This window comes from Phalacrocorax aristotelis, chromosome 3, assembly GCF_949628215.1.
Source record: "Phalacrocorax aristotelis chromosome 3, bGulAri2.1, whole genome shotgun sequence".
Lineage (NCBI taxonomy): Eukaryota > Metazoa > Chordata > Aves > Suliformes > Phalacrocoracidae > Phalacrocorax > Phalacrocorax aristotelis.
In genome coordinates, this window is record NC_134278.1 from 7873558 (window position 1) to 8393982 (window position 520425).

Sequence of the window (520425 nt, forward strand, 5' to 3'; positions counted from 1 at the left end):
ATTTCCAGGCATTTCTCTGAGGAATGTATCTTGTACCTCCCCTCAGCAAGCAGACACCTCCCGAGAGAAATCATGGGCCAATTGCACTCCTCTAGCCTTGAGGACAAAGCCAAGTCCACTTGTCCTGGAGAGGCCCACGTGGGAACTGGTAGGCTTTCATGGTACGAGCAAGCGCCCCACAGAATGCACTTCCCAGATCATCCATCACATGTACATCTCTGAGCAGCTTTCTGGTGGTCCTGGTTCAGCCAGCACATAAGAGCTGGCTTCAGCAACCCAGAGCTCCCTGATGCAATACTCCAAATGGTGACAATTATACCACTGCTGCTGGAACGGGTCCATTTGGTGGTGGGTAATTGAAAACCCTCAAAGCAGCTCGTTTGTTACTACTAAACCACCATATCCACTCAGAGTAAGTGAGCACCTTCAGACCGGGGCGTAGCTGCAGGTGAGCTGCAGTGCAACGAATGAAAACCATTACTGTCTTTTTGGTGAATTATGCTTAACTGTGACGGTCCTTGAGAAAACCATAGAAACAGACCAATAGGCAAAGAGAAAAGGGATGAAGTTATGTGGTGGGGAAAGCTGCACTATTTCTAATGAGTGGACAAGGAAGGGCAAGCAACTCAGAAACTTTTTAGGGGTATCTAAGGGCACCCGAAATTCAGATCAGATTATTAAAACTTCACTATGATGGAGACCTCAGTATCGATTGTGAGCAGAGGATTTCTCAGCCAGTGTAAGATGACTAATTGCTTGTGATGCCTCCAGAAACTCAAGAGATCCCATGCAGCACAAGACGAAGTTCAGATTCCCCACAGCACCATGAGCATATGCTTTACATCCTGCAGTACAACGGCTAAGCGAGCTTGCTTTATTTGTATAGTCCCTGGGGTGCTGGGAAAGATGGCAGGCAAGGGGTTAAGTAGTGGCACTGCAGTTTCTGGAAGGGAAAGACATGCCTCATTAACTGGCTGGAACTCATTGAGGATATGAACACCATGGAGGACATGGGAAAGGCAGCAAACTCCGTATTACCAAAATTTTCATAGAACACAGGTCCACAAAAGAGGTAAGTGCCGACGGACCGGCTAATGGTGGGAAATGAAAATGGCCCCAAGAAGTCAGTTGTGATGGGGAGCAAGTAGGAGAGCATAGCGAGTATCTAACTGGAACAAGTTTCCTCTCTGCTGTTTCTCCATACACAACTGTGGCTTCTGTAGCCAGCCCCATCTGTTCCACCAGAGAAGAAGATAATGAACGTGCAGCTGACTCTTTGAAATTCTGACCCATCGTTTCCATGCGTTCAGCTTCTCCCAGGAGAAGGACCCTTAATATTCCAACCCACCACATTTATTTACAAAGCTAACATGGTACGAGTTATTGAACCGTAATTAAAAGACTCTGTGATTACTAATCCAAGTATCCTGTAATTTATAGAAGCGTGACAGCATGCAGGTGTGTAGCACAGGCACTTCCCTTCCCAAGGCTCACCTGCCACGGGCCTTCAGCCCAGCACCCCGTCCACAGCAACAGCAATACTACCGCCTTTAAATACAGTATCATCTCGTTCCCCTTACTACCGAGTGGACAATCAACTCAGAGCCCAGGATTGTCCTGTTATCCTCCCTCATAAAATTATAAAAGCAAACTAAGGCATAAAGAATAGATTCTCATGGAAAACGACCTCATCATCTCTTTATCCAAAAGGTCACTGATTAGGAAACTCATTCATGAAACAGGAAAAGTTGATTTCAATTCTTTTATCTGTCCTGAGAAATTTGACAGTGTTATTCTGGAGACAGTATCTCACTTTAACGTAAAAAATTACATGAGCATGGAAGTAAGAAAGCAGAGCTATGTGTAACGTCCTACAAAAGGGATTCGCATTAGCCGGGTAGAAAAGTATTTTCTGCTTTCTTGCTCTGTGAGTGTTTAAATGTTTCATATGACATGGTGAGTACAACACGAAAGATTGAAACCAGACAAGTCCAAAGCTCCGTGTGCTTAACATACTCTTACGTGGGGTCAGAAGCACGGATTTGACCCCTCCTGCAGTGAATCCAGGGTTTCTGTACTCCAGGTGAGTGTTTTTGCCCCATTGGTTTATAGAGTTAAAGGCAAACCAGCAACTCTTGCCTCATGAATCTTGATTGTGATTTTTCCCCCAGACAAACTATTCAGCACTTTTGGGACAAATCCAGAAATAGTTACAAAATGACTTAAAGTTTTTTACTTACGGTAGCTCAAAGGATTGTAGTATTTCTTTTTCTTTAGTCAAAGCCTTTTTAGAAACACATGGCCCTGAGACAAAAGGAGCTAGAGAGTAGTAAAGGTATTGCATGTGCTGTGAGACAGTGAGTCTACTTTTGTTACATCTTGTTACCTAGGGCAAGGCTGAGCTGGGCTTGTGTGCTCAACTCTAAGTGACGTACGCGACCTGCTCCTTTCTCCTGCAAGCTTTGGCTGGAAGATTTACAGCAGCACTAGCAATGCTAAGGGAGGATTGTTCATCCATTTGTAACTGGGGTTCAGTGGTGATTTACATTTGCAGCAGATATTTTAATCCCTCAGTTGCATATGAGGCACACTCAGACTTACTGCACTTGCTCTTTCCTCTGGTCAAAAAAATTCACTTGGGAAAATCATATACATAAATCCATTCATTTATAGCATTTTTATAATCAGTTTTGCAGTCTGTCTCCCAGGACACAGGACTTCAAATCTGAAAATTTGCTGTCCCTTTATCACCAAGGTTGAGGGACTGTATCTTGCTATGGGGAAAAACACACAGCCAACAAAACTGATCCCGCTGACCTCATCCTGTCATTTTGCTCCTCAACACCCTCAGCAGAGCGCATTCAACATTCCAGCTAAAGCACAGCCCCTGGCAATGCATCCAGGGTTCAGGACCTACCTCCTGCTTTTTGTCTAAATATCCACTGCAAAATTACACCCCAAGTCACTACTGAACCTTTCCATTTGAACCTTCACAGGCCCAGGAACAGGAATCCCTCTGCAGTACTAGTATTGTCTTTGCAAGTGAAGCCACCTCTCGCTGGCCGCCCTCAAGCCTGACGTTACCAGTACCACCAGTTGCAGTTACTCGACTTTGCTCTCACCCTGCAAAAGCCAGGAGAGGTAGTTGTGGGCACTTCGAACACATCTTTCCTCAGCCAGAGAGGATGTCCCACAGCGACGCCAGAGCGCCAAGAAGGTCCTTGGCATCAGGGGGCTGTCCCACCACGCAGCTGTTTCGCACAGCACATGAACAGCCCCTCTCTAATGTCCTTGGTCATCTTGTGGGCAGGTCCACCTGTGTTCATCTCTCCTTGAGGCTAGGAGCTCTGGGCATTCAGAGCTTTTGGTCGCTATTTGCTTTGCTGGCATTTTTTGTGAACCCTTAAGACATAAGCATGTCTAAGTGACAGAGAAGCACATCCCAAAGCCATGCAGGCTAAAGCAGTGCCATGCAGGCTTGAAAAACACCAAGTTTTATGGCTGAAGTGATCTGAGCTGGTGCTTGGGAATGACTAATAATCACCTAGCTAGCAAGTAGGGTGGTGATATCCCATCAAACACTTCATGGGACAACTGAAGGAGCACTAAAATGTATTTCACCTTTTTCCATGTTTTTTTTTTGTTGTTTATTTAACTTTTGCTTCTGTCCCAGGTATGATCTAGGTCTGGGGAACAGACTCAAAGCATTATGAAATCACTGGGACTCTTTCCCTTGGTGCAAGTAGGCTTTGGTGTGGCCCCTCGGGAACCAACACATTGCTCAGCTGCTCCTGCCCATGTGCACCATGGAAGTAGACTGATGGGCTGCAGCCAAAGGAAAAAGTGCCTCCAGGTTCCTGCATGCAGAAGACGTCAGCCTTGATTGCCTGCAGAGGTGTGCTGCTCTTCCAAAGCATCTCCCTTGAGCAAAACCTATGCCAAAAGTGAGGATGCAAATTCAAATGTATTGAAGCAAACCAGAGTTTATTTAGCATTTATACCCATTCTGTTGTCATATGTGGCTTCTTCTGTCTCCATTTTCCTCTGGTAAACATAGACCTTTTGGTTTTTTTATTTTTTTAATAAAATATATAAAACATTGTGCATTGCTATCCATAGGAAAATTGTAGTTTAACAACAACAAAAAAGAATAAGGCACATTCCTGTGCAGCATCTTCAAATATATATATATATATTTAAAACAAAACAAAAAGAAAACCCTTTTCAACCTCTTTGAGGTTGTTAACTTCTCACCAGTCACTGACACATCTCTTATATTACCATAATTTCACTGTTGGAGGTGGGTTGGATTGTGTTTGACAGGGGCCAGCAGGGAGAACAGACTCAAAAAAATAATAGGATTTTATCCCTGAGGTGTCAGTAAAAAAAAAAAAAGAAGAAGAAGAAGAAATGTTCCTATTGAAAAGGAAGATGAAACAACAGCCATAAATAACTGAATACACTACGGCAAACATCCAAGCACCGAGATGATTTCACAATGGAAGAATCCCCCTCCCTCCCACCCCCCAGTTCTTAACAAGTCGTATTTGCCATCGGGTTTTAATTAGGTTAATCTCATGGCTTCTGAAGTCACAAGACAATCGATCAGGATACACCTCCCCCTCCCTTCCCAAATCATCTTTCCAGATTTGTCGTTCTGTTCACAATTCTCCCACAATCCTCAGGAAAGGGAAACCAAAACGTCCGAAATGAACACCAAAACCTGGCTGACTTCTCTCCCCAGGTAAGAGAGGAGCACTCGTACCGCAGCTTGCCAAATTCCATGTCCCACATGGGAGGACTATAATTGTCACCTTCCTGCCTGCTACTAAGAAGTGAAGTTGCCAACCACCTCTGTTGTAACCAGAAAGTGTCCATGAAAAGGGGTGATAGCAATATGTCGGGGAGAAGGAGATGGGGAAAGCTTTATTGCTGTCCGTCCACACTGCTCCAGGTAGCACGCCTGAAAGGAAAAGGGGAGACACCCACGTAATATTCCTTCCCTCCCTCTCCTCTATCATGTGTGGAGGAGCCCCAGGGTGCAGGGCAGGACGGTCGGACTCCCCATTGCTTAGTAGTAACGGTTGAGGCTCCTGGTCCCTGGGATGTCCGGCTGGCCATTCATCCAGATCTCCCGGATGATGCGCTCCCGCTCCTCCAGCCGCTGAGCTCGCTCCAGCTCCTCCGCTGAAGTGAAGACATTCATGTTCAAAGTCCTCTCGAACCTGCGGTGCCTGCGGGCAGACAGGTCCGAAGTGGTGTCCGAATCGTCATCGCTGTCGCTGCTGTCGCTGTCGCTCTCCCGCTCCCGAGGAGGTTTTTTCGCGGAGGAACATTTGCAGTCAGTTCGGCAGGACACCCGTAGCACCAGGGCCAGCAGGGTCAAGACGAGTCCAATACACACTCCGGAGACAAAATACAGAGCTGCCCGCTCGGGGTTTTCTGAAAGGGGAAAGAAAATTATTCTCGAGAACAACCCTTAAAAGAACAAAACACACAGAGCTCCTCTGTGCACACACCAGCCACGGTCTCTGGAGAGGCAGAGTTTCTAATGGTTACTTTTACTTCCAGACCCTCATTTGCCTTCTCTCCCCAGGGAAACCAGGAAGGGGAATTTAAATGGTGGATTTGCTGCCAAGGCATTTGCCTGCATGCAGAATGTGGGTCTGCTGCAGTCATGTCTTGGAGTTGTCTGGAAGAGGAAAGAGCAGCCCGCAGAATAAAACGCTAATTCCAGTAGCTGCACGAGCAGGGCTGACACTAGGGTGCTGCACGCCCAGCAGCAGCTAAGTGCATCTCTCTGTCGCATCCATTAGCATCATATGAGGAAAAAAGATGATTTACAAAGCTCTCTGTGCTGTGGCCCAGCTGAAACGGGAAGCCTTGCAGCATGGAAAAATGCATATTATTTATTCATATGTTTCATTTGCTTATCTAAAGCAAGTGTACTGGCTTTCTGCCCAGACCACCAAAATGTATACCCGTGCTCCAAGCATAGCTGGAGTCAGTGCCCTAATAGGATGAATGCTACATAGCCACATTTTGGAGGTGATATAACAAGACTCCAAAGGATCCACAATGCCTTTTAAACTAGGTCATCTTGTTTATTAACTACCTCTTTTTTTTTTCTTTTTTTGGGTCATGGGACTACTTAGAAGCATAATTACGATAAATGTTGTTACTGCAATTCCCCTGGGCTGAATCATCTCAGCATATTCCAGGTTAATAGGTACACTGAACGGGTGAAGGTGAACCAAGCAGCAGTGTCAAAGCCAGCTCTGCTCCACTGTGTCTGCTGGGAGTTCGGAGTGCAAGGATGGAGTCAGTTCCTCAGATGAGTCTTATTCCCTTGAACTCAGCGACGGAGCTGTAACAACTTCCAACAGCTGAGAGCCTGACATTCGGCCCCCAAAAATCTCTGTAACTAAAAGGCTGTGCCCTTCCTTCACTTCCCCCTACTGTGCTTTTAGATTCGCTGATTTCCTTAAAGTGAAGTTTGCAGAAGATGAGCTGGAAACCATTTGGAGATATTCAAAACTCAACAGGACAAGTCCCTGCCTTAATTTCAAAGCTGGCTCTAAATTTGAAGTTAACCATGTTCTGAGTAGGGGGTTGGACCAGGTGACCCCTGAAGGCCTCTTCCAGCCTAAATTACTCTCTTATTCAGTGGTCAAAGCCCAAACACTGACTTGGGCACTGTTCAAGGCAAGGCATAGCTCAATGCTTGGAGATGTTCATGGAACAGTTACAGAGACAAAACGCCTTTGAGCTCTTCACTTCTTTCCCAAATAAATCTCAAAGGTGACTGACAAGACAAGGTACAGGAAGATGTCATGATAGTCTGAAAATTGGCTGATAAAGCATGAGACTGTTGCTACAGTGGTTGGTGTGGATGGCATGAGGGAAAAACAGGCTGAAGAAAGACTACAAAAAAAGAGGAGAAAACTGCAGCAGATGCATTCAACAAGTCCAAAAAAAGAGAGGAGAGAAATGCAGCACTAATGGGAACATCAAGTGAGACCAAAGGCAGAGGTTTTAAGCTATTCTGACAAAAGTGAGGCAACAAAAATCCAAAGAGAAGATACCAGGGCAGGCATGAAGGGTATGCCAATGGCTCTTGTAGCAGTCTGGCTGAGTGAAATCCTGGCTCCAATGAAGCTAATGGCAACTCTGAACTCAAGGGGCAGAACTCAAAACTGCAGCCCTGTTTGTGCAGTAGCAAAGCTACTGCCCATCTGGTACTGTGTGAACAGTAAAGAAATGGACTAAATATCAGAGGTTTGAAAACCCCAGGAAAAGTAGGATCACTACCCAATAGCGCTTTTATCTCCACGTGCAGTATAACTCAGGGCAGTAATTGCAAAGCTCCCTTTGCAAGTACGCCTAAGGAGGGCTCCGAGGACATCCAGAGCGTGGATGTGTGAGAAGGAGAATGAGCAGAACTGATCGATTTGTACTGGAAGACACTTGGTCCAGTCTGCCTCTGCTCTGCCTGGCTGACAGGATGCCAGGCACACTTTCCTGAGCACCACGTTCCTGCACACACATGGGCTTGATTTGGTTGCATTAGTTCTACTGCTCACTCTTTTAAAGTAACTCATAAAAAACCCATAGATTGGATCCTGAGACGCAGACGCATGCAGTTCATCTTCCCCCATTTTTGTCCATGTCCTGCTTTTCCTTCCTCCTCCGCACTCCTTTTTCCGTGCTCCTGTATTCAGCTCATGAGCAAGCTGCACCTCGACTGCTACTTAAGCAATCATTTTTCATCCTCTGCTTGTGCTTGTATGTATAGCCCTTCGTGCAGTGCGATGGCTGTAATTGAATCTTTGGGCTCCGGTGGCATTTATGAGCTCCTACAGCTACTCTGTCAACATCTGAGACACTGTCTGGACTTCCTCACTGAGCTGTAACCCTACGTTCAACTGCAGTCTTGGCATTTATCATATGTACAATCCACTCGCACAGCAACATCTCTTTCTTTCACAGCAGAAAGAACAACTTAAGCTAAAAACCACAGGCTCTGCTCTTTCTCAGTTGAAGTAGCTAAGTCAGCAATAGCCTGGATTTGTGGGTTTGACAGTTGATTAGTGATTTTGAGAGCCTCCCCCATTGCATGTTCTACTTCCAAAGACCAAAATGGGGCAACCTCTTCAGCAAATGGATGCTCAGCATCTTCCAAAAACTCGAAGGTGGCCCAGATTCATCATACCAACACTGAAGCTCCTCAAAACACTTGTTATATCTGAAAAAAAAAGCATTTTTTTTTTTTTTATGGACATCAGTAGCAGGAGTTAACATGATTTTGATGTGCACTTGTGTGTTTGTGTGTACATGCATTAACACATGGATTTTTATCAGTGTAGCTTCTTCTACCACTGCTATGGATGACAGCTCAGAGCTATGTTTTCCTCCTAAACTTCTAGCAGGACCCAGTTTCTGTCAACCTCTTTAGCTGGGGTTACCTTTCCCCTTCCTGGTATTTCTCTTTCTGGACTGAAAGCACTGATGAAAATGTCACTGAGTCAAACCTGAATTTAATCCATGCAGACAAAAGATATATGCTCTTTATAACCCTCTACACAAAACCCACCATTTTCTAGGTGCTCAAACTGGCCAAAAATTAGAAACACATTTTATTTTGTTTTTCCAACCAAACCAGCAGCAATTACGGAGCCTGTTTCCTGAGGGCTAACAATCTGCTGGGAGCATCAGCCCAGACTGCCATTAATTCCCCAGGAAATGCCCCAGGCCAAGGTTGTTATTGCTATTATAATAAATTGTTTCAATAAATAAAAAACAATCTAGGCATTAACGCTGCTGGCTTCCTGTGATGGCTTCATGCATTCAGAAACCTCAGCGGGGAGGAAAATTTCAGAGGGCCCCAGTAAAAGGTTCAACATTAAGCATGGCCAGACAAACAGTAGGAGCAATATCTTCTAGGGAATTTACAGTTAGCCCCACAGGCTGCCGAAATCCCCTTGTAGAACAGAGGAAGCTCTCCAGGAGCCCCTTATTAATAAGACTCGGGCCAAGCAGTCTGAAAGTTGGAATTATGTCCCCTGGGTTGTTTTTTGGAAGCCCCTTGTTAATAACTTGGCAGCAAAGCTTTGCTTGTGGAAGAAGAATATAACAGGGATTTGTGGAGGTTTCCCTCCAACTACTTCAGCCTGAATGCAATGACAAAACTAGAATCAGGTCCAGTCCAAAAGGAGGCACTGGAAGTGCTCTGATACAATTTGAATATTTGATATTTATACAACCATGAGGGATGGTTCTGGTCTTGCTGGTAGTCTGTGACTGCAAAGACAGTTCCAGCTGTCATTGAGGCTAGTGAAGTCTTTCCAAACACTCAGACAGGCTTTCGAACAGGTCCATGACAAATAACAGGTCTGAGGTTTGTAGGCAGAGATTGCATCTAATTAAAAAAACTAATTCTGTAAAGAAAATCACCTTTCAAATTGTTATCTTTTGCAAGACTGAACTCCAGGTAATATTTATTTGTTTGATCAGCTCATAAATTCACTCCTCATTGACAATGCTCACTCTTTCTCCCCATTTCTGAAGAAATGTTGTTTTCATAATTCTGGAAGCTGGGATAAGACTAACACCTAACTGGCTTTGACACTCCTAACCATGATGATAGCTGCAAACAGATTTGACGGTGAAAACCAACAGTCCTGCAAAGAGGCTTTTCTTCCTGCTGTGCTGTGATTCTTCACTCCTCGGTTGTCAATAGGAATGTTCCCAAATTTTATAAGGGAACATTGGCCAAAAAGATTGTGGAAATGGGCACAGAGGCTTTCGCTAATATTGGCTCTTCTCGCCTCTGTGCACTGCAAGACTCTGCACGTGCAAGTGACTGAACCTGCAGACTCCATCTGCAGCTGCCCACCCAAACCTTGCCATTTTGTGCAGAAAAAGTGAACACCACCGAGCACAGAGGGGATCCCATTGATTTGTGGATGCACCACTCAGGCTAAGAGACACCCCACTGCCAGGAGGCAGGAAAAGTAGTAGAGTGGAATGTCCTTTCAAGCACGCACTTTACCCATGAAATACCAAGCGCCCGTAGTTGCTTTTTCCAGGAGTGGGTGTGAAAGTATACAACACACTCTGCCCCAACAGAAAAAACACCTTTATATGTTGTCCCGGCCTATTTACAATTTTCTCTTTCAAAGTCCTGTTTTAAGCCAACTCATCAGCACAGGGAAGCCCTGAATACAGCACTTTCAGTCTGCAGAGTTTACCTGAGAGATGTTTTTAGTGTCATGAAACAGAACAGTTCTTGCACTAATGTTTCTCTTTGGCACCAAGGCTGTGGTCAGGAGCAGTGGGAAGATGTGTGAACCAGAACCAGCCCTCCCTGGCCGCCTGATACCCTGCCTTTCCTGAGCCACTATAATGGCTCCTCTATGGACATCAACAGCTGCTGTGGCTTAAGCTGCCTTCAGGGCCCCAAACTCAGGGAGAATGAAAAATTCCAACTGTTCCTCTGCTCAAAATCTGCAATATGAAGAGGAATGGCTTTGCAGTGCTCTAGTTTTATGCAAATTATATTTGTGCCCTGTGACACAGCTTGTCTTTGAACTCATAATCTAAAACCTCTCCATATTCACGTATGACAAAATAAATAATTCCAAATCCATCGTTTCTGCTAAAAGCAGGGGGCTAAATTGCATGCAGCAGATAAAGATGGTTTAGGGCATCTGCTGTTTCAATCCATGGGGCAGCCATCAATTATTTCTGTAATAAATAACAAACTGAACATATATATCATTGAGACTAAAACCCATCTAACAGCCATGGTTAAGTATACTGGAAAACATGAGCAACAAGCTCCTGAACTCATCACTGGAAACCAAAGTCGTGAGGTCTGAGTTTTACCTATTTGACATCCAGTGGATGTGAACACATCACAAGGAGACCACATCATGAGAGGGCAAGCAAATCCCACAGAAACAAGACAGTTAAAGCTGTCCTTATTTATTATTTGTGCTACAGTAAAATCTAGAGGCTCCTGCCAAGACTGACACCCTGTGAAGGGAATGAATCAAGGCCTTGTGCCCTACAAAACGAATGCCGGGTCAAAGACTTCTGCTGTGGTCTGTGGAAGCAAAGTCCATGGGGCATCGTCAGCAGCCCTGAATCATAGTCCCAGCTGTCCCCAACCATAAATCCTACAACATTCTGCTGTCCATTACTGTTCAGAGGGGAAAAATAATATTAACAACATTTTATTTTATAGTAAGATTGGGAATGCAGGTATTTTCATGCTAAAAAATGGCAACTGTAGGTAAGAGATGGGGAGAAGTGTGACAGAGAGGAGACTACTTTAAAGTTTGCTTGTTCTAATCTTTCCTTAGAGAAGCTGTGCAAGACAAAAATACATCCTACTCCGCTACCTTTTGTGAAGAATACTACTAATTCCTCTTAAGCTGCCTGCTTCTTAAAGGTGTCATGAAAAGATGGATCCTGATGCCACCACTGGACGTGTAGAAGGGGAGAACTTTGGATTCACCATTCATGGTACTTTTAGAAGGACCCTCCACTAAATGTGCAGAAGACTCTTACTAATCTACTCAGTGATGCCAAACCGCAAAGCCCAGGTTAGTTGTTTCAAACCAGAATACTGGTCTGCAGCAACATGATGGTATCTCAGCAAGAGCATGGCACTGAGAATGCATTAATATTTAATGAATTAGCAAGACTGAATGGCACACAGACATGAAAAACTAGCTCACAGATATTGGAGTTTTAGTTACACAGACCTCAAAGCTCCAGAATAGCATAATTGCGTTACAGTGGTGCCAGCAGACTGGCTGCAGTATACAGAATTATTAACAGCATGTAGCAAAAGAGCAACACATTAATATTATTAGCAAGGTATTATTGCTAGGCAATAAACACTGCAAGGTAATAAGCATAGAAACCTTTCATTAAACAAATGGAAAACACCCATAAGAAAAAGTGACCACAAACAGTATGTCCTGCCTCAGGAGGCTAGTTACACAGAAACCAGAGCCCTCCTTCTGGTGAAAGCAGCAGAGATTGGCCTAAAATATGCTGAATTAGTGCATCCGATGCTATTCAGCCAGTGCCTCTCCTGGTTTTGGGCTAGGTCCTCCAACTCTTTAGGCAACCCTTACTGCTGACAAGGTACCTCATGCAGCTGTGGGATAGGAAATATTTGCACTATATCACCTGCCTCTGCTTCACTATGTGCTATCACTGGTGTTGATCCCAAGCACTCAGTAGGGTATACAATCTTTATTTCAACTTTTAAAATGTATCTTATTAGAAGACTGCACCTCTGTTACTTGAAAGATACATGTGGGTGAAAGATAAACTGTGATCCAAGGAAATCTTACTCTAAACTAGATTTAAATAAGCAATTAAGCAGACTCTCAAGTTACTTCATCTTCACACTTCCACTGAAGATAAGCCAAATTCTCCTAAGCAGGGTAATGATCTGAGTGCTGCTTATTTTCCAAATTACAGGACAACAGGCTTGCCTCCTTAATGAGTCAGGCTTTGATCTCCAGGAAAATGGAACATTAGGAATAATACCACATGTAAGATTACATTGTATTTAACTCCAGATGAGAGCAAATCCAGTGCAAAGCAGAGCACAATAAACCCGGTTATATACTGTCTGCTAGAGCTGCCCTGGTCAGGTCTTTCAAGGGAGAATTTGCTGAGAGATGAATGAAAAATACAAATGCTTCAAAGTGGCAGATTTAGCCCTAGGTGACTGTGAAATATAGGTTCAGTTGAGGGTCTACAAGGAGCTCGTGAGAGCCCAGAGAGATGGCAGCCACAAGACCTACCTGTGATAAAGGCATACGCTGCTAGGACGTTGCTGAGCAGTGCCATCTCTGTGCTAACGCCCACGGGCTCCATGCTGCTGTTGAGTGCCGGCGGTTGTGTCTCATCCACGGGAAGCAGGAAGGGGGTGTTGTCTAGAGGGTAGAAGGTGGCCGATCTCCCTTTCTTCTTCTCTGCTTTGAAACAGAAATGGAATGAGGAACAAGGCACGTGCTCCAGCCCTACCCTGCCCTATCCCCACCAGGTCAGCATCTGCATTCAGAAATCTGGAGCTGCTCAACAGCAAGCCCTCCAATTTTGTCCCTTTTTGGGGGGCAACTAAACCTTCTCAGGTAGCTTCAGCTGAGCACATACCCTGTCTGCATCCTGGCAGCATCTCTCCCCCTTCTCCTGCTCTTTCATGTCACCACTTAGACACACCCACCTATGCTACAGCAAATATATAATCAGGTTTCTTTTCTCTTATGTAAATCAAAGGAGCCTTTATCAGCAGTGGATTCAGCTAAGCTTGTAATAAGGACTGGAAAACACAGGCAGAGCCGGCAATCCTCTGCTGGTGTCATGCTGTAGTGATCCGTCCACACCTGGCAAACAGACGTGCTTTCTCTCCAGCCTTCACGGGGAAGGGCAGACCTGAATTTATTACTTCCTTCAGAAGCCCACTCGTATTGTGTTTCACCCAGACACCATTTCCCCTTTGGAGAGGTGAGTGAACATGGGTTAATGATTTTATTTTATTTGTTGAAGACTGGAGCTAAGGAGGCAGCTCATTCCAGGAGGCTCAATGAGACCCTTTCAGACCTTATCAGCTTGCTGCCGAGTGCTCCCTGCACCTTGATCTGCGGGCAGACACCCCCACTAGTCACAAAACACTAATTGTTTTAAAAACATATTAAAAAGTCAGTGCATGGGATCCAGCTCCATCACCCATGTGATTGTTTAACTGTAGCTATTACAGTTTTTCAGGTTCCCTTCCCTGGGGTGTCTGGTTCTGGCCAAAAGCAAGCATCACACTGCAAAATCACAGACTTGCACCTGGCTTCCACTTATCTGCGGGTATTAAATTCAGGAACTGTCAGGTCTATCTCTGATAATGCCATCAGTGCCAGGTAAGCAAAGGCACTCTGACAGCAGCCACGACACGAGATGGTCTGTGGTCACCGGCTGCCTGATCCGTCTCCTTTCCCTGCAAACCCAGCAGCGTGAGATGTCACGTTCAGCTTCCTGCTGTGCGTGCCAGGAAGCGGCTCAGCCCAGGGGAGCAGTAACAGAAATTGAGGGGTGTCAAAGAGAACAGGTAATACTGGATGGAGAGGGATGGAGTGCATGACCGTGCATGCAGTGATGCCAATGCCTGATCTGCCTCAGAGGAGAAGCAGCAGGGATGGATGTCCAGGTGTTGCTGTAAGGGATCAGCCCCAAGGAATGCAGGCACAGTTGTATCTCTGCCACTGAATAGCTGCATGGCCTTGGGAAAGCCACATGTTACAAGCTACCAAGATGTAAACAGATGGCCCTGAAGCAACATGCTTAAACATGGGTGCCCGGGTGGCAGATACAAAAGGTAAAAATATCCCAGGAACCTCTTCTTTTAGGAGAATAGAGATCACTGAAAATCAGTTGTACAAATGGAGGCACTAGGGCACAGAGGGTCAAGGGCACATTCAGCAGGAAATCAATAGCAACATTTTGGAAAATCTTTTAATTCAGATGTAGACACCAACATGCCCTCTATTCTCCCTGTCTGGTAAATCTATGTCTGTACAAGTGGTTGGATTTGTCTCTACCACTGTTTCTGTAAATAAATCCATAGAAGCAGGGTAGATTTTTCATTTCTAAAAACGGAACCTAAAAACTGGATACTTCAGAGCATCTCACATAGCAACGTGTATCTGAACTGAGGCAAATGAATCCTGCTATTAGTTGACAGATCCTACAGAGTCATTCAGCTCTGGCCATAGCAGACACTTAAAGCTTGATGTATTTGCTCATACACAGACAACTAAGAGACCCCAGGGTCAGGAGGACATCCACGCAGAGATGGCAGGTATGAGAAGGGATGTAGGGGAAAATCTCACACTTCTAGGGCAGCATCTAGAAGCCAGGTGAACACCCCAGATCATCTCAAATGACACATTCATATGGGGGTAACTGAATCCTGCTCAAGGTGTCTACATACCGAGGACTGGCTCTGAACTAGTTAATCTAAAATCCCTTCACAATCAATAAAAATGAAGGGCAGCACCAGGATATAATCTCATATATATTTCATTACTATACCTCATCATAAACAGGACTGCTGAGTTAAATGGCTTCAGGTTCCTGCTAGGTCTTTGAGATTCTACAACTCTGCATTAAAGTCCAGTTAATGTGGCTGGACTGCAGCTGCACAGAGCTGTGAGGGAATGAACCTGGGGCCTCTGCGCCATGCTCTCTCACAAGTCCTGTTCTGAGTTAGTGACAACCCACCTCCACGGGATCTCACTAGGACTAAGGTTTAAATTACACTTGAAGTGGGAGCTTCCATGTGCGTGTGCTAGATCAGCCAGGAAAGGCTCAGATGGACACCACTTCTGTTGGGCACGGGGCAGCCCTTGAAAACGGTGCTCTGCAATAATGGTGTATTTAGGAGACAGAGTACGGCATAACTCCTCTCATGTGCCATGTAAGAAGAATCTTCTTTTTTTCCACTTCTGACATGTCCAAAGAACAGATGCAATCAAACAAGTTTTTAAATGAATACTCATCTGCATACACTATACTCTAGCAAAGAGCACCACAAAACCACAGAACTGGTTTTGTCATCTGCAGGATTGTACAAGCACAGACAGAAAATGACTGGAGTTATGCAGGAGGGAAAAAACAAACAAACACAATTTCATGAGGGCCATGTGTTGCTACGTTATGCAGTTCCCTGGTCTGCCATTCATTCCAGGATCATACTAAAAGACAACCCCTTTCCTTCTTGCTAGTTTTGAAGACCTTGACTATGGCTAATCAGCTCACCTTCTCTCTTCATCACCCTTTCTTAGCTGTTCCCAATCACTCGAACTGTTTCCCTGTGACTTCACACCAAAGCTGAGCAAAATTATTTTAGCTAGCAGTAAATTTGCACAACACCACAGTATAAGCATAGGAGAGATTATTCAGGATACCAGGCTGACTTTAGGAAATAGTGTTGATAAAAGAAGTAAAGTGGAAAGGGAGATTACATAAATGTCCAAATATTTCCTTTTGCTATTTTCAAAAATTTTGTTTAGCTTTTAATTTCCAAATCACATCTTTGTTTGAAAAGTGGTGCATATTTTAAAAATGAATGAATAAACAATGTGAAAACTAAACAAAAGGTGTCATTTGTAGAGTGAAATGTTTAGACGAATGAAAATGAATTCAGGATCTTTTTTTTTCTTGTTTAAAAGAAACACCAGGATGACAATATTTATTTTGGGCTAACACAAATTCTTTTCCTTGACAATTTTTTAGTAAGACCTCCAAACTGACAAATCTGTTATTGCCGACTCCTAATTATCTGTGGATTTACTGTCCAAGCTGTGGATTAACTATGCCAGGAGTGTAGACAGAGACAAGGTAGCTCTGCCCATACCCAGCCTAGAGCTGAATCTCTGGGAGCACAAGCTGGGAATTTCAGAGGTAATGTTGTATACCATCTCCTGTGTGTTGGGAAACACAGTGCAAAATGACCAACTAACCCAATTCACGCTCACCTGTGCTTTTCCTTTATCCCTACACCATTGCTTCCTCTTACTCACCTATCCCTACAGATAGCTAAGGTTTGACTTCATTCATATCTCTTGACTTTGTGTTTTATGAAAATAGCTTCACATTTCAAAACTCAGTTGAAAACTTCTCTGCCCACTGTGAAGTAGATCTACTGTCTCTGCCCCATTTTTTTTTTTACTTTGCCACTCTATTAGACAGGTCTGTAAAGTATTTCTGTGATGAGATTTGACATGCGTGGCCATGACCGCTGTTTCAAGGAACCCAGTGTGAGTTTTACAGTTCACTTCACTCCATCGCTGGTCACACCTTGAAGCTTCTCCTTCTGACTGTGGCACGGATGGGGTTTGGGAACAATATAGAAACCCAGATAACGGGAGACAGAAGGGAACAGTTACCACAACACAGTGAGGTTTGGGCCAACATCCCAATAGTCATAGCTACCTGGAAGAGCTCGCCCTATGTTGGAGGGAGAGACATCAGAAAGGAACACGCCGTCCTCTATAACATTGGGATCAAACACTCTTGGCCGCAGTGGAAAATGTGGCTTCTGAAATCCTTGGTAATTGGTTGGTCTTGGCTGGGTTTCATGCAGAAGCTTCTTGGGAACTGAAAGAGAGGAGTAAGAAGAGCACAGCTGTGAGAGTGAGTTATTTCAGCGGGTCAGAATGAGAATTATCACATTACACTATGGGCTCAGCCGATACTTAATTATACCATGTGCAGACCAACAGACACTCATTTACCACTATGATGAATGCTTGCCAAACGCCAGCACAGAGACATTCAATGAGAGAACGCTGGAAACTATAAAGTTATTAAGATATTGTTTATTTACAATTAAGCTTTAAGACTAGACTAAGGATCAGATTCAGACATCTTATTTAGACACCCATCTTGGAAACTGAAATGCCTAATAAGCCAGGCTTTGGCCTCAGCCCTAAGCTTCAGAGTACTCCGACTAGACACTTCTGTTCCAACTGTGATAGCAGGCTGGGCAGGATGCCCCATAACAACGGGGACTTTGGGGTATGCCTGAATTGCTGCCTCTCTCCGGCCATCAAGCTGCTGGCTCAAGACTGCACATCAGAAGTTTGTGTCTTCTCCAGATTCACAAAACCAGCCTCTGGAGGATGCTGTTCACATGAAATCATAAAGCTTAAATCATCCACCACAGAAGTAAAAAAACCCACTTGTAAGAATCCCTCCCCACCCTGTGAGATCTAAAATACACTGGTCCCCACTGGGCTTTGGGCTTTAAGTGAGCTGGGAAAGGCCCATTCTCCATTCCCACCATCCTGAGATGGAGGGTGAAGACTCAGCTGATCACTACTGCTCTCTGTGTTTCTCAGTCACAGCATCAGCAATACACAGGTGAGTAGGTTAATATGTGACAGTTTTGTCAGGACTTCTATGGCCTTTTCTTTGTCTTATGGCCTTAGTAAGAAGAGTATTTTCTCCTTGATGTTGCAAGGTCAGCTCTTCAGCTGTACATCCAGGTAAAGAAATCAAAGTCAGTGTAACTACTTCAGTGTACACCCACTGAAGGTGAATCCACACAGTAAATTCACTAATTTGCCCTGTAGGGACAGAGCAGCATGTCATTTACAGAACCAAACCAGTTCTCTGCCTCAGCCATGGCCAGCACCTGAGGCTGTTTCAGAGCAAAGTACTTTTCTATACAAAGAGAAGAAACACATATACACGTCGTTCTGCTCAGAAATTAGAGGAATAGAGTGATGAAAGAGAAAAAGAAATTAAAATTTCTAAGGAGAAAGATACATTTTCCCCATCAGTGACTGTATACTAATATATACATAAAACCACCATTTTGTCCCTGCAGAAAACCAAGACTTTACTATGATAAAGACAGATGGTTGACAACCATGCATAAGTGCCCTACACCCACAGAAACCCCAATATTTCTGGGATGTTTAGTGCTCCTTTCTCCAATGGCAACTGCCTCTCTCGTCCCAAGCAGGCTGCCACCTCCTAGTGCCTCAGTTTCCCCACTGCTTCATTGCCGATCGTGCTATCTTTCATCTCCACTCTTCACAGGGGTGTGAAAAAGCGTAATTAAAAATGCAAAGCATTTCAAGATCCTTGGCACAAGCATGAAGGAGGACTTGGAAAGACTGCAACCCTGGAACAGAAAGGAAATTCCTACCTGCCCCCTGCAGCTAATCAGCTGCCAAGCTGGAACATGAGATTTAATCACGCCCATTAAATTTGCCTGCACAGCTACAAATATTACTGGTGGGGGAAGTGATCCAACCACCCTGTTTACATTGTGTTCGACTTACTGCCTTTGCTGAGGCAAAGAAAATTGTAACTGTATTTACTGACTGACCTCCTATATTAGGCTGCCAAGATATCAGCACTGAAGTTCTTGCATTATTAGTAGAGTCATGCTAGGTCAGGAAACAGACATCAGAACCCCACAGCTTCTGAATATCAAAGAGCTGGCACAGCAGTTTCTAGTGAAACCTGAATTGGCAACTGTCCTCTGACGGGAAGACAGAAAAAGAAACACATCCCCTGTTAGGAACTAGACAGAAGCAAGGGGGATACCTGTGCCAGAGAAATATCAGAAAGTCTGGGGAGGCGGCAGGCAGAAGAGACATCATCCTGCAGACCACACAGTCGGGGAGAATTGTGATTCTGGGTGCCTAATTTAAGCAACCAAAGGGACCTGACATTCAGAAGGCATAGAGCTCAGCACCCTCCAAAAATCAAGATCCCTTTTGCTGTACCTCAGTCTGAGGACCTGAAAGGCATTTGAAAGACGCAAGGCAGTTTTCCCTTGCATGCTTTTCATCCAAATTGCATCCTAGTAACCTGTTGATGTGCATCCAATGAAGAAAATGAAGGAAGAAGAAAACAGACAAAATTTTAGCAGATTTTGGCTAGTCTTTCATGTTTCAGACTGACTCTTCATAAACATCTCCTTTCACCTCCCAGTATTCATGGCCATCTCGGCAGCAGAACACAGGCTGGATGGAGCTGCATGTTTCTTTGAAAAGGTGATACCACCAGACACTTAAACATTTGAGCCAAGTCAGGGAAAGAAACACCATATTTTCCTAATTGCACTCAGGGAACTTAGCTATGCCTTTTCCACTTTGTCATTGCCACTATGAATGCTACCTATGGGACTGGGAGAGGAGTCAGGGTAAAGCCAAACATCATAGTCAGCAACTGGTCAATAGCATCCCAAGGAAGGGTGGAGATGGAGAAGTATCCAGAGGAAAGCATTCATAGAGACTTTTTATTGTCACAGCACCATAATGGGGTACAGTTGTGCTGTTATCCCTTTGGGATGGCTAGGGAAGTAAGATGACTATCAAGTAGGTATTTGGTACCTAAAAACGCAGGTGGGTATGAAGAGAGATTCCCAAAAGCAGGCATTTACTTAACGTCCCTGATTAGCGTGCACTTTGGTACTTTCAAAAATCCTAAGAGGTGCTTGTCGTCATTTCAGCAACTTAAAATTCTGGAAGCAACCTAGTGCAACACAGGACGTCTACGGCACATGAACCTAGGACTTTTCCATTTCAAGGGACCATTTTTCTCTGTGCACTCCATAAACATCTTGAGGACATTTGGTGGGTTGACTCTGGCTGGATGCCAGGTGCCCACCAAAGCCACTCTGTCACTTCCTTCTTCAGCTGAACAGGAGAGAGAAAATATAATAAAAGTCTCATGGGGTGAGATGAGGAGAGGGATATCACTCTCCAATCACCATCATGTGCAAAACAGACTTGACTCAGGGAAATTAATTTAACTTATTACCAATCAAATCAGAGTAGGGTAATGAGAAATAGAACCAAATCTTAAAAACACTGTACCCCCAACCCTCCCTCCTTCCTGGGCTCAACTTCACTCACAATTTCTCTACCTCCCCCCAACCAGTGGCACAGGGGGACAAGGAATGGGGGTTGCGGTTCATCACACATTGTCTCTGCCTCTCCTTCTCAGGGGGAGGACTCCTCACACTCTTCCCCTGCTCCAGCGTGGGGGCCTTTCCCATGAGACAGCTCTCCATGAACTTCTCCAACATGAGACCTTCCCATGGGCTACAGTTCTTCACAAACTGCTCCAGCCTGGATCCCTTCCACGGGGTGCAGTCCTTCAGGAACAGACTGCTCCAGCGTGGGTCCCCCACAGGGTCACAAGTCCTGCCAGGAGCCTGCTCCAGTGTGGGCTCCTCTCTCCATGGGGCCACAGGTTCTGCCAGGCCCCCACGGAGTCAGAGCCTCCTTCTGGCACATCCACCTGCTCTGGTGTGGGGCCCTCCCCAGGCTGCAGGGGGATATCTGCTCCACCGCTAACCTCCATGGGCTGCAGGGGCATAGCCTGCCTCACCGTGGCCTTCACCACAGGCTGCAGGGGGATCTCTGCTCCGGCACCTGGAGCACCTCCTCCCCTCCTTCTTCACTGACCTTGGTGTCTGCAGAGTTTTCTCTCTCATGTATTCCCACTACTCTCTTTGGCTCTGATTGCCCATGGTTTCCCCCCACCTCCCCTTCTGAAATACTTATCCCAAAGGCACTACCATCACCACTGAGGGGCTTGGCCTTGGCATGGTGGGTCTGTCTTGGAGCCGCCTGGCATTGGCTCTATCAGACATGGGGGAAGCTTCTGGCAGCTTCTCACAGCAGCCACCCCTGTAACCCCCCTGCTACCAAAACCTTGCCACACATATCCAGTAGAGGATATTTTGCCAGGAAAGGCCAGGAGTACATAGAGTGACTGCACGCAACAATTCTCTTCTTTTTCTAGTTTGTACAGTGCTAAACCAATACACAGCTCAGGTAGCTTGATTTAGAAAGAGAGAAAAATTGAAAGGATTTCTGAAGTGCATAACACCTCACAATTTCCAGTTAGCTTCTGTGTGGCAGCCAACTCCACAAGAAGGATCAAACATCTGGTTCCTTTGAAATACCCTCCTTAAATTCTCCAGAGAGGAGTTCATCTGACACAAAGCATGGCATGAACTGAAGCAAGGTGTCAAGAAAAGTTATTTGTTATTAAAACCGCCATAAAAAAGTACCTAGGATGTTAGTCTTATCTCAGCATTAAGCACAGAAATCCTGGCAGGGAAGGGTTGGCACTTGGCCTGCTCCATTGAATCAAGCGGAGAAGTTAAAGCATCTCAGTCAGCAGAACAAGTGATGTATGTGGACAGGAGGGGAAGAAATAGGGCCTTCAATCAAAGCATTAACACAGCTTATAATCAGGAGCCCTGCACCTTAAAATGCACATGAGAAATGAGCTGGGATCATCTGGAAGAGAGGAGATGCGTTGCTCTGGGCATCTGGGGACCTTCGGTCTCTCAGGGGGTAGCAGTTAGCATTGAGATGTGGTTATTTATCAAAATGATAAAATTCTCTGGTAACTGGGGCTGGGCAGCCAAGCAGCACAGGAAGAGGTGTAACTTTCAGGATGGCAAGCCATGCTTTGCCACCCACCCCAGGGTCCAACTCGGGCATCCCTGCATGGGCTCCACATGAGCCAGGACTTGATCTGGAGAGTGAAGTGTCACCATGACTGTGACACTCCATGGAGGCACTTGGAGAAGGTGGTTGTAGGTTACAAACCTGAAAAGGAGCTCTTGGATCAGCAAGTTCATTCCTGTGCCATTACAGGCTTTCAAGTCTTTATATAATCTTTCTGTGTCTACGTTAAAAGCAGTCCCGGCTACCAGCTCCCACTGCTCATATGTCTGAATCAACATCATGCTAGCAATAATTTATACCAGTTCCCAACCTGAGACCTGCATTACCCAGTTGCAATGAATTAATGGTATCAATCCCACAACAAAACCTCATCGCCACTGCCTGCCAGCTTCCCCCCTGCAGGAACAGGGGCAAAGGAAAATCAAAGCCAGAGTGCTCTCACTGGCAGAGCAGGCCCATCAGATTAGTTTACAAGCAACCAACAGGACAGTGTGAAAAGGCACATGCTGGTGCTGCTGACAGTGTCCTTATTCGTACTTGATGGAGACTCCTTCTGCTGGGGTTTTCACACAAGCACTCTCTTGTGTGGCCAGAAAACTGAGGGCTTATGAAAAGAAAAGGTTACTGTGCCTACAAGCAGCAAAATTCTGAATTATGGTGCTAAGAGATGGAAAGGCCAGCTGATACCTCACCTCTCTGTTCACTAAGATCACTTGCTGTATACTTTCTACTGTTTTGATCTACCTAGTTTTAAACACTCCAGTTCTAGAGGTTTGTCTAATTGTCACAAGAGATTATTTTGCAAAGGAATATTGCTCTTTCTGAGGAATGCTATTTCAATATGCTGCTGAGTGTTTCAGTTTAAGTGCATATATTATTCCCCTAGTCAAAACATTTGACTGCTATAACCCCCAAATTTTACAGATGAACTGGCTCAGGGACAGAGATTTTAAAGTGTTTAAATATCAAATTTGTCCAGTTTCACAGACTCTGTGCCAAAGAGAAGAAACAAATTCAGGCTCCCTATATTTCAGTCTCATACTCAAACCATCCCTTCTCTTTGCTAATTTGACCACTTGCTGTTTCCTGATGCTTGCTCAGTTCCATTCCCAGGACCCAATTATCCCCTGATCTCCATCTTCACTGTATATACACACATCAGTCAACTGGAGGGGAGACCAATGAAAGCTCAGTCTTAAAAACATACAGACAGGGGGGTTTGTCGTTCTCCAGTCCTCCACTATATATTCACTTGCGCATTTCCAACCCATAAGGTTTACTCTGAAAGCTCAGTATGATTAAAGCAGATCTGCAGGACCTTCAGCAAATCCTCCTGTGAATGCTTGAAGCACAGTGCAATTTGAACAAAACACGACTCCCTTACCATTGAAAATTACAACCAAGCCTTTTATCTGGGCAGGTTGAGGCCAGGAACTGTTGATGCTTGACATACTCTTTAAACAACAACAAAATAATCCTACTATGAGTAAACACCCAGTATAAACTACTGCAGGTTTTTAGGGGTAGCAGCTCTGAAGGATTTTTTTTTGAGACTTGAAAATGCACAGTATCCAGTCAGAAATGGGATCATTCATGTTTCTGAACTATTACAAGCAACTCCTTAGCACATATATGAGGTATATGGCGCACTCAGATTGCAGAACTACAGCTTTTTATGTGCTGAAAACCTAAATTCACTAAGCAGTCAGTCAACAATATCTATTAAAATAATGGATTTTTGGCTGTGTCAGACCACAAAATATCACAGTGTAATCACAGAGCAAGAAGGAAAAGTCCCATACACGAATAGACTCTACAACTGGTGACAACAGTAACACTGCTGTGTAGCTAGAAACATGGGGATGCAGATATTAATTTGATTAGCAAAAGTAAATTGAGGCACATTCTACCCCCTTGGCTTTTTCCCAAGGGTCTCAGACATGGCCAAGGAGCAAGCTCAAATCTCTTCCTGCTGTCTGTGCCGCCGTCTAGGTTAGTGTTGGATGTGCCCTTTTCAAGTGACTAAAACACCATTTGCTTCACGTGGCAAGAGTTTTTGGCTTTTGTTACTATCACAGGTGTAGTGTCAAACATCCAAAGTATACCTTCAATTCCTGCCCTGCCACTGGGCATTCCCCCTTTACCTGAGAGCAGAGCTATTGCTATTTGGTCAGATATAAGTATAATCACTTGATAGGAGATCATCAGATCCTACACCTCTCAAATGTCTCCGTGAGCAGCTAGGTGGCCTGGGCATCCCCATCTGAATCACAGAATGCCAGGTTGGAAGGGACCTCGGGGATCATCTAGTCCAACCTTTCTAGGAAGAGGAAGGCTGAGTGCACTGGACATCAACTCTGTGCCTTGGCTGCAAAGCCATATTGTACCTCTGGGCATCCTGTATCATATTTAGAGTAAAAATATACTACAGTTTACATAGAAAGTGTAAAGTGTCCCAGGAGACAGCAGGAGATGTGAAAGGACTTTGTGCAATAGAATGTAAGTCTGAAAGATGGGATTTGATTGACGGGCTGCCATGTAAAATCTTTACTCACAAATAAAACAGAGGCTTAACAAACACAAGTGGTCAAGACCTCAGCTTTCCATCTCCTTCAGTCACTTTAAAAAGGGAATTTTTTTCACCCAGCATCAACGTAGTCTGCAATCCTGAAACTGAATTCAAAACCCAAGAGAAAGGAGGAGTTACTCAGCCTGCTGCAGGCGTTTTTTCTGTGCACAGTGGTTCCAAACCACCGATAACATGGAAGTGACTCATGCCAATTACAGTAAGTCCACTTCCAAGCACCACGCGGAAATCAAGTGAGACTGTCTGGGAAAATAGCCCTGTCATAACCAAAGCCACCTACACCTCCCCGAGCCCACAGCCTGCACCAGGGCCCTCCTCCCCTGCCCCTCCCTTCAGACACTGCCCAAAGCAGTTGGTGATTTTTGGGCTGGTGGGAAACAGGACAAGCTGGGATGCCTGACACAACTCATACAAACTTTCAGAGCACCCTGCCAAGTCTGCTCCTGAGGCAGTGGGGATGCTTTGCCCTTTACTGCATCTTCTGACAGCAGCTAACTGCAGGGAAGTTGTGCAATAACACAGACAACCTTTTATCTTGTTTGGCCTCTGCAGAAGAGGAGATGTTCATCCTTTTCTCACGCAGTTGCAATCAGAGAAGTGACTTCAGAAGTGGCAGCAATTCCAGGCCAGAAATAAAGTCCATGCAACAAAAATTAGCTCAGTCTCACCGTTCCTCCCAGTGAAATCTCCTGCAGGTACACATCATCCTCTCATCACATCATCCTCTGTGATGTGAGAGGCTTTAGGAGATTAAGGTACCATGGTGCACCTCCAGTTGAGACTCCATGGGGCACAGATGGACAAAAGCACTGCTCCCTACCAACCTCTCCCCCTCTTCCACAGGGCTGCATAACACCTTACCCAGCTTTCTCCTATTTCTGCCTGTCCAGAAATACAATAATCTTATTAAAAGATTCAATTCACCTAATCCAAGCACTCAACCCATGCATGCCCTGTAGGTACCTCATGAAGAAATCTTCTCTAACTAAGCTACGTTCCTAAGCTCCCTGTATCATCAACAGTGAAAGGTGGGTGTCTTTGAAAGCCTCCAGGGGAGATTCTGTCTACTTAAATTTAGGAGCCTAATTAGGGATAATTAATGAATCATAATGTTACCTTTGGATTTATTCTCCTGAGTGTATCTGAGTTAAAATCTTACAAACTGCTTCACATCTTTTACTCAGATATTTTTCTTCTATCTTGAAGTTTTCAAATCAGGATTTGAAGCTACAAACACCTTAATTTTTATCCAATGATGCATGTGCTTGATCTATCCACAGGCACTTTTCCTCCTGCTTTCATAGCCATGAAAGTCAGTTGTTCTTCTTTCATCATCTTAAATGTAAGAACAGAATATGAAGCATCTATTGCCAGCAACTCATAAATCTCCTGCTTGATGTGGCTTTTGGTCTCCAAGGGCACAGTGGAAAGCATCGCGTGCACCAGTCTGCTCCCTACACGTTCTATTTGGGAAAAAAAAACTGGATCAAAAGGAAGAAAGCCTTGTAAGAGATACCTGAAGATACGAAGTTACTTTCATCTGGTAGATTTCTGCTTGCTCCCAAAGTCAGGAGAGCTCTGCATTTTCACAAGATAACACATCTTTAGGAGGATGAGACTCAAGCTGAGGCTTGTCGAAATTCCAGCATGCTCAGCCACACCCCCCATGGGACCTTCTGCCAGCTGGAGCTGTAGAACCTCTCCAGCAGTCCATCTGCATCTAATCTCCACCAGGCCCAGAGGAGGCTATGACAGTAACTTTATACATCTGAGCAGCAGTAGTATATTTTAGGTAATGGAGGTGGGTCTGGGTCAAACCATTAATGTCACCTCAGGTGCTACTGCTAGGAGCATGGGTAACTACTATCAGCAAGGTCACTGCAGGAACAGAAACCTGACTTGGCACTCACATATGGAGTGAGTCCAACCCTGCTGAATTAAGCAATTTTCCCTTTGTTTACATGCTGAGCATGATCAGAATCTGACCTTTCAATTATTTAGCCTCAATTCCAGAAATGGCAGCAGGCAGGGCAAAAAAGACTCTAAAAATTATGAGGCTGCCAAACAGGGACTGACAGCGCCTGGGACAAGCTGCCAGTCTCCCAGACTAGCAAGGCTACAGCAAGACAGTCCAAGAGTCAAATTTGGGTTTCCTTTTCTTGCAGCACACAAGGATGCCTGAATCTGGGGCCTGGTCCCTTTATCAGTGAAGAGGAAGACACAATACAGAGGATGCCACAAAAAGGAGAATAAGATTTATAAGGAAATTGGACTCATTCTTCCAGTCTTCCCTACTCCCCCTATTTGGACTGCATTTATCACATTGCTACTTTGCAAACCAGCCCATTTGTGTATGGATTTCTTAGGCATTTTAAAGAATACTACTTTGTTGGTCTCTTCAGAGGAGACTTTTATTACAGAGTGTAATTTTATGCAGTGCTCTGAGTATATCCATTCTGCTTTGGATCAAAGAAGAGTAGTGCTAAATTTCAGATTTGACACAATTCCTTTTTTTCTTCATCATGTTCAGTCATTTTAATCAAACTTCTAACAATGCAAGAAAGACTTTACTATTTTAAATTACTTTTATAGTACAAAACTGTTGTCCTTGACTTATTTAGGCTTAGGAGCTTGGTAGAAAGTCTTTTGTGCAGCTTATCTGTTTTTCAGGAAAATATGTGACACAATATGTGGCTCCCAGGAGGATGCTGACGGAGCAGTAAGCATTGTGTGTTCAAGTCTGGCTGATCTGGAGCCAGGGCATTGTTCATGCGAAGAACTTCTTGCCAGCAAGGGAGGAGAGCCTTTGTGCTCAGGATGCCAACACATACCCAAGTGGTTGCAGCTCTGCAAGTTACCAGGCATCAGCTGAGTCACAGCAACCAGCTCCATAAAACTTGGGGCAAAAGATACTCCCTTAAATTTCAGTGAAAGCTATACGAGCACTGTCAGTGAAAGAGGCCCTTGAACGTCTTCACTATATCATACTCAAAGGCAGTGGCTGCATGAGTATTACGTATTACTGTGAAACACTTAAAGGATAGTCAAGGCAAGCATATCCAAGATAAAGTAGGGAGAAAGGGATGGAGTAAAGGGCCAGAGGCCCTGAAACACTCTGGGGCTGATGGAAAGCCATGACAGCCTCTACAAGGGGTAGGAGAGGAACGGCAGGGAAGTAGGAGCCCAGGCAGGAAAGGAAGATAGCAAGGATAGTAAGAATATTCACTGCTACACTGCACTGCCCAAATATTTTAACAGAGTATGAAACCTCATGCTTCAGCATCTGAGCCAACAACTAGCCTGATATGATCCAACCATTATATTCCAAGAGTTAAGAGAGTTAGGAATATTTCTCCTCCGAGACTACTGACCGAGATGGACATTTAGGGGATTTCCTGTGCTCATTTCTGAAGCAACGTCACCCATCCTGTAGTTCACAAACCATTGGTGACCTGTAAGACATCAGAAAAGTGATCCAGAAAAACCAACGGTCAAAGAAAAACCAAAACCAGCATTTCCTTGGAAGTTCCCCCATGGTTTGTCTCAGTGTCTGGAGCAGCCTGACACAGCCAGGAGATGCTTCCTGTCTGCTCTCCTTGTCTAATTAAAATTGTTTGTAATTACAGCAGTAAAACTATGCTCTGAAAAAAAACATTTTCTTTTTATCTAAGTGCTACTTATCTGGTGGTGCATGCTAGCTCTTTATCAGTTCATCAGCTTTTCCTCTCAGTAATCAAACAGCAGAGAAGTAGACAAGGGCCTAGAATTTTTTTCCAAAAAAGATAGCGGTGCCTTGTTAACATGGGTTGAGGAATGTCGTCAGAAAGCAGCTGGTAACCTCTGCCATTAAAGGCAATGTCTGTGTCTGGTCACATGACTGACAATGTGGCAATTTCCAGGAGCCCATGAGATGCACAAGGAAGCCCTGCACAAGCAAAGGTTATCGTTAGATCTGGAATAAAGACTAGAAGAGAACAGGACCATATAAGGTAGATACAGTGCTAAAGTCCCTTCAGATATATACAGATGAACGCAGTTTAATATTTACAGAACAAAAATACAATTTAGTTTGAGATCTAGACCTTGATGCAAGGCTCATTGGCTCCTGTTGTTTGGGACTTGGCTTATATGAGAAGCCAGGCTACATTAACAAACTTGAAATTCAAGTATCTATGAACAAAGTGGCAAAACTGTTTTCAATAAAAATCATTCTATTCACATGGTCATAACCTGTGAGACATCCTCCTTTGGGGATGAGACTTCCTGAGCACAGTGGAAAGTTTGAGGAAAAACCCTATAGATGTTTTTGAATTATGAGAGAATTAAACCTCCCCTGTTTTTTTAAAGAAGTACATTTAACTGGCAGAACCTCTCCAAGACACAGCATCAGCCTTAAATTATCTGGCTTGTAGACTGTGAAAAGTTCTTTGCATGTTTTTTATATATATTCTTTTTTCTGCTCAAAACACACGTAGCATGCATCATCTTGCTTCCACACATATCCTGAGGGAGCAGTAAGGACTGCGAGCTCAAGTGTTACTACAATTGCTACTGCGAGTAACTGCCAGTTTTGTGGAGCAGCAAATCATAGTCACTTTCCTGACGCCACATAAAAGCAGATACATACCATGGAAAACAATGCCAGGGTTTTGTTTTAGCCCAGCCAGGATGTTACTGAGCACCTACCTTATGCTCTTATGCAACCTACCCTGCAGCTACTTCCACCAGCACAGTCTGGGAGCACAGGTTAAAAATTGTGGGAATACACAGGGCTGGATGCTTGTGGCCGCTTTCCAGTACTTAATAATGATTTTTTTAAGAGAACATGAGTTTTTTAAAGCTAAGTTTCTATTAGGCTTCATGAAATGTTCAGCAAAGACAGTCTCTCATTCACACTAATCTGCTCTTTTCCACCCTTCACACATGTAATTAAGATCAATTTATATGTATGTCCCCATCTCAAATGATACCTGGATTGACACCACCTAACTGAAGGCACTTTACTGGGAGGGAGGTGGCTAATTCATCCCTCCATCGATTATGCAAATAGGCTGAGTAACCTCTGAGTTTAACTGCTTCAGTTAAATACCTGCATTAGTGCAAGTAAGGCTTTGCAAGACCGAGCTGCAAGTATGCAAGTTATATATATCTATATATAGGTGTAGGATATTGCTGGGCAAAAGGCTTATCTCATTTCTTCCAATGTCAACACGGTTAAACGATCCTGAATCAAAAACTACCCACCAATTAGTGCAGAAATTATTCCAGGACTACTTGGGACTCCCTTGAGACCTCTCTAACAGACTAGCAGGCCTCTGACAAATCCCAGCTAGTCATAATACTTGATTCACTGGAAACTCTTCACCACATTGCTACCACAGCCAAGCCCTGGGTCAGTCATTCTGGGAAGATCATCAACACTCCCTTTCTAGTGGCCTTTGCCAAGCATGGTCCAATTTCTGTCTGTTTGGGTAGCAAGGCCCATGAACTGCCACCTCTCCTAGTTCACCTTTCAAAATGGCTGAATTCAATCAGTTAAAAAGTGTAAATGGAGGCACATCTTAATCTGCCATGTGTTTAAAAGTGTTTCTTATTACATATTCTCTAGGAAATGCAGATTGCTAACTCACAGCCAAAGAACTCGCTTCCCGTGTGCTATAGCACCTCTATTTTTAGGGTTCCTTTTTGGGACTCTTAGAAAAACAATTTTTAAGACTTTAACACATAGCTTTGCTGCTAGTAACTTGAACCTAGTGCAGATCCTTTATCTACCGTGCACCCAGTTTAAGTTGCCACTTCTTTCAAGTGAAGTATAATGCTCTGTATCGCAGTATTTGTTCCCTCTACTGGATATCTCAAGCCCATCACCCCTGATGTCTTGTCATCAGATGAAAGGATTAATCCAACACAAAGAAGCTGCAAGCATCTTTTTGAACAAGTAACCCTTTAACGAAGAAATTCCAGGAGTTAGTATAGACAAGGATGGTTTATGAACCCTGTAAACAGCAGAGAAACTCATAAATACAGTCTTTCAAAGTATTTCTGTCCCATGCTGGGACGAGCCCTGTTCATAGCAACGGAGAGACTGCCCATCTCTGTAAAGACACACGCTGCAGAATTTCCTCAGGTCACAAATAAAAGTGGCCAGCCTTCCAAAGGAAAATGAATCCTTACCAATGCAACTGCACAGGATAAAATCTACCTCACAACCAGCTTGGGTTATAGTGACAAGATGGTATTAATTGCAATTCCAATAACCATCCACATTACTTAAAATCTGAAGTAATCCACCTTAATTACCTTAATTCTCATAACTGCATGGGATCATAACAGTTAGAGGAGAAAAATAGTTGTTAACTTGTTGGCTGCCAGATGCAGACTGCTGATAGGAGATATATCAGATATTAAAGTATTAAAACTGACCTCAGCCTGGCAGGAGAGGGCTGTGATTCATGCCTGTAACTTCTAGGCACAGTGGGAGTAAAACAAATAATTGAACAAAGATCAAAGCATTAGCTGTTTCAGTGGAATAAGGCAAGAGATTAATCTCTCATTTACTCTCAGGTAAACCTCCTTCCTAACTCTCTCCCCGTTCAGCAGCAAGTCCAATGTAGAAATCTGTCACATCGCCACCTTGTTTACAGCTCTACCATCCCGTTAAAATTGTTACAGTAGAGGATGAGAACTGGCCCACTACTCTGCTTAGTCAGAGCTTTCCACCTTTGAGTTGCTTCAGACTTTTCTCTGTGAAAAATAAAGAATGTATCTGAAAAATCTGTATTAAAAACAACAACAACAAAAACAAATAAACAAAACCTTGCTTGAAAGCTATTTTCTTCACCCTTGAGCAAATATTTCACTTCCAGTTATGTCCCAGGTAATGGAAAGTCTATGACAAACTGAGTTCAAAGTAAGGCACATTGTGAAAGAGGCACACTCTAATTAAAAAGGCAGTATATAAAAGAAACACCATCTTTGTGCTTGTACAACAGTCCGTGCAAGAGCTGCCTGCACAATTTTGCAAGAGCAGGACAGGCTTTGGAGGCACCTAAGTACAGATTTGCAGCCAAGTTTCACAGAGCTGGAAATCAAAACCTATCACCAGTGAAGGGTTTAGAGGGGAAACCATACAAGGAGTGGCTGAAGTCTCTTGGTTTATTCAGCCTGGAGAAGAGGAGGCTGAGGGCAGCCCTCATGGTGCTCTGCAGCTTCCTCACAAGGGGAGGAGGAGGGGCAGGCGCTGATCTCTTCTCTCTGGTGACCAACGACAGGACCCAAGGGAATGGCAGGGAGATGTGCCAGGGGAGGGTTAGGTGAAATCACCCAGAGGGTGGTGGTGCACTGGAAGAGGTTCCCCAAGCCTGACAAAAGAAGCATTTGGACAACATGGTGTGAATTTTGGGGTTGTCCTGTGCAGGGACAGGATGATCCTTGCAGGACATTCTATGATTCTGTGATTCTATGATCTGTCCAGTCTCCATATAGCTGGCTGATAAAAGGGGTGAAATGGCTACGACTTTATTCAAACTCAGGCATCTAATGAAACATATGAGCAGTAGCTGATATATCACCCGTAAACAGCTTCCCAGACTTTTTCAAGGCAAATCACAACAGTTTGCAAAGCAGGGTCTTGCACCATTCCTCACACAGTTTGTACCACCCTGTAATTCTACTGTCACAGGATTGAAAGGACAGAGGTGAGACGAATAGTCAGGCTAGCTGCTTCCCTGTGGGCCAATCAGGCAATGAAATGGTTGGTGTTGCTCGCTGTGCACAAAGATGATGTCTACCCTCAGATTTTGTACTTCCGCTGATCATCTTCAGAGGCAGAAAGGATTCTTCTTCCTCAGCGGGGGCCTGCTGTCATCTGAGGATGTTTGCTTTTGTTTACCTTCTTCTGAAAGGTCAGAGACTAAATACACAATATCCACAGCTATCCGCAGGCAACAAGCACCTGGCCGCAGAGGAAGAGGGAGGCTGTGATCTGGAAAGGAACCCACATGTAGGAGGGATGACCCTATCCTCAGCAGCGGACCCTGACCTTCACGCAAAGGGTGCCTGAAGCGATGCAGAAACCCATAAATGGAAATGTGTGTGGTCCTTCCAGTGTTCTGTTTAGACCCATGAAGATTTTGTGATAGATACAATAAAGATCATCTGATCTTTGGAACCATTACAAAGACATAAGGAGCATTAGCCTCCACTCTTATATGTCCTGGGAGAAGTAAACTGTGGTTGCTGTGATGCAAGGAAATTAAACACACCTTTCACCTAGTACACCCTGACAACCTTCATGCCATTAAACTCTCTTAGCATTCAAAACAGGGTGGCTCCACCCAAAATGCCTGCTGGGAATACCATGTGGTCCATGCTAACTTATAAGCCATGTCAGAACCATGCAACACCAAGTATAATTTCTGCAATTTAGTGGGATGGTCCATTGAGTTCCAGTGTCAGGAGCTCCTCGGTTTTGGCACTATTTTGTTCATCGGTACAGACATAATCAGTTAAGTCCAGAGGTCAAATGCAGAAGACTAAGCAGCTGTCCTAGCTTGGGAGGTCAGCACTGCTCCTCAGGGCTCAAAGCGTCTGGGACATGAAATCACAGGTCTGTAGCAGCACAACAGACATACAGCCTGATGACCTGTATATGTGTCAGGCCAAGAAAAGAGCTGGATCTGCTGCCTGTCCACAGCAAAGGAAGCTGGGATAGCCGTGTGGGACGGTGTCCAGACACAGGGCTCAGGGATGTTATCAGCTATGTGTTATACGAATGGACAGCCTTTTAGAAACACTGCTGAAATGTTCCACGGGGAAAGAAGATGGCTGAAAAAATGCACCTGGCCTCCCCTGAACTACCCCTGCACACATGTTCCAGCCATGCCTGTAACAAAAAAAACTATTTATACAGAGGTACCTGTCTCTGACAGACCATCTGTGCTGCATCATCTGCCCTCGTACAGCTGTACACACCCCCTCCACTTGTCAGATCTACATGACGAGCAGTGCTCAGCCTCCACCGAGAATGGAAAGAGACCGACCTCAGCCAGCCCAAGATGAACACTCTTATCAAACTACTTTATTAGCACAGTGTAGAGCTGCTACTGCCCAGAAACAGGAAGGAAACCTATTACCATATCTTTCCCTAATGCTCCTCCTATTCCTTTAAACACAAAGAACAAAGGGTTGTGTTAGAGAGTGCAGCAGGTTCATGTGATTGTAGAAGATACTATACTGGGCACCTCATCCATCAAAGAGACCAGCAGGGTTTAAGGGAGAGATGGTGGGATAAAAGAGTCTCCTGGGCCAAATTCAAGCCATAAATGTTGCTCCTTTCTATGTCAAAGGGAAGTCTTTGACTTCTAATCTTTCCATATTTCAATTAAATTATGCAAACGACAGAGAGCTAAAATAGATGATAGACGCTCAGCTAACCTCCCCCATGTTCTTGAGTTCCTAAGATTTCTCTCTTAAATACCATTACAACCACTCTGTAAAATTACTGTGGAACTTATTCTTAAGCCACACTTGTATCAATCATTTGATTTAATGGCCTATCCAAAGACTTTCCCATCGGGGCTTTTCTCCAGTCATGGCTGCACTAGAACCAACTGCAGAGATAAAAGATAACTTCCTATGCGGAAACTCTCATCCCCCATCCATTCCTGTCTAGGCAAGGCTTTAGAGCCACATTTGTACACGATTAATTATGATTGCATTTTTGCAAAAATGTGATGGTATAGTCTGATATTAAAACTCCTTTTCCCTCTCAATTTGACTGACAAAAACAGAAGTCCAGTTTCTGATGGAGCTCCCTCAGACCAATACCTCCAGCTGTTTAAAGAAGAACATGTCCTACGGATGTTTTGCATTTGTTTTCTTGTTCTTCTGTTGGTATTTATTAGGGGTTTTCCAGCAAGGATGACCCTGATTGCACTATCAGGAAAACCAACAGAAGAAACAGACCAAGAGAAACAAGTTCACATCAGCGTTGCGCATGTGGAGCCAGAGACACAGCTCTGGCAAGCTGATCACCCATAGAGAGGATGAATTGCCTCTCCCCGCTTCCACAACAGCCAGAGATTTGCCCGCACTCCAGCTCTCTTGAGACAAGAACCTTCCAGCCAACCTAAATACAGGTATTTCTCTTCCCTGGGTGACAAGCTTACCAGGCCTGTGCTCCCAGGTCCGGCTCCAACTCTGGAGAGCAGAAGCTCTTCCTAGAAATAATTATTAATCAAAGTCTTGCTCTGAGACACCTTGACATAGAGCTCAATAGGAGGTCTTACACTGGCTTCTGCTAGTGCTGGCACATGCACACAGATGGACACAAGCCACCGTGAAAGACGGACTGTCAGGAGGGGGATTAAAAGCTGTCTGTGCAAATAGTCCTGAACCCAGACTTCTTCTGTCTCCTTTGTTCTGTGCTCCAGCTTTAGCACTAATAGCAGCAAAGAGCTGCAAAAATGCTGCCAATAAATGTGGGGCTTAATCAAACAAAGCATACAAGATTATTTGATTAAGAATAATTTTCTTTTTATAAATATAGAGAAAATTCAAAACAGTTGCGCCCTTCTGCATTCATAGTGTGGAAGTAACTGTTGTGGAATTTGAACAGAGTTAGCTGAGGTTTCTGACTGCCAGGCCAGCAAGAGCCAGACGTCCTGGCCTCTTGGGAGGAATGTTTGGACATAGGAATTGCTCTTTCCCCCAAGTGGACATAACCAGTCAGCTGGCCATATAACAGGCATCAACAGATTGGGATTCAAGCACTGCGCAGATGTCACTCAAAAATTATGCAGAAAAGGCAAAAGATGAAGACTGAGTGATGAATTATGTGAAATGAATGTGCTACCCTTGTTCCAGTAGTCATTAGGAAAAGTCATCATTACAAACAACGCTAATGGGAAGACTTGTTGCCTGTCACAGTTTACATGCCAAATCATAATGAATGATATCTCTACCCTGGGACAGTATGACTGTCATATCCAGAGGTGGTCCTTCCAAAACAAGCTCATGACAGGCAGGTGATGTGTGCAGGAATCTTACATGGCCGAGCCTGCATCATTTCGGCAGATAACCAGAGCACATCCACCCTAGGCTACAGGGCTGTCAGCTCCACCACCCTCATCAGTTGCCACTTGTAAGCCAAAAGCTGAAGGCAATAAACTGTTTAGAGACCGGTCCTACGTGCCTGCCTGCAAGAGAACTGAAGAGTATAGCAGAGCATATAACCCAGTGACCATAAAAAACCCACAAAGTAAATTTGATTTGCCTATTAAATTCAAGTATTCCAGTGCCATACAAGCATTTCCATTAAAACTGATTGAATGAAAGCAATTCTTTGTCAAGGAGTAAACATTTCCTTTTAAAGCCTTCAAACAGCCTTGGACCATAGCTGACAATTACCATCTGTTTCTCCTTAAAAATGAACCCAAGAAGCACAGTACATTAAGTACATGGGCATGTTCAGCCCAGCCACCAGGCCTTGGGGGCGCATTGGGCCCACGCCACAAGCACTGCCAGCTCTCAGAGCAAACACAACTCAAAGGGAGATGGGGTTACAGCTGGCAACCAGCCTGTCTGGGTGCTCCAAACTGAGTGGCTAGATGTCTGGTCAAAGCCCTGGGTGCACTGCAGAGAGCTTTTGTCATGAGTTCAGAAGAAAGTGTGAACACCAGATTTCTAGTGTGAGTCGCTAATTGCTGTATCAGTACAGGCTTCACCTGGGTGATGTGCCATGCCCCCAGGATGGAACTCCAGAGCATCCTACAGAGCTCAGCTGCATGGTCTTCCCAGCACTGAGCATCCTGGTCTGCTGGCACTGCTGCTGTAGACCACGAGCTACACTTCTCCTTGCAAACCAAGGAGGCCCAGGGCTTTGGTCCAAGCACTAGAAAATGATCATTTGAAATCTTTAAATGTTCACAGTCCTCAACAGAAACTTGGCCCGTGTCAACTAGCAGTCTCCCCAGCCATGGCTAGCCATAGCCTGGATCACTGCCCTCAGGCAGTTGGGGATACACGTGACTGCCCTGATTTGAAGGAAAAACATCTGGCTAGATGCAAGTCCTGCTGTGCCACTTGCCCCCAAGACCAGAGACTATTTGGCATGTTTTATTTCCTAGCACAGGTGCAGCCCCTGTGCTCTGAGCAGTGCCCTTTCATCACCATTCATTAACACCTAACTCAAGAAGTTTTGGTAAGGAGTAAGATCCCCAGTGCACATGCTCATACCTTCCCATTTGCACGAGAGAGAGCAAGACAGAGTCTGAGCTGATTTAAATTGTCCCAAGAAATCTGGCTGGGAGTCCTGTGCTGTAAAGTGAAGCCAGCTGGAAAGTAAAGCTTTCCACTCCACGCTCTGCGTACACAGCCAAAAATCACATGTGGGTAGCATCGCCAAAAACCAAACACCTTCTCCTGTCCTGCCTCAAGTTCTGTGTGAAAACAAATGACCACCTTCACAGTTGGAAAACTCATGTTTCAAAGTAGAGTTTTGTGCTTTAGGAAAAAATATCTAAAAATGAAAGAGCAGCATTAGCTTCTGGTCTGCTGAAGTGAAACCCAAGGAGAGACCTACTGGCAAATAATCAGAGAAGCAGCACAGCAAATCCTGGCCCTACAGACAACACACTATGTGGTTTTAGGCAAATTACTAGATCAAGCTGAGGCAACTGCAAAATAAAGTTGAGTTTCACAGAATATTAGGGCTGAAAATGACCTTGGCAGGGTCATCTCATCTATCCTTCTGGTCCCGGAGCAGGATCCAGTTTAGCTTGCTTTTAAAGACCCCAATGATGTAGACCCCACGATTACCATTTAGACTCTTCCAGAACTTCCCTCTTTTCACTACTTTAGTATTTTTTTAATATAGAACTTGAATTTTCTTTGCTACAACTTATGTTCTTATCCTCTCCGGCAAGGCAGTTAAGAATAGGCAGTCCTCTCCATCTCTGCCACAGGCTTTTATGTATCTGAAAACTACTAACCTACTCTCTTCCCAGACTTTTCTTTTTAGGCTAAATGACTTTAAATTAGGATTCATATTACAATTGTACCCAAAGGCAAAAACAAGGCTGAGGTCCTCCCTGGAACCAGACAAATGCAGTTTAAGAGTGCCCCTGCTCCAAAATGCTTATAATCGACACAGAAAGGAAAGGGAAAATGAAAGTAAAATGGTCAAAGAAAGAGATTATTCCTATTTTAAAGGTAGGAACTTGGTACAGATAGACACGTTTAGCCTTTCCAGGAACTCCCATAGCTGCAACAGAGTTTACAGAGGGCTTAGTACCTAACAAAATTATTGCATTTGAAAATGTGGTTATTTCTGTTTCTACTGAGCTGCTAGATAAACTATTTTGAAATACAGCCTGAAGATGTATGAATATTTGTGATAGAGCTGGGAAACACAAACCAGACCCAAGTCCCCCTCCAAAGCCTTAATCTCAAAACCATTCTTCCTTGTAGGGGAAGCAGTGATGATTAATGATACTTTTCAAAGCTCTCCAAAGATCATATTTTTTTCTACAAGAGCTTGAGTCAAAATGATCATTACTTGCTTGAAACACTTACATGCATCCTCCCTTGCAGGGCAAACCATAACAATGAATAAAAGTTCAAAGGATTCCGCACATCATATTTACTGTACATGCAAATTTCCTTCAGACAGAACCATTATTAATTGCCCAAATGGTCAAATCTAGGATTTTCTTAAAATGTCTTCTGAGTTTGTGTGTGCATTCCTTATTATCCATGCGCTTCACTGAGTAATCACTCACCATTTTAATTCATTCCTTTTGACAGTAGCGCGCACACACATAAATTCCCTGCTTGTTGCAATTTTACGCTTTAGCAACATTTTGCATGCCTTGCACTGCCACAGTTTCAGATTTAAAATAACTCACACAGTAGAGGCGAGCATAGTTCCAGTATATCCAGAGAATATCAGACAGTTTGTCTGAGGACTACAATATTAGAAAATAGCGGACCCTGAAGATATTGTAATATATTAGCAGACCCTGAATATATTGTAATAAGCACAAAGTTAATGCTAATGACCTAAAATACCCGCAGTGAGTGGAATGCCTTTAAATAAATGTAAACGCTACATAGTTTGATTTTGTGTCGGGGTAGGAAGTTGCATGTGAGGATGAAGTTAGACAAACAATGTGATGAAAAAATCTGATCCTAAAAGTACCTCAGGGGAAGAAATAAATCTTGCATTGTTCGGATATAAAATATATCCTCCAACTGGAAAATCTGTTGGGGGGCAGTTATCCATGGAGCGTGCTTGGGTTGATGACCTCAGTCTGCTCGTGCCCACAATAACTATGGCAGCAAACCATCACTCAGCACAGCAGCAGGGCAGGAGTCAATTGCTCCGGCCATCTAAAGGACGGAGGAGCTGTAGTACCTTGGCGACAGCAGCACTGGAAAACCACACAGAAGTCACAGTGGATAAAGAATATTCAGTGCAAGGCTCTGACCGTGGCATGTTACTTGAAGACATAAAAGGGAGGACTATTTTAGGGACAGGACACGTTACCTCTCCTGCGTGGCATGGGTGAGACTGAAACTGGAACATCATGTATAATTCAGGTAGTCATTTGTTATAACTTGAAAAAAGATGAAAGAAGAAGCAGAGATGAGGCAGTGGTGTGATTTAAGACCTGAAAAAATGCTTTATGGTGGAAAATTGAAAAAGCATGATGTTTAGTGTATGAACATGGAGTCTGTGAAAGATGACTTGACTTGATGTATCAAGAGAAGGAAACTACCAGCTTCCAGTGAACACTTCAGTCTAGCAGAGGGAGTCATAACAAGGGCGACTAGCTGGACACATCCCAGATTAGAGACATGATGCAAGTCTTAACAGTCAGGATCACTAATCTTTACTATCACTGCCATGGGTGACTTTTCCTTCTTATGGGTTCTCCAAATCAGGCCAGAACTCCAAGATGGGATGTGTTTATTGCACTGAGCTTAGTATAAAAGCAACTGGGTAAGACGTAATCGCACATATCAGATCACGCTGGATGATCCCATGGTCCCTTCTGGGTTTTAAACTCTGTAAATGAACTTATGACCTTTATAAAACACTGGCTGCACTGGAGAAGATATTTAAATGTATGTGTAATGAGTTTCCCATTATGCTAAAACAGGCATCTTCAACTTTGTTTCTAGGAACGCTTAACCTCATGTTTTTCCAAACATGGCCTGTACTCCTATACTATCAGCTCCTGCGTTACTAGTACTATTTATTTGCACACTAAGGTAGTATTTCCTGTGATCTCAGCACCACCAGACTCCTTTCTCTTCTGCCAAAATTGTCTGGTCCCCTCACAGCTCTTCCCCACATACCCGTGCGGCCCACACTCTTCCTTCTCCTGTTTCCCCTAACTGACGTCCCTCTTGCTGTTCCTCCCTGCTGTATCTAAGGAATCCCACAAATTAGACATCACTTCTTAAATTATCTGTCTTGCTTTGGGCCAGTCCTCCATGAGCCAGCTTTCTCCCAGTACACAGACTGTGCCCCTTTCCTAGTTTTTAACCCTCTCTCTCTTCCCATCCCAGACCCTGCATTGCCAGCACAGACAATGTAAGGCACTTTGCACCAGTTGTGCTGTAACCATGTCTATATGTACAGTGTTAGCTGAGGATGACTGTATGGGTAGGGGACTTAGCTCAGAACTCTTTAACTGTGGTGCAAACAGGAAATATAAAACTAGATAGGGCCAAAGCTAAAGGCTGAGATTTTCAGCATGCACACAGAAAGAAAGGCCAACATCTAATTCCTATAGGTATCTTGTAAATACTTGTATATATCGCAGTATATTGCAAACTAGTCTTGCACCAACACATAGATTAACCAGGCAACCCCTAAGCGTGGCCTGGCTTCACTCTCAGTGACTCTTTAATGACATCTCTCCATGTACACCTTCACTACCTTTCTTTTAAGACTAAGCCAAAACTCCCCCGATGCGAGGGACAGTTCAAAGAGTAAAAAATTAGCTCCCTTCCTTTACAATTTGAAAGTGGCAGGAGGCACAAGAGCTATATACACCATCTCAGCATCTGTTCCTTTTTCCAACATCCTATATGCTACCTACTGTAAAGCCCTGAGCAACCTAATCTCCCCTCACAGCTGATCCAGCTTTGAGCAGGAGGTAGGACTAGAGCCCTTCAGAGCTCCCTCCCAACCTGAATTACCCTATACTCAATGATCCTATGATCCTGTCTCATTGCCTATCTGTGATGGAGTTCTTCCTGAAGCCCCTTGAAAGAATCATGGTTTCTTTTACCTGGTTTGGCTCTGGGTATGCTATTGCTCTCAACACTGTAGATCACACACTTGGGGGGAAAAAAAAAGTAAATGGGATAAAAGGCAGGCAGGTCCACCTGACTGTAAATAGTATATTAAGTAGGCAATGGAGCCTTTAACGCATGGTCCTCTCTTTAAGACTTGCCAATAAGACACTTAGGCATTTTGCATATGTTTATTTCATGTTGATTCTCTTCTCCCATAGTCCTGACTCCTGAAGCCTAGTTACAACCTTCCTGCGCTTGCATTTGTCTCATGCAGACAACACGTAAGTTAGTGTGTCTTACCCCGCTGCCTTTGAAAATGAGCATGCAGCCCCGCAGACGCCGAGCCCCTCTTTGTTTACTGCCTTGTTATTTTCCTTCACTCTCGCTTGCACTTGCAAAGTTAATCGTTAATAGCAATCACATGTGCATAGCGTGTCACACCCCAACACATGCCTGTCTGTGATTTATCACCCTCCACTTCCTGGCACACAAAGCAGCCCAACATCTGGTTGTGACTAGTGCCCCATTTTGGTTTGAGGTTCCTTTTCTCCCACGGTGCCTGAAAGCACTAAGAACCAAAAACAGTACAGGGAACAAACTAGCCCACGCTGCACTCCAGTAGGGCTTAAGCAAGTGGGGAGCAACTTTCAGCAATGTGCAGCTACAAAACAAACTCTGTTTAAGTCCTGTTCACTGTGTTATATGACCATACTCACCCCTATGTCCTGCTGACACTCGAGATGTGGTTTGTTAAAGAAAATTCATTTTTATCCCCTTCACCCTTAACAATTTGAGGAGCTTCCCAGTCTGCTTTCACAGCACACAGATGGCTTGGAAAATAGTAACTTACATGATGGAGGGTTAGATCAGATTGCCCACTCTCACTGTCCAACTCAGGCATCCTAATTATCATGAAATCTAAATTCAAGATGACGATAAGCAATTTAGAGAACTGCCAAAGGCTCAGAGCTTGGCTCATAACACCATCAATGGAGGAAAATAATCACTGATTCTACACTGGAAACCTGTAACAGGCAGACTCCATAATTGCCAATCAATCAGAAGTGTGAAAAAAATCAACCCTTAATAAACATCACCAAGCTGGTAAATCTTGAGGCTGGACCAATTCCTGCTGGAGCTATTAAGGACATCTCAGAAGGTTCATCTCCATGCAAAGAATAAAGTCTGGACTTCAGAAAGACCTGCCTGTGAACTTTTAGAAGTATCCTGTGCAAAAACCCAAATATTCCAGTGCACTTCTACTCTGTTCCATTATGTAATTACCATGGGAGTTTATGTGCCCTGATAAAGGTGCTGGTGTGACATAGCAGGTCCTGGTACATAGGGCCATTTCAGGACTGTTATATACCCAATGTCAGAAGAAAAGCAGTATCACCGCTAGTCTGAAGACCTGAAATGGCCTCTCAAGGCATTTGACAGACAATGCTGAGAGCTCCAGTATAAGGAATTATAGCCTGGGAAGAGCAGACCAGTAGCTAAGATTACCATTAATGCACCTGAAGTCCAAATAGAAACTACTCTTCTGACGAAATGTTTCCCACTGAGGAATCCTTTATAGCTTAGGGTGGGCTATTCTTTCTTTCACATTTTGGTTTTGCATGCTTTTCGAGACTGTATTCCTGACCCAAGAGATACATTTAAGAACAACAAGCCCTAAATCTGCAAAAAAGAATTGCAGAGAGATGTGACATATAAAATAAACTGAAAACCAGTCTTGAGACATGTTAACAGGAGTCCAAATCACAGAATCATAGAATAGTTTGGGTTGGAAGGGGCATTTGAAGACCACCTAGTCCAAGCCCCCTGCAATGGGCAGAGACACCTTCCACTAGGCCAGGTTGCTCAAAGCCCCGTCCAACCTGACCTTGAACACTTCCAGGGATGGGGCATCCACAGCTTCTCTGGGCAACTTGTTCCAGTGCCTCACTACCCTCATCATAGAAAATGTATTCCTTATATGTAAACTAAACCTGCCCTCTTTCAGTTTAAAACTTTTGTCACTACAGGTCCTGGCAGAAAGTCTCCCCCTGTCTTTCTTACAAGCTCCCTTTATATAGTGAAAGTCCTCAGTAAGGTGTCCTGGAGCCTTCTCTTCTCCAGGCTGAACAACCCCAACTCATATGAGAGGTGTTCCACTTTCATGGCCTTCCTCTGGACCTGCTCTAATAGGTCCATGTCTTTCCTGTGCTGGCGACCCCAGAGCTGGATGCAGCAGTCTGGGTGAGGTCTCAGGAGAGTGGAGGAGAGGGGGAGAATCACCTCCCTCGACTGCTGGCCACATTTCTTTTGATGCAGCCCAGGATATGATTGGCTTTCTGGGATGTGAGCACATGTTGCTGGTTCACGTCCAATTTTTCATCCACCAGTATCCCCAAGTCCTTCTCTGCAGGGCTGCTCTCAATCCATTCATCCCCCAGCCTGTATTGATACTGGGGATTGCCCAGCTGCAGGATCTTACACTTGGCCTTGTTGAACTTCATGAGATTCGCATGGGCCCACTCCTCAAAGCTGTCATGTTCCCTCTGGAAGGAATCTCTCAAGCATATCAACTGCACCGCTTAGCTTGGTGTCATCTGCAAACTTGCTGACACAAATGAGGCACAACAACAAACAAAACAACAAAAATGGCTGGCTTGGGACTATGTTGTGACCAATGGATTTTAGCATTAAGAAATGCTTCTGCTAATCAGCTTTTATATCATTCAAGATACCAAATATTGGCTCCAATAACAGAAGGAAGAGAAACTTTGGTTGAGACTAAGCATACAGGCAGAGAAAATCACTTTCCCAAGGCAATTCACAGAGTCACAGAATGGTGGGGTTTGGAAGGGACCTCTGGAGATCATCTAATCCAATCCCCCTGCTTGAGCAGGCACACCCAGAGCAGGGGGCACAGGAACGCGTCCAGGTGGGGTTTGAATGTCTCCAGGGAAGGGACCCCACAGCCTCCCTGGGCAGCCGGTGCCCCTGCTCTGGCACCCGCACAGGGAAGGGGTTTTGCCTCATATTTAAGTGGAACCTCCCGTGTTCCAACTTGTGCCCATCGACCCTTGCCCTGTCATTGGGCACCACTGGAAAGAGTCTGGCCCCATCCTCTTGACACCCACCCTTGAGATATTTATAAGCATTGGTGAAATCCCCCTCAGTCTTCTCTTCTCCAGGATGAACAAACCCAGGTCTCTCAGCCTTTCCTCATAAGGGAGATGCCCCAGTCCCCTCATCATCTTGGTAGCTCTCCGCGGGACTTGCTCAAGCAGTTCCACATCCTTCTTAATCTGGGGAGCCCAAAACTGGACACAGCATTCCAGATGTGGCCTCACCAGGGCAGAGCAGAGGGGGAGGATAACCTCCCTCCACCTGCCAGCCACACTCCTTTTAATGCACCCCAGGATACCATTGGCCTTCTTGGCCACAAGGGCACATTGCTGGCTCATGGTCACCTTGCTGCCCACCAGCACTCCCAGGTCCTTCTCAACAGAGCTGCTTTCCAGTAGTTCAGCCCCCAGCCTGTACTGGTGCATGGGGTTGTTCCTCCCCACGTGCAGGACCTTGCCCTTGCTCTTGATGAATTTCATGAGGTTCCCCTTGGCCCAGCTCTCCAGCCTGTCCAGGTCTCACTGGATGGCAGCACAGCCTTCTGGTGTATCAGCCACTCCTCCCAGCTTGGTGTCATCGGGGAACTTGCTGAGGGTATATCCTTTCCCTTCGTACAAGTTGATTAGTATGTTGAACAGGACTCGACCCAGCACAGACCCCTGGGGAACATCACTAGTTACTGCCATTGACCACAACCCTCTGAGCTCTGCCGTTCAGTGGGTTCTCAATCCACCTCTCTGTCCACTCATCCAACCCACGGTTCCTAAGTTTACCTATGAGGATGTTATGGGAGACAGTGCCAAAAGCCTTGCTGAAGCTGAGGTAAACAGCATCCACTGCTCTCCCTTCATCTATCCAGGCAGTCACGCCATCGTAGAAGGCTATCAGGTTGGTCAAGCATGATCTTCCCTTGGTGAATCCATGTTGACTACTTCTGATAACCTTCTTTTCCTCTACATGCCTGGAGATGACCTCCAGGATGAACTGTTCCATCACCCAGCCCATCTTACAATAGATATCCTGGATTCTTGGACCGATCTATTCTTTGAGGGACTGACCTATTCTTTCACCTCCCGCCATCACCTGGAAAAGCAAGATTTCACCAAACAGCTAAGCCAAAATAAGAGTCTACTGTTGCCAAGAAGGGAGGTTTTAGTTTCTCTCCCTTCTTCTCTGTTTTTCTTTCCTCTGACACTCATTCTCCTTCTTTCCCTTCTTCTAGCTATCCCCATACCCACACCCTTCAACTTGACCTCTCCCCCCTTGCCCAGTCAAAAGTGAGATGATTTCACTTACAAATCCAAACAGTCTTTTTTTTGCTTTTTTACTTTTCTGCCATTTCAGTGAATTGGATGGCCCAATTTATCAATCGACAGGAGCAAGCAGCCAGGTTTGCCCTGCTTCGGTGCTAAAGAGCTTATAATTCAGCTCAAGTCATGTCATGAACCATATGTGTAAGCATCCTTGTACAGAGCTACTCATCTGCTCACAGAAAAAAGTTAGAGTCAAAAATCTAAACAAAAAACTTTGCTTCCTCCGCCTCCACACCATAAATCAGATATTAATAACACTCATCAATCGACTATTTTGAAGACAAACCCACGGCTCATGAAGCACTAAGCCTCAAGTACAGAAGAACCTTTGTGCAAACAAAGTCAGACACACGTGAACAGCAATAAAAGTCACCTATGTGCAAGTATTAACATCTGGACTTAAAAACAACCCTGGTGGATGCACAAAGGGAAGGAGACCTTTCAAAATAATTAAAAATTAGTATCTATGCATTTTATACCTTTTCTTACAACTGTAAGTGTGCTATATAGCCTATATAGTCTATGCTTATAAATAAGACAGGTCAAGGCTTATTCCCTGACCCTCAGGGCAAAATGCACAGCACAGCTTGTGTCCATATGGCTAAACTTTCTCCCTCGCACCCTCCCATGTAGCATGGCTTCATTCATACTGGTTACTGGGAAGAGTCACTGGCCCACACTTGCTCCCAAACCATGTCTGGACAGGGGCTAGTTAGCAGGGGACAGTGCCGGGGCAAAGAGCACAGGAACAATTAAACAGTTTGGATGATGCAGGGCAGTGCTTGAGCTCACCCCACACCTTGGACCTGTGCAGTTTACTAGTATGGATGCAGCCAGTGAGAGTAGTCAGAGGCGGACAGAAAGTCATGTCTCTATATATTTAATATAAATATATTTTGATCAGAGGTGGGCTACAGTCACACTCTGTGATGCAAACATCTTAGAAAGAAAATGAATTTTTTCCTTCCTCCCAGCTAATGCAGTCACACATTAAAACTGTACTAACAGCATATTCCTACTTAGCACCTATTTATATGCAGGATCATATATTCTTCCTGGCTGGATCTCACTTATTATTGTTGATAAGTAATCTGACTCCTATGTTTTAATCTACAAAAATGTCATCACAAACCAGGACTTACCAATTCCACAAATCTGTTTTCCAGGCAAGGCTGGCTTCCTACTGTGCAGCTATTCAGAAAGGTGTGGGAACACCAACACTCATTCCACACAGTATTCCACTGTCCTAGGAAAGGTGTTTCAGGGAGGGAAGACTTCATGTGTGTCTAGCACGAAAGTCAAAATGAAATATTCTGAAAGATACACTGTTTGCCTTGCAGCATTAGGGTTAAATGCCGTGTGGTCTTGAGAAACAGAGCTGTGCTGCTTCTCAGAAAATGAGGAAAGAAAAATGGGCAGTAGCCTTCAGTGTGACCACTGTGTGTTCTAGCATTTCATTTATGGTTTGCCTTCACCAGAGGATTAATTTGCTGTTAATCTGAACCCTCCCTATTCAGAGGCTCCACATCAGCAGTGTCTTGGAAACAACGGTGTCTCTCAGGGCCTTTGCATAATCAAACTACAGAAACATGGTGTGCTATTAGGGCAGGAACTAAACAAGCTGGAAAAGTGTTTAGAGTGTAGTTATCAATGATTCATTTTTCACAGTGAAAGGATACATCAAGTGGGGTTTTGCAGAGGTCAGTCCTAGATCCAGTTCTAATGAAAATATTCATTTTCCTGGAAACAGAGTACCTGGATGATGACCAGGATGCTGGAATAAAAATAATGTTTATTACATTTACAGATGATACCAAGCAAGGAAAGACTACAATAAAGGGAGAGGGAGAGAATTCAACATGATCTTGAGAGGCTGGAGATACAGACAAGTCGAAGATACCAAAGCCAACCAGGAACAATCCACTAGGCAAATACAGGATGAAAATCAGCTTTCCACATAGCAGTCCTGCAGATCACAAGGGTGAACAACAACCAGTGATGTCAAGTGGCTGATGGACCCCAGACCAGAAGTTCTAAACCCTTTCCTTTTGCTGAACAGTAGTAAGGTTTCGGCTAGAGTACCATGCTTGGCCTGGGGCTCTTGGTTGCAAGTGAAACACGGACCTCCAGGAGAGAGTCCAGAGGAAGGAAAGAAAACAATCACTAATTTAGGCACTACTGATACTGTCACCATAAACAGAAGAAGACTGAGAAGGAACCTGCCAGATGTGAAAACAGGTTTCAAAAATATAAAGATTGCTAGACAGCAGAAAGAAATAATCTGTTTTCTTTGCTCATTTGGACACATGAGAAGTAATGGACTAAGAGAAATTGCATCAGGAAAATTTTGGTTAGTCACTAGGAAAACACTTTTAGTGGAAAAGAAAGCATGTAAGTGCATTGCCAGAAGACTCTCCCCTGACCGAATATCTGCCAGGAGTGGTCAGTGTCCATCCTGCTTGGTGACTAATGAGCTTTTGAAAGGATCTTACAGTTGCATGACTCAAGAGCGAAGTGGTTACTTCTCCATGCATACAAGATTTTTACAAAGCTATCCTGTGTTAGCAACTGTAAATTGCCTGCTAGCTATAGACACAGTATTACTACAAATCACTCTTGGTCTCCCGTCACTATTCCCAAATCTCCAGAGCCTTCCAGACTTAATCCAGACTAATTCAGTCCCAGTTGTTTTCTTGGTCATCAAATCCCCTTGCCTGGACATGACAACTGAGCTTTGATCATCTCTGTTCTCCAAAGTGGCAGTGATAAGGCCTATATTAAGTCACTGAGGTGTCAAGTTGCCAGCTGACCAGGAACCCTTACCAAAACACTTTTTAACCTTATAAGGATAGCAGAAAAGCACATAAGTTAGGGAAGATGACAGAAAACTCAAATCTGTCCAGCAAGAGCTAAATAAAAGGTGAACCTTTAGATCATCTATGCAGGTCAGCTACACAAGCCAATGATCCAGTGAGCAAAGGACTGGAAGAGGTGATTTGGGTTTTCAAGTCCTTACAGACATGACAAACTATGTACTAGAAATCTAGTCCAAATGCATTTCCTTCACAGTCCCCCATGCCGCCAGCCACTACCAGCAAAGAGAAAATGTTTCAAACCTACAGACTGACCCAAAAAAAAAAAAAAAAAAAAAAAGGCAAGGAAGACCAGAAGCACTCTCTAAGTATTTCTGGGGATTTTGGGGGTGCACACAAGCAGAGGATGGTAGGTAATGCCTTCCCACGCCCCAAAACACACCTCAGCAGGATCAGACCTCCCAGCCCCTGAACATGAGGAAGGCAAACACCCAAGAGTCACCTCTGCACTATCACAAGCCCCATCCCCTCTCTTCCATAAATTATTTAGGACTGTGATTTGAAACAGAAAACTTCTCATTAGCATCTCTTACTGTGAGACAGCGAAGTCTTTGATTACTATTTCCAAGCAGTATAAAAGCTACCAGTCAGCAGGCTGACAGGTTTCATCCTTGAAGGAAGAAGGTACTTCTAGTTACCTTTACAATTCTGTCTTGGAACAATGAACCGTCATTTCTTTGTAACAGGATTAAATGACCCCACCACCCATGTCCGCAACTTCACTCTGTGTCTTTGGAGCTGCTCAACCTGTGTTTCCTTTCCTTTCTTCTTGCTTTTTGTTTCAGAGAAGCACATCTACGTGTTTACTGAGGGATGTAGTCTGCCTTGTCTCGCACCTGCCCAAAGCCCATGCAATGCATTTTATAAAGCAGGGCGTGATTTGCATGGGAGCTTCCACAATGCGATGTTTGTAAATCATCATCTAAGTGTTGCAGAGCGCCAACACCTGACATAACCAAGCATCCAGTGAGTGACCAGCAGTGACCTGATTCCGGCAGTCAGTGGTGGTGTTCTAGCAGTGGATGTTGCTTGACACCTAACCCAAATAAACACATCATCCTGGCAAAGCAAAGAGAAAAAAGAGAAGATGCAGACAAGGCAGCCTTTCTCTGCAGCCACTACAACAGAGAGAGAAGAGTACCCGACGCGACCACTGGCATAAAGGATTTTGCTGGCATTACCACATCAGCCATAGCAAAGAAAAAGCCATGAAGATGGTCCCAGCTGTACAGGAGAAGGAAAACCTTGGAGGAGCAGCTTGGGCTCTGCCTGCTTTTTCTTTGCACTCATTTTATTTTTCACCCTGGGCGTACCACTTAAGGCAGGATTCATGACACAGCAGTCAGGCACAGGAATTTCACTTCAGGGAGAAGGTACAAAACCGCTAACAAACGTTAACACTAACAAAATGAGTCACCAAAAAAATACTGATTTTCTGCCCAGGCACCTCACTAAATTTCTTCACACCCAGACTTACTTTGACATCTAAGGTTGGCATCTGCAGCGCATGCCCGGGAACGCTACCAGCTCAGCGAAGTGTCCCTGAAGGACCAATGTCCTGCAGCAGTCTCTTGCCATGCTGACAGCACCAGCTTCGACGCAAAGCCCAGCAGTCACAGCCGCTCTCCATCAAAAAAGAGCATGCAAAGGCCACCTTCTGCAACCTTGTCAGTGGAGCTCAGGAAACAAGAGGTGCACTTCCAAGGCCCAGCTCAGGAGAGCTCAATAATTCCCACATCCTGAAGGGACCAGAAAGCCTTGCTGAGGGAGTTGCCTTCTCCTCCTGGGGAAGCTCAGCAGCTGCACAGCCCTGAGCCCAAAAGCCACAGGGCAGATCCTTCTTGTGAAGTTTCACCACCACATGGGCAGATTTGAGTTCTGAAACCCAGGTGAGGAAGGGCTGTGTCCCTTAGAGCAGCCCTGATGGTCCACACTGCTGCTTTTCTCTCAGGAACAACAGTAACAAAAGCCTGATCAGCCCAGCCGTCCAGGGAAAGAATACCACAAACATTTCTTTGCTTCAGTCATCAGCAACACAAGGCAAACACCTACCGGGTGCCTCAAGAGTGCCCTGGTCATGGAGGCAGAAAAGTTGCTGGCAGCATAGTGTTTGGCTCCTGCAGCCTTCAAGCTGGGACTGGGAGAACTGGTGTCTGGTCCCAATTCCTGGCTGATGCACACAAACACCTAAGTGCTCCTGCGGATCATGCTTTACACCCCGCCCCCGGCCTCAGTTCTCCATGCAGCATCTCCCAGCACCTTGTGGGTTACCGAAGGCTAATGCAAAGCTTTTGAGTGGCAGTGAGTGGGACTCGTAAGTTGCTTTTATAGACAGGTACAGCCTTTTCCATTGCAGGCACTACAAGAGGAAATGAGTAGAAACATATCCACATTCCCCTGGACTTCAAAAAGAACCAGATCTTGATCCAACCTCTTTAGTGAAGGTTATAAGCTGGAGGCCTCTTCATAGCAAGAGTTAAAAAGCATCCCGAGGAAAGAGGAGCTACAGCTCCTACTGCCCTGTCACACTCTCACGGCTGCATCATTCTTTTGCTGGCCCCCACTACAGTGTTTTCATGGTTTTGTTTCTGCTCTCTTTCATGGTCCCCCAGAGTTTCAAAGTTGTGTTTCTCCGCTTCTTGTTCTCCCCAGCCCCTTGCATTTCTGGAAGGAAAACAAGGACAGACAGAACTGGCTGGCTGTAAAAAGCTGTTCTCACAATGAAAGCAGAGCTTTCCAATAAAACTTAAGCAGTCTGGCTGAGCTGCCTGTGCTTCACTTCCCTGCTTTAGGGCACATCTGCAGAGACACAGCAGCCTCAGATGGGTGACATAAATAATAAAGAATCATTCTTAATAATCAAGCGACTTCAGCCTTGCCAAAAAAGTAGCCGATACACCCATTCCAGCTACTGCACACTTATAAATATGTTGATCTCTGGAGCCCCCCTCCCCCCAGAGCCGGTGAAAGAACCAATTGCAGGTTTGATTTTTCTCTTAGTTGACTTGTTTATTGCCAAATTCCAAATCCAAAAAAAAAAAAAAAAGCACTCTTCAAATGTGATTTATGAAGTGCCTCTAAGTAAGCGCATGCATGCATACATAAAACACACAGGGCTGTGGTTCCAGCTGCACGGGAAAAGCAGCAACAGGAACTCTCACTGCATAATAAACACTACCTGAGCGAGCCCTTTTCTTTGTCTGCAAAGGCTTGGGGCCAAATCTTCAGGGGGAGACATAACTGCATCACTTCATTAGCTTCCTTCAGGTTGTAAAATGATGCTTTTTTTGTTTCATCTTGAAAAATTTATCTTAAACACAGACTCACACACACGAAAGGCAACTATCAGCCCTTGGCCAGTTCAAACTAGGCCATCCCTCCATGTCCAAATAGTTCAACAGCCCTAGCTTTACAAGCATCTCTTCCTGTCATCAAAGAAGGCGGCTGCTTAATTTTCATTTTAAAGGGCAGAAGAAAAGCATATTAATCTTCAACCCATCTTTGGTTGATGAGGGTGCTGTGTACTCTGTCCCAAAGCAGCAGTCATCATCCAAGATGCTCTCACAGCTATTTATAGAGCAGGGGCTCTTGCATCACTCTTGTGAACTCAATATTTAAGTTGCTGAGAAGCAAAACAGTGTTTTCAGCAAGAACAGAGGACATTTGCTGTAACTTGCATGCTCTGAGTGGCTAAATGTGAGCAAAGCATTTTGAGCTCCAAGACATGCTCTGTGGTAAAGCCCGGTCCAACAAAGGTGGTGGGTGACCCTGTGGTCACGGGGACCTGCAGCCCCTGCTCAGCTCTGTAAAGGAGCTCAAAATTGCATCTCTGGAGGTCCATGCTCTGAGCTTTACCCTGACTCCTGCTCTCCTCCCCAGGCCTGTGGAAGTTCAGATATTTTTAGCTGTTTGCCATGAATGAAGGAATGTCTTTTCCTAAGTTACCTTATTCATAAGGGCAGCTCCGCCAAGATAAACAGGTCCTAAGTGTGATTACACTGACTCCATCCAGGGGAGAGAGCTCGCACCACATTAATGTACATGCTCAAATCATAAGTACCTGGAATTATTAGTATTTATGGTGCATGAAATTACATTCTTGACTTCCTCACCTGGCCACACAGATAGGAGTGGGAGGGAATTTCAGACCCATCCTGCCCTTACATGGCTGAGCACCTCTGAAAGTGAGTGAGCAGCACTAAAACCCCCAAGATGAGCATGGGGTCATCATGGGGTGTTCCCTGAACTGGGGCGTTTTCAGGAATACACGCCAAAAGGAAAGCCAGTGGCCAACAGCAACCCAGTTTCTTGCCTGGGGAAATCTGTCCTACCCCAGGCTTGCTTTGTTAATCACACACTCACCTCCATGTGCCTTTACTCTCTTCTCACCAGAGCCACCCCATAAGCAGACAGTAATTAACACCCTCCCGAGCAAAGGGACCAAGGACTTGATGAATAATCGCTATATAAAACTATTGTGCCTCAAACACCAACTAAGTAACTCTCAAAAATACCATCTATGTTGTAAAACCAGCACAGCATTTCCCTTTCACAGGTGAGAAAGCTAAACCATGAAAGTAATTGACTTGCCCAAGGCCACCAAGGCAAATCAGTGCCAGAGTAAACTAAAGCCAGGAAAGCTGCTTTATTGCTTTGCCCCATAACTACCTATGTGATCCCAGGCCTGAAGGACCTATATGCTGGGGGAACAGGGCTTCTCTGCTTCATAGGGCTTTCAGCAAACTCATTCAAGGTATTCAGAGACAATGTTACCTGCAGGTACCACATAAGCACTGATGGTGTCTGCCTGGAGGTCTGGGCGTAGGCACTTCAGCTGTGCCAGGTGGAGAAATGTCAGCCTCACCCCTGTGCCTGGAAGATCATGGAACAGATCCTCCTAGAAGCTATACTAAGGCACATGGAGGACAGGGAGGTGATCTAAGACAGCCAGCATGGCTTCACCAAGGGCAAGTCCTGCCTGACCAACCTAGTGCCCTTCTATGATGGAGTGACTACATCGGTGGACAAGGGAAGAGCTATGGATGTCATCTCTCTGGATTTCTGTAAGGCCTTTCACACTTTCCCCCACAGCATCCTTCTCTCTAAACTGGAGAGATAGGGATTTGATGGGTGGGCTGTTTGGTGGATAAGGAACTGGCTGGATGGTCGCATCCAGAGGGTAGTGGTCAGTGGCTCAATGTCCAGATAGAGACCGGTGATGAGTGGTGCCCCTCAGGGGTCCGTACTGGGGCCGGTACTATTTAATATCTTCATCAATGACACAGAGGGTGGGATCGAGTGCACCCTCGGCAAGTTTGCAGGTGACACCAAGCTGAGAGGTGCAGTTGACACACCAGGACAGGATGTCATCCAGGGAGACCTGGACAAGCTGGAGAGGTGGGCGTGTGAGAAACTCATGAGGTTCAACAAGGCCAAGTGCAAGGTCCTGCACCTGGTTTGGGGCAACCCCCAATACCAATACAGGCTGGGGGATGGAGGGATGGAGAGCAGCCCTGCAGAGAAGGACTTGGGGGTACTGGGGAATGAACCAACAATGTGCACTCACAGCCCAGAAGGCCACCCATGCCCTGGGCTGCATCCCCAGCAGCGTGGGCAGCAGGGCGAGGAGGGGGTTCTGCCCACACTGCTCCGCTCTGGGGAGACCCCCCTGCAGTGCTGCGTCCAGCTCTGGGCTCCTCAGCACAGGAAGGACAGGGACCTGTTGGAGCAGGGCCAGAGGAGGGACAAAAATGATCCGAGGGCTGGAGCACCTCTCCTACGAGGACAGGCTGAGAGAGTTGGGGTTGTTCAGCCTGGAGAAGAGAAGGCTGCGGGGAGACCTTATTGCGGCCTCCCAGTACTTAAAGGGGGACTGTAGGAAGGATGGGGGCGACCTCTTTAGCAAGGCCTGTTGTGACAGGACAAGGGGTGATGGTTTTAAACTAAAGGAGGGTACATTTAGACTGGATATAAGGAAAAAATTTTTTACTATGAGGGTGGTGAAACCCTGGCCCAGGTTGCCCAGAGAGGTGGTCGATGCCCCATCCCTGGAAACATTCAAGGTCAGGCTGGACGGGGCTCTGAGCCTTCAACCTGAACTAGTTGAAGATGCCCCTGCTTATTGCAGGGGGGTTGGAGTAGATGACCTCTAAAGGTTCCTTCTAACTGAACCACTCTATGATTCTACGAAATGCAGATATTAAAAACTCTATCTAACATTTTATCTATCTGTCTATCTATCTAAAAAATTTAGCAGACCCCAGAAACATAAAAGAAGCTAATTCAGTGCGTGGACAGAACTTTTCTCATGTTATCCACCCCTAGCAAATACATATTGAATGGAAGTGCCTAATCCATAGGGAATTAGTATGCAAACAGGCTTAAGGTGGGAAAATACTGATATGCAGCCCCTCGAAGTACTGCTTTATCCATTTTGGACACTGCCTCAGAATTACCAAACAGCCCTCTGCCACAACCTCAGAGCTGCTCTGCACTGCACGAGTTGTTGCACTATGAACATTGCTGGCTTTTCATTATTGTAAATTGTGATATAGGTAACGATGGGCAAAGAGACAATTCTGCCCATCCCCTAAAAGGGGTGTGCGTTCGTCGCAGTGTCTTGTGCACAGCATTTATCATCCTCTCAGCGGCGACAAACTCAGGACCAACAAGAACAAAAAGGCTTAATTCCTTTCCAGGGAGTTCTTGTCTGCAGAATCCTCCTTATGAAAGACAGATGTGAACCTGCCAGTCCAGTCAGATGCAGAAAGCCCTGGTAAATGCAGGAATGAACATTCTCGTGCACAGAACTGGCAAGAAGTAACGGGGAGATTCAAACAATGAATGAAGTAAATCATTTCAATATGACAGGCTGGGTTTGAGAATGATTTCAAGCCACAGACATAAAAATCAAAGACCATCATCTCTGGCAATCCCAAAGGAAAACAAACCTTTTCTTTCCCCAAAAAGTAAAGTTATAAGCCAAGGTGAAGCGAATTGAGACTGAGGAAGGGAATGATCCCTATTCAGTGAGGCACATTGCAATAATCAAAGCACACATGTTACTGGACACGTAATTTAAAGCAGAGATCAAATTCTACAAAGCAAGACAAAAAAGAAAAGTAATAGTAAAGGAATGCTATAAGCAACAGGAAACCCTAGCACTGACAGGGCCTTGCTGAACACTACACAAACCATACAGCACAAGCCGCACCTGAGAGGACCTTTCATATCGCACAAATATTCAATACCCCTGCCAAACTGCGTGCGTGATTTTTCTTTGCTTTTTATTAGCTAAGATCAAAATCCAGTATCTAATGAAAGCTCTAACCCTCTGTAACAAGCAGGAATAAGAAAGATGCCACCCTAATTTCCTGGATTAAGACAAAACAACAGGAAAGTTTGGGAGGTCTGAGTCCTACCTTAGTCTCCTGGCAGTGAAGTGTGGCAGCACCACACCTCCTTCCCCCATCAAAGAAAATGCCCGAGCCCACTTTTAGGTGATGTCAACAGCAACTTCCTGAATTAAAAAATCACCGTTGTTCAGAAATCCAGAGCGCCCCAGCTAAAATCAGCAAGGTGACAAACGGCAGCTCAGCAAAGCTCAGCCTATTGTGGATGCCACGGACATCACACAGATGCACTGATGCCCCAAATCGCTCACCGACGGACAGAAAACTTCCCACTCTCAAAAATGCATGCGCAGTTGGTGACAAGCCTGAAAAATGAACCAGGATGGACAACTCCAGGCCCAAAGCAATGCTCTCTTCATTTGCCAAATGTCACATCCCTGCTAACCGGCTCTGCAAAGATGGGAAATGCTGGTTGTATTAATTGTCAGCCTTCATGTCTTTTTTTTTACCAGCTTGAAATCATATCTCAATTCTCCCCTCAAACAGATTATTACTTCAATTACTTTCTTGCAAGCTTCTTTCGCTTCATGTTAAAGCGTTCCCAAACTTTCTTTCTAATGAAAATAATGGCTATTAATTTAGAAAGCTTGATTTATAGGTGAGTTAGGTCCATTTACCAACCCCTTTCTGGCCTGCAAACCAACCAGCTCTGACTCTTACAATCCCTTCAGAAATCAGGGTGACATTTTGGGGAGGGATACTGCGATTAAGAAAACATAAAAAAATATAGAGCATTGTTTGCTATTCATGCACAACCTCAAAGCTGTTTCAGGTTAATGTGGCACTTCTACATTTGCCTCCTTCATGTCAACTTTCACAGCTGGGGGCATATAATTTCTTCGGTCTTCCAGTTGCTTTTCTCCCCAGAAAGGTGCCAAACCTTTTTTGCAAGCCACGGGGATGATCTCACAAGTTTCTAATCACAAGCATTTCTGCTGTGGGTGACTGCAAGTGATGATTCAAACTATGTGAGTCTTGTTCCAATACAAGACCGTAAAAATGCAGCCGCTGCTGCTTGGAACATGGCCACTGCTTAGCAGAGCAGAAACACACCACTCGTTCCTGGGAAAAGCAAGAGGGAGTCATTTGTGTAACATGTGAAAGGTTAGGTAAAGCTGGGGGATTTGCACAGACATAGGAGAGAGGGTGAATCCAGCACCACCAGCTTGGGCATCAGTGCAATACTGACTCATGCAACAATCCCCTGCAGCCTTTCCCTAATGCCCTCTTCCTCCTTTAGCCCCTATGCATCCCACTGTTGAGGCGAAAAAACACCAGGACCTGACTTGCTGCAACACTAGAGGCTCTAAGTATAGTGTAAAGTTGCCTTTTTCCAGCCAAGACCATACATAAAAACAATATCCGTCCTCCCTCTTCAAGCCAGGGGAGTCCCATACACGCCTGCAGGTTGCCACTAGCTAAGGGGAAAAACACAGGCAGTTTCACATCATTCCTCTCCTTCTGTAGTTCTTGTTCATCTGCTATCTGTCTCCTATATATAACTTGATTTCACAGCGATAAATATCTGAAAATATATAACAACTGTCCAACATTTGCAAGTCTATTCACAGCACTTGTTTTCTCATTACCCTGTTTACTCTACAACCCTGGTTTTATTGAAATGTCATTTTGGAATATTGATTTCACTTGAAATGCAAATAAAATTGGGCTTTCTTGAAGAAAATGAAATATATATTTCATAGTCAACAGACAGGAAAATCTCTCTGAGTCGCTTTTGCATAGAGAAATAATTGGCCCATTTAAAAAGGCTGTGTAACGATGTATAACTCAGGAGACCATGGACTAAGTGCTGGTGTGCTGGGGAGATTGGGGTTTCAAAACCTGCTCACAGTCCAGCATCATCAGACCCATTAACTCAGCCTGTGTTTCCACTTTCCCCAGTTGTGATGATGAAAAGACCTGCTGGAAAACTTGGCATTTAACTCTTTCTGTTCTCTACTGCATCTATCACACTGCCACCAGCTCCGCAGCTCTCTCCATTAAGCTTTTGGTAAAAGGTGGGTGACCAGGACTGGACCTTCTCCAGCAGATGGAGAAGGTAAGAGACAATGATTCATTTTGTACATAAATATTTTGCCAGTAACACTTTGTCAATGAGATGTGTGAAAAATCACACACCTGACATGACTATGTAAACAGAGTACCTCATGCTGGGGCCAGGAACTCTATCTGCTCCTTAGTTTCTCCTTCCAAGCAATAAACTATATGAGCAGAAGACTTTTTGGCAGAGATTAGGTATGTCATTACTTGGAAATTTATTAAAAGAGTGTGGCTGATGGGAGTTGTAAATCCAGGTAAGTAAAGCAACCTTTTATTTGAGGAGGAAGAAAGAAGGTATCATTACAAAGGATATAGACTGTGTTCATTGCAGGGCTGTGAACAGTCACTAGAGATGGATCCACCTTTCTACCAGAGGGAAGCCCTAAAATCCTCTGTCCAAGTGCCTTCCCACCCCATCCGGGGGCTTACTGTGAGTGCTAAACCCTGTGCATCACTCATTGCCCTACCACAGCTGGAAGTGTCAATGTGTTCAAAGAAAAGAGCTTTGCAAGCCCTTATGGGGCTCCATATATGGACACTTGAGTTGTGAATCTTCACACCAGCTAAAAGGACTGAGGCATGTTGAACTAAGATATACAACTAAAGTAATTTCATGTGAAACAAAGATCTAGTGAGGTGGGAACTCCCCTTGCAAAGCTTCTCCCTGAAGGAGATAATTATCAGCCACTGAGCTGCCTCTGATAAGGACTGTTTCTGCAGCATTAGCAGCTGCTCATTGCTCACTGGCTATTACTGTTCATCAGCTGGCCAGTAAACCAGACAGATTTGGAGTTTCTCATAGGGAGGATTACTTATTATTCAGTTACAGCAGACAGAACATGGGAGTGGGAATGTACTGATCCACAGAGCAGTGGAAATACCTGTAGACGGGTGCAGAAAGACTGTCCCTCAATCACGGATGACGAGATCTCTCTCCAACACTGCCTTAATTAATTAAAGCAACCAGATTTCTTTACAGACCTTTAAACCTGCAAACATGCCTCTCACACATTCTGACCAACTGTCTTCAGTTCAATTGCAAAACGTGAGTGCCACAAGACTAGGCAGCACTTTAGGCTGAGGACACAAGCATGGGTTCAAGCCCTAATCCACTGCCCATGCATGTTGGTAACCACCTACACCTGAGAAGAGCATCTTCCCAGACCTTCTGCAATGAGCCAGTCAGGACAAGTTTTAGTCTGAAGCCACCTGTAACATGACTAGACCTGCATGCTTCTTCCCAGGAGCCGAGGAGAAAGTTTCCTTTCTGCCAGCATCACAGCTCAGCCAATCCCAGCACCTGCTTCCCAGTGTCATACAGGAGGAGAAGACCTCCTCAGGCAGGTGTCAGCCTCAGCCATCTCACAGAGCTGCTACCTGCCTCCAGCCAGAGTGCGTGTCCAGGCAGAGTCATGGCAGAGCGTCAGCGTGGAGAGAGAAGACACTCTTGGCCACAGCTCAGCCCTCAACAGTAACACACAAGATAAGCAGAGCAACAGTGGCTGTGTCAGCTGCTCCTCCTCCATGTCTTGGCTCCGGGCAAGAAAGGCTTCTCACAGACATGCAAGAATTTTCTCTTTGGAGTCTCTGCTGAAACTAGCATGAGACCCCATTTAACACGAGTTCTGAGGATGTACTTAATGCAGCTGTCATCTACTGCAGTGCCCAAACAACTCACAGTCTCCAAAACACTTCTCTCACAACCTCGTGGTGAAGCAAGGCACTGCTCAGAGTCTCATTTCACAAAATCCTGTACGAGACACTCACCCACACTGCCAGTCTATGGCAGCTCAGGGACCTGGACATGTATCACCAACAGGGCTAACACCACTGAGGAGGTACAATCGGAAAGAGCATTCCCAGGCAGACTTTTGCTTAGAAAAACAAAACAAAAAAATCCATCAGAACTGTTGCAGAAGCAAACAGCCCTTGGAAACCTTAAGGCCAAAGTTTCAGACTCAGGGGAGTCTTCTACATCTGAGAAAATGGGACAACCGGAAATTTGGAAGTAACCCAAAGGTGCTATGAAGTGGTCTCCACAACTTGCTGCAAAGCTGACAGACATCTGTATTTCTTCATGCTACTCCTGTGCTTAACAGTAAAAATAAATAAATAGCTTTAGTTAGCTATGTCCTGAAGGAACAGCCACATCATGTGGCAAATCCCTCAAGGTGTCAGGACTAAAACTGGGCCCTAGAAAGCACGAAAGGGCAACAACTTCACCATTTGGGCTGAAGAACAAGCAGTCCCTTTTGGTCCCACAGGCAGAGCTTATTCATGGGGCACAGGGCTGCAGTGACAAAATGGCTTCAGCAGAGCCAACCTGTGCACAGTCAGCACAGCACAGCTAAACTCACAGCTGCGGGGTCAACTCCCAGGGGATGGGATGGCATGTGCTAAGACAGTATAGCCCCGTGAGATCTTATGGAATTATGTCTGGTCCCTACAGCAGGTGGGTTGGAGCTATCCACTCCAGCCAAATCTCCGGCTCAATGTCTTATTAAAGTAAATCCCTACATAACAAGAGAGGCAAAGGAAGCTTCTGGGTACGAGAGACCTCCAGATGCAAAACTTAGTGATAAGGAAAGATGTCTGACTGTTCGAGCACACATATGTTACCCAACGGGTAACATACCAAACACCTACAGGAGGAGAATTCTGAACTTTCTGAAGCACTTACTGATGTCACCATTGAACTGAACTTACCAACAGCTACCAGAAGGACATTTAAGAAATTATTCCTCTTAAATTTACTATAAGGAACAATGCCTATTGGCCAAAGCTGCCTTTGAAGTGACAGCTAGGTTATATACATGAGGTCTTGATCTATACACAATAGGGGGATCAGGAAACAGGTAGCCTATACTGTAGATACTTGCCTTAAAAATGTTGTCATTGCAATGTTCGTATTTGCTCCTGATCCATCTGCAGGAAACCTTCAAATATGAAAAGTTATTAAATCCAGAAACAATAAATTATCTACAAGGAAAAGGGAGAAAAGGCAGCTCCTTTAATCTCCCAATAAAGAAGGAGAGGAAATTGCATCATACCCAGATGGGAGACCGATGTGGCTGGCCAGACAGACAGAGGGATTGGTGTGTTGGCATTAACGGCATCGCTTCCACAGATCCAGACAGACAGACACTAGCTATAGAGAATGGGGCCAAAGTGAATGCCTAGATCCAACTCCCCCTTGGCTATCCGGGAGCCTTGATGCAATTTTTGTATCTGGTTACTGTTTCTCATATGAAGCGCATCAAACCCCTGGCCCTAATGCATGGAGGGGAGTGAGCTTTGCCACTCAGGCACATTTCTTATGGTGTTCTCAAGCAACATGGGAAAGGAAAGTTATAATTCTCTTTCCTGAAGTGTAAAATCCACCAACTCTACAGTGAGGCTGAGCTGAAAAACTACACTTGTCTTAATTTTCAGACCAATGTAAAAAGAAATGAATAACAGCTTTTTTACTTTTTTTTTTACTGCTGCAATCTTTTTTTTTCCCTGATCCATTATCTCATCAGTAGCAACACAGCTTGTTTTCTGGCCCCCTTCCATAAACTCTCTGGGTCAGATAGTGGTATTTGTTTTAATGTAACAAATATGGTTGTTAACCAAAAAGGGGCAGATGTTTATCCCCTACATGATCCCAACCCCTCTTTCACCAAGATTCTTTCTGAATTCTGAATTAAGTGCACTTAAAAACCTGTCTGAAGTAAATACTCCAGAGACGAGCAAATAACTGCTACTTAGAGGAGAATTAAATCCTCTGGCCTTTGTTTCCTCCGGCCATGCCCCTCACCATTTACGCCTCTCCAAAGCCGAGTAAGTACTGCCAGATCAGAGGAACACCATTTCAGACTTGGTCTCCCCCTCTTCTTGCTGGGTAAGGGATTTTTCTATGCATCAGCACTCCTGAAGACTTAATGTATAGAGCCCCAGAACACTGTTAGCCTTGAGCCAGATGTAGTGACTCTCCAAAAAAAGGAAAGGAAGAGCAGAAATCTACAGTCGGTTTTCGCAGCCAACTAAATGAAGGCAGATGATCTGCCACTGCCTGAGACCAAGCTCACAGCCAGTTACTACAGAGCCACCAAGAAGCAGTAACTATTGGTTATCTGAGCCCCCCAAAGCCCTGATATTCCATCTCCTTTTGCTCCATCATACTTCCTAACCACAGTTTCATGCTCACCAGGGAGCATCCTAGAGCACAGATGGCCAAGATGTTGCTGCTCGCTCTGTTGATACAAGATCCAGTTTAAGGGAGCAGTTCCTCACCTTGCCTAAATTGGCCATTCCTAAGGATCTGCTGGTAAGCTGGGTGGAAGATCAAAGCCAAATGTAGGTCTAGCCCTGGAGAAGCAGAACAGACATTAACAGCAGTGTGAGGGAGCTCCAAATTTCTGTAGGGACCTCAGCACCTACCCAGCAGCTTGAATGACTTGGCATGGCAGAGGTTAACTCAAAGGGACACAGAAGGGGGGAAAAACATTTTAAATTAGAGACAGGAATATTTATTAGCTAGAAGAAAAACCTCCCTCTCCATTGGGATCTGCCTTGGTAAACACAGAAGACACAAATCAACCTAATCGCCGAGCCAACCCCTCACCCCACATTCAGCCAGCGTGCGGAGCCGGTCCCCTTTGCTCTCTCTGGCAGGAGTGTCTGCAGCTTTCCTTCTCTGAACTTTGCTTACATTACTGGCTCCCTTTGCTGACATTGGCAGCTTGCTCAAGCCTTTGCAAAACTATTTTTTCTTGTATATACTTAATCTATCTTATTTTTATCCCATCTGTGAGAAAAAACGGCCACAGCGCAAACTGGTCTGCTTAGCAATGTTGCCAGCTACATGGATCCCATGACCTCCTAGATAGGTTGCAGCAATGTTTTCTGTTTATCTGGTGCTGCTCCTGTGCGCTCACCCATGTCCTGTCCCTAACACAGCATGCATTTGCAAGTTCTCTAAAGGCCTCTCTCAAGGTGCATTAACTGAGTCTCATGCATACTATATGGCTGAGCGTGGACTTCCAGAGCTTTCTTTTTCCATATAAAGTTTTAAATAGGTTTAAACTGAAAATCATACTGAGGGATCCATGTGTTCCCCATACATGGGTCCTGTAAATGGAGTTGGATGCACTCCCTGAGAGAATCTACTACAGCTCAGGGTATCCCAAACAAGGATACATGGACCACTAACATAAAAAAAATCCATGGCCCAGCTTGCCATGAATTATGAAAATATGAATTATGAAAATAATAGAAAATTATTTTCATGTATACGTATTTTTAAAAATGGCTAAACTTTGAATATTTACCTCTTTATTTCCCCCATGTTCTTTGCTGAGTGACTGGTCAGCATGGAAATGTACAGGTAACGTTCGTCTTCATTTGTCTGCAGACTGCCTCAGACTTACAGACGAAGGAGTGTTACTCCAGATGATGCTACTGGGAGCCCTTCTTGGCATGTTGAGGGAGTGAGAGTCTTCTCAAGACACCATGAATCTTGTGTTTCCTCCACCTCTGGAGACACTATAATTCCACAGTGCACCTACTCAGCCCCCTGGGAGTAGCACAGCACAGTCCTTAATGCTGAATTAATTCAAAAGAACCAGAGTACATGGAGTCCTTGGGGAAAGGGATGTAATTACTGCATTTTAAGTTCTCCTGGAAAAAAGTAAAAGTGATATTTTGGGGGGAGTTAATGTCTTTTCCTGCTTCCCATTCTGGCTGGAGGCATCCTCCTGTCTTTCCTGACTAGCCTTCATCTGTTCCTTTCTGAAATGCAGGAGATAAAGGCGATGCCTCCTGTGAGGTTGGGTGGGGAAGGAGTCGTGGTTCACAGGTGAAGCAGGGAAATATGAAAGATCTGGAATGCTCATTTTCCTAAGGATTTCACTTAATCAAATTATCACCAAACTGCAAGCCATTTCTAACCACTAATCACCCACTGCCTGGAAACTATTTTGAACAAATGTAAATGTACGAAATCTGGTCAATGAAAGCCTTGAAATGTAGATCCTGGGAAGTCTGTGAACTCTAACAACTGTGGAGAAACAAAACCACAGTTTCTCTTTGTAACTTTGATCCGATTCTAGGGGCAATGCACAGGCACATGTAACAGATCTTTCCTTCCTCTCTATTTTCTTGCCAAGGATGCCATTTAAACTCTTTGGAAACAGCACTAGAGCTACTCCAGGCTGTCTATCGTCCAGAATATATCAGATGTTATTTAAATAAATGCATACTAGAATTTTTCTACAATGCCTTCTGGTAAACAGCAGCTGCAATGAGCCTACGTTCAGACTGAAAGGGCCAAAAAAGCTGAAATGAAGTCAAATGGAACAATTTGGTATCGTCCTACAGTGCCAGACTCTGCACAGTGATATAGCACATTAAATAGAAGAAGGAACAAGCGATCGCAGATGTTCCCCCACAGAAACTGCAGCCTCCCCTAGCACCGACTTCTTCTCTTTGTCCTTTCACTCTTATAAGACTTGTCAATACATATATTGCACCACGGCAGCACAACAGCTATATCAACTACCCAGCCATGGACAAGGGGGAAACAACCCCACAGATACCCTCAAGCAGTCCATGTCTCCTCCTGAGGAGTTCTGAGCAAGTTTACTTCATACATCTTTAAGTCACATGGTTCAATGGAAACAACAAGGTAGAACTAACTCCCTTAAAAGCCATAGAAATTTTATGTTAAGTTTTCCTATACTATGAGCTTTTAATCTGTAGGTCCTTATGGCCCAAAGTGATTTTACAGATTGAAATATCATGTTGTTTTCTGTAGACCAAAGCTCAAACCCTTCTGGAGGTTCACATTTTCCCTGTAGTAACCTAGTCCCTGAAGTCCCCATCACAAAATTTCTGCTCAAAAGCAAGACCCCAAGCTTGGAAATCCAGTGAAGGAGAGCATGGAAGAGATGATGTAGCTCTTCAGCTGCGTCCCTTGCAGCCAGCTCTTGAAACTGCAATTGCCCAGAAATAAAATGTATGCAAATGCAGAGGATAAACAGGACAAAAACCACAACACAGGTGAGCTGCATCCATTCATCAATAAAGCAAGAGAAAATATTGATGAGAGATTTTTTTTCCTGAGCCCCAGTTTGGAATCTCCTTTTCCTTCCAGGGTCAACAAAACCTCCGGTTTCCAACTTTTGCGTATATGCTTTGAGAATTTGCATGCTGTGAGGTCTCACCATGGATAGCACATCTTTTCTCAAGCAACAGAAAGTCACGGGGATTTTTTCCAACCTTCCCTCATTAATAACACACCGCAGTCACTTAGAGCTTTTTGTTTTTCCAGCATGTAGCAAGCAAGAAGGAATGACACCTCTGACAGTGGCTTTGAGGTAGCACTGCCATTTTGCAATTGGATAAGATGACCTTCCTATCATCATGAATGGTGGACTGATGGAGGACAGAGGCTTCTTAGCTCCTCCAGCTGCACTGATCCATAGAGGTCCTGAGGGCAGCAGGGGCACATTAGGCTCCAAAGAGCCACTGCAATAGGGCTGTAATTTAGGGTGCCTGTTTCAATATGTGCTGTTGTGAAATGCCTCTGGGCTGTCCAGGAGACATGGAAAGGCAAGTCAGAAAGTTTTATGTCCACCTCTCAAGGTTGCTTCTTTCGAGCAGGTGGTTTTCTTCATATCTTTGCCGGCATTCCTGTATTTCCCAGAAAATACCTTTATGCCTTCATCCCCAGTTCAGGTTGTCTTTTGCTGTTTTCTGTAGCTTTCACTTTATCTCTGAGCTGATTCAAACTGTATGACTTCCACCATGAGAGGAAAGAATCAAAGATCAAGAAAGTTCTTATGCTATTTCTGTAGTAGTGAATTAAGCCATTCAGGACACAAATATGGGTGCTGGAACTTGACATGCTTTTAATCCAAGCCAACAGGTACCCTCCCAGATAATTCCCAGACCAGGCTCAAATACCAGCATGCACCAAGTACATGGGAAAGGTGAACCACTGGAGCACTCGGTGCCTGCAGATAGAGGTGCTTCAACCTTCCTAAAATTTCCCTCCATCATCCATTGTGGCCATCAGACATCAGTACTTTGTTCTCAGTCCCACCAACCATCAGTCTCAGGTGGATAGGTGACAAGTCACAGCTTGGTATCCACCTTCCCACAAATGTTTGCAAAACTTACTCACTTTGGAGTAGGGAATCTATTTGGTTCTGGAATCCACTTTTACTACTTTGACTACATCATTTACATTTGCTTTAAGGACATTTTATATACTCAGGAGGGGGTAAAAGCAGATTAGTGTAAGTGAGAATTGGTCCCACTGAGCCTCCACCTTTCCTTTAACTGCTGTTATCATGTACAATAGGAACAGCAAGTGTTGCAGAGCAGAAACCCTACGGGTTGAGGGCAAATGGGTACAGAGTCTTTAACGTTGTTGCAATGGCAGGGAAATGAACAAATTTGCCCCCCGGGTTGAAGGTAGAGGAATGAAATTGTTGAGTCCTGCCTAAAATCACATGGGTCTGCTTGGCTCGTCTGATATTGTTCCATGGTGATTCACAAGCACTTCTCTGCCTGGCTTTCTGTTCTGCTGTGTGATGCTTGGCAGCGAGCTGCACAGTTAGAGCTGTGAAGAGAGCAAACTAGGAAACTAGGGCCCTGGATGGAGACCTTCCTTTTCATTTTTTTTCTTTTTTTTCTTTTTTTTCTTTTTCTCTTTTTTTCTTTTTTTTTTTCTTTTTTTTTTCTTTTTTTTTTTCTTTTTTTTCTTTTTGCCTTTTTGGCAAGCAAGCTCCTGCCTCAGAAAGGCAACTCTAGAAAGTTACAGAACAGGCAAGGTCTGGACAGAATCAGCGAGTACTTAGTGTTGTTGGAAAATAGTCAGATTGCCATGTGATAGCCATGTGATCCCTTTCCTAACATGCATAATTTCTCTTAGTAACAACAATAGGCAGTGCCTTGCATACTGCTTTCCAAATACTGATTAAAGCCAACAATACTTCTCTGGATTGTAGCATACCCTTTGCACCTGCAAAAGCTGAACTACCGAAAGTTAACTTCAGGCCATGTTTAATAAAAGCCTTACCTTAGTGTCACAGTAATGAACCTGTAGACATCCTGCCCAGCAGGGTGACCTAGAGCACCTATTTTAAGTGTTCAGGCATCCAAAATGGTCAAAACAAGAGCACTGAATTTCTGAGTGACTCAGAACCTGTAAGTGTACATGTATGGTCCAGGGAGATGGGGTGTTCGTGCAGGGCAATCAGGTGTTCCTGTGTCCCGAGTGACAAACTGCTGAGAGCCCGCCAGCTGGAAATACCAAGTCCAGAGATATATCTGAATAGGCACCTACCTCCTGGCTTGGTCCCCTCAGAAGCTGGTTGACATGGCAGAGAAGCCTTTCCTAGAAATCAGCAGAAGTTCTTGCTAGAGGTGCACAAGGCTTTCACTGCCTGACACAGCATCAACTTGAGGGAGAGGTGATGCAAACCCATTCAGGAAGGTGCAAGCAGGAGATGTAGGTTGACTTGATTACTATCGCAGTGCCCATGATGCACTCCTGCCTCTCTGGGGAGGGTTTCTGCTGCCACTGTTACTGTCACTATGCGCAACCTCTATTTTAAAGCAGTTGGCCAGGAAAAGTCAGCACGCCTGGTAGGTTTGCCTAGCCAGGGCTTCTTCAAGTAGGCAAACAAAAAGGAGGGAATTCCCAATTTTCCATTTCTGTGCTTTTTAAACAGTAAAAGTCAATACTGAAAGCTATTTAGACTCTGGCTGACCAAATCTCATACCCAGAGGTTCCATACAGGCCAACAGTTGCAGGTGTTAGAGAAGAGAGGTGACAATCTTTGCGACAGAAAACTCAAGAGGGGACAGGAACCCTCCCTGCACTTCTGGAGCTCTTCAAGCCTCCTAGCCAGCTGAAGAGCATCCTTCTCACTTCTGAATTGCAGCAGAGAACAGAAAACACTTACAGACTTCTTCAAGAAAAGACAAAAGGAAGCAAGGAGGATTGTCACCAGCAGTTGATCACTCCCTGCTTCCAGCTCCAGCTTGTGAGAGAGAGAGAAGGGATCTTCCCTGCACTTTGGGCAAATCTTGACTGCTTCTTTCCCATGCACACCTGGTACCTGGCACCACACACTGCTGTGACGTTCCTGGCATCATTGCTCTCAGGAGAGCTTTTTGTACTTGCTCCGTAATCAGATCCAAATCTGCTAAATATATTAATCTGATTGTAACCATTTTATCCAGTGGAGGAAAAGAAATAACAAATTTAAGTTTACAATCTGACTACTATTCCAAAAACCAGAGCATTGTGGAGAGTAAATAGAGAGAAGCAACAAAACAGGAGTCAGAGGAATTTGAGTCTTTCATGGTCACTGATGTAGTAAATCAGCACTGCAGTTTAACACAGCCAAATGTAGTGTAAAGCAATATGTCTGAGGGAAAGGACTGAACTTGAAAGCACGTATTTAAATGTGACATTCATGCACTACGCTAGCCAGGAAAAGGAGGCTGATTTCATTAAAGAAAACTAAATCTCTGAAGACTATACAGTCCATGTATGCATTAATAAAGGGGGGGGGGGGTGGGGGCGGGGAAGGAATCCAAGCATAATTTTAGGCTATTTCAGAGGGGAATCACAGTGACTAGTAAAATAAAAGGAGCACAGGATGTATATTATTAAGCTAGAGAAATTAAGTGCAGATGGGAAACTTACAGGTATACTGTAAGAGTATCTTACAGGTAGTGTGTCAGGTGCTACTGAGGATGAGGTATGGTTTTCACCTGTTGTTATCTCTGTCCTTAATACAGTGACTGGTGACCAAAAAGCAAACTCAGATTTAATTAGCAAGCTCTCTGTGTATACTTAAGTTAAGGTAGCACCCGCATATTTAAATTATGGTAACTCATCCTTCTTAGCTTTCCACTGCACCAGCCCCTGTAGAAAAAACCCTCACTTCAAAGTAAGACTGTCAAAGAGGAGAGAGCACAGAGTGGTGGTCTTTCTATTGCCAGTGGTCAGTGGAGGAGGACAACACTGAAATATTGTGGTCATAGGGGAAATCAGAAGGGCATATCGAGGGGTTTTTTGCAACCACAGAAAGCCTCTCAGAACCCTCTCCAAACTGCAGGTACAAAAATGTGCTTGCTCCAGTGAAAACCAGCTGCTGCTGGTGGAAGGGGACAGACTGCTGTATGATCCTCAGGGTAAGAACAAACTCTGGCCAAGGACAGTGGAGGACAACTCCTTGTTTTTAACAACACTGCAGTTCTGCAATGCTGCAGATGGCCTGGGTGCATTCAGACTCACTCCCAGTAAACTGCTGGGAACTTGCAACAGGAAGATGAGGTCCAAGCACCTTGAGCTAGGATTCCCACCAATGGCTCTGTAGAAATCAGGTATCTCAGGGTGAACACCCCAACGCTGACCCTCCTCAGAGACCAAGGTTATTCTCAGCAGGGAAAGAAAACCTTCCACAGTTACCAGGTTAAGCTGACCAAGAACTAACAAGAACTGGAGAAGCAACAGGAGTGGCCTCCTCCACTCTGCCTCCTGAGAAAAATCTGGCTTTTATTACAAAATTCCAGCCTCAAGCTTCCTCCCACAGGATAGACCAAGGAGGCCCAGACTTGTATGAATTAACCAAAAATAACACTTCCAGGGAGGGAGAGGATGATTGAGGGGATTGCTGATGGGATACAGAGGCCTCTCACCTCCTTCTCACCAGTTCAACTCCAGAAGAAGTCAGGAGTAAGGAGGAAAAGCCTCTGGCTTCGAGCTGTTCGGTGCTCTTAGCCTATTTACTGGGAAGCAAGTGACTCTGCCATGACCACCAACATGTCAGGCAGCCCCAAGCAGTGGACAGAAAAGCAAAAACTGTCCTTCCAGCCTCAGCATTAATCCATTTTAAACAGCTGTGAGTCACATGGTGGCAAGGCTCAGACTGATAGTGAGCTTCAGTCTCCAGCAGCAAATATGTTTAAAAATAGCCAAAGCAAACGGGATACAGTTTGGAGAGAGAAGGAGGCATCTTTTTGGCTGTGTTTGGCCAGCAGCAGGAATATCATCTGGTTGATCCTGACCATCTCCGCTACACATCCCTACTGCTATGGCGATGTCCCATAAACAGAGCAGGGATCAACAGCTCCCTGGAGCAAGGAGACAAGGGCTGTCTTCAGGTAGTGGCACTGCATTAGAAGAAGGAAAACAAGAGACGTGCAGGTGAGCTGAAGACTCACTGAAGCATGTAAATGTTACCTTAATTTGTCCAGCAGCACTTAAATACCACAAGAACTGGAGCTACACAAGAGCAAAGCAGATGAACACAGTGTGTCTGATTCAGCCTAGGGAGACAGCCAGGACCAGGCTGGGAAGCACCCACAAACGTTAATGAGCCAAGGCTACCCCTAATGCTGCTGTGATTTTCCAGGTGAGCCCCAGCAGAAACTGAAGCAGATGGACAGCAACATGCTGCCGGGCATCAGCAGAGCATCTCTGAAGCAACCTCGGGCAGGACAGGAAGCACCACATCAAGCTCAAGCACTGAAGAAGGGAAAAGCAGCTCAGAGAAAATGACCAGCGGAACCTAAGCGGCCACTATTGATGACAGATCTCTCCTGGAGATCTCAGTCACCACCATGAGCCTGTGGAGCATCAAAGAGTCTGGCTCGGAGACTAGAAGTAGCAGAGACTTGCACCCCTAAGCTGGTACAAAGTGAGGCTTATTTGCCCTGCCCTTGTGCAAGATAGAGAAAGGGGGAAGGGAAGCATGTGCTCACTCCACCTTCGTGCAGAGAGTCTTCTCTACCTGAGACCTCTTACAATACTGGTTCCCCCACTGCAGTGAAGTGGCTGCAAAGAGAGGCTTTACTCAAGGTAGTACTTTGGTGATGTAATTTAAGACAACAGGATTAAACTGAAACAGACAATTTATGTTGTGCAACAGGAAATATTTCCAGACAGTAAAGTCAGTTAGGCTCCAGAGCATTTTCCCAAGGTAAGCAGCAGAACTGGAATCTCCATCCCTTGACTCATCTATCAAGGGTACGTGAGCACTGAAATTGTGGTGTGGAGAATACACTCGCACAAGGAGAGAGACGGGACAGGGATCCTGGTCTTTGCTTTTACAGCAGTTCTATGTAAAAGCAGGAACCCACCAAAGGTTCCATTAACAGAACAAAAAGCTAAGGGCAAGCAAGAAAGCAAAAAAGCAAGAAAGGTCTTGGCGGTACACAAGACCCTTCAGTTCCCATCATGATCTCACCCCGAGTAGGCTTCTCTTGTCTTGCTTTCTCCTTTGCAAGTTGCAGAAAAAAGCAGATACGATGCTGTAAATCAGGAATAATTTTGCTGAAATCAGTGGTGTGTTGTCAGCTTAAAATGAAGTGGGTTCACATTTAGATATGAAATAATTAAGGGTGAGATTATGTTCATCCCCCACTATAGCACCCATAGGTGAAGTTTTAAGGTACTTTAGAAACAGACTACCCAAAACTTCATTTGAGACAGAGGCTCATGTCTCAACACCTACATATGAGGACGGGTTTCTGAAGGACTTCAGGGCCTATCTACCCTTCAAGCACCCAAAAGCAGCACCTGAAGCGCGGTTAGCCGCTGGTCACCTTAGACAGCAATTCACATCAGAGGTGAGTTGTCTGTTGGACTTGTGCAAAAATGTTAGTCTGTCACTCCATTTCCCTTCGTATTAAGAAATACAGAGCACAGTTACAGGTAAATACTGTTTCTTCAGCTCCTTAGAAGCAATGGGAGTGACTCCTGCTACAGCTTCTCTCCTCCCTCTGTTACATGAGCTCATTAGCCTCTTGGCTACGTCTCTGCTAGTAAACTAAACCGTGCCAGAGCCCATTCTTCAGCCCTGAAGCCAACTGGCACAGCCTGACGCCTACATATTATTAAGCTCTCTTATGGTCTGAAACAACGTGGCCGTATCCAAACTGCCTTCCTGGAGTGTCTTGGCCCATCCTAACTCCCAGCAACACCCAGAAGTTGTCTCAGACCAACCCATGTGTATCACCAGTGTTGTAGCACAGTGCGTCAAGACCAGCTCACTAGCACAGGTACAAGCCAGCTGTGGGGAGTGCTGATAGTGAAGAATATTTTTTGAAAAATCAGTGAGGAGTAGCACAGTACTCAGAAAGAGTCTGGGAGATGGAAGACCCAAAAAAGTATTTCCAGCTCAACTTAATTTAAAAAAAAAATGTGGCTTTCGTATAGGAACTGTGAAAGGAACTTCGAGCTTTTACCTAGAAACTGACTCCAGGCAAAGTTGTCAGCAACATCTCTGGGGTCCCCTATTGCTTATGGCAGCAAGTTAAGGGATGCCAAGGCTGGACAGGGAGCTTGAACTTTCCCCATCCATGGGAGGTGATGTGCGAAGGACTGATGTGCTCAGGGTGTGCCCAAAGCCCCCTTCCTACATTCCCCGTCTGGTACCTTCTTCCACTGCATTCCCCATGGGAAGGGGGGGCAGAGAGGACTCTACTGCAAAACTAACACAAAATGAGGGAAGTTGAGGACGCAACATTAACGGAGCAATGACTTGGAGGTAAACACACTGCACCAAAGCCTTAGCATCATTTTTCCCAGGGCCAACTCCAAGGCTTTTTTTCTCCCCACTTACAATTAGCTGGTAAATACTGTACATATAATTGACCTTTCTAAATGCTCTGAGTAGCTAGAGGTGTTAGGAACTAATCCTGCCTGTGAAGACCCCGGGGTTGTGCAGCGCTGACTCTGTCTGCAGATGTATAATGCTCTGCAAGCGCTTTTTTCCCCTCACTTACTGACATGTTGAAATTTACTGCCCTGTGTCAGTGAGTTCAAGAAAGCCTTTTAACTCTGAAAGCTCTGGGAACCGGCTCCAGCACATGCTTCAGGATTTCTCCATCAGTTTGTTACGCCGTGTTTGTCCAGGAAAGAGTCAAGACTGAACCAGTCAGGAATGACAGAAATAGTACATGAAGTCACAGTTGCTCTACTTTAAAGCACAAATATTTGTGTCATTTTCCTACCAAATAAATAAATATGTGTTTAGCGAACAAATAAGGAAATGTCAGAGGAAAGGCATTACAGGCAGGTTTTTTCAGATGCCAGCTGATTTGTGCCCGCTCCTCCAAGTGAGTGTAATACAGATTCCCGCAAGTATCAGTTCTTTCTGATCAGGAAAGCAATCACCGGGACCGTACACATCCACAAACCCCTTGAACACTACAGCAAGCAAGCCTTAGGAAAAACCTGTAAACACTAGACTGAGGCTGACAGAAGCACATAAGTGAAAATGCTGAGCACCCCCTGCTCTGTCCCTCACCTCCGTTCACTGCCTTCCCGGCTTCTGTACAGCCCCACACTTGTTTCTCCCTCCCTTAAATAGCTCTTTTTCCCATCAGTCATATCAAGCCACCGGCATCTGCAAAACAGCATCAATGTCAGCCCTCGCAGATACTGACCTCTCTTATAGAGTGAGACCCATGCCGGGCTCCCACACGACCGGCGCTCCTCAGCTGATCTCCCTTCCCGTCCCTCCCGCACGCCGCAGGACCGCACCGCAGTCCCTCGCCCACCCACCACCCAAACACGCAGCACCGGCATCCCGCAGCCGCCTCGCTCCCAACCACCTGCCTGGACGGGGCCACGGCCGTCGGCAGAGAAGTTTGCAAGAGAGAAGGACGTTTTTGCTCTCGCCGCCTTAGATTCGCAGCAGCCTGGGAAGTACAGCCGAGCTGCTCGGAGAGGAGAAAGTTGTTTTACCGTTTGGTTCTTTGGCGTTGCCGACAGCGGGCTGGAGCTGAGCCCGTGGGGACGGCGAGAACAGGAATGCTGCGTGACAGGCAAGAGCGTGAGGTATGCCCCAGCCCTCTCACATCCTCCCCAAAAGCCGCCAGTCGGGAGGGCGGACGCCTTGTGCGTCTGCGGGAGGAGAGGAGAGCGGAGCAGAGCGCGGGAGCGAGTGTCGAGGAGGGCAGCAACAGGAAATGACACAGAAACTTCAGCAGGCTCCAATCCAAACTTGGCCCCTGACATGAAAGAAAGGGGAGGCAATTTGTTGGGGGGGGGGGAGAAGATAAATTTTTCCCCCTCATTAACCAGCCTAAAAATCTGCTGACTGGAAAAAAACCTAACACTGTGACAAGTTTTATTAACGCAAGGAATGAATAGGGGAGTGAAAGGGGGGGATTCCCATCAGAGTTTATTTATTTGAGCAGGAGTGCTGTGATGATATTAGACACTGAGAGCAAAATGTCATTTTCAGCAGCTTTCTGGCTTTTCTTAACTCCTCGAATGCTGTAGCTTGTGCCGGACTGCAGCAGGCGGGAAACAACGTTTCCCTTGCACCCCGTGGGTCAGCTGCTGCCTGCGAGAGCCTGGCTAATTCTGCCTGGGGTTTCAGGCAGTCGCTCTGAAACACAGCCCTGCCCGCAGCTCCCAGTGCATGGGGACGGTGGAGGAGATGGGCCAGGGCTGCTGGGGTCCTGTGCCCAGCCTGGTGAGAAGCACACGGCTCCACACGCCTCGGGGACAAGGCAGGCGGCAGCCCAAGCACTGGCGAGGCATGACGATGGCATGACTCACAGAAGCAGAAAATCACACTGGGCATGTGGTCAAACCTTTGCCTTGATGGATGCAAGATACTCCCTTAATTGAACAAAGCTGGATGGATATCTTCCAGCAAGGCAAATCCTCTGAACGCCTCTCTGCACGCTGGGTACAAGGCAACAACAGCTAGTGAACTGGGCAGCAGTTTTTAAAGCATCCTTTTGACCTAACACCTGACATACACGCATCCTTGCAGGCAGCCCAGACCTAGCTTGACTTTAGGCTTTCTGCAAGTCCCACCTGCCTTTTCAATAGGCAGTGCCATAAACCCTTTGGTAGGAGCCCACGGCACTTTCTAAGGGGTCCTCTTGTCTTCCCGATTTGGGACCCACGCCGCCACTGTAGGGTGGAAGAGATGTCCACATAACAGGTAACTATAAACTGAGGAGCAGGTCAGATGGAAACTTTTTACTTGGAAGTAGGTGAATCACCCCTCATCCTGCCCAAAGATGTCCCACCAGTCACAGTAAGCTCTAGGGACAGTTCTAGGAACCCAGGTCTAAGCTCAGATTCAAGTCTTTCCTGGAAAGAAAATATAAACATAGTCATTCTGGCCACAAATTTGAAAGTGGTGAGAGATTTTATTTCCTTAAAATTGAGCTTTCTCGGGGTAAAGATGGCCTCACTGAGACCTCTCCACTCCCCAAACAGTTTAACAGGAATATAATATTCCTATTAAAATAAGAATTTTAAAATATTCCTATTTAATAGGAATATCTTAAGGCCAGGTGAAATCACTCATTTGATCATTTCAAGTACCTGGTCTGATCGCCTGCATAGCTGAAGCCACAGAGCGGTGTCCCAAACCAACACCAGAACCGCTATGAATTATGGCACATCCCACGCTGAACCAGAGACTTTCAATGAAGGACAGTCTACCCCAGATAAGTTATTTCTGTGGCTATCACCCTGTCAAGAAGAAAGGCTACCTTTTTAACTGGTATTTGTCTGGCCTCACTCTCCACCCTCAACCCTGGCCATCACTCATCAGACCACTCCTGGAAGCCACAGATCAGGCACAGACAGAGGACTGCAGCCCACCAAGGCACAGCCCAATCTCAGTGTACCCTCAGCACATCAGGAATACTTCAAGGCCAGGCATAGCTGGGGTTCCTCCAGTATGTTGGTTAAAAGCACCTAGGCCATGCAGCTCCAAGTGGAAACTGGAGCCTGCTGTTCCCTCGCCACATAGGTTCCACCATACAAAACCACAGATGAGTTATCTTGTAACCTTGTCCTGAATAAATAAAATTAGCTGAGCTTTTTTAGTCTCTCACATTAAGGCAGATTTTATGGACAGACCACAAATCGTGCCTGTCACTCTTTCGAGATCCATTTCCATCGCATTAAAGCCCTTTTTGAAATGTGCCTACCAGAACTGGATGTGGTATTACAGTAATGATCTCACCTATACTGTACATTTTTAACACGCTTAGACTGGTATCCAGTTGCTCCATCAGAAGCATCTCTCTCTGCTGTGCCTTTGTGAATGTGGTAGCATGTTAACAAGCTGAATTAGGGATTTATTGTTATAGTATTGTTTTACTCCAAACTTCAACCTTAAATACAAAACACTGAGATTTGGCATTTATACAGTGTTCAACATAAGCTTTGATCCAAACAAGGGCTTTGACCTGCCTAACCTTTGGTGTATTTTTTTTGCTCTTGTGAATGACTTGAGCACAATCTTAAGGTATCGGTTGTCACTCCCTTAACAAGAGGTTATTTTCAATTAATCAGAGAAATATAAACAGAGCCTTGTATTGAGTTCAAATAAGCTCAGAATAGTTATGCCCTTAAAACAGATGTCTAAGGCTGTGTCTCCTTTCAGATCAGAGCTAGTGTACTGTCAAGCTGAGGTCTTGCAGATCTGTTTGCTCGACTGGCTCAAAAAACCACTATCAGCTCCAAACCCTGACATGCTCCAGCGTGGCTTATTGAAAACGGGGCAGCCCGTAATGCAGATTAGGGGACCCAGGCCAAAATCAGATTTGCAGGGTCTTTGTAGATTAGAAAGAACAGTAGAAAGGAATTAGATAGCACCATACTATTTCAAAATAAGGATAGCCCTGTATCAAGTCTAGCATACTATACCTGCTTTCCCATGGTTCTGATCCTGACAAGGTAAAATAATAAAAACAGAAGATGAAGAGGCTGTTGGTACACCTTGTAATGAACTAAACAGGGTCAGAGCTGGTGTTTGGCCCTGTGGCCAGCGGGCACAGTCCAGCCACATGCACATTGGTGGCTGAACACCTTTAACCTCCAAAAGAGAACGACCCTATCCAGACTGCTTGTTGGGAACAAGCTCTTGCCAATGCTAATGTTCAAGCCGTGCCAGAGAGCTGCCACTGGACTGGGATAAAGATGGACTGGACTGGGATAAAGATGGACCACAGTAAAATTTAGCACCATGGATAAAAGTTGTCCAGTGGAGGGCCCTGGCACTATTTAATTAACTTAACCAATTAATTAAAATATAGCTAGTCTCAAAATGACAAGTTCTCCAAAAGCCCCACAAGACTTTTTCTTCCTCCCAAAGCCTTGGATAAATGCAGGCTTGCCCCTGTGAGTCTCAGACTTTTCCACACAGCTTTAACGTCCTTAATTCTTGCACTTTGAATGCTGATTTTTGTCCATAAACTGTCCAAGGCAAGGAGCACATCTACCCCTAGAGCTTTCCCTTTGCAGTTCAAAGCACAAGTGCAGCTCCTTAAATCCATGGGGTAGGACGTAGCTCCACTCAGCTTAGCGACTCCAAAGGTAGATGTGAACTAAATACCCATGCTGTCTCTCTGCAGTTAATAAAGAGAGACTGGCACTTGTGGAGGATAATTTGTCTTATCCAAACATAGTTTAAGACAGGTGAGATTAATCAGCTCCGGAACTGCCCCTCCTGCTCCAGGGATTATGGAGGGAATTTAGCTAACTCTTTCAATCTCTGCACCTAATTTTTCAGTGTCTAACATGGGGGCCAAAAGCAAGATATGTGTTTGCCTGGCATAACAGTGCACAGATTAGTTCATATCTATTAAATAAATATGATAATAGTGTCGTCATGCCTTTTGATGCCAGAAACAAGTAATCTTGTGTAGCCTCTGAACGAGGTACACTGATTAGGCCATTAGGTTTCATGCAGTTACAACTGGAGCCCGATAAATGGTGCGCACTAAAGTGTATCTTCTTAGCAGGGCATCCACTCTGGATTACAAGGTATCAAGAGAGAGGAGGAGCCACTATGTCTTTCATTAGTTCGTTATTCTGAGAGCAATAAATGAGTTTTCAATGTGAATTAATTTGGGGTAGCTGCCTGTACTTGGTTTTGTTGTACATTTATGTATATAATAAAATATCTCTTTGCTAGGTGCTATTTTCTCTCTCTGAAATTACTTACTCATTATAATCAGTCAGCTTTCAAACTTCTGATAAACTAAGCTCACTCACAAACAGCACCTGCAGCAACACCTGGAAAAGGTATGGGCAGCACGTTTGAGAGCAGTCACTTTGCAATTAGCTTCCTTGACAATGGACATCACATTTCTATTTTTACCTAAAAATAAGACTAGCAGCAGGCAAAAGGCGTGTCTCAAAAGGACAGGTTTTGCCTGTTTATTTGTGAGGATGTGCAACATGCAATCCCATTCTGATAGTCATTTACTTCTACAAGGTTTAGCTGTCTTATCCAGACAAGCAACTAATGAGATTCTAGAGAGAAGTAACACACTTTTGCATTTTGGTGCTGTATAAAGGGAATGAATAAGGGCTTTGTTTTACTTGTTTGTCTTGCCTTTTTTTTTTTTTTTTCTTTCTTTTTCTCTCACAAGAACTGTCCAGAGCTCAGCTTGACATCCAATAGCATCATGGTCCACGGCAGAAACCAGTAGGACCTGTGGATGAATGACCTGCACTACCCTGGAGAGGGCTAAAAGAGGGGAACCAATCTTTTTTTATCCTATTGGTAGATCTATAACTAAAACCGCAACACTAATAATGTGCCAAAATGCTGTTTTTATTATCTATACTCTCACCTTGTTTTATCATTCAGGGGAAACTGCTTCTATTTCGAAGACTATCTTAAACTGCTTACAGAAGCAGGAGTAAGGTCTGGTGATTTCAAGCAGAAGGAACAGTATTACATAATATTTTTTTTTTTGTTCAATACCTTTCATTTCATGCTAGAATGTCTGAGTTCCACAAGCAAAATTATAATGCCACAGAGATGGGGCCTTTTCTGGCTTCTGCAGTTTCGTAGAGATCACTGCAATTTTCACACGTTAACATTAGATTACCTGCTATTTTATAAAACAATATTCCTATACCTTTTCAGGCATGCCTGCTTGTTCTCATATTATTTTTGGTATTTATGAAGCCAGATACATAGACTTCACAGGCCAATGACCTTTAAAACTGAATGAAGATCTGTAACATTTACATCCTACGTATTTTACAGCAGAAGAAAAGCTGGTTTCAAGCTTCTCCCCTCTCCCTGTCCCTCCACCCCCTCAAACAAATAAGAATTGTTTCTCTAAAGTCCGTCCCTCTCCAGAAAAATCTGACCTACAAATGGCTTTCTCATAACTCAGCAGACTAGTTTAGTCCTCAGATGGATTTATCATTAACCACATAAGCACATGTTGTCCATTCTGTCCAACCTAATGAATGTGCTATAAATAAAATATCTCTAAAAGCAGGTTTCACCATACTGTTGCTGCAAGTCCTTATAACTCCCAAACCCACTTACGTTAGAAACATTAATCACTTGATTATAATTCAAAGCATCAGCTCTCTACAGCTGAAACTCTCTAGAACTTGACTTTGGCTAGACCTCTAACCTCAACTTATCACTTTCAGGCATACTCCACATTTTCTTCTCCAGTCTGCCACTAATGTAGAAAAGACGTGGGAAGTCACTTTTGAAAGGTATTTTTAACCTAGGAGTGTCTCATTAAAAGGAGAATTTAGTATGGAAACTCTAAAACAAAACCTTTCCCATTTTACTTGGCATAGCAATCTGAAAATACCAGAGGTGCATTTCACCACAACCCGTGTCACTTAAAACCCAAGCAATGTAAAGAAAAAGGAAATTCTTTTAGAAAAGACTCTGTGAGTGTAATTCCCACCTATGCCACAAACATATTATATGATTATAGGATTATCTGTAGGGCTTTGTATTCTCCATCTTGAATGAAGGAAGCTGAATCAAGCCCTCTATTAATTCTGCCTTGCCTGCTCATTCATTAAGAGTATACATGGACGGTTTGGGTTGTTTTCTACTTATTTCAGCTGACAATACAGAGATCATGTTCCACCTTGACCAAAGTTTTTAAAAGCCCAGAGAAACAAAAGATTAATTGTAGGAAATTATTTTTAAACATCATATGCTTTAGTCTGGAAATAGAAAGTCAAAGATAAAACTCCCAAAAGGAAAACCACAGCTAATGAGAGCCTGAGAGGAAATGATCACACATTCTCAGTTCTTCTGATGGATGTTCTTCTAGCCTTATTAATCAGAAGTTTGTGACGGCAATAAATCACTGAAGTATGATAACAGATGAAGGTGAGTTTAAATGTAAAATGATCCATGGTGAAGGATTACAATAAAGGAGGAAAAGGAGGGGGAGCCAAATACAGTTTTATAAACTGCATCCTCAGCTTGTGAGGACTTGTAGCTAATAAATGTCATTCCTTTTCTACATTATCTAGGAGATTAAGAATGTTTCTCAATGTATAACTGCTGGGAAGCCTCTGTAGCACTTTCTCCAATTACTCCAGGAGGTTTACATTACATCAATTGCTTTATTTTTCCATCAATTATGATTTCATTTACAAAGAGGAACTTAAAAGTACCTTTCTTCTTTTAACCTCTTTTGGAGGAAGTAGGCTCCAGCAGCAGAAAAGGAGAATCCAGGCAAAACACTGATGTTTTTGACCGGCCAGGGTTTGTCAGATTCTGCTTTGTGATTCCAGCAAGCTTTCTAGTATGACCTTATCCTGCCTGAATGATCCTGTGTCACAGAGGTGTCAGCAAGGTCTCTACACCTCCAATTAGTCTATACACAGAGCTATTGCTTTCTGAATTCAGCGAAACCACACAGCTATTAATCTACATGTATCGCAGTTTTCAAGGAAAGCATTTCCCAGAGCACATCAGAAGTAAATAGATGCATTTGAGATGCTGTTACTGATGAACCAGTTCCATTCTCTGCCTTCTACTAGTGGTTTTTATGCTGCAGAAGACAGCCCTGGTCATCTGAAGCAAACCAAAGCCATGCTTATATACGGCAAATTCAAAATGAGAGGTTATTAAAATGAGGCAGTTTGCCAATAAGGCAAAATTTGCCTTGACCAATGAAAGCCAGAGGCATACCAGACACCTGAGAGAGAAAGGACAGAAGTGCACTGGATGCCTCTGAGGATGCTTTCAACTGATATACAAATTTAGGTGCTTCCCACATAAGTTTTAAATCAGTTTTGCCACAAGACAGAGATCTCCAAGCTGGTGCCCTATGAAGCTGGCAATGCTGCCTCATCCTGCAGGACAGCACTCAGTAGGTAAATGCATCAGCTTGGTCCAGATGCTGCAAAGCTATGCAGGGGACATTGCTTTTTTTATCTAATAAGCCCTACCAACAGAGCACACTAGCTTGGATCCACTGTAGGTATTGTCTTACTCCATGTGGAGCCAGCCCAAACACCTCCATAACATATTCTGTTCTGCAGTAACATAAATTGAGGATTATACTTGAGTTTCACTATAGTTCCCAGAGCTTCCCTTGCTGGGACTGTGGCTGAGGTGTCTCCAGCACCATCTACCCAAATGCTCGCAATTCCTGGTTGCAGCAGCTAACAGGGAGATCGATCAGCTGCAGAGTCAAAGGGACAGCCTTTGAAGTGATGAGATATTCCTATAGAAAATAAGGACAATTTACCTCTCTAATGATGGCATGGCACTGCATGGAATAGTGGGAATAGCATTTCTGTTATTTTAGTACATGCCAAGTTTTCTAGATCTAGCTGTGTTTAAAGGGAAGTAGGGAAAACAAATGAGAATGGACATTAAATTACAGCATTCTCCTCCAGGCTTTCTAAGCCATCATGAGCAAGAACAGGAGACAACTACATGTTAACGTAAATTCTAAGCTGAGATGTGTAATTTTACCCCTATAGAAACTGAAAGAGCAGAGAAGAGGAAAAACTAAGAACAAGACAACAAGGAAAAAAAAAGAGAAAGAAAAAAAAAAAGAAAGCTATAGAAATAAGCTCTAGCATCTCAGAAAAAGAAAGCAGAATACCTGGTGTCCAGTGTTGGAATGTGAGGTCTGCTGTGAATGGATGCATGAATCTGGGGCACGGAAATGAATCAGAATTACTGTCCCAGGGAACACACTCCACTGGAGCAGTCTAATTCAACTCAGGGGGATATGTAAGACTTACAGATCCGATTCTTGCCATATGACTCTTGCCAGATGTCTGGCTATAGACAACTGATCACTAGCAGACTCTCTTAAGATAGTCTTCAGCTGAGACACACCACTTCTACCCTGAGAGCACTTAATTCTTAAAATGCAAAGAATCGAGTGCTTGCAATCAGCACAGGAATAACCTTAAATTACACCTTCATGCTACAAAGCCTCTGCTCTTGAAATATGGAAGCAGCTCAAAGAAATAAAGGGGTATCCAGACCCTCTTTCCATTGCTCTTCAAGGAAGTATGGTATAGATTTCTGGCTCTGGATTCAGGCCTGGAAGCACATCTGGAAGTGTCTATCCTTGCATACATTAGATTTGTGCTACAGTCAAGAAACCATGACTCCTACAAATATCATGGACAATGAAGAAGACTCCTGGCCTGAAACTAAATATTATTGTTTATTATGTTACATTGAGACAGACTCCTTAAAACCTGCTGATCCACAGCCATGAACTGTCAGCTGCAGAGCCTTGGACTGCCATAGTTCCTGTGAAGTCAACTGTCTGAAAATCCGCCCCTGAGCTAAGACATCAAAATCTTCTCAAACCACATGGTCCTTCTGCATTTGCCACAACAGCAAAAAATTACACCTATCAATGAGGAGTCACCTCATTGTAATATTCAACCAGGATCCTTTACCTGCAAGAGGGAAGGAATTGCAACATGAGAAAAGAGGGAGTCTTTGACAATTCTCTGCGAGACAAAAGAACAACCACAGCCCTTCTCAGCAAACTCACCTGGCACAGTAGGCATGGATAAAACACTGCTGTCTTCCAGAGCCAGTGTTGTGACGATTGTGGAAAAAAAAAAATCCTCCTTCCTGGCATGGCATTTGTTGAACTGAATAGGTAGAAAGACCTTTAAACCTGGAGGTGGAGCTACCTCTGGTCACAGGAACAACCCCATCTACAGCAGCAGCACTGCTGCTAGGAGGCATTACATAAATGAGTTCATGTCGGGTCATAGTCAGAAGATGGTCAGAGGCAGGAACACTCCGGTAGGCATTATTTTTCCACAGCACAGCCAAAAGCAGGGATTTTTTTAAAAGCAGTAAAACACCACTGTGGTTGCAGACACCATTCGTTAATAGCAGAATGGCTTCGCAGTCAGTTTGCACCAGTGACTCCAGCACCACTTTTGCTGCACTGAGTTGGTGAAAGTGACATAAATTTTCAGCGAACAGTCACTTAAATTAAGGCACACAACCAACTGGGAGACCTTCTGTGGAAACCTCCATGTTCCTGAGGCCAAAGATCTGTTCCCAGATCCAAACCCACTCAGTAGCTGTTTAACCACAAGCACGTCCCAAGTGTTAGAGAATAAAACGAGATCAAGGATCCTGTTCTTAAAAATTAAATAAGGTAATAATACTCAGAGGAGCCAGGAAAGCCTTCATCCTGCTTACATAGTGCTCCTGATGCTTTCTAATTTCTTACAGTGATTACAGAGAGAGAAACAGAGAGTCCCATGAAAGTGCAGGCTTTGTGAGGGGCTCAGCAAGAAGAGTGTTTGCTCCGTCAGGAGCCTGCAAGGCAGCAGCAGGGGTTCCCAAACCATTCAGGGCATCCCAAGCCCAGAACTGGAAATGCTCATAGTCTTGGAAATGAGCAGGAAAATTGTACCGTGGCACCAAAAAGGGCTTCACAAATAGTAAACTCTGGGAACTGCTGTTCTTAAGGGTTTTAGTTAGATAATTGACTGTATTCAAAATCTCAGTGTTGCATTTCTGCCCTTCAGAAGGTGATGAATTTGAGCAAGACGCTTAACACATAGCAAGTTGCCAGAAAAAAAAATAGGACAAATAAAACCTATCTGACCTCCCTGAAGCTTATAAATTCTGCCCCGACTTGTTATCAGGTGGGAAACCCTTCCCAGTAACTACAGCATGCATCAAAACTGGTCACTGCCAAGAAGCATGGTCATGCTCTGTGAGAAATATCATGTATGTCTCTATTTATAATAGAGCTCTTTTGGGGTTTTAGCCATTAACCATTGGCTTATCTGTATACACAGAACTCAGCCTTGCTGATGTGTTCTGGACTCTGAGCTAAGACTCCTAAATCAAATATCCCTTCTTCCTGACTTCTGCTGTGGTAACACTTCAACATCAAATTCCCAGTGCCTCAGAGAAGGATTCTTTCTTTCCAATGTGCAGTGGTACAGCTGACTATGAATGCTGATGCTAAGCTCCCATATACTGCGATTTCTGAATAATGCCTTTCAGGTGGGGTGGCTAGATGAATACAACTATGGGACAGATATGGACATGGAGATATTGTGATACAAGAAACTCAGCCAGCTGAGAACATCACTGCACTCCCCTCTACCATCTAGTCCAGCTTCCTGAAGGATTCTGAAATTAATTCTGTGCCCTGATCCTCACCTTCATTGCCTGGACCCAGGACACCTCCAAGAATACTGAAGGTCCAGAAGAAGACAATGGTAAGCAATATGATCCTCTGGCTCAATGGAAAGAGAAAGAAGGATCTCATCAAAATGGGGGAATGCATTCCTTTAGGAACTGCAGACTACTTCAAATCTTATCCCCTTTCACTAAAAGTTCATGGTGCAATTCTTCAGCATCTCCTGTGTGAAATAAAATACATAAGAAGATACACATTTCACAGAAATCAAACTGCCTTAAAACCCTATCAAAATAATATGCTGCACTTAAAATGCTCCTCCCCAGAGGGGAGGCTGTGAAAACAATAGTTGAAAGATGTATAATAACTTTGCTTAGTGCACTACTGGAAGATGTTCAAATGCTTGTCTAATGAGTACAGGAATAGGATAGAAAATAAAATAGTTCAGTTCAAGCTAGGTCAGGTGATCTTCCCAAAGATTCCTCCTATCTGTTTTCTGAAGAAGCACAAAACCCAAGAGATTCAGAATACAAACTGCTACTCAGAAGGGAGTATGATACAATAATAAAAACCAACAGTCACATTTAGAATAATATCAAAAATGAAAACCCTTAGTGAAATGCAGTAGCAGTTTCTATGAATGCCCCCCAGCTCACTGCAACACAATGCTTTTCTGTAACTCCTGGAAGATTTTAGAAGGTGGTAAATAGGTTGATGCTCTCTGCACACTACATGCACTGAAAAGGGGTAAATAGGCCTATGATCATAGGCTTGTCTGCTTCACATCAATCCCAGGCAAAACCACAGAACAGCTATGATGGGACTCAACAAATAAATAATTAATGTCCATCAACAATGGTTAATGGAAAAGGGATCTTGGGAATTTAATCCAGTCTCACATTTTGATGAGCCTAAAATGAGACGGATAAAAGTACTGGGGCTGATGCTTCTGAAAAGCACCAGACTTCAGTTATTGAGTAATAAACTTGACTGGTTTGAAATCAGCATAGTCCAGTGTAGATGAATTGGAGACCAGCTAACTGACACCTTTCCAAATGAAATAGTAAACTCCAGCTGGTCACTCAGTGAGTGATCCTGCCTTACTAGTTGCTATTTAATATTTTTACAGCTGACATGGAAGAAAAAGTTAAATTATTACTTAGTAAATTTGTGAAAGTTTGGGGAAGTGGTATGGAATGAAGACTATAATAAATCAAAGCAATCCAGAAAGCAATCCAGTAAACTGCACACAAGCCAACAGTATGAATTTCAGTACAGACATATGCAAAGTCCTGAATGCAAGATCAAACAGTGGAGATCTTGCTTCTCAGACATGAGAAAGGAGGCCAGAAACAAGCAAACTGAAAAAAGCCTAGCAAGTTATAGAATCTAATTGGTTTAATATGGACTACCAGTCTGACATCTTCAGCAGTGTAATGCGTGTACTAGAGATATAGTATCAAGTAGAAGAAGCAGAGAAATTACGTGTCATCCCAATTTGGCATTGGTGAAACTGCTGCTGCTATTTAGAGCCTATTTCAGAGGCTGCAGACACTAAGAAATGGGAAAGAATTCAGGGAAAAGCCACAGGAATGAATGAAGAATTGGGAAACTTCATTCTGGGGAAAGACATGAGAAGACATACCTTTTTAATTTTACAAAGAAAAGGCTGAGAGGTTTCTTAATCATAGACTATAAGTATTTAAAGAGAGAATAAAAATTAGCTAACAAGGTTAGCCTTAAAAGATGTAGCAATGGCCAATAGCTAGAAGTTGAAACTAGACATTCAGAATAGAAATAAATCCCGTTTCTCTGACAAATTTGCAGGGTTGGGGGATATTCAGTCACTGGGAATTTTCAAATCAACTTTTTAAAACTTTTACTCCAGTTCAAACAGCAATTAATTAAAGGAGGTCTTATGGCCTTTTGGTCTCAGTAACCTATCAGTTGACAGGGCTTCAAATGCTTCTGTGGGAGGCTATTTTACAACCTAATAAATGTCATCTTTGAGAAAAGCTTCATGGGATTCTGCTTTTTTCTTTAACACACTACTCATGGGTCACACTGAGTAACTGATTCTCTTGTTTTCTGTTCTCATCAAAGGACAATTAAAATAATGGTCTTTCAGCAGTAATAGATAATAACACCTTTTCTAACACTTGGAAAGAATGATCAGATAATTAATTCTTAGTTCTTAGTCATTCCTCCTACTCCAGTCCCAAACCAATGTTCACTTAAGCACAGGAATATGTGATGAATGTTTCCTTCAGCTGAGTACTGAAGAAGGAAAAGAAGAAAATTTGGAATTTGTGACCCTCAGACTGCCATATTTTACGGTACCTTTACCCAAACTAGAAGACTCCACAGAGAAAACTGAGATTCTTGCAGGAGCTGAATTAAATGTGCTCCTACTGTGGTTAATGGTTAATATGCTCTCACTCTTTCTCCATCCTCACCTGCTTTTTGGCGGTGGCTTGTCCCTTTTGCCACTCGTGCTTTTATTTGCCTCCTAAACACAGTCCTGCCATTCAGTGTCTAAGCACCGTGCATATTTCTTTAAGACCACAAAGCAGCAACCCCATTGTGTAAATGAAATCCATTAAGACATTCCCTGCCCCAGGAATGTAAACCAGCCTTGTCGAACTGGTGGCCTGCAAACTGAATCCAGTACAGGCAATCCCACCGTATTTCTTCCCGAGCCCCGCAGGAGACATGCACAGTGACGCAGCATCTCCTGGTGCAGCACAGCAATGCCTAATGGATTAATAACTTCCACTGGGCCTTACAGCTCGCGATGGACAGTGCCAACAAATGTATTGCAAAATGACAGCAAAATTGTTCTGCATTTTCTGTAACTCTCTCCCTGCCCCTCTTTCCAGATATGGGATGGGGTTACCTGGCCAGCTCCTTTTGCCCAGGTGTGTGCAACAAGGCAAGCTGCATTGCCCCATCCCATTTCCAAGCCAGCACCACACCCTTCTCCCCTCAGCAGGACTGTTGAACACCCGCAGTCAAAGTAAAGAGGTGACAGATGACCCAGGGAACTGAATCTCCATTCTCAAAGCAATGATAATAGTCCCCAAAGGACAGTCTTGAAGTGCAAGACTAAGTAAATCTCAGACCTCTGGAAACAGGCTGGGGAACAGTAAATTTGGTAAGGAAACAGAGACCCTACAGCTCCCTATTGCTTCACCAGCCCTCTGTCTGAAAGTTACTTGCTAGAAGACTCTTGTCTAGCAAGATACTAGAGTCACATGTTCAAATTCCAGTACAATGAGACAGCATTGTTATGTGGTCAGCCAAGAGGCTCTGGTAAGGAGAATCCAGTGTGGACAACACTGGGCAAACATTAGATAAGTAAGTGGGAGACGCTGAACCATAGTGGAAACCAAGAGAACTTACGTTTGCTCTAAATGGTAGACTTCATGGAACTAGATTTCAACATGATGCATCCACAGACAGGTGCAATCACTAGGACTCTAGGTAGGGCTCCCAGACTGAAATTTTTGGCACCTTTTCCTGTGATTCTGATTTATCCAGAATTTGCCAGATCGGAAGTTGTTAGTATTAGAGCTCTGGAAAGCATGAGCTCACCCAAGGTGAGCACCATCCCAGCACTGAGCTTGCATCATAGCCAAACATCCCTCCAAATCATTAATAAGGATCCTAAGAAAAACAGTTTAACACTGTTCCCTACTGCTCCCCTGAGGTGTCTCCCACCAAGTGTTGGCATTTATTCTTCTCTATGTGTTTCTGGTTCCTCCAGCCTGTTTTCAGTCTGTTTTATAATCTTCATCTCCAGTCAATCTAAATTAATTTTTCAGCTCAGTCTTCAGGAAACAATACATTAATTGCCTCAGTACATGATCAGACATCTTATTTACACAGATTAAATGACCACATTCTTTTCATCTACTTGGTCTGCAGTTGGATCAAAGTGATTAAGTTACGTCTGGATTTGCTTCTTACAAATCTATGCGTGTCATTCATGTTCCCTTTCAATGGTAAAGTTAACTAGTGTAGAGGGTCTGCATACTTCCTAAATGCCACTAAAGGAGTTGAATTAATAACTAAAGTGTGCTCTGAGTCACACAGAGAACTCAAGAAACTCTTCTTCACCCAGGATGAGGTTTGCTTTAACTGCTTACAGATTTACTTTGTTTGGTATTTTCTCCATTATTCTGCTACAAAGGTCACCCGTTTCTTTTCCCATCATTTACATTTTGTTGTGGCAACTGTCTTGAGGTTAGCTAACATAACACATGGCTCCATGTGAGTGCATGGCACAGCAAATTCTTCTTCTTTCCTTATTTAGACTGTTTTAATTGAGATGATAGCCAAAGTTATTGGATAGTTACTTCCAATGACTGCTATTTATTTGTAAAGATCAATACAACATATTTTCCACAGTCCTCTGGTTCCTGTTTGATTCTTCTTTTTTTCAGAGATAACTGTATGTGAGCCAGCTCCTTGACTAATTGCAATAACAACATAGCAGGCAGATCTGGTTTCCCAAGTTTTATTTCTAAGATTTTCCTGTTTCCCATATCTCTGAAACTTATCTCACAGAGGCTGTATTCTGCCCAATTCCCAATGTATTCAGTTAATGTTAGTGTCAGAAGATAGAACAGAGATTCAGTACATCCAGCAGTACCGACTTCAAGTTCTCATTCTGTGGGGCTTCCTAATGCTGTTAGGCAGTTTGAGGTCTAAAACAGGATGAAAGGAGACAAGGCGAGGTAAATATGTCACTTCCACTCAAAGCTCTGCTTATGATGCTTCCCAACTTGGTGAAAGTCAGCTAACCCACAGGAACAGCAGCAAGGTATCTTGGCACATGAAAAAGTTAGTGCCTAGAGCCAGTCATCACAGAGACCAGAACTCTTTTTTTACCACACATAACAGGGGTCATGCCAGTAATAAGAACAGGATTCTGGATCAAGTTTAATGTCTGAATCATCAACTCATTGTGATTAAAGGGGGGATCAGGGTCATGAAGACAAAGCTCTTCATTTCTTTGTGTCATTCCACTAAACATGAATGTGAATTTCCATCAGCAGAAATTAAATAGCTGTTTCAACAGAATTCTTGAAGTTTAGAGACAAAAACACACCCAAAAAAAGCCAAACATCTGAGAAGAAAAATTATGTAAACTAAAGAAAATTAAGTAGCCTCTACAATGGGCCCTACCCTTTTAAAGCAGACAGACTGCTCCAAAGAGTGATGAAGTGTACAGCTGGTTCCAGCTGCCCTGTGACTCAGACTGGCATAAATGTAATAACTGGCTGGGGCAGTTCTGGGACAGCAAAGGCCAAGTACTGCCTTGGTTCAGAAGATGTGAAACTTTCAAGTAACTGAACACGAGGCTATTGAACATCTCTGGCTCCCTACTTTGTCCTACCAGTCAACACATCTACCATGCACAAATGCAAGTGAAGCATGAGCACAGAGATGACGGTAGACAAGTATGAGCCTAACGGTCACAACTGTACCTGAAATACTTATATCTGAAAACCTCATCACTTACTTGGGTTCTGTAAATAGAACTGAGCACATCTGAAGATATGGTGATGATCTTCAAAATGACCAGTCCTTTAGGGACCTTCAGGCTTGGGCTGTGGATCATAAGAGAGGATCTCAAAGAGACAGAGTTGTAGAGTCCAGCAGTGATTGTTTGATGAGATGAGAAAAGCAAGACAAAAAAGATCAAAATGGACTAAATAAGTCTCTTGATATCAGCATCTGTGAGTCTTTTGCTATCAGCATTGTGACAGTAAATTATTTGCCTCTGTTGTCTTCACTAAGACCGACTGAAATGAGAAACAGCACATCTCAGGCAATTTGTTAAAATCACTTCAAGTCTCTGAATGATGGTAATGATCACCGACTGAGGGTGGAGTGCAGTAAGGTGAGTGGCATGATGAATGGCAGATGACAAACATCCACCTTTCAGATTAACTTCCATCTGTGCCCTTCCATGGACTCTCTCACTATACCTCATCACATCCTACTTTTCACCTTACTTACCTTCAGCACTGTCCTGGAAATTATCCTCACTTTTTTTTGTTTTTGTTGTTTAAATAGAGAGCTGAAGCAGAGAAGAAATAAATTACTATGGTCATCCAGGTCTGCCCAGTTCTCCAGCACTGATGCAGGCAGAGACCTCCATCTCTTGCACTTTTGGTGCTGCAGAAAATCTTATGGCTTTCTGCCCCTTAAGGAAGTGCTGAGAGCTCAGCTGCTCCCTCCCCTTACGACAGCCACTACATCACCAGACATTGCAAAACCAGTCACGAGGAGGCGGAACAGTTAAGGGCATAAGTACCAGCGTCAGACCTTGTGAAGGTGCTTCAGGTTTGGTGTATGTGCTCTAGGAGCTGCCAAATTTAAAGACACTCAAGAAGATTTTCTGAGAAGCATTCACAGAGACAGGCTGTCTCCATGTGTCTATCAGTAATGCTCAAATGTCAGCACTTCCAGGCTAGGAGCTTAAGAAGTCTTCACCTGCTATAGGGTTGCTAATGGCCATTATCCCTGTTTCATAAATGGGGAAAGTCAGACACACAATAATAAAACAATTCGTCTCCAGTAAATCACAGATCAAAGTTGGAATTTAAAAAAAAAAAAAAATCCTGGCTCAAGTATCCTGTATTATCTACAAATCAACTGAACCACTCCTCTCAGAGTTTTACCTTCCATTCCCTCTCCATCAGTCCCACCTTCCTCTAATTGCAAATAATTTCTCCCTTTTCTATTATCAGTTTCCTTCGTATAGTCTTTCCCACTAGCCCTCTCCCAGCAACCACCCCTTCCTCCCAGTTCTGTGCTTTGCCTCAGGTCTTTCCCTAAATTTCACTGCATCAGGCCATCTCTCTTGGACCAGAGCTGCTTCTCAGGAGGGGAACATGCAGCTGCTGGTGGCTGGAAAGTAGCCAGAAGACTCCCCATTCCCCATAGTTGTGCTGCTGGAGGATGCTGATTAACAGTGTCAGCAGAGAGAGCGGTGAGAGGCCTTGGCTGCTTGTTCAATACCCTGGAAGCAGTCCCTAGTCACTGGAAAAGGGATCTGAAGGAGAAAGGTTGCTCCCCCTGGCCTCACCCAAATGATATTCCATCTGGCATGAAGGACATGTTGACAGAAGGGTCTGTGTGTCACTGCAGATGAGAGGTTCTTGGCCGGTGGGGACATGCCTCCACCAGTCACCTCCACTCCAGCAAGAGGGTAGACAACCATCCAAGGCTTCTGCTCACCCATAGCCAGAGGTTGAATGCACAGTATTTCAGTCTGCTCATAAAAACAGTTGTCAGGCCAAGCAGAGGGAGGGCACAGGCAGGACAGCCAGCTCCCTTGTGTTATGTAGAAGAACCAATGATGAGGAACAGGTTTATTTATTGCACTGCCGCTCTGATTTGAGCACACAGGGGCTTGAAAGTATACAGTTTTCATGTTAATTTATTCATAAATTCAGGAGGAAGGGTTGGACTTACTACTTGTAAGCATATCACTGAACTTCTCCTTGGGTCTATCAATCTACAATGTCTTCCTCCAGTATTCTTCACTAGCTAAACCTAACTACACACCATTTGCTCCCAGGACATACAATGGTCAAATAATGGGGCTAGTATGGAAAGCAATCACAGGGAAATGGGTTTGAGCAGAGCACAGGTACTCTCCAAGCCTGGCTTCCCAAGCAATGCATCTCCAAGTGATGAAATGCAATGCTATCAAATATCATGACAGAAAGCATGAATAAATAAAACATGAGGGTGCCTCTTAAAAATAAATGTTGCTCCGTGATCTTTTTTCCCAGGAGAATGAAGTTTCCAACGTGCTAGCTCTCTCTGCGTGTGGTATCACATACTACATGGTCTGTTCCCTATAAACTCTCAACACATGCTATGAATCTGCCTCTGCAGTACAAGTATTCTAAATCAGATGCTTATGCCTTTTTCTGATCTTTTGCAGTCACACATACATACATCGGATTTTGCCACAGGCTATCTAACATTTCTCCCTTTCCAGCACCTGAAATGCGTGACCCACAATTTGGGTTTATGTATGTTTTACTGCAGTTTCCACATAATCACACAGGAAACTCTAATTCTCACCTTATGAGGCCAAGCACAAACACACCACACTGGGCACAGGCTGCAGTTCTAATCCTTGGCCTTCAGAAGTGTCATGACTGTATCCCTGATCACCAACAGGCTGTATTTCTCACAACTGATGGAAATATCTGAATCAAATTCCTTTGCAAGCAAAGCCTTACCCTTCATGTTCAGTTGTTTACCTGCATCATTTTACACCTCCTATTCCAAAGTAACACCTAAAGTCATTAGGCAATTTCTGCCCTCTGCATCTGTGCTCTCCTCATTTCAGCTGTGGATTAAGCACAGTTGTTGGTGGTGCATGAGGTGGGCTCTTTCCATCACTGTAGCACAGCCAGCTCTGCAAAGACATGCGTCACCCTGTAACTGCCCATGGCACGCTGCAAGCTTGCACTGCGCTGGGCCAGGGTTGAGGATGAATAAACAGATGCTCTGTGTATATTTTATGTAAAAAGACCAACCTCTAATGCAGGTCAGAACATGGTGATAAAGTAGGTACAGATCTCCAGCAGGCATCAAGGGGAAGCAGCTGTATCCACTGCAGACCCAACATGTCTCAAGGCTGAGATTTGCCCCTCTCATTCCTCCCCCTCATCCCCTTCTACTCATTTGCCAGGAATTCACCACGCCTGGCCCCTTCTCCATCCCAGAATGCAAGTGGCAGACACAGCTGGTTGGCATCATCCACCTTCCAGCTGCCTCTGATTAAGGCCCCAGAAAGGAAAAGAGGCTGTGGGTGACCCCAGCCCTGGCTTACTGCAACCACCTACCAGCTGTACAAATCCTCCTGCCTCAAGGACTGACATAATTTGGCACAGAGCTCACCAGAATGGTGCTGGCTGTACACACTCATGTTTAATAACTCACCAAGTGATCCTGATTCAAGTAGGGCTCATCCACCACCATCTGACATCATATTATGCGTGCCTCATCCTCTCTGATGGCATATTTCTGTTTACAGTAAGGGAATGAGACTGTTCCAGGAGGGCATATCCCAGGCACAGGGAGATTTCTAGCAGGGATAAGCCCTTGCTGCTTGGATGCAAGAAGGCAGACGATTTTTTAGCTCTCTGGAAAGGGACTAGCTGGGAAGTCATGACAGGTAAATGGTCTTGTAAAGTACCTACCTTGTGCATGGAGCAGATGGCACAGAGGCATCAGAGGAGCCCTGTAAACAACCAGTTAAGCTTTAGCCACAAGCTGTTTCAGCTGCTTCAAATATAGCCTGTATCACCTTCCAGCTGGGGCTGGAGAACATCGGGTCTGCTCTGCCTGAGGGGCTCTGTGAATTTGTATATTCTGAACTACTGCCAGGGGTAACTTTGGTGCTGGAGGGATCAGTGCTGGGCCCTGTGCAGCACATCAGTAAGGCAGTGGCTTATCCTTGGAGGAGGGAAGTTGGGGAAACTCCCTCCCACTCTAAACTATTTCTTGGCTCTTTACGTTAGTTATCAGCCCTTGGGAGTATATTTTCCTCTCTCTGTACTTTTCTGTGGTCTGCATTATCATTTGCTAAATATTAGCACGTGCTATTTATCATGAGGTCCGCAACCCTCATCCACTCCAGAGAGTTTGTGACTAAGTCACAGCAATAAATTTTCTGATGTTCTATGGGCTTTATAGCACTAAGAGGCACACAGCTGAAATTATTATCTCAGAGCCTTCAACCCCTAATCTCACAGTGAAACATTACTCACCAAAGGCAGAGAGAATGAAGAGGAATGCAGGTTGTTTATACTCACAGCAGATTCAGACTCAGGCTCCAAGTTTGCTTACTAATAATGATGATTACTTTGGCTGTGCTAGTTTTATAACATGTTTGAAAGGCTCAGGGAAACCACGTTATCTGCAGCTCCCTTTCAACATCATGTTTGGTTCATACGAGATGCTAGGCAAGCAAAGGAAATGGTGTGTTTGTGGACTGGGAATCAGTTATAAGAACATCATAGTGCCCAAAATGAACACCAGGGTCTATAATTACTGCTGTTCCTCTGTGTTTATTGCAGAACAGAATCATCTGAGACCTGACTTAAAACCTATTGACTCCACTAAAAGGTTTTGCAGCAGGTCCTAGGGCCCACTTGGACAAGACATCATCCCTTACTGACCTGTTTTGCCCAGCATGTTTGGGGAGTTTGGCCTTTCTCCCTGCAATAGCTGTTGTCTAAGAAGAGTTTCAGACCTTGACTAGAAAGGTTACTCCAACACCTTCTCATTTCTGAGCCCCAAAGCCCCTTTCAGACTCATTCTTGGTTAATGACTAGAAATGCTCCAGCTTCTCCTGGCTACACCATATGATTCCAAGCACCTTCAAAGCAAAGCAGAGTTCAGACTGAACTGGGAACATTTACTGAAGAGTATTAGGGTTTGGGTTTTTTTTTTAATTAATGACATAAATTAAATTTCGCTTGAATGTACATGTGCAAAAGAAACACCGGTCTGAGGAGTCTCTATTTTTCAAAGTTATCCAATAAGCCCAGCTTGGTTTCCACCACAAATCTAAATGATGATCTAAACATTGAACTCCAACAACTTCTTTTTCCTTCCAAATATGAGAAATCATGGGCAAAGTCATTAGTATCAGAGAGGAGATGTCTTCCTGCTCTGAATGTACCAGACAGTGGTACATGGAGCAGCTGCTGCTCTCTCAGAAGGGGAGCCTAGGGAAAGGAAAAGAGCAGACTTGTGGAGCAGCTGAGTGGCCATGTCCTGCATGTGGAGGGAACAACTGGCATTAGCAGGTTTTGCTTTGCTGACCTTATGGCAACAAAAACAAGAGAACTGGAGAAAAATATTTGAGAACAGCCTAAGAGCGAAAAATGAGGTGGCTTCCCCTGGACAGCGGGACACAGCTCTCTCCTCTGTCCCTCTCTTGCTCTCCTATTGTCACGGGAGCCAGGGCAGACAACGCTTCCACGTTCAGGGTTCACTGGCCATTCCCTGGCCAAGGCAAGACTCACTCTCCATCACACAAGGTCCAGACTGTCTCAACACCTCCCCTGTAAGAGATTGTTTTGCAGCCCCATAGCCCTTTCTGGCAGGAAAGCTGTCCTGGTCTGGAGCAGGGATATTTCTAAGTATTCCAGGCTGCTGAATGCAGTAGCCTGTTATCCCAGAAAGACTGAAGAATAAACAAAGAGGGACTGGAAGAATAATGGTCAACAAACTTCCTTGATCCGGAGGTCAAATCCAGGGCATATCTATATTAATCAACTAAAGGGCTCAAGCACTGGCTTGCAATTGTACTGATGTTGTAAGTAACAAAATTCCCAGTGATATTTTGGCCTGTGCTTACCCAAGCAGCACCCTGGTACAGTCCAGGGCACAGCATGGCCAGGGGACTTTTCACTGCAGACAGTATGGGTATAGAGAGTTTGTCTCTTCAAATGGCAGCCACGCGGTGCCACTTGCCATTAGGGCCAGAGGACATTTTTGCCGCACAAGTGTAGCCCACAGGGACTCTCTCTCACAGTTAAATGTCCAAACTGGCACAGAGCAGCAGCTGCTGCAGTGTGTAGGGGATGCCTGGCAGGTCGTAGCTGACTCCTCGATGTATTCAAACTCATCCCCTGCCCTCTCTGCTGCCTGGGAGACACAAAGGGAGCAGATGATGCTGGGGGCTGCGAGTCAGGGGGATTCCCCCCGGCATGGGGGTTTCCTACTGGTGGGCACCGAACCAACACCAGTAGCTCCCAGGATGCCTCCATGGTGCAGGCAGAGTGAAGTGGCCTAGCCGTGGCACGCTGCAACACATCCACTGGCAGATGGTGCCAACAGGCTCAGAGCCAGCTGGAAGGGGTTCTAACTAGGCTGTGTCAGCTTCTGCCAAGATCAGGGCTGGGCAGTCCCTGGAGAGCCTCTTGGGCCATGGGGTCTAGCTGGAAGCTGCAGGAGCTAAACACACTGCTTTGCTGGAATTGCCTGTTGTTACTGGGGGGTACACTCTACCAGAGGGGCCCCGGTCCTTTCTCCAGGTGACACAGGTTGTCCAAGCAAGAAGCTCCTTGCAGACTTGGCTGGAGCATGTCCTCCAAATCAGGCAGGACCTCCCGTACTTGAATCAGATGGTGAGGGTAACACACCTCCAGGCACGCAAGGCCATGCTGTGGTCAGCAGCGCCCCGGCAGCGCAGGGTGCACACAGGACAGCCGGGCAGGCAGAAGGCAGGATGGTTCTGGAGGTGCTCGCAGCTCTGCTGGTGTAACCCCGGCTGCTTCCGTGTGGACAAACATCCCACAGAGCTGGTGTGCAAAATACAGACATGCCAGAGCACTCTGCATGGCTACAGTGCATAAATATCACCAGGAGCTCTTGACTGTGGGACAAGCTGTTATTCTTGGGTTGGTACAATGTATTTCTGGTTGTAAATTGTCATGTTTTCCATGCTATAGACTCCAGCTGTAACCCCAAACCCTTGCTTCTGAGCTGGGTAAGTTTCCACTGAAATAAAAAGAATGGGAAAGTTTTTCGTTTATCACTAACTTGGAAAAGGAAATGCCCTTTGGAAGGACATAGATTCCTTTGATGTCTCAAAATAGAGAAGAGGCTGTTTGCTCTTCTGTGCCATAAGAAGGATAACACTGCCATGTCCATTTTTGGGATTCGTTGTTTGCAAAGATGGGTAAAAACAAGAAATAAATAGCAACACTATCCTTCTCTCTCTTGCATTCTTGCTGTCCTCCACAGGGACAGCTGCCAGAGCAATGAAACTATATTAGGACCACTGCATCCCTTAGAAAAAGATGAACTCTTCCCAGGGTTTCATCTTTGCACAGTAACAAAAAGAGGGGGAGTCAGCATTGGATTCAGATATCCACATTTAGGTGTCTGCAATGTAAATGTCCACGTGGGTATTAGGTGTGTGAGCTCCCATAATTGTCAGCACTGATCTGGTCTTGAGAGTCTGAAAATAATTCAGCTGGTCAAATACCCATGATCCAGTTAAACATGACTGTCCAGTGCTTTTGAAAGACCCTAGGCTGAAACATCAAAGACAGAGCGTGCAAATAATAGGCAGGACCCATAAATAAAACAAATTGTCTAAAATATCACTATATGCATATATATGGGCTACTGAGCTCTAGATATCTAAACTTTCCTTGGCTACAGCAAGGGCTTTGATACTTCTAGACAGCTACATTCAGTATCAGAATCAAAAACCGATTGTGCAAAACCGGGTTCAAACCTACTGAAGGCCAAGAATCCTTCAGAAGAGACATATTTTCTGAAAGCAGATATTATTGCACTACTAACCTAATTTTTTTTTTTTTTGGTCACGTGACATGAAGCTGTCAAAGACTAGCAAGTTAAAAAAAAGATTTGAAGCAATTTAGTAAACTTATAATGAACAAGGTGCTAAAACTTCATTTAAACATCATGAGGTTTGAAGACTCAGGAAAGTAGAGACAAATATTCATTGAAATTATGTAATTTTTTAGAAAACACATTCAAGGTAAGAAATATCTGACCTAACTTTAGATGTCAACAATGCAGGTATTCACATGTGATCTAGTCACCATAGGCTCCTTTATAAACAAAAGAGAGAAATAGGCACTTGTAAGGTGCTTGAGATACCTACCTGAAAATTAGATGAACTGCAACCTTTCCATATACTGACTACAAAGGAAGGCCAGCATATCTAGTCCATATGTAGCAGATTATACTATAGACGGCTACATCTGGTCAGCATTAGAGCGTATTTAATAACATACCTATTTGCAACTGCATTCCTACTCAGATCAATATGCCTATGCACTCTGTACTCCATCCCTCTACTTACACTCAAGATTGCATCCAATGCTAGTCCAAACCTTTAGTCTTAAACTTCAAAAGCATCTGTAATCTGGACCCAGCTACACTGAGATCTATGAGTTACTCAGCAAGGTCCCACAGGTAAACACAACTTGCCAAGCTAGGACAAGACACCTAAGACACAGCTGGAGACACAGCATTCCCTCCAAGAGGGCTGCGAAGAGCACTGACAGAGTAACAGAGAGGAATCATTACAAAACCCTTCACTTAGGAAAATATTTTTGCCCTAACCAAAATGTCAGTGTTAATGATTAAATACATTTCCTTGAATAAAACCTATCTGCTCAAGACTTCAGGAAACACATTTACAAAGACCCATCATGCCAAAAAGTAAAGCAGTTCATATGATCTTGGATTCAAAAGCAAGCCAGCTTTGCATATATAAAAGAGCTGGTGAACCTTTTTGCAGTCTGGGGCAGGTAAATCATTTCTTGCACCAGTCTATCTTGAAAGTCAAAAAGCCCTGGGTCAGCCATGAGTGTGCCGGCATACCAGGGTATGGGGTGCAGTTTCTTGGCCAGCTGCAAAAGGAAGGTAAGCCAGTCAGTCATCCAGATCTATAAAGCAGCAACTTGCACTGTTATTAGAAGCCTGCCTCCCCATCTGGAAATTAAATGCAAACACATGCATATGCCTAAGTGTTGCTTAAGAGAAAATCACTGCCCTGACAATGCTGAATGGGAACGGGAAGGAAAGAAAAAAAATACAAACCAATATCTGTACCTTCCCCGTTTCATTTTCTTTACTGTCAGAGGCACCCTCATTTTTAACAGAGTGTAACTTTGGGGACAAAGAATGATGAGGTGAGGAAGGAAAGAAAATCTATTTGTTTGTTAATACTGTAATAGGCTAAGAAACATCTGACAGAAAATTTACATCACACACGTTCCAACTCCCATTTACTAGGTTGCACGATCTCTCAACAAAGAACAAAACACAGCACTGACATCCTATACTTCACTATTCACCAATACCCAAGGTATCTGCAGAGGTTTTGATAATCTCTAATAGCACAGAGGAGAAAATCTACCTTTCTTACTTGTGGGAGTCAGGTATAGCTTTCATACAGCAGAAGTCAAACCCTTTGATCACTATACAGCACATTAAAAAATGCATGTTAGTTTATAATCCTGGGATAAATCCTGGATGGTTTGTTTTATTCACTGAAAAAACATAGGGGAGAAGATAATTTAATATTCATTATTTTTCATAGTAATAAGAATTATAACAACATTCCAGAAGAAACAAAAAAATTAAACAGAAATGTGAGAGTCGTTGACTTTATTACTTTTGCCAAGACAGGTTGGACCAGATGATCCTTGAGGTCCCTTCCAACCTGGTATTCCATGATTCTGTGATTCTGTGACTGAGTGAATTATCGTGACAACAATGGGTATGTCAGGCAGGAGCTTAACACCTGATCTTTTCAAAGCTTTGTGTCAATAAAGTTCAACAGCAACTCCAGGCACTGAAAGCAGAGACACATCACATCTGTGTGATCATGCCTGCACTAGATGCATAAACTAAAAGCCCAAGGGAGGAGATGAGGCTGCTGTTTTCTTGTGCCAGATGCTGAGCAAACAGCCCTAGGACCCGCAGCCCAACCACACAAGGCAGGAGGAAGCCAAGTGACTGCCCAGTACCAAAGAGCTGGTGACAAATCAGGCCTAAGAAGAAAGTCTCTTGGCCTTAGGCCAGTGCCCGTCACTGGGCCATGTTAACTACCATGCCTGTCCAAAAATAAAGAGGCAACACTTCTTGATAAGGAGGAGGAAAAACTGTGGTGTGGTTTTGCCATTTTATGAGCTGGTCTTTCTTCCCAATTTTTCATGTACCCTTGCAAAAAAAAAGGCATTTTCTGTCTACTCCAAGAGGTGTTTTTTTCTTCTAAAAGGAAATACTACCAGAATTTCATAAAAGCTTGAAGCAAATAAATATGATCTAGGGACTAGATAGCACAAGTTACATCTACAAATTAGTCCCTTATACACACTTCCCGAGTCACTGTGAGCTATGAGCATCCAGACTGAGGCAACTTTTGGCCAGCTAGGGAACAAGTCTGTTGGACTCCAGATGGAGCTGTGTACAAGCTATCTTCCTCTCTCTGAGGCCTTGGCTTGGGCTGCAATGGAGTGACACCCATTCAAAAAGAGGCCTCCACGTCTCTGGTGGTCTCCTTCACTCTTTGCCCTGAAGGCACTGACACCAAGGGTCCATCTACTTGGATTAACCAGCCTCAGGTCTTCTAAGGAAGCTGTGAGATGGCTTTCAAAGATAAGAGATGGCCTGGGGTGGCCTCATGGGTTAGGAATTTGGTTAAATATCTTCTAAAGGGATTTAGTAGGATTTGCTTCATTGTTTATGTTATGCAGTATCAGTCATCCTGAAGGCCCCAGGTCTGTGTATTAGTAAGGCTGGGAACATAACCAGCCAGCAAGGGATGCTGATACCATCCCCGTTATCCCCATTATCTTGTTTTCCACAAGTAGAAATGCTTCTTTATTCTGACATGCAGAAATTGCTACTTTCCTTGGCTCAGTTCACCTAAATGAGGGAATGTAAGTGAAATACTGAGCAGCAGGATACCTGGGACTGAAACTCCAGAGAGGGCTTCAGCTGTTCTTCCCGGGTAGTGGTGCTGGTAATACACAATGCTGAAACGACAGCCGTTGCTAATATATAGCAAAGAAATTGCAAGTCTCTGCTGGCCCCCAGGGGAAAAATAATCATAAGCCTTCTCAGGGTTTGTTAAAAGATAGAGGTAATTGTGGAAAAGAGCAACAAAAAGACAATTGAGCGACTGGACAGGTTGATTTATGAGGAAAGATTAAAGGAGCTGAACATGAATGGCTTAGCTAAATAATGACTAAAACAGGACATGAAAAGTAGCCACTGTCAACAGTATTTGAAGTGTCTGTCTAAAGGGGCATTAACCATTTGGGTGCATACGCTTTGAATAAATGAAGGTCATGGAATAGAGGTAGAAAAGGTAGACGCCAGCTGAATGTTTAGGGAAGTTTCTTGAAGATCAAGACTGCAGGGGTGTAACTCCCACGGTGATGTCCTCCTCACTGTAACTGAAGGTGGAGTGCCCCCCAAAAGGCCATCTGCACTGAGCAGACATTACCTAAGGAACCTTTGGGGGGCTTCTACTCTTAAATGACTCACTGGCATGCCCATCTTTAAGCACTAATGCAGGGATGACCAGACACCAAGACTGTAAAAGCCCATTCACACCTCCATACAGCCAGAAGTTAAAATATCCATGCCTCGGGCCTTGTAGATCCAACAGGAATGAAAGAAAATGTCCGAAGTGGAGGAGAAGAGTGGCTCCCTGGACTTCTCTCACACCACTGAAAGATGAAATGGGGCTGGGCATGCTCCCATGTAGTGGGAGGACACAGAAACATCAGCCTTTACACCCTACTATCACTTTGCCTCTACCAGCTGATAACTTGGACTGGAACAAAAGAAATGGTCTTTAATGGCTAGAAGAGACCCTGACTGGCCATCACTCAGCCATTATAAATCACATAAGTCATATAAGGCACAGCATCCTCCCTGCCTCGTCCATGCAGGGCAGGGGGTGTTAATAGCTGCCTGCTATGGAGCTCCCTTCCTCATTTTGGCCATGGAGTCAGAACTCAGGTTCAAGACAGGAAAAAAATATAAATTATCTTGCCACATCCTGCTGCTTTCTTTTCATCTCATGTAAGAAAGGACTGGGCATGAAATATGGCATGGTGAAAAGTCCCCCTGGAGAACAAAGCATGGATCTACTTGTCTAACAAAGTCGATAAGCTACTAGTTAGGGAGGAGGCATGCACAGGTAAGCCATTATGTTGATAGATCTTAGGTTCAGCTCCTATGACACAAACCCTTGTGTAAGTGTTGTCTCCATGTGTAAAATGAGACTAATACTTTCTCCCAAAGTCTGCCTGGCCTTGCCTATGTAACCACTAAATTACTCATGGCAGGAACTGCTTCTTAATAAGTGAGTGCACTGCACAACAGGACAGTCTTTGCTGAGGCCTGTAGGCATGGCAACATTGCTAAATCATTAGCGCACTTCCCAGCAATTAAATGCACATTTGATGCCCAATGGGCTACAAACACCCCTGAGTGGCTGTTACTGTTATGCTATTTCAGCAGCAGCTCACAAACCCCAATTGTACCACGGGACCCCATCCCAGAGGTCGCATATATTTGCATCTTTGGTGGCTTTCACAAAATTGTGCGCTTTTTTCCCCTTTCTGTCCCGCTCTTCCAGTTCTCTTTTCATGATCAGGAACAAGGATTTTCGAAATCCCAGAGAACTTCCTGTTTTCTTCACTTTGAAGTAGAGAAAGAGAAGAGAGGGCAGCTAGAAAACAGAAGGGCTGTAGTACACACACAGCAGAGAAACAAGCATGTGCTTGCAGAAAGACACGAGCTGTGAATTATTCTATAAGCAGTGCAAGGGAATGGCATTGTCTTCATACATTTTCAAAAGGGAAGGGCAAATATATATGTGATCCATGCAAATATATCTTAATTGGTCATGGTGTCAAACGGTCCCTTTAAATTTAATGTAATGAGCGTTTCACTCTGCTGTCAGCAATCTCCAGTAGCCTCCAGGCACTAATGAGTTAGCATCAAGGTGTCAATGCTTTTGGCATTAACCTCAATTAGGAGGAGTTAGAGTGATCACTGAATGAAGGGTCAGCCATTCATTGCCGAGACATTCCTCTGGCTATAGCCTGCATTCTCCTACATGAAAGGAGCTGGCAGACTGGCTGCCTACTGCCTTCTCAGTAAAGACGACTCATACGTGGCAACATTACTGTTAAGTACTATATTTGAAACCTGTGCAGGTCTTGACAGGCATGGAGAATCAACAGTAACCCTATTTAATGAGGGCAATCAATGAGGTTCCCAGGTAAAAAAGTAGCTTGTGACAATAAAATGATAAATATCTACCTTTTATTCATGGCCAGAACTTTTAAAAGAACACTGGTAAGGGAGACAGTATGACAAAAAAAAGTCTGGACAGCAGGGTTATGCTTACAGAAAATAAATCACTACATAGATAACCCATGTAACTTTAATTCTGCTCAATTTAGCTCTCTCTAGACTTCCTGAAAGTTTTCCTATAGATAAATTATGTTCAGATGTCATCTTGCACAATCATTCTCATGTAGATCGGCTTTTCTGGGGTGCAATCATGGATGGATCACAACTGCTTTCAAGGCTGTGTCCTCACTATTCAAGCAAGGAGGTCTCAGGACAGCCACCCCTAGCCTGAAACCAGTTCTCCAGTTTGTAGATTGCTGTTCAAGCCCAAGGACATGTGCATATTTATGCCAGAGGAAAACATTCAATGAGCAAATCTGTTTAGAAACCTCAAAGGTTTGTCAGCCACCATAAAATCTTGGTTACGTTACAGTTTAGCATTACAGTTATTACAATGGAAACTCTGGATCCATTTTAAAATATTTCTTAAATTTCTAAAATATATGGATAATACCAGAATGAAAAAAAGCCCCACCAGCCTCCTTCCCATCCTTGCCATCACCCACTCCACTACAACAGTCAACCACCCATCCCTGCATCCATCTATGACTGTAACTCCACCCGCCCCTAGTCAGGAGCAGCATGGACCCTGAGCAAAATGACCTGCAGCAGCCCTTGCACTCAACGGGAACCTCACAGCAAGCCCCCGATCCGCTCCCCTGTGACTTTTAGACCATGGTTCTTATCAGCTGAAACAAAACAAAACAAAAAATAGAGATAAAAGGTATAAAGAATTCAGGTGCACACACCTTGTGAACAGCAGGGGTCAGGGGTTGCAGAGTACTTTAGCTAACTCTTTGTGGGACTCTTCATTTTTTCCATAGTAGAAGCTCCATGTTTCCCAGCTATGGCAGAGAGGGAGGACCACAGCAGCAGGCTTGCAAAGCTTGCCGAATTGTAAGGCAGCACTTGTCTTACAGCTCATTCTGCCCAGGATCATTGTAACAGTTGTTCTTTGAACTCCCTCTCTGCTTCCTCCAGCTCATTCTTCCTTCCTCCCCATCCCCCAGGCAATGATTTTTATCTCCAGGTCTCCACTTCTTCTGTGCAAGAATCAAAGGGCTTTCAAGCCTTTCCCTTGAGGTGACAGCATTACCTTCTCCTCTCCACCTGAGATGCAGAGCTCTGCTTCCTTAGAATATTTATTTACCCTATTCTGTGTCAGACACAGGCTCACTCTGCCCTCGTAATGAAGAGTTGATCTGTCTGGGCCAGCCACGCCAGACATGTTTGGACTCTTCTGGATGTGTGATTCAGATTAAGCTACAGTGAGTTGTACAGTAAGCAAAGACAGACAGGAGCAGCACAATGACAGCCTCCAATTACCTAATTTACCAAGCTTCATCTTAAAACTAATCAGGCTGTTTGTGCCATGTCACTCACATTTCACATTCTTGTGCAGTCATTAACATTAAACCTAAACAGTTCCTTCCCTCTATAGCATATTGGTCCTTGATGCAAGATGGCAGAGCTACTATAGTCTCTGTTATTAGCAGGAACCTCCAAGCCCATTAGTAAAGCATGTGCCCCACTCACTTTAGCACTGGTCAGCGAAAGAGATGGCATCTTGCCTTTGCCCCCAGGTAATCTATGATCTCCAACAGATCTGTGTCATGAGTCCAAATTACATAAGTCTTGCTGACTGAGGGGCTTCCTTCTTTGCTTCTCTGTGAGATTCAGAAAACAGCATCCACAAAAATTGTTAAGAGAACATCACCAAAGGTAAGAAAGTCACAGCCTCAGAAGCTGGAAAATGTCAGCCTAAAGTTTTGTGCTTACGCATCACGGTGCATCACGCTGCCACATGATTTTCTAACAGGTTCTGTGAAGGATGAGTATTTCTGAAAGTGAGGTCTAAGTTCCTGAAAGGAGAAACAAGCTCCTTGCTTTTCCTTTCCCTGGTTGGAAGTGTGTAAAAGGCTGGAAGGAAGTTTAGGAAGTCCATTCGCTTGCAGGAATAGGCAACAGATGCTTCATCAACAATGAAAATCTACTCTGCCCCCTCTCACATACCAGTCCCCGACAGTCTACAACAAATCTGACCTAGAGAACAAAGGACCAAAAGAATAAAAACCTGAAAGCCAGTCAAAGACGATGGCAAAGCTATCGACCCCATCCTAGCTCCTGGAAACATCAAGGGCACTTATAAAGGTGAAATGTAGAAAGTGGACCTCAATCCCATGCAAATCCAAGTAACAGGAAAAGCCGCCTTCAAAGCCAAGTCTGGAGATCGATATAAGCCTGAGCTGGGGTACAAAACACTGAGCTGCTATGTGAGAACCCTTTCAGCACTAACACTCCTGTCTGGCTGCAGGTAATTCCTCAAGGTTCAGAGGAAGAAATCCCCCTTAAGAACTTAAATAAGCATCATGGTCCTCTCTTGCTTGGATAAATCTATGATAATTGGAGATCCAGTCAAACAGTGGAAGTGGAAATCAATAAATGTAAGGAGAAAATACTGGTATTATCATTATCCTTATGTGGCAGTGATAATTTTGACCAAAAGGACCATTTGCGTAAGAACACAGTGGCTGAAAGCCATTCAGATGTAGATATCTGCACTGTAGAGGTCCTATATGTAGATAACAACATCTCAGCTAAGTACCAGAAGCTCCCTTTGTAGTCAGTACAGGAGAACTGTCACTTCAGATACACAGTTCATCTCTTTCAGGCACCTACTTTAGGATGAGAAGATTTGTGCCTCAAAAGCAGCTGCTTCTCTCCATTACCTGTAAAAGGAATTTTTCTCAGATGGGAACATCTGCACTATAAATCCCTATGGCTTATATGTCTGCACTTGGTCAGATGAATCCCACCTCATGAATTTTTCATTATTACAGCCATCACATGAGGACTGGATGGCTTTTTAAAAAATACACCATAGCTTGAAGAGGAGCATAGGCTCGATACAAAAATTACTGGTCAAACTTCTATTATCTTAGGAAAAGAAGACAGGATTTGGACAGATGTCCCAAACCATCTCTGAACCTGGTGTCTTCATATTGAAAGTAGCCACATAATGGAATTATGTTCTATCATTATTCTGGTTTTTATTTATTTGGTAGGTCAAACTATGTGTCCATTAGTTTTAAATCTACATGTTTGTGAGTTCTGTTTTACGGTATGACACTAGAATCACAGTTAAGCAGACATCATCAAACATTATACATTCAGTTTAACATCCCTAGAGCTAGGTTGCCTAAAATGTTTACTTGCTTGTAAACATCCATTTTATTTCAGCTTTTGAAGAGAGGAAGTCTTCATGAAATAAATCTGTGTCTGTCTTTCTCTAGCAAGACACTGCCTGCATTGTCCACTTCAAAAGGTTCTAAAAGGCTTTTGTTTTTTCCTTGGAAGTCTGGGATTTCTCTTTTTCTATTTTTTTCAGATTTTGGGCATTGTTTTTTATAGCAACAGAAAGCATTTTTGCAGTGATAAAAATAAATTTTCTACATTTGTGATTTCATAAATTTTAAGAGCAAAAGGGGCTATTACATTCATCCAGCCTGGGACATTGATAGATACACTGCACAGGAGCTAACAGACCAGAGTACAGTCCCTTTGAGATGACAGGAGACAATCTGTGCAGCTCTTCAGCCTCCCTCCTCATCACCATCATGAGGCCAACAACCTCAGAGTGCTCTTGTCTAACATAGACCCTACCTGTAGTGCAACTTGACAGAATCTTTATTTAAACACAACATTTTGGAGAAAGCCAGACCGCTTTCCCAAGTACTCAGAGAAAGCAAAGGTCACCCCACCCCCATCACCCCAGAGCATCTCTGCCACATCTCATTGACCCCATTTGGTCTCGCAGCAGTGTCAGACACCGCAAATCAGTAGCTTCTGTCCATGCACCCATGCTTTATCCTTTACCTGCCTGGTTCTCTCATCGGGATGTGAAGCACTTGGCCTCCGGGACTCAGCTTATTGCCTCATAAAGCAGGATGGGAAGATTATTAATGTGGCAGAACTGCAGGATTTTCTAAGCAACTTATGAGTTACCATGGCAGTTCATTAGCCCTCAGCCCAATGACTCCTTTCCATCACACATGAATCAAACAGGAGGCACACACACATCTAAATACATGATAGATATTCACAACAGAAATACATCCAAGGGCACATTTCCTCTATTTTGTCCATTGAATGTCTAACAAAGGCACCAAAAAGTCACCAGTTATCAGGACCGATACCCAACCCACTGAAACACCCCTAGAAACAAGGAAACTCAAAATCCCCATCTGTTATTTTTTTCCTCCTCAGGATGTTTCTGACCGATGCCTGTATTTAAAGAATAGCAAGTACTTAGCAGAGAGTTTACATTTACAGCCTCCACTGACTGCACAGGGAGGCAGGTCTGGCGGTAGGGACAGAAGGCATTCTGGATTGCTCCCTTCTCTTGACTAAGAATAAAGTTTCTCTTTGCACACAGACAAGCTCCTCATCACCACTCAAGGAAGTATTTGAGAAAATATTTAACTTTCATGTATTTATGCATGGTCTTAAAATAAAGCACACACTTCAACACTTCCTTGAATCCAAGTGGCATTACACGTGTGAAAAAACTGCAACACAATGTTTCGATACATTGCTGAGTTAGGACTTCAACAGAGGCCCAAAAAAAAAATGTAGTGTACTAGAGAGGAAAGAGATCTAGAGAACTAAAGGGAGTCAGTGAAGGTAATAAGTGGACAATTAAGAAAAAGGTCAGGAATACAGTAACTTTCATCATTAAATACAAAACCACAGAAGTAATGACACTAACAAGCTACCCACAGATACTACAAATACAGTGCTTTATAGCAAAGAAAGACAGAGAGGCAGGGAGACCAGGGGGAGGGGGAGAGGGACAGAAAGAAAGGGAGAAAGACTTTGTTGCACTATTTTTCTCAGCTGCACTAATACTCTCTTATTTGCTGTTATCCTCTAAGAGTTTTTGGGGTATTTTAAAGAAAAGGCAGAGCTGAAATTTTTATATCTCCTTCTAGTTACAGCTGCCACACTCAGAAAGCAACCCCAGCACGTGTTACGTGCTTACCCAGAATTAACTTGCCTTTCCCTTTAAAAAAAAATTAATGTATTTATTAATGCAGTAATGGGACCCACCTACTGGAAAATCCCACCTTCCACACCATCCCATTAGCTAAATCTGGCTTTGGGCCAAAATTTAGTATTTCAGCTCCTGCCAAGGTTCAGGTTTGGAATGTTTTTACGTTGGAGGATTTTTCACCTGTTTCCTTGGCTTGGCTAATGGGAGCCTAATGCACACAAGAGAGAGCGATCACGTCAGGCTGCTGGTTACTCACTTGTTTCAATCATCTTTCACATACACACTAACTTGTAGCATTCCTCCCCCCAGCTAAGTGATGCCAATAGGAGCTTAATGCAAGATGCAAAGGGATATAATATGATACAGAGACCAACTGACTTGAGACAATCCCCCCTGGCTGGAATAATTGCAACAAATTATTCAAAAAACTACAGCTGGGCAAAGAGTTAGATTACACCTTTACTAGGTGTAAACTTAGCGTAACTTAAACCAACCAGGTGTAAACCAGATTCATCAACACAATTCTGTATGTCTGGCAGGAATTCTCATGTCCAGTTAAACATGGAGGCTGGAGGAAAGAACCTCCAAGAAATTTGGACATGGCTTAAAGAAACCAAAGCTTCTGCCTCACCCATTTACCTCTCAGAGATCCAGGACAGGGCTCATCTCCTGCCGTCAAGTCAAAGAACAGTCTGTACATGCTGACCTGAGAGACTCTTGCAGATGTTCCTCTGCCAGGACTGGGAGGTAAGTCACCTCACTAGCTGTTCACTAGTTGGCTTTACACAGCCAACACCAGCATTAATGCCTGTCACAAAGCCCACCTCAGCAAAAGGGCTGTGATTTCTCTTAACAACACAAGTTTTCAATTACTATTACCTTTTGTCACCTCATAAATTACTCCCTCAACAGATTTTTTTTTCATTAATTGCTATCAGCAGAAGACATTTTTCTCTTTCCAGCCCTCCCCATGTTTTAGCACCAGGAGCAGAGTTCAGCTGCCCTGTCCCCATAATTACTGAAGCTTCTCATATGCGAAATATCTGAAGGCCCTCCTACCCACACCACCACGTATGCTTGCTCTCACCACCTCTTCTGAAGCAGCACAGTGGGCTGGTAACAGTGATGAAGGAGCGATTGCAGTTTTTGTCACAGGTGAGACCAGTGACATGGCCCAAACTTCAGAACCATGGCAGGACACTTCTGCCACACCTTGGCAGCTGGGGAGCAACAGAGAAGAACAGACGAACTGCACTGCTTGACCTCAGAGAGTGATGAAGTCACCCATTTGACCCAGCAATGAGAAAGGCTGAAGTGATGCTCAGAGATACCCATTTCGTACATCCATCACATTTCCCAAGCTATGCCAGGGTTACCCTGTGTCTTTCACTGCTCTCTAGTGAATACCAGCAAAGCCACATCCTACATTCCAGGGATCAAGTGTTTCCAACTACAAGAGGTGGGGAACAGGGATATGTATGTAGATACAGGTCATGTTCACCAGTCAAATCCTGTCCTCTTTGTCTCCCACAAGTTTTGTGAAAGCAGGAGCACATCATACGAGGAGCAACAATACATGCAGCTTTATGGAAACCTGAAACGAAGAGGTATCCAACAGGAGGTTTTCTACACTGCAATTGTTCTCTAAACCATAAGAACATCAAATTGCTTGGGTTTATCATTTCTTTAAAAGAATGCCAGGATTTACTTTGAGCACATGGGACTGAAATCTGATTTCTTGCTTATTTGGTTTTTACATTTTGAAGGGTTTTGCAGTTTGAGGGGAGAAATATGTGTCTCATGATCACAAAATCCAGCTCAGAGACATGTCTGAGATCATGGTTTTGAAAAGGAGCCATGGCCACCTTCAAAGGATGAGGCACATTTCACCCAATAAAAGCAAAACATGCCATTTTGTGCTCTCCAGCATGACTCATTTCCTGATGCAGTTAGGCTATGACTAGGAAAGTTAAGGTCTTAATCTTAAGAGATCATTAATGCCTTTTGTAGTGGACTTTGGGACCAGGACCACAATGCCAGAAGAAGCTTGCGGAGGCCTTTGTAGGAGATACCCTCTTGGAAATATGTCATGGGGCTCTGTTTGGTTTGTCCCTGGATTTTTGAGTTATGAAGCTCCAGTTTTGCTGCATTGCTTTGGTTTCCATCAAATCCCTATGAGGATAAGGTTGTCTCCAGTCTCTTTACAAGAAAAGTGATATAACATCACTTTCCTGGTTAGACAATTCACAGGGTTTTGCATGGATAGCCTTACTACATCATTTCAAACAAAAACGAATAAACCAAGAGAAAAAGAATGCAACCTTCCTGCCATGCCAGCCAAATGAAACAACAGCTAGACAGCAGCTCAGACCCTGATGCTCCTGCATTTCTCTCTCTGCTCTTCAAGGTGCCACAGCAGCTATACAGAACACCACGGTGACTCCATCTCAAATACCATCTATCGGATTCAGCATGCTGCAGTTACACAGAGATTGACCCATAGACCTGTTAATGTCTGAGGACACAGCCAGCACCTCCTCTACTACACGCTCAGCCATCTACTCAGCAGATTCAAAATAGCACCAGAATTTCCTCCTCCAGTTGGACATAGAAAGGAACAGAGAGAGAGAGAAACACTGAGCTCATCCTAGCAACAACTACATAAGCAAAACACTCAAGCAAATATTTTCAAATATATCCGCTACAAATGACCAAAATGCCATCACTGGAAGAACACAGACCTGATATTGTTCCCATACCACAGAGCTCAGAGAGAAACATTTTTTTCTGTGTTGCAAAATAAGATGATTAGTCAAATAGGAGTATGGAGTTTGCTCAACACTATGACTTAAGCTCCCAACTGAGAGCTTTTTTTTTTCAAATAACAATATTTTGTTGGGAAAAGGTTGCAATGTTCACCTGAAGATTTTGGGAGTGATTTTCTATTATGGGTGAGTATGTATTGATGGTTGTCTTATTCTACTGTACAAAATGAAATACAGAACAGAGTAATAAGGATCTTACCAATAACAACTTTGCTGCAGTCTAATGAAAAGGCAAGATGCATTAATTCAGGATGTAAGCATCCACTGAGTGGATTCATTTCACTTCCAGATTTTCCTGCCATGCAGAGGCAGTGTTGAATGGGTTAACAAAACGCCATTTACATGCTTTCTGCTTTTTCTGTCAAGCCAATGGGTAGAAAAAGAGACAGAATTAAACCACTCAGGTGGTCCACAGAGCTTTCCCTTGTTGACCAAAGAAGAATGACCATGAGCCAACTGGAAGTTCAACAACTTTTTATGTGCAATTACAAATCTCGTCATCCTTCCCTCACCACTGTTCATCAAACACGCACCCCAACGAGAGTTAAAGTAAGAGAATGTCATGGCTCACCACAGGTGTAGATGACATTAAGATGCTTTCGGATGCCTGGGTAACAAGGATCTCCAAATTCATAGGTGCTGGCGTATATGCTGCAGCTTCTTTTCCCATGACAGCGCTTGATCATGAGTTGGAGAGCAGTAGCCGACTGACACTCTGAAAGGGAAAAAGGATACTTATTTGTGAATATTTCTCCATTCAATTCAGAAATTGCTTTAAAAAATTTACCAGATGCAGACTGTGAGAGCGCATACATACAAGCCTTGCATAAGTATTAAAAATCTTTGTGTTTACATAGGAAGGTGTATCTGACTCTTAAACACCTCTAATAAATTGTAAATTGATGAAGGGCATTTACCAGAAAGAACAGTGGAGAATCAGAAACCCCCATACATCCAGGGAAAGAAGGCTGCAAATAAAAGATGGCTTGTTTTCAAAGGGAAAAGGCTATCCATAATAAAAAAAAAAAAAATCCTTCTCACATAGCATTTATTCTATAAAGGTCTGAAAGGACTCTGTCAGTATGTTCATTTTAACAGATGGAGAAAGAGAGTCATACAAAAGTAAGAAGACTAACAACAGCAGATCAGTGCGGAGCATGGAAAAAGACTCAGATCTTCAGCATCTCACTCCAATGTATTTATCCAGAAACACCACAAGCTTCCCTATAACCTAAGAGACTGTCACAGGAACAGAAAATATGTTAATGCTACAGTTATAATATCCATATGGATTTCCTGTGGGCTTATTTAGCTGTCTAATAATGCAATTGATCACAGTAACATGCAAAGTTATTAGCAAATTCCCACCTCACAGGCATAAGGGAGATGGACATTGCGATCTTGTTCGGGGAAGGGTAAAACTCTGCTTTGATTTGGGTTTGTTGATTTTTCCCAAGTTTTGCTTGTGTGGGTTGACCCTGGCTTGATGCCAGGTACCCATCAAAGCTGCTCTGTCACTCCCCCTCCTCAGCTGGACAAGGGAGAGAAAAATGTAACGAAAGACCCCTGGTTCAAGATGGGGACAGGGAGAGATCACTCACCAGTTACTGTCATGGGCAAAACAGACTTGACTCTGGGAAATTAATTTAATTTATTACCAAACAAATCAGAGTAAGGTAATGAGAAATAAAAACCAAATCTTAAAACACCTTCCCCGCCAAGCCTCCCTTCTTCCCAGGCTCAACTTCACTCCCAATTTCTCTACCTCCTCCCCACCAGCAGTGCACGAGGACGGGGAATGAGGGTTGGGGTCAGTCCATCACACACTGTCTCTGCCGCTCCTTCCTCTTGTGTGAGGACTCCTCACACTCTTTCCCTGCCCCAGTTCGCCATGAACTTCTCCATCGTGAGTCCTTCCCACGGGCTGAAGTTCTTCACAAACTGCTCCAGCGTGGGTCCCTTCCATGGGGTGCAGCCCTTCAGGAACAGGCTGCTCCAGCGTGGGTCCCCCTTGGCGTCACAAGCCCTGCCAGCAAACCTGCTCCAGCATGGGCTCCTCTCTCCATGGGGCCACAGGTCCTGCCAGGAGCCTGCTCCAGCACAGGCTTCCCATGGGGTCACAGCCTCCTCCAGGCACATCCACGTGCTCTGGCGTGGGGTCCCTCATGGGCTGCAGGGGAATCTCTGCTCCAGCACCTGGAGCACCTCCTCTCCCTCCTTCTTCATTGACATTGGTGTATGCAGAGTTGTTCCTCTCACATATTCTCACTCCTTTCTCCTCCAGTTACTGTTCCACTGCAGGGTCTTTTTCCCCCCTTCTTAAATATGTTATCACAGAGGCGCTTTGGCCATCGCTGGCTCAGCCTTGGCCAGTGGTGGGTCCATCTTGGAACCGTCTGGCATTGGCTTTATAGTACGTAGGGGAAGCTTCTGGCAGCTTCTCACAGAAGCCACTCCTGCAGCCTTCCCCACTACCAAAACCTTGCCATGCAAACCCCATACAGCTTGTTTCATTTTGAAGTGAAGAAATAGGGAGAGTTTGGGTAGGCTTTTTTAGCCTTTGTTGTCTCAAGTCACCATCTATCTCTGGACCCCTTCTGCAGACAGAGGTGATGAGTGTCTCTGTCTGCTCTTAGAACATGTTGTATTTCTAAGACTAATGAGGGTTACTCTGAGGTCAAATAATTATAGTGTTACCATCCCCCATCTAAGTAGAAATATTCTGTTAAGTGTGTTTAGTCCATGCAAGTAGAAATGTTTGTAGTATCAGTAAATATTTTCCCACATATTATTTTCTATCAGATGGTTGGTGCCTTATTTCTCACCTAAGGTGAAAATGATTTGTACAGACAAGCTCTTGAACTTTTAGGTGCTAGACTGATAGTTTGCTTTCACTGTCTAGACAGGGCCAAGCACAAAGGGAAGCTGACAAGAAGACATTTCTTCAACATTAAGCTGTGGCTAAAAACAACAGGAAAGCTACAGAGAAAGGAATACAAACCCCTTTTGGCCGCTAATCAGGAGACAGGGAAAGGGAAAATGAACCCCAAAAGGTACTGAATGCTAGAACCAGCACAACAATAAAAACCGTGAGAGACACGGGAAAGCCACAGAAAACTAAGCCCAGAGGGCAACATGTCTTTTTTCCTCAAATCAAAGGCAGCATTTTATTTCACACACTGCAAATGACAAAAGAACAGGGCCCCATGTGAGCACTTTCATACTGAACCACCCAAACTTCCTTAGGGGATTTTCGATCCAACGAGTGTCAGAGGTTCCAGTGGAAACATCTGGCAAGCAGCAATCCTGCTTTATTGTCTTTTTGTCAAATGTCCAGTTAGAGAAACTCATCAAATCTAAGCATTGCCCAGGATTTTATGGAGGGCGCCTATTCTTTTTATTTGTTATTTTTCTCACACAAAACAGACAGCATCCCACGGCTGCACAGTGGCCTCACCCCTGGCACAGAAGCACACTACCTATGCGGGGGGGTGGGGAATTACCCATTACTTGTCCTGTGAGAAGATGACAAGTCTTTTGCATACGTTGTCACCAGATATGGTCAGCCTTTGGGATCCTCCTTTTGTAGGAATGAGCAGTTACAAACTACAGACTCTGCCCTCCACCTGAGGCCAACTGTGGTGGAACAACCCAGTCCATGATTTTAAACTCTCTTAGGCTCCGAAACAGAGTGGTGATACCCAGTCCCCGTCATATAACCAACCTCAAACCATCTTCTGTACTGCCTAGGAGAGTGTTAGCTGGGCCAAGGGAATGAACCATGCCACAGTTTAACAGTACAGAAGATCTATTTCTGTTATCTGTGCCCAGGCCCTGGTACTGCTAGTTTACCAACACACACGTAGCCCCAGATACCCAGCGCCTTCCGGCATAGACCAGGCCTCCACATTCACAAATATTCATAAGTATCCGTAGTGAAATTCTCAACTCTCCAATTTCCAGGCTGCTCCAGCTCAATCTGCACTAGCCAAAATGAGCAGAAAAGCAGAAGAGATTCAATATGCTTCAATTACAGATGGGCATGAAATCCCCTAGCATAGAATGTAAGGCACCAGATTTTAAAAACCTCTTTTACATGGACTTTGTGCAAACCTTAATATTGAAAATATATCCAGGAGAAAAGTCACCTGTTGGGACTGCAGCACATAGCCCATACAATAATTTAGTAGGAAGCAATATCTGAAGCCTATTCAGTCCAACCTCCGGCTCAAAGCACAGCCAGCTTTGATGTTACATCAGGTTGTTCGGGAATTTGCCCAGGCAAGTTTTGAAAATCTCCACATATAAATATTCCCCAAAATCCTTGGGCACCTGTTCCAGGACTAAACCACTCTCCAGGTGAAATTTTTTTTCCTTCTGTCTAATTCCATTGCTGCAACTTGTGTTCGTTGCTTCTGGTGTTCGTTTGGTTTGTTTCTATGCATCTCCAAGAAGAGTCTTCTGTAGAGCCACCTATTAGGGAGTAGAAAACAGCAATACGATCCCACCCTGAGCTTTCTCTTCTTGACACTGGACAAACCTGGGTCCCTCAGCATTTCCTCATATGCTGTGTGCTCCAGCCCCCTGACCAGCTTGGTGGCCCTTCACCGGATTTGCTCCAGTTTTTCAATGTATCTCTTTACCTGGGGAGCCCCAAACTGGACACTCCAGTACTCCAGTTAAGTGGAGTACTGGAATGCCAAATAAAGCGGATAAACCCTCCCCTTGATGCGCTTATGATATTCTTACTAGTAAAGTCCAGTATCTACTTAGGCTCCATGGCCACAAGATCACACTGCTGACTGACATTCAACTTCTTGTCCCCTGAGACCCATTGGTCCTTTTTCTGCAGAGCTGCTTTCTAGCCAGGTGGCCCCTAGCCTGTGCTGTTGCAGAGGGTTATTCAGGTGCAGAACTTTGTGCTTGCTTTTGTTGAACTTCACAAGGATTCATAAGGTTTCACCAGCTCACTGAGGTTCCTCGAGGTCCCTACCCCCTGCTGTCACAACAGTCCTATCCAGTTTGGTACCACCTACAAACTCCGTCCCATTATCCAGGTCATTACTGAAGATGTTAGGCAATATTGATCTCTGACTGCTGTTAAGTGGCTGCCAGTTTGACTTCAACATAGCATTGTGGAGGTTTCTTGTAGTACTCAATTTCCTTGGCTCTTGTAGCAAACAGCCACAATTTAGGCAAGCCTTTACTGTTGCCACTGACCTCCAAACCCTAATGAGCACCAAATTCTGGTGAATGCAGGAGTGGCAGAAAGTCCTCTGAGGTACCCATGTTACAAGATCCAGCTAACCTCTACCGACAACACCAGGCTCCCACATGGTAAATCCAATTACTCTTCTCATTTTTCCCATGGTAAGGACTGAGCTATTCTCTTGGAATCAGTCATATTCTTCCAGCCGTGAAAAAAAGACATGGACTCTATGGACAACATTTGACAAAGTATTCACTTCAAAGACCTCCCTTTGGTCACAACAGGGAATTTTCCCTGTTTTTCCCTCCACACAATTTCTAAGCACAAACACCTTGTGCATTCCCATAAATGCCAGGGCAAGCAGCCAGCAGTACTTTGAGGGAGGACTACACTGATACTGAAATTAGCTTGGTCTCCCCTCTGGTTTTTTTTTTTTTATCTGTCAATGTGTTCATCCTCCACATAACACATTGAAGTGAAAAATGTAAGAGCAGCAATCAAAACCTCTAAATGGGACCATCTCTCTTATACACTTCAAAGGATTTGTGCTAAGGAGGTCATTTAGCTGGATGCCAAAATCTCATATTCAGCATCTTTATTCCCTCACTAACTGGCACTGAAGATGTCAATAATACATCAGAGAGATGGCTGAGTGATAGATGAGGCTACATCACAGTCATCACCACGTCATTCAGAGCTTGATAAGTGACAACACGGTATTTTCCTTTATCCCCATGTCTCAGGAGTATAAAACTACTCAACATCACTCCTGTTGGCTGTCATGAAGTGTGTGTAGGTAATTTAACTTCCAAAAGTAAAGAAGTCCTTAGGGAGCTGGGTTGAAGTTAGATCTCCAAGTACATTAGTACCTCTTCAGGAGGTGATTCCAGCTCAGAAATCTTCACCTCCAGGTGCCCAGAGCCCAGAGAAGCAAGAAAGAAAGCCTCTCTTTACCCATAAACCATGCAGTTAGCCTCTGCAAAAGACACAGGGAAACCAAGTCCAGCGATGCAGTAAAGCAGAATTGGTCTATGGTCCCCTTCAGCTGTCCAAATTCATGTTTTCCAGGTCTTCAGAAGTGGGAGACAAGATGTGGCACTCTTATTGCACTACATGGCATGCTCATTCAGGCCAACATCTCCTTTCTTTTGCTGCATGTTTGCTTGCTAAATGCAAGCTGCAGATGTCATATGAGTTACCATCCTGACATCAGTGACAAACAAGTGATCCCATGTGTCAGAGATATGGGAAGGACACTCACAAATGCCAACACTGTATCACAAAGTCTGAGGTAAGTACTGCTAAGCAGAGCCAGGCCCCTGCCAAGAACCTTTTAAAGCCCACAAAGCTCAAATCCCACAGCAGAGCAATAAAAATCGCTTTAAGACCTCACAGATGATAGACAGCCCACTTACACAGGTTGGGCCAGAGTTACCCTCAGCTTTCATTAGTCTTGGATTGCTTCAGTACACTGCCAAAGAGCAAATACAAATCCTGGTTATGGTGAAACTTCCACATGTGAAAGTGTTTAAAGCTATCAGCTGTACTTTTTGGAATATGGTATTTTAAACTAAAGTTTGGGTTTAGGGGAGAGTTGGATCAGCTCGCTTTATCCTCTTTACTCCTGGCCCCACTTTCAGAAGCTGCACGTCCCTCCAGCCTTGCTCCTGGTACAAGGTGAATTCCCTTTCTCAGGATCACCCCACAAATGCAGACTGCTGGCTAGCTTCATTTCACAACTCTTAGTCTAAGCTCCCAGTAGGTAATTCATCTTATCAGTTACATTTAGTATGATAATACTCCCTGATCTACTATCTTTATCAGCCCAACCTCTGACAGGGTAAAACCCCAAATCAGATGGCAACGAAGCCACACTGGAGGATTTTACCAGCTGCAGCTTGCAGACATCATTGGCTTTGAAACTGGAATCAGTCTCAGTGATGTAATGTCCATATCATCAAGCTCACCACAATGAATGGGTTTTAGTCAGTTTAAGGCTGCTTCCCAGCATGACTCTTTCTTTATTACCTCTTCCTGGTAAAAAAAGAGAAATTGGAGCCAATACCTATTAATCACATCCTTTACTTTGGTTACTCACTGTTACTTGTTTTTCTCCAATAAGGGTGACACATCCAAATCTGAAATCCAAGCCATACATTGCTGCTTTTCATTGCAAAACCTATCTGGGTTCAAAAGAATGCTTCCAAACAGCTTAATTTTTGCATTATGGTAACTCAGATGCTCTGGTGGAGATCGGAGCCTCTTCCAAGGCAGCAGTCATCACAGATGGATCCACAAACAGATTCAGACACCTGATTTTGAGATGGGTGACTAATCCCACAGAGAAGCTGGGCATATGCCAGATGCTCGAGAACATCTGTGCATCTGTTAACCTCATGATCAGACTCACCTGCCGCATCCATGTTGAGCTTGCAAAGGCAGGTTCTCGCACCGAGGCAGGCTGTCCAGAGCAAGACAGCAGGGCACGGAGCACACCCCAATACCAACACGTGTGCACTTTAAAAAGAAGAAAAACAGAGCCCAAGAAGAAAACTCCACCCACTCGTCAGAGGACTCTCTCTCTGAGTCCATGATTTTAGCAAAAAAAATCGGAGCACTCATTCTATTTTTTCAACCAACAAAGTATAAGACCTTGAAATATCAAAAGGACCAAATGATTGGCTGTAATTAAAGGCTTCAGAAAAAGAATCACTGCCTAAAATAGTACTTCCAGCAGTACACATGAGGTAAGTGATTAGGAACTGGAACAGGGCTAGTGGTGCCTGATCAAGAGACGAATTGTGTGGTACACTTTGGCTAAGTGTAAAGGCATCAGGAACAGACCTACATCTCAAACTAAAACAGCAGAATCTTAGCTTTCCTTGCTATCTTTCAAGAAGCAGGTGAAAGGAACAACCTAAGATAAATATTCCCTTGAGGGAAGTCATTTACAAACAGCTGACAGCTCTAGGAGGAAACTCTTCCCAAGCAGAGGACAGGATTTTTGCCCGAGACATGCAGCATGATTTCTTGCTCAAGAATAAAACAGGGAAAGTTACTTGCTGAGAGCTATGAAGCAGAGAGGACAGAATGAAAGATGGAAGATGCAGGAGTCAATTAACTAAGAGGAGAGAAATTTAGTTCCTGCAAAGAAAGCCGACAGATGCCTGAATCAGCGCTGTGGTTATCTACTCATCTGCCAAAAGAGAGAGCAAACTTTGATGGAATGGCAAAAATGACATAAGCGGGAAGACAGTAACTCCAACCTTGCAGGTGAGGCAGCTGCCTAAATTCCTTCATGTTTTACCTAGGAAAGTGCCTCGTTCTGCAAGAGAATCTCTTCATAAATAGGAGGGAATTTCTCCTTCTGCTTTTGGATAGTTTCTCATTTATTTTAAATATGGTCCGTTAGCTGTGGTTGATACAAAGTTCAGCTCCTTCATAAAGCGACGGCGGCTGGAGGTGCCTAAGCCTCTGCTTCAGCCACAAATTAGCCAAAATTAGCTATCCTAGACGCCTGTGAAGGATGTCTTCATAAAGTATTGATGAGCCAGTCTGCACCACACGCAGTATATCAGATCCCAGGCATTTTCAGCTTAGCCCATGCCCATTAAGTTTGATGTTCTCTTTAAAAGCCAGTGCAGAAGACTGTTAATAAAAATTGGCTCTGTCCACTTTCTCTACAGAAAGCAGCCTGGGAAGGTAATTTCTTTATTAGTGTAGCGCTGTCACATAGTTCCAGATGGGGGCAACAGAAATACACTGGATTTCTCTTCCTTGCCATGGCACACAAGCCTCTATAGAGGACACAAGAAGTGAGTTGGGTTTAGAACCACAGGGAGTGTGGAAGACAAGAGGAAGAAAACAAACTACAGATACGCAGCCCTTAAGACCAGCCAGTGTGAAGACCAACCAATGAAAACAAAAGGCTACCCTTAAACAAGAAAAGATGCAGAAGCAGATGTGTAAAGAGGAAAGCTCAGGAGCAGAGGCACGAAACAATTAAAAGGCTGCTAGTTTAAACATCAGAACAGATGGGCTTTAGAAAACCTGCACAGTCAATCTGTTCCAAGCACAAGAAAACTGTCTTCAAGTAGGGAAATAAAATAAATTAATTTATTAGAAGAGATTGTTCAAAGCACTTCTGAGCCGTAAGCACAGGTTCAGGAGAATTTTTGCTTCATAAGCCGCTGGGCTGTGGAAAACAGTTTGCAGTCAGGACTGCTGGGGAAGTATCACTGGGGCTTTGGCCCATGCGTTAGCTTTGGTTTCCCAGGTCCCTGCTCCCCAGCTGTGGTACGAGCACTACCTGATGCTGTGCAGAACAGAGTCAGAGGGATGCTCCAACATCTCACGGTCAACGTTGAGGCCAAGAAGAGTCTACCTCCCCCACAACAGCATCAGTCCCAGCATGCTGTTTCTTTTTCTTGAGCTTTTCTGTTTGAGGGACTTTCTATTTGGATTTTGCTTTGGCAGTGCCGAGTACTTTGGTATCATGTTGAGCTGGGTTTCTGATAGAAATTGCCATCATCATTATTACAAATAGCAGCAGGGAACTTTGCATTGGTGCAGCTGGACACAGCATGGTTTGCACAGTGTCACTGAAAACAGCTGGCTAAAAAAGAAATCTACATCCAAACATTAAAAAGATCTGCAGAGAAGGCCAGCTTTACATTAAAAAGTAGATTTTAATGAAAGAGAGAGAAAAATTACTCACCACACACTTCATAAAACTTTGGAAACTTCAGCAGTAGGCCAGAAAAGGAAAAATGATCTTAAAAGAGAAACTAGTCATATCTAGACACTGCCACTGGAGGATCGATCGCAGGTTTAATTACAAATGCTATCATTACATTTAGAGACGCTTGGCTTATTAACATGAGCTCAAATCATCTAATCACCTTTGTATCTGGAAGCAGACTTCACATAAAACATAGGAGGCTCCAGCTTTGCAGGGACTGACTCAGAGTGTGTAAAGTTAAGCAAATTAATAATAATTTGCAGGTTTGGGGGCTCAAGTGAGAATCTGAGGCAGCTTCAAACTTGGCTTCAAGAAGTCTCAGAACAAAGCAGTTTCAGTCTGGCAATGACAGTAAAATTTTATTATTTGATTTGCAGCAGAGGAGCGTTGATTGTAGGCTGGAAGGCATTCAAGATAAAAAGCAAAGCTAACAACTTTTGCTTCGCTCAGTAAAAGATAAGGACGGTGCATCTTTTGCTCTGTGAAGTCCCTGAGTTCATTTGTCCTTCCTATTCATTACAGCCCAATAAAAGTATTTTCTTGGTACAGTTCAAGGAGTGCTAGACCTAGGCTGAAACAAGGTCTGAACTTTTGAAGCTGTGGGACTGGTCCACGTTTTTTAAGAGGCTACCCAGCTGACACAAACTACAAGTCACTTCTTGTCCTTGCTTCCCAAAATAAAGAACGGCGTGCTTGCAAACTCGCAGGTTTCACATTACCTTTGTTTCCCAGCCTCAGCATTCACCATCGTGGTAATTTTGTAATATTCTTGAGTGACATCTGAATTATTTTAAGAGGAGCTTTATCAGTTCTGAACAAGTTACACTGGTTTTCATTCAGAGTAACTCCATAGAAATAAGTTGAGATGCTATAGATTTAAATCTCTTAAATTCTGCCCTTTTATTATTAGGAGTGTATTCTGGATTTGCTTTTAATGAATAATTGGGCAATATGCATCTTTTATAAGATCAGCTACTAAAGAAGTTGATACTACTGATACAAATACCCACTTTACTTCCTCAAATATCATACCAATATCATCACAGGGCCTGCTAGTGTTATTTAAATTACTACTTTCAGAATTTTCATTTACAACCACTGCATGGGGTCATACTCCACTGTAAACAACTTTTTTAAAACCAAGTTGAACCTTGGCTTTGAGAAAGTCCTTGCTCAGAAGTAAAATTGAATGTGTTTTTTCATTTTTTTAAAAAATAGCAATTGTGTGCATATAAAAACAACTTCACATAAATCATTTTTATGACTCTATGGAATCAAACAATAGTTTAAGTTTTCTAGAAACAGCTGTAAAGTGATTTTAATTACCTCCTGGTGTTTTGAGACAAAAAGTAAAACACGCAAACTATCTAAAATTGAAAAACAACTTTCTGAAAGCAGGCTTTGTCCCACTTTAACTTAGCATTCTAAATGGGAATTGCATTTCAATTTAAATTTAATAAGGTGTTATATGTGAATTAAACAGCAACTGATATTTATTTAGCCTTCAAACTTGGATCCTTGTGGGTTTTACTACATACAAACAGATTGGCCTCTAGAAACATGTTCTTAATCATGAGCTACACACATAATAAAGTAGTTTCTGCACTGAACATAAATCAAACATACAGAGACTCGCACCTACAGGCAGGCGGGCTCTGGAAGCCTGGTGCACACATTAGAGAGGAAAGACCCGGTCTGACTCTCTCCCACGTCTGCTGCTCATCCCACAAACCCAGCCTTGCAGCTGTTTCAAAGGCCATCATCTCCCATATGGAGAAATCAGGATGTAGCATTTCAGCCACAAGCACTCGGATGTGCTGAAGGACGGCCGTGCTGCATGGCATTATCTGATCAGCACAGATTTCAGTGGATACCCCATCTCCTCCTGCTGCCCCGGTCCCCCGCTGCGTCTTCCATCAGTGCCAGAGGTTACTACCCCTCATAGCTCCAGCTCCACAGTTTGGAGGAATTTTATTTTTAAGTATTTCACTTAAGACCAAGATTAGAGCACAGCCACAAACTTGTACTGATGGAAACGCAGGATGGAAAATGGTCACGGATGGTGAAGCAGAAGAGAGCCAGAAATGCACAGCTGGAAGGGCAGCAGTCTCTTAAAACCAGCTCTTGTGTTGGCAGGAACAGAAACATATACCATGGAACAAATGGATTTTTTTACTGCATGTATTTCATACTTATTCACATGCTAAATCTGATCACAGATAAACAAACTAGAAGGGTCCATTATTTCTATGATGTAATAAATATTTATGTGAGGGACTGTGAAGGCTCTGGTTCAAGTCATATATGCATCTGCATTAAGAGGAGAAAATCAAAACAAACTGGGTTGGATCACCTTCTGTCCCTGCATTAAAATGAAAAATACCGGGGAATGAACACCTAAAGCACAGGCTCCTTTGCTGAACTCCTTCCTCTGCTCTTTCGTTATCAGATCCAATGAGTTCCAACCAGCGCCACTGACCATCTGATTTTCCTCAGGGCTTTGTAAACACATCCATTTTCCCTCTGCAGAGGCACAGGAGAGCACTAGTATGTTAAGTCACAAGGACATTTCACTTCTCAGCAGTCTGCTGAGCTTAACCCACACACCACAACCCAAAGCTGAGCTTTGGAGACAGGGTTCCCATGATCTTGTGCTGACTCCAAAACCAAACCGAGATTCCTACTATCCAAATGAGGAATGAAAAGGCAGGGACCTTGAGAAGGAGGCCTGGATCCTGATGTTAGAGGTCAGCTGAACATGTCCATCTCATTCCCTGTGGTTCAGGAGGGTAGCTACTGCAAAAATGTACCTGCGAACATGGCAGGCACACTGAATATGATCAAGGATATCACTCCACTAAATGATAAAAAGAGTAACTCTCTTACATTGAAGCTCTTCCTCCTCAGTCTCCTAATTAGACCACTGAGATACGAGTAGGGAAAGGCCATTTTCTAAATTGGCTTTTCTTGGTGTAAGCAAGTCACTCAGAGCTACAGGTAGAGGCAACTGTAAACAGCATGATAGAGGGGCAAAGGGCTTACTGGGCTGAGGGATATTAACAGTTTGTTGCTTGCAAATAACCCTTTCCCCAGAGACCTTCCTATGCTCTGTGTATTGTCTCTGCACATCCTGGCAGCAAAGTGGAGGCTTTATTAAGAGAGTTACAAATAAGGTCAAATTCCTTTAGGAGCTTTTCAGAGTTCCCAAGGCATTCAAGGAGGTGTCCAGCTGTTTGCAGGGGTTTCTCATTACGGTCAGAGACACAAGTTTCAGCATGTTTCCAGTTAAAAGAGGATCCTGGCAGATTTTCTCTTTAACATGACAGGGATAGGATGGAGTTCTTCACAATAACTTTCCCTTCACAGATGCTAAGCACATTCGTATAGACATTAGACAGAGTGAAAGCATGTGTCTGGCATGGCGTGGGGTGTGGAGTCTGACTTGGGGATCTTACATTGCCCAAAAGCAGCACAGTGATGACTGGGTTATGCAGGTGATAAAGGGCTGCAATGTTACGATACCTCAGATCCCTCCACCTGAGCACCTAACGTACTTCATGTCTCTGCAGAATCCAAGAAACTCACCATTAGTGGATTTATTTCCTCAACACTCCTACAGGAGTACAAGGTCTTGTTTTTCAAGACAGAAACAACACAAATTAAATTATTTACCTCATGGCAGAATCAGAAATATATAGTGCTCTATTAGACCAGCCCTTTTCCCCATCTGAGACCTCAGTTCTTTAAAAGCCTCACCTGTAGAAGCTGTAGATTTCTAAATTCAACCCAATGTGCATTTTGTTCACAGAAAAAATGGAATAAATTTATACATTTTTCTGAACTGTTTTTCATTAGGAGAGGAAGAAAAGATACCCTTCCCCATCTCTGGGGCAAGTATGAGTTCTTCACTCACCAAGTAACTCATGCTGCCTGGATAAAAGTAATCACTGCAAACTTGTTCAGGGCCTACTTACTGGGAAAAGGTCCTTTGCCAAGGCTCAGACTTAACACAAATCATCAGTCCCATGAAATCCAAACAGAATGTATCTTCCATGTGCAGAACATAGCTGGGTTCTGCCTTACAGGAACTGGATGCTGCTGCAAAGTCTGAGTCATATGGTCATATTTGTAAGATAAGCTCGTTGTGAATGTCCGGGATCAAAGGCTGTCATGGAGCAGCCCTTCCCATATCTCAGGGCTGTGGAAACATGCAGGGAAACGTTCTTTAGCTAGGAAAAGCTTTGATTTATAAGCTGTGATGTTTTCACCTGCTCCTGAAGGAACAGAGTTGCCTGCTGGGCTAGGCAGGCCTGTGGCAGGAACACAGTTTCTGGAGCAGGTGGGGGGACTCTGCGTGTCATTCCCACCATTGCTAGTGGCATCTGGGAGCACAACCCCCTCACTTCAGTGCTGTAAATGTAGGCAGGACTATTATTTCTTGCAGTGTGCCATGGGAAAGCACGGTGTGAACATGATTTTCACTGATTTCGGTTGCAGATGGATCCTACACCAGTTTCTCCTGTAGGGCCAAGAAAGGAGTGATAACCACAGCAACAGCTCACCTTGTCTTTCCTGCATCACTACAGCTCTGTCCCGTTGGGTCAGCTCACACAAACGGATGAAGGAAAGGTCACGATAAGCAGAGGCTGCCTGTAGCATTGGCAGCATCATGCCAAGGGGATCAGCAAGCTGGTGTTGAACACACTAGCAGACCTGGACAAACACTCTCAAATACAGCTGGGATTAGAGGGATGGAGCACAGTGAGTTGAAAGACCACCTGCTCACTCACATTTTTTTAATTAAGCTCACACCCACACCCCCCTCCACTCAGGATTTCAGCATGCAGGGGAACATCAGCATCAACAGCTATAATGTCTGCCTTTCACCCTACACACACAGTGCCCAAATGCCTGGGAAAACCTGGGGAAGGCATCGCTCCATAGTGAGTGCCTCACCACCCATCCCCAGCCCGGCAGGGTATGCAGCCAGCCACTGTCCCAGAGGCACTTCCCACCCTGCCTTTGCTGTCACGCAGACAAGACATACCTATCCCTGCAGCACCCCAGCAGCACCAGGCTGGCTTAACAGATACTTGAGACCCCAGCAACTCCAAACATGCAGATATCTGCCTCTGTCCAACAACTCAGTCATTTTTAGCATCAGTTCACAGCTTAAAACCTTGCAGTGGGTTTCAGCATAAAGCTACCTCAGCATTCCCACCACTAGCTTGGCATTATGTTGTCTTGTACTGAGCCTGCTTTCGTAACTAGTTTCATTTAAGAGCTGACACTGGAGGAAGGACCTGCCCTGTCACAGCAGCAGACTGTGTGCTATACTCTAGGATCGATACCTTATTTCCTTGGGCAAACTTCCCGATTTGTAGAGATCACAAGGCCAGTTTGAAAACAACAAGGCATACAAGCGCTATAGATGGTATGGCACATATAGCCCTGCTGTCACAGACCACCGCTTGTTGTCTTAGCTACAGCTTTGCTCTCCCAACTCCACTGCCTCCCACCCTGTTTTCCAGTGCCACATACCCTGCTCTCAGCCAGTACAAGTTTTGGGACTTTGCATCTGGGCAAAGAAGAGTAAAACTTTACCCTTTGTGGCTTCACATAGAGTTTTGCTTCACGCTGACATTCAAGAGCAGGTCCCGGTGCTAGTACCTTGTCACTGCTACGTGCCTGTTGCTGCTCTCTCAGCAAGGACAAAGGAGCAGTGTGCTCAGGTGTACGCAAGAAACCCATCAAGTTTCGCTGACTCAGCAAGTTATCACTCAGTAGCTAAACCACCACAGCAACCAGCGCACACACCCTTAGCCCATCCCAAACACCACATGAAAGAGGTATAAGTTAACCTGTTACACGTATCTGTTTTAGCTTCTGCACCCTGGCAACTAGGGGACAACAGGAGCACATCCAGGGACATAGGTCACCTCAGGAGATGGGAAGTGACTTGTTAAAGGACAGTGACTCTCCTCCCATGCATCTGAAACCTAGGACCACGTAGGAGACCCTGAACTACTCAGCTGTGCTGCAAGTGCTCAGATTTTCACAGCTACACAACTAAGGTGCTCACCACGCTGCACAAATAACCTGACTGGCCTGATTCCACCTGTGGTTTCCTACTGATACCCATCATCTGTGTATCATATTTCCAAGCAGTCACTTCACATGCTTCCATTTGAATAGCATTTAACTCCTTAGGGGCACTGGATCAGCAGGTGTGAAGCCAAAGATCCACAGATAGAGCTGAACAGATACCAGCACAGGCAATAGCAGCAGCTTAAGCTTCCCTGTATAGTTCCCTCTGAAGCCTTTCTTCCTCTGGAGTCAGTTCCTTTGGGAAACCAGTTAATTCCCTCGCACCTCTGCAGAGAAGGATGATGAGGAATGCTCACCACAGGACTTTGCACTGCGGAGAGTTGCTCTCTCTGCCACAGCTTACAATATTCAAAGTCATTTCCATTGGCTCAAGAACAAAGAGTTCTAGTGAATGTTTTTAAATGTATTGTTCTTTAACACATGAATGTAAGAGACTATGAAAGCCTGAGAATAAAGAAGATACTTGCAGGTACTGTAAGTCAACCATAACATGATACAACTTAACAATTTGCTCTTTGAATTTTCATCCCTTGCTTTAACTTCAGTAAAAGTTTAAATGCAGTGTCAAGGCTTGCCTTGGCCACAGATGGTCCACGACATCCACCAATGACATGCTCCTCTGTATTCTAGACAGAGGTTCAGTGTATGAGCCACCAGAAGGACAGAAAATTGAACAAGAAATTCAGGGAGTACCTTCAGGCATATAATCTGATGAATCTGCTAAAAGTCCACAGCTTGGTAACTTGGTTCGGGCATCTAGCTGACCCTCAGTTTGGTGCTCAGGACAAAGCTCACCACTGGTTAACAAGTAATCACACATCAGGAGCATCACCATGGCAGGTTGCATGTCCCAGTCTCACTTTTCCTAATCAGGATCTGTGCCAGCTCTATCGTGATGAGAGTAAATGAAATTACCCTGCTCAGATCAGTGTGCTCTGTCAAGCCGTTCCCCTGCTTACCAATCATGGGCATCCCTAGGTTTTGGTATGGGCACTCCAGGCTGCCTCCTTGTGTCCTTCCAAAGATAGCAGAGTAAATGGCTATCACCATGCTCTTCTTACAGCTTAGCCTCAGCTTGTCATCTTCACAGGCTACTTTACTCTTGTATTCATCTGGAAGGAAACAAACACTTAATTACTCAGCTGATCCAGAGGTGGGCACTCAGCATGAAGGAACCCTCTCACCTCCCCATGGTGTGAGCTTGTCAGAGGCAGCAGTAATTCTGGGCGTATGCCCAGACGTGCACATCAGCTGCCAGCACAATCCCAGCCTTACAACTGCATTTGCTAGAGTAGCACTGATCATTTGCATTATGCATTCTCTCTCTGGCATTATCAGCGCATTTAATGAACACATTTTAACATAGCATGTGTCAGTTCCCATAAATAGCCAATAATTTAATTTTGCAGAGAAATAAGTGAGGCATGGCAATTGAGTGATTTCCACACAGTGATATTAGAAGCCTGTGGCAGGGGAAGGTAAAAGCCCATCTTTAAGCATCTTTCTGATCCACAGATCAGCCCTTTATGTGCCAAGCATTTATTCTACATCCCAACAGCTCAATTGCAAGCATAATTATGCTCAATAGCTTTTTTTCACAGCAGCTCTCCCTTGGAAGATTCAATAATAGGAGCTATACTAAATTTGTTAACGATGGAAGTTGCTCCTGCCTGTTGCAAATACAGCTACACAAAGCTGCTCCCCAAATTCTTCTTGAAATGGTCAGTCCAAGAACACAAAATACAGTCTTGCTTTTGCAAGGCTGGCACACACGGAACAGTCACTCAGATTACATCTGTCAAGGAGACTGGGCAATTATTTCATAAGAAATCACATGTCATTCCCTTCTCTTTACTATTATTATTTGTATTATGGGAACCTCTAGAGGTCCCAACCTAGAACAGGCCCTCCCCATGTATGTCTGCCAACACACCACAGAAGACAAACACTACTTTAAAGAGTTGAGTCTTCACATCTAGACATCTACAAGTGTGAAAGAAAGAGACTAAAAGAACTGAAGTGGCATGTCCACAGTCACCCAGCCAACCCAGGGCACTGCCAGGAATAAAACCTCAACCTCCCAGCCTCTGTAGAGTGACCTTCCACTTGATTATGTTACTTACCGTTAGAAATGTAGCCACAACAGCATCCAAATTACTTAATGGGAAGGGTCCCTGACCCATGGTAACCTCCCAAGCATGATCAGTCATTTCATCTGAAATGCTCCTAGTTGTACCAGGTCAAAATTGTGCCGTAGAGCACACTAACAACCAAACAGAGTAGAAAATCATCAGCCAGTGCCTGGGGCTGCCCCTGGCTCTGTATCATTCACTAGAATAGACATGACTTTTGTCTCTCCCTGTTGCTGGTTCTCTATGCCTAATATCACACACACACACACATATATACGAGAACTTATGCAAAGTCCATATGCATCAAACTACTCAGTATCTGAGAACACTAGCTAATAATTACTTTATAGTTTAGTACTTAAGTCTTTACACCATGGCAGCTGGCACTTCATGTGACATTTTTGACTGTATTGTAAGTGTAGGTTCAAGAATAATTTTTCCACCTAAGTTGCATCATAGAAGAATTTAGGTTGAAAGACTCCTCAGGAGGTGGTCTGGTTTCACCTGTGTTCATAGAAGGGCTAATTTCTACATTAGATTAGATTTTTTCAGAAGAAACTGCACAGAGAAAACACATAATATACCAAAACAGGCATATGCTGACTTAAAAGAAACAGATGAGAAAAAAATGACTCCTCATGCTCAGCTTGGAAATTCATACTCGAAGCCAAAAAATAGCCCCCTCAAAATAGTCTGTTACCTGGTGATCAGAGCATCCACCTGGAATGTGAAAAGCCTGGTCCAAACCCTCACAGTGTGGGTGAGAATCTTAACCCTAGACACTCTTCCAGTATGTAATCTTCCTTCTCATTCTACAGCCTTTTTACAAAAATCTCTCAAGGATCCTAGTCTTTATCCCACTGCAGGGGAACTCTCAAACCTCTAAAATATTTACTGAATGGGAAAACACTTTCTCATCCATTCCTGTAGATAACGACAGAATTAAGACCTAACTCATTCATTGGAGTATCTCTGTGAAGAACACACATCCTTCGGCAATACCTATAGGGATAAACCCAGAACCAGCTGAGCATGTGAAACAGTGACAGGAATCAGGAATAGAAGCTCTTTTCAACACCAGAGTACGTAGGGAGAGAGGAACCTCATATCGCTGTGAAGAATCGATCATTTTATCTATGTCGGTATTTCATCCACAGTCACCCTGAGGGCACCTGAATAATGCACTGAACACACTAAGGGTTATCATCTTCACCTAAAATTGACTCCCATAGAATTTTTGTTTCTTCTGTGAGGGAAATGGGCTCAAAGCTTTAACCTTGCTATACAGTGTAAAACTTCATGGAGTATAATAGGACTTTACAGACTTATCAGACTTTTTTTTTTTTATTTAGGAAAAAAAACCATGAATTCAGGCTAGAAGCACAAAGGCACAAAACTCTGCAATAGGACAAGCTATACATAGTTAATGTTAAACCAATATCATGGAAAGGGAGGGTACTCGTGACTGGCTGAAGTGGCTGAAATATGAAAGAGTTGATTGATTAACTTTAGAAAAAGATCAATTTTGAAATCTCTAATGAGTGAGTGCCACTGTGAAGGTCTTACTTCTTATAAGGTACTAATTCAATTTCCTCTTCTCATTTGGTTATTATTAGCCACATCTCCCAATTAACAAGTATAACTGATTGCTTAACCACATGCTCTGTGGACCCATTTAAGGTCCTTAGAATATTTATTAAATTCTGTTGACCATTCAAAGTCAGGGCTTGCCATTTGGAAATTTGACTGGGTTTTAAACACAGTGAGTATTGTATTTAGCCCAGAAGACACTGGGATGCGCAGACATTCACATCTCTGCTGTAAGTCAGTCCAGCAGTTGTGAGAGAGTCAACAACAAGCCTCTGACATTTGCAGTTCTTACCCTTTAGCCACTCTGGGAAGTCATATTCAGGGCTTATGGGGGAAGCTGCCTGATGATAGCTTGAGATATTAGACCGGGGAGGTGAATCTGAGTGCGTACCCCTTGGGAACCAGTGCAGTTCATTGGTGACGTGCTCCTGGCACGCTGCAGTGTGGAGTAAGAGGGCTGTGCCACCTGAAAGCAGCAGTGAAGTATTTTAAGGATATAAAGCTACTAGAGAGTGTCCAGAGGAGGGCCACAAAGTTGGTGAAGGGTTTAGAGGGGAAACCATATAAGGAGCAGCTGAAGTCTCTTGGTGTGTTCAGCCTGGAGAAGAGGAGGCTTAGGGCAGCCCTCATGGTGCTCTGCAGCTCCCGCCCAAGGGCAGGAGGAGGGGCAGGCGCTGATTTCTTCTCTCTTGTGACCAACGCCAGGACCTGAGGAAATGGCAGGGAGATGTGCCAGGGGAGGGTTAGGTTGGGTATTAGGGAAAGGTTCTTCCCCCAGAGGGTGGTGGAGCCCTGGAACAGGCTCCCCAGGGAGGCATCATGGCACCAGCCTGGCGATATTCAAGAAGCACTTGGACACAGCCCTCAGAGACACGGTGTGAATTTGGGGTTGTCCTGATCAGGGACAGGAGTTGGACTTGATGATCCTTTTGGGTCCCTTCCAGCTCAGGGCATTCTATGGTTCTACGATTCTATGAAACAGATGGTCGCTAAATTCTGCCTTAGGAAACAGCTGTTGGAGCTGCCAGTTCCCAAGGCTCTGGCTGAGTCCAAACTGGTTGGGGCTGCAGTCCTCTGGGCTGGCACAGATAGAAGACATTGTTTTCTTAAAAGGAAGAAAAAAAGAAGAAAGACAGGATACAATACACAGTAGTATTTCAGACTCCCAAAAGGTCCCCTTAGTCTTGATCACTGGAGAACAGATACTCTCAGTGTTTCTGGGCAACCTGATAGAAATCTGGATAAAAAGACAGATAGAAAGTGATGTTACAGAGTACACAAGTCCCTGAAAGTATTTTCTGCTTCACAGCACTGCCACCTCCATATTAGCCAGGATGATCCAAAGTCAGCTGCCTTTCATCCAGACACTGATGGCTCCCAAGCACTGGATGAAGGTAAGGACTGGAATTGATATAAAAAAAATACAGAGCTAAGCATCATCCATATATTTACTGGTACATCAACCCATAGTAGCCTTACATAAGTATTGAAAAGAACCGAGGCAGCAAAAGTGACATAAGAGAGCTGGGACTGGGAATGAATTTGCATTTTTCTCTCTCACTCCCCCAAGAAGGACTGGCCTCCTACAGATCAGTCACAATCTGGTCCTAAGCCTGCTATAACTGTTACAGTCTGGATATAATTCAGTCCAAATGCAAACATTTGTGTTAGTGGGTTTCATGTTTCACCCTGAAAAATTAAACATGCTTAAATGGCCTAGGAAAGGTGGCAGTGATATTCAGCAAATGGCTTACTCAACTCTAATCCCCATTGCAGTCATTTGTAGGGCAACAGAGATTTACCATGATTAAGATATTTGCTAAGGATAATATCCTTTTTATTACTGCCTGTTTTCAGAGACACTGGCTTAGATATAAGTCAGTAGAGAGAAACCAAGAAAGGACCAGCTGCAGGCTTTTCTAGACACATTTTTAAAGGTCATTATATGACATGATTATAACATAGCTGGAACAATTAAAGGAAAACAATACGAACGTTTCTAATGGATAAATTGGCTCTCTCAAAGAGTAAAGTGAACAAGACAACCCTTTTTATTGGGTTTGTGTGGCAAGGTTTTGGTATCTGGGGGGCTACAGGGGTGGCTGCTGTGAGAGGCTGCCAGAAGCTTCCACTATGTCAGATAGAGCCAGGGCCAGCTGCCTCAAAGACAGACTCGCCACTGGCCAAGGCTGAGCCCATCAGCGATGTGGCAGTGCCTCTGGGATAACATTATTTAGGAAGGGGGAAAAAACCTGTGCAACTGCAGCCGCAGAGAGCAGTGAGGTTAAGTGAGAGGAACTACTCTGCAGACACCAAGGTCAATGAGGAGTTGCTCCAGAGATTCCCCTGCAGCCCGTGGTGAGGACCATGGTGAGGCAGGCTGTCCCCCTGCAGCCCATGGAGGTTAACGGAGCAGCAGATATCCACCTGCAGCCTGTGGAGGACCCCATGCCAGAGCAGGTGGATGTGCCCAAAGGAGGCTGTGACCTCGTGGGAGGCCCGTGCTGGAGCAGGCTCCTGGCAGGACCTGCGGCCCCTTGGAGAGAGGAGCCCACGCTGGAGCAGGTTTGCTGGCAGCACTTGTGACCCCGTGGGGGACCCACGCTGGAGCAGTTTGTGAAGAACTGGAGCCCATGGGAAGGACTCACGATGGAGAAGTTCATGGAGAACTGGGGCAGGGGAAGAGTGTGAGGAGCCCTCCCCCTGAGGAGGAAGGAGCGGCAGAGGCAATGTGTGATGAACTGACCCAAACCCCATTCCCCATCCTCCCGCACCACTGCGGGGAAGAGGTAGAAACTGGGAGTGAAACTGAGCTCGAGAATAAGGGAAGGGTGGGAGGAAGGTGTTTTAAGACTTAGTTTTTATTTTCTCAATATCCTGCTCTGTTCTGATTGGTAATAAATTGATTTCCCCAAGTTGAGTCTGTTTTGTCCATGATGGTAATTGATGAGTGATCTCTCCCTGTCCTCATCTCAACCCACAAGCTTTTCATTACATTTTCTCTCCCCTGTCCAGCTGGGGAGGGGGAGTGATAGAGCTGCTTTGGTGAGCACCTGGCATCCAGCCAGGGTCAAACCACCACACCCTTTGCAATTATAGGATGTGTACAAGAATATTAAAATATTGACCTGTAGTAAATACATTTCCCCATTGTCTTAAGAATATTTGCACCCATGGTCCATGACAGTTTTCTGAATGATCGTGATTGGCAAGCTCAAAACTAAATGTCAGTTGGCTCAATCTCTGCAAGACCTTAGAGATAAAATCTGAAAAGATTTTGTGTCTAACAAATGATGGAATGCACTAATGCCAGAGATGTACCTTGCCTAAAATTATATTTTTCAACAAAACCTGTGGAAAAACATATGAAATTTTGTTAATTAAAAAATGCACACTTCACATAATCAGTGCACAATAGCTGACCCTATTTCCCAGACCAAAGAGCTGGAAATTCATGTAAAGAGAGACCTGTCCTCCTCACAAAATACTAAAGGAATTATATCTTAGAATTGGGGATCTGAGCAAAGAAAGATTTTGTCGGAAGCAGAAATTATTTTGCCCATTTCCTTATGAGGTCAGGATTGTTTCCCATAGAAGACTCTCTTATTTAGTTTATAACTGTTAAATTAATGAGTCTTCACCCAAGATGCCATTTCAGAACCAAGCTGCACTCCATGTTAGCCAATAACTCTCTTCAGCCCAAATTTGCCTTGCTCACCTTCACCCCAGCTTTGTTGGCTGTTCCATGGCGCACCACCCAAAACAAAGAACATTGCTTGCCTTGAAATTAATTTCTCTTCATTATAACCAGCCATACCACCAACACCTGTTTTCCTTTAACTGATAAATGAATGTGTTCAACTATTGGGTGGTGGTTAGTATTGGTCTGCGAAAAAGGGCATAGGGACAATTCATTTTCTCACCCATCCACTCCAGAAGAACTACATTAATGGCAGATACATCTCCAATATTCTGTGTCACTCTTCCTACCTACCTCTCTTACTGCACCTGTCAGATACAGATTAGTTGCAATGTTGAACAGCTGAGATGCACAGGGGGCCAAATGGCTCAAGTGGAATATGCAACCTTTTAGTCACAAGTTAAAATTCAACAAACTTTCATGGATACTGGAAGTCAGCACCAAATAATAAAGATGATCATCTGGCATATGGGGAGATTTTGCTCATTTCAGCACATGTCTAGGCAGAATCCTTACGTTAGAAAAGTTATCACATAGTTTTTATTGGTGTCAGCGTAAGCATGAAGAGGTAAGCCTAAATAAGGGTTAACCATGGAAATATGAACTCTTTACTACTATAGATGTAGTCACTCCAGACCATAATTCACAGAGCCACACAGGAGAGATGGCACCTCTAGAGACTGACTAGGCCAACCCCCATGTTCATACCAGAGTCAACTAGAGCACCAGGTTGTTGAGGGCTGTGTGCATTCAAGCTTTTAACACCTCCATGGATCGAGACTCCACAACTTACTTGGGCAACCTGTTCCAGTGATCTTGTTAATCATTTGAGAGTATAGTGAGTACCTGTTAGTACCTCTCCCAGGGGAATTAGGAAAATGAGTGTCCAAGACAGGAAACCTATTAAACACTAGGACAAACACAAGCATCCTTGAACAAGAGTGCCTGTGCATCAGGACTGCCCATGAACAGCTCATCTTGGAGACACCCATCCAGTACCCTTCCTTGTACCCTCTGACCCTGATTTTTATATATTTTTATTTTCCTCCATAATCAGCTAATTCCCAGGACCTTCTGTAGGATATAGAGAATGTGGATGAATGTGAATGAGGATATATAGTGCATGTGGATCTAAGTCCATCCTCCCTAAACCAAAGTAGATAAGCACAATTCAAAGCACACAGAGCAAAGGTGTCTTGGGCAGCTTTCACTGACTCCTACACTCTTCTGTGAAGACGGTAATTGGACTAAAAGGATATTTTCTAGTCACTGCTCCCCTTCAAAACTTTTCCCCACACTCCTATTCCTGTGTGTGTATATTTACTTCCTTTTCATTTCAAGCAAGCATTTGTTATTTGAATACTCGATATAAGCAGATTCTGGCCTCCCAGTCCCTGAATGCCAATAAGTCAACATAGATTAGAAATTTCTCACTGTGGCAAACTTCTACTCTTTAGACCAGTGCACACTGCCATGGCTCCTTGCTTTTTGTTTCCTTCCAACTTCCTTTCAGTTACAACACGCACCTCATATCCTGAGTTCCAGAGCTTCTTCCTCATCTGCATGAACCTGCTGCTAAAGAGAACTATCCGTTCACCTCAGGATTTGAATAAATCCGTATCAATCAAGTCAGCACTCCCTTCGGCAGGACGGGATGGAGGAAACCTTTCCAGGACAGCAAAGGTCCCCAGAGTCCTCGAGTACAGCCTTTCCTCTGACCCCCCCACAGGCACTTAAGCTGTGATCTACCTGCTCACTCCCTCATTTCAACAGCCAGGATCTAACAAGGATCGTCCCCTTTAATTTGGAGCAATAAAAAGTGAGAATGTCACAAAGTCATACATTTGAACAGAAATATCTTTTAACATTATTTCACTACAATTTTTCCTTGAGAAACTTTTTGTGAAGATGCTGTAATTTAACTTTTAAAAATTGAAGCTTGCTACCCTCGACAGCATCAGTGCAATGCTTACTTCTGCAGAAGCTAATCAGAAACTCTGAAAGATACAGCTCGTATGACAGTCCAGAGTTATATCAAATAGGCAGTTTGCCAACTTCAGAAGTACCCTGAAAACTCAAGAGTGTCAAGTTTTGGAGGTCTGAAACCATTTTGACAAGTAAGAAGATCGTTCTTTGCAAACGACCTTGTCAGATTCCTTTAAAATTACACTCCTGATGCACCCATCCAATCTGCAATGTTTAAAAGGCGCCTTTCCCCACTGTCACTTTCATTAGTCTGAAGTAGTTGTCTTTTTATATCCTGCTGTGAAAAAGCTGGCAGTGCTGCAAATTAACTGCTACATTTCATTTCCAAAGTAGAGTTCAGATGCACCTAGTTGCACTTTCGTGTTGGACAAACAGAGGTGTATGGTTATCTAAGGAGGAAAAAGGGAACAAAACTGAAATACAGATGATAGACTGTGAGACAAGAGTTAAACAAAACGCTTGGGAGCCCGGGAGAAATTTAATTCTTATCCTACTTCTTCCATTAATGAATTCAGGCTGATTTTCTGAAGAAGCTGTGACTTACTGGTGTTCTGCTGCCTGAGCCTCTGCCTCACCATTTATTAGTCCTCCTTCCAAGGACCTGGGAACCTGCTGGACAAATGTTAGTGAAATTTGTCAGAAACATTGAGATGACAAATGTAGCTAAGTCCCTATATATTTTATAAGAACTGGTCGCCAATTACAGAAGAGAGCCAAATCAGTGCCAAAGCTGGTTGTAATTGTAGCACTATTGCACCAGCCAAGCAGCATGGATGTAATACCTGGCCGATTAGCATGGATATAAATCTTTATCATGGATATAAATCTGGACTAGCTACGCCATAGGAGGCAACATTGGAAGCATGGTGAAAAACTTTGTTACTGCAATGAAAAGATGGGAGGGATGCAGTAAGGAAAAAATTACTTGAATATGTAAGGAAAAAGACTTTATTGGTACCACTGCTCATGGCAATTTTGTTCTTCTCTTTCACTGATGGTGTAAATCTGGAGTAATGCTGCTTAAAGTTATTATTAAAATAGCTGGAAGGGAGAATTTAGTCTCATATCATTAAAATGGTCTTCTCTAAATGTTAAAATAATGGCAATAATAATTCTGACACAGGAACATTAATAGGATACCTGCTTGATATTTTTACATATAATCCACAGGGTTGTCTAGAGCATAAAATATGGGAAAATGAGGCCTACTAGATTAAAAGCTAGCTCACTGCTATCCTAAATAATTAAACACACAGTATTCCCTCAGTGGCTTTGCCTGGGAAGAAAAAATGTAGCTGGAAGAAACACAGCTACTGAATCTCCCAAATTCATCATGGATGATTTAGATGTCCCAGCTCCCAGAAACATGATTAGGTGACAATCTCCAATGCCTTTTAAGTAGTCAGAAAAATAAGTGGGTATCCAAGAAGAGCTTGATGCAGCATTAGTATGATGAAAAGCTGAAAATATCAGGAGATACCTGTTTTAAAAATGTATAATTGTCCTGGCTTTAGCTGCAATAGAGTTAATTTTCTTCCTAGTAGCTGGTATAGTGCTGTGGTTTGGATTTAGCATGAGAATAATGTGATAACACACTGTTTTAGTTGTTGCTAAATAGTGCTTACACTGATCAAGGACTTTGCAGCTTCCCATGCTCTGCCAGCGAGGCGGTGCACAAGAAGCTGGGAGGGAGCACAGGCAGCACAGCTGACCCCAGCTGGCCAAAGGGATATTCCATGCCATATGATATAGTGCTCAGCATATAAACTGGGGGGGAGTTGGTCAGGGGACACAGATCATAGCTCAGGGACTGGATGGGAATCAGTCAGCAGGAGGTGAGTGGTTGCATCACTTGTTTTTCCTGAGCTTTATTTCTCTCCATTATTACTACTACTACTATTATTATTAATATTGTTATATTTTATTTCAATTACTAAACTGTTCTTATCTCAACTCATTACTTTTCTCACTTTTACTCTTCCAATTCTCTCCCCCATCCCACTGCAGGGGGGGAGTGAGTGAGTGGCTACGTGGTGCTTAGCTGCTGGCTGGGGTTAAACCACAACAATCCTTTTTTAATAATAATAATAAATTGTAATGAAGAGAGACAAATAAAACTCAGGAAAAACAAGTTATGCAACCACTCACCACCCACCGACCAGTGCCCAGCCAATCCCCACACTGCGATCACTGCCCCCCAGCCAACTCCCCCCAGCTTGTATGCTGAGCACTATATCATATGGTGTGGAATACCCCTTTGGCCAGCTGGGGTCAGCTGTGCTGCCTGTGCTCCCTCCCAGCTTCTGGTGCCCCGCCTCGCTGGCAGAGCTTGGGAAGCTGCAAAGTCCTTGACTTAGTGTAAACACTGCTTAGCATCAACTAACATATCAGTGTGTTATCACATTATTCTCATGCTAAATCCAAACATAGCACTATACCAGCTACTAGGAAGAAAATTAACTCTATCCCTGCCAAAACGAGGACAATAATTAATTTGGAAACCAAATGTAGGACTGAAAATGAAAAAATATTGAAGAAATTCACAGTATTGGGAAGAGTTCATTGCCATGCCTCTACCCCAGAGAAGATTTACTCTTCTCTGCTCTTTTTCCAAGGGACATTTATTTGAGAGAGCAATTGATCTATATTTTCTGTCTTTAATAAGTCCATACACAGGACCCCCTGCAGAAGTATAAATTTGTGTCCCAGTTCTGTGAGGCCTACATGCATGGTGTAAACTGTGGATTCAATAAAACAGACCCAAACTTTCACAAAATTAAACCTTTGCAGCATCTTAATTTGGTTTATAAGTGTATTGTTTCTGGGACACATTTTTCTTCTCACAGATCTTCACCAGTATGCCAGAAAATCTTGAAATCTATCATTCAGAGCCAGCAAATATCTACCATAGAAGGACCATGCTGAGATTTAGACTTATGGGTTTCATTTCTCAAAACTTGATTTCCTTGTGTTTATTCTGGTCAACTGCTCCAAGGCACCCCCTTGCTCTTCTGGGGAGAAGGCTCCCAGACCACTTTGTCTCTGGCAGCAGCCAAAGCCATTCATGACACCTGAAGCACCATCCACAACACAGCCTCCATCATCAGCACAGAAGGGTATCACAGGTGCCCACACCACCTCAGGATGGCTGGATCTCCTGAAGTACGTGAGGACAAAGGCTCCCAGTTCCTTCTGGCAATGCAGTTGACTCACCTGTCCCAGCACAAAAAGACTGCGGTCTATCCATTCCTTGTCCTTCTCTGAAAATTCATGGCTTAAAAGGGACTTTTACCCTTGTTTTTTCCCAGGAGCCCACAGAAAATTTAAATGCCAATGGACACAGGGGATCAATAAAAGTCACAATGCTATGATTTATATAATTTAGGCAGATTTCAGAATTTGTTGGTTTTAGTGATTCACATCTGAATACTGGAGACCTGATCCAGCAAAGAAATCTTTCTACCTACATCAGTAGGAAGCACCGTGGTCTTCGCTGGCTCCCTATTACATCAATTAGGGCTGATTGATGAGGTTTGAAAGAAAACTGGGAAAATTTTTTTTTTAACTCTCCTGGGTCAGCAGTGGTTTCCTTCTCCTTGGGGGCAGGGGCTGACAATAATCTCTGCATTTGCTGACAATGAAATCACGCGTTCCTCTTAATCCTGCTCCTGACAGCCAAGTGATTAGTGAGCTACAGAGATAGGGCTATTTGACAGCCCCTGAAAATCTCTGTGCGTCAACAGCTTAAAACAATATTAATTGTTAGCATTAAAGTTTCCCTGACCCCTATCGCAGGCTGATGGATCTGTCCTCTGTTATTTATAGTGTTCCTTTATTTACACCTTTTCGTCTCCACAGCATTTGCTGCCTGAGGTTTTATTGCCCTTATAAATTTCCACTCCCTCCACCATCTTAACAGTTTTGAAATAATGCAGATAAGCAAGAGCAACCTAATGAATGCAGGAGGTAAAAGGTTTATTCTGCTCCCTCGGTGGCTGGGCCAGAAAGATGTGCCCGTTTAACAGCCCTCACTCCATGGTGCTGCTTTGGAAAGCCTGGCCCACCAAAAAGCAATGCAGCAAAAAATAGAGTGAACTTCTCCTGCCACCAATAAACCTGTCTTGCAAAGGAGATTAATGCTTTTCTGAAAGGGTTGATAACTACTGAATTACCAATCTATCCCAGCACTAAAATCAATCACCAGTGTTAAAGAGACCAGGAATACATTTAGGTCCCCCTTTGCCCTGGTCTGAAATGTCCACAAAAACCCTGTTCTTTCCATAGCCCTCTGCTCTTGCTCACAGCATTTTGCAAATTCTGCCTAGGGAGCGAAAGCCTTGAGGATGTGTGATGAGACAGGCCTTTCATGCCACGTTCACTGAATTTAACAGAAAAGGTGGAACCCTCAGTCCAGCAAGGTCAATGGCAAAGCCACTACATCTAATACTGAAGGAACGGGTTGTAGGGAAATTAAAAGGCAGACAAGATGCATTCACTGCAAGCCTAGGTGGTCCTTCCAAAACGTCTTTCCCATACCTTTCAGCCAATCCAGCTGAAGTCTGATGAGCAGACCTGACCAATTCCCCACGAGACATCAGGCAGCTTCACCAGCAACCCTGAACGGCCAACACAGAGGATGACACACTGCAGTTCTTTGATAGCTCTGCTACAAGTAATTGTATTCTGCTATTTGTACAGGTTTTGAAGTACCACTGACGAAAAAAATCACGCATCCTCACCAAAAGGCATACACCCTTGGGACACAGCATCATCACTATGTGTTAGAGGGTGCAAACTTGACATTTTTATCAGAGGATGATCTAATTGGAATTAATTCCTTAGTGATTTTAAAATTCAGTTGCTTTCTAATTAAAATTGGCTAGGGCTGTTGAGAAAAATAAAGTTATCTGAGCAAGATTTGGGCAAGGACCTTAGGATGGGCATTCCCATGTTTGAAAAAAAGTCATTGACATTTCACAAGAATTAACTGGGCCTCTTAGATTAGAATTAAACCTGCAGTGGAGAGAATGACTCTCTGCTGTGCTCAAAACACGTGTCCAGGTCAATTCTCAGCACAAAAGTTTTCCCATAAATCAACGCTACAGGTTCTGAACTAGAAAAAAGTGACCTCCCCCACCCTCCTTCCTCCTCCTACCCCCACACAAACTTTTGGCACCCTTTGCCAACAAATGCAAGTTTCCTTCCCAGATGCATTTCTCAGAGCCTTGATGTGCCTTTAACAAATACGATTTTGTATTGTTACAGAGAGATTTGAGCTACAGTTGGAGCACAGGTCACAGTTCAGGCTTTCTGAAATGAAGGTCTTAGGCTTATATTTGTGAATAGAAGGGAGAGCAGCAAAGTTTGGATTTACACTTTGTCACATTGCTGGGATGATTAACAGGGGGAGGCTTCACACCCACCAGCCTCCAATTATCACATCCAGCTGTTCCACACAGCTTTTTAAAATTAAATTTAAAAAATAATAATTAAAAATAGGAACTGGATGGAGGTTATCTCTCCCAGTATCCTTGAAGTCCTAAGCTAAAGTAGCAACTTCCCAATAGGAAAGAGGGAAAATATCACTATAACATTACAGGACGCTGCAGCTCAGGCTGTCCAGAGCTGAGAAGGGGATGGTGCATCCAGGACAGTGTGGCAATGGCAGAGGAGGAGACAAGAGAAAGGTGCTATGTGGGGGACTCACTGGGGAAGCCACACAAGCAAGGTAGGAGCCCCCTCTTTCCTTGACAGCACCACCAGCGAATGGCCACTCAGACAACACATCTCATCCTAAGTAATCCCTTTGCAGAGAAAGACAAGCACTTACATCCCCATTTTGTTCAGCAGCATTGGCACTTTTGAAATAACAAAGCCAAAAAAATAATCAAACAACAAAAAAGCCACCGTGGGCAAACAGATGCTGTGCACGGGCAGATAAATCCCTGCTTGTACAATAGCCCAGAGCAGCAACCAACCCCGGTAAAATCAGCTGCAATGGCATTGCTGGGGTGCAGAGAGGTGAAGTTATTTCTTCAGCATGACTTGGGCAGCCCCACAGATCCCGTTCCCAGCCAGGATTAGACCACGCAAGCCCTCCGGAAAGCCTGGCACGCAGAGCATATATTTCCTAGCCTACAACAACAAATGATCTTACACGGTTCTCCATCTCTGAAGTGAGGGGGATGATCAAACACCAAATTGTTTGGACAATATTGGTGAATCCAGATTTCAGTTAGAGGTAATTCATGTTAGATCAATTAAATAGTATGTCAATTCCCTCTAATTATATGTTCCTGCAGCCTACCCGGTAATTACACTTAATGGGTCGAAATCAAATCAGCGTGTTACCTGAGAAATAATTGGATTTATGTGCAATTTTTTAATGATCCTGAAAGGTACCCTGGAGATTTAAGTCCTTATCCTCTGTGTGTTCAGGGCTTGATCCTAGCCTTCATTGTTCTTTGGGTATGGATCTCAGGCTACACTGGCCCTCGTAAATTAAATGTGCCAGTTCTCTGCCACTGAGGCGAACTGGCATGGGACAGCCTGTAGCCAACCTCATCAACTTCTTTAGCCTCTAAAACTAGATGGCTGTACCCAAACTTCCCACTGGAAACCATCCCCAGACAGTACTAAATGTCAGGCTACACCTATACTAGCAGAGAACAGCTCCAGGTTTTACTGCCACGGCAACATGTCCCAACCTTGACCCGCAGGGACCCCCTGGAGGCTCTCGATCGAGACTGTCAATAGCAGGATGATTTGCAGAAGCACCTCCAAGTTTAAAAGCCCAAGCCATAGCTGTGCTCTGCTGAGACCTGTACTGTGCTTCTGAACATCTTCCTAAAGGTTGGTGCATATTAGAAACTAAGGCCCACATGCTATGGGAGAAGAAAATCAAAGTTAAGCCTCTATGCACTTCAGTGAACCTTGGCCCTCAAATCACACAGCAGCAATATGTAAGTCTCACTTGCCCCAAACTGAGACAGAATAGAGCATTTGACTGATTATTTCTGATCTCCGTAAACACTCTGTTAAAACTAAAAGTATACACACACATAGTGTATTCATTTATTTATTTACAGGCACAGATAATACTCAGGACTGCCAAACATCTGACATTTAAAGCAGTCCCATGCACATATCTGACTCCCGTACATGCAAGATGAGCATCCATTGGACCCAGATCCACCCACTGGATCAGAGGGGACTATGATTAGCACAGGACTTCCCCCGAAGCACACAAGCCATTGAATTTCTCACAGCTTCTAGTTAAGCAAGTACTTCTCTGAAATATTTCTTTTAATTTCTAGTGGAGATGAACCACAACGCTTCAGTACCGAACCTCTGCATAAGTCCTCCCAGCTTCCAGTGAAAGCAGTGTCAGAGCAATTAGTACAGCCATAATTGCTCTGAACGCCCTGCTCCCTGGAGCCCCAGCACTTGGAAAATCTGGGGCTTTCAGTTTCAGCATGATTTACTGTCCTCCAACTCCTTGGAATTCTGCCCATGAGAAACCAAAATAGCACCTTGCCTTGTGCATGAACCCCATATAGCCAGTGAGTATCGAAACCGCTAGATTTCAAATGCAACATAATGTCAGAGAGGCAGAACTGCAGTGACAGTGGCTGGAGGGGATGACTGCACCATCTAGTTATTCTTCAGCAAAGATACAAGTAAACGCCACTAAATTCAATTTTGTTTTCTTTCAAGGAAATCATTCTTTTTAGATAACTACCTCTCTTCAGGAGCCTTTTGAAGCTCCAGCATGATGCTGAGAGTGGGAGAGTTTGGACATCTTTATTTTATGTTAGTGATGCCCTCTCCAAACTCTGCAGCCCACTTCCCAAAGCACTTCTTATACCCATATACAGGAAAATTCACTCATTCTATCTAGGTAGGCACTTAACCAAGGTACCTACTTCAGTAGCATGGTCACATCAGGATCCCTCAATAGGCAAAGGAAAGAAATAGATGTCTCTAGAGTGCAATTGAGACCTTAAATGGTTCCTTAATAAAGTATTTCTGTCATGTCGACTGTCAAGAAGATCAATTTTAGGAACTGAAACATAGCCCAGATAATAGCATTTATCTTTTGATAAAGTTATAGCTCCAACCATGCACCAGGCAGTGAGCTAGGGGCAAGGACTCTGGTGCTCTTTGGTTACAAGTATGTGTGCTCAGACTTCCTGTAGCAGACCAACACTTCATAGGACCACAGCTTTTGGGGTCAACTCTTAAACATGAAGGCCTTGCACTGGATTCATTCACAGTTCATAAGCAATACACAAAATACTCAATAACACAAAAAGCCCACCAAAATTTCTGATGGTCTTGTATTTTTCATTCTGTGCATCCATTTCTCCAGTTGCCTCATTAACCTCCCTACAGCAGGGTGAAAAGGCTTACTGAACGGTTACCAAACTCACACAAGCACTAGATTCTGTTTCTGAGACTCAGAATTAACATCTTGAATCATGAAGCAAAGGTTGACTGTGTCCTGGTGTCTCTGTGCATGGCTAACCCTTACATATTTCAAACCTTGTTATTAATCTAGTGGGTTCTGATTAAAAGTTTGGCCAGTGACTAAGAAACAATAATGTGCGTCAGGTTACCTTGCTTCACCCTGCAAAATTGGAGCTGCCTGAAAAATGTCTTGGGGAAATGTTTTGAAGCAACTTCCCCTGCTCTTTTTCAGGAAAATCACTTACCCAGCATACATGCAAACTCCTCCTTTGCTAGCATATCTGTAATTAGGAAAGAATGCCAAGCCATAAATATTTATGCACAGATGGGATCCTGAAGTACCTTCTGAAGTTCAGCACAGGCCCCAGTAGTCAGATTTCTCAAGTGAGCATTGATACAAAACCCGCAGGTTCAGGAGGACTTGTCAGAACACCCTGCTAATCACCCCTCTCTCAGGGATGCATTTCTCACCCAACAAGGGATGTTAGAGTCACTTGTGAAAACCCCACAAAAAATGCAGGTGCTTCATTACCTACTTTTCATTTGAATTCTTCACAGATCTTGCCAGATCCCTTCACTTCACTAGCACAGGTCTCTGCGTGCTGGGGCAAAAAGTCTTATTCTGTGCAGCTGACAGAGTCTGAATGTTTCTGCTTTTGTTTCAAACATTTTCTGAAATCAGGTATGTTTTTCTTCCCTGTGCAAAATTTTTTTTTATTTCTTCCTCAAAAATTTGCTGATGTGATGCTGGAACCATGTTAGTTATGTCATCTAAAAAGCTTGGGATTAGGCAGGTCTGAAATGCCATGTCCAGGTGACTAATTCAAATACAGTCAGGCCTCTTCTCTGGCTGAAATCAGTTGGCACAATTTGGCCACCATCAAACACTACCCGTCTCCAAACTAATGTGTCTGCTTCCAAAGTGCTGATGGAGAATGGTGCCCAGGCTGTGCTAACTCCCCCAGCATGGCCAGGAATTGCCTGAGACGGTATTGGTTGTCCTCGGCCAAAGCCACACCAGGCTCACTCCTCCGCAGCACGCATGATAATCCCAGTATCCAGGCGCCAGCCCCATTTAATTTAAACACAGCTAATGAGATCACACAGAACACAGGTTAACATTTCCCAGCCCGACCTGGGAGCAATTAAAAGCCGGTTTATGGCATGGCGTGGGCAAGTGAGCTTCCTGTTGCACCACCATCTTCAGTGCCTGCCTTAGGCACCCAAGTCTGAAGTCTTTGCCTGTGCAAAGAGCTCCCGCTCCCTCTGCAGGGGCAGGCAGAATGGGGACAAGCCCCACTGGCCCACCGGGACAGGAGAGCGGCTGCAGATGGGAGCAGGAGCAGCCCACCCACTGCTGACAGTGTGAGCTCAGCATTGGCAGAGGCTTTTGCTGGCACCTGCAAAAACATTCTGCAACTGGGGCTGCCAACAAGGAGGAAGGAGCCAGAGCAGCAGCATCCCAGCAAGGCAGCAAGCGAGGGGGAGAGGGGAAATGCTCTGCATCCAGGGGGTTATGTTACACCAAAATTAAAGGTGAAAGGGAACAAAAAGTCCTAGGAGGCCTCTCTGGCAAGTATTAAGTACGAAAATGCTTTGGACTTGCCAGAGCAAACAGATTCAATAGCAAGATACTTACTTGGCCTGCACTTGTACCACACGATGAGGTATTTGCCGGTTCCAGGGCACGGATCTGCACCGAACAGCCGGCTATTGACGAGAAACTGGCAGCTTCGCCTGTCCTGGCACTCGTCCAGCATCTTCTGCAGCCGGGGATGCACACAAAAAACAGAGAAACAAAAGTACTTCAATATCTCCACCAAAGGGATCATCAAATGAAGGCAAGCTGGAGAACGGCAAGGCCATTCTTGCCTCCTCAACCAGCCCTGGCACAAGGCAAGCCATGATGGTCGATGCAGCGGGTACCACAGGAGCTGTGGACTAGGAGACGAATAAACCTTGCACTGCTTTAACGAGCATGATTTCTTTCCCTTTTATGCACGCAAAAGGAGGGATTTGCACTGGGATGGTCACAGAAATTTTGAAACACTTGCATACATTTCAATGGTAGTATAAGGCAGCACTGTCCCGGGAAAAGCAGCTTTGAGGACATGGATCAGCCTTGACAGTTGAAAGCAGAGCCCCAGACTCTACCACCACCATTCTGCTTTAGATTTCTCTGGAGATGCACAATTTCCACCACAGCTTTCAAGAGAGCTCTTGTCTCGGTTATATAAAACTTTGGCAATTGCTGGTATTCCAATAATTAGTTGTTGCGGTGGGAACACTGTTATACAGCCAACTGAGTTTTTAATAGGGCTCACTCCTCTTCTCCCATGACTATCGTGTTCCTTTTAGCTAAACTCAGCAAGGGCCTGCGAGTCAGAGGGTCCTCCCACCGCTGGCATTTTGGGTCCTATCCCCTTCTCTGCACTGCTTTATCTCTAGCACTCGCTCCCCACTTCACCATTCACAACACTCATAAAAACTCCATCTCAGAATCCACAGGGGCAAGACATTCTGTCTCCTGCTAGAAAATAGCTTCATTAAGGAAGATTAATGGTTTCTTTTAACCCTACTGCTTTAGAAGCAGTAGTAGGGGGAGAGAATATTATTAAGTGGGGCAGTAATTAAGTTTTAAATTCAGCTGGATGGCTTAGGTGGTATTTATGTACTCCTGTAGAGCCCCTAAAGGGCTAAAATTACCATAATGTTTGCCTGACACACATGAACCTGTCAGAGCATTTTGAGACCACAGGGCGAGGTAATCCACTAGGCTCGCTAAGTCCCTGCAATACAGAGCTGTGAATTCCAGTCCCAAAACAATTAATTTTCACTTGCAAGGAGGTGCTGGAAAATCCTTTCTCAGAAATTCCCCTAGAATCCCCTGGTCTCTTTTGTCTTCTCTCTGTTCCCTTTTCTTATACCTACCTCGATATTTGGGCTTTCCCACAATCTTATCCCTGTTCCATTAACATAAATTCTGTTTCTTCTCTGGCACGTGCCACCGAAACCAATTTTCTCTCTGCCTCAGTGACTATTCTCTATGTTTGAGTTCTCCCTGAATGTAATATATATAATCTTTAGCATTATAACTCTGAATGTCACCCTCCAAACAACAGGAATAACAGCTGTTCCAGTTTCAAGTGTAATTTTAAACTGCCTCATTTGCGGTTGCTCATAATTTCCTAAAGAGTTCACCTTTTGGGCTGACACATGCAAGAATTCATGCCTGCCTCAAGACTGACCTTTGTTTTAAAGTTCAAACCAAGACAATTCAGGCCTCCTCTAGCAAGCAGAGAACATATGCTGTTGTTTTCCACTTACAAAGGTAATAAAATGCAGGCATCTTGTTTCAAAATACAGGGCTTAGGTTGGAAAGGCTGAAAGGTGAACACTGAAGGAGGTGCCTGGGAGCTTTAGCCCCAACTTGACCATCACGTTAAAATGCATAGAAACAGCATATTCTTTCCTCTAGGCTCATAAGGGTTGACTGCTCACTCAGCATGTGAAATTTAATTTAATGCAAAATCCAATGAGTTGCAAAGGAATTTAAGCAAGACCTCTACACAGAGACATCTTTTGATCTCAAAAGGCAAAGAACTACTGGAACAACTCTTGAGTACTTCACATACAGAGAGAAATCCTCTCCAAATCACTGCAGACCTGAAAGGATTTGCTGGTACTGGACAGCCACGGCTGTGTTTACACCCAAGCAGTCGTAAGAATTTGGAGTTAAGGGAAAGAAGCAACACCCTGAATGTTTTCTTTCCCACAAGGGAAGCTTCCTCCCCTCAGAGGCAGCAGACTCAAGGTTTTGGTCAACAAACCTGTTCATAGCAGATGGGTGGGATTTTCAAAAGCCTTCAGCATTGCATAATAAGTGCTATTAAAACCAGTGGGAAAACGACCCTGAGTTTCAGCAGAGACTGAGTTAGGCCAGCAAGAAGCCTCTTTGAAAACCTCAGCTTTGATGCCTAAGCAGCGCTTGTTCATCTGTCCTTAGGCTCAACACCAGGAGCGAGGGCAATTACTTACCAACCTCCGAGAACAATGAACATGGGCAGCCTTCACATACTGCCCCTTTGTCTTGCTCTGCTCCAACTTTTGGCAGCTCTTGCTTCCTCCATGTATTCCACATAAGTAAAACCTCCTGAGTTTATTTCCTGCAGTATGCAAGGTAACGCAGAGCCCTAGGGAGAATTTTGCACCTCAATTAAGGAGGAAAAGTCATCTATGCCATTGTGAGACCACAGAAAAACGGAAGTGTTCCTGAGGCTGAATATGCCTTTTACTATTTGGTTTTAGTGTTTAGCTACAGTTTCAACTTTATTTGTTAATAGCCGTGTCTCTGAGAAGTTATTTCATGGGGCGAGAGAAATCAGTATTTCCTTTTCATTCACGCAATTCTAATGTACTTCCCCCTGAAGGGCAACGATTTTCCTGAAAATATAAAAATCATTAAGTTTTCTGATTTCCTGCAGACTGAGTAAAGTCTTAGGCATAATGAAATATATCCATAAAGAGTAAAATAAAAAAAAAAAATGTTCAATGCTCAGTGAAATATGTCAGGAAAAATGCCAAGAAAATTAGCAATGGTTGACTGTGCCATGTTCTTGATTAAAAATAAAGAACAAAGATGTTACACCAGCCCTAACATTAACTTAAAAAATTGTATGTACAATTTCTACCTATCCTTGCATACACAGAAATCTTCCCCACTGCTTTTGTCAGTGTGTGCTATATACCAGCATCTTCTTAAACACTGTGCAACACAGAGCCTCTACAGACCATGAAGGACAAGACGATCCACTGCAGGTACATTCCCCTGCAGGTCCAGTGCATCTGGTGTTTACAGTGGCCCTTACAAACCAAGACCTTGGCTTTCTGGTCTTACTCTCCAAAATCATACTTCTAGGCAGTATCAGAGCTCTGGCAGATGGCAGATGTCATTTCTGAAGTATTTGCAGATGATCAACTGGATTGACACCAGAAGGGTTGTAAGTTTAGTTGGTAGTGAGGGAACGTCCTGAGCTCACATGGCTTTTTCGTAATGCTGGAAAAATATGGGCAATTCATTCTATGTTTGCCTTGTTTTTCTGGCTGTCACTGTCAGCTGTAAAGGTGGGAAAATGCAACCACAAAACCAAACAAAAAGAGGCCCACAAACAATCTGAACTTGCACAGAAATAGTAGTAGACACACAGAATCATCCCTAACCAGGATACATAATCAGCTGTTGATGTCATTGCCATCTGGTAGACCCCTGACTAATGCAAAATAAAGTCATATTGGATTAGATTATATTATAAAACTCACTCCAGCTGAAAAAGGTGGAGGAGGAATTCCTGTCTGGCATGAAAGGGGAGGGAAGACACATTAATTGCATTGTGCCATTTTATAATTGCATTCCAGTGGTAAATCAAGCCTGAGGGCTGACAGCCAGTGCTCAAGAGGGAAGTTGCGGCTGGTTAAACCCATTCCATTCTCTGGTTCATGATTGAGCTAAGAAGCTGCAAGATTTAGAGGAGATAAGAGAGCAAGAAATGTGAATTCAAGTAAAACAAACACTAATCTAACCCCCCTGATTTATGCCCTGGATTAATCTCACTGCGATGGTACAGGTCTCAAGGCAAGGGCAGCCTCAAGCTCAAAACCAATGGGCATTTCAGATAAAACACATTTCTCGTGCTCGTTTTGTTGTGCTCATTAGCTAAGTAATTGCTTGTGCTCATTAGATAACAACCTTTTAAATCTGGAACTGGATGCAAGCTCTGCAAGAAGGCTGTCCTCAGTCATTGCCAAGGGTGCGCTCATTTTTATTCTGTCTCTTCAAATCACTCTTCAAGAAGCGCTTCCCCTGCACACTTAAAATAAACCACAGCTAAGCTTAACACCCAAGGCAATTAAACTTATCTCAGTTGTTAGTCCCTTGTAGTAGTTCATAGATTCAACACGCTTAGGGTGAAACTTTGGACCCACAGAAGCCGATGGTGAAACTCAATGGGAATTAGGATTTTGCCACAGGGCTGCTCTCCGTACAGCCTCCATCATCAAAGCAACATAAGAATGACTGCAGGGCTTGTCAGTCAGGCATGAAATTACACAGAGGAACCCCACTAAATAATCGCCCAAATTGTATGCTGCTGAGGAGAATAACTCAGAGAGCAAACTGCATGAATATATCAGAGCTGTGTGCAGTCAAATGAAGATAGGCAGAGATTTGTACTAAGGATTTTACACGAGAAGGTAACAGTAATTTTTTAAAAAAATATGATTAAGCATTTTTAGGTCAAATTCAGTCCAGGTATAGCCATTATAGTGGAGTTACACCAACGCTTATCTTGGTGCACCTCTATGAGTTTTGCAATGGGAAGAAGTAAACGCAACGAACAGGGCAGCATGAATTTTCCCTACAGAGCCACACAGCACAATGCATTCATAATGGCTAAAGTCACGTTTCATTTGAATTTTGATACTCTTTTATATACCTCTGAATGTTGGTATAACTTTAAAACACACTGCAAACTTAGTACTTTTTAGTTGCAACCTTATTTACAGGTCCTTTTTCCAATTATCTGAAGATTGCACGTTCATCTATTCATTCACGCAAATTACTGAAGTCCACAGTGTAAGAGGATTTTCCAAGGATCAGCAAAAGGGAAGGAAAAAGTACATGAAGAAGTTAAATCCGTGTTGATGAATTACAGGTTACCTGCTTATGGTTTCATCAAGCAACCTTCCCAGCCTGCTCCACTAGAAAGTAATTCATCTTTGCCCAAATTACTGCATTCAATATGTGCATCACATGAAGAGATCAGAATCCTGACCACTGATCTATGGCAGGTTTTAGTATCCTACTAGCTATCTCTTATCACTCTCCCATGGACCCTGCAATGCTCACAGCAGAGACAGCAGGAGGGAACTATGCCCACACGTTTGGTGACACATATTAATGCACCAGACTGTGAAGTAAAGAGCTGAAAACTGGGCACACATTCCCTTTCACCAGCTCCGCTACAGAAATAAATGCCATCAGGGCAGTAGGGCAGGCAGCAGTGGGGCTGGGATGTTAAAACACAACAGCAAGATTCACCAGAGCTCCTCTGGCAGAGCCTTGAAAGAGCCCAGAGACAGTGATTCACAAAGAGTGGGAACATGCTCAGCAAATAGAAGGACCCGATAAAAGCTGCATTACAAATATCACCTAATTAACCATTACCTACATTTCCTAACAGTGGGAAACTTAATCTGTATGCAGGGTCAACTTCAAAGGGAAAGGAGGTCTAAGCTGAAGAAATACAAAAGGATGCATAACCAAAAGTCATGGGATTAAAGAAAGGGAAAGCTTAAAACACAAAGCGGAAAAAAAAAATCATTGAGAGCAAACCATTACACTGTCAAGCAGGGTCTTAGTGGCAATGATGGACGCCCCATGACTTGGAAAGTTTAAATTTAGAGTAAACAAAGCATTAGGAGGCTTACACCCCGGGGAACACTCCTGCCTCATCACAGAGACAGGCTGCACCGGCCACCTCCACCTCCAGTGTCTCTTCCTCTACAGTACATAATCACCCTGCTCTGATGAGCTATTTCAGTCAAACCAAAGATTTCAAAGATGCAGCAATTTACAGATTATCTATGACCTCTGCATCAAGCAGTTCTTCTACTTGCAAATAATTAGCTGCAGGAGCTGTTTGCCAGAGCGTTGTATTTCAGCCTGGGCAAGATTCATGAATGAAGCTGCACTGGTTCTGTGATTTTTAAGAGCAACTTTGGCACTGCAGTAACCTCTTCTGGACCCTGAACTCACTGCTCACCATCCTCTGCAAATTAATTAATACAGTCTGATGAAGAGTTGCCCGAACTGCTCTTTAATTCACTGACATTTCTGAGACTAACTTTCCTTGTTCAAACTGTGTGTAAGCTGTGGAGATCCTGTATTATGCAATATGACAAACAGTGGGTTCTCCTCCCAGTGGTACTGATGACCATTGTTCTCCCTTTCTATCATTTTCCTTCCTCTTTCCTCTTGACCATCATCATCTTACAGATGTTCAGAGTCATGAGAAAGGAGCGTTTCTCTAAGTTTATACAGTGCCTATACAGCAGGACCCTAATTCCTGTTGAGGCCATGTAGAGCTGTTACATCAGCGGGACCACACAATACCCTGTGACTGGGCATGGCAGTAACCACTGTCTTTGGCCTATCAAGAAAGATAAAGCAGTTCAGTCATTTTCTTCTACTTTGTATTTTACTTTCCCACGCTGTTATTCTAGAATACTTGGGGAAAATAAAACCCTTTTCAGAAACTATAACACACACACACCTTCCAGCCCACCGTTTTGTGATCAACAACTGGGCCATGCTTTCAGAGTCATGCAGCTACTGGAAAGTTTATCTCATCTTTCTGCCACCGAAGAGGTCAGCTCCCCTTTGCTTTCTATCACAGAAACCTTCCTGGTAGGTGCAAATAAAAGGGAGGGAGGTTAGCATGCAAGGAATCTGCTGCCCTTTGTACGGCTGCCTCATGCTGCTGGCGTGACAGCTGAGTTGGTGGCAGCAAAGGTGTCCTGTATCTCACTTAAAGGACAAAAGGAAATACCACATCAGCAGCACTAGTGATTCTTGTCACCAATGACTGGTTGTCCCGGAGAGTGTTGAAAGAAACCCAGACCACAGGCCATGCCTGCACTCCCTCCCCAAAGTGGCTAATCTTTCTAACAAGACGCATGACTCCGCAGGACCGTGTAAGCATGGTTCATCTTGGGGAAAGAAGTCACACCGTAGAACATTGCCCCCTGAAGTGTAGCTTCCTGCTGATTTCAGTACATGCATCTATTAGGAGAGAAGTTAGCCTACAGTGTCTTTGGTAAATATCTGGAAGCAGAGACACCAAGGACAAAACACACCTCTCCAGGGCTTTTTATTTTCCTTATAAATAAGCTTTGCTCCAGGGCTTTCTGTTTTCCTTCTAAATAATTGTGGGTTTACTTTTCTGTCAATTTACCAAAACGAGAATATTGCAGGTAATCTACTGTAAAGTGTAATCTAGTTTTCTGGTAATAAGCAATAATTTTAGGCCAACCATTAAACATTCTTCCCTACAGACTTTGAGTTGTTTATTGTTGAAAACAAGTGACATTAGGAATACTGACCTGGAAATGAGCAGCTGCAGAAAGCTTTATAAACAGGCCACGCCAACCCTCTTCCTCTTCAGCTGAGCAGCTTTCTTCAAATATACACACGCATCCATGTATTTTTGCAGACACAAGTTGTGTATTGTGAGCTTGGCTAGGAGTGACTAGGATTTTTACTAAAGCGATTCACTTATCGGTAGGCACTTATCATTAGGCAATGCTTCTGCACTTAACACCCCTATATCTCCTTTGTCCTCTGTGCCAACATTTATGTGTTCATTTGAATAAACGTACACTGCTGCTGTATGTGTTTATCAGCTTCCTTATTTCCCCAGAGGCAAGACCTCATGAGATGTCCCCATGGCAGGGAAATGCAAATGTGTGCAGTAGTGTGAGAGGTGAGAGAACTACAGCATAAGGGAGAGGCTAAAGCAGATGATGATGGTCCCTACCAGACTTCCTCGGAGTAAAGGGTGTCTGCAGGTGTTCCCGTGTCTCCCCCTGCTGTGCAGCAATGTAATCTAGCTTCTTCTCCATACTCTCACAGTAAAAAAATCAGACATTGTGCAGATAAAAATGGGCTATGTGGGTGACATGAGGTTACAGAGCAAGAGAAAAACTCCATTGTGAAAGCACAATGCACCAACCTACCAAAAATCATCAAGCCCTCAAAATTTTTAGGTTGCATTCTCAGACCAACTGCACCTGCATGATTGCTCCAAAGGAGTAAAGGTACGTGGGAGTTACAGGTCATCGCAATGACACCAACACATACAGGACTATGTTAATGCAGCTCTGCACCTTCAAAACAAAGCTAACATCTCTGCATGATCCTGCTCTGGTGATACAGACCTTCTAGTGGGCACACAACTCACCTCTCTGCATAAATTATGCAGTGTGGATAAACACCCTGTTACTTATTGCCAACCATTTTCAATGGCATGACTTCAACGTGCCTGAGGGTGGTGAAACCCTGGCCCAGGTTGCCCAGAGAGGTGGTAGATGCCCCATCCCTGGAAATATTCAAGGTCAGGCTGGACAGGGCTCTGAGCAACCTGATCGAGTTGAGGTTGTCCCTGCTCACTGCGGGTGGTTGGACTAGATGGCCTTCAAAGGTCCCTTCCAACCCAAACTGTTGTATGATTCCATGGTAAATGACCCTTAATATTCAAGAGTTTACTTCTTTGGGTGAAAGATGAATAGACTTTGGTCCTAGCGGCTGTTCTTCCTGACCTATGTAAGAGCAGAAGAAGAGATGGTTGAGCAACAATAAAGCTTCTCCTCACAGACCTCTTCTGCCAAGGCAGGACAGTTTGCACTGCATGGGTCCCTTTTACCAGAGCCACCAAGGCTCCAGATATTCCTTTTCTCTGGCCCCCATCCAGCCCTCCTGTCTGGGATGAGGACACTGCTCTCTTTTACTTCCCAGTTGGGAATACCCTCTGCAGGACACCACAAGGAAAGCACAGAAGAGCCAATACCAGGCCAGACTAGCACTAGTGCCACAAATGAGCTTTTCTATTACAGGATGAGTGGGAACTTTCTACACTCCTATCTTGAAAATATCTCAAAAATGCTTCACAAATACAGCACAAATCTCTCTGTCCTTCCTGCCACATACCTCATGTGGCTTGGCCTAACTCTGGGCTCCCCTGTCAAACTGAGTCAAATGCAGGGAGCAGGGGGAGCTGTTTAGAAAACAAATAATGTGGGGCTTTCAACACAACTTTATTTTGTTCTGATCTCTCCATATTCATGTGACTTAATCTAAAAGTTAACAAGAGACCTATCACATCAAAACCGAAATCCCAGTCTGAATGTCCAAATTCTTTGTGCATTTGGAAATCTCCCACTAAATCTGGCATTATGGTGTTAGAATAACAGAAACATGTAGTTTGGGGTCACTGCCTTAATGTCTGGGACACGCTCTCCCAAGTGGTCTGCATTTCATTTCAAACAAAAACAAGTGACTAAAGTAAGGGATCATGGCAGCCAACCACATAAGGCTGGATTAGCAGTGGTTGTCTCAGTGTAATCAACCCTTTCTTTCCCCTTTTTAACATAGAAACAACATCTGAACTCAACATTTACAGGGGAGAGAGCTTCTAAATGGGAATTAACTGTTACTCACAGGTAGTGTTTACAGAGAATAGTATTAATAAATGCCCCTTACACTCCTTCCAGGCCACTTTCCAGAGAAGCAGCAAATTTATACAGTCATGGGTTTGATTAGACACAGTGATTTTATATACTTAATTTTGAAGGGATTGGTTTGGCTCACTTTTTAAATTACTATCAGAATACACACACAATTGGTCCTGCCTATAGCAGCCATATAGCTGGGTTTCAAAACCACAAAAATACACACACAATTTTCTTGACTACAGCTTTCCAATTTTCCTACATACATGCATTTCCTACCAGCAAGCTGCAGGCAGCTTGCCATTCAGCTTGTAGAGTTTCTGGCTTACCCTTCAGAGAGGCCTCACCCCCTCCAGGAATGAGAAAGAAGACAAGAATCACCTCTGGCATTGGGACTGATCCTACCCTCGCCAAGCACAGCACATTGAGGTATCAAAGACAGATATGGGGGCACCGAGGAGGCACTGTGGATCTTCTCCATAAAGACTCAAGAACTTGCCCAAAGTCCCTCAAGAAATTTGTGGCAGAACAGAGAATGTCATCTACTTTCCTAGTACATCTGCATCTCCAAAAATGGGGGAACAGGAATGTTCCAGTCTCAGTCATATATAACAAACTGACTGTACAAGAGATCTGCTGCACGACTGCCTACAGGGAACATAGTTCTCACTCTGATAAATAGGGGAGCTGTAATTACAAGCCCTGTAAGTGCTGGAGGCACAGCTAATGGGTAACAGCTCTGAGGACATAAGGAGTTAAGCCAGGCAGGTAAGGATTTCTTTTAAATCCTTCCTACACATAAAACCATGGCATGGAAAGCTAAAGGTTACATCTTCCCTGTTCTCAAGTTCTTCCAGATGTCTCAAGTGGGTCACTCACCCGCAAGGGATGAGGCTAAGCACATCACTATCAATCACACAGGTAAATAAAATATTTCAAGAAAATTTTGCAGTAAATCAATAAAAAAAAGAGAAGGGAAGGCTGGCCTCTGCCAAAGTCTTCAGTCCATGTTCTCGCACCCTGAACAACACAACTGCCTCTTGTCTGTCATATTATGAACTTTCATTAACATATCCGGAAAACCTTCCACTGATAAGAACCACGTCCTCCCATTCTACAACTCGGTCATTTGTTGTGCAGTGTTATGAGGGCAACTGCAAATCTGTCAGCTTAAGGGTTACACTACAGGCAAGCACCAACCCTGCACAATTTCTTGAGAATTTACCACTGACATTTGTAAGCCAAAGCACTCATATCAACTTTAAAAAAATGCTGTAAATTCCTCTTAAAAACCCTGGATGCAAGAATGAGATGTGAAGGGGGAAACTCTGGCTGCTAGTCAAATTATAAAAGAAGTTACTCACTAGCCCAGCAGGTTCATTAATCTAGCTCTGCTATAAATTTTTATTATGAGTTATTATTGATTCATAGCCATAAACACACTGGATGCTTGAGATCTTTGCCCGAAAGTTTTTACAGTCCCAAATCCTGCACTTGGAAAGACTTGTGCTTACTTCAACGCCCAGGAGCAGACCCCATTCAGCTCAACAACAACAGCCAACTCATGTTTCTAATTTTAGTTGTTCCTACTGACAATTGAGTAACACTGGCAACTTCCAAATAATCCTTTGATTTGCTGACGTCACATGTGCTCTTGGGAGGATACGTATAGACAACATCCCCTACAAAAATGGACAGAGCTGATTAACTGCTGATGCTTGGGATTACAAGCTTAAGTGATGTATGATCACTTACAGTGGCCTGAGAACCAAATGAATCAGAAAAAGTAAAACCAAGGATTGTCTCTGGGTTTCAAGTTACCAAAGTAAAAGCCTCTTGAAATAGGATCAGTTCTGAAGTCAAAAGAATGCCACGGCAACTTCTGAATTTGTTGAAAAAGCTAACCATTGGGAATGGAAACTATAAAAACAAAAAGCTTCAAACCCAGTCAAACATAATGTGGTCTTGCGGTCTCATTCTGTTTCAACCACATTCCTGAACTGTTATGGACTAGAGTTGCCATAAAATTAAGAAATTCATCAGCAAAAACTAATTCAGTCCTGTCTAAAGTACAAAGATTAATTACCCACTAAGCTGTGTGAGATGACAGTGCTCCCACACTGCGTAGCACTGCCTGATACCAGTCTATGCAGCACCAGCACAGACAGCTGCTGCCTGGGCAAGGAAAGATGAATCCCAAAATTAACAGATCCAGTTTATTGTGCAATACCTGAAGGGAAGTGCCAACTGAACAGGCAACATCTTCTTTAATTAAAGTTGCATAGGAGTGGGGATAGCGAGAAGGACACATCTGATGACTTGGTACAATCCGGCCGTAAAAAGAAGACTGGATGCTGATGGTGGTTCTGTGAGGACATCTCAGGGAGACGTATTCTCCATCGCAGGCATGGTCAGTGTAATTCTTTAGTACTTGTGATATGTAACCTGCAAAAAACATGACAAAAAACATTATTAGTGAAAGGTAGTTAATATTTAGGTGATTTACAGCAGTGTGGTCTAACAAGCACAACTAACAAGCAATGAGGGACGCAGCTTTTTAATACTCATCTCACAGACATGCAAAGGCGAGAGACGATGACATGGTGGTGGGGGTTGGTGATTTGGCTTTCAGCCATGTTATATATCCTTAGGGGAAGCAATATTCAGATGGTCCAAACCCTTACTCCAATCATTCCACTTACACACATTGGCATAGATACCAAGTTTACAGGAAATGTAGCTGAGCCAGACTCATCATTTAGACCACATCTAGATACTGCATGCAATTTTTTTCCCCCAAATACAGGACAGTCATCAATAAACTGGAGTGAGTTCAGCAGAGGGCCACCAAGAGGGTTGGGAGCTGAAGCACCTGACCTGTAAGAAGAGGCTTGTTCAGCCTGGAGAAGAGACAGCTTTGGGGGAAACTAATAGCAGCCTGCCAGTATATCTACAAGGAGGTTATTAAGGCGATGGAGCCAGGCTCTTCACAGAGGTGCATGGTAAGACAATGAGAGATAATAGGCACAAGATGAAACAAGAGCGTTTCAGACCAGGTATATGGAGCAACTTTTTCACTGTGAGGGCAGTCAATCGGCAGAGCAGATTGCCCAGAGAAGTTGTGCAGTCTACATCTTTGGAGGCTTTCAAGACCTTATTGGATAAAGCCCTGAGCAACCTGGTCTGACCTTCTAGTTGACCCAGTTTTGAGCAGGAGGTTAGACTAGAGAAGTGAAGTCCCTTCCAACCTCACTTTTCCTGTGAACCAGGCCCAGACACTGAGTCACTAGAGGGAAAAGCTTGGGTTACAGTTGGTTGTATGAGGTCCTATTCCATCATGGCACACCAGTCACATCTTTGATCTCCCTTCACCGTACACCACTTCAATTCTTCTGGTTGCACCTTCTGTTCTAGGCCTTTGACACAAAACCTTTGCTTTCTCACCAATTCTGCAAAGTTTCAATCTTTTTAGAAGGAAAACAGTACACAGACCCAAATCTCTCCCTGTTTGTTAGAGGATGATGTTATCCACAATAAAGCTGTTAACAATAAAGCATGGAGGCAAAGCCTCATTAAAGTCACACTGAGCTAAAAGGGCTGATTGTGCACAGGTTTCCATGGCAACTGCCAAACAAATCCTGACTTTGCCACACTCACACCCGGGGTTAAAACTCCATGGTGCTGATATAGAGGCATCTGTGCAGGGAACTCTATATCATGTCCTATATCAGTGTCGGCCGTGATCCCATTCGACGCTGCAGACTTCCTCTCTATAATAAGTTTGGAAGTCCCCTTCCCACTACTGGCCACCAACACAAGTCTACCAGCAGCAATCCCACAATGTCCTGTCCTTGTCTTTCTCTACCTCATTTATTAAGAAATGGTAGACTCTTTTCTTAAGAGTTAGAGTACAGAGAAAAGACAAAACCATCAAGAGAAACAAGTAGTCCCTAGGCAAATTCCTAAAAGGGAACCTGAGGTATATCTTGGTCTTTTTTTTTTTTTTTTTTTTTTTTTTTAATGGCTAAATTGTGACTATTTTCTTAGTAGCCCACAGTCATAGAATAATTTAGCTGGTACCTCTGCAAGTCATCTAGTCCAACCTTCTGCTCAAAGCAGGACCAACTTAGATCACATTTCTTAGGGCCTTCTCCAGTAGTGAATATCTCCAAGGATGGGGCCTCCACAACCTCTCTGGGCAACCTGTGCCAGTGCTTAACGACTTTCAGGGTGAAAAACTTTTTCATTACATGCAGCTGGAATTTCCCATGTTATGACTTTTGTTTGTTCCATTTGGTTCTTTCATTGTGTGTTTCAGAGAAAAGACTGGTTCCATTTTCTCTATACCATTAGGTAGTGTAAAGCAGTAATTAGATCCCACTGTCCTTATTCTTTACTTCTCCTAGATGAACAGACCATCTCCCTCAGTCTCTTATTATTTATCATATGTTCCAGTACCCTTGCCTTCTTGGCAGCTAAAGGGACTCTCTCCAGTTTCTCAACATCTTTGCTATACCGAGAGTCCAGCTTAGTATGCAGTTACCCTTCATTGCCGTAAGGTGCACTGCATCCTCACGTTCATCATCCTGTCTTCCACGATGTGATAACGCACACAGGGAAACACAATTCATGTGGTTTGAGAGAATTCATGTGGCTTGCTCAGAATCATTTCAGGATCTAGCTATCCTTGTAGACACATCTGTAGGGTATATTTACTCCACTAAGTTAAACACTCACAAAGCCTTTTCTCTGTCCCTAAGGCCAAATCCAGCAACTTCCTCTTCCTCTCCAAAATAGTATGGCTTCATTCAGAGCTTTTACTGGGAATAGTTCTTCTTCCATACCAGAATTGAAACCTGCCCCAGGAGTTGTGTGAAAGAATACTGGTCCGAACAAATTTCGAGGTGCCTAAAACAACCATAATAATTGATCTTTGAGATAACCAACACACAGTAATTCAGCTTCAGCATTCAAGCAGCCACTATGAGTGCTGGATTCTCTGATTTCTCTGAATTTTAGTCTGTAGCTCTTATTTAGCAGTTCTGTTGCTGCAGTGCCTCAAGGTGTGTGCCAAATAGATATTTACTCAAATCAACATATTAATTGCCAAGTCCCCAGGGCAGCATTTCCTCATAAGAAAAAAGCTGAAACACAGCCCCAGTAATTACAGTAAGTGACAGGGCTGCATCAGATGAGGGAACAGCACTGTGTAATTTAGTGCCTTTATCTCACTTGCGCAAGGAAGCCCTCCAAGGATAAAACAAACTACTGGAGTGCATCTGCTTTCCCAGTCAGTACACCTAGTGATGCTGTGTGTGATGCTGTACACCTAGTCCTGGAGTCAGATCAGCTCTTCTCCCTCAAAATTAAGGCAACCATATAAGACAGGCATCAGGAAAAGCAAACTACAAACAAAACCAGAATATAACACAAACCATTAAGTCCCACTTTCCACGCTGTTACTTCAGTGCATTAGGACCCTTCCCTGAGGCTGACCTATTAAGGAGCCAGAGAAATACAACCAAAGTGCAGTCAAGACTACTGACTCCTCTGAATATCCAATTATTCCGTCAGAACAGCCATCCTAGAGTGTGCCTTTCCTATTACCAATTCAAGATCACGGAAGGTTTCAACCCCTGCCATTAGTGCAGATTACTTGTTGAAACAACCCCTTCCTCTCGTCTTCCATCAGCAATCTCAAAATAACTTGAGTTCATTCAAGCTCAAGATAATGAAGGGATTGAATGCTTTGATGGTGACTGGCTAATAATAAACAAGGCACAAAGTCTGAAACATCTGGCACTGACCACTGTCAGAGAGAATATACTGGCTTAGGCATGGGCATTATCAGGGATGACATGATGTTCTTCAAAGAGGAAAAGGAAGTAGCTGTAGAGAATTAATGCTCTTTTCTTCTCCTCTTAAAGTATGCCAAATTTGCACTACATTCATTGGTAGTTCTTTTGAAAGTGTTGGCATTTCTTTACCCGTTGATTCATGGTTCAGTAATCCAAAATCTTAATTGTTTTTAGCATCCTTGCTGAATTTTTGGTAACAAGTCTCCAATTACCTTTTCATAGAATCATAGAATCATAGAATCGTTAAGGTTGGAAAAGACCCTTTAGATCATCGAGTCCAACCACTAACCTCTCACTGCCTATCACTACATGTGGTACCAGGGAGGCAACTGCTGGGATGCTCTTTACTGAATGAAATGCATAAACATGTAGCCAATGGCAGGTGTTGAGGACTTCAATGGCCTTTGTACACCAAGGTAAGAAGCACTTCATTAGTACACAAGGAATAGCTTACAGAGCTCATGGACTCTTTCCTGGCAAGCATGAAAAATCTCTTTTGGATGGCTGCAAGAAACTATTTTAGTTTAGTAAAATGATACAGCAGATCACTGATCAGCTATTCATAGACCACAGAATATGACAGTCAAGGAACTGAGATGATAAAGGTGTTATCAAATGATTTTATGACTCCTCACCAAGTATATTTCATTGTATTATGTGAGATACAAGCTACAGCCTTACAAGTGTTCACTCCAAACTAAGATAAGGCAGACTGTTATTAAAGATGGCCAAAGACATTTGCAACTCCTTTCTTCATTCTCAAATTCTGGGATGTGAAATCCCTGTTGTAGGATACAGGATCCAAAGGAAAGCAATTATTTGAGGAAAATATCCCAGCTGTACTGCCACAGTCAAATCTACTCTATTTTGTCATGCTTCACCTTGGAGCGTAAGTGACATAAATCCTCTTTATTTTATCAGGAAATTTTTTGGTGGTTCACTTATTAGCCTGTCCAGGGAGGACAAGGTTAGAGAAGGTGGTAATTTGAGCTTTTCATTAAAATATCTATTTCAGCTTGAAAGCATGCTGAAAGCATAAAAGAAATCTAAAGCATTAAGCCCACCAAATCTTTTCCAAATGCCATATATTTTGAAAGTCTGGGGAAACAAAAACAATCTCAAAACTTTGGGGTTTGGCAATTCTCTTTTTTTAAAGATTGTGTTGAGGACACGGAATCTTTGCTGGTGGGCATTGTTAAATTAAACCAACGTATAGGAGTCAATGTACAGGAGTCATCTCCTCATTTCAGAAGACCAATGTCATTACCAAAGCGAGCATTTACACACTGAAGACAGAATAAACAACCAAAAGAAGCACCTCACAAAAATGATAGATCATTTTTCCCTCTAATGAGAAGGAAATGTTCCCTCCAAACATTCCTCGCAATTTATTTTTCCAAAGTCTAGCGTTTGACTCCTGTCAGTCAACAGCAATTACTCTCCGCTACTCCCAAACACAACCCTTAATGCCAACTGTAACTCAATCCCACCCAGCAACGCCTGTTACCAAGAACCATTTTTACCATTGCCTCTCCAGGGAACTGTTGCTCAGTTCTCATCCAACAGCCAGTCCTAACCTTTGGCACATGCAGACTAGACAAAAATAATAGTTTCATACAGAACATCATCATTTTACAGGTATTGTAAATCTAAACATCATCCTTTACTTACTGTTATAGAGTTACAACCCTGCCTTTTTGAAACCACAGCAACTGATGAGGTGCTTCAAAAAGCACAGATGATATAAGAGTTTTCCTTCCAGCCAGATGTAGGATAATAGTAGAGCATACACAGTCATTCATACATCATATTTAACCATGGATGTCTAAAAGTAGTAAGGCCTCTTCTCCTGCTTCCACTAAGTACTAGTTTTGCTTGACAAGGCACATAGCAACACACCAGCTCACCAGTCATCAGAAGGCAAATTACAGCTTTCACCAAGAAACACCTCTGTGGGTGTGCGTGCTGGAGGATTAGAGACAAACACAAATCCGCACAAACTGTTCAGATATGATCCAAAACTTCTAATAAATTACAGGAAACTCAAAGGATTTTAATGGTTAATGAACTATTATTTGAACTATTTGGAAGAAGGGGCAGGTGACTCAGGAGGACTACGAGGATGTTGTGAGGTTAAGCAGGGAAAAGATTAGGAAGGCAAAGGCCCAGTTGGAACTTAAAACTGGCCACCACCGTTAAAGATAACAAAAAATGCTTTTATAAATACATCAGTGACAAAAGGAGAGCCAGGGAGAATCTCCCTCCTTTGTTGGATGTGGAAGGTAACCTTGCCAGTAAAGATGAGGAGAAGGCTGAGGTACTTAATGCTTTCTTTGCCTCAGTCTTTAACAGTCAGACTGGTCATCCTCAGGGTTGTCAGGCCCCTGTGCTGGGAGATGGAGCTAGTATGCAGAATGAAGTCCCAGTTGTTGAAGAGGTGGCAGTCACCGACCTGCTCTTCCACCTGGATGTTCACAAGTCCATGGGGCCGGATGGGATCTACCTGAGGATACTGAGGGAGCTGGCAGGGGAGCTCACCAAGCCACTCTCCATCATTTATCAGCAGTCCTGGTCAACAGGGGAGGTCCCAGATGACTGGAAACTAGCGATTGTGACGCCCCTCTACAAGAAGGTTTGGAAGGAGGATCCGGGGAAGTACAGGCCTGTCAGCCTGACCTCGGTGCCGGGAAAGGTCATGGAGCAGATTGTCTTGAATACCATTATGCAGCACGTGAGGGACAACCAGGGGATCGGGCTCAGCCAGCATGGGTTTATGAAAGGGAGGTCCTGCCTCACTAACCTGGTCTCCTTCTGTGATAAGGTGACCTGCTTAGTGGATGAGGGGAAGGCTTTAGACATTGTCTGCTTGGACTTTAGTAAGGCCTTTGACACTGTCTCCCACAGCATTCTCCTGGAGAAGCTGGCTGCTCACGGCTTGGACAAGTGCACTCTGTGCTGGGTTAAAAACTGGCTGGATGGCTGAGCCCAGAGAGTGGTGGTGAATGGAGTCAAATCCAGTTGGCGGCCGGTCATGAGTGGTGTTCCCCAGGGCTCAGTGATGGGGCCGGTCCTGTTCAATATCTTCATTGATGATCTGGATGAAGGGATTGAGTGCACCCTCAGTAAGTTTGCAGATGACACCAAGGTGGGTGGAAGTGTTGATCTGCTGGAGGGCAGGAAGGCCCTACAGAGGGACCTGGACAGGCTGGATCGTTGGGCCGGAGCCAGCGGTATGAGATTCAACAAGGCCAAGTGCCGGGTCCTGCACTTGGGTCACAACAACCCCATGCTGGAAAGCTGCCTGGAGGAAAAGGACCTGGGGGTGTTGGTTGACAGCAAGCTGAGCATGAGCCAGCAGTGTGCCCAGGTGGCCAAGAAGGCCAACAGCATCCTGGCTTGTATCAGGAATAGTGTGGCCAGCAGGAGCAGGGCAAGGATTGTGCCCCTGTACTTGGCACTGGTGAGGCGGCACCTCGAGTACTGTGTGCAGTTTTGGGCCCCTCACTACAGGAAGGACATCGAGGTGATGGAGCATGTCCAGAGAAGGGCAACAAAGTTGGTGAAGGGTCTGGAGAACAAGTCTTATGAGGAGCGACGAAGTGAGCTCGGTTTGTTTAGTCTGGAGGAGGCTGAGGTGAGACCTTATTGCTCTCTACAACTACTTGAAAGGAGGTTGTAGCGAGGTGGGGGTCAGTCTCTTCTCCCTAGTAACAAGCGATAGGATGAGAGGAAATGGCCTCAAGCTGTGCCAGGGGAAGTTTAGGTTGGATATTAGGAAAAAGCTTCTTCACCAAAAGGGTTGTCAGGCATTGGAACAGGCTGCCCAGGGAGGTGGTGGAGTCTCCATCCCTGGAGGTATTTAAAAGAAGGGTAGACATGGTGCTTGAGGGTCTGGTTTAGTGGTGGACTTGGCAGATATAGGTTAGCGGTTGGACTCAATGGTCTTAAGGGTCTTTTCCAACCTTAACGATTCTATGATTCTATTACACATAATTCAAGACAGAGCCTCATTAATATCTGCATCAAGCTATATCTAAGCTACAGTAATTTCTTCTTAAAATGCCCCATTTTAAGCTTTTGTAGTTACAAATATAGAAGTGTATACATATAATTGAGAAAAATCAGCATAATGAAAAAAAATCGTACTTAGAAGCAAGAAATTTCCCATTATCCAAAACATGTGAAGTCAGTGCAATTAACTGTGTTAGTGAATAAAACATTGCCTTGCCCCTGATTGACACAGGTTTTTTTTGTTTTTTAATCCTCTTAATTTTCCAGATCTAGATTGTTTTTTCAATATCTACTCTTATTTTCTTCTAGTTTCCTCAGCTTCCTTGCAGGTGGTTTTGAGACTGTAAATGTGAAACAGAACTTTCTTCCAGGAGAGGCCTTAATCAGACCCTTTTCTGGAGCTCAGACTACCCCTAGACCAGACTGTTTTTCAGATAGGCTATAGACTGTAGAATTTCAGCTTATTCTTTATACACAGTACACTGATACTCATAACATCTCACAGAAACAGTGTTAAGCCAGTGGAATAGAATAACACACCACGAGGATAGGGAAACAGGGCAGAAACGTGACCCCAGGGAAGGCTTGAAGCCGGAGCAAGTAACTGAATGAATGCATTTCATACCAGGCATTACTGATAATCCTGTGGCTGCAGGAGTAAAAGCAGCTCTCTCAAATCACACAGCAGCCTAGTACAGACAAGCAGGGTTTGTTTTGCTTTGTTACTAATACTGGAGATTAAAATTTGCTATTACAAACCTTCTACAGAGAGATTTGCTTTTATTTCAACTTCTCCCCAACCCTTTCTCCTTTCAGATACCATACAGCACTGGAAAAACTTCAACATCTTGTAAGCATACTTTGGAAAATATTTTTATTTTAGTCAACAGTTCCTTGCCCACTATCTGATCTTCTGTACCACAGTTGCCGCTCCAAACAGTATCCAGTGTTAACTTAGAAAAACAGCTCTGAAACAAGAGTGAATTTAGAACTGCAGCTGAGTGTCAGCGTTTTACGGCTAAACAAGGTAACATTTTGTAAATGCTGAATAGTATTTCATAGGTCTCCCTGAGTTTGCGTAAGGATGAGACAGGTAGGGGTGACAGGAATAAAAACATGGTGGTTTTCAACTCTGCAGGCTTGAATCTAACTCAGATACTGGTGAGGATTATTGCTAATTAGTCCCTTACGTTTCCAGACTATAAACTCCTATAGAATTTAATAAAACACAACAGCCCTTCCACAGACTGTTGGAATAACTCTGGAGCATTTAATAAACAACTCCAACTGCAAGTCTTTTGTGTCCAGAACTTTAAAGAATTATTCTAAAAAATCCATTTAAAAAAAAAAATCTTATTTCCTATTTCAACATCATCTTAGATTATTTTCTTTGAATGTCCCATAAGTCTATGGTTTCTTGAGAACATACTTTTTTCTAAAATAAGTTTTTAAAGCCCTTATGGCTATGGAGATTATCTCTTTTTTCCTGATCTTTTACATTTTGAAAAGGCAAATGAACAAAGTTTAAAGTTTGTCTTTTTAAAAAAAGTTTTACTTTCTAGAATCAGGGAAATTTAGCCTAGAAGGGCCTCCTGCAGGTCATCTAGTCCAAACTGCTGCTCAGAGTGGGGCCAATATCAAAGCGAGATCAAGCTGCTCAGCACACTGTTCAGCCCTGAGCAAGGACTGCCAAGGACAGGGATTGCACAGCCTCTGAAGCATCCATGCCAGTGCTTCACCACCCTTCTGTTTAAAATTTTTTCCAAAGAAGTGCTCAGAATTTCCCCTGCAACAACTCACGTTTGTTGCCTCTTGCCTTTTTATTTTGCACCTCTGAGAGGACTCTAGTTCTGGTTTATGTATAACCACTTTTAGAAAGCAGAAGGAAGCACCTGGATACGCCCTCAGCCTTCTCTTCTCCAGCCTCCCCTACTATGCCATGCACTCCAGCCCCAAACCATCCTACTGGCCCTCCAGCGGACTCCCTCCAGTTTGTCAGTGTTTCTCTTATAATCTTATACCAGTATCATGACCTGTAATTCAAGGTGTTGACCATCCAATTCCGCTAGGTTTAAAGAATTTTTTTAAAACTCTTGTTTCACTAGCTGTATGGTTGCAGGCAGGCAGCCACGATGTTGAAGGACATTTGACAATACAGAGAACCTGGCTGGAAAGAGCTGCACCGGGACTTCACCAACTTGCAACCCTCTCTCCAGCTGTTTATTCCTGCTCCCGTATTTTAGATCAAAGCCCTTTTCATTGGTCTGTGTGCATGTGCAGGTATGGGGGCCTCAGTGCCAGCAACCGGAGTCAGACCACAGGTCAGAGGGTCTGTGTGTCTGTCCTGCCAGCAACCAGAGCGAGAGTGTGCATACTGTATGGGTATGTATGTCAGTGCATGACCACTAGTGAATATCAGGCTGAACTAGCTGGCATGTAGGATAAGAGCTTTGGGAGCCAGGTAGGCAAGTGGCTGGGCCAGATACTGGTGAGACCAGACAGCCAGTGAGTTGGCTACAGGAGAGACCAGGAGGTCGAGGCCAGCTACAGGAAGACCAGGAGTCAGGGAGTCAATGGAGAGACCGATCCATGTGCACACGCCTCTGTGGGAGGTGACTGCAGATGAGGGGACCCATGAGCCAGCTACTGCATAGACTGTCTCAGGCCAGTTACTGGGGGACCTACATTGTATGTTTGCATGCACGTTTTCTACTGACAGGCTTTCATCCTGATCAGCCAGAGAGGGGGACAGGATGAGGCCACTGGTGCTGTTTGTGTTTGTGTGAATGCTGAGTGTTTCTGCCTGTGCTGATCTTTGTGGCCAGACACAGGCACATCTCCCTGTCCAGAATAGATGCCGAGCATCACTACTGCCTGGGCTGGGGAACACCGGGCTTTCGCTGCTTTGCCTCTATCAGGCTACCAGATTTGGCAACTCCTAACACTTCCCACTAAAAATTCCATGCCTGTGTGTATGTATTTCATCTATATATTAATACATTATATAATTAATATGTCAGTGGTCCAGCATTACAAATATTAATGTCTTTCTTTAATTGTAAAAAGTTAGCATGCATTAGTATGTATTATGTGTCAATTATATAAAGTATATTGCACATAGCACAGTCATATTTATAAAATATATGTTATCTCATAACCTAAAGATAATTTCCAGGTTACCTTGGGAAGCCTTATGGGGTTTGTTCAGTACTTGGAGAACAAGAGCTGTAATTTTGAGAGATTTAGTGTATACTTCTTACAGCCTCAAAAGGTCAATTCCAGGCACTACAGACAAGCTAGGCACTATTTCATTCTAGAGATACAGCTGCAGTAAGTGTTAAGGTCATCACTTTATAGCTGAAGGAACTACATGGGTGATACTTCCTGAGCAGATCCAATTCACTCTTTCTCCTTGGCTCTCAACCAAGTCCTTTCCAAAACACAGTCATCACACAAATAAATCACAGCACTGCTCACTGTGGCCTTGCTGTTGCATGATAAGTAGTGATAAAGAGCTCACACCACCGGGGGTCATGTAGCTCTTCTAAATTAAGTTATAACAGGTTTATTTTATTGAAAGGACAGTTTTCTCTAGATGGCTTATATACAAGAGATTTTTAACAGCAAAACTACAGTGATATAATTAGGTTGCCATAAAGTTACCCATATAATTTTCCATAGTAAATGTAGCCACACGGGGACACACTTGCATAACTACCAATGCACCTTTGCTGGTAAACTTCCTCAGGTAGACAAGTTTTACTGGTGTTCATTTTGACTTCCAGTTCCACAACAAAGTCCTTTTGATCCCACCCCTTCTTGTGACAATTTTTATGGAAAACAAATCTGATCTATTACAAATCTAACATGCAAATGGAAAGACCCTGGCTAAGAAAAACAATCCCACAGCTTGGTGTCTTCCAGCAGCTGTAGGGAGCACTGCCTGCAGCAAAGTTCAAGAGCTCAAACAAGATCTTCCCCGTACTCAGCCTGCTCCCAGGGCATGCTGATGCTCAGGCTTTCCTACAAACACCTGGGTCTTAGGCAAGAGAGAGACTGACAGCCCTTCTGCACCCTCTGGCCTAGTCACTAAAATTGCTGAAATCAAATTAGTTCCATTTGTCAAGGTCCAGAGACCAACTTATTCATGTGTTGCTAAAGTGATTAACCAAGGCAATACTCTTATGTAACTGGGAAAGCAGTCAGGAGCTGGACCCATGAACCTCCCTCAGGACTTGCTCTGAGCTTACTGAATGTCTCACTACTCATTCAAGAGGCCAAAAATATTTTATGGTGATCAACATTTTAGTTCACCTCCACCTAACCCATGACACAGAACAGCGTAGGGTAACATAGCATAGAATTTGCACTTCCACGGCTCGTGTGGTCAATCTGCAAACAACCACTGTCATACTTTCTCCATGCCCAGGGGAAAAGCACCCTATAAGTCTCTGCGAGGCACCTCTTTATCTCCATCAATACCCTTCTTGGGCCCTCCTTAGCTGTATCACCCACATGAAGTCAACAGTGGTGAGCACAGTGCCTGACAGCAGTCTTCTGGTGTACCCCCATGCCCAATGAATGCACCTTTTGTTTTTTCTTCTAGTATTTTGAAAGCGTGGTGTTTACCAGTTCATTGTATACCAAAGAAAATTCAGTCCCAAATCTTCTCTGGAAATAGGAAATATTCGGCATCTGTCATAAAAGGAGCCGCTGCATATCAGATCTCCGGCAAGGTCTGTGACAGCTCCTTCATGTCTCCATGCAGCGTGACAGTGAGAGACAGAGCACCAACCCAGGGAGGTTGGGGACTGTCCAATTTGACCAAAAACCAGACTTTTACCATTGCAAACACAGGGGGAAAGGTCTGTTTCTGTATTAGAAATATGCAGCAAGGGAAATACACATCAGCCTTGCTAGGACCACGTGCCTCTGCAGAGCTCCAGCAGAAGTGCCTAAAAGCAGCCTGGCCTTTGCCCACAGCTTTGCTGGGAGTGACAGGGAAATACCCTGTTACCATCCAAATGAAAAGAAAGCTTTTGCACAGCATATCACCCTGGGACAAAGAAAACAGTTATTTGACCACACAGGTGACAGACGAGACTTTATGCGCACTGACCAATTCTTTAAGCAAATCAAGAACTAAGCCATGACAATCTGACAAGGGCTAAGGAACACCAACACTAAATAAACAGGTTTCTGCCCATTTGGGAGAACTTATTCTGACAAGACTATGAGTACAGAGAGATGGCAGCTTTGTTTAGACTAGGTCAAATGGCAGGAGTGAAGGCAAGAGTGCATAACCCTACAGGAGCTGCTGCTAAAGCCATCAGAAGCAGATGTGAGTGCTTTTCACACAGTGCCAGAAGCCACCTCTGGCGTTCTCAGTGACCTACACATCCCTGAAAAAAAGTAGATTTCAACTGGCAGGTCAAAATGCTGAACAATTCCTGTGATCCTGGAGAGCAAATCTGAAATCCTATTACCTTGCATGAAATAATGCAGCGTGACTTACATGTGCAAATACCATCTTGGCAGCGAAGAGCTCTCCTACAGGAAAATACTTCCAATCAGGTTATAGTCTCTCTCACTGATTTTAACAAGCACTTTAAGGCTCCAATAGTCATTTTTATTAGAAACTTCTCTGTATTCCAAACTGTGAAATTCAAGGCCCCCTTCATTTGACGTTGTATAATAAGGGTAATAGGCAATTTTCATGCTCAGGTAGGTCAAATCACTCTGGATTGCTTTGCCACCTAGCAATTTTTCCACTGAAGAAGTTGGAAATTTTCTGAGGCAAATGAGAAATTGCTGCCTGTGGTGGGAAGGGCAGCTACTGCTCACAGACATAGGGTGCGAGCTCTGCTGAGACACTGTGGAGAATCCACCCTTGTGGTTCCCCTCCAGACCAGAAACCTTGTGGGAATTCTCCCAGAACTTACCTCCCAAGAAAATTCAAAAATTAGGCAAAAGCTTGCTTCCAACACTGAGATTTTAATATCTCCCTTTTCCTTCTGCTTTAAATTCCATATTTTATTTATTTATTCCTATTCAGGGTAGATTTGACAAATTTAATGAAAGCAACAGCTCTGGAATGAACCTGCATCCTTTTCCCCAGGACCTGCAATAAGAACTATGATGCTGCCCTCTGCATGACCTTCGCCTGTGAAATGCATATTTCTTTGGCCAGGCCTTGGCAGCTTTATGAACCCCAAGAGAGGAAAGGAAATGAGGACAGACTGAGACAAGATAGAAAAGGCTAAACAGTGAAAGGAAGGGGGGGGGGGGGGGGGGGAGAAGGAAATTAAAAAGGGGAAACAAAAGGACACACAGAGTAGAGTAGACATATAAAAAAAAATCCTGTTCCGCATTTGTTCATTAGAAGTGTGCAAGAATCAGCTGGAAGCACCGTGGTGGCTGCGTCACTTGAGCAAAGGTAGGGAAACTGAAGAAACAGAAAGAGAGAAGCCTTAGAATACTAAAAAGGAGGGAAAAGAAAGATTTTGAGCAAGAACATCCATTTGTAAGTGACCCCTCTTTATGTTCCCACATGGTCAAGCTCAAAATTATACCTGTTTGCAGAAAGGACTGTGTTACCCAGAGATAAAAATTATCTAGGAAAAAAGGGGATTCTGACTGGCTACAAAAAGAGAAAAAGATAAGAAGACAAAAAAGTAGGTTTGCATAAGTCTCCCCTAATTTCTGATATGGCTTGTCTCTGATGGCGTGGCTACAAACTTCAAATATTGCCTTAACAGAACATGCAGTGTGTTGCATATGCAACAACCAGGCAAAACTGCCAGATCAGCATCTTCTGTTTAAGCCATTGACTTCAGCCAAGAAGGAATTTATTATTCACCAGTAACTGGACAACTTAAAGCAACAATAAATGTTGTCAGGGTAGCAGGAATGATGATTTCACAAGTAAACTGGTTTTTCAGTTTGATATAAACAATACTAACAAGAGACAGGCATCCTGAGCACCGCCAGTTCAAGCTGTCGGGTTGCCCAAGCAGCTAGAAGCTAACTATCCTCAACTTCCCACATGGTCCTCCTGGAAAAGGCATTGCAGGAATGGACAGGAAATTAGCACTTGGGACTAAAGGCAGGATGGTCTCTGTACCCTGGGCTGAAGATCAAGCACTAATGCAGGAACTTCCTTTCTGCCTGCTAAACAAACCATACTTTCCTGGTGCTCAAGTGAAAAGCCTTGTCTGTCTCAAAATATCTCAACAATTTAACTCTAGTTTTATTTTTCCTGAAGAATCATGTCACTCTATCACAGAACCTGTAGTATTCTTGTTGGGGCTTTAAAAATTACTGGCTAAATTAGTTTATCCTGATTTCGCCTTCATTATCAAGACCTATTAGATCCCTGTCCTCAGATTTTTCTTTTTTGCATTGGTGGGAAGGTAGCTTTGTTTCCTAGCTGGGCAAAGCCAGAGCATGGAGGAAAATTTTGGCTTAGAAGACTGACCCTTAGGGCCCACCATGAATGGGGTTTACCATTTGAACTCTCTCCATACAGTCAGCAGAAATAAGAAAGCACTGTCAGGTGTGAAACATTTTATTCTAAAGTGGATGTCTAACTGAGAACAGTGAAGGACAGACAAACCATGTCTGAAACCAGTTTACCCCTCTCTGCTGACTGTAAAGGGAGCCCCATCTAACTAGTTCAAATGTATATTCATTATAGGCATCGAAAGATGAGCTGAACTGCTCATTGTGGATCATAGCATTGAGCAGTGGCTTCATGACCTTCTAATAAGGGCTTTCCAAGGTGGAGCCCACCTTGGGTAAGAAAGGTCAGTACAGTGGGAACTCACTGCCCTGATCCCTCTGGGGTCCCACAGATGAATGAGGGGTTTATGTCACAGCAACGCAGTGGTTGCTAATGCTGGAACACGGTCTTTGGAGAGACTCTGGTGCTCTTCAGCTTCTGCTATTCCTGAAGTCTTGCTGCCTCTGTAACTTTTCTCTTTAGTATCTAGCCTTAGAGTGATTCCTACATAAAACAAAAGAAAGACTGCATTTCTGTAGTTAGTGTAGAGGTTTAACCATACTAGTTTAGCTTCTCAGGACCAAAAGCCCATCCAGACAGCTTCTACCTCTTCCCTGGTGCCATCAAAACAGGTCAGCTCTGGCCACCAGCCACAGGGCCAGAGAAGAGTTCCCGGCACAGTTCATCTGGCATCACCCCTGCACCTCAGTTTTCCAAATATCTGTTGAAGATGGTCCCATTTCTATACCCATGGGCAGGCCAAAGAAAAAATAAGGACCTGTGAATGGGAAGCAGCGTGAGCCACAGAAATACTGGGGATAAAAAGAGGTAAATTCATACTTATTTCCAATCAGGAGCACTCAGTAGCACTTCAGGACATGACAAAGTGGGTGAAAGGATACACAAAGAGAGAGAATTGCTTAACCTGGAATATAAGTTAATAATAATAATGAAGACATCTAACTAACAGAGAAAAGACAGACCAGCCCCTTTCTACCACATCACCACAATCATCTCTATAAAGGCAATAAGTGAAAACACAAAAGGTATTTTTCCACAGGGTCCCTTTTCTCCCCCACCTCTCACTGAGGCCATTCCCCATATTTGCAGCTTCTTTCAAGGACAGAAATAATATTTGGCTTCCTTGGCAACGAAGAACAAAGAGACAATAGAAATCCGACAGTGGAATTTATTAAGCCACATACTACACTAACCCCTTGTATAGGGACAGCAATGAGACAGAGCAGAATGGCCCCAGCGTAACAGCAGTTAGAAAAGCTTTTTGGCTAAAAGCTATTTGCGCTGCTTTGACACAGAGCAGTTGTTTTGACTAATAGGCTAGAGGAGGGGATTTCTGTAGCAGAGTAACACTTTGAAGGGCTCTTTGCCTCACAGCTGTAACAGCAACTACATCCACAGCACACGTTTTCTCCTACTTATTGTATTACATACCAAAACACATCACAGGCCAAAACTGTTTCAGGGTCAGCTGCTACTAAACTCGATGAGAATTGTGCTCATATATGGACAGCATTACAGCTAAAGGCTGTGATTAAACTACAAGACCTGGGAGCTTTTCCCAGTCTCTGGATCCGAGTGCACATCACAGCTGTATCCCAACCCCATACTGGAACCAGATACACCACATCCCTCCCCAAAAAAGGTGAATTTTTTTAAAATATTTTTTTTTAATCTGTAGACAGCTTAGATTGATGAGTATCCCCTCCTACATTAATCTGGTATGGGACAGGACAGGGAAGTGCACCCAGTTATTCTAATATTGTGCCTAATGTTATGCTTTTCTGTTACAGTAAGGAACACTTCTGAACCTGTGTATGTCATCTGCATATTTTGCAGATGACACAGAACTGGAAGGAGCTGTTGATGGACCAGATGGTTGTTCCATCGAGAGGGACATTGACAACCTGGAGAAATGAGCAAACAGGAATCTCATTAATTTTAACTGAAGAGAAACGCCACGTGTTGCTCATGGGGAGGAGTCCCCATGCATCATTACAGGATGGGACCTACAGGCTGGAGAGCAGCTTTTTAGAAAAGGACCAGGGGGTCCTGTTGGATGCTAAGTTGACCATGAGCCAGTAATGTGCCCTCACAACAAAGGCAGCCATCGGCAGGAGTATCACCAGCAGGTCAAGAGAGGAAAGCCTACCCCTCAGCACTGGTGAGACCCATCTGGAGTGTTGCTTCCAGTTCTGGATTGCCCAGTACAAGAGAGACATGGACATACTGGTGCAAGTCCAGGGAAGGGCCACAAGGAAGATTAAGAGACAGGAGTATCTGTCGTATGAGGAGAGGCTGAGAGAGCTGGGACTGCTTAGACTGGAGAAGAGAAAGTTCAGGGGGATCTTGTCAATATATATAAAAAACTGACTGGGGGGAGTAAAGACAACAAAGCCAGACTTTCTTGCATTATATCCCATGAATGGACAGAGACAATGGGCACAAACTGAAACACAGGAAATTCCATTTAAATATATAACTGTGAGACTGGTCAAACACTAGAATGGGTTACCCAGAGAGGTTGTGGAGTCTCTAACCTTGCAGATATTCAGAATACTACTAGACATGGCCCTGAGTAACCTGCTGTAAGTGACCCCCCTCTAAGCAGATAGGTTGGACTAGGTGATCTCAAGAATCACAGAATCATAGAGTAACTCAAGTTGGAAGGGACCCATAGGATCATCGAGTCCAACTCCCTGCTCCTCGCAGGACTACCTGAAACTAAACCATATGACTAAGAGTGTCATCCAGACACTCCTTGAACTCTGGCAGCCTTGGTGCCATGGCCACTTCCCTGGGGAGCCTGTTCCAGTGACTGATAACCCTCTCAGTGAAGAACCTTGTCCTAGTGACCAATCTGAGCTTCATTCCATTTCCTCGTGTCCTGTCGCTGGTCACCAGAGAGGAGATCAGCACCTCGCCCTCCTCTGCCCGCCTTGCAGAAGGTGTAGACTGCAATGAGGGCACCCCTCAGCCTTCTCTTCTCCAAGCTGGACAGACTAAGTGACCTCAGCTGCTCCTTGTAAGTCTGGCCCTTGAGGCCTTTCACCACCTTGGTTGCCCCCCTCTGGACACAGTCTTATAGTTTGATGTCCTTCTTACAACGAGCTGCCCAGAACTGCACACAGTACCTGAGGTGGGGCTGCACCAGTGCAGTGTGGAGGGGGACAATCACCTCCCTCAACTGCTAGCTATGCTAGTCCCTTCCAACCTCAGCCATTCTGTGATAGCAAATCACTTCTCAGGATGCATTGACAAGCCCCAGTCTCCTTTAAAGCACCCTCGAAAAAAAACTTTTTTCAAATTTGGAGTTCCATTTGTCATGACCCCAGGTAGCATTTGAGCATCATCTCAGCTCTGTTCACAAAGACATGGTTTTTTAGTTAGACTCAGACTGTCCTGCAACAGAGTTCAGGGAAGTAAGAAATTGTTTTCCCAGGAACATCTCCTGGACAAGCAGCATCACTGACTTTCACAAACAGCATTATCTTTCAAGCAAACTGCTGCTCCAGACAATGGAAATGGCACTTGGCACTCTGCATCTGCTTAGCAAGTGCTGTAACAAGATCACCTTTCAGGATTTGTTTAGTCTTCACATCTATGTTTATTAATTAGATTTACTCTGATGCAAACATGGAGAGTGCTACAGGAACACAGTTTTAGATAAGGAAACTTGAAAAATTTGTTATGAATTTTACATAATGACATAGTGTCCAGATTTTATACAACCAATAGCATTCCCTTGTAGCCTGCTTGATTACTCCTTCTGAAGTTTGTTCTCCAAATCTCAACAAACACCTTCCCAGATCACAATCAACCTCTCAGCAAAGAGAAGAAAATCACCTGGCAGGTGAAGAGATGATGGGACATAGTCTCTGAAAACCAGCTGCTGCTCCCACCAGGAACACCACCTTCCTCAGAGTGGCTTTCTGTGTCCAGGAGAAAAGGCCACGCCAGGGGTGCTACAGAAAATGTAGCAGCAGGTGCAAGCCATCTCAACCTCTGTATTTCCCCCAAGACAGTGCCAAAAGGAAGGACAACCTACTTGTGAGCACGTGATGTGCTGGAAGCAAACTCGGCACTTTGAGGTCCACCCTCACATGCTATCCAGTAAAAGGGTTCCATACGTGAGGGACATGTTCAGGCTTCCCTTAAAGCCAGTGAAGAAAAGCAGGTATTTTTGCAATGTCTTATGCTGAAGCATACATCCAAACCAGGTCTGAAGTGCCACACACTGAAAGTGCTGCAGAGCATACTGCAGGGTGAACAGCAGAAAGATCGCCTGATACTGTGAAGTTTGGTGATAAGTCACAGATAAAGTCAATGTAAATAAATGTAAAATAACACACAATTGAATAGTAACAGTTCTGTGAAAAATATAAGAATCAATATTCACTAATAACCACGAAAAAAAAATACTGGCAATGTTTAGGAAGGAATAGAAGTAATCCAGAAACCACCATGGTGTCACTGTATAACCATTCAAGGACTCATGTCCAGAAGATTCTCTGCATTCCCAGGGCCTCCTCCCATCTCCCTCCCCACTCAGAAATTATGCAATGGACTTAGAGACAGTTAAGAGAAAGGTGTTAAGCTGCAACTAGCCCTCTTCTTCCTGGAAGACAGACAACCGAGAGGTGCAACAGACCACACAGAAGCTGGAAGGGAGGTAAAGGGATGGCAAGTGTTGTTTCTTTCAATAAAAAAAAGGTTGGTGTAGGGGCATCAAATGAAGAAAACAAAAGGAGGCGTTTCCTTACCTTCGGTGAAGCTGAGCTGCGGCACTTACTGCCACTGCCCTTCTGCAAGTTTCAAACATTTACATGGAGTAAAAACACCACAACATCAACGAATGGAAGAAAAATCCATCAAGAATCAGTGAACTCAAACGCGACTCATGAATTAAGAAGTCCTTGAGCTGTGAGAGTGATCAAACACTAGAACAGGTTGCCCAGAGTAGTTATGGGTGACCCTTTGGTTCAAGCTGATATAGCTGCTCTTGCACGTTTCAAGTGCCCACACCTCTGCAGTGGCTATACAGGGATCCAAGAATGGGTAGGACAGAGTACTAAGCCTTACTTTGTATTGGGTTTTGCTCTCAAGCCACCCAATCTATCAGAATATAAAAGAGCACCAATAATAAAATTATTTGAATTATCTGGAAATAAGTTAGTATGGCAGAAAAGTCAGTAGGCTACTCTTATCAGCAGATAAAGAAACAGTGGAAGGGAACACGTCTGCCAAAGTCACATGAAGACTGGCCTTTGCAGAAAGCATAGCCTTCAGCATTGGGTGACATGTTTATTAACTGAGTCTATCACTCTGCTTACAGTATCTGTCTCTGTTTCCATAGCCTGGAGCTGTGGTACTGAGGTGGATTGTATTAAGCAGAGTTAAAGACAATGGAGAGAGAAAAGTGAAACGAGAGAATGCTGGAGAGCATGGAGATGAAAGACACAGAGGAAGGCATTGGATTAATGGACAAGTATTTATGTTGTGATCAGCTAATGCACAGAGATTAGCATGCAAGGTATTTTCTGGAAAAAAAATGTCCTGTCAGCCACAAAGTGATGTACAAAAGATGAAACAGCCATATGTCTAGGAAGCTGTAACTCCATCTTCCCTTCACTATCTCGTCCTCGAGGTAGGAGGGGGGTAAGCCAGGAGAAAGGTCAGGGGATAAAAACAACAGTGGGGAATTGGCAGAATGCCTCGGATTCTGCAGAGCAGAACTGTCCCTCCCAGAGGATAAACCAAGGGCACAAAGCTTGGGTTTCCCCAACCTGCGCCTTACCAAGGAGAGAAACTTCTTGGGTACAATTTCAGTGTAGACATTACTTTCCCTTCATTGAGAAACAACAGAACTGTTATATCTTGGCTAAGCAGTGGGAAACAACACCAAAACCCTCCTACATATTGTTTGTAAAGGCATAGGGGTCAAACAGAATTATTCTCCAAAGAAAAACAGAGCATTTAGGTGGGATGGAAACCTTCCTCAGGACTGGAAAGGGTAGGACAGCAAGGACTAATTGCCAAAAACAAACTAACAACTCCAAAGAGCAGCTTTCAGAGCTTAGTGACTGTAAGATCTCATGAGACAAATAATTCCTCCCAGCACTCCTTGTTCCCCATAGGAAAAGACAAAAATGGGAGGACCCTGGGATAATTAGCTCAGCAGATCCATCTGAGACCAACAGCTAAAAGAAACTGATCTGTTACTCAGACCCTCATATACAGCTCATTGATCCAGGGATTTCTAAAATCAACAGTAATTTGAAGAGTCTTTTGACCGCTTGTCCAACCCCAAGCAGAAGGGCCAGTTGAAAGATTTTTACATCTGTTTCTTTCTGTTAAGGCACTAGACCTAACAGTGTAATGGAATTACACTTCATTCATGCTTGACCCAGCCTGGGTATCAAGGTGTTTTTCAGATGAGTTAGCGGGGGGACAAGATCATGAACATTTGCATACAAGTGGCTCTCAGCAGTCTCAGTGTAGCTCATGTGCAGACAGGACACATGGCTGTCATCAGGTTCTCATGGTCATGCCAATCCCTCACCTAGTTCTCAACCAAAATCACAAGGCAAGGTTGAAGGGTGCAGTCTTCCCAAAGACTGCTGGAAGCAGGTGATCCACAGTGACCCTTCCAAAGGTAGAAGGAAGGCTTGTGCTGGCTGGAACTTTTTGAAGAGCTTAACTAATTTGCCCATCACTGAGAAGAGTAATATTGACTCTTTTTCCACCGGAACGAATGTGAAGCAAGGGAAAGAGAGATGGACCAGGCATTAACAAAATCCCTGCTCTTAACATAGAGTGGGCTTGACTGTATTGATATTTCAGATCCCTGAGCTTCTGATGTGAGTTGGGGGAAATCTCACTGAAACAGCTGACTTCAGAGGGACAAAAGCAACAGCATGATACAGTAGTGGTCTTCATCCCAATAGCTACCATATGCAGTCTTGCAAACCTAGCAAAAATCTTCCTTGTTCAACACCTGCTGTGTTCAAGGAAGAACAGTTAACTAAATTATTTAAATGGTACCAAAATAGAGCTGGCTCCCTGAGAAGTGTCTCTTCTAACAAAACGAATGCTCCGAATCTTTGACCAATCAGTCTGCTCAAAACAGTATAGCTGTCTTCTTGCTCTTTTCACCCTAAATTCAACCCAGAAGCTGGGAGATGTTTATAACTCAAACCCAGTTTGATGTGACCTTGAGATTTAAAAAGAACACAAACATCCCCATATATCATCACCGTGTCACACTCCTCAAAATCACCTCTGAAAAAGTTTCAATCAGCTGGCAAAACATCCATACACCTGAAAATTGGTGCCCTCCAGAGAAAATACAGGAAATGTGAATTTACCCAGTTCTAATGCAGGTGATACAAAGTCTACCCACCTCCCCCTTCCCTGCCTTGAATACTAAATACATTTACCACTATAATATCCATATAACATTGTCATTGAAGCCCGAAATCCCACACCACTGGCCAGATGACAGCATATCTGCTCCATCCTGCTCACACCTGACTGGCCATCCACCCCTACAGAAGCAGATCTAAGCTGAGACAGGGTATTTGTGTAAGGATGTATCACGTAAGCATATTAATATTAGGGCATCTAAATTAACATCAAAATTTGAACTACCAAAATTTGCATCTCTTTAAAGTCAATAGTGAGAAACAGGCACCTCACAAGGCCAATTTGTGGGCTGTCCCAGTTCCTTTTAAGGTGACATTGTGTAATCTCTGTTCTTGGTGATACTCAAAACTCAGCTGAACAAGACTCTGAGCAACTTCAAAACCGTTGTGGTTGTAACTTTGTTCCAGCTCCAGGAAAGCACTTAGAGGCCCTTTAAGCATGTAGCGAAATCCTCACTTCAGTGGCCAACAGACTGATGACTCCTCTCTACCCAGCATTCATGAAAATCCCAGTAAAACAGAGATGTTGAGAAACTGGAAAGAGTTCACCAAGAGGACCACCAAGATGATTAGAGGGCTTGAGCACATAACACATAAGGTTAATGAAAGCGCATTTGTTTAGCCTGGCAAAGATTAAGGGGAGGACCTAATTGTAGACTTATATTTCCTAATGGGGTTGGTTATCAAAAAGAAAGCCAGATCCTTCCCAGAAGTGCACAGAAAGAGAACAAGAAGCACAGGTCACAAGTTGCAACAAGGGAAAAACCAACCAAACTTAACAAAACAATTTTTCACCACCAGAGAGGTTAAATCCTGGAACAGGAAGCCCAGAGAGCCTGTGGAAGCTCCATCCTTGGGATATTTTCAGGCTCAACTGGGCAAGGTCACAAGCACCCTAACACAACTTTGCAGTCCACGTTGCTTTAAGCAAGGGTTTGACCTAAAAGACCTCCAATGGTCCCTTCTACCCCAAATCCATGTATGATTCTATGATGGAGTTCCAGTCCCTTGGTGTCCCTTGAAAGTGTTTAATTTTCTAGTACACGAACAGCCACATAGTACAACTACTATTGACAAGACAAGTATGATCTCCTGAGTCAGGGACCTGTTCCTTTACCTTTTCTTCCCCCAACCAATTTTAATCCAAGTTTTCTTGCCAAAAGATAGAATGTTTTATTAAGTGTGTTTTGAATTATTTGGAGAATTGAAGCTTGTAATGCTAGACTAATTTATCCATCCTATACAATGTAATATTCTATCTCCTGCTCATCTTCAGGCAGCTCATAAGACTTTTGTAATTATCATAGTCTGCTCTGTTGAACTGCTGAGAATTAGTTTTAAACTATAATCCTTAAAATTATATTTCATATTGCACCTTGCACTTCTTTGAGGAAGGAGGCATATAGCATGTTACATTGGAACCGGCTGAGGGGCAACAATAGGTGCTTTTGTACCAGGTAATGGCATGTTGCCTGGGAATGGGCCGGAACAACAAATTGATATGACAGGCTTTGCCTGCTGTGGAAGTATTAAATCTCAGCTGATAGTGGAACTATCACATTTCTCTGAAAAGCACCGTGATCTGAGCTATGCTGTCCCTTAACCATAAAATGTAAATGACCCACAGACACAAGGAGAGACTGGACTAAGTCCCATTTAGCTTGAAGGCTGGGAAAGGGCATTTTGTAGGCAGCTCTTAAAATTAAGCATAACAATATGCAGCTCTCCCAGTCCCCAAGACAAGTGGGGCTCTGGAGCAGTCAAGCACAGAGGATTATATTCAGAAACACGGGTCCTCTTAAGAAGCCTTTGTTTGCACATCTGTACACTGAAGCCAGTTCCCTCATTAAAGCTAATGCCAGGGCTCCCTCGCTTTAGGGCAGTCAACCTCTACTAATGCACACCTTGCCGAAGAGTAAGTAGATTTAGCTAGAGGAGCAAAAGCCAATAATCTAGAGAGTCCTCAAGGATACCATTGCCAGTGTTACTTGGGTCCCTTTCTTTTCACTCAGCTGAGCTATTTCACAGAATCCCAGAATCCCAGGTTGGAAGGGACCTCAGGGATCATCTAGTCCAATCTTTCTGGGAAGAGCAGAGTCTAGGCAAGATGGCCCAGCACCCTGTCCAGACGACTCTTGAAGGTGTCCAACGTGGCCGAGTCAACCACTTCCCTGGGGAGATTATTCCAATGGTGACTGTCCTCACTGTCAAAAATTTTCCTCTCGTGTCCAACTGGAATCTCCCCAAGAGCAACTTGTGTCCATTCCCCCTTGTCCTCAACATGTGACTCCTTGTAAAAAGGGAGTCTCCATCTTCTTTGTAGCTGCCCCTTAAGTACTGGTACATGGTGATGAGATCCCCTCTGAGCCTCCTCCTCTCAAGGCTGAACAAACCCAGCTCTCCCAGCCTATCCTCGTATGGCAGCTTCCCAGTCTTCTGATCATCTTCGTGGCCCTTTTCTGGACCCCTTCCAGCCTGTCCACATACTTTTTGTAGAGCAGGGACCAGAACTGTATGCAGTACTCCAGGTGTGGCCTGACAAGTGCTGAGTAGAGTGGGATAATGGCTTCTTTATCTCTGCTGGTGATGCCCTTTTTGATGCAACCCAGCATCCTGTTGGCCTTCTTGGCCACAGCAGCACACTGTTCACTCATGTTGAGCTTCCTGTCTACCAGAACCCCCAGGTCCCTTTCCACAGAGCTGCTCTCCAGCCAGGTGGATCCCAGTCTGTGCCGCACTCCTGGATTATGTTTTCCCAGGTGCAAGACCTTACACTTGTCCTTGTTGAACTTCATAAGGTTTTGTTAGCCCACTCTTCCAGCCTATCCAGATCTTCCTACTTAGAGTAGTTCAGGCTCTGGACACATCCTGATTCCCACACTTGATCCCCCCACATGAGGCAGCTTGGCAATAAGGGGCAGCAGTGGCTATCCCAGCCTAGAAATTACTGCCTTTTCCTCTGCGAGCAAGTCAGGGAATGGGTCCTTCAGCCATGGCCCAGAGGACTTGCTAGCACCAGACAGTTTGCAATCTAGGACTTAATGCTTTCTTCAGGTTAAGGAGAGGCACTTTTTAGGCATTTGTATAGCATTTCTAAAAACAGCACTGCAGACCTGATCAGGCTACAGCAAATATGTTCAGGGTCACCCACCTAGTTTTAACCAATTTACTGAGCTATGTAGGAGTACCATCACCCCTGAATCCCTCTGCTACCCATGGAGATGGAGGGGTACTTCAGCATGGCAATTCAGCCAGCCTGGGATACAAATCAGGCACAAGGTGCCTGTGTCCCTCCATGAATCACAGGGTGTGCCCAGGCCACATACATTCCTAACACGGACATCACTTTTACAGTAGGAGTACAGCAGGTTCCTTCCCTTAGTGTCATTTAAAGCTTTGACAGATGTGAAACCCTCTAAAGATAACAAACAGCACTTTGTTAGTGTCTTAATAACAGCTTTACAGATCTGAGCTGTGACTGTTTTAAATCCTTCCCAAGTATCCCTAAGCAGCTGCAATTAATCTAGGACCTAGCTAGGCACAAGCCACCATGTCCCTGCTCCTGGGAGCTGTATGTGCTGAACTAGGGTGAGGGGTAGCTCATGGAGGAGGAGAAGCAATTACCAAACAACTCTGTCACAAGGCATGGGGAATCCCCAAGCATGAATGAAGCCTCAGAAAAATGATATCAGACCCTTGACACTTCACCAGAAGTGCATAGTGGAAAGAAGACTGATCCAGGAGAAAAAAGGTAAAAATAATACCAGTAACACTATCAAAACACACATTCAAGGTTCATTTACCTCCTACCTCTTTGGCTTTAATCCTTTTTCAGGACAGAAGTCATACAAGCTAATTAGCCCAAAGGTTTATGAAGGAAGAAAGTAAAAGAGACTGGAGAAGGAGACTATACCTTAAATACGTTGAGATAATGAGGGAAGCTACAGTTAGCATTAGACCATAAATTTCCCCAAACCACCTTCTCTTCATTTTATTGCTGAGACTAGCAAGTTCCCTGGAGTTCTTGGTTACAATGGGAACAAAGTAATTAGCACATAGACTGCCTTTAATTAGCATATCTATTCAAAGAAAGATGCTCACCTACCAAGTTGTCATGATAAATAATTGTCCTTTGTGGCAGAGAAAGGAGGCAACAACAGCAGAGGAAGAACACCCACTGCAGAGTCTTTCACCCAGACCTTTCCCAGGATGAAAATTGGAACAGCAAACAGAGATGAGAACTAGGAAGCAAAAGAGGGATGTGAAAAGACAGGGGAAACTGACCCATTTGTTTTAAAAAAAAAAAATGTCCTGTTTCATCAGCAATGAGCAGACTGAGTACCCATTGTAGGAGAAGGACAGAAACATCTAATTTTCCCTCTAATATCTTTCTCCCCTCCCCATGGAGATGAAGGAGGATTCATGGCTGAGATTTCCACCTTTTTTAACTCCCACATAAGCCTGAGACATGCAGGCTATGAATTACAATTCACACAGGTTAACTCAGTGCCCTAACTAGTGGGTCAGCTCAGGTCAAGAGCACAAGGAGGTGATGTGGGTAGTCAGGCTCTGGTCCCTTGCACAGACAACACAGAGGAGTGGAACCCATCACTCAGATCATCAGAAGCAAGTGCCAAATGTATCAGTTGTGGCAACTTCTCTCCACTGGCTAAATTAGGCAGCAATGAAAGGTGATCCCAGGTACCCACTCACATCCACCACTGTCAGTCAACAAAACATAAAAGGCAGCGGGAGCTGTTTCAGAGAAAGGCTTCTCCCAGAAAATGACCAGTTTTCATGAGAGGCCAGAAATGAGGTTTATATTGATAATGGAGGGGAGAAGTCTTGTGTCTGGAATGCTAGAGCTCTTTTTCCAGTTTGCTTTGCACATTAATAACCCCACCCACATGTTTAATGGATCTGTAGCTTCAGAGATTCACTATCTTTGTATTATATCACACTGCAGATACAACATTTACAGGCTTTAGGATAATTCACCCTAACAGCAACACCAGTCTTTTTGGACCAGTAAGTGAGCCTCACAGAGACTCTGAGGAAGGGGAATTTGCAGTGGATTAGGATTAAGCCAGTTTCAGTTACTGAAAAGTTAAATTCTGCCTGGGGAATTAAGGCTGGGACAGCTAATTATTTGGCTTTCTTTCACTCGTATCTTTCACTACCAAACTTCAGAGCATGCTACAGAGACAGAAGTAAGAAGCCAGATCTTCTGCAGCCAACAGGGCCACACACTGCCTGAATGAGTGCAACAAGGATGGAAAACAAAAACCCTCTGGGAGTGTCCCCATGCAGCCATCTAGGCAGGAATCCAAGAGGCAGGGAATAGTTCTGAGTCGCTCCCAGGGCAAGAACATTTTGGGGCTGAGAGAGAAATTAAGATCAACCTCCAACACTTGTGTGCAAAGACCTGCATGGGGTCCCTTGAACACGGTCATCAAAGAGACCACTGGAGCGCAAGAGAGACCATCCCAGCTTTGCTTGGGACACATCTGACTCCACACTATATCACAGATATTGCTTTTATGTTGTGAAATGCAATGACTGTAACCTTAAAAAAGAACATTAATATGCCAAGACTGGGCCACTGTCTAACGGATAAAGCACTAGACTGGGTTTCTGGGGCTCCAACCAAGTCACTGAACTGCTTTGTGGTGTCCTGGAAGTCATCTTCATTTCCTGTCATACATATTACTTCCCATTCTGTCCTCTCCCTTTGTGTCCCAGATCTTTTCCCTGAAAGTCTCTCATTCACCGGGTGCTTCCTACTTTGCCCCCAGTATTAGAGTAACAATACCTCATCATCAACATTAATAATTTTTGATTCCACTCTCTGCTGCAGTTGCTTTTACAGTCTACAGGACAAAGAACACAACTACATGAAGACCAACACGTAGATACTGAAAACTATCAGGCAGGTTTTAGAGAATACATGAGTAGGGGAGTGGCCCACAGAAATCCAGTCTCTCACTATCCGTCCACTCTTTGCAGGAAGGCTGTGCCAAGCATTGCTTTCTTAGCAAAGGCTTTACAGCCAGGAAAAAAATAAATTCCTAGTTCAATCCCCAAGTCCAACAAAGAAGTCTCTTGGTTTCAATAAATTTCCCCCACTTTTTTGTGCTGGTACAGCTACCCAGTTTGTCTTTGACTTGCTCACTTGCAAGACTTTCTTTTAAAACCCCAAAGATGGTCTCTTTTGATGTAGGTCAGTGAAAAGGGCCTATTTAATTGAAATTAAGCTCAGAGAAATTCATTGGACTCTTGTAAAACAGCTTATCATCACAAAGTGAAAGCTTAACCCAGAAAGGTTTCTAACCTCATAAACCACACAATTCTAACAAGGGAAGAATCAAGAGACTTTTATAATCCAGCTCTTTGCAGGACCAACCACTGGAATACGTCAGGCCCGAGTCATCCTGGGAGAACAAAACCACAGCAGAGCAGTTTGAGGACCTAAAACTTAACTGAGCTATTCACTTCCAGAGCCTTATAAATACTAATTGCTTGACTAAAGGGACATTCAAAGATTGATCAAGTGTTAAGTTGAAGGCCTGCTGTCACCCCCGACACTGGACCCTATCTCAGTCAGGACCTAGCACTATTAGGTCATTTAGGTCTCAATCCAGGCAAGTATTTTATATATTTGACCTTCAACTCAGGCAAGATACATGGAACTATTAAGCTGCTTTTAAAACCTAAGCATGCGTTTGTTCATGTGTCTCAGCAGACTAGGGCTTCGGTCTGTGCAGACCAGGGCTTCGGTCTGTGCAGACCTGTGGTAGTCTGCAGCATTAAATTACCATCTCTGCCACGCTAAGCAAGGTGAACATGGCTGCTTCTACTACCCAAAGAGGGGTCTGGCGCAGGTGTATCTGCTACCTGTGTCAGTGCAAGAATGGCCATGTATGACACCAGCATTTTAATTCCATGACAGCAAAACTAACCACCACCACCAAGCAAAGGTCTAACCTAACCACCTCCTCATTACTAACTCTACACATAATTTTCTAACAAAAAGGTTTAGGAGCTCAGCCCCAAAACCTGCTCTTTGGCAAAAAAGTGCCACCCCTTCATTACAAGATTGGCAAAGTTTTCTATAGCCAAATGTAACTGCACTGCAGCATCTTCTTCTGTGCAATTTTCACATTAATATCATCTGACTGATGCCACTCACAGTCCCACACATGCCAGGATACCTCTGGTGTCCCATCTTCCCTCTCTGCCTTCCACAGTGAAGAATTCAAGGCTAGCCAGGGAGATTGTGGAACTGAACCAAGAAGGAGAAAAAAGGGAAAAAGTCAGTAGGATTTTATCAGACAAATCCACAAGCCATCCTAGGCACAGACCAACAGGGAATGTGCATCTCATGATTAGACTTATAGCATGAGGTTGTTTCAGTCTTGTGCTAATTAGAAGTGTATTCAAAACTGGGGTATGAAACAGGATAAATGCCAGACAGCTGATACACTGGTTATTCATTTCCATGTATGAAGAAGAGGAAACCGAGCACAGCTGTCTTGCATATTGTACCACACGGGTAAAATCTCCCTGACTGAATCTCAGCAGTCCCTCCCCATACTGGCCTCCTCCAGCACTTATTCCCACCTCCGGGCTCTGTGTTTTGTCTAGCAGAAAGCAGGTGAGATTGGCTGTGTGGTCTCATAAAGCAGAGTAATCTTTAGCCCAAACTTGCCTGCTTGATCCTTCTGCCTAACAAAAAGAAACAATTCAGCTTTCAGCCTTGTTTACATGGGTGCTTAAAAGAATCTCAGTTCACACAGCAGCAGCTCGAGCCTCGCTCACAAGCAGGGTAAAAGATGTGCTGCCCTAACTGTCACAAAACCTGGGCTCTGGCGCAATCAAACTCAGGAGCCATCCACATGCAGCAGTTCAGCCGTTCTCTTGTTTCACCAGAGTCTTCCACATAGGCTCAAGGGCAGCCACAGTGTAGGACACGTGCAAAATGTGGGGCTATTTTATACGGCAGCCCTGCCTACCTGCCTGGCTATGGGCTGAAAGACCAAGAACACATTTAAAAAGAAAAAAGCTATTTGTTGGTAAAAATCCAAAAGAAAATAAATATTTTCACACTTCCAAACCTGTTTTCATTCTGATTTGGTTCTGATGGGGATGTTTCCCAACTCCCAGAGTGAGACTCTAGAGCATCTACAACCTTAGGACAGATAAATGAGATGATATGGAAGTCCCTGGGTTGTCCTATACAGAACCAGTACTTAACCATGAATTTCCTGTCTCAGACAACTGCTGTAACCACTGCACGCTTATGGTGGAGATTAGCTAGCATCTCATTCACCAAAGCAATATACCACCGGATGGAAGAACTTCAACTGGGGAGATTCAAAGAGAAATGGACTCTATAGATTGGGTCTTCAGGGACTTGAATGTGGGTCTCCCAGCTCCCTGGTGAGTACAGAAGGGGTATTCTAGAAAAAGGAGTAGCGAGGGGAAAGAGTTAGTCTCTGTGATTATGAAAAGTGCCTAAGGATCTTCAAAGCCAAATACCTCAAAACATTTCATGACATACAGTTTGTCCCATCAAAGAGGTCTCAATATCCAAAATCCCCCATGTTTCCCTTGAAATACCAGTCTTAACTTACAGGAGTAGCTGTTTTCTATACATCAGATTAAGTCTAGATAATTAACTGAAGAACAGTGAATAAATACTTGCTCAGATTAATACTGTTGTTCTCCTCATACACGGAGGCCAGGATAGCCCAATGTGAATGACCCCATCATTCAAAAGCAAGTTGTTTCACATTTAGCGAAGATTCAACCACAGGTGACTAAGTGGCTTGTTCAAAATGGGGATGGCATTGATTGTAAGTGGAGGAAAGATCAGAGAACTCCATTAATATTCTCCCTGCCTGGCTGCACTGATTCCCAACCAAAAGGGAAGGAGGATTTTCTCCATGTTTTTTTCACCCCCTGTCACAACAACAGTTTTAGCTAGACTTCAAGTAACGTTTGGATGCAAAACACTCCCTCCTTGCACACCCCTGAAGGAATTTGGTGCTGTTTTCATGTGTGCTGTCTCCCAGGATCCTGGGGATATCCAATTTCCCATTCAAATGCAGGCAATAGAAAAAGCTGAAAGGCAAATTTTTGTGGATTTCTCTTCTGTCCCATGCCCAAACCTGTAACATGAATGAGGCTTTTGGTAGCTTTGTCCTTCCGTTTTAATAACTACTTCATTTACCACTTACAAAAGCTAGTCTTCTTTCCTTGCTGCAACCTCCTAACAAGATTTCCCCCACATCACTGAAGCCCAATTGTGCTCAGAGGCTGGTTATTCAGGAGACAAGAAAGTTTGGATTACACAGCTATTCCTGCTGGCGTTCAAAGCCACTGCACCACTCCGCACGCAGCTCAGGTCTTCAGTGCAGAGAGATCCTCCAGCCAGTGCCACTTCCAGGGTGGTGGGACAGGCTGACCAGCTACATGCTTTCCATCCCTGACCAGTTTACCTCTTTTATGTCTGTGGTGGGAAGGAGAAATCTCTTAGGTGAGAAGCTAAAATTCTGCCAAGCCAATATAACCCTTCTCTGTTGGCATATCCTCGCTGTCACGTTGAATCTCACAGCTGCCAACCACTCTGCAGAGGTGCGGAGTCCCCTTGTATCACAGTCGGGCCTGGGACGTTTCCACAGGGAAACAGGGTCTGTTGCATACATGGTCTCTGATACACCACACTGTAATTCTGGAGTTTCATCTCACCACATGCCATAGGAAGTTGCATGGAAGTGACATGGTAATCACACCTCTGATATAACACGTGAGTTAACCAATGGCAGCTACAAGGGGTTCAGGCTGCCTCTAAACAACTTTTAAAAGACTAATAAATCCCTGTCCCTCCTAGATCTTTGAGATGCTAAGCACATCATCCTGGCACAAGTCCTTCTTTGCAAGCAGTTTTCACACAAAGCTAGAAAAACACAGCATTGTTGAATCCATCTGGATTTGTCGACCCCTCAGTCACTTTGGCAATAAACCAGTATCTCTGAGTTCACCCAAGAAGCAAAGCTCCCTTAACCTGCCCACTCCCTGATCCCACCACACAGCTGCCAATGGGCACTTCGGCCCCAGCGTCTGAGGAACTCAGAGCAGGACTGTTTCTTTGAAAAATGGTGCCTTTTTCCTTCTGTTCCAGGTTCCCTCTCAAGCCACAGAGTCACTTTAGCTGTTTGGAGCAGCAGCTGAAAACCTGCACTTTCTTATTTTTTAAGAGCTTCCCCCCTCCTTTTTTTTTTCTTAAGGGAAGTGGCCTCCTTTTTCCCCATCCAGACGCATTAGATAAACAAAATGGAGGGATTTATTACCCCTGTAAGTACAGGGTCTAATTTACTCCTACCATATGACTCAGAACAGATAATAGAGGCAAAGGAAGAGAGGAACAGGAGAGGCACAAAGAGATGAAACCACTTACCAAGTCACACTGCAGTTTAGTGAAAGTACTAGGGAACAGAAGCTCAGCCCTGTGCCCTACTGATACAGCTCTACTCATCTAACCATTAGACCATGAAATCACCCTTTTTACATGGCTGAGAAAAGTTTGAGGGCTCTAAGCAGTAATAACACTGTGGGACTAATCCATTGGAGTATCCTAATTACAAACTTTGTTTTGGGCTTCTTACTGCAGCGGCATAGGTGTGCTGGGTCACAGTGTTTCTGACACTGTGTCACACATGGAAGTTAGTAATAACAAGCTCACTTTAACCCACTTCCATCAGCTTTGATGTCTTCTTACCCCAAAAAATTAATCGGGGGGTGGGAGGAGAGCAGCGTTTGGCTGCTCAGCATTTTGGTTGCTTTGAATCTGGCTGCTTAGTGCAACCCTGACAGCTTTATTATAAACATGGTAAATGTTTTGGAATGACAGGCAGGACTTAGCAGTCATTTCCTTGGTCTGAGACTGTTTGATTTCCATTTATCACACTCACGCAAAGCAAGGTGTGTAGACAATAGAGGGCAGGGAGACAACTTCAAAGCAAATTCCTCTCTGCAACAGAGTATGGGGCTCCCTCAGAAAGGAGCTGTTCCACTTGTCAGGCCAATTAGTGACAGCTCTGCTGCTTTGGTGGGAGAAGTAGGGGAGAGGGTCTGGCAGGGAGAGGAATGAAACCCCTGCATGATTCATTGAATCACCCCTGAAATATCCCAGGAAAATTTGCATGCAGAAACATCTATTTCCTGCAGGCATAGTCAGCCCATGAAAGGAAGCTGCCAAGAAACACCAGGTGTATAGAAAGCCCAGTTCTTCACTCCACATTGACAAGCAGAGAGGGACCTGCATGTTCACCCAGAATTTGCCATGGGAAAACACGGAGAAAGGCAATGCACTTCAACCACTTTTTCCAGAGCCCCAAGCCTTTGATAGTCCTCCCCAATAACGAACAATGTGACCAGCGATTCACACGGAGCCAAACGCTAGCACATTAAATCAGAAGGGCAAAGCAAACCACCCTCTTGCCAATCATGAAAACAGCAAAATTAAAAGCTGGTACTTGTGACCATTTTCACTATGGGACTAGGAGCTATTAGGACCTCTGACTCTCTAGAGACACATGCTCCATGCTTTTGTGTGGCACTGAGTTGTTTCCTAAGCAGTCCAGCTCTGTGAATAAATGATACTATCAGGGGATGTTTCCTCCCCAGGCTGCCCTTAGTTCATGAGAGAAGGGCCAGAGGAACCACTCTTCCTTCCAGAAAGGACAAGCACATCAGAGCTGATGGCTACATAAAGGTAATGCAAGCCGTCAGCTCCTAAAGAAAAGTGGTCATTACACTGATATTAATGCCTGTGTGCACACTGTTACACAAGGGCAGCCCTGGTGCTGTGCTTGAGGCCAAATTTGAGGCTGTCCACAGAACTTCACCCTCTGCAATGGCCATACCAGAGGAGCTGCTGCTGTTCAAGGCAGCCCCAAGAGCATCCTAAATTTTAGATCATGTTCAAGGTCACGCTTACCTCACAACTTTTCCACTTCTGCCCATCTATCTCATTTGCCTTTGCTGTAATGCCATATGACTGATACTGCCTGGAGAACTTCCTAAAAAGGAGCTGTCAAGGCCTCCTGCAAGAGCTGGTGAGATCCTTAGTCACCATGATTTCAGCACATCCACCACAGAAACGTACCCTCCAGGTGCTACACCATGTGGTCACCCAGCTCAGGTATATAGGGGCCATACTTGAGAGTCCATCATCTTCAGCTGATCCAGATGATTTCCTACTTTCTTTGGGCTTCACACATTTTGTCATATGACAAGGGGTGCTCTAATCACCCATTTTTCTTGTACACCCTCAAAAATAATAACTAGTGGCAGGTGCCCTTCTCCTGCCCTGAGACAATTGGCATGGCCTGGCCTTGACTATATGGTTAATCCCTTGTAACCTCCAAACCAGTACTACTGGACCCCACATGCCCATCCCTAACTCCAGAAATTGCACACAAACTGTTCAGGAAAGTGCTGGGGGACCCGTCTGACAGTACAACAGACTATCAAAACACCCTGGCATCATGGTCATGATCCATGATTTCTTCTAGAAATCACAAGGAAAAAAGAAGTCAGAGAGAGGATATAGGCCATCCCAAAACTACGGCACAGAGGAACCTCTCAGGCACACTTGTCAGTCATTACTGCATTTCCTGCAAAGCCTAAAAGTGAGGGAACACATCATTCCCAAAAATCTATGGCAAATAATAAAATCCAGGGAGAGTTACAGCTTACAAAGACAGAACTCAGCACTTCAAAGCATCACCTACACACTAAAGCATCTGCACATGTCAGAAAATAACATTAAAAAACAGTGATATTGGCACTCACAAAAGCAGGTCTCTGTTTCTTTGTCTGAAGAAACATCTTGATTCCTGCATTACTCATCTTCAGAAAAAGAGCTCTTAGCATTTCCAACAGCATAATGCTGGTGTTAACTTGTTTTCATCCCCTCGGTGGACTATTATTGGGGTAGATGTTTGATCTAAACTTATACAAACAAATTCAGGGCTCCAGCTGGGTATATGTGAACATTTCTGCCTACACAGGCGACAGTTATTTTTCAGGCTGAAGTGCCACCTTTTGTAATCTTCACTATTGATTTTAGTGTTGGTTAAAGAACTCCTGAAAGACTTAAAAATTCTGTGTGACCGAAGGTCCCTACCTATCTTAGATTATTAAAAATGAAAGAAATGAAAAAACACAGTTGTGTACCTCACTTGATTTTAATCTTATAATTTTTCTTCCCAAATTAAAGGCTTTTTGAGCAAAAGTTTTTGTGTTGTTTTTTCTTTGAAAATTCTCATCTTAATAATAATAATAATATCATCACATTATTATTCAGGTTCAAAAACTGAAGAAATGTCATAGAAAAAAGAACTTGCAGAACTTGATTTCATTTTTATTTAAAATAGAAACTGTGTTACTTGGTGTTATGTTTTAAAGTGAGATGGTTTTCTTCCACCACAATAATAATTGACACTTCTGACTTGCCCTTTGCTAAATAGCTTTGAACTGTTTGGTAGCTTGTTAAGGCTGAGATGAAGTCATGGTTTCTCTCAAGAAGCAAAATTTTTTCTTAATTCATTTGCAAAGAAGTCCAGCACTGAATAGGCTGAATTTCTCCCCGCAAACCTCAGCCCAGGATGCACTATACGGCATACACGCACAGCCAGCTCTCCCTCAGGAAAGGAAGCACTTCCCAGGCAAACCCCTGCTTTTCCAAACACTGCAGGAGAGCACGTCCAGGCCAACCAGGCAGGGAGAAGAAGCTGCCCGGGCAAGGGGAACAGCGGGGCACACAGGCTCTGCTGCAGATGGACCAGGGTTTTCACCTCTTTCAGGACTTCCCTTTGAAAGCTGTCAGAGCCAAAAGAGAGCGGTCTATTCAAGTTCCAAATGCATAAGGTCCCTTTGGTATGAATTTTTTTAATCAGTAAAGACCAAATCCTAGCCTTTACATCTATGCGTGCAACCCAATTACCGAGATTTCAAAGCCCAGCAGTGCTGTTAAGCCTGTTTAGGCAGACCTCCACCATAACACAGGTCTTAGGTGTTCACACGACAGGCCTTTCACTAAAGCTCAATAACTTCAAAAAGAAGTATTCACTGAGTAAAGCCCTGCATTTTGGATTGAAAAGCTCCCGGCAAACAAAAATCTGTGGCATACCTTCATAAGCTACACTAATAGTTAATTACCCTCCCTGTTAATGCTCACGTCTTCTTTCCAGCAAGCATTACTCACAACTGGATACAGGCCCAGGCTCTCTCTAACTGAGGTAAATGAACACATTTTTCTCCTCTCAGTTCCTTTCACTACACTTCTGGAATATAAAATGAGATTCACTGATAGTAATTGAGCTGTTGACAAGTCTTCCCAGCCAGGGACATAGAATTAGTGTTGCTAACCTGCATTATTTAAATTACAAACTCAACAGTAATTAGTGTTTTTCTTGGAGCTCCATCTCCTGGAGACAGGTGATTATGGGAGAATCCCTACTTTAGTTACTTTAAAAGTACATTTTAAACACTGTGGAAAAATCTAGAAGTGCCTTGAGTACGCCTAACAGATGTATGGGTACAACCAAAGACAGATTGAATTAACGCTAACTTTACTTATTTCTCATTAAAATTAATTATTATTGTTATAGCAGATGTCTTGATTTGCAACTGTTGAATGGAGAGAGACTTCTGAGTTATCTCTGAGACAAATAAAGGCTGAGAATATCAAAAGAAAATGAAAAGTCCTTCTCCTGGGGCTGAGAAGAAAATAGATGACCACAAGAGTTTTGAGGTTTGGGCAGTCACCACCAGCAGAAATGGTGCAGGCCCCAAGGGAGCTCATGTTGGCTGTGCTGATAACTTTGGGAGGCTGGGTATAAACTCTCATCGCTGGAAAAGTCTGAAGTTTTCTTTGCCAATGGAAATCTTCTCTGGCCAAGATGATCTACAAAGATACCTACATGCAGTATCAAGTGAGACACAGAAAATCACATGCTCCTGATCTGAGCACATCCAGGTAGATGCATCTCCTGCAGCTATCCTGATGTTAAAAAAAAATAAGTGTTGGCCCAGGACATGCAAGTCCTACACAGCAACTGAGAAATGGTGACTACTATAAACTATAGCTACTACTACTTAGTGATGACTTCTGTTATTCTGTTATTTTAATTTATTATTTGAATTGAACTAGTAAGTGTAACTGAAGACAACAGAGACCTAACTGAAGGCTCCCTGCAGGCTGGTCCTTGCGTATTTTGAAAACCAAGACAAACATCTTTTACAACAACACAGACTGACCTTGATTTAATAAAAGGCAGCACCATGCTAATCTGCAAGAGCATACAGGATGTTCAGCTTTCACATTTCCCACATGTTTTTATTCTTCTGAATCTGCACTGTCAACGTTTGTCCCCAGGTTCAATTTGCCTTAAGAGTAATATAACAGCCCCCAGGTTCTCGCACTGCACAGGGTTAAGTCAGGCTAATTCAATTGGTCTCCCACTGAGCTCAGACAAACAAGCTCTCATATCCCTCCCAAGGCAGGAGGGAACCCACGACTCTGAGAATCAACCTGTAGTATCAGTAGTAGTTGAGACCCTCTTCTAATCCAGAAAATGGCATTTTCTAGTATCTGCAGTAACCATGAAAGGTATTTTCTGTGGGAATTCAGCCTCCCTTGCTCAGTCAGAGAAAGGTCTTAGTTCACTAATAGCAAATTTCTGCTTTATTTTTGACTCTTCAGTGGAAATTTCTATTCACTCAAGGCCCAGTAAACAGATAATTGAGTGCCCTTTTCCTGGAGTTAGTGCTCTGCAGAAGACCATTTGATAGATTTGCTCTTCCTTAGATGTGGTCCCCAGGAGACAATTTAGGAGGTCTCCTCTGAGCAAAATGCTGCTGTTCAGCACTGTAAATGCTTAACCCTTTTTGTTTGTTTTTGCTTTCAGTGTGCAGTAGTCAGGAAGACAATCCCAGAGCTGGGCTGCAGTGCACAATCTCACTATATATTTGTGATTTCCCCATTTACCTATGGGCTGTACAAAGTCCCACCTTGCCTGCTGAAACCTCATCATTCCCTGAAACCCAGCAGCATTTCCCCAGTGACTCTTCACTCAACTGACAATCTCCTCGATAGCCTTTGGTATTCAGATAGCATAGACTAAAATACATATCTTATAAAAGGTTTAATTGTCCTTAATTTATCAACTCTGATTTCCTTTTCTCTCAAAATACAGTTCAGGGGAAAAATACCTTACTGCCATCTTCATTGCTACTTCAGCAGTGGCATCAAGCAAGTGTCTGCAATAAATCTCTAACTTACAAGCACATTTTAAAAGCTCCACTTAATCCTGCTAGAAGTTTTAAAAGAAGTTAATATTTAACTTTATATCTACATGTTTCAAAAGTTTATTCTCCTTTGGCTTTTTGTTCCAAAAGTGATTTTTGTGTGTTCAACTTTAACAAGAAATGCTTTCAAAGAGGGGAATCCCATTTGATTCAGCTGAGCTACTGCTCTGTTCTTTTTAAAATTACAGTCTGTTAAAAAAAAAATCCAAATACACAGCAAAATTGGACATTTCCAGAGAATTGTTAAATATTTTTTTAGTCTCAGCCTCTTTTACAATGACAATGGACACTATAAATACCTCAGAATAGACAGAGATAAATAAGGAATCCAGGGTTACTTTTAAAAGTAGAGTAAAAAAGAATATATGCTCCTCCTAGAACTGTCAGGTGCTATCAACATCTGGCTACATCTGCCTGGGTTTGTAAATGGGAAATGATAGCGCAGAATGACAATATCTGGCTGCACCTGATCAAGGTGGCATTTTAAACTGTCACAGCTGTAAACAAAGCAGAATTGATGGGAAAGGCAACCTTTAAAAAGGCATGTGCAGAAGCATTAGGCATCTGTTTGCATTATTGACAGGGCAGGCTTTCTTTAAGAAGAATAGCAAGCATATTTAATCTTCATGTCAAAAGACACAGTGGCATTAGAGGGTAGAGAGTTACTTCAGGGACAAAACTACAGTCTTTAATCATCCCGATCTTCATTGTTTTGGACACTGGAGCTTGATTCGATAACTTCACCCTTGTGTTCTTACTGCCCATTTCCACTGTGCTGACTTCGAAAGGTCTGGGACTCTAGCCCTCATTTTAAAGGTGGTAATTACACAAAACTGGCAACACCTACAGGTTCTGGTTCCAGGTCAAGTAACGCCAGAGAATAAGAGGGAGATATTAATTATAGAGAGTGGATAATTGCTTCCTTAGCAGCTAATCCTCCCATTTATCCACCCAAAAGGTCAGATCCAGAAACCCTACACCCTTTCAAAGTACAGTGAATAATCTGTCCTTGTGGCCCTATGCCAGAACTCTTGGCTATGCACTAATCTGGACTACTTAGGAGCAAAGAGCCTGCGCCAGCCATTTAAAGAAAATGTAAACAGTCATCTTTCTTCCTGGCCACTTGAAATAGGCACCTTAAACTGATCAGAAACAGGCACAAATGCAATTCATCACAGCCAATTTCTGTTGTTTAGCCACAACAAGCAATACTTCAGTGCCTCATTATGCAAAGACAAGGCAAAACATGAGGGCTGCAAGACTGTCTTCACATAAACTGGTGTGAGGCATGACTGTGTTTAAGTAAAGATCTGCTTGGTTAGGCACTAAGGTGCTCTTCTCTTTCGCAATGGGGACAAAAGGTAGCTTTTACCAGACCTGCCAATACTGAGCACACAACCAGCACTGCCAACACACATCGCCTCTGAGCAGCCACACTCCCACTCTTCCAGTCAAAGCCATTCAGGGTCAGGCAGCCAAGTGAATAGTCTGGCAGCAGGTCAATGGCCTCTGACTAATCAGACCAAACAAAATAGTACAGTTAACATTATTTTCCTATAATGCATCCTACTGATGAACCACCTTGGACATATGATGTGTACAGAAAGTCATGGTGAGGTCTTTCATTACTCTCTGAAGAACCTCTAGCACCCATCAAGTGAACAGATGCTTGCCCTGCTATCTCTGGCTCTCACCTCCAAATCAAGTGAGCAGACACTTGCCCTGCTATTTCTGGCTCTCACCTCCAAACTATCTGCTCTATTTTATTTTGGTCAGACTATTTTTACATCCCCATACGTAGGTCTTCTCACATGGCAGGCAGAGTGACACCAAGGCAAGTGGTGGGAAAAGAGCCATGGTGCCAGGCAGCAGCGGGAAATCTGCTCTCTGCTACAGCCCCTTCCACAACTCCTGTACGCATTTTCCCTCATCCCGACTACAGAACAAGACCACACTTCTGAATTAATATAAAATTAAACCCAGCAAACTCTGTTCTAACAACTTTGAACTGGCAGAGGAAGTTCTTGCATTACAATGCTGCAGCATTTTTGATTGCAGAAGCCCTAAAGCCGGATTTCCTTTTTGGTAAGATTGGACTCCCACAGTGAAGCTTTGTTCCATTAGTTATTTCAAAGGAAAACCATCCAGCGACTTTAAGTGACATGGGCTCAGACCCGGATTCAAGATTTAGCTCTTGAGTCCTGCTTAAAATCCTTACTTCCCACCAAAGTTCAACCAATAAACCAGGAGTCTGAGCAGGAGCTAGGATCCTACTTATGTCACGGTGTTTCAAAGACCATATGGAGGAGCCGTGTCTCCCTCTCTGTTGCCCATTAAGGGAACCGGAACGACACTGAAGGTGGAAGGAGCTAAATTCCAGGCCCTCTGGTAGGGAAGGATCATTACAAAGCAGGCTTTTCACACAAGTAACCACCTCAGACCAGGTCAGGGCAAGCCATTTTGCTTTATCTCTTGTAACATAACTCATATCTCTTGAAACAAAATAACAGGGCTCACACAGAAGCGCTGAATGCCAGACGAGGGGATGCTCTCCATGGCATTTGAAAATGATGTAATATCTTTCATTTCATGTGTCATCAACTACTCTTATTTGTTTTCTTTCTTGATGGCATTTGCTCCCCGCACACAGAATCTCAATTTGTTATAGGACAACAGAAACTTTTTTGGTTTTGATATTTAGTATCAGCAGTTTGCTTGGCACACATACAGGCTATTTTAAGGCCACATTTCCCAGTTGCTGCTCTGCTTACTGATCAGAAACTAACTCTGGAGAGCAGGGAAAAGCCAGTGCCTCAGCAGCAGCTGGCAGAGACACAGCCTGTACCTCCCTCTTCAGTCACATCTCTGCTGCCTCGGAAAGAAAGAGCAGGAGAGAGACCTTCACAACCTTAGATCTGGGCAGAATTTGATCTTCCATTCAACACACGAAACACCGCATTGATTTGATTTTACAGAGATTGTTAAAGTCAGTTTTGAGCTACAATCTGGTGGCAGAGACTCCATTATGTGAAGAGTGCCAACCTTGTGTTTGAACTACACATTTGGGTTTTTGATGCCCTGGTCTGGGGCTTTTTCAAATTCCTTCCTTCCCCCTGCTTGTGAGTCAGTTTCTGCCTGCAACGTTCCTCAGTAAAATGCTTTTGTTTCCTTTCCTGTTAGGAAAACGCCTGCTGAACAGCGGGCACCGTCACAGCCTAGTAAGTTGGCACTTTGTTATGCTTTTCCACTCCAACAGCTCTCTGCAGCCATCAGCTGCAAAGCAACCTACAGAGGCTGCCAATTAATTTACTGGGCCATTAATCAATGTATTCTATACCGGTAACTTTCAAACAGATAAAAGCCATGCAGAACTAGAGCAGAGATGCCAGATTGCCCATACTTGGCTGAGCTGTACTTGGTTCAGCTTCTCCTCTGTGTAAAGGCAGAAAGGGAGGGGAAAGGTTGGGAAGTGGCTGGGAGGGCTCCAACAGACGTATGGTGGTACATTAAAATCAGATGGCTGAAGCTGTTTTCATGCCTCCTCTCCTTTGATGGGAACATCCAATTCACACAGAAATTGTCTTCTGAACTTCCAGTTCTTACTTTGGTCAGTTGAAGCAGCACACAGCCTTTGGCTAGGGCAAATCACACAGACCCCTCATCTCAAACACATTTATTTAAAACATGAGCACAAACCAGATGCAGGACGGGTCATGGAAGCCATACCTGAATCTCAGTATCCATGGTTCTGTCATGTGCATACTTATGATGTGACACAAATGCCTGTGTCACACAATACTTGGACAAGCATCCATCACATTACAGGGGACAGAGTCCCGCTGAAAGACTGCAACAGGGAGCAGGTCACCATAACAATTCAGATTGCCAGCATCTATTCCCTGCCTGCATGTTGGGGAGACTCAGGAAGAGCAATGCCTAGGAGCAAAGAAGGTGATTTTTTCTGGTAGACATCTCCAGCGCTGGGAATTCAGACGGCTCTGCTCTAAATGACTGTCCTCCTGACTGCGGGTCCCCAGACACAGAATCAGTCTGCATCTCACTTCCAGCTCAACCATCATGGCTGGCAAAACCTTATCCTGAGTCGCTGGGGTATCTGCAGCACAGAGGTGGCGATGAAGCGTGGAAACCCTCCTCTCCCCAGGTGCCAGCAGCACCCTGTACCACACTCAGGCTGCGAGGGTGCAGGGATATGTAGAACAGTGCCCTGCTTTAGGCATAATTTTGAGCACATTCTGGTAATAACCAGCACCCTCCAACATATCCCATTCCTTCTGTGTGGAAACCAGAGCACTGAACACCATTGTCCCTGGACCACCAATATTATGCTTTTGGAGGCTAACTTCAGTTAATGCTTATGTGGACTTTTGACCTGCCCGCTTGCTTCCAGGCTTTTATTTCCAGCCCAATCTGAACTTCCAGTGTTCATTGACACAAACATTACTGGAGAGAGGAGCACTGAATGTCTTCAAGCCCATTTACCCTCCACCTCACAAGGTACGGGGGTGGGTCCTGTATAAACAGGTTTTTTGTTTGAGGGTGCCTGACAAAGCAGAGACTGACCTTTCCCCTTTGGGGGAACAGCAGGCTTCAATCAAACCTAGCTGAGGGTTGGGGCTATTTTCCCCTCTTGAGGGTCAGGGTGATGCTTGAACTCTCCTTGCCTCAGCTCCCCCACCCACCCCATCAATCTCCCCACTGCCCTGCCCGACAGCTGGGGCCACTGTGATTTATAATGGCCTCTCCCTGCAGCTGCATCTCCTCTGGGACTTTCCCTGCCACTGCTAAGTGCCTCTGCTCACTTAACTGCCTGGAAGTTAGGTCCCCTGCCAGCAGCAGAACCTAGACCCTTTGCAGGAGGAGGATGATGCTCACCAGATTAATGTTTTCACCTTAAATTCTACTTCCAGCACATGGTGCGCTCTTAGGAAGTGGGTGAGTTGTATCTAGCCTTTCAAAGTGCCTTAAAAGGCATTTAGAGGTAAAAAACATGTTGGTTTTGACCCATGATAATGTAAATAGGATTCAAGATGGGGGTTAATGAACTAAAGCCTATATTACTCTATGGTGATGATAAAGGATCTTAGGAGAATTGTCTGGCTATGTTTAACCTGAGCTACTCTCAGGTTGTATACAGAACACTATCACTGCAGCATCACTGCTGTCAGACCTATGTTATTGCACATTTGCTGAAGATCCAGCCCATTGAGCTGTCATAACACTAAACTACTATGAAAAATCCCTCCTTTCCCTTCTGCCAGGAGATACAGAGCACTGACTGGCTGCGTCCCAGTTACAAGCACATTTTTCAATCAGGCTTCTTATCGTAAATACACTTTTCATTATTTCACAGCCAGATGAAGTCTGGCTACTATTCTGGACACTGCTTTAAAGACTAAGAGCTTTTATCAGACTGTTCCAAGCTTGGGCACTCAATCAGTAGAGCTGCCACAATGGCCCAGAGCCCAGGACAAGCCTTTGCCTGCACTGGATGCTTGCTAGAAGAAAATAGCACCAGGGTGCTGCCAGGTAAGGTGGCCAGAGTTTGCAATTGGATTTCCTCGGCTCTTGTTTTAGGCAATACAGCCAAGCTTGGCAAACCTGCTTGTTGTTTGTTTCCTGGAAAAACAGTGGTGTGGGTAGGTAAGAGAGGTAAGGAATGAGTGCTTGTGACAAGCACAGACTGAAGCAGAAAGGAGGAGGACCATATCCAAATTCTTCCCACTCACCTTTGGGGTACCCTGCAGAGAGGCTCAGGATGGGAAGTGCCTCAGTGTGTGCTGGTGCCAAGCACACTGAAAATGAAGAGAAATTAAAGGAGCTGAGTGGGTCCCTGTGAAGGCAGACTCTGGGGACACTATCTCCACCGGGCCAAGCCAAAACAGAGGTGTTCCTACCTCAGAGGTCACTCCTGAAAAATTGGATTACTACTTTTTTTTTCTTACTATTTTTTCAGCCCCAAAACTTCTAGCTCTTACCTGCTTCAGTGGGGATGAAAGGACCAATCCCAGAAAATGACAAGTTGAGCCCAAACAAAGCATTATGCTGAAAGAGCCTACAATTTCGTCCCCAAAACCAAGCATCAGGATTTCTGAGTGTTAAGCCTTACATATTTGTGGATAAGGGGACACCAAAAACACAACCTTCCCTACAGAACAAAGAGATTTAAATTATCGACCCCTTCCAAAAGAATGAGATGTCAGGATTATTTCTTCTTGCTGAGCCACTGATCACGCAAGCAAAGCAATATACTGCCAGTGCCTCATTAACTTTTGCTGGAGGCCTGTCTCTTACTGCCCAAAACTGGTCAAAAAAGCCAAAAAAATGACAGCAGGCCTGGATACATCCCGCAGGCCTGCACTCAGCTGAGACATCACATAAACAGTTTTTTAGCTCAGAGAAATCACATGCCACCTCTTGCTAGAGCTTTTGTTCTTCAAAGCTACCATTGGCTCTCCTTCCTTCCAAATTAGTGGAACCACTATGCCAGGCCATCTGGCACATCAAAATTCATCTTCAGAGTTCATTATCCAACCCACTGACCCCAGTGTTTCCTCCCATTGACTAACAAGATTAGCCCATCACCTCCTAATTGCAGCATTTATACCTAGTCTGTTTTACAACACCCAAGAAAACAAATCCCCAGGTTTTTTCAGACTGAATGAATGTCATTCTGCTCTTAGAAGAAAGCACAGCATTTATAAGAATAGGAGATGGCACATACATCAAAACAATTAATGAATGTCCTTACTCTGGAAAGTGAAAAATAGAAAATACAAACACAGTCACACTAATCGCCAACCACTGAGGCCAGTCTCCTCGCTCCTTGGCCTTGTTTAGCTCTGTCAGAGCAGTGCAAAGACTATTACCTAGCATTCCTCATTGTATGAGAGCAACTGCAAGGCCAGCAATCCATTACACAGACATTATCTGTAAGGACCCTAACAGAGAATGGCATTCCAGTTCCTTACCTCACCACACTAACGGGAAGTTTCCTGCAAAAAATGTCTTAAAAAGACAGAAAGATAGAGTTACAGAATCACCTTATATCCATTGCATATCAGCAAAGTGCCAAGAACTGAAACAAACATGGGAGATGGGCTGGAAGTCAGGATGTCAGCTTTGCTGTTCTCCACTTTGGTGATTTTGAGCAGGATCCATCTAGTCTAAGGTAGCTGACCCTTCTTTGGGTCAATGGATAGGAACCAGCAGTCACGGGATGCCACTGATCTCTAGTGTATATGTAATGAAAGTCAAATGATGCATCCCCTAGAAGTCCAAAGGAACAGGTTAGGTGAGATGAAGATGTCTTTGGTACAGTTAAGGAAAACAGAATCCCATTGCTGATGGCACAAGCTGTGCTTCAGTTTCTCCATCTGCAATATAATCCTATTGTTATTTATCTTCTATGGTAAAATGCCTGTATAGCCATGAATGATCAATGCTGTGTAACTGTGAATTACTCTTGATAGATTTATTGAGTGTGCTTGAGCATGTTACTTGGAAACCTGCTGGAAATTCGGACTAGAGGGAGAAAAGGGCAGAAATATTACAGCTTTCAAGTGAAGCTGGAAAATTTACAGTTGTTGCAAACAAGAAGTACCTGGCCTGTCTTGCCTTGGAGGCAAACCAAGCCTCCAAGGTGTTTACCTGTAGCCTTACCTTATTCCTACAGGTTTTAAAGTTTCCAGAGAAGTCCTAAAAGCCTCATTAGAAACACCAGTAATGATTTATCACTGAAGCACGAGCATGAACAAGCCATCAGAGTGAGAATAAAACACACCAAGCTTTGCCCATCCTGGGCATCAGGAGGGCTGGATGCTCCCCTCACATGGCCAGGCAAGACTCGACTCAGAGAACAGCCTGGAAGCGTAAATTTCCACCTCTGTCCACCAATTTCCCGCATACTCAATCTCTGTCTACATACACTATCAGATGGACATTTCCCTACCTCTCCCCACCATGTTTTTGTGATAAGTGTGCCTTTCACATGCCTAATTTCTAAGAAAACTTCTTACCCTTAATGCACATCCCACAGGGACTGCAGCACAGCTGAGCTCTGTTATCACATAAGCCAGGCAGACAGCTTCTCTACAATGCAAATCAAGCTCATTGTTACCAATGGAAAAAGCCGTAAATGAAAAGTTATTGCCCCTTGATAGCCACTCCTTCAAGACCAGAAAGGAGTATTGACCTCACCCTCGCCCCACCACCACCAGGCTAAGTGTTCAGGGAAAAGCCTGATCTCCCTCCACATCCATCAGTGCTGCCATTAGCCAATGATGTAGGGCTGGGATGGAGGCAGCTCTGATCTCCTCCAGAAAACTATGCTAGGAAGTGGGCCAGAAAGAGCCTGAAACAAGGAATCAAGCATCTAGTCAGCCTCCTTCCCCATCCAGCATTTTCTAGCTTGGGCTGCTTTGGCCAGCAGAGCCAGAACTGCAGCTTTGTACTAATCCCCCAACATCGACAAAGCTGAGATGGGCTTTAAAAGGCAATTCTGCATCCAGCAGGCACGGATTCTAGGGCAACATCCCACTTGGGGTACTAACAGCACTCTGCAGCCCTCACTAACCCCACAGCAGAAAAGTAACTTTCAACCAGTGGAAGACTTTTGCACAAAGGGACAGGTCTGTGTTTACAGACAATTCTGAAATCTCTTATGATCAAGGTGGGTCAGGCCAATTTGGTGCTTTGTAAAATATGTAAAGCTTGGACTAAGCCAATCTTGATACTGTCCTGGGGAGCAGAGGGGGTTTGGATAGACAGCAGCCCCAGTGGTGAAGAAACCAGAAGTGTTTCGTTCTTTATCACCTCTGCAAGAGAGGCATGGGGACGCTGGAGGAGGTAATATCAGAGCCTTCCATTGTCAGGCCAAACTGGCAAAGAAAATTCTCCCACCAGGTGCAGCTGCACCTTTACCTTTCTCCAGGTCCACTGCCTGGCTCAGGCAGGCAGCCAGCATTGGCTTACAAGCTAGCAACTTGCTGAAGCAGTGTCTCACAACAAGCATTTCCTGGCAGCCATCACAGATGTGGGTAAACCCTCTGTAAGCTCCTTTTGAACTTAGTCCAATGCTTTGGACTCCTGAAGTGCAAATAAAGGCATCCTTTCCAGGAGTACCTTATTCTGACTAGGCACAGACAGGATCGAGTAAAAACAGTTATCTGAACACAGCAGATAGACGGGACTATCTGTCTAATCATATGCGCAGTTATCGATCTACTTTGGGAGACTTTTCTGTATCAGAAAGGCTTCAGAGAGACAGCACTATTAATGGGGCAGTACTTCCTAGCCCCAAAACTATTTAGAAGTCATCACAATCCAAGCAACTATGTGACCTGGGCTAAAAAAAAAACCACCAAACTAGCAAGGAATCAAGCTACAGTAAGAGACACCCAGAGACACTTAGGAAAATATAATCAAAAGGGACAGGCAGGGAAACAGAGGCTGAGTCCCACAGACCCCAGGCTGTTATGGTGAGCTTCGGGGCTGTGTAGGCAGGGACACATGGGAGGTCTGTGACAGTCTCTTTAATCACAGGCTCCCCTCACACTTGAACCAAGCTTGGGGCTACAGCCCAAGGCTTGTGCCTCCAATTGGTTTGATGATATTTTATTTCACTGAATGTGCTTGCTTTCCCACGTGCCTCATTCTCCCCCATGCACATAAAGGATGGAAGCCTCTGAAAAAGCACCAAGAGAAAATCAGGGTGGTCATTAGTTATTATTTTTGACAGCGCTAAAGCAACATATGGAAATGGTTTCTTTGTTGCTTTCTAATTTTTCCCCCCCGAGAAACAGAAGACAATGTCCCATCCAGTGCCTGCCCGATAGAACGACAGAGGCTGGCGCTGTCACAGCACTGCAGAAGTTGTGCTTTTGGGGGAGTATTGTTTTTATTTCAGGAGGAAAAAAGGAAATGAGCAATCCCAGAAGGAAAGGGTCTGAATGCTTGCTCAGGCTGCACCATGAAGAAAAGAGATTGCCATTGTCAAAGGGTGTTTATTGTTCTGGTCTTTCTGAGAAACCTTAGAATATCCAGAAGTGTAACAAGAACAGAAAACAGATCTGTTTCTTTGGCTGCCTGTTTGCAGCCTGGCTGGTGAAAGAGAGACCAAAGCTTAGCAGTGTTAATTAGCCTGGTTAACCCTTGTTCTTGCTAATGACATTTATTTTAAAAGCCACTTCATATGCATCAGGAGCGGGCATAAAAAGAAGCCAACTCTCATGTGAATAGCCCCACTGCTTTAAATTTAATTACTCACACAGGTCAGGGCTCCTCACTACTTCAGCATTTGTCTGCAGGCTAATCAATAACAACAAATTACTACAATAACTGGCCAGGCTTATTCTTTCATTGGTGCCACTTTCATACACTGTCCACACTCTGCCCTCCCTGTCATGTTGCTTCAAGCACAAACTTCCAGCAGGAGTCAAGCTCCAGGCAATACCTCCAAGATCAGTCAGAGAAGTAGGACATAAGAGAGATACAAGGGCACAAGGATTTCCTTAAGGATCAGAAAATGGCTCTTAACCCAGGAAGCTGTGGGATTTGCCCCTCTTAGCATCCTTAGCGTGGCTCCATCTCATGGGAGCAGCTGGAATCAGTCAGGGCTGTACCTCTAATCTCAGAGACCTGAGGGACCTCAGAAAGAGGAAAAATTGCAGATAATACAAATAAGTAGATAAACAGACAGACAGACAGACAGACAGACAGACAGACAGATAGATAGATAGATAGATAGATAGATAGAGTGGATCCCAAAAGCAGAATGTGAGGATGCAAAGGGAAGCAAGCAAACAACAGCACGTACACCATCAGCACTGAGCTAGGGCCAACAGAGGCATGCGCATGAGCACCTCCAGAAGCAGCACCCTCACAGCTCAGCACTGCTCCTGAGCCACAGCATCTCCCCAAGAGCCTGCTGCAGGCACAGTCATGCTCCTCTCTTGCTGGCACTGGTGTGCACCAGGCCAGCTCAAGGCTCTTCGTCCCATGTGCTCGATAAAGCAGGTTGGACAGTCTACACGCAACTCATCAAGGGCCAATAACCATCACCAAGAAGGACAGACAGAACCAACACAGGCAAAAAGGTTTGTCTTTCTTTTCCCCAACAGAATGAGATTCCTGCGTCCAGATGTTGGAGAGTTTGGTGTAAATAGGTCCAGATTTTCTTATCTGTAGAAGAGAGTAATTCTGAGAGGCAGAAAAGGATCATCTTCTGTCTCGCAGGTCAAACCAGTGAAGAGTAGTCCTTAATCTCCAATATCCTGCAACAGGCATCTTAATCAGTCTTGAACTTCAATGACTTAAATCAAGGGAAACATTCTTTAAAAATCACTTTATCGTTCATATTGTGATACCACGCTGGCCAGTCAACTTCCTTTTCACCCCCTGCAGGCTTTTCTTGAGCAGAAATAATCACCACCAGCTCCACCACACAGATGTATAAGCGATGGGAAAATGCAGAGGAGGCTGGGGTGAACAAAAGGCACTTCAGGCTTGCTGGGGTCAGAATGCGTATCTGTACGGTAGGTTGGACTCTTCACTAATCCAGCTCTGTTTCTAATGAGATTGGTTCCTTTTACAGCAAAAGGAGGGTTCATGGCTTAATTTGCCAAGGCGACCATTGTCATGCAGCTTAGGGAAGCAAAATAATCTTATCAGTTTGAACTTGAACCCTGCCCTCCAATTATATGGGCAATGTTTAAGAAAAGAGAGATAAACTGATTTTCATGTATCCAGCAAGATAAATGGATTGTCTAACAGCAAGAATTCAGCTTCTTGCAGCTGCTGATAGACCTTTACACTCCAGCCACTGGCTATACCGTTGCCAAAATGCACTAGCTACTATCTGTGTGTGGTAACTCTGAACCAAATCCAAGTCAAATGGCACCAACCACATTTACAGCACAACTTACAGCAGAGCCTCTACTCTTCTTGTATAGCCCAAGTGAAAGCCTGAGGCTGTCAGCTAAAGACAAGCAAACCCAAAGGGCAGGAAGAATCAGAAAATTGTTTCACCCCGTCTTGCTGAACCTCTGTCTCTGTCTCTGCCTCCCTATCCAATCCATCAGCTCCCCTTGGCTGCTACAGAGACTATCCTCTTCTGGGAGTTCTGCATCCCACACAAGGCAGCTAAAACAAAGAACATTTTGGCAACTAACAGCCAGGCTTCATCTATTCTTTTTTCTATACAATTCATTCCAGCAGAGTTGTTTAGCTGAACAAAAACCAGTGCTATCCTTTATTGTGAGGCTAACAATAAACTAACATGTGAGCACAGTGTGGGTCACAGATGTGTGCGCTTCATCATCAACTGTGGAGCCACTTCCCTGCTCAACTCACTTTTATGAAGCTTTAACCTCTTTGAGCTGGAATGCAGCTTGAGCACATAAACCAGGAAGCAAACAGTGTTAACACAACAGAAGCGGTCCCTGTACAAAAGATACACGGACGTGCTTTGGAAACAGTCAGATCAACAACCTCAGTTTCCAAGGGGTTGCCCACATGATAAAAATCTAGAGAGAAACTAAACTGGAGAAATCCCAGGGGTTCTGGTTTTAGTCATATCACCTACACCAGAAGATCATTATTTGTGCCTTTGAATAGACATATTGACGTTTTTTTCCTCCTATGAAGGGACAGAAACAAACAAAAATTTGGAGAGGGAATGTCTTCAAAACACATTTTTTAAGGATCTCTTGGAACACATTCCAAGGACCGACTGCTAATTTCTAACCCAACTTTAAGGACTTTTATGTCATCCCAAATAAAGAAACTCTCAAAGCATGACTACTCTAAGAAAAAAACTATGCAAAACCAGACCCTTCTTACAACTGCACTTTATGGGCTCAGATCATATCTGCCAACTGAAGGCTTGCTATCATATCCACCTCTAGCCTGTATTGCATATAAAATACAGGTGGAATGTTGCCCTTTCCTTAGTGTACTGGGTCTGGCTATGATGGAGTTAATTTTCTTCATAGCAGTTTGTATAGTGCTATGCTTTGGATCTGTGACCAAAAAAGTACTGACAGCATATTGACGTTTTAGCTGTTGCTGAACAGTGTTTGCACAGCATCAACGCTTTCTCTGTTTCTCACCATGCCCCCCCCGTGAAGGGATTGGAGGGTGCACAAGAGGCTGGGAGGGGACACAACCAGGCAGATGACCCCAACTAACCAAATGGATATTCCATACCATATAATATCATGCTCAGCAATAAAACAGAGTGGAGTGGAATTTAGGTAAGCCAGCCACCTTTTGCTTGGGAACTGGCTGGGCATCAGTCTACCTGTGGGAGACAGTGAGTGATTGCCTTTGCATCACTTTGTTTTCTTTCTTTTTTCTTCCACTTCTCCTTCAATAGTTATGAAACTATTTTTGTCTCAACCCATGAGTTTTCTTGCTTCTACTCTTCGTTTCTTCCTCCCCCTTCCCACCAAGGGTGAGGAAGCAAGCAAGCTGCTGTGTGGTGCTGCTTAGCTGCCTACCAGGGTTAACCCACAACACTTAGTTATGTGCACTTGCCTTTGCAACTGTAATGCTCATTTTAACCTGCACAGTCCACTTGCGTATAGGCATTACAGTATTGGAAAAGGAATTGTGTATCAAGTATCACATTTCTTCCTGCCTGACACAGCTTGAGATGATGGGTAAGGGGCTGCTCTGTGAGAAAAAGGGAGATACTTAACAACCTCTGAAATACTGGGCAGTTAGAGCTCCTGATGCTAATCTCTCTGCCTTGGATCCTCACCTGTGCAGTGCAGGTAACACTCCAGACTCTCTTTCCAGAAGGGTAAGCACATCCCTGTTTGAAGGACACTCACAACAAGCAGAACAGGGTTTAAATAACACATGGTCAATAAGGCCCTAAGGCCGTAATGAACCAGATATAAAGAAAATCATTGTGAGGCAGCTGTCCTGTGCACTGGACAATACAGGAGTACCAAGGAAGCGGAGAAAAAGCAGTATGTGCTCTTTAATGAGTAATTCATAACATAAAAACCCAAAGGGCTGGATTCAAGTAGTTAAAGCTACCTTCATTTTAACATTTCTTAACTTCCAAATGTTTGCTTTGCAACCTTAATGCTGTTCTTTGAATGTTCCACACAAAAGCTAAACTTTTCAAAACCAAAGTGCAGAATTTTGTCCTGTAGCATCTTATGGGCATCTCCAGAGCCACAGCAGCACTGTGTTCAGACCACAGAGGTAAAGGTTTCCCAAAGACTGAGGCCCAAAACAGAACATAATCCAGCTACAGTAGCTCAAGTTACCATTTATCAGTCTAATTGCACTAAGTGTCTGCACTCTTGGCCCAACAGAGCTTCAAGGGAAAACATGTGAGCCAAAAGCCTTTGCAAAATATAGCAAACATAGGAAATTAATGCCAGGAAGAGCACCTGCCATAGAGCAACTTTAATATCAATGCAGAGGAGCAAACAATAAAGAATCACAGCTGAGCCCACAGGTCCCAGGCACAGGAAGCAGGTCACCCCAGCCCACAGAGAGATACAAAAATCACAGAGGAAAAATCAGCAGAAAATCCCTCCACTCCTGTGTTTGTTTTTATATTTACTTGCTGGAGTAAAAGCCCATTTTCAGCCCTTGAGGCTAATACAACACATCGATAATATCATAGCAGCAAAACCACAGCCATCTGATAGCAGATGAAAATAAAACAACACAATCGCATAGGGGGTCTCAGAGTAGGTGGTCTGAATGGCCTCTTTTCGAGAAGCAGCATCAGCAAGTACCTAATCTACGGAGTTTTTAGTATAACCCACCTGAAGACAGCCCTCTCTCACACCTGATGATTCTGGTGCATTTATGGGCTGCTAGAGGAGTGACAAGTGTCTCTGCTGGCAACTAGAGTGTTGATACCGGGTCAAAAGATGACATGCAAAAGTATATAATGAAGTACTTTGATTGCAGGTGGCTGATAAAATTTCTTGTAGTCCTCTAGGCCTTCTTCTATTAATGTAACATTTTAAAAAGGGAATATTTCTAAAAAAGAGAATCTTCCACACCAGTGAGGCACAGCACTGGCAAGGTTGTTAATGATGTTTGCCAGCAGGTGGATGTGACCTCCCCTGCCCACCACAACTAAAGTGCTTGGACAACATCTACTGCAAATTCTTCTGCAGTATGCTACATCCATCTGTTAGTTCAAGTACACTTCTGAAACCTGACCACTCAGAGAGTTTGCCCAGACTGCAGGTCCCACACATGCTGCTCCATCTTCATGCAAGGATCCAGACTGATCCAAGTGTTATTATTGTACAGCAAGCCTTATTATCCAAAGGACCCCTGGTACCACCTGGTAACACTGGTACCACTGCATCTACCAACTCTATTGAAAAGCACATGGCATACTTGAAGACACCCAGCCAAGATTTATTTTACTGTGCAACTCAAAACTGCCAAACCATCATTGTCTCTCTGACATGAAAAGACATGCACTAGGTTCCAGGCAGCCAAGCGCTAAGCATCCCTGAAAGAGCAGACGTACATACTTTAATTACTATGAATGAGCTCATATCCTCAGCTAGTGAGCTGAGACAGGCGTACTTGGATCAGCCCAAACCCAGACCGAGAGACACACAACTTGCCATCTTTCCTTAGGCAAAAGGAGTAGCTAGGTTAATAAAAATTAATAATAATAACAACAACAACAACAATAATAGTTAACCCAAGCAAGGTTTCTTTAAAATGTTCACAATTATTACTTCTATAGCAGATTTAATCAGCAAGAAAATGAGCTGGGATTATCTTCTGTGCTTCTGCGCACCCTGGCAAGTCAGCAAAGTTGCCTCACAGCTGAGCAGAATTTGTCCCTTGCCTGTTTCTTGCAAAAAGCACAAAAATCCCAGACAACAGCAGTACCAGATCAGTGAGGCACAGCACTGGCAAGGACACAAGCAACCTTGTAGCATCACACAAAACCAACCTGACCAAAAGTCCTCTGAACTACTTTGAGCAGCACATTGGGCCTATTCCTGCATGCAGCCACATACCTTTCAGGGGACAGCAACAGACTGAATCTGTGAAGGTCTTAGGTATCTGGATAAAAAGGAATGACAAGAGCACAGAAAATAAAAATTAAAAAAAAAATTAAAAACTCATACACAAACAACCAGGGGTAGTTGCTTCAAATAATGCCCCTCAGGGACTGGGATTGCTATCTTGGAAGAGAAAGTTCAATCTGTACACACACAAACGTGCCAAGCACAAGCAGCCAATCTCAGATAAGGCATGTACACAGTCCTTGTGTTGGCCACCTAAATCACTGCACACCCACCTGAATGCAGCATAGTCCAATTTTCAGTTCCAAACACCAAGCACTTTGGGAGATTGGGCCATGTTTAAATTAGCATCAACAAAAGGATCAGCAAAAGTGCCAAGAGTAAATACATAGTTTTTATCCCCCTGCAGAGGCAAAGTTTATTCTGCCCATCCCCCCCCTCCCAGCTTAAATTATGTTTTTAGCATCTAAGTATCTCAGCTGAGAAAGGATGCATTAAAATTCCCACTTTTTTTTTTTTAAATTGGCCAGACTATCTCTGTTACATAAAATCTGCTCTCACAGAGCCTTGAATCAGGGAACAAGTTTTACCTGAGGACATAAACAGCTGCTTTCTTTAATTCTGCTACATTTGTACCCCTAACAACACACAGACACAGGAATAATGCTGCAAGAATGTTTTCCTCAAAGACACTGGACATGTAGTGGATACTGATAACCCGGGATACTTTGCAGTAATTAAAGTTACCAGAGTGGATTTTTTGTTCTTGTTGTTAATACTACTAATTAAATAAAGTGTTCCTGATACTAACAAAAGTTTGCATCAGTGGATCAGTTTCTGGGCCACTGCAATTAGCAGATACTATATAAACATTGCCAGTCATCACACAGATGTTGGGATCCCTGGGGTCTCTTGGCCCTTGCTGACAGCTCTGGTGGCTAAAGCAGTGGATTTCTATGTGACGTGAGCCAGATGCATACACGTGGCTCTCGGGCTTGTAGTCATTGCCTACATGAGGTTTCACACAGACCGCTCACGAGACATCCTGGCACCCACAGCAACCCCATCCATCCGCCCCGCAACGGTGCCTCCGTTCCCTGGCTCCACAAATGCAGACCTGCAGCTGGCTTTTTGCAGCAGTAACAGCAGCGCCTCTGCTCACAGCCCAGGACCACAAACACACGGAATTGTAAACACATGTTTCCTGAAGCTCAGTTCGGTCCCCTCAGCTGCCTGTAAAAGTCAACCCTGAACATTTTAGGAGTCAGCAAGCACTGAGTCCTCCCTCACTGCATTATCATCACAACTGTTGGGAAATCCACAGGCCTCAGGACAGGAGTGAACAGACACTTGCATCTTTGCTTAACATACTATATTGATGCCACAAAGCTGCACCCCTGCTGACAAACTGGAACAACTCTCTAAGGCGCCAAAATAGCCCCAGCTTCTGTGCTGCTGCTGCCACCGCTGCTCCTCTCCCAACAGCAGCAGAGCTGGCACTTGATATACCACCATTGATTTCCTCCTCCAACACCTCTCAGGTCTCTGAGGTCTTTAAACTGCTGCCCACTGACAGACAGATACATAACACAAAACCAAATGTAGTTTCCCCTTGCAAGAACCGCTCAGCCATGGCTGCCAGACCCAGCCATCCTTCTTCAGTTCCCCAGACCCATCCCCTAGAGCTCACCACACAGCCATATCTCCAGAACATTATCAGAAAAGGCCAGGAGTGGTTTTTCAACTGGCTTTGATGAGGTTTTGGATTTTGTCACCTCGGCAAAGGAGAATTTCCCTACCCCCTCAGCACAGACCTCCCTCAGTAAGTCAAACTGCAGCCCACACAGCTGTGATGGATAGGTTGGCACATATGACCTCCAGCTGACAAGGAAAATGTCATCTGGGGCAAGGACCTCTTCGAGCAGCAGCCTGAGGTCCATCCAACCTCATCACTCACAGCCCTTCACCAAGAGCAGGTATGGAGGTGGCCTGGGTTTGGCCCAGTCTTTAAATTATGTTTAAGGCATGTCTGTTTGCCCTGGGGTCAAAAGCACAAACCTCATTATTGAGTTATACCACCGCACTGGAAAAAAAATTGCATCCACTTTTCTCTTGAAAATCCCCCTTCCGCAGCCTGCAGCTTTCAACGCATGGAAATCCTGGACCCCCCTTGACATCATCGACCCATTAAGGGCTCCAAAACCAATATCAAAGTCTGACTGAAGCCATTCAGAAGCTGTTAGCATGTAGATTTTGGTGATAATTTGGTGAATGGACTTGTCAAACAAATTGCCTTTATTATGGACTGATTAAATGCAATCAAGGAGAAGTGCCTTTCCCCTCCCAACTCCAGCCCTCATCAGCTCAAACAAACACACTGAACCAATTAGCAGGGAGGTGGCAAAAGCAGCTTTCACTTGAAACCTGCTATCCTTGGGGAGAAAAAAAAAACAACAACAAAAATCTTTGTGCTTTCAAAGCCTCCAGGAGGAACTCCCCAAAGCTACCCAGGGCTCACCTGCAGGGTGTGGATGGGAGTTATCAGTGTTCATCTGGCTCGATGCCGGATCAGCTCCCTTAAGCGAAGTGTTGCTCACATCCAGCTTGTGCCAAACATAATGCAAAGAACATAAATATTAAAGCAGGCCCAGGGGGAGTAGCACTACTGGGGCTGTTATTCCTACAGCTTTATGTCCTACAGCTGGGTTCTCCTGTGTCAGAAAAAGTATAAGCTCCCATCAAAGCTATTTCCATGCCTAGAAACCTAAATTTTTGGCTTAGGTCCCTGCAGTGGATTCTCTGATGTCTGCAAATGGTTCAGTTCACAGACAGCCTTTTCGGTACTGCAGCAGTAGTGACGGGATGTGTCTCTGCTAACGTGAAACTTGTGGCAATTACGTAGATCTGATGCCATGACCTTTCTGTCCCATGTGCCCGAAATTAGCTAATGAATGGAAAAGTTATGGAGGGAGGGGATAGAACTGGAGCACAGCATCGTAATCACATAAGCCTAATTCCCTGCAGGTATGCAGCTGGAAATTAAATGGTCACCTTGGCTGGCAGTGGGCAGAGCAGAATTAAACATGTGTTTGCATGATTTAGCTTCAGAGACAGGAACCCCATGGCTGGAGCTAGAGACAGTGCACAGGATATGAGCAATATCTGTTGACTGAGCTTTTGAATAAGCTTTCAACACCTGCATTTTCAGTTAGTGCCAAAGACTAATTTTGGCCCCATTTTCATTAACCTAGTCCCTCTAAGGAGCAAGCTCTTTGCACTACAAGTGAATCACTGCCTCCCAGAGCCTACACAGATGAGCTAAGGCATAGCTTCCTCTGGCAGCACCAAGCCATTGCTTTGTCTTGGACTCACACCACAAATAGAAAAGGACTAAAACAAAGGGGAAGTTTTATCAACCAGGAGGGATTTCAGAGAGTTCATTGTCAGGACTAAGATTAGGATTAAGGATTTATAGTTAAAGCACAGAGACTCAAAAGACCAGCCTCTTACCCACACCTCATCACAGTCTTCAGGTGTCACCTTGAACTCAAGGGGTATGTGACACACCATGACACTAGGTCCTGAGCCTTCAAACAGTCCTGAGCACAAGAACTGATCACAGAGTGAGATTAGATCAAGAGCCCCTACTACAAGCAGCCACAGAGAAAAAGTCCAGGCCTTCTTAAGAAGTGGCTGCGAAGTGCCTGATAACTCCACTCTCTCCCCAAGGACCTGCTTCCTACCCCCACACCCTCCTGCAAACATCAATGTTTAAAGAACTATTAAAGAAAACAACTTTAAAACTCTTCACATAGTTCAAATACTTAACTTAAAAGGAATTTTAATTCTTACATCTCAGATTGCACCAGTCCCCAGCAGGACATGCACTCATCATGTTCACATTGTGGCATTTGAGCTGTTCAAACAGGAGGGATGGAGCCACACTGTGAGACGATGTGCTCAGAGGCCTGGGAGCAGAGATGATGGAGGTCCCCACCAGCTCTACCTGTGCTTTCCATGAGCGACCCTGTTCACCATACCTCTGCTTACCCTCTCAGGGTGCCTTCTCATGACCTTTGTAAAAAAGAAATCGTCCTGCAGCCACGAGACACACTCCTTGAAGACCCAGGCAGTGGGAGAGTACTGGGAGCAGTGGGACGTGGGTGCATGTGCAATTCTTGGTCAGTCTTTCAGCCAGTCCTGTTGCATAGCTGCAGTGTGTGAGTCAGATCAGTGCTGCTTGTGATCTGCTGAGAGCTCAAGACTGGCCATTCCTAAACTTTTTCCAGGGCTGGATCTATGCACTCTGTCTGGCCCATCATGAAAACACCATTACTAACAGCAGCACCTCCCTGGCAGCGCTGAGTCAAACCAAGCTGAGAAGCTGGAGAAGCTCTGTTGCTAAACAAGGTCTACAGGATTGAGGTTTTTTTTAAAAAAAACATTCTTCTCCAAAAAGCATCATCTGCTGTCTCTGGCCAGTACTGCTATTTGCAACCTGGAAAAGCCCTTCCATCCCAATGAGCTGTGTCATCTCCCTCCAGCATGTGGGCAGCAGCCAAACTCTTTAGGATGAGAGGAAATGGCCTCAAGCTGCATCAGGGGAGGCTTAGATTGGATATTAAGAAAAATGTCTTTATTGACAGAGTGGTCAGACATTGGAACAGGCTGCCCAGAGAGGTGGTGGCGTCACCATCCCTGGAGGTGTTCAAAAAATGTGTAGACATGGCACTTGGGGACACAGTTTAGGAGGCCTGGGAGTGTTGGGTTGATGGTTGGACTTGATGATCTTAGAGGTCTTTTCCAACCTTAATGATTCTATGAAACTGCTGCAGAAACCTCTCACGGGATCACAGCAAGTCTTGCATTCCTCAGCAACAACAATCAATACAAATCCATCCATCTCCTTTGGATGCAGTCAATTCATGTTTTGGATACACCACCTCTAGCTGGGATGGCACATGGTAAAGCTATAAGGCTTCCCCAAAGATGTTCACCTGCTCAATTCCAGCCATGCCAGAGAAGAACCCAGAACACTCTGAAGTACAGAAAAATACAAAAGTGGCTAGAAACCATCACGGTCAAATTATGTTAAAAGGCTATACTCTTTCCACTCTGCATGCCAGCTGACAGTTCATACACAGGGTAACAGTAACAAACAAGGTGCTCCACCAGGACGGGTTCTCTCTGCTCCTTCACAGAAGCACACGGTACACGCCCTCAAACATTGGAGGGAGACAAACTGGGTCTTCGCAAAACATACTGGGGAAGCATAAGATGTGATTTGGGAACTGCTGTACCTTTTCCTCCCCCCTTTCATCTTGTGGCTACCCAGCTCCTGAACTTACAAAACCATATTCAAGCTACTACGCACTGGGTACAGCCCTTTCCTGCAGCAAATCATGTTTCCTGTCCTGCAAGGTACAGTCAGTCCAACAAGACTGGGGACATTTGCCAGGCCTGCTATCAGAAAATATAGCTTGGATCTGGTGGAAGATTTCAACAGTTGTGGAACCACATGGGAGGTTGTGCTGTTGTGATTACAGACCCTGCTTCAGCCTTGCCATGCACGTACACAGGGTTTTAAGCCACCCCTCTTCTCCCAGAGTGTGACAGCACAGCTGGATGCTGCAGAAACAGGATTTTGTTATCAGCAACCTTCTTATCCATTTTTTTAAAAGGACAGCTTCTGCCCACCCTGCCAGCATGACCAAAGCTTATTGAATCTGCTTCCATTGCTCTGGCTACGTTGCACACACGCGGTATGAAGTACCCTTGCTCTGGGACACTTTTGCACATTTTGATGCTTAGCAACTTGGCCTGGCTGAGGTGAACTTTACCTACATTTTAGAAGGACCAGTACTTTCCCCGTTGCAGCTTTAGCTCCTCTTGTGCCCACGCCACACACCCCTTCTGCATTAACTTGCTTGCAAGGAGAAACGCAGAGAAAGCTTAATGCCAAGAAAGAGATAAAAACACACCAGAAACAGGGAAATACCTCCATCCTTTCCATTCAGAGGCAGATCTGTGTTGAATGGCAGCCCCCAGGACTGATCTGCCTCCAAAAGAGACTGAATCACAAGCAAGTCAGCCCCCTCCAATTCCTATTAAGACTTCAAGCTACTGTATATATTCTCCCTGCCTCCACCACAAGCTCCTCCTTTCTAACACAAATTTCTCACAGCACGCAGACACATGCACTCCCAGAAAGCGAGTAGCACTGTTGTGATGTGTTGAAACCAGAGTCCGATGAGATTCAGCTCTTGCTAACAGCACTTTTTCATCAGCAAACTATAATTGGCAGCTGTTACCCACTACAAGAGTTTTGCAACACGTACCTAAAGAATATGCCAAACTAGATCTTCACACTAAGACTTGAAATTAAAACCAATATCCCAAAAGCAAAGTGACCCTCACTAGCCATTCCCAGCATGCTAATCAATCCTGCTGAACTGTAAAATGAGATCTGTTATATTCCCTCTGACCCATACACACACCTACAAAGAAGAGATGCAGAAAGGTAATTTAAAATGACTGATGCAGCTGTACATAGTTATAAAACTTATATGGGACTCCATACCTTCAAAGTGCTGTTTATTTACCTTCTGTGCACAACTCAAAACAAGAGCTATGAACATTTTTAGATTCAGAAATTATTTAGAAATGAGACACTTCTCCTGGCTTAAGAAAACATAGGTCCAGAATATAATTCATTCTGTGCATGAAACATCTCCTTTATCTCAGCTCAGGGGCTTTTGCAACAATCAGGAGCTGTATATTGAGAGAAGGGGAATCTGGCCCATTACAAAATAATTGGGTCTTGCTATGTTAGATGTAATTTGTCCTACACCTTCCCAGTCTCCTAATCTAGATCTTTTCACTCCTCAGAGAAACACAGCACAAAACCTGCTACAAACTTACACAAATTAACTGTAGTCCCTTCCTTGTTCCCAAAGTTACTCTGACTAACTGCTGAAATAGTTTTGCTAAGGGTTGTTGAGAAAGACTTTTAACAAATTCAAAATCCTCTTACGCAAGATCCTATTCATCAGCTTATTTTAAAAAGATTACAATTACTCCCCACATAACTATCCCAGATCTGCTCACATCCACTTTCCCTGAGCTGCTCCTAAGCCCTGTAATAAGAGCTCCCATCCAAAAGCAGCCGTCCAGCATAGGAAAGGATCGAATGGATCGGCGCTTCTCCCCTACCTGAGAAGTCTGCAGAAGTCTTAGCAAAGTTGCTGAAAGCTGTCAAGCACATGAGTCCTATGAGAAAGGTGGAGGTGGGAGACACATCTGGGCAGCACATCCTTAAGTATCCTCACGGCTTGTTTTCTTCCAGAGAAAGGGAAAGCGCTTTCTGCCCCAGTCCAGTACTCATTGCCCGGAGAACAGTGTTAGTCCCATTGCCTGGAAGGATCACAGCCAGCAGCGGGGAAGGAAAAGCACTCAGCACACACACACTCACACACACACATCCCTGGGAGTGAATGAATCCCGGCTGAGTGAGGCTGACGAATGAGACAGACCTACCTGAGCCTTGGCGGAGGTCCCAGGGTCCTAAAAGCCATCGCTTTGCCCATATTTGCTGCAGACTATAGCTGTGCAGCTCTCCGGCAGCGGCACTGCAAGCTGTTGGGGGGGTGGGGGCGGTGGGGGGGGTGCCCTGGGGGGCTGGTTTGGAGAACCCAGTTGCTGTTCGTTTAGATACCCAGGGATCCTGTCCCCCTGGTGCAGACAGACAGAAGGATAGGCAGTGTTTTCAAAGGAGGGAGCCCAAAACAAAGTGCCTGAAATCACATGGATTTTTGGAGTGGTGGGGTTTTGTAGCTGCTGTTGAAATCAGTGTGAGCAGTGGTGTCCTGCCAGACTGGTAACAGGACAGTTCTTCAGCTGCATCCACTGTTGAGAGTGATCCTACAGTGGAAGAGGCTTTGCACAGGCCCAGGGATCAAAACTTCCTGGATCTCATTGCAGGACTGGGACTGGCGTCAGCCCACATATCCAAAATCCTCCTTCCTTTTGATAGCAGCCAGCCATGCCAGGCTCCATCTATCCCACTAGACCCCTCTCCCCTCTGTCAAACTCAACAGAGGATTTTCATGCAGATCCTAACCTGTGGTGTTCAGACCCAGGAGACCTGTCTCCTTCCATAGCAACTACTTTAACCTCCAACTAGCATGGCCTTAGCTGCTAACTCGAGCACTGCTCACCCTGCAGAGTTAAAAGAAGGCTCCAGCACACCTGGAAGCGCATACAGTACTTGATCCTGCCTGATCTTCACCGACATCCTGGCAGCATCAAGCCAGCCACACTAACTTTGAAGAGCTGAGCTGAGCTCTGGGGACCCAGAGGTGAACTGGACTGGCAGACCTAGGTACAGGAAGGAGATCCCAGGCTTCAGTCATCAGTGTTAGCTGCAGCTCAGGCATAGGTTTGCATATAATAATGGACATTACCAACATATCTAGGCTAGCGTGGAGGCTGAGTGTCAGTGCAGAGAGCAGGGGATAGTTTTCATAGGTAAAGCCAACACCAGCCACTTAGCAGACTCTGTATCCACATACACAAACCTGCAGAGCAGCACTATGTGGGGCCACCAGGGAAGGGGAGATGGAGCCAGGCATGTGGACAGCTGCTGAACAAAGCTGCAGCTTCTATTCAGCAAAAATAACCTGAGTAGGAACATCCCAGGAAAACCACAAATGGATTTTACTCCTCTGTCCTGTTCACCCCCATGGAATGAAATGAAACTTGCCAAAAACATTCACCTTAGAGCTGAAAACAAGCATAAGAGACTTCACCCCAAAAGGTTCTGGTTTTGTTTTCAGAGCTGAGTGCACTTATTAAGAGTTTCTTATGCTGAAATTTCTAACATTGTTTCAGCTGTTCTCAGAAGAAAATCAGACTGGCTGTCAGATTATATGTGAAAGACATTTTCAAGAGTGCTGCCATGAGCACTACAGTCATTGTTTCCACCAGAAATCTGTCCTGAGATGATCTGTGTGCTAGAAGCATACCTCAAGGGGAGCTGTAAGTCCTGTGGCCCTGTTTGCTTTCTGTCCAAACTGCCACTTGCTCAAGTTCTAACCAGCCACACTGAGGATGAAGGTAGTGCAGGAAATCTTGAGTTTGAGCTTGATCCTGTCTATGCCCCATCCACCCAGACCCCATGAACAAGAGGCTTATCTGGCCTGAATTGCACCTAAGCAACTCTCCTTCCCACAAACAGCTCAGCTCTTCACACACCGAGGATCTACAGTGAAGGTGCAACTGAGTCACCTCTCAAGGACAGCGGTGGCTCTGGGCTGACCTGACAGCACAGACATACCCTGAGGTCCAGCAGCCTCTGTACAACCCAGTCCCAGTCCTTGCTCTCTGAAGACAATCCTGCCACCTTACCTTTTTGCAGAAAGCTGCCTAAGCAAGATCAAAGACCAGGAACTTGCGAGCTGTCTTACTCTTTATTCCACCTGAGACTTTAATCCCACATGTGAGACCCCTCTGACCCATAGTTTCCAGACCTAAGTATTAAAGAGAAAAGATCAGGACATTTGGCTCCTAGCATCTACGTGTAATTCTTGTCTCATCTAGTTCTGCTGCCCTTGCCAAGAGGAAGATTCACCACTATTCCCTTATAGGCATGAGATATCCATTACCAGATTATCAGTCAAAGCTCCTTATCAACAAGACAAAGAAACAATAGGACCCCTGGAAATTTATCAGTGCTCTGGAAAAGGGAAGCACTATTTGCTGAAAAGAGCCCACCCTGTTAGCAGGTGTTGATTTTACTGATTAAAGGGTAATTAGGTTTGGCTGACTCAGTATATGGGAAAGAAAAAAACTCTGGTGACAAAGGGTTTAAGGCTAAACATGGGAAGTGTGCTCGAGCAGCCCTCTAGGTTATCATTAATAAAGTCAAATCAGAGGGATGGAAGTTTACACCAGTGTCATGTGAGGGCTTTGTTTTTAACCAAGTTTGTAAAGATGCCTTCCAAAAGGAAAGCAGAAAGCAGCTCTTGCTAAAAAAAAGAAAAAAGAAAAAAGAAAAAAAGAAAAAAAAAAAAGAAAAAAGGTATATCAGCCATTGGCAAACAGACTCTTAAAGCCTATCTCCATAATGCCCTTATTGGTTAGGGCATGTGGGAACATCAGCTGTGTGTTTCAAAGAGAAAGAGGCCACCTGTCCCAACTGCAGCACAGACAAAGGATGGTCTCTCTGTCATGGACAGTCTCATGGGGTAAACATGAATCAAGGGGACACTAATATGGATCTTTAATTTCAGGAGTAACAGCCCTTGAAATCCAGCCATGCCTTCAAATATGCCTCCTGGGGATAGAAAATAATGCATATGATCTCTTGGATCCCTTGTCCCCAAAGCCACCCAGAAGCAGGAATAGGCCAGTACTGATGCGGTTTGGCATTACATCTTAACTTGGAGGAATGATTATTTGGTTTCTTTCCTTCCACAGAGTAAATATGGAGAATGACTGGGGTTTTTTTAGATACAGCATTTGGGGATACTTAAAAACACTGCTTCCCTTAGAAGACACAGAGCCTTGTGTCTGAGCTGGTTTTTAATACCTTCCCAATCACGGCAAAAAGCGCAAGGTGTCTATGTGACCAGCTTAAGAAGCAAAGAAGTCCATAGCACCTAGTTACAAACACAGAGCCTAGGCCTGAGATCAGAACCTCTCAGCTTCCCCTGCAGTAACTGGTGCTATAGCTACTCAGTATTGAGACGCAGGCACAAACACCAGTCCCACCTTCTGGGGTAATTCTCCAGCCAGAGATAAACCAAGAGTTAGGCACGTGAATCCCAGCGTGGCTTTAGTCTGAGAAGCTTACAAACTGTAACTCAGTCCTCCTTTTTGACGATGATACTGAAGTGCATTGCTCTTTCTCCTCCCAGTCTCCTCTCTCTCGCAGATCCTCTCCTTCTGCTACTGATAAGACTGTAATATCTGAAACATACATGCAAATTCTCAAAGTGCTTTAAAAGCATTTAAGTACAGCTGCAACTGGGGAAACTGAGGCACTGAGAAATGAAGTAATTTGTCATCCCATTTCGTCCCCCCAACATCATCCAGTTTATAAACGGTAATCAGGAATGGGCCCAGTTAGGATGATTCCCAGTTTAACGCCATATGTGCTGATTTTGCTTCCTTCTAGGGTTGATTTTTGGTAACACTTTTCTATTTTTCACTGGCCCTGCACCACTAGCCTCTGACTTGTTGACTAAACCATCAACAGCTTGAAGAAGGGCTGGTCAGTAGAAGAGCCAGACTAGGATTGGCTTTCAGCTAGAGAACCACATGTAGGGTTAAAGCCATGTTTGTTTACACAGTCACAAGCAGGTTTATCTGTAAAAATGTGCTATGACTAGTCTTGCTTTCTGAACTAGTAACATTACTTACTTCTAACTGTGTTTTCTGTGAAGTCTCAAAGCACTCTCCAGAAAAGCACGGTTGCATTCTGCCATTTCGCACATGGACAAAGCACAGTCATATGTTTGAGGTCACTACTTTTTCAAGGTCAGCCAGGGAAAACTGTCAGAGATGAGGAAAGATTAAATACTTTTAATCTTTAAGTCCAGTTAGAGCTCTTTCCACTTGGCCACATTGCCTTCCTGTAAATGAATGTAAATTGGCAATGAAGTGTATGTGCATTTATACTACTGAAATACATCTAAACTGGGTAGACAGAGCTTCAAATACAAAATAGCAAGGCTTCCCAGCATAGTACAGCTCTTTGTTCTTTTTTTTCAAAATTTTTGCCCTAACAGTGTCTTATGGAAACAGATGGGGTTACTCATGGAAGTAAGTGCTGTTTGCTTTCATCAATCTGAAGGCACAGGACTCCACATAATGAAGCTTTGCAACACAACACCAAGTATCTCACCAGTAAAATCCTCCCCTGTCTCCATATTCAATGTTAAACAACAGCTGTGCAGAATATTCAAACTGATAAACCTTTGAAGTTTTCACAATTTGTGTCACTCAATCACCCCAGTTTACAAAACAAATATAAAACTTGGGGGACTTTGCTCCATACTGAGACAGGTTTGGAGTGGGGGTGTTGCTTTACCATAATTCTGTGTAGACCAAAGGCCCCAGGTGATGCACTTATCTCACCAAAACATTGGGAAATGTTGAACAGAGAGATGCTAAATCCTCCAATGCACGAAAATGTCAAAATAAGCTATTTGGAGACTACAAAGAGATCCACAACAAAGCTGAAAACTTTCTCCTTACATCTGCACCAAGTAATTGGTGTCGAAACCTCTCTCAGCTGGTATTCTCCTTAGTACAGTGATGCCATGTGCTATGTTAGAGGATACTGTACAGTCTGGCGCTTTATCTAGGACAAGCATATCTGACTGGGTTTAGTTCATGCCTTGTGTACGGGATGTTCTTGGGTTAACCACTGTACTAGAACTACAGGGATTTGGAGTCATCTTCATATTTCATCTTTGTACTCCACTGTGAGTAACATAAGGATTACCAGAGACAAGGATTTCAAGGATCAGAGTTCCTCAACTGTGAATTAGATCCTTCCTTTTCGCTGTGTATCATCTGTCCTGCCTGTTCCGATGTTGTTCCATGAGATTTTTTCCTGTGTGGGCATGTAGCATCCAGCTGAGACCCTGAAGCTCACCGAGACCTTCAGGACTTGCGCTGCCTTCTTACATTTGTAATGTGAAACTATTCTAACACTTGACCTGACTCATTAGTCCTCTCTGAACAGTTTTCCTGGGAAGATTTCTCCATCAGTTGGATGATGGTACGCACTGGCTTTTTTTTTGCCACTGCTATCTTTCCTTTAGTATATTCTATAGCTCTCTGGGAGTGCTTGTTAGATAAAAGGCTGGATTTTACACCTGAAAATATCTGTCTCTGACCTAGATGGTCTTTGCTTTGAAAAGCAGACACTTCCCACCTGGTTCAATATGAGCAGCAGTATGTTTTTCCATTATCTCACCTATGGCAACCAAGGGACAGTTGTCTCTATCCTGCTGCTACACAGGTGTGAGTCACTTCAAGTTACAGACCCCTTTTAATCTTGATCTCCACTATGTTTTTCCCTTTTTTTTTCCTGTTTTACTACCAATCATCAGAGATAACTTACATTGCCGTTCATTTCCACAGGAACCAGAATTCTTCCTCAGTTTACTTGCCTGGAATTTCTCTGCTTGTCCTGTGGGAGAAACACACCATGATGCAATTTGATACAAACTGGGAATCATCTCAACGTTCATCCTTAAAATGATACCACAGGCACCTATCCCAAACCTCACGAGTACCATGGACTCCATCTTGAGGGCATGCAAGTGTAGTAGCATGAAGGACAACAAAACAGTCCTTCAGCACTCCCCTAGATCTTCCTGTCCCTCATGGACACACATCCCCTACACACAATCACATCCCATCCTTATTGCAAATACTGTCATAACTTATACTGGACACTTAGAATCATAGAATCATTAAGGTTGGAAAAGACCTCTAAGATCATCAAGTCCAACCGCCAATCCAACACCCCCACGCCTCCTAAACCTTGTCCCCAAGGGCCACGTCTACACATCTTTTAAATACCTCCAGGGACGGTGACTCCACCACCTCTCTGGGCAGCCTGTTCCAATGCCTGACCACTCTGTCAGTAAAGACATTTTTCTTAATATCCAATCTAAGCCTCCCCTGATGCAGCTTGAGGCCATTTCCTCTCATCCTAACTTATATTGGGAAAGCCATTTTCATTGCCAGAGACTTTCCTGCCCACAAAACTGATTGCTTCCAAGCATAGTCATGAAGCCTTTGCATAACATCCACATCTATAGTAATAAGCTGAACCAATCAAGAGTCTGGACACAGGCACTGCAACTCATCTGGTTACAGTTACCTGTTGGACTACTCCTTGGCACGCTGTTGACCCAGGTCACCTGGCATCCAGACAATTCCTGAGCACAGTCTGGGAGTCAGCAAGGACTTCGGCCATTCCCAACAGGCAGGATGGAATCCTGCTTCAGAGTTTGATAGAGCATGAACAAGGCCAAATGACATGTGCTAAAAGACCTACCAGTGTTTCAGAAGTTCTTTATAGCCATGGTGAAGACACAGTGGCATGGGATAAGAACTGAATAAATAACTCTGGACCCAGGGCAGACTGGTACTGTCTGCCAGTGCTACAGCTGCTTCTTCATCTTGCTACCTAGGCAAGCCTGATTAGAGCTGCCCAGGAATGACAGTGCATCCAGCAGTCCCCCTCCAGACTCCGGCACAGCTACAGCCCAGGCTGCTACCTGCCATGCTCCCACCTATTTACAGCAATTAGCAGGATGGGCTGTTCCTACAAGGGTGTTCAACACAGACTGCGCTCAAGTTTGAGCTGCTGAAGTCAATGAAAAAAAATCTTATTGGCTTCCCTGGTCAGGGCCAGGACTGTCTTCTCCTGTGAGAGTGAACCAACAACACATCTCTCCAAGTCTCTCCCATCTTCACATCCTTGATCATGGATGGATTTGAACAATTCTAGATTGCAGGAAAGCAATTTCACTGAAGCTTAACACTTTCTAGTGCTCTATTAAAGGGCAGGCCTAATGGAAGGCAGGGCTGAAGAACATGTGAGGAACATATAGTGAGCAAATCTCTTTCCAGGATAACTCGGACAGATCAGCTTTTACCTCAGGCTTATCATTGCCTAGGGGCACAGGGTATTTCCCTCATTTTTGTACAGATAGCAAATTACACAAAAAACCTGTGGCTTACAGATCACAAACTGGTAAGGAATCAGAGGAAATGCCATTCTGCTGAGTGGGTAAAATTAATCCCAAGTGTAATTTCACTGGCATCAGTGCAAATTCAATAATGGACTAGGTCTGCCATTTGCAAAAAGAAGAACAGGTTTATGTTCTCCTTTCACATGTGCTTAAAAATACATTTTCTTTTCCATTTTTTAATCTTTTGCATCTGAAAGGACTGTTTCAAGAGTAACTGTATGCTTCCACATGCATTTGAGTGCTCAGGACAATAATATCACCAGTTATTCATTTTACAATGGTCTCAAGAGACTATCCAGTGACAAAGTCCAGGTGTGCCGGGCATTGCAGACAGTGCCAGACTATGTCATCTAAAACAGCCTAAGGACTCACAATGGCACTGAAGTTCAACCCAGTCAAACCTTTGCACTCTGTAGCCACCACACTAGCATTAGGGAACTCCAGTTAACTTGCTTGTAGGGCAAGAGACACTTCCCACTGCAGAAAGCTCATACTGAAATTTTACTGCATTCATTGTCTCTGGGCACCTGGCTCAAAGGCGTATCGCTGACACCTAATGCAGTAATGTTACTTACTGGGCCAGCTACACAGAACACAGAGGAAGGAAGGAGGCTATACAGTGGCTTACAAGAGATTTTCAAGTGTCTGAGTTGCCCAGGCTAGGCACTGTCTGGGCTGACAGCAGTGGTGCGTGCACAGCTGTGTGTGTACGCTAATCATTAGCTTAGGGGTTGCAAGCAACAGGGAATTGCATAAGACTAGTATAAAAGGTGGCATTTCTATAGACAAGTAACTTACCTCAGAATCACTTCAGCTGAGGTAAAAAGGAACTAGAGCCCACCCAGCTTCCAACCCCTTTTCAATTTTTGCTGGGCCAGCCTGTTGTGATCAATTGGCAAGTTAGCATTGCCCTCCCAGCCTTCCCCTGCCTGCCACTCTGGTGCTTGTTCTCCACCCTGATCTGCAGTTATCCCCTGGGTGCTATTTCATGCACAGCCCTTCCCTAGTCATTCTCAACCTGAGATGCTGCTGCCCATGGAGAGAATCTTTTCTATTTATTACTACACTGCTGATAATTTCTTGCTTCACTTGCCAACCTCATCTTGGACATACATAACTAGCCAAACCACCTTCTTCTTTCCTGCAGTGACAGGTAAAAGAATTTATTTTCAGCTCACTGAATCTACCCCAACACAGCACACCAGCTAGCCTCCACATATCCCTCCCTCTGCAAAACACACCTCCTGAGATTAAAGGAAAAGCAGCTGTATTCATTAAAAGGAGTCCCAGTCCTAAGTGCTGATTTGAGGCCATTTGGTTTTCACCAAAAGAAGATTGCCACAAATGGTGTTATGAATACTTAGGAGAGCTGAGGGCTTCTTCATCTGGTGTAGGAAGCCAGTGTCCATAGCTGCTGCTGCTTCTGTGGAGGAGGGAGAGACGCAACGCTTGTAAAGCCCAGTTCTCAGGGGAAAGCACTGCTGTCAATCCAGGGGAAGCTAAGTGAGACATAAAACAAAGCAGCAGTTTCTCTCTCCCACCTATTTTCATGCAATAATACTGCACATAGTTGAACCAGTGTAGTGGAAAACAATGTTATGATTTCTAAAGGATTTTTGCAAAACAAAGGATATTGGATCACATTTTCTCCTCCGTTTAATCACTGTTCGCACAGTAATGAAGAGCAGAAGTTGGCTTCCTTTGTTTAAAATAATGAGAAGCTGTGACTTTGAGCAATTTGATCATAAATTTTTGTCTTGCTTTTTCTCCTGCATGAGCAGGTTGTGATAGTAGGTATAATTTACTATGACAAACCACTAGCATTAATGCATTAATCAAGAAAAACAAATGGTCCCCCTTTGAAATCTCCTGCCCACCTAGAGAGAGTAATGGCTTATAAATGGAGAAAGAACAAATATTGACTCTATGAAATGTAAAGGTACCTGGGAGTTCACCCATCAGTCTTTAGATTACACTTGCCTTTCAAGATGAATAGGATTTCTTTCATAATCCATTTTTATTATTTTTTTAAGCACCTCAGGAAACAGGATTGGGACATTCAACTCAGTGCTGCCTTCGGGTCTTCAAGGTGTTCCAGGCTGTTTCTGAAGGACAGTACCTCCAATTACTGGAATGAAGTAGATGCTCCCAACCCAAGAGTTGTCTTTCCATATGACAAAAGTACTGAAGGAGCTGCCTGGACTGGTCAATGAGTTATTTGTTTGATGGTGTTTCTGGTGTGGTTTTCTCTAAGATGGCTCCAGAGACTCATCCTCCATCACTTACGCTACAGAAACTCAGGGACACAGACACCCCTTGGCATCTGGACCCATACAGGACTCAAGAGGACCCAAGAATTTACTGCCTATGGGAAAGGCCTCTGGCACCATTTACTGAACTTAATCGTACTTTGTCACACACTCTTCATCCCCCTCCAAACTCATAATATCTCACTGATTTAACCTTTGAAGCAACGCTATACCTGTCTTCTACACAGACTACTGGAGTCTACTTTAGATTCATTTCAACACTGGCTTCCACATTAGATTCAGTTCCTTTTAAAAATGTCTTATTGAATCAGAAAATGAGGAGAATTGAGTGTTTCATGAATGCTGAGATAAACCAGTGTTGCTGTCCCTCTGTAACCTGTAAGGGTGCCAGGCATACCATAGGGAACTAAATACTGAGCAGGGACACAGCCAAGAGCCAAAACTCCAAGAGAAGCTGCAAAGCCAGTCACATCTTAAATTCTCGATGATCTGAAAACACCACAGATTCCAAGAGGAATTTTAAGACACTTCTGTCTCTGAACATAGGGCCAGTATCTACTGAGGCACTGGCAAAGCTGTCCACAGACCAGTCCATATGTCATATATCACCTGCACCCTGATAGAAATCACTGGCACCTGGGTTTTTTCTTCTCCCATAAAGATTATACAATAACAATTTATCCTTCAGGGCTGGAATGCAATGAAGAGAAAAAGAAACAGAAGAAAATAGGTGTGCATGAACACATGGGTGATGTGCCATGACAGCCATGCCCACTGCGAGAGGCACTCCAGGAGCCTCGGGCTCAGGGGAGCAGATGTGATCATTTCTCCAGCAACTGCAGGCAAAGGGGAGAACACGCAGTTGGTCTGGCAGGGTTAACCACGTGTGGCTCCAACAGGACATACACTCCAAAACAACTGAGGCCTGGGGGTGTTTTGACAGAACGAGCTGAAGATTTTCCAGTCCATTGCTTCTCCAAGCTCAGTGCTAGGACACTGCCTGAAGAACAGTTCTCCTTCTCTTCACTTGCTCTACAGTAAGGCAAAAAACGTAATTGTGGATGCTTGATGGCCATCTTAATGAAGAGCTGTTCAAGCCATAAGGGTCTGGCACCTTAGGTTATTTTAAACAACATCTTGGGACATCTCCAATTACTATGCTTCAGCAAGGTCAACTCACCTTAAGCTAATGAACAACTCATGTCTCATTAAAGGGAAGCTTCCAGAAAAACCAGAGCTGCCATCAGATTGCTTAAATATTCTAATAAAATCCACTACACCAAACCTTTCTAGAGTAGCTTATAGAGTTGTTTTGATACCTGGGATAAACAGGGCACAGTGGAATCCAGGCACTGCCTTGTGCCCCTGGTGACAGGGCTTTGCAAGAGAGTCTGAAGGATGCAGGTACTCCTGGACTGTGTGATATACAATGGCCCCTCAGTCTGAGGGGCCTATGTCTGCTCCACCAGCCACTGGTAAGGCTACAGCAACTATGAATGACTTGAGAGTTGTGCTCTAAAGGGCATGATTTAGCTAGGATAAAAGCAGACTCTGGACAGCTTTTCTGAGGAAGACGTCACCATGCAAGCTACTACTCCACACCTTGGAGTCTGCCCTCATCCTTCCAGTTAGCTTCCTTGGGCCTCCCTTCCTCCACCGGAAAAGCAGCTCAGGAAACCCTCAGAAGTGCCAGATAACAGCCCAGCATCTCCCAGCAGTAAGGGTATATTGAATGCTCGAGGGGATTCACACCATAAACTTTCTTTTTCCCACTCCGGTATTTGGGCAACACCTCTGTGAGCAGGGATCACTTCCAGGCTCTGTACCTGGTGTTACAAGTGTGCAAACCAACCAAACACAGACGAGAGGACAAGAGACGCATTTGTGCCACACTGTTGCATAAAAGTCAGGGGAAGGAGCTTCACTCCTGAGGTAACAAATGCCAAAGTGAGGTTTTAAAAATGAATTACCAAAAGCAATGTTTCCACTTTCAAATCCAAAGGAAACCAAACTGTGCCAAGCCTTGAGGTCTGTATTGAGCCAGTCCTCATTTCCATTCGTGAAGGAGATAACCACAAGGGTTTTCTGCACACCCAGAGAGGATGAGATGGGGAAAGCCCTCCACAAGCCAGCCCCATTTCTTTTGGAATCTGGGGACATCCAACTGCCTCTTCTCAACCCTGAATGCACAACAGACCACATCTCCAGAGCAGCTCAGCCCCTTGGAGCCATCTCTTTCTGTTTAGAGACATAATAACAATAACAGCGTTACCACCTTTTGCTGTGTTTCCTCTAAAAAGACATCCAAATTCCCTTGGGCAACATGAAAATCTGCTCCCCTCTTCACACCCTCTGACACTCTACAGACAGCTGTGTTGGGGCTGCTGCAATGTGGCCTCAGGTGTTTAGAAATTTCCGTAATTTCAGACTGCAACACAGCCTGTTTCAGAATGTGATACTGACAGCCTTCATCCCAGTGTTGCAAAGGCTGATGCACATATCTATGCTGGGACTGAAGCACCACGTCCCTGGCCTCATGGGGACATGAGCGGGTTAAATCCAGACAGCAGATGTTAGATGCAGGTAAGCAGGCCAGTTGAGCCAGGAAGCAGCTTGCCCATGTTCACACAACTCAGAGTAAGAGTCCATCCCAAATGCTGCTAACAAGTTTGGGGGTTTCTTAATTCACATTCAGTGTCATAGAAACCCAGGTGTTTCCTAGAACTCAGGTAGCTGTCTCTCAACTCATTCTGAGCCAACACCAGTACAGCCTGTTGGGCATCCCCACATCAGAAATGTATACCTCTTCCCTACCTGGTCAAAAGCAGCAGGTTTGGGAAGGTCCGTTCTTGGGGCTTTGCTTACAGTGAAGTTGAGCTAAAGCACATAAAACAAAAATGAATGGCTCAGAGTGACAAAGAAAGGATGGAGTGAAACACAAGGCACGTCTCCTTCGTCTGGGGTAGTCCCTAAACATCTGCCTTTTTGCCACTAATTAACAGAACCATCATTCAGTGAAACCTTTAGCAATGAAGTGTGTTTCTACATAGCTCCAAGAGGGATCAGTTCTACTTGTGACCTGAGGGAGAATACGTTATCTTTATCAACACATATGCAAGGACACAAACATCAGGGGAGGAGGACAGAAAGACTGACACACCCATGCCAAAAGAGATTTGGTTTTGAAAAGGGCTGGAAGTGGGAGCACTCCCAGCTGGATAATTGACAGAACCCGACCTCTCAATGCAGTGTTGTGGCCAAAAGTACCACTGTGAGCTATTGTGACCTCTGTATTGGGATGACTGTTAGCACTACTGAGCTGCCGTGTTCAGTTTTGAAACAAACAGTTCAAGAAGGATGTGGAACTACTGGAAGAGACTTCAACATGAAGGATGACATTTAATTTAAGACCTTGGCCCTGTCCTACTTGCATAGATGGATCTAGGGGATCAGGCTAAGATGGAACTCAAATGCTCAGACAGGGAATTGCAGTGCATTTTGGTGGAAACAAAAAAGAGCTGCAGGGCACAACATCCCTAGATTGAGTCACAGCTGACCAGACATTGTGGAAACACAACTACAGCGTGCTCCATGGGATGTCCCTGCTCCTCCAGGGTAGATTTGCCCAAAGCTTCTTATCAAAAAGAACTTAAAGAGTGAATTGACCACGACTATCTGAGAGAAAGACACACACTTAGTAATAGGGGGCCATAATTCAAGCTGGGCAAGCAATCACAAATAAATTTTGTATAGTAGCAGTAAGAAACCACATGTGAGCTTCCCCAGGACCTGACAGGGGGAACTAGAAATATGCTCAACTCAAACAGAATTAATTCAGAGAAGTCCCAGTCTGTTTAACTTTTGCCAAATCACCTGAGCACAGTGATGCCTTTATGAATTTCATCCTACTCCTATAAGCATTTTACAGACATTATTAACTCATGTGCTTGTAAAGTGATCCATATTTTCATAGATTTTGTTATATAGGTACGAAAAGTAGGATGGCAGGACGGCAGCCCTTCCTCTATCATCTGAGCTGATCACTGAAGAAAGGCTGAATCCCTTGTACCTGGATTTCAAACTCAAGAAAGCTGTCCTTGAAACAAGAGACCCAAGAACAGGGGTTCCACCATGAGTAAGAAGCCCACACAGTACAGCTGATAAAGCTAGAGAAACAGCTGTCTGCAAGGCAACCTTGATAAACCTGCACTTGTGCTCCTTAAAAATGGAAAGCTGGGGCACACCTGACAGCTTAGCCAAGCAAATCAGTGGTGCCTTGATGTCAGGGTGCCACAACAGGCCACAGAGGAACCAGACACAGGGTGCAGGGCACCTCAAGCAAAGTGAGGTTCACCTACAGTAACTTGGGCATCCCTCAGCTCAATGCAGCACCAGGGTGTCAAGATGGTCTTGTTAGGCTGCAATCAACAGCAGTCAGCCAAGGAGTTAGAAATGCCTCCCTTACACCAAAGCATCCAATATTCTTCTTTGAAGAAAGCTGTGAGCCACAAATCTGCAGTTTTCCAAGTCACAACCCACACACCTCCTTACTGCTGTTTTGGGATCTCCTCAATCACCATTAAGCTATTGGAATTATCCATACATGCTCTGTTCCTCACCCCCCCGACATATATTCTTCTGACTTTTTAATAGTGCTTAGGTAGTGACAAGAACTTAAAAACAGAATAATCTTGAGATGTAATCTTTGCTTCAAGTGGCGTGCTCAGTGGTGGTGGTGATTGGAGATTTTTTTTATATTTTAAGGGTCAGAGTGCCCTCTTCTGTCCTATCTGTGTCTCATCATTAACTCCTGTGTTAGATCAGCAGATTATCGAGAAATACCGTGAATTCTTTTCTGCACACCCTATCTTCTTCTAAACAACAGTTAAGAAACCAAACAACTGATCATAAACTAGAAAATAACTCTCCTTAATGTGGGGGCTCAGGCAGGGTACAAAGTCAGCTGCCACTAATAAAAGGAGCTGGGGGTACATCACAGGCAACATGATTGATCTAATTAGTTGATAAGGTCAGGCATATTTTGAAGTGAATCTCTGTGAAGTTTAAACAGTGGGGTGTTATTAAGTCCACAGTGTGCATTTAAACTTTGCCTCTCTCTGCCTGTGTAGCTGCTAACTGAATCCAGACTGTTACTGACACCTGAGGAAATCTGTCTGGAACAAACATACTAGAAGCAACTCAGTAATGTAATAATTTCTAAAATAACCACAGTGAAATCACTGGGATGGCAGGTCATCTTAATTATGGACAGAGCTAACAATGGCCCAGAAAAAAATTATTAATGGAGGCTTTCTATCATGAAAACACACAGGACCATGTTTCTGGAAGCCATATAACCACTTCTGTGTAGCAAAGCCAGCATTAATAAACTGCTGTGGATCCTCCCGGTGTCCCAGGCAGCTGCCAGGAGCACGCTGGCACTGCATTCCCACCTCTGCTGCTGCGCCCAGCGGCCCGCTGGAAGCCTTAGCTTTCCCAGAATCACAGAATGGTTTGGGTTGGAAGGGACCTTTAGAGGCCATCCACTCCAACCCCCCTGCACTGAGCAGGGACATCTTCACCTAGATCAGGTTGCTCAGAGCCCCGTCCAGCCTGACCTTGAATGGTTCCAGGGATGGGGCAGCTACCGCCTCTCTGGGCAACCTGGGCCAGGGTTTCACCTCCCTCATTGTAAAAAAAAAAAATTCCTTCCTTATACCCAGTCTAAACCTACTCTCTTTTAGTTTAAAACCATTACCCCTTTTTTCCTGTCACAACAGACTTCGCTAGAGAGGTTTCCCCCCCATACCTTGCAACCCATTGCCGCAGCACCTGCCCCTCTCCCCTCCCACCTCAGCCTTAGGGCCGGGGGTGCGCTCTGGGTCTCCTTTAGGCGGCTCCTCCTCCCCCACCCGACATATCGCCTGAGGGCCGGGGGCGGAAGGAGCCACCTCGGGAGATGCTCGGCTCCGGCTCCAGCACCCACCGCCTGCCCCCGCTGCCGCCCGCCGACCTGTCAGGAGGCAGCCGCAGCGCCCTTCTGCCGTCAGCCCTTCCCTCACGCTCGGCCTGGCCCCACCCCCCCGCCACCATGGGCGGGCGCCGCCGTTCCGCTTCCCCTCGGGGACAGTTTGTCCCGCCGCGCTCGCCATAGCGGCGCTGCGCGCATGCGCCGCAGGCCGGAAGCGGCTGTAGTCGCCATGGCGGCCGCCTGCGGGAGGCTGTGTCTGCAGAGTGCCGCGGGGGTGGTGTGTCTCGCCGCTGCCCGTCCCGCCCTGTCACTACCCCTGCCCGGCAGTGAGGACCGTCCCTGCCCCTTATCCCCAGTCTGCCCGCGGCCTGTCCCTGTCCCTCAGCGCCCCCCGCCCCGGCCTGTTTGCCCCGAGAGCGGGAAGGGGAGGGGGGAGCCCTTGTTAAGGGGGGGGGGCCCAGGCCTGCTTTGGGGGAGGCGTTGGGGGCAGCTTATTTTGAAAACACGGTGAGGGTTTAAAACTTATTTTTTACAGGGTGTTTTTCTTCCTCGGGGCATCAACTTCACAGCGATGGAAAGCCAGCAAAATTCCAGCCGCCTCCAAAGCCTGTCATTATTGACAGGCAGAAGCAGAGAGAGGACAGGAGGTAGGAGTCCTGGTGCTTACCAGTGAGCCTGTGGTCGGGTCCGCTCCCAGGCTGGTAATTGTGTGAGCGCCTCCTTAAAACGGCTGAGGGAGCTGGGGGGGGGGTTTAGTCTGCAGAAGAGGAGGCTGAGGGGAGACCTTATCGCTCTCTACAACTACCTGAAAGGAGGTTGTAGTGAGGTGGGGGTTGGTCTCTTCTCCCAAGTAACAAGCGATAGGATGAGAGGAAATGGCCTCAAGCTTCATGAGGAGAGGTTTAGATTGGATATTAGGAAACATTTCTTTACTGACAGAGTGGTCAGGCACTGGAACAGGCTGCCCAGAGAGGTGGTGGAGTCCCCATCCCTGGGGGTGTTCAAAAAACGTGTAGATGTGGCACTTCAGGGCATGGTTTAGGAGGCTGGGGGTGTTGGGTTGGCGGTTGGACTTGATGATCTTAGAGGTCTTTTCCAACATGAATGATTCTATGACTCTATGATTATAAAGCTCCAAGCCATTCTTACACAAAAAGCATTTTCAAAGTTTTAGCAAAAAAAAATTTATGTTGAAATCCATTTAAAACACCTTAAAATACTGTATTTTGGGGTTCCTGAAAGAAGTGAAACATTAAAAAAATGTGTAGCAGTAAACATTTGCAATTTTGGGGTTAGTGTGCAGGGTTCTCTCTGCTAGAGGCACACACCTCTTCAGCATGCCACAAGGTGACAGGGATGTGGGTCCTGTGTCTGCCTTTGCCTGCTCAGCTGTGAGCACAGACATTACTGTTTGTGAAGTGGAGCTGATGACAGCAGTGGTAACCTTCATGAGATGTCTCTTGTTCTTTTTTTTGTCACCTCAACCCATTTGTGTTGCTTTAGATGACACAATGGTTAAAACCGCAGTGCGGTGTCTGGAAGGAAAGTGATAGTACTGTATTGTTCATCTCCCCCACACCCCCCCCAAAAAAACCCCATAGCATGCCGGCAGCCTAGGAGCAGGGAAGTTATTAAAAATCAGACTATAAAAAATTCCAGATCTGCTAATGGCAGTATCTTTAAGAAGTGAAGGGTTTACATGGCTCTTTTAAGAAATGCAGCGTACGATGCAGCAGCTGGGCAGAACACGAATGTTTAAATGACATTTTAATCTCCTGAGATTGTGCAACTCTGAGGAGGCTTGATCTTGTTCATTGTCCACATGGGTGCCCGTAGGCAGCAGCACCAACCAGAACGTCTGTACTGCCACACACGTTGCCCTGTGCTCCCCCGCACCCCCTGTAAGGTTTGTAAGGCAGGTTTGCGTTTGTTCTCCATTTACCTGTGTTGGGTGCTTCTCTCCTGGCCAGACCCAGGATTTTTAAGATACGTCTGTACTAGTGAATTAAATGTGTCCAGTTTCATGCTCTGCCTCTGTGGCCAAGCAGTTTTACTACCCAAAGCAGAGTGACCACATCCAAGTGGTCTGTTGGAAATGGTCCTCTGCCCAGGCCAGTACTGGGTCAGGAAGTGTGCCTTCAGCTCAGCAGTCAGGCAGTTGAGTTCCAGGGCATGAGGCAGTTCCTTGGCATGGTGTAATTATTGGAGGAGGAAATACTTCTGCAGGTACTTTTAAGCTTCTCTAACACCAAGGAACATTTACGTGGTGTCTCCTGTAGGCTCTGTTTGGCTGTTTGTAAAAAGTGGTAATAGATTGTTCCATATCTGTTACTATAAAGTCATCAAATAGTAAGCGTTCTGTCATGTGGATTGCAATTAAACCATGATGTGACCTGTTCCTAAGCTGTGACAGCAGTAACCAAACTGTCGCCTTCCAGTCAGCTCCTCTGAGACTGACATTTATTGTTGGTTTTGAAAAAAATGTTTAAAAGAACAAAACAAAACAAAAAACAACAAAACTCCACCAAAAAAAACAATTTGGGTAACAAAAAATGAGAAAGGTAACTTCATGAACTGCAGTTCATAGCTCTGAAAAGGCAATTGGTATTGGTGGTTATAGGTGATAATTTTTTTTTTAATTTTTAGGCCAAATACTTGGATTTCTTGAGTAGTTTTTATGCAAATGCTTTTGTTTCGTACTTACAAAAGTTTGGATTTTCTTACAGGTTCTTGAGCCCTGAATTTATACCTCCCAGAGGGAGAACAGATCCTCTTAAATTCTATATAGAAAGAAAGGATATGATACAGAGGCGAAAGGTCTTCAACATCCCGGAGTTCTATGTTGGTCAGTAAGAGCTTTCATAATTTTGTCAATACTGTTCATTGGGTGGGGTAGTAAAAAGCGTGGCTGGATGTTGCAGAATATCACAGACCATCACAGTATCAGGTGTTTTAGGTGAACTAGTATGTGTTTCTATGCTTACTAGTTTGTCTTTTAATTTCATCTTTATATCCAGTTTCCATTAAAAATACAATACTAATGTGTTTGTTATGTGGTTTGGGGTTGTTTTTGTTTTAAATCCTGGCACTTTAGCATATGGTTTACCAGTAAAGCTCAAGAAAGGAAAATGCATTAGATTATTGTATTCAATTTGCATAACAAAGAGTGAAAAATAAAGGTGAAGGTTTAAAGTTGAAGAAGGTTCATAGTTAACCTGGAGAATCACTTTAACATATATTAATTCAGGGCGTGTTAGAAGTTTATTCTGTTTCTGGCAGTTTTTAGTGGAAAATAAAACATTTTCAAAATGCTCCTAAGTGTGTGCACTTTGTGACTCTTTCCCCACATTCTGGTATGTGTTTACCTGAACAGTCTATTTCCCTTTTCGGCAGGCAGCGTGCTCGCCGTTACTACTGCAGATCCGTACGCCAGTGAGAAAGCCAGCCGGTTTGTAGGCATCTGCATTCAAAGAGGGGGAAAAGGACTCGGCGCTACCTTTGTCCTTCGGAACGTTATAGAAGACCAAGGTGGGCTTTTAACTGCAGTAATTATGCTAGAAATTGTAAGCAAAAAATGTTGAGGTTGTATGTGAAGGGATACCTGGTGTAGGCATTTAGTGTGCAGTGAGGATGAACTGAAATCCTGAGGCTACCTACTAGAGGATGCTGCAGGTTTAAAACTGCATACCCAGAGATGTCGATGCGCTGTGTTTTTAAGGCTTGTACATGCTTAGTAAATTTTTTGTCTATATACTTGGAGACTTTTAGATCTGTTTTCCGAGGAGACTGAATGTGATCCACTGGTCGTGTGTGTGTTTGAGCCTGGGCAGCCTACCGCTAGCCACGTAAATACTAGCCCAGTTTGAGCGCTGTGTATTTGCATGAACTGGGGCCACATGCATGAACTGATTAACAAGCAACAGATTAGCAGAGTTTTATAATAGGTTCGCATTCCCGGTTTATGACAGAATGGGGGAGATGCAAATACTGGTGTTCTGAGACCAAATAGGAGAGGGGTGGGTGCCTCTTTATGTACGCTACAGATATGACGAGATGGATAGTAACAGCCATTGTAACCAAAAGGCAGGGAAGTTTAAAACCCAAACTCATCTTCCTTAAACTCAAGCCATTCTGTTATCAAAGATTTGACTTACAAATCTGCATTTCCCTGTGCAGGCACAATGCACATGGGCAATCCCGTGTGTGCACAGCACTGCGTATTGTAGTTCTCTAAGAAGTAAAAAACAGTTCTTGAATAATATAGGAGTGCATAACACTGAAGAAATACTGATTTGGTGTTAATGAATTTGGTTCATTAAACCAGACTTTTTCTCTCTCAGGTGTTGAAATATGTTATGAACTATACAGTCCTCGAATCCAGGCGATCGAGGTCCTGAAGCTGGAAAAGAGGCTGGATGACAACTTGATGTACCTGCGAGATGCCCTCCCTGAATACAGTACTTTTGATGTGAATATGAAACCTGTGTCTCATTTAGACCATGAAGAAATACCTGTAAACAAGGTAGGAGCCGCGTGTTTCAGAGGGAGAGCGGAGGATCAGTTGTGTAGCTTTCATATCTGACCAATACCCTGGAAGGCTGTTAGGCGGCTCTCCCTTGCATTAGTTACCAGGGTGACAAAAGCAGACAAAGTAAAGCATGTCTTGATGCCCATTCTATAGTGAAAGAATGCTGAGAAGGTAAATATCTTGGTTTTTTAAATAAATAAATCCCCCGTAGTTAATTTTGAAGACATGCAAGGAGTAGTGGCCTCCACATGCCTCTATATAGCACTGTGCAGAGAGGAAAGCTTTTCTTACAGCAGTGATGATGTTATTACTGATTTGAGAGGGGTAGAGGTCAGGAAACAAGGTAAGATTGGAAGAGTCAGCTAAAATCTGCATCTCAGAGAAGGTCCAGAAACCAGGAGACTCTGTCAAAAGGTGTTACCTCGTAACTCAATAACTCAGTGATCCCTTTCCCTAATGTGCTACTTTTCCTTAACAAAATAACAGGAGTGGAACTACAAAAGATGAGTTAACTTCACTTTATGTGCCAATTTAAGGACCGTGTAATATATCAAGACAGTGTTAATTAAAATGTTCTACAAGATACTACGACAGCAGTCATGTGGACACAAAAAATTCCTTTTCTCTGAAGTTCAAAGTAGTCATTCCTTAACATCCTGACAAATTGATCTGTTTTCTCTTACTTTCATCCTGTTAGAGCAGCAGTTGTCTCAATTTTTGCTAAGCTTGCAATCAAAATTCTGATTACTTAACACTTTTTTAAATCTCTCACCCTAGCTGCAGGTACGAATGAAACCTAAACCATGGTCAAAACGGTGGGAAAGGCCAAAATACAATATAAAAGGAATAAAGTTTGAGCTACCTGAAAAAAAAATGATGGAAGCACAGAAGTGGAGCCAGCCATGGCTAGAGTTTGATATGCTGCGAGAATATGACACTTCAAAAATAGAGGAGAAAATTTGGAAAGAAGTGAGTGAAGGGCTTAAAAACTAATAATGGTTTTTGCAGTCTAGGAATTATTGAGGAAACTTACTTGGAATTTACTGCATGGATTATCACTTGTCAAGTTTTGTATATATACATAGGCAAAATACACAATAAAGTGAGCCTTGCCAGAAAATTGCAAAGTGTACAAAGGTTTGTGGTTGAACATTACCTCCCTCTTCCTGAAAACAGCCACTCCTGTGCTGAGGAGTGTAATGCTGGGTGTGCCCCTTCTCCAGAAGCAAGCAGCCTTCTCTTTAAATTTAGTTAGTGAGAAGGGTTTGTATCACCCCTTCACCTTAGCTGTGGTGTCACTTCCAATTCTTCTGTTACCTCTCTCTACAGCTGAGGTAGTGGCCAGTTATAGAACAGCCATTTTGAAGAACTGAGCCAGTTTAAGGCAAGTCACATGAATTAGTGTAAGGTTCATGCTGAAGTGCTCACAGTGTCAGAGCAGGCTCAGTTCTGGGAGAGCTTGTTTCATAAAACTGCTTCCATAGTAGAAGCAGAGAGTTACGGGGCTCAAGCGTTAACTGCCTTCCCATACTTACAAGTAATCTGTCCTCCAGAAACAAACACCTACAGAGCTAAGTTATGATAGAACAGCTATTATTAGTTATAATAGCACAAGGCTGGGTGCTTCAGGGGAGACCCTTAGCTGGGAGGAGACAGAGGAGAACAAGAGAAAAGCACTGAGCTGATGCGCTTGTGGCAATTGGTGATCCACTGCTGCACAGGCATTGGCATGCTGAGAAGAAAAGCAGCAGAAGTTCACCACCATTAGAAAGCAGGAGCCTGAACATAACCTCAGACACCGTTAGCCTTCATTAGGTAATGTCCCACACTTCTAACAACATTCTTGTCACATCTTAAAAGAATTGAACTGTAGGGGTCATTAACACAGCAAAATATTTTTGCTTTTATTTTCAAAATAAAATTATTTTAAAAGTCATCTTTTGTCTGTAACAGATCAAAGCTATTTACAATTAAAACGTTTTACAAAAATATATTTTTTACTTATAAAAGAAAGCATACGGATCAAGTCTGCAAGAGTTAAATTCTAATCCCAGAAGATTTTGGAGACACACAGTCACAAGTAAACATACAGCATTTGTGATACGCTACAGGTTCTACAATAAAGCATCCTTTTATCCATAACAGTATTTATTGCAAATATACAAAGTTATAAAACATTAGAAATCTAATAAGGGTCCGATAAAGTAAGGTTCAGTAGATCTTAGTAGGAAGCAGAAGGAAGACATCCCTAGAGTTCTAGTTACTAAAGAATAACTGAAGTTGTTCTCGTGCTTATCATCAAGATACATTATTCAAAGCCTGGTAAAGCAAGATGTGCGACAACCCCAGGTGTGCACACGCGAGTTAAGCTTGGATCGCTCAAGTACAGACTACCTGCACTACGTGTTTGCTCTCCCCCAGACATTCTCCTGGGCAGCTCTCGCCTCACTGAGCCCACATTTACCATCAATAAACATTCAAACTCCTCACCTGCACACTGACTTCTCATTTCTGTATCAACCCCTGCAACATTATGAATTCCTCTTCCCTAGGCGTGGCTGAACAATAACCCTACCAAAAGCGCTGTGGGCCACAAGAAGAGCTCCGAGACTGCTGAGTCAGACAGTCTTACTTAGCAACGTAACACTGAAAAGAGCTACCCACCAGCCGCGATAAACCTTGCAGGCACTCGCTCTCCTTCCAGGAGTTCTTCCAAAGAGGATAAAGCAATAAAGCACTCTAGAGAGAGTCCTTAACCTAGGAGCAGGTGGCAGGGAAGATGTTTGGAAAAAACTGAAGTATTTACCAACAAGTTTGGTGGTAATGACTGCCCTTTGAGGAGGCAGGGCCCACTAATGGCATTTCATATTAGAAATATTTTAGTATTAGTACCAGGCTTGTTCCAGTAATAGAAATGTTCCTTCAAAAGTTTCCTATTTCCCAATCATAGATTTAAGGTGTTCAAGTTTGTACTCTTCAATGAAGTCTTCAACAACACGCAGAGCTTTGACTTTCACCAGCAGGAGGAGAACTTCTTTTGTTTCGTCACTATCAAAAAAAAAAAAGTTTTACATAGCAGCACTTTCATGTACCTGACTTTTAAGTACACTTTGTTAATTTTAATAAGAGTCAAGTATCCCTCCTTGGCCACTGTCATCAGGTGAGCTTGGCTACACCCATCACTAACCAGCATCCAGCGCCTCAAGCTATCACACTGAACCAGAACCGCAGCACCACTCCTTTACTTCTTGTTTTATCTATATATGTGACAAGAACATCCCTGAAAAGCATCAAATATTTGAGACTTACGAAATATTTAACACAAAATATATGAGGAAGTGCTTGAATCCCAAGGAAAGCCTTATCTATTACCTGTGGTTGTTCTTGTGTAGCGTACGGGCGCATCGCAGCAGGTGCTGGCAGAAGTTCAGTAACTCGGGGAGAGTTGATCCACTTTCAAGATCTTGGAACCATCTTTCTGGGAGGCACGCAACCACCTGGTCACACAAAAAATGTATTTGGAAAGGTTTACAAAGAAAAGCCTTTCAGTATAACCAAGTCATTTCTGATAGGGATGTCTCTTTTTGGCAGGTTCAGTCATTATTAGTGTGGTTTTTCTTTGAAACCAAGATTGATTATCCCTACAAGTAGTTATTTGTAAGAACCTATGGACCAATGTTTGCTCTAAAATGCTTTTATGCACCAAGGCCATTAAAATATATTAAATTTTAATTTTTTTTTCAAAATGTTGTTTAAGTTCTGAATTTTTAAAATATTCCATCTTCAGTCTAGACCCCTCCTCATGAAAAAGCTTTCAGCATACACTCTCTTCCAACATACACGTTATCTTTTACCTTCTTACACTTCTCTATATTATCCGGCCCTGGTGGTGTGTTTAAGAGGTTCAGAAGCAGGTAACGATTTAGCAACTTGCTCAGTCCCAAATCACGGACTGTTTCTTCTTTTACAATCCCATCCCAAAGGAGAACATTGGAGAGCAGCTGCAGGAACAAAGAAACAGAGAATATGCATACTCGGTGGCTAGAGGTGGGCTAAAACACAGTATTATATATATTAAACTTAAAACTTATGTCCGTCCAATTTAAGTACTCACAACCCAGATTCACTCTCTCCAAATTTACTGTCAGTTAGCCACTAATAGGCTGCATATAGTAAATAATCTTACCAAGTAGGACTGATTTTACATGTGCATATGAACTGTCCCCTAATCTGTGTCTATATGACCTCCCAAGGTAGGGAGGAGCATTCTACCCTTCTAACAGGTTAACAAGTTGCTAAGGCCCAAGTACAGAAGACGACTATGCTTTATTTTCACAGAAGAGATAGCAGTCAAATCTGAAAGCATGTAAGAAAAGAGTATTTAACACACCGCCTACAAGAAATACAGACCAAGAACAAGTGGCATCCAATTCTAAGCAAATCGTCAGAGAATCCAAGACAGAAATAAAAAGAAGTTACCAAATCTGCTCAGGCTAGGACTGCACGCCGTCCCTCGGAACATGAGGGAGGTTGGTAGCCACCAACCTGAGGCTGTAGTTGATCTCGGTATTATTAGGAACTGTGAGTTTTCTTCTGTTGCCCCATTGCTATAAATCCTTCTAATTGTTGTCATTTTTGAGTCTGATGTAAGAACGTGACTACTTTTCCCTTAATTCAGAATAGGTTAATTTTAAGGTAACTGTTAAGCTGAAGGTAATTTACCCTTACAGACACAGCATGCTGTCTTTGCAGTCACCAGTCAAAAAGCACTCAAAGCCCACCACCTTTGTGCATGTCTCTGGAGCACCTGATGGGACACTTCCATCTAACTGCACGAGCGACTAAAACATACGTCACAGAAAAAGTGCTCCCACCGGCCAGCATCAATCAGGGAAGTACACAGCGTAGTAACAAGCAGCACGTTTAAGCCCTGAAGCTACGCGCTCTATCTATGCTAGGCAAGCCAGGCAATGCCAGTGGACAAACACTAAGCTTCATCATCTGCACTTCTGCATTAGAAGAGTTCCTGGCTCCCTTCTCACTCAAGCCAGTTAGTGTTCTTCCTAACTTCTGGGCATGGTTTAGAGGCTGTTCCTGATAAGCACCATGAAGATGGCAATGCGTATTGAAAGACAGGGTTTAACAGATGACAGGGGGCTGCACAATGGCTGTGGGTCTCAGTGCCAGAGCGCATTCTCGAGCACAGATGAGTTACACCAGTCTAAGTATTAAGTAGGTCCCAAGAGTTTAACGCGGAGGAGTTGCAGTACTGTTTACCCTGGGATGATTGAATTCACATCTCCACTCTAGAAAAAAGTGACATAACAATTTTTCAGATATACAGAGCAAGAACACTTTAAACTACTCTCCATTATCTCCCCTTCAAAGATGACCACTGTGACAGCAAAGACAGCCATCAAAAGCTAAAAGGAGAAAACTTCAACCTGCAGGAGAAAACACCCAGGTCCGACTGCCAGGAAAACACAACACAGTCCTAGAAGGTGGGATCAGAATCCCAGGTCTGTTTTTGTTTTTGCTAGGTGTCCTAACCCCCAAGAATTAAGCTCCCTCTTGATTTCTCTTCACCTGTCCACCACAACAGCTCACCCCAGGAGCAGAGGTGGCACGTCTTTTGCAAAACAGACCTCAACACATCCACATTTCCAGGCTTTTCAATAGAAAAGCAGCTCTGCATCATGACAACTGGAAGCACATGCAGGGCTAGGTATTGTGAATAGCAGGGGAACTGGAATGTTGTCTGGGATTTTAATGGGGTTTTATACATCTAAATCTCACCTTCAGTAAGAATCAAAATCTACTCCTAGAGGAAACACATCTTCAGTAGAAAATGAATCACAGGCATTCAGAAATTCCTAACGCAGCACCCCAAAAGTAAAACTATACTGGTGTGCTTACGTCAACACGCAGTGATTATATTCTACAATAAGAGTTAGCATAACTAATGCCATTTTTTAAGGCAAATGGCCATCCTCTGTGAGCTGGTCACATATGAGCCCCCTTCTCCCTCATTATCAGGTCCTGATGGTCCTGTGCACGAAGCAGACAAACCAAACAGATTTATTCTTCCCCTCCCTGCCAGCCTCAAGATTCCTGGGTGCCAGGCTGACTACGCCCCTCCTTACCAGCCTTGAAGGTCCCAGGCACCCAGCCAGCGCAGCAGTGGTGATGACCCCATCGCACAACAGGGAAGCATAACAGCACACAGAGCACTGACCTTAAAATCAAGCAGTTACAAGTCCTAAGGGGAACTTGCACCAGAACTGCTGCTGGACAGTGACACCATCAGCCTCCCTGGTGGCCAGGGATGCCTCCACCATCCTCTGCTTACTTCAGTGACTGACTTGTATACTTTTATGTGTTTCTCGTCTAAGATTATGACTGTTGTGTTACTGATACTACAAGCCAAATATTAAGATTTGACCCAATCTGCAATGGGTCTGGGTAATTAGGAACCATAAGCTAAGCTGTGCTATAAATTCTGTGCTATGCTACTTATAAAATTATGCTATACTGATTCTAAAAATCCTGTGCTACTCTCATCATAAGATACTGTGCTATGTTGATCATAAAATTCTGTTAAAAAAAGAAATAAAGCTTCAATTGTACCTACCACTTAATGCCATCATCATCCTGCCCAGGATCCCCAAAAGAACCTGCCTGTACCCAGAGTGTTGAGTGAAGACTCATTAGCAGAGTGGCAATGAGTAATTAGTATGATGTAAGGGCAACTCGCTTGGCTGACTCACTCAAAGGAAAAAAAATGAACGAGCAGGAACAGATGGTCAGATCAAAGCCTCTTGCAGAAGATGTACCAGCTGGGTAAATGGAAGTAAAGTGTTCATTTATAGTTTGTTCTTAAATCATCGCATTCAGGCTGCAGAGAGAATACATCCCTCACTGAGAAAAACAGTTATCCATCCTAATACAAATGTATTAATATCCCAGGACTCAGACTCGCCTGAAGATACATTTCCTGACTGCAAAATATTTTTTCACTAAAGTGAATTCCAAAGAAAAACACCAGGTATATTTTCTCTACCTTAACAGCTGACCAAAACCGTCTTCCTTGAAATTTTGAACATAGTGATGATTTGTCTTCCACAGCGCTGGTCATGGAAAGAAGAAAACAGGTAGAGTAAGGATTTTGGGTTTTGTTTGCTTTTAAAAGAAGGTAAACAGCCAATTGATCTCTTAGATGAATGTTAATTCTGGCATTCTTTCAGCAGTGACAGCCACAATCAGAACAAAGGTCACAGGAAACGGTTGTCAGTTTCAACCCATTATAATACAACTACTTTGAAGCAAGTTCCAATAGAATTCGCAGTTGGAAACACCCGTGTCTACACACCATGGATTCAGACCAAAACAGCATTGCTTAGAACCAAACATCCTATACCAGCTTTAGCAAAGCTTCTCTCCTAGCTGTATCTTACCCCACAACTCCCAGACTCCTACTCATTCCCATCTTTGAAACAGGGCTTATATTGTTGATGCTTATTACTGGGCACTATTTTTAGGAACGACAGGAGGCATCAGGGGACACAAACATGTGAAACCAGACCACCTAACCTAACGCAGGCCTTCAGATGCAAGTTTCTATACTAAAACCAGACTGTGGACCTCGTATACAGGAAAGCTTTTGGTTACAGGAGCAAAAAAGCATTAAGAGTTACCCCTATTAGAAAGGGTTCAAAAATAGGAATAAGGCTTCATAACCCTTCCTATAATAAGACAGTAGAAGGCATGGTTATTCCATTAACTGTTAAATGGACACCTACGATACCTCTCTTTCCCACAGATGCAGATGAAATACAGGAAATAAAGTTTAAGAGAGTCCCAGAGTCAGCTTACCTTTTAGGATACAGAGGAATAAAGATATCTTCCTCTATAGATTTCTTCATTCTTAGGACAACCATGTTCATCAAATCCTATTTAAAAAGAATTATTAATGTGTCCTCACAAGAAAGTCTTAATCTTCCATTTGTAGCAGCTTCAACAGTTATTTTGTTCATCTAGAAGTCCAATGTGCTAATCAGACCTAAGTACAGTTGCCATGTGTATATAATACACACTAAGACCATGAATATATTAAAACCAGAAGACATCACAGCTGCAATTATCTGTACAGGATTATTTTTTTAAGATGAAGTTATTTCCCTGAGACTTTTTTGCATGTTAATTTGCAAGGCAGCAGGAAAACTCTGTAAATAAACAATGAAGTTGTGCACATAAGATCTCCATAAAAAGCTGTGAACTTCTATGCAAAAAAAAAAGTCACCATAGCCAGGATAGTATGCAATTTGAGGAAACATGCTCTTAGGTGCCACAGATCACCATCTACCTTTCTTTTAAAGCCTTTTCATTTATTTATTTACAGTTCTGGTTTACTTTACTTTCTGTACAAATGGTATCTTGGCTAAGGTCAGTTGTACCACTGGACTTCAAGGCATGGTTTCAAATCAGTGACCTTTGGAAGGCTCATCTGGAAGGCATAAATGTTTTCTTAAAAATATTTCTTTTCTTACTCAGGGCCTAAACATCCATCCCATTTCACTAGTTTTACACTAGATAAACCTCCAGATTGACATCAGAATAAAACCAGAATCAGACTGAAGAAGGGCATGCTGGCGTGACTACGCGTATAAAAGTAATTATTAAAAGATTGCTAAGATTACAAAGAGTCTCTCTCCTAGCCAATTAGTTAACTTCTGGTGATTTTCAAGTTTTATAATTATAGATCTACTTTATAAATACAAGATTAAGGAGTTGACCACCAGACCATTATTAGTATTTAAAGCTCAAATTTGGAAAATAATTAAATACAAATCTAAATTCTAGCCCTTGTTATCGCAGTGGAGCAAGAGTAGATCTACAGGTTCTTGGCAGGTACAGGCAGAATTTTTCTGGGAACAGGAGTTAACTTCTGCCCATCTCCCGTCATCTTCAGGAACGAGAGCATCGGAGAGCTGGAAGTTTAACTGTTGAATCTTCTTAATATAAAGTGACAAAATAAACAAGTAGTCAGACCTGAACAACTCCAGGACAGTGTTCTGAGCACCCACAGGAGAACGCACAGAAAGCACACGGAGTGGATGAAGTTCCCCCTCCCCAGTACCAGAGGAGCTTTTACCTCTTTTGCTTGACTGCATTCATTTTTGGAAAGGACTTGTTTTTCAAAGATGTTACTGCAAAGCTGGACAAGGTTCTTTGTCTGTGAAGTAGATAAAGGATCCCACACATTCTTTACAAATGCTGAAAAAAAGGGAATTTCTTTCACTCACAATATATGCAAGTAGTTATCTGCTCTAGCTTCAAAGCATTACAATGTAACAGAACTAAACATATAAAAAGCTAAGCCTCTCACATTAATCTTGAGAAGAGGCTACTTTAGCCTCACCCTGCGGAACTACATAATCACTACATCTTGGAGCACCGTTATATTACTAACATTATTTGATACCTATCACTTTTATTTAAGGTTTGATCGCCTAGCTGCAGTGAACATTTTCAAGACAATCTTACTATACCTGTAATTTTTGGAAGAATAGTTTTTTCAATCACTCTAGGCAAAACTTCTTGATCAGGATCATCCCTTTTCAATTCAGATAGATTTTGGGGATCACTGAATTCTTCTATAGCTCTGAACCAGGGCATCTCTTCCAACTCTGTAAAGTTCTGCTGAAAGATCATTCCTGTCAGTTGTTCAGCTGGTCAGGATTGAGAGAAAAGCTCCATCCAATGATACCACAGATTCCCACTTAGTTTCAGATCCACCCTCATCACTGAACAGGCCAAAGCAGCAAATCAGGAAAACTAGATGTAAGTCTAGAATTTAAAGCGTAGGATTGTTAAGGTGTCGTGAAAAGAGTTCTTTGAAAAGGGGTGTTGCAAAAGGGGCTGGAATTCAGGGGAAAGGAGAAAGTTAAGAAGATGCCAACTACATGCTTCAACCTCCGAGACCAACACAGTATGTTTCTATTCATTTCTAATGCACTGTGCTATGTATAGAAAAGACACCTCATTTTTCATATTACTACATAATACACGAGCACACATACAATTTAAGAAAACAAAGTCAGCTGATGCACCTACCTCAAGTGGATTCCAATTTATTAACTGAACTCTGATCAACGGATTTAATAGTTTAGGCAGGCAGAAACTGATATAAGCATCACAGTAAGAGTCAGGAAACTTCTCTTTCCATTCCTGGAATTTCAACAGGATTTTTCTGATGTCACAAAAATCTGCATGTACATCTTCAAAGACTTTCCTACTATCCTCTAAAACGTTATCTATGGATAATATTCATTGGGAATAAAAAGAAACAATCACAGAACTTATTGAGGCATAAGCTAAAGAATTTATGCAACTATAGGACATAAGAAATGACAACTGTGTTTGTCATGTAGATATATCTTTAACACGTCTGACACTGAAATGGGTTTTAAAACCGTCTCCCTGGAAAACCCAGTTTTGGAAAAAAAATACTGTCAGAAGACCAAAAAAGGCAAGTTCCTTCACAATCTATTCCACAGATTTATACAACCACTGCATTTCAAACTTTATACCAGCACAATAAAATATCAGACATTAAAACACTTCTGGTTATCTGTAGAAAAGGTATTACTTCCTTCCCTGCTCCTCTTCATCCATTCATTCCAGATCATTTACACAACAACCTTTAATTCACTCTATCTTCAGAAAATGAATTGATCATACAAAACACATTGTAGCATTGCACTGAGCACTGTCACTTCAGCTTTGACATCATCTAAAGAGCTTACTTTGGTTCAAACAGTTGTGTGTAATGCCACCATCACATAACTCGTACCAAAAGATATCTACAGCCATACACCTGTTCTTCCCAAGTCGTTAGTCAGAACTCTCTGAACACATTTCTTTTCTACAGTGTGTAAACCTAAGAACATGTAACTCCAATGAAGTATTTCTTTACCTTTCCTAAAAAAAGTAATTAAAAAGTGTCAGAAAGAGATTTTGTTCTCAGACATCACAATAAGACTGTCACCAACCTCTGCTCTTCTGGAACTCGGTCGCCTCTGTCGGAGACAGCTCATCATCACTCGACATGCCTTCATGGTGATCAGCTTCTCCTGAACGCTCTCTCACTTGCCGTCTGCAAGTCCTGTATTTTGTAATGAACTCAGATGAGTTATCCTCCCCTTGTACATGGAAGCAAGCTTAACAAAAAAAATAATCTGACTTCAAAAAAATGTACTGGAAGCATGTTGTGAGAGCAACAGCCTAAGGAAGCACGATCAGGGACCAATAGTAATTCTGTAGCCATAAGGACAAACTATGGAAGAAGGAGGTGCTTTGGGAACTGACATAAAAAAGGAGGTTAGAGCGATGTCTCTGATCTCCCCAGTGAACCATGTAACAACCTTCACTTCACCTCATTCCCGCTGATGAGGTTAGTAGCTCAACCCACCTGGAACACTAAACACCTAGCATGGTACTCCACACTACCTCTGAGAGTTTTAGTGTACAGAAAACTACTGAGCTCTCAGTCTGACATCTCGGTTCTGGAACACCCGTGCAACTACCCACGTAAAAAATTGACAGCGCCCAGCTGCCAGCTGGGCTCAAAAAAGCTACTGCCATGACACTAAGGATCGTAACAGGCTGCAAAATCAAAAGCTGGCATCTCTGCCACCAGAAAATGAGATATCATATGAAAGTTATATGTATAAATAATTTCATAGTTCTTTACATCAACTAGCATAAAGATTAACTGCTTCAAGTGGAATTTCTTATTGTATCATATTTCATCCACTAAAGTGCTGAAGTTCTTGTCACTTCAAAGCAGTTAGGACTTGAGGCACCAACGCAACTGAAAAACTTTCAGTGGTCCCAGTACCTTTGGAAAAAATCAGTAGTGGTCTCTGAACACTATAATATCCAAAACGTAATATCTGCCTACACTGATAGCAGGGGAGGGACTAGATATTGCTTTGCCTGACTCGCTGCCACCACTGCCCCCAGCAGCAGCAACACTGCCTAACTTTTTTTGCTATCTGTACAGTAATACAAAAGTATGTTTCTGTATAAGGTCATAATTTTATTTATTACAACAGGACAGAAAAAGTTTCTGTCATATAGTTTTGTAAATAGCCTTACTTAAGACTTGTTAATTTAAAATAACAAGATCTATTTGCATTCAGTTTCAAATCAAGATGAAGAGAATGACATTAACAAATAGATGGTTTCCAAGTACTTTGAGTTTTGGAAACCAAATACCTTTTTTTTTTTTGTATAATCTCATCTAGTAATCGTACAGGTTTACATTCATCACTGCATAAATAACAGAAAGCCAGTGTACAGTACCTTTATCAGAATTCAGCATGCACATACAAAATACCTACCTTCGATGTTCACACATTTCCAGAAGCTGTGTCTTCTCATCACCTTCCAAGCTGCCATTAGTTGGCTTGTCATTCCCACCTACCAGAAGACAGAAGCAGCCAATAATAAAATGGTATGATTTTAAAGTTCCTATTTTCTCAAACAGGAAACACCGATTATCCTTCTATCATTCTTCATTTGGAAAATGGCCAAAGAAAAATCAAAACTCCTAATCAAACCTCTAACAGCCTCCAGAGTAACACAAAGTACTATTAACTGCACATAGTCAAATGTGGTTGTTCCCATAAAGCAGTTGATGAAAAGGTGAGTTTGATGACATTCCAGATCATGCTTATTGCTTCCCAATCCCGGAAAAGGAAATTAGCGGCTTCCACAGCAGGTCCTTAGCAGTGTGAAAGGCAAGCACAGGGACCTGCCTTTGTCCTCCAAGTCAAAAACGAAACCATGGAGTAAATCAGAGTAACTTTTGAGGTTCAGTTCCAACATTGCAATGGAAATTAAATCCCTGATTTACACTGTTCAAAATCATTGCATGTAGATTCAAGACTAGTCAGCTCCCCGCTGCCTCCTGCTTTCTGTGTGGTCACTGACTGCGACCCCAATTAGCCCTACTCTGATTCTTGAGTTCAACACAGAATTGGAATCTAGAAGCATTTTCTAGTTGGGACATTCATTATCACTATTAGCTGGCTGATATGCGCACAGCACACCAAGAAGAAAAAAAAGTATACTGTTACCAAAGCATTATCAGAGAAGAAAAACCAGCCTTTCCACTCTATTACGTACAACTAGGGACATAAAAAGCAATTAAAAGCACTGTTAAATATCCAAGCACAGTCTCATCTGTATTGAGCTGGAAGTAAAATCGTTTTAATAGCAACTATTATGGCACTACCTTTTTCTTCTTAACACCTGCTGTCAGTCTACTACACCATTTTACAAAATTATACAGGCTGCTAGCTTTCTCTTAGCAGCAGTTTATCCAGCTGAGTGAGAAGACTGAGCCCATATGATGAGTAGTTACTAGAAACTGGTGTGCCCGGCCTCCATCTGCTCCCAGCAGCTCCAAGCATATTGTTCTTGGTTCTGCCTAAACAGTTTAAAAGGGCTTGGTTTTGGAGGTTTGGGTAGTTTTCTTTAAACAGAAGCAGCTGAAGATTCACGCTGCATATAAACAATACATTGGTATGGAAAGAAAATATGAGAAAATTGTAATAATTCTTCCTACAGTGACTGAAAACACTATTTGTTTTAGATAAAACCCTTTCACAAAATGGCTTCTTCCTTCATGTCCTCCCCTTCATTAAGTGTCACCTTGTTTGAAATCTCCATTCTGAGCACACACGTAGCCTTAAAGACATTCTCATGTAAAAGTGACGTTGTCAAGTAAACACACTGCTTTTTCATATATTCACCAGATTGCATAAAAAGTGAGGTTTCTCCAACTTAAGGCCTACTAGAACACTGACTAGGTTTTTCTTTTTAAATATTGATGGGAAGTTTCTGAATTGAATAACTAAAAATTGACAAACTACTTGGTCATGTTACGTTCACTATTAAACAAGAGAAAAACAGTATCATGGGCCTTACTGAGGTAAGGATTTCAACTGAGGTATAGTAGAGCATACCTACTGACAATTGGAAGGTGAAAATTACAACCTTCATCCAAAAAGTAACTGTCTATCTCTGCTCAAAAGAGTGAATGTTTCAATAAGAAAACTTCTAACTTCATACTAACTTGTCAGATGTTGAATAGAAGCAGATTCGCTTTTCAGCTCATCTTGCCTTCGTTTCAATACTCTCATGGCTCGTCGCTGAAGAAGTGCATGCACAGCCAATTCTAGATCATTAATGTATTTCAGCTGAAATATAGTAAACAGTAATCAGGTTTTCAATTAATTAAGATCCCAAAAGAATTAAAAAAAAAAAAACAGTTTCCATGGGTTTTCAGCATAGCTGTGAAATTAGAACCAAAGTACCACAGATTGAAGAGTAATTCCTGGTCACTGGAGTTTTTCAGACTTTTTTGTATGGCTGAAAAACATAAACTAAATACCAGTCACTCATCACAGGACTACCTAAGACTTCATACAAAAGGATTCAACAGCATGCTATTGGTGCATTTAGTCTGCTTTCGAGCCATTCGCCATTAAAGAAAACGTATTAACTAACATTTGTTCTCTTTAACGTTGCATTAAGAACTTCACAACTGCAATGCAATTAAGTGATGTAGATCAGATTTGATAGCACTATCCATAGTGAAAGTAAACTGCTGTTATCCTCTGAGGCCAAACTTTAGGCAGCTCCTCCCCTTCACCCAGTCTTTACTTTTTTAAATACACAAGGTTTGTAGTTCAGGAAACAGATGCAACTGATACATAGACAAATTCTCACAGAGCTCTGCTAACTCAATCCCAGCCCGAACCTAACATGAAATCTTAATATCAAAATGTTTTTATTCAGGGTTACATACAGAGAGACATCCCAAAACTGAATTTAAGCACCACCTCTCATTCAGCTTCAGTGCACTCTGGTTACTAGAACTGCAGAAAACTCCCTCCAGTTACTTTTTGTTTTCATCCAAGAGAACCTAGGTGAGATCACAGCTCAAGTCAGTATACCTATGCTAGCTTGATCATCATTCAGGTGAGGGTGGATTGGTTTTCCCTATATTTTGTTTCCTGTTATGTTAAAATTTCTGGTAGAACTGGTTTTTAACTGAGTGCTGTCCCTCATCTCTTCCAAACAAAATCCTCTCATCTTTCATTTACAGAATGTACCTTTATCATCTTAATAAAAAAAGGAAAAGGAAAATATTCATACTTTTTCATTCAAACAGTTTATCAAGTTTTCTACATAGGTCTTCATGGCCCTGTAGAATTTGTAATTCAGAGCTGCATCCGAAGACTTCTCTAACTCCTGGACAGACATCTTTGAACTTTCAATATCCTCCATGTATTTTTCATACTCCCTCTGGTGGGCACGGTGCACATCCTGTAATGACGTTATCCTAAAAAAGAGAAACCCAGACAACTAAAACTATTGCCAAGTTAACAGTTGATACATTCTAAAATATTTTTCCCATTATAATCACATGCAAAATCTTTGCCTGTGCTAATAATAGTACATGCACTTGAGCTAAGAGGCCTTGAAAGACTTATCTCCTGCCAACACTTGCAGAAGCATGGGGTGTGGACAAGCATCATGCTTTGGAGACTCAAACGTCACTTACGTAGTGGTAGTTTTGAAAGCACCTCTGACATCTTACCTGGATTCCTCAATACGCCACACTTCCCAAAAACATAAAAAGCCAGATTTTGTGACATCACATTAAATGGATGTACCCAACACGATCTGAGGAAAACTACAGCTCATGTCAGCATGCCCATAGTGGTTTAACGTAAGTTGCATGGATAGCAGTACCTATAAGCATCCACCATGTGCTCACCACTAAATACAAACCAACTGAGGACTCCTGCTGCTAGTAAGCCATAAATCCCAGGAACCTCTGTCTACAGCTGTCACTAAGTCAGATCTAATCAGATCACTAATCACTAGTGATTAGTAGATATGGATCAGATCACCAATCAGATAGGTAGCACAGGAGCATTTACACATATTACAATTCTGCTTCCTCTTTTCTTTTTATCCATTCCCTCCTTACATAGCCCAAGTGATTGCTCAGCTTGAGCAAGCCTGTAACAGAACCAAGAAACAGACCACAACTTATTTCATTTCTCTGTAGCAGGGAACACTTTTCAATGAAAATAATTGAACTAAGCTGTTGTTCTCTACTGTGCTACAAGTTAAAAAAGCTATTTCAGCATTTATCATGTTAAACACATCTATAAAGCTTACATCAAACAGGTTGCCCCTCCCTTTCTTGCTGTCTTCCAAATAGGTTTCCCACTCTTGATAGCCTTATTTGCATTTTTCTTATTTGATTCTATACCCAAATTCCTACTTCATTTAACTCATTCCTTTCAGGTGATTACAGCAAAGAAAGCATACATTTTCACAAAAATATTCACTCCAATTTAGTTGCAGTTCTTTAAACAAGCACATGAATAATGGCCTGTACAAAGCAAAGGATATACAGAGAGAGCTTGGTGCAAGTCTGTAGCACACATTTATGTTTCAGCTGTATAATGTTACTTGTCTAAACTTATCTCAACAGCTGCTTCCCGGTGCTCTGAGAGAAGACAGGGAATGGCTTACCTTAGGATGCCTGACCCCAGCTGTCCTTCTCACACACCCTCTTGGAGGCTCCCACCTCCATCCCAGGACACTTCAGCTGCACATACAGCAGCTGAACAGCTAAAGAAAAGTCACAGCCTGGCACACAACTAAAGAAAAAAAAATCAAGGCAGGTTCTAGTTTGCCTAAACAGGCTGTAGAGAACTTACTGCTGCTTTAGGAAATACTGAGGTATTTTTGCAGCTGGTAGGAGAACCACCATAAGAGGGCTAGAATTGCCAGCTCCATCTGCCCTCGTTGAAGTTTTGCTTGCTGGGCAAACATAACATTGAACCAATGCTCCTGTCAAGAACTACCAGCAAGCATAAAAAGCTGCTGCCATTTAAATGAACTTACTCTCTGAAGTTCTAATTGATAAAACAGTCTTGAAAAGTCAAAATGCTCCCCTACAACAAAGCATTTCCTGGTAAAGTTAAAAACTTTGATACTCTACTGGACATCACAACAGGTGTATTACACGTGAATTAACAAACCCAAATCCATCCAATACTCTGGAAAAAGAATAAGACTTCAAAGCTGTCATCCCTCATTCTGTGACAAAAACTCAGACAACTCGAAATTTAAGTTTGTAAGAGTTACCTTTCAGTCAGTCGCTTCTTCACAATTTCCAAGTTCACAGGTGGTAGAGAAACAGAGGGATCAAACTTTGGTTTAGCTGGCTGAGATTTACACAGGGAATCATCATCAAAACTTTCCTGCAAGAAATTTAAGCATTAATTTTTAATACACCATTTACACAAGTTTTTCCTCTGCAGTTCTATAGATCAACAAGACGGACCATTTGACTACAGAAGGCATATGATATAAAGACACATATTTCATTCATCAGATTAAGTACAGAAAATGTTGTATAGAAAAGTACAACAAAAGCAAGGGTGATGAAGTATAAAAAGCTGCATACATATGTTGTATAAAAATATGCAGTTCATAAACATACAAACAGCACAAAGTAATCCGTAATTTAGGGTACACTTAAGCTGTTGTCTTGGTCTAAAAATATTGTAACTTTCAATAACACATAATGCTTCTATATGGACAGCTGCAACTTCACTAGTATTAAGATTCTAAATATAAAAATGTAGAAATAAACTATAGCCAAGCAGTGATGATACCTGATTTCTCGTATCTTGCTTTTTCAAAACTATTTGAATATATTTATGATAAATTATTTGCCATCTATTTAGTCACATTGTATTTTCTCATAGTAAACTTTTATTTCCTCCCCCCCAAAAAATACGAATGCTACCTTCTGACCAAACCAGTGGCCAAAAGATTTTTTTTTTCATCCTGACAACTCAGCTTAATTGTAACTATAACTTAAAAAAGGATTCCACTGAATTCTAGCTTATATAGACAGTTGGCATTCTAAAACAGTAGAAGTTTGTATATTAAAATCAACCCAAAACCATCAGGTGAAGTAATGAACTCCATGACTAACAAGGTCTGCTACTAAAAATCGTTGTAGTTTCCTGAACAGCAGAAATTAAGTTTTCGAGAAACAAGTAGAGTATGAGGACCCAAGAACACCAATCATACTGGATTTGAAATTCAGCAGCAGAGATCTAACTTTCTCCCAGTCCTCTAACCACTTCCATTTAACAGGCAGAAATTTCTACAATTGTTTATTTTGAAATTAAGAACGGGCTATTCAGATTTTCCTAGTCTGATCCAGAGTAGGTGATTCAAGCCAGTAACAAAAACTTCCAGCTCATCACAAGATACACAGTTCATTTTTGCCAATTATTTACCACAAAAGAACCACAATTCTGCTGAAGTGTGAAAGAGCTCTCTGCCACTCAACAGAAATTTAGCATAATAAAAGAATAATTCTTGCTTTGTGACTTTTTGACGTTTGCAGTATTTGCATACTCTTGCTTTCAAGATCCCTTGCATGGCAGCAAAAATATCAGGGTTTAGAATTTCATTCTCTGCTTCTCACTGTCTTCCATCACCTACAGGTAGACAACAAAACCCTGCTTCTGAATAGCTAGACAGACATTACAGATTTGCATCATCATCCTCCCCTATTTCTGTTGCCTGTTCTCTGAAGAATTAGGGTGTAACTTCCCAAAAGTCTCCCTAATGAGAGGGCAGGTAGGAGATATGACAGTACTCCAGATCTCTTGCCAATGAACAAAAAGCATCTTCCAATGGTTAGGAAAGCTTGTGTCACCTGAGAGAGTTTAATGGCTTTCTTTATTTGCTGTTCTTCCCACTTCATTTGTGCTTCATCTTCACTTGACTCATCGCTCACAGACACTGGAAGCAAAAACAATCATTACTAGATATAATTACATCCTTTATCTGTTTTTCCCCTCCCACGTTCTCCTCCTTCTAAAGCAACAATGGTTCTCCCAACCATTACAGGGAAGTGATACACACAAAAACCAGCACATTAAAAAATTGTAGATGGAGGACATACAAACTGAAAGGCAAGGAAGGCTGGAAATGGCTAGTGGGATTTGCAGAATTCACACCAATATTAATTTGCCCAACATACTGGTTCTCAGACAACTACTGCTGCTGTGTGAGGAGCACAAATATCTAATTTTTATGTTTCAAAGCAACGCTGTGTATAGTACACATAAATAAGAGTAAGTGCAGTTAGACTATAACAGTGACATTATACACAACAAATTCTTGAGTGCTCTAAGATGTATGCTCTACTATAGATACAAAAATATCTCTTCAGCATTAATCAGAATTGCAGAATCAGCTCATAGTTACACATTACTTATAACCTTTATTCAAATAATAAGGCCAGTTTACAACTCTGGTAAACCAGTGCTTTGCCAACGAAACTAAGCAGCTATAAGAGGAAAAAAAGCAATGGAAAAGCCACATATGCTTCACATGCAATAGTTTTGTTTACTTCTGAAGGGCTGGGTTGCGGGGTCTTTTCCTCCCTTTTCAAGAACAGCCATAACATCAACACAGGGAGAGCACTGGGAAGACCAGACCAGAAGCAGGAGGCAGGATTTTAAAAACTTCAGCGGGACAGTTTGTCTTATGCCACAGCAACTTGATTCACATTAAATGCTGTGCGTCCTACAATGCAATTTTTTTGCAGTCAACAAGGCCAAAAATCATTTTTGAAGTGTTTCTCAAAGCACCCTGCACCACCACATTAGTGCCACCTACACCAGATTAACGTCCCATATAAATGTCAAGCACCAGCTGCATGGCCTTTTGCCAAAGGCCCTGGGGAGCAAAGCCTTGTGCTGCACTTGCTCTTTACCGGGCAAGTCCCACATTCTTCCAGATGTCAGTAAAGCAAAACCACAAACACCGGGAGAAACAGCACAAACTCACCCAAGTGTTCAGTTATCCTCTGCCTCAGAGTTCTCATTTTAGGAGCAAAATTGAGATTCTTTGTATCAGACTCATCTTCACTCTCTAAATCACTGCTTTCTCTTCTCTGAGAGACCTGATGACTGTTTGAAACATCCAGTGGAAGATAATCAGCCCGTGTCCTGGCTAAGTGACGTTTCCTCCGAGCGGCATCAATGCAGGCTGCACTGGGGATATTACCTGCGTTGAAGAGAAAGAAAATCTAAGCAAAACTCTAAAAGCACCACTCTATCACTTCTAATGTCAATAATCACTACTTTTCAGGATCACTGTACAATTCTGAATACAGGACAAGATAGTTTTCTGTTAAGCTTACCACACTGAATATAAGGAGATGGAAAAGCATTAAAAAGTGACTCAGTCTAAAAACAAAAGTTCAGACTTTTTCCTTTTAAACAAATTGTCATTAGCCTGTCCTCCTTTTTTCCATCTCCCCAAAAGATATGGGTTACTAAACTTACTGAGTTTACAAAGAAATCCAAAGTTTACAAATCAGACAGCACAAATGAGCTTAAATTTTAATCTCATGAGGGCAATTATGCATCATTAAACAGGATTTTTATTTTGGTACCTTTCTTTCAAAACCAATGGTCATGATTTCTGATCCATTTCCAAAACTAACACAGAAATACAACAAACACCTGCAACCAAAAATACTGGGGAACTGCCACTATTCTTTCAGAGGGGTAGCCCTCACTCAGCACAAACAAGCTGCCTACACCTAACATGATTTAAGCTGAGTGTGATTCATCTCACCTGTCTTGTCACATACTTCAAACGAAGAATGTTGTAAAAAAACTTCCTTTTAAAAAAAAAATCCAGGAAACTAACCTGGTGATAAATCCTTCCTCCTCTCTGGCGAGCTGGACTCATTTTCAGAGTCTGAGCTGTCCGCACTTCGTGAAGAATAACTTTCATCCTTCCCCTCTTCTTCTTCATTAGTGCCTTTGGTGTTGCCAGTTCTAGGCTCTAACTGACAGGTTTCTGTTTTAGGGGGAAAAAAAGTAAGATTCATTATTTCAGTGTGTGCTGGTTTTGGCTGAGAAGGGGTTAATTCTCCTCACTGTGGGGGTCGGCTGCCTTTCCAGCTTCCCGCGCTCTGCCGCGTGGTGTGGCGGGGGGGGGCTGGGAGGGGCAGGGCCATGGTGGGGGCGGCTGACCCCGACTGGCCAATGGCAGGTTCATTCCATACCATGTGACACCATGGCCAGTATATTGAGGGGGGGCGGGGGCGGCGCGGCGCCGGGTGGCTGCGGCGCGTGCGGTTTGTTCCGGCGGTTCGTTCCCCCTCTCCCCTCCCCTCCCTTCCCCCCCTCCCCCGGGGCTTTGCGCCTCTCGTTGTTCTCCTTTACATTGCATTTCTACTGTTGTTTCTTTTAATTTTAATTATTAAACTGTTCTTATCCCAACCCACGAGCGTTACCCTTCTGATTCTCTCCCCCATCTACCGGTGGGGGAGTGAGCGAGCGGCTGTGTGGGGCTGAGCTGCCACTAAACCACAACAGTCTTTTTGGCGCCCAACGTGGGGCTCGAGGGTTGGAGATAACAACAGCTGCTGGTCACAGCACCATGTTGTCCTTTTTGCAGTTGGTGTTAAAAATCGGTGTTGGTTGTTTGAGTCTGCTGTGTTCTGCTGTGATTAGTAATGTTTTGCCTACAAGATTTGTTATACAAACACTCGTTTTCAGCTTTATCTGGTATTTGGGGTTTTTGCTGAAACTGTTACTGTACTTCGGATGCCACCTTCTTGAGGCAATTAGCAATTATACCTCCTCCTCTGAGAGATTTTATATGGAGGAAATACAGAATAGTACCTTTGCAACTTTGTTCTATGATGTCTGTGCCTTTGTTACAACAACGTTTTTGTATCTTGAACATCCTTGGGTGGTTAAGGTGCACTTATTGTTAGTTTTTGGGCATGTTGTTTTGGTTTTGACTAAGCAACTTAAGAATATCACCCAGAAATCTGCCCCGAGGCTTGATAGTTACGAGTGGCAGGGCATGTGGGATAGCATGGGCAAATACCTAGGGCAGTGGGCACCCCCAGTGTTTTGGAGTTTCACCCCCGAACAAGTGCAGAATCCTAAAAAACTAGCAGAATATTTGGAGAAAGTATGTTGTTACGCTGGGAACTCCAGAGAGACACAGATAACTGCAACATGCTGGGGTCTGGCCCATGCATACCGAGCCCTGCTCAACAGTATTCAGTGCCCCCAGAGGGAAGAGAAGGTCTCTGGATTGAAATGCAAAGTGACTGGCACTGTAGACAATCCAGCCCTGACAACAGGCACTGCAGCCACTCAAACCCCCACAACAAGTACCAGAGCTAGCTCAGAAAATAAACCCGTACCAGTATCAGTTGCCCCCGTACACAAGACGAAATATTGGAAGCGGACATCAACTCGTTTAGAACGGGATGATGAAGAACCAGGGCCATCGTGGGGAGAGGAGGGAGAAGTAATAAATGAAATAGAGACCACCCGATCCCTGTCCTTAAGTGAGTTGCGAGATATGCGAAAAGATTATAGCTGTCGTTCAGGTGAGCACATTGTCACCTGGCTGCTCCGATGCTGGGATAATGGGGCCAGTAGCCTGGAACTAGAGGGAAAAGAAGCCAAACAATTGGGATCCCTTTCTGGGGAAGGGGGCGTTGACAAAGCAATTGGAAAAAAACCACAAGCCCTCAGCCTCTGGAGGCGACTCCTGTCTGGAGTGAAGGAAAGGTATCCCTTTAAAGAAGATGTTACATATCGTCCAGGAAAATGGACAACTATGGAGAAAGGCATCCAGTATCTAAGGGAATTAGCTGTGTTTGAGGTGATTTATGGTGACCTGGATGATCAACGGTCATCCAAAGATCCAGATGAAGCCGAGTGCACACGACCCATGTGGCGGAAGTTTGTACGGAGCGCACCATCTTCGCATGCAAACTCATTGGCAGTGATGTCCTGGAAAGATGACGAGACACCAACGGTGGCAGAGGTGATAGATAGACTCCGGGATTACGACACAAATATCTCTTCCTCGCTTGTCTCTGCTGTGGAGAAACTATCCCAAGAGGTCCAGCAACTCAAAGAAGATCTGTCCTACTCCCCACCTCGACAGAGCAGTGTCTCAGCTGTTAGGAATAAGCGTCCTTTGGCTCAAAGAAGGGGATACACACCACGGGCCACCCTATGGTTCTACCTGCGTGACCACGGAGAGGACATGATGAGGTGGGATGGCAAGCCTACTTCGACCCTACAGGCACGAGTACATGAACTGCAAGGAAGAACAGTCACTCAGGGAGGCTCTTCCAGGAAAGCTGCTGCTCCAGTTTCCAGCGAGCAAGTCCCCAGACAGAGGAGTAGAAGCGCAGATTTTATTTCTAAGTGTAATAGAGGGACTCCTGATTCACAGTTACAGGAAGTGAGTTGTGACTGCCATGATCAGGACTAGAGGGGCCCTGCCTCCAGCCGGGTGGAGGAAAGGGATAACCGGGCTTACTGGACTGTGTGGATCCGATGGCCTGGCACGTCCGACCCACAGGAGTATAAAGCTTTAGTGGACACCAGCACACAGTGCACCTTAATGCCATCAAACTATATAGGGGCAGAACCCATCAGCATTGCTGGAGTGACAGGGAGATCTCAAGAGCTAACTGTATTGGAGGCCGAAGTGAGCCTAACTGGCAATGAGTGGCAGAAGCACCCCATTGTGACTGGCCCAGAGGCTCCGTGCATCCTTGGCATAGACTACCTCAGGAGAGGGTATTTCAAGGACCCAAAAGGTTACAAGTGGGCTTTTGGTGTAGCTGCCTTGGAGACGGAGGAAACTGAACAGCTGTCTACCTTGCCCGGTCTCTCAAAGGACCCTTCTGTCGTGGGGTTGCTGAAGGTCAAAGAACAACAGGTGCCAATCGCCACCACAACAGTGCACCGGCGGCAATATCGCACCAACAGAGACTCTCTGATCCCCATCCATAAACTCATTCACCAACTGAGGAGCCAAGGAGTCATCAGTAAAACCCACTCACCCTTTAACAGTCCCATATGGCCATTCCGGAAGTCTAATGGAGAGTGGAGACTAACAGTAGACTACCGTGGCCTGAACGAAGTCACTCCACCGTTGAGTGCTGCTGTGCCAGACATGCTAGAACTTCAATACAAACTGGAGTCAAAGGCGGCCAAGTGGTATGCCACAATTGATATTGCTAATGCATTCTTCTCAATCCCTCTGGCAGCAGAGTGCAGGCCACAGTTTGCTTTCACACGGAGGGGCGTCCAGTACACCTGGAATCGACTGCCCCAGGGGTGGAAACACAGCCCTACCATTTGCCATGGACTGATTCAGACTGTACTGGAACAGGGAGAAGCTCCAGAACACCTTCAATACATTGATGACATCATTGTGTGGGGCAACACAGCGGAAGAAGTTTTTGAGAAAGGTGAGAAAATAGTCCAAATCCTTCTGAAGGCTGGTTTTGCCATAAAACAAAGTAAGGTGAAGGGACCTGCACGAGAAATCCAGTTCTTAGGAATCAAATGGCAAGATGGTCGTCGTCAGATTCCAATGGATGTGATCAACAAAATAGCAGCCATGTCTCCACCAACTAGCAAAAAGGAAACACAAGCTTTCTAGGGCGTTGTGGGTTTTTGGAGAATGCATATTCCAAATTACAGTCTGATCGTGAGCCCTCTCTATCAAGTGACCCGGAAAAAGAATGATTTCAAATGGGGCCCTGAGCAACGACAAGCCTTTGAACAGATTCAACAAGAAATAATCCATGCAGTAGCTCTTGGGCCAGTCCGGGCAGGACAAGATGTAAAAAATGTGCTCTACACTGCAGCCGGGGAGAATGGCCCTACCTGGAGTCTCTGGCAGAAAGCACCTGGGGAGACCCGGGGTCGACCCCTAGGGTTTTGGAGTCGGGGATACAGAGGGTCTGAAGCCCGCTATACTCCAACTGAAAAAGAGATATTGGCAGCATATGAAGGGGTTCGAGCTGCTTCAGAAGTGGTTGGTACTGAAGCACAGTTGCTCCTGGCACCCCGACTGCCAGTGCTGGGCTGGATGTTCAAAGGAAACATCCCCTCTACACACCATGCAACTGATGCTACGTGGAGTAAATGGGTTGCACTGATCACCCAGCGGGCTCGAGTAGGAAACCCCAGTCGCCCAGGAATCTTGGAAGTGATTATGGACTGGCCAGAAGGGAAAGATTTTGGATTATCACCAGAGGAGGAGGTGACACGTGCTGAAGAAGCCCCACTGTATAACACACTGCCAGAAAAGGAGAAGCAATATGCCCTGTTCACTGATGGGTCCTGTCGCCTTGTGGGAAAGCACCGGAGATGGAAGGCTGCTGTATGGAGTCCTACACGACAAGTAGCAGAAACTGCTGAAGGAGAAGGTGAATCGAGCCAGTTTGCAGAGGTAAAGGCCATCCAGCTGGCCTTAGACATCGCTGAACGGGAAAAGTGGCCACTGCTCTATCTCTATACTGACTCCTGGATGGTGGCAAATGCCTTGTGGGGCTGGCTGCAGCAACGGAAGCAAAGCAACTGGCAGCGCAGAGGCAAACCCATCTGGGCTGCCACATTGTGGCAAGATATTGCTGCCCGGGTAGAGAACCTGGTTGTAAAGGTACGGCATGTGGATGCTCACGTCCCCAAGAGTCGGGCCACTGAAGAACATCGAAACAACCAGCAGGTAGATGAGGCTGCCAAGATTGAAGTGGCTGAGGTGGATCTGGACTGGCAGCATAAGGGTGAACTATTTCTAGCTCAGTGGGCCCATGACACCTCAGGCCATCAAGGGAGAGATGCAACATACAGGTGGGCTCGTGATCGAGGGGTGGACTTGACCATGGATATTATTGCACAGGTTATCCACGAATGTGACACATGCGCTGCAATCAAGCAAGCGAAGCGGGTAAAGCCTCTGTGGTATGGGGGACGATGGCTGAAATATAAATATGGGGAGGCCTGGCAAATTGACTATATCACACTCCCACAGACCCGCCAAGGCAAGCGCCACGTGCTTACAATGGTAGAAACGACGATTGGCTGGCTGGAAACATATCCTGTCCCCCACGCCACTGCCCGGAACACTATCCTGGGTCTTGAGAAACAAGTCCTGTGGCGACATGGCACCCCAGAGAGGATTGAGTCAGACAATGGGACTCATTTCCGAAATAGCCTCATAGACACCTGGGCCAAAGAGCACGGCATTGAGTGGGTGTATCACATCCCCTATCACGCACCAGCCTCTGGGAAAATTGAACGGTACAATGGACTGTTAAAAACTACACTGAGAGCAATGGGGGGTGGAACATTCAAGCACTGGGATACACATTTAGCAAAAGCCACGTGGTTAGTCAACACGAGGGGATCTGCCAACCGAGCTGGCCCTGCCCAGTCAGAAATCCTACATACTGTGGAAGGGGATAGAGTCCCTGTAGTGCACACAAAAAGTATGCTGGGCAAAACAGTCTGGGTTCTTCCTGCCTCCGGCAAAGGCAAACCCATTCGTGGGATTGCTTTTGCTCGAGGACCTGGGTGCACTTGGTGGGTGATGCGGGAGGATGGAGAAATCCGATGTGTGCCTCAAGGGGATTTGATTTTGGGTGAAAACAGTCAATGAACTGAATGGCACAATGTGAACTGCTATATAATACTGTGCGTCACCTCTGTGTTGTATCAATGATATCAGAGTACGAGCCTCCCAACCCATGGAAGATCAACTATAAAACAAGCCGTGCAGCAGTGATGGAACGATGACTGACTCGGTATGCAGCAACCCAACGCCACACACCATCTCTCCCACCCGGAAAGACTGATACAACAGATGGAGCCCAGAGTCATGGACTGGGTGAACTCAATGGACATTTTAATGGACATTTTACAGGGAAGATCCATGAACTAAGGGAATGATGTCTGTGTATTACGTTAAAGGATGGGAAGGGGAGGGGTGGTGGTTGGTATGGTTGTATTGCATCATATGGGACCTGGGCATGGTGTAAATGGTATGGAATAAGGGGTGGAGAATGTGCTGGTTTTGGCTGAGAAGGGGTTAATTCTCCTTACTGTGGGGGTCGGCTACCTTTCCAGCTTCCCACGCTCTGCCGCGTGGCGTGGCAGGGGGGGCTGGGAGGGGCAGGGCCATGGTGGGGGCGGCTGACCCCGACTGGCCAATGGCAGGTTCATTCCATACCATGTGACACCATGACCAATATATTGGAGGGGGGCAGTGGCAGCGGCGCGGCGCCGGGTCGGCGGGCGGCGAGCAGCTGCGGCACGTGCGGTTTGTTTCGGCGGTTCGTTCCCCCTCTCCCCTTCCCTCCCTTCCCCCTCCCCCGGGGCTTTGCGCCTCTCGTTCTCCTTTACATTGCATTTCTACTGTTGTTTCTTTTAATTTTAATTATTAAACTGTTCTTATCCCAACCCACGAGCGTTACCCTTCTGATTCTCTCCCCCATCTACCGGTGGGGGAGTGAGCGAGCGACTGTGTGGGGCTGAGCTGCCGCTAAACCACAACACAGTGTCAGGCACATCAGCTTCCAGCAGCTAACTGGTCACCAGTAACTATTTACACCTTGCTGCAGCAAAGACCAGTCACTTATCTACCTCTACCTGTCCTCATCAAAACACGTCAAACCTTCCAACACTCCAAGACAGTGATTTACAAACCAATTCTTGCCTCGAATCAAAGCATCTGTGATAGTCCAAAACCAGTGTGTCCTTCTGAGACACAGAGCACATATACATGCACAAAAGCAATGATACCGGTTCCCAGATGACAACTGATTAATATCCTGATAGCTTACAGCATGTTTGGATTCATCTCCCTTGACTTTATAAACTGTATTTTAAAAGTGCTTTTTTTTTTTTTTAGCATTTATAATGGGGGAATGGAGTCCTTATTTAAGCTATAAAGGTTTCTGTATGTCTGTCTTGTCTTCCATTACCTTCAAATTCTTTAAAAACATTGATTTCTCTTCATCTGCCACTACATCTTCATTAAATCATCAGATTACTGAACAAAAGTGTGCCACCTTTTATAAGAGTATACAGTAACTTTTATAAGATATTACCAAGAAAATTTACCATCTTATCTGAATCACAATCCCACAGGGAAGTCTAATTCATTTTTATCTAACGGTAGCAATTAAGGTATATCTGTGAATTGACAGAGGTGTCAAAAGGGTACTAGAGGGGAAGAGACCTTTAAGGCACACTTGTTTGTAAAACACACAAAGCCCAAATATTGCAATAGTTTGAGACTAGGAATACTACCTAAACAAATCAAGGCTATCGACTGTATTAAAATATTTAAAAGCTGTAATAGCACAGAGTTTAATATCACGAAGTTTAACGTTTACAATAAGATTTACAAAAAAATCCTAATAAGTTTACATTTTCTCTCAATGCAAATACTCCAGATCAAACTGAAAATTGACTGCAATAAGCAGTGGACAGTTGCCACACAGTTTGAAAGATATGATGCTGAAGTATAAATTTGAGAAGTTTATTAACTCTTATGTACTACTGGGGTTCTGCATAACGAGGTCTTCTGAAGAACAGCCTCCAAGTTCTGATACTGTTTTTACCAAGGTCATACAGAAAATAATTTCAGCACAAACAGATTAAAATTATAAACCCATAAAGTAGCATTATAAGTGCAATCCTGGGTTCAACTGACAAGTAAAAAAAAAAATTTAACAGCAGTATTTGTACATCACTCTCCACTTCCTGATTTTGTAATCTATTTTCATACAAGTATTCCATAAAAATATTTAACTGAAAAAACTACTTACTTTTGCTGTCTTCAGTCTTTGTCTGTGCAGGTAGCAGGCTTTCCTTCTTTTGAATTCTAAAGGTTACTTCACTGAAGGCTGGTTTTTTAATTTTGAAAAACTGTTCATCACCTATTCAGATAAAACAAAGTTATTCTGAGTAACATTAACAGAGAGAGAGCAGTATATGTGCATATAAAGTACACGTAACCTCTACATCCACACAGCATATTTTTCAAAGTTCTGGCTGCATTAAATCTAACTAGTTCTACTGCTATCACTCAAGATCCACCACCTCTTAATTTAAAATTGTACAGCTCAGCCTCCTCAATGCAGCAACACTGTAGTTATTTAAGCTTGTTCATCATTAACTACACTAGTCATAGAATCATTAAGGTTGGAAAAGACCTCTAAAGTCATCAAGTCCAACTGTCAACCCAACACCCCCACGCCTCCTAAACCATGTCCCCAGGTGCCACATCTACACATCTTTTAAATACCTCCAGGGATGGTGACTCCACCACCTCCCTGGGCAGCCTCTTCCAGTGCCTGACCACTCTTTCAGTAAATAAATGTTTCCTAATATCCAATCTAAACCTCCCCTGACACAGCTTGAGGCTATTTCCTCTCATCCTATCACTAGTAATGTGGGAGAAGAGACCAACACCCACCTCACTACAGCCCCTTTCAGGCAGCTGCAGAGAGCGAGAAGGGCTCCCCTCAGCCTCCTCTTCTCCAGGCTAAACCCCCCCAGCTCCCTCAGCCGCCCCCCAGCACACTTGTGCTCCAGACCCTGCCCCAGCCCCGCTGCCCTTCTCTGGACACGCTCCAGCCCCTCAAGGTCCTTCTTGTCCCGAGGGGCCCAAACCTGAGCCCAGCATTCGAGATGGGGCCTCCCCAGTGCCGAGCACAGGGGCCCCATCCCTGCCCGGCTCCTGCTGGCCACACCAGTGCTGACACAAGCCCAGGGGCTGGTGGCCTCCTTGGCCACCCGGGCACTGCTGGCTCATGCCCAGCCGGCTGTCAGCCAGCACCCCCAGGGCCTTCTCCGCCGGGCACTTCCCAGCCCCTCTGCCCCAGGCCTGGGGCGTTGCCTGGGGCTGGTGTGACCCAAGGGCAGGACCCGGCACTTGGCCTTGTTAAACCTCACACAACTGGCCTCGGCCCATCGATCCAGCCTGTCCAGGTCCCTCTGCAGAGCCTTCCTACCCTCGAGCAGATCGACACTCCCACCCAGCTCGTTGTCACCTGCAGTCATGCAATCGCACACTATCTCCTCGCTCCCTCTGGTTTTCTCAAGCTCTAAGAAGCTCGCAAAAGCGCCCAGCCAAAAGCACACGGCCATCTGTCATCCTCGGAGGGCTTTTACACGAACTCCTCTTACACACGCTCACAAGCACCCTTCCATAACACAGCACGCCTGGGTACAAAGAGGTGCCCCGAGGGTCCCCGGCCGGGCTCGGTGAGGCGGAGTGCGGAGGCGCAGCCCCTTCAGCCGATCGCCGCCCCTCCCGGCCGGCGGGGCGTGAGGCCCCGGCCGCCGCCGAGTCCTTACCGTCCCGCTCCTCCTCGCCACCGAAGCTCAGCAGGGCCTTTCCCCCCCGCGCCGGCCCGGTTCCGGCGAGGCGCGGCCCTCGTCCCGCAGCCGTCTTTCCGCTCCCGTTCTCCTCCCGGTCCCCGGGGCCGCCCGCCGGCTCCCCTGGGCACAGCGGCCCCTCCGTCGCCGCCGACCTGGCCCCCTCGGGGGACGCGGCGGCGCTGCCGGGGTCCCCCCCGCCTTCCTCGGGCTCCGCATCCCGCCCGGGGCCGGGGGCTGGTGGCGGCAGGTCGGCGACTGGTGCCGCCGGCGGCTCCTCCTCGCTGCTGCTGCCGGCGGAGGCCGCGCGCCGCCGGCCGCGGAAGTTCCGCGGGGGCCGGCGGAACATGCCGCCCGCCGAGCCGCAACAGCGCAGCGCCGAGCTGCCGCGCATGCGCGACGGGCCCTAAGCCCCGCCTCCGCGCCAACCCCGCCCCGGGGCGCAGACCCGCCTCTCCAAGCCTCGTCCTGCCGGAGGTGGGCGGGGCACAGGGCGGCTGCCCAATGAAGGCGAGGGGGCGTGCCCCGAGTGTAACCCTTGAGGAGCCGGAGGGCGGGCGGGGGCGGAAAGCAGGAGGCAACGAATTAATGCCGGTAATTAACTGATCATTGATGCGCAACAATGAAATTTGTTTGAAGGGCCGTGGGCTTGTTTGTGGCAGGGGCTGCCCTGGTGGGTGCTTCCCCTGCTTGTCGCTAGGTCATGGAAAACTTACCCGTTTTTTTTATTATCTTGTTATTGTATACATAATTTATAATGATTTATAAATAATTTAAAGTATAAATAATGTCGATTAATAATAAATATATCATCAATAGTGACTATTCATAAAAAAGTTATTTTATAATATAGATTATGTAAATTAACACATTACTATATAATTATCAATGCATATATATATTCATAGATCAATTCGCTATTTCAGAATTATTAATCATATAAACGAAAATTCATTTTTTAAAGTGAAAATTCTTTTATTTAATAATAAATAAATAAAAACCTGTATTTATAATAGTATAACACATTATTATAAATATGAAGCTGTCGTGGTTTAGCCCCAGTCAGCAAACAAGCACCACACAGCTGCTCGCTCACTCCCCTGACCCCAGTGGGATGGGGGAGAGAATCAGAAGAGCAAAAGCAAGGGAACTTGTGGGTTGAGATAAGAACAGTTTAATAATTAAAATAAAATACTAATAGTAATAATGGTAATGATAATAATGATAATTATGAAAGTAGTAGTAGTAATATAAGGAAAAGGAAAATAATGAGAGACAAATTAAACCCAGGGGAAAAAAGAAGTGATGCAACCGCTCACCACCTGCCGACTGATGCTGCTGGTCCCCGAGCTGCGATTGCTGCCTCCCCCAGCCAGCTCCCCCCAGTTAACATACTGGGCACGACATCATATGATATGGAATATCCCTTCAGCCAGTCTGGATCAGCTGTCTTGGCTGTGCCCCCTCTCCTCCCAGCTCCTTGGGCACTTGGCAGAGCACGGGAGGCTGGAAAAGTCCTGACCAGCACTACTTATCAACAACTAAAACATTGGTGTATTGTCAAACTCATTCTCATACTAAACCCAAAGCACAGCACTGTGCCAGCTACAGTGAAGAAAATTAACTCTATTCCAGCTAAAATCATGACAGAAGCTTATTCCGTAACTTGTCCTCAAAAACTAATCACACATTTTTATCCCTCTCTCTAGGTTTAGCTCACTGAAGGAGTCAGGCAGGTGCCAGCACTGGTGTGAGGGGAGGGGACAGAGTGTACCCTCAGCAAGTTCCCCGATGATACCAAGCTGGGAGGAGTGGCTGATACACCAGAAGGCTGTGCTGCCATCCAGTGAGACCTGGACAGGCTGGAGAGCTGGGCCGAGGGGAACCTCATGAAATTCAGCAAGAGCAAGGCCAAGGTCCTGCACCTGGGGAGGAACAACCCCACGCACCAGTACAGGCTGGGGGTTGTCCTGCTGGAAAGCAGCTCTGCTGAGAAGGGCCTGGGAGTGCTGGTGGGCAGCAAGGTGACCATGAGCCAGCACTGTGCCCTTGTGGCCAAGAAGGCCAATGGTATCCTGGGGTGCATTAAAAGGAGTGTGGCTGGCAGGCGGAGGGAGGTTATCCTCCCCCTCTGCTCTGCCCTAGTGAGGCCACATCTGGAATGCTGTGTCCAGTTTTGGGCTCCCCAGATTAAGAAGGATGTGGAACTGCTTGAGCAAGTCCCGCGGAGAGCTACCAAGATGATGAGGGGACTGGGGCATCTCCCTTATGAGGAAAGGCTGAGAGACCTGGGTTTGTTCATCCTGGAGAAGAGAAGACTGAGGGGCGATTTCATCAATACCTATAAATATCTCAAGGGTGGGTATCAGGATGATGAGACTAGGCTCTTTTCAATAGTGCCCAATGACAGGACAAGGGGCGATGGGCACAAGTTGGAACACAGGAGGTTCCACTTATATATGAGGCAAAACCCCTTCCCTGTGCGGGTGCCAGAGCAGGGGCACAGGCTGCCCAGGGAGGCTGTGGGGTCCCTTCCCTGGAGACATTCGCACCCCGCCTGGATGCGTTCCTGTGCCCCCTGCTCTGGGTGTGCCTGCTCAAGCAGGGGGTTGGATGGGATGGTCTCCAGAGGTCCCTTCCAACCCCCACCACTCTGTGATTCTGTGAACACACAGCTGGGAACAGAAGGAAGGTGGGATCGTGGCAAGTGATGACTTAAATTGCTTTGTACAGTGAAGCGTTTTGTTGTAGCCTTTCGTTTCTGTGGTGCTGACTGGAGCCATGTGTGATGGGCTCTGTGGAAATAAAGCACACCCAGCTTGAGATGAAACCATGACAGCTACACAGAGCAAACCCTTCAAGTGAGGCCTTTGTATCTCAAGAGAAAGATCCAAAAATAGCGGATGTTTGAAACATTCTTGCTTATATTGCCCCACCTTTCTGTCCTTCATCTTACAGATGAAGGTACTAATATTAACCTGCCTCAGGAATCTTGTGAAGAAAAAGCTGCATTTGTGAAGCACCCATTACAGTAAGAACAACACAAAAACCCAAGAGAAAAATAACTAAAAGATGTTTCTACTCAGCACTGGTTCTTAATGGCATATATTAAATAAAGCCCAAGGCTATACAGTGAATAACAAAGATAATAAAAACTTTAAAGTAACCATTCAATAAGCACCATTAATCTGGCAAGTGTTATTCATCTTCTGCACTGAAAAGGCTTGGGTGTCTGCTGAAAAAATATTGTTCTGCAAGCACTGGAACTAAACTTTTCTATGGATTTGTGCCTAAAATTGACTTACTGTGAGCTCTGATTCAAAGCTGCCTCATAGCTGCAGAGTTGATAAGTGCTTACCCTGCATGGTTTCCCTGACTGAGGGGTGAGATCAGGGATAGTCTGGGAATGCAGAGGTATATTGAGTTTCTCCATTGTAACCTGGACAATGCAGAGTTTGCTGATGTAGCCTGACCTGGAACAATGCCAATGAAGTTCCTTGTTTCTCCTTTACCACTCCAGGACTGATGAAGGCTTCACAATGCTATACAAAGATCTTGTGAGTTTTACCAGGAACCAACTGTTAATTCTGATGTCCTTATACTAGTGACAAAGCTCCTTTCCTTCGCTCTCCTCACTCTGTATTAAAGAGTTTCTTCTTTCCTCTGATTTTAATCCTCTCAGTCTAGTGAGTGCTACTTAGACAAAACCGAGCTGGCTCCTTGTAAGACAAAATGGTCCAGGACTTACATGTGGCAGAAGCATGGGACACAACTGCTGTACACTTGGTATTTCTAGCAAGTTGAAACTGTCACGTTTGCTGTTGTCACTCTAGTTAATATGTTTACTAAGTGCCAAGACATTAATTGAGGCAGAGGCATCCAATCAAGATGATACCAGTGCAGAAATGCAAATTCAGCTGCGGCAATGCGGCATAGTATCTCTTTGGAAGGACTGCCAGTGCCAAGTGCCAATTAATTTATTTTATTAGGCAGTAAAAGGCCCTTTTCTGACACTGCTGACATAGGACGACAAGATAATTTTGCCTTAAACTATTTAGAGTTGAATGTTGAAGGTAACAGATAGACAGGTGAAGATTATTGGTCAGGAATATTAGAATCATTAGTTATTAGCCAACTGATGATGTTTTAGCAACTCTGCAGTCTAACCATTGCAACATTCTTCAGGCAAATGAATTTTAAGAATGGCTCCGAGGAGATCAGTGAAGGAGGTCATTGTAGGAGATCAGCATATCGTTAAAGGTTTCCCTTGCCAAAGCAAGAAGCAGCATGAAAGCAAGACAAATCTCTCATGAAAATTCAAGTGAAGAATTATTTGCTGATGGTATGATCTCTTTTCACACTCCATTGATACCAGCTCTGGCTTGAACTCTGTTAAACTTTAATGTCAATGCAAGTTACAAAGTTACTTGCTCTGAAGACTTACCACTCTTCAAAAACAACTTTCAAGTGCAGAAAACCCTAAATCTAAAAAGGCCAAGTCAGTTTTGGTGAAAGACTGCAAAGCTAGAACCAACCCTATGAATGCAACAACTTCAAGCCACCGATTGGACGGACTGCACGATGCTGTTATTTGCAGCAGCTGGGGGAGGAAGAGTTTGTCTTTGCCTCTGTTGCCGCTCATGGAAAAGTCCAGCAGAATGTCAGGCAAACAGAGGGGGGCAGTAGCGCCTCAAACTGTCAGCGTTACATCTGGCGAGCAAGAGTCGCAGTCAGGGGAAGCTTCTCTGCTTCAACACGGAGCTTTCGTATAGCCTTCCATCAGCCGACTTAAAACCAGAGCAATCCGTTTGCCCTCTCAAGGAATCCATGATTTTATTAATTATGTTATTAATCATACATTTACTCTCTTACACTGTTTTGCCTGTCCTTATCATAGTACTTATTTCCTCTGTAGCATGCCTGCATCCTTCCAGAAATCTGTGAATCTGGAAAACTTTCCTTTTCACAGCAACTCACAAGATATTCTGCAAGATCTGAGAAGGTTTCTTTCAAAGTTGATTCTTATATCATTCAACCCTTAAAAGCAACGTGTAATTCCAGAGAAGCTCACAAAATTCGGGTAAGAGGTATATCATGAGGTACACTACTTAAGAGCAATACTGGTTCCTGGATTCCAGTCTCCCCAGTTGCTGGCACCTGAACAAATGATCCCCCAAGGCCCCTCTACTTCCTACACTTGTTCCTCCCCAAATCACCTAAATTCCTCCCTTTCCCCACCTTTGGTTCCTCCCCTAAACATTCCATAATAAGTCCTGTGCAACCTTAAAATGCTCTTCCCCTGCATCCTATAACGTGCAGCACACCCCCAGGGCAGTAACCCGTGGTCATAGAATCATAGAATACTTAAGGTTGGAAAAGACCTCTAGGATCTCTAGGATCATCAAGTCCAACCATCAACCCAACACCCCCAGGCCTCCTAAACCATGTCCCCGGGTGTCACATCTACACATCTTTTAAATACCTCCAGGGATGGTGACTCCACCACCTCTCTGGGCAGCCTGTTCCAATGCCTGACCACTCTGTCAGTAAAGACATTTTTCCTAATATCCAATCTAAACCTCCCCTGATGCAGCTTGAGGCCATTTCCTCTTGTCCTATCACTAGTGACTTGTGAGAAGAGACCAACCCCCACCTCACTACAACCGCCTTTCAGGTAGTTGTAGAGAGTGATAAGATCTCCCCTCAGCCTCCTCTTCTCCAGCCTAAAACCCCAGTTCCCTCAGCCGTTCCTCATAAGACCTGCTCTCCAGACCCTTCACCAGATTTGTTGTCCTTCTCTGGACACACTTATGGTCCTGGAGAGCTGTTTCCAAGACTCACCTTGATGGGTTTCACACACGGACCCTGAGGCTGATGGCTCTTCTGGGACAGCTCAGGGAAAGGAGGACAAGCTGTTCAGTCCTTGGGAGTCTGTAACTTGGGTTGTCATGTTCCATGGTGCCCCCGTGCTCCTCTGGCCTTGTGGAGATGGATCTTTGATGGGCTCATGGTCCCTGCGATGAGTATCTGGGCTGGGTATGATTTGGTCTTCCCCACCATTGTCTCCCTGTGGGCATGCACACAAGCTTTCATCACAAACCTAACAAGATGTACCCAATGACAGGTTTCCAGCACCTAAAACTGAAAGCTTGGGGGAAAAATGCATTTATAGCAAATGCAGTAGGGATACCAGCCTAGAGTGATTAGACTGTCTTCTTGGCTTGTGTTAAAACATGAGTGTGGAGAAACAAATGCATCTGAAATGGAGTTGCAGCTCTGGCTTACCAAGGTATTAATTACTAATTACAGCATAAGGATTGCAAATTGCAACAAATAACCTTGCTTAACACCACTAACATATTGCCAACACTTGAAACCTGTGAAATTCATGTGTACTTGAATGTTTCTGAATGCCTGCGCTGCAGCTAGCTTTTGCAAGTAAAACTTTGTGTCTGCCCAGCAGTTGGCAAAAGTTTATTTGCCATAATTCAGACTGCATGAGTCAGCGCTGCCTTCCTTCACAACACATTCTGGCCTGTCTGGAAATCTACTTTCTCTATGGTTACATAGATGTTCTGTAAATCTCAAAATAACTTCAGCAAGGTTGGCCAAAGTAGCCTTTGCCACTCTTTGAACAAATACAGTCCAGTTCTCCATCCCCTACAAAATAATGTCTGTGCTTGGCTGGCAACAAAGTTGGGACATGAATATTTTATTTTATGCATCTATTTAGTAGTAGAAAATCCTGAAAATTAATACAGTAACTTGCAGCATTTGTTGTTTTAAGAACTGTGTGGGTTTCTGGTTCAGAATCTAAACCGGCATCTCTAGAAGTACTATTTTTGACACACTGTGTGCTTTGTGCCTTCTATACCTTTTTGATAAATTATCACTCAGAGTCAACAACAGGAATGCACCACCCCTGTTGTGTTAGGTGTGGAAAGTAAATATTCACTTGTCCTTTTGTTTATCCCGTTGTGTTTTGTGCCTCCAAGTTTAAATAAAGACCTAGACTAAAGACAGTATCTAGCATTTGCTCAAAAGGAAGAAAGCAGTTGAATAGTGACGTAAAAATGAAACCTGGCAGCAGCATTAAGTGAGGGCTCATTGCTTCTGTATTAGCTGAGGGGAAAAAGAGGAGGTGCAAGGGGAAATGTAGCATGAATAATAGAGTTGAATCTAATAAAGGGGTCAGAGCTGTCACTCATCAAGTAGGTGTGGCTGTTTCTAAGTAGTTCTTTATAGCTGGGACAACAAGCTGGGCTCTCCAGATGATGAAATGCCTCTCATTAGCAAGCAAAATTAAACAGGACACCACACGAGGAACCCGTGCAGATCACTATGCTGCAACTACTGCTTTTTGACCATTCAGAAACAGTTGTTGCTTTACTTCACGTTCCTTGATCCCTGATCAGTAATTGTCCAGAAAATGTGGCTCATTCTTGGCAGTAACTGATTTCTGGTGTCCGTTTATGTTCTGGCTTAACTTCACATGTTTTAAACATACATTTGCAGAAACAGGTCTGTCAACAAGATTAGACACTGCCTGGTCAGAGGGCTTGGGCAGGGAGAATAAAACATTCACTTTTGGTGTGTTTTCCTGCAGCAGAACAAATAAGCAACAATAGGGAAGGAGTCATATTATATACTGCTGCTCAGTTCGGGCTAAGCAACTTTATGCATGTCCTCTTTTGCTATTGGCAGACATCTTCCTCCGATAAGCACAAATACAGACTGGGCAGGGAACGGATTGAGAGCAGCCCTGAGGAGAAGGACTTGAGGGTGTTGGTTGATGAGAAGCTCAACATGACACAGCAATATGCGCTTACAGCCCAGGAGGCCAACCGTGCCCTGGGCTGCATCCCCAGCAGCGTGGGCAGCCGGGCGAGGGAGGGGGTTCTGCCCCTCTGCTCCGCTCTGGGGAGACCCCCCTGCAGTGCTGCATCCAGCTCTGGGGTCCTCAGCACATGACAGACATGGACCTGTTGGAGTGGGTCCAGAGGAGGGCCACGAAGATGATCCAAGGGCTGGGGCACCTCTCCTACAAAGAAGAGCTGAGAGCACTGTGGTTGTTCAGCCTGGAGAAGAGAAGGCTCTGGGAAGACCTTACAGCAGCCTCCCAGTACCTGGAGGGGGCCTACAAGAAAGCTGTACTTTTTAAAAGGGCATGTACTGATAGGACAAGGGGTAATGGCTTTGAACTGAAAGAGGGTAGATTTAGATTACATATAAGGAAGAAATTCTTCACTATAAGGCTGGTGAGGCACTGGAACAGGTTGCCCAGAGAAGCTGTGGATGCCCCATCCCTGGAAGTGTTCAATGTCAGGTTGGACGGGGCTTTGAGCAGCCTGGTCTAGCAGAAGGTGTCCCTGCACGTGGCAGGAGGGTTGGACTACATGATCTTTGAAGGTCCCTTCTAAAACAAACTGTTCTATAACTCCCTTATTACTCTAAAGATAGCAAAACTGCCTGTAACAGGACACTGAGGACAGACTACAGCCAATGATTAAAACATAAAGCCTTAATGTGAAAATTGGGTTGCATTTAATATTTCTAGTTTCTCCATCTTCATTATATCTTGTTAGCTTTTGCTCTTGTATGTTGGTTTGGCTCAGTTATGAGAAGGACATGCAGGATAGTAATGATAACATAGTAATACTTGAGGATGAGGCATTGTGTATAGTAAATTCTACTTCTTTTCTGCTTCTCCCACACATTTCATCTTAATTGGTCTCTTCTGGGTAGCTGCTGTGCTGCAGCCCTGCCCCTATGTCTGGATCAAGTCTCTATGCTATCATACCATCAGCTTCTTTTCCTTTCAGCTGTCTTTTCTATTACTCATCAGTTATTATTAAGTATTTTCCCTTACCTTAATGGCTTTCTGAGACAAACAAATTCATTCCTGCAGTTTTAGTTGCTTTGCCACTGTCTACTTCTTGCTAGGAGGGTACTAACTACCACCAGAAGGGACTTCTATTTCATGTAGGACTTGACATCAGCCCCCAAAACTGCATGTTGGAACTTGCAAAAAGCACTCTCCCCAACCCCTGAGATGACCAAAGGTAGCATCTGCAACAGTGAAACTCCACCTTCATAAACGTAGGGTGTTTTTCCTTTGAATATACTTTAAGCAGTAGTCAAACTCCCGGTGGAAACAAACTTCATCCTAGCAAACCAGAGGACAAAATTCTTCATTTTAAAAAAATGGTAATGCAGTTACTAATTAAAACAAATCAAAACAAAAAATTTAGACAAAGTAGATATATTACTAGTTTGTGCTTCAGACATCTCTAAAGAACATCTACATGAAAGTCTTCTTAGGTTGAGTAAGATTTAGTTCAGCTTCACTTTAAGGATGCATTTTTATAGCTCACACTAAACTTTGGATGTCTACATGCTCCAAATACAAGGAAGAATGACCAAGGGGCTGCTGCATTCAAATGTGTCTTCACAGCAGCCTGTGAGTCCTGCTCCTCTTCCTGCTAATTAATTAATCTTAAAGATATTTATTGTTCTGATACCTCTGATTAGCTCTGTTTGTGGTAATGCAGATGAAACAGCATTCAGCTTGTCTAGAATAAGAATACATAAAGCTTTGATATGCTAATTACTTACACAAGGTTTTCCCTCTAGGCAGTCAGCTGAATTTTGCTGAATTTTCCCTTCCCAGGCAACAAAGCTTACAGCATTGCAGGTTTTCCTGGCTCCAGTTTTGTGTCAGAGGAGGCATTAGACAACATCTGTAATTATCTCAGAATGAGCTACACAGCCACTTTTCTTTGGGGATCTCACCTAACATTAATAACACAGGTGGGTCTGTCCCTACCTGTCACATTTACAGACTAAAGTATCCTAATGTCCTTTACACACTTCCTGCTTTGTGCACTTTGTCACCTCAAAGGCAATGGTGAAGCACCACGTTTGATTGTCATTCTTTTTTTAGTGAGCTTAATAACTTATCTTCAGATGGCAGCATGTTTTCAGACACATAGTCTGAAATAAGTAGAAGATTTTTTTCAATATCATATAAGGAGTCTCATTCCCAGTAGTGAAGAAAGCATATATATCTTCTTTCATATGCACAGACCAGCAAATCTGCATATTAAAAAAAAAAAAGCCACTACTGCCTTTATTTAGCATATGAATTATCTAGTGTAGGGAGAAAGGAATGTTTAACAGTAAGAACATAAAATATCAAAATATGTATTTAATAGTTGTAAACATTGTTAGGGTACAAAATTTCCACACAGTGTTCTAAGGTGGTATTCAAAGCTAAGATGTTACAGCTTCTAGGTATCTCCTTTGCTTCTGCTGAAGTTTGCAACAGAGGCAATGGAGGCAGCAAAGCAGGTAATGAGAGTCACTAAAGATCATATTCTAGCCATAGGCTTAAGTAGAGTTGCAGAACTGTATATAAAATTAAAATCAACTAAATATATGTCAAAACTCACACACACCACACCACCCTCCCCGTATCATTTATCTTCCCTTTTTGATTGTGTGCACAAAACACATGCCCTACCACATACCCGGCCCCCAGTGCAGCTTCTCAACTCCTCCTGCCCGGTTTTCTGCATGGCTTTTTGTCCAGCGGGACGAATGTGTACATAGCCCGAGTCTATTCGCTTGGTGGGACCTGACAAAAACATTAATTATAGAAGAAAAAAGCCGCGAGGTTCCTTGAGAAGACACCTAGTTCAATGTTCAAGGCAGGATCAATTGTATTTACCAAACTCGTCACACATATCTGTCTAACCTGTTCTTAGAGGCTTTTGTTAATAGGTTTTTCCACTGCCCTTCCCAATACTTAACTACTGTAATCAGTAACCTGATCTTTTCCTTCCTATGAGAAGAAACATGTTTATCTGGTTTATTGCTATCTTAATCCTCTCTACAATAGCCTTTATGAAGTTGTAGGCTGCTACGTCCAGGTGCAAGCACTTATTTTCAATCCAAAGCAGTCCGTAGCTGCTGCCTACACAACAAAGTCACGTTTAGGACTGTACTGTATCGCTACAGTATGTACTAAACAGATTAAAGGCTGTGTTTTAAGGACATTAGAAAGTAATTAAAATTAAAAATGTCAGATGAAGCCTTTTCAACTGGGCTCCAAAGGAGCCTGTTCTTGACCCAGGGCTGCTATGTTAGCTCAGTCAATTATTTGGAATTAGAATAAGCACTGCTCATGAAATCTGCAGGTCACTTCAAAAGTCAAAGGCCAAAGGCCACCAGGGCTGGTGGCCACTGAGTGATTTAAATCACAAAGTTGGCAAAGCCCCTCTCGAACAACATGTGTTTTAATCCACCTACACAGCAAATATCTATGCATCAAAGATGAGGCTGCTGGTTGGGCACAGGAACAAAAATACAAAGCATGCTTTTGGGCTGGGAGTAAGTAAGGAGAATACTGTATCTTCAAAAGCATTAAATCAGATGAGGACTGAGGAGATCAGGAGGGATAAATACATGAATGCAAGCTGCCAACGCAGTGTGGCAGCTGCAACAGCAAATGCAAACGTTAGATGGTCAAGCAAAAATACTGAAGAGTGATATGTGCTAGTATGAGACTATGACCATTACCTGACAGAGTAAGGTGACTACTCTGGAATCACAATGAATGGTAAAAGGTGTAACAAGCTAGAAAGGCTCATTAAGAACCCAGAAGAATGAGTCAGTGGAAACATCTGCTCTGTACGGAGGTGATAAGTAATTATCTACACAGCAAAAAAAGAGCAGAAAGGTGCTGTAATTTTCCGTACATAGTAAGATTCACTTGGTGAAGATGGAAAATCTTTAAAAATGATAGTGTTTTCCACAAGTCTCCTTTCTATAGGATTCTTTAATTTTTGAAATTATAAATCTTTTTACTTACATATTTCAGTATGCTCAGCAGTGCCTCGCACTAGCTGAATTTAGCTCCTTGCTCCAGCCTCCTCCTCTCGGCTGCCGGTGCCCCGGCGGGACACGCTTCCCATCGAGGGGCACCACCAGGCCCCCCCGAGGTGCCGCCGACCCGCTCCCGGGGGTGCACAGCGTCGGACGTCGGCTTCATCTGGGGGTCCTGCCTGTGCAGAACGATCAAACCGGCGGCGTTAGCTTTTCAGCGTCCACAAGGAACGAACAGCCGAGGTAGGTCTGAGATTATTTCACAGTTTATTACCCTTTTTTCCCTAAGTATAGATACACAGGTAGAAAATTAAAGAAAAATCATTTATGGGGTAGATGAGGAGGCAGCGTTTGGAATCAGTAGCGGGAAAAATTTCAGTAGGCATGTAGTAAATTTTCTGTTAGTTAAGGTTTTTAATCGGTAGCTTATTACTCTGCAGAAATCATCCCGCAGAGCAAAGGGGGGCTCGCAGCGCCAACCCAGGAGGCAGCACCCCGGGAGGAGGCGACCCTTCCTTTGGGCTGCAGCCTTGCACCGCAAAAGCACCGATACCCCTCGGCCACGGGGCTGCCCGCCCGCCTCCCGGGGTGCGGCCGAGCTCCGCCGACGGAAGGCTACCATCCCCACGCCCTCACCCGCTGCCGCCGGGCGCGGAGCCGGCACCCAGCGGCGCCCTCGGTCCCGGCTCCCTCCCCCTCTTCCTTCCCGGGCGGCCCCCGCCCCCGCCGCCATGTTGTGGGGCTGACGCCGCCGCGGGAGGCGGGGGCGGAGGAGGTGGAGGCGGCCCGTGCGGAGCAGGCGCTCACGGGCAGCGCAACAGGTACAAGCGGCGGGGCGGCCTGCGGCTCCCTCCGCGCCCGGAGGAGCGGGGCCATTTCTCGACCGGCACCGACCCGCGGGGGTGGCCTCGTCCCCGGGGCGGGGAAGGGCGGCGCGGCGCGGCGCGGTGCGGAGCTGTCAGCCCGGGCGCCCCGCGGGGCCTGGCTGCGGGCGCGGGGCACGGCGGGCCTGGGCGCTACCGTGTGGGCAGCGCCGGTTCCTGCCCTCCCGTGAGCGCCGCAGCCGCCCGGGCAGGGGCGGGCGCGGGGAGGAGCGGCCGGGGTTTCTCTTACGCCAAGCGGTTTTATTTATGTTTTTTCCCCTCTTTGAGGTTGTGGGTTTTTGTTGGTTTTGGGTTTTTTTTCTTCCTGTTAAAAATAGCATTTTGCGTACGTTTCGCCCTGCCGGAGAGCAGCTGACAGCCGGCGGCAATCCGGGGAGAGGCGCCCGTAGCGAGGGCAGCTCCTCCCGCCAGCGCTGCCGCTGCTGCTCGCCCTTGCCTTATCCCTGCCCTGCAAGGGGAACAAATACCGGTGTCGGTGCCCAGACAGCTCGCTGCCCTCCCGAGGGAGCGCCCTGGCGAGGCGAGGTAACTCGGACGTGCGGAGAGACCCCGGGCTCCTGTGGCGAGGGCGGTTTTGTTTCTTGTAGTTACTTTGAAAACCTAGAGCTTGGAGATATTGAACCGGTTTCTTGCAGTTGAAGTTTGCAAACTGTTTTGTTCGTAAATAGGCTGGCTTTCCTTGGTCTCGACCTCGCACCGCGGCATGTAGTAACTCAGAAAATAAAATGAGGCTGAGACGCATGATCCGGTTCCCTAAACGTTAAGATGCTATTTTGAATACGTTAAATGGTTTTCATAGCAGTTGGCAGTTTGACATCTGCCACACAGCAGAACTTGAAAGTAGATTGTGCTTTAGATAGTACTTGTGATCCTTAACCTACGCTCATAGCGCTTCTCTTAAACATCAGTTGGAAATTCCCCACCTAAAACACTGGAATGAGAAGTTACAAGCTCCTTGCCCTTGCGTTCGGGCAGCCCTATTGTATGCACCTCTCTTTTAGAAACCTAATGTTTTTTTGAACTTGTTTTTGTTCATGCTTGCCTGTGGTGGCAGCAGCTCCCACGCTTGTCTGTGCACGGGAAAACATGTGAAGCAGTACAGCTCAGAGGTACATAAAATGCAGCTTGCTTTCAAGAATTTTGAATTGTTCATTTGAAATTTGGTTGAAATTCAAAGACTGTAGCGGTAGCAAACATCTATATCCACTGAGGTGATGGTGTTGTTTGGAAATAACGAGCATTAGGAACTAATTGGATAAATAGCTGGGTTTCATTTTTCTACTAAACTGTGTTAATTTTTGTTTCCACTCTACCCTTCCATTTGGTTGGTCCATACTTTTTTTTTCAGACTAAGCTGGGAGGGCCATTCACACCACCATATCTCCGGATATTTAGAGAAACCTTAGTTCAGACCCCTGGCTCTGTATGACATTAAGAGAATTGTGTGCATCCCTGCAGCATGGATTTAGGCTGCTCTATGCTGTCTGTTATAGAGAATTTTTGGTCAGATTAGCCTCCTAACTCAGATACCTGAATTAGATCAAGTGAATATGCTTCTCCTTTTAATTACTATCCTGAGGGAGTTGAGTTTATTTTTTTTCTCCACTGTCTGTAGAAGATCTAGGGTATGGGATGTGTCCCTGACGGAGCTGTTAGCCGCCACTGTAATATAAACAAAGGGTATGTTTCTGTAGCACTAACAACAACAAAAACTTGGTACCTATGGCTTGTTTGTGCTAATCACCATATGGGGTTATCTACCATAGGTGGCATTCTGCTGTCAGAGCTTTATGTCTGCTTATTTTTTGCACCATTCTTCCTGTGGGCAGAGTGAAATAGGTCAGGGCAGAAGTGACCTGTGAATGATTTTGAACAGTGTTGTTGAGAAGGCTTTATTTATCAAGATTCAGGTATTACAGTTATTGGGACCACAACAGTTCTTAGGGTAGGTTTTTTTTTTTACAAGTATTTCTGTTTTAGTCTTTAATATTGAGAAGTGAATTAATTTCATGCCATAGCTTCATTTTTCCTAACTGCTACTTTGCTAAGTTCTGTAGGTGATAGTAATTCTTCATTGAGCTACTCATCTGGAGCTGGTGGGGAAAATGGGACAGCATTTGAAAAGTGTAAGCTGATGTATGTGCTTCGCTTGGGGCATTATCAAAAAGCCTCACACCCCTTGGAAACAGGTATATGTCAAGAAAAGGCCTTGTGAATGGTTCCTGGTGAGTTCAGATCGGTAGTTCCTGTTGCAGATTGAGACAGAGGTCTCTGGTCTGAGAGATAACCCATTTATTAACAGTTCATAAGTAAAGTCTCTGCTCTCGCCTCCCAAGATTTTAGTTCGATCAGCATGTAAAATCTGTGAAAACAGCATTTCATGAGACTTTGTTTTAAAGTCCAGAGCTGTTCTCTTTGCCTCTTTAAAACTGGTTTAAAAGTTGGACATCTTTATTTTTAATGTTCATTTCCGGCCTATTTTCACTTGAAAGGAAATATTGCCAATAGCTCAGTTTTTAACATAGTTTTTAACTGCTTCCATTTGCTTTTATTGGCCTAAAATATAGTCATAGAATAATACCATTTTGAAGGGATCATCTGGTCCAACCCTCACTAAAAGCATGGCCAACTTAGATCAGGTTGCTCAGAGCCATGCCTAGTTGTGTTTGGACTACCTCCAAGGGTGGAGATCCCACAGACTCCCTGGGCAGCCCTCTCCAGTCTGGTGTCCACACTTACTTGGAGTGCATCCCATCCCGTTGTCCAGATTGTCAGTGAAGACATTAAACAGTACTGGCTATGGTATCAACACCTGGGGAACATCATTAGTTCCAACCAGATGGATTTTGGGCTACTGATCACAGCCCTTTGAGTCTCGTGGTCAAGCTAGTCTTCCACTCAGTTTACAGTCAACCTATTCAAACTATATTTCACCAGGTTGGCTCTAAAGATACTGTGGGAGACCTTGTTGAAAGCCTTTGTGAAGTCAAAATGAGCCTCTCTGCCCTCATCCACAGAGCCAGTCATCTCAACACGGAAAGCTATGAGATGTCAGGCGTGGTTCATCCTGGACAGATGCATGCTGGCAGTTTCCCATCACCTTTTTGTTCTTCAAGCATCTGAAGATGGTTCCCAGGAGGATTTGCTCCGTAATCTTTCCAGGGATTCAAGTCAGATTTAGCAGTCTTTTGTAGTGCTGAACTGTCCCTCTTGCCCTGCCAGAAGATGGGTGTGATGTTTACCCTTTTCCAGTCGTCAGGATCCTTACCCAGTCACCAAGACCTTCCAAAACTCATAGAGCTTGGTCCCGCAGTGACATCAGCCAGGGTCCCTGGCAGCACTGGTGCTGCAATTTGTTCCATATATATGTATGCAACAGCTATACTTCCTTGTTTTCAAGTTACTTTGACTTCTGAAAGCTGCTTTCAGTTCAGCGTAATACTGCATTTCTTGGCAAGGTATATTAAATGATGGATCCTGCTATGTTTTTAAGTTTTTGAGGGGAAGCTTGATGTAAACATGGTCCCTTTGTGAAATTTGTGAGAGCAGTAGCTGTTGACTTTGTCAATTTGTGGTGTTGCTTTTAGATTGGAGGGCTCATTTCATGTGGCTGAATGATGTGGGAACGTCAGTGACCTTTCTTTACCTTTCTCATCTTAGGTGGTGATTGGCAATTATAAAGATAACAAAGATAAAGTACAGCTAATTAGAGAATTCTCTCTTTTTATGACTGACTGACCTATTTCAAGCACTATCACTTGTCAGTTAAAACACTAACACAAAGTATACTTTGAGGTTTAGGAGTTGACCTTAGGTAGGGGGTGAAATAGGGTAGTTACTGTATTTTTAGCTTTAAAATCATGTTATCACCCTTTAGCTTCACCTTTTAAAACTGCATTTTTCTTTTGTATCCTGGTTGGTGATAGATGATGCAGCAGACTATTCTGGGGGGAAGCACTCTTGTTGGAGTGCCTGGCTGGAATTCGGGAAGTGCTAAGCAGCTGTTTTAAGTGATCCTGAAATTTTCAAATGCTTAGTTGCAAATGTTGCAGATGCCTGAACTGTGTCCGGAAATCTGTTTTTGAATCCTGATCAGTATAGAACTGGGAGGTTTACCTCTTCATGTAAGCTCAAGTTCCTTCCACTGATGGGCCAATGTAAGCTGAAACTTGAAGCCAGCTGCGAGCAGTGCCACTGCTGAAGCCTTGTTTTCTGTGGCGTTGGATGTCTGAATCTAATCAGATGTAAGCTTTTGTTAGAAGTTTTTCTCGTCAGTATGTTCAGAACATCTTTCAGCCATGTGGATTCTCTGATGTCTGATGTTGGTACTCAAACATACGGCAGTCTTTCTCATTAATGGCGGCAGTAAATTTGGTAGTGTCTTCTCTGCCCAGTTGCCTGCGTTCAGGAATCTTGTAGGCAGTTAAGATCTTTGCAAAGTACACCCTTCTGTTAAGTTTGGTTCGTATTAGATGATGGGATTTGTCCAAGAACGTATTAACTACTTGTGTCTCATACCCTTAGAAACCAAGCTAAGAATTTGAGCATGCTGGTTATTTGGTTACTAGTGTGTTACTCCTTTTATTGATTAACTTGTCTATCGGGATGTTTTGGGTTTGTGGTGTTTTTTTTTTTTATTCTCAGATATATTTAAGGGTTTCTTTCTCTAGAAAACAAGAGAGGTGATTTTATTTCATGAGGTGTCTTTGATTCATCTTACATCCACGCATACTTTGGTTTACTGCCTCCTGCAAGATTATACAGATACTGTAGTAACTTGTTTTTCTGGTGCTGTTGTGCCATTAGCACTAAATGTTCGGAAGGTGAGGATTAGGTCACGTAAAAATCATAAAGTAAAAGTGGAACTGACAAAATTCAATTTTTCCTTCAAATTTAGAAAATTCAAGACTGTCAGGATAGGAACGCAGCCTGGCTAGGTTGGTTATTTGGATCCCGGAGCAGTGGATTGAACATTAACGTATAGATGAGCAGAGTGTTGTGTAACTCTTATTTTCAGAACACCACATGAAATTCAGATGATGTAACATGATGACGGTGGCAGCACAGCACATTAGAATTACCTAATAGAGGACAATTACCTGAGAACTATTCTTAAACATTTTTGCAGTTACAAGTGGTTGAAAAAACATGGTTAGTGCAGCTAAGTCACAGCTTCTTTGGAACTGCAATTCTGAGAGCAGCCAGTTTGACTTGAGACATTTTGATACAGGATGTTGTTGCTTCAGCTTCAGAAGTAGCAGATAATAACTCTGAACTGGCTCTTCTAGAGAAAATTCTCAAGGCTGATGCAAGTGGAGCTTGTGAAATGCTGTGACATCAGTCATGAGTGATATCTACAGTTGGTGATTCAACAGCATGTACATGAAGTAAGGGGAGAACAGGAAGTGGGAGTTATTCTTTGTTTCTAAAAATATTACAATTGGAATGCAAAAAACAGACCTATTATGGCTATACTGATAAATGTATCAAAAATCAGAGCTGATTTAAATAATACTTTCAGTCATATTTTTCAAAGGTCAAGAATTTACTGATCAAAATCTAAGACTGTCTTGCTTCTTCCACTACACTCTTAGTGTAATCATAATATTATGAGTTTCTTAAGGTAGGACAAGTGTCTCTTTCTAACTGAGGTGTACTTTTGCTCATAGGGACTTTACATGGTGTTGAGATGTGTGTCTAACCCAGGTAATAATTGATTCCCTAAATTAATGAAATTTATTCGTAGCATTACGAATTCAAAGCATTATCCCTGTAGGCTGTAGAACTCAGTGTTAAAGGTTAAGAGACCAAATTTCAACTGGATGCTTTCAAGGACTGTTCTTGGTAATATAGCGTGGACAGGGCTTGTGGCTGAGAGCGGGGTCAGAAGCAGGAGGCTTTGCCTGGAGCAGGTAAGAGGTGCTGTAGCCGTGCTGCCTGGGTCCCAGGTCTAGCTCGGGGATTGCGTGCCTCTGGAGGTTCCTGTCCTGGGCAGGGTCTCTTGGACCTCCATTACACCCATACACTTCTGTCTTGCTTTGGGGAATGCATTTTTACCTGTTTGTTGCCCATCTGAAATATTGCTACCTAGTTAATTTTTCTTGGTTTGACTGCCTTATGCTGATCTTTGCTTTTTTTCCTGTGAGGTTTCCCTGGATTTTGTTTCATCAAAGATAAACTATGTTTCTTTGCTTTAAAGGCCTCTTGTGGCCTGTCTCCTCTCTGCTTGTCATCTCATTCAAGTTTGAGAAATTAAACCTGTGATGGTTTCATGCACCTGCCCAGCTTGACAGCAGATACCTAAAATGTAAATCCAATTCTTGCTGAATGTTTTAGCTTCACTAGTTTTACAAATAGAGAAAAATTGTTCTCTGCTGGTCATAGAAGACTGCCCACGTATTCTGATTCTTTTGTTTTATGCTTTGCTATAGTAGTTCATTAGATGTTCCTTATGTTTTGCACTGTTATCTGGGACTGAAAGCCAAGCAACAAGTTAAGTAGCAGATCTTTTTATCATAAGGAGAAGATAACATAAGAATTCTTTTGTTAGTTTTTTTTTTCCCCCCCCTCTATCTTAGGAGGCAGATTTTGCTTGTGCTTCTGATGGAAGAACAGGAGGGGGCTCAAAAATTTCCTCTAAGATGACAAGATTTCAAATGGATATGCTCTGAATACTTCCAGTCATGGTTGAAGTAAGAAAAATAATGAAGAGAAAACTCACCAAAGATTTATGTTTTGCCCAAGTCCACATTGTTGCAAATTAGGAGTCACAATGTGAAAGTGGGGAACTGTGGGTTTCAAGGTGCGTGGACCTCACCGAACAGCATCTTAGGGCTCTTGTACAATGCTTGCAAATAATTAGATGTAAGAATTGATGTGTCTCAAAACAGGATCTAGAAAAAACAGCATATGGAGTGGAGAGTCATGTAAATTAGAAAGTAGGAAGGCAAAAAGACAAGAGTGTATTTTAAGTTACCACCCATTCAGGAGCAAGTGTATCTTACTCAGCTCCCTGGAAAGGTTATGATATGCAGCCTGGAGTTCCTTCTGGAAGGTAGAAACCCAGAGCCTTTTAAAGAAAAAAAAAATCCTATAAATAATCTACCCTCTGCTTTTTTCTCTTTTTTTTTTTGCTTTTCCTTTTTAAGCAAAGCAGGCAGAGGTGGTGATGTCTGTCCGCAATGGGGTCATGTTAGTGAATGTATACCTCCAGGGCGTGACAGAGCTGGGTTCAGTTCCCATCTTTTCCTGAGGAAGTTCATGTACACATCTCCTGGGAGAAGGGCCAGGGATTTAAATAATGAGCTTCCTGCAGTGGGATTCTCATTCCCTCCTTCAGAATTTCTTCTTCTTTGCAAAAAGAATCAAAGCTGGAGGGGCATGGACAGAGAGGGACCTGCAGCTCTCTGGCTTAACAGTAGAGAATTTCATGTAGGAGGTTGAAATCCTGAGTTGATGTTACTACTCCAGACACTGTGCATGGGTTTCCTTAAACGGCTGCGCAGTGAAATGTGGGAAAACCTCCTAAAAGGAAGGAAAGATCAGTTTCAATCTCCAGCGACAGAGGAGAGAGTTGAACCGGGTCTTGATATTCTGAATGGGTGCTTTCACAGCTGAGCAGCTGTGTAAGAAAGGGAGTAAACCCATCAATGCTGACCACACAATTATGGTTTTTAAACAGAAACAGAGATTCTTGTATTTTGCGTGGCATCCATTTTGCACGGTCACTATATTCAGAAAGCCTGTGAGTCGGGCAAGGTGGGTAGAAGGGTATTTGTCAGAAAAAAAATATTTTCCGTGTTCTGTCTTAATCTCTGTTTGGAAGCAAGTTGCTCGATAACAGTGAGCAAGGAAGGGACTTCATACCATGGGGTTAAGAAGTGAAATATTTAACACTTTTTTTCCTTGACATGTCAAAATATTAACTAAGGCTTGCACTACTATTATCCACAGTAACAGAGGGAAGCAGGAAGAGCTAGCGTACTGCTAGCTACCCAGGATCGACTTCATTTTGTTACTGATGTCATTCATTTGTTATCAGAGTGGGTGGACTTCATGAAGCTGGCCACGGAACATTTTGAAAAGGCCACGTCACTGTGTATAACTCCACTGTATAAAGGAGATAAATTCTTGGCCTGCCAAGATGTTGTGGTGGTGTTCTTTTATTTTTTTTAATTGGTAAACTTTTCTACCAATGTGCCTTGAACAAAGGGAAATTCTAGGCTCTGCTGGTTTATAATGCCTTACTAATGCTTCTTATTCTCTGATTTTTCAAGAGGATAATCCAAAAAAAGCACAGAACAACTATGTGGGCTAATACACTGTCACTGTTTGCTTTGCGAATACTAGTGAGTGGTCTTTGTGTTGTCCAGATCTACAGGTTGTGCAGACAGGTGTTGTATCGGTCAACTAACACTGCAAATCTCTGTCATTGCTAATTGGTTCTTAGAGTAAAAAATTAGCAATATATCTTCTTTCTGTACTTGAGAAAAGAAAAAGAGTAGTAGTGTGTCCACACATGCTGCTTTTACGGTATTTGCTTTCTTCCAGTTAAAACTGGTGGGATGCAGCCTGATGCACCAGACCTTCATTCCTACTAAAACTATGTGGCTGTGGTTTTTCTGAGAAATATTTTGAAAAAAAAAATTGATTCAAGTATAAATATTAACAAAGATTGTGGTAAGGCTGTTGTTCATAAAATGGCAGTATGCCTATGATGGAAAAGAAGCTTTTTCCTTTTCCTTTCTCCTGCAGTCTGCCCAGCTCTAATGTTTTCTAATGCTTTCAGCATGGTCGTAAGGTCCCCCTGCCTCTTGCAGTCTCCTCATTTCTTTTCTCAGCTTCTATCGACCATAACGAACGCTGAGAGAGGGAGCAGAAGTTGCGGTTTGGCAGGTCAGTTTGTGAAAACAATTAGTGCTTTAAATGTGGGGACTAGTCAGATGGTGTGTTTACAAGAACTTGCTGTTCTGCTATTTAAACGTAACATCCAAGTTTTCCTGTTTTCACCGTCACCCTAAATGGCAGCAGGGTCTAAAGTCGTCTACGGTGTTCACAGGGATGTTTGATCCTGTTTTGTTACAGTGTGGATTTTGTGCTGTGGCTGCCACAATTTCTTATGACTGATAATTGAATTCACCAAGCACCTGTCCTGGCACGTTTTATGCAGAAATACACTGCACACTGTTATTGCAGAAACAAATTTCTGTGAGATATTCTGGTTGTGGTGGCTGTTTTTGCACCTATATCATCTATTTGGAATACTGGTTATAGTATTTTCTTGAGTGTTTTTTTCCTTCAGTAAACATTTTTATATAGCATTAGTTTCTCTGTAGAATTGTGTAATAACGTTCTTTGGAAATTTACAGCTTTCATCTCAAATAATGATCAAAGATTATCAGATTTGTTCTAAAAAAAGTAAGTTTGGCCTAAAGCGAGAATATTTTGCTGAGATTTCCTTTGGTAAATAAATGGTGCACACCTGTATCCTAAAGGTGCAAGGTGCTTTTACAGATGGTGACTAGAGCAACTTTATTTGGAATTTGTGAAAATAAGCTGCTTTTTAACTTTGATATATGCATAATATCCAAGCCTTTGGGGTGTGCTGTGGAAATGTAAAAGACAGAATACTCGTTGAGGGCAAGCTCCATGGGTTGTTTCCAGAGACCTTTGAAAAAATGTGTGTAGACTTTGAGTTTACTGGGCTGTTTCCTCCTTCCCTAAAAAATTGAACGAGGGAAAATTGTGTTGCAGCACTACTTTTACTTTTCCTTCTTTTACCTCTCTGTACAACTTTGGAATCTGTCGTCAGAGAAGCATGTGTGCTTCATGTAACCCTGGTGTCAGAATGAAAGGTATTTGTGCAAAGGGATAAAATGGAGTCTCAGTGCTGGTGCAATCTGAAATCCTGTTGCTTCTGTAAAGTCGTAGTTTCCAGTAGTATTTGTGGGGGTTAATGTAGGAGGTTTTTGGTGCCCTTCAGGTCTAGTATTTCAAAATATGACAAGATCTGCTTATAGACATAATAGTGAGGCGACAGAGCTAAATCATGATTTAATTGCATCGCGTTGGTATAATGTACTCTTAGAACAGATCTGTTAGGTGGCTCCCTCTTGTTTTTTGGACCTAAGGCTGGTGCATCTACATGGCAATGCCTGGTGCAAACTTATCGGGCTGGGTCAGCCCAGGCTTGGAAACTTAGGGAATTTTCAGGTATGCTGAAAAAACCTGTGTCAATAATTTGGACTGGGCTGGTCATTATTTTTGAGAGCGCTGCACTGGAACAGAGTATCAAACTGCGTGGTATTAGAAACATCTGATCTCAGACTCCGTTTGAGAGGACAGATAGTGGTATGGATGATAACTTTGTGCTGTCTTTAGCATCTGACTACACTTTCTAATTTTCCTTGACATGAGCTATGAAACCTTGTTTATCACCGAATGGTTTGGGTTGGAAGGGACCTTTAAAGATCAGCTAGTCCAAGTCCCCTGCCATGGGAAGGGGCACCTTCCACTAGACCAGGTTGCGCAAAGCCCTGTTCAACCTGACCTTGAACGTTTCCAGGGATGGGGCATCCACAGGTTCTCTGGGTAACCTGTTCCAGCATCTCACCACCCTCATCATAAAAAAAAAATTTGTCCTCATGTCCAATCTAAATGTACCCTCTTTTAGTTTAAAACCACTGTCCCTTGTTCTGTTACTACAGACCCTGGGAAAAAGTCTCTCTACATCTTTCTTATAAGCCCTCTTCAAGTATTACAATAAAGGTCTCCCTGGATCCTTCTCTTGTCCAGGCTGAACAACCACAGCGCTCTCAGCTCTTCTTTATAGGAGAGCTGCTCAGCCCTCGGATCATTTTTGTGTCCTTCCCCTGGCCCTGCTCCAACAGGTCCATGTCCTTCCTGTGCTGAGGACCCCAGAGCTGGACGCAGCACTGCAGGTGGGGTCTCACCAGAGAGGAGCAGAGGGGCAGAATCCCCTTCCTGAACCTGCTGGCCACGCTTCTTTGGATGCAGCCCAGGATAGAGATCACTTGTCTTACAGATTAGTGAAAGGTAGCTGCCTGTATACGTAGCTGTTGGTAACAGCGGGCTGGAGTTACCCCAGCTGATGAAGGTGAACCAGGAACACGTGTTCTCCGTAGATACAGAGATTTCATAAACAGATAGGACCCTCACCAAGCTAATGCGAGGGCTTTTATTTCAAAAATTTTCATTAGAAATTGATTTTAAAATATGGTATAGTTGGGTCTCCAGGGATGTCAAAATGAGGGAGAAGGGGTTTACATGTTTTGTGTGCATGAAGCTGCCTGGGTGACTCTTCCCACTCATGAGGTCAGTGTTTGGGAGTTCAGAAAGCTCAATCTACATGAGCCATTTCAGCAAAATCAAAGAAGGCAAAATCTGGCTTTCTCTGTAGCTGTAAGTTGTATAAAGTATTTTAAAATATATCTTAAGATTTTGGGCTTTAAGAGTTAATCAGTTTATTATCAGACTTGTGTTGTCTGATAATTATCTGACTTGTGTTGTCATCTTACCTTAAGTACTGTGTGCAGTTTTGGTTTCCACAATATAAGAAGGATATAAAAATACCAGAATGTGTCCAAAGGAGGACAACAAAGATGGTGAAAGGACTAGAGGGCAACACTTAGGAGGAGCAGCCGCAGATACTAGATTTGTTCAGCTTAGAGAAGAATAGATGAAGGGGTGATCTCATTGCTGTCTACAGCTTCCTCATGAGGGAGCATGGTGAGGAAGGTGCTGGTCTTGCTTCTTTGGTGATAGGACGTGAGGGAATGGCTTAAGTCTGTGTCAAGGGAAGTTAAGATTGGATATTAGGAAAAAGTTCTCCACTGAGAGGGTGGTCAGGCACTGGAACAAGCTCCACAGGGAAGTGGTTATGGCCCTAAGCCAGTTGGTGTTCATGAAGTGTTCGGACAATGGTCTTAGATATATGGTTTAACTCTTTGGTTGTCCTGTGTGGAGTCTGAAGTTGGACTCGATGGTCCTTGTGGGTGCCTTCCAACTTGGAATATTCTATAGTTCTGTGATTCTATTGTAATTACTCATTTAAAAAACCCTAAAAGTGATCTGAAAATAAGATAATAAAATATGTTGGAGTAAAGATCAAATGCTTAGTCTTTATCCAATAAGACTGTAAATCTAGAACAAGTTACATGCAGGTGTCAATGCAGAGCTCTATTGAGTTTTGCTCTGTTGATTCTGGGGATATTCTCCAGAATCCTGCTTATGTGTCATGGTTTCATGTTCTCTTTTAGGCCTCCTTGACAGAACAGCTTTTGCAGAGAAACATGCTGTAGAAATGTTTAACAACACTGGAAGCATTTTTCGGGAAGACTATATATAGATTACAAGTGTCTCTTGGTAGGTTGCTGGTAAGGCCTAGGAAGCAACCTAAAAATACTCCAATTTGTTTTAGAATTAATGTCTTGGAATAGATCCATGCTTCCTTTTTTCACCTTGCTGGAGCTGATGCCCAATACATTTATTTTTTCTGTGTGTGTATATACACAAATGTATGTATGTACAATGTATATAAAAAAATCCTGGAATGTCAAGTGTCCTAATGACACTGGTTTGTAGTGTGTTAGTTTTTTTTTTTTTAAAAAAAAAGTTCATTCCTGGACAGTTATATAAGCAACAAGATAACTTCAGATAAAATACTGTTCTTCATTCCTTTGCGGGGGGGACCAGGTGCACGTGTGGCTCTGATGTTTACAAATGACCAAGTGAGAATGTAGATGTTCTTTATAGGATATATAAATAGTAATATAAATAATACCTATAATATTTAAACATAAAAATAAAATAATAATAATGTAAAATATATAGAGGATTGTTAACAACTGATCCTAGAGTTTTGTATTTTTATTGCAGAACTGTGCAATAGGTAAAAACCCAAATGTTCTCCTCTCCGTAGGTGAAACCGGAGTGGTTTCCAGTTCTGTGATTTTTTTGTGATGAGATGTGCAGGAGTTTCCTTGCAGGGGGAGGGGGATGCAGGGGATGTGACATTTCTGTACTTAATATTAAAATCTGTGGTTATGTTGAGAGGTGAAGGGTTTTTTTGGTAGGGGGAGGTTTTGTATCTGAAGAGGGAGTGACAGAGGGATCTGAGATGTGAATTTTTTTTTTTCCTTCCTCCTAATTAAAATTAAAATATTTCTTTTTTGTAGCTTCATCCTGAACAATAGTTTCTCCATGTAGAGTGCATGATAATAATATATAAATTTCAGTATTTAACTAAAGTTATCTCATCCAAAGCAAAAGCTCACTGCGTTGTCTTAGTTCTATGTTTGTAAAGTGATGCTTATGCTTATCCCTCAGAGAAGTATTAGTGCATATTTTGCAATTCTAAAGAATTAATAACATAAATACAGGTACTCTTGGAAGGATACATGAAAGAAAAGTCTTGGTACTCTGATATTTATTATGAAAGTATATTATATTGAGACCCCTTAAAGTGCTGCTTTTGAATCTTTGTGCAATAACTCAACAGAAGGAATAACTTAATTGTGTTGGTTATGGAAAACTGGGTGACTACAAATTTTTATTAGGACAAGTCATTTTTTGGGAATATATCATGCGAGAGCGTTTTCTTTGTAAATAGTGCATGGAGTAGTGGAGTGGATGAATTTGAATAATAATTGTCCTTCCACTTCTCTCAGCAGAAGCATTCAGTTACGGAGCTGTGTGCATTGAACTTTTTTTACGATACACATAAATATTTACCAAGGAGAGCTGGAAAAGGTCTGCTAGGACCCTAAGTCTGTTCTCCTGCCAGGAGAGGGCTGTTCTCCACGCCGTATGTTCTGACATGTTGTCAATTGTTTGTGTACATTATGCAGCAGTTGCTAAACAGTTGGTACTCTTTTCCTTTAAGAATGTGCCACTGGGTTCAGGACTGCACTGCATACCCTATAAAAAAACTGGGGGAAAAAAAAATTCCCCCACCCCCTCCCAAATGTAAATTCAGCTTGTTCAGCATGAGCCTGAAGCCCGGCATTGTTTGCTATCGGAAGTGTGAGCTAAAGGGACAGACATTCCCCCTGCTCAGCGAGAGCGCAGTTTTGCCCTTGTTGCATTATTAATGGCACAATGTTTTTATGTTGCAGATGGCTAAGAGCTAGCAAGGCATATTCAAGACCATGATGGCTCAGTTTCCCACAGCCATGAATGGTGAGTAGCTCGGGTCGGTTTGTTTAGGTAGGGGTGGGAGCATTTGTCTTTTATTTTATTTTTTTATATGCTGATTTTAGTACCTGCAGCAGTATTATGGTCAGTTTGCTGCAGATTGCTTCCTGTAGCCTAACTTGTACTGGAGGATGGGAGAAATTCAGTAGGAGCGTAACTGCAGTGTAATTTGGAGTATAGATATGCCTAGAGCATCTAGTAATCTCAGATCATTTAAAGGGTTGAGGAATGTGTGACTTGCAGTGTGAATACTGTCTGACTTCAAATGGGGAATATGCTAAGTAATAGTTGATTAAACGTGCATACCTTTTCTGTTACATAAATCAGCACAAAGTGCATTTCATTAGAACATATTATGCTATTTATTTTAAAGCAAAATACTTGAACGTATTGAGTAATGTGCTACATTGATGACAATAGTCTTTCTCAAAAAAAATGTTAGTTTTCCTCGATTCTGTGCCACATCTGCTATAGAAACTTTTGGATTTGTTTCCTGGTGATTTCCTTTCAAAGGCATACGGGAGGTGAAACCTTAAAATTGTGCATGTGTGTATGTGTTGGAGCTCTTTATTTCTAGAGCAAGCTTACTTGTGAAGAGACAATTTGCAAGTATCTGCTGAGAAATTTTATGTTTGCATGTTGTTGTTTACAGAGCTAGCCAAAATGAAAAGATGAGTACAGGAACAATGCTTTGCGCTTCTGATATTCCAGATAGGGAGTATTTCTCCTGATAAAAATAGGGAAGTAGATATAACAAAAACTATTTCTTATCTCATTTATCTGTGAAGGTTACTGCAGGACTGGGAGGTCTTTATTTAACTAATTTAGAAAATCATCACTGCTGAGATAAATTGGGTGAGTAAGAGGAAGTGTGTTTTTGGAGAAGAACATTCAGATTTCAAATTAAACCTCTGTTTTACACATCTTTCATGTGTGCATAAAACAATTTGTGAAAAAGTAATCAGTGTGATCCACACCTTTTTTTTTATACAGTCAGCTGCAATTTGTTCCAGACTTTGTTTCACAGACTTTACAATAAAAGAGAAGTAAAAGGAATCAATATATTATAGGGAAAACCTAGATACCAGATTTTTTTTCTACTTTCTTGGACCTAATGAAAAACATTTTTTTTTTTTTTAATTGCAACATGGTTTTTTGCTCCTCGATTCAAAATAAACAGAAGCTCTCTTCAGGGAGGATACGGATTTATGTTCTTGGCTGTCTCCATGGTTGATTTATGCATAAATTTTTTGGTGTCTTTTTGGTTTGGCTTTTTACTCTTTGGTTCTGTTGGAGGATTGCAAGTGTATTGACAGCACTGAGCACTTAAATGACTTGATCTCAGAAGTCATAGATTGGGAGAGTGATAGTTTCCTTCATCGGAAATCCCCTGGGCAGTACCGTCTGCCACTCTCAAAGGGAGCGGTGCCACAAGATGCAGCCTTTCCCCTCGCAGAATTTTGCTGTGTTGAATAACATGGTAAGAGAGCGTGAGTAAGAGAGGTACCAGACAATAGTTAAGCTGTTGCTCCTCACAGAATATTTGGATGAGTGTGTGTAGTTTTGCAGTCATATTTCTTATCAGAATTTATTAAATTTCAGACGAGTCAGGTGGGGGAAAAAAGAGTAGTCTTAATGAGATTTCTGGATAAATACTGAGCAACCTTTGCTGTTGAAATTGTTCTTCTCTAATCTCTATTCCTCTTCCCTACTACTTACTACCACTGTTGTTTGCATCACCTGCATTTAGCACTCATTACTCAGTGGAAACCTCTAATTATGTTGTTAGACCTTGGTAGTGACTTCAAGCATGAGGTGAAGAATGAGGTTATGCATGAGGCAACTAAACCATTAGGCATTGCTGCAGTCTGAGAGCACTGGCTGCCTGCCACACCTTCATATTAGCAGAGCATTGACCCTTTCGTTTTGTATCCTACTACGGGAAAATGGAGTTTGTCTTCTGCAGGGGAAAGCCCTCTTATTCTTATCAAGGTACGATATACTTAGCTTTTAGTTCATTAGTAGTGTAAGGCATGAAGCAGTTCCTGTTGCAGGATTGTTTTTGGCATTCAGTGTTACAGAAGAGCGAGTGGATAGTATGGAGCGGGTGTGTGTACAAATGCGTGATTATGTGACACAGGGTGACAGCGAGTTTGAGAACTGCAGGGTTCAAATGACAAAGCACGATACTCAGATGATCTCAAACAAATTACAAGCAGAAGATGCTACAACACTTCATTTATCAACTAAAGCAGAGAAAGGGAAGTCTGTGCAGGACCTCAAGAAGGAAGGATAACAGAGTCATGTGCTTGAGTTCCAGTTGAGAGACTCAACTTCCTTGAGGGCACCTTGAGCTGTCACTCAGAATATACCTCCACCAGAGCAGGCTCCCAAGGCTGTCCAGCCTCAGCGTGTGGCTGATGACCAAACTGCGTGTTACACTGAGAACTGGCATATTCGTTTTGTAATTATGTGGCCACATGTAAACTTCAGCATGTTGAGGCAATGTGTGTTCTAGGGGCACATGCTCTTGCTAGACCGCTTACCTTTCTTCTCTGAAGTCACGAAAGGAGGCAGTGAACAGAAGGGAGTTCCCTTTGACTCTCCATTTCTGTCCAAGGTGACCTTTGTGGATGCCTTACTAACAGGCTAGAAGTTCAAAGAGGAAAAGCAAGCCTTCGAGTGAATGGTGATTTTTCTGGAAGTCAGGGCAGACCTGCCAGTTTTTACAAATTTATCTCCCATGCAAAATGTAAAGGTTGTGATGACATTTTATGTGAGAGTAACATGTTTCTTCTTAGGTAGAAAGGCTGCTGATTACAAAACACACATACAGCACCAGATGGATAACAGGCATTTATCTCTGTGGAGTCCAGCTCTATCAAAGAGCCGCTGCAGGCGTATCCGTCTCCCCAGTCCGCAAACGAGATCAAGGATTCCCTACTGAGGATTTAGTTTTACCCCGTAACTCTCTGAATATTGATCATTATCTTTGAAAGTGGTAAAGCAAACCCAGTTTCTGGTAGTTTATTCTTGTTACATATAGTTCTCCACCTGGACAAAGCCACCTTAGTAATTCATCCCAAGTCTTGCAAAAGCTTTTGGAAATGCCATTTAGTTACACTAAGTAAAAAATACCTTCAACAATCGTATTTCTAAAGAAGGAGTTAATATACTAACCACAAACACCAGTTAAAAGGGTAAAGGCTTTAATAGGTTAAAATGCACTTCCACTTAATTTGTCTCTGTGATTGCTGCCTTTATCACAGAGCAGGAAGAAGTAGACTTCGCTGCCACGGGATGCCTTTACAGCTGGAGAGCAGTTGCGAGATGTTGCTGTTCTCCTAACTCCCCTTCTTCTGTAGTCGAGGTTTTTTTCAGGGTTTAATATCCATACTGATGCTGGATCTTGATTTGGGGGAGATTTAATCTTGATGGTCCAGCAGGAGCAAGGAAAGCATTATTTGCCGATCAGTATCTTTCACATTGTTTCCTTAAGTACCACTGGAATTTTTGAGCTGTGCTTTTTTTTGTTTATGTTTTTATTTGTCCTTCCTCTTCCCTGCTACCACCTGTTTCCTTTTGATATAATTTTTTGTGGTCCAGCAGGAAAATAGCTCTGATAAACTATGGTGCAAAAAGTAATACTCATATCTCATTTCACATGCTTCTCAACCTTCCCAAATCAAACTGGATTTTATGCTGCCGTGAATAGCATTCAGGTTTGTGTCCCTGCACTTAGGTGTGTTGGAGACTAGGGTAGGCATGAATGGTTTGAGTGAGGTCCTGGTTCTACTGATGTCAAGGGTAAAGCACTCACTGATGCAAAGTTCTACTGCATCTTCTCTATTAAAAAAAGTCTGTCTCAAGATCCATGGTGTGAATTTTTTTGAATTACGAGGAACCCTGGTCATGACAGTTCAATTAAAAACTACTTGCAGGCAACCTGACTATTAACCTTGTGTGCACTGTAGGTACAGAAACTGTAAGCTCGGATATGAGCAAGTGTAGATAAAGATACTAAGCTGAATTACACCTTGCAAAGAAGATACCAGGACTTGTTCTTCCATCTAAAAGGATGAAAAGAAAAGAAATTCAGAGACAAGTATTTTCTGTGTCCTTACTTACAGATTAATTCTTCCTCTCACTTTTCAGTGGGAACAGTGATGTCAGTTGCTATGGAACAAAATTCATATGCTCAAGTCAGAGGGGTGTGTATCTTCCACTAGCACACCCTACAAAAAATTAGATTTCCAATTGTGTGTTCCATATGATATGTTTTCTCTAATCCTAACAAGTCAGAGATAGCGCTATAGGATTGCAGAATACAAAGTGTCTTGTTCATATTTAATCATGAGGATAATACGGTTCACATGGAAGATGTAAGAGGAAGGAAGAAATAATTAGACATGGAGGTGAATGTTAAATGCAATAAGTGGAACTAGGTTTTAACAAAGGAAGGTTGCACCTTATGCCTTCTCCAATAACTGAATTTTGTAGGCAGTCCATGTAGATCCCATGTTTGGACTTCACTGGAGAAATAACTGGCTAAAAGGGAGAGAAAATCCGAAGTTTAAACAAGCATGTTGTAATAGTGATATTCTTAATGGATTTTTATTCTGAGACCCGTCTTAGTTGTTATTATTTATGGCAACGTCATCAGTAAAAAGCAAATGTATGCTGGTTAAATTGGTTGGTGACAAAAACTTAGGAGTCATTTCCCAGCCAGAATTATACAGCATGAACTGCATATCATTGGTTAAATTTCATCACATTTCTGTTGTGCTGTCTTCAAATAGCTTTTTAGTCATACCATTATGGGCTAGAAGAATTTTTGCTGTTTGCTGGGAACTCAGCAGCTGGCCGTGACTAAGGAGGAAGACAACTGGGCATATTAGATAATCACATAATAATTACGTAATTTGGAGGAAAGGAAATGCATCCTAAAAAGTGTTGGGTAAAATAAGGAGTGCTGTGTGCTGTTGCATAAGGCACTGGTGAGACATCTTGTGGGATATGGGGTAGAATTCGGGTTATCTGCTTAGGAGGTAAAAAACCCAGGAAGTATAATGGATGCAGAGTTAGTCTTCAGTGTTACCCAGGAGAAATTAAGTGTTGAGAAAGACTAGAGAGATTGGCTTTGTAAACCTACCAAAATAAAAGCTTACTCTTTTATTTCATTGTAGTTTACAGTAAATAAATTTGCTCTCTATTTTTTCTTATAAGGAAGATAAACACTAAGGAGGAAAAATAACTTTAAGTATAATGTTAACACAAGGTTAAATAGACGTGAATCAGCTGTTGGTGCGTTTGGTCTGGAAGTGGGAATAGTTCTGTCAGCAGTGGCTTTCTGAGCCATGGTCGAGGGAAAAGTCTGATCACCTTAAGGCACAGCTTGCATTTGAGGAAGGAATTAATGTACTAGTACCAGCAGTCTGGACACGGTGACCTTGGTAGTCCCTTCCAATCCTATGCTTCTAAAATGTAAAAAGTAAACTAAATTAAAAATTAGATAATAACCTACTGAAGATTAGTGTTAGATCTTCAACCATTAACTTACTTTAAGTCTATAGCTGCTTGTCTTGCTGAAATTTTACTTTGTTAATATCATCAACTAACTTTCGTAAGGTAAGATTACACTGAGTGGGAAACCCAGGACGGTATTTTCTGGAATAATGATACTATAATGCAAGCTGCTGTATTCATTTTGGATGTCAGTGAGAACTCATGATGATTTTTCTTCAAAGAATATAAAAACCTAAACAAAAAAAAAAACCCACAAGGAGATCTACAAATACTTCCCCAAAATGGAGCCAGAGGACTGAAAGCTTAGCTGAAGGGACTTAGAAACAACTCTATGGCCGAGCTTCAAAAACTTAAAATTTGTATTGCCTTGAAGGTTTAGCCCCAAAAGTTTGGGAAATGTACTACTCTGGTAGACCACTTTGTGTGGTTGTTGCACTTCAGGGCTGATGGGCATTATGTGAAGTGGTACAATTTTAACATCTGCTGAATTCCATGTCATCTGTGATCATTGTGGTCACTTCGAACAGGCCAGAGACGATACTAATTGGCATTGGCAGAATGAGTTCAGGTTTAACCCACTAATTATAATGGCAAGAATAAGCAAGTTTTTAGACATTGTGGTCTGTCAAATGTGTTTATATAATGCTGTGTTACTTTAATTAGGAGTCTTGTATGCTCAGGCTTTTCAATATACTGTTCTTTAGGACATCTGTTGTTTTTCCTACAATGGAACAGGAACCTTAAATCATAATTGAGATAGCTAGAAGGGGTAAAACCCTGGAAAGCTGAAAGAATATCAGTGTCATGGGACTAGCATTCTTATCAGGTACCTTCAGAGAAGACATTTTAATAGCTTAAAAATATTTGTGGTTTAGGTGGATGTGAAGTTGTCTTTGTGCAAGTCTCAAGAACAGGTAAGGTTAACTGAATATCCAGACCTGTCTTAGTGCTGTTTATTGCAGTAATTTGTTTGAAAGTTAAGCATATTTTTTAATAATACTTGGTATATTTTAAAGCACGTACCAACATTTTCCTCTGCACTTCTTCTCATAACCATAATTTCGTGTTTAATTGTGATCTCTGCAGTACAGTTTTTGTTTCTTTAGGAAACGTGTATTTCCTGAAAGTCATGGTTTCGCTGTTATCGAAGAACTCTGCACTTGTTACAGTCTCTGTTGATACTTGTGTAACAGTATGGAAAAGAGTACGCTTATATTTTCTTCAGAGCTGTAGGTAAATTTTGCTTTGGAACAAAAGATACTGCTTTCATAACATTGTATTTCACCAGAAATCTTTAAGCCTGGGGAGGAAAAAATACAGGTGCGATTTAATGTGTGAACTGTTTCTGATATAGATTATGTGGGTTGGGAGGCCAGCAGAATTACGCCTCTTATTTCTCGTGTTCTCTATATCCAGACTGGATTAAGAAATACTTGGACAGTACTACTTAACCTAACCTGAAGATAACTCAACATCCACTAAGCTCACCTTTCTGGAAATTACCCACTCTGCTATTGCCAGGATCTGTTACGCTTGAGGCTCTGGAAGAAAACTAGAATTAGGCACGGAGTAAGGATACCTCTGAAAAAGATGGCCAAAGTGAGATCGTGGCTCCTGTGTTAAGGGAGGATAAATGGATTAGAGCTGTACAGTTTATTTTAGAGCAGAGAGGGTTGAGCATATGACAGAAGTCTGTGAAGCCATAATAGTATAGAAAAGGCTAACAAGGGAAAGAATATTCACTGTTTTTTTGTAACTAAAAAGGAAGGCAATACCTAGTGGAATTATTGAGCTTAAGGCAGGCAGAAGAAAATGGGTTTGTTTGGTTGGTTTGTTCGTTTGTTCATATAATGAACAACTCAGTTTCAGGACTTGCTGTCTTGAGGTGCTTTGGAACCAAAAGTTCCACGTACATGGAATGAAAACTTGGGGAGAAAAGATATGTGCCACAGCTATTCAGTGCTTTTTTTTTTTTTCTTTTTGTGCTCTTTTGGCTCAAGAAGTCTGCTGAATTGCTGATGACTGACAGTTACATTAACTGTCCAGTTATTATACATATACATATTTACAGTACAACTGTAATACCCAGGGAAGAACTCTTTTCCTAATTCTGTTTCCTAAGTGGCCCTATGAGCACTGAGTAGGCAGGATTAGGGACTATGTATAAACCATTACCAAAGGTTTTATGAACATAAATGAGACAGTTTTTAATTTATTGTATTTAAAATCAAACCCCCTAGTGTGCTGGGAAGGTAGTATTGTGTATGTGCTGGATATAGTTGGCAGGATCTGCTACTTAGTAATTCAACATTACAAGGAATACTGTTTAAGTTAACCCTCTTATTCCTGTTTTTGTTACCTTTGTGTTTTCTTCCAGGTTTCCCTACATGTTTTCTTTCTGTCAGGACTAGAAATTATAAAGAGGAGGGTAACAAGAATGATCAAAGATACAGAACATCTTCCATATGAGGAATAATTACATTGACTAGGACATTTCAGCTTGGAAAAAAAAATGGGGATGGTGGATACAGTAGATGTCACCTTCTCAAGGTCATTTGTCATTTTGTAGGCAGGGGAATGGTAGATTAATCTTTGGTAACACAAGAATTAACCATTATCGAATGAAAATACCATTGGCAGATATGAAACAAATACAGCACTTTGCACAGTGTCAGACAGTGAAAGCGGTAGGAAGCTGTGGATGCCAAAAGGTTACTTGGACATCTTAAGCGATTAGAAATAGGATTTTCCCTCCATTAATGAGGTTCCACCTCTGGTTCAGGAGCTACACTGGGGGCTGAGAAGACATCCTGGGGAAGTACCACCACGTGCTTGCCTCAGCCTGTCACTCTGTGCTGGGAGCTTAGCTAGGTGAATATTCAGTCTGAGCTGGCAAGGTTGTTACTGTGTTTTGTTTCCTAAATAATCTCCTAATTTAATACTATGCCACAGATTATTCAGGAAATGCCTCTTCATTTTGCGTCTCCCACCCTTCCTGTATAATTTTTTTTTAATTTGGTGGTGCTTCTCTTTTCCTCTTTCCTTTCAAGTCTGTATCCCGATTCTCCGTTATAAATATAGCCCGTCAGCCTTCCTCCTGGTCCCAGACTTCCTCCTCAAGTCTGAGAACCCAGACATGTCATTTTTACTCTAATGGCCAAATAATGATGAGAACTACAAATATTTCTGTAAAGGATCTAATATTCCTTGAACTGAGTTCTGCTCTGAGTTCATGTCAGCATTTGTTTTTGTAGGAGAATAATTTCCTTCACCTAATTTCAAGGTTCATTTTGGATCCTTTTGCCTGGTGTTTTTACTGCCTGCATTTTTGCCAGAGCGGAAAGATTTACTAGCTGCCACAGATGGAAACTCACCTGAATCTTATTAGTTTTTCTGCATTCCACAGAGATTTGCTAGACAATAATTAAACAAATTATCCTTTTGTAAATTTTCAATTAAGTTGTAGAGCTTTTTTTTGTGTGTGAATGATGGTAAGCAGCAGCGTAAACAATCAATTCAGAATTAGAAAAGTTTAGTCTAAGCTCTGGTAGGCATTTTCCTCAAACATGGTGACTAAACCCTTTGATTTTTCCTCATTGAAGACACTGATGCTATATGTGTTGACATGAGTTCACTCAAAAAATCTTCTGACTTGTCCTAAACTGAAGGGTAAGCATATCTTCCATCTTCTGTGTCGTGCTGGGAAGGAAGGCTATGGAGTCCGTCAGCTGGAAGTGTGCTTACCTTAACAACAGATGGAGGCAGGTCTTGCAGCTGGTAGGGGAGAACTTGGCAAAGTATGCTTATTTTATACCTTGATAATATTGCTTACTTTGAACTTTTCATACCTTCCATTGGAAAGTTTCTTCTTGGTGTGGCTTTTTTTTCCTTCTCTTTCTGTGTCTCAAATCCATCCGAAAGTAGTAGGGCAGTGATCGTGCCCCTGTACTCAGCCCTGGTGAGGCTGCATCTCGAATTCTGTGTTCAGTTTTGGGCCCCAAACTACAAAAAGGACATTTTGGTGCTGGAGCGTGTCCAGAGAAGGGCAATGAAGCTGTGAAGAGTCTGGAGAGCAGGTCTGATGGGGAGCGGCTGAGGGAGCTGGGGGTGTTTAGCCTGGAGAAGAGGAGGCTGAGGGGAGACCTTATCGCTCTCTACAAGTGCCTGAAAGGAGGTTGTAGTGAGGTGGAGGTTGGTCTCTTCTCCCACATTACTAGTGATAGGATGAGACAAAATGGCCTCAAGTTGCACCAGGAGAGGTTTAGATTGGATATTAGGAAAAATTTCCTTACCGAAAGGGTTGTCAAGCATTGCAACAGACTGTCCAGGGCAGCAGTTGAGTCACCATCTGTGAAAGTATTTAAAAGGCTTGTAGTTGTTGCACTTAGGGACATGGTTTAGTGGTGGACTTGGCAGTGTTAGGTTTAAGGTTGGACTCGATGATGTTAAAGATCTTTTCCAACCTTCATGATTCTATGATTCTTTGCAAAGATGTGGCTATGTCATTGAATAGAAGAATGGGCTTATTTCATGTGCTGCATCAGTGTTAGTAACTCAACAGCTACAAGTGATTTCAATGGCACTGTTTTTCCAAAAATAGGCAGAAAATACTTATGTTGCTAGTATCGAATCCAGATATGAGGAAGGCTTAGGTTAAGCCAAGTCTGTGTGCCAACTTTTTCTTGTAAGAAAAGGGAAAGTTAAATTAGCTTTCAGGAATAAAGTATGAGTTTACCAGCATTGCAGGTTACAGTAATTGCACTTTTTGATGAGAAATAGAAAACTTGTTTTGTTAAAACTTCAGAAAATACTGTTGAACAAGTTGTCACAAATGCTACAGAAAACTAGTGTAAAAGGTAGCATGGTAATGTGCCCTTGAGAGTAGTGTCATGTTTATACACATTCCCTAATGTATATTTTACACTAGTGGAGTTCTAAAACAACTTTTAAAAAATATTTTTGTTTGTTTACACATTTTCAAGTAAAATTGCTGTAATTTGCTATGACTTTGTTTTGCCTTTATTTTTTTTAATGTTTCGCTTGCTTGGTGTGTCACTTTGTTTCATTGGAGCTTGGCAATAATTTAAGAAGCTTCTGAAAATGGTTAGCCATAACGAGCTAAATGATCCTGTGATTTTTATAAACTATAGAAATACTATCCTGTTGTTATAAACTGATAGCGTAAGTGCTTTGTCATCGTCAAGGCGCACTGTAAAATTCAGAAAACAAGTGGATCTTTACTGTTAGCATGGACTAAACTATTATGTGTCTCTAAGTCATCCTAAAGCAAGAATTGTGTTTCTACATTGAGATCATTCCATGGCACAGAAATGTTGATGCTCTTCCTTTACAGATAGATTTTGCGTATCAAAGCGGGGAGGTGCCAATGACCGTATCATGAGGCAAACCACCGCATCATATGGAGTTCTGCTCCTGTTCTGTAGGAGCAGATGGTTAGATCAAATGAGCCCAATATTTGATTTTAGTGAACTGCTGAACCTAAGGATTCCCAGTACACCAAAATATCTAGAAATTCTATGTAGAGAACATGAATTGTACCCTAAAATACAAAGCTGCTGCTTTGTCCACATTTCTGTAAGCGTGCTCTTCAATTAAGCAAGTATTTCTTGGCCAAAGCTGTACATTTGCCTGATGCTATTAAACAGCCTGTCTGCCGGTAGCAGTTATTTTTGGATAGCACATCAGACACACTTGAAAATTTTAAAAATTCTCTTTGCTTCAGTGGGCACAATTCTTGTCATTTTAGTGAAAATACAAAACTGAAGGAGAAATGTGTTGCCCTCTGTTAAACATGCTTTAGCTACAGGTGTTTCCTTTTAATTGTGTATACATTAAAGAAGCTGCTGAAGTTGTTAGGCATAGACATGCCCTTTTCCTCTGGCAGTTGCCACAGCGTTGCTTAATATGCTGAGAGCCTTCGCAAAGCATTTCTGGTAAGACAAGTAGTAGCGGGGTTAATGTGTGCGTTGTGGAAGGAGGTTGCATGTGGCTCCTGCCGTGACCCGAGAACATGGGAGCAGGGAACAGGAGGTATGTTCCTCAAGGAAGAGCAGGGGGTACTTTGGGATGGACCCAAAGCAACCAAGGTAGTAGTTCATAACATGTTTGCGCACCTACTTAAGAATAAGTGCTTATTATCGGTCAGCATTTTCTCCTACGTTTGATATAAAGAATCAACAACAAAGGAGGAAAGCAAATATTGAAAATACCAATAACACTGATAAGGAATCTGGAAATTCAGACTAATGGTAAAATGTTCTGTATATTTTTCAGACTCCTGGAGTGTTTGCTCACCACTGGGGAAAAACTAGAAGTGTGATTCAACATCTCAATTGGGAGCATTAAATCTGATTTATAATAAATAATTCTATAGTAAACTTGTCTACAAACGCAGACAGAAGACGACTGGAATTATTAGATTTATCCCAATATGTCTTACACCAAACAGCTCTCTCGAGGCTCCTAATGAGAGACAATAATGCTGGTTGCATTACGGAAGAACCCTTGTTGTGCAGCTTCAGGCACGCTGCTGCATGTCTGTGTTGAAATTTCCCCGTCTTTAAATATGGGTATAAATATTTATTTAGGGTCATTATGAAGCTTAATGCTAGTTTTTTGGATGGTTAAAAAGGTGGTGGTAAAATCCACTCATCCTCATGACTTACACGTACAAGGAATGCGCTTTCAATTTAGGTTTATTATATCTGTGGAGTTAATTAACTTTGTAGGTCGTAGGAGGGTAGTTTTTTATTAGAGAGAAACAAGCAACGCCCATCAGTGAAAAGCACACACAGTTCTCTGGAGAATGTGAAAAATGTCTTGCTATTTTCCACACATAAAAAGTTGCCTGTGTCCTTTTCACTAACACTATCGCTCTCAGTACGCCTGCCTTGTGCCTACAGGTCGTGCTAACCAGAGGCAGAGGTCTTACAGAGCATTTTCAAGTTTATTTACTTCTTTTCTAGGACTGTGCTTTCTTTTCTCCCTTCTTCAATTGCAGCTTACCATTTTAAGGAAAGAACAGCGTTTGTTTCGGTTTCTGATGTTGGCAGCCCATCAAAGCAAGTCCTTTATTTTCTTCAGAAGATTAGCTGTCTGATGCAGTGCTGTAAAGGCATTTCTGGAGCTGTCCTACCAAATGCTGTTATCCCACCATAAACAGACCCTCATGCTCTCTCGCAGAAAGATGCTTTTTATTTAAAATTAGCTTAAAGGAACATAAAATACTGTTTAATGCGAAACATAGTTGCTTGTTTCCAACACTAAAAAATTGTGAGTGTTGCCACATTGATTTACATATTAATACCTGTTACATGAAGGTGCGGTCGGTATGTATTTTGTCATCTTTAGAGAAGTCCTGAAGGTATGTTAAATTAATGATGTGTAGCACTGGGTTGTTTGTGTGGGTCTTTGTTGTTCTGTGTGGACTTTCTACGTGGGTAAGATCCCCATGTGACTTTGAACTCTTGAATGAGCTGTAGAGCTGTGGAGTGGGCAAGTAGAGGAGCTTTCTCTTGGGTTCTCTGAAGCTTTCTGATCAGGTATAAGGAGTCAGCTGAGACACTTCTGGGCCTTCAGTCCAAATTTCCCATGTTGGATCTCGAGAACACTTGCCAGTCCTGACGTTTATCCACTGTCTTCCCCGAAAGTACCTGCCTTCTCTAGAAAAGAAAGTTAGATTGACTTATGTCTTCCAAAGGTGTTACTAGTATAGAAATGTAGTTTTTTTTTCATAAACAGAAAAAGCAGTGAAGGCAACAGTTACTCTATTCTGGGGAGAATCTTTGTGGACAAAATGTCCAAGTTCAGCATTTCTTGAGTTTTGATTCCTAAAAATACGGCATAGTCAAAAACAACATTAACCTCATCTAGGTGGGTCTTGCTTCATGTATGAAGTTGTGAGATTGCCAAGTAACCTCTTTTGAAGAACAAAGAATTCATGAGGTATCTTCTTGTCAGAGAGATTGTATTTTTTTCTGCTCCAAAATTATACCATCTACATCATGGAAAAAATTGGGAAAAAATTACTTATCTCATGAAAATTTCCAAGAAACTTAAGCTAAGTCAGAATAGTAGTAACAAACTATTCATAGACTGCAGCAAAGCCTGTCATGACAGCATGTAGCATCAACTGTATTTTGATTTCTGATGCTAAGCTGATTTTTAAAAATATTGTAGTTCACTGCTACTTGGTGCCAGCTCAGAATCTCAGCAGTGTGAAAGGTTCACCGCTGCTCCATCAAGGAGATGCATTCCTCTTGCCCCATCCTGTGATCAGAGAGATGCCTGTGAAGAGAAGATGCCTGCGGTTTGTTGTGTTTCATGTATGGCTTGCCATGAGTAAGGACTGGGGCTGTGAGGAAGGAAGAACAGCAGCAATGTCTCTGGGCAAAATTAATTGTTCTCTTTGGCTGGATCTGGTTTATGGGCAAGACATTTCTCAGCCCTGGCACTGAAGGTGTGTTAGTGCAAAAAAAAAAAGTTGAGCTAAGCCAGATAGGTTTAGGTGACATGTGCTGGATGCAGATGTTTCTGTTTGACTCTTCCTACAGCTTTGTCCTCCCAAGAAAAGAAGTAGTCTTCCCTTTGTCACAGTTCGATGTGCCCAGAACTTGGTTGGTTGTAAACCAGACAGTGTAATTTTTCTCAGCAGTGATGCTGAGTGGTTTTACACTGGTGGTAGCTTTGGGAGACAACCACAATATTCATGAGGATTGTAGCAAGTTTTGATGGTGATTGCACAGGAGAACTGAGTTTCAAACTAATTTTGTCTGTGGTAAGTCTTTATTGTGATGGTCTGGGTTGTGCTATAAGTAAACATGGCAATTACTTTGAAGAATGGTTTCGTGACGCGCTTTGTGGAATTGCCAAGACCTTGTGATCCCCGTTCAGATAGACTGATGTGGTAGTTTTGCTTGGTATTTTGAGGAATCTTAATTTTAATGACATTTTCTGTACATAGATTTTTCTTTTCTTATTTGTATCACCAAATGGTAACATCAAAAGAGTCATGAGCACCTGGTTAAGCTAAAAATAAGTGCTCGCAATGTTTTCACCTTCCCTCTGGTGCTACGCTCTTAATTCTGTTTCTGCTGCATATTGGGGTGGGAGTTGAAAAAAACATTGAATCCTTTAAATAAGAAGTGGTGGGTGGGGCTTGAACACCCACAATGTGGATCCCTACCATAAGTAGATAAGTAGCGTGGGTTTTAATGTGGTTTTTTTTTTTTTTAAACGTTTTCATTGTCCGATGGTTATTCGCCCGTATTTATAAAACAACGACCTGTTCTAGCTCAGGCTGAAAATGGCAGGCACTCTCTCTTAAATCACTTTAGGTTAAAACTTAGTTTTCTGGGGCTTTGTTCAATAATAGACAAGCACCAAAAATCTCACCATCAGACTGGGATGGCTATGCTCACTTACGTATATGCTGTTTTCTAGATCCTAATTCCTGCTAAAAAAAATCCCCATTACTTTCTAGGCTTAGCTTGTAGGGAATCACAGCTTTGGAAGGACTTTGGGTAATGGCTTGCATTCATCCCCCACCGTTTATCTAATTTCTGGTTGGAATTTAGTACATGTTTCCATTCAACCTTTTAAATGAAAAGGTGCTCTGATATCTCCTTTTAAACATCTTAAATTTCAAGGTGTAATTGAATGTTGATAGTTCTTGAGAGATGTGGCTAAAATTGTCTGAACTGAATGTGTGTTAATTTATATTTACACAAAACAGTCAAGTTATGTGGGAGGAGGTCTGCTTTCGGTTTTGAGGTCTATTACAGTATTTTCTTCCATACATATAAAAAAAACCTCAGTAGAGGAGAGTGTATTTTTGTGGAATTTAGTCACCAGAAAAAATGTTTTCAGTCTCTGTCCTCAGGGACAGGGAAAATATGAAATGCTTCATGCCTTCGAAAATAAATTATTAGCAGGTTGGCCTTATCAGGATATATATTAAGTTCCCTGAAATAGTCACATGATGTAATTTTGATAACACATATGTATCACTTTGCTGTGACAGTAGCTGCTTGCGCTGGCTTGCTAGGACTGTGCTAGAAGCACTCGTTGCTGTAATGTTGGTTACAGTCAAAGATTTTGGTTTTTCTCAATTAAACTTATACTTGCAAGAAACCTGTCATGGAGATGGTTGGTGAAGAAATGCTTTTCCGTGTCTAATTTTGGAACAAATAAACTGTGCTAACATAATTTTAATGGTAAAGTGTGCATCTGAAGGTCTTCTGTTATGGCTGCACTGATGATGGGGGTTTTTGCCTAGGCTAGGATCAGGAGTGTGAAGTGCACAGTCATATGAGTAAGCAAAGCTGGAGCTGGGGTGCAGTGGGCAGTCACGCACCCCACACACTCTGCCTTTCAGAGAGCTCTGCGATGATCCCGAGGTTGTCGCGGCGATAGCAGCATTCCTGCACCCAGCTCATCTGCGTGTCAGAGAAAAGCGATCACAGTCCTCTGAGCAAAAGTGCGCAAAATATTCGTTGCCCAAAAAGCGTGTTAATAAAGTGAAAAATGAGAATAAAGGGTGAATGCTAATCTTGAAACACTTCTTGAGTGAGATGTTAACCTTAATTTAACGAGAAGCTAATGTTAATCGTCATACAGCTATAGGTATGAATCTGGTAATTTATTCAACTGCAAAATGTTGACACATTTGAGGAAATGCCATGTAGAACTTCAAATCTTATAGTTTGAGAGGAAACATCATTTACTGGATTTTATTCAAAGGGATGTTTTGCTGAAATATATTAGAAAAGTTTCAAGATTGATTGCCATCTTCTTGCTTACTTTGTGACATGTAAATAGGAAATTGTGCATTTCAGTACATATTGATACAGAAGTTCCCTTACAATGTAAACTGGATTCTTTAGAGAAGCTATGGTGATGCCAGTAACTCCAGTCCAGGAATTTTTACTGTGTTTTTAGCACTTTGCAGCCACTGACCACGTGAATATATTGTGATGGTCTTAATCCTTCTGTCATTGATTATAAAAAGCTGAGGAGTGTTACAGCCACCTGCTTCAAAAGATGATCAAAACGTGTTATTTTATATAATGACAATGTGATGTTGCTAATATTTTATTTTCCATGTATGAAAAAACTGGTCAAGTTTTCTGAAGTTGATGCTGACAGCTTTAGGAGCACTTCTTCATCTTGTAAAGATAATTTCTATAAGCATTAACCACATTATGCACTTTGCATTTGTATATTAAAACTAACATTTGAAAAAGATTTGAGTGCCACTCTAATTTTTGCCATTGGGCATAATCTGTCCTCCTTTGTGTATTATGGCAATACTGGTACTGCCCATCAACTTCTAGGCATCTGGTTTAGATTTATTTACATTTATTATCAGTATCTAATCTAGATTTATTTATACTCCTTTAACTAGAAGAGAGAAATAAGGGGGTTCTTGAAGTGCAGTTTTGCACACAGCCTGCAAGAAGACCCTTTTATTGAGGCCACTGTGGAAAAAAACCCACCCCCCCCCACCCACCCCCAAAAAAAAAAAAAAAATTTAAAGCCCCCGAAGGCCCTGAAGAGAGGGAAGCAGAGCTCCAAATTCAGGTGCCTAGAGGTTGTATCCGAATGCCTTCCCAACTTTTTTGTCATTCATATCCCCAGTGAGTTTCTGTTTTGGTTTGGCTTTTTTAACTATTTATATTTCCCTATTAAGCACCAGGGGTAAAGAATTCAATTTGTCAATATGAAAGGATGGTGTTAACAGGACCTCCTTAAGAGGAGACATTAGATCTTTTTGGAAAATGTGTTTGCATATGTGGATAAACACAGGCGAGATGCTTGACATCATTAATATGTGTGTATTAGCAGGTATGTCAGCTTGCAGTCTGCTAGCTTTGTTATTACTTTTGGAAAAACAGAGCTCTGAGCCTACAAAATTTCAACAGCTCTTTTCACTGAAGTTACGTTTATGTAGGAAAAGAGGAAGCATTTTATAGAGATTTTCTTTCGAAGTGCTCTGTTTTTTTAGGGAACTTGTTAATATGTTATTAGAAGGATTATTTATTCCCTTTACTGTCTTGTAGTGAGCAAGACAAATACTTGAAGAACAGATTAACAGTTCTTTGGAAGTGGCAATGCTGAGTAGAATGTCTTTTTAAAAGTGTTTTATTAAGTAATAACCTTATTACCTTAAGTAATAATGCTGATTTGGGGCTTTCCATTCAGAATTTCTGCTAATTCTTGCATTCATTGACTTGAAAAATCATATTTTTGTCAAGAGCTTCCCGACTAAAACTTCCTCCTAGTTAATAACCAAAACCAAACCCAATTATTTCTGGCAAACTACTTTTCCTGCAAAGGACGCACACCCTGACCTTTATACAGAAGGTTGGAGCATTTCTGAAAGTCACTCTGTTTCTGCCTGGTATATCAGCACAGCTCTGTAAACATCATTATCCCCTGCAATTTCTCTTTGTTAGTTTGAGGCTGTAATATTTTATACTTTTTTTTTAATAAACATTGAAAAATGGTAAGTTGAAATTGTATGCTTTTTAAAACAAAAAAAACCAAAACCAACCCAGAATGTTGCTCCTTTGTCAGACAAAACCAACATATTTTTGTTAGCAGTCCCAATTTTGGTTTTAGAGCACTGGCAAGATGAAGCATGAGTCCTTCTGGCAGCTGTAGGGTGTTAGCCCTCTTTATGAGAACCTTTAAGTGACATTGTTTACCGGAGAACCAGAGGAGTATTTGGTTCACACAGGGTATGGTGAGCAACGTGCATCCTGCCCTGGCTGCAAACAATCTGCAGCAACAGGAAGCTGCTTTGCACCAGCTTTGAAGGATGACAGAGCTTGTTTGAAAGCCAAGTGTAAAGCAGTCTAGCTGGGGAATTCTCTCAGCTAGCGCTTGCACATCTGGGAAGCAGGTTTGTGTTTCATAACGTCCTTGCCAAACTGGTAGGAGCTGGGTGTGTCTAGGTCTAGCTTTGTCTCTGGAGAAGCCAAGCTCTTATTTTGCAAGTGATATGCTTTATTTTTAAGACTCTTCAATCTGTTTAGTTGTTCGGTGTTTTGTTTTTTTTTTTTCAGGAGGTCCAAACATATGGGCCATCACCTCTGAAGAGCGAGCCAAGCATGACAAGCAGTTTGATAGCCTTAAACCCACAGGAGGCTACATTACAGGTTGGTCTGAGATTCTGCATTACACATTAACTTCTCTGTACACATAAGTATCTTTGTAAAACAGTTTGAAAACTACATCCTATTTCTTGCTCTTTGTTGTGTGACTAATAACCATACTCTGGGCAAACAGCCAGGGGTTATTACTAAATTTCTAAAAGCTTTGGGCTAAAGTCTGGCACAGGAACACTCTTCTATTAACCCTGTCACTTCTGTGGCTAGTGGTTATGTGCTGTCATTCTGTCTAGTTTCAAAAACCAAAGAATATCAGGCAAAATCTGCTTAGATGGGAGGCTGCCAAGGAGCACTTAGAGTAGCTATTGTGGCAAGTGACGCCAGAGACACCAGAAGTGGCTCTCCTCTGTCTGAATAGTGTTAGAGAATACTGTGCTGTTAGATATCTTTGTTTTGGGGGAGGAGGCAGGGAGAGAGATGCTGACAGCTCGTCCTTGTTAATGAGTGCTTGAAATTTATTAACCCTTGGGCCTCCAGCGAGTTCTGGATAGGTTAATGGCATTTTGCAATGACCTGCTGTCAGTTTCAGTCGCATTCAGCTGCTTCTCCTCTGAAACAATTAGGTCATGTTGCTGCGCACCTCAGAATCTGCAGTTTTTAAATTTAAGAACCTGCTTGTGATGTCAATAAAAAGCTAATTTCACTGGCAAAGATGACTTAATTTAAGAAAGCCCCATTCTTTGTGTGTGGGTGGGCGCTAACGACCAGCCCTGGTCATTCCTGCCTTCCTAACTATCTGCTAATGCCCTATCTGGTTGCTCCAGCGCCCCTGCTTTTCTTCATTTTGGTCTAAAAAAGACTGAGGAAAGAGTGAGAAGTTGTCCGTTTGGCTAAAGCAGGGGTTACGTATCACTTAGCCAGAAGACATGCATGTTCCAAACAGCTCTGGGATGTCGGTGTTTACCACCAGCTGAAAATTACGCAGTCCCAGAGACTACCTTTAGGCCACATCTGGGCTTTTACCTGCACCCGTGTCTGCAGGCTTCGCTATTTATTTAGCAAGTGCTTGAAATGAAAGGCTATGTATGAATATAAGGGAAGAGTGAACTGAAAAAATAATTTGAAGTCTTAGCTTTAAGCATCTGTAATTCACTTATAAGAAAGCATGAGCAACACTACCTGTGTTTTATTACAAGTTTGTTCAACAGCACGATCAGCACCAATTGATGTGTAACTTTGTATGGGACTGCACAACAGTTCCCATTCCCTTCCTGAAATACTGAAATAGTGGATGTTCTCTGATGGAACAGAATATTGTTTACGACACAATATTTTTACCAATTTTTCTAGAGGCAGTGCTGGCTAAAGTTAGATTGGATGAAGGAGAAGGAAATAAATAGCATGCACATCCTTTCCTGTAAAAGTAATCGGTCAGGGCTAAATTTTCAGTCATTTTTACTTCTTTAAATCTTGCATCTGTTAAACTATTGTCAGCTGTTGATTTGTGACCTGTTAAAGCTTTTTATAGCTATTTGAAATTACTTCTCAGAGCAAAGATTCAGGATCACAGAATACACGGGTATCTGACAATTGCTGTCAGCAGGGAAGGAGTTAGGTGGTACGAAACTGGAAAGCTTGGTGTCCAGCTTGCTGGTTCCTTTTGAAAATCTGTCCCACAACAGAGCACTGAGGAATTCTGGAAATCTATGTCTGTAGTGTAAAAGTCTGTCTGTCTTCTTTATCATAGGTGATCAAGCACGTACCTTTTTTTTGCAGTCGGGTCTACCAGCTTCAATCCTTGCTGAAATATGGTAAGGTATTCTTTACTTTTTAAATTATTTTTAAAGATAGGAGATGAGTAACATTCAAATACTATCTTTGGTATGTTGTATTATCTCAAAGAGGCTTTTGGCAGTCAAAGTAGGAGTGTTGTCTGAATCATTGTTTTAATTTTATTAAATTTAGAGGAAGGATTGAGCCCATATGTGTACCAACAGTTGATTAAGCAGCAGTACCTTCTTAGATCTTTCTTATAATGCTAATTCAAACTGGATCATACTGAACACAGCCTTTTTAACCTATAGTAAGTGCTTGAAACAAAAAGTGGTGATAAACTGCAAGGCTTTCATAGTGGGAAGTGTCTGTTGGACTGCCAGAAAGGTCATTGTTAAGCCTTGTCTTTTATATTAAATAATAATATGGAAAAAGAGGTAAATAATGGGTTAATGAATTCCTGGAGATACCAAATTGAATGGTGTTTGAAATACTAGTAACCACTAAAAAATGGCAGTAAGATTAAGTGTGGGAAAAAGTACACACTACTAAACTGGGAGTGGAAAATACACTGAAAGTAGAAGACAAAAAAAAAATCTAAAGTCACAGAAGATGTTAGCAGAAGGTCAGTTATAAAACACTGTAAGATACCAACCAATGCTCTAACACAGGAACTGGAAAAAGTGCTGTTCTTTGCAGCATGTATGTGGTGGTTTCAATATTTGAAAACAGACATTTTCTTCTTTGTAACTCCTCAGCCTTCACTAGAATACTGTGATCATTTTGGGGTACTTGGTTGTTACCAAGATGTACGTGTGCTAAAAGACACAGAGTGGAGGCGCGTGATAATTAGTCACAACTCACTTGTGTCCACAACTCACTGTTGAGAAGGACCTGGGAGTGCTGGTGGGCAGCAAGGTGACCATGAGCCAGCAATGTGCCCTTGTGGCCAAGAAGGCCAGTGGTGCCCTGGGGCGCATGAAAAGGAGTGCGGCAAGCAGGTCAAGAGAGGTTATCCTCCCCCTTTACTCTGCCCTAGCGAGGCCACATCTGAGGTGCTGTGTCCAGTTTTGGGCCCCCTGGTTTAAGAAGGATGCAGAACTGCTTGAGCAAGTCCCACGGAGAGCTACGAAGATGATCAGGGGACTGGAGCATCTCCCTTATGAGGAAAGGCTGAGAGACCTGGGTTTGTTCATCCTGGAGAAGAGAAGGCTGAGGGGCGATTTCATCAATACCTATAAATATCTCAAGGGTGGGTGTCAGGAGGACGGGGCCAGACTCTTTCCAGTGGTGCCCAATGACAGGACAAGGGTCAATGGGCACAAGTTGGAACACAGGAGGTTCCACTTAAATATGAGGCAAAACCCCTTCCCTGTGCGGGTGCCAGAGCAGGGGCACAGGCTGCCCAGGGAGGCTGTGGGGTCCCTTCCCTGGAGACATTCACACCCCGGCTGGACGCGTTCCTGTGCCCCCTGCTCTGGATGTGCCTGCTCAGGCAGGGGGTGGGACGGGATGATCTCCAGAGGTCCCTTCCAACCCCCACCATTCTGTGATTCTTTGAAAGCATATTGAAGAAACAAACGAAATGCAAGTTAGATTCTTCTTCAGACACTTAAAGTGTCTAGGAAAGAGTGGTAAGGAAACTGTTGTATAGGGCATTGGCATTTTATACTGAACAGCAACAGAACGAAAGGGAAAGTGTAGCTTAATATTCAGTCTGATTTCCTTTTTTTCCCCTTCTAATTTTATTTACATTCCTGTGCCTGGTCCTCTCATGTTTAAGTATTAATAAGTTTTCATATTTTCTGTCTGACCAGAAATTTTGTCCTCTTATGTATGCGCTGTTGCCTATATTTCCTGTTGTATTTAAGTTTATTTGGAAAAGTGTCAAAGGAAGACAGTGTGGATATCAGGCTTAAAAAACCCACTGTTTGTCAATTAATGCACAGTGTATAGTGGTATAAAGTGCTGTTAGCAGGTTTCTGCATCCTCCAATTTCAGGTTCTTGCATTAATTCCTGACATTACCAGCATTAATTTAAAATGATGAGTCTGGCTGGTAGCATAGAAAGAAGCATAGCAGAGGCGTATCTGTAGCAACAAGTATATCCACTGAGCAGGAGGCTACTGCTTTTCCAAGTGTCTTCGTACTTTCTCAGGTGTTAAGTATTTCATATACAGCAAATTTAAAACTGAATTCTGCAGAAAACTACCAAGTGAATTATACTTAATACAGCTAGACGAGCATTATGTTTGGAAGTCCCAATACCTATAGGTTGGCAAACTAGAAAAACTAAGATTGCGGAGTTCTGAGGGTTTGAATGTTGCAAAAAAATCTACAAATGGTTGCAATACGTCTGTTGTTTTCTTGTACAAAATCAGTAAATAGATTTGATAGAAAAGCTTCTCATTAAGTGAAAACGTTAACTTTACATTTCTTCCTTGTGGGTTTTTTAAATTTTTTAATTTTATTTTTAAGGACACTATCAGACCTGAACAAGGATGGAAAAATGGATCAACAGGAGTTCTCTATAGCCATGAAACTCATCAAGCTGAAATTACAAGGACAGCACTTGCCTGCAGTTCTCCCTCCTGTCATGAAACAAACTCCAGTATTTTCGCCACTAATGTCAGCTCGCTTTGGTACTTATGAATATATAATTACTTAGTGTTCAGAGGTAAAAAACCACAGTTAATTGCAGCCAAATACAAGCATTAATCTGAACCATGACAGTTGAGTGAATCAGTAAAAGAAACCAAAGGATATTCTGATTTAGGAAATTCACAAAGTCACTTTCTCGACTTTTTTGATAATTTCATTCTTTGAAGACATTTAGTAATAAAGAAAAACTTTCTGTTGAATATTGACATGAGGTACAAGAAGGCTATTCACATTTGCGTCTGACTTGCAGGCTCTCATCTGGTACTGAAGGTCTTTTTTTGTCTCCCTCCTACTCATTCACCTATTTATACTCGGGGTTTTTAAAGCTGAACTTAGTAAAGATCAAAAACTTCGGTAGAACGCTTATTTTAAATATTTTTTTCAAAATCAATCAGATTGTCTATTTTGGTTATATGAACAATTGAATATAATTATTTTAACTTTTTTTCCTTTTTCTGACAGTGTTTTGAGATTCAGCACATGCCTGTTGTGGTGTTGTTTTTTTTAGAACAAAACATACATAATGGCTCCAGCTGGGTTACAAAATTAATAATCTTCTGATGTTGTTCTATGCTGAAATCAAGTGTATGCATATATTAATTACATACATGATTTAAAGTATCTGCTCATTGGTAAATCTTGTGTGTTGGTATACAAATGCACACATTTATGGATAGCTGTGGTTGGTATACGATTAATTCCTATTAACCTTCCACTCCAGCATCTGCATACTGTTGTTTTCCACAGGATTAAGCCAGTAATTCAAGTGCCCTTATTTATTTCAGGCAACCGCCTGAAAGAAACCGTTTGCTAGGCATAGGTCCCGAAGTATGGACTTTTCAGCCATACAGATTCTTCCAGAGCCAACGCTTGGAAGACACTTAGTTCAGAAACAATATCAGCTTTTCCTATAGAGAATTGTCACAAGTTTTGAGTTGCATGGTAATTCTGTCTCAGGGGCCAGACGTGGAAAGGCTTGTTGAAGAACTAGTTATAGCTGCAATTATAGAAAACTGGATCTCATTCTTTTGTGGAATACTAGGTAGCTAAATCTACCTTGAGAATTAATTGCTAGTGAGGATTAATTTTTTTTAATTTATGTCCTTCAGTATATTTTCCTTTGTGAGATGTCTTCTCTAAAGTTTAGAGAAAAAGTAAATATTATACATGAGCACCTACTTTAGCTCATTGTACCTGTGGATGCAGGTTGCTCTGTGTAGGTTCTGCCTAGTGTAATGGAGCCAATTTCTTGCTGAAGCCTCGGCAATATTAAAGCATGGATTGTTGTTTTTTGCTCTAGGAATGGGTAGTATGCCAAATCTGTCCATGCCAACGTCCATGTCCACGATCACACCGTTAGCTCCCGTGTCTCTGACCTCCATGACTTCCATTCCTCCTTTGGTTATCTCTGCTCCCCTGGTGCCTTCTGTCAGTACCCCCTCATTGCCAAATGGAACATCCAACATTCTGCAGCCTTTGGCTGTACCTTTCTCTTCAAGTAAGTATAATACAGTCCAGTACTCGCTTTCAGAATTGTGAATCTTATTTTCTCTATGGCTAATTTCAGACAGGAACGCTAATACTTGCACGCAAGTTAAAAATAAATTTAAAAAAACCAAACCATATTTTTCCAAAAGTTCACATTTGTCAAATCGGTTCTAAATCGTTAATCTTAACAACAAGGCACTGGTCAGCTTTTCTTTCTTCTATCAAAGCCTTGAGTGTTCATTACAAATCCTTATACCTGGTTGCTTTACAATTTTTTGATTTTGTTTTGTTTTCTTGTTTGTTTGTTTCAGCACTGCCTCATTCTTTAGGTCCCATGGCAGGAGGGTTTGGTGGTTCTAGTATACAGAAGGCGCAGTCACTAATCGATTTAGGATCTAGCAGGTATGAAAGTTAAGTTTAAAATGGTTTTATCTTAAACTTGAGTAGTTTTCCTTCCAAAACTTACAAAGCATTTATATTTTCAAAGTATATTCATTAAAAATTAGTCTATCTAATATGACCTACTAAGTCTGAAAATAGATTTTTTTGATTGATTTGATATGCACAATAAATAATATTTTCAGTAAATCTGGCAAAACTGTCTGAAGTAGGTGAGAAGTTCAAATGAGAGAAAGCCGTGCCAAAATGAAGGGAAACTACCTCATTAGTGAATAGAAGTAAAACGTACCAAGTGGTTATAAAAGCAATGTTTATGGATTGTTGTGCTCATTCATTATAGAGGGCACTGTGTAATTAGCAGGCATGTAAGAATAGTATTCATTATAAATATTTATGTGTGATTTTGCTTTATGAATAATAGACGGTTATAGATTTCTGTCATCAGCTGCTCTGTTTCACTGACTCTAAAGCTTCACCGTAAGCAAAATGAGGGACTAGGCTTACCTGTCCAATTGGGTATCCAGGGAACAGTCTCCCAAAAGACAATCCAGGGGGCATCTCAGCCCCAGCTCAGTTCCAGCTGACTGGGAAGTGCTTGCGCCTCCTTATTGCCGATACAAGGCATCGAGGATGAACGCATGTCCACCTTTGGGATCCTCATATGGACAGACGTCTGATGCTAGCAGATGTTTGATAAGATGATTGTAGGCATGGTGTGTGCCTCTTTTTGGGTTTTTTTTTGTTTTTTTGATCGGAAAGCTTTATTTTGCTGGTGTTATAGTGTTGCAGCGTAGCTCTTCTTCTGTATTACTGTTGACAGCATTTTCATCATCATGTTATCTAAGTCCATGCAAAGAGTGTCTATCCAGCATCGTGCTGGAAAGGCTTTGTTTATATCAGCATTCTTTACTTTATTGCCTTGGATAACACCACACACAGTTTTTTACTTGACAAAGTAGGGTATTCCCTTGAACAAGGCAGACTTGGATCCACCTGGTTTTGTCTGATCTTCAAAGATGGGACACTGTGAAAATGCTGGGAGTTGCAGGTTATAGGTATAACTAAACACTCCATCAGTGGCTGAATGAGTTGGAAAAACTCCATTCAGCCTGCCACTGTCACTAATAGGAAGAGGTAGAGGTGGAATATAGTGGCTTCAGCAACTTTAGAAGCTGCTTTTGGTTGTGAGTTTCAGACGGATTTTTATGCTCACAGTTATTCATTTGCATACCTTTTAAAGTTACTCAGACATCCATCCAATGCTTCACAGCCCTTGTAAACACTTGTGAAAGATGAGATGTTCTCCTATGGTTTCCTATAATGCTGTTCTGCAGTGGTGGACAGATGAATTATGTCGTCTGAGTGCCGGTGATACCAAGAGAACAGGATCTTGAATTCAAGGTTTTCCTTTTAGATATTTCAAAGTAAAATTCCATATGTTAGTGTTGAAAATATTTATAGCAAGTTAGCAGAGGTTAAACTTTGTGGAAGTCATTTCATCTTACCAGAAGATGCTATGTATCTTCCAATGCCTTTTTGCTAAACCAAGTAACTGAGAGTTCTTTCTTTATCTCTTTCTCTATTTTTTTCTGGGTTTTTTTTTTTTTTTTTTTTCAAAATTGTATTACAGTTCAAATTCTTCCTCTAGTGCTTCACTAGCTGGGAATTCACCAAAGATTGCGTCCTCAGACTGGGCAGTTCCTCAGGCCTCCAGATTAAAATACAGACAGAAATTTAACAGTCTTGATAAAAGTATGAGCGGATATTTATCAGGTGAGTATGGCATTTGATATGGAGGGGGAAAACCAGCAGTGTTTTCTGCCTCTGGAACATCACATGCTGAGGGATGGAATCCCAGCTTGGGAGCTGACTTCCATATATAATAAAAGCTGAAATTGTTGACACTCAGACCTATGCAGGAGAGAGTGGATTTCAGCTACCGGTTCCAGGCAGCCAAGAAATGGAAATGGGTATCATTTTACTGGCTTGGGCTCTGTGTTAGACCTGGAGGGGCCTAAGGAAGCAGCAGTCTCCCCAGGTAGACTGGGGAAGCTACAGCAGCAGCTATGGGGAAGAAGAGTGGCAGTGGTGGGATCTAACCAGAAGAGCCTGAGAACCATAAGGCTGGGGAGGTTAGCTCCATGAAGTCAGCAGTCATTTTTCAAGCATCACTATTTGGTCTAAGACCCTTTCTTACAACTTTGTAAGGTAGGGGACATCTCACGATCATCTTTGTGCCATGTGCTCCTATGTATATTTATTAATAATTGCTTAGATATTTGGACTTCATATTTTTAAAGAAAGCAGTTTGGGAAAGACACTGCGGTCCTGCAGCCACTGATTGAAATTTTTCAAAAGTAATTAAAGGAGTCAATCCTTTTTGACTTTCAGTGACATTGCGCTGTGCCATGGCATTATGGTGGCTTCGAAAGACTTCACACAAAGTTTAATACAAGAGTAGGGTTTTATGAAAGTACTTCTAAAACTGGATTGCTCACTGTACTGCAGCAAGTAGAGCTGGCCGAGCAGTTAGTAGATGTAAAGTCAGTATGGGTCTCTGTAGCTTACCACATTTCCCGTTTTGAATAAGCACTTACCATGCCTCTGCCTCAGTTTCCTAGCCTACAAAAAAGGAGGACAATTCTCTCTTTCAAGAAAGGGACTCAATGCTTTATATCCTCTTCAGCTGATTTTGGGCTGAAGGTTTCATTGACCTGCATAGAAAGGTATACGGTTCTTTGCTGTCAAAGGAAAGCTGACAGCTTTCCAGCATGCTAGCTCAAGCTTTAGGTAGACAGTCAGCTGTGCTTTTGTAACAGCTGTGGGGATTACCATAAATACCCATTTTTCATGTCAGTGTTTCTGTTAGGTGCTCTGAGTGAAAGGTGCACAAAGAATATTTACCTCTTTATTGTGTTCAGGTTGTAATGCCTTTTGTTAAGCCTGGAAGTAATGCCAACTGTCAGCCACTGATGAAAATGGATTAGACTAATATTAAAAATAAACATGGCCCAATTCATGACCCATTTTTTGCTACACGTGGATCTTTGTTCAAAGTATTACTTTTTAATAGAATATTTTACACTTTCACTAAGGATTTCAAGCAAGGAACGTCCTCCTGCAATCAAACCTCTCACAGACTCAGTTGGCTACTATTTGGTAAGTCTAGATTATTAATTCAATGTGATTATGATGTTAAGAGAGGAAATGTACTTCATTTAATAAGACGTGGTGATGGAACACCGTAGGCCTAAAATCATAAACTGAAACTAAGCTGCTACTTAAGCTGGTTTGTTCATCAGTACATTTTCAAAAGACACCTTGACATAATATAATTTGTTCACTCTGTGTTTGTTAAACTCCATATAATAGTTCAGATATTCATTTCAATCTCTGATTCAGTGATGCACAATTGTAGCTGAGATGAGTGTTTGCTCATTTTAAAAGTAGGATTCTGAAATCAAGCTTGTTAGTTATAAAATATGGAGAAGGATTAATAATGGAGTAACCCTTCAGGTTTTTTAAACTTTACTACTGTTCCCATAAAGGTACCTGCATGTTACACATTTATTAAGATTTGTCTTTACTGTGGTGATGAAAACGGTTACAGTTCTCTGAAGGCTTCAATAATCTGCCTTTACCCTGCTAGATGTGGTAGTATGAATTATACCTTCTGATGTAACTCAGATGTTATACCTAAAATTTCCTGGCCCAGCAGAATTCACAACAGCTTGGTGCTGTGCATCTCTTTGAGTTCCCTTTCTCCCACTTTATACAAGGGCAGTCATTTGTCCCTAGCAGCAGCAAGCTGAAATTTATTCGTTCGGCTTATTTGGTTGCACGCTGTGAAGGTCAGGTTGTATTCCTCCACTCTGGAATATGGGGAAATAAAGTGGCATATAGTGACTCTTCCTCGTGGGTGCCTAGCCTGAAGATGTCAGTAGCCAATGCGAGGAGGTCTGTGTACCCGTGTAGAGGATTAACAGCCCAAGTTATCTGGGTGATTAAAATGACCAATATTTCTACCAGGGAACCAAACTGATGGTAATTACGGTTATAATGGTACTGTTATGTGTGAATAGTGCTGGTCTGTGAACATAATAAAAACTTATTTCATCTCCTGCTTTTGTTTTTCACTGTGGTGTGTGTAGCGGTGATGGCTTTTTCTTTGTTTTGTTGTTTTCTTTTAGTGTTGGGGTTTTTTTTTTTTTAAACAATCAGTTATTTTATTAAGCATTTCACTTAAGTGCAGTCTAAGGACATATTCCTGCAATTCTGTCTACATAGATAGTTCTTTTAAAAGGTTCCTGCTTCTTGCCTGCATCTCTGGAAACATTTCACTGGTTTCCCACCCACTCCCCCTGGGTTGTGTGGGAAGCATTTAGTAGGCTAATGATCATAGATTCAGAGTAGTTTGGGTTGGAAGGGACCTTTAGAGGCCATCCACTCCAACCCCCCTGCAGTGAGCAGGGACATCTTCAACCAGATCAGGTTGCTCAGAGCCCCAGCCAGCCTGACCCTGAATGTTTCCAGGGATGGGGCATCGACCACCTCTCTGGGCAACCTGGGCCACAGTTTCACCTCCCTCATAGTAAAGAATTTTTTCCTTATATCCAGTTTAAATCTGCCCTCTTTCAGTTTAAAGCCATTACCTCGTGTCCTGTCACTACAGGCCCTACTAAAAGTTTTGTCCCCATCTTTCTTATAAGCCCCCTTTAAGTACTGAAAGGCTGCAATAAGGTCTCCCTGGAGCCTTCTCTTCTCCAGACTGAACAACCCCAACTCGCTCAGCCTGTCCTCGTAGGAGAGGTGCTCCAGCCCTCGGATCATTTTTGTGTCCCTCCTCTGGCCCCGCTCCAACAGGTCCCTGTCCTTCCTGTGCTGAGGAGCCCAGAGCTGGACACAGCACTGCAGGGGGGTCTCCCCAGAGCGGAGCAGAGGGGCAGAACCCCCTCCCTCGCCCAGCTGCCCACGCTGCTGGGGATGCAGCCCAGGGCACGGTTGGCTTCTGGGCTGCGAGCGCACATTGTTGGCTCATGTCCAGCTTTTCAACCCCCAGTATCCCCAAGCCCTTCTCGGCAGGGCTGCTCTCAATTCCTTTATCCCCCAGCCTGTATTGATATTGGGGGTTGCCCCAACCCAGGTGCAGGACCCTACACTTGGCTTTTTTGAACCTCACAAGGTTCACATGGACCCGCTTCTTGAGCTTGTCCAGGTCCCTCTGGACGGCATCCTTCCCTCATGCACATACCACTCGGATTGGTGTCATGTGCAAACTTGCTAAGGACACACTCAATCTCATTGTCTGTGTCATTGGTTAAGATATTAAACAGTACCAGTCCCAGTACAGACCCCTGATGGACACCACTTGTCACCAGTCTCCATTTGGACATCAAGCCACTGACCACTACCCTCTGTATGCGACCATCCAGCCAGTTCCTTATCCACCAGACACTGAACAGCACACCCACCAAATCTCTCCAGTTTAGAGAGAAGGATGCTGTGGGGGACTGTGTGAAAGGCCTTACAGAAATCCAGAGAGATGACATCCATAGCTCTTCCCTTGTCCACCAGTGTAGTCACTCCATCATAGAAGGGCACTAGGTTGGTCAGGCAGGACTTGCCCTTGGTGAAGCCATGCTGGCTTTCTCGGATCACCTCCCTGTCCTCCATGTGCCTTAGTATAGCTTCTAGGAGGATCTGTTCCATGATGTTCCAGGCACAGGGGTGAGGCTGACAAGTGGTTGAAGTCCCCCAGCAGGACGGGAGCCTGCAGGGCTCCCCTTGATCAGGCGGCCTGTAGCAACACCAACCACAAGGTTCCCTTGACGATGGATTGTGTGGTTTGTCCTCTCCTTAGAGGGGGTGGGTGATCCTTTTCCTACCCATTGCAAGGTACTCTGGGGCAGCTCATGTCTTCCCTGCACTGTTAAGGAGACACAAGGGGAAAAAAAGAATTCTACACAAAGGTTCCTGTTGTAGAAGTTGATGTAATTTTATATAATGTTTTCTTTTGATTAAAAAAAAAAAAAAAAAAAAAAAAGAAAAAGGGCATTATGAGCTGGTTAAGAGCAGTCCTGGATTCTCTTCCCACCTCTTTTCTTGGTGATGCGATAAATCAAGAGATGTCTCTTAACCTTTCCTATCATTTTTGCTGTATTTTACAAAAACATCTGAATAGCAGTACATTATTAAACAAAATAGTATCTCCTTTCATCATTTATTCACGTTACTGTAATTACTTTTACCAGCATATTTCACAGGAATTCTCTATTTTAAAAATTACTTTCACAGTACATTGTTTCAGCTATCATTTGTGAGTGATTGTGATATTTGGTTCTAATTGTTACTGCTGTTAAAACTGCAGGTCACTAGCTGATATTGATGGAGATGGACAGCTGAAAGCTGACGAGTTTGTGTTAGCCATGCACCTGACTGATATGGCCAAAGCTGGACAACCTCTGCCACTAACTCTGCCTCTTGAACTGGTACCACCTTCTTTCAGGTATATCACTGAGGGCGGTGAAACATAATGTATTTTCAACAGAAGTTTTTTTTACAAAGAAAATAACTGTTATTTCTCTAACAATGGTGGGTTTTTTTTCCCTCCAGGAGTGGAAAATATACTGAAAATATAAATGGAACTCTGCCATCTTACCAGCCTGTACAAGAGGAGGAGCCACAGAAAAAACAGCCAGGTAAAATAGGGTTCGCATTCTTAATGTGTAGGACTGTCTTTGAAGGGCACTGAAACCTTCAGAAAGTGGAAGACATAATCAAATCCCTGGGGAGCTTCACTTCAGGAGCTAGATCCCGTTTAACTTGGATGGCAGGAAGGTTGTTAAGTGGATGTAGTCAGCCTATTACATCTAATAGAATTGAGAAGGCAGAGATGGGCTATTTTTAGCTGTGGGAAAGGAAAAGTGTGCTGATTAATAATGTATTTTGGAAGAGAAATCCTTCGTGGCCAAATACTGCCATGATACTGCAAACTTTTTTTCAGCTGAAATTTCCTGGCATTACTTATTTCTGGACATTTTGGAAACAAGGGGTTCATTCCAATGTAGTTTAATTCTCTGAAAACTAGATGCAATTTGGACGTAACATAGATTCTAGCATTGACTCCCTGATGCTACCAGCAAAGGTCTCTTACACGTACACACACACTGTGAGATGTGGCTTGCCTCTCTTTTTGGAAGGGAGCTTAAACCATTCCTTTGTATCTCTTATTATCCTATATTGCAGTAATTGTGCTTGATCCTGTTCTGGTTTTTGCTGGTTTTAACTCCAGGAGCTCTTGCAGGGAACACCCTTAAAAACTAAGCTTTTTCTCTGTGTGTTAATGTTTCTTGCACAGTGGAAAACCTTTTCAACAGAAGATAGTCTTCTAGCTTATAAAAGCTGTTCTTTTAAGTTGTCTCTAAGATTCAAGTCATTTTTGTGGTCATTTTTAAATTACAACTTTTTTTTTTTTGCAATTGGAATAGACTTAGGAAAATTTGAAGGTATTTTGGAAGGGAAAAATAATACTTTAACAAATGCAAGATGCTTATATCATCCATGACCCAACAACCTGAGCTTGCCAAAAAGAAAATATCTATCTTTAGTGGCATAACTGAGGTGCTTTTTTGAGAGCAGTGTTTTGCACAGGACAGAAATAACCACCTTTCCTTTTTTTTAGTGACATTTGAGGACAAAAGGAAAGCAAACTACGAGAGAGGAAATATGGAGCTGGAGAAACGCCGTCAGGTCCTGTTGGAGCAGCAGCAGAGAGAGGCCGAACGTAAGGCTCAGAAAGAAAGAGAAGAACAAGAGCGAAGAGAGAGGGAGCGTCAGGAACAGGAACGGAAAAAACAACTCGAAATGGAAAGGCAGCTGGAGAGACAACGGGAGTTGGAAAGACAAAGGGAAGAAGAACGGAGAAAAGAAATAGAAAGGCGGGAGGTTGTTTTCTTTAAATTATTTTTTTAATGCCTTAAGGAATATGTACATGCATAAATTATCCACTTGACAAAGCATTCAGGGTTTGAACACTGGCTTTGCTTCTGTCTCCTCGCATGGCCATTGGCAGATTTTCCTGGAGAGAGAACATTATTCCTGCCTGAAAACATTGTGTCAGTTGTAAATGAATCAAGTGTTGGTATAGGCTAAAGATTTTCAGATACTTCATAGGACAGGTGAGATTTTCTTGGACTTATTTCTTGGATCTGTGCACAAATCTGTATACCAAACAAGACTGTACTGAAGTCATAACTGATAATATTTTGAACTTGAGACAAATGTGATTCTGTTGGTGTCTCAGTGCATGCGTAGGACTTGCATATTTTATGTAGTTCTGTGAAATATCTAAAGGAGGTTATGAGTAATATCTGTCAATGTCCTCTTTTATGGGCAATATTCTAAGCTAAACAGAATTTCTCCTTGAACTATGTAGCTTTTATTCATCCAGAGTTAGGAGCTCGTTTATAGGATGCTTCCTCCATTCCTTGATACTGAAGTGTACAAGGGCACTTTACAAAAGACAATATGTTGTGTTGCTGTTATGCTGTTTTGAAATAGAGTTCATTGTATTCAATCATGGTCTCAGAGTTCTGCGTCTCCATTGTAATTTAAGGTAATGTCACTTTCCTGCAGGCAGCAAAGCAAGAACTTGAGCGTCAGCGACGATTGGAATGGGAGAGAATTCGTCGCCAAGAACTTCTTAATCAACGTAACAGGGAACAAGAAGAAATTGTCAAGTTGACCTCTAAAAAGAAGAGCCTTAATCTTGAATTGGAAGCCCTGGTAAGACAGAAATTTCACTACACGTCTTGAAATACAGTATTTTAAAGTATGCAAATCTTAGAATCTACATTAATAGCCTACTAGGAGTTTCACTCTAGTTTGAATGAGCAATCTAAAGCAGATATTTTTGGGTTGTTTTAAAGAATTGATCATGAGCTAAACTGCCCACAGGTTTAGTGCAGAAGTGTTTTTTTGCTGTATACGGTATAATTTGTCTTTGATTTCTTTCTAGACGGACAAACATCAGCAAATCTCAGGCAGATTGCAAGATACTCGAAGCAAAAAGCAAATTCGAAAAACTGAGCTGGAGGCTTTAGATCAGAAATATGACCAAGGAATCATGGAGGTTAAGCAACTACAACAACAGCTTCAGGTGTGTAACCTTCTGTTAAGCTTGTGGTTTTCCTTTACTTCCTATTCTCTGTTTCCATAATGCTGTTGATAATACATCCCCATAGGGAGGAATAGTGAATCAGTTTGATTATAGTGGGGAGGGGAAATCAGCAAGGCTGTCAACATAGCAGAGGTTTTTAGTTCTATTTCTGGTGTTAAAGAAATGATTACATGTACTACAACAAGCTGATAGTTGAATGAGCACAGTTGTCAAAGCCTCAGCTGTTGTTTTGTGAAGCAATAACAGTGACTTCTCTTCAACTGTGAACTCTTTCATGGCTCCAGGCTCAAGTTTTTATGAGGAATGTTTTCCTGTATGCAGAGCAAGTTGGTCTTTGGGCTGAATTATCTTGCTGCCTTTTTTCTTTTTTCCTTCTTTCTTTGAGTAGCAAGGCATGAATTATTTCAAATCAGTTGACTACCATAAATCGTTCTCGAATATAAATCATCTTCTGCTGTGTTTTTATGTAATGCTCCTGCACATCAGGGAAACTTCATGTTCCCGTGTGTCAGAGAAAGTTACTGTTTTATATTAGGCTTGGGGCAGTCAACTTAAATTCTGTCATGATAATATTTACATTTTTAGTGTATCTGTTAATTTTTTTTCCAGCTGTGTTAGTTTTTGGGTCAAAAAGCATTCAATTTTAATAGTATTTATATTGAGAGTGTAGGAGTAATTTTTTCCTCTACCCAGTAATGATAACTTGCATCCACATTTCATTAACATGAGCTGAATTTATGTTTGAAAATTCACCCATTTTATTTACTGATTTATAAACAATACTAAAAATCTGTTATGTTCTCTTTGATATCTACAGGAGTATCAGAATAAACTAATCTATTTAGTTCCTGAAAAACAATTGTTAAGTGAAAGAATTAAAAACGCTCCACTTGAAAACACTCAGAGTAAGTGCCTGCCAATGAATTATCTTCTGTGTGCTTTGCTGGCTTTTTTATCAGTTGTAAAAAAGGCTGAAGGGTACAGAGGTGTTAATCACACCTCCATTTTATATCTTTTCAGTTGATGCCACCTTAGCATTGTTTCATCTGCATTTCATTATTTCCTTGATGTTCTAAATAAGGGGCAAACACACATTTTTGCAAGAAAGCACAAATTTTGCTTGAAATTTTATTTATGTAGATTATACAGCCCACAGATATAATTACACCTTGTCTTTTTTTGGTAGCATAAACTCAACGGAGTTCACTTATGTAAAATTTAGACTGGTCTTTACATCAGATCACACCAGAAGTCCCTATCTAGAGAAGTTTGCTATGAATTGGTCTGATATTAAAAAAAAAACAACTTGCAGATTATTCTGTATTACATGTAATGCCTGTGTGTCTCAGTTAGGTGTTGGGTCCACTTTGTGCTGTATATAAATAGAAAGGTAAATCAAGGAATTTTTGTGAGGAAAAGAGGTTGGGACTGTGTGTATATTAGGAAAATAATAATTAGTGGAAAGATAAATCCTTGTAAAATTCCTTGTCTTTCCTTATGCAGGTACAGGAATCGGTTCACTGCACAAAAAGTCCCTAGAAAAGGAAGAATTATGCCAAAGACTTAAGGAACAACTAGATGCCCTTGAGAAGGAAACTGCTTCTAAACTTGCCGAAATGGATGCATTTAACAGTCAGCTTAAGGTACATCTATTCTCTAAATACTTAGTCTGACACTGGTAAGCAGTACCTTTATTTCTTCATCCAGTCATAAAGATTGATGTCACTTCTACCAGGCTCATAAAGCTTTTCCCAACTTCCGACATCAAATAAGAGGTAGCAAAATTCTTGGAGTGGAGTAAATAGTGCAATAAAGATGCATTTAAAACTACTGCTAATGTACTAAAATATGAACCTTTTGCTAACCATTGCTTTGCATGAATCAACTGTTGCTCACTCTCAACTTCTAGAATTCGTTTTGATTTAGAATTGAAGTTCTTCAGGCCCTTGCAAATTCTGTTCCTACAGAACTGAGGTTATATTGGCTACTATTTTTAAATTGTGGACTGAACATTTAACTTCTATTGAAAGAAATACAGGGTTTTGTAGTACATTGTACAAGATCTGGTAGCAGACTTAGGTATTGTCCTAAAAGTAAGCATAGGCTGCCTGTTTGTGTAGAAGTTAGGAAATATTGACCACTGGCCCTTAAGGCATTTTTACTTCAGAGGCAACTCGACTTGCCTTAAAATGCATGCAACACTCAGGCAGGGTGGCACGCATCCACTTAACTTCATTTACCAGCTTACTCCTAGTGCACTGAGGTGAACTTATGGATCCATGCTGGGCCAGTGTGAGGGCTCTGCACTCTCCAGTAAAAAGAACACAGGAAAAAGATTGTAAACATTTAAGGAGTTTATTTTCTTTTTAAAAAATGGCTACATATAACATGCATTTTCAGTTACCTGCTTATTGCATGGCTTGCTGTGTTCAGTGGCTGAATCCACCATTTAGTCTTCCCTAAAATATGTTTCTCATACTACAGTGCAAAGATTAATTGGCTTTTTATCTGCCTTATCTTACAGTGTGAGAATATGGATGATTCTGTTCTTCAGTGCCTTTTGTCTCTGCTAAGCTGTCTCAACAACCTCTTCCTCTTACTTAAGGTTATTTTCTAATCTTTGGCTCTTTTGGTTTTTAATTATTTCGCAGTTTTTCTCTGCTTACCCTTTCTGTTTGGATGTACAACTTCTATTAAATAAATTTTCCTGAAATAAAATGGTTAGGCTCTTTTTGTTTCTGCTAGCTTTTACATCCTCTTAAAGACTGACAATTTTCTAACCTGCTCAGAAAGCCAAACTGCAAAATACTGATAGGCATTTTATTTCTTAACAAACTATGTTCACTAAGTTGTTTTACCCAGATACTTTTATCAGCCAAAAAATACTGTCTTAGATGGAGACAGTGTCTCCTCCCACCTTTCTGTCTGTTGCTCTCTACCTGTCTCGCTATGCTTGTATCCATGTGTCTGAAGCTGTGAGTCAGGTTAACGAATTCTCGTTCGAGTTGAGGGCATCAATGCCCAGACTATAACATATGACACGGCAAATGCAATGCTTTTAAGCCTCCAGATTAACCCAGTACTGAAACCTACTTGCTGTTTTCCTCAACACTGCTTTTGTCTGCTGGGGTCAGAAATCTAACTTTAATTTTTTAATTTATTTTGCTTTATTTTATTTCCTCCCTCCTCCTAAATTATTCTCAGAATTACTTAACTGACTTTTCTATTTTGCTTAAGGGTTATTCTGTCCCTAAATCAAAGAGACAAGGGTTTTTATAATGCAATTTTGTTTCCATAGTGATACGCAATTTCTGTGTAAAATGAGAAGAAAAAGTATATTCTCAGCTGAATATGTTTGGGGAAAAACAGTTAATTGTTTGGTTTAGTTTGTTGCTACAGAGGCTTTCACTGACACAGAGATCTTGTTATCTTGCCCTTTTCATATAAATTGCACAGTATCTCTTAGACAACATGATTATTGGTAGAGGTGCGTGTTGTAGTGGGAATAGATCGTTCTTAATTGCTTTATTTGCGTTTAAGAGATCAGATACGAGAAGTCAGGGTATACCCGCTGCATTGCTCAGTCTGTATCAATAGGTTTCCTAAGAAAAAATAATGTAGTATCTATATCTATATGGTGAAGTACAATCTAAAGTAAAACTATTGTTGTGGGTTTTTTTCTTTTGTCCATTTAATTATCCCAAAGATTCATGCTGATTTGCTGCTGTGAAAAAATTTGTTGTCAGAGGGACATGGAGCAGGAATTGAAGGATGTGTTCAGAGTAGTGTGAAGTGTACAAATATAGGAAAACTCTGGTCTGAGTTAGTGCCTTTAGGCTATGGCTTCCCACAGTGGTCAGCTTGCTGCATATTTTTATAAAGTTTGTCCCATTTAAGTATGGGACTGATCATTCGGACAGCACTGCAAAGGCGAACGCCCTGCTGAAGGGAGGCATTCTCAGGTTTATGGTATGGTGTTGGCTTTCAGTTGAAGTCTGCCTCCTCAGCAAACATGTCTTGTAGTTATTTAAAATATGCTTTATTGCCTTCTGTGTTCTTAGATAATGTTGTGTTTGAACACTCAGTTTTATGTCTTCCCTTCTCCTCGGTGTATTTGCCATTTCCAGCAGGTGTATGACTGGAAGGGCTCTTTGAAAGCCGAAGTTATGTCAAAGGCTTTGCAAACATGCCAGCTACTTTCATACTTCTGTTTATTTGGCTTTCTTTACAGTGACATCCAAGGACTGTTAATAACCTAATATTACTTTGTTCATTTGTATTAAAACTTGGTTCACAAAGCATTAAAATGCCTGGATGCTTTTCTCGAAAGATTGGCTTTATTCCTTTTGATGTACTTTGTTGTCTTTCCTCATTAGGACCTGAGAGAGAGTTACAGTACACAGCAGTTAGCCTTGGAGCAGCTCCACAGGATCAAACAGGACAAAGTAAGAGAGGTAGAAAAAAGAAGAGCTGAACTTGCACAGAAAAAGCGACTGGAAGACGAGGCTGCAAGGTACCATGTCTGAATGTATCAGCGTTACAGTTTTTAAAGCAAAAGAATGTGGTGTGTACGCTGAGGTTGCTTAAAGACACTGACTGTAATAAGCGGGAGGTCTAATCAGTAACGTCCTAGTGAGTTGCCTTGGAGAAAGCATTTTATATGGAGTACCACATACTGCTATAAGATGGTTTGAACTTCCTCTTTCCGATCTGGTTCTATCTATTTAAAAAAACAAAACAAACCAACTTATAATTCAGATAAACCAATTTGTCACTTTTGCTAATAAGGATTTTTGCTCCTTTAATAGATAATTCTCACACACTTAAAATTCCTTATATTTTTCTGCCTTGTTTTGCTGGCCTTCAAAAGATCCGAGGGATTTCCTTAAAAGTACTTCTGACTGAGTAGGTTTTAGTTTTTTGTCATGTATATCCAGACAGTTGTGTGATCGATGCTTACGACAATAGGAAGAAGGGCTTTGACTCTTTAATTCCTATGTTAATCTTGGAAGCTGGATGAGTGAGCAGTCTTTGAGTTTTAAATTTGATTCCTTTTTTAGGAGGACAATGAGAAAATTCAAATATATGTCTGAGAGGATCATCTTTTCACTATATGGTCCTGGTTTTGCTCAGCCCAGCCTTGTACCAAGCACTCAAACTTTCACTGTTCTCAGCTCTTGGTTTCTCATGGCCTTGGTCACAACTAGTTTTGTTTTCTTTTGCTTCACTGATTAAGAAACCATAGTTTCTAGGGTTTGATTCTGGCTGTTTTTCCTCTCTCCACACATTCTGCTATCAGCTGCCTATTTTGTGCTTAGCAGCCCTGGATTGAAATAGTGCCAGAGAGTGCTGGGCGCTCTCGGTGGGCAGTCCTCAGCTCTGGAGTCACTTTGGTATACTAGTTTTGACTTCTTATTCAGAGAATTGCTGTGTTTTATCTTTTTAATTTGAGACAGAGTTTCTTTCTCAATGATTCATATTTGCTTTGTTATTAATGAAGGAGAGCTGGTGACCTTGTAGTACGTGTGATTCATGGTCTTAACTCATTTTTCTATAGCAGTGTGATGGAGTTGCATAAGATTTGTGATAGTCCCTTTAAGAGAACCGTATGCCACATGTATAATGACGTCCTGTTAATTTTTCTGTTAAACATAGCAATCTGAAAGAGGAACAAAATTACTGCACAGCTCTTGCTAGATCCTGTCATGTGCTTGAAAACACAATAAAATAACCATCAGATGAGTGGACCTCCCACAGTGATTTGATGAAGCAGTCTCCCCTAGGCATGGTCCCTCCTCAACAACCTCTCCAGAACGAGGCCCAAGGGTTAGATCTGCTCTGTTCAGAAGAAAGGCCTTGACAGCTAAAGTACAATGATTTTTAAGGGTGTTATATTGGGTAATAACTTCTTTGGAGAGATGGGGCACAGGATAAAATCTGAATAATTTCAGAGAATACAGTCAGATATCCAGATTCTGTCCACTGAAGAGCAAGAGTGTCGCAGCGGTGGGGATAAGCGTTTTGAATAGATTACAGCTGCTGAAGGCAAAAAATTAAAGCAGCAAAGATCAGTATGGAAAGACTATTTTTATGTATGTAACAGAGTGAAATCTTGTTATTAATCTGTTTGGAAATGTTAGTTTCCAATCGTGAGATTTGGATACTACCTTGGTGAGCAGCTTAAAATCACCTTTATTCAATTAACGGGTCACTTCTTGCTCATCAGGATGTAGGTGAGCAGAAATGCGCGTGGAGGCGCTGCACCAGTAACCATGTGACTGTGCTTCTACACCGAGTTTTAATGCACTTGTTATTTATATGTGAAATACACTGACACTGGTGTTAAGATAAAGCATGGTCTCCTGTGGAAGAACTCATTGCCCAGAGAGAAAAGTAGTCGGTATCATAGACTGAATTTTACTTAAAAGTGCAGTCGATTTACTCTGTGAACACGATCTCATTCATTTTTACCTGAATGTTCTCCCATTCATCTCTTATTCTTTTCTTTCAGAAAAGCAAAACGGGAGAAGGAGAACCGATGGCAGGAAAATATCCGAAGGGAAGAGGAAGAGAAAAAGAAGCGATTGGAGGAAGAACGAATGCAAGAAAAAGTTCAAGAAAAGCTGAAAGCTGAAGAAGCAGCTGCTCTGATGAGAGAAAGGGAAAATAAACAGCTTCATGCAGAGGAGGAGAAAAATAGGCAAGCCACAGTCTTGAGGGAAACAGAACAACAAAGGCAGAGGCAACTAGAAGAAGATAAAAGAAAGCAAGAACAAATTGCAAAAGAAGCTGAGGTGCGGCATAAGCAGAATGAAGAAATAAAGAAGTTAAAAGAAGTGACCAACACTCAAGAGGTGGAGAAACGCACTTCTAAATTAAATATAAATGAGAAGTTTGCAGATCTGTTGAAACCAACAGAGGGTAAAAGTCTTAAGCCACCCTGGAAAAATGAAGGTACTCTTAGTCTGTTAGATTTTTACTTTAATGGCTCTGATTTTCCTGAGCGTTAGTGCATTCTTTAAATGTGTCATTGTTGGTGTGCCACTGTGGCAGGCTTGTTGTCTAAAAGAAAAATAAACAGCAATGTTTCATGTCTTCAGTTATAAATCATCCTATTAACTTACGTTACTTCTATCAGTTTTCAGCACCTACGACACTGATGACGTATATTCCAGTGATCATGGCCAACAAATCACAGATGCTGAAAACAGTAGTATTTTAGCTTTTTCCTTAGGCCTGCACTTTCTGTCATTAAAGCAGAATGCTAATACGGAGGAGTTTTGTTCAGTGATGAGTGAATGGGCAGGTGATGCTCAGTGAGGTGATTTATTAACATTGAAATCTAGTTTATTTCCGCATTACTCAATGCCTCTTATTAAAAAACAACTGAAATCAGCCTAACCACAGTTGTGGGACTTAGGAAAATACTGGGTGTACAATATTTTCACTAAAAGCAGTTTTGATTAGTTCTGTCCTTCACTAGTTCTTGTCAGTTTATATTTAGTCACTTTTATCACCGAGTTCAGCAAGAAGCAAATTAGAGCAGTGCTGAAAGATACTTGCCCACTGCAGCTACACCTTGTAAAACATTCACTGCTAGCAACATCAGTCACAGACTTGGAGAACGTAGATGCAAAGAAAATAGAAATCGTGGTATTTTAGGTTTCTGAGTAAAATCTTCACGACTGCTGCCAAACACTTATTGCTGTAGCAGTGGTATCTTTTCAACTTGGAAAATTATAATTGTGTGAAACAAGACTGTATTATATTGGCTTAGCCAAAGTGGTTTGACAAGGAAAGATGAGAATATAAATGTCTTTTTTTTTTTTGCTTCAGAAGACAATGCATTTTACTGTCTGTTTTATGTTGACCATGATTAGCATGTTAAACTCTTGCATTGTATGCATCCTATCAGCCTGTTGTAGCTGGTGATCGCCTTTGATACTTGCATAGTGTCTTTGGGGCAAGTTCCCTTCTTCTGTTCTTACCTGTTGCTTAGAATGGTAGGGCTCCAACTGAGTGCGTGTCTTCCAGCTGTATCAAAATGGTAACTAGCTTTCTTACCCTTTCAGGCAATGCAGTTAGTGCCTCAGAGTCTAGGAATTCAGTTGCCTTGGTAAATTACAGAGCTTTATATCCATTTGAAGCAAGAAATCACGATGAGATGAGCTTTAATACTGGTGACATAATTCAGGTAAGATGAGCCATTGACATTTAACTTGCAAAAGCCCAACCCCACTTCCCCAGCCTTGAGATACACCAAGGTTTCAGTGTCAAACGCATTACTTTGATAAATTTTAAGACTTTCTCAAAACTTAAATTTTATTTGGGGGGGGTGGGTGTTTGTTTTGGGATTTTTTTGTTTGTTTGTTTGGGTTAGGGGTTGTTTGTGTTGTTTTTAATTGATGAAATTAGAATTAGTTCAGCTAAAATCTTTCTTTGGATCTTGCACATCCTAGATGTGTTGGGAATATGTTTAGAATAACAATGGTGAACTCTAAACCTAAACTTTCTGAAATCAGTTAATCAGGAATAAAGCATTTGCTGCAGTTTGTCGTATATACACAGGTTGACCTTTAAGTGTCTACTTGAAATGTGAGTGTAGAAAATAGGTATATGAATGGCTACATAAAATGGCAATTATTAATGCCATTTCAATTCAAACTAAACAAACTAGTTATTTAACAAGTAGCTGTGAAAGGTTCTTCTGAATCAATATAGTTTTCTAATGTATTGTTAGCATAGACTCCTGCCTCTTGCTGGCTGGTGCTTTGTAAATGCTCCCTCAGGCAGATACCTGTAGTAGTTTATGCTGTGTCTGTTCTTTGCAGCACTTTTCTGGTTTTGGCTGAATAAACTATCTGTAATAATACAGCAGGACCATAAGGTTGGAAATGTCTTCTGGCTTCTCAGTTGAAATCTCTGTTATTTCTTGTAATTATGTCATATCATTATATATAGACATTTTTGGAAGCATGTGCATTCAGGTGGACTTGTGAAAACTGATTTGCAGCTGTGGTAATGCAGTTCTAATGTGTCGGTCCATATGGTTCCTCCTCACCTCCTCATTCAGATTGTAAGCGATGGAAGTAGGTGATAAGGGAGAATTTACAATGCAGTGTGGTACAAAATATTAAAACGCTTAAGTATTAGCCCTCAGTTTGACAGTGTTAAATCATTTGCATTTTCATACCAATGAAGCATGGAAGAGGGAACAAGAGAAGTAGGTTTTGTTTTGGCTTCCTTCTTAGATATAATTAACTGCATCAGTTAACTGCTGATAACTTATTTTAGAAGTAGGCTAACAGCCACCACCTCCTCCTCCTTCTCCTCTTATACCCCAAACCTCAACCAAGCTAACTAGCTGATACTCTTTGAGCTGCTAATTTTTACCTAATTTTGACTAATTTGCAGCATAATAGAGATTTCAGTATTGCTATGAATGTTTAAGGATACTCTTGGCTGGGCGCCAATCTCTCCTCCCAAGTAACAAGCCGTAGGACAACAGGAAACAGCCTCAAGTTGTGTCGGGGGGGATTGGGGGATTGTGTGTGTGTTAGATCGGATGTTAGGAAAATTTCTTCACCAAAAGGGTTGTCAAGCATTGGAACAGGCCGCCCAGGGAAGTGGTTACATCCCCATCCCTGGAGGTGTTGAGAAGATGTGTAGACGTGGTGCTTAGAGACCATGGGTTAGTGGTGGACTTGGCGGTGTCAGGTTGGCAGTTGGACTTGATGATCTTAAGTCTTTTCCAACCTAAATGATTCTGTGATTCTATTCTATATTTAATTGTTCAGTAAACAACAGAATTTTTGGATGTCAGATGGCACGGTTAATGACGTCTGTAAGCAGAGCTGCAGCAGCTGTTTCCATGCGCTGCTAGGCTCACCAGCCGCTGCCCCTTGGCCACGCATCCGGCAGGATGCAACACAACGCACCGTGATTTTTGGCAAGCCAGAATGGCTCCAGGTATAGCACGTGGTCCCCAGTGTGCATGTCTGGGGCCCGTTTAAAGGAATATAACGTCTCTGAGGCCTGTCTTTACCTGTGTCTAAAAACAGCGCAATTGTATCATCACCCTGTTTCTTGAACAGGGCAAAATCAGCTCAATTTTGAAAGGTAAGAGAATGCAAATGCTGATCCCTGTGTGAGTGCTGCTCACGCTGTTCAATTCCACGTGCCAGCCGGTGCTGGTGCACCAGATACCCTGTTGGTTTCATGCTGCTAATAGCATTTTCTTTGCATTTGTCCTCCTCTCCATAGGTTGATGAAAAAACTGTGGGAGAGCCTGGTTGGCTTTATGGGAGTTTTCAAGGACAGTTTGGTTGGTTTCCATGCAATTATGTAGAAAAAATACCAGAAGGAGAAAAATCTTTATCTCCTAAGAAAGCCTTACTTCCTCCTACAGTATCTTTGTCTACTACCTCAGCTGCTTCAGAGTGAGTTTTTGTTATGTTTGTGTTAAAATGGCTTTTTCTAAATTTAGCTAACTCACAATGTGCTGCATAGTTTCTTTCAGTGTTTGTTTTTAAAATATAGATTTTGTTTTAAAATTTAATTTTTTGTTTGATTTTTAAAATATAAATGTAGAAAACCCATTGAATAACCTACCCGAAAGTCTTATCTTGAAATTTTAAGTATTTGCTAGTCGGCTTCACATTGTGTAGAATATCTGGTTTTTAAATGTTGTTTGTTTTTTTTTTTAAAAAAGTGATCCTGCTTGAGGGACTTTTGAAATAAAAATTGTGATGTGTTAAATATGCCTATATTCAATTTGCAGACCACTTTCACCAAGTAAATCTGCAGAATTATCTGATTACCAAAACATACCTTTTTCTAGCCTGAACGTTAATACAGCGTGGCAGCAGAAATCAGCTTTTACTCGCACTGTGTCCCCTGGATCAGTTTCACCCATTCATGGACAGGTATGGAGAACTTGCTGTATTTTAGATTGATATTAATGAAATGGATTTAAAAACAAAACAAAACCTCAGACAGACAGAAATCCCCAAACCAAACAAAACAGCTTTCCTAATACTGGATGCACTAGACTAGAGGATAAAGAAACTAGTCTCCAGCAGCGTGCATTGACACAGTCCCACGCATTTCCGTGGACCAGTGTGCAAGAAGACTCGTGCAGTATGTTTCATAATTTTGTAACAGTTTTCCCCCATAATTAAACGCAAGATATTTCTAGCAAATAAGAAACAGAGTTGAGAGACTGCTCCTGAGCCAGCAGGTTGTATACAGCCATGTTGATGACCAGACAACAAATTATTCAGCCAACACTTGGGAATGATATTGCTTAGGCTCTAATTAAAAGGTACATCACGGGCTGGTTGGGTTTTTTTAACGCCTGCACCAATTTGGGGTAGTGCGGTCAGTCAACACCTCCACTTCTGTCTTAACAGGGGCAACCTGTCGAGAACTTAAAAGCACAAGCACTTTGTTCTTGGACTGCAAAAAAAGATAACCACTTGAATTTTTCAAAAAATGATATCATTACTGTCCTGGAGCAGCAGGAAAACTGGTGGTTTGGAGAGGTACATGGAGGAAGGGGTTGGTTTCCAAAATCCTACGTCAAGCTGTTACCTGGGAGTGAAATCAAGAAAGAGGAGTAAGTATGACTTTTTTTGGTTTTGTTTTATTCAACAGCTTACAAGAAAAGGTGGTTTTGGACTGCAAAATTCTTGCAGTGCTTTAAAGTGGAGAATATAAATACTGTTTACAATTCACACCATGCCATTTTAGACTTTTATTCTTTCATTCTGGCAAGCCAAGTAGTGCTGGGCTCACTACTCTGTACACAGACAGGCTTCCAAGGCTGTGATGTGAAAAATCAGCGGTGTTAGATTGTTCATCAAGTGCCAGACTTTGTTTTGGTTCGTTACCGAGTCAGCACTCTCGCAGTGTAGTTGCTTTCTGCCTCTGAAGGTGCCAATTTCTAATTGACCTACAAAGAATTGGAAGCTCGTAAGGCATGTCTTGCAGAAATAGTGTATTTTTCTTTACTTGAAAAGAGCATTACGCCTATAGTAATCCTGCAGGGTAACTGTTCAGGTAATTTAAAGTCTGGTTTCTGCTGGGATGGGCTGTGCCATTGTATGTGAATTGTTCTTTTCATGAGTCCTAATAAAAGTTCTTAGAAATTCTCTAGAATGAGAGAATGTAGACAAAAGTCTTTAATTTCTGCTTCTTTTGGATAGCATGATTTGTGAAAAAAATAAATTAAAAAGTAATGTGATGAAAGACAAGAAGATTTATTAAGTGCTGTGCTCTTGGATGCCATTCATATCTTCAATATCAGTAATACCTGTCACTGTTTGACCGTCAGGGAAGGCTTCGCAATTAATTTTGGGGCCATACCAACTTTGAAATAACTGAAATGAGCTTAGTCTCGTCGTAATAAAGAGATTTGTTCTTAATCAGCCTTTTTAGTTACTCAAACTTGTTTTTCTTTCTGCAGACCAGAAGCTATTTATGCATCTGTAAACAAAAAGCCAAATACGCACTCTTACGCAGCAGGAGAGGGTAAGACAGCGTGAAATATGCTGCTTAATGGTACAGTCTGTTTCTGCTTAATGGCATGTGAGTAAGCTTAAATATGTGAAGTTTCTGAGCAGGCCTTTTAATGTTTGTCCAAAAGATACAGTGCAAATGTTGAGCTACTGTTTTGAGAATTCTAAAATAGGAACTGAAGTAAAGCTTATAACTAATTCAAGTTGAGCATAGGCCTGGGTTTTGGTTCTGGTTTTAATACTTTTGCTCGAGCATTAATTTATTTCTGAAAACTTAAATATGTCTTAAATCTGTCCATAAGCTGAGTTCTCTTCCTGCTGTTCTCTAATCTCTTACGCTGTACTGTAGAGAGATGAGAGGGGATTTTTAGTCTCCTGAGTGTGGATCGCTCTATTTTAATCAGCAGGGAGTAGAGAAAACAAATATTACTGGAGAAGAATTTGTGGGAAGCACTTTCAAGGCCTTTTAATCTAGTGTATCTCCATGCTTCCCCAATTATATTGTAATTCCACTTGTGTTTTTTCATTTTTGCCGTGTTAGTCAGACAAGAATAGTTTTAATCAGGTTGAGGTGTAGAATATAGACGCTTGCTGTGAAACACAGAGGCAGGGTGGAACACTTAATGCAAGAGATGAGTTTCCAAGCTGTGGTCTACAGGCATCTGCTGGTCGCAGGATGGGACGATCACAGGGTAGTAACTCTCACTGTGCCAAATCCATCTCTCTGTGCAAAGCTGCGTGCCTGTAATTCAGAGTAGTAAGCGTGAGGCGAGACGTGATTACAATCAAGCAAGTAGGTAGGTTGATTCCCATACTGGTGAAAACACGATCATATTGTGAACACAGTGATGAACGCTGATATCAAAGATGGCTTGGCTTGCATCTGATGTACTTCCATCCTCCTATCTGAAACTGTTGTCTCCTCTTGTGTGCGTGCTGTTTGCACAGAGTACGTTGCGCTCTACTCGTATTCAAGCTCCGAGCCTGGTGACTTGACTTTCACGGAGGGTGAGGAAATCCGAGTGACCCAGAAGGAAGGGGAATGGTGGACCGGGAGCATTGATGGCAGAACTGGAATCTTCCCCTCCAATTATGTCAGACCAAAGGATCAAGAAGTGAGTTCCTATTCTGAGAATTAATGCACGATGCTTTCTCTCAATTTTATTGTGTTACTGGTATGGATATCTAGCTCTCAGTGACTTTAAGCAGAAGATAACGTGCTTGACAACAAAAAAAAAGCCCAGGTAGCTTGAGTGCTAAGCCAGTGCTCTAGCCACAGTGTCACACTGTCTCCCTCCGTACTGCATGCTATTTTGTTAAATACGGGCTCAAAAGTAAAATCTCGGTGTGCTTTTCTGTCCACATGCTTAAAGTTGGTGTAAACTCTGCTGGTTTTATTGCACATTAAAGGATGATTCTTGTGTCTTTGTAGGCTTCTAGTAATGCTGGCAAAACTGGAACAATAAATAAGAAACCTGGTAAGTGTGTGATAACTTTTTAACATTTGGGACCATTTCTTAAGTGACTTTGAGCATTTAGGTTCATAGCAGTGTTTTAATGATGGCTAACGTGCTTAGCTGCAAGATATGTATCGTAGAATTGTAGAATAGTTTGGGTTGGAAGGGACCTTTAGAGGCCATCCAGTCCAACCCCCCTGCACTGAGCAGGGACATCTTCACCTAGATCAGGTTGCTCAGAGCCCCAGCCAGCCTGGCCTTGAATGTTTCCAGGGATGGGGCATCGACCACCTCTCTGGGCAACCTGGGCCAGGGTTTCACCACCCTCACAGTAAAGAATTTTTTCCTCATATCCAGTCTGAATCTGCCCTCCTTTAGTTTAAAACCATCAATCACCCCTTGTCCTGTCACAACAGGCCTTGCTAAAGAGGTCGCCCCCATCCTTCCTATAGCCCCCCTTTAGGTACTGGAAGGCGGTAATAAGGTCTCTCTGCAGCCTTCTCTTCTCCAGGCTGAACAACCCCAACTCGCTCAGCCTGTCCTCGTAGGAGAGGTGCTCCAGCCCTCTGACCATTTTTGTGTCCCTCCTCTGGCCCCGCTCCAACAGGTCCCTGTCCTTCCTGTGCTGAGGAGCCCAGAGCTGGACGCAGCACTGCAGGGGGGTCTCCCCAGAGCGGAGCAGAGGGGCAGAACCCCCTCCCTCGCCCGGCTGCCCACGCTGCTGGGGATGCAGCCCAGGGCACAGTTGGCCTTCTGGGATGTGAGCGCATATTGCTGGCTCATGTCCATGTACCAGGATATTTCTGTGGATCCAGCTCTTATTGTAATGAAAGTAATAAATGCAATTAATATATTATGTTTTCAGAAATTGCTCAGGTTACTACTGCCTACACTGCATCAGGAACTGAACAGCTTAGTCTTGCTCCCGGACAGCTAATACTTATTCTGAAGAAAAATGCTAGTGGATGGTGGCAAGGAGAGTTGCAGGTAATTATTGAAGAAGAAATAATTGTGACTTCGTGAATGGCAATTGGGTAATCTTAGGTTTCATCTGAGCAAACGACTAAGTATAGCATTCTAAAAGCTGGCTAGGAAGTTATTTTCATCTTGTGTAGAGAAAACTAACTTTTTAATTAAACTTTGGGTTGGTTTTTTTGGCTTGGGGTTTTTTTTGGTCAACGAGCATGTGCATGGAAGGGATGCTGACACTTAATAAATTGGTTAGGATTTAATTGGTAAAACATCAAATTGTAAAATTATTCTGATGAAAGAACAGGAATTCTTGGAATTTGGTGTTGGAAGCTAGTTTGTTGTGAAGGTTGCTGTTCCCACTTTTCTCCTTGCCCCACCTAGTGATGAATTTCCAGTCCCAAGGGCTGAGAATACTGTTACATGACATTATTCTTAGATCATAGTTGTTATTTTGACTTTTGGAGCCCCATGGATCTTGTCCATAATCCATAATGGCCTTCATCTTTGCAACCAATGCAAAAAGTTAAATCATGATCTTATGATGTCTCTGTTAGCCTTTTCTTTAGCAGCATTAGCCTGAATTTAAACATGCCACTTCCAATACTGAATGCTATTTCCAGTATTGGGATTGAACAGCACCGTAGAAAGTTCTGTCCTCTTAATATCACTTCATTGGCCTTTCCCAAGGTATTCTACAGCCGCACACGCTCTGTTTTGAGTGAATACTCTTGTTAACACCTATCTGCCTTCTCCAGGAGTTAGAGCAGGGCTAATGTAACCGTTCAGCATGTTTCTAAAACCCACCTGCGTCACAGGTACAGGAGGAGAGATCACAGTGAGCAAGGTGAGAAATTGCAGCACTGAGTTTCTGTGAATTAACAGCAGTGGAAAATTTATTCGTACTATGTGCAAAAAAAAAAAAAAACTACTCAGAAAACAATTCATAGTTTGTGTTTTAAGAAAAGCAGGCCCAGTGCTCGTTCAGGAAGAAGCTTCAAAGAATTGGGGGGGGGGGGGGGGGGGGGGGAAGTGGGGGAGGGGAAACTAAGCCATGTAATTGCCAGTTTTTGCTAGTGTGATTTTCATTCTTTGTTGTAATAAAGCTCACTCTACAGTTGCTGCTTTCCAAAAATCCATGCTCAATTTTACATCCTGATTTTTGTGGTGCACTCTGAAGTGTATTTGTTTCTTCAGCATGTGCCGAGGTCGTCTTTACTTGTGGGACTTAAAAAAGCAAAGACTGAAAAATGAGGAAATTCTTTTCAAACTCCCCCATCCTCTACTAGGTAGGAAGTGATATCAAATACTGAGGTCAGGATTTTCAAAGTAGCTTATGGTAATTGTTACCGCTCTTCTGGGCATCCCATTGGAGACTCCTTGTATCATTTGTAAATGGAAGGTTTGCAGAGTGAGTTTTCAGCCCTGCAATTAGATTGTGCACTGAAATCGTCAGCTGCACTTGGAAATTCTGGATGAACACATTTTCCAGAACATATCAGAGTGCAGCTTTCTTTGGATTGGGTTATTTTATCCTTTAGCCAGGTTTTTTTCCTTTTGAGATCCGTTTAGTATTTAGTTGGTGTTCGGAAGCCTGACACTCTGTCTTCTGTTGGCAAAACTGTGTGATGATTTTTGTTGCATTTTTTTCCAGTCTATAGAGTATTTGGTTCCTTAATTGTGTAATAACGATTTTAAACATTTACAGGCCAGAGGGAAAAAGAGACAGAAAGGATGGTTCCCTGCCAGCCATGTGAAATTACTGGGTCCAAGCAGTGAAAGAACCACATCTGCTGCTCCCTCAGGTGGAAAAAAGTTACTTTAAATTTCATTTAGAGTATTTTATGTAACTGCTTCAATTGTTCAGATACTGGTCTGATTTATATAACTAGCGTGATGTTATGTTCAATTGCCATATCTGATGGTGGTGCCACGGTGGAAGGTAAAGTCCTAGTCAGAATCTGGGTCTTTTGATGGACACGTCCGTTCAGCTCTTACCTCTGTCCAAGAAAGGTAAAATCTCACAGCTTCCTCAATAAAACAGTTCTTCCTAGCGTCCCTCCCTAGTACATATGATCCTCTACACACCTTACAACAGAAAGTCTCGGTCATAAAAAGACGTTTATATCCAGAAACCTGTGAGGACCAGCAGTCTGTCTGCTATGGCAAGAGCTGCTTCATTTTACTGAATGCACTGGAGAGCCGCCCTGTCCTCATGTGGAAGCTCCACGTTCCCAGGTGCTAGTAAGAGTCTTACAGAAAACTAGCAACTATTGACAAACACTGTGGAATTACATGTGCTGCTCCTTGTAAGGAGGGAGACCAAGCAGCAAATTTCCACTAGGTTTTTCTGTTTGAATAGCTGGGTACAAATGAGATTATTTCACAGAAAAGGAGGGTTTTTTTGGTTTTGCATGCTTAAATTGTGCTGTTGTCAGTAGCTGTGATTTGCTTATACAACAGCTTCCTGGGAGTTACTGGACAAAACTTCCCTTTCAGTAACCTGGCAGCTCACAATCAGCTAATGCACATTTCCTCTTCCTTTGCCACGTTTTTCTCACAAGTATCAGCTATAAGATAATCAAACTCACTTTATTTTCTGAGCCAGTAAAAGAGGTAGAAGCATAATTGATTATATTTTAAAATGTTTAGAAGGTCAAGAGATGCTATACTAACTGAATCAATTCGCTATATAAGTGCATAGATAGTAGAAATAAAGATTATTGCCTGGCCCAGTTAAAGAAAGGAAAAGAAACGGGAGGACAGCTCCACACCGAGATAAGATCACGTGGTGTTTTTCTTATGTAACAGTGTGTGTAAAATTATGGCTTTTTTCCCTGTGGTTATGTAAAACACTCAGAAACAGCCTTAATGCTTGTGTAACAGTGTTCTGCTATATTTGATTTTTCTTCATAGTGTGTCAGGTGATAGCGATGTATGATTATATGGCGAACAATGAAGATGAGCTCAGTTTCTCCAAAGGGCAGCTTATTAATGTACTGAACAAAGATGATGCTGACTGGTGGCAAGGAGAAATCGGTGGTGTGACGGGTCTCTTCCCCTCAAACTACGTGAAGATGACCACAGACTCTGATCCAAGTCAGCAGTGTAAGCAACTTCTGGTTTTTATTAATTCTGTTACTTTATTTCAAAGGTGCATTGCTATTCTTCCACTTCGTGTTTAGAATTCAGAGTTCCAGGCATCAGCTGAATTTCTTGGTAACTTAAATACCCTTTCTTTAAATACTTTACTATAGTACTAAGTACTTTAAATACTTTCTATTTAACCTACAAGCAGCCAGCACATTACCAACCAGCCAGTGTGTCATAGTAAGAGCTTTAGGGTGAGCTACAATACTGGATTTGGTAGGTGTTCCCCTTCCACTAAAGGTGCTGATGTCTGGTAACTGACATGGGCTGGGAGTCAGTGCAGGCATACTACGCTCCATTACAGAACTTGCTCGAGTTTTATTAAATATGAAAAAGTGTCTGCTGTAGGCATCTTTCACTTATATTTAAACTATTTTTCAGTTAAGCAAAAGTAACTGTAGAAAGGGTAGGGAAGAGATTCTAGCATTAGCAAGTGATCTATCCTATGATAAATACACGTGCCCTGGCTCCCAGCAGTCCAGCTCTCATCCAATTCTGAGGAACAAGATACATGTCAAAACACACATTAAGCTGAGAATTATCAGCAGCAGGCTGAGAACTGCACGCTAGGATATTACACCTATCTGGCGGTGAAAATTTTCTGTCTTTTTTTGCACGTAAACACAGTAAAGGTTTCTGGTGTCTCCCAAACCCCCACATGCATGCGCATGCGCCCCACCTCCCACATGCATGCCCTGGATTTTTGGCCCCTCTCCCCACAGAAAATTACCATCGTTTTTAATCCGTCAGTTTTTCATCCTGGGGCACTGTGATTCAGCCAACTTTTATATCAGCCCATGACATCAGTGGGTTTTGGGAACATACCTTAATGTAAAAGTTGCTCCTTTGACATAATCAGCCTCGTCCCTTCACTTACTATTTTTCCCTTGGGCATCATTTGTAGTTTTCTCAGTACAAAAACACGCAGCCAGAAGTCTGGTTGAGGTAGACTCTTTATAGCTAGTGTGTAGGACCAGTTTGCACTTAAGAACACAACTATGTTGATCAAATCTTACAGAAGAATTCACAAACCCAGCAGTGAAGGCACAGCTTGGACTGGAAAGTTAAAATATTTCTCTGGGTAGCTTGTTATGGTACCTGGGCAAAATACAGTATGCACCATCCTCAGGGTTTTCTTTTTAGCTAAATTATATCTGTGCTTACGTTTTTGGTAACACATTGATTTTCTTTTTTTCCCACTTTTTCCTTTTTTAAATGCCTCTGGGTGGTGTGGCTGTGATGTCAAAAACTTCTGCATTTAGATTGAACATAACATTCTTTTGATTAGGCATATCTGAATCATTAAAGTGATCCTTCGAAAGTTTTTGTTGTTGCTGTTTAAACAGAGATGAGAATCTCAGTTTTGAAGAAGTAGCATAGACTAAATCCAGATGAGCTATAAAATTAAGATTCTGGCTGCATATTAAAACTTCCTGAATTTTCAGGAATGACAGATATTAGCTTATCACACCAGGTGTGTTTCCATTTAGAGTTATGTAGCTGAATGTGGTAAGTGCAAGATGATTATAAATACCACTAATTTCAACAAAAGCAGTGCTGAGATCAAGTTGTAATTGGAAGCATTTGATGCGATGACAAAGTTTTTCTCATTGTTTGCTGATATGTCATTAGGCTGTCTTCTCAGATTCCAATGTTGTCGAGTAAAAATACTTCCATGCACATCATAATTGTGGCTGTGTGAACAGGATCTTCCTTTGAAAGTGCCTTGACAAAGGTTAGCCAGGGCAGGCAGATGAGCAGGTGTGCACCAGGTCAGCTCTATGTCGTTGTTAAACTTCTGCCTAAGAACTCGTCTGTTTGCCGTGAAGCAGATCTACTGGGTCTTAATGAACAAAATCTGCCTATTGGTGAATGAAGAATATGTTGAATTTAAAAAAAAAATTCTCTGAGTATTTCAAATAAGCTAGTCTTGATATCAGTTTTGTGCTGGGACTTGCCACTTTTTTGTGATATTAAAACATGCATTTGGAAGCTTCAGGAAAAAATCCTGCTTAAAGTCCAGAGCCTGCTCAAAAGCACCATGGCTTGTTAGTTAAGTGGAGAAACTTAGCACTGGTATTCTTCAGTTGTGCCACAGAAATGCTGATGTGGCCCTCTAGGGACCAGCTCGGAGACACGACAGAATATGATTTTTAAAATGCATTGTTATATTTTATGGAGTTGTTTTCTGAGTATTGTATTGTTTCTGTTGAAGAATAGCAGCTTCTCCCACTGTCTTTTCTAGACGGTCAAATGTAATGGCATTTGAAAGGGAGCAGGCAGATTTGGTTTACTCACATAAGGTTGCAGCTTAGGAAATTCTGCTTTTCCCTCAAATTAAAACTGTTATATGGACCATCTTTGTACCCAGAGTCTTTCCTGGGACTTACTAGTTACAGCTGTAATGGCAAACTTCCCCAGCAAAGAAGGAACTTAGGTCAGTGAGATGTTTCTTCTCTTAGGTTGCTGAAGTAGCTCTGTGAGCAAACAAGCTGTGTTGACAAGATCACTGTCCCTGTTGGTGTAGCTGCACATCCCGGCACAGGCTCGCTGCAGCGGGGAAGAAAAATATCAGTGAAGGGTGTCATAGGTCTGTCAACAGGTCTCTTTGATACAGCTGAGTCCTGGCAATTGCAGAACTCACAATTCGTGAGTCATGCTCTCGGTGACCTTGGCGATGGTTACACATGCTCGTGTTCTAATGACATTTCAATAGCCCTTATTCTAATGTTTGCACAAAAGTCATCATAAAGAACAAAGTACATAAGAGGTTTCAAAATATAAATAGCTGTAGATTTAAAGGAATATGCATAATCTCATCATCTTCTCTTCGTTGAGTGCTTGCTCAACTGTTCAGGATCAGATCTTCTGTGTGTTGCCAGTACCTGTCTAGGACACATCTACCAGGTTTTCTTCCTGTTCTGCCCCCGGGGTGTGTAAGGCAGGGTAGGCATGCTGCACGTACCACTCTGCAGTTGTTCCCAGTGGCCTGGTCTGGAGATAATTTTGTTATTTCAGCCAGTCTTTGCCTGCCTTAAACAGTTGGTCTTAGAAACTTGTCTTCTCATTTGCTGGCTTTTTCAGCGAGATAGCTTTTTTGGTTTGTTGTCTTATCCATGGGACCAGCCTGAGCCTTGACCTTATATTTTCTTTAGCTGAGATTTCCCCCCTCAGGTACCTCAGATGGAGGCAAGACAGGTGCTCCAGCTACATCTGCATGCTTGGGTGCTGGATGTCTTTTAGTGTTAGAGATCAGTTCGTCTCTCAACGAATGTCTCAGACATTCTTGCTGGGAGCTGGACAGCTCAGCCAGGCAGACATTCCTACGCTCAGTGTGCAGAGGCCTCTAGCTCATCGTATCTGAGGTGTCTCATCTCCCTTTGTGAGGCTGGACTGTCACAGAGCTGAATGTTGTACCAGTCCTTCCTACTCTCACGGACGTATGGTTGCTGTTCCTGTTCACTCTTTTCTTTTCATAGCCCAGCATTGCTGCGGTTCCTCGGGCACCTAAGTTACTCCTTCAGGGGCTCAGACGTGAGCTCCAGGTAGTCCCCATAGCCTGATAAGCACCTCCCTCCCCCATTTAAACCTGCCTGCTCTGCCTTCTGCCAGTGCCATGGCAAACATTGGTTAGGCTGCGAACAGATCCTCTCTCTGTAGACCATTCTTGACAATGTATGACAACAGTGTCGATCTCCTTAGGTACAAACTTGATGTTTATATTAATACCACTAGATCTACTGTATTTTTTTCCTCCCCAAACTTTACTTGCAGATGTGACACATTAGAGGCACGAGGCAAGTCCTGTCCTTTCAACAACAAGGATCTATATTTCCAGAAGTTTATGCACAAAAGATGATTAGTAATTCCTGTCCACCACTGTGTAATGAATGAAGCTGACCGATTTTTCAAGGGTGTTCATAGTGGAAAAAAACAACTTCTGAACTGACATGCTCGTGGCAGGCGCATTTCTGTGTCTGTATATGGACAGCACATTTTGAAGTTTTCTAGTTATCACCAAGCAACTTCTCTTTACGATTATAGAGTAAGAGTTCATGGTATCAGTAGCTTAGAGGTGTTGCATGTTGCAGGTCCACATTCATTTTTTTAACACAGGAAGATTAATAATTTATTCTGATTTTACTCAACAGCTCCAGAATATTACCCCTTTTACCAAGGATTAAATACAAAATCAACCCCTTAATTCGTAATGCCATAGTCACTTTGTAGTTCTAAAACTGTTTGGTGAATGTCAGTCAGGCTTGATAAAGCTTCCAGGTTGAAATTCTGGGGTCTGGAATAGTCTCCGATTGCCCACAAGGTGTGTGCAGCTGCAGCCCACGTCATATGTCGGCCTTTAATCTGACTTTGCAGTGCCTCTTAGACAGGGGTATTGAGTGCTGTGGTGCCTCCTGCTTCATGGGCACATATTACTAGAGACGAAGTTTCATTTCTTTTCAGGCTTTGAGCAGAGTTGAACAGGTTAATTTTTATGTGCCAATATGAATAAATTTCAATGAAGCTTTTCTTTTCAAGTTTAGTTTTTCTCTGATTTCCTAATGTCTCGTTACAAGTCTCTCAGGAGGAATCCTGGCTTTGTTGAAATCTCAGGGAATTTTGCCATTGCCTTTAAGAAACCTTTAGGGCTTGACCTTGTGTGGTTGAGTCTACGTAACAGAAATCTTCCTTGGGAAGAAACCTTCTTCACGTGAATCAGCTACAAGTGTTTTTCAGAGTCAGTGATGGCTGGTCACAAGTGCTTAAAACTGTCTGTGTTTATAAATATGAAATTGCAAGAGTAGAAGCTCATGATGTCTGTTTTCAGAAAGTCAAATGTTAGTTGTTCCTTTCTGACCTTTGTGGTGTTGTCCTGTCTTTGTCCATAGAACTCATGTGTTTCACTCTTCAAATTTATGTTCATTTTATCCTTCATTTTTTTTTTTGTTTTTTTTAGGACCCAATGTTGTCTTCCAGTGTGAAAGCACCTCAGAGACCCACTATCCAAGTTTGACTGTAGCGTGGAGGCAGGGTGGCCAGCCCTGCTCACATATCTCTGACACAATCCTTTTGCTTCGTTTGAACGTTAGATCCAGTCAAGAAATTAGGTTTTTGTGGGTTTTCTTATAATCTACAGTTCCAGTTGATTTGTAAAAGCAGAAAGGATAGTGGGTCTTTGTGTGGCTTTCACTGCTGTTCATTCTTGTTTCCTTTAGTATTTTTCTTTGGTATTGATAATCGTAGATCATTAGCATGCATATCAAGTTATCGTTTGCATGGTGGGATTGCAGACACACAAAGACCCACTATTTGCACAGTTTATCTGGGCTGTTTTGAATGGGCAGTTGTGTTCTTTTAATGTTGTAATGTACATACTTCGCAGAATTAAAATGTTCACTGATTACTGTTCTAATGGACTTGATTTAATCTCTTACATATTGAGCTTTTAAAATTGGTGGCCTACAAGGCTCATCCAGAAAACAAACCCTACCTGTCTCTGCTGCTGATAGTCACTGTGATTACAAACGTGTGTACAAGATCTGAGATTTAGATCTGGCGCAGTCCATCCAGCCTTTTAATACCCTTTTTAACGGGGGAAAGAACTATTAAGCGTACAGTGGAGGATATTTTAATTTTTTTTCTTCCTTCACAGTAGTACTATAGCAGGAATTCAGGTTGTTTTGCCTCGATATGTCCTATCCCTAAACAACCTCCTTCCTTTAAATACTTTATTCCCATAATTTGTATTTGCTTTCAGTTTTAGCAAACAGCAAACACGTGCTAGTTACTGCAGTAAGTACTTATACAGCCTCTGTGCTACTAGACCCTTCCCCTGCCCCTTTTCTTCATTAAATAGTTGATGGTACTGAATAGTGTTTTTGTCTGGCCATGGTCTGCAGTGATTTAAAATACTATCTGAAAGTTGCTGCTCCTTGTTCTGTTAAATAAGCAGCCTAATGCATAGGTAACCTTGATAAAGAGATGTTGCCAGCAACAAAACACTAACAGATACCTGGAGCTGAAGGTAGAGCCTTTGGGTTTAAAAACGGAACTATATTCCTCAGCTCAGAAGTGGCCCTTAAAGGTACAGTTACGGCCTGTCAGCAAGTGTGGCGCAGTAACGGTGCCCACGTTCTCTTAGTTCGGGGGGAGGGAGGGACCAGGACTTCAGGACTACAACCCTGATTCCCCTTTAAATAAAAGGATTAACTTAATAGCAGACTGCTGCTCTCATTAAATAGTTCTGTGCTCCTGGGACAACAGGAGAGATCGAGTAGACAGTATTTAATGTAGCTGATTTCCTGAATTTGGTTACAAAACAGCAAAGGTCACTTATGCAATCAGAAATGTTTACAAAACAGTTTGTTTACTATATACATAAATATATATGTACGAGAATGTTGTGATGGTACTATCAGGAAAAGGTTAGTCCAGCCGCAGAGATCTAAAAGCCTTTCTCCAAAATATCCAAAATTTCTATAGAAAGAGTGAGATGTTATGTATTTAATATACTTGATCAAATGTGTATGTGCTCTTTAGCTCAGAGAGGTATCTTTTGTGCAATACAGACTACAGCAATGTGCCTACATGAAACTACAAATGGATTTTTATTCTGGATGTATTTTGCCTAAGCCAGTATTTTGTTATGGTATGAAATCACGTTACTGTAGGCAAATAGCGTGCTAGATAATTCCTCAAGTGTTCTAGATGACTTGATTTCCTTATGAAACTACACTTCAAGTATTTCTACTAAAATGTGCTAATCACCCTGAACTGCCTTCTCAGAACTTCTGACTTTGAAAGCCTGTTTAATACAGGCTGAAGTGTTGTGCTCCACCAGTGGCATCAAGCGGTCACTTAACTGTAGTAGGTGATCTTATAAATTTTCCCATTTCTAAAAGGCACTGTTAACCTGTGGGATTTGAGCCAAACTGACTTCCCAGCGTTCAGTGGCAGTTTTCCTTGAATGCCAAATTGCTACCAATTGTCTTTGAAAAAATGAAAAACAACTTTACGTCTTACCTGGGACGTTCTAGGAAAGAGTTTCATGGCATTTTCCAAAAACAAGTGTCATTCTACCCGTTCTCTGACTGATACAATTGGAGATTAGGATAGTATTAGGTAAAGTTTCACTCAAGTATTGTGGAATGCATAGTTGGTGGGTAGATATGAGCACTGATAATTATTGAAACAGCTGCCCCTCGGTTTGAACCAATGAGTGCTGAAATGAAGGATTTGGGGTTTTCATGGTTACTTTTTCATGTTTTGGTATTAGCCGAGTACACTCCAAATTCTAACTGTAATAACGATAACAATTATTACACCTTAATAATGTTGATTTGAAAGAGACGTAGTTCCTGCCTTCAGTATTTATCTCTACTGCAGAAGTCTGCCTAACACAGCTCAAGCACAATCACCTGAGAGCTCTGCTCTCCTTCGCACACTGGTGCAGAAAGAATTGTATACATGACATCAGATCATCGATAGGAAGGACTGCACCAAGGATGTATTTAGGGCAAGATTATTTTGAAATGATGTCTGTATCTCTGAAGAAGCATAGCTAATAGAAGCTGGGCTTAAATCAGACATTTTCTTTCAAAAACGTTACTTTTTCTCTGGTTGTGTGCAGCCTACTCCCTTGTTGATAGGAGTCCATAGAGCTGGGTTCAGCTGTCGTCCCCAGCCAGCCGAGTAAAACCAGCGCTAAAACTCATCCCTGATTTGGGTGAGAAAGGTTGGCTTTGGAACTAAGGACAAGGTGGAAGATAGAGTTACGTGTTGAACTGATGGTCCCCAGAGAAGAGCTGACGGTCTAAAAGTTGCTCAGAGCCACACAAGGTTAGCAGTTAAAACTGAAGCCAACCAGGAAGGTAAAATATGGTGTTGCCTGCAGCATAGTACTTGCTTAATATTGTTTCCTGTGGGCCAGCATAGAATAGGGGCCATGGTGTAATTGGGGGTAAGAATGTCAGCGATGCTCTAAATGCACAAGAACAGGTGCCGAAACGCTTCCTAATTCTGTAACTGTCGAGTTTGCATAATGGACTAACAACCTACAAAAGCGTAGTTTTACAGAAGCTTAGTTTACTGAGCTGAGTTCCTGATCCCGCGGTCAGATCCATGCAGGAGAGTCTTGTGCCACCACCAAGACCCGGCTGCAGGGCTGGGGTGTGCAAGTAGTCAGTGAAGGGGAAGGGCTGTGAAAGCGAACAAAGTGCTATCGTAACGTCAGCGTCAATGTTAGTTAGGAGCGCAGAAGGCATAAAGCTCCGTCAGAAACGTTACGCAGTAATAATTGAAATGTCTCCTACCGGTCATTGAGTATTGATGCCCTCTCGATGCTTGGTCAGATCATATCCCTGTGTGGTTTTCCTGAGTCAGGTTGAAAACACCTGTAAATAAGTCTGCTCGTAGGAATGCCAGCAAACCCTGGCCGGTAGCAGCGTTGGGAGCTGCTACAGGGTCACGCTACTTCAATGTAATGAACTAATAAAACTGCTACGCGATGGTGTGTGCTGCCTTAAAATCTCTTCTGTTGTTCTTTTCAAGATAGGCTATTAATGTTTGGGGATGATTGTTAAGACATGCAAATGCAGGCTACGCTTAGCATGAGGCAATTGTTCATCTTTGGTTTTAAACAAAGTTGTAAGATAACTATGCAAATGTATTTTATTAAAGGGACACATAAAAGGATCTAGTTTGTCTGTTGTGGTTTTTTTTGTCCATCTGGGGAGCACTTTCTCCCCACCTGAATAGCTTGGTACGAGCATTATGTTCCCTGGCTCTGTGACAGAGCGACTTCATTTCGCTTTTTACCTCTTGAAAATTGAATCATAAATTTCTTCTGTTGCAGCAAAGAGAGTATACTGCATTTACTGATTAGGGGAGTTGGATAAAAGTTTTTATTATGTTTCCCAGGGCCTGATGGAAACCCAGCTTTCCATGGTGGCAAATTTCTTAGATTAGTTCCTTTCACGGGTTTCAGTAGGCACAGAGGCTGCTGGCAGTGACAGGAGTACATTGCAAGTGAATTAGCCTTACGTGTGCCTGGAGAGAACGTAAAATGGCTATGGCTGATGTCCCGCGACACTGCCAGTCTGTTCCCTGGCTGTACGAAAGGGACTGTGTTAATGCCAGCCCACGGTACTTAAGGTGAGATGTAGTATTTCTATGGTAGCCTGGGGAAATAGAGGCAGGCTAATACAGGTGGGGGAAAAACCCTTTTAGCTTGAGCTAAAAAAACCAAACCAAACCAAAAAGCTAAATTAACCAAACCCACCCACCCCACCCCCAACAAAAAAAAACAACCCCACAACCCTAAACAAACCAAGCTATTTCCTTACCAGTGCAGTTTATATAGGCTGCCTCTACCCCGAAGTAGCCTTCGTTGGTGACCCACAGCAGTGATGTCTCTGGTATAGATAGATCCTTCAGGACAAGTGCCTGAGCTCACGTTTGAGGCATAAGATGTCTTTCCAAGGCTGTCATTTTTAATGTGTTCTTTCATTGTTCGTTGGGTGGGGAAGTTTATTGGGGAAGGGGACAAAGCACTCGGTGCCCGAACAGGTCTGGGCATCCTTGAAAGCCTTTTATCCATCTGGTTTTTTACATCAGTTCTCTGGAATTGGCTTTTAAATGAAGAATTTTAATTCACTCCCCCTTTTTTAACAAAGAAAAAAATTGAAATTTTTTAAAAGTGGTGCTAGGTCTTGTTCATCTTTCTTTCATTGGAGGATTTCCTTCCTTTAGGAAGTGTCATTCTTCCCCTTGAACATACTCAAATCCAAAATACGTCAGTAATTGGAAAGATTTTCTCCCCCAGCACCCCTTGTTTTCCAGGCTCTTGAATCTCCTGCAAAGGAAAACATCTTTTGACTGAAACTCGGTAGTTTTTCAAGCAGGGTGAGTTAAGTTGGTAGGAAGAAAGTATTTCTTGTTCAGGTATATTTGGAGAGGAAAGTATAATTTTAACCATAACTTCAGAGACTGGGATTTCCTTTTCATGAACTCTCCAGCTTGTTTTACCCTGTTCCTGGGAGGCAGCTGCTTCCTCCTCTTGGAGAGCAGGATTTATCACAAGAGGTACCACAGTCGTGGCAGGCACTGCTCCCTCGCTGTGCCCTAGGTGTCAAAGGTACCAGACACCTGCTGCGTGCTCCGTTAGAAGTTGTTCTGGGAGGGAGCTGGGCAGATTGTGCCCCAGATGGTCTGACAGCCTGGCAGTACCCTGCTCTCGGTGGAAGAGGCAGGCTGCCTTGTCCTCCAAAGGTAATGTAAACCTCTTACCCAGTCAACGGAGCAAGGTGAGGCCCCGGTGTGGGCAGCCAGGATTCCCCTCTGCAAGCGCTCCCAAAAATCTCCCAGCTTTTCATTAGGTGGATGGGGAGCTTGGGGTGAAGCTTCACGAGACAGAAGCCAAACCAACAGCTTTCTGCTGCCAAAAAAGGTGATTTTACTGCTTCCACACACATTCCTGGCCACTAAACTAGCAGAAAACTACTGTTTTCTTCCCTTCTTCCCCCCCTCTTCCCCTTCCCTGGAATTCATTTGCTGCCAGGGTGTGAGCTGGGAGTCAGATAAGGGCCAGAACTGATGCAAGGAAAGGAGGGAACAGGAATGTGGGAGGAGAATGGGTGGAGATGCGGGACCACCCTTTCCGTACCAGTGAGCCTGTGGGCTGCTACGGCCACTTTGGAAAAACATTAGCAAATGCACTAGGGAGGCTGGTTTATTCTCTGTTTCCTTCGCCTCTCTTCCCTTCAGGTCCACATGCCTGAATTCACCCTCTAAAATCAGGCGTGTGGATTGTGTACTATGTTTTTATGCCAGTATCATCAGACCCCCCAAAATTTGGGTCGTTTTCACTAGTGCTTATTTAAATATAAAATAGCACTCATCCGTTCATCCCAAAAGCTGACAGTCCAAACACAAGGTTACTGCAGGAGCCAGTTGCTTTAACTGCATTTTTCTATCAGATAATGAGCTTATGAACCAAATTACTTTAGGTGCATAAAAAAGACCTGTTTTCCTTCAGGTGTTTGCTTCAACTTTAAGCAGCCAGCATGAGACGGACAGAAATCTGAGCGCACGGGGGGCTCTCACAGCTGTGCGAGAAGCAAACAGCAACAGGAGCTTCAGTCCGTCCCTGCTTGTGTTGCAGGAATGTACCTTGCAGTAGAAGAGAGAACCACTCGGTCAAAGCTGAGACTTCCAAATCTGGACAAATAAAGTCTGGTTACTGTGCAACCCCTTGATTATCCTAAAATTTCACGTCTTAGGAACAAGGCGGGCTTAAACTCAGTCCTGTGCAGACTAAAGAATGGCGCTGGAACCTAGAGGTAGCACACATTGACCACAGCCCATCTCGGTGGATTGAGATATCAAACTTCATAGGAATCACTTTGATCTGTAACTTTACTCCTTTTTTCTCATCTAATTTTGGCCCGATTGTAGCTTTGGGAATAACTAAGGCCAGAAGCAGCATTCTGCACGATCAGAAGAGCTGCAATACCAGATCTCTTTGTAAAAAGTGGCATCTTTTCAAATCCTCTCAGAAAGCTTAAGATCCGTGATCCTCCTTACGGTACAAAGCCAAACTGGAAAGTCCTGATGTTAAATCTAGCTATATCCTTTACTGTTTTACTTCCTTGTGTTGTTTGAAAGGTTTCCCTGTTACAGTACTTTGAATAGCATCATGAAACTTCATTTGATGAGTGTTTTCTTGTTCGCTGATGGTTGCTGCTCCATCAGAGCAGCTTGGTGCCGGTGCAGCAGGAAGCACACAAGCCTGGGAGGTTCCCATTAGGCCACCGGCACATCAAGTTTAGCCAAATGTTTAGTGTTTCTTGGGGTTTTCCCCCCAAAATTTATTACTAAGTCATTTTCATGTCACTATTTAGAGCAGCCTTCCCATAAACGGGCCTCTACATTGGCAGTGCATAGAATAAAGTCACGTTGTAGTGTTGTTAGGGTGACGGGAGACACAGCTCTTCGTGCTGTAGGTCACGCTGCCTTTCACACCACCTGTAAACTTTCAAAAAGTATCGTTCCTCTAGAAATGCCGGATCTGAATGAGTCCCTGCGACGCCCTTTCTGCTATCCTGCAAAATCCACAGTTCACGTTGTATTAGAATCCGATGCCATCGCATCAAGCGATAGATGTATGTTCTCAAACGTTCTGTAATCATTTCTTTTTTTTATTTTCCCTGCGCCGCCGCTTCGCAGCGCTCTGCTAGCATGTGATGGCTAACAGAGGGAGCCGGGTTTGACCTCCCGTGCTCTCCTCTCCCCAGCTACACATATTCGCCGCTTTGTTCTTACCAGTTTTTGATTTGGTTACTAAATTTCAAATGTTGTCATGCTTACTAACATGTACACAGCAGAGAAAAAGCAGTGTGAAGCTGTAGGGGCTGCATGATATTACAGAAACCTCGGGATTTGTGGTATTGAACGTCTGTGTGTTCCTGTGCATGATTTTGATAATTCATACTTGATGCATAAAAATAATTGAACATATTTCAGGCTCATTTTGTTTCTAAACAAGAAAAAAAGTTGTGCAACTGTGAAGTTACACGACTATAACATTATGCATTATAACTTTACAGATTTGTACTGGTGGTTTGTATCATAAGTTAATAACCAAGGCAGAGTACTTTAGAAATGGGGTGGAGATGAAAGGTGCGATGTCGTAAGTCAGACCTAGACACATTCTAGATGAAGTAATCTCAAAAAGACATTGCATAAGGTAAGAGAAAAATCACAGTTTTGAAATGGTATGGCAGAAAAGGAGAAGAGATGAGAAAAATCATGAGACAAATGGAGTGGCAGGAAATCAGGAGTTCTTATTCTGCATCACAGTACGAGAACGAGGGGTGTTCAAAGAAATAAAAAAAGCGACAGACTGAAAAATGACATAAAGGGGGGAGGGCGTCGATCACTACACCACTCAGTTTTGAAACCCGCTGCTGCCATAGACAGTTTTACCACTGTGCGTATAGGCTGAACCATAGGCTGGCGTGCATTGATGCAATTTTGTTAATTCATCAGATCTGATGGCCAAAGTGGGATATAAACTACTGGCTTACTTCTTCTAGGGTGTGCTGATCTCCAAAGCCTGGACACTATGCAGCCAATGGAAAGGAAAAGGCAGGGCTACATTCACGAACTCATCCAGACGGAAGAAAGGTATATGGACGATCTTCAGCTCGTCTTAGAGGTGAGATGTCTTGGATGTAAAAATGTATTTGGAAAAGAATACCTCCATCCGACCGGATAGCAGCAATAAAGGGATTCTTACAAATTGCAAAATGCTAGGGGAAGAAAGTGAGGTTGTGTGAGCACCTCCCTTCCTAGTGAAAGTTGTGTGTTGTCCACCAGGCAAACACACCCCACTGTTTTACAAATTTGTTTGGGCCCAGTGTAAAGATGACGGGCTGGGCTGGGTTGTCTGGCAAAGCTGCACAGGCTCATGGCAGAAGCTGTATAAGCACCATAAAAGTTTATTGTCTGCCTTTGTCTCCGATTTTATTTCTGGAAGCAAGAGCACCTCACTAGGCAGGGCAGGAGCTGGCCAGCGTGAGGTGGTCTTGGGCACCTGACTTGACCTCTCTATATAAAACAACAATGTGGTGAAGTGTTAAAGGTATCAAATAGACTGAGTTACAGGGGTATTCTGCTGTACAGAGGTGCCAAGGGTCCCTGAAAGAAGCTGTAGTTCTGCACACAGGTTGACTGTGAGTGACCTGAGCGTGGGGATTGGTGTGATGCGCAAGTGTCATTTGTGTAGCAACTGACTCCGAAATCATGGGAACACTCTTGTGCTGAAGAGTCGTCCTCTGGTTCCCAGTGGTTGTCCCTGCTTCACAAGTGGTGGTGCCAGTGTCAGAATGAAGTCACACGCTTAGGAAAAACAGTGACAGCTGGGAAGGAATTGCTTTTAACTTCTCCTGAGAAATTGGACACTGAGCATTCAAAAACAGCAAAATCACTGCTGGGCTAAACAAGAGGCTGGGCTGCTTTTTTTTTTCTGAAGAATTGCTCACCGTTCTGGTTTTTTGACTGCAGGTTTTCCAGAAACCAATGGCTGATTCGGGCTGTCTCACAGAAGGAGAAATGGGGCTGATCTTTGTTAACTGGAAGGAACTCATCATGTCAAATACAAAGTTACTCAAGTGAGTCCTTAGCCACATTTTTAAGTTTTCCTTTTCATCTTTATTCTCTTGTTCCTTTCTCCAGGAAGTTTTCTGGTTTTACAGTAAATATTTCGTAGAATCATAGAATGTCCTGAACTGGAAGGGACCCACAAGGATCATCGTGTCCAGCTCCTGTCCCTGCACAGGACAGCCCCAAATTCACACCGTGCCTCTGAGGGCCTTGTCCAAGTGCTTCTTGAATATCGCCAGGCTGGTGCCGTGATGCCTCCCTGGGGAGCCTGTTCCAGGGCTCCACCACCCTCTGGGGGAAGAACCTTTCCCTAATGCCCAGCCTAACCCTCCCCTGGCACATCTCCCTGCCATTCCCTCGGGTCCTGGCGTTGGTCACCAGAGAGAAGAAATCAGCGCCTGCCCTTCCTCCTCCCCTTGGGAGGGAGCTGCAGAGCGCCATGAGCTCTGCCCTAAGCCTCCTCTTCTCCAGGCTGAACAAACCAAGTGACTTCAGCCACTCCTCATAGAGTTTCCCCTCTAAACCCTTCACCAACTTCGTGGCCCTCCTCTGGCCACTCTCTAGTATGTTTGTATCTTTAATATACTGCGGTGCCCAAAACTGCACCCAGCACTCAAGGTGAGGCCGCCCCAGCGCGGAGCAGAGCAGGACAATCCCCTCCCTCGCCCAGCTGCGATGCAGGGCTCGGTGCCCCCCAGGGCACGGTTGGCCCCCTTGGCTGCCAGGGCACACTGTTGGGTTGTGTTCAACTTGCCATTGACCAGAGCCCCCAGGTCCCTCCCTGCAGAGCTGCTCTCCAGCCTCTCGTTCCCCAGGCTGTCTGTACAGCCAGGGCTGCCATGACCCGGGTGCAAAATCTAGCGCTTGCTCTCTTGTTAAACTTCATACAGTTGGTGATCGCGCAGCACTCCAGTGTGTCCTTCCTGATTACTTCTTGTGCATGCATGTATTCAGAACAGCTAAATGCATTCAGACTACCTCACAAAGGAGGAGTTGTTAATACAGAGAGGTGAATAAATAGCAATAACAGACGCACGTTTGCTGTAATACCTTAGAAATAGAGCCTACACAGAAGCATGTGCATGGGAGGCTTTCTTTCCAGTTTTCTGCAAAGCAACCTTCTGTTCTCTGGAAATAAACTTTGGACAGACAAAGTGGTTAATAACTCATTGAAATGGGCTGCCGGTCGAATGTAGAGGTTGATGCTGATTGTCCCAGAAACCTCAGAGGAGCGGCTTAGTCCCACAGACCCCATCAGGCAGATCATTCAGCAAAGTGTGTTGTGCCGGTGACTTCCTGGGGGTTCAGGCTGGACCCCGTGCCATTGGGAAGCACCCATGCTGTGTAAGCAAATTCACCTCGCAGGCTGGTGTCCTTTCAGAGATGGTTGTTGGAAGGGTCTTGATTTCAGCCTCACAGACTTGGCAGCGAAGTTGGATGGTGATTTCTTTCCTCTTCAGAGCCTTGCGAGTGCGTAAGAAAACAGGAGGAGAAAAAATGCCAGTGCAGATGATTGGGGACATCTTGGCAGCGGAGCTCTCTCACATGCAGGCCTACATTCGGTTCTGCAGCTGCCAACTTAACGGAGCTTCGTTGCTGCAGCAGAAAACTGATGAAGATGCTGATTTCAAAGACTACTTAAAGGTATCTTATTCAGTAGCTTTTGTGCCTTCTCCTTTCCTCAATGACAGGAGCCCAAACAGATCAAAAAACCCCAGAAGAGTAAAATCTTGCGAAATAGCCAAGAACCTTCTGAGGTGTAGTTATGTGATAACCATTGTTAACACTATATGTCCTTTTTTATTTATATACCTGTTTTTCTCTCTAGCTAATTTATTACTCCATTTCCCATTGCTTGTTACTTCAGTGTAACGCTAACCCTACGAAGCTATGGTGCCGGTGTCTGCACCTCCCCAAAAATTCATGCTGTCAGAAGGGGTAAGAGTCTGTGGAGCTGAAGTAAAAAAGCTGTTGTTCTGAACACGCTTGTAATCCAGTGGGGTGTGCAGCGTGTCTGAACGGTGGGGTTGCAGCCGGGGCCGGAGGTGTGCCATGAGCATCACGGGCAGGGACACTGCAGAAATAAATCAGGAGTTGCTGCCATACTGCAGCTGCTGCAGTGGCTTTGAGGCCAAGAAAGGAGAAATGCCAGAACTGTTGACATCAGGCTTTTGTTTCTGTCGTGGCTTTGGTTTTTTTTCAACCTGAGTGGAACCTCTAATGTCAGTATAAAAGCTGGAGCGGTTTTGAAAATAAGGGTTTGCATGAACAGTGATCCTACAGTTCATGCTGGCAAAGTGTCTGAGTACGATAGCATCGGCTTTCCTGTTTGTTCTAGATCCAAGTATTGTTTGCTTACTGAAAAAGCTAATATTTATTGGAATGCCTCAAAAAATTAATCTGATCATACAGTTTTCAGTTTTCAGTGTGGTGAGGCAACTTGTTTCTTGATGAGTAATGCAATGTTTCTCTTAAATCTCTGGGTTGCACCACAGAAACTTGCCTTGGACCCTCGCTGCAAAGGAATGCCCCTCTCCAGTTTCCTCCTGAAACCTATGCAAAGAATAACCCGCTACCCTCTGCTCATAAAGAGTGTAAGTACCCTGAGAGAGTTTTTGTAGGTGAATGATTTTGAGTTTGGTCTCGATAGCAAAAGCAAAAAAAAAAAAAAGCCTTGTCCCTTTATGGGGATTTCTCTGAGATCGCAGAGAAGTAGTACCTGTGCTTACCTCTGTTTTGATCTTGTTTTCTCCCCTTTTCGATCCATACAAGATTCTAGAGAACACTCCAGAAAACCACCCCGATCACAGTAACCTCAAGCTTGCCTTGGAGCGTGCGGAGGAGCTGTGCTCTCAGGTTAACGAAGGGGTGCGTGAGAAAGAGAACTCGGACAGGCTGGAATGGATACAGTCCCACGTCCAGTGCGAAGGCCTTGCTGAGGTAGCCGCGTTGATGTGCTGTACAGCGGAGACTTTTCTGAGTCATTTCAGAAAGGCCGATGAGGGAGTGGGGGGTCCTTGCTTATATCCGTTATTGGAACATGATCCATTGCTGAGCTCTTGGCAGAGAAGCTTTTATTAAATTCAGCTTGCAGCCATAATGTGATGAGCCTTCACTGTTTGAGAAACCTTCGTTTATCAGCTTAAAACTGATACCGTTTAAAGGGTTAAATGAACAGCTGCCTTTGGGCTAAAAGTTAGGTGTTACTATGTGGAATTTCACTTGGTGTGTGTTTCCCAGGGTTTTCCTTCACATAGACAGGGCACAGAAGCCCTCAGTGCCAGATCCTCAAAGGTATGTGGGGCTCAGACTCCTGTACCTTTCAGGAGAGCCTTCGGAGTGAGGTGTTGTGACAGTTCTTCACTGGCTGTGTAAGGAACCAGGGCTTGACAGGCCCAGAGGGTCTGTCCTAGTTCCATCACCTAACTGTGCACCCGTATGAGGTGACCTGACTGCAGACTCTGCAGGCTCATCTTAAACACAGCTTCTGGACAACAGAAAAGTGGCCATGAGGCAAATGGCTTCACCTAGTCAGACCCATGTGTATGTTGTTGGTAAGGCTTAAATCTACTTTAAGTTGGGACTAGTGCTAATACCATGGCAGATCATGAAACAGTTTCCCTTCTCTTCGTTTGTAACTAAGTTCATTAAACAAAACAGAAGGGCATTTTGCGCAGCTTGAGCAATCTCCACTGTGAAGAGAAGCAGAAACTGATGTCTGCACTAACTTGCTGCTACTAACGGGTTTTGTCTCTCCTAGCAACCAGTGTTCAACTCCCTCACAAACTGCTTGGGACCAAGGAAACTCCTGCACAGTGGCAAGCTGTACAAGGCCAAGAGCAGTAAGGAGCTGTACGGCTTCCTTTTCAATGACTTCCTCCTGCTCACCTACATGGTTAAACAGTTCGTCTCTTCCGGCTCCGATAAACTGTTCAGCCCCAAATCCAACTCCCAGTTCAAAATGTACAAAATGGTGAGTGAATCAGGGTGCCCCATGGTCATGTTGATACAGTGGGACCCGGCTTCTGATGAGGAATGCTGTGGCCCTCCTGATCATTCGTTGTCATACAGGCATGTGCAGGCAGCCAACATAAACGAATGCCGTTTGGCTTAGTCTCCAGAAAAGGGCAGGCTTCTGTGTCTTGGTTTAATGAACACTTCTGCCCATATTGAGGTTGAGAGGGCAGGAGAAGCATCGTGCCTGAGCAGCTGAGTGGGATGTTCAGAAGGAGGAGCCTTGACTTAAGCTTGCACAAGTTCCTGCATCACAAGAAAATACTTGTCCATCTTTAGAAACCAGTAAAAGGTGCAAAACTTTAGTCTCTGTGTCCACACAGTGTGTGCTCTCAGATTTTGGAGTTGGGGGAGATAAGTTTAAGTATCGAGGCTGCTTTCCAACAGGGAACCTGGGAGATTTCCAGGATTTCCAAACTCCACACTGCAGCTCTGCTTACCTGTTTCATCAAGCTCTTCATCTAGGAAGACAGAATAGGGTGTATCACCAGAGCAGTTTTTCTCTCAGTCCTTTCTTACATCCTTTATATGGTGATCTGACTGTTCGTCCTGTGTCCTACGACTTTCATTTTCCCTACAGTAAAACAATGTATTTAAACATCCTTGTAGAGTTTCCACTTACTGTCAGGGTGACGCTGCCAGTGATGTTTGCTTTTCTTTCAGCCTGTTTTCCTTAATGAAGTCCTAGTGAAATTGCCCACAGACCCCTCAAGTGATGAGCCAGTTTTCCACATATCACACATTGACAGAGTTTACACGCTTAAAACTGACAACATTAATGAGCGGTGAGTAGTGAAAGTGCAGATCTGAGCTTAAACTTGTTGATCACGGCTGTAGGCTGTTTCCAGTGAGCAGACGGGGGGTGTCTGAGTTCAAGTCAGGGTTTAGTCTCCCGGTCAGGAAATAAACTTGTCTGATTCTCATTTGGATTCAAAGTTTTCTCTCATTTTGTTCTGCTTGTGCAGCAGCTCTTGCAGTGGGATCCAGTGTCTTATCTACTGCTTCTCAGTGTTAACAGTCTAGAATAGTTCAGGGCTGCAAAGTCCACCATCCTGTAGGATTCTTCCGCAGTCCTGGTCAGTCTTTAATGTGACCTAGAAGCTCCACTTCCATTTATTTAGGCTTATGTGGAAATGTGGCATCAGTTTAAATTCAAAGGCTCCATTGCTTTAGTTAATCCTTGAACTAACTTGATTAATGATGCCTCTGAAACACAGTGGGGGGACAAAATGGGCCAGAGTTGCTGATACTGAGGAATTTCCTGCCTGTGGTATGACCATAGGGATTGCTCTTTGCAGCACTGCCTGGGTCCAGAAAATCAAAGCAGCATCAGAGCAGTACATCGAAACTGAGAAGAAGAAACGTGAAAAGGCCTATCAAGGTACCTACTGGGTTCTGTATTTCCCTCTCACCCACCTGGACACATGGGCAGGGCCTTTTCTGGAGGGTGCCACAGTGCCTGCGCAGGAGCTCCTTCTTCAGAGCTATTGCCAGTTTTTACGGTTGCAACCAATCCATTTATTTCTGACTTCTTTGTTCCCAGCTCGCTCACAGAAGACCTCAGGAATAGGACGGTTGATGGTGCATGTGATTGAAGCAACAGAGCTGAAGGCTTGTAAGCCCAATGGTAAGTGAAGAAAATAGTGGCAAATGACTTTTATTCCTGCAACGTTTGGAAAGGTGTGCTGAGTTTGGTGTTTTGAGAAACACTGGGGATTCAGCTACAGCTTCTGAAAGAATTAGCCATTATTTAGTTTCAGAGGGCCAAATGAAGAACTAGCTCTGTGCTGCTCTAGGATGTAGGGGTTGCCTGACCCACATCTTCCACATGTGGCTGAGCAGCCTCCAGAGAGGGAGGGAGGTTTCAGTGCTGCATAGGTGTTTCACTGCCTGGTCTGTGTTTAGGGAAAAGCAACCCGTATTGTGAAATCAGCATGGGCTCTCAGAGCTACACTACGAGGACCCTGCAGGACACCCTGAACCCCAAGTGGAACTTCAACTGCCAGTTCTTCATTAAGGACCTGTATCAGGATGTCCTGTGCATCACCATGTTTGACAGAGATCAGTTCTCACCTGACGGTAAGTGCGAGCATCTGTGTTTGGAAAAGAGTGGGTTTTTGTGACTCAGGGTAGACAGTTCCTCACCAGCAGTTCCGAGAGCCTGTAGGTATGATTGCTTCCTGAGAAATGTTGTGTGAATTGAAACAATGCCTCCTTACTCAAGAGGTTCAATAGCCCTCCAGAGCCAACAGCTCTGGGCAGCCAGATTTGATCCTGCTCTGGCTTTTGTGTCAGACACAGAAGTATTATTTTTTCAGACTGGGGAGACAGAGAAGTTGAAAGCAGAAGTTTTTCTCTCTCACTATAGGTGATGCCCAAAAATAAGGTGCTAGGTTATATTTTCACAGCAACAGCTTGATAAGCTTTCTTTTATTTGCTTGGAAACTGAATGTGTTTTTGGCAAGTGGTAGCTTCTAGTACTTTTTAAAAGGTTAAGTGCTTTTTCAGGGCTTTGACACAGAGTTGATTGATTGTTTCAGATTTGCAAGGTACTGCCTTGACCTGAGTTGCCCTCTGTGTAACTATAGCTCAGTCTTTTCTCCTGTGAGGTGACGTGACTTTGCTAAGCTGCTTCTCCCCATCTGTTGTTTTTTCAGTTCATGGTAAACTCTTTAATGCGCACACACACACAAAGATGTTTATATATGAAATGGCCACAAAGAGGGTATGTAATTTCTGAATAGGGCTGTAAACCTACGAGTGGCGGTAGCTGTTCAAAGTCATTGTTCTTGTGAAAAGAATGATACATAAGCCTAATTAAAAGTTGGCTGAGCCAGAATAGTTGGAATTTGTCTTTGTAGCAGCACAGCTGACTTGTAAACAGGTTCCATCACTTAACTCTGCCCTTCCAGCTCTCAGACAGGAGAACATTTGAAATTGAGTTTCTGAAGGGAACTGTATTTTCAAAGCCCTTAGATCAAACTGTGACATAAAGGCTTGTTTTCCATCCTAATTCCATAGTATGTTTGTCTTCTAAAAAGACCCTTTTTTGTCACTGCTGGCTGATTTACATGGGGCTGGGGGCCAGTCAAACAGGAGGTTTGGGAGCAGTGCTGTGGAGCTGAATACATACTGTGCAGCACTGCTGCTTAACCTGACACGTTCAGATTTTTCTAAGATTAATGCCTTCACTTAATGAAATCTCTTATTCATTTGCTCAACAGACTTTTTGGGTCGCACTGAAATTCCAGTAGCAAAAATCAGAACAGAACAAGAAAGCAAAGGCCCCACGACTAAGCACCTACTGCTGCATGAAGTTCCAACAGGTGAAGTCTGGGTCCGTTTCGACCTGCAGCTTTTTGATCAGAAAACACTCCTCTAAGAACACTTCTTTTAATTTATGAAGGACAACTGAAGCTGACAGCCTGGATGTTGTTTTGCAACAGATTCCTTGCCCCACGCTGGTTATTAAGCAAGAGTTCCTGCTGCTTCTGTATTTCCTCTTAGTTACTGGTTGCGTTTAGTTCCTTGCAGCGTTCGAAGTTGTTGTTGATCTATGCAAACACAAATGTTACTGTATATACAGTACTATAGCTCAGTGCCTTTTTATTATGTTGGAATATCATGGTTTTGGATGCCAATGTTCCCATTTTCAGGGCCATAAAAAGTATTGGGTAGAAATGTGGCATCAAGCTGTATGTATATTTTACCACTTAGTCTGACACACAGACTGAGGAATGGTTTAGCGCAGCACTAGAATCATTCCATTTGAAATCTGAAAGGTGATATCCACTGGAATCTTCCCATCTCAGGATGATAGTTGTAAATGCTGAAGAAGCCTTAGCACTGGAGAAGTCTCCGATATATTGTATATTCTTTAAGAATCAAGTGTAGTTCTTCACTTGACTTAGGTCTGCACTGAAATCAATAACTGCTACTTGATTTTTCTTTCTGCTTCAGTTTCATTCAGCATTCTCTGCTGAGACAATGTGGTTGTGAAGAATAACTAGAAAAAAATATTTTAAATACTGTGACCCACAATAATGTGGAAAAATACTCTTTAGCTTTTGGTTTTTTCCTGAGCATAAGTTATTTGTGTACATTTCCTTGGTCTTGCAGACCTCCATGTGAATCTTGAAGCTTTGACATTGCCAACATGTATATAGAGAGTAAAATATAAGTTTATTAATGTAATTTGTCTACAGATGTCTATTGATGCATAGTGATCTTTTTTAAAAAGTATATTTTATTGCATAGGGGAATGTGAAATAATGAGAAAATTCAAGAAAAGTTTATTACAAGATTAAAAGCTTTTTGGGTAGGGGGTGGAACTGTCACCCCACCACAAATCTGTAAAATGAGATTGGTTGAAAGCAAAAACTTTCTCTGGGCACCAAAATCAGGGATGGTTTAAAAAAAAAAAAAAAAAAGTTGTTTCTAAAGGATTTGATACATTGTAACTGTTTTACTGCCTCCTTAAACTGCTTTGTTGAAAAAGCACAGCATGCAATTCCGAGCAGCGCGTGCCCTTGTTTTCCATGGGTGCAGCAATACCTCCTGATGTCTGACAGTTTCACACCCGATTGCCATCTGTGTACCCTCCTGTTACAGGGCTGAGTCAACCTCTGTTACTTTTAACAGTTTCTGTGGTTCAGTATTTCTAATCCTAAATAAAACTAAATCTTGGCAACTCTTGAGAGATTGTGTCTGTACAAGTAGGAGTTTGGAGCTTTTTTGAACAAGCACAGAGAAAATCCTGTTCTCGGGCTTTGACACCAGAGCTGCTCTGCAGTCACTAGCAGGGAGCCAGGGACCACACTGGAACAAGAGAGAAGCTGATTTGTAGGGCACTGACGGCATTTGTTGTTCGGCGCTGACTCTTCGAACAGCACTAGGCATTTTGTACAAGAACACTTACCACCTCCTCTCCCCTAATTATTTCCTGCCTTCTCAGAGCAACCAATATGCACGTTAAAGCTTGATTTACTGCTTGTACGCTGTCTCCAGGAGAAAGTCCTCTGAAACTTTGGTAGTACCCTAACATTATTTTGCAAGACATTCACTATGAGAGGTCTGATAAAGATTTGACCAGAACCGAATTGTATATCCCAATCAGTGCTTTCTAAGCCACTTCTCTGTACACATCTGCTAACCACACACATAGCCAGGAGCACCTCCTCCTCACTCAAAGAGAGGGTTTGTTCTTAAATCTCAAGGTGACCTCTTTCAGCTTCATGCCAAATTGCAACAGCTGTAGCTAAAATTTGCAAGCTTTGCTATTCCCTCTGCCCACTGCTACCATTCACACTTCTTGTAACATGAAATACAGTGGCCTCAGAGCTGTAGCTGTTGCCAGAGCTGGAGATAACCTATAGATCCTGCCCTGTGTAGAAGAGGGACCCAGCAGACTTTAACTTTTCTCACCAGTTCATCTCCCTTAATACAAAGACTCCATTGCCCTATAAACCAAAGAACATTAGTGCTGTCTTTGGAGGGCTGAGCCTAAGTTAAAACTCCTAAAATAGTAGGTTTTGGCCTGTAGAGCATGGACTGGAGCTGGAAATAACAGGAGCAGCATCTCAAACATTTCTTTGGCTGCTGGGTAAGAGTACTTCAGAACCACGGGTTTAAGACAATGAGTTTATTGCAGTTTGCCAGGAGACCTGGCCTGTTATCACCTGGCTTGGCAGAAGATGTAACATATTTTGCAAATGGTACCTTCTGATGGCTGTGCTTGCTGCTGCAGTCAGCTGGAGGACAGATGACACCATCGTCTCTCACTGTCCTTGTGGTGGCCGATGCCTTTCTGCCTTTAAACAGAAGTAAAAACTATTGCCAGTCCATGCAACGCGAAGGCTGCTGTAGCACAGCTTCCTGCACTGGCTCGTTCGCACACCGAGTCACTCCAGGAAACGTTTGTCTTTGTGACCAGTTTTCCTTCTAGAATGTGCCATTAGCCCAAAACTGCTGGGAACATTCTGGACTAAAGCCTTAGGCCAGCAAAAGGCATAAAATTCTAGGGCAGGGGCTGGAGTGGGGGAAGAGTGGGCCTGCTTCAGGAGGACATCAGGCTCCCAGTTTAGCTTTGCTGCTTTTGCCACTGGGGAGCAGGAAGTCCCTTAAGTGTTGTGTACGGCAAAGGCAGAACCAGAGAGCTTTCAAAAGGGGTCAATCAGAGCACTGGGACTTCAAAAAAACCCAACATAATTTTTTTAAAAAAAATAAAAATCACTCTTCACTGACTGATCCTAAATGCTTCTCTACCAGGGCAGGCCAGCGCAGGCTTTCCAGTGTTCTCAGCTTAGGCAGCTGCATCACTGCCCCAGTTCGGTTCACCATTAGTGAGCTCTACTGTATTTTGAGCCCAACCAGCCTGCACGCCAAGAACCTGTTACGAAGCTTAGCTATAGGATGCAACTTTCTGGCGTGGTGTGTAGCTGCCTCAGTGCAGGCTGCTCCTTTACAGGACCAGCCTCATGGCTTGAGTGAGGATGCACACCACATCCCAAAGGCCAAAGGACACTAGCTGAGCAAACCTGAGACAAGGCTGAGACAGCCAGGACTGTTCACCCTGGAGAAGAGAAGGCTCAGGGTGAATCTCACCAGTGTGTACAAATACCTGAAGGAAGGGTACAAAGAGAATGGAGCCAGGCTCTTTTCAGTGATGCCCAGAGACATCAGGAAACACTTTTCTACTGTGAAGCTGACCAAGCACTGGCACAGGTTGCCCAGAGAGGTTGTGGAGTCTCCATCCTTGGAGGTATTCAAAAGCCATCTGGACATGTCCTGGGACCTAGCTGGTCCTGCTTGAGCAGGGGTGGTTGGACAAGATGACATCCAGAGGTCCCTTCCAACCTCCACCAGACTGTGATATAAGTATGACCTTACTCTGCTCCCAAAATCTAGGAGCCAATAGCAAAAAAAAACCCCAAAACCCAAAGCAAGTATGAACATTAAATCCTTTCAGATTTTCCAGTAAAGCACCCAAAAGATATTCCACGGCTTGACCTGTAGGGCTGGCTGCCAGACTGCATGCAGAAAATGCAGGAACCTCCCCACCAAAAGCCATTTTATTTCAAGGCTCAGCTTGACCATCAATGCTCTACTTCAATACATCCTGCTGTCCACTCCACACCTGAAGGCTTTCCCTTCACCAGCCCTTCTTTCTCAGGAGAGATATACAATAAGGCAGAATTCACCATGAAATTTAAGTTTTGGCAAATACTCTGCTATGCTGCCACGAAGGAGAGGCCTCATCCACTGTATCTGTGATGCAGCTGCCCCTCAGTAAACACCACATTGGCTCTTACCTCTTCGTTTGGTGGACTTCACTAGCAATGTAGGCATGTGGTAGCTTCAGCCACTCAACTGCATCAATATGTTGCCGGCTCAAAGGAAGCAGTGGCAGTTCTGCTTTATGGAGTTCATTCAGCTCTCTGGTAGAGCACGGTCTTCCTGGCAGGAAAGTAACAAGTGCTTTGTGTGAGCAACTACTGTCACAAGCAAGAATTGCCCCCCAATACAAAACACTTCCCAGGGATACCAATTGTTTAAAATACCTGTCTCACACTGCTTGATAATGCCTGTCTCAATAAACTTTCTTTGAGTGTCTTTTAATAGAGGATCCTGTAAAGTTGGTATTGAAACCTGTGACAGAGACAGTTATTTCATGCTCACACACCAACACAAGCACTTTGTCAAAGAGTCTCAAAGACCAAAGTCAGAGGTGGACATCAAGGTACCGTTGGTTAGCAGGTAAGGAGCATCAACCTCATGTTTTATTAATAAAATCATGAGGCACAGACTTGAGTGGCCTGAGAAACACTGAGCATCTCGGCTCCTAAGGCAGGCCATAACACATTCCCATAAGCATGGGATCTGATCTGGAGGCAGTTGATCTTGCTGAACTTGTGGTGAAGTATCAGCTCAGGCCCCACAGCGGCTGAGGGCTCACAGCATCCAGAAGGGATTTGGAGAATTGCAATTCATGGATTTATGTCCGGGTCCTACCTAACTCTTCTATTGGGTACCCAAGTCTTTGGTGCATTTCAGTGAGCTTTTGTAACAATCATCTGAACCGTCAGATTATTTCCTTCTGCACAGCACATACCCAGCATGCCTGGGAACTCACCAACCCTCATTAGACAGGATGCTTCCCACGCTGCCACAATGAACGTGAGATGAGGAAAACGAACCTCCCCCCTTCCATTGCCTACTGTGCCTCCAAATCTGGGCTCAGTATGGATCCAAACCATGTTCCTGGTGAAAACCATTTTCAAACACTCTTGGGCTTAAATGCAGGAGCTGAGACCCATGTTTGTAATAAAACTAGAATGTCTTGCTCTCCGCCAGCCCCATAGCAGCACGTTAGCAACACGCTCTGCCTCCTCTGCAATCATGAACTTCCTGCTGGTCAAAGGCTGCCTCTAAACCTCACAGCATAAATAACCATCACACCTTCCAGCAGTCTGTGCGTGTCTTCAGGAAGAACGGATCGTACTCTGACGGGTCATAAACTTCCAAAGCCACATAGCCCTGCGGAAGAAGCAGGTAGTGGGTCAGGTCTGAGAAGCTATTGGTGATAAAACAATGAGAGAGCAGCCAGCCTAGGTATTACCCAGCCAGGTATGAACATAGCACCAGAGGTGATGGAGATAAGGACTCCCGAATTTTCACACACTGCATCTCAGAAGGAAGGTGACAGCAGTGCAACAGGAATGTTCCTCCATCATTTTAATTTGTCTTAGGCATAAATACATAATAAATGATTTCATGAAGCATCCAGAAACAAGTACAGCCTAAAATGCTAATCACAGTCAAGAAAATGGAAATTTTGTTCAAGGTAAAATGTTTTGACAGAGAAGGAAACAGATATTAGACAGAAAAGAAAGAAGTGACTAAGTCCCCACCAGCCCCAGGCAAGTTAATGGTCTGCAAGATGCGAGCTACAAGTCTAGGTCATGAGCATGCTTTTCTATCTCTGTATAGAAGTAAGACCTGAACCATACCTCATGGTCCAGACCACAGCTCCATCTCATCGAGAACTCTGCCTGCAAAAAACTTCATATTCTGCAGTTCAAGTTCCCTACAACCAGTTAGCTGGGGAACAGAAAGTACCGCCACTTGGCGTTCACTATTGATGCCAAGACCAAAGAACACCAGATTGAACAGGCTGTCAAGAAGCTGAAGAGATACCAAGGCTGACACACTAATCAAGCGTGAGGCTGACAAAGGTGAACTACAACCATTTGTCTCCAAATTATAATGCACTGTTTACAGCCATAATCCAGGACTTACCTAAATTGCATCAAATAAGAGATGTACAGATGATAAAGCAAAACATATGAGTGAGTAAACAAACAAACAACAAAAAAAAAACCCACAACCCAGAACAGAGGCCACAAGTGATGCCTTAAAAATAGTAAGAACTGGACAAGCGTATAAAATACTTCTCCCTGCTATTCTCAGTCATTCGTCCAAAACCTTGCAAATCAAGTTTTTCAGCTTTCTCGAGCAGACAATTCTCCAGGGGTCCCCAGAAGAAAAGGGAGCATTCAGCCCATGGCTCTCTAGGTCTCAGCCCTACACAGTTCTTTTTGGCAATCTGTGGATGTGATTTCAAGTCGAGAGCTGGAAAAACCTGCTTTACTGTGACCAGTTCAGGATTGTGGCAAGATGAGTCCAAACCCTAAAATGTGGGATCTGCATTAGGTTTAAGAGGTCACTGGTTCGAAGGTGGTCATATTGGGTGAGCGAGCCCAGCCTCGAGGGCTCATGCTGCTCCCAGACACTCAGCAGGCACCTGGGCAGCTCCATGGGGCTTAAGCTACTGCTGAGCTGCTGAGCATGAACATTGCTGCCTCTGCAGGGGCCTCTGCTCCCTGGGATCCAGCAATTCCCCAGAGAGCAAGCAGCAGCTGCATCAGCATCTCCCGTCTCTGTCCCTGGAAAGCTTTAAGCCCTAACATGCCTCAGTCTGCAGAGTTTTAGTGCCACCCCTTGGTTTATTATTACACATCACCCCATTACAAAATGTGCTGAGACCTCGGTCAATCATGCTAGATGCTGTGTAGCACACCCACGTTTGATCCCTTCTTGCAGTCGATGTACTATCACTCACCCACCCCTTGGCAGAAAGCCCCCCCTGCAGAAAGCAGAGTTGGAAGGGTGTCTTACTCTGCAGCATTTCAGCACACAATGCCTACAATATCCTGGACTACCAGATGCTGAGTTGTGGCTAACACAAGCAGCAACCCAGGCCAGAGAAACTTCCCCTTCCTTGCAGGCTACAGTGTTGCACTTCTGCCACTGCTAGAAGAAAAGTAGTGCTGCTGCCACCTTCACACTATGGCCAAGCATCTCACCATGCTCAGTCCATGTCCCTGGGACTGCGGGTAAGGAGGAGGTGAGAATGGGGGCGAGGAAGAGGCGGATTTAAGGCAAAAAACCCACATCTAAGCAGGCTGCTGAAACAACAGAGAGTCAAGGAATGGAGGTAAAGGGGGAAGGCTCAGATGGCATGAAAAAGGAGGCAGAAAAGTGAGCTGACAGAAAGACTGAGACAGAGGAACCTGGAAGGACAGCGAGGAGCAAGAGTGCTAGAGGGGAGGAGGAAAATGGAGGAAAGGCAGAGAAGGCAGCTTTGGAAAGCAAAGGACAGTGGAGAACTTGGAGGAATTATCAGAAGCAACAAGGAGAGGGAAACACAGCACTGGGGAGTCTGACAAAAAAAAGGGGGGCAAAACAGTGAGAGACTTCAGGATGGAGTAGAAGGTTGACTGGAGAAAGAAATAGAGGAAAGACAGGAGGAAGAAGAGATATGGAAAGGGGGGATGGACCAGTGACAGAGACACGGGAAGGTGAGGAGATCTGGGGAACAGGACAAGGAGAAGCTTAACAGCAGGGAAGAGAGCAAGAGAAAATGGACAAAAAGAAAGGAGGGGGGAAAATGCATAGCCAGAAGTCAGCATATTAATCAACCCACCAAACTGTCTTAAGTTCTGCAAAATCTATCATATGCTGCCACAATTAATGTGAACTTATGCAAATGAACTGTCCTGTTACTCTGAAGGGCTTCAGCCTGTTTTTCAGACATGCTGATAATAGAGCCAACACCACAGAGGAAGGACAAAAGGGGGAAGCTGATCACTGGTGCTGTGCTTATTCAGGGAGAAGGACACATCCCAGTACACCAACCACTGCTTTTGGAGGACACCCAGCAAAGCCCTGACCTCACACAGAAGCTTGCAAGATGGACTGATGCGCAGCCAGATCTGTACAGTACACCCAACATATCCTAAATCCCAGGACTTCAGCAGTAGGACTGGTTCAGTTCTTTGTTGTTACGTACAGTTTAAATGCATGGGTCTTTCACATCAGACCTTTGAAAAAGAGATCATTTGCTCTCATTAAAACAACACAGCTCCCATGACATCTTCATTTCTGGATGGGAAGCTTGTTTACAGTCTCATAACTCCACTATACACTGGCTTCCACTGACAATCTAAGCCTGCTCTTCATAAAATACTATTCTGTTTGTGGCAGATGACGTAACTGCTCTTATTGCTTTATATATCCCCTCCTGAGATGCAGAAAGTTGACTCATGGGATCTGACTCAACAGCAGTGTGAAATTTAGAGCAAAATCAACCACACCAACAAGTATTTCTTACAGTGACTGCAATTTTTATGAGTACTGAAACACACAGCAATACAGAATCCATGAGTTGGGTCTATTCACCTGCAGGCAGACTTAAGAAAATTGTTGGTGTCTCCCTGTTCTCACCTTTTTTTCTTTTCTAAAGCTTGATCAGTAGCATCCACGGCCACAAACATGTTTCACTTGTGCTCTGCCAACATACTGCAGAACTGCACTAGCTGAACTCTGGAGACCCTCCCTGGTCACAGACTCAGCTTTTGGCTTCAGCTGACAGAGCTCAAGGTTTCCCCCTAAATAGTCCAGCTTACAGAGGAAAACCCACCACAGTATGGTGTCTCACCATATTCAGACCCCAGCATGTGCTCACTGCACCAAACAATGCTATTGTTCTTACCTGACAGTGAACTTAAACAAACAGCTGTTATGACATATGTCACCATTACAGAAGTCCTAGAGAAGAGCAAGATACAGGTAAGGTCTAGCTGAACTCCAGGCTACTCAACTGAGCAGCAAATAACAGCTAAAACCCTGATCTTGTCCACAACCCTCTGCATGCAACCCTCTCCATGACAGACATTTACTTCTCATCGATACCTTCTTTTTACAGTAGTTTAAATAGAGGGAGAGTTGTTCTGCTTTCCTTCTCCTTATTTCTTCGCTTGACTGGCTGTCCATTTTGTCCTCAATTTTCTGCAGCAGTGGCTCTGAAACATCCTCAAGCCATTTCTTGTACAGGATCTCCTTCTTTCTCAGATTTAAGAAATCACTGTGCCTCAAATACCTCTCCACCTCCTAAGAAATAGAAAATAAAAGCCATACAACCTATTGGCCAACCACAATAAAGAGTCCACGGGTGAAGCTATGCAGCTTGGCTGACCTGATCTGGCTGGTCACTGCTGCAAGGGCCCTGTTCTCCAGCCCTTCTTTCTGCTCCTTCCTTGCTCCACTTCCCACCACTTGGCTCCATGCTCTCCCTTTCTGACATTCAGACTAATTTTTTAAGCTGTAGTGCAAGACTGGCAGAAAAATCGTCCCCTTGGTCCCACCAGGTTAGTGAGCTGAAATTGCTTCAGAGTGGGGGTCTGAACATCAGACTGCGCAAGGCAGGCAGCAGAAGGACCTCCTCCCTGCAGCAACGGCAACCTGCTAGATAAGATCAGCCCTCCTGCCCTTTATTCACAGGCCCACCATCACTGTCTAATCCCACCTGCAGAACAAATGTTAGGTGTCAACAGGCAGGTAAGTCACCAAAACCATATGATTCCTAAGCTCATATTTAGTGTTACCATTTCAGTCGTATCTCAAGAAGACAGAGGAGGCCAGAAACTTGTACTTCTAAATTTGGTTTTCCAAGAATACAGATTGACATGCTATCATGAATCACTGAAAGAGAGAAAAAAATTGACATGCAGAAAAGCACGCAGCAAATGAAAGAAGAGATATTGCTTCTTACCCTCACAAAATAATTTTCTCTCTCTAAGATGCACTGAGCAGAAGCAATGGTGTCTTGACTTTCATCAGGTGCTGCCTAACAAAACATAAAAAAACCCCACATGAAGTAAAAGCAAGACTTGCAGTAGGAGTTCAAATTACCTCTGAATTTAAAATAATTACTTGTGTTGTGATTAAAGGCATGTTATACCATAACCCAGCTGGCAAAACAGCACAGGCAGGCAAATCCTTGCGAGACTTGCTCTGAGTAGTTAGGTTAAATGTACCAACAGAAGAACGTTGGAAGAACCGGAATGTTCTTCCAACATGTTTTCATGGCACCACAGACCATACACCTCCTTGGCCGCTCCTCACTGCGGCCGCACCACCACTCACTCCTTGCCGCTGTTGCTCACGTGTGCCCGATGAAGGTGGCAAGAGGCATCGCTCCACACCTCCATTTTCAATACAGATACAGTCATGCTACACAAACAGCAATCAAACGAATTAAAACTGTGATGAGGTATTATGTCAAGGAATTCATAAAAGGATAAAAGGAAAAATAGAGACTAACAGTGAAGCGTAAGAGGAAACATAATGAGAAAACCCCCTCCAAAGCAGGAAACTGCCTCGTTGCTGTCTCTGCTCATGACTTTGCATTCTAAATCTCAGTTACTGTTGTGACATCAGCCGAGCTCTCCTCTAGCACCATCCTCATCTTACTCTTTCTGAAGGTCAGAGTAGGGAGAAACTGTTCCCTGCATTGTGAATATCAGGGCACTAAAACATGATTTAAGAACAACAGCCCTTGCAATGCACTGCTGTTGTCAAATTGATTTTTAAACAGGTAATTTCTTGTAACATGTGGCTTATCAACTGCCACTCCTGCGCGCCAGCCAAGGAGCACAAGCAATATAGACTGAATTCATCTGTTATTGGGGATGGAGTCCCTCCAGGAAAGACTGCAGCACACATGCAGTAGAGGTATCTCCCCTACAATCAGGCACCACCAGCTCTGTGGGTTAACCAGAGGGATCTTGTCTTCATGAGTCAATCAGCAGCTTTTATAAGCAGCAAGTTCACAAAGAATTTTAATTTCACGACAAATTTATCTTCAAGAATCTGCTATGAAAAAAATTACCAGCTTTTCAACATTGTGCCAAAAATTCAGGAGGTAAGTTGTAATGCAGAAAACTAAACCACAACTTGTTTTAGACAGACCATGTCACTTAAGCTAAAACAAATCTACAATCTGCTCTGCTACTGGGACTACCCCTCAGTTTAGACACTGATAGGAACTTGCTTCACTTGCACCAGTTTAGCCTAAGAGAACTGGCATGCAACTGAGTTCCTACAGCTTAACAAATGACCATGTTAGCAGCTTTGCTGTAAATGGCACGCTCGCAGCCCTTCCCAAGTGAGAAATAAGGAGCTGGGTTAAACCACCCAGAAGGCTCAGCTAGTGCGTCGTATGACTGTGATCACTGTCAAGTTTGCACTTCACCAGAGTTGCACAGGTGCTAATGCCAGCTTAGGTATCACTAAAAGTTTAAATCCATTTCACTACATCCACACTAAATGTTTCTACCAACACAAGTTAATCCTCAAGCCACCTGGTTTTACTTAGACCTAAGCCAGAGGCAGGGCTGAAACATTCACACTTCATCTGCTTGACCTGCTGCCTACCTCCCGTGGTTTCCACACATGAATTCAAAGTCATGCCCGCTGTGACCTTCTTGTGCCATTTAAAATTGAGCTACAGCCATCGCACTTTTGCACAAGCCTACTATGTTGGTGGCAGCACAAGACTCAAGGAATGCATCTGATGCACAGAATGGAAAATTAGTCTGCTACTCCCTGTGCTTAATATTAATTTTTAATCCAAATAAACAGTGTAGTTTCCAGTCACATCTGCCTTGCCCCTATTGATCAGCTCTATACTCCAACAGGCTTCTCATCCTGAGGTGACATGAGCAGGACACTATATATCAGAGCAAGCAGGGAGGAGGCAGCAGGACCTGGCAAGCAGTTAAAAAAAAACCCAAAACCAAACCAAAAACAAATGAGAAAGGGGAAATTTAAATTTCTGGCATGTTTTAAGGCCCTTTCATCCTACTAGCTGAAACAACTGGCATGTTGCATTACACCTGACAGGTCTACCTTACATAATCACAGAACCTTTCTAAAACTAGTACCTTAACAGCACCAGGGAGACATGGCCACCTCTCCAGCTAAGAACCCCTAGCAGAACGTACTCAGAACACATGTTGGTGAACAGGTGAAACGTTTTCCTTCAGGATGATACAGGTCTGAAGAATCCTTACAGAACCAAAGGTGTTAGATCTCTTCTCCCTGGAGAAGAAAAGGGTCAGGGGACCTCACACAGTATGCCAGTGATTTAAAGGGTGGCTACAAAAAGGATGGAGGCTCCCTCTTCACAAGGAGCCACATGGAGAAGACAAGGGGCAACAGGTACAAGTTGCACCAGGAGAGGTTTCACCTCATTATAAGAAATAAATTTTTTACAGCAAGAACAATCATTCACTGGAACAACCTCCTCAGGGATGTGGTGGAGTCACCATCACCAGAGGTTTTCAAGATGCGACTGGACAGGATTCTGGCTAAACCTCCTCTAGTGTCCCTTTCCCACAAAAGGTTCGACCAGATGATCTTTCAAGATCCTTTCCAGCCTGGGCTGTTCTACAAGTCTATGATTTTAACTAATCACAGGATTGCTTAAGGTTTTATGGGAAACTTTTCCACATGCCAAATTGCACAGAACTCAACAAAGCTACCTCAAAGGATACAAAGGCTCAATAAAACCCATTGGGTTGCCATTTCCAGAGTTCTTTGTTCCCCTTCCCAATGACAAACATATGTCAGATTTTACAGGATGTCGCAAATAACCATTTTTCATTCTTCCCATTCCAATTTGTTCCTCCACTCCTACCTTCCCATGACAGAAGTCTTTCTGTGTTAGCCAATCTTTGGTATTATTTTTCTTCCTGAAATGTCTACTGCAGTCCAAAGTATTTGCTGTGCCACCCTCTGCTGGTGCTGAGGGGAACCTCTGGATATATATAAAACGAGGAAAAGGTCTGCATAAAAAAGCCAACCTGCTTTACAAAGATCCACAACCAAGCTACAATCCGGGACAGAACGGTAATAAGTTCAGCTAACATCTTCACACAGTGCTGCCTTGCAAACCTTGTTATTTCTGTGCAGGAAGGACAAAAAAGCACCCTTGCAGGAGTTCTTAGGAATACTTTAAGACAGGAGATGGAGAACATTTCACACAGATGAAACAGAAACAACAGAGTTCGGGATATCACAATTTAGAGCCATGATTTTAATGGTTTAGGCACGCTTCTTCAAAGTAAGATAAGAAATAGATATAAATATGTTCAATTCTACACACTCACAGTTTAAGCATCTCTATTAATACCAGACTGCCGCTCACTGAGTCAGCAGCCTGCTCATCCATACATAGGACAGGCTGACATATCATTTCTAAGCATACTAACACTGGTAACCAGCATTAACTTGGGGGATCTCTCCGCAAGATTCATGCAGTACTTGGAACATTAGACAGCTTCATCCTACAACACCCTGACAGGAAGGACAGAGCACACACATCTTCCTGAAATGCGCATTTCTGAGCATGCCTAGGACGGAGGGGCAAGGCCACAGAGACGTTCCTGCAAAGTAGGACTCACTAATGAATTCAGGCACATGCCAAGGACAGCAGCAGTCCTGGGGAGCAGACAGACAGACCAGATCACTGTCTAGAACTTCAGGGGGTATTAGGTGGCCAGGTCTAAGACAGGAGCTCAGTTACACCCAAATATCCTGGGATCCCTGTTAGATACAGGTTTCATGTGTCCTGAACTTTGGTTCTTCACAGTAGAATCTACAGCTGAAGGAATGTTGAGAGTCACTCACCTGCCAAGGCCTTTGCTGATCACATTCTCTCGCAGGTCTTGGACACTTAAGTCTTAGTAGCCAGGTAGTGTCTGAGCTATTCACAGTACACATTGTTGGACTAGTCGGGGAAAAACACTAAAACATTCAAAAACATGTAAAACTTTTGTATAAACAGCAAAAACCTAGTTTTCTTACAATTCCCACCAAACAATGAAACAAATCTCTAAAGGAATTCTACCTGCTGATACCAGCAGCATTCTCCTACCGCAGTAAGTTAAACAGAGAGATGAAGGATCAGGTTTGTAATCAGATACTCCCTCTGACAGTAACTGTCTGTCCTCATCTCCATGAGCACTGGATAGTACATTTTGTTTCAAAGAACAAAGCCATTCACAAATTATTGCAGAATGCTTGTCAGCTTTGAAAACATTTCAGAGTTATCAAATTCCACCTCCTGACTTTTACTTCTTTCCTTTATGCCTTTTTTACATAAAAGTCACTTTCAAATAACCACTACATTCCACCATAGGGATGGCTGCATTTTAGTGGTTTTTCAAGTTAGTTCTACCAGACAAAGCTTATGCTGAAGACCTGACTCTGAGCTCCAGCCAGGAAATTCCACCTCCTCTATTGTACATGCACCAGTATGTTTGGATCAATGTATAACAGACAGTAGAACCACTCAGGCAGAATGCCCTTTACAGGAACCTCCATTTAAACCTCCATTTATTTCAGATTCACTGGAGACACACTGCTTCCAGGAAACGATGTAGTCACAAAATTACTTAGGTAAAGAGCGGACCAAAAGAAAAGCTTGCTTCCGCAGAGATACTGACCTACTCAATCTTCAGCCAGATCTTTCAGCTATGAAAAAAAAAAATATCTTTTTTTCAATTATTTTTGGCAACATCTAGTCAAAAGAATCTACAAAGACTCTCTGAATCAGGCATCTGTACAAGATAACTTTTTTTTTTTGTACAAGACAACTTTTAAGAGTTTACTCTGTCCAACCTGGCATTTCAGTGACACTACCTGGCTCCCAGCTGACCTCTCTAGGCTGCAGATTCAAATCTCTTACCATTGGTTCAAGGTGAGGTCTTTACATCTTTGTTTCATTTCACGTTCCCTGCTCTTATCCACCAATAGACACACCTGCCTGGATATTCCTGCCTCCTCACAGAAATGCTTTCCGGTCTTTTCTGACTGAAAGAGTCAGAAACCACAAGAAAGCGTATGTTGGAAGGGACGTCTGGAGGTCATCTGGTCCCACTGCCTGCTCGAAGAACAGCGAACCTCACAGACAGGACTGCTCAGCGCCTTGCCCGGTCAAGTTTTGAAAATTTCCCTTCTCAAATTTTCAAGCTCATGTCCTTCACTCCAACTACTTCTGTAAAAGAAAACTTCTCTCTTCTGCCATGTAATCCAGGACACAGCAAAGCAAGGAAAAAAGCCAATGTAATGCACATGGCATCAAGGACCTTCCTTCCCTCCTGAGTAACTTTGCAAGTTTCTGTTCTTTCATCAGACAAAAGGAAAACTAAAAGATTCGCAGTGGAATAGGTCACAACACCCCAATCCTCTACTGCATTTTTTTCAGCCCCTGTAAGACAGCTTCCAAACCCAGAAACACATACTAGCCTTAGCAATGTGGCAGGCTAGTGGGCATTTCCCCTGTCCTGACTTCCTGCCTTCTCTGTACAGAGACAAAAGACAGAGTAAAACAGGGGCTTACAATTAGGACACTACTACATGATTTGGAAACCAGGTATCCTGCCTCTCCCCATCTGGAAATGAAGGTTTTTTTGCCTACATGTGCCCCCTGGCTTCTGCAGAGTGTTGTGCCTGCCATGGAGGCCAGTATTCTCTGTAAGCAGCTCCCTGCTCTGAAAACAATCTCTCCTTTTTCCAGACAGCCCAAGTCTACTAAGCTCCAGGGAACACTGTAAAGCCCATCCGACCTTGTGGTCTCTCAGAAGTGGGAGAAGGATTCTCAGTTTATTCTTCACCCTGCAATGACTGATTAAAGGAGGCTTTGCACTCTATCATCTACATGGATAAATAACAGCAAGCACTCTCTGATTAGCACTGAACTAATTTCTGATATAAAATAAACAGGCAAACAGTGAGGACTGAAGAACATCCTTGAGGTGCTACAAACTTGGTATTAGACAAGTCAACACACTTTCCTATGAGCAATATATCCTACCTACCCACAAAGGTGCCACGGGCTCCTGCGTCAGGCCATCTTTTGCAGATTTCCCTCCACTCAAAGAGGTTTGTTCTTCTGAGATAGGGATGCTGTAAATCCCTGGACAAGCTTAAGATGAGGATAAGACATATTTTTATATTTTCTATGCTTACAAAACAAAGAAACAAAAACCCCACTAGCCTCCTCTCCATCTGTTTTCAGTAACTAGTATTAAGGCTCCATCTTCATCCATCTTACAAAGAAAGACTGAAGCTTTCAGTAAGCACAGAGCAAAGGCGATGTTTGCTCTCATCACAGAGCATTGGGACCCCAGGAGACACAAAACAGAGCAAAAAGAAAATCTGCCTGCTGTAGCAACCTGCCTTGAAAGAAATCACATGTGGTAAAGTCTCTAGCTGCAGATTTTTCCCCCCAGCCTTAACTAAACCTGCCACTGAATCTTAATCCTTTCTTTTTCCTTTTTGGTTGGACTCTTGCTATGAGACGCCAACCCTCCATGGTTGGCAAGGGCAAAGCCCACTTATATGAGACAACAGCTGTTTTGCCCGTCTTAAAACTAAAAGTTTAATCATGTGTTGGGACAGAAACACAGTAAAATATTAACTTCAAGTCTTGTTTTATCTGTTCAGACTTTGGAAATCCAACAGTTGTGTCCACAAATACTAAACCCCATGAGCAGGTTGGCCGGCTGTTCTGTGTTCGGGCATCTGTTCTCTTATGATCAAACCTGAGAACTATCCTGCCTAAAATTTCTTGCATCCTACTTTGCTGTCAGCAGTATAGCTTTGTCTCAGTAATTTTTTTTAAAAGACAGGTTTCTCCTGCTTCCTAAGTCCTGTTCAGTAAAGCAGATATTCTCCCCCAAACACCCATCTGCTAAAATAACACAGTTTCTGCCCAAACATGAGTCTTTGCAAAGACAGATTTTAATAATTTCGGTGACAAAAAGTAAGCATCCTCACACATGCCTCAGACCTCTCAAAAGCCCCTTTCTGACAGAAGCCTTTATGCGGGCCATGCCCGCATGCAGACCATCCCCTCAGCATACGCGGATGTCACCCTTTGCAAGTGCGGCTGGCTGCCTTCACCGGTGGCTTGGCCCCTCTGACTCCCTCAGGTGCCGGGACAGAGCACGACAAGAGAACCAGCCCCGAGGGCAGTTCTGTGACCAGAGCCTAGTTAGTGAATGCTAAGCTAACAGAGGGCCCACAGGCAGGGCCCGGCCCCTCCACCTCGGAGGCAGCGATGGGGACAGCACCGGTGAGAGGGAAAGGCTGGGCGGCCCTGCCGGCCCCGCGCCCGGCCCGCTCGTGAGGCGAGTCCCGGGCCCGAGGGGCGGCCCGGGCGGGCAGCGGAGCCCCGCGCTCCCCCCGCCCGCCCGGCCGGCGCCGCACCCCGGGGCCGGGCTCCCCTCACCGGCTCAAGCGAGGCTGCGGGAGACCCCAGGGCAAGCTGGAAGAGGCTGCGGCGAGAGCCACGACCGCGCCGCCCGGCAAAGCCCAGCTGCGGGGAAGATCGCGACACCGCCTTTCCAAGCGTCTAACCTCCGCCTCCCTGTGTTCTTCCGCCAGAGAAAATAGTCCCGACCCCATCACTCCCAGCCCCTCGGAAGGAGGAGGGGGCGCCCGCGGTGACAGCCATGCGGGACCGCGGCTGTAGGACCGGCACCCACCGGCGGCCGTCCCGGGCAGAGGCGCGGCGAGGCGAGAGGGGCGGGGAGGAGGCACGGCCGGATCCATCCGCGTCCGGCGTCCCTCGCTGCCATGGCAACCCGACCCGGTCGCCCTCCCCCGGGATCCGTTCGTGGAGGGTAGGGCTTCCCACCAATCAGAAAGGGAGCGCCTGGGCGGATGAGCCAATCAGAAGCGAGGACAGCCGGCCTCCAGCGCAGGTGAAGGGCGCCGCCGCCAGCTCCGAGCTGGAAAGGAAGCGCCGAGCCGCGCCACACCGAGCCGAGCCGCGCCACGCCGAGCCGAGCCGAGCCGCGCCACGCCGAGCCGAGCCGCGCCACCCTTGAGGTAGAGGCCGGGAGACTACAACTCCCAGCAGCCTCCCGCACGCCCCCCGGAGCGAGGCATGCCGGGAGCGGTAGTCCGGGAACGCGGCGCGGCCGCCCGGACCGGAACGCCTCCCCCTCCTCCTTGGTTTGCGATTCAGATACATCCTCATCGCTCAGAACTTAACAATGAATGCTCCAGCCTGAGGCCTCCATGGCAGACCTGTCGCTACGCCGCCTGATAAGGCCGATAGCTTTATTTAATGGCAATATTAATGCCATTGCCCATACCCTCGTGTAAAACAAACCCCTCTAGATTACGCAGCGATGAAGCTGCAAGTTTGATCCAGAGTACACTAAATTCTACTCTAAGATTTCATACGTTACCGTGTAACACTGACTTCATGAAACTAAAATTGAAACTTAAATCTGATGTATGATACGGCTGTCCTCTAGTGATAAGGAAATACTACTTTTCTGCTAATGAATTATGATCCGAGCGCAAAGGCACGAACAGAGCTGTCGGTCTGCAGATTTTGCCAGCACCTAGTAGCTGGCCAGGACTGAAGTAAACAAGACACCTATTGGCAATTCTCCAAAGATTTAATCAGCATCTAACTTCTTTTTTTTGCCACTTTTGCAGACAACCAGAGATACAGAATCATAGAATTGTTTAGGTTGGAAGGGACCTTTAGAGGCCATCCACTCCAACCCCCCTGCAGTGAGCAGGGACATCTTCACCTAGATCAGGTTGCTCAGAGCCCCGTCCAGCCTGACCCTGAATGTTTCCAGGGATGGGGCATCTACTCCTTATTGTAAACAATTTTTTCCTTATATCCAGTTTAAATCTGCCCTCCTTTAGTTTAAAACCATCACCCCTTGTCCTGTCACAACAGGCCTTGCTAAAGAGGCTGCCCCCATCCTTCCTATAGCCCCCCTTTAGGTAGTGGAAGGCCGCAATAAGGTCTCCCTGCAGCCTTCTCTTCTCCAGGCTGAACAACCCCAACTCGCTCAGCCTGTCCTCGTAGGAGAGGTGCTCCAGCCCTCTGACCATTTTTGTGTCCCTCCTCTGGCCCCGCTCCAACAGGTCCCTGTCCTTCCTGTGCTGAGGACCCCAGAGCTGGACGCAGCACTGCAGGGGGGTCTCCCCAGAGCGGAGCAGAGGGGCAGAACCCCCTCCCTCGCCCTGCTGCCCACGCTGCTGGGGATGCAGCCCAGGGCACGGTTGGCTTCTGGGCTGCAAGAGCACATTGTCGGCTCATGTCCAGCTCATATCATCACATGAGAGAAATGTAAGATTTATTTCCAAGCAGCACCCCAGTCGCGTCGCACTGACCCAGAGAGCTACAATAATGATGTTAGTGCTGACCATTTAAACAGAAAATAATTTCTGTTTCAGGACAAGCCTGGCCCAGAAACCACCCTCACCCACCCCCTATTTCTGCTCTGGTCTGTTGGTTGTAGCAAGTTTTATCAAATTTCTTAGTGTTTTCATCCTGGATTATTTCCTCAGTGAGAAGAAAATTAAACACCAGGAAAAAAAGAACCCAGAAATACTTACACTATAAAAATGTACCTGGACTTTTATGGCCTTTCTGATAAAGGTGACCATCTTCCTGTTGATCTATTCTGCTGCTCTCTTGTTTTTAGGATTTTTATTTTGTTATTTTGCTTATCTGAGGCCTAGTGTTACTTCTGCCACAGTTCCTAAATTCCACTTGGAGGAAGATCTAGTTTCCAATATAAAAGCCAAGAGGAACGAACATTTATACATCTATTTCTTTTTATAAAACAGAAGGAAAATGGACCAACTGCAGGCTTTGCTGAATGACAGTCTTATCAGAACAAAGCATGTGGAAAACGCAGCTATCATCGACATAAAGGAAAGACAAGTCTGTGCATCAACCTTTGGCTTTAATGTAAGAGATCAAAGAGCATCCTGGGAAGTGACAGCGGAGGTAGAAACTCCAGGAATCTAGAGCACAAAGTAGTGATAATGGCAGGGAGCACTGCACGTTACTAAATACACTTGCTTCTTTCAACCAAGCCGAAGTTGGGGTACAGCCTAGCTACTGTGTTGAGAAGCAACTTGCAAAGTTGATTGCTGATTTTACATCTTTGACTTTTGGGAGAAAGATGCCATTTAACTGGCATTTTCAATGAGTTCTTTTTAACTGCTTTGCACTCAATGATTCCACCAGTGAAGCAGATGTATGTAGGTCCATTCTCTGGCTCCGAGACCTGCTGGTACGGAATGTGCCATGCCGCACTATAACCCCAAAACAGAGTGGCAGTGCCAGGTTGCCTATGGGGAGCAGTCCTGGGCCATTCTAATTTTGCAAACTGTGCCTTGGAATTGTTTGGGAAAGGGCTTGCTGGCCCAGACCAAAACTCTGCCTGCCCCACTCTGACAGTACTCAGAGCACCTTAAATTTGCTGGTATAGATTTAGCTTGTCTGCTTCCATTGTCCATCAGCTGCTAACAGCAGAATAACAGCACTTCTGGTCATATCATATTATATGGCAATACTCCCTGACACAGCCCGTGAACTTTTTAGGAGTTCAGAAATGCTCCCCACACCACAGTCATCCTGATCTCCTTGGAAGGTGCTGCTTCCTTTCCTAATCCCCACAACACCGGCTCTCAAACATTTCCAGGCAGTTTTTCCAGGGGTACATATTGCTACCCTTGGCATGCTCAGAAGAATGTGTTCAGAAGATGAAGCTCTTGTTAAGATAGCCCCATCCCTGGGGACATATTTTCATCAGAGTCATCAGTCCACTAGGTAATAGTGACATCATCTTTAATATGTAAATGATCTTTAATATAAACCACAGCTTTTAGAGATGCCAGCCTGCTGGCTCTTCAGCAAGGCAGATTACATGCTGAGGTCCAGAGCGAAGTCCTCAGCCAGTGTAAATTATCACCAGCTCCACTGACCTGAAAGAATTTCAGGCCAGAAGGGATCGTTGGGTCATCTCATCCAACCAGCTGAACATAAATCTGCCAAACCAGTGACCCTGTTACACACACACCAAGTGCAGGAGCTCATTGACATAATGACATTGACGAAATAGATTTGTGACCTGTGTAGGCTGCTCCGTTGAGGTGCGGTGACCTGGTCTGGACTTGCCAAAAGTTACACTTCCCCACTGAACACGAATAATATTTGAAATTGGCATCCTTAGGTGAGCTCTGTGCAAGCCTGGGGAAGGCTGCGTCCCACCCTATATTGCCTTTCAACAGAAGGGTTGGGTCACCTCGGGCCGCATTGCCTACCTACAGAAGCGTCCCAGAGTAATGGGACTACACAGATAGTAATCACAGACCAGATTGTTTCAAATGAGACTTGAAAATACAGTGGACTGTACAGAAACTATGTCTAGTTTCAAAGCCGGGCAGATTTTTTTTTTAAATTTTGTTTTTACATCATAATTTTAAGCAAACTACCAAAGGCAGTGGGAGGGTGGAAAGCAGTTCATCGTTGTGAAGAAGTGCGGTTTTGGTCTGTAACACTGTTGCACTAACACAGGTGCCACCAGAGAATGCTTTAAACCTTATCTACACTTTCCGCAAGAACTTATTGCAAGTTAGAAGGGGAGGACTCTACTTCAAGGAGAAGCACTATAAATGCATCCGCGCAGATGAGCATTCCATCTATCTTCAAAACGTATGTTGACAAGACCTGTGGCTGTCCTGAAAAGTCTGGAGACTTCCTACTTCCTTCCCTTGCTGCCTGGTTACATGAATACTGTAACATATGCAGAAAGCCTTCAAGTCCGTCCGTCCGTCCTCCCTCCCTCCCTCCCTCCCTCTCCATATCACCTTCCCAGCAGGTGTGGAATGAAATCAGTGCAGAATACAAAACAGTGTCAGCCATATAATACAAATTTAATGGGTAACACCATTTGTTTCCCTAACACCAGCTGCAGGGCTTGTCACATTCTCCTTTGAATCAGTGAATCTCCCTAATGCGGCAAAACCTATCACTACCTTTTATTTTTTTTTTTTGCTAGGTTGGTTTATTGCCACAGTAATGAATTAATCAGGTAATAGGAGGGCCTGGCAAGCCCACTAGACCAGAAAAAGGTAGCAGGAGCAGGTAACTGGGTTGGGGGAGAGAAGAGACACAGGTGAGCAGGACCTTGTTTGGCAGCTTACTCGCCTTGTGGGACTCCAGCCTCAGTAATTCACCTGTGACATTCAGAAAAAGAAACTGAGGATGCAGATGCGTCCTCATCCATCCATCTGCAGATGGCAGAATTTTGGTACTACTGCCGAGTCACACAATCTGAAGGAAATACATCCAACTGGTTGTTACTGGGGTCTTCTTAATTCTTCCCCTCCCCAGTAAATCCATCCCAAAATGAGCTAAGCAACTTGCAAACAGGCTGAGCAGCTCTTAAATTTGGGTCCTGTTTCAGAAAAATGCAGTATTTTGCAATGTATTTTTCCATTCCTTATTACAAATGAGTGAGGCAGAGCTTGGGAGGCAGGGTTCATAAAACACTGGATGTCCTTTCATGTAAATACTAGTTATTTTGTTTGCATTTATCAATGCTTTTGCATATGACATTAAGCACTAGAATAACACTTCTTCAAAGTGCTGTGAAAGGATACATTAATGGAAGTGAGAATAGGCAATATAATAAAGCACTTGCCTGACTTGTTTTAATAGTCAGCAGTCTTCAGAACACACACTGTCATTGCCTGTGTCCTGACTTGGTCTCTGAGACAGTGTTTGCCTTTTTTTCCCCAAGAAAATGGGTAGATTGGGAAAGAAAATGCCTGTAGTTGGCCCAGATGGTAAGGCCACATGTATGCCTCTGTATTTTTTTAGAACCTGGTAACCTTACACCAATTTTCCATCTTATCTAGCCAGACGGAGGCCTGATCGTTGTGAAGACAAAGACGTTCATCCTGGTTGCTACTTACAGAGTGGGCATGTATCCCAGCGTGTGTGTGGAAGCTGCGGAGAAACTAGGTAAGCAAAACTGCTGTATCTGTGTGCCTGCATGCCGCTGTCACGTTGATTAGCTCCACCCTTGCAAACAGCTTCAAAAATTAATCTGATGAACTACCAAATCCTCAAAATCTGGGAAACTGAATACAGACATGGGTTATTGCTCCACGGCTAAACCCTCTCCTGACATCTCATCCCACTGTTAAGTACACGTGCTCCAAAGCCTCCGTGGGTATGAACAGGTTGCAGAACTCTCTCTTTCCTTGGCTGTTCTGACACACATTTTCCGTTAGTTACCCTTCAGTAAAATGGGACCTCACAGTCACATTTTCTTGACCTCATACACCTAATGCTGAGGTCTTAAGCATACTCTTGTAGAGCATCAGCTTTGATGCTTAGCTTCACACTGGTCTTCAATGACACATGAGTTCTCTAAGGTTTTCAGGCTTTCTCTAGAAAGCCTAGACTCTAGAAGAAAGCTGTAGTCTCTCTTCCTACATGTGAATCTTGAGACATCATGAAGCTAGTTTCCTTGTCTCACAGCAACAAAGCAACTCTTCTCTAACAAAAGTGCCCATTTCCTTCCCTCTCCTGCCCGAGTTTCCTTTGTATGAGTCCTCTTAAGTTCCTCTCTCTTGGGCTCAGTGTTTTAAAGACTTAGCATTAACATCTAACTCTGTGTTCCCCATTTGGGAATATTGCAAAACCCAGCCCTTTACAGACCAGCTGCAGAATCCTGACTGCATCTCAGATGAGTTTTCCCTTTGCGTGGAGGTGCTGGCAAAGATTAACCACTCTTCAGCGTCCTTGGTCTGGGAGATAAATGGCCAGGTTACACATCTTATTGCTGTAATATATGGCTGACTCCATATCAAGGATACAATCATTTTATTGCATCATCAAAAACAATAAAATGCACAAGAGCAGGTTCCCAGAATAGCTTTGATTTTCACTGTAGAGGTAATTCTAAGGAATTTCGAAGTAATTTCAAGGATATTTCTAAGGAATATTTTGTAAAGCAATAATCTTCAACTTAACCTACGTACATGCCCATCTCCTTTCACTGAATAGGAATGAAATGGTAGGTCCGCTATGCTCCTAGCTTTTATTCCTCACTTAGGTGCCTAAAAGTAAGTGGAATTAATTTGTGGTTTGGGGCATAAGCTGTTTCATCTGGAATGATCTATAAGACTCTCAGTGACAATTTTTTTTATCATAACTTTTTCAAAAGGCTTTTACAATTCAAAAAGCTGTGATCAAGAACAGGATTTTTAGAGGCTATAATGCAGGTTTTAAAACAAACTTGCCTGCTGGACCCTCAGAAGCCTGGTTCTTGGCTGGTGGGTCTGTGCTTGGTGCCAGGCTGGCAGAGACGGGCCTCCTCTGCAGCCTCCCCACTCCTTCACACTTCACAGCCCCTGCGCTTTGTTTAACCAAAACACATCTGACTGATGACAGGCCAGGAGAGGAGGAAAATGATTGCCTGTGTTTTTTGGATCTTTCCTACGTTCCTTTCAGCCTCAACTATCAAAGCAACCTCAGACTGCTTTATGTTATGTTCTGCTTTCCATTGTTCTTGGACATTGTTTTTGTCACTGTCTCATAGCAGCCTGAGCACAAAACCATTGTAACCAGCACTACACTGCCTAGAGGGCTTCAGTTTTCTTGCACTCCAAACGCGATTCTGCCTCATTCCTGTCATATTTAGCAGCTGTGATAGATCTGTTGGAGATTAGCTATCATAGGTCTTTGTCACTGACATGTATGGCCACCACATTAAGTTCAAACTAAATGAATTTTGGGGACTTTTATGTGCTGGGCTGTGAACTGAGGAACAGAGAGATTTCCCATCCTGGTAACATTGGCATAAGGTCAGGACAAACAGCTTCCATCAGTAACCCAAGGACATCCACTGGGTTAAGTCTACTGAGAGCATCAATGTGAGTTTTTAATCACTGGGTCAAAACAGGTATGAAATACTACTGAACCGGAATGGTCCTTCCAGGTATGGAGTGTTTTACAAGGGATCGTCTCCATCTAGGGCAGCTTTAATGAGACTTACTAAATGTAAGAATTGGGCCTTATATTTTAAGCTAACTTCGGACTAGTGCTATCCTAGTCGTCTTCTGCAGTACTACAAATGGAGAGGCACCAAAAAGTGCCATTGTGTCTGCCCAACTGGCTCAGTAACTAATTCAGGAGCCGTACCACAGTTAATAATAGCTTCTTTGCTGCCACGGGAGGAAGGCAGACAGTATAAAGTTGGGAGACTTCAAAAACTGTCAACACTTGCAAAATCCTGTAACAATTTGCACGCAAGTTATTTAGTTTTGCAAATAGTCACATTGTCCATAATTGGCCACTGTTCCTGAGTAAATTCTAAAGTCTAAGGACTTCCAGGGCCAGATTTGCAGTGGTTTTGACAGTGTGTATTTTCTGGGGTTTATTCTTGCTGATCTCAATGATTTCTTTGCCAGAAGAAAACAAAGTAGCTTTTCTTCACATGTTATGAGAGATTTCTGAAAAAGATTTAAAGTGCTCAGTGTTTATTCTTTAAAACAGGTAGAATCTCATCAACATAGGTATTAGTATTCTTAATTTTTGGCTAGAAATACAGCTGTCTTCTTTCATGTACAGTGTAGTCTGAGGTGGATTTGAATGTGAAAAAAAGTATCTCCAATACAGCAATTCTGTATATGATTTTTTTCCTTGTGATATTATAGCAGACTACTTCAGAGAGAAAGGTAGATGAATCAGCAGAAAACTTGAACTTCATCATCCTCAGAAGGACTGCTTATGAGGAAATAAAGTATAGAAGCTTGAAGCATTATCTAATTTAAGCAAGAAATTGCTGCTTTACAGCACTCCGACTACTGAGTTTCCTTCTGTATTTTCGAGAACACTTGAGGGCTTGCTGCTTCTAAGAGGACTACCCTATGTGTCTATCATCTAAGTTTCTTAACTGAATTGAAAGCGATGTCTTCAAGATTTGGTTTAAGATGCTCTGCTTAACCTTTCTAATGTTGTCCTTTAGCCTGTTTCCAGCTAAGAAAATTGCTAATCTCACCAAGCAAGTTCTCTGACAGCATTACAGCTTTGTGTAGCATCACAGACCCAAGGGACGAAGGAAATCGTTGCATTAACATATTTTCAGATTGTCCTGTACATCTTTGAATATTACAAATAAAACAAATTTTTAACATGTCAATTTGCATTGTCATTGACTGCCATAGAAAGTTATTTTAAACTAGTGGATTGCAAAGTTCTGTGAGGACTGGGGAGGAGGGACAACATCACTACCAGGTGTTGTGGTTTAGCGGCAGCTCAGCCCCACACAGTCGCTCGCTCACTCCCCCACCGGTAGATGGGGGAGAGAATCAGAAGGGTAACGCTCGTGGGTTGGGATAAGAACAGTTTAATAATCAAAATTAAAAGAAACAACAGTAGAAATGCAATGTAAAGGAGAACAACGAGAGGCGCAAAGCCCCGGGGGAGGGGAGAGGGGGAACGAACCGCCGAAACAAACGGCACGCGCCGCAGCCGCCCGCCGACCCGGCGCCGCCCCCGCGCTGCCCCCGCCCCCCCTCAATATACTGGCCATGGTGTCACATGGTATGGAATGAACCTGCCATTGGCCAGTCGGGGTCAGCCGCCCCCACCATGGCCCTGCCCCTCCCAGCCCCCCCTGCCACGCCACGCGGCAGAGCGCGGGAAGCTGGAAAGGTAGCCGACCCCCACAGTGAGGAGAATTAACCCCTTCTCAGCCAAAACCTGCACACCAGGCTTCAATCAGACTGTGTGTCCTATAGGACATCAAAGAAGACTAGTCTTAAGAAGACCAGGCTTCATGATCTTTTCACCTGCAGAAACAAATAAATTATTCGCTCTTTGAGTCACGTGAGAACAAAAGAATTTTTAACTGTATTTGATTTTAAATTAGTTCAGTTTCAAAGAAGAGTTTAAAAGCCCGAGTCCAAAAATCTGAAAATCAATAGGAAACAAATCCACAGAAGAATCCCACACATGGACAGACATATCATTTATCATTTTTAAATATTGTGAAGTGTCAGTTTTATTCCCCAACAACTCAAATACTCAAGAGCTGATGACCAGGACACAGAGAAAGGCATGATCTGATCCTTCCCCCTCTGGGGGAAATGGTAAAGCTCAGTGAAGAGATGCAATCAGGCAGCTAAAGCATCAGGTAGAAATGCACTGGGTTGACGGATGTGAACCTGTAAACTTTGAACACAGCTGCCTTACAGGAACAGAGCTCAGTAAAGCCTCCTCAGGTGGATGTGTAGCATAAGGACTAGCACAGCTCACATGCCCTTAATGCAATTTAAGTAAATCCGGTCTGCACTACTCCGAGTTCAGAAATCAAACCATCAGCTCAGTGCTCTGCCCAAGACAGCACAGATACGCACGCATCCAGCGGATCGGCACGGCGAAGGCATTAGACCAAACCTCCCTGTGTGCTGGTGGGCAGCAGCGGATCTCTACCTCAGTACCAAAGGGGAAGGTTGATTTCTGCCTCAGTCTGCGGAATAAACCAGGTCCGTGGGTAGAAATAATGGTGAGATGTACTAATATTTCTGACTCTGCTCATGCCTTTCCTTCTGAAGTAAAACAACCTCATCCTGTTCCACCCCTTGACTTGCTGGGGAATAGCTGATAGCAAGGGCAGGGCTGGGAGAGGAGGAACTGGGATCAGACTCTGGTCCCGAGGACAGGCTGGGTTCGCTCCTGGTGCAGACAACGCCCTCCCTTCTTTACAGGAAAAAGGTGAGTCACAATTCGTGCTCGGGAATCGCATAACTTCTTTAAACTGTTGGTTTGGGCCACTGCTGGCAGATCTGACAGTTTAAGGTTGTTACACTTGGTTGGAAACTTGGTTTTCAATTCCTGTGTGTTTCTGTGCATTTGAAATGAATGCAGGTATTCAGATCTTCACGGTGGGTTTTTTATATATTTTTGTGGGTCTGCTTCTAGCAACAAAGAAAAGCATCTATAAACATGCAGCCTAGTGGGCTGTGTTGGAAGAGGGACAAAAGCTTTTGCATCTTATTTTTAATTTACTAAATTCAGACAGATTAATAGCACAGAAGCATCTGTTACAGGGTGGTATCTGGTGGGCTTCCCATTAGATTTTTGTGCTGATACAGACAAATTTTGTGGGACTGGATTAAATGGTTCAGCTGAGAACAACAAATAGACAGCCAGCTTCAGAAAGAAAAGCCTTTAAGTTACATTTTATATGAATAATTGGAAATGTTTATTCACCGTAAAATAGCCACAGAGCACCACCCCATGGGGACTGACATTCCTGGGGTTTCAAGGTGTTTATCATTCTGCATTTGCAGTCTTACAAAAAATAATTAAGCATGCACTTAGCTTTTCCTTTGCAGATATCATAATGCAAGTGATTTTTACAGAGGGCATGGTGGTCTGTCACACAGTGCTGTTGCTTGAAGGGGCTCTGGCTTGCAGCCCACCCTGCACATGTCTTTGGGCGGCAGCCCTGTACTGTGTTCAGTATAGTACCAGCTCTCGGGAAGTACCACAGTCATTCCCATTGTGATTCTGTCTTCCTCTCATCTCCTTCCACCCAGCACCCAGGGGCAGAGGAAAGGCTGCTCCAGATATGATTGTGCCAGGGAGAAAATGCTGCACATCTCAGCCCAGCTCAACAGCTCCCAGTGCCAAAACTGAGGAACCAGGAAAAGTGTCTGAGGGGTTACTTGAAAGACTCCTGCAGCAGTGGGACCCTCTACCAGAGCACATCAGGCACACAGGAATCACTTGCTCAGGCAAGAGAAGTAAGTAGGAATGTTTAAAACCATTTGTTATCTTTCACCCACGCAAACTCACTGTTGTGCCTCTGTGTACCTCCAAGTTGCCATCTACGGGGTGAGTTGTAAGGCAGTGCTTAGATAATTTTGGATGTGTCAAATAAAGGCTCTTTCTGCTGAGAGTTTTAAAATCCCATTTGTGCCTACTATTTTAAGGGCCTGTGTCCCTTAGTCCATTGAGCGCTAGGGCCCTAATCATGCAGGAAGTCAAGAGCAAAGGATTTTATTTTCATTTGCACGCTACTTTTTAGAGTTAAGGTGGGATGGAGGTCAGTGCTGTTGGATCCACACATGGCTCCGAGCAGGGTTAATCCCTATGACTTGATCCGGGTGATCTTCACAGTTTGTCAAATGGCCTTTGCAACGCTATGTTGTGTCCCAATGTTAATGTATTTCATTGCACTATAACCCCTCAGTTTTCTCTGGCAGCCCTCCCCTCTTCTCCCTTCAAACTGTGTCACAGTTTGCATTGTCCATCTGCAGAGCGGAGTCTGTAGAGCTGCGGTCACTGATTACTGAGATTTTGCAGCTGCACAGAAGTGTGCCTGCATTCACGCCAGGTTTTTGGTTTTGGAGTTTTTTCGGAGAAAATGTTGGCAGCCTATTTTGATTGACCAGTGTCATGGTTTAACCCCAGCCAGCAACTGAGCACCACGCAGCTGCTCGCTCACTCCTCCAGCCCCAGTGGGATGGGGGAGAGAATTGGAGGAGTTAAAGTGAGAAAACTTGTGGGTTGAGATAAGAACAGTTTAATAATTGAAATAAAGTAGAATAATAATAATCATTATCATTGCCATTATAAAAGAACATACAAAAGCAAGTGATGCACGATGCAATTGCTCACCACCCGCTGACCAGCGCCCAGCCCAGCCCCAAACAGTGATTGCTGCTCCCCGGCCAACATCCCCCACCTTATATACTGCGCATGATGTCATATGGTATGGAATATCCCTTTGGCCAGCTGGGATCAGCTGTCCTGGCTGCGCTCCCTCCCAGCTTCTCGTGCACCTGGCAGAGTGTGAGCAGCTGAAAAGTCCTTGACCAGTGTAAGCACTACTACCCAGCGCTTCTGGTACTCCTCCACTGCTGAGTGCCTGATGTCTCGGTATTAATATCCTCTGAGTGTGTTTTCTGTTGGTGGCAGTGGATGGTCCCAGTTTAAAAAGGCTGACTACACTCACCTAAGCAGATTGGTCACGGATGCCCAGAACTGGACAGGGCCAAGCTAAAGTCATTACGTTGAAGTGGGTAAAACGGAGTCCCATCGGTACACTGTGAGCTGTGTTAGTTCTGGTTTTGTTTCTTTTATGAAGGATATGAAGATGTAAACAAGTCCACTCAAGGGTATCTCTTTCAGCTTCCTCTTCAGTATTTTCCACCCCGATCATATTTTAATCCAAAGGTGATGCGAAAAGGGGAACCATTTCCCTTAGGTCCTCCTTCAGGTAAAATACAGACGGGCAAGAGAGTGTTGGTCCATGCTGGAGCTAGCAGAGTTGGTATGGCAGACATTCAGCTGGAAAGGCTGGCAAAAGCCATTCCCAGTCATGGCAGCATGAACTCAAGAGAAACTGAAAGCAACAGCAAATGCCAGAGCCGCTGCAGAGTTCCACTGCATGAGTGAAGATTTTAGTGAAAAGGTCTTGGCGTTCACCCAAGGTAAGAACCTCTGTGTGAAAGACACAGCTGGGGAACGGTGTGCACCTCCTAACATACAGGCACATACACTCAATTTCAACTGTCACCTTAGTCGGTGAAGGAGCAGACAGTAATGACCCTGTTAGTGCAACCTGACATCCTGTTCAGCCCAAGGATCTGTCTTTCCTTAGTGTAGTTGTGCTCTTTTCTGCATGAACTCTCTTTGGCTTTGTCTTCATTTGGGTCATAAATATTGTGCCTGTGTTATTGTTGCCTCCAGAAAGAAACGTGGGACCAAATCCTCATACTTGTCTTTGCAAGTGTTTGAATATGGGAACAAAACTCAGTTCTCTTACTGTTAGAAAAATTTGTCTTTTCTAAGCATTTGGGATGGTTTATGACAGAGTCTGCATCCAGCTATCTATAATGATTCTTTTTCTGTGCCCGATTCTAGAGTTCCTTAGAAATCATTGTGCAAATTCCTAATTTCAGTAGAAAGATTTAAATAAGAATTGCAGGATTGATTGTGTACTTATAAAGAACAAGGTTTTAGTTTTCCCTGAAATTATCTTACCTTTAATACAGCTCAACTACATCACTGAAATCTTTTCTGTTTCTACTTGAGGTCCTGGTGTCGGTATTATTTCAGATTGTGTCAGTAGCTCATACTGGGAGAAGAATCTCAACTGTCTAAGTACTGATGGCTGGTGGATTATTTATGGACTATTGTGTGGAGGTGAAGTACACAGAGACTTGCTTGCAAGGCTGCTTTCCAAAAAAGCGAGCATCCATGTGAGTCTATTACGATCATGAGACAAGGAGACAAGTAAGGCTGTCAACAGTGTATGTGGTTTGACCTTAAAATCAATGATAGTTTTGAGAGCTTTCTTTTGGTACCAGGGTTAAAGCAGAATCTAATGCATTATTACCAAAAAAGCTCCACCTTGAACAGTTACTACATACTTTGGAAAACATTGCAAAATTAAATTATAATTTCCCTTTTCTATTTTTGTCAAATATCTCGCTTTTACAACTACTGACTCAAAGGAATGATACCCAGGACTTCTTAATGTACTTCATGAGTACCATAATTTAAGGATTTGGCTTAAGAAAAAACAAAACTCAAGTGATCAGGCAACTTGATCAAGTTGGGGCTGGGAGGTGGGGGTGGGAAGGGAAAAACCTCTATTAGATCATTTTTCAAAGTAGAGATGGAGGCCATTTGGATGCCCAGAAATTACCAAGGAAAAATCACTTTATGTGGAAAATTCTTAGATTCTACAGCAAGACAGCAGTGTAGAGCCCTAGGATAGATTCTGTCCATGGTCTAATACATAATGATCTCAATAATTTTATCAGCTTGAGTTTAAATGGTTCTGCACTGAGCTTATATCACTTGTTGGGGGAATGTAATTCAATTAAAATGTAATTAATCTAAAACTTTGCTTCACATTTGTAATTTACACCCATCAGATGTTTACACGTCTGTCTCACTACAAGGATGTCAGAGTCTCCCCCAGAGCTGTGCATGTTTTGTACACTGTGCTTAGAATGTTTGAATGAAACAAGCGGAAATAATCTTCAAAAAGTTGTCATTTTTTCTTCACTATAAGGAACAGCTGGTGAAAGCCTTCACACAAAATGTGCTGCCGTATTTTTCTGGAGGAACTTCCCCTCATCTCCAGTCCCTTGTTGGGATGGCGTTTACCCTCTGCATGAGGTTGCAGGGGCACACAACCGGCAAAGTTGTCCTGGAAATGCCTGCTTCATCTTAAAGGAAGGCTGGCTGTGGGAGTTGTTGCAGCAGCAGCTGTTTCAGGGACTGAACTGTGTCCAGTTCTGGGCCCCCCAGTTCAAGAAGGACAGGGAACTGCTCAAGCAAGTCCCGCGGAGAGCTACCAAGATGATGAGGGGACTGAAGCCTCTCCCTTATGAGGAAAGGCTGAGACCTGGGTTTGTTCAGCCTGGACAAGACAAGACTAAGGGGGGATTTCACCAATACCTACAAATATCTCAAGGGTGGGTGTCAGGATGATGGGACTGGGCTCTTTTCAGTGGTGCCCAATGACAGGCCAAGGGGCGATGGGCACAAGTTGGAACACAGGAAGTTCCACTTATATATGAGGCAAAACCCCTTCCCTGTGCGGGTGCCAGAGCAGCGGCACAGGCTGCCCAGGGAGGCTGTGGGGTCCCTTCCCTGGAGACATTCACACCCTGCCTGGATGCGTTCCTGTGCCCCTGCTCTGGGTGTGCCTGCTCAAGCAGGGGGTTGGATGGGATGGTCTCCAGAGGTCCCTTCCAACCCCCGCCATTCTGTGATTCTGTGATTCCCTGACAGGAATCTGCGTTGGGGGCGTGGCCGGGGAGCGGGGCCGTTGCCGGGGGCGTGGCGACGAGGAGCGCGGGGGCGGGGCGCCACGCAGGTCACGTGTGGGCGCCGTTCCCGGCGCGGTGCAGGCCGGGACCACATCCGGGTTTCCCGCTGAGGCAGGCGGCGCGGCGGCCCTTCTCTCTCCGGTGTTTCTCTCCTGGGCCGCGGCCCCCCTCTTCCACCGGCGCCATGGCGATGCAAGCGGCCAAGCGAGCCAACGTGAGTTTGCTCCCCTGTCCTGCCTCTGCCCTTCGGGGCGGTGAGGAGAGGCCCGCCGCCTGGGGCTGGGAGCAGGCCTTCCCGCCCGGCCTGGGCTCTTTCCTCCGCCCCGGCCGCCCTTGCCCGTCCCTCTCCAAGCAGGCCTCCTTTTTGACAGAAACACGCCGAGGTTGTAGCTATGGAGGGTTAAAAAGGGACCGGCGAAGCACAGGGTCTCTCAGCGGCGTTAGCCCCGAGATTTAGCACGTAGGCTGCTGCTTTCAAGGTTTGCAGTGAGCGCTCTGGGGTCTAACGCACCGTGTGTTGTTTCTGCATCAGATTCGGCTGCCTCCAGAAGTCAATCGGATCCTGTATATTAGGAATCTGCCATATAAAATCACAGCGGAGGAAATGTACGATATTTTTGGGAAATATGGGCCTATTCGACAAATCAGAGTGTAAGTATTTTAGTTTTCTTTGAAAAGCTAAGGATTGTATGTGCTTTAGTTTATGTGCTATATATCAGTATTCCTACTGCCGTCGGTGGCAACTGGATTTCACAGCTGAAAAAGTTAAATGCACTTTAGGAGTATCCCTGTGCACCAAAGATGGATGTGGTGATATTTCTCTTATGTCTGAATTAGTTAGAAAATAATATTGCTGGTAGGTGGGGTGAAAAAGCTTAAATGTGATGTGAACGTAGGTAAGTTGGTAAAAATATGACTTAGCCTCTTAAGTAAATCTTAAATACAGCTAACCTTTTACCATAACTAAAAGTAAAAATAAGAAAGGCAAAAGTTGAATACAACTGGTTTTCATAATTAATGTGTATTAGATGCTTAAATAATCATGGAATCATTAAGGTTGCAAAAGATGTCTAAGATCATCAAGTCCAACCATCAACCCAACACCACCATGTCTCCTAAACCATGTCCCCAAGTACCATGTCTACACATTTTTTGAACACCCCCAGGGATGGTGACACCCCCACCAAACTGGGCAGCCTGTTCCAATGCCTGACCACTCTTTCAGTAAGGAAATTTCTCCTAATATCCAATCTAAACCTCCCCTGACACAGCTTGAGGCTGTTTCCTCTCATCCTATCACTAGTAATGTGGGAGAAGCGACCAACCCCCACCTCACTACAGCCCCTTTCAGGCAGTTGTAGAGAGCGATAAGGTCTCCCCTCAAGCCTCCTCTTCTCCAGGCTAAAGACCCCCAGCTCCCTCAGGCACTCCTCATAAGACTTGCTCTCCAGACCCTTCACCAGCTTTGCTGCCCTTCTCTGGACACACTCCAGCACCTCAATGTTTTTCTTGTCCTGAGGGGCCCAAAACTGAGCCCAGCATTCAAGGTGGGGCCTCACCAGTGCCAAGTACAGGGGCACGATTGCTGCTGCCCTGCTGCTGCTGGCCACACTATTCATGATACAAATGGATGGGAGAACAGAGGTGTTACTGTTGCTGCTGGACCTGTCAACCAGAAACAAATATGAGAAGGAGGTCCCTGTGTATCGGGTGCAGCTTGTCGCTGAGCCACGTAGTCCATGGATAATGGCGATCTGATTAATTTTGTTTCAAAATGCACAGAGGTTATATGTGTCTACAGCAAATCTGAGGCACTTGTCTTGAGTTATTTAAAATCTTGAAGACCTGAGCTCTCACCTTCCTTGTTACCCTGAGTGCTGGGGATTAAACCACAATTTCATTGGGTTAGTGTTACATTCTGCTAAATTTCTAGCAGAAACAGTTGACTGAAGCTGGAATTCAGGAAGAGCTTTGGAGAATGTAGTGAGGCTTATTGGGGTATTGACAAACAACAGGATTTTTTTTTTTTTTTCCCCCTCAAAAATATTTAGGAAGGGAAGGGGGAGGAAACAAAACTTGGTGGTTAACACTTAAAAAAAAATTATGTAAGTCACATTTCAATAGATGTGCGGATAGAAAGGAAATGTAGTTTATATTTGATATGGGGGTTTTGTGCTGCTTTTACCCATATGTTGGCAAAATAAACGGCAGCATCCCTGACTTCTCCGGGTTGCTGATTGGATTAGAGCAGAATGTATCCTTGTCATTTGTATTGCTCTCCATTTCCCTGTGCTCTGAGACTGGGGTGGGTAATTATTCCACTAAATATGTTTGTTTTGACTATGCAGGACATAAATATGTAAACAGTTAAACAGACTGAACTTCTCTATCCCAAACAGAAGTGCTCTTTCCAGAGCCATAGGGATTAAAAAATTATTGCTCAGTGTATAGAATAAAGCGAGTTTTATGTATAGAATTGTCTTCAGTAAATAAACAAGGGCAGGCGGACATGCTGCTGGTGCTGGGCTGGACTGCCCGGCTAGTGGAGTCCCTCCCGTGCGGGCAAAGGCAGCAAAAGCGACTGGAGAAGGAGTTAGAGGAACAAGGGACAACACATACATACTGCTTGGCTAAATGGGTGGAATTCTTCACTAGTAAGCGTAGAGGAGAACCAGTATTTTAAGGTTTCTGAAAACATGTAGGTTGAAACAGCATGACAGTGGGATGTAAAGAATTAAGGCAGATCAGGGGAGCTTTCCATCAAAGCGATGTGCTGGCGCATGCATCCAGCAGGGAACCGCTGGCAGCCTCCCTGCCATCGTTCAGAACCACCGCTTCATGGTGTTTCCCACAGAAATCTGAGCACCAGCACGAGACAAGGCGTAACGTGCAACTCCTTTTGGAATGGCTCTTGTGCTTCACGCAGGTTTTATCCCGTTCCCCTCTTTGTTTCTGTACGCATCCTGGTGTGGATACGTGTGATGACATTTGTCCTCGGGAGTTCTCTTCTTAGAAACAAGCGCCTTAGACAGAGTTCTCCTGGTTGTTGAGCTCTCTATAACTACCTTTTAGCTGAGAGCTTTTGGTTCTGCCAGCTCTGTCATCTCTCTGGGCCAGTTAGCGTTATGTGCCCAGACGTGTCTCCAGTCCCTCAGGCAACGGAAATTGATTTGATGGTCTGACAGGCCATGGTTGTGCATCTGAAGTGGTCTTGCGCCATCGGGGCTCTTTCAGCTCTTTTAAATTGACTTTGTGATGTACCGAGAGCCAGTGTTTCATCCCCGGGAGGCATCTGGTCCAGACATCCATTAACTGACAGCCTGGTCTTGTAATATTAAATAAAACAAGCTAATCACTGTAATAAAAACTTAAAAGATTTCCAGAAATATGACAGCCCTTGACAGCAACAGCTTTTGATGGTTGCTGTGGAGGGGTGAATTCCCTTTGGAGCATCATGTAGCACATGCGCCGGCACATTTTCATGTCGTCTCTGACTCTGAACTGTAAGTGTGGAAAGCAGGGATGTATTTTAATATCTAGAAAAAAATAGCAATAAATTGTTTTCAAGTGCAGTTCCATTAGTTAATCTAATCTCAGTCACTGCTAAAGACCACTAGAACTATTTCCTGTTTGTTTTATTTAACATTAAAACTGATCTCGCCTGCAGCGGGAACACTCCTGAGACTAGAGGAACAGCCTACGTAGTCTATGAAGACATCTTTGATGCCAAAAATGCTTGTGATCACCTGTCAGGATTCAACGTGTGCAACAGATACCTCGTCGTTTTGTACTATAATGCAAACAGGGTACGTACACTTGGCAGCTTTTTAAGCTACCTGTGAACACAGCTAGCGCAAAAAAAGAAATTCCACTTGAAAAGACAGTTGCTTAGATATTTTAAAAAAATAAATCCAAACCGACAGAGGGAATGGATTGGATAAACTGTCAGGATTTTGTCTTTACGTGGCAATTTGTGTGCAAAAATGTCCTTTTGGACCAAGAGTGTGAAAAAACACGCTCTGATGAGTGTACTTTGGAGAAGAGGTAGCAGGGGCCTTGCAGCTGAGCGTTGCGATGGGACGTGAGGTCTTATTTACAGGTAGAAAGTCTCGGGGTCCTCGTGTTCTGCCTGTTCCTGATGGTGTTCAGGGTATGGAGGGATTCTCCGAGGTCGAGAACTGAGCAGTGCTGTTTGTGTGTGACGTTGATGTAGTTTGTAGTGATGTTAGTTGAGGTTACGGGGAAATAACATGTCCTAAGATGAGATTTTGGGGTTTTTTTTTCTTCTCACATTTTTTTTTCCCTCGTTGCAGGCATTCCAAAAGATGGACACAAAGAAGAAAGAGGAACAGCTTAAGCTTCTCAAGGAAAAATATGGAATTAATACAGACCCACCAAAATAAACTGATCTTTTTGGAAAACTTTTCAAGCCCTGGCGCTGAGTTTTTGAACTAAACATAGGAATTCTCAATGAAGTATAACTTTTTTTTTTTAATTTGATAAGCTGTAATTTGACTCTTTAGATCTTCCCATTAGAATTAAATAAATGTAAAATGTCGGAAGATCTGCTTTAGGATTAAATCCCCCTAAGTGGACATGGCTCCTCGTGTTGTAAGGGTGAGCTGGTAAATGCTGCACGATCGCAGTCCCGTTTGGAGCAGGACCTCACGAGACGGGACCGAGCACGCCGAGTGTTCCACACCTCTTGAAGCTCTGCCCGGCCTCCAGGGCAGGCTTTGAGCCTCGCTGCCAGGTCGTGCAGAGAGCCTGAGGGGCTCTGTGTGAGCAGCCTGCGGGGAGGCAAATTGCACGTGTTGCTTCCTGAAAACGGAGCACTGCAGCTAGTCTCCCTGCCACAGGGAGTTCTGTGCTTTTTTTTTTTAAAAGAAAATAAGTATGGTTTGGTGTCATCACAACTGTATATATTGTATGTGGTTGGTTTTACCTTTCTCCCCTGGGGAGTGTTTGAGGGAGCCTGACTCCATTACATGATCGCTAGGCTCCTTCTTACTAGAACAAAGCAAGCCCAAATCCATGTTTGTAACAAAGTTTCTTTCACAAGCTTTAGAAAATGAATGGCCTTTTAAAATGATCCAGCTGCTTTGGTGGCTTCAGTCAGAGTATCTTGTTTCCAGTGATCAAGGTGAAACAGATAAGCTGCAGTAGAATGGTCTTGCTCTAAGAGCATGTTGCTGTGGGGCTGACTCTGGGCGTACGGGCTTTGTACTGCGGTTAGGAGGGGCGGCAGGAACATGCTTCGTGCCTTTTATGTTGAGAACACCCAACCAAAAGGAGACAGTAGTAGTGGTGGTGGTAATTTTAGATACCTGTAGTGCAATTGTTCTCTACTCACTGTGTTTGAACTGTAATATATCTCACGTACATAAATTTTTAGATGTAGCACCTGGTGGAGGAAAAAGAAAACATTTAAATTTTTTGGGTCTCTCAGCACTCATGTCTTGTGAATAAAAATGACCGTGATACGGAGTATGCACAACCAGTGTATTTTGGAATTGGAAAATAATAACTTCTACCCCTGTTCTGAACCAGCTCGAAGCCCTCTGCGCATTGGTAGTTCTCCTGCCTCTCAGGAGGGTTTATTTGCTTGGCCGTGATGTTTAACTTGCCGACCGTACAACTTCCAGCCAGTGCAGGCCATGGGCAGATGCAAACATGCTTTGCCTGAGGATTTGTGATTTAAGTTAAAATTTTTTTCAGTGCGTTATAGCGTCATAAAGGAATGTTGCCATTTTCTTCTCCTTAGATTTTTGTTGAAATCAGTCACTTAAAAAGCCCTGCTGTTTTTGTGTCCATTTAAGGGGAAAAAATAAATGTGTGTCTGCCTACTTTTTTGATAAAGGCTTGCTTTATGCTGTGCTACTTCTGTATGTGACCTTTCCCTTTAGAGAGGAAGTAATTTGTTGCCTGAATGTTTGTGACACAGGTAAGGGTCTGCAGAGCATTCATCCCTGCGTACAGGTGAACGCTGATGTGCGTTCAGCGCCCGAGCGATGGGGGAGGAGGCCCGGCTGTGGGTACCAAGGTCCAGCTCTCGGTCGGAGGGGCTCCCCTGCAGCTGCGCGTGGTGTTTCTCGGCTGGGGGGTGCGCGAAGGCTGGCAGTGATGGTCAGGACTGGCCGCTTCTCCCCAGGACAGCAGGGAGGGAGCAGCTGAAATGGCTGTGGGGTGATTTCAGCTCGGGGGGGTGGGGTGGGTTGTGCTCGTAATCCCACCCTGCGCGTGGCTGGGGAGCGTCCTCCTGGGCCGGCTCTCCTTGCTCCGCTGTTGCAGATGGGCATTTGGGATGCGAGCGAGAGCTGCGTGTCGCCTGCCTAGTGAGCAGCCTTGGCCTCGCTCTGTTCCTCTTCCATAGCCATGTCCTTCCCTTAAAGCTGACACTGCTTTTTCCAGCAGGAAGCCTCGTGGGCCCAGTGAGGTGTCCTTGAGGTCGGGAGGAGGCGATGGGGCCACAGAACCGTAAAGCTCTGCTGCGACGTTGCTGCCAGCTTTCCCACCTGCCCTGTGCTGCATCTCCTGCCCGATGCGGCTGCGGTGCAGGTACGTTAAATAACACCGCAGCTGCGATCTGCTGCCATCGTAACAGGCCCCTCGCTGTAACGGGAACTGGAGGTGCTCTCACCATGCTGGATTTATGCTTCTAATTAATAATAATAAATACTGATAATAAAATACCGCGGTGCAAACAGTGGTGCCACATTCTGCCAGCCTTGTTTAAAATCATATGCAAATACCGCATTGCTTCTGTCAATAGCGGAGAGCGTGGTGCTTGCACTGCGGTGTCTGTTTTGATCAGGATTTGATGCTGTTTGAAAAACATATATAAAAAGCAATTCTTTAGGGTAATAAGATTAATAAAAATTCCTTCAATGAATCCTCAAGATCAGCAGCTTTTGATTTCAGCTGCTGCCTTTCATTAAATATTCCATTTCATACTTTTTCTTCTAGAGCCTGTTCAGGGCTTTCAGTGTCCCTGCACGTGTAAAATGAAATAATAATTTGTACCTGCAAGACAGAGGGAATGGAAATCGAATGCCTGGAGGATTGTTTTGATGAGGGCTGCTCAAGATTTTGTTTGAAATCTAATATCAAAGGACAAGGAAATGAGTTCAGTTACACAACTGGCAGAGGGGGCAGCAAGTAAGGCAGATGTTGCCAGCCTCGTACTTTGCATCTGTGCTGGTCTGTGTGCGTGCTCACTTCCCATTTCATTTTTCAGGAAGTAGGGCATGAAATTAAGCCTGGAAGGTAATTTTTTTCCATGGATGCTGTTTAGAAATTAGTAACAAGAGCATATCTGATTACACAGGCAATGACAGTAAATTTTTTTCCAATCCATTATACAGTGGTAATAATTATATGTACTGTGTTGATCGATGATACAATTAAATAAATTAACACATTTGCAGTCAAATAAAGAGCTGAAGATTACATTTCCTTGAAGACTTAATTTCCCTAAGTATCACAAAGCACAATTAGTTTTCCTTTTTTTTTTTTTAATGAAATTGGCATGAAAAATGTAATAATCGCTGCTTCCAACAAAGGTCTCTGCAGAGGAAGGGTGATGAGGGAGCTTCATCAGCCAGCTGTAATAGGGCTTCACAGACGGGTAACAGCCGCGTTGTGCTGCTGCGGGCAGGAGAGCGCACAGCAGCTCTGCAGATAGAGACGATAAGACTGAATAAGATGCGCTCTTAAAGCCCAGCAGGGGTGCGTTTGTGGGCGGTAGGACGCCTGGCCGAAGTGGAAGGGCAGAGCGACGCCCTGCCTGTTGCTTCAGATGCAGCAGGAGCTTCCCAACAGCGGGACCAAGAGGGGATGGAGGGTACATGTGGCCATTCTGGGTGCGCCAAGCCAATCCTTCGCATCGCCGTTCACTTCTGCGGCGTTCAGGAATGGTCCCAAACCAGGTGCTTCATGGTTCCTTTTATTTTTTTTCCTTTTAACGAGCAACTAACTTAAACTGGGCCACCAGTAGGAGCAGCTTTAGACCAATGTGCGGAATCACCCTGTGTTTGACAGCCATGACAGGGCTGTGTTACATTTAACCAAGACTTCTCTATGAGCTCCCACCTGCAGCTGCTGCACTGCAGCCTGGCTTCTGCAACCCTGGGCTGAAATCAAGATTGGTGATAGAGGCCGGGACCTTTAAGAAGAATTTGGGAGAACTAATGGGCATCAAACCCTGGCGGGTCTCTCTTCCTCTTTGTAAACAGGAAATTGGCCTGTCCTAAATAAAAGACCTGTTAGTGCAATGTGAATGTGCCACCTCGATGCTGCAGTGATCCCAGATTTTCACCACAAAAAGGGTCCTGAAAGGCCTTTTGTTTCTTTAGAGAGGGAAGCAAGAAAAGCATTTACTCCATCAACCTTTGGTGAATACCAGCCTGTAAGAGATGCGTCCACGAGACCTGGACAGGCTGGAGAGCTCAGCAAGAGCAAGGGCAAGGTCCTGCACGTGGGGAGGAACAACCCCATGCACCAGTACAGGCTGGGGCCTGAACTACTGGAAAGTGGCTCTGTTGAGAAGGGCCTGGGAGTGCTGGTGGGCAGCAAGGTGACCATGGGCCAGCACCAGGCCCTTGTGGCCAAGAAGGCCAATGGTATCCTGGGGTGCATTAAAAGGAGTGTGGCCAGCAGGTCGAGGGAGGTTATCCTCCTCCTCTGCTCTGCCCTAGTGAGGCCACATCTGGAGGGCTGTGTCCAGTTCGAGGTCCCCCAGTTTAAGAATGATGTGGAACTGCTTGAGCAAGTCCCGCGGAGAGCTACCAAGATGTTCAGGGATCTGGAGCATCTCCCTTATGAGGAAAGGCTGAGACCTGGGTTTGTTCATCCTGGAGAAGAGAAGACTGAGGGGGGATCTCATCAATACCTATAAATGTCTAAAGGGTGGGGTGTTAGGATGATGGGACTGGGCTCTTTTCATTAGTGCCCAACGACAGGACAAGGGGCGATGGGCACAAGTTGGAACACAGGAAGTTCCACCTGAACATGAGGCAAAACCCCTTCCCTGTGCGGGTGCCAGAGCAGGGGCACAGGCTGCCCAGGGAGGCTGTGGGGTCCCTTCCCTGGAGACATTCACACCCCGGCTGGACGCGGTCCTGTGCCCCTGCTCTGGGTGTGCCTGCTCAAGCAGGGGGGTTGGATTAGATGATCTCCAGAGGTCCCTTCCAACCCCCGCCATTCTGCGAGTCTGTGGTTTACATGCTTGTTAATTAACAAACTCAAATGCAGTTTCATGTGTAAATTAACATCTGGAGAAATAAGGGCGTGAGCTGTAGTCACCAGCCAGATCACCCGTCTTGCTTTTCTGGGCTCCTTTTCTCTCTCGTCTCCAGGAGGGATCACCTGAAGATGCCTGTGTCGCTTTGCCCGTCTGCTCCCGCTAGCTGCGGTCTCCTGACACAAACTCGCACAATGAAAGTGCTCACCGCCTGATCGAAATCCTTCCATCAGAAAAACCCACTTGTTGAAAACTATGCAAATAGTTTATAGTCACATTAAATGAAAATAACATCATGACCCAATGATGCTCTTTTTCTCCTACAGCAGAGGGGAGAAACCAAGTTTAGGCGAAGCAAAATGACAGCAAAAAGGCAGCTGTGCTGGTCAGGTCCTGCTCCTAACGCCAGGTAGACGACAGTCTATGCAACGTCCTGTCTGCAGAGGTGGAACCAGCATTTTGGGAATTCATATAACTATCACATGAAATACATATTGCTGAGCCCTGAGTGCCAGGAGCCCAGCGCACAAGTAAGTCTGCAGGCTGTGTAAACAGCAGCAGCGGATGTAGCCTGAAAAAACCCGGTGTGTTCATTGGCCGCATCCCCCCACAGCTCAGATTTGCTTTGTAAGGTGGATGCACATAATTCTGCTCCTCTCTAGCCTCTCTCGGCCCCAGTAGAAAATTTTACACTAGTTTTACTGTTGTAAAGGCAGAGAATCGGACCAGCACTGCATGTCTTTGCAGGCATCGCTTCCTACCCCTTCAGCAGCCTGATTTTGGCCAGCGTTGAGGAGCCACTAGCAGGGCTGGGGAGGTGGAGAGTTGGGAAACCTCTGTCCCAGCAGCCCTTACTTGCATGTTCCTGGTACCTCTGGTCCTACTGAGATCGTCCCCTGTGCCATTTATAACAGGAGCAGTGCATGGCATTACGTGTATTTCATCAAAGAAGAGGAATAATTAACATAAAAAATGGGTCGAGGAGTGTTCAAAGAACTTCTACACCAAAAAGAATTCCAGTGGCCAGAGGAGAAAAACAGGAAATAGAAACTGTAAAGTATCAAGATTTTATTGTTTTTTCTATATATATACTTTTAAGTTTTAAATGAGACAGTATTTTTCAAAACAGCAGCAAGCAGAACGTACAAGTTGAGAAAAGTGGCAGCGCAGGTAACTCTGGTTGGCTAATGCCCGTTCATGTACAAGGCGTACATTGGGGTTTTTTTTTTTGAGCACCTTTTGTGTTTTTTTTTTTCTTGGTTTAAGTGTACAGTAAGGCAGTGGTTTTTCAATAAGGAATATATATATATTTATATTTATATATATTTTCAATCATCACTGTGAATTCTTCTTACATGCAAATTAAATAAAATGTACAACTTGAAAATGTTACATCGGTAGGCAGTTTTCCCAAAGCAAAGCTTCTAATAGAAGGCAAATACGGACACCACAAAGTTAAAAAAGAGAAAGGCGGCGTAAGAAGCCGACCGGCAGGCGCTATTGACAGGACAGCTTGAGCAGAGAAGATTGGGATTCCAGTGACAACTTCTCCTGTTGCTGGCAAGGCGAGAAAGAAGGGATGGTTATTAACAGATGTCTCCAGCCAACTGCCTCGAGAGGAGTCACTCTAACCTGAGAAGCTCCACGTCAAAGAGGAGAGTAGCATTGGGAGGGATGACCCCAGGGTGGCCTGTGGCTCCATAGGCCATCTCAGGTGTGCAGGTCAGCTTTGCTCTTTGTCCTAAGCTCATCTGGGTTTTGGATGTCGGAAAAAAGAAAAGACAAAAAAAAAAACAAAACAGTATTAGGAAGAAAACAAAGCACAAATCACTACGTGGCAGATTTACAGAATTACGGAGTGTTGGGACCATCAGGTTAATCTTTCAGCTTCAAGCTGGAGCTGCCACGAACAGCTCAGAGGAAGCCCTCCTTACTCCTGGCTTCTCGTGGCAGTTATTTGAATTGCCAGAGCCAGTCTGGGAGTCACACAGGCTTTTTAATGCATGCTTTGGCCCGTACTGCCTACGCTGGAGCCAGCTGTAGGAGGTGTGAGTTCCTTCTGCAGAGCACAGGGTACATGTAACACCATCAGCAGGTGTTAGGAAAAGGCTCTCAGGAACAGATAGGACCAGAGCTTCGATTTCGTGCGAGATCAGTGCCGAAACACCGTTCAGCTTCTGAAAAGTGTTCAGCAACATTTTTCCTTCCTCAGCCACCGCAAGGGACAACTTCAGAACCATTGCTCAAACGCTAATGCTGTGGGCACCCAACCTTCTGCTGCTGGGCAGATGCAAAGCAAACGCTGATGCAATCTTAAAAGAGGTGCTTAATTCCCTAAACTCAGCCCAAGCCCGAGGGCCCGAGGGCACCTCAGGTGCTGCTTATTCGGGCAGTGAGCCCTTGCCCCTGGGATGGACAGAAATGCTGATTCCCTCACTCCAGGTGAGCTCTGGAGGGAACAGTGCTCACTGAGATTTGGGGTATCAAGAGTGAAACCCCTGCTCTTCCAATAGAGTACTCTGGGGTGGTGCATTTTCAAACCACTATTCAAGTGCCAGACACCGGTGGCTGAATATTCATTGGCCAAGAACGAATCCCTGATTTGAAGCAGTGATTTTAACTCAGACCTCTCTCCCAAGATGGAGCATATCTCTGGCCTACAGACTATGTGTTATTGCCTGTAGAATTTTTTCAGGTCCTACAAAATATGCCAAAGCTACAGCTTTGATCACTTAGGTGAAAGAAAAATGCGAATATGAACTTTCCCACATTCCGGGAATATTTATACGCTGGGGCTGAGGGTACAAGAGCAGAGGGCCTCCCTGGGCCCTGCTGGGGTTTGCGTGGGGCAGGCTGGCTGCTGCTCTGACCGGTCCCTGCAAGCCAGACAGCTGCTGAGTCACGCGCGGGTTTTAGGCACGGGGCAACCTTGAACTGTCAGAAGCTGAGCAGAGAAATGCAGAAGCTGCTGACATCAGACAGTCATTAAACCAAGGTTTGAAAAAAATCTGCATGCTAGACACAGTGAACTGCTTTCTTCCAAGTGCTTTGTGTCAATCATGCACCCCAAACCCCTCAGTTCCCTCGGGTGGACGGAGAGAGCCACAAGCTTGGCTTCAGTCAGTGATCCACTAGGAGGAGCAGGAGGGCAGCGAGTCGCCACACTGATGACTGGAATGGCTTTCGGCCACTTATTAATTAAGGGACAGGAGTCAGGGAGCAAGAGCAGTCAAGGACGGGATGAACTGATTCACCCAGCGCTTGATGCCACTGCTTCATCTGCACCGGCTGCTGGTTTCTACAGCACCCTGGGGTCGGGACCTCCTCTTAGGCCTTATTGCAAAGCAAATAATGAGGAGCGCAACTCAAAACCTTGAGAGGAATGTGGGTGTTTTTCAGAGAGTCTCGGATTCCTCAAATCAAGTTCTGCTTCTCTGCTAGAGAGAGGGGAATGCTTGCATTGCTTCCTCCATAGGGCTGGAAACCATTTTCTCTTCCATCCCTCTCTGGAAAAGCATGGTGCCATCATTCCTCAGTATACTGCTTCTCATTTTGCGTTCCTCCCTTCCCTCTGTTTAAGCTTAAGAAGTTGTTCCTGTTACAGTTGTTCCTATAATAGTATTTGAGCAGTTTCCTCCTACAGTGAGCTCTAGGACCCCAAAACAGGGAGCCACGAGGAATGTGCACCCTGACCTCATTCACGCTTGCACTTGAGCAGCCTGACTTGAGCACTCCTCACACTGGGAGCCCTCGCAACACTGCAGACAAAAAGCAAGAGCTGGCAATGAATTGCATTGTGGCTCTTTTAAGGTTTTACTGTGTTGGCACTCAAACTGTAAATAATGGAGGGCAGTTTTCTTTTTCTCAGCGTAGGGTTGGTCAGTGAATGTTCAGTTTTGTAGCTGGAAGCCTGAAATCATAAAAATTTAACAGTGCAGTTTGGTACCTTATTCAGTAAGGGTTAAAATTTGTAGCTTGGTCATGGCTGTCATCAAAAACAGCAGCTTAGATTTTTATAGAGTAGCTGAATAGAAGCTACTCCATAAAACGCTGCCACCTGGAACATTTTAGAGGCTGCTGTTGTCTATTTGCAGAGCTTCCCATGGGAAAGGGATGGGGCTTATGTGGCGCGTTGGCCCCTGGGGAGGGGACGTGACCCCTCCCCTCCCAAATGCATACCACGTGGAAAGCCTCACGAGCAGGGGATGTTCCTGGATGGACAGAGAAGAACTACTGGAAATACTGTGCTCGAATGGACCATGCTTTCAGAAAACCGCTCTGTATCCTACACGGTGACTTCCACTTGGTCTTGTCACCGGTGCATCGGGCACTGCTGTGCTCACACACCCTCCAGCTGGCTTGAAGTTCAGCCAGGGTCATTTCTTTGTACCTGTGTAACACCTTCTTCAAATCCCTTAATGACTTCTTGCCTGCCGATCTTGAACCTGAAAGGCTTGTTTCTGTCTCTGGAGGAATCAAACTTCTTTCCATTCTGCAGCATTCCTGCCAAAACAAGACACACAGTTTCAGTCTGAGCTACATCTAAATTTAAGTGTTGGGGGGGGGAGGGAAGGAGTGAAAAATTAATGTCTTGGTCACAACAGCTGCTCATTTCCATTTTAACTTTGAGGCCTCATACAAAATGGGTAAGGCAGGAGAGGCAAACACAGTGGTGCCATATTGTTACCTTTGCCTTCAGGTAATTTAGGTTCTAAAATGGAAACATTCTTATTATTGTTCTTAATGCAACAGGTTATAGCGCATATCGTACCAAACGTTGCACAGAGCTACAGAAGAGCTGTTGCTCGCACAGTGGCGCTTCCCGGCTAAGTAGGTAAAAGCCAGCAAGGAACAAGTGGGAAGCAGCAGAAGAGAGAATCCCAACGCAGGTGCCTGGTTCAGGCCTACTCCTAAACACAAAAAAACTCCCTAAACCAAGCCTACAGACAAAGAAGCCAAATTTAACAGAAATTTTACTAGGTTTACTTCCTGTTAAATACTTACCATTTATTTTAAGGTATTCTTTTAACAGCGTAACTAACTAAAGGGGACAGTCCTTGCAGCATACATGTCGGGTAACCGGGGGGCTGTTGCTGTGTGTGGCCCAAAGCTCACCACAAGCCAACGGGAGCTTTCCACCCGCTTCAAAGGGTGGGGATGTAGATTCACGTTTGGGAACTCTTGAGCCAAATTTGCTGCCAGGTAAACGTCTGCAAGTACAGAGCAGGAGCTTTGACTTGTTCCTGCAAATTTGTACCAGAATACCTAGAAGGAATATTTGGTTCCTTGGACTGTTCGCCATCCCTGCTTGATTTACTCAGGAGTACTAGAGTAACGTGCATTACACAAACGTGGCTGTTCCACACCACGCACGTGAAACTTCTACACAACGTTACAACCGCATGTGCCTCGTCCTTACTCAGACAGAACCGAAAAGACCCTGCATTCAAAAAACTCATTCTTTATATTTTCATCAGCCATAAGAGAGAGTCACAGGAATACCCTACTCATTGGACTTGATGATCCTAGAGGTCTTTTCCAACCTTAGTGATTCTATGATTCCTTTTGGTGGGCACCACAAGTGCTTCAACCCATAGATTATGAACACATGCCCAGATCCTACAGCAAATGGATAAACCTTCACAGAGCACTACATGATTAGGTATTCTCACTCTCTTTTCAAACAGTGGATAATTATGGTAGCTTTCAACTTAGAAGTACCTGGTAATTGCTCTTTCAAAATGCTATACTCTGGATATTGCAAGGTTGGCCTCATATTTATATATGAAATAAATCCGTTCTTTGTAACACTGTAGTGCCAATGTCCTGGGCATACACCACAACTCTCCTGTGCAAGGTACTGTACGAAGAAAAGTTCATTAATAAGCAAGTATCTGAGAAAGTTTCAGGCTGAAAACAATGGTACCAAGCACAGCTTTGACAGAAGATGCTGAAAAATACTGCCTTCATGATCCAGTATGAAAAACACAGTCTTAGTACCTTCTTTTCATTAGAGTAGTTATATTAATAGACCAGCTTGATGCACAAGGTTTATTTTTTCAGTGAAAACCATCAGTTATTGTCCAAACAACAACAAAAAAGACATATTTTGCTTGCTTAAGAAGTCTGTGTTATGAATCAAAGGTAACTGTAAAGAAATGTGCCAGAATGAAAAACAAAGACTAAAAGGGTAGGATTCATCTTACCAACCTTTATGCTTCTCAGATGTGGCCAGCTACTTTTGAGCTAATTTCTCGGCTTCCCTCTATAATCAAGTCAGAGATAAAAGCACTTTCACGGGGCAATGTGTCCAACCAAATCTAGGCATCTACATTAGGACATAATGAATTGCATCCTAGCAGTGCCTATTTCTTTGCAATGAATGCAAGGGAAGTCCAAACAACTAGCTCAGACATAGATGCCTCCAAATTCATTAGTAGTTAAATCAGTGGCGAGGGCATTCTGGACTTGCAGTAATGAGTACACAGCATTTGATTGTTCCAGTGGGGTTCCATGGCTAGATATTTTACATCAATATTAAAACCAAATGCTGTATTAAGGCAAATTAGCTGAGCAAGTCCAACATTAGTCAAAGCGGTACACTTCAGGGGTGCGTGTGAGAGTGTGTAAGGCCTTAGGAGGAAAATCATGGAACAGCCTGCCCATAAGGTATGTTTCATAACGTTCACCATTAGCGCTTGTCATATTCCTTAAGATTTTCACAGTATAACAACGAGGTATTTAACTTACGCTCCGATGCAAGTACATACACGTATTCTGCAATGCATCGGCTCAGCGACATCCGTAAACCCCCTCCATGCAGGCTGGGAAGCCGCACCAGCTGCCTGCACAAGGCTTTCTAGTTACAGACAAACATGGGTTCGTTTGTAATGTAGAAAACCAGCCTGAACACGGAGGAGGGCAGGCAGGGAGAAGCAGCTCGGGGTGAACTCGCACGCGTATCATATAATCCTTTTTGAAGTATTTGATCTTAAATTTAAATGGCAGTCCTCCGTCACTGCAGTTTTATTTTTAAACACATCATAAAAGCTTATGATTCTATGAAATGGAAGGACACTATTGCAGAATCCCAATATTTAATAGTTTTAATATTAAAAGTACTGTTATTACAGTCTGCACGTTCAAAGCAGTATGCAAACATTAGTTATTCTTCACAGCAGCCCAAGGCTGTAGAAGAAAATATTTTGTTATAAAAAAGCCTCAGTCTGTAAGTTCAGATTTAGATGCGAAGTTCCACAACACTTGAGCATGCTTTCATTTCATTTTGTAACTAAAGCCTCTTAAAATACTTAGCTTAAAGGTCTGATGGTTTACTAAATGCCACACATCAAACTGGCAGCAGAACCAGAATTAACTGTTCAGAGGTCCTGACAACAGCTACTGGACAATGTTTCCCATTTAAATTAATGTTTCTATCTGCCCATGAGCTTGCTGGTCTAATACGTATCATATAAAAACTGACTCCTATTTCACTGTTGAACGCCTCTAGAAGATGCATTAGGCCTTGTAGAAAAAAACAGGCTGCTTCTCCTATGTTTACAGCAACATCCTATTTTCAGCAATGGCTGAAAATTCATCAGGTGATGAATTCAGGAACGTAACGTCCTCTGTCATCACCCCACCTCATGGCTTTTGGAGGACAAACTGGGATTCAGAGCGTCAGGTGTGTCCATATTCACCGAAGCTCTGGTGGGAGGGTCAATTTTTATGACTGCTCTTTAAATGCACATCTAGTTTAGAAATGAGTCAGAGTCCCCATGTGCCCTGGAGAAGTTCCGATCCGGATTTAGATCTGAACTTTAGATCTTTTTTATCTCTCTATTTCTGAAAGTTAGAGTCGACTATTCAGGCTCCTGGGAGCTAAACCAGTGTTAACGTTTTATTTTCTCTCTTGCTAAAGCATCAATTGATTTTCTTTTTGTGAAAAAACTTATCTGGTTAATATTCTTCAACAGGACGGATGCCCATCTCCGGTGTGCTAGCACCTTCATTTATCTAGCTAACAAGAAGAAAACCCCCACAACCTGGAACTGAACAATGACATTGTTTTGCTAAGTCAGAACAATCAACAAGAGTTTTGACTGAGGAAAGACAACGAGATGCCGATATGCTTACTTGTTATAATAACCTTACATTTGATTCTGAAAGGTAACGATCATTGTACTAAAATAATTAATTGTACAAAGTCAGTTATCAGAATATTGTGCGGATTTGAAAACATTCTGATTTACAAGGTGTCCTAACTAATAGCTACGTTTTAAAAATTAGGTGGCTGTAGAAAAGGAGATGTTTCAGATCATGGGTCCTGCTGAATCACTGAAGTTCAGCTCATCAAAGCTGAAGATCAAAAAACAGACAAATCACTTTGTTAAGGAACATGACTGGGGTCCATCTAAACTGCCAAAAATACAATGCCATTTGGACTAAAACAGCAGCGAAAACAAAACTTCAGTCTAGGTTTAACACAAGCTATTATTTCTTATTAAAACTTAGGTGTGTCTGCACTACTCTTCTAACATGAATTAACTACCTGAGGTCAGTCAACTTCAGCTAAGATCACATCATTTAAGTCTGTTTCCTAAGGGGAGAGGACTAATGGCACTGTCTGTACTTGCCCTGTAACTTCTGAATCTTTTAGCCAATTTCAGCCAAGTTTGAGAGAGAAGTAGAGTTCATACTGACATAAAGACCCTAGGCGTGTAATGAAAAGAAATCCTGTAAGTACCTGTACCAAGAGAAAGGCTCAATTTTTATTTGTTATCAGACAACCTGTATTATGGAGGAGAGGTCAGGAACGGAAAGAAACGAATGCTGCAGCTGGCCCACCGTCTACAATCCTTTTTACCAGAGGATTCCTTCACCTGAGAATGATTCAGCTGGGAATTCAACCAACCACATCACACAAATTCACAGAACCAGCCCAGCTATTTAGACACCTAACTTACACCTATGGTCCCAACAAAGCCATGCCCCAAAGCATGCCCAAACCATTATCTACACAGAAGATGGGTGGAGAGAGAGAACACCAAAGGCCCCGCCTAGATAGCCCGTCGAGCTTAGGTGCCTGAATCTGGAAAATCTATGTGTAAAGTTCCACTGCTAACGTTAGCCATCTCAAAGGTAGAAACTGTCTCAGCCTGTCATCTAGGCTCCTTCTACAGTTAATGGAGAAGGAGAGGTGTCTCCAAGCATCATTCATCCCACCTGGATTTAGATGTCAGGACTGCAATAACCTCTTGGAATTGTTTATCATTCTCAGTCAACTAACTTACAAAAGTTAAAAAGTTAACAACATTCATTTCCAACGCTGGACCGCCAGCTTTTTATAGAGCCCTAGTGAGTAGGTATTATCTTATCCATCCATACCTAAATGAAGCAGACCAAATTGCATCCCAGGCTTCACTGGCTCAAGTGGCTACTGAATTATCTGTCTTTGCAGTGTTGACACATTCTGGGAATCAGAATATGGAGATCCTAATACAGGACAAATCCCTTGATTTCACTATTTGCTCTCCTTTTATCCTGTACAATGGGATTCACTTACCTCACAAGTATTAAGGGAATAAATTGAACAGGTGGCTTTCAAAAAACAGCAACATTAATCTGCAAATAATTCCATTACCTTATTTTTTCAAACTGTAGTTACCTGCAGAACATAAAGCCAATACATAGCCTTGAAGACAGCTTCTTTCTGAACATGTGTGGCAGCAGAAAGAGGGGCAGATATTCAGAAGGACTTTCTAGGACACTATGCTGTTTCATTTTATGGAGACCAGAGGTTCTTTGGGGCAGGGACTATATTTTTATGCCCTTTAATGCAACCACCTTTCCAATCATGCCTTGTAAGAAATCTGTGCTGTTATAAACTTGCCATTTGGTTTGGTTCCTCGGACTCTCGGAGGCAGCATTTGCTGCATTTAGTGTTGCTGTGGGTTAAGAATTTTTGGTCTCAAGTGTTTCTTTTTTTCCTTAAAATATATTGGGTTTATGTCAAAATATACCAATATTCTGTCAGAAGAATGTCAAAATGGCTGGAAATTAGAATAGAATAGAATCATTCAGGTTAGAAAAGACCTCTAAGATCATCAGGTCCAACCTTCAACCCAACACTACCATGTCTCCTAAACCATGCCCTGAAGTGCTGCGTCTACACGTCTTCTAAATACCTCCAGGGATGGTGACTCCACCACCTCTCTGGGCAGCCTGTTCCAATGCCTGACCACTCTTTCAGTAAAGAAATTTTTCCTAATACCCAATCGAAACCTCCCCTGACACAGCTTGAGGCCATTTCCTCTCATTCTGTTGCTAGTGACCTGGGAGAAAAGACCAACCCCCACCTCACTACAGCCTCCTATAGAATCATAGGACAAAAAAATTCTGATTTTTCCCCCCACTTACTTACAATCTGTAACTATTACTAATACACACTTTCAGTCTGGAAAATGTATTATTGGGAAGTTTCCAGAAACTGTACAAAAAGCCTTTGTGTCAACACTGACACCTTCACAGTGTATAGAGGAAGCCACAGTTCAGCAAAGCAGAGGAGTTCAGCATAATCGCATAGGGGTGATGGGAGAAACGCATCCATAAAGTCACAGATCACATCCCAGGTTGGTTTACACCAGCAGAACTCCACTGATTTCCATGCTGTTATTTGCATTTTACATTAAAATAGATCAGTTCCCTTCAGGACTCAGTTCTGACGTACTGCAGTAAAGCAGGACAACTCCTCTGCGTTCAGTGCATTCCCCCTTAGCTCACGGCCGAGTCTCCTGCTAACATGCCTGAAAAACTTGTGGTTTCCCATCAGGAACAAGAACAGTTCCCATGTCTTAGTGTTAAATGGGGAGATCTGGGCATCACTTTTCTAGGCAAATACAGTTGGTGCCTTGTGTTTCTGCTTCCCAGGGAAATGCCTAGAGGACCTAACATGCCTCAGCTCTCCAGCTCATTCCATCAGAATCCAGGTCTGCGTAAGCCGGATATCTCACACCTCTTACATCTTCATTTGCCATTTTATTATTACCTCAAAACGCAGGTCACTGTTTTACACCTTTTCATCACAACAACAGCTCCCAGTAATCTGTTCTTATACCTGGCCATGAGCCTCCTTCCAAACAACCACACAGTAAGTAGCATATACCTCTGATTTCCTTGATTTGACTCCAAAGCAAACTCTTTCCTGGACAAATTTGGTGTCTCATCAATTTTACTGATGAAAATTGTTTCCGTCAGAAGTGATAATTGCTGTAATGCAAATAATGAAAGAGTGTTGAATGTGAGCTGAAGGATGCTTTCATTTCCCATGCTACATTTGAATGCAGGGCCATCTTACTGTGTCCTGTACGGGGACGTTGGCCACTGAACTGAGAAAGGAGGCATGGCTTTTCAAGGGAAGGGTTCAACAACAAAGGTTTAGTACCACTGTAAAGACAAACTCAGTTTTTTCCTGCTAACATTTCCTCTGCTTAACAAAAACAAAGCCTTATGAGGAAAAAAGGATTTGCTGGCTTAGACTGTATTTTTTCTGACAGTTTACAGCCACTTAAGAGAAAAAACATTAATCCTTTTAAGGGACTTTTCAGTCTAGAGGGATAATAGTTGAAGAGACTGGGGGTGCATCTCTGCAGTGTATCAGCTCTTTACCACATTTTTTTTTGTTGTTTAAAAAGGCAACAGCAATGATTTGAATGTGCCATTTGTTGCCATGACAAACAATCACTGACTCAAAGTACAGAAATTGGAAATGGATAGCGGTGGTGGTCACTTCTTAGTTCCTGTTACCACAGTGCACGTCAGTAATGTTTGATCTTTTCACCATAAGCAGCCTTGCTGCTTCATTTTCTTCATGTATTATATACTCATATATCTTTAATGTGGAGTAAGAGCAACACAATCAATTATTTATTACGCAGCTGACAGCATGCAATGAAGACGCAACAGACAACTATTCAATAATGCATTACTATGCACTATATATCACTGTTGCGTCCAACTACAAGACAATATGAAAGAGCTTTGCACTTAGCTTGACTTCACAGCCAAGAAAATTACATGCAATTGTCTAGTTCACTCTACGGAAAGGCATTATTCTGTCCTAATGGCTTGATAGATTTGCATATTTCTAAAAGAGAAGAGAAAGTAGATTTAACCTCAAGGAAGATATGAGACTCAATAAGCATATTCTACACGAATTGTAAGGAGACCAAAACAATTCCTCTGGTATCCTGTTCCTTAAAACAGTAATTTTATCTTAGGGTTTGATTCTGTTACCATTACAAAGTTCAGCTGTAAAATATACATGCTCTGCAGCATGAGGCAAATTTCATTTGAATGAGTGTGGCAGAATCAGGTCAATCTGGGTATGCTAATGAGTAGGACAACAGATGTCTAAAGCAACATTTTAGAGAGAATGTATTACTACAGAAATACTTTGCATCTCTACCCCTAAATGCCATGTCCTGTAACACAGGTTCTGGAGGGAGAGGGAACGTTCCTGACTGGGCTAGGCCTTTCTGTCCCTGTCCTCTGGCACCATCCAAGAAGCACAAAGAGCAGTTCAAGAGCACTGCTGGAATACCAAGACGACATTTTGCAAGATTTCGCACCCGAACACATGCAGGAGAGCTTGGCCAAAGAATTCTGACCATCTAGTGCACCAAGATAATAGGCCAATTCAATTAATCTCTTTTTTTTCTTCTTGGCTTCATTCTCAGTCTCATCCAATGCCACAACACACACATGTATTTCCTTCCCCCATTTCTGTTTTATGATTGCCTATGCAACGGTGGTATGGATTTGGTATTTTAGCCTGTAGCACAGATGACCTTCCACTGGGAAGTTACGCACTTCAGCAGGGGGTTAAACCTCACTGAAACAGGTGAACATGATACCCAGCAGGCTTCCAGCGTGTGGCACATGAAGGGTCCAAGCTAGGTCAGCAAAGCTTCTGAATACAGATCTGGGTGCAGAGAGCATGGAAAAACACCATGGAAAGCAGAAAAGGATCTTCAGACATTTCTTGGGAAAGCTCCGAGCATGGCTCTGAGATCACGAAGGAGGGGTTTTAGGAGGAAAGAACTACCTTCCCTACCAGTTAATTCCTCCTCTGCTCAGGGAAAGGGGATGTTGAATGACCTGCCAGAAGAAACACCTTCCCAACCCAATGTAACAATACTGCATCAGCAGTTAGCCGTGCTCTAATGACGAGCTGTTCCCAGATTGGGCATCCTTTGTTTTTCAGCTAGCTAGACTTCCAGTGTGTGCCTCCATTTCCTTCTGAATAAAATCTGTGCTGAAATCTTCGTTTATCAGTGCAACACTTCAGATTCCCTTGGCTAGAGCTAGCAAGAGCTAGTGAAAAATCCACCCATCTCTACTAGGGCACTGGATTAAGAGGCTGTGCATATGAAAAGAGAATAAATTTGAACATGGAAAAAGTATATTCTTAATGTGTTGCCATTTAACAGCAACATGTTAAATGGCATTTTGGCTTTTGGGGCATTTGGAACTGAAAAATAGCATTTCTCCCCACATCCCTTATGAATAACCGCTCTTTCTCTCCTGCAGGCCCGCTTACCCTGTTCTTTGTCACATCCAACTTTCTTAACACCTAGCATGGCCATACCTCATTCACTGAGGAGCATTTGTCATCTTGACAAACACAGCACCCATCTAATGTCGTGCAAAGGACTTACCAACTATGTTCTCAAACAAGAAGGATAAAAAGAAAAATATTATTGGAAAAAGAGAGACACGCACAAGATGCAAACAGAGAAGAAAACACAGTTTATAAAAATGCATGTTGACTGAGCCATGTAAGAAGGCACAGTCAATATGCCAAGATTACATATACTCTAAATAAGTCAGAGGCAGACACTGCTGTTCCATCATGATCTCATATGTACATAAAGCATACATAATGCAGAATTCAAAGGCTTTTTATCCAGGGTATCCAACTTTTTGATCCGGACTGGTCAGACATTCGTGTAATGTGTCTTAATTTAGAGATGTGGTATAACCTTCCTGGTTGGCCTTATGTAATATCCCCTCCCTTCACAGGCATTCAGAGAATTCCTGAGGAATCGTCTCCTCCCGCCTGCAACTCCACATGGGAAAATGAGACATGACTTCACTGGCACCAATTTGGGGCCACCATGGGGCCTCACTTCAGTCTAATACACACCGTTTCCAGGGTAATCAGGTGAAACATACTGCTGTTTCACTCAAGGAATGAATCTCTTGCTCAAGTGTGGAGGAGGACGGGTATCTAGCTTCTGTGCTCTCTCCATTGACATGGACAGACCATAGACTTCTAGGTAGCTAAAGACTGTTGAGATTAACTCCACCCAAAACGACTTGATCACAGTCAAGATTAGTGAAAAACCAAGTTGGTTTTGATTTGCATACCGAATGCCTTCCTGTGGATTATGTTGCCTAAGGTCCTTTAGACTTGGTGAGTGCAGATGTACCTAGATCTACCTAGTCACTTACTGTATAGCAATACAGTAAATGTACTGTAGAAATAACAGAAGACAAAAGACACTTCTAGTCTTTGAATGAACTCTGAGAAGGGTTTATTAACAAGTTATGTATTGGGTAACCCTCATTATGTTGTCAGAAGTCCAGCCTACCGTTAAGGTCAGATCAAACCAGCATTTTGCCAAGCAGTCTTTCTCACTTGCTGTAATACTCCAGTGGAAGAATGTCTTATTCAGACACCATTATTTTGCTAGATTGTCTTTTTAAAAGGTATATGAGATCCACTCATCAAAAGAACAAATCCTTCTACAGATGTACAGTTTGTTGTTCCAACCTACTAGGAATGCGCTTGCTTTTACAAAAAGGAGTATTTAGTATTCTAGTCAATGTAAACAGTCATTTACCATGCTCTAACGCAGGCCCTGGTAGTGTCATAAATATCTCTCTGCCTGTAAACCCTGAAAATATGTTCTGAAATAATACCAGCTACAATATTCCTCTTTTGCCACATTTGTTTCTTAATTTTGTTCATTCTTCCTCGTGTTGCAGATCCTTATTGGTGTAATCTGGCACAGTTCCCCTGATATCAATGAAAGTACAAAAATACATGTAGCGGCTTAAGACCTGGATCACAGAAATTTAAAACTAAGTTGAACAACGCACTCGGGACTATTCTCCAGAGCAGAATCCTGCAAGAATATGGAATCATGTAGATTTGTGATAAGAGCAAAAAGCTGGATGTCAGAAAGAATCAGTTCTGTCACCAGACAGCTGTGTAAGTATAACACACCTTCATTTTATTCCCTGTGAGACGATGACTGCGGTTTCACCAAGGTCAGAAAGAGACTCACTCGCATAATGAGCAATAATATTATTAATTAATATGCTTTGCCTTAGGTATCTTGAAAGGCTTCACTCAGTAAGCCTTAAAAGTATCTTCAGAGCCATAGTGGAAAGGAGCTATTAACAGCACAGTTTGTTTGTTATTATAAATAGGCCTTTTCCATCTCTAAGTTTTGATCTTGGTGATCTTATAAACAAACTATGGAAAAAGTGGCAGCTGTTATCTTGACAGATGGGTCTCAGGCATTGCTCTGCTGGACATTAGACAGTCGTCTCTGGAGAACAATAGGAATTTCCAAGTGCCTGTATCTATTTTAATTTACTTAACAAGCCACTCATGTCTTGGGCTAGTGAAGGGAAGAAGCAAGGAGAATGCAAAATAAATGTTTTATGGGAAACATCTCTGAGAAACGGGTGAGACTCAGATGAGAATCACCTATTAGTGACTTCCCTGTTGAGTTTTACTGAAGTGACAGAAAAAGAATCAGAAGTTTCTTATAGAGGCAACAGAGACAAACATGCACTTCCAGGTGAGATACAGAAACTGAGCGAAGTGCTGCCTACAGTCAGTTGGCAGGATAAGTACAAGGATGCACCTCAATTCTCAGCTCTTCCTAGAATTTAGCATCACCATTCATTTTGGGTGTACAGCTCTGAATCCAATTTTAAGGACAGACAAACCTGAGAAGGGTTCATCCTTTTTAAAGCATGCTTGGTAGAGAGGGTTCTACTGCCCACCTTTTCTATCATGAACGCTTGCTGAAAGCAATACAAGTTCACCTCAAGCCTGAATTTAAATCCATATTCTTCACCTTTTCCGATGGTATTCTCATCAGTGGACAAGCAAACACTCAATGGTGTCACCCTCTGTGCTCCCACTTCAATCTGTATGGTAGCTGGAAATGGAGAATGATGAAGTTAGGAGAAAACTAAGCAAGCAGTAATGAGAGAGGTCAGTGGGAGGGACGGAGGCCTGGATCCCAATCCTTGCTCCCAGGACTTGTTGGATCACCTGATGTTGTCTGGGGTTTGTCCCTGCACTGTTTCAACAAAGTCCCCATTGACTTCAGCAGGAGTCCGAGGACAGACGGCCCAGACCATAACGTTTTTCCAAAAGCGAAAGTATTTTCACACTTGGGACTGCTGCAAACCAAAGACATTGTAAATTAAGCCAGTTTAGATACTACAAATAGAAAGGTAGTCAGTCCATACACAAACAACAAAGATAAATGTTGCCAAAAATACCTCAACAGATCAACAGTGGAAAACAACACAAGTTGAGAGCGGACCAAAGAGTGAAGCATTACATAAACAAATGTATTATTACACCAGCAACGAAATGCCGGAAGATTTCAGGCTCTACCACAAAACGTGTAATATTATAATCTGTAAAAGCAAAGGCAGAGACAGTGAATACATTGCGTAACTCACAGGAATTGCTGTAGACCAGACAGCTCTCTATCACAGGTCACCCTACCTTTTATCATCCCAGTAAGTGTACCTGAAAATGCAGCATCTTATATGAGTAACTTACTATATGAAGTCAGTAAAAATCTGTTTCTAACAATCAAATGGCCAAAACATACACATCATGACCACCCTAACAAAGGATGTTTTTTTCGCAGGAAAATAACGGATTGTTCTGATCAATTTTATCCAAAATTCTAAAGAAAATACAATTCAGGGTTTCATGGAATGAAAGAGTGAAACATTTTGCTTTAGAAAAAAAAAAATGCCTTATGTCCATCTGAAGTGCTTCATTCTACTGAGAACACATTGTTTTGTTTTCAGATATTAATATGAACTATTCAAATTCAGCTTTGATGAGGCCTAGGGAATTCTTCAACAATTATTTAACACCAACTATTGTTTAGTTATATCCAAGCTATAAAACACTGGAGCTATTGAGGAGAAAACATAAAAGAGAAAAGTTAAAATTCATAAGAAGCATGCTGGAAGGGAGGCATATCAGATAAAATTCAAGTATCCAGACAGCCAAGCCAGACGAAAGGCAGAACTGACCTAAAACTTCGATCAAAGAAGCCAAGATTTATGTGAGAGAGATACAGCTCTGGTCTAAAATAATCAGTCACCCAGACACTCAGAGGTATTCTACATCACTCTGAAAAATAATTGAACAGATCTTCCCTGACCAGGTAACATGGCTTACTCTGTAATCCATAATATGTAATGTCATGGAACATGCAAAAGCTCCATTCATTTAGGCTGCTGTTTCCATTTTCCCATTTTGCACAGCAAAAGAAAAAGGTTTGTGGGAGTTAATTTATCTCAGGTTTGTGTACCGTTTTAATGCTTAAACACGTATCTGCAGATTTACTGGCTGCCTGCGTAAGGAGTTCCAGTGATCCTGCTCACAAGGGCAGCAACCACCCAGGCTACCAAGTCTGTGAAATCATTTATCAGAATGGTAAGTATTTTGGCTGTTCATGTTATCAAACAGTCATCGGGGAAAAAAAAAGAAAAATGCAAAATTACATAAAACCAAGGCACTTAATGAATCTAAGTTTCAAATAATGAAAAAAAACCCTGCTGATTTGACTCAAAACTGACATGGGCACAAATCTCTCTCCTGGGAAAACAAGTTTATTTGTGGCTTTTTCAAGAAAAAGGGTGCAGAGAATTTAGATTTCTCAGTACATCTAATCTGTGTTCTCTAACACAACTGAATATCTGCAAACTTCTGTCTGCTCACAGGCAGACCAAAGATCGCTAAAGACACAGCCAGGCACACTTAAGCCATAACTCTATTTTAACAGGAACAAACCACATGAAAGCATGTTCTGCATCTCATTTCACATCTCGCGTGCTCTGCACAGTCTGTGGGCTCAGGCAGTATCCTAGAGACATGCAGCACCATATATTGCATTCCTATTTTGTCTGTTATAAGCAGCCACCTAGCACAATAAGTATCCCTGTGTTGTATAAACACCATTTTCACCAAATCCACCTACCATTTTTAGCATCATTTTATTGTTTTCAACTTCATGATCTGCCCTGATGATAGGATGCTTTGATTCATGAGAACCCCCTCATCATCAGGACTTGGTCTTTACCTGCACATAATTCAGATGAAGACTTCTGTATGTCCACGACCTTGGCTAATACTGCAAATAAATCTGCACTTTATAGCTTATGATGTGCTCCCAAAAGACGCCTTTCAAATTTTTCGAGTCCTTCTTTGACACCGGAACCTCTGCCGAGATCATTCACTGGCTGTATTTTCTTGCTGATAAGCCGAAAGGCTTAGCTGAGTTTTGGTTTGCCTTGTTTCGCATCAGTGGTTCCTCTCTCTTGTATATATCATGGCACGATGGTGTTCAGGCAGCACCCTCATCTGTGGCTTTTCCTGACCGCTGGCCTTGCAGCAATACTACGCAAATAATTCTCTGCTGCTTTGCACAACTACTTCATGCCTCCATCACACCCTGTATGTTGGGGAAAGCTCTGTTTCTGCTACGAGCAAGCTTTTCAATTCTGAAAATGCTCAGTGGAGGACTTCACGTCACGCAGGTTGCGGCATGTAATCATGACTTGTTTCTGAGCTCCTTCTGCCCTACCATACAGGTTTCACAAGAGCAAGACCGCTATTGTCTGCAGGCTTGCGATACTAGCCTCTTCTCTGCCTTCAGTAAAGTGTAGTAAATCACTACTGGACAGATCTGATCTTACACACAGGGCACTGCTGCTTGCACCACATCCTGAACGTCAGATGCCTGAATACTTGGTGACGGACAGATAGCTAAAGCTGTCATACTATTTGCTGGATCAAAAGTCTAATCAAGCTGTAACAATTCCAGTAGTTCAATTCTTGATCCATACATATTTCTGTAATTTTTGTGTGCTTTGCCTTTTTAAGTCAAAACATCATCTGCCTTGCTTGTGCACTGCGTGTCACCTAGAAAGAGGGTTATATACTGCCTTCTGTCCTTCCAGAACTTCAGTTTTTTCCTTGCTGTTTACAGCCTTCTTAGAGAGATGTCCGCATGCTTCAAAGCCCAATATGGTTGGTATTTAGGAGCCAAGTCGCCAGGCAAAAAACTGCATATAAATTTTTGCACAGCTTGCAAATGAACCAGCAAGCCCTTCTGTGATCTGCCCTCAGCACTAAGGGGGTTTCCTTAACATGAACAGCCTTTTCTGCAGAGATCTGAACACCTGACTCTGGAGATTATGACACCAGACTCCTAGGTAGCACATCCCAAATTAACATTTTGCTAAATGGTTTCACAAGTAAGTTTTTCAGCAGTGCTTTCCCAAGGGTTTAAAAGAAAGCAGTGTGATTTTTAAAAAGTGATCTATAAACCAGCTGCATGTGGATTGCAACACTGCATTAAGCAGGGAAGTCATTTTTGGAGCAAATATAACAGGCTGCTTCTGTTTAGGTGTAGTATTTTTTCTGCTTCTGTTACACCAAATTATGTGGATAATACAGGCACAGCAATTATGTGGATAATACAGGCACAGCACACCTCGCAAGGAGCCAGAACTCAAACAGTCTTCAGTTGCATCTCTTTGAGTGGGACTGCTTTACAGGACAATGAAACCTAAATATTGGTGCATTGCAGATTGTCATTTTTAGCTGCTGCAATACCACGTCTTGTTTTGGTGCCTACTGCCAGATGACATCATTTTGTAGCAACTTTTTCAGTGGAGCAGCCAAAGCTGCTTCTCCCAGGGTATTGTTGACTAGAAATCCAATAATCCTGTACATTTTATTTTTTTTTTTAGTCTTCCTGCTGCAAGTAAGACTGGAAGGATGGCAAGGAAGAGGAAATTATGGAATCATATCAGCAAGGAGGATCACAGATGGCCTTGGGAAAGACAGGGATGCAGATACTGTTGTAGTACAGCCTAAAGGTGTATCATATCTACACCCAATACACACATAAGCAATATAAATTTTTCAGAGCTGATGCATGCATGAGTACATACAATTCTATTTTCTCACATTAGCTTGAGCTTTGTGCCAGGTTCTTTATCTAGTAATCTAATAATGACTAGAGATGAAGCCCTAGGAAAAAAAAAACCAACAGAAGGGCCTTGTTTGCCATTCTGCAAGGTGATTTCTGCTACAAAGGCTTCACGAGCTAAGGGCATGACATCAGGCTGTCATATACCATGGACTGCAGGTCCAGCCTGCATGTCTGAATATATTTGTCTCGGCATCCACGTCAAGTTTGAATTTCAGAGATGCATGTTCAAATCAAATACCAAACTTCCTCTGGGTGAGCTCCAGGGCCTGTGCTGACTCTTGATATTGCTTAATAAAGAGGGGAGGCCAATTTAAACTACAGATTTTTGTCATTTTTTTTCAGATGATCTAATGCTTTGCACAGCCATAAAAAGAATATGGATTTTCAGACACAACAAGAAGTTGAGAACGAGCACTTCTAGCTATGGCACAACGTATGTTTGTACTCTGAGGCAGACAGGCTTTGTCCCAGTGACTGGGAGAACATGTTATCTGATCCCTAATTTGTTTAACAGTCCATAGAATGTTTTTAGGCTGGTGCCCAGATATGATCTTTATTTCTGTCTTTGTGGTGACAGTGCTACCAGACTAAATGCGTTGGGCCACGTCTCTGGTTGGTTGCTTATATCTCAATCATTCAAGCTGTTGGAAGAGAACACAAATCAGCATCACCTGTATTTTTAAGGTTACAAGAACTTCTAAACCTTGTTCCGATCTCATTCAGAGCAACTTCAACATCCTGCTTGCTCTGCTAAAGTGTTAAAGAATGCAAAGCAGGAGTGCTACCTTTTTATCTGCTTCAGAAGCCTTCGTGGAGATTAGGAAGTGTTGCTCTGATCTCTCCCAGTTCTATGCCACCTTGCTATCTGGACACAAAAGGTCAGATTTTAAGCTAGGGTAAATCAGCTGAACCTTCAAAAGGTCAACAGAGCGATGCTAGCTTGTCCCAGCAGAGCAGAAATTCTCACTGAGCCGTTCCAGAGATAGGAGACTTGGGATACAGGGTTTTTCCCACCACACACTTTCCTATCACCATTTTCTACTCTCCTATCCACAGTTCCCCTAGCTCCCTAGATATTCTGTTCAGTTTCTTCCTATATTTTTCTTTTCTCACTCGCTGTATTTAATGACAATTTGCTTTCCTGGAAGCCAGAAAATTAATACATTCTAATCCTTACACCAGTCGCTTCTTCTAACATGTATTTATTCTGCTGGACCCAGGACTAATAAACCTTGGTGGGATCAGAAAAGATATAGTGAGAATATTTGCTCACAGCTTCTTATTCTTAACAGTAATAAACAGCACACGTGGATCCAAACTATTTCTTCATTTGTATTTGCATCAAGAGTCTTCTGAGAGGGTAAGAAGGAGAAATGATATAGCCTCTCTCAGTGTCCCTGCATATAGACTTTGAAAGGACCAGAACTCAAGAGAGGTCTTTGTGGTTTAATTTGTGTCAAGAAAAAAAAAAAGAGCTGTGTATGAGACACAAAAATAGTTTGGTTTCAACACTTTTCACTGCAAAAGCAGAACATCTAATGCTAGATGGTCATATCCGTGGGGGACTGCAAGAATAAAAGAGGACCTTGTACAAAATTTCCCACTACAGACATAAAGACTAGTGTGTTGGCTAAGCATGGAATAAAATGAATAAGTTTCATTACCTTAAGATAAATAACATTATGGGTTTTGGGGTGTTTTTTTTGTTCGCACAAATTCAAAGCAAACTGAGCCAGGTTTAGTTTGGCCTGTTTTGCTGCATTGGTGTGACTTTGCTAAAAATAGGCAAATCAAACCAGAGCTCCCTACTCAAGTTTGACCCTATATTAATAGAAATAAGCATGACCCTGAGACACTCCTACATTAAAGAGTCTGAGTCAGGGCAGTCTCCCTGACTCATCCAAATTGCTTTTCTCATTTTGGGTAACTTGGAAATAACAGTGGTATAGATGTCGCAGGAGGGGCAGTAAGCGATACTTGTCTTAATATCTTCATTTTTGGAAAATTCAGTATGCCTGCTACAGACAGCTAGAGGAAGGAAGGAAAAAAAAACCTCTGGCTTGTATACAGAGACAGCTACCCTTCCCTACGAGTGGGGAAAGTGCCAAGGAACAAATTGGATAGCGTGTACAAAAGGAAGAAAAAAACCCTCTATCCTGCTGTTTACTTGCACCGGCACATGCTATTAAATGCGTATGCCTTGAGGGAGTGCCAACCTACCCTCAGGAAATTCCGGCCTATCTTGAAGAGAGCCATCATTTACTACCGAAAAAAAATGAATTAGCAGGGGCAGTAAGAGGCTAAGATGATGGGGTTTAACTTTTGCTGGCCCAAAGCCAAATATGCAAGCAAAGGCTAAAGAGAACTTTATTCCGGTGCCTCTGTGCCAACAATAGATGCGGACAGGACAAATATTTACAGACCTAAAGTGGAGGGAGACTAAATGGGGGGAAGCAGACTGCCTGAAGTGCTTATTATAATGATTAGCCTGTGGCGGCTTTATGGCCCTGAAGTGACTGCTCCCCACAGCCACAGACAGGATGGAATGACTCGACAACGATGCCACCAGCACAACATGTCTTTTCACACGTACTGTACCATGCCATCCTCCCTTTCCTTGGGGGTGTATTAATAGCAGTGTAGTCATACTGTACATCGTACAGTACAACCACCTCTCTCTGAAGTGAGCATAGGCAAAGCTGCCAGTGGGTTAAATCACATTCAAAACAAATAAAATGATCTTGGAGACCTGGAGGAGGTGTTGACTCTTGTGCTCCATGCCCTGAATGCTCTCTCTGAGCATCTCTCTGAGGCTACCTCCCTCTATAAGCGTCTCTCATCAACAGCCAGAAATGTCCTAATATTACAGAAAAATGAGTTATTAAATGGATGATTTGGCTGGGAGATGTCTCTTACTTTATTTACCTTTGAAAACAGAAAGTGAATACAATAGTAACATATATGCGTGCATCTGACTGTGTCCCTTCCTCCTCTGCCCTTTGTTGTTCACTCTCCTTAGCCGTCTGGGAATGAGAGTTTCTCTTAATCTGGTTTTTTGCACAGTTAAGCACAATGGAGCTCTTGAATGATGCTATGATACAAACTTAATCAAATTCTCTTTTCTCTGTTCCTGGAAACAATGATGATGCTATAAAAAAATAATGGTGGGAACATCTCTAGTACCAGGGGGGAGTGTTTGAGAGCAGAACTTTGTCCAAAAGCACCTGCATTGAAAGCAACCAAAGGATCAGTAAAATGGCTGTTTAGCTGGGATAACTAGCTAGCTCATTCCGTACTTTTCCGGAGCTGGTCTTGTCACTCCACCCTTAAAATCACCATGGAAAAATTTGATCTGAAGATCTCCCCAGCTTTGCATTTCTGGATATTTATGTCTGAAGCCCAAGAACTGTCACTGGTTGATCACTGCAGGATAGATCTTTAGCAAAAAGGACCTTGAAAGGAATAGTCACATCCTGTAGCATCTGATTACAGGGGTTTAATTGCATTATTTTCAACCATTTAAAAAGCAATTATTCCGCTTCCTACACACCCATGTTTATTAGAATAACTGGAAACAGAGCCAGAGATGCATGGAAAAATACAGAATTCTTCTGAAAAAGCAGTTATGTACTAAGGAATTAAACATGTCTCTTCACTGGGTGGTTAAATAATGAAGTATCTTCTGTTTCTCAGTCACCTTGAGCTTTAATACAGGAGTCCTGAGGTCCAGCTCATGCCAGGGTTGCAAATGAATAATTTTCTATTTACCTTTTCTCCTAAGAAAATAAAATCAATAACATAACCCCACAAACCTTGCCAAATGCAGCAACATGCAGCCTCCAAGAGGCAGGGAAACATTCTTCCCATGTAGCCCTAAGGAGACCCATAAAGCAAACACAGCCCAGTGTCTTCATAGATAAAACACTCTCTGTGTGGCTCTCACATTACATTGCAGAGTACCAGGAGTGTGTTCCTTGCGACTACTCTACACTGCCCATTAAATTCCTTGCTTTCTCTTCCTCTAGCCCCTATGTGCAAGAAATTAGACTGGCATGTCCTGACCATCTGCCGAAGTTAAATCATGCATTGGACATTCTTGTCATCAGGCTCTCAGTCTGCCCAAAGTACAAGAAAATAAAAGAAGTGATAATCTGCCCAGTAAGGCCAGTAGCAAGCTCTGTGGTTGGCTCCAGAGTCACGCTTAGATTTGCAAGTTGAGCGAATGCCCTGATCTGCAGCCTGGATGCTACTCCAGGAGCATCTTATGTGGTGCCATTAGGAAGCAGCTCCCAAATGCTGCATGCGTGCTTGGCATCGCTACTGCCAAGCCAAATGTAATCGTTTTCAGTCTAATCCTAAAACTTTTTATTCTTTTCCTTCTGTTTAGAGCTCTGTTTCTGTTCCCCAGTCAGAAATCTCTAAGCAGGAGCTGACCTGTCTGATCCCAGCTGGGGTCTGAGCCAACATGGATTATCACCAGTGGAGAGCTACAAAATCATGGCTGGGGCATGTTGAGGTCATGGATGTTTCCTCAGCTGAAATTGCTCTCTCTCCTTCGTAGCTGTGTATCTTTGACCCAACTTTCCAGCTTAGAGAGCTGGCTATGCTCTGAGACGATGGGTATTTCCACATTGCATGCCGGGGTCATCCAAAGGCTGCCCTCTGGATCAGACTTACTCTATATTCAGACAGTGAAACTACAAGTGCAACCCCAGGCACAGCCCAAGGGACTCTATGTCTAAGCCTGTCTGGCAGTTTAATATTCTGCCAGGCACCTTAGCACACCCAAACGGGCAGTCTGTAGACTGCCTGCAGGGCAAGCCTGTGATCAGAAGCGGTGGCTCACAGAACCGTCCTGCTCCCAGCCCTTGTCAGCTCTAATGTAGACACGGCCTGGGGTGGTGTTCAAGAGCGAGAACGTGCTTGTCTCCAACCCAGCAGATCCTCCTGAGCTAGAGGCTGAACATGCCACGTCTCCTAAGCCTGTGAATCACACACACGTACATAATGAAAGGCAGTCAAAAACTTTATTAAATAAACTAGTAAGTACTTAAAATTGCAAGCCAAATGGGACCAATCTTCATTTAATGTGGCCAGAAACGTTTAGTACTCCCCTGTCTCCATGACTCATAATATCAAAAGCCCAGTAAAAGCCAAGAAACACTCAGTGCCTGCTACAGAGCAGCACACAATCTTCCTTTAACTGCAAATGGATACAAAATGTAGTATGTATTAATCAGATTAAAAATGTCATGCCTACCAGGATAGAATAATGTAATATCTGGTCTCACACTCATTTTCCATTGTATAAAAGTGCTGGCTGAAGACACAATTTCCTCTCAATACCTCCGCAATGCTCACATCATATATATCAACACATTCATGCCAGAAAACACAACACTAGCTACAAATGGCACAGTTTTTGCATGTAAACACAGCATAAAGGGCAGATATTTGAAGATAATTAGGTATCTAAAGACACAGTAGTCATACTGTGGACATTCCAAATGCATCTGGGCATCCAACTCCTTTGATTTCAACTAAACTATTTTAAAACCCTTTCAACTCTAAATATTTTCTTAAGTTTTCTCCAGACATAAAGTGTAATTATCACAAAGTTACAGTAATTACCATCGCTCCAAAGCCTAAACATCTCATTTAAAATGTTCGACTTCCTAAGCCGTAATGCTGTGTGAAAACATGTATGACATTTATCACCTAAAAAACCTGAACTCTTAGAAGTGAGGAAATGGACAGGCAAGAACATTGCAAAGTTTATCATGTCCACATAGTACAAAACATGTATTTTTATCATCTGGTATGAAGAACACACGCTGCCTCACAGCAGGCAGTCATAATTCTGATCTGATGATATTGAAAGTATTGTTCTTCTCAACTTCGGTGCACTGATATTTTAAGAAATACTAGGTAGTGGAAAATATCAGTTAATATGTGTATTAATAAGACATGTATCATTATTCGTGCTTACATTTTGATAGAGTATTCATAAATACTAATTCTGAGTCAGCTTTGACCTGGCAATTCCCATGGAACAGACTGAGGTCCTACTTGGCTCAACTTGCCCGCAAGGCACATCCATCGTTTTAAACCTAAATTTATTTCTGCCCTTGTCAAGCTGCTATCTCATTATCTCACTATTCACTGACAAAAGAAATGATGAATCATGAACATTGGGGTACAGGAAACCAAATACACTCAATAAAATTAACCTCATTATGTCAGTTGTGTGTAGCATGATGAAACACTTCAGTGGGTCCTCTAGGGGTTACTGTAACACAGGTAAAGAATAGTTGCATTGTATTGAAAATCATGATTAATATAGGCTTCAAGAATAAAATTCCTTTCATGATTGGTGCACAGGAAAATCAGGGCCACAGGTGGATTTGCGTTTGAGAGTTATCACTGTGTGACAGAGAAGAGAATTTTAAATGTCTTTCACAAAGGTTTTGTTGTGTATTTGGTTTGATCACTAGGTCTAGAAAATACACAAAGTAAGTATCATTTTCTACTTAACAGAACAAAACTATTACAAAATCAAGTAAAAAGTCTTACACCCAAACCATCTATGGGATGAGGCTGTGTGTTACCAAAATAGAGGCTGTGAGGCTATCCATGCCTCTCATTACATGTCTATGATGCTGGCCTACACTGGGAAAGACATCAGGGTGCTCAGTATTGTCACGCAGAGACTGCGCCACTTGCCACTCGCAGCGCCTGAGGATGTGCAGGCAATCCCAGGCTCCTGGTGTGCCCGCAGCAACCCCCCACCATGTTGTGGCTCCATCTAGCTCTGCCTGCACCTTTCAGTGTGGTCATACTAGAGGTCCTCTGGTGGCCCCAGGATTTTTCCCCAAACCACCTCCAGTTTCAGCAGAACTTTAAAATCAAGGTGAACTTCTGTGCTAGGTATACACATCATATTTTTAGATGGGATCATTGTATTTTACAGTCACTCTCTAGAGAATTTTTCCATGTGCTTTCTTTCCAGTGTGGCTATTTTTATTTTTACCATACACAGATGTCCTTGAGGTATGCTTAAAGCACAAACTGTGAACGCTGTTTGCCAAGGTAGGGTTTTCCTGTAACACAATACAGTTGTGATGCACATGCAACATAGAGAACTGCACAACCGCACGCCCCGTGAGTGGGAGCATGCAGCGGAACCAGAGTCAAGCAGTGCTGCTGCAAAGCAGGGCAGAGCTGAAGGTGGGACAGGGCTTCAAATGGCCAACATTAGCTCTTGAAAATAGCTGCTGCAGAACCTTTCTTTGCCCGTATGAAATTGATAACGCAGGGTTTTCCAGAATACTCAGTCAAATAAAGTTTTTAGAGAAAGGCAAACTAGTGGGATGTCAATTAAATGAGACGTGATGACTGCAGGGGGATTTATGCAAACAGCTTTTGTTACCCTGAACAGCATGCTGGCTTGTCAATCTTCCTGAGCTGCAAATATTTCTGTGCATTGCAGATCACGATGGAAAGCCTCCTTTCTCGTAGATACTGCTGTCTTCTGCTAGGGATTTCTAATACTCACCTATTTTTATACAAAGAGCCATTACAGCCATCTGGTCAGATTCACAGATCAAAGGTTTCTGCCCAGTAATCCCCACATCAAAGACTTGTCTTGAAGTCAAATACCTATCTGTTTTAATGGAACTATTTTGCTTTTCGTATACAATAAGCACTATCTAATAAAAATCATATCAACCAAGGTAGTGTAAAAGATAATTAAGGCCTCTGGCTAAGTATAGAAAATGACTTTGAAACATGATATTACATTCCGTAATTGATTAGTCATTTTGTTAATCACCTTTTAATACACTGAAATTACAGAAGTGACCAATTTTAAGGATGCCCGATGCAAGCTGATAATCAGAATGCAAGTGGATATAAATGGTTCCAGCGCTCTGTGACAGCTCATTTTTTCATAATATGGAGCATCTCCTACAAAATGCTGACTGTCCTCTGACGTCAGTGATTTCCACCTGTGGCAGAGCATTTATTTGACCATCATAAAACCAAAAAGTTGAAAATGCAGATAACAATTCGATTAATTCCATGTTGTAGTTTTCATCCGTACCTATACAGGAAGGCACATCAGAGATATGGACACACAAAAAATGAAATGCAAAAGAAGAAAAGTTATTGACGTGATTAAACCTGGGGAAGTTCAAGTTCAAATGTTGGTATTCAGGGAGTCAAACTAATTGCCAGCCCAGCCCTAAAAGCTATGAATCTAGGAAAGATCTGAAGCCTCTAGGACTAATCTACCTAAGGAAAAGACCATTGAACAAGAATGCAACCAAAGCTTCCAAAATACATGACAAAACTATTAATTAATGCATTTATATGCCAGAAGTGTTCCTTGCAATCTCTTCATCTGACTTCCTACTTTAATGCAGGCTGTAGGATTTTCACTAAATAATTCCTGTTTGAATTAGAGCTGATTTGAAGATTTCTTGGGGCGATGAACTGACTGCAATTATTGATCAGTGTTCACTTACAAATCAGTATTTCCCGTTCAAATGTATTCCCTATTTTAAGGCGAACTTGTAAAATTTCACTTTCCAGCTACGATACCTTAATGTATCTTGGTGAACTAATAGAACAATTCAGTTGTCCTGTCAATTTTTTGTTCCCCATGTAAGTACCAAACCATCCCTTAACCTATGCCAAATAAATTAAGCATTTTATTTTCAGGAAGGTTTCCCAGCATTTCTACCACCCTCATACCTCTTTCCTGCATTGTAGACTACAAAATTGAGCACACTATTTTTTGAAACAGCCATAGTAGTGTGAGGCCTCTGGCCCTCCTCCCTTTCCCTCAGTGCTCCTGTTTTTATTTTCATGGATTGCAGTTAGCTTTTTGGCAAAGGAACAGCTCTGGAGCTGGTGTTCATTTGATAATCAAGCACCACTCCCCAGATCTTTTTCAGACTCACTGCTTTGCATGACAAAGTCCTCTTATCTGGAAGCACAGGCCTCATTCTTTGTTCTTCCACCTACAACTTTGTAAAGGGTTTTATAAAACTGAAATGTATTATTGACTTGTGACCATTTTCCATAGCAATCCCTATTACTCTGTATCAGTGACCCTTTATTTAGGATTCATTTGTTAATTTTTATCACTTTGATACCCTTCTCCACTGATAAAAATGTCACTTACAGTGGGGCTAACACCAGTCCATTTTAAGGCCCACTGGAGAGTCTTCTACTCAAAAAGCCAATCTTATATCCACTGGCATGTTTATTTTGCACCTTTTTTAGTTTCTTACTCAAAGTATTGTGAATTCCTTGCAGATCATGACGGAAAACCTTACGATCCTCTGTAAACATTGTCCAGTCATCTGTATAATTACTCCTGGAGAGCCAGCTTGACAACATTTGTTATCCATAACCCCACAATTGACTGTCAGTGTTAAAGAGGCATTTGGACAATGGCCTTAATAACATGCTTTAACTTTTGGTCAGCCCTGAATTGGTCAGGCAGTTGGACTAGAGAGTTGTTGTAGGTCCCTTCCAAATGAAAGATTCTATTCTACTTCTCTTCTCTCTCTTCTATCCTAAGTCAGAATTTTGCCACTATTACTGATGAAAACCACAGCTGAAAAAGGTACGATATAACACAATAAATGTCAGAACTCCAACACTAGGTAAAAACAAGGAACCAGAATTCATTTTAAAATGCTTTGAAGACTAAGAAAACCCCACCTACTTTGACCTGAAGTTTTTAACATTATGATCCAAGATCTTAATACTTCAAGGGTACACACACATACATAAACCTGTATTAAAGATGTCTTACTCAAGTAAATCCAAGAGCAGCGAAACAAATTGTAAAGATCCACAGTAATCCACTTTAAATATATAAAGGCTGATCCCATGCTTAAGCTAATACAATATTCTGTTGTAAAGGACACATACCACAGTTTAAAAATATTTGGTATGCTGATGTCATTTTTTCCTAAGTTGTCTCCCCAGCTCTTTGGTCAACAGCAGGTAGAAGACCACGCATGAGTTGTGGCTGGAAAGCTGTGTGGCAGCGAAGGCCCTCGGGTTGCTGGTCAACAGCCGGCTGAGCATGAGCCAGCAGTGCCCAGGTGGCCAAGGAGGCCACCAGCCCCCGGGCTTGTGTCAGCACTGGTGTGGCCAGCAGGAGCCGGGCAGGGATGGGGCCCCTGTGCTCGGCACTGGTGAGGCCCCACCTCGAATGCTGGGCTCAGGTTTGGGCCCCTCAGGACAAGAAGGACATTGAGGTGCTGGAGTGTGTCCAGAGAAGGGCAACGAAGCTGGTGAAGGGTCTGGAGAGCAAGTCTGATGGGGAGCTGCTGAGGGAGCTGGGGGTCTTTAGCCTGGAGAAGAGGCTGAGGGGAGACCTTATCGCTCTCTGCAGCTGCCTGAAAGGGGCTGTAGTGAGGTGGGGGTCAGTCTCTTCTCCCACATTACTAGTGATAGGATGAGAGGAAATAGCCTCAAGCTGTGTCAGGGGAGGTTTAGATTGGATATTAGGAAACATTTATTTACTGAAAGAGTGGTCAGGCATTGGAAGAGGCTGCCCAAAGAGCTGGTGGAGTCACCATCCCTGGAGATATTTAAAAGACATGCAGACACGGCACTTCAGGGCATGGTTTAGGAGACATGGTAGCGTTGGGTTGAATGCTGGACTTGATGATCTTAGAGATCTTTTCCAACCTTAATGATTCTATGATTCTCACGATAAAGAGGTCCCAAGTATCTTACTCATATGCAGGGGAAGTCATTGCCTATGTCCTCACTTGGCTCAGCCAACAGAAGCATTTCTAAATTAGCAAACACTGCTCTTCACGAGAAGCAGTAAAAGAAAGATTAAGCAAAATAGGTTCTTGACTTTTAAATCCAAAAGCCATGAATCTTTGGGGGGAAGTAGGTGGATCTACTTGTGCAGCATCGCCAACATTTCAGAGCAAGGTGGGGGTCTTTAAATAGTTCACCCTGATAGGGCTTGTCACATCTATGGTGTTACCGTTCCTTGATCAGGAAAAATCACACACAGAGAATCACACAGAATGGTAGGGGTTGGAAAGGACCTCTGGAGATCATCTCGTCCCACCCCACTGCTTGAGCAGGCACACCCAGAGCAGGGGGCACAGGACCGCGTCCAGGCGGGGTTTGTATGTCTCCAGGGAAGGGGCTCCACAGCCTCCCTGGGCAGCCTGTGCCCCTGCTCTGGCACCCTCACAGGAAAGAAGTTTTGCCTCATATTGAGGTGGAGCTTCCTGTGTTCCAACTTGTGCCCATCTCCCCTTGGCCTGTCATTGGGCACTACTGAAAAGAGCCTAGTCCCATCATCCTAACACCCCACCCTTTAGATATTTATGGGTATTGATGAAATCCCCCCTCAGTCTTCTCTTCTCCAGGATGAACAAACCCAGGTCTCTCAGCCTTTCCTCATAAGGGAGATGCTCCAGATCCCTGAACATCTTGGTAGCTCTCCGCGGGACTTGCTCAAGCCGTTCTGCATCCTTCTTAAACTGGGGGGCCCAAAACTGGACACAGCACTCCAGATGTGGCCTCACTAGGACAGAGTAGGAGGGTAGGATAACCTCTCTTGACCTGCTGGCCACACCACACTCCTTTTAATGCACCCCAGGGCACCATTGGTCTTCTTGGCCACAAGGGCACGGTGCTGGCTCATGGTCAGCTTTTTGTCCACCGGCATTCCCAGGGCCTTCTCAACAGAGCCGTTTTCCAGTAGTTCAGGCCCCAGCCTGTACTGGTGCATGGGGTGGTTCCTCCCCACGAGCAGGACCTTGGCCTTGCTCTTGCTGAATTTCATGAGGTTCCCCTTGGCTCAGCTCTCCAGCTTGTCCAGGTCTCACTGGATGGCAGCACAGCCTTCTGGTGTAACAGCTACTCCTCCCAGCTTGGTATCATCAGCGAACCTGCTGAGGTTACACTCCGTCCCTTCATCCAGGTCATTGATGACTATGTTGAACAGGACTGGACCCAGCACAGACCCCTGGGGAACACCACTAGTGACAGGCCTCCATCCAGACTCTGCGCCGTTGATCACGACCCTCTGAGTTCTGTTGTTAAGCCAGTTCTCGATCCACCTCAGTGTCCTCTCATCCAACCCACACTTTCTTAGCTTGCCTGTGAGGATGCTATGGGAGACAGTGTCGAATGCCTTACTGAAGTCAAGATAGACAACATCCACTGCTCTCCCTTTGTTGACCCAGCCAGTCATGCCATCATAGAAGGCTATCGGGTTGGTCAAGCATGATCTTCCCTTGGTGAATCCATGCTGACTGTTTCTGATAACCTTCTTGTCCTCTACATGCCTGGAGATGACCTCCAGGATGAAACACTCCATCAGCTTTCTGGGGATGGAGGTGAGGCTGACTGGCCTATAGTTTCCCAGATCCTCCTTCTTGGCCTTTCTGAAGATTGGAGTGACATTTGCTGTCCTCCAGTCCTCAGGCACCTCTCCTGTCCTCCACAACCTTTCAAAGATGATGGAGAGTGGCTCAGCAAGAACATTCGCCAGCTCCCTCAGCACTTGTGGGTGCATCCCATTGGTGCCCATGGATTTGCGAGGATCCAGTTTGCCTAGGTGATCTCTGACCCAAATGCAGTTCCAATGGATCCCGCTCAGTGACAGGTTTATGCAAGTCATGTTCAGTTTCAGAAGTTACCTTGGCTAGTGACATTGATTTATTTTCTGATAAGAAGGTAATTATGAAGGCTTGAAATTTGCACTCGCTCAGTAGAAGGGCAACAGTACTTCCTTTAAGCAGAGTCATGTCCACTGCATTAATAAACATATTAATAATAATAATTCTTTCCCCATGTACAGATGCCTCGTCTGCCTACTCAAGGTAAAATTCTCATTGTGAACCATTATCTCAGCCCAGAAATCATTGTCCACCCACCACAAACAAATGTGCACCAAAAATGTGCTTTAGTACAGACATTCAAGCAGTAAATTTTTTGTCATCTTTTTTTTTTTTTGGGGGGTGGGGGAGAATCAAATTTATTCTGAGATCACTTATGTAAACATGTAATGGCACCACTAGATAGTCCCTACCACAGCAGCATTAAATACACAAAGCATGCTAAAAAGAAAAAATTGTTCCAATACATTATTACAATACAGAGATTAAGAGTGTGCTATGGGAGGGTCCCCAAACTGTACACTACCAGGAAGTCTGACAGGTCAGAAATGTGAGAAGGAAACAGAAATAAATATTTCCCCTCATTCCCACAGGCAAGACTTCTCTCTTCTCCACAACCACCTTAGCACCTTGGTTCCCCACACCACTGCAAAACTCTGGACCTGCAGCAGTGCTGGCTTACAAGCATTGCTGTTGCTTTTTCCATCACTCTGCATTTCCATCCTGCTGTCCCGCTGTCCTTCACAACTACTTCTTCCCTCCTTCCCCAACTTGGTTTTCATTCATGTCAGATTTTCAGCCCAGATTACAGTGCAGCCACTGCAATATTTCTACCTGCAGGATGGAGCAGTGCAAAGGCAGGAGGAAATAGCCAGGGGCATCCCTGCACCCGCTGTTTTAGCCCTACCTATTCACATCGTTTCATGTACCATTCGAACATGCTTAGAAGCTGTATGACAAATAACACTGAAAACTGTAATAAAACTTGAATATGACTAAACAAATAGATGAGAAATCTCTTCTAAGAGTCTACTACAATTTGCTGAAGTATTGAAGAAAAACTGAAGGGCGAAGCATGCTCCTACATGTAGTAAGAGAGTAGCAGGATGGTGCAGTGGAAGGGCACGTTGGGAATATTCATTCATTCATTCATTCATTCATGGTGCTGCCAGACAACGTCCAGTTTCTCTCGGATGGCAAGCTCCTTGACATCAAATTCAGAGAACACTTCACATTTGCCTGGCTTTTATCAGCTGACACCCTCTTGGCCTGTATTGTACATCAGTTTCTCAAGGGAAAAAGGAGAGCTAAGATAACCATTGCCCTAGTACCCCCTGCTTTTTCAACACAACTGCTTGTCCACAAAGTGTACAGAGGTGTCCGAAATCTAAAGTAAATGTGGCAAGCACTGAAGACTGGGAGCTATTCTTATCTCGCTGCCCTGTATAAACACAATGGCTAACCACGTCCCTTACTGCCTAATACAGCTGTCATCATTTAAATGCTTTGTAGCCTACAAATGGGCCAGTCCTATGGTGACAGACTGAATACTAGAAAGATTACAGGTTGTATAACTCCATTACAGTATGCAGGAATTTTGCAGTCAGTCAACGTTTCTTCCCAGGCTCATGCAGGGAAAACTCCCAGCCCAAGATTTCATTACTCTTTTTCTGCAAGGCAAACCATTTCTCAGCTCTCCACCACCCCGGCACCTGTATTTACAGCTACAAGCTCTCTCAGGTCCAGGATACTTTGTCTGATATCATTTTCCCAAAGGCTTTAGAAACTTTTGCATCTCAAGAGGAGCTTTGAATGTAATATGACAGCAAGTCTTAGGAAAGCACTTCAGAAATGGCTCTGCAGTTTTAGTGAATCAATGTATTGCAAGCTTTAGTTACTTTATTGAAATAAAGTGAATCGTTACAATCAAATCCCCTATTATTCTTTACAGCAGGGAAGGATTGAGCCCTGAATCTGTTTACAATGCTTATATAACCAGTCAAATCAGGATTGGTTAGAGAAAGACAGAAAACCTAATCAAAAGCAAAGTACTTTGTGATTTTCCACCATTCATCTTAATTTAAATAGTTTGTTCTCAAAAGTTAAACATTTCTGAGGTCTGGAAAAAAAGAAACAGCTCTTCCACAGAGTTGATAAACCCTAGATGTAAATATAATAGATAAGGGCTTTAAAAGCACATGAATTTCTACCCCCAGCTTTATCAGAGGCTTGCTGTGTTCCCTGGACAGATCATTTCCCTTCTGAATTTCCCTGTCTTTTAAAGGGGAGTAAACAATGCTTTTCCCTTTCCAGAGGGATTTATTAATGAAGGGTGTAGCACTTCCATCAGATTCAACTTTTTAGGGTGTCTAGAGGGGATTAATAATGGCAGTTCTTCATGATTGTATCAACCCTGAATTTGCATTTGACTCATAAGCATTTAAAACTCCTACACTCCCAGCCAGGAATCTGAATAAATGTTGAAAAGGAGATGAGCTATATAAATGGTTTCACATAGAACAAGTCTTAATGGCACAGGTAGGGATAATTTTTTAATGAGGCATTTCCACGTGCTTTCATGAGGCTGATCCAATGCACTTTCAACACCTCTTCTTATAGTCAGAGGCTCTGAAAGTCCCCAACATTCAGATATAAAAGGTCATGACTTTTGAGTTCCTGCCAGGAAGAGGTAAGGCATGACAAAATGGGCTCAACCCCCGTTAGATGATAGCCCTCAGCTGTGCTGTGCAGAAGCACTGCTGACTGACCCATGGAAGAGCTGTGAACCTGTCCCTCTGACTGAAGACAAGGTGCAAATGACAGCAGAAGAAAATTCAAAGGAGATCATAAACCAAAAGCTCTCGATGCGGCTGCCTGCACACTCCAGGAGCTCCCCTGGCAGGGAAGGACAGATGCAGCTGTAGCTTTTCCAGAGCTGTTGCCAGCTAGCCACAGTGGGACACAGAGGGTGCGGGGAAGCTGGTCACACAGGCAGCATGACAGAAGAGCACCTCCTGCTCTCGTCAGTGGAGAGAGACACTTCCAGAGAGTGAACCAAAGCCCAAGCCAAGGTCAGGCGTTTCAACGTGACACTGCAGAAAAGATAGTTCCTCTCCTTGAATGACAGGTATCATTGAAGAATTCTCTCCCACGGTTGAAGTTAGTCTTTGTGATTACTGTTCCAGCTTCTTCCAGAAAAAAGGACACCAGTTTCAGAATGAGACAAGATTACATGTAATTCTGTTTACTCTGTAATTTAACTATGTGAGGACAGTGGTCAGGTACAGAGGTACTGCAAACTACGGTAGCATGCTGCTACTGTGGCGGCACGTGTGTAGTAGCATGGCTGTCACGTAGTATAGCTTTCAAGCAAGAAAGGTAAGAACAGGTTACAGCAGCGTCAGACAGAATAACTTCCTAGTAAGAAAAAGTTTTGCCTTACAATGAAAGTGGACAGAAACCATGTAAGAGTAATACATATTACAACTGAAGATAAACCTGAGCTGTAAAATTCAGATTCACAACTTTATTAAATACTGCCACAAACTTTGCTTGATAGACAATACTTGAGCTCAGACCAATATGACTAACCTGATGGCCTTCTACGATGGAACGACTTGCACTGGCGGAAAAAGGAGGAGCAACTGATGTCACCTGTCTTGACTTCTGTAAGGTATTTGACACGGTCCCACACAACATCCTTGTCGCTAAATTGGAGAAGTATGGATGCAATGGATGGACTACTCGATGGATAAGGAATTGGCTGAATCCAGATGGCCACACCCAAGGAGATGCAGTCAACGGCTCAATGTCCAAATGGACATCAGTAACAAGTGGTGTCCCTCAAGGGCCCATATTGGGACCGGTACTGTTCAATATCTTTATTAACTACATTGAGAGTGGAATTGAGTGCACCCTCAGCAAGTCTGCAGACGACACCAAGCTGAGTGGTGCAGTTGATTCGCTTGAGGGAAAGGATGCCATCCAGAGGGACCCTGACAGGCTTGAGGAGTGGGCCCATGTGAATCCCATGAAGTTCAACAAGTCCAAGTGCAAGGTCCTGCACCTGGGTCAGGTCAATCCCCAACATCAACAGACCGGGGAATGGATGGATTGAGAGCAGCCCTACAGAGGAGGACTTGGGGATATTGGTGGATGAAAAATAGGATAAGCTGACAATGTGCACTTGCAGCCCAGAAGGCCAACTGTACTCTGGGGTGCATCAAAAGCAGCGTGGCCAGCAGGTCGAGGGAGGTGATTCTGCATCTCTACTCTGCTCTCATGAGTACACGGATGGAGTACTGCTCTTCCTAGAAAGGTTGGACTAGATGATCCCTGAGGTCCCTTCCAACCTGTCATTCTGTGATATGAATTTCAGTTTCAGATCCTCAACCTTAAAAATAAAATTTGTGGGAAAGGCTTTTCCACCAAAATTACAGTTTTCACAACAACAAAAATTTACTTCAATTCTTCAGGACGAAAATTGTACATTCCAGTTTGGAAATGGCAACACTTCATGGCGATGCCTCAGGAACTTGTCCACTGTGTGACTCATCTATATTCTTTTATGTGCCCTAGATATGGCTATATTTCACCTCCCAAAGTACAAGGCTCTCCTCTCTTCCCGGAAATCCTTGCTTATAGCATAAACAGGAGTTTATCCACAGAGGAAAATGAAAATATAAGTTCCCATAACTACAATCCCTATATAGTATTATAGTGCAATTTCCAAACAACCACTTGTTTGTTTTGTGGTTTGGGGGTTTTTCTGGAGTGGTTTTTTGTGTGTGTTTTTGTGTTTGGTTTTTTTTTTTTCCCCTCTCTCTAATGCAGGATAAAGAATTTCAACAGAAAGCTGCTACTTTTAACATTGCAACAGCAGCAACTTCAATGGGTTTGGAAGTAGCAAAATAGCATCGTCACTTTGGTTATCTAAAACTAGACAGAACCAATGCATCAAGGAGTGTATTGTTTGTAGCAATCATATATTGGAAAATTAACTAATAATGTGTTAGGTCTTTTCCCACTGTCCAGGAGGAAACAGCCCTTACCAAACCACATGTCTTCAATTTCTCACTAAGAACAGAATAAAAGACAACAATCTTGCTAAATCAAGGTAGTCACATCATTAAATGTACAAAGGGAAGTGATTTAGAGCAGCAAGAGACAACTAAGAACCAATAGCTATGCAGGATTAAGTGGAAAAGATCTGGAAGGGGAAACCAGACTTGGGACACCACAAGCAAAGACAGAGGGAGAGCTACAAATGAAATGTGCCTCACAACCACTGCTGTAACACTGAGTTTTATAACACCCAGGACTTTGGATGGGGGTTAAAGGACTACACTGCCTGACTGCATGGATCTGCTGCTGCTTCAGCTACAAATATCCACTGGCTCTGCCTGATGACACCATGGCTACAACATTTAAGATCCGAGTGATGTGCGAGGAGTACAAACTTCTGCAGCCAGCAGTCTTGTGAAAAAACTTAAGTAAGATTTACAGTGCCCTTGAGTAACTAAAGCTAAATAATATATCTCAATTGAGAGATGTTGCTTTCAATATAAAGCCCCCTAGCAGCCCCCTGGCGCTGGTTCAGCAAGACTCAGCAGAACTCATGCCAACGCCGAATCGCTGCTTCCTGCAGCAGTACGCGGGTCCTCCGAGGCCGCCCATTCCATTGCTTACCAGTGCCAAAACAGGGGCACTGTATGAGCTCCTTGGCAATGGTCCTCCCTGGGGATCTCCCACACACATCACTGCAGCACTAGCACCGACCCCCTGAGCTCTGAAGATCACAAGCCTGCAGAGGTCTCTGGCCACACAGCAACTGCTCAGGTAATATGCCTGAAATGTGGCTGCCATGTATCCACTGCAGAGAGATGACACTGCATGTTGTCTAATTAGAAAATATTACCCCTTCCACAATCCCTGCCTAGCTGAGTTGCCTAACTTAGGAACCGTATTAAGCTCTATCTAATCAAGAGAGAGAGAGGCATAACCAAAGGCTAACTATTTAGGTAGCCTAAGGTAATTAAGCTATCAATTTAGCCTTCTTAATTAGGTAAATACTGTGATGTCAGTTCTATTTTGTCAATAAAGGGAGACAAGCCTGTCACTGGTGCCAGCTGATAGAGTTTCTTATTCAGCTGATGTAGCAACCATTTGCACATTTTACACTAAGAAATACTATTTACTGCACAGTTCTTTCTGCAATTCTTTGGTTTTGGGGGCATAAATTATTAGAAAATGATGTCATTCTAGTGAGGACCTGGAGTTCTAATGATCAAGAATTGATGCAAACCTTTTAGGTCTTAGCCCTTAAGTATCTGTACGAGCTGTAAGAGGGCAGAGTGACACACCCGGATCATTGAAAATAAGTGCAAAGAGGACCCAGCAAAAATATTTTGTTTGAAAGCTGTGATCTAATCTTCTAAAAGATGACACTGTTTTGGATCAGTTCTGAGCTTTTAAAAACTTGATGAACAGAGGCTATTAGAAATCTCTTCTCCTCAAACTTTGCTTCTGGACCCTGATTGCTATCAGGCTGAAGTCGCCGCTAAAATATTTCCAGAGATAACCAATCTACATTAAATAAGCAAAGATCAGACCTTTACTCCTTTTTATCAAGAGAGTTTTAAGACTTGCAAAATGTTTCTGAAGGGCAGCAAAAGACCACGTTCTTCCCTGAGAACTAAAACTACTTTTTGCAGTTATGATTCACCAAAGAAAAAAGATGCGTGTAAGTGCTTAGCTATCACCAAGATCTCTACAGAAGTAAAAGGCTTTCATCCTTTCAAACCACAGCAATTTGAAGAGATTAAGTCAAAAAACACAGAAAATTGGCAGACCCCAAAAGATGGACAGACATCACACTCTCCTGGTATAATATATCTTGGGAACATGGTCGATAAAACAATTAAGTTCTTTCTAGGTAAGCAAGATTCAGCTGGCTATAATTCAAGGCTCAATTATAATGTCTGTTACAATACAATTCTTATTAATGATAACTCTAATTGCAGTGTTCACTATCCTCTTCGAAACCCAGCTAGACAGCTTCCTGGAGACAAAGAATTTTGATTAAATTCCTGACTTAGTTCAATTTTCCCCTCAGATACACATGCACAGCCCGCATTGAAATGGTATAGATGTTTCTGAAAGCGGGACCAGAGAGTTAACGTACTGCTGTACTCACCTGGCACAACGTGTTCTCACATGAAGCTAATGTACATCCAGTCACACAGATACTGAGGCTCACAAATACATGACACTGCAGAGTTATCCTGAATTTACGTTAGTCTTTTTGAGAATATGTCAGTATAGGCAAATCTCTGGCTATTACTGCATATGTTTAAGGGTTGATTTTGACCCAGGAAAGCAAGGCAGTTCTATTCTTTTTTGCAAGAGTTATTTCAAGGGAATTGTATTATTTGTATTGTGTTAAATGGAAAATGCTTTTTAAAAATAATGGTAAATCAAACATATTCTATAAATTACTGTTAATTTGCATCTACGGAGTATGCTATTGTTATTTAAAAAAAGGTAAGAAAAAAATACTTTCGACTTCACAGACACAACCGTACCTCTCAACACCACACCACTGCCAAAGCTAAAGAAACAATATAGTTTTGGTAATGTACAGGAAAAGTAGATGACACGAGACTGTCCTCAGATCTCTAGGAAAAGAACAATTAATCATTTGTTCTGCATTAAATAAAGGCCTGCTTCCTGAAACAGAATTAATTTTTACATCTTAGCTGAAATAAATTGAGCACTGTTAATTTATCTCAATAGGGATTTTCACTTTAAGCATTTTTTAGGAAATTTAAAAACCCCAAAAGATTTTAGGGGACTGAAACGGAGGACTAAAACTACTTTTTTGCAGTTATGATTCACCAAAGAAAAAAAGATGCAAAATTTAAAAATCAACTTCTCAATATTGAAATATTGAAGTGGAGAGGGAGGTGCTGATCTCTTCTCCTTGTGATCCAGTGATCAGACATGTGGGAGTGGCTCAAAGCTGCATCAGGGAAGGTTTAGACTGGACATTAAGAAGCATTTTTTTTTACTGAGAGGGTGGCCAAACACTGGAACAGGCTTCCTAGGGAGGTGGCCAATGCCCCAAGCCTGTCAGTGTTCAAGAGCCATTTGGACAATGCCCTTAATAACATACTTTAACTTTTGGTCAGCCCTGAATTGGACAGGCAGTTAGGCTAGATGATCATTGTAGATCCCTTCCAACTGAAATTCTATTCTATTCAAAATGGTTTTGGTGCAATTTTGTGGCCATTGCCCTAGCCTAAAAAGTCTATGGAAAATCTCTGATGGAAGTCCAGTTTAATAAATAAAGATTTAATGTGCCTTACAGTCTCACTGAAACAAGTCTGTTCCAGCACACTACAAATACTGAACATCATCAGTTCCTTAAAAAGGGTAATTATGTTATTATCGCAGATTTACAGGTAGCCAAGGAGAAAGATGAAGAGGTTAAGAATTCAGCACTGCCACAAGCTACATGGGACAACACAAGAGAATGTCAGCTCCAAATAACTTGGAAAAAAAGCTGCCCACTATTAAAAGCAGATTTGGGACCAGTTTACAAAAAGCTTGTTTGAGGGCACACCAAAATCCAGCAGGAGGGCCAGGAATGGGACTCAGCTTCCCGGAGTGCAGGTTTTACCCCACAGTGTCTAGACAGAGCATTCACAACCTCAGCAAAGGTTTTGTTTAGGGGCATTTCTAACTCAAAGTCACGTTTTCTATCACCTTCATAGATCTTTGAAAATTCTGCACTGCTAATTCCTGCTGCCAGAATCAACAAATTTATATCACAGGAAACAAAACTGCAGCAAATGCCTCCATTCTGTTGATATATTCCAGGACTAATGACACTGTAATTTGTTTACTTGTATTACTATCAGTACTACAGTGTAACCTGAAGACCCAATCAAGATTAGGACGCCATTACATTAGGCATGAAGAAGGAGGCAGTTCATATCCCAAATTGCTTGCAATCTATCTACACAAGGCAGACAAAGTACAACTATCATTTTGCAGACGGAAAACAGAAGGAGTAAGCAGATTGCCAAAGGCTTTCAGAAGCTTGCTCAATGAAATCTCTGGCAAAAACATGACATAAACCATTGCTGCTGGAAATGCATTTTGGTGCCACCACACTACCTTATCTATTGATCCCATTACTTTAATATTGTGCCAGGTAACTTCTGAGACATGACAGAGATGCTGGATGATAAAGAAAAATTATTATATTTGTTGTATTTCTTAACAAAGATAAAACATATGGGAATCTGACCACATTCTTTCATCATATACTAAGATCTGGACTTGGTTTCATGTTCTATCACAGCTCTCCTATCTAATCTTCTGCAATGATCTGCAGCATCTATTTGTGTGCTTAACTCAGGCTGTGCAAAGCTGAAAAATTAGCAGGTGATTTACAGTACCAAAGATAGGCACTAAGGCGTCTTATGTAGTCAGAAAGGGCAATTAGGTACTTCTGAAGGGTAATCCAAAAATCCTGCACTAATTGCAAAGCAGCCGAGAACTACTCCTTAGGAGGGGAAAAAAGGTTTGCTTAAACTAAGAGGTTCCTCCTAAACTGTTCCCTAGTGAGGTTGCACCTTAACTCCTGCTGCCACTGAACTTTGGCCTGAATTAGACCACAAAGTCTGCTCCTGAGATTACGCATCTAGTTGAACGAGGAGAGAGAGAGAGAGGCAAAGCTGCCACATATAACAGCCTAATAGCTGGAGCGCTGATAGCAGAAGCATAAAACTCTGTCACAGTTCTCCTTCATCTTGAGGAGATTCCAGTTTTCACTTCCCACTTCTCCGGAACATGTAGGGTCATCAGACTACCCTGCTGAACCCCTGCCTTGGTGATGCATGAATCATAGGATCCTGGAGGATGAGCAGACAGGACTCTCAAGTTCTGCCAAATATCTACGGTACCAGCCTTTGGTTCACTCTGAACTTTTTCTGCATAGACTGCCAGGACAACTCACGCTTGATCCTAAAATCCTTTTCCCCAAAGATGCTTCAAAAGCAAGCTACAAGCCTTTTAATCCTGTAGTGCCAGCAGTCCCCTCTGGTCCACGCTCTCCGCGATTGCTCCCTGTCACATGGCAAATGCACATCTATGAGACTCCTGGAGAGGGAAGGCAAGATGGGAGGTTAGACAAAAGCCAGCCCACAGCCCACTCCTCATTTGAGTCTCATTAAAAATTCATAACCTGGCCTGGCAGAAGCAAGCCCCTTCTAGTCTCCTACTCCTCCTCGCTGGAAACTCTCGAGACATGAGTAACTGGTGGAGAGACAATGATTTTTCTATGCATGCACAAAAAGAACTAGCCCTTGAGGGAATTATAGAACCAACCATGTTTGTGCTAAGGACCTTAATCGCCACACAGCGTGTGCATTGGTATGAGAGTGGAAGGGCCGCTGCAAGAAGCTGCATGGCCTGCCAAGCTGTCAAGACTAGGCACCACTGAATGGGAAAACTACAAAATTAATCCCTGAAGACAGGGACTGGAATACAACTCCTTCAATACTCCTGCATGAGTGCCTGAACCAACTACTCACCCTCTTGCCTGCTCCTTTTCTTGCCCATGGCTCTTGCATTCTTCACTGCTGAATGTCCCAAGATAAACTGGAGGGAGCAAGAAATTTCAGGTTTCTCCTCCCCAGGAATGTAATGGTTGCACTTAAGGATGTGGCAAATAGAGCTATGACCCTCTTCTGTTGGAAAAGGCAGCTGCTCATAGGTTTGCCATGTCTGAAACAACTGTTCGGTTATTATACATATAGCGGGCTCCCACAGGCCGCGTTTTTGACTGAAAGTGGCTGTCACTGCTGTGCTTGATGCTGGATTCAGAGGTGTGCTCAGAGCACTCCAGTGAGATCAGGCTTCTCTCGGGGTCCAAATTATCTCTAGGTCTTGGAGGAGCCCAGTCAGTGCATGGTCCCCTTGCTTCCCAGACTGCAACGCCTCCATCTAGGTATTTGTGCCTAGCTCCGCAGTGACACAGAGGCTGACCATGGAGACAACGTGTGAGCTTCACATGCTCCCAATATGAGGCAGCTCTGGAAAGCAAGATTTCTGGATCATTTCCTTGCACCTAGGTGTCTTAATTTTTCCTAACTCCCATTTTAGGTGACAAGACACATGTTCTTGATATCTCTGCAGACACCCCTGTAACTTAGCTACCAACTCCCCACAGCAGGACTTGCAGGAGTGTGGTGAGGATAAGCATGAGGTACAGTGAAGACTTAATGATATCAAATAAATAATACAGAGATCATTTTGAGATGAATCCCAGGCATATCTGGAATCACATCAGTATAAAAAGAAGTTATATTGTATTCAGATAAAACAGTTCTAAATTGAAATATGAATGTCAAGTTTTATCTTTCCCACATGACTACAGACCACTGGAAGAAAACACTTCATTCACTAAGCATGGGCTCCCTTTAAAAATATTACCACCAAAGCCTGCTTAAACATTGCAGCAGCACTGGAACTGAGGCAATGAGTTTTTTTCTGATAGCTGTTCTAATCTGGGAGTTAGAGAGGTTACATAGCACCAATGGCAAGATATATGGAGGAAGCACAATTTACGCTGGAGATTGATTTAATGAGTTTTCATAGAGTCTTTTATGTCAAAAGCCAGCTTATGATAGCCTCATCTAGGACGTTATCTAATATCAGTAAGAATATGCAGCATCTTGTTATCTTTCCACATTCACCATTCACACTCTCTCTGAAGTTATCCAGCAGAACTGTACTTTGTGGGAGCCACAGGCCTCAGAGTTTTTGCCTATTTCAGTTCTGACATTTAAAATTATCTAGAACTAACTGGGGGTGGGAGGTGACAATTTTATTTCATAAAAACTTTTGAAGTTTGGGCCGGAACAGAAACACATCTTTCAACATCTTCACAAAAATAGTTTCAAAACATCTATTTTCAGACCTAAGTTACAGAGGAATGTCTGTAAGGCTGAGACTGGCACGGGAGACCCATGTGTTTCATTTCTTCTAATTCAAAGCAGAAATCCTCATCAGATCAAAATACTCTGAATATACAAATCTATAGGAGCTTAAACCCAGACATCCTACATCCCAAGCCAGTGCACTAATTCCCATGTAACCTTCCGAGGAGAGATATTGAAACTATAGCAAAAAGCTTCTTGAAAATACACATAGGTTTGCTTCATTAGTTATATTTACCAGAAAATGGCCCCACTCTGCTCCAACTGTAAGCTACAGAAGCAAGTACAAAACTGAAAGAAAGCAATAGTTAACTGAACGCTACAGGAAAACATTACCTCACTGATCTAGGCCCAGATCAGTAGCTGTCAATGCCCACATCACCTACATTTTGCTTTCTTAAGGAAAAGGCCACACAGAAATGGCAGCTCTTGCTGTGGTCTTCCCAGCTGGGGCCTCGGACTGGAGAGGTCTCTGCATTCTTTTGACAGTTTACGTAACTATATACAAAACACACTGGTTTAAAGAACGTTTTCCCTCTGCACAAAGGTGTAGCATGAAAAGCTCTGTTAACCAACTCACCACTTAAGATTCACACAAGTCCATAAAGCAGGTGTTAAATAGACCTTGTATTGATTTCTTCAGTCTGGAATAAATTTTATTGCCAATACATAGACACATGCTTTTAAGGTGTATACAATCATTACCTGTTTGTATCAAGATTAGAGGCCAGAAAAATATGAACCCAGCATTTTCACTGTTTCATACTTGATTTCATTAGCTAGTATAATGGCTTAAAGAATCAGGTCCACAGCCTCATCCGTTAACCTCTCACTGTTGAACGATACACTCGGCAAGTGTACTAGGATGCACATACAGATACTGTAGCCTGCTCAGCTAGAAATTGAATATTTAGGAAACCCATCAGAACATAATCAAATGGATTACGAGGGACAGAACAAAGTAAAAAGATACAACGACCACACGTGAAATGGCAAATCACTCTCCAACACAAGGCAGTTGGCACTCGTGAATATTCAGAACATGCCTTACCTGTGTAGTGCACCACACACGTCTGACCCTTCTTTGGAAACGTCCGTCCTGTTAAAATTATAAAATTTTATTCTTTTATTTTCTGTGATTAATCTGTGTGGATAGGCAGGTTTCTCTTTTAAGAGGAAAATGACAGACTGACATTTGTATTGACTATGTGTTATCAAATCACTACTATGCAAGACAGGAATGGGTATGGTTTAGGGTAGAAGGTCCCAGCTTGGCTCTTATTTAGTTGTTAAACCAAATAATATTTTCCTTACACAATTTTCCTTGTATAAGTGGGCATTTTATATGCATTTACATTCTCTAAGTGCAAAAGGACTGTCAAAGCTTCATGGATTATAACCTTAAAATTCTCAGAATGTTTCTGTTATGTATTTTCAAACAAAGTCTTCATTTGACATTGTGAACAAACTCCATTTGTATTCACATTTCTAATGCCTTTCACTCAAGACAGCTTTAACAAGGGCATCTTTAATTAGCCAGGATGGGCTTTAAAAAAATTTTCACATACAAAGGCAGTTTAATTTTGTAGTGTTGGGTGACAATAAAGCAGTGACACACTGAGTTCTTGTAAGAGCCTGGTAGCTCCTCCTAAAATTTTCATACTGAAAGGAAAAGAAGGTTTAAATTATTTTCTTGCCACTGGAAAACAGAATTACAATTTCCATTTTACCTGTTCTAGGTACTGCCAAAGGCAGTAAAACCTAGGGAAAGATTTTCCAGGCTCAATTAGGTGCCAATGACATATTAAAGCAGCTAACCTTGATTTCTCATGTAATGCTGGCCAGGGGAGGGCCCAGGCTCAGAACAACTTAAATGAGGAAATGAGATCAATTATTAAGGAACGTCCTTGACAGAAAGCTAGAAACGGAGGCTCGTATCTTAGTTGGCTTTCTGGCCTCGTTAGTCTGAATTAACATGACAACAAATTTTGCATTACAGGGTGCGTCACAGGGTATAAAACATCAGGTAACACATAAGCTATGCACTTAGGGCTTATATGCCAAACCACCACAAACAGTAAATGGCAGAAGGGCAGGCTAATATGATGAATGGAGATTTATTACATGAAATTGAGAAGATGGTGCTTCCAAGTGTCATTTGAACAGCCTTGTCCCTCAGCTTGGCTGGCTGGAGTATCTCTAGCTGTGGGTTGCACAAGGCACGGTACAATAGGTATCCAGTCAGGGCACCACTGTAACCTTAAAGTGGGATTCATCTCATTTAACCATCTAAAACATAAGCAATTACTGTACGGCAGTCTCCTGGGCTTCCCCTATTGACAGTGGAGAATTAGCAGTGCTTTGAAAGAGACCCAGCCTACCCAGAGAGAGGCAAGACAAATTATCCTCAGGAGACGACTACAGAAAAAAAAACCTAGAAGACTGCTTCAGACTGACCACCTAATCTGAGAAAAGTTACGCGAGATGAATCCTACCCTTGGTAAAACAGATATTATTCCAATGGTGCGCTATTCCATAGAGATCTCAGAAAAGGAAGATCAAACCTTACTGACACATATTCCTCTGTGTGAGGGTAACAACGGCAAAGTCAATGAAGCTACATCAAAGCTGAATTAAAAGCAGAGGTTCTCAAGACCACTGACTAGCTGTGGTTTTAAGACAGTGTTTAAAGTCAGCTGATTTTCATTAAGACTTGCAACCAAGACAAATAATCCATATAACCTTATTTGGAATAGCATATTGCTTACAAAGACAGCCTTGATATATTTAATAGCTGGAAAGTCCTATTATGAGGTTAAGTTCCACCCTTCTTTCTTCTCTCAACCCAGCAACATTACTTATACCCACATAAGTGTTCTGCTTTTACATCTGTGCAACCAAGAGAAGAATTTGATCCCCAGAGCAGAACAGCACTGAGGGAGAAGCCAATCTGAAAGCATACACAAAGAAAGAAATGATACCGGGCCAAGAAAGTTAAGCTGAGATGGACTTGAACAAATTATTTACGGTCGTGTATCAGCCAAGGATGAATCTGGCCTATTATACAGATACATATGGCTGTACGTTAGAAATGACGTCCTCCTAAAAAAACAACCCCCAGAACCTTAGGAAATGGTGTTACAACGCCGCAGAAGAGCGGCACACCGCGAACGGGCTCCGGCAAGCGGAGCCTGAGCCCAGCGGAGGTTTCTGCCAGCCGGGGGCTGCCCGCGGACCCCGCCAGCATCACTCCCGGACCGGGGGGCGGCGGGGCCCGGCCGGAGCGGGGTCGCCGCGCCGGGGGGGTACTGGCACACATGAATGGCCGGCGGCCCCCGGCGAGGCTGGCCGAGGAACCGGTGAAAGTTTGCGGCAGGGCGCGCTCCCCGCCGAGCGCCGCGGCCCCGGGAGGCGCCCGGCTCCGTGCAGCTGTCAGCGGATGCCAGACACAAGAATCCCCAGCCCCCTCGCCGCCCCTGCTCCGGCTCCCGCTCCTGCTGCCGCCGCCGGCAGTCGCCGCGCTGCCGCCCAGGGAGCCGCCGTGTGTCCCCCCCCCGCCGGGACACCGGGCGGCCGCCCGGCCCCGCTCCCCGTGCCCCGCACCGGGGACAGGTGCCCGCGGGGGCGCGGGGGCCGCCGTGCCGTGCCTCCGTCCCGCACCCCCCGCCGCCTGCCCGCGCTCCCTCCTCTGCCCGGCGGTGGGGACCGGCGGCTCCCCCCGGCCTGGGAGCCCCCTGCGACAGCCGCCGGGCCGGGTGGCCGGTCGGACCCGGGTGGTCCCCGCGCCGCAGGGGCTGCCGCTCCCCCCGCGGTCTCGTACCGTCTCCCGGAGAGATGGTCTCGATCTCCACCCCCATGGCGACACTGGCTCGGCTCGGCTCGCCTCAGCACCCCTCGGCACGGCACGGCGCGGCGCGGTGCGGCCGGACCCTCAGTGCAGACATGCCCCTCCGCGCCCGGCTGAGAGGGGCCGCCCCAGCTGCCCGTCAGCCGCCCGCAGCCAATGCGGAGCAGGGGCGGGGAGGGGAGGGGGCCGCCATCCCGCCCCCGCCCGCCGCCCGCCGCGGCTGAGGGGCGGTGAGGGCCGCCCGCCGCCGTCCCGCCCCCGGCCGTGCCGGGCTGCCGCTGCCTGGCCCGGGGCAGGGCGGGCTCCAGCGGGGGTCTTCGCCGCCTACCGGGGCGGCGGTGCCCGGCGGACGCGCTCAGCCGGGGGTCTTGCCGCCCTTTCCCCACCCCTCCCGCCCCATCCGGCCGTGCCCGCCGCGGAGCCGAGGCGGCGGGCGGGCTGAGGGTGTGTGGGGAGTTGGGGGTACCGGTACCTGCGGGCGGGCCGGGCAGGCAGGGGAACCGGGCAGCGCGCCCCTAAAACCATCCAGGGGGCGCGAGGGCGAGGGGCAGCGCTTTCCCGGTTACGAACAGCCGTGGAGGGGGGGGGGGGTGTCCGCGGTCGCGCGTTGCAGTTGCACCCCGAAGGGGATGCGTACCCCTCCCCCGGTGGGCAGCAGCCCCAGGGGCTGGGGTACCTGCCGGTGGTGACCCCCCAGCAGCGGCAGCTCTCCAGCAAGGCCGCTTCCAGGTACCTTGAGTGTCACCGTGCATCACAATTTATAACTTCCTGTCCTAATCTGTCTTTTTAAATAAGAAAATCTCTACGTATTGCTCAGGTGCTCCCATGACATGAGATTACAGATCCAAAAGCCTGTGCAAAAGCTACCACTACTTCTGACAAGTATACCCGAAATCGATGAAAAATATTAGTTCCTCATAAAACTTATTGCAGACATGAATCTCTCAGTTTCCACTGACTCTAAAGGAGTTGTTCTGTTCACTGTTTTGTGTGTTCTGGGTTAAAAAAATGAAAATGGAACCTCAGCATCATCAGTTTTCCAGGTGAAAGAGCTGTCTGTGTCCATCTAATTCCAACCTGTGCTTCTCTGACATTGCTTTTTCAGGATTTTTATCTGCTGCAAACCGGATTCCATTCAGGGAAAAAGATCTTCATCTACACGGGGCAGGTGTCAGGATGATGGAACTGGGGAATCACTGTGGTGTTTTGTAACTGTGGTAATGTGGCCCTTGCATCTATGCTCTGAACTACACCGACCACCTCCGCACTGCGTTTCATGCTGTTCTGATCAGACTGTCTTTGCACCCGCATGGTTTACTGTACGTGTGTTTTACTGTGGGTCGGATGCTCTGAAACTACTGGGGCTGGCTGAAGCCCCGCAGAAAGTGAGCGAGTGGGGAAAAAGCATGAGTTCACACGAGTCCAGAAGCAGTAACAAAGACTGGACAAGGATTCCTTTAGCCTCCCTCCCATCCCTGTTAATTCTGCATCTGCATATAGCATATATAAAATAAGCAGGCACTTACTGCAGTTCATCAGAACAGGTCTGTAACCATGCAAATTCTGAAAAGGGATTTTTTTCAGAGCAAATCTCAGAATGTCATTTGCTTTCTGATGAGTAGAAAGATACTAAAAATGCATTTGAGAAATAGGAAAATGCCAAGCAGGAGAGAAGTGGCACAGAAGAACTAAGAAGATATGAACAGTGCTAATTCCAGATGTGCCTCAGAGTCGTTATAGAGCAACAAGGACGGCACCACAAACACCAAGCATGTAAGGGGAGTTATGAAGTGAAATTCTAGATACACAGTGTCCTAGTAGGGCCCTTGACTTACAAGAAAGGGCGGCTTTCATCCAGGCTCCAAGAAAATGTCTATGTCCTCTCAGACAGTCAGAACATCAGAAGGCATAACTCTGGTGAATAAAAGCAATTCATACTTTGCTGGCTTCTCTTCTGCCTTTATAAGTACATGCTTTCTTTCATCAGGGCTATGTATCTCTCCATGATAGTGGAAGAATAGCTGTTCCCAAGTCGCATCTTGTGACAGGAGGAGATTGGACTCAATCACATAATAGACACAGTTCAGAAGGGACCACAGAATATCTGCTCCAAATGTCATCGCAAATAGCAGGCCTTAAACACAGATCCCAGCATCGTTAGGCAGGCTTACAACCATAACAAAAAAGCAAACCCCACCAACAGCAAAATTCGCAAGCCACAGGAGGGGATTAGGAGGGCCCAAGCTGTGGTCTAGGTCTAAATCTACTGCATTTATAACCATCCTGTCCCGTGACCTCTTGCCCTGTGCTGGGTATGCAGACATACAGCGTCTTTTGGACATAAGCTAATTAGGTCCCCTACACTTGTATTCCCAAGCGCATGGTAAGAAAGATGAGACCAAATTCCAAGACAGAAAAAAGGATCTGTAGAGGGTATCTCAAAGTTGTTGGGTGAATATTTTTTTTAAATCTTTGTCACCACAGGTATTGAACAACAAGTAATGTTATTTTTCACCTTATAGTACTCACCAGAACATCGAGGTCCTCAAAGATACTCGTTAACAACTACACAGAATACAAAGGTCTTGGAAGACAGGACTGAAACAAGGAATGTCCCATATCTTCAGGAAAGCCTCTGAAATACAAGGGAAAGTGCTTTAGGTTTGGCAGAGAATTGGAGGAGAGGCAGAGAGGACAAAGGGGCTAAGAGGGAAAGTCCGTGACTGGGGAAATCGCTAAAACCAAATTATTGAAGCACACCAGGAGATTAGTGTTTTAAAGAACGCTCTGAAAGCTATTGCACGACATCCACCTCCTCCCCCTTTGGGATCCAGCGTACCAAGGGTAAAGTCCATTAGTCTCAGCTTTCACGGCTCTGTAGAGCTTACCTTCCCAAACAGTGGTTTACCACAAGATCTTCCCACAGCACGTCTTTCTATCCTGGCAAAAAACCAGCAGCCTGGAAAAGTGGGGGGTTCCCTGAACCTTCCTTCCCAAATGTTATGATGGAACCACATTACTCCAACCTCTAAGATTCCTCAGGGGGCACAAAGAGGACAAGTTGATCACAGTCATTATGAGGTTTTCCAGAAGCCCAAAACCTCAAAGTTTAGCAGCTGAATATCTCATTTTCTTCAGTCAAAACCCCTATAGCCTGCACTGTTTACAAACTACTTATGCATTTCCACTTTTAGGAAGACAAACGGTTTTCAAATTTTTAGGGTGTTTTAGATTAGTTCATAGTTTAGTTCATAGTTCTGATATTGTGAAACCCCATTCTTCACTGTTTTTTAAATCAACAAAGAATCTACAAATCATGTGTAATAGTTTCCATATGCCCACAAAGAACACCCCTGGAAGGCCAAAGCACTAAATTGCCCACAAACAGAAAGCACAAATTCTGCAAACTTATACATTCATGGAGGCTACAGAAGAACTCAGGCAATACACATTTTCCTCCCTAGCATCCATGGAGAAGGACTCAGCATTACTTTGAAACTAAACCACTGTTCTACAAACAAATAATGAAAGCAAACTGAAAATATTTTACAAATCCTGACCTTGCCTTTCACTGAACCAACATGCACCACCAAGTAATTTTAATCCAAAAGTGTATAGGACACGCAAAACTGGCACCACACTGGAAAAAGCCGACCAAAATACACCCCAGCCTGCACAGCTCAGCAGGTCAGGTCACCGCGAATGTTCCTGTCCATCACTAGCCTTGATAAAAAAACCCAGAGAGTGAGGCCGGAATCAGTGCTTTCCATCAAAGCAGGTGCCATGGGCAATTCTGATAGCTTCCAGTGACAGCCATTTGATGAATGGATCAAAACGTACCAAAAATCTCAGCGTGCCTGTCATAGGAACACCGTCTCTCTTCTCACCACTGCTGGTTACCACAGGTCTGCAGCGCAGTCTTCTCCTCCCAACTGATACTTGTTCTAAACACCCCAAAACAGAATAAAGCTTCCTCCTGATGCAATTATTCTGAATCCTCATCTTCCTCTTAGAACTCCTCATCCATGTCTGCATCCATAGTTTTCGCTTGCAGCTGTAGCTATGAGTACAAAACTGCAGCCAGAATTTTTCAGTAGCACTAAAACTGACTTGAAAGCTGCCACCTCTCTCCGGCATTCTCTTCTGCCTCACTGGGCTCTTCCCAACTCAGAAATTCACATATTTGCTATCCCAGCACTCATGCAGGAGTCATTATACAGGTCTTTGTCCTGATCTTCAAGGCCTTTTAACAGGACTAAGGTGAGGTCACCACAGGTATGCACAGGGAAGAGCTCTGGCTCATCAGGATATACACCACCAGCTGCTAGAGCCATGAAATTGGTAGCTTACGCTCAGGAATGGAGGCAAAAACTCCACAGGACCAGGACCTAAGTAATGGAGCTCACTTCCAGGAGAGATTAATGCAGTTCACCACTTGCAAAAAAATGTGGGTTTAAATTCATCTCTTCAGATGGACTCATCCTCTCACAGGCTTCTGTCTCCCCAGCACAAGAAAAGACTTTGACTTACAAGTCCAGTGAAGGACCACCAAAGTGGTTAGTGGCTGGAGAACATGGAGAGGATGAGAGAGCTGGGTTAGTTCAGCCTGCAGAAGACAAAGCTAAGGAAGGATCTCAGTTGCTGTCTTCAACTACCTAATGGGTGGTGGAGAGGATGCTGCCATGCTCGTCTCAGAGGTGCCCAACAAAAGGACAAGGAGCCGTGGACACAAGTCTCAGCAAGGGAAGTTCTGACTAAACATAGGGAAAAAATCTTCAAAAGATACGTTATCAGACAAAACCTTGAGGAACCTGACTGAACTTTGAAGTTAACCCTGTTTCAAACAAGCAGTTGGACCATATGACCTCCAATGATCCCTTCCCCTAAATTGCTTTATAAGTCTGTAATATTTTTCCTACCGAATTAATAAGAGAAGGAAACAAAGAAGCATTAGTGAGGTTAACCACTGTTCTGAAATTGCACAAGGCTAAATCACTTTGGTTCTGTTTGCAATGCACAGTGCTCCAAAGTGGCTAATACATCTACTGGGCACTGCACAACAGTACGTGCAAAAACTAGCTAGCATCTCGGACGCGATATAAATATGAAATTGCAGCATTGCTCCAGGCTAATTAGCACCATGCAGGTTGCTGCACTGATGCTGCTTCACTGCTTACCATTTTGAAGCCAGCTTGCTGAACTGAAGATATGCTCTGGATTGCTCTGTGTCTCAGTGTTTCAGCTGTATAATGAAAAATGATCATTCTGCCTTGTCTATTTGGATTGCAAACAATTCAGGGGCAGAGGTCCTTTTTTATTATAAATAAGTGTAACACCTTGGGGCTGAGAGCCTAAAATCAGGGTCATGCAGTATGGTCTCAAAAATGAAATAAGCAGACAGCGCAAGAGGATTAAATTTTCTCTTCCATCCAATCTTTTATATCAAAAAATGGATTAAAAATTGAAAGTAAGTCTATCTTTCAAATGGAACAAAACAGAACTGGAATCACATCTATGAACGGTAAACTAATTATTCCAGCTCTGTAATTTCCTTGCCATGGAAGTTATGGAAGAAAGTCAGTGACTTTGAGAAATCTTTTTTTTTTTTTTTACAGTGCAACACATTTGCTGCTTTCTCCAGTAAAACTTTTCTCTATAGTTTTGGTATTTATTCTGCTCAGTGAAGAAATGTCACTGGCAAGACATATTGGAAGCAGTTCAAACAACAGGAGAAAACCAAACAAACTGCAAATATTAGCTACAAGCTTCTGATTAGTCTTTCGATGATTTTGGAAAATGTAACTGTGGAAAAGAAATTAACAGGCATTCTCAATCCTCCAGACAAATGAATCAAGGGAGCTGGGTAATGGATTCAGAAGATTAAGGCCATATTTGTTTTCCTTCATTCTGCATGTGCAATTATAACACTATTTAATGAGTTTCTAGAACCTCCCAACCAAAATGACCTGAAGTTACAACTAAAAGATCAACAGGCAGGGAGGCAGATTGTACACATACCAGGACAGCTACAAGTAGGACAGCACAGAAAGATTGTAAAAGGTTGGGGTTGTTTTTGTGTGATACTCCAGGGCAGCTTTAACTCTAGGAAAGTGCCAACAGGTCGACAACAGCCACTAAAAATCTCAGGCTTTTTACATTCATCCCCAGGACAAACACAAACACTAATCTTTCTGGTATTCTGCTCCTCATCAGGGTTGACCCAGCATCTGGCCTTTAGCTCCCTTACAGAAAGGAAAGGCTGAGTCAGCCGTTCTGGCTTTTGCACCTATGGAATCAAGGTGGCTGAATCCTGGAGAACAGGTATTTAGGCTTAAACTGACCCTCAAGTCCTTCCCACTGGTGAAGCAGGACAGTTTTTTACTTTTTTCTTCTAAGGTATGGCCTGACCTGAGACAAAACAGAAGGCCAAAACAGAACCATTTCAGCCTTTCAGTAAAAATGTAGACACCACAGGACCTTCAGTACAATTCTACCTAGTTTAAGGGTTATGAATTAAAATCATAATCCACTACAGCTCAGCCTACACAGAAAGTTTAAAGGTGATCTATTTAAAAAAGCATGTGGGTAGCAGCACGGTGTTGCCACTGTTTAATTATCAGGTTTGTGTTAGAACGCACTCTCAAAAATATTTGTTTATATCGTGCGGGGAGAGGCAGGGAGATCCATCTAACTAGCAAGAACATTGCTGGGGAAGACCAAAGTTTCCAAACACAGCTGGGAGGAAGCTCTCTTCAGACAGTTCTGAAATTCCCCCATAATAATACCTTAAGCAGAACAGTGACAGCAGCAGCAAAACTGTTCATGTAACCTGGCCATCAGAAGTGTTCTCATCATACACACCCCATATATGAAGCAAAATTAGATTCAGAGACTCCATGATCCTTCTCAATCAATATTCTCAACTATGGTTTAACTGCTTGAATAGATACTAGAATCCACATGATTCAGAAGCAGCCAATTTTGATATACTTCATGAAATTTGCCTTCTAGTGCACTTTCTAAAATAGACGTTGCTAAGAGTTTGACTCTGTCTACACTATCAACCAAAGAGTTTCAACACAAGGCTCATACTGTCCTGACTTATACTACAATAATAAACTATTTTCCCAGTGCAGACAGAGTTTAAGTGACCTTTACAAATTATCAAGCTGGGAGAAATATGTAGCTGCTAAAAATATTATCCTTTGTTTTTCTTCAAGTCACTTTCAAATGAGAATGGTCTTTTTATCATTTAGCCATGCAAGAAGTTCCTACATTACCTGATGTGTTTGGTGCAAACGATAAAAATATCACTTCAAAAGTATAAATTTACCTCATCATGTAAAAAAGAAAATACTAATAAGTGACATCTTCAAAAACAAATACATTTAATGCCTGTGAAAGAAAAAGACTGGCATAATTTGGAAGCTGAATGTTGACTTACAGATGGAAAGACCTATTAGATCATTCATTCCCTCTCTTTGCCAAGACAGGAATGTTTCCTAAAGAACATTTCATACTCTTCTGCCTAGTCTAATTTTAATAATGTAAGCAGTGGAGTTTCTGTCACTTCCCTTAAGATTCTATTCCATGCAAACACAGCTCGAGCTCAGGAAATATTCCTTTTTAAGAACACCATCAAAAACTTCTTTATTGCTTTATAAAGTTCGCGCAAGAGACTGGCACATACAGATGGGAGTATTAAGTCACGTAACAGTGGTTAGAGACAGAGGGGGCATTCAGTGGGAGGAATGTGGGATGCTGGAATCGCGTAGCTCTAGAAAGGGCTATCAGTGGGCTGATCATTGATAAATGCACTAGCTATAGCAGACATGCGTGCAGCAACTACACAACCACTCCTTGGCATTCGTCTGTCCATAACCATGTCCTACCTGAGTACTTCAGCTAGGCTCATAAAGCAACAGTCATCTATCTATTTTAGGTACTTTAGGATGGAATGAATTGTGCCCTAAAAGTGTCCATTTCTCACTGCTGACTTTTAAGTGAATTGGTAAGCAGGGTCAGACTTAAGACAACTGTAGTGCATATGTCTAGAGATATGTTACAGAGCTGAGGCTCAACTCAGTTACCCAGTGGGAGCTTGGCTACTGCTTTCATGTAGGCAGCTATATGTATAACCTCAATGCAGGCATAGAATCATACTCCTACAGTTAAATGTGACATGAATCTCATTCTCCGTGACCATGTTTGCATAACCACCCTTTATGTGCTTTCCTTCCTAATTCCTCACCTATTTTGCTTTAGCATTGTGAAAGCCAGAAAAACATTGAGCCCAACAGCCTGGCAGGGAGGAAGAATGAAGTGGCCTTCTGAAAAGGTTTGGTTCTCCTCTCCCCACCCCAATGAACCACAAGAGTCTCACGCTAAACCACCAAAGGGAAGGCTTGGGAGATGAACAAATGGTCCGCCAGCTCAACTCCCTAAACTTGCTGGACTGCTGTATTAGAATTGCATGATATTTGTCTTTCTCTTAGAGAAGAGAACCACAAACATCAAGAGGACTGTTGACAACGGATAGCTCAGGTGGGAACAATATGATGGAGCATCTCTGGTGGCTTCCCTGAGACCCAGGGGGATTTCAGAGAACCAGAGGTCACACGTCAGAGGACTGGCTGCCGTCAGTCATACCCTTGCTACATTTGGAAAGTTGCCGCCGAGCAGCACACCGCTGAGTGTGGAAGTGAGTTCACAAAATCTGTGAACTTCTACAAGAAGTGGCAAACCCTTTGTTTGTACTCCAGAAGTGTCTCCTCCATCATACGTGCCCCCATACTAGATGCCTCTATTGAGCAGATGACAGATCAAGCTAGCCTGTTATGTTTGGCTCGGGCAGTCACTCTAGGAGGGTAAGACCGTGGCACAGTAAGTATAAAAGCAATAGTCTTAGAAAGAAGCTATGACTTTCCTGCCTGAAGTCTCCTTAGTTTGAATATAGCCTGCACAGAAAAGATCAGGGCCTTACCTTTACATAATAATTTTTTTAAAATAAGAAATGTAAAAATTCAATTTTTTAAAATAATAACTAAAACTCATAAGTGTTTTTAAATTAACCAAATTTCTTAACAGTTTTCTGAAATACATTTATGTAAAAAATACGATCTTCCATTAGATCTTTCCCACTTTACGTGACTTAGGCACTAAAACATGCTAGCTAGTGGGTTAAATCCCATTCTGAGAGCAGTAACAGCACACAGACATATCACTGTCAAAAGAATGCTGATTTACATAGTGTAATCAGTAGATCTGCTCTGACAGATTACGTATCTTGTATCTTTATTAACTGTGCATCATTTTTACATTCTGTTCCAGTTAGCTTGTGACAGATAACTATTTTTTAAAATCAGATCTCAAGGCAAAGAAATGTCAAAGTGGAAAAATAAATGCATTACTCAAGCTTCCTGAAAGTATTGAACTAAATGACACATCGACTTAAATTGGTGAAATCATGGTGAGTAGCTTTAAATAGAAATATTTTTAAAGTAAAAATACCACATAGCATTAGACATTTTATAAAGTTGAGTTAAATTAGCATTAGAAAAATTATTACTCTTATGTTTTTATTACATACTGAGCTGGATCTGTCTTCCCCTGAAGTCACCAGGAATATTAACATCAATTTAATTAACTTGAAGCAAGATTTAGCCCAGAAAGAGTTATTTTACCATGAATAAAGAAGAAAATGAAGTCTGATTCTCAGCTTTTCCAGCAAGGCACTGAACTGAGATGCACAGAGATATTTAGATACGTATCTCCCTCTGGATAAGAAATATCCGGGTAAATATATTTAAAGAGCCTGGAACTCATTAGCTCTGATCCATACTGAACTCAAAATTTATTCACCATTTCCCAGGACAGGTGAATACTAAGTATAGTAATGGGAGAAAACAGCAATATAAAATCAGTGTTATAAAAAGGGGTAGCTCAACCTCGGCAGCAACGAGGGCTGGATTGATTTTCCAACATTCATTATGAACAATGGCAACTCAGGGCTACTAACTAAGAGCTATGTGCAGCTTGGCGCGTGGTGTTCGGTTTTGGACTTTGCATGCTACTTCTAACAACCATCTCTTCCAAAGCAAGGGATACTGGCTGGCTGGAATCACTCTGCAGGACAGAGCCAGCCAAGGTGCCACCAGATGAAACACCTTGTTTAAACCACAGATGACGTTCTGGTCTGAGTTATACCGAGTTATATCACTGTGCACAGAGGCACAGTGGTGTTAATAGGATCAGAATCAGTGTAAAGGCTGTGGTTGCTCACTGGAGTGTCTCAGATTACTAGCAGATTACGCTTCGCATTGCTTTCCTGTGTCTCAAAGGAAAACTGCAGTATTGCCAGGACAGTTTTCATTTACTGGCCTTATATTTTGAGTCTTATATAGATCTGTGCATGCCAAGGTGACACGGAAATATTATTTAAATGTTTTACCAGTTTCTGGAAAAAATGCACTACCTGAATTAGGGGGACTTGGTTTTCCCCCTTCTCTATTTTTATCCTGTTTTTAAAAATGAGGCTGTGCCAAACAGGAAGAAGTTCATTGTCTCTTTCATTCACCTTGTGCCTGCATCTGGAATTTGCTTTGATCCCGACTATAACTTGTTTAAATTCTGTAATGGCAAAACTTATGTTTTTTTCCCTTTTTACATTTTACAAGTCTTCCATTATTTACATTATTTAGTTTTTTAAAGGTAATCTTATCTCAGATTTGCTTCCTCATGTGTGGTGTTCATGGAGGTACTAAATGATTCTGTTCACATAGAAGTTTCTTGCCCACATTATTCCCGAAATTATCACTGAAAAACCACAGAATGAACCACAGGAGGAAATTTTCCTTGAGATCCTCAAGTGTTATCCCAATGGAGCCTGAGGTTCAACCTGATTGCTACAGAATAGGCCTTGTGGTGTGTCAAAATTCTGCAAATTTCAAGGAACACTGTGCCTTAGAGAATTACAAAAAAGGCCACAGCAAACTCATGAAAGGTTTTGTGTCTCTCCATGAGTCTGGTTTCTAATGGGCCTCATCTCGCATTCACTGAAGCTGTGTTACAAGCATTCCTTGTAGTCAGAGGTATCTGACTACCTCCTTTGCTTGAAATGAAGTAACTCCTTTTATGCTAAGCACCTTTAGTGATTTGCTTCAGACTTTATAGAAGAATTCTACCATAAGGATGTTATGTGGTTGGATACAGGAGGTGAATAATCTTGGTGAACTGAAGGTACTAGGGTTTGGGGGAAAAAGATCTTAAGACTGGACAAAGCAGAAATCAGCTGTGAATATATCATGCCTCACTACCTCATCACCTCACTACCATGCCAGTGATACTTTGTGGATGTTTCCATTTTTATATCTGAGTATCTTGGAGAATTAACAAGAAAAAAAATGGAAGTACATCTGATGAAGTCCTATCTCCTAACACTTTCAGAGCTAGATGAAAACCTCACCGTGGTTCTGCTACAAACATTTTTAAAGACCTCAGTGTGTTTGTGGGACACCCTTAATTCCAAAATTGAGGATGAGTCTGTTACTGGCAAATCTCACAGATTCAGCATTGTATCGCCCTCTGATAATGGCACAGACGCTGCTGAAGAGCAGATTCATGCTGTGAGAGATGATGAAATTTAAAAAAGCAGCAAAGAAAGTCCGGTCTTCCACTGGAGTAGTCCGTGATCTCAAGATGTCTGCATAGCTGGCAGAACACACATTATCCTTAGCAAAACATCTTCTGAGCATTTCAGTCATGGGGAGGCAGAAATTTCTGCATCCAAAACACATTTTAGGTTGTTAGAATCCAGCTGCAACATAGTTTTGTTATGATATTTAAAGCACCATTCAGAATGTAGACGAGATGGCTGTGCTGAAGAATAGCTTTTTCAGTTTCATTAAAATACATCCAGAAGACAGCAAAGCAGCATTATTTTAAAGCAAAACAAAAATATTTTATAAAGACTTTGCAAATTTGTGAAGCTGCTGGGATTCTGTTCATTACAGTAAATATATGGTAATCTATTCATTGTAACCACTATGGTTAAAAAGCTACCATGACACAATAACCCTGCTACCACTTTGAGGAAGTCCAGAATAGTCAGAGTTCCTAGTGAAACAGGCATGGCAGTGTGGCATCTTAAGCATGGCCTGGGCATTTGTGTCAGCAATGGGTAAGGTAAAATCATTAAAAACCATGGTTTCACTGCAAGCACAGACAGGGATCAAAAATTTAGGAGTCTTGCATAAAAAGGGATCTTCTAACATGAGTATTTAACTTTTTAATTTTCACCTATTCCAGTCATCACTTCTGGCTTGTCCTTCATGAATATAAAAAAGTCTTGATTTTGAATGTAATCTTCATGAAATAATCTGCAAAAGCCAAGTAGCTGCGAATGAGAATATGGTATAATTACTTTACATAAATTTGGAGTTCTTTATTGGTACTCACCATCCTCAGCAATGACACCTGGAAAAAGCATAATAATAACAACAAAAAATCTTACAACAGAACTCCAACTGCCTTCGACAAGAGGTCTGTTTTTCCCAGGTAGTACTATAAAAATATGTCAAGTATAAATCAGCCAAAGATGCAGAATGTGTATGGTTGAATCTTACATCTTTCATCATAGTGATTACATTGATCATTTGTAAACCTCTGCCCAGGTATAATTTATTCACATTATTTTTTCTGTGTAAACAGCAAGAGAAACAAGTTACATCAAAGCAGAAAGGAGATGCTGGCAAAAAAACCCTACAAAAAGACACTGAGGATGGGATTCAGTTACCTGTATGTAAGCTTCTAATGTCATCTTAGACAGTCTAGGAACTATCTAGGGATCATCTCTGTTGCCAGCTGCCACTCCAGAATGGCATTACTCTCCTGTAAGTCCTATGCCATCTCTGCCAGCCCAGTGTGGCTGTCTCAGATATGCTAGGGCATTAAAAATAGTAATGCTTGCTTATATTGAAGTAATCAGTCCCACCCTGACAATATATCTTCAGCATTACACAAGCTCTGTCCAAGCTAATCCCAGAAAAGGATGCACTGAGGAGGGAAGAACGGAGACACCCAAGGTAGTCCAGCTGAACCAGCTTTGGTCCTGAAACAATACAGCCGAAACAAACTGGTGTATCCTCACACGGCCCCACTGTGTTACGTTAGTTTATTGGTTGGGTCTTTGTCAACCCAAGGATCTTTGCATGATGTTATGTATTGTAGAAACCACAGACTTAAGGGAAACAGGAAAATTTTGTCTTCCTCTTTGCATTTTGGCTATATGATGAGGAAACGTTCCTCAGATACAGGTGTCTGGGGAGACCAAGAAAGAAATCAATATATATCGAGTTAGGAAATCTGTCCCAGTAAACTGAATACTCATCATCTGTCTTTGCTTCTAGACTATTTTGCTTTATTTTTTTAAATCTCACCTTCCTTCATTCTCTTGTAACTACTAACAGAACAGAGCATGATTTCCCTTTTCTATTTTCCTTTCATAGCCACTTAGGATCTTGTATCTTTGAAAGTTGCTGTCCATCAGAGATTGCAATCTGCCTTGTATAGTTCTCAGGCATGTTTAAATCTTCTTTTATCCTTCAAAAACTGGCTGAAAGAAGTGGCAGGCCATTATTTCAGGCTGTAGCTTAATACTTAGGCTTAACAGTGTATGATCTCTCTCCAGCCTTCACCAAAGACCTTCATTCACTGAAGGTCAAGGTATTAGAGCGTTATTTTTAAATATACTCCCAGCAGTGAAGAGTTAAAAATAGACTTCTACGAAAACGTACAGTAATTGGTTAAACCTTGATAGGCATCACATGAGGATGAAAACTCCTCCCAGGAAAAGACATCGCAAAAGCAGCTTTGACATGGATTTATACTTAGAAGAGCAGCTGCAGGCTTACTGGGAAGGAGTTCACAATATAGGCTCTTGGATTATTAGCAGAAAAACCAGCTTGATTCTGGAAAGGAAGGGAAGGAGATACGAGGAAAAATTTTCCTTATCGTGATCTGCAGGTGAATTCCATGGATCCTCTACTTTTGAACAAGCACCAGTAGACAGAAAGCTTTAGAAGATGGAGCTGGGAAAGGCAAAACTGCTGAGAACTGGCCTCAATGCTTTATATCAGGCTATCCACCCTGTGCATGGAATTGCCTGGACAGATGGGAAGCAAGTGATACTGACTCCTTTATACTATCATAACGGAGAGCTAAAGTTTGGAGACTCAAGTGTTGTTGGTCAATTTGAACATGTTCATGGGCTTTACTGGGGCCCATGTTGCTCTACAGACAGCCCAGCTCTGCTCGCTGTTCAGCATAAAAAGCATGTTAGCGTTTGGCAGCTGTGCTACAGCACTGCAGAGAAGAACAAACCCTTGATTTCTCAGACTTCTGAAGTTGGTGAGCCGTTTCCACTGCTTTCCCAGGGCTGTGTCTGGCATCCAAAGAAGGAGGTCTTGGCTGTGCTTACAAAACGAGACGTTTCAGTCTTGCATGCCGTTCGTACTGACAATACCAGAGTTAAGGCAGATATCAAAGGCAGCGGGCTTATCCGCTGTGCTTGCTGGACTAAGGATGGTAATCGCTTAGTAGTCGCTATAGGCAGTGCCCTGCATTCCTACATATGGGATGATGCTCAGAAAACTCTAAATACCTGCTCCTTTTGCCCAGTCTTTGATGTGGGAGGTTATATCTGTGCTATAGATGCCACACTGGATTTCCAAATCGCTGTAGCTACAGAGCTTCCTTTAGATAATATCTGTGGTTTGAATGCGGGCATTGCATTTGATTTGCCATCTGGTACAGAAACTGGTTCTTTAATCTCACAGCCTGCTGCGGTGCCTGGTGATGAGGAATACTCCTTGGACCTGCGAAGAAAGTCCACAGATTCAGATAGATCAGGTGTTGATTCAATTGCTTCTTCTTCATCAGGTCCCGTGGATCTAACCCATATCCTTGCAAACCACCGCCAGTCTGATCCCGGTCCCCTTATTACTCTGAAACGCAAACACTCTGCAGCAACAAATGGCCAAGATTCTTCTCACTTGGTCTTGGTGACTTTTGAGAGGAAGGTAACCACCACCAGAAAAGTCACCATCCCAGGTATTCTGGTTCCTGATATCATGGCTTTTGACCTTAGAGCTCAGATAGTGGCAGTAGCCTCGAATACTTCTAACATTGTTCTGGTGTATTCGGTAACCTCTTCCTGCATGCCTCATATTCAACAAATCCAGCTGGAAAAAAATGAAAGACCAAAGGGCCTATGCTTTTTGACAGATAAACTCCTATTGATTCTGATTGGCAGACAAAAGTTCCCTGAGCCTAATCTCATTCCATCTTCAAGTTCAGACAGGTATGCAATCCGTCTGGTGATCAAAGAATTGATGCTGGAAGAAGATTCTTCAGCATTGCCTGAGACTAAGCAGAATATGTTTTGTAACTTTGAATCCTCTGTTAATATACCTGGAAAAAGGAAGTTCTTTGAAAATCTTGCTACCGAAGACCAACTTCAATGCAGGGAGCTGTTAATGCCAAGAAGCACGGTTATTCAGTCTCCTAGCGGCAGGAGAAGATTCATCGAAGAAGTAAAGAGCCCTAGTTATGAGCAGAGCTCTTCATCAAGTGTGAGTGAGCCAGATGAAAGAAGGCTCCCAGGTGACCCCTCGGTGGCCTTGGAAACACTGGATGCTGAACCTACCAATCGTTCAGTGTCTCTTCTTGGTTTTGGAACACCAAACAGGCTTTCCAGCAGACCAACTTCCCCTAAAGTGCAGTTCAGTGTGATCCAAGAAACATCAAGTTCTAAAAACAACAATTTGCCAAGTGAAAGAGGAATGAGTCACATATCTAGAAATTTAGAGAGACTTTGTGGCAGCTTCAATGAGTTACAACTGAGTCTTTCTGAAATAACGGACTTCGCCAAAAATGGGAGGAGGATATCTTTAGCCTATCCATGTTCACAGGAAGCACCTGTTGTTCATATCACGTACCAGGTAACTTTTTGATCAGCTTAAAAATATTGTGATATGACACTGAATTTTTAAATGATCTTGTATTTATTTAGCTTTGAATCCAGAGGATACAGTTTAATTCTTATCAATCCATGAGAAATGTAACCTAAGATTGGCATCAAGCTTAATCTAAAATGTTATTATGATTTGTCATTGAATCAATAACTCAGGGTGATGTGGGTAACTAAGAGGATACTTCAGGTGGGAGATTTGTGTCTGTTCAGTCTTATTTGATTATGCACAACTGTCTTGGATGCTAGCAGATTTTGTGTGCATCTATCAAAGAGATAGAACAGAGCCAAACTGTTGTTAATGTACAAAAGGTTTATGTTAGTTTAGTGTAGACATGAGCCTATGAGTAGGAGGGTACAGTAGCCTACCAGAAACATAATAAATTCAAATCTGATCTCAAATCCAAAGTTTCAAGACAGCTAGACTCTCATGAAGGCTGAAACAAAGTGCTGAATCTCAATTTATGGAAAACTCAGATGGGCATGACACAGAGTTGGCTTATTTCTACTTTAATTTCTCACCACTAACCTTCAAAGAGCTGGACATACTCAACTTGTAAAACATATTACCACTTCAATTTTTCAGAAGAAAAAAACCAACAACAAAACAAAACCAAAAGCCAAAAACCTGTCAATATGTAATTATCCTTTCATTAAATAAATAGATGAATGTCAAGTCATCATGTTCCTATCCCACCCTTGTTTTGGCAAAATTCCTACTGTCCTCAATAAGAATTTCAACTAAGGAATGTAGGTTGGGTAATTATTTCTGGTTATTATTCTTAGTATTATTCACAGTAATAATAACATTATACTGATAGTATTTTTGGCCATGCTGATGCTAGTGGTATTGCTGCTAAAACTGGGGTCCCTTTCAGGATGTAGATGCCAATTATAAATGCGTTCTTAGCTACTGCAACATAAGCAGCATTATGTCAGGGTAATACATTACATTGTGATGATGCTGAAGTATGTGCTGCTCAAACAAATTTGACTTCCTTTTACTTTAACGGAATCCATACAGGCATCTAAGTACCCATCCTTAAACACTTATTAAGGGAATGGTGACTCGATTCAATCATATTCATTACTTTTTAGCAATTGTTTACTTGGCATTTAAGCAGATTATAATATGTTAGCTACTCTGGATAAAAGCAAAGCTTTCAATCTGAATTAGTAAATAATTTAACTTGAATACATTATACAAATCCTGGTGAAAAAACCAACATGTCTACTTTAAATAATTTAGGATTTTATTTGCCAAGAAGGAAGCCCTTCTGTTCTCCAGCATGTTCGAATTAATTCTGATTTCATAACATAAATCAACTTATTTATTTAGCAAGCACCACGATCTCTTGGATTCAATTGGATTAACCTTTCCAAAAAGAAGTTTTGTTTGTGACATGTAACATTAATCTAAGACCTGAAGTCACTGTGCATGTTTGCTTGCACAAGCAGTAGAATTAACTGTCCTGGGTTTTCTGTTGGAAGAAAAAAAAAAAAAAAGACATGTTAGTGCTCCTAAAATACTGCTAGACTAACTACATCTAGCAAGGAAGTCTCTTCTTTATCTGAACAGGTTAGTTTCTTACTGAGCCAGCAGAAAGCACCGCTAGTACCGCATTATAATGACTCAGAAAAAGTGCCACTTAATGTCTTTCTGAGACACATAGCTTTTCTGTGTAAGTCTCAACTAATGCCTTGCATAGTTCAGCCCCTCTTCTGAAATCTAACAGGATCACAGCATGATGCCAAAAAATAATGAAAAATAGACTGATGGCAAAAAGGCCTCCAGACAGACAGGGAAATATTTGCTTCATAGGCAGCTAATAATTTTCTCAGAAAATAGTTGTTTTGATTAGTTTGGATTCAGACATCTGAACCTTGTTCCTCCTTCAGGAGTTGATTAGCGCTCTGTGAGCTCAGAGACCAGCTGGGCTGTGGGTTCCAGCCAGGCTCTGTGTTCACAGTGCAAAGAGTCAGGAAATAGCTTTATTGCCTTATGATATAAATATCAGCCTGTGGAAAACATTCTAAGCTTTAGGAACACTGCAGTCCAGTCAATAATATGGCCATTATCTTTCAGCTTTTTGTGCCAAGTGTATGTCTTCTTAAGTGTTTGTATAATCCCCAGCACGGCAGAGGCTCAATCTTGATTGAGAAATCTATTGTACTATGAAATACGATGACCAGTACTGCATAACCATATTTATGCATTAAAAACATGAAATGAAAGTTTGAAACACAATAGATAAAAATGTAGCAATAATTAACGGGCAATTATGAACACTGTTTTGCAGAAGCATTATTGACATATCTGTGCATGTTTCCAGTTCTGCTTAGGAAACCAAAATATAAAACAGAATGTGTATTACTTAATAATTCATAATGTCTGCTCACTAAATAGGCTTCAAAACCTTTGTTTATTCTGTTAGTGCTAGCCTACCTGTAACTCATCTGAAGTCACGTCCAGGCAGTGCTACCAGAATTTATATTCTTTGTAGCCCTTAGCCATAAAAGAAAAACATGATCACTCACACTTTGGAAATGTCACTGCACTATCACTTGTGTAATGGCATTCAGCCACCAGAGGTGACTTGATCATTCAACCCTGAAAAGCAAATATTATTGCTCTTTCATCACATACAGACTTGTGATGCAGGATAGTGTGGGAGGGCAGACAAACAAAGACAATAAGAGGATATTATTTAAAAAGAAAAAAAAAAAAGAGATGAGGATCTGTCGCAGATTTGTGGCTGTTTCATTTTGCGAAAAGATACTTTTATCATCCCCAGAAAAGAAACAGCTGCAGAATATTTAAACTAGCCTCATTGAAAAGCTAATTGCAGTGGAAATAAAGCCAATCTGGATTTGAAATTTTTTAATGGCATTTAGGCAAACCTCTCCAGGAGGAATAAGATTCATCTTAAGCTGAAGAGTATCTTAAAACTCCTACATTTTGCTCGCAAGCAGTATTATGTCAAAAGTGTATATCACTGAGAGCATATATTGCATAATTAAACAGGAAATAAATAACTTTTCAGCAATTAGTCATGATGATTTCCTTTTCTTAGCACTCACCAATAATTGTATACAAGTCAGTTTGTACTTTTATAGTGTCTTCATGCAATCTACTATGGGAAACTTTATTACCAAGGTCAGCTATAAAATAAACAATTTTTTTACACAGAGCTGAGAGAGACAAAAAGGATCCAAACATATGGCAATAAAGTCCTTCTGATAGAAATACATGAAGTAGAGATAAAGAAGGGGGGTATAAGGGTTGCACAGTATAATGAACAAAGACCAGGCTGCAATGATCAGCTGTAATAAGACCATGAACCTTTCTGAAATCCAAAGGGCAATTTTGACTCAGGTTGAGCAATAGAAAGTAAGTCATGAAAATGATGGAAGAGGAAGGTGATATGACTGCTCCCTGGAGTAAGAAACTAGTCAGCCATCCTGAAGTTTAGAAGGAACTGATTTAGGATGACCATAAAAGAAAGACCTGCAGTAGTCAAGAGAAGGTGTGATTAATTCATGGATAACATTTTGAGCAAAGGTTGAGGAATTTGTTAAGAACAGATTCTGACAACAATGTTCTGAAACTGGTCAATAGCAGACAAGCAGGGTTTGTAGAGGAGACACTCTAACTTTTATTAGAGCAGATGGTTTGTTTGTTGGATACATACATGCAAAAGGAACGGAATATGTAATGTCAAAAATGAATCTAAGTTTTTGCACTGTGCAAAGAAAGTAAAGATCTGAGTCTAACAAACTCCACACTCAAAACATAAAGACCTTGAAAGCACAAGCATGAGAACAAAGGGTATATCTTAGATGACAAAATACCTGATACAGTAGTTGCAGCACTATTAACAGGGAGCCAAAAGTAGAGAAATCCTAGCACCTTATCATCTGAAAGGCTGGTGTGCACTATAAACGCAAATTGCACTGGGATTTAAGCACCCCTGAGCACCTCAGATCTCTTCCAACATAACCATTTTACAGGCTTATGCTTCTCTGACAGATTAATTAGGGTTGCAGTTGGAATGTCCCACATAAGGGCAAGCAAAACCATTAAAATCTCCCCCAAAATAAAATCAGGATCCACCAAAAAATCAAACAGGAATCACAGCAACAGTAGAAATCGTGACAGGAAAGGGGAGCAGAGCAGGCTGCCACACCTAACTAATGCTACCTGTGGCAATGCTGCACGAGGCTTAGTGAGACACAGTACTCTGAATGTCAAAAATCGTAATTCTCATTCCTCTTCAGTGCTCTTCCTTAGCCATCTCACTCTCTTTTAATTGTCTTCTGGGCCAGAACACCCATGTCTGTTTAATTTACTAGTTTTTTCTCATCCCACACAACAAATGTGGGGGCAAGGCAAAAGCAAGCTGACTAATGGGTACTAAGGTACCAAAATCAAAATCACCACTGAAGCACAACACAAAGAGCTGAAATCAAGGGTTTAAGACAATGAAAACAGAATTCTAGGCAACTACAGCACTATTCATCTTACAGCACAGAGACGTGACAGACTAACCTGATACCTTTCCTTTATAAAACAACAGATTATTAACACAAAGGATATGAAGAATATTTAAAACACCTGTAATTCAGTACAGTACTCCAAATCATGCCACAGGGGAAATTATTTGTTCAACAGCAGAGAATAGGGATTAATAGAAGTAATATGAAGTGCTTAAGGAATTAGCTGGAAGGAAGATAGTAAAAGGTTATAGCAGTTATAGTAATATAAAAGAAAACGGAAGAAATTTAGTAGTGGGTTTTCTTATGATTGATCTTCATGCTAACCTAAAAGTTTTATTAATGATCTAATGAGATATGCTAATAAAATCCATGTATGGCATAAAGTCAGTAGTGTTTTCAATAGAGGATCAGGATATCGCACCTGTAATTTGACGACCTTAGCATCTAGAATTAAAAAAATGGATTGAAATGAACTAATATGAAGTGTGTGGTGATATATTCCAGGATCAATAGAAGGAATTTCTGCTATAAACTGGTTATTCATTAGCTGGAAACAACCAAGGTGATGACAAAGGGTTGCACGTGTCAAGTGACTACAAGATGACTATGAATTAAAAATGTGATACGTTTATGAAAAGAACAAAGGCAGTCTGCGGGTACCTCAGTGAGGTACATCCAGTAAGTAATGCCATACTGGGCAGCACAGCCGTGAGGCCTTATCTGGAAAACGTCTTACATTTCTAGACATCCATGTGCAAAAAAGACACATTCAAACTGCAGTCGATCACTAACTCAGCATTAGTAAAATAATTCTGATTGGTAGCATGTTCTTATTTACCTCACTGTTTCATCAGTCACTGAATTTAAGTCCATGAAGGTGATCTTAGCATCCAGGTGAGTGTAGGCAGTGCATGAGAAAATACAAGATAAATAGTGAAAGGTCAAGAGGCAGAACCAGCTGACTGCTCAGTGGGGTTCAAAAAAGTGATAAAAGGCCTGTTTATTTATCGTGCCGACATACGGTGTGTAACATCTAATCCAGGAACCCTTTTTGCCTTTCTAAATTATTTTCCTCTCATATATATATTTGCATTCCAAAACAGGAGTTTTGAAAGACAATTTGGCAATGCTGTGACGGGCTGGCTGCTGCCCAGAAGACCCTTTATAGGCTATAAAATCTGATCAAAGGACAGGCTGACATGGATGAAGGAAAAGAAGTCTTGAATTGATGGTTTCTTTCTGTTGGATTTTTGTTGAGGGAGAGTTAGACTTGGCATACTACAGGGACTTGGCTAAAGAAGCCTAGTCTGAAAATATCTACTTATGTATGTGGAAATATGTTTGTTTCTTCCGTGATTATGTTCTTAGTTCACCAATAAACTTTGGTTTAGGATAAAACAACTAACATTAAGGGGCTTTAATTTGAGAATGGCAAGTCCTCTGGCTTCTACTGGAGATAAATAGCAACATAGCAAAACCAGATACGTATTTTGGGAGAGGTGGATTAAACTTAGATTCGACTAGAAAATTATCTTTGTGTTAAGGAACGAAAATGTGAAGTGCTGAGGTGAGATTTTAGTTGTATTTCTAAATCTGTCATAAATTACTTCCATGACCTTAAGTAAATCTCTTAATCTTCCTGTGTAATGCTTTGATCATCTATAAAAAGGGAATACCAACAGTTTCCTACCTCTCAAGAAGGCATGGGTTTAAAACAGTTAATCTATGATACGACATGTGTGAATGTATTCTTCAAAGAGAAGATATGTTATCATGACTTAAACTAAACATTAAACAGAAAAGGCTAAATAATTACAAGATTAAAATAGAGAAAGATTCTTGATCTGACAGAATTTGCCAGCAGACAAAAATAAATATAAATATGGTTAACTTTATCATTATGAACAGAAGTATATGACAGAGAGAATAGCTAATATGAATGCTCACAAGTGACGAAAGACTAACAACTCTGAAACTTAAGCTTTGAGGTCTGTACTTGAAAAATTGGTTAGGATAAAAAATAGACGCCATGTACTTTTGTATATACAAAAATGTCCTCCACTTCTAATGGCTCTTCCAATAATGACCTGCAAGGCTAAGAAGGAAACATACTAGAAGGTAGTCTAATCCCCATGTACCAGTACTTAAGGGGTAGCTACAAAGAAGATGGAGACTCCCTTTTTACACGGCGTCACATGGAGAGGACAAGGGGGATGGACACAAGTTGCTCTTGGGGAGATTCCGATTGGACACCAGAGGGAAATTTTTCACAGTGAGGACAGTCACCATTGGAATAATCTCCCCAGGGAAGGGGTTGACTCGGCCACGTTGGACACCTTCAAGAGTCGTCTGGACAGGGTGCTGGGCCATCTTGTTTAGACTCTGCTCTTCCTGGAAAGGTTGGACTAGGTGATCCCTGAGGTCCCTTCCAACCTGGGATTCTGTGACTCTGTGATTCTGTAGTCATCCTTAGTATACATTTCCATTCAACTGATTTCCAGTCAGCAGAGGCAGAGTTAGATTGTTTGCTGATTATTCTTCAGTTGAAGTGCATCTACATGAAAAAAAAGAACCACACGGGTCAAGGCAATGTGCCTGTCTCATTTACAGTCCACCCTTTTCTATAATTCATTAACTGAAGTTCGAATAAAGTCTGCTATTTCAACCTGAATTCAGGAAAATGAAGTAGTCGTTAGATGTGCTAATGCACAATGTGCAACGATGAAAAGCTTTGCACAGGCAAATAGCATCTTTGCAATGTAAATGCAAAGCACATGCTCATTGCTGAACATTCAGCCCGCTGAGTTTTAAGTGTATTTAGGTTCAATAGAATATAGTACTATATAATTTGAAGATACCTAAAAATGACAAAGAAGTTCTGTTATATAGTTGTAGCTGTAATAAAAAGTTACTAAGGTTTATGACTAAGAAAAATATATTTCTTTGATGCATACCGTAGGCATTTCCCTATTAATTACACAGCGACACATTTCTGCTGTTTTGAATGGGGAAAGAGATGAGAAGACCTTGGAAAGTTGGAAAGTTTACATTTTTAATGGAAAGATATTTTTACAGTTCTTACATATTCAGTCAATCGTAATACATAAATAAATAACAATCAGCCATTGACTACCTGCATGGCCAAGTTATGATCAGGGAAAAATACTTCTGCAACAGTTGGGAGACATTCTGATTTACAGAATCCAATGAGGCTGCATGACAGCGTATGCACTGTGTACAGAAAAATGAAAGTCATTGATTTAGAAAGGTGGTTACACAGCAAATAAAGCACGTGTTCCCTGAGAGAGCAACTGAGTGAAAACCAGCACAATTAGAAATGAAGACAAGCATTAGAAGAGACATTTATTTAGTAAAAGGTTAGATTACTATGCATGGAAATAGAAGATGCAGTTGTGAATTCATTCAACTCTAAGTTCCATATTAGCAAGAGAGACTCAAGGGTATGAAGTAGACACAGACAGGGTAGGACTAGAACAGGAGTTAGGACAGATGACATCTTTTCAACCCATTCTAAAACGTTAACTTGGATCCCTTCTGAATGTACAAACCAGAAAAGTCTAGGACATGGGATAAATAGACTGTTCATTCAGATAACAAATCTGTTAAATCTGGGGGTATTGCAAACATGAGGGATGCCAGAGGAAAAAAAGTAATGCAACACATGGGAACTACACAGGTGGGAGGTATGGAGAGGGGAGAACAAACAAAACTCACAGGACAAAGTATAGCAAGATTATTTAGAAGAAAATGTCCATATATACACATACATTTTATAATGGCATGGAGTCACTTGAAAATTTTTCATGCTAAAATGACTTTCAAATGATAGCAGATAGGAAGATATATATGCAAACGTACATCAGCTCCATAACCATATAGCTCAACTATTTTGCTGTGCTTGCACTTTGCAGTAATCAGAATAATGGAACACAAAGGTGTTGATTCTCAAGGCCAGCTAAACTTCATGAAGCGCAGATATGCCGCCTTTGTATTCAAGTGTGTTCTTTCAGTGAATGGCAGAGCAAATTGCGGGGCTGTAAATCTATACATTCCCTCTCTCCCAGAGAAAGTCACAGGATTCCCAGGCTACCTTGTCATGACAGCTTTTCAGAGACACTGTCGCTATGTCCAGGCTCTCTGCAATTCTCTCTGTGCCAGAGCTGAGGTTGTTTTACTGGGGTGGAATAGCTGACCAATGACTATCAAAACCACCCACACGTACAACAACTGAAACTGAGCAGAGTACTCATTTGCTGTGGCAGCATCTTGGACTTTATTCCAGACATGATATATTCCCTTCCACTGAATTGACTGCTCAGGCAGAAGGGCCCAACAGACACATATATGCATGACCTAATACATTATATATACAGGGCTGATGCAGTTTTGAGCTGCATAAGCACACAAAGCAAAAAGCAAGGAGGCATATTGCTCTTCACGTGGGACTGTAAGATTGCACTTAGAATTGCAGTGCATGATGGTGTCATCTATAAATTGCAGCAAAGAGAAAGCAAAATGACGAAAGAACTAACGGGTAAGAGCAGAGGAATGGTTAAAAGAATGCAGGTACAATGTCTAAGCCTTTAACAAGATCTTTTCTTTTACATATATGCATTTGAAGAAAAGTTTTTCAAATGGAGCAGTTACTGAAGAAACAAAAGATGTTCTCCTCTGTGATGGCAAGATCCATTTGAATTTAGTCCAGCAACTGTTTGATCTGCCTGTTATTGAAATGAAACATGGTATGTTATTTTTTATTTCTGGTATCTGGTTTCACCTGAGATTTTTAGCATAGAAGTAGCATTTGTGGTAGAATAATTATCCCATACAGTAGTAAACTGAGATGGCTAACTTTTTCTCATAAATATGTGTTTTCCTTTGTCTGAAATACAACAGAGTGTCTCTTGAAATCACTTAAGTGCTAAGTAACTGCAGAACGACCTGCTACCAGGCTAATATGTTAGATGCCGGTACAGAGGAGGGCTGAGAAAATAATCAGTACACAGTGTTACTTGCAAATAGAAATGCTTCCTTGAGACCTTTTGGCATTTAGTTTTGCCCATCTTTACAAGCACGTCCCAGACCTGACAATAGAATGTAGGCTGGAGACAAATTCATTCTCAGAATATGATATATATATATATGTATCATGTAGCACTTGGGATTATTTTAATGTAAAATGAACAATGAAGCTCAGTGTTCTAGTCTGCCAATCTCACATTTCTACCACCCACCACTGATTAACTTGTAAGGACAGAAGCAGCTAGGGAAATCCCAGCCTCAGACTGGTCTCTGAATTACCTCGTCCCTCTCTGTTCATGTGTGCTAGCTTCTCAGCAACACACACTTATTTTTTAGCCATTTATAATGCTTCTGATGGCTTTTCTCATCACACTCTAAGTATATGCCACACAACAGTTGTCTGTAATTATGATGTCCTTGCATGGTTTCCCCACTGAGATTCATAAATTACCCTCTGTGTTGCCCCTTGTCCTAGCCCTTGACAGGCTGAGACACGTTGGTTTAATCGGTATATTCTGTCTTATGAAAAATTAATTCAACTGTTGGTGAAATCAAAAAGAAAAGGAAAGTAATAATATAAGCCATAGTTTTCTAAATAATGGCATGGTGCTGGCACCAAGGACAGTGGGAAAAAGGGATGTAAAAGATACACCATTTTGACATTTATATTCTGCTAATCTCCTTGTTCTTGATGAGACTGGAAGAATGAAGAAAAGGGGCTACAAATACAACGCAGATCAGGGGAGCTGCCTTTATCCAAGACACATTGGGCCATTTTAGTTTTCACCTGGCTTACAGCAATTTCTGAGAGTTGTACTAGAAAATAAGGATGTGCAGGTTTCCTATTTTTGTCAAAAATCTCTCTTGACTGTACAGTGCAGTGGAGGCATATATGAAAAAACTCCACTTGCCATAGAGGCCTGAGCTATTTCTCAGCAGGCTTCTGCCCTTGCATGGCACAGGGGATGCCATTTCTAACCTGTACTTCCAGTTCTTGATTTTGGAAACAAATGCTTATAATGAAAAAAGAGGTTTAGAATTCAATATGAAAATAATAAATAATGGGCCTAAGAAAACCTATTTTCAGCTCTATAGAACCGTTGAATATTTAGTATTTAATTAGCAGAACACCACTCCTCAATTTCATGCATTAGACCTCAGAGATATCAGAAAGAAAATGTCTCAGAATCGTTCTAACTTGTGCAATTCTGTTCAATGCGGTGCTCGGCTTTTCTGAAATTGAGTCTGTTGACAGCGAAAAGAACAACTGAAACAAGAAGGTTTCTAAAACCCACCAAAATCCTGAAAAATTATCAGCTTTGGGGCAGAAGTAATTCTGTAGCTCTTTATTCAGTTCTGACCAATGCAGGTTTATATTCCTAAATCTTTCCTTTGCCACAAGGCATGAATATTAAATGTGATGTTTAAAAATATCACTCCCATCCTTTAATACTGTATAATTAAAGGGGATGTAATGAACAGCGTGCTTGTATTGCAATGGTAGCCTGGCATTTTTTACTATGAATAAACACTTAAACTGGAATATATTGGGAAAAAGAAGTTCACAACTGTAGGCCAAATTCATACCCACAGTGAGGCTATTAAGATCATCAGAGTTATATGAGCAATGAACTTGGCCTCATCATGTGCACTTTAAGCCAGGACTGTAATACCATTACTTGTTCTAAATATAGCCTGTCATGTAGTGCCCTGGTATTAGCACACTGAAGTCTCTCTTTTCAGCGGTTCATCGTTGTAATAATTGTGCATAGCAAAAGGGTATTACATTCTGCACAAGGTTTTTCCACCATTGAAATATTTTGTGGTATATGCTTCAAAGCAAGTGTTACCAACAACACAGATAATTTCAAACATTTCGATGAATGAAAATGAAAAGTCCCAAGAGTGGGACAAAAGAGCATGCTTCATCAATTTGACCAACAAGGTAACAATTTGGACAGCAGAATTTCCACTTTCAGGCCCATTGCTTATGGAATCTGAAGTCTGTCCACAATTAGAAAGAAAGTATTAAGAGTAGAAGATTAAAGATTCATGGTTTGGAATGACAATCTTCTTATGATGTAACAGGTGACATGACAACATGCATGTGTTGCAGCCTGGAAGAGTACTTTGTTAATAGCATAAGGTGGGGAGATTTGACTTGTCCAGGAACATGCTTCGTTATGACTGACAAAAACTAATCATGGTTCTTCTGGATTTTTTATACTTCCTTCTTTCACATTCCTTTTGAAAACACAGTTTTATTTCCCAAAATTAAAAACTTCAACAACAGAACGTAACAGGGCTTTCTTTACCTCAGATCCCAGCTGAAGGCCCTGCTCAGTAAGGACAGGATCATGTGCTCTAAGGAAAACATATGATACAAGGGCTCCCACAATGCTTTTCAGTCGCCATAGATTTTATTTTCTTTTTCATAAAATGTCAAATTAAAAAACCAGACAAATAGGAAACTCACTATTTTCGATAAGAACTGCAATATCCAGTCCAAAAGGATGCAGATTAATCACTAGAAAAAACATATAAGGTACACATAGCTTCATTGTCAAGCTGAATTGCAAAGGAAAGTAAAACACAAAGGGGGGGGGGTGTAGGTTCTTCTGCTTCTGTGCAATACAGAAAGTGAACCTGAATGATTTTGATGTCTTTGTGTTTTAATCTTGCCTCTTTTTTTCTGGGGAAAAAAAAAAAAAATTAAGTATGTAATTCAAATATGTCATTCTCTTCTGTATGAGAAGATTTGATAAATAATTAAAGGACAAGTAATTTTATTCTATCAGCTTTTGTAAATCATCTTTTGTAAATCATGATATCTTTTGTAAATCACCTTCAAGGTGTAACTTCCTTCCATTTGCTATATGAATTTGAAAACGTACTGAACAAGCTTGGCTTGATAGCAAAGGAGATGGAAACCCCTACTTCCTTCTAGAACAAATACAGCACAATCATTTTCTTTGCCAACTTCTTCAGTTTTTATGATCTCTTTATCATTTGGGTAGAGCAGATGAGCAAAAAGGATAAGCAGAAGTAGATATCACTAGAACAACAGCCAGCATGGAAAGGCTGGCTGAGTTTTCAGAAAATGGAAATACTTATAGTTTATCAGAACTAGCAAAGATGCACCCTGTTTTTCAACTTATTTTAAATATGGAACAAAATTCCTCAAACCTTTCAAGATGTTTCACTCAGCCCCCCTTCACGTTTATACAAAGGTGTGTTTAGCATGGATTGTCAGACCGTAATGTCATTAGCGTAATAAGGCTTTAGTGCACAAAAAGCAAGCCTGCTCTGCTTGAGTGCTGGCTGACTTTTAGAAAGGTGCTTGTACATTTTACGTAACCAGAGCAGTACACTCATCTTCTTCTTTTTTTTGGCTTAATTTTTGTAGGCTCTTCTTGGATTGTGCTCACTGCAGACAAGGACGGCTTTGTGCCATTAATATTCAAAGCAACACAAGAGATAATCATAAGGGATGGAACTGACAGTTCAGAAGTCTGTGGAGGTCACTCCTACAAAAAAAGCATTGCAATGCGACCACCGAGCAGAGTGACATAATTTCTGAACAAAGAACGCTAATGACCTTCTTTTCTAATCCAATACAGAGACATTTTGCAGTGTCAGAAACTGAGCGACTAGAAAGCTGTCTTCTCTACTTTCAATGTATTTTAACTTTAAAATCTGTGGCATGGTTACACTATAGCTAAATCCTAGGGTTGGCTGAACTCTCATGGTTTCTTCTGACAGATCAGAAGTAGAGTGAGGTTTACCACAGCTGTTGTTATTAATGGCTGCCAGTGGACTGGAGCAGAGAGACTAGCCTCTGCTTTAATTACGGTCAAGATGTTCTTGGAGAAACAATATTATGCTCAAAATCATGTGGTAACAACAAATCTAGCAAATACAGGTGTACAGTCCACACAAAAGCCAGAGAAAATACAACTAAAGAACATTTATATTAATTAAGAAAAACTGGGAAGGGAAAAAAAAATAAAACTGCTTCAGGCTGTCTTTGCTGTTCCAGTTGGATCCCATGGAAACCTGCAACCTTTTCAGAAATGCTTGATTTTTACATGAAAATGTTCAATTACTAAAAAGGCTGCATCACTGTCTCCTGTCAGTATCTTACACAGCACGTAGATTTATACATGCACACAGGAGAGCAAGAAAAAAATGTTGCAAGGTAAATTAAGGATCAAAGACGTTGAAAGTAAACTTCGTTTGGCTAAATGCAGGTGTCTACACTGAACTTGTCATCTAGACTCCTGTATGATCAGTCAAAAAAAGAAAAGCACTTCTAAAGCAGATAATTCATGATCTAACATAGATTCTAAAACTGATCGTGCTGAACCATCCCTATTAAGTAAGTTAATAAGTGCCTATTCCTTTCCAACCACTGCAAAAGCAAGCTAGGGTGACTAGTTTAAATACAAACATCTACATTTAGTCAGACGAACCTCACCGTCAGAGACACGAGGCAATACAGATACATCTGAGGAGCAGGCAGACAGAGTCATGGCAGTTAAACTGTCATGATCATGGTGACAGAAATAGGCATAAGGGAAGAACTGAATGAACTCCCTGACTTTTCTTCCTCTAAATGCAAAGGGGTGGGACAGGTATAATGAGCACCCACCTGTGTGAGGCCCGGCATTTTCTGCTGCTGGACAGGCCCCAGCAGAACCTATGGAAAGGCATGCCTGCTTCACCCTGTACATTCAGGGAAACATAAAAGGGATGAGACTTATTTAAGCTACTATGAAGACATATTTTTCATACTGGGCATTTTGGGCCTTGTTAATACTCCTGGAGAGCCTTCTTTCCCTGCCTGGGAACCATGGCAAGCTTGTTTATAGGGCACAAATATGCTAAAACCCAGTAACAATACTACACCCCGTGGCAAGGCTGGATCGAGAAGATAGATCTATGGTCTGTTTGAAGGTACTTTAGGGTTTGGAAGTTTGGCATTAGTACCATTCCAGTGATGCAGCCAGAAATCTCATGAGGAACAGTTTCAATTCCTGAAATAAGGAAACAGTTTTGATTCACTGAAATAAATAATGTCCTTCTCATGCAAGTATCCTCCCAGGGACAAAGGAATCATCATTCTAAATTGCCTACAACCGCAGGTATGCAATGTCGCTGGGTATATTTGTACTCCCTTGTTTGCAAAGATCTTTTTAAGCAGTGTCAAGGAGCATTCCTGTTTGTAAAAAAAAAAAACAACACCAAAATAAATCTAACCTTTTAACTATTAAACACATTATTACTTTACAGTTATTTGGTTAATTGGATTGCCCGTTACTTTGCATTAAATTTGTGTTCGAAAAGGTATTTGTATTACTACTGCTTTAAAAATGTGGGTAAGTTGTGCTTTCCTTCACTGAAAACAGCCCAAATCATTGAAATCAAATAAGTAACACAGCTGTTCACCGACTTAGGATGATGAGGGAAGACATGACATAGCACATTTCAAAGCAGTACGTGGTTCTAATCCTGCAAACACACCTGAACACCATCCTTGTGTCTCACAAGAGTATCTGGTACTCACACTACTTATGCTATGGCTAAGTAAAATAAAACTTAATTATAACTAACTAGAATGATGCGAGGATAAATTTTAGAGGAATACTTAGTCTCAACTAAAGGAAGAACAAAAAGGAGATTCTTCTCACAAATACTGTCTTCCACGGGTGGTAGCCCTGCTTGGTCCACTTGAAATGAGGCTAATGGAACACAACAAATATGTTAATAGGAACAGTTGTGCACTCTGAACAGAGGAACTTGAGGGAAGATGGGACTAAGCCTATCGTGTTGATAACACACCAAGATACTTTTGTTTGTACTGTACAGTTTCTTTGAGTTCATTGTATACATTATTCATAAAGTCTTCCTTGTTGCTAAAGGAATACTCACATTCCACCTTTTGTCATCTTCATGCCTTAGTGCCGTTGCAACAGCCCAAAGGGGAATTCTGAGAAGGTGAAAATCTTAACTAGCAGAGATCAGCAGGTATCTGGGCATCAAAGATGCCTCAGAACTTATAATTACCACTAGACACTTTGTTGTCAGTCTGTCACACTACCATTCTAATTTTTCATGTATTACTTTTCTATAAAACAAGCTGAATGTTGAGAAGATCAGACTGAAAGGAGCTTTTTTCAACAGCTATCAAAATTTGGTCTGGTTTGGTTTAGTGTAGATAAAAAGAGGCAAACAAATTTTGAGATGACAAAACAATTAGTTCCAGGGAATAACTGGCTGTAAAATTAAAAAACCTAGTTCTGTGATGCTTAATGAACTTTTGGATTTGTTATACTTCAGTGACATTGTTTTCCCCTGCTGTATGATTTAAGGGTTGTTGAACCTAAGTAGGAACTAATATGCCTGAAGTTGTAGCATCACCCAGCACAATTAGTCTGGTAACAAACGAGGACCCGGTTCATCTTGTTGGACACTTACAATTTTATAGGAAGGCTTAGGAAAAATATACTATATATAAATTATAACTGTATAATGTTAAAGAATAGCACTCCCTATCTCCCACCCCCATTTATGCACACACTGTTATGTACATATATTTGAAAATGAGTGTTTAAATCATACACATGTACTTAAAAATGGACAAAAATTGAATGAAGAAATATTTGTTTTCAGGTAATGACTTAGGAGTGCAGTGCAGTGCAGTGCAGAACTATCTTATATTGTGTCTATCATGGGGCTGTTATGTTAAAATTGCAACTAATAAAAGCACTAGAGGAAGGGCTGAAGAGATTTATGCAAAGAAGAGGATACATTTTCAGCTTTAGTTTGGATAGAGAACAGATGGAGGACCAGTGAAGTAGAGAGATACAAGACGACTGTTCTATTAAGCACAAGCTGTACAGAAGATTTTTGCACAAACAGTGATAAAGCCATGTGGAAAGATAGAAAGAGTTTGTACTGAATGAGCTGAGCAGACAGTAGGCTGAGAAAAGCAGAACAGCATAGACTGAGAAGCATTCACCATCCTCCAGAAGTGTTATTTTATAGGGTGAAAATTGATCAGTTTCGAAAAAGGGGAGTTTTTCAGATCACCTAAATTTCATGAAGGTGCTAACCCCCTCTTTTAGGCTCCTTATTTCACCAGCAGAAAGGACAAGCTCCTCTGGAAGAATATAATGAGACTACTGGTGCTAGGTTCCTGCCCAGAGTCACCCAGTAGGGGAGTCTGTCTTCTGTAATTAGAACAGAGGAAAGCTAAGAAGACTAGGAGTTTAAATCAGAAGGCAAACCAGAATGACTATACTCAGTACGCCATACCAGCGGTGCTCAGAAGACTAAACGGTGTGTATACCAGCTCCTCCAAAACATTCCCCCTGTGGGGAATAAACAACATACCAGAAAGTCTGAATTTCCATTTTAATTACACTGTATCTTTATCCAGCACATTTATATGGATCCTAGGGTGGTATAGGAGCTGGTATATCTTCACTTAAAAGTACAATCTTCTTCAAAGTAAAGTTAAAACTTACCTTACACTTTCCATAACTTCGCTGCTAATCACGCAGCAGTCTGCTTTACTCTTCATGGTTTCTTGTATTGACCCACTTCTTCAGAAAACGCTAACAACAGAAGTTCATGTATGAATATACTTCAATAGTACAGGCCAGATAGGCTTTCTTTTTTGATTTTGAAAACAATTTTGTGACAACAATAATAAAACAATATAAAAATTAAATGCAACAAAATCAGAGTCAGCTGAAATTCTGTGGGCCAATCTATGATGCTAACTTTGTGCAATGAAATATTACTTTGATATTCTTCATAAGAGCTAAAAGTGAGAGATCACTGCAGGAAGTGTGTAAACTAGGCCCTGCGTGACCCTCAGCTAGTTCTTCCCTTTTTTCCTCTACTACTCCAGAATTGCATTATTTACAGTCACGTAAAAGTGTTAAGTATCAATTTCCTTTAATATATCTTCAACCACTGAAATAGTATAAACAGTATCATCAAGCCTAACTTCCTTTCCCCTGATTCTCATTTTTATCTATGTTTTCTCAGTTTGGACAATGAACATATTTGTAGCCATTTTTACTTTCAGGTTTTCCTACTTAACAGAAAACCACAAGCTTTGGACCATTTTCCCTGTCCAATATGTAGCCGACAAGTCCTTCTCTCTAGCCCAAGGCAGAGTCAATTATTCTTAAGTAACTCCTGACAGGTGTTTATCAACCTAACTTGTTCTTAAAAACCCAACATATAGTGCCAGATTGCACTTATGAAACAGTTCAGACCTTTAGACCTGGACTTATCTGAGCTAACTTTTAAGCATGCGAAGTCAGGCAAGGTAAATCCCAGGGGTTATGCAATTTCACACCTGAAAGTATTAATTTATTTTCCATTGTCCCACACAACAGAAATTAACTTATGTATTAGTGGTTTCTATGTTAATAGTCATTTTATATGCTTATATATATGTTAATCGGTCAATATTGTGGCTTCATTTTTCTAACAGACTGAGGCAATTTCTCAATCTTTACGTTAAATGTAAACTCCCTTTGCTGAGATTCAGAACTTCCCTGCTGGTGCTATTATCTCATGGGCAAGCAGAGGACTGCCATTATCTCCCAGCTAATGACGTTTGGGTACCTCTCACATGAGTTTCCAGAGTGCTCAGTGCAATTCAGCCTCTGCTTGCAGCGAGCCAATACTGCCCTTGCAATTTATGCTTCCCTCTCCTCCACTCTTATTTGACACACATGTGTGAACAGCCAGGTGTGATCAAATGTTTGGAGGCGTGTGGTGCCAAAGCTCAGTACTGGCACAGACAGACTTCCTGCTCCGGAGGTGGCATTTGCAGTGTTATCCAGACTTGCCAGTTAAAACCATTAGTACTTGACAACCTCTGTCCTCTGGCGAGGATCCATCCCACTTGTCAGCAGGCACCGTGATAGTCTAACAGACAAGGGAGTACACAGCCAGGAGAGCAGCACATCTAAATAGCGCAGCGTAGTGCTACAGACAAAAACGAACCAAAACTCCAGAAAAATGCAAACCGTTCGTTCACTTTAGAGGCAACAGTTATTGCTTTCAAATAAAACATACTTAATACTTTCAAAAATATAAAAGGCAGTAAAGTAAAACAAACAAACAAACAGTCAATGAACATTATTTTAAAAATTAGTACAAAGTTCACAATAACGCACTAATTTCGCAATCAAAAATAAACTTTTGCCATGTAAGAAAAGCTCTAGCATCCTAACTGAAAGTCAGCTGTGGGATGCTGAGGTGAAGTTTTCCAAAGCGACACTGGCAAAAGTCCTTCTCATTCTCCCTGGGCCCCTGTTCACTCATCCTGCAGTTGCTGGATGGAAATGTAAGGACCCAAAAATCTACATGGCTAAAAAGACCTACCAATGCACTTTTAAAGTGGACCGGTTTCTCGATTCGGCCTGAAGCTCAGCTGCGCAGTCGTGCCAGCATAGCCAAGAAGGCATCATGATTCTTATGTCACGCCAATGAATTAGTAACGTGCCCATTGCTGTCATATGTCGTACCTTTTATCTACCAGTGAATTCTGCAACTCTGTAATTATCAATAAAATTCTTTTTCAGTTTGACACTTCAGTGTGTTTTACAATAAGGCTATTGCATTTCTTTATGTTTTACCTACCACAGAGAGCATAACCAATGATTAACTAACTAGTCACAATTTGATTTTGTAAGTATGACGCTAATTGTTTCCCTCGTTGTCCTTCCCTCAGAAGCCTAGTCCACCTAAAAATATGGTGAACAAGTAAGTAAAAAAAAAGTGTAAGTCAAGATACTGGCTCCTCTGCAAATTACTGTCAGAATTTCCCCTGAACTTCAAACAAGTCACGCTTTCACACTCAGTTTGTAAATATTCCTGTGCTCATGTAACGTGAATACAGCTGTCAGCTCCGTTTCCACTAGTAACCTCTACCTTATTAACATTTTATTTAGATATTGATGACAGTTATCAACACAAAATGTAGCTACACTGATCCTCATTGCTACACTGTTATCTCAAAACACTTGTACCTGTTAATAGGGTAAAAGAAAGCCGTGCATGACAACAGTGTGCCTGAAACACAGGATCTAAGAAGTAGCAAAGATGAAAGTAGTGCTTTTGCAGATTAGTTACATAAAAGGAAAACAGAAAAAGCAACAATAGGAGATAGAAGTATCTAGGACTGCACTGGTTACTGCCACAAGACAGGGTTCTCACAGCAAGATTTATAGAGAAGGCTTGAAAAGGTGTCTCTGTATGGTGGCGCAGGTAAAAGGGAACCCCAGGTCCCTGCAAGAAAGATTAAGATTTGAACAATCTCTCTCGCATGATATTGTTAAATATTTGTAAGGCTGTGATTTGTATACTAGCTTGGTTCTGGACTAACTGCAGTTACAAGGATGGGTAATTTAAAAGACGATATTATTTGTTCTGAAGAGCTATGCCTGAAAATGTCCTTCCCTGGAAAGATTATTCCACAGGAACACTGTCATATCAAAAAAAACTTATTTACAAAATAATTGCTTTACCCAAACAAATTTTAAAACAGAAGGACTGTCTCAGTCTTTCTTAAAACAGAAAGGCTGTCTCATGTTTAATATACATTATGTTATTTTGGGTTTGCATGTTATTTATGGTACACAACAAACTATGTGACTAGTCGGGAGACTATTTTTTACTTCCTGGCACTTTCACAGCAGTGAAAGTGCATTAGTTTGACACAGAGCTTTATGTTAGTAGACTGGAAGATCCATTTTCCTGCCCCAAAGCAGAGATTTTGACTGTTTATGTCCTTTGTCTTTGGCAGCTGTCTGTTAAATACTTGAAACTGTTATGTCCGTTATGTCTCCCTTTGGCCTTCTTTTCTCTAAGCACTACCACCCCTTCAGTTTCTCTCACAGACATCCACCCTGGACCTCTTGTCACTCCGCCCCATGCTAGCATTCAGTATCTCTCTTAAACTGCAGCATAGTTAGTAGGGTTTCATTGAAGGCCTGTTTCAGACATAGAGAAAGCGCTGGTGTAGGTTTTTGCATAGAGAAAAAGTAGGCTGTCACAGCATGAACAGCTGCAGGGGGTGACAAAACATTCCTCTATGAGTTTTCTACATTGCCTGTGCCTGCTCCCCAGTGCAGATAACAATCAGCTGATCAAAAGCTAATTTAGACAACAGCCTGTGGCTCCTTTGTCTACAACAACCAGCAAAGTGTTGGACCTGCTCAAGTCCAACCTGCTAAGGCCAGCTTCAGGAGACGTGGAGGGGTAGCTGCTTCAGGAGATGAGGTGTAGCTACTGCTGCAGAGAAAGCGGTAATTCCCACTCCCTTTGTCGATGTCCTAATCCCCAGAATTTTCACTCTCCATTCCTCAAAGCCTGGAGCCACAAGGAAGCCCCTGCAAGACTTCAGTCTACAGAGCACAAATTCTGTTTTGCCTACACTATGGAAACACTGTGACCCCTTCTGGCTGTGCTCAGCCAAGGAGGACAGACTCGATACTTGTGTGTCTCACACACAGCGATCCTGCCCACATATCCCATGGTGGTGCCTGCCTTCTTCTAACAGCATGATATTGACGCGGCTCTAGGTAATATTCTGCAAAACTGCTCATCTTATATTGTCTTTACTACCAATCACCTCCCAATCTTAAAAAGAAACATTTTTAATTTAATAACAAAAAGCACATAAAACATTTGTACCTTTTAGCTACTGATCCTGGGCTTTACCACATCATATTTTAGGGGTCTAAATTACATGACAGTACCTCATTACGTTTTTCCATTAAGAAATATGATGAAGAGACCAACTTGCTCATTCAGTAGCGTCCATAACTTGGATTAAATATATTTTTTTTAAAATTACGCTTATGAAATTAACAGGAAGTATCTTCAAATTATTCTTTTCCCTTATAACATTATGTTCTTTGAATGTGCACAAATTCAATAACAGCAAAGAAGAAAATTTACAGAGGGCATAAATAATAACTCCATAGCATGTCTCCCCATTGCATCCATTCCACCTTCTTTCCCCTCTTGCAGGTATTCATAACTCTTCTTTCTCAGACTGTCTGATATTCTTATTAATGTTGTGCTTCAAACTAATTTGAAAAGCAGACACCCAAATGAAACAACAAATTAAGTTATGAGAATGCAAATCTGTTCCCAGTGCAGGGACTGAGAATGGATTTGTGAGACTGTTCAGTGTTCAAGGGTAAGCCTGACTCAGTGTAAGCATATATTTTAAAAGACAAAATATGTGCTTTACATGAGCATGGCCACAGGAAACGCTTTCTATAATTTCAGCTTTTTAAACACTTTTCCTTGCATAATGTCATTGCCCCACTTTCTACCTTATCTACATCTCTTAAGGGGTTCTGCATCATTTAAATCCCTGAAGTAACAGACGTGTCATATATATCAGCAGTAAGCAGCTTGAAAAGTCTGAAAAAAAAAGAAAGAAAACAAGAGATGTTTATTTGCATTACAGCTACTGAAAAATAACTGCTGTGGCCATGCATATCATGGCTGTGTGACTAGCCATGGCTAGTGGCTGCTGGCCAAGTAGCCAACAGCAATTTTCATGCTGTTCTACATCATGAAATACCCAGCCTGTGGTTACGCAAATGAGATACCCACTGTTGGGCATGAAAATAAACACCAAGGTGTAATAATAAGTACCTACACACCATCCTGGTGCTCTGGTAGGCTCAGACAATTCCATTTCAATCAAAACGTTACACAGCTGACCATATTTTACAGATTTGCAAACAACTACAAGTTTTGGTGAAAATTTCAGTTCATTTGTAGAACTCAATTAGCATTTATACATACAAAAGAATTTACAGGATGAAAATAAAAGTCTTTAAAAATACTTGTATAATTATAGGCATAGGAAACAAAAATAAACATTTAAGGTGAAAATAACTTCTGAAACATTCTTAAATTGTGGTCTCTCCACCTGATAAAACAATTTTTAAATTATTATTTCTGTATATGAATACAGATGGTCAATTTAAGTTCATATGAAAAGAGAAAAATGTGAAATCATTACTATTGAACAAGATTCTTTGTGAGATTAGAGGAATAATATTATACTCAGCAAACTGTTACTGCCTAAGTAAAGTCCCCTGGTGGCTCAGGTTCACAGGCACTGAGTAAAAACGCTACGCCGCCAGCCTCTCTGCTGAAACACATCCCCAAAAGTTTTCTTATTTATAGATGGCTTGGCAGCACTTCCAACCTGTGTCACCAGCAATCTAAAAAAAAATCACAGAGCATATCATTAGTGCCTTAGGAGGTGTGTTTTTCCATTGCTCTTATTTGTTATTTGTAGGGAGAGCGAGATTAAAAGCACAGTCTCCATCTTACCCTCCGCAATGCCCAGGACCGAGCACCCCAGGTACCTTCTCTGCCAACAGCTGATGTGCTACGGTGTTGAGTGTTCAAGCATATGCAGTTCTGGGGAGAGAAGGGAGTTGAACTGGAAAACTAGAAAACAACCTTTACCAACCCACCAGGTGCGACAGGGGCACAGGCAAGAGACAGCAGAAATTCCTAGTGCTGTTCAGTTCTTGCAACTGTGCTAAGTGGGCACTTCCCGCAGCTAAAAGAACAAGAGCCAATGAAACAATTGTCATTGCCAGCTCTCAAGCAGGGCTCATCTCTGCTCACCTCTCTGAGAGGCATAATACACTAAGGCCCTAACCCTGAGAGCATATTAACATCTATTGTGAACGTAAGAGTAGAGTTCTACAGGAAATTTTTCAGATTTCCTTTTCAGTTCTGGGCTGATTCTCTCTACAGTTGCACCCTGTCTGCTGTTAATGACAGAGGAAAAGGAAAATAGAGAGGAGAAGCCTAAACATGTTTGTTCATTTTCTGATAAATTCTCATACAGCTGAGAGTGTCTATATGTGGAGCAACACAGAAAAGCTGGCATTTGGGTCCCCTGCTTATCTTCTTAAACTGAAAATGTAACCTTGGAAATCTATTCATTACCTCAACTCTGTTTTTTAATTTACTTACTTACTGCAACTCACAGCATCAAGTGCCAGAAGCTGGCAGACTCTTTCATTTCAAAAACACAACAGTTCAAACAAATCTTATTCTCTACCTCTAGCCATCCCTGTCTCTATCCCATGGCCACTTCTCCTTTGCTGAACAAGCTTCCAAAGGAAGATGGAAACTAACTTCTTTCAATCTGAATGGCAGGAATTTCTCTTCCCCAAACCTTTTTCAGTATAATCACGGAAAACAACAATTCTTACTCCTTGCAGTCTTCTCAAACACACCACCCTATCTTTCAGCATCTTGCAGGTCCCCTGTCAGGTATAAAACAGTCAAATTACATTGAGCTTTTTTGGATAGAGACAGTACATGGAATTTTAACTTGTATCACACAGATACACAGATACCCTCACCTATAGTGCATCACATCTAAAATCCATTTATTGAGCTCAGAAATTTGCCTGTGACGGAGGCAAAATCTGCATTTAACTCATATGTCCCTGAAAGTCACCAAATTTTAACGTGAAGATGCACATGGAGGATCTGCTCTGTTGGTAGTTTGTTCCAGTGATCAATCAAACTCACAGCTGTGTCTTACATATTTGAATTCATCCACGTCTCTTGTAAAACCTTCCTTCACTAAGTGAAAGAACTCTGCAGTTGTGGTTTTTTTTCCTCTGTAGAGGCACTCATGCAATATAGCCAAGTCACCACCTAGTGTTCTTCTTGTGGTATGTTTGAGCTAGGTCCTTATTTGACCTTGCGACCATTTGAAGTGTTTTTTTTGCACACCTTTGGCAGCTCTTTAAGGCACCTTTTCCAGTGTTTCAACATTCTATCAGTATATTTTATCCTATCCTTATCATTAAAAGTGTGGGTTTCAAAAACTGTGCGAAGATCAGACTGCTCTGCAGTACTAAGTAGTGACAAAGTGGCACAGTCTTGTGATATAATTAACTTCAAAAAGGCCTCAGAGATTTGTAAAGAAGTTATGCCCGATGCAATAAATCAGGACCAAACAAAGTTGTATTGGAGTAGTTCTGAGTTATATCTATATGCTTTCTTCACTTACATGTGACCTCACAGGAAAAAAAAAACCAAAACCCAAAACCAAACACAACACAAAACAGGCACATATCTCATTTTACATCTTTATCTTGTGAAGAAGGATCCAGATAACTCCTGAAACTTGCAGGCTCCACGTTCAGACCAGTGTCCCCTTTGCCAGGTCCCAGGAGCCATGCAATGCCACATACTTGGGGCAGAGGGGCTGGGAAGTACCCGGGGGAGAAGGCCCTGGGGGTGCTGGCTGACAGCCGGCTGGGCATGAGCCAGCAGTGCCCAGGTGGCCAAGGAGGCCACCAGCCCCCGGGCTTGTGTCAGCACTGGTGTGGCCAGCAGGAGCCGGGCAGGGATGGGGCCCCTGTGCTCGGCACTGGTGAGGCCCCACCTCGAATGCTGGGCTCAGGTTTGGGCCCCTCAGGACAAGAGGGACATTGAGGTGCTGGAGTGTGTCCAGAGAAGGGCAACGATGCTGGTGAAGGGTCTGGAGAGCAAGTCTGATGGGGAGCGGCTGAGGGAGCTTAGTCTGGAGAAGAGGAGGCTGAGGGGAGACCTTATGGCTCTCTGCAACTGCCTGAAAGGGGCTGTAGTGAGGTGGGGGTTGGACGCTTCTCCCAAGTCACTAGTGATAGGATGAGAGGAAATGGCCTCAAGCTGCGTCAGGGAGGTTAAGGTTGGATATTAGGAAATATTACTTCACTGAAAGGGTTGTCAGGGATTGGAACAGGCTGCCCAGGGAGGTGGTGGAGTCACCATCCCAAAAACGTGATGTGGCACCTGGGGACATGGTTTAGGAGGCGTGGGGGTGTTGGGTTGGCGGTTGGACTTGATCCGAGAGGTCTTTTCCAACCGTAAGGATTCTGTGTCGCACGGCGCGTGACCGCCCCCCCGAGGCGAGGGAGGGGACACATCCCTGCCACCCCGCGGCCCCCGGAGCGCCATGAGGCGGCGCCTCGCGCCGGCGCCGTCCCAGCCCCGGCCTCCCGCCCCCGCAGGCGCCTCCTGCTGGGTCATAGAGCTCAGGCGGGGCCGGCTAGAGTGCCGGGCTAGAGTCCCCCCTCCCCCCCACCTCGGCCCGGCGGGGCGGGGCGGGGCGGGGCGGGGCTGTGCTGTGCTGTGCTGTGCTGTGCTGTGCTGGGCGGGGAGGTGCGCGGCGGTGCGCGCCGCCGTCCCCGCTGCCAAGCGCCGGGGTCTGCCGCACGGCTGCCGGGACCGCCTCACCGGAACTGGGCTGAGCCGCCGGGTGGGTGAGGCCGATGGTGGCGGCGGAGACGAGAAGGAGCGGGCGGGCTGCTGGGGAAGGTGGGGAATATCGGTGCGGGCGGGCCCGCACTGGGAGCGGCGTGTCGCTGGTGCGGGCGGGCGGGTTCGGTCGCTCTCCCTTGCCTTCTGCCGTGGCCGCCCGGAGGGGCTGGGGTCGGGACCGCATCCCGATCGGTCCCCGCGGCTGTGGCAGCGACCTGACCCCTGCCCCGGGGAGCTCGGCCTCTGCCGGGCTGGGGAGGGTGCGAGGGCGTGAGGCGAGGCCCGGGGCGGCCGCGGAGCGGGCTGCCCGCCGGAGGGGAGGCGGCTGGCGGGAGCCTCGACGCCCGGAGCCCCACGGCCCAGGCCGCTGGCAGCAGCGGTGGGCCGTATGGCGGGGGTCTGGGCACCAGCCGGGCAATGGCCAACGGGCACCTTGTGCTTGTGCTTTTCCAGGTCTGCTGGGGATAGCGTGAAGCGTCCCTTGTGTCGCAGGAAACGGTCCGGATGGCCCAGTAGCCTTAGTACCTTGGCGTATCTGATGAGGTGTGTTATCGTCTCCCTTCCTTTGGTAAGTATCGCCCAGCAGCATGCGTGTGATGCTGAGTGCTCAAGAATGAACAACTGATGTTTCGATTTTCCTGCAAGGGGCAGGTGCTTAAGGAGATTGGGGTGGGTTACCTGGAGCCCAGAGGACAGCCAGGGAGGTTGTCTTGTGGAGAAGTTGATTGGGAAGTATCTCAAGTGCTCCATTACCATGAGGCAGGGTCCAGCGTACTTAAACTAACCCCCGACAGACATTTACTTAATTGGCTCTTCCAGGTAATGAAATTCATGGAGTGCCTTCTCCCCCTCTCCAAGGTAACCTGCCTCAATGCTTAGCCATCTTTTATAGTTAGAATTTTTCCTTAATAGCTGACATAAATCTCCTTTGTTGAAACTAAGCTGATTATTATCTTGTGCTGCCCAGACGAGACCTGGAGAAGAGTGCACCAGTGTTCTCTTGTCAGCCGGCTGGGGAGTATTTGCAAGTTTCCACTCACAATCTTCTCCAAACTGAGTGAACCCACTTCTCGTGTTTCCTGTTTCCCTGAGCTCTGTTAAGCATTTCCAACATCCTTGAACCATTTAACTCGAGCTAGGCGCAGTACTCCAGTGGAGGTACTGCCAGCTCTGAGGAGGTGGGGTAATTATTCCCCTTGTGTTTGGCAACCCTCTTAAAAACATTCCAGAATGATGCTGTCTTATTTGGCAATTTTCTCGCATTACTGAAATACTCAGTTTGTGATCCACTGTAATTCAGATCCTTTTTTGCTATACTGCTACCCAAGGAACTATTCCTGAAGAGCTATCCATGGTTTTTTGTTTTTTTTTTTTTTTCTTTACTAAGTGTATTATTTTGCACTTGCTAGTTTGAGAAGACGTTATCTGGATCATCATAACATAACTTTTTCTCTCTAACTTTAGTCTCTGAAATCCACTCTTCCAATCCCCTTCCTCCAAGTTTGGGGTCATCCACAAATAGTTAATTAAAATACTGAGTAGTGCCAGGCCCTGTGCATTGTGATAAACCCTTCCAGTCCGACTTTCTCAAATACTTCTTGTTTTTCGTGTTTTCTACTAAAGCTGCAATTCATTCTGTGCCATGGCTTTGCAGCTGAACCAAACCCTACGGAGAATCTTAAGTTAACCATCAACTTCTTTGAATTGGCTTCTGTGCACAGAATGGGGATTGCTCACAACTCAAAACCTAGAAATATGTGTAAAATCCTGAGCCCTTCTGAAGTTTTGGTGCCTTGCATATGGCTTCTGGATGTCCCTGACACCTGGTTATAGGTTACGGAGAATAATGATTGCTGGCAGTTTCCCATTCTCCCTGTTCAAGCTGTTACGCTATGTGGAGTGAACTGAAAAGGCTTCTCTCGAGCCATTGGGCAAATCACATAACCCATTTTTCAAAAAGAGTGGAATTCTGTGGCTTTATTTCCTACCTATAAAACAGTAAATTCTACTTTGCAGGACACTATGAAAATAAGTACTCCTAAAGTAATATCCATATGATAAAAATGTCCCCAGAATTACTGCAGATATTAAAAAAAAAAAAGTGCATTTAAAAATATATTTATATTTTCATATGGATGTTCAGGTATGTGGAAATACCAGTCTGCAGGCATAGTCAGCTGCCTACTGCTTCCATCCCTTTCTACCCGACAAACAGAAGTGAGCTACAAGGTGGTTTGCGACCTTTGACTGATGAAAAGGTGCTGAATCACTTAGGAAAGGGCAAAAATAATCAGTGCATTAGAGGATGTTGAAGATTGAGTCATTTGTGTGCTATGGCAGTATGGCTCGCGCCTGAGGTAGGTGGGTCTGTCCCCCTCCTGTGTTTTAAGTTCTTTTAAATTCTTTTCTCATTCATTTCCTGAGAAAAATCTGCTTTGGTCCTAACTTTCTTCAAAATTGCATTTGCTTTTTTAGAGAGCTTTCTGGAATAACCATATGAATACCTCATTCTCACCCACTTAATACAGGATCAGAATTATAGATAATACATTAATGCTTGGTTATACTTGTTAGGGATTACTTTATTTGATCACGAATGGTCCATGAAGCTGCGAGAGGTGATATTTTGAAAATTTTTAATACTGAGGTCATTAGAAAATATTCTGAGAAGCAGCCACCTGTTGTTTAGAATGAAAGGACTGCTCTTGTGATGAAAAAGCAGTAGGCTAAGCCTTTGTAAACAGCAAAGTTTCTTTCTCTTAAAATTGCATTTCACTGCGGAAACATCATAAAAAATTCTAGGGATGGGGATTAAGTGTAGATGAACATTATGTGTATATTGACTTCACAGGAAGGAAGAGTTCAGCATCAGCAGGGTCATAAGCCAAATAATCGTACAGGTATTGTCCTCTAGCCTGTACAATAATTTTTTCTCTTTTCATTCTAATTTATTTAGATGTCTCACATTAAAAATCATGGAGCTAGGAAAGGCGAAGCTTCTGCGAACTGGCCTTAATGCCTTATACCAAGCAATTCACCCCATGCATGGTATTGCCTGGACAGATGGGAAACAGGTGATACTAACTTCTTTACACCTTCATAATGGAGAACCAAAATTTGGTGACTCGAGTGTTGTCGGTCAGTTTGAACACGTCCATGGACTCTACTGGGGCCCGTGTCCCCCCGATGCCCCAGCTCTGCTTGCTGTCCAACACAAAAAGCATATCACTATTTGGCAGCTCTGTTTTAGTGTTACGGAAAGAAATAAGCTCCTAGTTTCTCAGATCTGCGACATCAGCGAGCCGTTTCCGGTGCTCCCTCAAGGCTGTGTGTGGCATCCGAAGAAGGAGATCTTGGCTGTGCTAACTACCCGGGATGCCTCTGTCTTACACTCTGTTCATCTCAACAACTCCAGAATTAAAGCAGATATTAAAGGCAGCGGTCTCATCCACTGTGCTTGTTGGACAAAGGAAGGCAATCGCTTAGTGGTGGGAGTAGGCAGTGCCCTTCATTCTTATATTTGGGATGATGCTCAGAAAACACTGAATCCGTGTTCTTTTTGCCCAATCTTTGATGTGGGAGGCTACATCTGTGCTGTGGAAGCTACTCTGAATTGCCAAGTGGCTGTTGCCACCGAGCTTCCTCTAGACAAGATCTGCGGCTTAAATGCTGGTGTTGCATTTGAAGTTCCAGCGAGCATTGAAACAGAGTCCTTCCCCTCACAGTCCAGCTTATGCGGTGAGGAAGAGTATTCCATGGATGGGGGGAGAAAGTCACTGGACTCTGAGAAGCCCTTGTCTGCTGTTACATCTCCCGTGGATCTAACTCACATACTTTCTAGCAAGCAGGGTGCTGATTCCAGTCCTCTTCTTCATCTGAGGCCCAAGGACTACCTGACGGGAAGCGGCCAAGATTCTTCCCATCTCATCTTGGTGACTTTTGAAAGAAAGGTTACCTCTACCAAAAAAGTTAGCATCCCAGGCATTCTGGTTCCTGATATAATGGCTTTTGACCCCAAAACTCAAACTGTATCGGTTGCCTCCAATACTTGTAACATTATTTTAGTCTATTCACTGACTTCATCCAATTTACCCAATATTCAACAAATTCAGCTCGAGAAAAATGAGAAACCAAAGGGTTTGTGCTTCTTGACCAATAAATTGTTACTGATACTGGTCGGAAGACAAAAATTCACTGACCCTGCATTTCTTCCCTCTTCAAGATCAGACAAATATATGATCCGATTGATGATTAAGGAACTAATATTTGAAATGGGCCCTTCCATGTCTGCATCAGTTAATGGCAGCTCCAGTTTGAACCTTTCAAACATACCTCATGATCTCTCTGCAGATGTTCGCCCCCTCAGCCGTGGACTCTTGATACCAGATCGTACTGCTGTTCAGTCCCCCACCAGTAGAAGGAAACTCATTGAAGAAATTAAAAGTCCTGTTTATGAACAAAGCTTGTCATTGAACACGAGTGACCTCAAAGATAAAAAGATCTCCATTCATTTTCCTCCAGCTGTTGAGTCTCTTGATGCTGAACCAGTTAATCGGACTGCGGCACTGTCTGCCACGTCACTGGTGTTTTCTAACAAGCCAACATCTCCGAAAAGGCAGGCAGAGGCAGCTTCCAAGATACCAAATTCTCACAAGAATAACCTGTTAAGTGAAAAGGAGGCGAATTACTTTTTGAAAAATATAGAAAAACTGTCTGGTAACTTCGTAGAATTACAGCATCATCTCCATGAGTTAACTGAGCTGCTAAAATCTGGGAAGAGAAATCTTCCAGTGTATCCATCTTCTCAGGAGCCCTCTTTTATTAACATCACCTGCCAGGTAATTTTAATATTGGAAGCTTTAATGATAAAATCTGTTTATGGATGTGTGTTCTTTGTACAGATTTAAACATGAACCTTTGCCAGATTATGCACAGGAAGGATTACATCTTATGAATGTTTAGTGCATGTAAATTCAGTATATATGAATGGTCTCACTGCACACAGGTAAATGAGACAGGAGACTTATTTTAGGCTTTCAGTAAGCCTGGCATGTTTTCGTTGTCCTTCTTCCCTACTCTTCATGTAATTGCATCTCAGTCCCTATTTACAGTTCTTTTACAACTACGTATTTGTATTTTTCTCTGATGGAAGATAGGAGGAGGGAAATATTTCAGATGATTTTTTAAACTAAACTTAAAGTAATATACCTGAAATTGTTGCCATTTCACATGGATGCTGTAGTAGTGCTTTCATTCTTGCACAGTCATCTGCGCCCGTGGTAAAAGCAGAGCATTTCTAGAAAAAAAAAAAAAGAGACTATTGTCATTTAATGGTCAATAGGATTAGATTTCCAGCCTGTTCCTGTAGGTGGGACTAATGTTACAAGGCCCATTACTCTGCAGGCTTTCAGTGTTTTTGAAGTGATGTGACCTTTGGGAACGTGCAGCTCCGTGTCCCCACCTCGTGCTGGGCTGAGCTCAGTGGCTCTGGCCCAGGCAGGCGAACCACCTCCTGTGCAGAGGCTGGGGCTCCAGAGAACCCACGCCTGGCCATTCAGTTGCAGGAGGAGAGACTTGCATGAAGGTCTAGGAAGTTAATGTTTTTCCTAGGCAGCTTGCAAAGCTTTCTGTTTAGAATTTCAGACAAGTGAAAATTTCCGTGTATGGGAATTGGTATCAATCTCCCCTCCTCCTGTGAGGGCAACTAAAATAACGGAGACTGAAACAGAAAAACGCCTTGGCTCTGAAAGTGAAATGTTGCTAATTAGTATTGAGAGCACCATCTGAGAAGGAAAGACACCCTTAGGGACACAGTAGATAATTCCATTAACATAGCTTAAAAATTGATTTAAAATTAAATTTCATGTGGAAGATGCTTGCCCTGGCTGAAAGAAGGCACTTCCAAATCTCATGCTAGAAAGTGTAAGTTACCTGATTATCAAAACGTGGCACAAATCTGCTTAGGTCTCTTCTAGAATTCAGATTAATAAACCTTAGTCAATATTCAAAGTAATTTAAACTGACATTTACCTTTCAATAAGCTCTTACTTTTCAGCTTTATTATTGCAAAAAATTATTATTAACTTTTGTAGCATTGAACCCTTAGGTCCTAGGTCATACTCACTCACTCTCTTAGCTGTTTTCCATTGTACGCATTTAATAATTTTAATAACTTAATTTTTTTTTAGCTCTCTTAACTATATATGGGGCATTACTCTGAAAGGTGAAAGTTTCCCTCAGCAAGTCTGGTGTCTCTTTCATCTGAGGTGTTTGTTTAGAAGCCTACTTTAATTAGAGATAGCACAAATTTTCATTATGTTTTTATATTCAGCTATCTCTCTACGTATAGTTTGAAACTGAGTTAATCTCAGCTTGTCTTGGTGTTCCAAGAGCTGGATTAGCTGTGCTTGCACGGGGGTGCTTCACAAATCAAAGCAATGCTACAATTTTACCTACAGCTTTTGATCACTGATGATTAGTGGCAAGAAAAGCATTGACTTTTCAATTACAAGCAGCATTGGAAACTCTGGCAGAAAATGCTGTGTTTTAACATTAGTCACAATATATTTGCTTCGGAAGTCATTAACAGGTGAACAGGGATCCTCACCTTGCGTGCTGAGCCCTGATCATTGGTCTACTGCCCAAGTTATTAGCTGTATTTTACAAAATGCTGAGGAAACCCAAAACGTCCCAAATACGCAGTGTCTTTGAGAGGACAGAGTTCATCAGTGTGGGGAGCAAAGAGCACGTGTGCATCTCCAACCTCCCTTCTGCCGTACACCCCCCCTTACGTCCTCCACAGCATGGAAAAGGAGTCAGCATTTACTTTGTCGTGTTTTTGTTGTCATGACCCAGAGACATTACCGAGGCTTCCCTGGGAGGTGACGTGGTTGTGTGAATTTTATCGTACGCAAAGACAGAGTTTGTAGTTTTCGTAACAACTGATCTTTTGCAGATTTTAAAAATGCTTTGCTCTGCCCTGTGGGGGATGGTCTTTGAAGACGCTTTATGGATTTTAAGGCTTGGGGCAGTGATGGTCAGAGGTGAGACAAACAAGCCCTTCTGATTTGTTAGTCTGTTCCTCGTCCAGACATCTGTGGGCAGGAGTTCTCGCCTCTTCTTAAGCTGTGGATCAGGGAGGGGTGGGGATGGAAAACCTGCGGCTTGACAGACTCCCCAGGAAAATGTCCCTCACAGGTGGCAGGATGAGGGTCAGGATTGCGCTGTGGGTGAAGGTCATGGTTTCTTCAGCAGCAGCGTATCATTTCCTCACCTGTTATTCTGACATGTGCTGAATTAGCACAGTTACTTGCTGCTGTCGCTCACAGATCCTCTCTTAGAGAGCTGAGACTTTAAAATATAAATCTTGCAAATGGGTCTGAATGAAAGTATGTAGCGTTTGACTTTCTGTAAATGATGTAGTTGAAGGCATGTCTGTGATCCTGTTTTGATTAATGCCATTTTGACACCTCTGTGTAAAGATGTGACACTGTATCTAATGATTCTTTCTTGAATTTACAGAAGCAGCTCTCCAGAAGTGATTCAGACGAAAGACGAGCTGTTATTCTTTGTGGTGGTAAACTCCATCTGAATACAGTCCAGCAGATTTTCAAACTCTCTCTTGTAGAAATGCAACACGGTATGTTGCAGTTATTCGATAACACAAACGCTTTAAACACATGCGCCGTTCTCAGTGAGCAGTAGCAATATGCGTAATCCCATCTGGAAAAAAACCCAAGGGGTAAATAATGGAAGATTGTTAATAAAAGTTTGTGCATTTGTTTTATAACATAAGGATTCTTCTCTGGGTTTTTACTGAGAAGAATCTTTACATTTTGAAAAAAAAAAAAGAGCCAACTTTAATGGATTGATAGCCCCTTGTCAAGTACCTAGTTATACAGGAAAGTTACTGTCACCCAGTATTTTATTTATGTTTTCAGCTATTCTAAATAGAGACATCTGAGTAAGGAGGAGGTTAGAGTTGACTGGAGTCAATAGAGTTGACTGTATTTTAATTGGTTGACTATAGTTTAATTGGTAGTTCCAGCATCTGGTCTCCTCTAAGAAATCCTGTAGTTTTCTATAAACACCAAAGTAGCTCTATAGCTTTTAGCAGTGCCTTTCACTTCAGTTTTTGCTGTGAAGAAAACTACCTTTCTTATTGCTGTGGTCTTCTCTGCTGTTACCTGTTCATCCCACGCACACCCTGCGTGCCTGTGGGCGTGTCAATTCTAAGTGTCTTACTTTTGGCAAGGTAGAAAACATACTTTGTGGATATGATCTCTCACCACTACACACATTCTCTGTTCTGTATTCCAGCTACTCAGCTACTGTGTCTGCTCTCTGCCTACTTGCAGATACTGAGCAACCATCCCAAAGCCTTAAGGCTGCTGGTCTTACCATTGTGCAGGTTTTACTTTTCTTTAAGTGGTTGTTGGAATATGTTTAGTAACCCAGTACCGAGATAAAACCATAGTGGGATAATTCCCTAGCAGTTGAGTCTTGAAAAGGTTCTTACCACTATCTGACATTAGTTTAGTAGTTTTCCTATTGCAGGATCAGCTACCTGCATCGAAACAGAGTGCTTATTTTAGTAATGTTGTGGCAATAACCCAGAAATGTGATACACCCAGTGATAACGGTAGACAGACTTATGGATATTGATCTCTTAATTTTTCAAACTGTAATTTTATTTTGAGCTATAAGACTTGAACAACTTCTCTTTCTGGCAAGAAATGTCCCCATTACCTGTGTTAGTTTTGACTAATCATTTTTTAGCATAAAACCATATATGTAACAGAACTGGTTGCCCAGGCAAGTTACCATTATACATATGGCTGGTCTTACTAGATAAATTTTAAAAGCAAACCGTGTTACACTAGGGTTTTTTTACGTATTTTCCAAATACTACTAGATAAATGGGCAAAGTGGGAATGGTACTTTCAAATCCCGGAATTGTACTGATTGTAAAGTTTGGTCCAAATGAGATATTAAGCCAAAAGATTAAAGGATTGCATGCTTTTAAGCTACAATCTTCTGATGACCTTACTTGTGACATGAAGTTACATAACGTAAATTTACGAACAGCTGGGAATATTTCTCTGAATTCCCTCACGCCCCACGAGCTAGCTCTATCTTATTTCTTCATCAGCTTGATGGATACAAGTATGATATAGTGACAGGACAAGGGGTGATGGTTTTAAACTAAAGGAGGGTAGATTCAGACTAGATATAAGGAAGAAATTGTTTACTGTGAGGGTGGTGAAACCCTGGCCCAGGTTGCCCAGAGAGGTGGTCGATGCCCCATCCCTGGAAACTTTCAAGGTCAGGCTGGCTGGGGCTCTGAGCAACCTGATCTAGGTGAAGATGTCCCTGCTCAGTGCAGGGGGGTTGGACTGGATGGCCTCTAAAGGTCCCTTCCAACCTAAACCATTCTATGATTCTATGAAAATTTTCTGATTTATATGAATAAACCAGTGTTTTGGATTTGGTAAACAATTTCAGCCTGCAAAAATAATGTGCATGAAGATGTGAAGTCAAGCAGCAAATGGAGCAGAGGCATGGAGTTTGTACAGAATTTCTTCCTTGTATGTATTGGAAATAATTATATTGAAATTACATAATAGAAGCAGTTTCTAAATTGTTTCTATTATATTAATTTGTCATTTAATAAACTTCTGCTTTTTACAGTATCTGCACAGCTTCAGCGCTGGGAAGCAGCTTATGAATACCTAATGAAAACAAGTCTGGACGCTTGTGAATTCTGTTCAGAAATTCATTCCTTCCCCTTATTTGAAGCGTCCATTTATTATATTCTTATCTCCTAGTGGCAAAATTGGTCAGAAAGTTATTTCACATAGTTGTTAACTGTCCTTTATTTTTTTATTTTGAGATTATACAACCAGTATCTGCCCATATTTTTTTTTTTTTGCTAGACAAACTGTATATTCTAGAATAAACGTTTTATATCTTAAACATACCCAATTACAGGAAAACTTATAAACGGGCATTTACCTGTCTTCACAGGTTCATCTTGGATTGTTCTCACAGCGGACAGTGAGGGCTTTGTTCCGTTAACATTTACATCCACGCAGGAGATAGTTATAAGAGACGCCAGTACGAAAGGCTACAGCGCCCGTTCTTCCAAGACTTTGGACATCATCAGTTCTACAGAAGGGTGTAGACCCACTTCTTCGGAAAGTCTGGATATCACGAGCTCTTTGGAAGTCCTCAGAGACTGCTCCTCCAAGCCCTCAGACAGCAGCAGTCCTTCGGAACAGCCCAGCAGTAAAATGTGATTTTTTGACTGATTTTGTATCGCCTGTCTTGCGATGAGAGACTTTTAAATTTACCAGTCTGTCTCAAATCTCTGTTGGATTTTCATAATTTTCATATTTTTTTTGTTGCATATCACTGTAAATTATTTATTTGATCCTTGGAAACATTAACATTTTTATAGTGAGCAGTGTTTTTTAAATATGACTCTTGCAGTATAGACCAGGTCTTCGTATCAGTGGTTGAAAGCACGCGTTCTTACAAGCTTACAAGCTGAAGTTTCCATCTTGGTCTTTAATATGTTGGTGTTTTTAGATGATAGTAAACTTGCGTAATAAAGAAATCCTTGAGAATGCTGCGTTGTCCCCCATTTCCTCACTTCTGTCAAAGCCTGAAATATTACACTCTTGTTATTTAGAAGCAGTGCCTGCGGAAGCGCCTGTGGTTGTGCACTGGTGTTACTAGGGGTGTACGCACTGGTTTAGGCATATGGGGTTTGGGACAAAGTATGATCATGTGGAATATCAGTAGTATGTAGAAGCAGGACCCTTTTCCCCTCCTGTGCCCACCAATAACGGCGCTCTGTGCTTGGGGTTGGGGAAGCGGCCGTTGTGTGTGTTGTCATTCGTGGTGGGTTGAGTGCAGCTGGCAGCTGAGCACCCACCCAGCCGCTTGTTCGCTTCCCTGTACAGGGCCAGGGAGAGAATGGGAAGGGCAAAGGCGAGAACAGCTGATGGGTTGAGATAAAGACAGTTTCATAGATAAGACAAAAGCTCGTGTGCAAGTGAAGCAAAATAAGGAGTTTATTCAGTCTGTCCCATTGGCAGGCAGATGATGAGCAGCTTGTGGGAAAGCAAGGCTTCATCACGTATAACAGTTACTTGGGGAAGAAAACTGCCATAACTCTGAACATCCTCCCTTCTCTCCTTTCTCACAATGTTTATTGCTGAGCATGACATCATATGGTGTGGGATATCCCTTGGGCCAGCTGGGGTCAACTGTCCTGGCTGTGTCCCCTCCCCGCTTCTTGTGCACCCCCAGCCTCCTCGCTGGTGGGACAGGGCAGGGAAAAGAAGGCCTTGGTACTTGGCAAGCACTGCTCAGCAACAGCCAAAACGTCAGTGTGTTACCAACGCTGTTCCGGCCCCAGACCCAAAGCACTGTGCAGGCTGCTGTGAAGAAAACGAACTCCATCCCAGCCAGACCCAGCACATTGCTATAGGCATATGATGACTGTACTTACATTTGAATAACCAGACATTTGCTAGTTAATATTTCTAAGCATCTCTTGTCTTCGTATTGAAATGTTTCTCTATTACCTTTGAAACAATACTGTTAATGCCATTGCCTTAAATACATCTGTTTTAATTTTCATAGCTAATACGTGCTGAATGGGCAGAAGAGAAGTCCAACAACCCGTCGCCTTGAGAACATCCAATTTAAAGGTTGAGCGACAAAAATGTTCTATGGGCTTTTGTAGCGAGGGAGGGAAAATGCAAAGGTGAAATCTAGAAAGCAGCACAAGTTTATGTAGCATGGATTGCAGCACTGAAGAAAAGACATTCATCCCAGATCGCTACCCGTAAAATTAAAGCATGATAACATTAAGCAGTTTATCAGGCTTTCACAGTGGCACTTAGTGCGTGAGAAGGAATCAAGTGGCGAGATTATAGAATTGGAGCTGCTGTCTCAGAACTAATATAATCTTTTTTTTATTGCCTGTTTGAAAATTTAGCCGCTGTCAAAAAATCATCTGTCCACAAAATACAATATTAAAGATACAACATCAGCAAAAGCTGCAAAGAGCACTCTGTGTTGTATAGTGCACCTAGAAGTTAACGGGGGCGGAGGAAACCAGGTAAAATAATTTAGTGATTGTGGGTTTCATCCTGCACAGAACAAGATCTGCTCCCAGTAATTGTCACTGTTTAATTAGGAGGTGGGCCACGATCGCTGTTACTCTTGCCAGAAAGCCAGTGAATTCAGAGCCTCAGCACTGGGTGCGTGTTCAAAGCTGGCTGGATGCTGGCGCTGGGCCATGGTTCTTCTCGGCTGCCCGATGACCTCTTTTCATGCCAGTTCCTGGTTTCACCATCCCACTCACCCGCGGGAGGAGAGGGTTAGGGCTGCGTGCTCTTGGCTCTACAGGAAACCTCTGCCGCCTGCACGGGCCTGTTCACCCCGCAAGGGTGCCTTGAGCTGCACGTGCCTCAAATGCTGCTTCTACAATTTCATTATGCAGCAAAACAGTGTATCAAAATTAGCTGCTTATTTTTTGAATTATTATCTATTTGTATTATTTCTAGACCGACGAAAGACAGCGTCTCCCACCAGAAGTGTGCTCCGTCTCAGGTTGCAGCAGACAGCTCCGTAGGGCTCTTCGAGCTCCCCAGGTGAGGGCCAGGAGCTACACGCACACGTGCACTGCACAGAGCAGACAGCAAGTGCAAGCTACCCACGAAAAGCTGTTTAAATAGTTCGGTCGAGGGATTACATTAGTTCTTCTTGGCATGTTATGTGCATGCGGACAAATACTGCATTTGAAATGTAACCCTAGGAATCGCAGAAGAATTAAATCCTTACATTAAGAGAATTGCTTATTTCTACTCAAGAGGTAATTTCTCCCCATTTAGAGCGGGTCTATCAGGCACTTCCTAATTGGCTTGTTACTGTCCGCAGACGCCAAGCCTGCAATCAGTCCTCACGGCGCCAGGACCAAAACACATTCCCTTCTGTGCCACGTCACAGAGAAGGCTGACATCCCAGCATGTTTCCTAACTGTGCCCTCTATCAAGCTCCTTGTTATTTCAGTTGCATAGAGGAATAATTAAGATCCATCTTTCTTAGCTTTTATAGCATTGCTGCTGCTGACTGTCCAGTTCCTGGGAATCCTCCAGCACTGAAATTGCACCCTGTTTGCTGCAGTCTCTGATCATCTCTTTGGGTCAAGTTGCTGATTTCAGTTGATCTACTTTTGTATGAACACGGGCTCAGGCAGGGAATCAGCATGCGAATATCTGGTAACCAGAAAGTGTTTTAACTGATTCTCTGAGTCTCCTCCGCTCTGCATGTCTCATTTGGGTCTCCACATTCAACATCTTTCCAGCTGGTCATTGATGCCAATCCAAGAGCCCTTAGGAGAGGGTTGCAGGGGGATTTTAGGGAGCTTTCTTCTCTTATGGTTCTTCTTTCACCCCTACAAGTTACTTGGGAATCCTGGAGTTGCCCATCCTCTCGGCCTGGCCAGCTCAGCACAGCTGAGGCTTTGCCAGGAGTCTGGAGGTCGCAACAGTTTTGCATTCATCCCACACTGATGTCAGCAGGTACATCTGTGCACCGAGACTCCCAATCTGACGTGGCTGGCACTGGCAGAGTTGCTGAAGCTGCTGGATGGGACAAATGTGCAGATCCTTCTCACATTTTGACTTTGAAGGTGACCAAAGGGTGAATGGGTTTTGGAAACAAACATAAGGGAAATACTTCCTCATGGGCTGCAGCCAATTCAGACAGAAAATTCTCAGCCATTGTAAACCTGGTTCCATCACCACAATGACAAGCTGGTGGCCTGAGTTGGCCCTGGGTAGGTGAAAACGTCCTCTAGGCAAAACAGAGATGGAAGTCCATGATGGAGAATACTAAGGTGCGAAGGAAGTCCTTTTGATCCTGGCAGGGGATGGGTGCTGGGTCTCTGAAGCATACCTTCATTGGTGAAGCTGAGCAAGTGACCGTCAGGGCCTGAGGAACCCTTCCTCGACCATCTACTGCAGAGTGCAGCAAAAATGAAGACAGAAAGCTGAAGGGCACAGGTGAAATTCATAGTCTTGTCTAACATCATTTGGGACAAGAAATAGATTAGGAAGTAAGATTTATTTCTGCTCCCTAAACATCTCTGAAATGATACTGAGGACCCAACTTTTCTGCAGGGTGCCACGGCTCTAGGACAATTCTCCCTCTGTTGTTTGTTCAGGCCTGTGTTGTGCCAGTTTGTCTTCAGGGACTGTAAATTCTCAGGTGCAACGCAGAAAAAAGTCCTATCCTCTGCCTCAGGGACAGAGACACATGCTGCTGCTTTGTCTTTTGAATGAAGCTTCCCAAGTGAGTTAGCATCTATTTCATGCAGCAGATTTGGTGCTTAATGATGTGAAAGCTATCTGATTTCATACTTTAAGCCTATAATATATACACATTTTTGTAACCATAATACTCAACACTCTTGCTAGGTACCTGAACCGTGGTCTTGCAGGGAGTTAAGGTAAAAAAAAGCATTCAGTGTGGCACTTGAGCTCACTTGTGCTGACTCGAGTTGAGCACTTGAACTTGTGCTCAACTCAACTTGAGCTTGAATTCCTCCTCACAAGAGGAACTTGTGGTCTCAAAAATTGCAGGAAAATGAAACTCCCTCCTTTGCCTGCCAGTTGTATGAAACCAGCTGACCTTTCCATCAGTCAGTCTAGAAGTTTCCTGAAGGGAAAGACTCCATTGCAACACTTTGATTTTTACATAACTATGATATGAAATACATGCGAGGAATGTGATTGACCGCTATACACTAGACTGCTACTGGCTGTACCCTACTGCATGAGACTTTGAACTAACTTGCCTTCTTTTCCTCATCTGCAAAGAACTGGCCAACAAATACCAGGTCTTAAAGGACCCGAGTTTCCCTTTAAGGAAACTCCTCCTCTCAAGATTGATTTAATTTTGTGTTTTCTACCTACAGCCCAGAAAGGCAAGTAGAAAAGGAGATGAAGATAGATAGCATAAAACAAGATTTTAGGAAAAATATCTTTACTGACAGAGTGGTCAGGCATTGGAACAGGCTGCCCAGAGAGGTGGTGGAGTCACCATCCCTGGAGGTGTTCAAAAAACACGTAGATGTGGCACTTCAGGGTATGGTTTAGGAGGCCTGGGGGTGTTGGGTTAATGGTTGGACTTGATGATCCTAGAGGTCTTTTCCAACCTTAATAATTCGATGATTCTATGAACAAGTGATATTTGGAAACAAACAATGAACCCAAAAAAGCAGGGTCTGGTTTTAAAACATTGTCCACTTCAACTGTTTTACTTGGAGTGCAGAAAGTGAATAGAGACAAGAGGATGTAGCAGGGACTGAATCTAGCAGCGATTCTTAAAAAGTGCAGGAGTGACTTAAGGGATTGGTACTCAAATCTACAGAGCCCTTCCTGAAAGACCAGTGACCTGACATAGAAGGTCCCAGCCTTCAGGGAGTCCCCAGGGACAGATGTCTGAAGTGGTATTCACCTACTAAAGTGGGGGACTCAGCACAAGTGATCTAATCCACCTAAGCCGCGGCAGGTCAGCAGGC

At 43.3% G+C, this 520425-nt stretch overlaps 11 protein-coding genes and 1 long non-coding RNA gene across 31 annotated transcripts; 7 read left to right on the plus strand and 5 right to left on the minus strand.

Annotated features, from left to right (window-relative positions):
- Positions 1 to 3965: 3965 nt before the first annotated feature.
- On the minus strand, positions 3966 to 236674 carry LOC142054297 (protein eva-1 homolog C-like). Of its 2 annotated transcripts, XM_075086676.1 has the most exons (9): positions 236502 to 236674; positions 226574 to 226642; positions 158434 to 158648; positions 146560 to 146683; positions 128003 to 128155; positions 111557 to 111700; positions 17011 to 17175; positions 12831 to 13004; positions 3966 to 5442 (listed from the first exon to the last, which is right to left on the minus strand). In XM_075086676.1, exons 1-9 carry the CDS (start codon positions 236638 to 236640, stop codon positions 5072 to 5074), a joined length of 1554 nt encoding a protein of 517 aa, XP_074942777.1. In that variant the 5' UTR covers positions 236641 to 236674; the 3' UTR covers positions 3966 to 5071. The 2 variants fall into 2 exon arrangements, with proteins under 2 accessions (XP_074942777.1, XP_074942778.1); XM_075086677.1 differs by lacking the exons at positions 226574 to 226642; positions 236502 to 236674 and adding an exon at positions 220654 to 220932.
- Positions 236645 to 242107, plus strand: MRPL19 (mitochondrial ribosomal protein L19). The gene is made up of 6 exons (XM_075086678.1): positions 236645 to 236785; positions 236995 to 237106; positions 239186 to 239304; positions 239853 to 239987; positions 240800 to 240981; positions 241765 to 242107. Exons 1-6 carry the CDS (start codon positions 236656 to 236658, stop codon positions 241978 to 241980), a joined length of 894 nt encoding a protein of 297 aa, XP_074942779.1. The 5' UTR covers positions 236645 to 236655; the 3' UTR covers positions 241981 to 242107.
- Positions 242108 to 242870: 763 nt separating this feature from the next.
- Positions 242871 to 271767, minus strand: GCFC2 (GC-rich sequence DNA-binding factor 2). Of its 4 annotated transcripts, none has more exons than XM_075086672.1 (18): positions 271332 to 271767; positions 269798 to 269908; positions 261832 to 261984; positions 260962 to 261180; positions 259823 to 259908; positions 258227 to 258344; positions 256216 to 256415; positions 255131 to 255254; positions 253392 to 253470; positions 252039 to 252151; positions 251101 to 251300; positions 250536 to 250683; positions 250139 to 250260; positions 248860 to 248936; positions 248048 to 248114; positions 244842 to 244988; positions 244360 to 244484; positions 242871 to 244035 (listed from the first exon to the last, which is right to left on the minus strand). In XM_075086672.1, exons 1-18 carry the CDS (start codon positions 271744 to 271746, stop codon positions 243921 to 243923), a joined length of 2619 nt encoding a protein of 872 aa, XP_074942773.1. In that variant the 5' UTR covers positions 271747 to 271767; the 3' UTR covers positions 242871 to 243920. The 4 variants fall into 4 exon arrangements, with proteins under 4 accessions (XP_074942773.1, XP_074942772.1, XP_074942775.1 ...); XM_075086671.1 differs by having other exon boundaries at positions 250536 to 250686; XM_075086674.1 differs by having other exon boundaries at positions 256216 to 256402; positions 258229 to 258344; positions 271332 to 271766.
- Positions 271768 to 279684: 7917 nt separating this feature from the next.
- On the minus strand, positions 279685 to 283999 carry LOC142054302 (uncharacterized). The gene is made up of 3 exons (XR_012659478.1): positions 283875 to 283999; positions 283225 to 283417; positions 279685 to 281988 (listed from the first exon to the last, which is right to left on the minus strand). It is a non-coding gene; the product is annotated as an uncharacterized LOC142054302 (long non-coding RNA).
- Positions 283975 to 373452, plus strand: ITSN2 (intersectin 2). 7 transcript variants are annotated; one of them, XM_075086685.1, is made up of 40 exons: positions 283975 to 284059; positions 298258 to 298321; positions 299125 to 299191; positions 316951 to 317043; positions 318743 to 318806; positions 321247 to 321410; positions 322730 to 322927; positions 323229 to 323319; positions 324947 to 325089; positions 326412 to 326475; positions 329684 to 329821; positions 329929 to 330014; positions 330998 to 331260; positions 331951 to 332100; positions 332333 to 332473; positions 333312 to 333399; positions 333998 to 334137; positions 336871 to 337007; positions 339006 to 339448; positions 340567 to 340688; positions 342758 to 342933; positions 343275 to 343419; positions 343906 to 344111; positions 344961 to 345025; positions 345961 to 346127; positions 346445 to 346490; positions 347335 to 347456; positions 349147 to 349243; positions 350355 to 350546; positions 363680 to 363801; positions 364650 to 364756; positions 366209 to 366392; positions 367244 to 367342; positions 367521 to 367688; positions 368509 to 368721; positions 369426 to 369547; positions 370061 to 370143; positions 370306 to 370389; positions 370668 to 370841; positions 371987 to 373452. In XM_075086685.1, exons 6-40 carry the CDS (start codon positions 321278 to 321280, stop codon positions 372142 to 372144), a joined length of 5067 nt encoding a protein of 1688 aa, XP_074942786.1. In that variant the 5' UTR covers positions 283975 to 284059; positions 298258 to 298321; positions 299125 to 299191; positions 316951 to 317043; positions 318743 to 318806; positions 321247 to 321277; the 3' UTR covers positions 372145 to 373452. The 7 variants fall into 7 exon arrangements, with proteins under 7 accessions (XP_074942786.1, XP_074942780.1, XP_074942784.1 ...); XM_075086679.1 differs by lacking the exon at positions 299125 to 299191; XM_075086683.1 differs by lacking the exon at positions 299125 to 299191 and having other exon boundaries at positions 343335 to 343419.
- Positions 373175 to 389724, minus strand: FAM228B (family with sequence similarity 228 member B). Of its 3 annotated transcripts, none has more exons than XM_075086687.1 (10): positions 389657 to 389724; positions 387986 to 388092; positions 385794 to 385910; positions 384802 to 384921; positions 381874 to 381948; positions 381015 to 381212; positions 377220 to 377297; positions 376322 to 376409; positions 376073 to 376217; positions 373175 to 374572 (listed from the first exon to the last, which is right to left on the minus strand). In XM_075086687.1, the coding sequence occupies exons 1-10, from the start codon at positions 389721 to 389723 to the stop codon at positions 374509 to 374511; spliced, it is 1059 nt and encodes a 352-aa protein (XP_074942788.1). In that variant the 5' UTR covers position 389724; the 3' UTR covers positions 373175 to 374508. The 3 variants fall into 3 exon arrangements, with proteins under 3 accessions (XP_074942788.1, XP_074942789.1, XP_074942790.1); XM_075086688.1 differs by lacking the exon at positions 389657 to 389724 and adding an exon at positions 386612 to 386639 and having other exon boundaries at positions 387986 to 389390; XM_075086689.1 differs by lacking the exon at positions 381015 to 381212.
- PFN4 (profilin family member 4) lies at positions 389596 to 398150 on the plus strand. Of its 2 annotated transcripts, none has more exons than XM_075086691.1 (4): positions 389596 to 391899; positions 393514 to 393651; positions 394860 to 394965; positions 397668 to 398150. In XM_075086691.1, exons 1-4 carry the CDS (start codon positions 391783 to 391785, stop codon positions 397694 to 397696), a joined length of 390 nt encoding a protein of 129 aa, XP_074942792.1. In that variant the 5' UTR covers positions 389596 to 391782; the 3' UTR covers positions 397697 to 398150. The 2 variants fall into 2 exon arrangements, with proteins under 2 accessions (XP_074942792.1, XP_074942791.1); XM_075086690.1 differs by having other exon boundaries at positions 397979 to 398137.
- Positions 398151 to 402113: 3963 nt separating this feature from the next.
- On the plus strand, positions 402114 to 404469 carry TP53I3 (tumor protein p53 inducible protein 3). Its single transcript, XM_075089719.1, is given in 5 exon segments — positions 402114 to 402336; positions 402338 to 402455; positions 403060 to 403256; positions 404042 to 404128; positions 404131 to 404469. Coding segments are annotated over 5 exon segments (876 nt in total). The 5' UTR covers positions 402114 to 402201.
- Positions 404470 to 404834: 365 nt separating this feature from the next.
- Positions 404835 to 410258, plus strand: SF3B6 (splicing factor 3b subunit 6). Its single transcript, XM_075086707.1, has 4 exons — positions 404835 to 405024; positions 405343 to 405461; positions 408478 to 408616; positions 409124 to 410258. Exons 1-4 carry the CDS (start codon positions 404995 to 404997, stop codon positions 409211 to 409213), a joined length of 378 nt encoding a protein of 125 aa, XP_074942808.1. The 5' UTR covers positions 404835 to 404994; the 3' UTR covers positions 409214 to 410258.
- A 4844-nt stretch (positions 410259 to 415102) lies between these two features.
- FKBP1B (FKBP prolyl isomerase 1B) lies at positions 415103 to 463029 on the minus strand. Its single transcript, XM_075086692.1, has 4 exons — positions 462893 to 463029; positions 460124 to 460171; positions 418442 to 418554; positions 415103 to 415802 (listed from the first exon to the last, which is right to left on the minus strand). The coding sequence occupies exons 1-4, from the start codon at positions 462927 to 462929 to the stop codon at positions 415674 to 415676; spliced, it is 327 nt and encodes a 108-aa protein (XP_074942793.1). The 5' UTR covers positions 462930 to 463029; the 3' UTR covers positions 415103 to 415673.
- A 13971-nt stretch (positions 463030 to 477000) lies between these two features.
- WDCP (WD repeat and coiled coil containing) lies at positions 477001 to 492059 on the plus strand. The gene is made up of 3 exons (XM_075089832.1): positions 477001 to 478917; positions 488086 to 488206; positions 491893 to 492059. The coding sequence occupies exons 1-3, from the start codon at positions 477001 to 477003 to the stop codon at positions 492057 to 492059; spliced, it is 2205 nt and encodes a 734-aa protein (XP_074945933.1).
- Positions 492060 to 504576: 12517 nt separating this feature from the next.
- On the plus strand, positions 504577 to 515455 carry LOC142054305 (WD repeat and coiled-coil-containing protein). Of its 7 annotated transcripts, XR_012659481.1 has the most exons (7): positions 504670 to 504822; positions 505278 to 505392; positions 506968 to 507181; positions 507781 to 509662; positions 511780 to 511867; positions 512346 to 512463; positions 514851 to 515455. XR_012659481.1 is itself a non-coding variant. In XM_075086696.1 (5 exons), exons 3-5 carry the CDS (start codon positions 507800 to 507802, stop codon positions 515120 to 515122), a joined length of 2253 nt encoding a protein of 750 aa, XP_074942797.1. In that variant the 5' UTR covers positions 504577 to 504822; positions 505278 to 505392; positions 507781 to 507799; the 3' UTR covers positions 515123 to 515455. The 7 variants fall into 7 exon arrangements, 4 of the variants coding, with proteins under 4 accessions (XP_074942797.1, XP_074942798.1, XP_074942799.1 ...); XR_012659479.1 differs by lacking the exon at positions 506968 to 507181 and having other exon boundaries at positions 504595 to 504822; XR_012659480.1 differs by lacking the exon at positions 506968 to 507181 and having other exon boundaries at positions 504813 to 504881.
- The last annotated feature ends 4970 nt before the right edge of the window (positions 515456 to 520425 follow it).

Coding starts and splice junctions, on each gene's coding strand:
- FAM228B (XM_075086687.1), bottom strand. CDS start 389,723: ATGGATCCGGCCGTGCCTCCTCCCCGCCCCTCTCGCCTCGCCGCGCCT. Junction 381,949..384,801: donor AAGACTTCTGTCATGGGAAG/GTAGGAGTGGAG, acceptor ATGTTTTGTTAG/GCAGCACCTGATGAAAGTCA. Junction 377,298..381,014: donor TAAACTACTGTAAAAAGAAG/GTATCGATGAGA, acceptor CTTCTTCCGCAG/GGCTATGTGGCTTTGGAAGT.
- GCFC2 (XM_075086671.1), bottom strand. CDS start 271,746: ATGCGCGGCAGCTCGGCGCTGCGCTGTTGCGGCTCGGCGGGCGGCATG. Junction 269,909..271,331: donor TGGCGAGGAGGAGCGGGACG/GTAAGGACTCGG, acceptor TTATCTGAATAG/GTGATGAACAGTTTTTCAAA. Junction 244,989..248,047: donor GGTTTTGGTCAGCTGTTAAG/GTAGAGAAAATA, acceptor TTGTTCCTGCAG/CTGCTCTCCAATGTTCTCCT.
- MRPL19 (XM_075086678.1), top strand. CDS start 236,656: ATGCGCCGCAGGCCGGAAGCGGCTGTAGTCGCCATGGCGGCCGCCTGC. Junction 236,786..236,994: donor GTCACTACCCCTGCCCGGCA/GTGAGGACCGTC, acceptor TATTTTTTACAG/GGTGTTTTTCTTCCTCGGGG. Junction 239,305..239,852: donor CATCCCGGAGTTCTATGTTG/GTCAGTAAGAGC, acceptor CCTTTTCGGCAG/GCAGCGTGCTCGCCGTTACT.
- FKBP1B (XM_075086692.1), bottom strand. CDS start 462,929: ATGGGGGTGGAGATCGAGACCATCTCTCCGGGAGACG. Junction 460,172..462,892: donor GACCATCTCTCCGGGAGACG/GTACGAGACCGC, acceptor TAATTTTAACAG/GACGGACGTTTCCAAAGAAG. Junction 415,803..418,441: donor TTGAAGAAGGTGTTACACAG/GTACAAAGAAAT, acceptor TCCAAAACCCAG/ATGAGCTTAGGACAAAGAGC.
- WDCP (XM_075089832.1), top strand. CDS start 477,001: ATGGAGCTGGGAAAGGCAAAACTGCTGAGAACTGGCCTCAATGCTTTA. Junction 478,918..488,085: donor TTGTTCATATCACGTACCAG/GTAACTTTTTGA, acceptor ATGCATTTGAAG/AAAAGTTTTTCAAATGGAGC. Junction 488,207..491,892: donor TGTTATTGAAATGAAACATG/GTATGTTATTTT, acceptor TAATTTTTGTAG/GCTCTTCTTGGATTGTGCTC.
- PFN4 (XM_075086690.1), top strand. CDS start 391,783: ATGGACCAACTGCAGGCTTTGCTGAATGACAGTCTTATCAGAACAAAG. Junction 391,900..393,513: donor CATCAACCTTTGGCTTTAAT/GTAAGAGATCAA, acceptor GCACTAACACAG/GTGCCACCAGAGAATGCTTT. Junction 394,966..397,978: donor GGAAGCTGCGGAGAAACTAG/GTAAGCAAAACT, acceptor GTTGTCCTTTAG/CCTGTTTCCAGCTAAGAAAA.
- LOC142054297 (XM_075086676.1), bottom strand. CDS start 236,640: ATGGCGAGCGCGGCGGGACAAACTGTCCCCGAGGGGAAGCGGAACGGC. Junction 128,156..146,559: donor GTGGTACAAGTGCAGGCCAA/GTAAGTATCTTG, acceptor GTTTCCTTCCAG/ATGAATACAAGAGTAAAGTA. Junction 17,176..111,556: donor TAATGTCATCTACACCTGTG/GTGAGCCATGAC, acceptor CCTCTCTTTCAG/TTCCCAAGAAGCTTCTGCAT.
- ITSN2 (XM_075086679.1), top strand. CDS start 298,291: ATGATGGCTCAGTTTCCCACAGCCATGAATG. Junction 332,101..332,332: donor ATCTTGAATTGGAAGCCCTG/GTAAGACAGAAA, acceptor ATTTCTTTCTAG/ACGGACAAACATCAGCAAAT. Junction 366,393..367,243: donor ATTTCAAAGACTACTTAAAG/GTATCTTATTCA, acceptor GTTGCACCACAG/AAACTTGCCTTGGACCCTCG.
- SF3B6 (XM_075086707.1), top strand. CDS start 404,995: ATGGCGATGCAAGCGGCCAAGCGAGCCAAC. Junction 405,025..405,342: donor AAGCGGCCAAGCGAGCCAAC/GTGAGTTTGCTC, acceptor TTTCTGCATCAG/ATTCGGCTGCCTCCAGAAGT. Junction 408,617..409,123: donor TGTACTATAATGCAAACAGG/GTACGTACACTT, acceptor CCCTCGTTGCAG/GCATTCCAAAAGATGGACAC.
- LOC142054305 (XM_075086696.1), top strand. CDS start 507,800: ATGGAGCTAGGAAAGGCGAAGCTTCTGCGAACTGGCCTTAATGCCTTA. Junction 509,663..512,345: donor TTATTAACATCACCTGCCAG/GTAATTTTAATA, acceptor TTGAATTTACAG/AAGCAGCTCTCCAGAAGTGA. Junction 512,464..514,850: donor TCTTGTAGAAATGCAACACG/GTATGTTGCAGT, acceptor CTGTCTTCACAG/GTTCATCTTGGATTGTTCTC.